The following is a 430,164-nucleotide window of genomic DNA, read 5'->3' on the forward strand; positions in this document are numbered from 1 at the left end:
TTATCCTACCTTTTACATACAACGCACCCTCCTTACAGGTGCACCTTGGGCCTACCTTAGGGATGACTAACATGTAGAAAAGGGAAGGCTTAGGGACTGGCAAGTGGCTGCACTTGCCAAGTTGACATGGCAGTCCCAGACTGCACACTGGCTCTGCAATGGCAGGCCTGAGCCCCACTTTCACAAGCTGCTTCTGTGGGTGGCCAAACCAGTGCTGCAAGCCCACCAGCAGCATTTGATTCACAGGCCCTGGGCACACATGGTGCACTGTACTAGGGTCTGACAAGTAAATCAAATAAGCCAATCATGGGGCCACTAATCCATTATAACAATTTAGAATAGGGAGCACTTGCACTTTGGCACTGAACACCAGTGGCAAAGTGCCCAAAGCATCTAGACCAGCGAAAACATAGCAAAAACATAGGAGGCAACAGCGAAAAATGGTAGGAAAACCCACGCCAAAGGTGCCAGGTCCAACAGGAACTACCCCCAGTGGTGAGATTACCAACCCCTTTTGCAAGTGCGGTGGCAAGGGGCCCTCTATCCTATTAATTTATTTATTTATTTGCGTGTTTATATCGCGCTTGAATCGACTCCCGGAGGAGTATCTCTGTGCCCTAGGAACACCACAAGCACAGTCAGGGGGGAACAAAAAAAAAGATTAATATTGAAACAGAAAAGTTTTAAGCCGCTTCCTAAACACCAGATGTTCTGAACATTGTCTGAGAGATAATGGGAGCCTATTCCATAATGCGGGCCCAGCACCATATAGGGCTTTACCTCCATGTCTGGCCCTCTTTGCACGGGGTACACACAGTAGAGACTGGTTGCTGGATCTGAGGGTGCGCACAGGGGAATAAGGTATGAATTTGTTTTTTAAATATGCAGGGCCTAATCCGTTTAGGCTCTTGTGGATTAGGCAGCATGTTTTAAACGTAATTCTTTGCCGGACCGACAGCCAATGTAGTTTGTCCAAAAGAGGTTTGGACGCAGATCTTGGAGGGGCATTCAAGACCAACCGGGCCACAGTATTCTGTACAACTTGGAGTTTGGCCAGTACTCCCTCATTTGCAGATAACAGCAGACCATTACAGTAATCGATACGGCTGAGGACCAGAGCCTGTACCAATGTTTTCCTGATGCGCCCACAATGTAGTTTCTGTGCTGCTACAGCGAGAGCTCATGATCTAATCGGACACCTAAGTTCTTCACGACATGTTTGGGGCAGGGACTGGTCTGAGATCTTGAGGCCACCAGTCCGGAGTCCATAAGATTTTAGCCTCCCCAAACAGCATGACTTCGGTCTTGCCTACATTACACTGTAGGCAGTTGGATGACATCCACTGAGCCACAGCTTTCATGCCCTGAGAGAAGGAGGCTTTAACCTTGGTGGTTAGAGATTTGAAGGGAAAGAGGAGCTGCGTATCATCCGCATAAGATACTGGGATGAAGCCAAAGGCTCGCATAATTCTAGCCAGGGGTGCCACATAGATGTTAAAGAGAGTTGGGCTCAAACAGGAGCACTGTGGCACCCCCTTAGAAATCTCTACCTCCTCCGATCGATATCTACCCATGGTGACACATTGGGTGCAGGTGGATAAAAAGCTCCTTAGCCAGGCCAGAGCCTTATCCCCAAGACCGATGTTTGCCAGCCGACCTGTCAAGATGTTATGTGACACAGTGTTGAATGCTGCCGGCAGATCTAATAATATCAGGACAACTGAGTAGCCCCTGTCCTGATACATATGCAGATCGTCCGTAACTGACAGTAGGGTCGACTCTGTACTGTGCTTCGGCCTAAAGCTGGATTGGGAGTAATCCAGGCCTCCTGCTTGTTCGATGTAATTGGATAAATGTTGGTTTACATGTTTTTCTATGAGTTTACCCAAGAACGGTAGGCGCGAAATCCTACCCAAGGACTTGTCTTTTTCTAGTTTATTGCGGACCACATTTGGGTGTTGTAGTGTTGATTTTAGTTTGTTTGCGCTGTCGAGGGGGATTGGGCCTTCAAATGGTATAATGAACCCCTCCTCATACCCTTGCACTAAGACTGCAGCATTCCTCTTGTTGTGATATTTGTTGGCTAGCCTGAGGAGTTCCTGTGTGTTGATAGGGGACATGTCTAACCGATGATTGTGCAACCCCTTTGAGTCCCTCAAAACCTCTTTGATAATGTCACAGTTTTTTTTCATCTCTTTCTTGTCCCCTTTATGCTCTTTCTTGCATCAGCATCCTGCCGCCGGGTGCCCTCCCCCACACACGGAACATATGTATTGGAATTTGCATGAAGAACCCCAAGTGCACTCCTTGGTGTCGTATTTCCAGCAGATTGCCGACAGCCCGTTGGAGGGGGAGGGTTTCCATGTGTTGAATTGCTTGGGCCTATGAAAGGAGTTGCACTTCGCTTTGTAGAAGGACCCCCGAAAGGGCTGCTCACTGTTTCCCACCCAAGTTTTCACTTCTTTGGCTACCATCATTTAATGTCTGAAGCCAGACAGATCCTATTCACTCCATTCCATTTCTGGGTGTGTCTGCATCTTTAACCTAAAACCTTTGTCGTCTTCTAACCATGCATTCCCAGGGAACTGCTTCTGTGCCCCATGGATGTTGGCCTCGTATAACCATCAGTCTGCTGCGCAGCGCAGGAATTTCTCTACTATTATGCAAGCCATTATTCTAAATGCGTCCAACCAATTATCAAAATCCCTTTCCTCTCTTTCCCTTCTTTTTTCCCTTCTATCCTCGTCCTTCTTGTCTCAGACTGTCAGGTCCAACCATCTAATTGTATCTATAGCACGAGAAAATGTTGATAAATTCTTTCCTCCATATCCTCTCCTTCACTGCCAAGGGGATAAGGCTTGCTAAACCTGTGGCCTTTGTGATCATTGATGCTGGACATGGTAGGGTCTGGTGTAAGCTTCTGGAGCTAATGCCATTCTAGTTGGATCGATTGACGTGCTTGTGCTGCCCCATGCCGCGAAGGGGTATCCTAGTTCACCCCATGCCTCTTGTGAGGCCTGCCTTGTAAACGTTCTTGGCAAACACAGCCCGGTTCTATCAAGTGCCACGGTAACCTCGATACTCCTGCTGTACTTTGTACCCCAGGGTTCTCAGCCCTCCGTGACCCCAGCCCCGTAAGCAAAAGAGGTGCCATTGATTTCAAGCATTCCTGTACGATTGCACCAATATGCTTACCTGTTGTTGCTGCGTTACCAGCGTCCCCGTAGGCTCCTGCCACTGCTGGGTTGGCTGCAGACGGCAGGTCTTTCTTCTGGGTTCTTTTGGGTGCCGCTGGCAGGGTGGTTTGGGCGGCGGCCTACGACTTTCCTTGGGTGCTGGCCTTGCGGCGTTCCCCATTGGTTGTTCACTTTTGCTTTCTCCCTTGTTTTGGCCCAAGTGCGGCTGTCGCTAGCTGGTCTCATGGACCTCAGACACAGCCCAAATTTTCTTAAGTAACTCATTTAGGTCCCCTGGCTGCCCGCTTGTGCCTTGGCCCTCCATGGCATGTGCCTCTGAGCGGAGTGCTGATGCCCTCCTGATGAATTAAGTAAAAACTTGTCTTTACTGGCTGTTGACCATGCCTTTCCTGACAGCGTGCGCTCCCTGAAGTGATGCTTCCGCAGCCTGCTGGACATTATGTGGTTGCCTTTGCTGGTGCTTGCTGGCAGCCTCAACACCACAATCTCACTGCTGCAACTCCCTGAGGGTGTTTGTTACTTAATTATAATAATGCCTGTGAGACATCACTGGGCAATTCTTGTGCACTTCACTGCCACCGTACCTGAGCTCCCCCAGCTGCTGGCCCTTAACCTGTAATTTTTAAATCAGAAGCCATAATCATTGAAATGCCAGGATTTGAACACATAACGTTTGCAGCATGGGTCAGAGACCTTAACCACCAGGCCACAATGACTCTTGTCTGGTTGGCAAATTCGCTAAGACGGCCTGAATGCTTTAATAATTTTGTGGTTCCAGAGTGCTGGGAGGGGCTGTGGGAACTTTGAAACAATGATGCCGAGTTCAGTCAGGCTCAGATGCTTCTTGCGGGCTGTCCCGAAAGCGGCCACTCGTGTAGCAGCGCAGCCACAAAAACTGGCAATTCTGCGATATCCTGTTACTACCAAAGCTGACCGGTGCTCCCGGTTGCGGGACCCTTTTTTTTCGCCCCAACGCCTACCCATCCTGCAAACAACAGAGCAGGTGGAGTGGGCAGGTGGAAGCATGCGGCCAGCCACAATGGGGGCCGGTGGCTCCCCGGGACTGCACAATGCGTCGCTGCTGCCTAACAGGAGTTCGCTCAAAGGGGCGCTCAACCACTGCACCCGCTGGGAGCTCTTACTGCTATGTGAAACGGACCTAGAGTATTGCTGAAAAGGCTGCCGCTGATTCCTTTGCCGCTGGCCTGCTTCGTGAGGCCCGTTGTGCACCGTCATCGGTTCTGCACGCAGGCGATATGTAAAGTCGCACACAAGGAGATGATGGACGGAGTGCTGAAACTTTTCAGACACTCATCCCCAGTCACAGATCTGGGGTGAATCCATCATCATTCTTTAGCTAACTTTGCCACCTCAGTTCAGACCCAGCCATAGGTAAATCAGGCTTGACCCTGTGCCTCATGGGAACAGTCCAGCCTGAACTGCCAAGCCAGGTCTTCACTGAACCAGAAACAAGCATCCTGGGTCCGGTTTCTGGGTAACACCCTTCATCGCTGGTACTAGCCCACTGTGCCCTTCACGGTACTGGCCCTTTTTATCTGCAAAAACGTTTTACATTCTAAGCACCCTCAAGACTGCTATCCCTCCGGCTAGCACTGGTTCCTCGATTTCAGTTCCAGAGGCTGGGAGGCAGGTCGCTGACTCGGAGGGTGGGGGCAGCATGAAATGCACTTCCCTTGGCTCTACGCAGTATTGAAGACCTTTCTGCTTTCAACTAAAATCTTAAAACAAATCTTTTCATCTGCTAGTTTCCTACTCTCCTAAAGTGTTCACGCCGGGACACTTCTAAGTAGCCGTGCGTGTTATAAGTCCAAATAACATAACATAACACAACATCAGCCTGGCTAGCTTGAATCCAGTGGCAAAGTGAGCAAGGAACCCACGTCTGGGCATACCCTGCCAACTTAAGGCGAACAAAGCAAACACAAGGAGATATGTAAAGCTGCACCAAAGCAAGGCGCTTGAGCACTGTACCGCCGCTCTTGAAGGATAGCACCTGGCGGGACGACTCTGGAAAGGCTGTGATCTCGGAGATTTCTACTGCACCAAGACTTCGTTGGGGCGACACGCAGAGCTTCGCCTCTTCAGCCACGATCAACCGGAAAGAATAATAATTCCTCGGTGCACCCCTCGCCTGCTCCACGATGATAGGAGCTTCCAGTAATGGCGCCGGCCCTCGAGGCCCCCTTCTGGGGCGGGCTCTGTGAAAACATTTGTAACAAATGATTTACAAAATAACATTTTTATGGGGGTATAACACCCCGAACACACTCCATGAGCTACACCTCTGCCTGTGGCTTGCAGGTATCAAAGAAATCTCAGCAGCTAAAGCTGTGCCTGCTGAGCAATGTTGCTGGCTGTCCAAGTCAGATAAGCAATGTCGAGTTAGAAGAACAACTGCAACAACGGAGTTTGCACTGTTCCTTTAAAGGAAGGGAGGGGCGAGGAGCTTTCTCCTGAGGTCTGCACTGGTTATCGCCAATTCTACAGAGAGAGAGCTCGGTGTGCGAGGGCAACTGGTGCACATTACTAGAGAAGCCTGCATAACATATCAAAACCCGCATCGACCTGGTACTGAAAACAAAGGTAATTTTACAACAAGATAAGCAAATAATATTTAACTAACGAGACCCGGATGCGGTAATTATTTTAAAGGAAATGTTTTAAAACTTGGAGGACTGGATATTTTTTTTATTTAAAAGCTGTTCAAGGCTAAGGTGTTAGTTTTTTCCCCACAACATTCTTTCGCATCGTTTCTCAATATGTATTCCCAATTTTGTTTTTAACATTTTTAGGTTTAGAGTGTATCTGACTATTGATCGGAAAACAAAAAAAATACGTTCTCAAATGTTTTCTGTCTCTATTACGAAAGACGCCCCGCACCCTTTTGTATAGTTTCAAACATCTGAAGGTGCCCTTTTAAAAAAATGTTTTTAATAGTTTCAGAACTATAGAACCTTAGGAAAAATGCCAATGGAAGGAGAATACAGCCTTAAAAAGTAAAAAGAAAAAATTTTAAAAACTAAAATTGAGAATTGTTGAAATCATCCATATTTCAATCTTGTGAGAATGAACACTAAAACCATGCCTTTTCGAAGAGGCGTCGCTCTCTGTTCACGCCCCAGTCCTTTAGAGTTTTAAAGATCAGGCAGCATATGTAGTATGTAAAATATTACTCCTTTGCGTACAAGTGTGTAAGAGTGGAATAATACAATGGTAATAAAATAATAATATTCATATCCAATTAACACACATTAAAGCATCCACATTCTTCGCACTTTTCCTAATAGGGAGATGGACATATTCGGGCTAATTCACAAAGGTATGTGCAGTACTCCTTCTCATACTCCTAGATGCTTTTATGAGTTTACCCCATTGTCTTCAAAAAACACAGACTCCTTTAAGCATATTCAGACTATAAATGAACCTTTTTGACACACCTTCAATTAGTAAATATCCAGATTTTGGAATAAAGAAAGCCTGCCTTATAGAAGATTTTTTTTTTTTAATAGATAATAATTGTTGGTATTTTCTGTCAGCTGGAGCGATGTTTGAATTATATTCTACTATATGAATTAGAAAAAATGTTTGTGAGAAGTATATAAATCAAATGCATTTTTAAGAGCCTCTAAACTCTTCAGTTGCCATGTGAGGAGACAATCTCATCCAGTTCTTCTTTAAATGTTCGTCCTGGCACTTGTATCTGCTTGAATAAAAGAATCAGAATGCAAAGCTAAACCCAGATCCTTTGCTGCCAGCTGAATTGATCTCGATAACCCTGCTGTATTGAAAGTAGAGTGTGTCAATTCCTAATGAAGGATAATTTGGGCTCAAATATATTATGTGAAATGGGCTCAAATGATTGGAATATGTCTAGTTTTCATGCAATTGACAGTGCACACTACGTCAGTCTACTTCTCAGAGGTCTGTGGGACTCCACTGCAACTAGGAAACCATGATAAGTATTGGCGTTGTCCCTGCAGCATCAGGATGCAGATACTAGTGGAAACTCACAGAATTTCCAATTGGCTAATTTTTAGTCCTTGACTTTCAGGGAGTAGTGAGACTGAGCAGTCAATGCTTACTCTTGAAGTTTGGATGTGAAGTATAATGCTAATTTCTGCTACCACTTGCATCTAGCACAGTGTCTAAAAAGGCACTGCCATGGCTTGTATGCAAAAATAAAGCTATATTTCAGTTGAGTACAAACACCTACGTATTGTATAGCTTAAAATACATCTGCAGAACTCACTCTATAACAGCTTTTAAGTTTTAATGATTCCTTCTATAGATCTCTGGGATTGCTAAAATGGATTACGAGAGAAACAGACAAAGCAGTATTTTTCGTTTTGGGCGATGCACATATCATACATTTTTAGTCTTGATCAATCTTATTGGGAGCAACTATGGGGCTGCAAGTACCAACTGGGCTCTCATAAGTAGTGTCAGCAGTAAAGGGGTTATATCTTCTGTGAGGTATTGTCAGTGTCGCAACTAGACCTGAACTGTGAGGGGTGGGGGGGGGTGCTAAGCCTCCCAGCCAAAGCCGGCTCTGGTGGCGTCTGTTTCGACAGCCTTTTATTGGCAATCTCCTCCCCCATATCCTCCTTCTCCATGAATTCCCTCACTACCACTCTACTACAATGCACCTCATCTCTCCATAGCCTCTCTCTAACTTACATTTAATCTTTTTATAGTGCTCTTCATAGTTCACCCACACTCAGTTCTGTGATCTGCATGGTACACTTTCTTTGCAGCGGGCACACTAGCCCTCTGTGCTACTGTATGATAATCCAAAATTGCAACTAAACAAAATTCTAAACTCTCACTAGTAGGAACATTAATTACCAGAGTTAGCTTGATATTGTTATTGTTGCCTGAAAAGTACCTGATGCACAAGGAAGTTCATGTGGTTTTAAACCAAAAACTATTTTTAAAAATAGCATCCCCCACCAAAGTCAACGCCAGGTGTACCTGCAACAGTCGCACCGCCCTAAAGCCAGTCCTGCTCCCAACAATGGTACAGGACAAGCATTTCCATAAATGGGCTGAGAGCTAACCTCACACCCATTATAAGAGGAAAAAGATCCATGTAAGGGGTTGGGTGTGATACTTCCTTCAAAGTCCAGCAAGCAAAACAAGTTAACTGATTTCTTGTAGATAATTTAAGGGAGAGTAGACCTCTCCCCTGAGAATTTCTTGAAACTTTAGCAATCTTAATTTGGTGAAACCCGCAGATTCTTATGGCCATTCATGAGAATTTTCAGTAGTTGTGCACCAGGGAAGCCTGGCCTTTCCTAGGAGTGGATCTCGTTTTTCCAACTGTCTTAAGCCATTAATTACTTCCACTGTACCAAGGTCATCCTTTTTTTCATGGGTGAGCCCCTTATGCCAAGGAATACATTCAGTATGACAAAGACAGAAATTTGCCACAGATAAATCAGCAACATCCACGTGTTCCTCTAAAAATTCCATCTGGTTTACAAGGTTCGGCATTTTGCAATTGACACACCCTATAAAATGAATACAGGAAATCTTATGACAAGAGTTCCCTCAAACATCAATTTGAACATTTTGCTATGGATCCATCCAGTAAGCTAAGATTCATGTGCATTGTCTAAGGGCCTTCCGCTTGGTGTGGTGGTGCATGTCCTGTCTCCCTGTCGCTGCTTATAACTGGGCTAGTGGCTTTTTCAGTTAAACAGTTCGAGGCCCCACAGCCAATGATGGTGTCTTAATGGAAGCATGTCAGGGCCTACAGTTTGCCATAGGTGACACTTCTCATCCATATTCTGTAAGTGCCCTTGTCCATAAGGCAAGAATATCCTCCAGTATGCCAGACCACCAGCATACTTGCATGCATAGCACACATACACTGACACACATTCTCTCTCACACACACACACATTCTAACTATATCTCTTGCACTCTTTCGTACATTTGCACACTTGGTATCCTGCCACTCACACGTTCATTAGTGAATCTACTTTTATTGTGCTGAAAAAGCTTACCCTGATTCTTCTGCAAACGTGCCTTACATTTTAGTGAAACTTAAAAAAAAACATATTCTCTATACGCTATTCAAAAATAATATATTGCCTTAGAAATTTTTTATACAAGTATGATGTGAATGAAAAGTAAACTTCCTTAAAATAGCTGTAAGGGGTTTACATTTGGTTTCACTTGTAAATCTAGCAGTTACAGTATTGGAAATGAACAAATCCACATTCTAGCATGTAATATCACAGCATCCAACTGATCTTGTGAAATGCTTGACTTCTTCTGCAACCGTGGATTTTATCCAGTTAAATTTGCATGTTTTGATTTTTTTAGACACACCATAATAAGGTGAAAAAAATATCCAAATCCACAAGTCCCAGGATAAAGCATTGTGTTGAATGGAAAGCCGGGAATGGCTGAATGTGTCACATGATCCTCAATCCATCAGCATTACCATAGCCTCAGCCCTAGTCTCCCTCCTCTTGCCATCCCACATTCTCAGTCCACTCTCCCCTCTTGCACCAGACCCGTTGTTGCAGATGAGATTAAGTATACATCCAGTACTACGGAATGAGCAGGTACTCTCTGGGTATCATTGTAGAAATATGTGCATATTCATGAGTGTTGTGTAATTTTTATATGTACAGAGTAAAAGGTTTGCTCATGTAATTTCTGGGTAATGTTGAATAGTGTGAGTTAGTGCAACATGAGTGATGCAAGTGTAGAGTGAAAAATGTGCTGATGTTTCGGATGAGCTGCAGGAATGCAATGAGATGAGTGGCCATGTGCATGTCAGGTGAGAGGAGTGCATGCAGAGTGAGAGGAGTGAATACAGACTGGTGTGAGCGTTGTAAATGCAGGGGAGTGGTGTTCCTGTGTGTGGTGCAGGGTGTGCGGCGAAAGTGAAGGGTGATCTGTGAGAGTGACTGGTGAGTGTATGGTGTGAGGAGTTATTGCAGAGTGAGTGGTGTGTCCCTACGAGTTCCAGAAGATTATTGTCCCTGTGTGCAGGCAGGATGAACAGACTGCCTGTATGAATGCAGGCTGGGAGGTTTGTCAGTGTGAGAGGAGGAAGCGCAGTTTGCATGGTTTGATGGCAGATGAGTGCAGTGCCCACGTGAGTGAAGGGTGAGCTGTGTTAGTGGTAGGAGTGCCTATGTGAGTGCACAGTGAGCGATGTGACAGTGTGAGAGTAGGGTGAGAAGAGTGACAGTAGGGTGAGTTATGTGACATATGAGTTTGGGTGCGGTTGAAAGTGCAGAGTGGGAGGAAAGAATGAATGAATGCATGGTGAGTGATTTGATTCTTGTTTGAGTGAGATTGCAGAGTGAGCAATGAGAGTGACAGCTGAGTGAAGTGCCACAAGTGCAGGGTGAGTAGTGTGCTTGTGTAAGTGCAGGTTGAAAAGCGTGAATGCATAGTGAGTGGTGTGAGTGCAATGTGATCATTGTGAGGGCAGTCGCCAGCGAGCTCGCAGTCCCGCAGCTGACCAGCTACATCGACGCCACGAGCAGTGACGCAGCCTGCCACCACCTCTCTGCACCGCTCTGACGTGGATTCCACCGCTCAGCTGAATCTCTCTCCAGTCCCCCTTGGCGGCAAGGCTACAAACGAGCCTGCCAACTGCGTCCAGGCAGCCTCAAGGCCACTAGTGCGGCTGCCATTAGAGGGGGTTGCTGAGTGTGTGCTGGGGAAGCCCGCAGAGACGGCCCAACTAGGTTGGGTGCAGCCTGCGACTTCAACCCCAAGTGCCCCACTCGTTTGTCTGCTATGCCATACTGCCACGTGGGAGCCACAGGCGGAGAGGAGCTAGAAGGGCCATCAAGCAGCTGCAATGTGCCACTTCATGCCACAGGTAGGGGGCGGCCAGGTGGGGGATGCTCAATCCACAGCTTCTAGAGGCATTTAGCGGCAGAAGCTGCCAGCAGACATCTGCCCCCCTGCCATCCTCAATTTGCCATTCTACAATCCATTCTGGTCCCTCTGAACCCTTCCTTTCCCTGTGCCGTTGACAGCTGGGCTGGACCAAGGTTTCCCAGCAGCCCACCGCAGCTCAAGGGTGCCACAAGAGCCCCTGGAACACCATTAGGCAGCTGAGGACCTGCTGGTGCCCCCATTCACCAACATCCCACTTAACTCCACCCAACCTCACCAACATCCCACTAAACTCCATCCAACCAGGCCAGATGAGACAAACACCAGACAAATACCTGCAGACCTGCACCATAGTTAACTTGGTGTAACGCAACACAAGGGGACCAGTTGTGGCTATTTGTGGACAGGAAGCAGAACCTAACGGTCCTCAACTGCACTCCGCCAGCCATTACAACTCCTCAGCGCTTCGCACCCATTTGAGGTCCCTTTGCTCAGTGGGTGTGTGGGTACCTGACTGCGCAGCAGCAGGCAAGCAGCCTCTTGGACGCCAATCTATGGAACCAAATATTAGACCAACTACTGCTCAGACCAGGGTTCAAGCCTTGAGCACTTACCACATTCTTCTTCCCGCCCAGCCCTACCAGCAACCCACAAGCGGGCACAGATGAGGTCAGGGAAAGCCAGAGTGGCACAGAGAGGGAAACAACTAAAAACATGCCCCTCTGCTCAAGCTAGCGCCAGCGCGGCATTAATCCCAACAGACTCTGCATCAAAAGATTTGCCAAGTGGTTTAACTGTACTAACTAACCAAATTCTACACAAAATTCAGCTTCCTCACTGACGCAGGCTCTGCTATCTATTCGAGCAATGCTACCCTCAAAGCTCTGCATTCCCCTCTGCTCCAATCACAAACTGAGTTGACCAAACAAACTTCTCAGACACAAGACAAGACCAGCCCAAGCGCAATGGAACAGCCAAGCTTGCCACTAGCTAACAACTTAGTCACAAGAATGCTTACCTCTCCAGTGGGCCCAAGATCTTCCAGAGACCTGCAACAACGACCACTCTCCTTGCTCCAGCTGCTATAGTAAGCTGGGGCCCCTAAAGGCCCATCCCAACACAGCAAACAAAAATAAGCCCCTTTCCAGTCCAGCAAATCCCCAAAGAACCTAGAGCTCCATCAACTTACGACAAGCACAAAGGTCAAAGTACGTCATGGGCAGCCAACTGCTGCAACTCTGAATCAAAATGAATTAGCACTGGAACAGGCCCCACTGCAGGCCACAGCGGGGAGGGGCGATATCTCACAAGCGCTCACCTCTAAAGGCTGCCTGACCACTGGGTTCCTAACAAGAGTATCATCGCCAAAAAAGTACCATGCTGTCAAATCAACTAGAATCTGCCTCAGAATGCACCCCAGAATGGGACTTAGAGGACTGCCCTTTCCTGACACAAAAGGAGAACAGTGCCTCATGCCTGACACGCTCAAGAGGATCCAGCAGGCAGAACAGGACCTGTGAAGCTGTTTCAGTCAATTACTGACATACAGGGATACCATGCTCGCTGCGGCCAGGAGACAAAACTGTATCAACCTCAGATCCTCCACGTCCACAAATTTGGACATCACTCATCCCGCCCAGATCTTCTGAAGAAACAGGGAGGCCTGCTGACCTGATCTACCAAGAGTGGGGGGAGGCAGTGCTATCCTATCTGAATGGGAGGAAATGCTTGCCGCTTATTCACTTGACCTACAACAGAGCGCTACCCCAGCCACGGTCCCTCAACTACGCTCCCTAAGCCCCAGCCAATCACCTGGGGAGGAGTCCACAGATAAACCTATAAGTGGGACACTCTCCAAAGAGCAAGTCAGCAGCACCTGGGCCTCCCTCCTAAACATGATTCAACTAGCTGTCGAGGCGCTCAAATATCAGTCTGAAAAGATGGCTCTCCAACTCTCACTTTTGAACACCTTGGCTCTGTTCTCCGCAGGCATCAACGAGAAATTGGAGTCCCTCAAAGGCCTAATTAGAAGGTCTCAATCTCAAGCCCAACTCAACTGTGGCTGTAACTACATAGTTGATACACTTTCCACCCTGCCCTCAATGTTACACAACCTACTAAGGGAAATGAGAACTGCAACAATAGGACCTGAAAACAAGCCGCTAAGTGGCAGCACTACGTCACCAGGGCTGACTGAGGGGCATCAGGCAACCCTGAACAGCGGGCCGCTGAACCACCAAAAGCACGCAGCCTGGATCTGACACCAAAGAATCTGCTGGGCTGCCAGGGACTTCTCAAAGGCAAGACGTCCAAGCCCAAAGAAGAAACGCACGCCATAAAGCAAAACGCTGAACAGCGATGCCAACAGAGAGGGAAAGGCCGCAACCAGAAAATCGCTGAGAAGCCCACAATCTGCTACCCAATCTTCTCCAGTCAACACACACAGCTGCTCACTAAACCTGGTTCAGCCAATTTTCAAACCAGAGACTTCCTGCCGAATAACTATCCAGACCAAGGAAGTCCCTTTTTTTACAAAACCCAGCACAGGAACTCAAGAGACAATGGAAATGGGAACCTAGCTTCATCTAAAAAAAATAAGGCTCCCCAGAGGATCAGCCAACTGAGGCCTGAACGACCAGAACCAAATGAAGGATCTTTGCCCCCTCACAACCCCAAGGGAACCACGACAATCTACAGTAATAGATTGGCCCAGACCAGTGTCACTGGGGGCAGCCTCAAAGAGTTCTTAGCCACAAAAGGTTATAAGAAAGGAGATCTGCACTGAATTCCTCAACAGCAAAATTGGGCAGCCCTGGATGGTAGTGCACAATCCGGAAAACCTGCCCTTACCGACCATCCTCACGTATGGAAGGTACCTTTTAGATCAGAGTGAGAATCACGCAGCTCTGCCCGAACATTATGCACAGCACCCCCTAAGCATCTCTTGACAGAGGCAGGCTCTGGGTCAATAGCACTCGAGATAGAGCCAAGGAATATAGCTTCAAGTTTGCTGAGTAACAGCTGGGAAGTCCTGCCAAAGGCAGTACTACAAAGTAGCCGCCTTCCTGGCACCCAAGCCAGTCAATGACCTCCAACAGAAAACTCCTTTGAAGGGAGACATGCAGATGGCAACTCACGCCACTCTCCTCTACTCCATGTTTATATCAAAAGGACTTCAGGACACCCTGAATAGTGGGAATATTCTAAGACTGCTGCAAGCGATTCCAACCCTCACTATTCTGAGTTCAACTGACATACTGTCGAACAAATTAATTTGCCCCGCAGACCCTTCAATGTCAGAGACCATAAAGGCCACTTGGAAATCAGCAAAAGTTTCCTAGAAGGTACTAGCTGAACAGGGCACCTTCAAAGCCTGGGTGACCGATATTGCTCAGTATCTAACTCCAGCGTATCCATCACCTTTTTTGGCCCCGACTTTTGGGCCAGCTGTTACAAAACCACAGGAGGTCCAATTTCAGTGCTAAGAGGGGCGCTAGGCCAATCCCCTCAGCGGGGGGCCAACCAGAGAATGGACAGACAAAACAGCTCCTGCGCAGCACCGGTCACACAAAGCCAACCGCCCGCCACGATCATCAGGATAATAACTATCCCCGCAGGAAGGCAATGATGATCAACACAAAATGGTCTTAGGGATAGAACTGACACCAACTCTCTCTGCCTATGCTCGTGGAATACAAACAGCTTGTTACCCGAAATCAAGGATCAAAACTTCTTACAATATCTCAAACTTTTCGATATAATCATGCTGCAGAAAACATGGCTCACATTACCGCATCACATCCTAGACTATATGTGTTTCTTTCCACCGGCCATAATGAACAACAAATACGGACACGACCCAGGAGGGCTGGCGACCTATGTCTCCACAATGAGAGTCACCTCAGTGGCTCTGGTTGGCCCCCTTGCATGGGCTACCTCTGCAGTGAAGAATGCCCTCTCACTCTATAGCGGGCAAGATGAGGCGGTCCTCATCAACACTTACACCAACCCAAAACAGAAAGCCAAAGATTCAGAGAACTTAACAGCCAAAATATTCAGTTTCATCACTGAAATGGAAACCCAATATTTCATCATAACCAAATACTTTCAACATCTCCTTGGCACATGGGGTGATGAACAGAACGCCATCCTCACTTCTCTCTGCAACATCCTGCCGCAATCTGCTTCCTGAACCGCAAACAAGATCCGTGAAAAAACCCGTCTCTTGGGGGACCTAGAACATCTAAATCTAAGGGCTCTCAGCTGCAGATTCCCTGAGAATTCTACACCTGCTCCCCCACATTACACTAATTCATCATGCTCAATTTTAGATTACACGTTCGCGAGCCTATCACTGTTACCCATTATTCATGGGTTCAGAATGGGAGACAAGGGGGACAGCGACCATCGTCCACAGGAAATCCTACTGTCAGCCACTGCAACCTTCGCCACCCAGCAAGAACTAGCTTTGGGGCCTACCTACACTTAAAATTTAAGGAGGATCAAATGCGCTGCAAATACTGAGTCTCGGTCAAAAACAGCAACTGAGCTTTTTCAATCAACAGTAACAGGTACAACTGACCGAACAAAACACTGGGAACACTTTACTGCAAAGCTCTTAAGCCTCCGGGGTACAACACTGCCAAAAGCAGACTCTTGCTGGATAAATGGCCCGAGAAACAGGATCTCCAAATCTCAAAGGGACCAACAAAAAACACTCAAGAAATCAATAAACTTCACCCTAAGGCGCTTCTAGAGACATCCAGGGAACTTCAGCACCAGCACATTCTTGCGAGACCGACAGAAGCTTCTGAAGAAACTAAACTGGGAAATCAAGAAAGAGCAAGAAGATGAAATCTGGGTACAGCTGCTCCATGATGCTAATCACAATGACAGCGCCCCATTCTGGAAAAAGGTGAATTCTATAATCCGCCCACATCACAAGGGAATCTCATCCCATATTTCAGAGGAAATATGGCTCAAATTTCTATCTGAGCACTTTAACAAGGGAGCCAGGGACATATGCTCAAATGACCAAAGTGGACGCATCCCACGAGATTGCCCAGATGCATGCCCCGAGACAACGCAGGCATTGAACATGCCTGATCTAGCAAAATTATCAGGGCCCAAGTCAGGCGACCCACTCCCATCGGCAATCAAGTAGTAAATCACAAAAGGGAAAAGAAAGGGGGCTCCGGGCCCAAATGGAATCCCACAGGCCCTGTTCAAACCCAAATCAGTCGACTGGGCTAACTTCCTGCAGCCTCTATTTACAGAAATCTGGTCACAAGACAGAATACCCGAATCATGGAGAAGCTCAACAATCGAGCCGATCTACAAGAGCAGCGACAAGGTCCGGCCTAACAACTATTGCCTAGTGGCCCTGATTGACAACGAGGCAAACTATTTTTCAGGTACCATCTTGGAGGATCTCATAGCCTGGGCAACAAGCTAATCGTGCCAAACCAGACCGGCTTCTGCCAAATGACTGTTACGACAACACACATCCACGCACTCTCTCTTCTTATCGATGCAACCAAAACAGCCAACTACATCTATGCTTCATTGACTTTAGTGCGACTTTTGATAACGTTGAGAGGGGGAAAACTCTGGGGGAAGCTGGCATGCTGGGGAATCCCTTAGGACATCTTGTACATCCTGCTGCTTCTACACACTGACACCTGACTCCAGGTGAAACTGGGAGGGGGAACTTATTTCTCTAGAAAAGAGCCTACAACCAAAGGTCTGAAGCAGGGTTGCTTGGTGGCACCCACTCTGTTCAACCTCTATTTGGATGACCTCCCTCACACTCTCAACATCAGCAACTCACACGCACCCAGGCTCGGAGGAAAACGACTGACAAACCTTATGTATGCTGATGACGTGGTGCTGCTCATTCATACATATGTCGGTCTTCAGCATCTACTAGATGAAATGCAGAAGTACGCTGTGGGAAACTGGCTCTGTATATACTACACCAACATGAGGTATAGTGTGCATAGAGTCCAGGTGATCCCAGCGGTATGCAAGGTTAACCTCTTCAGCGCGGCGCGAATTTTCGCGCTGTGCTGAAGTTTCGAAAAACGGGTGTGGTCATGACGGAACGGTTCGGTCATCAGCACAGCCCAAACAACGCTGATGACGGAACCGCTCCGTCATAAGCATCAAAGAGGTTAAAGTTAGATAGAACCATACTCTCTATTTGTGGTAGAGTGGTCGAGCAGTAAAGCAGTATCAGAGGACAGTGTTAAGCATTTGATGTACACACTCAGTCAGCAAATAAATTCCCACACTCAAGGACTGAACTGTAGACCAATTGTTTTTGTATAAAAAAATATACTGTTTTATTTTTAGAACAAGCAAACCTGGCACAGGTAAGCATGAAGTATTTTACAGTAATAAGGTGCTGAACGTAGAATAGTTTGAAAATGCAGTAGGACTTGTACTTTGTTTGATTTACAGGGGATGCAGTAGATGGCAATGCTTAGCAAATACAGTACATTGAAATGAATAGACTTTTTCAGTAACATACTGGTAAGTTACTTTTTTCATTACTTTTCTAACTCAGTGCTGGATGCCTAGATTCAGCACTGGTACATTTCCTGCAAAGAGGTGAGTAAATATGTTTTGGTTATTCGTGCTATTTTTAAAGAATATTTTTAGATTTCAAAACTCCACACTTAAAAACGTTTTGGAAGAAAATTGTCAATGTTATCCTATTGAGGAAAAACAGGTTATCAGTTCACAGGTAAGCTATTGACAGTGGGAGTTAAGTTTCTGGGGTTAGACTCAGGGGTCCCCCAGGGTCAGTGATGCACTCTTGTTACACCCTCAACGGCACTAGGGGGGCTGGATGCAGAGTGTTGAGGCCCAATGGTATCTAAAGGGGGATAGGGGGCCCCGGGTTGGTTGCTGCTGGCAAGCATGCACTGGGTTGTGGGAGCAAAGCTCCTAGGGTTTAGGTCAGGGCAAATGAGGAAACAAAGTAGCACAAAAGGTGCACCCTCAGCGGCACTGAGGCAGCCGTGTGCAGAGTGCTGTTTCGACATCAGGCGCCCTATTGTTTTCAATGAAGAACCTCCGGTTTGCAAAAGCACTGCAGGCAGGGAGATGAAGGACTTCCGGGTGCGACCACTACTTCAAGAGGTAAATTGGGAAGTTAAAGGTGGGTTAGGCACCGTTGGTCTGGGCACATAAGGCCGTGGGGTGTCAGGTGCAGGGGTGCCTTTTGGGGTCGGATCTTCTTACCAGCTCCTGGTCGAGGTTAGGGGGGCCTTCTGGATTTAGACTGCAAGCGTTGGCTGGAGGCTTGAGGCAGGTCAGGGGTCACCAGATCTTGGGTCAGGATTGCCGGGGGGCCTCCTTGTGAAGTTTTTCTACTCTAGCTCGAGCCTGGTTCTGCGAGTGCAGAGTGGGCTGGATTCACAGTTGCCGGCTGCTGCCAAAGGTTGCAGTTGAACAAATCCGGTGTTCACGGGAGAAGAAGTCTTTGGAAGTGATGGCAGGCAGGTCCTCCGGGGTTTTTGAAATTGCTGGCTGCAAGACTCACTGGGATTTCGAGGTGCAGGTTTGAAGGGAGACAGGCCTGTAGGGCTGGGGCCAAGTCAGTGGGCGTCTTCCTCTTGCTAGCTGGCTGCGTGGCTGTTCCGTCCTTCTTCTTCTTTTCTTCTTCTCCTAAATACTAGATTCAGGGGCGTTACAGGTAGGGTAAGGGCAGGGCCCAAGGGTCCCTTCCCTGGGATGGGTACACCCCCTATCGTGCCACCCTCCAGTTGGAGGGGGGCAGGAATCTGTCCCTGGTTGGTTAGGTCCCCCCATCCTCAAGATGGCAGGGACTCAGACTTGAGCTTCACCTCGCCTCCCCCACCTGAGGGGTGTAGTTGGCAGAGATGGACACACCTCTTTCCCTCACTTGTTTTTCCCACCGGTTCTCCCACCCAAAGTGGGGGGCTAGAACCAGTGGGGACCAGTTGCTGAAAGCAGAAAATAGTCTGGGGAGGCTCACAAAGGCGGCATGCTTTTGAAGCTTTCCCTTTGTGTACCCTGCCCATCCTGGGGGGGGAAGGATTGGCACCTCATCCCAGAATGTGCCTTGTTTCAGGCACCCAAGAGCAGCAGGCTCTCGCCCCAGGGGTTCAGAAACATGTCTGTTGGTGGCAGCCTAAGCTGCCACTCAGTCTGGTCACTAGAAGTTGGTCGAGTTTCAGGGGGCATCTCTAAGATGCCCTCTGTCGTGCATTGTACATTAAATCCCACACTGTCATCAGTGTGGGTTTAATGTGCTGAGAAGGTTGATACCAAACTTCTCAGTTTTCAGTGTAGCCCTTATGGTGCTGTGGCGTTCGTAATGACAGACTCCCAGCACCATGTACTGTTAATGGCAGCACTGCACTTGCAATGCCCAGGAATGGACCTGGGCACTGTAGGGGTACAAGGCTTATGCACCTGTACCCTCACCACTGGCAAAGTGCACCCAGCTAGAGGGGTTGACTGATCTATTCCAGGGCAGTGGTTTGTATGCATCGCCCACAGGGATGTGTGCCATGTCGACTCTTCACTTTGTTCTGCACCAAGACACGCAGCCTGCAAACGCAGTGTGTGAGTGTCAGGGGTACAGAACCTCTAAGGGTGGCACAATAAGTGCTGCACCCTTTAGAGTACTTCTCTGGTCACAGTGCCCTGGGTAGTTTACCAGGGGCTGACCTGTGGCCAGATATGCCAATTGGGTTTAGGCTTCAATGCAATTTTAGGGAAGGAACATATGTCCTGGGTACCTGATTAGCAGGAGCCCGGGCACACTCAGTCAAAGACCATCAGCAATTCAGCAAAAAGTAGCGGCATACCATGCAGAAAGAGGGCACTTTCTTACATAGGCCGCAGAGAATAGTCCAAAAAAGGAATTTCAAGAAAACTCAGACTATGACTATAAACAAGAGAAGAAGGTGGTAGAATAGGTGGCACCTGGGAGGTACTCTCATTGAACCCACCATGGATTACAAATCCCTTGGTGCCAATTTTGATAAGGAAGGGCCCTTTATGTGCCAGAAAGAAGAGATCAAAAGGAGAGGCCTAGTCGTAGCAATAACGCTGAAAATCCTGTCTTCAAAACTGACGGGGCTCTCACTATGCCCCCTCCTGAAGGTAGCACAGGCCTAGCTACTCCCCATGTTAACTTACAGCAGTGAAGCAATGCCGGGGAGTGATGCCAAGCAACTAGACAGCTATCTGATAATGGAATAGAGAACCATGCTCAGCCTCCTGAACTATACTTTACCAGCTCAGATAAGGCTGGAGTTTGGGTTAGTGAAATAGTCACTGGCCAGGCATGGCACTTACATCATCTGCTGGAACAAGATAAGACTCTCTGCCTCAATAAATCAATCATAGCATTTTTAGAGTGCACTACTTACCCGTGAGGGTCTCAAGGCACTGGGGGGTGGGGAGTGCTGCTACTGCTCGGTCTTGAGGAATCTTCTGAAGGTTAGCAGGTCTTGGGTCAGCCGTAGGTGAGTGGGGAGGGTGTTCCAGGTCTTGGCGGCGAGGTGGGAGAACGATCTTCCGCCCAAAGTCATTCTTCGGATGCAGGGGGCTGTGGCGAGGGCGAGGTTAAAGGAGCGGAGCTGGCGGGTAGGGGTGTAGAAGCTGAGTCGTCTGTTGAGGTTCTCTGGTTCAGTGTTGTGGAGTGCCTTGTGTGTGTGGGTGAGGAGCTTCAAGATTATCCTCTTGTTGACGGGAAGCCAGTGCAGGTCTCTCAGGTGGGTTGTGATGTGGCTCCGGCGAGGGATGTCGAGGATCAGGCGTACAGAGGCGTTTTGGGAGGTTGGCCAAGGCTCCTGCGTAGAGGGCGTTTGCGTAGTCCAGCCTACTGCTGAGGAGGGCCTGGGTGACCGTTTTTCTCATTTTGGTGGGGATCTACTTGTAGATCTTGCGGAACATGCGGAGGTGTTGAAGCAGGAGGAAGAGACGGCATTGACCTGATAGTCATGGAAGGGGTGGAGTCGAGGATGATCCCTAGGTTGCGTGCATGGTCGGTGGGTGTTGGATCTCTTCTCAGTGCTGTCGGGCACCACAAGTCGTTCCTGGCCGAGGGGCTGGATCAAAGGATGAGGACCTCCATCTTGTCTGAGTTCAGCTTCAGCCGGCTGTTCCTCATCTATTCGGCGATGGCTTTCATTCCTTTGTTGAGGTTGGTTTTGGAGGTGTGGGGGTCCTTGGTGAGGAAGAGGATCAGCTGGGTGTCGTCAGTGTAAGAGTTGATGTTGAGGTCGTGCAGTCGGGCGACGTGGGCGAGCGGTGTCATGTAGATGTTGAACAGCGTTGGGCTGAGGGATGAGCCCTGGGGTACGCCGCAGATGATCTTGGTGGCCTTGGAGCGGAAGGGGGGAGGCGGACGCTCTGTGTTAAGCATGGGCGGAAAATCCCTTCCACTCGCGGATTTTCTGCAAATTCGCAATCCGCGAGATTCGCAAATTTCCCGCAAAATCCGCGAGCGGAACGGATTGGGTCAAAAGTTGAAGCTGACTTTTGTAACTATTTTAGAATGGCGCCTGCAAGCTGCCAGCAAGCTGCCAGAGCCATTCTAAAATAGTTACAAATGTCAGCTTCAACAGGAAGTACTAATAGATAAAGTAAAGCAGGTGCTCGAGTTGAAGCTCAAATTCAGTTACACAATCATTAATCACCCCAAACTATTAGTGCTTCCTGTTGGAGCTGACTTTGTAGCTATTTTAGAATGGTGCTGGCAGCTTGCCGGCGCCATTCTAAGTGGGGCAGAGGGCAGAAGGGGACAAAAAGCAACTGGGGCAGAGGGCAGAAGGGCACAGAAACGAGTGGGGCAGAGGGCAGAAGGGGACAAAAAACGAGTGGGGCAGAGGGCAGAAGAGCACAAAAACGAGTGGGACAGAGGGTAGAAACGAGTGGGGCAGAGGGCAGAAGACCACAAAAACGAGTTGGGCAGAGGGCAGAAGAGCACAAAAACGAGTGGGGCAGAGGGCAAAAGGGCACAAACACGAGTGGGGCAGAGGGCAGAAAGGCACATAAACAAGTGGTACAGAGAGCAGAAGGGCATAAAAAACGAGAGGGTGGCAGTGATGAACCAGACGGCGCATCACGGTCTCGCCCAAAAAAAACCCCGCAAACACGCAAAGCGCCCCGCTAACATGCCAAAACACCCGCGAACACGCAAAGTGCCCCGCGAACACGCAAAAATAAAAAAATCCGCAAATTTGCGCAAATTCACGAATTTTGCGGATCGCGAATTCGCAAATCCACAAATTCGCGAATCGCAAATTCTCAAAATTCGCCTATGCTTACTCTGTGTTCTGCCGGAGAGGAAGGAGGTGGTCTAGTCCAGGGCCTTCTCTTGGATCACGGCTTTGTGGAGGCATGTGCGTAGTGTGTGGTGGCAGACCTTGACAAAGGCGGCTGACAGGTCCAGGAGGATGAGGGCCGCGGTTTCTCCATTGTCTAGCAGGATTCTGATGTCGTAGATGGCGGCGATGCGGGTGGTTTTGATGCTGAGGTTGCTGCGGAACCCTGACTGGAACGGGTCAAGGATGCTGTTTTCCTCGAGGTAGCAGGTCGTTGTTTGTTGATGACCTTCGTCGGGAATGGGAGTTGGGAGATGGGCCGAATTTCTTGAGATCTTTGGGGTCCGCCTTGGGATTCTTGAGTAGGGTGTTGATCTCGGCGTGCTTCCAGCTGTCCGGGAAGGTGGCTGCCTCGAAGGAAATGTTGATGGCCTTTCAGAGATGGGGTGTGATGGTGGTGCTGGCTTTGTTGAAGATGTGGTGCGGGCAAGGGTCTGACGGAGCACTGGAGTGGACGGTGTTCATGATCTTGATGGTGTCATCATCATTTATGTTGGTCCAGGAGAGCAGGCGGCAGGTGCGGGTGGTGGTCGTGGGGGCGGATGTCTCAAAGGTTGTAGGGGTGGTAATGAAGTTGAGCTGTTGTGGATGTCTGCGATTTTGCGATGGAATAAGGAGGCCAGTGCGTCGCACAGGTCTTGCAAAGGTGGGATGTCATTGGTGATGGACCTGGGGTTGGAGAGTTCCTTCACAATGTTGAAGAGCTCTTTGCTGTTGTGTGCACTGTTCTCTAGGCGGTCTTTGAAGGAGGCTATTTTGGTGGGTCTGATGAGGTGATGGTGTCTGCGGGTGGCGTTCTTGTGGGCTGCGTAGCTGGCAGGTGTTTGTTCACGGAGCTAGTTCTTCTCTAGCTTTTGTCAGGTTAGCTTGGAAGCCTGTGGGTCTTCAGTGAACCAGCTGGCTTTTTTGCTGGTGTGGTTGTTGCAGAGTTTCTTGAACGGGGCGAGGGTGGTGGCACAGTCGTCAATCTACTGTCTGAGGTTGAGGGCGGCGGAGTTAGGGTCCATGGGGTCGGCGAGTGGGCTCTGGGCAAGGATGGCCGTTAGCTGGTCGGGGAGGCATCTGTTGGGTGCCCGTGGTATGAGGTGGGTTTTTGAAAGGTGAAGTGGATGCAGCGGTGGTCGGTCAAGTGGAGTTCTGTGGTGTGGTTGAAGGCGACGTGGGGGCTTGAGGAGAAGATGGGGTCAAGCGTGTGGCCGGTGGAGTGGGTGGGAGTAGTGACGAGGTGTCTGAGTCCAAGGTTGGCAAGTTTGTCGATCAGGGTGGTGGAGTTGGTGTCGTTGTTGTTCTCGAGGTGGAAGTTCAGGTCCCCGAGGGGGATTTAGTTAGTGGAGGCGAGGGCGTGAGTGTTGACGAAGTCGGCATTGGAGTCGCTGAATTGAGGTCGGGGTCCAGGAGGTCTGTAGACGAGTATTCCTCTGGGGGAGGTGTTGGGGTCGGTGTGGATGTGGAAGTGTAGATGTTCGGCGGTGCTGAGGGTGTCATCAGTGTTGATCGAGACTCTGAGAGTGTTTCTGTGGATGATGGCGATTCCCCCACCTGCTCCGTTGGTGCGGTCCCTGCGGGCAATCTTGTAGCCTTCCGGGATGGCTATGGCGATGTCAGGTGCCGAGGAGGGGTTCAGCCAGGTCTCAGTCAGGAAGGCGACGTCATGGGAGGTTGAGTCGAGTAGGTCCCAGAGTTCAACGGCGTGTATGCGGGCAGAGCGGGTGTTTAGGAGAATGAATCTGAGCTAGTTGGGTTCTTTCCTGGTTGGTGGATTGGCGGGCAGGATGCTGGTGAAGCTGCAATTCCGGCAGGTGAAGGCTCCTTGCGTGTGTTTCGGGGCAGCCAGGAAGCAGGGGTGCGATCTTCCGGTGTTGAGTGAGAGGAGAGTTCTGACATCGTAGCGGTGATGGGCGTCGTGGCGTTTGCTGGGCCAGGGGTTCTGACGCTGCGTGGACAGGCGCAGAAGGGCTTGGTGCGCCCGCTGCACGCGGCAGCACATCGGCTGCCATATAAGGGGAAGTGGGAGGGAGGAGCATCTGGGAGGCAGGAGCGGGGCAGCGAATGAGAGAGTGAGGGGGCAGGGCTGTAGGGAGGCAGTGGTGGGAGGATGCGGGGACAGACGGCAAAATGGACAGGAGCACAAAAAATAGATCACAGGGTCAAAAGGGGGTCAGTAAAACGGCAACAGAACAGTAAATAACAGTAATACAGTTGTCACAGTAAAAGTGAATAAGAGGGGAGGCACAAAATAACACTGAGCGGGGGAGGGGAGGCGAACTCAAGGAGCGGAAGAGCAGCGGGCACCAAGGGCAGAGCAACACAGGCGGAGCTGTGCGGCAAGGGAACTGCCTAACCTGCAAGCAGGATCAAGGGTCACTCAAACACTCTAAACCAGCTGCTATGGCAAGAACTCCAGCATAGGGCTACCTCTCTGGGCAGACACTACCTTCAAGAATCCCTTGAAATCACAGGGCTCACTAATCTCTGCAACACTCAGCTACAACACACATCCTTCAAAACAATGGTCTGGAAGTTAGTAAAACAAATCTCACAGCTGGAAGACAAGGCTCTGCTCTCAGCCAGATCTAATGCCTGGATTAGCCTGAACTCTTATAAATCATATGCACCCCAGAAATACATCAATCAGGATTACCCAAAGACTCTCAAAATAAAGTTTTTAAAGCAACACCTGGGCATTCTACCGTGCACCGAACACCTTCCACCATGGCAGAGGGCATGCTCACCAAGCACGTGCAGTCTGTGCGACACAGGCCCAGGAGACATTATGCGCTTAATCTGCACATGTGTGGAATAAAAAGCCTTTTTAAGGGCTCACTGCTGCAGGGGTTCACCCTTAGCAGTCCACTAGTCCTTAAACCAACAAGATAGAGATTGGCACAGAGGCTGGAATATAAAAACAATCTTTAATAATCACTCATGAAAAAGACTATATCGATACAGCACCCTCAGGCACTATATGAGATTAGTACAAGGAGTACAGAAACCAGGGGTCTTTTATATACATGTGTTGCTTTGTCAGCATGAGACCAAGGGAAGGTACTGGCACTTACAAGAATAGTTATTGACTAACATGGGCATACAAATATGCCTTGGTCAGCAAAGTCGGAGGGGAAACATTTCAGTTTGCATCAATGAAAACAGCCTGACAGTTACATACGAAGACAGGTAGATTCTGGCAGCTACAAGCCTTTCTGAGCATGCGCAAGGCTCTGGCTCAGTATTTATAGTTGATCACTCAAGCAAAATACAAGAGCAGGCAACAGTGAAGACGGGAGAAGCACATGGCGAGCACATGGCTGACTAAAATGGATGCCACAAACAAAATGGCTTCAGCTTATGCTAACGATAATTTCTGCAGTTTCCACGGACGGTCCTTTTAGCATTAGCTGAAGACATCACTATGCAATAGTGGACACATGAAAATGATCTTCCATATTAATTACCATTAACTGGCTAATCTCTTGATCAGTTACTAGTTGGGCATTTACTTTCGGCACATTACGTTTAACTGGTGTGCCATAAGTGCAGGTGGTAATATATAGGGAAAAGAGCTGTGGGCCACATTGAATACACAGGCAGCAGGAACAAAGAATCGCAATAAATATACATAAGGCGGATAATAATTTCCAGCCCCAAGCTGAGAAGAGAGTCCACAACCAACCAGTCCAAGTCCATGTCCCTGAATCAGGGTGGATTTCAGTGGCTATTTTATGTAATTTATAAATTGTTTCGAAAACAGAAGGGGCGTGGTCTGGGATGTACACACAGCAGCTGCTCCCAATGATGCATCATGCTCCTCCACTTTCGGCTAAGATCACATCGAGGACCTTCCTATTTTACAGCACCACAATTCTCGTAATTTATAGTTCTTCTGTGACGTTTCCAAGTGCCATGGCTGTCTGATTGGTTACAGCCTCCAAAACTCGTGTCAAGCGCCTTATTTCTCTGCGGTTTAAGGCTGCACAAACAAAAGAAAATAACCCAAAATTGAAGTCAACATATTGCTGTAGTGCAGCATCAGTTGATCCACCTCATCATGATTTATTGTCCTCCTATATTGGTTCTTAGAAATGTCATTACACAATTTATAGCCTTTGTGGTAGGACGCAGGAGCCAAAAACACAAGTGGTAACAAAAAGGACACATAGCAGCTACCTGACTACCCAGTAGGTAAGTGGTAATATCCTTTACTCCCACATATAAAATATATATTATGTGATTACAGAAAACTACTATTATTTATCCCAGTAATGTTTAGTGTTTTAGTGCAATCACTTTTCCCCACAGGAATTCGACCAATACTGCTAATACATGGTCTGCTCGAGCTCTAGTAACAGCTATAACAGGAGATTCATTTACTTTGGTTGTTCGAGTGTTTGAGAAAACATAACGTGCGGTGGAGTTTCCTCAGCGATACTCCTCCATTTCTCATACAGTTCCTTTAGCCTTTGGATCTCCTTCCTCATCAGGGTAACACACCTTATTGAGCTGAAAACTTAATCTTCCTACATCAGCATAAGTAATATTAGCAACTTCAGATGCCCATAGCAGGACAAACCAAGCCTGACAAGAACCATTGTGTGAAAACGGCAGAGGAATGAAAGGTGTTCCTCCCTTTTTCTGATGAGGCGGCATCATTCCACACACCAACCGTTGGTAATGTTCGTAGCATTGTGGATGTGATGCAACATTTGAACAAACGTATTGTTGGGATAGGACTGTTGGTGCTTCTGCTCATGATAAGGGAAAGTGTAATAATGGTGTTCAATGGGGACAGGAGTAGTGACAGTCAGCAAATTTCGAGCAGGAGTTACTCTCTCTGTAACCCATGTTATCGTAGCAATGATAATAACAATGGAAGTGAGTCCAACAATAAACATAATCTTTTGATCACAGATTCTCATGGCAATGGATCTCTTCTCCTCAGGCATATTCACCTCAATGTTGGAAAACAAAACAGATTGAGTCCTAAAGTCCTGGGCAGCTGTTGATTTCTTCACTGAGGGCTGAGATGGGTATCACTAAAAGGGTTCCCCCCTTTGTAGCTCGGCCTTTCATCAACCCAGGATGGCGACTCAACCAGTCTTTTTCAGCAATGCAGTCTTTGTTTTCTGGGGTCGCACCTGATGCACCAGAGATCGTATGGTCAGGGAAGTCTTCCTCAGGTTCTATAGGTGACGCAACTTGGCCTCTCTCTGTGTCCAGGATGTCGCGATGATTCTCCAGCGTAGCAGGTTCCACCAAGGCGGACGGCACCCTCTTGCAGTGCATGGAGTGCACCCAGTTCTTCCGATTTGTCACTCGGACTGCAGTTCTGATAGCCAAGAGGATCTGCTCAGGTCCGCGCAACCTGGGTTCCAGGCTGCTCGACCGCTGGAACACCTTGATCATCACATAGTCACCTGGACAAAAATCATGACCATCACCTTGCGACCTGTCAGGAAGAGCTTCTCGAACCTGATGAATAGAAAGCAAGCTGTCAGTCAACTGACACAAGTAGTCACTCATCAATACATAAGGTATATCATGTATAGGGCGTGGCTTAGGAATCCCCCAAATATTAATTGGCCTCCCAAATATCAACTCATACGGTGTGAGGCCAGATCGTGTATGTGGTATTGATCTAATGGAGAGCAGAGCGAGGGGCAGTGCATCAGGCCATTTCATAGAGGTGGAAGCTAGGATTTTAGCAAGTTTCAATTTTAACGTGGAGTTGTAACGTTCCACCAAACCTGCTGACTGCGGATGAAAAGCTGCATGAAACTTTTGCTTAATCCCCACTAATACTTTCAAGACGTACTCAACAACTTGCCCAATGAAATGAGGTCTTAGGACTCGACAAATGCCGAATCGGGGGAAGAACTCCTTTAGGAGCACCTTTGCTGTAAGAGCTGTAGTATCTTTCGTAGCGTACGCCTCGATCCATTTACTAAAGGCGCAGACCACCACTAAGACATACGTCCGATTATTACAGCGTTCTAGCTGGATGTAATCCATTTGCAGAACTTCGAAAGGTGCAGTTGGTGAAGCATACCCTCCTGTTGGAGTTCGTGTTCCCTTTCCAGGATTATACTGAAGACAAATCAAACAAGACTGGACTAACTTTTTAGCTATACCGGCAAAATCTGGATGGTCCCAAACCTGCATAAGTAGCTTTTCTATTGAGGATGCTGAGACACATCCTTCTTCAATGACTTTCTGCACTCCATGTGTAACATGTGTCTGTTGCTGTTGTTGTTTGCACAACGTATTGGGGTACTGCTGGCTTGGTTCACCAATTGATTGATTGCCATGGTGATAATGGTAATTAGAAATCATAAAGTAAAAGTGGGTCTTGGAGAAATACTGAGTTATTCTTTACTGACCACCAATCATCTCTTAAAACTTGCATCTTCCCATCAGTGAAAGATGTATCTCAGGTGTAAAAGTACCCATCAGATATCATATGGTACCGCCCTTGTCATCATCTGGGACTCCTTCCACCAAGGAAGATGTTACTGCATCCCACAGTAAAAAGAGGCGGATGCCCCAGTGTGACTCAGGGTATTTGATGGTAACTTAATCTTGATACCTGAACAGCAGTGCGTGTAGAAAAAGGGGGAGTGAAGTTAACAAATATAAAATTGGAGAGTATAGAGCAAACAACAGTTTTATTTAAGTGCCTCCAATACTTCCAAAATGTAAAAACCATTGCGGGAATATAGTAGGTTTAAACAAATGTCTACTATATAGTTGAAGAGGTTGATATGTTTCAGCAGATACAGGACTTTTAGTCCACTGCTTTCTTCAGGACCTAACCTTCGCTACTGCGTATATGTTAGTCTACATACAAATCACCTGTGTTAGTGAGAAAAAAATTATTCTTGATGTCACCTTAATGACTAGGATCTGTTGTCGTCCTCCAGATACCTACAGCAGTGACATTCAAAAAATAGAGTAGATTAGCGCCTAAAACATAACTCATGACATGTACATAGAAACACATTGGTTTCCTATACAAAGCACTCCTACAGTAATGCAAGTACAACACTCTTCGTTATACCACCTGTGTCCTTCCTTATAATACCAGGTAATGCACTCAAAAGCTGTGTCCACTCACCTTCTTGGTAGGATGTAAGTGCTGCGCCTCACCTGGCTATGGCTCAGGTATATAGAGCACCACTCTATTAAAAACAAAGAAATGCAAATCACGCATACTTAGTGGAAATTCTTATCACATGCTTGTAAGTGTTCATGTTCACCCATTACACTCAAACGAAAACAGTGTCCTATTATGTATGTGAATATAGAGGGCTACATCTGTATTCACATATTTCTTGAAAAAAAAATTATTTAAAAAAATTCTGAATAGTTCATGCTTATTTTAGTGGCCAGACAAAGAAATTCTAATCTACTTCATTGTGGAAATAAAAAGAAAAGAACTACCTCTTGTCTCGCCTTGTTCCTGATTTTTCAATGAGCCTATTGCTTAATTTCAAGACTGATGTTTCTTTTCTTGTGTAACGCTCTCATTTCCGATTAGTCACCAGACCTTATTATGATCTCGGTGTTCTGGTAGACTGTCTTATCGAAATGTTACATGAATGTGCTATAATTTATGTCAGTACGTGAGGTATTATACATTTCCGCCCTCACTCTCTTTCTCGTATCAAGCCATTTCTTAAGTAATTGTACACCTAGGTCCGAGTGCGGTCCCCTCAAGATCTAAAGTAATGCCTCCGAACTCAATAATCGACATACGTCTCTGTTTTGAATCTTACAGCAATGCGATATATCATCTGTCAGTGCCTTCATTTTCAGTTTTGCAATCCACCATCTCACATTGCTCATACCAATACGCTCAAATTCAATCTCCAATATGGCCACACGGCTCAATGTTAACATATCGTTGCAAACCGACAAACAGCTCATGCTAGTCCCTACCTGCCCGTCGGTACTCCGGGCGTCCCTCTGGGCCATCTCGGGGAGGTGCTGGGCTTAGGAAAGAACCGGCATTATACTTCCGTGTTCTCTCAATCCCATGACGTCACCATGTCGCGTAGTGTATCCGGCTTCACGGGACCTGTAGTTTAACCCTCAATAGTCCACCTCATTCAGCCCTTTGATGTGAAACTACATATTTACTTACAGTTACACCGACTGCTTTGTGATGTTACACCATAAATCAATTGGTTTTACGGAACAGGCACGCAATTATCACTGTAATTATACAGCGTTTTTGCCCTCAAATTAAGTGATATAAAATAACGTACTTGCACATAATTACTGTAGTATCACGAAATTATAAAATTATAAAATTGTACCGACTAGAGACCATATATTAGTTATGAGAGGCGGCCATCTATTGTTAATTCGTCTTCTCCTTCCTAAAGACCTATTTCTAACTCTCGGGCCATATCATCTTATAAACCTCAGTATTCACAGAGATTCTTTTCGAATAATTATCGAGTTTGTCTCGTGTGATTCACTAATATGTGTGCACACCAAATAGGGGCGCTGTTCCCCAAGCTTGTGCCTGACGTTCAATTGGGGACGCTGTTCCCCAAGTTTGCGCCTGACGCTCAATTCGACTGGTCATCATCATCTCACTCCTAGCTGGTGATTGTTGCTGGTAACATATTATTGATGACTACACTGTCAAGAATGACACAGTGATCCATAACGTCAGTATTGATAACTTAATGATCATTGGTGGCACAAGGATCGAGCAACTGGAAATTGTTAATGATAACATATTATTGATATCTGCACTATCGTGAGTTGCACGGAGATCGATTACCTTACATCGGTCGCTTGACGGTCATTGGTGGCACAGAGATAAAACACCTTTTATAACAGCATCCAAGGTATCTCCTCATTTAGACCCTCTTTGTCCATGTTCAATTTGTAGATCCATTTCTGTTCTTTCCTGAAGAGGTATTTGCTGATGTCTGTGATATGGACAGGGATCAAAGGTTGCTCCAATACTGTCCAGGTAAAGTCTGAGTGGGTATGGCCCGCCGACAAAAAATGATTGGTAAGTCGGGTGGCCTGTCTCTTGCACCTGATGGGGCTCTTATGTTCAGAGATTCTGACCTTTATTTTCCTAGTGGTCATCCCCACGTACTTCAGCTGGCACGGGCATTTGATAAGATATATCAAATTCTGGCTATTACAATTCATAAAACCGTCTCTGTTGCCAAGGACGGTTGCTGCCGATATCAATGCTTGTTGATTTTGCTGTCTGCGGACATACTGCACAGTTCCCACAGGGATGGTGTCCTTCAACGGCAGGCATGTTCCACAAGGGGCCAACCTGGTGAATCAGTTTCGTCTTCGGTCTAGTATGTACGAGCTTATCTTTCAGGTTAGGTCCTCTTTTGAAAGCAAAAAGCGGTGGGGGCAAACCATCGGTTCCTGTGTTCAGGATAGTCCAATGTTTCTTGATGATCCTCTGGATCTCATTTGATTGGGTACTAAACGTGCTCACACAGGTAATTCTTACATCCTTCTCTTTCGGAGGGGAAATATCTATGAGAGCTTCCCGATTGTTATTTGCTGCTCTCTTTAGGGAACGGCGTACCAGATGCTTTGGATATTTCCCGTCTCTCAGTTTTTTCTCCAAAACCCCCGCATGTTCTCGATTCTTGGGTGGAACAATTGCGTTGAACCTGTAAAATTTGTCCATACGGAAGATTGTCCTTTAGGGCTTTGGGGTCGCAGCTATCATAGCACAACATAGAGTTATGACACGTAACTCTCTGTTGTGCTGTGATAGCTGCCACCCCAACACAACAGATACCCCACTTTGCTCTGTAAAGGTGATCTGCTTTGGACGAAGGAGATGCTGGTGACTTTTGCAACTGGTAGTGTATTGCGACTAAACGAGCCAGGATCGTCATTGATGAATGAAGATACAGTAGTATTTGCCATAAAAACACACTTATCCTTATTTCCCTGCAGATATGGTCAATGGGCAAAAGGAAAGGCATTTTCATTTGGGTGGGCGATAAATTCTGCTCTGCTGCTGAGATTTGCCCGGAAAACTGCGCCAACCATTGCATGGTGGAGTTTTTTTTCTAGTGTACAGCTCGACAGTAAGTTGGCGAGCGAAAATTGTCATCTCCTAGCGTAATTTTCAGGCACTAGGATGGCTCCCAGCCAGATTTTCTCAAGGCGGCAGTCGCGACTGTTTGCATTAGAAAACTGCTGCTCGAGTAGAAAATCTACATGAGCGGTAGCAGCATCCACTGGTGCATTGCATAATGCAGTTTGCGCAGATTTTGTAGTGTGAAAAAAGCTTCACGGCAATAAAATCAGTGACATGCTGATTCTGCATGCTCTCGGAACTCCACGGAATACCACAGAGTTTTTAAGTAATTCTGCGAAATTCCACAGAGTGAAATTCTGTGAGTTCCATCTACCCCTAATCTTCATAGGTGCCTGAAGTAGGGGTTTGGGGGATGCTGCAGCAACCCTAAAATAATCATACTAAAGTGCAGAAGGTGAATGAGCAATAAAGATGCCTTTACATTTTGTTTTTATCTTGTCACATTTGCTGTGTGTTCAAAGACAGAGGTAAAATGTCCGGCTATATCGTCTGACAAATTACTGCTTATGGTTTTGAAATGGAGATCGGTGTTTTACTTTTCTTCCTCGGACTACAAAATGAGTTTTCTGTAAAGTGAATTATGTAACTATGTGACTGTCTTACTGGCATACATGGAGTGTGAAAGGAAAGGCTGTAAGATATCTATTTTTCTAACACACAACACAATTTAAATACATGTAAATGAAATGTATACAAAATTTAAAAACAAATAGCAATAGTTTTCACCATTTTGTTTGTAATTCTAAAGCTTGATGGAATCAAAGATTTTAAATGGATCAAAACAAATCAAGACACTTTATTTGGCTGGGCGCATTTCTACAGCAAAGTCTTTAAGCTCTAATTCGAGCGAAACACTGTGTCAGGGGTTGCTTTTGCTAATTTCAGGTTGGCTTGAAATGGTATTTTGCAAATTCAAAGCTGTAATACTGTGCCTGGAGTGATACATGGCTTTTGTCATTCTACAGCTCGGAAAGGACAGCACTGTGCTAGTCCTATGCTTAAAGACTTTGCTGTAGAAATGGCAAAAGACTTTGTCCATTTCTAGCTCGGCCTGGATAGCACTGTGCAAATCCTATGCTTAAAAACTTTGATAGAAGAGCAGACATTTGAGGTGAGCAGATCTAGAATGTCGCTGGTGTTGAGAGTGGTCTAACAGGAGCTGCTTTCCACCGAAACTGGAGAACTACTCAGAGTTCTCTCCTTCTTTTATATGTATATATATATATATATATATATATATATATATATATATATATATATATATATATATATATATATATATATATATTATATATATATATAACAAACTCATCCTCAACACACAATACGTAGAGGAGACGATATCAGATGTGGTGAAAGCTTTTTATTTTTCTTTATTGCCGCTTTTCAACGCGTTTCGCCTGACCCAGCAGGCTTGATCACGAATAAAGTTTCAAAACTACATACAACATTTAAAGTGCATTGGTGTCATGTGACTCATCACATGACCCGTAAAATCCATAGAACTGAACAAAATACTTTTTTGCAATGTATATGTTGTTAAATTCCATAGTGCAAACATAATTCATTCGTATTGAAGGAGCTAACTCCAGTAAACAATTGCAAAATTATTTCTAGTTTTTAGAAAGCATTTAAATTCCAAGAAAAATTATTCAATGTTAAACGCAAATAGTCGCATTCGTCATTGTGACTTAATATTCCGGAAATAGAGTATTTATAACCCATTCATATAAACAATTGAGCCCAAGTGGGCATAAACACACTAAACAACTCAGGACCTAGTCAGGCTCCTCGTTATATGCCAATCCCTTCTTAAAATACGAAGGTATAATGGCATGTAACCCCTTCCGCATGCCTATCTTGTTTTCACATTCATATGCAAATTGATGCTTTAATAGCATAAATGTTTCTCTTTCATAAGGAATAAATTCTGCTTTCACACTCCACTCAATTCTGAATTAAATTCACAGTGATGCAATGTGGAATAACAACAAAAAGCTTTTACAGCTTGATAGTGCTGCCCCAGTGGGCCAATCGTTCAGTTCATCATACAGTGAAAAAATAAAATTTTAAATTGTGACAAAACAAAAACTTTAAAAGTAAGGAATGGATGCCACTTTCTAGGAGGCAAGGATATGAATAATATTCTTCAATGCAATGTTAATTCATATTCATAGGTGCGTATACAGATCTTCTTCAATATTCAATCCATATGGGCTTTTAGAATTTAGTTCTACAATGTACCCTGATTCGAGCTTACGTAGCTTCTTAATCCTGTCTCCCCCTCTCTCATTCACAGGTATCGAATCAATAACAAAGTAAGTCAGACTGCTTGTATCCTTGTCGTGAAATCTTTCAAAATGCCGGGCGACCGGGTATGATCGATCTGCATTTTTTATCGATGTTAGATGTTGTAATACCCGCTGATGGAAGGGTTTGATCGTGCTCCCCACATATTGCAGGTTACATTTACATTTCAAAACATAGATAGCATATTCAGTTTTGCAATCATATTGTCCCTTTATCTTTTAGATCCTGTTGGAGAGGCCTGGTTTGTATGTACTCACATTCTTCCCATGTTCACACGCTTTGCATTTACTACATTTTAAAAATCCATATATATATATATATATATATTCACCGAAAAAACCATAGGTTTCACACCAGTTATAGTTAGCTGGAGATTTTACTGACATAAAACCATTGAAATTCCAACGTTATAGTTAGTTGGACTCACTATAACAAGCACGCCTGCAATGCACTGCTGATGACGTCACATATTACATCACTCATGACATCGTCAGCGACATCACTCAAATCCGCGCAAATCAAAAAAAAAATTTGCCCCTCGGGCCCTTTTATGGCCCCCACATCAATCCTAGGGGGTCAGGGGGGTCTACCCTGCCCCTTTTGGTCATTTCCCCCTTTGTTTTGGCCAACTCTTGTGTCTCGACACAAGATGGAGGCCGCTCCGGACTGTTTGGAATGTTTACAGACACCCGAGAGCCAATCAGCTTTACGCGCGCAAACTCGCGTAGCGCGCTGGTACGTTCCCGGTGCGCGTACCGGGGCGCGCTTATAGATATATATATTTTTTGAACCTAAATTACTCAAAATCCACTGGAGCAAATATCTTGAGACATAGCAAAGGCACATTGGGCTACCAGTCCCTACAATTTTGCCAAGTTTGGTGGAAATCCATTCAGCCGTTCGGGCTAAAAGTGAGGTCGACCGCCCTGCGGAAATTAACATGAGGAAAACACGTTTTGGGACCCCCCTTTTATCTCGGCCCCCGCTTGACGAATTCCTCCCAAACTTTCAAGGAATGACCGGAGCTCCGCGAGGCAAATTTGAGGAAATTTTCAGGCAGATTCGTCAACCGGCGCCAAAGTTATTTTCAGATATTTTTGCATTGCAAAAAATCCTAACTATAACTACCTACTGGCGGCCGCCAGTAGGTTATATATATATATATATATATATATATATGTATATATATATATATATATATATATATATATATATATATATATATATATATTACCTACTGGCGGTCGCCAGTAGGTATATATAGTTAGGATTTTTTCCCTATGGGATTTCTGAAAATTCTATGCCTAATAACTTTGGCGTTTGTGGACGGAATTGGCTGAAATTTTCAGGAAAATGGCACATTTTGTTTCTGAGCAGCCCTTGAAAATTAGGGGGGGTTTTGTGGAGGGGGGGCCGAGAAAAAAGGGGGGTCCCAAAACGCGTTTTTTCCATGTTAATTTCCATAGGGCGGTTGGACTCACTTTTAGCCCGAACGGCTGAATGGATTTGCACGAAACTTGGCAAAATTGTAGGGACTGTTAGCCCGATGTGCCTTTGCTAGGTCTCAATATATGTGCTTCAGTGGATTTTGAGAAATTAACGTTTAAATCAAGATATATATCTGTAACAGCGCTCCGGGCAGCGATCCGGTTAGCGAACCTTTCGCGTATCGGAACTTTGCGATGCGAAGCTGATTGGCCCTCCGGTGTCTGTCAACATTCTAAACAGTCCGGAGCAGCCGCCATCTTGTCTCTCGGTAGGATCGAGAGACAAGAGGAGGCCAAAACAAAGGGGGAAATTACCATAAGGGGGCATAGTAGATCCTCGTTGACCCCCTAGGTTTTATGTGGATGTTTTAAAAGGGCCTAGGAGGGTCCAAAAACGGAAAGCGTTCTGGGCAGCGAACTTTAAGGATAAAAGAATGATAGACTTTTCTAATACTGTATGTTAATTATTTGTTGTTTTTGTTCGTTTTTTTTTGTTTTCTTTTTTTTAAAGTTTTTTTTTATTTTGATTGTTTTTCATAATTTATTAAACTTTCTAACATTTCAGTGTCTGAAATGTCATTATTTTCTTGAAATATTCTTTGCAATCTGTGAGGTTGTAAAATGTCCTCATTTGCAAGGAGGGCATCTACTGCTTGGACACATTGCAGCAGTTCATTATCCAAGCTTTCATCCATAAATTCCATGTCAATTTGTTCAATCAATTCCTGGCTGCTCTCTTGCAGGTCCATCTCAAAAGAAACTTGCTGCTCGCCTTCCATTTTGCCTGAAATTTGGATTAAAAAAATATATATTAGTAGAGATAGGGCAATGTTGGGATTAATTTTAGATAGTCAGTTTTTATCAGTGAATTTATCTTTTGGCAGTGTATAGTATCAGAGTGGAAATAGGACTATAAAAAAGTGTATGTGATGTAACCAAGACAAGCCTAACTCCATTCATAACTATAACAGAGAAGTCTATCTAAATACATTACTACTACAGAGGGATAGTGTATATCTAGCAGAAAAAGTCTACTATATTAAGTTATAGTGCACAATATATTTCATTTTTAGAAATTATAACTTACCTTCACAAAGAAGTTGAAGTTTTTGGAAGCTATTGAAATGTGAGGTACAACAAGAAGTAGTAGTCAAAATGGCTGTGTTTCCTTCTCTTCCTTTATATATATACAGGTATATAACCAATCAAATGTCAGGTAATAAAAGTAGAAAATGAAAGTAACATTTTCATTGGTTGTCAATTCCAACACTTCAGATGTGTTTTGTGAAGTAATTTACCTCACGGTACTTAGAGAGGTCTACAGGCTTAATGGCTAAATGGAATTTCAATCAAATTTGTGAAAATGAAAGGGATTGTTATGTAGTATGAGCTAATCTATATTTGGTGAGAGTGTCTCTAGTCGTTTTTCTGTAAATTACTTTCCCACCTTTTTTTTGGACCGCTTTCCGGGAAGCGGCCCGGTTCGCGAACCTTAAGCGTCACGGGAGTCCACCATTTTGTGTTTCGGTCGCATTAAGATACAAGATGGAGGGCAAATAATGTTTAGAATGGGTAGAAGGGGTCATGGTAGACTTATCTTGACCCTCTAGGTTTTCTGAGGGTGGCTGAGGAGGCTTATATGTGCGGAAAAAAACATTTTTTTTAAAAATTCCGCGAGGTTAGCTTTCGGTTCGCGAACCGGGTAGCGCCCCGGGGAGCGAATTTTGTGGAAAATTAATGAAAAAAGTTAGAAAAAAATAATAATTGTGAGTGATCAGATGAAGGGTAGCTCTGAGAAGAGCTTTTGGGTTTATGGTACATTTAGGTACTTATAAGTAGGTACCAATGCACAGTCTTAAATTCAGAATGAAAATTCTGTTGCCCTCATCTGAGAAGTGAACTCCATCTCCTCTGTAGATATCTTGCATGTAGTAACGCAAGTTATTGTTGTACAGAGAGCCCATTCCATGGTCTCTCATGAAAGCTGAAACAGATTTGTTTACATGCTTCCTCGCTTTCTCAATTTGTGGACAAAATTGGTTGGACCACCTCCATTTCTGTCTTTGGCATATATTGGAATATACCAAGGCAGTTTGAGGAAAAAGTGCCATTAATTGCTCAAAGGTGTCCTTTAAAAGCATTTCCAGACCTACCCCTGTCAAAGTGCCCAAATCATTACCTCCACAGTGCACTATTAACAGGTCAGGTTTTGGCAAATGCATAAAGGTTTTCACCAATGGTATCAATTGGTGACATTTTAATCCTCTTTGGCCCAACCACTTAATTTCCACATCTTGTAAATTGAGGTTAGGTAAATTTCTGTTCTCAGCATACCTTTGAGCCCAGTGGATGTAACTATGTCCAACAATCCAGACCTTAAACATGGTGGGAGAAGGTTGTTCTGCAGTCAGATGAAGTGTGGTAATGAAAGGGCAGTTGAAACAGTAGGAGTTTCTAAAGAAAAAAAACTGTGGATTTCCAATGCTAATGATTCATTAGCAGTGATTGGTGCATTTCCATTTCTGAAAACAGAAAGTTAGGGTGCATGGATGTGTTCTTTGAAACATGTAATTTGAATGGTCAAGGAAGAAACATTTAATGAAAGATTGCACTGGATACGCAGGTGCACTGAGAGTTCAGAGTTCAATTGAAACATTGTTGTGTGAATTTGCAAACATGAGAGGTCTTCCAGGAGGTGGTTGCTATGGAAACAAGGCAGTGAGGGCAGAGGGGGGAAGGGTTTTGATTTGAAAAAAGTGAGGGAAGAGGTATGATTGGCTAATATGAGAGATATGTGAAATGAATATCTGTATTTCTGTGCTTTCAATAGCGGCAGCCTTTGGAGTGCATCCTTTTTCTTCTGCTGAAGACAATTTGGTGTATTTCTGAGACTGTTTTCAAAACTCAAAAAATATTTGCTAAGGTGAGAAAAGATTTATTTAATTTAGATAGAGAATAGTATGATTTAAGGAGAAAATGATGAAGAAAGCTGTGTTTTTAAAATGTGGTTTTGTCTCTAGTGATATACTAATAGAATTAGTTTCTTTGAGAAACTGTAATTGCATATTCGGTGTAGCATTCTGGCATGCAGTAACACAAGTTATTGTGGTACATGGAGCCCATTCCATGGTCTGTTATGTAAGCTGAAACAGATATGTTGTTTTTAAAAACGATTTAAGAAATCAATTACATTTCTGGATATGTACTGCTAGAGCTTCATAGGTTGTTTTGAGCCATATTTATAAGGCATTTGAGTGTCTTTGATGTTATGTTTTCCTTTTAAAATGTAAAGTGTTCCTCATGGGGCAAGTGTCTTGTAAATACGCTCCCACTTGTGCTTTGCAAATTTAGATTTTGATTATGGGAGTTACATAGCCATGTTAATAATGTCCAAACAATGGTGGTAGGGCATTCAAGAAAACGTTTTTCTGTGTCTCTAGGACATTTTCAGTCCTTTCCTCTTGAATGCAGGTATACAATTGATTTATATGCTGTGTTTAAAAACGAATTTTCAAATCAATTACATTTCTTGATATGTACTGTTAGAGCTTCATAGGTTGTTTGGGGTCATATTTAGAAGGCATTTTAGTGTCTTTGATGTTATGTTTACCTTTTTAAATGGAAAGTGTTCCTCATGGGGCCCTGAGCAGTTCTAAGCCATGTTATTTAATGGGAAGTGGATATCATGGCTAAGAGCATTTGCTGGAAAATGCATGAATATTGCTGACTTTTCTGCGATATTCATGCATTGTGGGCGTTTTTTTTTTCGCATTTGCGAGCAGTTCTTAGCCATGTTATCCAATGGGAGGTGGATAACATGGCTAAGAGCATTTGCTGGAAAATGCATGAATATCGCTGACTTTTCAGCGATATTCATGCATTGCGGCCGTTTTTAATCGCATTTGTGATAAACAATTACATTTCTTGATATGTACTTTTAGAGCTTCATAGGTTGTTTGGGGTCATATTTAGAAGGCATTTTAGTGTCTTTGATGTTATGTTTACCTTTTTAAATGGAAAGCGTTCCTCTTGGGGCAAGTGTCTTGTAAATACGCTCCCACTTGCGCTTGGCAAATTTAGATTTTGATTATGGGAGTTACCTAGCCATGTTAATAGTGTCCCAAAAATGGTGCTAGGGCATTCCAGAAAACACTTTCATGTGTCTCAAGGACATTTTTAGTCATTTCTTCATGAATGCAGGTATACAATTGATTTATATGCTGTGTTTAAAAACGAATTTTGAAATCAATTAAATTTCAGGATATGTACTGTTAGAGCTTCATAGGTTGTTTGGGGTCATATTTAGAAGGCATTTTAGTGTCTTTGATGTTATTTTTCCCTTTTTAAATGGAAAGCGTTCCTCATGGGGCCCTGAGCAGTTCTTAGCCATGTTATTTAATAGGAAGTGGATAACATGGCTAAGAGCATTTGCTGGAAAATGCATGAATATCGCTGACTTTTCTGCGATATTCATGCATTGCGGCCGGTTTTTTTCCCATTTGCAAGCACTTCTTAGCCATGTTATCCAATGGGAGGTGGATAACATGGCTAAGAGCATTTGCTTCAAAGGTTGTTTGGGGTCATACACCATTTTTGGGAAATTATTAACATGCCTATGTAACTCCCATAATCAAAATCTAAATTTGCCAACCGCAGGTGGGAGCGTATTTACAATAAATTTGCACCATGAAGAACGTAAAATAGCATAATAGACACTCAAATGCCTTATAAATATGACCCAAAACATCTTATGAAGCACTAGTAGTGCATATTTCCAGAAATGTATTGGTTTTCATTTAATGATTTACTTCATTGGTAGGCCTTCACATGTTTTTTTACCTTGGTTTTTTTCAGTGAAAATCTTATCTGCAACCATGTGTTGGCCTCACCTCAAATAAACAAAACAGGTGATGGACTGAATGTGGATCAATGACACACATTCACCCCAGTCTAAAGATCTGGGCCTAAACAAATCTTTAGATAGGCTACATCTTATCGTCATCCTGAATTAATCATTTAAAATATTAGGGAGTGATTTATGATTGTTGTATGCCTGTTTTGTACCATTGAGTGTCATTTTTGTGATGCAGTGCTGGTGGAAAACATTTGCTATGTTAAATAATTAGTACGGCATTAAGTTTTAGATGACTGTTATTTATTTACTGTTTGGTAATAGTGGTTAATAACATTTTATATTATATTTTTCCACAGATTCAACTGCAGATTCTTTCATAGTTTGGAAAATGCCTACAAAAAGTAGAATAAGAAAGGCTAGAAAACGTCAAAGACAGCAGGATGATGTTTTATTGCAGCAGTCCTCTTCCCCAAATACTTGTCAAAACAGCAACAAAGGTCCGGGTAAGAGCACAAAATCATTCTTAAGAAATATTTGTAGTAAAAAAACTTTTGCTCAAAAAAATGTTTCAGTCCACAAAAAGAAAAGTAATTTAAATGGAAAGGAGAGACCCATCACAAATGTTACTGGTAGAGGAAGAGATAACTCTGTGCATGATAGTAGAAGGAAACAACAGTTTAGGGACATTCGAAATCGAATGTTCCGTAATAGGATATTAGTTAATTTATTGAAAAATATTAAAAAGAAAGGCCAACAGAAAGCGGCATTTTATAAGAAGAAGAAAAATGTAGAGAAAATTATTGATCATGCTTTTGAAATTAAGCGAAAGTTGTTTATTTTGGTAATCAATAGAATTAGGAAACTAAGCAAGGTAATTTCTGATTTCAAAACAAAAAGTAGATGGAAGAGAGTAGTAAATCGTACTAACTTTTGTGAAGTTTTTTCCGGAGAATGGATGCATAGTTCAAGTTGTGAGGCATTTTTTAATGAGGAGAGTTATTTTCAGGATAATGATTTGGTGTTTGCAGTTGACACCAGTGGTCGAGCTTATGAAGTGAAGGATGGTTGTCCAGTTGAAAAAGAACAACTTGTGACAACAGAGACAGAAGAGGCGCTAAGTGATGAGGTTTTAGGAAGACGTCCTAAGGGTCCTGTGTACATTTGGAAGTGTAGTTCTATTTGCAGTGTGCGACAGGTTTCCATCAATTTGCTTTGTGATTTTATACGGACATTTAATAAGAAAAGTTTGAAGCAGAAAATGAAGTTGTTGCAAGATTTAGATCCTTGCAGAGTGAGACAAATGACAGGTTTGCGTGGTCATTCACTGGCTTGTCTTTCCAGGAGAGTATGCCAGAGTGTTTTTCATCATTTCAGGATGCTAGCAGTGCATCATAATAAAGTGAGAAAATTAGTGAGAATGTTGTATTATGCTAAGAGTCCAGCAATTATGCTTAAACAATTATGTGCTGCTCTTTTGCATGGTTCTGAAATAGATGTGAAGAATATTTGTGAAGAAATTGAGTTTTGTTACTTTGGTAGTAAAGATGAGAATGTTCAAATTGACCCTGAAGTAGAGGGTAATGTGGAAGATAATGTACAGGTTTCCAGTACAGATAATTTTCAGAAGGAAATTGCCACGTTTCAGATGAAATCAAGTGAGAGGCCTAATTTCACTTGTGTATGTTGTCGACGCACTTATTATAAGAATCAGACTAAGGTAGTGGATTTATATGCAAAAAGTGAAAGGGAAAATAATAGTGAATGGAAGGATTTTGCCACATACTTGATGGTAGAAAATTATTTTGATTTGGGATCGGATCAACGTGTGTGTACTTATTGTTGTAATAAATTAAACCAAAACCAGATGCCTGCTAGGGCAGTTCATAATAATCTGGAATTGGTTGAGATTCCTTCTGAATTGAAGGATTTAAATACTTATGAATCTATTTTGATTCAAAGTATCCATCCCTTTCAGGCTATTGTAAGAATGGAGCCAAAGACAGGGAAGTTGCCTCCAGCAGATTTACAGAGAGGATTAAAGGGAAGAGTTGTTTATTTGCCTCTAGATTTGAACAAAAACATTAACACAATTGGAATAGAAAAAGTGGAAGAGGAACCTCTGGTTATCTTGATTAATGGGGTTCCGACAAAGAATAAGAAAATATGGCAAGATTTAGTGGATGTTAGGAAAGTCAAAAAGGCAACAGTGTATTTGAAGAAAAATGATAAGTACTATAAGAATGTATATGTTGCAGAAGAGGAAGTAAGTGATGAAGAGGATAGCGATTTGTGTGCTGGCCAAATTGAGAAAGTAGAGGCCTCTAAAAGTGAAGAAATATATGAACATTATAGTGTTCATCCTTTGCATTCCAAGGAAGTCATGGGGAATGCTATTGAGTTGTTTCAAATGAAACAAGCCAAAGGGAGTCCCATTAGTGTTTGGGAGGAAAGTTTGGAAGCTCGGTGTTTCCCACAGCTATTTCCCACAGGTCAAGAAGGAAGATATGATGAGCGACCTCATCAAATTCCTGCGTCTGAATACCGGACTTTACGATTGTATGCAGAAGATCCTAGGTTTCGGCAATGCATTCCCTATTTGTTTCATCTCCTGTTTGAAAGCGATCTGTCTGGACTGTCATATGCAGTGAACCACATCTTAAAAAGTGGTATACAGATGCGAAACATCTCGGCAAGTGACTTTATGCATAAAGTCAATGTCCAAGACAGTATTTTGGATTCTCACTTAATTAATCTCATGGCGTGTCAGCGTGGTACTAATGAGTACTGGTACCGTCGTCATGGTGATTTAAAATGTATGCTGAGGAACTTAGGAACTCCAACATGGTTCCTCACTCTGAGCTGTGCCGAGTATGGCTGGGAAGACTTACTTGAATTTCTACGAGAGGCAAATGGAAATATTGAAAACATTGAATTCAAGACACCTGGAGAACTGTGTTCTTTGGATCCAGTGAATGTATGCAGGTACTTCAATCATAGATTTGAAGCTATGATGTCTTTCATCACAAATAAAAAGAATCCACCTCTTGGAGAGGTGTTGGATTTCTTCTGGAGAAAGGAGTACCAAGCAAGAGGTGCCCCTCATATACATATGTTGTTGTGGATCAAGGATGCACCTAAATTTGGAACAGATCCGGATGACTTAGTGATGAATTTCATCGAACAGTATTCTACGTGTGCTGTTCCAAACGCAATGGAGAAGAAAAGTCTAAGAGAACAAGTTCTACGTTTCCAAAGCCATCGTTGTGGAAAGTACTGTCGTCGTAAATTCAGAAACAAGGAGAAGTTCTACACCAAATGTCGTTTCAACTTTCCACGACCGGTGATTTCTAAAGGAAGAGTGAACAGTTTGATGTCTTCGCTGCGACATAATGTGACGAGGAAATCACCCAAGAATACATACAATTTGAAAAGGAACGAAGAGTCCAAGTACATCAATGACTACAACCCAGTGATTTTGTCCATGTGGAATGCTAACATGGATATACAGTTTGTGGCTGACAACTGTATGGCTGTGGCTCGGTATGTGACATCTTACATCACCAAAAAAGAAAAGACCGAACTGAAGGATATGTGGGAGGACATTTCCCATGAAAAGAGCCTCAGCAAGAAGTTGTACAGTTTCAGTCTGAAGATGTTGTCGCATCGAGAAATCGGAGCTTACGAATGTTCTGATCGATTGTCTTCAGCAAGTCTCTATGCCAAATCCAGGAGTCTCGTTTGGGCGAGTCTTGGTCTTGCTGCAACGCGAAATCGAGTTCTAAAACCTGTCCGGGAAATTGAGTATTTGGCAGAAAAGGAACCAAACAGTACCGACATTTTGAAGACCAACATGTTGGATACATATTATCCAAATCGAAGCAGTCACCTTGAGAATGTTTGTCTATATGAGGTTCTCCAAAATTATATATTCAAGAGGAACATCAAAGAAGATATTGAGAAAGGAGTGTATGCTGTAATTGGAAGTGAGGGATGCCTGGTCAAGCAAAGAAAATGCCAATTAGTAAACCATCGAAAATTGAGTGGTGAATCTCCAGAAAAAAAGGAGTTTTTTTATTTAGCACTTTTGCAACTTTTCAAGCCTTGGCGTGCAGAAGAGGAACTGCTTGGAGATTTCCTCTGTTACGAAGACTCTTTCAATGCAGCCAAGGAGTCCATAGAATGTCCTGCTTCTAAATATCAAGAAATGCTAACTTTGGAAATTGAGCAGGAAGCAACGATTGCAGCCGAGATTGCCAGAGACAGTTCTCAGGACAGTCAGAGTTCTGTTTCATTGAGTCAAGATCCACTTGGAGGACCTATTATCGAAAATGAAGCTGCCACTGCTATGAATGAAGTAGAAAGAGCCATGGCACATGCTCAGGAGGATTCAGTTAACTTAGAAGACTTGGAAAAACAACTCAACGTTGAGCAGAGGAAAATATATGATGAAGTTACCAAGGAAATTGAGCACGGATTAAGTCATGAGAAGAACAAGTGCTCATGTACATCGTTGAAGCCTGTCCGACTGTACGTGAGTGGAGAAGCGGGAACTGGAAAAAGTTTCCTCATTAAAGCAATCTCTTGTTATTTGCAGGAAAGGAGTGAGTCATCGCTGTCTTGTGTTGTCACCGCTCCTACTGGACTGGCAGCACATAACATTAAAGGTATTACTTTTCATCGTCTACTGATGCTGCCGGTGGAGCATGACAACAAATTACAATACAACAAGTTATCTGGAGATGCTTGCTGTGAAGTTTCAAGAGTCTTGAGGAAAATGAAACTACTTATCATTGACGAAGTAAGCATGGTTTCCAATGTCATACTTGCCTTTGTGCATTTGAGAATGCAAGAAGTACTTAAAACTGAATATGATGTGTTATTTGGTGGGAAACACATCATTGTTTTCGGAGATCTTCTGCAGCTGACACCAGTAAAAGGTCAACCTGTGTTCAAAATACTCACGCATGAAGATACCAGGAAGTGCCTAGGGAGCATTGGCAACGTCAATATATGGTTAAACTTCAATTATGCAGAACTGCATCAAAATATGCGTCAGGCAAAGGATGAAGATTACAAGAATATTCTACAAGATATTAGAATTGGAAAAGTGACTGAGCATGGGAAAGAAGCTTTAAATGCACGATTACTGTCAAATTTATATCCCAAACAAGAGATTGTGCCTGAGAATATTTTTCAGAAAATTACTGAGAAGAAATCCGGGATATGTCTCATGCCAACTCTTGCAGAATGTGCCATCTTCAACAACAAAATGTTGAATTTAGAAAAGCAAGAGATTGTGAAACTTGAAGCTATCGACAAATTAGAGCATATGGGATCAACAATTATTTTGTCAGACAATTTGAAATCAAAATTGGATTCATTAGAGAAGACTATATCTAAAACAGCGGGTTTTGAAAAGACTTTGAATGTGTGTTTAAATTGCCGAATCATTTTGAGAAGGAATTTACATGTAGAAAGAGGTCTGGTAAATGGATCAATGGGTAATGTTGTTGATTTTGAGAAATACAGAAATAGAGATGGAATAGAATTTTTAAGAATTAAATTTGATGGCATTGAGGAAGTACAGCAAATTGGTCGTTGTTCTGCTAGGTTTTTGCTTGTTAAAGACTTATATGTTCGCCGTAAACAGTTTCCTGTTTGCTTGGCATATGCGGTGACAATCCATAAATCGCAAGGTTTAAGTGTAGACTGTGCATTGGTGAATATTGGCAGTTCTGTGTTCAAGGAGGGTATGGCATATGTGGCATTGTCACGAGTTAGAACTTTATCGGGATTGTACTTAATTGACTGTGATGTCACAAATATTTGTGCGGATCTAGATTGTGTTAAGGAATACAATAGGTTAAGAAGAGAGTATGCGCCACATTTGCCTCAATATCCTTTGTTTGAGAAACGTGTGGTAGGCCGGAAACGTAGAAATAGCAGTAATAGTAGGGAGGTTGTTGCAAAAAGACTAAAAGTCAATGAACCGAAAATTGTTAGCAGAAAGAAAGTGGATTCTGTTGAAGATGTTGTCGGTTTTCAATTTGAAAACAGTTCTGGTGTCAACTGCTATGCAAATGTAGTGGTTAATGTTCTCTTTTCACTAGAGAGTTTAAAAGAACAGATTCTGTTGAATTCAGAACAAATTTTATGCTGTTTGTTGAATTCTGTTTTCGAGAAATGTAGCACTGATCGAACAAAAGTAGAAAGTGTGTCTGAAGTTCGTTATCTGTTAGATGAATGTTCAGGTCAAACAGACTTCTCTGAAAATAATCAGCAAGATTGTCAGGAGTTTTTAATGTATATGCTTGATATATTGCAAGATGAGGGTGTAGATGTAGATCAACTGTTTGGGCTTTCTTATCAATGGCAGCATGACTGCGAGAATTGTAGGGTATCAAGTACTACTAGTGTAGACTCAGAAAGATTTAAATATTTAACTTTGCCAGACAGTAAATCAGTCTCCTTTAATAAGCTAGTAAATGCAGCGGATCACAACATGGAGTGTAGCCAATGTAAATCTGAAATGATGTCAACATTACTTATACGTAGATATGGACAGTATGTCATTTTAATGATGCAACGATGTAGGCCTGATGGATCAAAATTGTCAACTTTAATAAAAAAATTTGTGGCTTCTCAGCTTTCAATATCAGGAAGGACTTTTGTAACTGTAGCAATTATCTATCACGATGGTCCTTCAACAACTTCAGGACATTATACAGCTTATTTAAAGTCTCGAAACGGCTGGTCATTCTGCAATGATTCCGTTGTAACTTTCAAAAAAAAATTGCCGTTTGACCTTAAAAATTCTTACCTGGTGTTTTTAAAACCAAAATTTTAAAGAAAGAATCTCGGGATTTCCTGTGAAGAATTGGAAAAGGTTCATCAAGTTGAGGGAATGTAAGTCTGCAATGCTGTCTAGATTATTGGTCCAAAACTTTTAATTATAATGTTATTTTGTAAAATCCGACTATATAAACCTGATGCAAGTAAGTCTGCTTCATAGTAAGCAGTATCAGTGTCATAGGAAAAGGAGAACATGAGTGACAAAGAAGGGTAAGATATTAGTAGTCCAGGATTGTGAAAATTATCTTAAATGTTTTCTTTTTGAAAGTTGCGAAAATAGAAAATGACGGGATTTGATTGGAAGAATTACAAGACTTGTGAATAGCTGCAACATGATTTGGCCAAGTGGAAACATGTGGTAGAATGTGAGAAGTCTTTTCTTGTATGTAACATATTTTTCGAATCGTTGGAGGTTTTCTTTCAGAAAGTGGCGGGCTGACAATATTTATAGCACAACACAGTGGACGCTGTTCATAGGACATCCTTCGACGTCATTGAAAGTAAGTTAATTTTAAGGAGTTTTGAATTCAGATTTCTTATGTTGAATGGGTTTTTTAAACACAATCATTTTGATTGTGTTTTTTTTTCCCCGCTGTTACATGATGAATACCTTCAAGTCACTGATTTAAGTGAAATTTGATACATTCTGAGAACAGCAAAAATAAACCATTTAATATGTATAATTAATGTTCTGCTTTTTGTACTTATGATATACATTTAGAAATGTGAGGTAGATATGGAGAAACTGAGTCTTCTGTAAGTGTCAATTTTAATGCTTACAGTGCTGTACTTCTGGGTACTGTTTTTAAAAAAAAAAAATGAATAGGCCTCACCTCAAAGAAAGCTCTTGAAAGCACAAATCTTATTTGCATCCTGAAACAATCATTTAAAATGTTAGACACAATTTTATGATGGCTTTACATCTTTTTTGCGCTGCTATTGCATCACTATTGTGAGACATTAGCAGTGCAAAAAAAGCACCATGTTCCAAAATAGGCCTCAGTTCATCAACATCAAGATACAGTTTCTTTAAAATATATATCTTTAGGATTGTGTAGGGGACGTAGAGAAGCAGAGACTTCTGTAAATGTCAAAGTTGTTGAAAAACTGTTTGTTCTTGAACCTTTTCCCTTGTCTTTTCTAATTTTTAAATACATGTTTTAATATTTTTGGAAATGTTTGTTCTCTCTTTTTCAGATTGAAAGTATGAAAAAATATTTTAAAAAGGTAACAAGAATTATAAGGTAAATGTTTTCTACTCTTTTTACCCGCAATGCACTGATGATGATGTCACTGACACTATCTCTGATTTACTCTCTATAGCTGTCTTTCTTTTTACATTATTCTCTGTTTACTTCCCTTATACTAACTCTTCTTTTTTTTAAAAAAATATTTTTTTGGTTCGCTTCAAGTTCGCGAACCGGTCAGCGAACTTGAAGCGAACCAAAAGAAATAGAGCTTGCCAGAGTGATAAACATTCTAGCAATTTTATTTGAAAGGGGAGGTAGTTCTGAAAAGAACTTTTTTTTTTTGTTTTTGTTGTTTTATTTATTTATTTTTTTTTCTGAACATTTTTTGATTTTTTTGTATTTTTAGAACAGTTTTATGTTTTTTTGTGTTTTTTATGGAGGGGAAACAACAAAAAAACAGGAATTGAAAAGGGCTCAACAGGAGCAAAAAAAAAATTACTGCTTGGGTGCATTAGGGCACTTATGGTTTTCGAACACCATATTGATCAAGTTCACGCTCATGTTCCCATACGAGAGCATTGCACCACAATATATACAGGTAAACTTCATATGTTTAAAGTTTGGTTGAATGTTTGGCACAGTTTCCTGTGCCTCTCTTCCTGTCAAAGACATTGTTGACGTAGATCTGGCCACAGGAGTTGTCGGGGGATTATCTTGTAGGTCCCTTAACTCAGCCCGGCTGTAGTTTAAGGGATGCCACCTGGCCATATGGCGATGCATAGTATAGTTGCCCATACTATATTTTTTCTCTGTGCCTCTAGACAATCTGTATTTACAGATGAGGCAGGTGGCATATTTAGCATTGACCTTCTTGTCCCCTGGAGGGATGGAAAAAAACTGCCAGATGAAACTTGTTTTCCTCTTAGAAACACGGGGCAACTCTGGGATAAATTCTGGTTGATCTCTATCCTCTTCTTCTTCTTCCTCCTCTTCCTCCTCTCTGTTGGAGATAAATTGACTTGGTGGTCCTCTCTTCTTATGAGGAGGTGGAGGTGGTGGTGGGGGTGCACCAGCTGCAGCAAGTATAGAAGCCATTGCTGAACTCCAGGAAAATGGTCTTTCTCTCACCAAGATGAAAGTCAGAGTGAGGAAAGAAGGAGGGGTTTACATGATTTGGGAAAAGCAAAAGTTCTGAACCAATGAAAAGTGTTATTTTTAGGTCACATGACCTAGTCATACATCATTTGGAAACCAAAAGTGAAATGAACCAATGAACACTTTGATAAACAAGTCACATGACCTGTTCCGCTTACGTTACGCGGTGCGCGCCGCGTCCCGGATCGCTTCCGGTTCGCGGTCCGGAGCACTTCCGGGAGCGCTAGCGCGGCGCGTCATTAGACGCATTACGCGACAACGTGATACGTCGCGCTTCCGCGACGCGTCACAGTTCCGCTAACGTAACGTTGAACGGTTCGCGGACTAGGTCGCGGCATCAAGATGAGCTAACGGAAAGCTTCCCGGTTCGCGAACTGGAAGCGAAGAAAAAAAATATTAAAAAAAAAATTATTAATAAACATCTAAAATATATTTTAAGATTTAAAGAAGAATACATTTTACAGTTACCGATGTTAGCTTTTAAAAAACCAATGAAATTCACAGAAAAAACCATAGGTTATAGACCATATATAGTTAGGAATTTGCATTTACAAAACCTTGAAAATTCACTGAAAAAACCATAGGTTATAGACCATATATAGTTAGGGATTTGCATTTACAAAACCTTATTTTACTCGCATAAAACCATTGAAATTCCATATATAGTTAGTTGCGCTAACTATATATCGCGCACCCGCAATCCACTGCTGATGATGTCACATATTACATCATTCATGACATGGTCAGTGACATCACTGATGACATCACTGATGACAACATCCAGTGACTGTATGTTTCTGTAAAGTGTAAATATGTCTTACATATTGAAGAATGAGTGGATGTATAAGTGTCTGGATGAAGGATTTAGTAGGTGCATGACTGACTGTATGAGTGAGTGATTAAATATGTCTCACTGAGTGCATGGGTTAGTGACTAAACTGTCTTAATTTGTGCATTATTATGTCTGTTGTTCTGTAAACTGCTGCATGTGTTGATAAGTAGCTATATGAGTAACTATATGGGTTATTGATTGGTAGCCCAGGTATTTGTATGGGAGACTGAGTGTGTGTGTGGGTGGCTGGGAGGTGTATGACTCTGTGCATAGATGTGTGAGCAGTTGATTCACTAGATGTATGGTTTCAAAAGTGCATGTGGAAACAGCTGTATGGGCGGTTGACTGTGTGCATGAGTGTATTGGTGAGTGAATGGATATCTCAGTGCTACATGTCAAAGTAAGTACATATGTAAAACACAGTACAAGTGAGAGTTGACATATATAAATAACTGTGCATAAGAGCTAGTGAATGTGTGAGTGGCTGTATGGATCATTGTGAACTTGTATCAGGGATTGTATAAGAGAGTAAATATGTGTTAGTATATGTTTGAATAAGTAAAGTTTGTATAACTGTATAGTTGAGGAAATGGAGGTGCGATTGATTCTTTGCATGACTGACTAGGTGTGTGAGTAACTCCATGGATGAGTGACAGTCTGTGAGTGTCTGTTTACACTGAGTGTATCTAAGGTTATATTAGAGTCTGAAGAGATTCATCGTATTATCACACGAAGGATGTCATCAGTGATGTCATCAGTGATGTCATTTGAGATGTCATCAGTGATGTCATCAGTGATGTCATTTGAGATGTCATCAGTGCTGTCATCAGTGATGTCACTGACCATGTCATGAATGATGTAATATGTGACATCATCAGCAGTGGATTGCGGGTGCGCGATATATAGTTAGCGCAACTAACTATATATGGAATTTCAATGGTTTTATGCGAGTAAAATAAGGTTTTGTAAATGCAAATCCCTAACTATATATGGTCTATAACCTATGGTTTTTTCAGTGAATATATATATATATATATATGCAGGTCAAGCTCGCTTTATCACGAGGAAGCGAAGTGGTGGATATATATATATATATATATATATATTACCTACTGGCGGTCGCCAGTAGGTAGGTATAGTTAGGATTTTTTTCAATGTTAAATCTCAAAATTCTATTTGGATTAACTTTGGCGCCGGTTGACGAATCTGCCTGAAAATTTCGTCAAAATGGCCTTGCGGCGTTCCGGTCCTTCCCTGAAAGTTTGGGGGGGATTCGTCAAGCAGGAGCAGAGACAAAAGGGGGTCCCAAAATGCGTTTTCCTCATGTTAATTTCCATAGGGCGGTCGATTTCACTTTTAGCCCGAACGGCTGAATGGATTTCCACCAAACTTGGCAAAATTTTAGGGACTGGTAGCCCGATGTGCCTTTGCTATGTCTCAAGATATGTGCTCCAGTGGATTTTGAGTAATTTAGGTTCAAAAAAAGTATATATATCTATAGGCGCTCTCCGGTGCGCGCACCGGGGAGCACACCAGGCGGGACACGTGACTTGCACGCTGAAAGCTGATTGGCTCACGGGTGTCTGTAAACATTTGAAACAGTCCGGAGCGGCCGCCATCTTGTGTCTCGGTAGGATCGAGACACAAGAGGTGACATAAAAAAAAGGGAGAAATGACTATAAGGGGGCAAGGTAGACCCCGTCCTGACCCCCTAAGTTTGATATGGGGGCTAAAATAGGGTCCCGAGGGGCATTTAAAAAAAAAAAAATCCGATTTGCACGGGGGGAGCGCCCGGTACGCGCACCGGGAAGCGCACCAGGGAGCGAAGCATGGGGAAAATCCAGGCCCTTATTTATGAAGGTCTTGCAACAGTTTTGCGCCGCCTGTGCGTCACTTTTTGTGACGCACCAGCGGTGTAAAAAAATGTGCATTGTTGCGCTATATTTGAAAAATGACGCATCTAGGTAGATGGGTCACTTTTTATAACCCTGCGCCACATTATACCTGCGTCAGGTATAATGAATGCAGAGGGGGCGTTCCCCCGCAAAAAGCTTCGTAATTGCGACGCAGTGAAATCTATGAGATTTCACTGCGTCACTTTTAGGATGCTGTTGCGTCAAATCTTGCGCCTGCCTCACAGCAGGTGTAAGACTGACGCAAGACCTTTCACATGGTGCTTTCCCCATGTGAAAGGACGCATTACTGGAGTTGCGGTACTTTTGTGACGCACTCCAGTAATGCGTCACTTTTGTGTTTACAGATACATCAGAAATACTGACGTATCTGTAACTCCTTGCGACATGATTCGTCATACATTAAATATGACACATCTGGAATGTCATAAGGAGTGCGCACAGAAAAGTGAGGCATCGCACCAGCGGTGTAAAAAATGCGCCTTGTTGCGCTATATTTGAAAAGTGACGCATCTAGGTAGATGGGTCACTTTTTAAAACCCTGTGCCACATTATACCTGCGTCAGGTATAATGTATGCAGAGGGGGCATTTCCCCGCAAAAAGCTTCGTAATAGCGACGCAGTAAAATCTGTGAGATTTCACTGCGTCACTTTTAGGATGCTGATGCGTCAAAATCTTGCGCCTGCCTCACAGCAGGTGTAAGACTGACGCAAGACCTTTCACATGGTGCTTTCCCCATGTGAAAGGATGCATTACTGGAGTTGCGTCACTTTTGTGACGCACTCCAGCAATGCGTCACTTTTGTGTTTACAGATACGTCAGAAATACTGATGTATCTGTAACTCCTTGCGACATGATTCGTCATACATTAAATATGACACATTTGGAATGTCGTAAGGAGTGCGCACAGAAAAGTGACGCACCGCAACAGCGGTGTAAAAAATTGCGCCTCGTTGCGCTATATTTCAAAAGTGACGCATCTAGGTAGATGGGTCACTTTTCAAAACCCTGCGGCACATTATACCTGCGTCAGGTATAAAGTATGCAGAGGGGGCTTTCCCCCGCGAAAAGCTTCGTAATAGCGACGCAGTGAAATCTATGAGATTTCACTGCGTCACTTTTAGGATGCTGTTGCGTCAAAATCTTGCGCCTGCCTCACAGCAGGTGTAAGACTGATGCAAGACCTTTCACATGGTGCTTTCCCCATGTGAAAGGACGCATTACTGGAGTTGCGTCACTTTTGTGACGCACTCCAGCAATGCGTCACTTTTGTGTTTACAGATACGTCAGAAATACTGACGTATCTGTAACTCCTTGCGACATGATTCGTCATACATTAAATATGACACATCTGGAATGTCGTAAGGAGTGCGCACAGAAAAGTGACGCATCGCAACAGCGGTGTAAAAAAATGCGCCTCGTTGCGCTATATTTAAAAAGTGAAGCATCTAGGTAGATGGGTCACTTTTTAAAACCCTGCGCCACATTATACCTGCGTCAGGTATAATGTATGCAGAGGGGGCGTTCCCCCAGCAAAAAGCTTCGTAATAGCGACGCAGTGAACTCTATGAGATTTCACTGCGTCACTTTTAGGATGCTGTTGCGTCAAAATCTTGCGCCTGCCTCACAGCAGGTGTAAGACTGACGCAAGACCTTTCACATGGTGCTTTTCCCATGTGAAAGGACGCATTACTGGAGTTGCGTCACTTTTGTGACGCACTCCAGCAATGCGTCACTTTTGTGTTTACAGATACGTCAGAAATACTGACGTATCTGTAACTCCTTGCGACATTATTCGTCATACATTAAATATGACACATCTGGAATGTCGTAAGGAGTGCGCACAGAAAAGTGACTCATCGCACCAGCGGTGTAAAAAAATGCGCCTCGTTGCGCTATATTTAAAAAGTGACGCATCTAGGTAGATGGGTCACTGTGTCACCTCTACGACCCTTTCTTGCGTCAATACGTCCCTTTTGCATACATTACACCTGACGTAGGAATAATGTGGCGCAGGGGCTTACAAAGTGACGCATCTACCTAGATGCGCCACTTTGTAAATATGAATAAATAAGGTGCATTTTTTACTGGACTGATGCGTCACAAAAAGTGATGCTCTGGTGGTGTTAAGGTGACGCATGGCTTCATAAATGAGGCTCTCAGCCTTCAACTCCAGCAATGTATCTTTTCTTACCCTTCCACTCCCGTTCCTTTTCAACATTTTCTTTGAATATCAACATTCCCTATATTCACTCTTCTTCTCCTTACTTTCCTTCCTAACACTCACCTTCTTTCAGTCCCCCTACTTCACTTCCTTTCTCCTCTCATACCTTTCTGTTCTTTCTTACTCAATTTCCTTTCCATTATCAATGCACTCCATTTCACTTACTCTTTTTCATTTTTTAAAGAATATAGCTCTTTGATGAGAATTGGAGGTAGTTCTGAAAAGAACTTTTTGTTTTCTTCTTTTTTCAAAACAGGAACAAAAACAGGGAATGGAAACTGCTCAATAGGAGCAAAAAGAACAAAAAAAATTAGGGGTGGAAAGGGCAGCGATGGTTTTCTAATGCTCGAACCATGAGCTGTACACTTTGTTCTCCAAAGGTAAGCAGTTGATTGCAGTATCTGCATCTGAGAGCACCATGGTTAAAAGCAGGTGGAATGTTTGGCACCAGCTCCTGCGATTGCCCCCTCCCAGAAGAAGTTGCTCCTCCGGTCGATGTAGAGACCCCATTTCTGGGAACCTCTTGTGGTAGAGCCCTGACACTTTCCCGGGCAAAATTCGGGGGGTGCCTTCTCTCCACATGCCGGATCATCGTGAAGTTCCCAAATGAGTATTTTTTTTTGGGGTCACCCCGTGACAGGACCTGTTTGCAGATCCTGCACTCCACTTTTGGAGCATTTACCTTCTTCTGGTCTGCTGGAATCTTAAAAAATTTCCAAATAAAATGTTCCTTCACCTTTGGGGTAGGAGGCTCTTCATTGATGAAATCAGGTTCTTCATCACTGCTAGATTCTCTGGCAGCCATGGTAAATCAAGAAAGATTCAGAAGCAAAAAACAGATCTTTCAGTCACAAAAGTGAAAGAAGAAGTGAAGGAAATGGGTGGGGATTTCATTCTTTGTAAAAAAAAACTGTTAGCAACCAATGAAAAGTGTTATTTTAAGGTCACATGACTTGACGCGCTGACGCTGCACGCACCGGAGCGCTTCCAGGGCGCATACGCGGCGCGAACGTAGGAGCTTCCGGGGGCGCAAATGTTGCGCGAACATAGGCGCTTCCGGGGGCCCATACGCGGCGCGAACGTAGGCGCTTCCGAGGGCGCTTACGTTGTGCGCCGAAGTGACGTCATCCTAGTTTTACGGAAATGCATAATCATTTTATAAAATAAAATCATTATAAAAAAAACCCTGCTTTTATTTGTATGGTACGAAATGTTTTGCGTTATTATTAACTTTTCATTCATATTTTTTTCACAAACGAAAGTAGCGCTCTGGGTGCGCTTTCCGGAGAGCTTACCGGTGAGCTTACCGGAGAGCTTACCGGAGAGCTTACCGGAGAGCTTACCGGAGCACGCACCCAGAGCGCCACAGGAAAAAATTATTTAAAAAAAAAACTTAAAAATTAATACTTACACAAAACAGCAAATTGTAAAAAAAAACATAGGTTAGAAACTCGATATAGAAAGGAATTAGCATTTAAAAAACCTATGAAATTCACTGAAAAAACATAGGTTTCATACCAGTTATAGTTAGTAATTAGCATTTAAAAAACCTATTAAATTCACTGAAAAAACCATAGGTTTCACAACAGTTATAGTTACCTGGAAATTTTACTGACATAAAACCATTGAAATTCCCACGTTATAGTTAGTTGGACTCACTATAACTTGCGCGTGAAATGCACTGCTGATGACATCACATATTACATCACTCATGACATGGTCAGTGACATCACTCATGACATCACTGATGACACCATCCAGTGAATGTGTGTCTTTCGGAAAACTAAATATGTTTTATATATGTATATGTAAAGGTCAATGGAAGAATAAATGTTTAAATAAGTGTCTAAATGGATGGTTTTTTAAAAAAAAATTGATTGAATAACTGGCTTATTAAGTGTATCTTAATGAATACATATATTAGCGAGTAATGTTTAAATATTTAAATATATGTATCAGTGTTTCACTTTGTGTATAAGTGGCTGCATGGGTTGGTGAGTAGCTACATGTGTGTGTATATGGGTTATTAGATGTTTTTTTTTAGTATCTTTATAATTGTCTGTTTGATTTGGTGGGGGTGTTACTTAGCACATAGAAGCATCAGTGACTGACTCACTGTTTGTATGTGTTTTGAAGACAGCATATGTGCCGGACTGTATGGGTGAATGAGTGTGTATATGTGTGTGTTAGTAAGTGAATGACTGTCTTACTAGTGTCTTTATCAGTAACTACATATGTTTTAATCTAGTATATGTGATTATTGATGTATATAAGTGAGTATATGTGAGAGTGAGAGATTGAAAGAGTTCTTGTTTTAATAAGTATGTGTTTCTGTAAGTCATTGTTTAAGAGAGTAAGTATGTGTAAGTTTCCTTAGAAGTAAGGTGGTAGTGTGTGTATAGCTGTATATGCAAAAAAATGGATGTTCAATAGTTTATTTGCATGTGTGAATATGTGTGTGAGCAACTTTTGGAAGACTGTCGGTGTGTTAACGGATGTATAGGTGTCTCACTACCTATGATGAGTGAGTATATGTATGAATGACTATATAGAACTGTTGGTGAATGAGTGGATATGTATATAAATGGTGGAATTACTGAATTGGTTGTTGTAACTGGTATAGGTATCTCCACTTTTTTGAAAATGTTAGTTTCTATTTTTGAATATTTGTTTCAAGGGTTACTTTACAGTGAAAGGAGGTCAGTCACTCTGTCACAAGGATGGTGTCATCAGTGATGTCATGAGTGATGTCACTGACCATGTCATGAGTGATGTAATATGTGATGTCATCAGCAGTGCATTTCACGCGCAAGTTATAGTGAGTCCAACTAACTATAACGTGGGAATTTCAATGGTTTTATGTCTGTAAAATTTCCAGGTAAATATAACTGGTGTGAAACCTATGGTTTTTTCAGTGAATTTAATAGGTTTTTAAAATGCTAATTCCTAACTATAACTGGTATGAAACCTATGGTTTTTTCAGTCAATTTCATAGGTTTTTTAAATGCTAATTCCTTTCTATATCGAGTTTCTAACCTATGTTTTTTTTACAATTTGCTGTTTTGTGTAAGTATTAATTTTTAAGTTTTTTTTTTAAATAATTTTTTCCTGGGGCGCTCTGGGTGCGCGCTCCGGTAAGCTCTCCGGTAAGCTCTCCGGTGAGCTCTCCGGTAAGCTCTCCGGTAAGCTCACCGGTAAGCTCTCCGGAAAGCGCACCCAGAGCGCTACTTTCGTTCGTGAAAAAAATATGAATGAAAAGTTAATAATAACGCAAAACATTTCGTACAATACAAATAAAAGCAGTTTTTTTTTATAATGATTTTATTTTATAAAATGATTATGCATTTCCGTAAAACTAGGATGACGTCACTTCGGCGCGCAACGTAAGCGCCCTCGGAAGCGCCTACGTTCGCGCCGCGTATGCACCCCCGGAAGCGCCTACGTTCGTGCCGCGTGTGCGCCCCCGGAAGCTCCTACGTTCGCGCCGCGTATGCGCCCCGGAAGCGCTCCGGTCTGCGCAGCGTCAGCGCGTCAAGTCATGTGACCTTAAAATAACACTTTTCATTGGTTGCTAAGAGTTTTTTTTTACAAAGAATGAAATCCCCACCCATTTCCTTCACTTCTTCTTTCACTTTTGTGACTGAAAGACCTGTTTTTTGCTTCTGAATCTTTCTTGATTTACCATGGCTGCCAGAGAATTCAGCAGTGATGAAGAACCTGATTTCATCAATGAAGAGCCTCCTACCCCAAAGGTGAAGGAACATTTTATTTGGAAATTTTTTAAGATTCCAGCAGACCAGAAGAAGGTGAATGCTCCAAAAGTGGAGTGCAGGAACTGCAAACAGGTCCTGTCACGGGGTGACCCCAAAAAAAATACTCATTTGGGAACTTCACAATGATCCGGCATGTGGGGAGAAGGCACCCCCAGAATTTTGCCCGGGAAAGTGTCAGGGCTCTGGCACAAGAGGTTCCCAGTGATGGGGCCTCTACATCGACCGGAGGAGCAACTTCTTCTGGGAGTGGGCAATCGCAGGAGCTGGTGCCAAACATTCAACCTGCTTTCAACCATGGTGCCCACAGATGCAGATACTGCAATCAACTGCTTACCTTTGGAGAACAAAGTGTACAGCTCATGGTTCGAGCATTAGAAAACAATCGCTGCCCTTTCCACCCCTAATTTTTTTTGTTCTTTTTGCTCCTGTTGAGCAGTTTCCATTCTCTGTTTTTGTTCCTGTTTTGAAAAAAGAAGAAAACAAAAAGTTCTTTTCAGAACTACCTCCAATTCTCATCAAAGAGCTATATTCTTTAAAAAATGAAAAAGAGTAAGTGAAATGGAGTGCATTGATAATGGAAAGGAAAATGAGTAAGAAAGAACAGAAAGGTATGAGAGGAGAAAGGAAGTGAAGTAGGGGGACTGAAAGAAGGTGAGTGTTGGGAAGGAAAGTAAGGAGAAGAAGAGTGAATATAGGGAATGTTGATATTCAAAGAAAATGTTGAAAAGGAACGGGAGTGGAAGGGTAAGAAAAGATACATTGCTGGAGTTGAAGGCTGAAAGCCTCATTTATGAAGCCATGCGTCACCTTAACACCACCAGAGCGTCACTTTTTGTGACGCATCAGTCCAGTAAAAAATGCACCTTATTTATTCATATTTACAAAGTGGCGCATCTAGGTAGATGCGTCACTTTGTAAGCCCCTGCGCCACATTATTCCTACGTCAGGTGTAATATATGCAAAAGGGACGTATTGACGCAAGAAAGGGTCGTAGAGGTGACACAGTGAATAAACTGGAGGCCTCATTTCTGAAAAGTGACGCATCGCTGCGTGAAAACAGCGATGCGTCACTTTTCTGTGCGCACTCCTTACGACATTCCAGATGTGTCATATTTAATGTATGACAAATCATGTCGCAAGGAGTTACAGATACGTCAGTATTTCTGACGTATCTGTAAACACAAAAGTGACGCATTGCTGGAGTGCGTCACAAAAGTGACGCAACTCCAGTAATGCGTATTTTCACATGGGGAAAGCACCATGTGAAAGGTCTTGCATCGGTCTTACACCTGCTGTGAGGCAGGCGCAAGATTTTGACGCAACAGCATCCTAAAAGTGACGCAGTGAAATCTCATAGATTTCACTGCGTCGCTATTACGAAGCTTTTCGCGGGGGAACGCCCCCTCTGCATACATTATACCTGACGCAGGTATAATGTGGCGCAGGGTTTTAAAAAGTGACCCATCTACCTAGATGCGTCAATTTTTAAATATAGCGCAACAAGGCGCATTTTTTTACACCGCTGGTGTGTCACAAAAAGTGACGCACAGGCGGCGCAAAACTGTTGCAAGGCCTTCATAAATAAGGCCCTGGATTTTCCCCGTGCTTCGCGTACCGGGCGCTCACCCCGCGCAAATCGAATTTTTTTTTTAAATGCCCCGCGGGACCCTATTTTAGCCCCCACATCAAACCTAGGGGGTCAGGAGCGGGTCTACCCTGCCCCCTTATAGTCATTTCTCCCTGTTTTTTTATGTCACCTCTTGTATCTCGATCCTACCGAGACACAAGATGGCGGCCGCTCCGGACTGTTTCGAATGTTTACAGACACCCGTGAGCCAATCAGCGCGCAAGTCACGTGTCGCACCAGGTGCGCTCCCCGGTGCGCGCACCGGAGCGCGCCTATAGATATATATTTTTTTTGTAACCTAAATTACTCAAAATCCACTGGAGCACATATCTTGAGACATAGCAAAGGCACATCGGGCTACCAGTCCATACAATTTTGCCAAGTTTGGTGGAAATCCATTCAGCTGTTTGGGCTAAAAGTGAAATTGACCGCCCTATGGAAATTAACATGGGGAAAATGCGTTTTGGGATCCCCCTTTTATCTCTGCTCCCGCTTGACGAATCCCCCCCAAACTTTCAAGAAAGGACCGGAACACCGCAAGGCCATTTTGAGGAAATTTTCAGGCAGATTCGTCAACCGGCGCCAAATTTATTCCAAATAGAATTTTGAGATTTAACATTGAAAAAAATCCTAACTATAACTACCTACTGGCGACCGCCAGTAGGTAATATATATATATATATGTATATATATATATCCACCACTTCGCTTCCTCGTGATAAAGCGAGCTTGACCTGCGAAATGCATCGAGCGAAGCTGTCTTAAATAAAACACGCTTTTGACTAAGAAGTGGCCTGGACAATCCTTTCTTTTACGAGGAAGCGAAGTGGTGGATTTATAGGGACTCGCTATCCCGTCCGAGGCCCGCTGCTGGAAGTGGCAGGGGTCCTTAGCGGCTTTCTTGCTGGATATATATATCAACAAGTGGTATCACATGGGGATGCTGAGTAAAGAGGAATTTGCTTTCCTGGAATGTAAGCAACCGAAGGTACCAACTTTTTACCACCTGCCCAAGCTGCATAAGCATGCAATATGCCCACTAGGAAGTCCGATTGTTTCGTCTGTGGGGAGCTTGACGGAGCATATGTCGAGGTTCGTGGACTATTTTCTTTATGATTTTGTGAGAATGCTAAAATCATATTTAAAGGACACAACTGACTTTCTCCTCAAAATTGACAATTTGAACTGGACTAACGATTTGGTAATGATGACACCTGACATTTCGAGCCTCTATACCAGTATAGATCATCTCCAAGGGGCAGAAGCTGTAAAATGGTACTTGGAGACATGGCCCATAAATCTGATGGCACACAATGAAATGTTACTGGAGTTTATATCATTTTGCTTAAGTAACAATATATTCTTGTTCCAGGACCAATTTTACAAACAGATCTGTGGCACCGCGATGGGCACCTGCTTCGCCCCCAGCTACGCGAACCTTTTCGTCAGCTGGTGGGAGGGGCCGGTGGCCTGGGCGGTAGGGAATGCCGCATGGACAGAGAGAGTGATATCATGGAACAGGTATATTGATGATCTGTTTATCATCTACCTAGGTACAATTGAGTGTGCTAGAGAGTATGTCGAGGTACTAAACAGGAATAATCTTAATCTCAGATTTAGTGGAGAAATTAGCACAGAGACTGTTAATTTTTTGGACCTTAAAGTGTTCATAGCTGAAGGGAAGATCTGTACCGCATTACACAGGAAACCCACACTCTGTGCTTCATGCGAATAGTTGCCATCCGGGAAAAACCATATCCAGTATACCCTAAGGCGAACTACTGAGAATTAAAAGAAATTGTATGCGACAAAATGATTATGAGAAAGCGGCCAATGACAGTATGATGAAGTTCCGAGTGAGAGGATACAGTAAAGAGATATTACAGGAGGCTAAATTGAAAGCGGTTAAAAAATTGAGATCTGATCTAATTTCAAAGGACAGTACAGTGGCACTTAAAAAACAGAAGACCAACCAGAACAGCATGAGATTGATAATGAATTATTCCAGTGATGTCCATGACATCAGGAAGAAGTGTGTGAAGAACTGGCACATACTTAAGTCCGATTCAGTCATTGGCAAAGATTTACCCAAATCTCCATTATTAACTTTTAGGAGAGCAAGATCACTGGGCTCGAGTGTTGTGCAAAGCCACTGTAGGAAAGTGGAGAAACCTCCACCATTTGGGAAACTGACAGGGTTTTACCCATGCTTTAAATGCAAGGCTTGTAAGAACAGTAAAAAGGTGACTAATTACCAAATACCAGGGATGAAGGAGCCCAAAAAGATCACTAGTTTAATGAATTGTAACACAAGCCACACAGTGTACTGTCTTGTGTATCCGTGCGGCTTGCGTTACATTGGGAGCACAACACACCCAACTAAGAACAGGATCTTAGAACACCTGAGGGCCATACAAAATAAGGATTCCAAGTACCCAGTGGCGAGACACTTTTAAGTGTTTCACCAAAGCAACCGAGAACTCCTCCGCTTTTACTGCATGGATCATGGCTGCAGATATTAGGGGAGGGAACAGGCTGCTCCAGCTACGTAGGCTGGAATCTCGCCATATCATTGAGAACCAAACGAAGAAACCAGGTGGCCTCAATGCTGGGGAGGAGTTAGCGGTCCATTTATTACTTTTGACAATACCCGTTATCTGAAGCTCACTGTCAATGTCACATGGAACCACTGGCTACACTGAAAAGCTAGATGGGTACCCGAGCCTCAGCAGAAGGATAAGCAGAGGCAGTGGTCCCAGTAATGAGATGAAATTAGGCTCCCAATCAGACTGAAAACTAAATAGCCATCTGAAGCCTCGCGAGATTAAGACTTCAGTGCAGCATCTTTTATTTGGGTTGTCAACCAATGGGTGGGTGGCAGGATAAAAGGTGCCACGAGGGCCGCTGAACCGCAGCAAGATCCCAGCGTCAGGACAAAGGTGAATGAACTACTGGGCGTAATCAAAGGTAGATATCCACCAGAAGTCTTTTGACATTTAGATTTTGAGCGGGACCATCTTGGGGTCATAACATCCTCATTTAAAAAATAGAATGAGTCATCTTGGGGTCTGACTTGTACTCCAGTGTGGACAAAAGCAACAAATTAGGGCCCAGTAAAAATATTCGAAAATGTATTTGGATATATTGCACGTATGTATGAGATAAACATTGAATATAGGATGATTCAGTGTATTTTGGATGTTTAATATTCGCATCCCCATTGAAGGCATACATATATATCTAAATCTTCGATACATGTGGTGAGAGAGAAATATATAAATATTATGTATGCATTTTAAAGTTTTGGTAACAATAGGGGAGCATGACAGCTTAAACGATCTAATCTAAAATCATATATCCATCAGTGTGCTGTTGCTATGAATTCAGAGTAAGTGAAGTTGTGAACTCCCCTTACCTTTAAAAATTTTTTATAATGAAATACTAATGAACTTTATGAGCTATGTGAAGGGCCTAGGACTAAGTTTTAGAAGCAAGCATTGGCAAAGCCAATAGGTATCGCCTATGTAAGAGCTATTGACTTTGCTAATATGTTTAGCCATGTTGTACATCAGCGTAGCTGCTGTTCAGCATGGCAAACATGTAGTGGGGTAAAGGAAGAGTGGTGTGGAGAGGCATAAAGTGGAGTTGCATATGGTTGTTTAGTGGCATAGAGTGGAGTGATGTAGAGTGTTGCACAGTTTTATAGAGGAAGTAGAATGTCGTAGAGTTGGGTGCTGTAGAGTGGGGTGGCATGGGGGTGTTGCATAGAGTGGAGTAGTGAAGTGGCGCAGAATGGAGTAGTGTGTTGTTGAATAGAGTGAACTAAAGCAGCATGGAATGGCATAGAGGGAGTTGTGTAGAGCTTTGTAGAGTGGAGCAGTATCACAGAGTGGGGTGGCGTGGAGTAGAGCGGCCTTGAGTGAAGTGGCATAAAGTACAGTGGTGCAGAGTAGAGAGTGCATTGGTTTTGAGTAAAGTGGTGTAAAGTACAGTGCCGTACAGTACAGTGGCATAGAGTGCAGTGGCACATAGTAGAGTGCAGTGGCCTATAGTAGAGTGATGTAGAGTAGATTGCCGTGGCATAGAGTGCTGTAGCGTAGATTGGAGTGGCGCAGGATAGAGTGGGGTGGAGTAGATTGTTATAGAGTGGAGTGGTGCAGGGTGGAGTGGAGGGTTACAGGGTAGAGTGGAGGGTTGCAGGGAAGACTGCCGATGTGTGGAGTGCCATGGCGTAGATGGCAGTTGAGTGGCGTAGAGTGCAGTGGTGTAGAGTGGAGAGCAGTGGCATAGAATAGAGTGGTGTAAAGTGAAGAGCAGTGGCATAGAATAGAGTTGTGTGGAGTGAAGTGACATAGAGGACAATGGTGTAGAGTGGCATAGCATGCAGTGACAGAGTGCTGCAGAGTTTAGTGGCGTAGACTACAGTGGTGCAGAGTAGTTGGCATAGAGTGCAGTGGCATAAAGTGGTGCAGCATAGAGTGCAATTACAAAGAGTGGAGTGGCACACAGTGGAGTAGGGTGGCATTGAGTGCAGCGGCATAGAGTAGATTGATGAAGAGTGAAGTGGTGCAGGGTAGAGTGGTGGTGAAGGGTAGAAATGCAGTGGCATAGAGTAGGTTGATGTGGAGTGCTGCAGGGTAGATTGCAGTGGCATAGAGTGCAGTGTTGCGGAGTGGTGTTGAGTACATTGGCGTAGAGTGGAGTGCTGTAGCGTGCCATGGCATGGAGTGCATTGGTGCAGAGTGCACTGGTGCATAGTAGAGTGTTGTAGAATAGAGAGGTGTAAAGTGCTGTGCCATAGAGTGCAGTGGTGCACAGTAGATTAGAGAGGTGTAGAGTATAGTGAAGTAGAGTACATTTGAGTATAGTGCAGTAGAGGGGTGCAGAGTAAAGTGGCATAACGTTCAGTGGTGTAGAGTGCATTGGTGTTGAGTGCAGTGGCGTAGATTGGTGCAGAGTAACGTGAAGTAGATTGCAATGATGTAGAGTAGAGGGGCATAGAGTGTTCCAGAGTAGAGGCATAGCATGTTTTAGGGTAGAGTATAGTAGCATACAGTGCAGTGGTGTAGAGTAGATTGGTGTAGAGTGCAGTGCCTTAGTGTTCATTGTTTTTGAATAAAGTGGTGTAGAGTGCAGGTGCCTAGAGTGCAGCAGCTTAGAGTGGAGTGATGCAGAGTAGACTGCAGTGGCATAGAGTGCAGTGGTTCAGAGTACGCTAGAGTGGCTAAGAGTTGATTGGCATAGAGTGCATTGGCATAAAGTGGAGCGTTGCAGAGTCGAGGGCCTTAGAGTATAGTGGCATACAGTGAACTGATGTAGAGTGGCTTAGAGTAAAGTGGCATACAGTTCAGTGACGGAAAGTGGAGTGGGGCCAAGTAGAGTAGAGTGGAGGTGTGCAGGGTAGAGTGCAGTGGGGTAACGTGGAGTGGTGTCAAGTGGAGTTGTGTAGAGTGAGCCTGCATGGAATGTAGTGGCATAGAGAGGTGCAAATGCAAAAAGTACAATTGATAGACAGAATGCAGACCAATGTCATACATTCACCCCAGTACAGAGATCTGGGCCTAAATCCATTGTTTTTTTGCTCACCTTGCCATTCCAGTTTGGACACAGCCATATGCAAATCAGTCTTGACACTGCACTCAATGGGAACAGTCCAGCCCGAACTGCCAGGCCAGGTCCTCCCTGGACTAGAAACAAGCCTCATAGGACCGGTTTCGGGCTTTCAACCCTTATCGGCCAGGATAGCTTCACTTCAGTAGCATGGAGAGCACAGGACCCTCGTCTGGGCATACCCGTCACACTCAGTGGTGACAAATGCAAAAATAACAATTGACGGACAGAATGCAGAATAATGTCATACATTCACCCCGGTACAGGGATCTGGGCCTAAATCCATTGTTTCTTTTGCTCACCATGCCATTCCAGTTTGGGCCCAGCCATATGCAAATCAGTCTTGACTAGAGAGGTGCAAAGCACAGCAGCATTGAGATCTGTGTTGTAGAGTGGTGCAGAGTGCAGTGGCATAGAAAGTATTGTAGAGTATACTGACGTAGAGTGTAGTGGTGTAGAGTCGATTGGCATAGAGTGAAGTGGCATACAGTGCATTGACTTTGAGTATGGTGATGTGGAGAGCAGTGGTTAGAGAAGTGTGCAGCACAACTCATTCCATAATGAGGCAGCGTCTACAACATCTGTCCTGCAAGCAACTGCCATCCCTCTCAAGCCAGATCTGAGCAGTTCCCACCTGCCCAGCAGCCTGACTTATTTTACTGACCCTATTCTTTTATGTGGTGTGTGTTTGTAAAGCACATCATCACCCACAAGGCTATCCTAGAGCTGAGCAGGTGTGTGTGCCTAGCCCTGCTTATGATGAGTTGGTTAATTGAAAAGTGGGGGTTTCAGCTTCTTGGGGAATTCAAAAAGAGAGGAGAATACTCTGATGTGAAGTGGGAGGCCGTTTCACGTTTTAGGAGTATTATAAGAGAATGCCCATCCTCTTTATCTGGTTCTTTGTATAAGGTTTATGTTTGAGAGTAAGAGTTCTGCCCATCAAGGGTGTCTGCGTGGTTGGTGAAAGAAGATGCAACTATTCAGGTAGGTGGGGCTTCAGTTGTATAGTGCCTTGAATTTGAATTGAGCACATTTGGTGGATCAGAAGCTTCCTAAGGGATGATGTGATATGAGTTCTATGTGAGAGTTTGAGGATGAGTCTGGCTGCTGAGTTTGGGATGGTTCCTAGTTTCTAGCGAGTTGCTTGGTGATCTCAGCATAGAGGGGGTTCCCATAGTCCAACTTTCTGGTGACTAGGGCATGAGTAACAGTTTTTCTGGAGTTGCTTGGGCTCCATTTGAGGATCTTCATCTGCATCTTCATGGTGTGGATGCAGTTTGCAGTGACAGCTTTGACTTGAGCGTTTATGTCCCATTTGCTGACAGTGATTATTCTAAGGTTCCTGGCACAGGCTATGTGTGTGGGTCATGTTCAGCCAGCCACCAGCTTGAGTCCCATAGTGAGGTGTTCAGGAGCAGGACCCAGGCCCAGATATTCCACTTTGCTTCCTCACTGTTTTTCCACATTCATGTCATTCCACTAACTTAGTTTAAATTATGACCAATAACGAGGGTGTTTAATTATTTGTTGACCAATAAAGGCAATTTACTGAAGATTATTTCAAACTTTAACTGCAATGTGTCCCCACTGCCAATTTTATTTTGTACTCTGAACTGAACTTAGAGTACATTTCATATACTATTGAACTGGCACCCCTCCAACTTTCGGTGAGCATATGGAGTATTAGTGAGGCAAGTTTCAATAGGGCAGTTGTTGAAGACTGTCTGAGTTTGAATAAGGGGCTCCCCATTCCCTGGCTGAAATATATCCTTAAATCCCTGGCTGATATTGGTCTTCCTGATTTGTTTAGTACCCCTGGTTTAAATACTGAGGCCCCCATTAGGATGACAGACGGACTTTGTCTGCCCGTCTTCCTACCGGTGGGGACCACCCGCCATAAGGGCGGGGGTCCCGTTGTGCACATTAGGATGTGTCCGCCACAGTGGCGGGCTCTTCACGCATTTTTAGAATTGCGGTGGACAGTGCTAAACGCACTGCCAGCTGCAATGCTAAAAATTCACATTCTGCATTTCAATGCACAACATGACAGGCCCCGCTAGGTGCCTGTCATGTTGTGCATTATATGCTGGGGGGTACCATAGGTACCCCCATGTGCACCCCCCACCCACCGGAGTCGCTAGGGGCCCGCATCGGGCCCCCGCAGGGGGACTCCGCATGCCTTTCCGTGGCGGCATTGCACAAATGCCTATCCTAATATGGCTGGCGCTGTCTAATAGACACCGCCACCATATAAACCCTTTTCCACCCCAGCCGCAAGGCGACCGGGGCGGAAAAGCGGACGACGGTCTTTCCGTCCGCCGTTGTACACTCGCCATCGCCATGCTAAAATGGGGGGGGTCATTCAGGGTAGGATGGCGGGAGGATCGCTCCGCCAGGCCGGTGGTGGCTACCGCCTGCCTGACGGAGGCGATCCGCCCACCATCCTAATGGGCCCATAAGACCGAAAAAAGGGTGGTCAAGTAGAGGTTTGCTGAACGTACCTCCTCACAGGGGATTCAGAAGGATATTTGAAAACCCAATATTTGCCATAGTTACTCCATTTCTGCCACACAGGATACTGCTATGTATCTTATGCTAGAATTAGCACGCTGGGAGAGGTCTGTCCTTTTTAGGTTACGGTCGGATTCGTTTGACGGTTAGTATGTTTTTATGAAGGGGCTAATGTGTGGAGTAGTGTGCTGACCCCTTAATCCGGATCACTAACAGAATATTGACGGAAAAAATATCGACCTACAGAAAAATCGACATTGGAATATCGGAGTCAAGAATATTGACATCATATCTACAACATGGTAAGTACAAAAATATTGAAACAAATATCGATGTTAAAAATATAGTAAATAAAAATATCGTTTTTCTTTTTTAAAATAAAAAAAGTGTAAAATAAAGTAAATAATACTTATAAACTGAAGAAACAAAGTTAAAAATATTTAATAATGTTTACAATTAATAAATAATACAAATACAATAATATAACATTAATTAGACATATACATAAAATATAATATATACTTACCTAATAATAAGTTTTTAATTTTTTAAAAAATTATTTATAAATTATTTAAAAGTATAAATTACAAAGACATCTACACACATAAAACAATAACATAAATAAAAAGTAAATAATTATATATAATAAATTAAAACAATTAAATATACTTTCAATATTTTTAAAATTAATAATATACAACATTATCAAAAATAATTTTAAATAGCTAAATAAATAAAACTACTATTCAGAGTCCTAAAAAAACTACAGTAATGATAACATTGGATAGCGAAACATTAAAAATTACTATTCCAACTTCAGAAAATGCAACAGTAGGGAAAGCGTTGGATAGCGCAGGAGTAAAAATTACTATTCCAACTCCAGAGGTGCAACAGTAGGAAAAGCGTTGGATAGAGTAGGGGTAAAAATGACTATTCCAACTCCAGAGGGTGCTACAGTAGGGGAAGCATTGGATAGCGTAGGGGTAAAAATTACTATTCCAACTCCAGAGAAGGCAACAGTAGGGAAAGCGTTGGAAAGCGTGGGGGTAAAAATTCATATTCCAACTCCAGAGGGTGCAACAGTAGGGAAAATGTTGGATAGCGTAGGGGTAACATTTACTATTTCAACTCCAGAGGGTGCAACAGTAGGGAAAATGTTGGATAGCATAGGGGTAAAAATTACTATTCCAACTCCAGAGGGTGCTACAGTAGGGAAAGCATTGGATAGCGTAAGGGTAAAAATTACTATTCTAACTCCAGAGGGTGCGACAGTAGGGAAAAAGTTGGATAGCGTAATGGTAAAAATACTATTCCAACTCCAGAGATGGGCAAACAGTAGGGAAAGCGTTGGATAGCGTAGGGGTAAAAATTACAATTGCAACTCCAGAGGGTGCAACAGTAGGGAAAGCGTTGAATAGCGTAGGGGTAAAAATTACTATTCTAACTCCAGAGAGGGCAACAGTAGGGAAAGCGTTGGAAAGTTTGGGGGTAAAAATTCATATTCCAACTCCAGAGGGTGCAGCAGTAGGGAAAATGTTGGATAGCGTAGGGGTAACATTTACTATTTCAGCTCCAGAGGGTGCAACAGTAGGGAAAATGTTGGATAGCATAGGGGTAAAAATTACTATTCAAACTCCAGAGGGTACAGCGATCTGGGTTTGATCCATCACCGTTCTTTAGCCCACTCTGCCACCCCAGTTGTGAGTGTTTGATTGATTCAGATGCTCCGTCCATCACCACCCCCTTTTGTACCGCTTTTGGCCGCCATAAGTGTGGCAGGGTATGCTCAGACGTGAGTCCCTTGCTCACTTTGCCACTGGATTCAAGCAAGCCGGGCTGAAGACGGCTGGAATGCCAGACACCGGTCCTCGGAAGCTTGTGTCCGGTCCAGGGAAGACATGGCTTGGCAGTTCGGGCTGGACTATTCCCATGAGGCACAGGGTCAGACTGATTTGCATATAGCCATGTCTGAACTGGGGTGGCAGAGTGGGCTAAAGAATGGTGATGGATTAAACCCAGATCTTTTGACTGGGTGTGAGTGTTTGATTGATTCAGATGCTCCGTCCATCACCACCCCCCTTTGTACCACTAGACAACCAGAGCGGCCGCCGAGCGGAGGAAATGGACTACCTGGCCCAGAGACCATACCGGCATCGTCATCAGCCGACACTGCCAATCACGCGCCAGGAGGCGCTTTGAAAATCAGGCCGAGCCCCGGTGGAGAGGGGGCTGACCTGCGTGTTCAGGGGGTTGTCATTACCCTCACCTGCTTCCCGAAGGAGTGCGCTGGGCTCGAGTGGTCTCCTCCCGCTGCCTCCACTAGACAACCAGAGCGGCCGCCGAGCGGAGGAAACAGACTACCTGGCCCAGAGACCCTACCAGCATCGTCTTCAGCCGACACTGCCAATCACGCGCCAGGAGGTGCTTTGAAAATCAGGCCGAGCACCGGTGGAGCGGGGGCTGTCCAGCGTGTTCGGGGGGTTGTCTTTACCCTCACCTGCTTCCCGAAGGAGTGCTGTGCTGGGCTCGAGTACTCTCCCTCCCGCTTGCCGCCACTAGACAACCAGAGCGGCCGCCGAGTGGAGGAAACGGACTACCTGGCCCAGAGACCCTACCGGCATCGTCATCAGCCGACACTGCCAATCACGTGCCAGGAGGCGCTTTGAAAATCAGGCCGAGCCCCCGCGTCGCGGGACGCACTCGGGCATCGCTGGGAGAAGCCCGGGACAAGGGCGGGGCCGTCTGCGGCCGTCCTAGGCAGACTGAGGCAGGGCAGGGTCCCCCTCTAACGAGTGACTTTGTTGTACATCTTAAATCAATAAGGTACTGTGATCACTTCTCGGATATATAATACTTTAAGGGACCATTCTTGAGTGTGCTTTATCAGCCCCTTCCTTTTTAAGAAATTGCCATATAATCATGGGGAAAAGAAAGGCTATAGAGGGGGTGGGAGCCCCTGTTACTGCAATTAAAAAAGGGAAGAAGTCTAAGAAATTATCACATGCTGCTACTAACTGTGTAATGTCAAGTATCGAAACTATTGTTGAAGATTGTGAGAATATCTTACTGACTACTACTGCCTCAAGTAATGTGGATACTTCTGACCCTTTGGTGGAAAGTCTATTGCAGAGAAAGAGTAAAGTTATCCCAGCTATCTTCACTAAAAATTTAAAATCTAAGTGTTTACTGGATAATACAAACTCTAACTCCCCTAAACCCATAGAGGTAACTGTTATTGAGGCACATAAAGGGGTAAATGTTAATGCTATCACTGAAATGTCAAATGAGAACACAGACAGGTCCCTGTGCCACATAGAAAAGGAAACAGGTATTACTTGTACCAATCGATTTGCGGTGTTGGAAGGGGAGTCAAGGGAAATAGGCGAGGTTTTAACGCAAAGGTTGGGGGAGGATATGAGGGATAGGAATAGTCCAGACGAATGTTCTAGATGCTTGAACTTTAATCATAGGCTAATGGGAAAAGTAAAAAGCCTGGAAAGGGACATAGCCCAAATTAAGGAAATGATGACAGACCTTATAAATTGGAAGGCTGCACATAAAGTAATTTCCCCACACTCAGTGCCAGTACCTAACCCTCCCAAAGCTCCCACCCCACGATTGACCCCAAATATTCAGACTGCAGATGTGGCATCATCTAAACGTACACCACAAACTGCCCCATTGCCAGTCGGCAAAACCGCAGGAGATTCAAGAACCATGAATCTAGCTCAATCATCTCTTGCTAAAACATCAGCTAGGCACAAGATCTCAAGCTCAATTCCCACAGTAGCAAATCAGAGGGACCCAACATCACAACGTAGGGACCTGCAGGGCCATAATATACACTACAGAGATAGGGTTAGACTATCCACTGGGAGCACAGCGGTAAAATTACCCTGTTGCACTGTCTACATGACTGGGGTTACTAAGCGGGAAGTCACCGGTAATTATGAGAATAGTGATTCCTTACGTAACAAGGCCATTCATTGGCTTCGTCATGTTAAAGGGTGCAGGTCAGTTATTAGGGAGGACATGATCAATGTTAAAAGACTTTCCTTGACCAGTTCGGCAACAGACTGTATTGAGACCGTATTTGGCAACCAAATAATTGCTGAGAACTTAGTAGCCTTGGAGCATAGGACTTGACCCCCCAGGAATTGCAATATTCAAATCAGACTGGCACCACTATGGTCTAATTATAGGCCCGAGGATCAATCAGGACTTAACCTTATAGAATGACCACCAAAGGGTGATTGTTTGAATAGTGCAACACAAAAATATGATACACAGAATCCTGAGCATCAGATTAACTGCTCTGTAAACATCGTAGACAAGGAGGCCGGGGTAAATAATGATGAGGCTACTCCCCCTAGGGATGGAAGTTCTAATGAAGTGCCCACAGTTGATAGGCCCCTAAACACAGTTGTAGGAGGAATAGCTCCAGATATAATTACCAGCAAGACTAATCCACACACGAAAATAATTAAACTAATCTCTTGGAACATAGTGGGGCTCCAGAAAAATATGTTAAACCCAGAATGGAGCGAATTCATAGACATGTTTGATATCTGCATGTTTCAAGAAACGTGGAGCATATCCCCCCGATATAAATGTGGATATTCTACCCACTTTATTCCTGCAGTTAGTATAGGGAGAGGTCGACCTTTGGGGGGTCTACATGTTTGGATTAAAGTAGCGCTTAATCTGGAGGCTACTGTTCACTCTTTGCCATCGCAGGATATACTGCATATCTCTGTTAAGGGCAACCATTCTATAAGCTCTTTTGAGCTGTTTAATGTGTATGCCCGAGTGTCCCCGGGAGGTCAAACCTCACCCACCATAGCCTTACTTGAGGGGGCACTTGCAGGTATTTCCTTACTCTCCAGTGTCATCATAGGGGGAGATTTTAACTGTACCTACGAACCCCTAAGTGCAGATGATATCGTGGACATGAATGAAGACGATTGTAAAAAGTCTATCCCCCCTTTGACCCTAGCCCCAATCAAAAAGTGGAATCCAAGAGCGATCCAAATAAATGCCCTAACAATAGAATATAACTTACGTGCTCTGAACGGTAGGACAATCTCGGACCCAAATGGTGCGATGACCTACAACAAACTTAGTTGCCAATCCCGAATTGATTATATTATTCTTGACACTGGCTCTTGGAATAGACTAATTGACATGGAAATCATACAGTCACAGGATAGCGATCACAACCCGCTTTGTATGGAAATAAAATGGGGGGTGGAGAGGGAATCCTCAGATGATCCACTAATGATAACAAAAGAATTAGTCCCATCTAACTGCAACTGCAGACTTAAATGGAACAGGGTGTTGTGTCAAGAAGATAGTCAACTTTGTATCAAAGGTCTGGTGGAATTAGAAACCAGGGAACTTGTATCTAAAATCCCTGTCCACCACACCGATCAAAATGTCTCCCTTACAGACTCCTACAATACCCTAATGAAGAACATTGGCTCCTTCTTCACAATAAAAGACACAGGGGGACCAAAAAGGAAGAATCCAGTAAAAGCCAGCACCCCATGGTACACGGCACAATGTAGGGAAAGGAGAAGGGCCATAGCAAATGCTATTAGAAGAAAGGATACCTCATCTGTTCGGTTGGCTAGAAAGGAATATAACTTGTGCATCATAAGGGCTAAGAGGGATTGGGAGGAGGAATATTGGCAGTAACTTAAGGTCGCTGCCATCTCAAAAAACCCAACTCTGTTTTGGAACCTGATAAACAAATTAGACAGAAGAGGTATGGAGCCCCTCGGCAACCACATAACTGAACAGCAATGGCACTCACACTTCTCAAATTTGTATTGTGGTGAAGATGATGCAGGTCCATCTTGTAGGGCACAAAATAACCGTAGTAATGAGGGGTCTGTACCCGTAGAACCCTTTACAACCCGGGAAGTTCTTGATGCTATTAGGAATATAATCCCCGCAAAAGCGGCAGGCCCGGATGGGCTACCGGGTGATTTATATATACAGGACCCCAAGTTATGGTTGGATTTTATTGCCCCCCTTATGAACTTAATCCTCAGTGGGCATTCTGTACCCGACTCCTGGGAGGGTGCGGAAGTGGTTACCATACATAAGAAAGGCGATAGGGAGGACCCTGACAACTACAGGCCGATTAGTTTAATCGACGCTATGCAGAAAGTAGTTGGCAGGGTCATTGTAAATAGTATGGACAGATGGTTAGAGGGGGGGAACATACTTTCCCACTTCCAGGCGGGCTTTCGTAAAAACGTGGGCACAATGGACCAGGTTTTTAGGTTCTGGGCAATATATTGGAAAACAGCAACTATTATGAAGGGGAATCTTTACTTGGCCTTCATAGACCTCAAAAGTGCCTTCGATTTGGTAACTCGTGACAAACTCTGGAGGGTATTGCAGGATATGGGGTTCCCTCATTACCTCCTGGAGGTTATAGTCAAACTCCATGAGGACAGCTATGCTAGGATTAGTTGGGGTAGACAGGGTCAGTTAACAGGGAGGGTGTCTGTGAACAGGGGGGTACGCCAGGGCTGTGTGATGGCCCCAACATTGTTCTCCCTCTTTGTCAATGGGGTGGTAGACCATCTGAGGGAGTGCAGTGCCGGCGCCCCAGTCCTGGCAGGGGAAAAACACCTACTCTCCTCTTCGCGGATGACACCCTCCTGTTGGCCAAAACCCCATCTGGTCTACAAAAATTATTGGATAGATTTAGCCTGTTCTGCCACAAACGTGGGTTGACCATTAACATGACTAAAACCAAGCTGATGTTGTTGCCCCCCTCCAAAAAAAGCTAAGAAAATCAACATCATTCATAATAGGTTATCTCTTGAAGTGGTTGAGGATTTTGACTACCTGGGAATCAGAATTAACAGCAGAATGAAGTGGGGTTCCCATGTGGCCAAGATTCTGCTAAACCTCAAGAGAGTCTCAGTTGCCATTTTAAGGAGCCAGCGAATGTCAGTCAGCAGACCTATCGCCCCGGCTCTTGCTGTTTATGATGGGAGGGCGCTGCCCTCTGCGACTTATGGGGCTGAACTTCGGGGTTGTGAAAACGTCCCAGATCTGGTAAGAGCAGAGAACAAATTTATAAGGGACTTAGGCCCAGTTGTAGGTAAATCTGATTTACCGACTCTAGAAACCGAATTTTACCGATTCGGTATTCTAGATTCGGTAAAGCAGATGTAGGTAAAAAATTGGAACTTTTTACCGAATCTGTATGATTCGGTAATTACCGAATCAGTATTTACCAATTCGGTAATTGCCATTGATTCCTAAGGGCCTGTAGGCCCATAGGAATCAATGTCAATTACCGAATCGGTAAATACCGATTCGGTAAAATTACTGATTTTGCAAGGGTGACAGGGTGTCACTTTGACACCCTGTTGCACCCCTGATTTTGACTTGTGTGCCATGTGACACACATACATGCCCTTAGGGCATGTCTGTGTGCCACATGGCACAGGTGTACATGCACAGATGTGCTTGTACACAGGTATTCGATATTTACCATGCAATAGAATTGCATGGTAAATAACGAATCGGTAAGGGCCTGTGGCACTGTTTTCTGTGCCTCCTACATATCGATTTACCGATTTGGTAAATTTACAGAATCAGTATTTTACTGAATCGGTAACTTTACCAATTCGGTAAATATACAGATTCTGTGCATTTTAAGGCCGCTACATCTCCATTTGTAAATACTGGTCGGTAACGGCCGAAATCAGCCGTTACCGACCGTTATTTGCCGATCTACATCTGGCCCCTTGTCTCCCTTCCTACCTCAACTCCGTTGAAACCCCTTTTCCATGAGATGGGCAAACGCTCCATCTTAGATATAGTTAACCTTCGTCCCTTGCTGTTTTGGGTGCACCTGAGGAGGACCCCAGAGCTAGCAAACTCTGCCTTGGTGATGGATGAACTGATTACCTTGAACAGTGCGAATAAAATACAGTGGGTAAATAAAATGAGACAAATGGTTACGAAACTGGGCTTGGCCGAATTTTGGAACTCTCGGCCCTCCCCCAACCCAAGGAAATAATTAAGAAAATCTATTGGGAGTGGGTAGATGCAGAGGAACAGAAGAGCTTGAAATGGGGATCTCTAACCACACAGTTCTTAGAACACAAATCAAGCAGAAAGTTGGAACCGTTTTTAGACTTCATCAGAATACCAAGAGACAGATCGGTCTTCCTAAAAATGAGGTATGGGACACTATCCCTCAATAAATTCACTGAAAGATGGAAAGGGTCAAGGGTCTCAAACAGTACTTGCCCATGCTGCCCGTGTAAATCAGAATCCTTACCACATTTTTTGTTTGGCTGTAAAGCTTACAAGAGGGCGAGGCTGAGATGGTTGAAACCAGTTTATATAGAGTTGGGGGTCAGAGATTTCCGGGTTGCCTTACGTATGCTTACAATTGATACTACATCCCTTCTTATTGTATGTGGATTGGCAAAATATCTATCATGCGCCTGGCTTATCCGCACCAGGATGTTAAATGCTAAAGAAGTATAGATTGTATACATACTGTGCCCTACTTATATCTATGTTTATATTATTGTACTTTAGTATTGTCATCAAATTGTTCTTATCAATGTAAAAAATATTTTATTGCCTTTTATTACATGAATCGTATATTTTTACCAAACATGCTCTTTAGAATGTATGTACTTTTATGATATGACAATATCGAATAAAGTATTACAACATAATTAATTTAGTATATTTAAATTACTTCCCACCCTATTTTCCTATAAACCCACAACCCGCTCCAGTACTAAAACATAACATTTACTTAAAATAACATTATTAATATATAAAAATAATACACATATAATTTTAAAACAAGTAAAATACTTAACCCAAAAAATATTACACATACATAATAAAATACATAACAATAATACAAATATCGATATTAGTAACTTCGATATTACTTACATCAATATAAAAAAATCGATAATACTTACCTTAGGGTCAATATTCTGTCCAACGATATTCTCGACCACGATATTCTGTACCTTCGATATTTCCAACTTGATATTTTTGTAGGTCGATATTTAGAACTCAATATTTAGACTGTGCACCCCTTATCCCTGTAATGGTAAGGCAGAACAATCCTAGGTAAATTTTTTGTTTTTCTGTGGTTTTTATCGCAAGTGTTTTCAGCTTTGTCTTAAACCCACATGGAAAAAGTTAGCCTTTCAGAAATGTAGGGTGTCCTTAACCTTCCTTCAACTGTTAAACAGCTCTGATATCTGTTAGATCATGTGTTGTTTTCTTAAGATGGCTATTTGCAGCAGAAAATCCATAAAGGGGAGCAGGTAGGGTAGGCGAGGCGTCTAGAGAGACAGTTGTATAATCTTTTTAATTAAATTTGCTGCATGTGATGGATTGATGTGATTTTAATGTTTTTAGCTATTTAGCTAATCATGAATGAATTCAGAATGTTATTTATGATACTGCATTTATTTTATATGTTTGATATTTGTGTTGTTTTTACTCTGTGCTTTTATGATCTTTTTAAGATCGAATTACGATCTATTGAATTACCTGGTAATTTCAAATTAAATTTTAATAGACAAAAAATTTCTAATTCTTGCAGGTGACCTCAGTACAGAAATTATGGCGGTTGATCTTACTTACCCAGAAGTGATGATTGCATTTATAACTTTTGCGCTAGTCTTCATGGTCCTAAGAAACATAAAAAATGATGGTAAAACTCCTCCAGGACCATGGGGACTGCCAGTTTTTGGAAATATATTTCAGCTTGGGGCTCTGCCTCATATCACCCTTTCGAAAATGGCAAAGCAATACGGAGATGTGTTCCTCCTCTATCTTGGAACTGTGCCAGTCCTTGTTATCAGTGGTCAAGAAACCATCAAAAAAGTACTGCTGAGGCAAGGAGACAGCTTTGGTGCCAGGCCAAAGTTGCACTCGCTGTCTTTAATAGCAGAAAGTAGCCTTTTGTCATTTTCCCCATACTTTGGAGAAACGTGGAAGCTTCATAAGAAAATTGCCAAAAATGCTTTACGGACATTTTCAAAATCCGAAGCAAAAACATCCACTTGCTCTTGCCTTCTTGAAGAATATGTGTCTGCTGAGGCGGTGGAACTGGTGGCAACACTGTCTGAGCTCACAGGGAGAAAAGGTTATTTTGATCCCAGTGGAGAAATAACTCTGGCTGTTGCCAATGTTGTTTGTGCTCTCTGCTTTGGCAAGCGATATGAGCATACAGATAAAGAGTTCACTGATGTGGTACAAAACAATGAGGAAGCACAAAAAGCATCAGCTTCGGGGGCTGCAGCTGATTTTATTCCACTGATACGTTATTTGCCTCTGCCAGGCCTTAAAGCACTGACAGAAAGCGTTAGGCGTTTTCAGAACTTTGTCAAGAAACATGTCGATGAACATTATGCAACATGCGACGAGGTAAGTCATTAACAATGTGAGTTGGACTATTGTCAGGATTTTAGTTGGATCTATCAATTTTTGTAATGTTGGTGGCTTATCTATCTGTACCCATTTCGTATATTTCACATGATCTATTTATTTTGGGGTAGTCTGTTTGAAAACACAGTTTTGTTCGAAGTGCATCTAAAATGGGCCACTGAATGCAATTTCCTTTTATGAATACACTAGCAGCCCGCCCCAGCGTTGCCTGGGGCAAAAGGGGGCTGGGGGCAGCATTTCAGGCTTGCGATGGCTCCCGCCCGTCCCTCGGTGCGCAACCGCGGCTTTTGGCTGGTTCACTTACCTCACCCGCCGCTCCTCCTTGCGCTGCTGATTTTACTGCTCCACTGCTCCTCCGCTTCTCGCTGCTCAGTACCGCTTGTCCGCCGCTCGCCGCTCCTCCCCGCCTGTCCGCAGTTCCTCCCCGCGCTCATGTCCTCCGCTCTTCCTGTTGCTCCTGAACGCCGCTCCTCCCCGCGCTCCCGATGTCATCACGCAGACGTCGCGGCCGGCGCTACGAATCAGGGGACTACTTTGTTTTTAAAGTTACATTTTTAAATGTACGTATTTTTTTTTTATTTTATGTAGCCTATGTCCATCTACACACCCTGACAATTTCAAGGATGTATCGGGTGTGTGTGTGTGGTTCCCGAGTTTACCTGGCTCAAAGGGTTGTGTTCTCTCTTTATAATAGTAGTATAGATTATTGATAAAACAATGGTAAATCTTGAAGGTCAATAGATGTCTGAGCGGTATATGAATGGGTGTTTCAGTTTCTGTGTGGGTATGTGAGTGTGTACATGAGTTTGTGACTGGATCTTTGGGTTCATACATTTGTGAGTGATTGCATGAGTGTTTGAGTGGGTCTGTGAGTGAACATGAGTTTCTGAATGGGTACACAAGTGAGTACTCGACTGTGTGGATATACAAGTGAGTGTAAGAGTCTCTGAGTGGGTATGTAAGTGGGTGCATGAGTCTCCGAGTGGATGTATAAGTGGGTACATGAGTCTCGGAGTGGGTCTCTGACTGGGTGTATGAGTGTTTGGGTATTCGAATAAGCACATGCATTTCTTTCTGAGTCTGTGACTTGGTGCAGCACTGTCTGAGTGGGTATGTGAGTGAGTGCATGAGTGTCTGAGTTGTTATACAAATGGGTGTATGAGGGAGTGGGTCTGTGAGTGGGTGTATGAGGCTTTGACTGGGTCAGTGACTTTGTGTATGAGTCTCAGGGTGGTTCAGTGACTAGGTGTGTGAATGATGCATAACTCTTGGTGGGTCTCGGAGTGGGTGCATGAGAGTCTGAGTGGGTCTGTGAGTGAGTATATGAGTTTCTGAGTGGACCTTTGACTGGGTGCATAAGTCTCCGAGTGGGTATGTGAGAGGGTACAGGAGTGACTGTGACCAGCGAGTGTATGAATGTGTGTATATATATATATATATATTTTGTTGGAGGAGCATGGGAGTGCTAATGATGGAGTCCCCAGATGTGGTTCCAGGATGAGGACTAAGGATGACAGCAGATGGAACACGACAAACTTGCAGTGGGGCGTTTTTTTCGACTGCCAGCACAGGTTTAATGGTTCCCCTGTTTGGAAATGCCTTACTCGGGAGACTGGAGCCCTCTGGTGACTGGGCACCGCGGATACGGTGAGGAATGTTCGGCACAAGCAATTTTTTGTTTATTGGTCTCCTCCGACCCCATGTTTGTTGTCCATTCATTAACTTTCATTCAGTGCTATGCGTAGTCAAAGACATTCAAGGCTACCTTTTAACTATTTTTTCGCTACGAGACTCTGACTCATGCTCGCTACAATGCATTGGTATTTACTGGCCACAGCTTTAAGAGACACATATGCTGACTATAAAGATCCAGATTCCAGAACTATGTGGTTCTCGCTCAAGCCCAATGAGGCATTGTGGGAGTGAAAGTCCTCTCGGGGATGTGAGAGTGCAACGAGAAGCCAATATTTTGTCAAATAACCACACACTTTGTGTTTCTATGAATACATGGTTTTGCATCTGTTAGCACCACGGTTCCTGGCTTCATTTGCTTAAACAGTCATATAAGTGCAAGTACATTTGGGCGCAGAGTAACATCTATTTCCGCAGTTCAGCTTTCATTTCTCAAACACTGTTGGCCTTTGACTCGTGTCGCTACAATGGATTGATATTTACTGGCCTTGGTTTTAAGAGACACATATGCTGACTATCAAGTCCCAGATCTGTGTGTTTCTCGCTCGAGCGCATTGAGGCATTGTGGGTGTGAAAGTCCTCTCGGGATATGAGTGTGCAACGGGAAGCCAATATTTTGTCAAATAGTCACACACTTTGTGTTTCCTTTTAAAATTCCGTTCTGCGTCTGTTAGCACTACGGCTCCCAGCCTCACTTGCTTAAACAGTCATATAAGTGCGAGTACATTTGGGCGCAGAGTAACATCTGTTTCCACAGTTCAGCTTTCATTTCTCAGAAACTGTTGGCCTCAGGGTTATTAGAAGTAGCGAATAGGGCTTTAAGATGCCTCTACGTTTACATGTTTTAAAATAGTCACAGCACGGTTTTATTTATTTAAATTGAATGCATTTGCGTTATTTCAAGGGCTTTGTTTTCTAGAGCGATTGGTGCCACTGTTTAAATGTATCAATGATATATGTTCTCCCATGAGAGGCTACTGATGAAATTATCTCGGACAATTGCATTTACACACATTAATAATTTGGAAATATCATAAATATGCTGAATAACTAGCTGCACTATGCGTTTCAGAAAGGAGCATTTTTACACATTTGTAACAATGTTATATATCTACACATGCTTAAAGGGCAATAGTATTTCCTCGTTGTTTATTAAATGCCTTGATGGGGGAAGGGCTATATATACCTACAGCTGTAGGGCGCCACTCAGATTGAAAAAAGGCTTCTGCGAAACCAAAACGCGTCTCTCTAGCCATGGGGTCGAGTGAGACCTGATTCATTAAAGAAAGCCATACCTAACTTCTTCGAGTACGTGCCTTCTTCGGTGTCGAAGTGGGAAGGAGTATGCATATATATATATATATATATGCCGGTGCGCGAGTTATAGTTAGTCCAACTAACTATAACAGGCGAATTTCTCTGGTTTTATATGAGTCACATGTTCAACTAACTATAACGTCCCTGTAACCTATTTTTTTTTGTGAATTTCAAAGGCTTTTTAAATGCTAATTCCTAACTATAACGTCTGTTAAACCTATGGTTTTTGCAGTGAATTTCGAAGGTTTTTTAAATGATAATTTCATATTTTAATGTTTCTAAACCCTATATTTTTTCAATTTTTTTTTGGTAATATTTTGGAACTCTATTATACTTCTTTATTTTTAACTTTAAAATTATGTAATGTTTTATATGTTCCCAAATAAATACTGATATATTTTTTTTGGGGGGGAGAAAGCTGCACTCCCATACTGGTAGCGTACCAAGCTCCATCACCACACAAATCCTATCCGCCATATTGCTAGACTGGTAAATGATTTGCAGTTTCGTATCCGACGACTATGTGGCACCGCGTCCCACTAACATCATATACGCATGAAGTCACCCCAGGCGCTACTTTGGTATCCGACGGGTAAGCAGTACCAAGCCACGCTTTATGTCATGTAAATATGGGGTTACGTCCGCTGCGCTTTGAGCATGCGACGAGTACACGCTACCAGGCCCTGTGTTACGTCACAGACGTATAGTATCGTGCCGGGTACACCATTCTCTTTTTTTTGTCTCAAAAGTATATCGAAATAACTTTAAACAGTATATGAGAGCAAGCAATAATCTGAAATATTTCAGACATTTATATATTTTTAACTGTAATAAACTTATATTATGATAAATATATTTTGTCAAAATCACGTTGGGTGTGACTTCCTTGCGCGCTCGGTGTGCGATTGCCATGTGACTTTTAAAAAAGCATTTGATTGGTTAATAACATTTCCCAATGTAACAGTTGGACGTCCCCACCCATTTTACTCATTCTCTCGCCAGCGTTTGATGAGAGACACCTCTTCTGCTTAGAAAGCTTTTTTGAAAATTGTTTTTCTGTATACACATATCTTATACTGCACACAACATGCAACGATCATCTTGATCAATATTCATACTCTGTACATTAGCCTTCCACATGTGTTTGCCATGCATCTCAAACGTTCCATCAAAAAACAAATATGTGTTACAAGATGCCCCTGGTGTGTGTGTGTGCACATTATTGTGCTGCCTTTCGGCCTGGGTATTGGTGGCTCTAAGGAGTATCATCAGCCACGGGTAGAGTGCACATCCTAGATCACATGTAACAAACAGTAAACCGTAATGTACAGATTTGTATTGCTGTACGCTCTGTTGTCAGGCTTTACCAGTATAGTAGTGTGTCATATGTGAGACTTTCAGATTCACGTTTGACATACATTGCTTGACTGTAATGAGCATTATCACTGTGTATGATGTAGCCTCACTGGTGATCCTCCCTCCATCCGAGCACATTCACATGTGTACACTTCACGATAGCAACACCTTCAATAATACCGCACACCATTGACATGCCTGCCTGCGCATATCCACAGCCTGACAATGACATGTAATGTTCACCATCCAATCTACTCAAACACCATCTCATTAACGATAGTTTCCCCCCCCCCCCTCAACACATGCTACACTAATCTAAATTGCACACTCTGCAAGGTCAAAACTACAAAAGAAACACACATAAGTACACTTCCTGGCCCAGACAGGAACTGAACAACGCCCAGGTCCCCGGAATAATTATTCACACCCCTACTCTGGGATGGCGTACGCAAGCACAGCCCACTTTGCGTACGTATAAATAGGATAACCACAACGCCAGACCCCTCTTCTTCCAGACCACCTCTAGTGATCTGCCCCATCCACCTTGTATATTACAAAGCGCAATAAAAAAAAGAAATGGATCCATGAGGTTTACACAATCCTGGCAATCAACACGGGCTCTAAATTGTGAGCCCTACTGCCCGTCATCTACGAAAGAGATCCATGATGTGTACACTCTCTGCAATCAACACTCCATCTGAATTGTGAGCACTGCTGCCCGTAGTGCTTGCTCACATAACAATGACAGCAGGTAAGCAGAGCAGCCGGGGTGCACAGTGCCTCCAATTCAGCGTGGTTTTGCAGGAGGGGTGGGGTGTATCAGCCTGGTTGCGCAGGTGCGAACAAACGATATTGCTGTGCGTAATGATGTGTTCTCTGACCTCATTTAGTCTCATCTCCGTCTCATTTTAAAGAACTGCTGGACCGGCCTGAGCCAGCGGGCAGTGCTGTCCTACAGACACCTCTTGAGCACAGTGCTGCGGGAGGGTGGGTGCATCAGCCAGAGTGCGCACGTGCGAATAAGCGATATTGCCATGTGTAATGGTGTGATCTCTGACCTCATTCAGTCACATCTCTGTCTCATTTTAAAGACCTGCTGTACCATACTGTAGGCCTGAGCCTATGGGCAGCGCTGCCCTACAGGCCCCTGTTTAGCGCGATGCTGCAGGAGGGGTGGGGTGCATCACCCTGAGTGCGCACGTGCGAAAAAGCGATGTTGTCGTGCATAATGATGTGTTCTCTGACCTCATTCAGTCACATCAGTCTCATTTTAAGGACCTGCTGGACCGTAATGTAGGCCTGAGCCAGCGGGCAGCACTGCCCTACAGACACGTGGCATTGGCTTTTAGGACAATGTAGTGAGCTCGTTACTAAGTGTACATGCACACAGGCTCCCGCCACTGCATTACACATGCACATTTATGTTTCTAGCATGCGCTCTGATCCTTTCTATAAAAACCTTCGTATAACATATAATTATTTAACCTTGTGAATTCTCGAGCACTCCATCTCCTCTTTGAACCACGATTACCACTAACAGTTGGTAGATCGTACATTCAAAAACGAAGGATGCACTAACTCCTATTTTCTTTCAAGCTTGAAATAAACCTTAATTTACCTCCAGACGTTTCCACCATTAAATTATTTCTCCCTTTTCAGACATTCCATTGATTGCCTCAAGAAGGGCGGAGCAGGAGCTGACCCCGCAATGATGCCCTGGGCATTCTGACACCTTCCATTGTGGTATCAAGACACCGTCCCCGACCAGAGACCTGGTCTTCGGTACAAACGTACCCCGGACTAGGAGCTTACACCAACACATCGTGGGGCACACCAGTGGTGGCAGGTGAGCAGTTAAGCCTCGATGTGCAAGACCTACAATTGAGCACAGTGCGGGGGAATGGGCTGGGGTGCAGCACCCTGGATGCACATGTGCATGCAAGCGATTTTACCATAGCTAATAATGTAGGACTATATTATCAAAGAACGGCGATAAGATTATCACCACTTTAGCGACAATAAAGAGGTGATAAGGGGTTGATACTATGCCCTTGTGAATTCCCATAGAAGCCCAGGTTCACACCAGAACGCCCCTCCTCCCAATAAAGGTATACCAACTTCACGCTCTCACTCCCACCAGCAGGCTGGTAGTTGCAGACCGGGGGAATGGATTAAATAAGAAATCAGAGAAGGACTTTTTAAATTCATTCCCCCGGGCACTAGAGCTGGTGTGTGGCCCACGTCCATCAATTGGGGACATCACTCGATGTTTGGAGCGGTCCAGTCACTGCACAGTCGCCCATCTGGACTGCAACTACCAGCATGCACCTGCTCGTGGGAGTGAGAGCATGAAGTTGGTGTACTTTTTAAGGAGGAGGGGCGTAACAACACTTAACCAGGGAATGGAACTTTCATCAGCTATACCCTGTCTGACCCCCGGTAGCAGCGTGGAGCCCGTGGAAACGGCACTGACGAAAGCCTAAGATGGCTGAAACTCGTATGCCACTGTGCTTCATGGACTGCCAGCACCGCGCATATTGTCATCATTAAAGAACCTTCCAAGATTCCAGAGTGTACCGTGCCTTTTTCCATCCAGAGAGGAAGCGTGTTATGGTGTATTGTCAGCAAAGTTGGTCGCTGACTCACGGCACACCCTCTCGGTCAGGAGCACCGTGGCAGACCAACAGTGTGGGGATTTGCATTGTGAGGCAAAACACTGACTCCCCCAGCAGTTAATTTGCCATTCCAGTTGTATCTACTGCAAAGGGGAGAGAGGAGGCAACATGGTTTGCCTGAATAAGGATCAGCGAAGGACTTTTTTAATTCATTTCCCCGGGCACTAGAGCTGGTGTGTGGCCGGCGTCCATCAATTGGGGACATCACTCGATGTTGGAGCGGTCCTTTCACTGCACAGTCGCCCACCCGGACTACAACTACCAGCATGCACCTGCTAGTGGGAGTGAGAGCGTGAAGTTAGTGTACCTTTATCAGGAGGAGGGGCGTTACAACATTTAACCAGGGAACAGAACTTTCATTAGCTATACCCTGTCTGACCCCCGGTAGCAGCGTGGAGCCCGTGGAAACAGCACTGACGAAAGCCAATGAAGGTTGAAACACGTATGCCACTGCGTTTCATGGACTGCCAGCACCGCGCATATTGTCATCATTAAAGAAACTTCCAAGATTCCAGAGTGTGCTGTGCCTTTTTTCCGTCCGGAGAGGTGGCGTGGTATGATATATATATTCTACTGGCAGTTGCCGGTTGGTAGTAATAGTTAGGACTGAGTTACCATAGGAAAATCGCAACATTGTATTCCAGAGTGTGCTGTGCCTTTTTTCCGTCCGGAGAGGTGGCGTGGTATGATATATATATCCTACTGGCAGTTGCCAGTTGGTAGTAATAGTTAGGACTGAGTTACCATAGGAAAATCGCAACATTGTATTCCCAATAACTTTGGCGCAGATTGACGAATCTTCACGAAATTTTAAAAATAATTCTTTGTTGATTCGTCAAGGGGGGCCGAGAAAAAAGGGGAGTCCCGAAACGTGTTTTCTCCATGTTAATTTCCATAGGAAATTTTAGACAAGGCTACAGGTTGAATGGGTGAACGGAATTACCCCACATTTGGCAGGGAGAAGGGTCTTGATCTAGAAAGCACGTTTTTGTTTATTTGGTGTAAATCCGTTCAGTAGTTTTTGAGAAATATCAACATTTACAGATATCGATATTTGGGAATTCTGCCATCTGATTGGCTGAGGCGTTACAAGCACGAGCTTGCTGCTGATTGGCTGCGAGCGGTTGCAACTAGGAAGTGTTGGCCGTCATTTTGTGATTCTGTTGAAGCGAGTAAGGGGAAAAAGAGCAGAAAAAAGGTGGGAAAAAGGATGGTAGGAGTGCTGTGAGGTCTGTAGTGTGGTTAGGGTGTGCTGTAGAGGGAGTGTAAAGTGAAGTATTTACCCCTACCGGTTTGAAAGTGTTGTTTTGCCCACTGTGAGATGGTGCTGAGGAGATGTGCTGGTACACTCCTGGATGAAAGCGTGCGTGTAAACCGTGAGATTAGTGCTGTAAACTGATGTGCTCTGGGCGCTGTAGCATACTGGCCGACGCAAAGTATTTACCCCTTCCGGTGTGAAAGTGCTGTTTTGCCCACTGTGAGATGGTGCAGAGGTGAGGGGCCTGTGAACTCGGCGATGAAAGTGTGTGCCTAAACTGTGAGCTGAGTGCTCTGTAGCATCCTGGCAGAAGCAAAGTATTTACCCTTACCGGTGTAAAAGTGCTGTTTTGCCTAGAGTGAGATGGTGTTGAGGTGAGGTATCGGTAAAGTCGGGGATGAAAGCGTGTGCTTAAAACTGTGAGCTGAGTGCTGTAAGCTGATATGCTGTGGGCGCTGTAGCATACTGGCCGAAGTGAAGTATTTACTCCTACCGGTGAGAAAGTGCTGTTTTGCCCACCGTGAGATGTGTTGAGGGGAGGTGCCGGTACACCTGGGGATGAAAGCGTATGCCTAAAGTGTCAGCTGAGTGGTCTGTAGCATACTGGCAGAACCAAAGTATTTACTGTTATCGGTGTGAAAGTGCTGTTTTGTCTAGAGTGAGATGGTGCAGAGGTGAGGTACCACTAGACTCGGGGATGACACTGTGCGCCTAAACTGTGAGCTGAGTGCTGTAAACTGATGTGCTCTGGGTGGTGTAACATACTGGCTGTTGTAGCATATGTGTGCAGGTGGTGTTAGTATGCATTTAGAGTATAGCTTGAGTGGGAAGCAAAGTACTCACTGGTACCAGTCCGAAGACTCCGGGATGAAACTGTGAGTGTATGTCTTGAGTTTATTGCTGTAAAGTGATGTGTTGTGGGTGCTGTAAGATACTGGCAGCTGTAGCACACCTGTGTAAGTAGTGTTAGTGTACGTTTATACTATATAGGGAGTTGGAAGCGAACTACTCACCCCTACCGGTCTGCAGACTCGAATTAAGTGTTTTAGGAAACAGGAATAAAGAAAACATTGTGAGGAATATAATGCAGAATGTTACAGAAGAAAAATGGTGAAATGAGGTGTGTCTAAGAAAGTGGCTGTGTGTAATGAAGGGATGAAGTTTGAAAATTATATTGAAAGTGTCCTTATTTAAGTGCCATAATTGGACCCACTGGAGCTAGGGCATCCAGCTGATGCAAAGTTGAACCACTTCTGCTGTATTCAAACGTAAGCTCCTGCATCAGTGAATTGCGTATTACATGTTACAGTTGCATGTGACATAAGCAATAGCTATTACACTTCAATGACTCTACATTCTATAAGGAAAATAGCAATAGGATCCGATTACCACATGTATCCTTTAAGAAAGGAAAGAAATAAAAAAGAAACTGCAAAATGTAATCATCAACCTTTTTAGGTACCTTGGCAGTGCTTTTTTGTAACAGAAAATTATCAACAGTAGAATAGTTAGGAATCTGTTGTACAGTAGATTCAATGTGGTGCGTGTCAGAATTGGTACTAATTCTAGACGTGGTTTCTAAATGGGTGTCGGGTTTAGGCTAATTTTGGAAGTAAATAGTGTATTTGCATAGGCCATACATCACCGATCCCTGGTTAAAGTGGCGACATAAAGTAATAATGAAGATAGAGTTCAAATGTCTGAGTATACTTAGAAAGTTGTTATGTGAAAGTAGTATGATTGATTTGTTTTTTTTTTTTTCAGTTACAGGATTGATTGCAAGTGTGGTTTTCTTCAATGTTTTCTATACATATATACATACACATTTATATACATATATTAAGTATTATGAGGTGTATTACAAAACTCACGATCGATTTTAATATGATTGCAAAGGGCTCCAAATTTTTACGCCTTTCTTTCACCCTGTACAAACCATAGCATCCCTCTATACTCAGCTGACCATCCACATAATTTTTTTTGCTCCAGGAACATCATCCTCTCCCTTTTGCGCAGCCTATCAGCACCACTGATTCACCCGATTTCTTCCTGTGTCTCCCCAGTGCGACCTCTCTTATCCAAAGGCCATAGGTCAGTTTCTGTTCGTGGAGGGGAGCTCCTTCCGGTGCCTGGAAAGCTCTTCAATGTTCTCCATCCAGGAGCACAGAAGTTTGGTGACACGAAGAACAGTTGACTGGTACTCTGTCACTGCCTCAATGTTTTCAGTGAGCCGAGCTAGCTCTGCCACCAGATCCTGCACAGCGCCTTAGAAGTGCCTTGCAAACCTACAATACCGCACCTTGCACCGCTCCTACCCCGTAGTAGGATTGAACTGTATTATAAAAAATGGAAAGGAAAAAGTAAAAAAAGATGGAAAAAAGATTCCAGTCCAGAAGTTTTTCAGCGGCTTGAGATGCATAATGTTGCAAGAGGCTATTGTTGCCATTGTCTGAGAAAAGCGAAGCGATCCAATTCATAACCTCGAAGGGACAGGAATGTTCCTCGAATGTTGGAGCGGCAATTTGAATTTGCAGGCAATTTGCGATGTTGTGACAGGTCGCACCTTGCAGGAGATCTTTCGCAGCTGCGCAGGAATCCCATTCCGCTGCGATTCCTTTGTGCATTGCAATCGCCATTTCTCCACTGCCAGAGCAATCACGTTCATGATTTTCAAGATAAGGCATTACCAGCTAGATATCGGGAGCGATTGTTGGGGTGTTGTGAAGGCACACATCCATTCGCCAGTCAAATGGGCAAGTTTTGCAATTAAACGATTGTTGTACCCATATTGCATAAGTGTAGATAAATGTTATGTTTTAGCTAGCTCTGATAATAGATGGAGGCAGGTAACCAAAATGTTTTTCCGTTTTTTTACAGTATTGATGTAGCTTGGTGTAGAGGCGTATTCTGTCGGGCATAGTTGTTACCACAGAGAGCGTAGCCATTTCTAGAAGTAGAATTAGTAGTAGGATGGCCGCAAACATAGTGAAAATTATGGAAACTGTTCCTGTTATTCCAGAGATAATCTAATGAATGTAGTCTAATATTAAAAGAAGAACAGTTTGAAAGTGTGTTAGAAGGCTGTAGGAGACCGTGTTAAAAAAGTGTGCCAGGCCTTGAGTGAGACATGTGTTGAAAACTGTGTAACAATTCACAAAGTGTAATTGGCGGTTCGTATTTAAAAGGGAGTGTATTTTACTTGAAGTTCGTGGTATCTGCAGTTGATACATTTCTTTTGCAGAAGTGAGGGAGACTTCTGTTCTGAACAAAAGCGCTTTTAGTTTGGTTTGTTTCTTGAAATCTGTTTTCAAACTAGGAATTGAAGGCCAAGTTGAAGTTTGGGAGTTAGTTTGTGTGGGTAGGAATAGACATTGGCAAAGGATGTTACTGTGTTTGAAACAGTAAGGACATGCGGTGTGCCAGCTCACATTCCGTAGGAGGGCATGCTATTGAGAAGCAGAAAACTGCAGTTAGAAAGCTGTGTGAATGTTGGTGTGATTGTGGGAGTTTGCGTTCTTTTAAGAAAGGTTGCAAGGTTGGGGGATGTAAGCTTAGAGGTGTTGTGTAGTTGGACATTCTTGGATAGTAATAAATGACTGTCATTGTGGTCGCACTTTTCACCTGTGAGAAAAACTTCTGTATGCTCTTTAAGACAGTGATATGTGAATGGGAGAAACCACTGCTCGTGAATAAAAGAACTACCTTATATAATCCCATACAACATGACAAACAATATGTGCACCTAGCAGACACAGTGATACTACATACTGTGGGAAACCTGGCTAGCCATGTACACAAACTAAACATGGAATGGCACCTCTGCTACTCAATGCAGAATCCAGGGAGAGATGGGGGCAAAGTATTTGCGAAGGTGGTAAGTAATTATCGATTATAAAAGTATATAATGCATAGTCTTGAGGGGATGTGCCGGGCAGAGTTGAGTATGCTGAGCATAGATATGTACATGTCAACATACAATAATGGTCTATTGAGTGAAGTCGACAGTGGACGCAACCATGATAGTACAATCAGTAGGGAAGATTACGGAATGGTAGCGTGTACGTGCCTCCCCCCCTTAACGGTTTAGGGTAGTGGGCTGGCTCGGCGTACGCAAGGGTAGCGTAGGGATTTGAAGTAGAGGCACGTTTCTCTGAGTGTGGTTCTCTTCCGGATTGGTGAAAGTGTTTGCCAGGTCTGCGCAGCTTACACCGCCACGAGGCTGACACCGTGAGCGAAGGTGGCTGCGTGAATGATACTTTCAGTGTGCTGGTATCTAGAAAGCGTAATGGCCTCTGCGATGCATATATGCTCCACAGTTCACCTTTCAACACCGCCATATGTGAAAGAGAGCCCACCACATGATGGCGAAAGCTCCTGGGCTGAGGTCTGCGAGCTCGGAAGGCTCCTTAGATTAACAATGGGTACCACGATACAGGCACACAGTGCCCAGCCTGAGGCCCAGCACCGTGGAGTGCTCTGCATACTACTAACACAGTAGTCCGACAGGTACCAACAGTGGAACAGTGTTTTTGATACCATAGTGGGCGATGCTAGAACTGTATCTGAGAGTGGAGATGAAGGTACTTCCTTCGACTAGGTGTAAGAAACTCTAGGTCCCAACAGTGGAACGGTGTGTTGATCACACAATGGACGATGTCTGACATTACCTGTTGCTGTTTTTTCACAGAACTCCCTCTGTTGAGGAGTGCCAGACTCTGTGCTTCTGTAGTTAACTCCTGCACATAGTTATTGGGCTTAGTTGACTGCTACTGATGGAATACACCACGGTAGAGAAGGTCCAAACAGTGAAACGGGGGCTTAATTCTATGATTGAGGATGTCAGAAGTTAAAGTTTGTGATGAGTTTTGTGTACCCCCTCTGATGAGGCACAACTAACTCTACTTACTAACCTCAATGGAAGATCTTAGAACTGGATCTGAGAGTGGAGATGAAGGCACTCCCTTCGACTAGGTGCAAGAAACTCTAGGTCCCAACAGTGGAATGGTGTCTTGATCCCACAATGGCCGATTTCCAATATTACCTGCTGCTTGCTTTTCTCAGAAGTTCATGTGTTGAGGTGCATCACACTCTGTGCTTCCATAGCTAACTGCTGCACATGATTATTGGGCTTGGTTGACACTAGTCAGCGGAGTATACCATGGTACAGCAGGTGCAAACAGTGAAATGGGGTCTTGATTGTATGATTGTGGATGTCATAAGTTAAAGTCTGTGATGATTTCTGTGTACCCTCTCTGATCAGGTGCAACCAACTCCGTGCTTTCGAATCCAACGGTATGTGGCTGGCTGTGAGGTGTTAATGACCACTGCATCTGGTCTAAACGTTGGTTCGCAGGGTTCACAATTTAGATTGAGTGGTGATTGTTTAATTATAGAATCCAGTAGTTAAGTAATTAGAACGTCTATTGAAACATACACAATATTGTTTTATTAGAACATTGGAATGTTGGGAGCTCCATTGAGAACAATGGAGTAGCTCCGTTCTTATAATGGCTTGAATAAGCCTGGAGCTCCAACATTGCAAAATTGTTTTGTTCACAGCGCTGGCAGTGAACAAATGCTTCAGGGGGTCTGAAGGGATTCCAATCCCCTTGCGCTCTCTTAAGGCTTTGCTTTATTTGGTAGAACATTCTACCCTCTAGTGGCAGAATGTTCAAATAGCCTTATAGCCCTTTGTAGCTGGGCTATAGTGGCTAATAAAGTCCCTCTCCCTTGTTAAAGGCCCTTGCCTTCGGCTTGGGCCTTTAATGCTGGAGAGGGCCTTTAATAGCCGGTACAGCCTGCTTTGGTGGGCTATAAGGCTATAGTATACTTGCTTGAAGAAGTTTTTTTAAATGAGTTATTGGTTTAGTAAAATGACCAAATTCTTCTTGCAAGTTGAAAGGAACAGTGAATAGTGTAGACTGTGGACAGATGAAATCCCAATTCGAATTGTTTTGATTTATTTATTGTAGAGTTTTATGTAATTTATGTTGTTGTATTTTGTAAAGAGGGAGTGAGAAAAAGTATTTATGGTTGTGTGTGTGAGAGTACTGCCTTCAATTAACAATGCAAACAGTAGTGTTCACAATTCAGATTGAGTCGCTATTGTAGATGATGCAGTCCTGTAAGAGGGGAGATTGCTGTAGTGTGCTCTGTCTGCACCACTTATACACATCATTGCAGGCTCCACACATGTTTTCTTTGCTTAGCGTATTGCAAGCTGTAGAGCTCAAGTTAATTCCACGTTCTGTGGGCCATTGCTGAACGCTGTCTCTGGCCTGTACTGCAGACTTCCATTTTCACATTTGACATTGAGTCGGTATTGTAGATGATGCAGTCCTGTAGGAAAAAACATTGTGAGAGTACTGCCTTCAATTAACAATGCAGACAGTAGTGTTCACAATTCAGATTGAGTCGCTATTGTAGAGGATGCAGTCCTGTAAGAGAAGAGATTGCTGTAGTGTGCTCTGTCTGCACCGCTCATATGCATCATTGCAGGCTTTGCACACTTTTTTTGTGCTTCGCATATTGCAAACTGAAGATGTCAAGCTAATGCCATGTGGCTGTGGGCTCTTGCTGACTGCTCTCTCTGGCCTACACTGCAGACAGCAGTGTTCACAATTAAGATTGAGTCGTTATTGTAGATGAGGTATTCCTAAAGAAAAAGACATTGCTCCAGTGCATACTGTCCACACCACTCATATGCTTCATTGCAGGCTCTGCACACATTTTATTTCTTTGCGTATTGCAAACTGTAGAACTCAAGTCAATGCCACGTGGCTGTGGGCCCTTGATGAACGCTCTCTCTATTGCCTATACTGCAGACTTCAGTGTTCACATTTGATATTGAGTTGGTATTGTAGATGATGCAGTCCTGTAGAAAAGGCATTGCTCCAGTGCTCTCTGTCTGCACCACTCATATGCATCATTGCAGGCTCTGCACACATTTTTTTTGCTTCGCGTATTGCAAACTGTAGAGCTCAAGTCAATGGCACATGGCTGTGGGCCCTTGCTGATCACTCACTCTGGCCTACACTGCAGACAGCAGTGTTCACAATTGAGATCACGTCGCCATTGTAGATGAGGTAGTCCTGTAGGAAAAAACATTGCTCTTGTGCGTACTGTCTGCACCATGCATACGTATCGTTGCAGGCTCCGCACACAATTTTTTGCTGCTTCCCTTACGACAAACTGGGCAACTCAAATCACCTTATGTAGCTGTGGGTTGTTGTTGACTGCTCTCGGTAGCCAACACTGCAGACAGCAGTGCTCACAATTCAGATTGAGTATGGCCTGTCTACAGCATGCATTATCGCTGGCTGTGCACATGCTGAATGCTTTTGATGTGGCTATGTGAGTGCACTAGAACTGATGGAGCATTTATGATATAATCTTTTTGTGTATTATTTCAGATCTGTTGATTGTGTGTCAGTATACCACAAGTTGTGGTTCTTTTACGATAGAATTATTTCGGCATTATTTCATATCTACTGTCCCTACCTTACTATAGCACAAATTATTAAATCTCTGTGGGTGATCCAATGATTACTGTTGTAGTTGATGCTAGCAGCAACCATTCCCTGAAGGCTGATTTACACTCAGCCTAAACGCATCCAGCACAGATGTCACTGGATATGTCACCCAGGAGTCGAACACACGTGCCCATACCCACTTCCACTATCTATCTGTGTCCATGTGTTCATTATCTATGCATGACACTGTCTCTGTGTCGTACTATATTACATTTTGCTGTGGACAGCGTATGCAACCATGTTACCTCTGGTAGTGGAGAAAACTTTTATTATGTAACTTTTAGGTGTATGGCTATCACAAGTGGAAGGCTACTTTACAGAGCATGAATATTGATGAAAATGATGGTTGCATGTTGTGTGTAGTGTAAGATATGTGTATATTACAAAAAGTTTAGAACAAAGCTCTCTAAGCAGAAGAGGTGTGTCTCATGAAATGCAGAACAGATATTGACTAAAATGGGTGGTGTTTTTGAACTGTTACAATGGGAAATGTTATGAACTAATGAAATGTTTTTTTTATAGTCAAATGGCAATCTCGCAGCCAGTGCGCAATGAGATTGCACCCGATGTGATTTTGAGAAGATATATTTACTATAATATATTTATTACAGTAAGAACTATATAACTGTTTAAAATATTCGTAATTATTACTTGCTCTCATATACACTTTAAAGTTATTTAGATATAGTTTTGAGACAAAAAAAATAGGAGGGAATGGCGTATGCGGCGCGATATCGTACGTCTATGACGTAACACAGGGCGTGGCAGCGTGCATTTGTCACATTTGGAACGCGCAACGGGTGCCACCCCATACGTACATGAAGTACCGGCATTCTTGTGTGTATAGTTTCAAAAATAGTAGTCCGTATTTTAGAGTGCGTGTATCATAGTTTATATTAGGGCATCAGTATGTGTATCAGATTATCACGTGGATGATGTCATCAGTGATGTCATTTGAGATGTCATCAGTGATGTCATCAGTGATGTCATTGACCATGTAATGAGTGATGTAATATGTGTCATCATCAGCAGTGCATTGCAGGTGCGCGAGTTATAGTTAGCTCAACTAACTATAACTGGCAAATTTCTCTGGTTTTATATGAGACAAATGTCCAACTAACTATAACGTCCCTGAAACCTATGGTTTTTTCGTCCTCTCTTTAGTGTTGTATTTTGCTGAAAAGAATTTTGTTTTGTATTTTATGCAGGCATTTTTTAAAGCAAAAAATGTATATGTATACATTTGTTTTACACTATGTTAGTTGTTAGGAGGTTCTCTCTCTTGTCCTCCACTTGTAATGGTCAGGCACCTTTAAGCAAATATAGTATAATCTTCTATGTCTATTGGGCGGCAGCCAATCACGCAACTTGTCTCATGAGCACTAGCAATTTAAATTTCACCTGTTCCCTAATTAGCGTTGTGTGAACAAGGCCTCTGTGCAGGCCGAAACGTTATGCTGAAAGTGGATGAAATGAATAAATAATTTTTCTCACCTGCAAACTGGGTCGGCTCTCGTGTCTTCACTCGGGCGGTGTCCCGAGGACTGTGGGACTGTCGGAGCTGTGGTTCGTGTTGTTTGAGCATTTCTACAGCCATTTTGCTTCTTCTGCCTTGGAGCTGACCCCTCCTTCCTTGTTGGGTGGTGCGCAGGAAGCAACCTCTTCTGGTTCCCCTGGAAGGTATTGAGTTTCTCCGTTCAGGAGTAGCCACGCAACAGCCCCCGGACCGCGAAATCGGAAGACGCCTCATCGAAAATGTGATGGATCGGTGCTGTCAGCACCAGTGGTGATTCCAGCTGCGGCGCTGGGTGGTGGTTAAGCGGATTGTCTGGTGAAGGAGTTTTTCAAGCGAGAGATAGCAGGCATTACGGACAGCATTCTCCGCCTGAGGTGAGACGGCATTGCCGCGAACTAATATTCCGCTTTGTAAGCTGATGCGTTAAGGGGCAGGGAGGAGGCAGCAGTTGACCTCTTCGATGACTCCCCGGCTGTGGGGTCCCTCATGACTGTTCCAACTGACACTGTGCAGGAGGGGGGCATGATCCTCCGTGAAAATTATAAAAAACTGGAGAAATTAATGAAGAGAGAGCAGACAAAGTGGTGGGAGCACCGCTCCCTAAGTAGATATCTCGAAGTGGGGCGCATTTCACATGGCTTGAGAATTATGTTAGCGCCCAGCTACGAGCAACTAGATCCTAACATGCTCAATGATTGGGCTGAATGCAATTTGGAGACTTCCGTAAATTGGTCACCATCCTGGTAAAATATGCAGAAAGTGACCGGGTGCTACTACAACAGCAGGTAAACCAAATGGAGGTTGAAATTACCGCACTGGAAAAAGGAGCTGAAGTAATTTCCACCAAACTTAGGGGTGAAATGTTGGACAGATTGAAAAAAGAAGAGGACATTATTAAAAAGCGCAAAGCTTTCAAGTTTCAGCGCGATAACGTTGATTTTCAGCAGGGGCGAATTTTCACTTTTGCGAAGAAATTTGATGCTATAAAAGCTGTGAAGGGCCCTGCCAATCCAACTTCATCCTTGGTAGGAGGTAGCAGTATGCTAGCCTCTGGCTTAACATCCTCTGCCCCTGATGTTAGCTCAGTGCCTGAAAGTGGATCTGACATAGAAACAGCAAGATTCGATCCACGGTTGGGGTTTACAAGATTTTCGCTGGCGCAGGAGGTCAACTGCCTGCGGCAAGACAGACGAGAAACCCTGCAGCCTCGCAAACCCAACCCAACCGCAAGCAAAGAAACAACAAAAGGACGTCAACAACGAATAAAAGCAAGCCGGCTCCGAAAAACTAAAAAATAAGTTTTACCCCAAGAAAAGGTGGAACCAGCACAAATAGTCACAACATACAGCAATATCATTTCGCCCCTAGATAAACCATCTGTCATCAATTTGACCCCTATTGCTCTTAACAATCAAGATTTAAACATTCTGTCGCTGGGGTTAACATACAGCCCCGCGAGTAACTTTAGTTATGCAAGTACGGGAATTGATGTGTTCAAATACACTCGCAAACTGAAGTTGAAAAAATATTTTTTGAGCAATAAATATCAGCCTAAAACATCATCGGCAATGGTAACTTTAACACTACCTGGATTGGTTGCTAAAGATTCAGGTTTACTTCAGGACTTGATTTCATTATGAAATGAGGCTCTGCTGTCAGGAACGCCAGAGCAATGCCAGATACCCAACATTGGTGGTCTTACGGATTTTAAAGCTAAATCAACCTTTACCCCTCTTATGTTGCATGACAACATCGACATCTTCCATGATTTAACAACAGCAGGGTTTAAGAAACTTCATATGACAACGTTGAAGGAAAAGAAACAATATGGGAGGCAGAACCACAATTACAACAGGCTGGTCAAGAAACTACAATCTGATAATACTGTCATTGAACGGCAGGCGGAAATGTGGTCTCATGGCCACGTTCTCTGTACCTGCAAGAGGCCTACCTTCAACTCAATGATACTCTTTGTTAGAAAAGATGTGACATCTTTGGTCGATTCCGTGAAAAACATTAGTTATTTCCCCTCGCATCTGTCCGACCGTTCCTCAGTATCTTTGAATCTCTCTAGAGTAATTACACCTCCTTCTAGATCTTGGTCGTTCGACCGTTCCCTTCTCTCGTCTCCAGAAGATATCTCATCTATTAAATTTGAAACCAGCGAGTTCATGCAAGCAAACATCGGCTCTGCGGATCATTGTATAATATGGGATGCTTACAAGTGCTTTCTTCGAGGTGCAATCAAGAATAAGGCTGTGTTCCGAAGGAGGCAATATACTCAAGAAATAGTATCCATTGAAACTGACCTTCTTGCAGCACAAGCTGAATTAGAATCCAGCCATAATACCCTAACCATGTTCCTTCATTGCTACACAAAAATCTGCTTGCCCTAAAAGAGACAATGGCATCTGTCCTGAACCAACGTATCCTCCAGAAATGGGAGAGTAGCAAGCTATCCCATTTCGAATACGGGGAAAACTGAGCAGGCACGCAACATCATAGCCTCGGTAATTACGAGCAAAGGCACCCTCTCCTTGAACTCAGAAACTAGAACAGCTTTTAAGGATTTCTTTAAAAAATATATACCAGGAGGATAGGAACATCACCTTAGACAGTGTAGACAGATGGTTAGAAGGTGTCTCCCTACCATCACTATCTTCTGAACAAACTGCTTTTTTGGATAGGGTGATTTCCGAGGATGAGGTTATGTTGGCTATCCAGGGGAGCAAGGGAGGTAAGGCTGCAGGCCCAGATGGCTTACCAGCTGAAATCTATAAAAATCTGGTGGCAGAACTATCGCCCTTCCTTGCCGCACTCTTTAATCAAATACTGCAGGAGGGAACTCTTCCACCGTCATCTTGGAATGGCACATCTATCACTTTTATTTTGAAACCTGGCAAACCTGCTAACAACTGTGGCTCGTACCGTCCCATATCAATCCTGAATGCAGATTACAAAATCTTTGCATCTCTTTTAGCAAACAGGCTGGGCCAGGTGGCCCCTGATATCTTACATCCGAATCAGAAGGGCTTTGTTAGGGGACGCCAACTTTACGAACTTACTTACGACCTTATAGGCACCATAGATATAGCGATTAAGGACTCCATCCCTTTGGCTATCCTCACGTTGGACGCCACCAAGGCCTTCGACAGGGTCAACTGGATGTTCCTGTCGGGGGCCTTAACCAAATTCGTCGTGGGCAAGGGCTTTCGTAGAGCGGTGGAACTGCTGTACTACAGTCCATCAGCCTCTGTACTGGTAAATGGGGCCTTGTCTGAACCCTTTGCAATTACAAGAGGAACACAACAGGGTTGCACCCATCCCCTCTCCTATTTGACCTATATATAGAGCCCTTAGCGCAGAGATTTGGAGAGGATGACACTATCAAACCCTTCATCTATGGAGAGTGGGAAAAGAGGGTGGCCCTCTACGCGGATGGTGTCATGATAATGACCTCTGAAATCAGTACCGCGTTCCCTGCAGCAATTAAGTTAGCCTTAGAATTCGGGGAAGTGTCAGGATACGAGGTAAATGCCTCAAAGACTGAGATTATGGTCCGAAACGATGATGCGAGTGGCTTTAATGAACAACTTAGTGAAAGCCTGCGTTATTTAGACCTAAACATCGTTAAAGATATTACTCAGATTGCCCCCTTGAATTTTGCAGTAATCGCTAAAGAGTGTCAAAAGCTAATCAGATCTTGGCAACATCTTCCCCTGTCTTTGTTGGGTAGAGCGAATCTGGTAAAGATGTCTATCCTACCAAAGGTTTCCTTTTTATTCAACACTATCCCACTTTTTTTGATCCATCCTTGCTGGCTAATTTACAGGGAGAAATTTCCTCATTTCTTTGGAAAAACCAAAATACAAGGATAGCTTTGAAAAATTTCAGGCGCCGCAGGGAGAAGGGCGGGCTGGCGGGCCCAGATTTACAGATATATGCGTGGGCGTTTCAGCCATCACACTCACGCATGCTTCTTAAAATACCAACAGATGAGGGCATAGGTAGTATGTTTTTGGCTCTTTTGAGCTGCGAGGGTGTCGGTCAATCTGGTTACCTTTTTAAGTTTGGTGATCCCAAATTTTCAAAAAAAAAGTAAAATTGAAGGTGCTTTATGGCCTAGCAAGAACTTGGTCAAAGATAAGATCTACAATTAACCTGGGGTATTATTCTAGCAGATCTCCATATGGGAGTTACCTTTGGCTCCAAGCTGGGTGTGTGACGCACTAGCACTCCCGATAAGAGAGGCTGGAATATCTGTCTGGGGAGACTTGTTTTTTGAAGGGACCTTGCTTCCTTGGAAATATCTATCAAACAAGGTGGGGCCCAACTTGTCTAGATTTAAATACCTACAAATATCGAGTTGGGCACAAGCTGCTACTACCCAATCCACACGTCGAATAAACTTGCCACTAGGAGGAGGTTGTGTACTCGAATCTCTTCTGGTAGATAAACCACCTGTAAAAAAAGAGATCTCTTTGTGGTATAATTCAATATTAGAGGAGATCAATGGCAACTTTCACCTCCCAGAGCTATTGTGGGGAGAACAGATGCCAGGCTTGAATTTTAAAGATTTTTGGTCAATGTCCTGCATAGTACTTTGGGACTTAGTTAAACCAGCCTGGCTCTGCAGAAACCATCTTTTTAACCTGCATAGGGCATATTACTCCCCACATAGGTTGTCTAAGTTCTCTCTGGGGGGCCCCGTGGCATGTGCATGGTGTGGTTTAAATGAGGCCCCGGACACACATATGTTCTTCGACTGCCCTCAGTTGGCGCCTTTTGGGACTCAATTAGCAACAAACTTTCGCTCTCTCTGGGCTTAAATGTAGTGATCGACCTTTGCATGGTTATCTTCGGAGTTGTGGACCAGACTCGTAGTACAGCTAAGAACTTACTATTCTACTCCATCCTGGCGGCTCGTAGAGAAATCTGTAAGCATTGGAGGGATACTCCTCTCCTACATTCCATGATTGGTGTGATTCAGTCATTCAGATTTCGAAATTAGATCTCGCCAGGGCTGGGAAGAAAGACAAAAGAGCTTTTTGGCATCTGTTGGATTGGTCACATTGAACTGGGTTTTTTTTTCTTTTTCCCCAGGTCCAATGATTACGCAGCCATGGTTTATTTACTCTGCAGTGCCCGACTACCTGTTGGCATCAGCTATTATAGTAACCGGCTTGATGGTGTCATCTGCCATTTGGGCAATATTGTTGGTTTGACGGGCGTGAGCCAGTCGTTGCTGTTGGAAAATTGTTACCATCTCCCGCTTGCCTTCCCTGCCAGTCTTGACTGAGACAGCACGACTGTTCTGTATGCACCCCACTACCTTCTTCTGACGCCTGGCAGCTAGAAACCATGAACGTGAATCAGGACTTAAAAAAAAAAAAAAAGATCTGACAACTTGACTGTCAGAAAAGTTCAAGCCAAATTTTACACACTGCTGACAGGTTGGGGAAGTGCAGGCCTTATCAGTTTGGACAAATTCAAGTTTCTTAAAAAAGACCACCCGGTCATGCCAGTTTTTTATCTAATCCCAAAGGTCCATAAGAACCTGACAACTCCTCCGGGCAGGCCAATTATCTCGGCCCGTAATGGGTTGTTGGAAAATGTTTCCAAGTACATTGATTTCTTACTCCAGGATTTTTTTAAAGTACTACCATCATATTTACAGGATTCTGGGGATTTCCTAAGACAGCTAGAAAATGTACATTGGTACCACAATTGTTTGTTAATGATGTTGGATGTTTCAGCTCTTTACACAAGTATTTCCCATCTAGATGGGTTGAGAGCTCTGGAGTACTATCTGGGCAATAGACCGTTACATCTACATGAACACAATAAGATGTTAATCTGTATGATCTCTTTTTGCCTCCACTTTTTTTCTTTCAACAATCAACATTTCCAGAAAGTCAGGGGTATGGCCATGGGGGCCTGCTTTTCTCCCAGTTATGCCTGTTTGCACATGGGCAACTGGGAGGAGCAGATCCTCCATGGTGCATTCAATGATGTGGTTGTTGAACATCTGGTACATTGGTACCGCTATATTGACAACATATTTTTAATATGGCGGGGTACCCAGGTGCAGGCTATTGATTTCATGGACCGTTTGAACCTGAATTCATTCAATCTTAAATTTACTTCCACTATCAGTCAGGAAAGAATCTGTTTCCTAGATGTGGAGGTATTGGTTAAGAACAACAAATTGGAAACTACATTGTATAGGAAGCCTACCGCAGGCAACATCATTTTGCATGCCAAGAATCATCATCCGGTGCATCTCATTCGCAGTATTCCCTATGGGGAAATGCTGCGAATCAGACGCATTTGCAGCACAGAGGACCAATGAAGGAAAGCACAGGAAGAGAGCAAGGCACGGTTTTTGGTAAGGGGTTATACCTTGAATTCAATAGATGCTGCTATCCGCAAGGTTAACTCTTTTGCCAGGAAAGATGTACTGCTACATAAAAAATCTCAATTAGCAGAACCTATTGATCCTAATCCCCCTGTCAGACTAATTCTAACATACAGCCGGCAACATCAAGCTCTCTGAAAAATTGTTACAAAAAACTGGAATTTAATATTGAGTGATCCAGTGATTGGCATACTTATGCCAGCCAAGCCTGACATTGCGTTCAGGAAAGCACGTGCTCTAAGTGATGCCTTGGTGAAATCTAGTACAGAGGTGTTTATTAATACCTCATGGCTCAAAGCTAGTAAAGGCTTTAGAAAATGTGCTGTTTGTAAAACCTGCAAACATGGGGTGAACAAGACTCAATTTACTACACCTTTCGCTGAAATACCGCGTGTCATTTGTAAACAGTTGACATGCAAGACAGAGTTTGCTGTTTATGTGCTGGAGTGTCCATGTGGCCTGCAAAATGTGGGAAGTACCAAGTTGCAGGTTCACAAGCGGATATTCCAGCATATAAGGGCCATAAACACCGGTGATGCAGCCCCCCCCGGTTGCGTGTCACTTTAAAGAACTCCATGACAATCAGAGCCAACTGTTGACATATTGTTATGTTATGTTATGTTACGTTAGTTTTGTCTTTTATAGCGCACGGCTACTCCAGAGAGTGTCCCGGCGCTTTTATTAAAAACCTATAGTAGAATAACACAACACAGAGATATAAAAACAGATCAGCAGAAACAAAAGACAGAAAAGATAACCTAAAGAGTAAAAAGCCAGGTTTTAAGGCCCTTTCTAAAGGTTAACAAATTGGCGGTGCTACATAATGCCAAAGGCAGAGTATTCCAAAGCTGGGGCGCTAACAGCCTAAAAGAGCGGTCTCCAATGCGGGCCCTTTTTACTCGTGGGACCACAGCCAGGAACAGTGATTCAGATCTTAAAGAGCGAGCCGGATGGTAAAAAGCAAGTCTCTTTTGGAGATATTTTGCTCCCACGGCGTGGAGAGCCTAATGGGCCAAGGTCAAGGCCTTGAAAACTATCCGCTTCCGGATAGGCAGCCAATGGAGCGACTGCAGAAGGCCAGCAACTCTGGCTCGCCGATTCAGGCCATATATGGCCCGTGCGGCCGAGTTCTGGACCACTTGCAACCGCTGCAATAGATATTCCGGCAGGCCCAAGTAAAGGACGTTGGAATAGTCCAGTCTTGAACCAATTAAGGCCTGCACCGTCGTCTTCCTATGCTCCTCTGAGAGCATAGGAAGGGCCCACATGCCCTCCCCTCCCAGCTGACCCTCCCTCCCACTGATAGTATAGGCTGATCCCGTCCTCGCAGTGAGCTGTGACCCTCCTGACCCGTGCAGAAGCGGTCGCTCCCCTCACTCCCTCTCCTCTCTGGTATCGTAGCGCTATTCCACTGTTGCTTGCTTTGTGCCTTAAAATTGTCTGTGCTTCCACTGCTGCTTCCACTGCTGCTTGGGCTCTGTGCCTTGAAATTATTTGTGCTTTGTACTTTAATTAATTTTGCTCAGAACGCTCGACTGCTGGGTTTTGTAATTTCATCGTGTGTAACATTGCTCGACTGCTGCTGGGTATCGTAGCGCTTGATCACTGCTGTTTGTAGCTTAATATTAGTCATAGCGCTCCATTGCTCGCCCCAACCTCACCCTGCTTCGTTTTGTTTTCATTGCTGCCATTTTGTTGTTGTGCCGTCCCTCCACCCCGCTCCCGCTCCCGCCTCCCACCTCCCAGCTGACCCCCCCACTATCCACTTATGTCTGAACAGCTTTCGCGCAGCGTTCACGCGCAGCTGATGCGGCCCATGCGCCCTGAAGGTGCGCCAAATGTAAGCCTGTCTACGCCCGTCTGCGCCTGGACCGCGCCCATCTCCAGACCCCTGTTCCCCGCAATTCCCATTCCACCCGATTTACCTATGACGCCGCTACCCTCTCAGCCCTGAACCCCGGCCGACTCCCTAACTGCTACCAAGCCACCCCAGGTCACACCCATGGACCCTTCAACTGCCACTCCTGCCAGTTCGACTGTACCAGGACCCACACCAAATCCACTAATTCCAAACAGAGCTCCTACACTAACCACCTGAAGTGCATCCTGATCAACACCCGCTCAGTCCACAGACACTCCATTGAACTTTGGAACCTACTCAACACTACATCGCCAGACGTCGCCTTCCTCACAGAAACATGGATGAATACCTCATCAGGGCCTGACATCGCCATAGCCATCCCAGAAACCTACAAGATCATCCGAAAAGATTGCACCAACCAAACAGGAGGAGGCATAGCCATCGTCCATAAGAACACCATCCGCATCACGACCAGTTCTGATGATAACCTCGCTTCCGCCGAACACCTCCACTTCCAGATTCACACCGACCACAAAAGCACACTCAGAGGCACCCTCATCTACAGACCACCAGGACCCCGCACACAATTCAGCGAAGAAATCGCTGACTTCATCAGCCCACATGCCCTCCCCTCCGAGAACTACATTCTACTGGGAGACCTCAACTTCCACCTGGAAAAGAAAAAACGACAACAACACCACCACCCTTCTGGATAACCTGGCCAATCTAGGACTCAAACAACTTGTAGACACCCCCACCCACTACGCCGGACACACACTCGACCCTATCTTCACCTCAAGCAAGCACATCTCCTTCGATCACACCACAGCTCTCCATTGGACGGACCACAGCTGCATTCACTTCAACTACAAAAAGTCGACGACCCACAACCCCCCACAACCCATCCCTCAAAGAAATTGGAACAAAATAACCACAGAACAACTCTTCACATCGCTTCACCAAAACCCCCCCTCCAAATCATCGGACCCAAACCAAGCAGCCACTAACCTCACCCAATGGATCACCCATAGCGCCAACGAACTTTCACCTTTGAAAAACCATTGAATCAAGCAAGGTAGCAAAAAAGCCCCCTGTTCAACGATGACCTTAAGAAATCCAAGAAGCTCTGTCGTACTCTCGAGAAAATCTGGAGAAAAAACCCAACCTCTGAGAACCTAGCCACCTTCAAGAACGCCACCCGCAAACACCACCAACTAATCCGATCCACCAAGAAATCAGCATTCAAGGATCGACTTGACAACAATGCACAAAACAGCAAGGAACTATTCAACATCGTCAAAGAATTTACTAACCCCACCGCCGTCACCAACAACATTTCTCCCTCCCAAGACCTTTGCGACTCTCTATCCTCATTCTTCCATAACAAAATCGCCGAAATACATAAGAGCTTTGAAAACCAGTCTGATGACATGCCCACTCCACCCATTCCTGAACCAACACCGCCCGCTAACAACCTTTGCGCCTGGAACCCAATCACCACCGAAGACACCATCCGCCTGATGAATTCCATCCACTCAGGATTGCCAACCGACCCATGTCCCCACCACATTTTCAACAAAGCAGGCTCCATCATCGCACCTGATCTCCGCGATATCATCAACTGTTCCTTCAACTCCGCTACCTTCCCGGAAATCTGGAAACATGCCGAAATCAGCGCCCTTCTGAAGAAACCCACAGCGGACCCCTCCGAACTTAAGAACTACCGCCCCATCTCGCTCCTCCCATTCCCAGCCAAAGTCATTGAGAAAGCCGTCAATAGTCAACTCGCCGCCTTCCTAGAATCTAACAAATCCCTCAACCCCTCACAGAACGGCTTTCGGGCCAAACACAGCACCGAAACCGCCCTAATCGCAGCAACAGACAACATTTGAACACTACTGGACAACGGAGAAACAGTTGCCCTCATCTTACTCGACCTCTCCGCAGCCTTCGACACAGTCTGTCACAGCACCCTCATACAACGACTCAGCAACATCAGAATACAAGGAAAAGCATTGGAATGGATCATATCGTTCCTTGCCGGAAGAACCCAGAGAGTCCGCCTTCCCCCCTTCAAATCAGAGGCCACCGAAGTCATTTGCGGCGTACCACAAGGATCATCACTCAATCCCACCCTCTTCAACGTATACATGAGTCCCCTCACTTCCATCGCACGCCAACACAACCCCAACATCATCTCCTATGCAGACGACACCCAGCTGATCCTCTCCCTCACCACAGACCCGAACAACGCCAAAACCAACCTACACGAAGGAATGAAAGAAGTAGCCGAGTGGATGAAGAACAGCCGTTTAAAACTGAACTCGGACAAAACGGAAGTCCTCATCTTAGGATCATCCCCCTCCGCCTGGGATGACTCATGGTGGCCACCAGCCCTGGGAACTGCACCCACACTAACGGATCACGCACGTAACCTGGGCTTCATCCTGGACTCCTCCCTCTCGATGACCAGACAAGCCAATGCCGTCTCATCTCCTGCTTCAACATCCTACGCATGCTCAAAAAAGTCTTCCATTGGATCCCCACTGAAACAAGAAAGACGGTCACTCACGCACTGGTCACAAGCTGACTGGATTACAGAAACACCCTTTACGCCGGAACCACAGCCAAACTACAGAAAAAACTTCAACGCATCCAAAACGCATCAGCCAGACTCATACTGGACATCCCTCGCCAAGCTCACATTTCCGGTCATCTAAAAGATCTCCACTGGCTCCCCGTCAACAAGAGAATAACGTTCCGTCTCCTCACCCATGCACACAAAGCCCTCTATGATCTAGGACCCGAATGCCTCAACACGAGACTGTCCTTCTACACCCCCACCCGCCAACTATGATCATCCAATCAAGCCCTCGCCGCATTCCGCGCATCCACAGATCCACCATGGGCGGTAGATCCTTCTCCTACTTAGCGGCCAAGACCTGGAATTCCCTCCCCACCCACCTCCGCCTTACTCAGAACCACCTCTCCTTCAGAAAGCAACTAAAAACCTGGATATTCAATAAGTAATTGCACCCCCCTCCCAAGCACCTTGAGACCCTCTGGGTGAGTAGTGCACTATACAAATCTCTGAACTTGAACTTGAACCCTTACTGATGTGGAACATAAGATACTCACAATGGGATTAACATTCTGTCCCAGCAACCAATTGGAGTATACACAAGTACGCATAGACCTATTCAGCTTTGTGCGGAAGCTTAAGCTCCACAAAAATTTCAAAACCAGACCACATTTGAAAGAACGTAAAGGGAATACAGCGAGGCTGACTGCAACTGACGCCCTCACTGGGAAAGATCTGACCGCGATTGAGTGTCTGGAAGAATTGAAATCAGAGACTGCCGGTGAACTAGTGCACGGAATTCCAGACTTTCCAACTAGAGCGGCAAATGTAGGTGTGGAACAGGACAGAGAAGAGAGTCCATTCAAACCCAAGTCCCTGTTCAACCCGCAAATGCCAACCGATGCTATTGACATTTTTTCTGATGCGATCATTAATGACCTCCTCAAGTTCAGAGGGAGACCCAAACAAAGGTCACGCTCAGGCAATCTAACGAAAATGGAGAAACAAGCATTACAACAACTAGTACAAGACCAAATAATCGTCAAAAAACCCTCAGACATGGGGGGTAATGTAGTACTACAGACAAGGGAGGTGTATTGTGAAGAAGCACTCCGACAACTAAACACGGACTGCTATCTAAAAGTCACAGCCAAGGATTACCATAAAAGCATCCTGGAATATGACAATCTGATTGCTAAGTGGTACAGCAAGAACATGTTAGGCCCGGAAGAACATTTATTCTTACGAAGTTCGAATCCGGTAACACCCACCTTCTACCATATACCCAAACTGCATAAGGACGATATGCATCGGCCTGGCAGGCCTATTGTTTCCTCCATGAATGGATTAACTGAGCATCTATCTATGTTCATCGATCACTTCCTATCTACATGGGTACTCCAATTGGATTCCTATATCAGGGACACCAAAGACTTTCCTAACCATATAAAGAACATCGAATGGGACCCTAGTTACCAACTCATGGTTCTGGACATTACCAGTTTATATATATGCATAAAGCATGAGGATGGTATAACAACGGTAATGTCCTTTTTAGAAAGACGACAATTGAGGTACTCAGCACATACCATCATGCTTATCGAGTATATTGAGTTTTGCCTAACTCATCACATCTTTTTATTTGGAGACCAGTACTACAAACAACTTACTGGCATGGCAATGGGCACCTGCTTCACCCCCAGTTATGCGAACTTGTTTGTTGGCTGGTGGGAGGAGCGGGTGCCCAGAACCTACCGGAGTGAATCCAACTCAGGGCAGGTCATAAAGTGGTACCGGTATATCGATGATTTATTCATCATCTGGCAGGGAAATACAGAGTCAGCCCATCAATATATCGATCTCCTCAACAATAATCAAGTCAACCTCAAATTCTCGGGTACAGTTAGTCCAGTGGCAGTGGACTACCTGGACCTGAGGATGTATGTTGAGGAGAAGACTTTACAAACCACTCTTTTCCTCAAATCAACGGCAGGAATACTCTTTGCTAGCAGCAGCCATCCACCTAAACTCGTCCAAAGCATCCCCTACGGGGAATTGCTTAGGCTGAGAAGAAATTGTTCAAAAGACAACGAATTTGAGAAAGCTACAGCAGCAAGTATTGCAAGATTTAGAGTCAGGGGATATGAACCACCCACCCATGACACTACATTGCATAAAGTGAGAGGAGTACATAGAAAACAACTGCTTACTGGCAGTAAGAGAGCATCAGCTGATGTAGGTAAGTTCCGGATGGTAACTCCCTACTCAGCTGAGGCAAATCATCCCAAGAAAATGCTACGAAAAAATTGGCCCATCCTTCTATCAGACGCTATCATAGGTATGGACGTTCCCCCTCAACCTTTGGTCACTTTTAACAGAGGGAGATCCCTGCAAGATATCTTGGTCAAAAGTCATCTAGACAAATTGCCTGGAAAAATAAGTGGCCTAAAGCAGATGATGGGCTTTTTTCCATGCAGCAAATGCAAGGCTTGCGCAAACAGCAGGAGGGTGTTGACATATAAAATGCCAGATGCAGGGATCACAACAAAAAAGATGAAGTTTATCACCTGCACAACACCCTACGTTGTGTACTGTTTGATGTGCCCGTGCGGTCTCCGATATTTTGGGAGTACGGTTAACCCAGTAAAGATGCGGGTGTTAGAACACATGCGGGCCATCAACAAAAATGATCAGGCATACCCGGTTGCGCGCCATTTTGCAGACAAACACATTAGGGACCGCAACCAGTTACAGTATTTTGGTTTGGATTCTGTAGCCCATAGTCCAAGGGGTGGAGATAGATTGAAGAAGTTGCGTAGGTTAGAATCACGTTACATCATCGATCTACACACCAAACACCCGCATGGTTTAAATTGTGGGGAGAACTGACAGTCCATATAGGTTAAAACTGAGGAAAACCTACAGTATAGGAGGTATTGGACAGTAGATGTCTTACTTTGAACTTTCATCTTGGGCTTTACACCCTGTTTCAGAATAAAATTGTGAACGTGATTATAGGGGATCTAAAGATGGGATATTATCAGAGCATTTCAGGAGAATGAATTACCATTTCTAAGTCTTTTTAAATGCCTTGACTTTTACAAAGAAGTAATGAATTGAGAAACTAACGAATTTGTCAATTTTGGACATTTGATGTTTTGCCTTGTTTTGACATGCACTTAGATGAATTTATTTACAATTTAACAGTAATAAGTTCACGCATTCCAACCCTTTATGATAAGTCATAATTTATCCTGATCTTTGGTGTGATTGGGATTACATATGGAAGGATATTAGCCGATCCACAGCTCTATCAGTAAACCTTCATCTATGGTGACACATAGCAATATATGTTATATTATTATGTAATTAACTATTTTTGCTTAATTTTGATTCAGAAATTTAATTTATTTAAATAACGAATCATGAAACACCATTCAGATGATAAATTGTCGAATAATTGATGATGTGTACATACAACTTAATATGTTACAAAATGGCGCCCACATTAGTAGTGGAACGCGAGTCCTTCCTTAATTTTGACAGCTGGAATGCAAATAAAACATGGCGTTTCATACCAGTGCCGGTAACATTGAGAAAGGCACTACAGCTGAACGCGTCTGTTGCTGTTGCTGTAAATTATTAAAATAAAAAACTTGCATTTCAAGCTGCCCGGAGTGCAGTTTTCCTTGTGTACATTAGTACAATTGGGATTGGAGCTGGATATATATATATATTCTTTGATAAAATCTTTTGATTCCTTTTTGTACATTTAGAGTACCAGTTGGGTAACATTGGATTTGGATGTCAATTACTGAAAATAATTGCCAGTATAGTGGTTGGGGTGAATCACAAAAAGCCCACTTGGGCTGAATTAGTTTTCTTAGTTTTCTAAGATATTGTGATAAGGTCCTTAATTGGCATAGAGGATTGAGCAAATAAGCATGAAAAAATATTCTTTTTGTTTCACGCTCATTCTTTCACTGTTTTTACCACTTTAAACATGAGGCTTTAATTATGTATATTGTACTTTGAAACATTCATCCAAAATTATCCCGCAAAGAAATGTATTACTTTAACATTGTGCACGAAGAGAATCTTTGTAATAACTTTTCTAGTTCTATGATTTGGTTAGTCACGTGATGCATCACGTGAGTACTGAGCACTTTAAATGTATGTATGTGTTGAGGCAATCTTTATCGTGACCAAGCCTGCTGGGTCAGGCGAAACGCGTCGATAGCGACTATAGAATAAAGAAAAGGTTTTTCCACCACGTTGTGTCGTCTCCTTCGAAAACTGGTTCGAGGTTTTGAGCGTTCTATATATATATATATATATATATATATATATATATATATATATATATATATATATATATATATATATATCCCCCACGGCTCCAGCAACACCAACCTGCCGCACTCACGAGCGGGTGCCTGCTTGACGGAGGTGTACCCGTCACATACACTCAGCTCCAAACATCCTCCAGGACTCCGCCTGTAACGGACATGCAGCACTCACAAGGGTGGTTCTTCAAAAAAGTTTATTGAAAAACCTTTTAGCACATCAAAGACGCGTTTCGACGTGTAGCCTTCATCAATTTGTTTCACAGTTGGCGCCACGGCCATTCGTATTATATATGCGTTACATGTTACCATGCATGAACATAGAAAGTGGACTATTAGATACAACTTTCAACACACCTCCATATTGTAGTGTGCAAATCTGCCTGTGAGACATGATAATTATCGCTAACATTAGAATTCTCATAAGCATATGACAATGAAAAAGGGGACAACCTTTATAGTCCCTCATTTTCACAATATACCGCCCTGGATGGGCAAATTCCACCCCATAATGGCAAAATTCCATACATATATCACATAATAGTCATATTATGCCCTGGATGGGCTCGCTGTTCAACTATAACCCATTAAACATACAGTAGTACTTCATTACATGTGTTCTAACTAGTTCAAATCAATTCAGTTTTCATGTTACAGTTCTTTAAAAATTGCAAATACTTATATGCACAATATAGAAGACAGACATAATCTGGAAGAAAAAACGTTAGTTTCAGAATCATACTCTAGCCTAGATGAACAGCCAATTCTTCATGAACATTTAGACCGTTAGGCACCTTACTCTGCAGATCAATAATATACCGCGACTCTAGCCGCCTCAATTTCTGCAGTCGATCATCCCCTCTTACATTCAAGGGGATACTATCCAAGCACATGTATGACAACAGATCCCTGTTGCGTCCATGTATTTTATCAAAATGTCTTGCGACAGGATATGTAACGTCTGCGTTATTGATGGCTCGCATATGTTCCAATATGCAAATTTTAACTGGATAGGTTGTGCTCCCAATATACGTCATCCCACAGGGACATGTCAAGCAGTATATTGCATACGGTGCTGTACAGGTCAAGAATTTCTGTATTTTTCTAGGTATAGCTAAGCCTGGAATCTTGTATGATAAAGTGCGTTTACTAAATGTGCACCGTTTGCAGCGGCCGCAGGGATAAAAACCATTTAATTCTCTGAATGGTGGTTTGATGGTGTGGCTCTCATAGTGGCTATGTACTAAGTGATCCTTAAGTGCCCTAGCTTTCCTAAATGTGACCAATGGATTAGGTGGCAGATCTTGTCTAATTATACTATCTGTCATTAGGATATTCCAATTTTTTCGCAGAATCCTTTTCATGTCTCCTGCATTTTCTGAGAATGTCGTGATCAGTCTAAAGGTGCTACTATCCGTCTTTCTTGTCTTAGTTTTAAGTAGCTCACTTCTATCCATACAGTTCACTTTCTTCAAAGCTTGTGTCAAAATCCCATCTTTATAGCCTCTAGCTTTGAATCTGATCAGCCTCTCTTTTGCTGCCTTTTGAAATTCATGGTCACATGAGTTGTTTCTCTTTATTCTCAGTAGTTCCCCATGCCGGATGCTGTTTACCAATTGCCTGGGGTGGCTACTAGTGGCATAAAGTGTTGAGTTGCCTGCGGTGGATTTACGGAAGAGTTTCGTGTGCATGTTGCCATTCTCTATGTACACAGTGAGGTCCAAATAATTTACCTCTATGTTACTTATCTCTCCCGAAAATCTCAAATTTACATCATTTCTGTTCAGCACTTCGATATACGCAGTGGCTTGTTCTACTGTTCCATCTAGAATGATAAAAAGATCGTCGATGTAACGATACCAACCTTTAATTTTCTCATTCCATTCATGATTGGTCTCTGACCAGGCCACCTGCTCCTCCCACCAGCCTACGAAAAGGTTCGCAAAACTGGGGGCGGAGCAGGTTCCCATGGCCACACCTGACATCTGCCTAAACAATTGTTTGCCAAACAGAAACATATTGTTGTTTAAACTAAACTCAATAAATTCAGACAACATCTTATTATGCTCATAATATCTCGCTGGGCGTTTGTTCAAAAAACTTTGTACTGCCTCGAGTCCATCTTTGTGCGCAATGCACGTGTATAAGCTGGTTATGTCTAAAACCATCATGCAATAGCCCTCACACCAAATCAGATTGTCAATGCAATTCAAAAAGTGCTTAGTGTCTTTTAGGTATGATTTTAAAGTGACAACATGCAGAAATAGAAAATTGTTAATATACAGTGATAAATGTTCAGTCAGGCTCCCTCGGGAAGCCACAATAGGTCTCCCAGGTGGGTTCAGTTTGTGTTTAGGCACCTTAGGAAGGTAGTAAAAGGTCGGTATGAAAGGGCTCAGGCATCTTAGAAACAGATACTCATCAGAATTCAACATGTTCTTATTATACCATTTAGAAATCATTTCATGGTATTCCATAACACTGCTGTTGTAAATTCTCTCACTGATCCTGGTGTAAGTTTTAGTGTCGTCAAGCTGACGTAATGCTTCCGTCTCGTACTGCGTCTTGGTTAATAAAACAATGTTCTCTCCCTTATCCGAGGGTTTGCATACCCAAGAAGAGTCTTCACACAGTGTTTTTAATGTCAGCTGCTGTTTATTAGAAAAATTCTTTATGTTATTATGTTATGTTATTAAGTCATTTATTGAGCGCACTAACACGGATTAGTTTCTTGGCGCTGAAAATTAGCAATAACACAATCGGAGGTGAGGAGAAGGTAGGTTAAAAAGCTTGTCTAAAAAGCCAGGTCTTCACGCTTTCCGGAAAGATAGAATATCTTGGCAGAACCGGATTTCCAAAGGAAAGGTGTTCCATAAGCAAGAGGCAAGTGTTGCAAACCTACGTCCACCAGAGCGTTTGAGTTTGAAGGGGGGAGTCTGGAGAAGGCCTAGGTGGAGTGAGCGAAGGTTGCGGGAGGGAACATATCTGGTGATTAATTGATTAATGAATATAGGGCTTTTACCATGCAGCGACTTAAAAATCATACACCCTGTTTTAAAGGTACAGCGTTGAGTAACCGGGAGCCAGTGCAATTTGATGAGAAGGGGGGTCGCTGCCTGCCACCTTGGTTGCTTCAGGATCAACCTAGCAGTATAGTTCTGCACCATCTGGAGACTCTTAAGTAGATAGCTTGGGAGACCCAAGTAGATGGCATTCGCGTAATCCAGATGGGACAGAACAGTGGCGATCACAACCTGGGTAATAGCTTCTGGCGTTAGTAGTCGCCGGACCTTCCTGATTTTTTTTAGCTGGTAGAAGCATTTGGAAACCACCTGGCCCACTTGTGCTTTTAATGAAAGGTCACTGTCCACAATAACTCCAAGTGTTTTGGCCGATGATGATGGTTGCGGGACTTGACCCAGATCTGATGGGCAATAGTGAGGACCCCAGTACTTAGCACTGTCCCCAGTCAATACCAGTTCGGTTTTACCTGGATTTAGTTTCAGCTGATTTTGATCCATCCAGGATTTAATAAACCTCATGGTTGACTGGAAGTGACTGATGGATTTTTCGGAGTTGTCAATGGTGAAGAGTAGCTGCAGGTCATCTGCTTAGTTAAATACTCTCACCTGTTTATCCCTCAAAGTTTGTATAAGAGGGAGTATGTATATATTAAAGAGGTGAGGTGACAGGGAGGAGCCCTGTGGCACTCCGCATGGGATAGGCTGTTTGACACCGGTTGATCCCCCAGGCGCACCGCTTGGGAGCGATCCTCTAAGAAGGACTTTAGCCAGCAGGCCGCTGTGCCCTGTATGCCGGCCTGTCCGACAAGCTCGACCAAGATGTTATGGTCGACCATGTCGAATGCGGCCGACAGATCCAGGAGCACCAGAGCCTGGGGGGAACGTCTATCTGCGCAGTCTCGAAGTGTGTCCAAAACTGCAGTGACCACTGCCTCCGTTGAGTGAGCAGGCCGGAATCCAGCCTGATGGGGGTCAAAGCAGGAGGACTCCTCCAGAAAGTTAGAAAGAATTTTCGCCACGTGTACCTCTAGGATTTTTGCCAGGTAAGGCAATAGGGAGATGGGCCTGCAGTTTGCCTTACATGCAGGGTCAGCCCCGGATTTTTTTAATAGAGGTATGACTGTGGCTTCTTTAAAAGCAGACGGGACTATGCCCGATAAGAGGGAGTTGTTTAGGAGAGCAAGAACAGGGGTTGGGTAGGTGGAAAAGCATTCTTTCAAAATACGAGGAGGGCAGATGTCCAGTGGGGAGCCAGATTTGACTCTCATCATTAGTTCCGAAAGCTGGTCATAGGTTATGGGTAAAAAGTTGGTAAGTGTGGCGGAACCGATCTTGATTGCCATGCCGATCGTGATTGGAGTCTTTGGATGGGGAATGCTAGCTTTTATGTCTGTGATTTAGTCACTAAAATAAGTGTTAAGTGAGTCACACAGACACTGAGTAGGGATTATTTTAGGACGAACATTCTCCAAATTGGTCAATTCATTAAAGACAGAGAAGATATCTTTAGATTTATTTGATGAATCTAGGATACGGGAAGAAAAATACTCTGCCTTTGCTGTAGATATGGCATTCATATATTCCTTCCTCGCCCTAGTATAATTAATTTTTTCCTCAATGTCATAGTCGCGGCGCCACAGGCGTTCAAGATGCCGGATGGCCAGTTTCCTAGTTTTCAAGTCGGCAGAGAACCATCTGTTGGCATCCGTGCCCCGTGCTAGTCTAATTCTTTTTTACGGGGCGTGAAGATTGCTAGCCTCGTGTAGCCAGTCAGTGAGAGTGGAAACTGACAGGTTTATGTCATTGTCCAGGGAGGGGACATCATTGGCTAATGACTGTAGAAAAGCGGTCTTATCCATTGCGTTCCAATTTCTGGCCAATCTGCCAACGATTGGCACAGTGGTTCTGATTGGAGTAACGCAGATCTTAAATTTAAGAATGAGATGGTCTGACCATAGGCAGGGCAGGATTAGCGGGGAGGTCACACATGTGGTGTTAGACCACACCTGGTCCAAAATGTGTCCTTTGTCATGGGTGGGGGAGAGCACCAGTTGCTTAAAGTTAAGGTTGGACAGAAGGTCAGTCAGTTCTGCCGATTGAGAGCCCTCTGATGGATCTTTGTACCAATAATTAAAATCCCCTACTAACATGACCCTGGCATAATCCAAGGCCAGGTTAGCAACTTGCTCACTGAACATCATGAGAAACAGTGGCATTGAAGTGGGCGGTCTATACAGGAGGACGCAAGCCATAGTCATGTGGGGAGTAGTAATTTTTAATACCAGGTTATCTGTGTTGGCTAGTGGCAAGCGGATGAGAGTAGTGATATCCAGGTCAGAGTGGATAATCGCCGCGACTCCACCTCCTCCTTTCCCGATAGCACGGTCTGCCTGAATAATGTAGTAATCAGGTGGCAGAGCTGCTATTATATCGGGTGCTGAGGTAGGAGTTAGCAAAGTTTTTGCTAGTAGGAGCATATCTGGCTTCTCCGTGTCTAATAGCAGGAAGATGTCCATCTGATGCTTAACAAGGGAACGAGTGTTGAGGTAGAGGATAGCAAGCGAGTTGGGGGGAAGATTGGGCGGTGCCAAACAGGCTGCGCGAGGGGAGAGGTGACAGCCTTGGTTCAGGATGCCATACTTACAGAGCTGATGGAGTGTGTCCTTCGATAGGAGCAAATGATCTTTATTTTTATTGCACTCCAAGAGGTCGGCCCTGGAATAATGGATGGTTTGGGTATTATGGAGTGCCCGTAGTCCCGGTCGGTCGCGGACGGGCGCAGACGGGCTTTCCTTTGGCGCGCCTTCGGCGGTAATGCTACCGTTTTCTTGTACTTGATGTCATTCCTTAGACGTATCAAGTCCTTTATAACAGCCTCTGAAAAAGTGTCTATGGCATCTGTACCCATGGTTGGCATGAATGTGGAGGTGGGTTTAAAGTCACTCGCCCCTCCTTTCTGTTGTATTTCCATATCCAACAAAATTTGGGTGTTGCATATGTCCAATATCTCATCCTCATTAATTTCCATTTTCAGTTCCTCTATGGATCTAATCCCCTCCAAGTCTTTACACGTTATACCACTCCCATCCATGCTACCTACAGCCGTAGGTTTCTATGGAGGCGGCTTTGTTTTGAAAAATTTGTGTAATTTCAACTTGCGGGTAAATGTAAATAAATCTATTCTTGTTTGGGCAAATTCAAAGTTCTTTTGGGGGCAAAAAGAAAGTCCCAATTTCAGAATAGATTCTTCCTCCACAGTCAGTTTTTTTGGTGTCAGATTGATTATGCTTAAGTTCTCCTCCTCATTTAAGTTTTCTTCTTGTAGAAATTCTTGCTGCCGGTCACGGGTGGCGAGCCTACGATGTTTCTTGCTTCAGCCCCCTCCCGCCTCGTCTTCCTCTTCTCGCTCTTCTTTCTGGAGGTTTCCCCCTTCCTCCCTCTAGTTGTTGTTTGCGCATTAGTTTGAATTCCTCGTGAAAAGGTGACGGGTCCATTTGTCCGTCTTCACTTGACACCTCATCTCCTGTTACTGAGGATTCGGATGTCTCTGGAACCGTTATTGGGGGTCCAGGTGTCTTTTTTCTCAATTCCTTCCTGGGATTATCATATTTTTAGAGAAGGTCAGTACCCTGCCCATACTGTAATCCCTCTCATCTCTTTCAAATTTCTCTTCCTTGCGTTGTTTTGTTTTTTCTTCATATTTTTTCAAACGTTTTTTCATTGGCTCCCGTTTTTCTTCCAGTTTCACCTGGTCTTCCTCTTTTGATAACTCATGCTCTAGTTCTTTAATTAGCACTAGAGCCTTCTCACGGTCACTCCAGGCGAAGCGCATTAGGATTTTCAAACTGCCCTTGCATGACTGGGATATATGCTCTGCCCATGCATCTAGTAATAAAGGGTCAGGGTTCTCATAAGCCGGTATGGTGTAAATCCTGAGGCCTCTCTGTACTCGATCTACCTCAATGTAGTTTTGAAGAGAGGTTGCCTCCCACCATTTTCTTATCTCTCGCTCATAGACCCGTTCTAAAGCAGTCAGTTTGGAGTTCAAATCCGTCTTATTCCCGCCTCCTCGCCCGTGCTCCGCTTTTTGTGCATCATTTAATTTTTTCTAGCTGACGTAATGCTTCCGTCTCGTACTGCGTCTTGGTTAATAAAACATTGTTTCCCCCCTTATCCAAGGGTTTGCATACCCAAGAAGAGGCTTCACACAGTGGTTTTAATGGCAGCTGCAGTTTATCGCTAAAATTCTTTACCGTTTTCTTGTACTTGATGTCATTCCTTAGACCTATCAAGTCCTTTATTACAGCCTCTGAAAAAGTGTCTATGGCATCTGTACCCATGGTTGGCATGAATGTTGAGGTGGGTTTAAAATCACTCGCCCTTCCTTTCTGTTGTATTTCCATATCCAACAAAATTTGGGTGCTGCCTATGTCCAATATCTCATCCTCATTAATTTCCATCCTCAGTTCCTCTATGGATCTAATCCCCTCCAAGTCTTTACACGCTATACCACTCCCATCCATGCTACCTACAGCCGTATGTATTATGTAATATACGTATGGAATTTTGCCATATGGGGCCGAATTTGCCCATTCAGAGCGGTATATTGTGAAAATGAGGGAATATTAAGGTTGTCCCCTTTTTCATTGTCATATGCTTATGAGAATTCTAATGTTAGCGATAATTATCGCGTCTCACAGGCAGATTTGCACACTACAATATGGAGGTGTGTTGAAAGTTGTATCTACTAGTCCACTTAATATGTTCATGCATGGTAACATGTGACGCATATATAATACGAAAGGCCGTGGCGCCAACTGTGAAACAAATTGATGAAGGCTACATGCCGAAACGCGTCTTTGATGTGCTAAAAAGATTTTCAATAAACTTTTTTGAAGAACCCCCCCCCCCCCCGTGAGTGCTGCATGTCCGTTAGAGGCAGAGTCCTGGAGGATGTTTGGAGCTGTATATATATATATATATATATATATATATATATATATATATACATATATATATCTGGCGGTTGGTCGCCAGTAGGTAGTTATAGTTAGGACCTAGTTTCCATAGGAAGAACATTTTTTGTTTTGCTTATACCTTTGGTGTCATTTGATGAATCTTTTTAAAACTAATTCTTTGTTCATATCAGCTCCAATGTTAAAAGTTTGGGGGTGATTCGTTAAGGGGGCCGAGAAAAAAGGGGGGTCCCAAAACGTGTTTTCTCCATGTTAATTTCCATAGGAAACTTTAGACAAGGCTACAGGCCGAACGGGTGAGCGGAATTACCCCAAATTTGGCAGGGAGAAGAGTCTTGGTCTAGAAAGCACGGTTTTGTTTATTTGGTGTAAGTCCGTTCAGTAGTTTTTGAGAATTATCAAAATGTACAGATATCGATATTTGGGAATTCTGCCATCTGATCGGCTGGGGCATTACGAGCACAAGCTTGCTGCTTATTGGCTGTGAGCGCTGTAAGTGGTTGCAACTAGGAAGTGTTGTCCACCATTTTGTGATTCCGTTGAAGCGGTGAAGGTAAGGGGAAAAAAGGGTAAAAAAAGTAGGAAAGAGGTGGGTAGGAGCGCTGTGAGACCTGTAGGGTGGTTAGGGTGTGCTATAGAGGGAGTGTGAAGCGAAGTATTTACCCTTAGCGGTGTGAAAGTGGTGTTTTGCTCAGAGTGAGATGGTGGTGCAGTGAGGTACCGGTACACTTGGGGATGAAAGCGTGTGCCTAAACCGTGAACTGAGTGCTCTAAACTGATGTGCTCTGGGCCCTGTAGCATACTGGCCGCTGTAGCATCACTGTGCAGGTGATGTTAATATGGGTTTACACTATAGCGGGAGTGGGAAGCAAACTACTCACTGTTAACGCTCTGAAGACTCAAGATGAAACCGTGAGCCTAAGCCATGAGCTGATAGCTGTAAAGTGATGTGCTGTGGGTGCTGTAGGATACTGGTCGCAATACCTACCTGTGTAAGGAGTGTTAGTATGCGTTTATACTATACAGGGAGTGGGAAGCGAACTACTCACCCCTACCGGTCTGAAGACTGGAATGCAGTGTTTTAGCAAGCAGGAATAAAGAAATAATCGTGAAGAATATAATGCCGAATGTTGCAATGCCACAGAAGACAAATGGTGAAATCAGGAGTGTGTAAGAAAGTGCCTGTGTGTAATAAAGCTATGGAGTTTGAATGTTATATAAAACGTGTCTTTATTTAAGTGCCAGAAAGGGACCCACTGATGCAATAGCTAAGGCATCCAGCTGAGGCAAACTGTAAGCTGTTTTACTGGATGCTAACGTAAGCTTCTGTATCAGTGAACTCAACATTACATGTTACAGTTCCATGTGACATCAGCAATACCTATTAGAGTTGAATAACTCTAAATCCTATAAGGAAAATAAAGGTATGATACAATTACCACATGTATCCTTTAAGAAAACTAAGAAAAAAAAAGATTTAGCAAAATGTAATCATCACACTTTTTAGGTACCCTGGTACTGATTTTTTGTAACACAAAATTATCAACAGTAGAACAGTCAGGAATCTGTTATACAGTAGATTCTATCTGGTGCGTGTCAGAATTGGTAATAGTTCTACCTACATTGGAACTTTGAGGAGGCATACAAACAGTGCGCTTCTAAGAAGCGCATTCAGTACCCTTCTTGTCAAACCATACATTATTGTCTTCAGCTCTTTCAAATTCTTGTGCAGAGAGCTAAGGCATCGTGCTGAGGAAAACTCCAACTGCTTCTACTATATTGAAACCGAAGCTCCTGCATCAGTGAATTCCACATTACATGTTACTGTTCCATGTGACATGAATAATAGCTATTAGACATGAATGACTAAATTGTATACTGAAAATAAAGGTAGGATAGAATTACCACAGTATGCCAACCAGTTCCTAAACAATGTTGTGTTTTTTTATCAAGATTGCCAGCTTGTGAGCACAGGCTGAAGAAGAGTAAATGTATGTGAAAGGGCTTTGTGGATAACAGGCAGGCAAAGAGAGATGTATGCACAAAGAATAGACATGGTTCCAAAATGGATGTTGGGTTTAGGCTAATGTAGCAAGTAAATAGCATATTTGCATAGGCCATACATCACTGATACCTGGTTAGAGTGGAGACGTAAGGGGCAATAATGAAAATGGAGTTCAAATGCGTGAGCGTACTTAGAAAGTTATTATATGAAAATAATTCAATTTAAATGTTATAAAAAATGTAAAGGAAAAAGTAAAAAAAGTTAGAAAAAATCAATCCAAGAATAACATGAATTTCTTGCAAGTCTTGGAGATTGCAGTCTGGAAGTTCTTCAGCGGCTTGAGATGCGTAATGTTCCAAGAGGTCATTGTTGCCATCATGTGGGAAAAGCGAAGCAATCCAATTCATATCCTCGAAGGGACAGTAATGTTCCTCGAACGTTGACAAAGATCGCATGTTGCAGGAGATCTTTCGCGGATACGCAGAAATCCTATTCCCCCACGATACTTTTTTGTGTTGCATTCGCTATTGCTCCACTGCCTGAACAATCAAGTTCAAGGTTTTCAAGATACTCAATTTCTTGCTGGATATCGGGAGCAATTGTTAGGATGTTGGCAAGGCATAGATCCATTCGCCAGTCGAATGGGCAAGTTTTGCAATAGAAAGATGGTTGTACGCAAATTGCATATGTGTACATAATTGTCATGTTGTAGCTGGCTCCGATAATAGAGAGAGGCAGGCAGCTGAAAAGTTGTTCCATTTTTTGACAGTATTGATGTAGCTTTGCATAGAGGCATATTCTGTCGGACATTGTTGTTAGCACAGGGAGCGAAGCCATTCTTTAGAAGCAAAAATAGTAGTAGGATGGCCGCAAAGAGAGGGAGAATTATGGGCACTGTTCCTGGTTTTCCGTAGATGATCGAATAAATGAAGACTGGTATTATACCAAAAACGGTTTGAAAGAGTGTGAGAAGGCCGGGGGAGACCATGTTAAAAAAAAGTGTGCCAGACCTTGAGTGTGAGATGTGTTGAAAATTGTGTAACAATTTACAAAGTCTAATGGGAGGTTTGTATTTAACCCATTGCGTGCTAATGGCGAGCTCAGCTCGTCATGAGGCACGGTTGAGCTGCACTCATGACGAGCTGATCTCCTCACGGTGGTTGGAACGTTCGCACAGGGGTATAATTTCCCCGCTGTGCTGAACGTTCGAAAAACGGGTGTGGCCGTGATGAGCTCAGCTCGTCATGAGTGCAGCTCAGCTGTGCCTCATGACGAGCTGAGCTCGTCACCAGCACGGCGGAGCCGCCCATGGCCCCCATCCCCCCACACAGGAGGTGAAAAACCACCGCAGGGAAGGGGTTAAAAGGGACTGTATTTTACTTGAAGTTCGTATTATCTGCAGTCGATACATTTATTTTGCAGAAGTGAGGGACACTTCTGTTCTTAACAAAAGCTGTTTCAGTTTGGTTAGTTTAATGAAATCTGTTTTTAAAGTAGGTTTTGAAGGTCAAGTTGAAGTTTGGGATTTGTTTTGTGTGGGTGGGGATAGACATTTCCACAGGAAGTTACTCAGTTTGAACCAGTAGGGACAGACGGTATGCCAGCTCATATTCTGTAGGAGTGCATGTTATTGAGAAGCAGATAATTGCTGTTAGAAGGCTGTGTGAATGTTGGGCCTGATTGTGGGAGTTGGCGTGGTTTTAAGAAAGCACGCAAGATTGGGGTCTGTAAACTTAGAAGTGTCATGCAGTTGGATATTCTTGGATAGTAATGAATGGGTGCCATTGTGGTCGCACTTTTTACCGGTGAGAAAATGTTCTGTAAACTCTTTAAGACAGCGATATGTAAATGGGAGAAATCACTGCTCAAACATGGCATGGCACCTCTGCTACACAATGCAGAATGCAGGGAGAGATGGGAGCAAAGTATGTGCAAAGGTAGGAAGTGATTCTCTATTATAAATGTATACAATGCAAAGTGTTGAGAGGATGTGCTGGCCAGACTTGAGTATGCAGAGCACAGACATGTACTTATGAACATACACTTATGGTCTATTGAGTGAAGTAGACAGTGGACGCAACCATGATAGTACAGTCAGTAGGGAAGATTACAAAAACATAGCGCATACGTGACCCCTCCCTCCCCAAATCATTATCGAAGTGGGCTGGCTCGGCGTATGCAAGGCTAGTGCATGCTACTGTGACACAGGTACACAGCGCCCAGCCTGAGGCCCAGTACCCTGGAGTGCTCTGTATACTACTAACACAGTAGTCCAACAGGTACCAACAGTGAAACTGTGTTTTGATACCATAGTGGACGATGTTAGAACTGTATCTGAGAGTGGAGATGAAGGTAATCCCTTCCACAAGGTGCAACCAACTCTAGGTTCCAACAGTGGAACGGTGCATTGATCCTATAATGGACAGTTTTAGAACTGCATCTGAAAGTGGGGATGAAGGTATTCCCTTTGACCAGGTGGAACCAACTCTAGGTCCTAACAGCAGAACGGTGTCTTGATTCCACAATGGACGATGCTAGAACTGCATCTGATAGTGGAGATGAAGGTACTCCCTTTGACCAGGTGCAACCAACTTTAGGTCCCAACAGTGGAACGGTGTCTTGATCCCACAATGGGCGATGTCCAATATTACCTCCTGCTTGCTTTTCACAGGGCGCCCTCCATTGAGGTGCATCACACTCTGTGCTTCGGTAGTTAACTGCTGCACCTGATTATTGGGCTTGGCTGATGGCAGTCGCTGGACTACACTGCGGTACAGGAGGTCCGAACAGTGAAACGGGGTCTTGATTCCATGATTGAGGATGTCAGAAGTTAAAGTTTGTGATAATTTTTGTGTACCCCTATGACCAGGTGCAACCAACTGTAGGTCCTAACAGTGGAACGGTGTCTTGATCCCACAATGGACGATGTTAGAACTTCATCTGAGAGTGTCGATGAAGGTACTCTGTTCGACGAGGTGCAACCTACTCTAGGTCACAACAGTGGAACTGTGTCTTGATCCCACAATGGAAGATGTCCGATATTACTTGTTTCTTGATTTTCATAGAACTCCCTCCGTTGCAGTGCATCAGACTCTGATTGCGTAGCTACCTGTTGCACATGATTATTGGGCTTGGTTGACTGTAGTCGCTGGAATACACTGCGGTACAGCAGGTCCGAACAGTGAAACAGGGTCTTGATTCTATGATTGAGGATGTCATAAGTTAAAGTCTGTGATAATTTCTGTGTACCCCCTCTGACGAGGTGCAACCAACTGTAGGCCCCAACAGTGGAACGGTGTCTTGATCCCACAATAGACGATCTTAGAACTTCTTCTGAGAGTCGAGATGAAGGTACTCCCTTCGACGAGGTGCAACCTACTCTAGGTCACAACAGTGGAATGGTGTCTTGATCCCACAATAAACAATGTCTGATATTAGCTGCTGCTTGGTTTTCATAGAACTCCCTCCGTTGAGGTGCATCAGACTCTGTGCCTGCATAGCTACCTGTTGCCCATTATTATTGTGCTTGGTTGGCACCAGTCGGTGTGGAGTACACTGCAGTACAGCAGGTCCGAACAGTTAAACGGGGTGTTGATTCTATGATTGAGGATGACAGAAGTTCAAGTCTGTGATTATTTCTGTGTACCCCGTCCTATCTGATGCAACCAACTCCCTGCTTTCAAATTCAACGGTACGTGGCTGTGAGGCGTTAATGAATAGTGCCTCTGGCCTACACTGCTGTCAGTAGGGATCACAATTTAGATCCAGTGGTGATTGTTTAATTACAGAATCCAGTAGTCAAGTAATTAGAACGTCTATTGAAATGTACACAATATCCTTTTAGTATACTTGCTTGAGGAACTTTTTTTAGAAGACTTCTAGGTTTACTACAATGACCAAATTCATCTTGCAAGTCCAAAACAACACTGACTAGTCTACACTGTGGACAGCAGAAATCAATATACGAATTGTTCTGAATTATTTATTGTAGAGTTTTCTGTAATTTATGTTGTTGTATTTTGTGAAGAGGAAGTGAGAAAAAGTATTCATGGTTGTCTGTGTGAGTACTGCCTTCAATTAACACTGCAGACAGCAGTGTTCACAATTCAGGTCGAGTCGGCATTGTAGATGAGGCAGTCCTGTAGGAAAATACATTGCTCCAGTGCGCTCTGTCTCCACCATGCATACGTATAATTACAGGCTCTGAGCACGCTTTTTTTTGGTTTGCATATGAGAAACTGGGCAATGCCACGTGGCTGTTGGCCCTTGCTGAACGCTGTCCCTGTAGCGTACACTGCAGACAGCAGTGTTCACTTTTGAGATTGAGTCGGAATTGTAGATGATGCAGTCCTGTAGGAAAAGACATTGCTGCAGTGTGCTCTGTCTGCACCACTCATACGCATCATGGCTGGGTCCGCACATGTTTTTTTGTTGCTTCGCTTACTGCAAACTGTGGAGCTCAAGTCAATGCCACGTGGCTGTGGGCCTTTGCTGACCGCTCTGTCTGGCCTACACTGCAGACAACAGTGTTCACAATTCAGATTGAGTTGCTATTGCTGATGATGCAGTGTTGATGGCAACAGATGTTGCTCCTAGTACGGCCCGCCCGCACCACACATCATCGCTGGCTGTGTACATGCTGAATGCTTTTGATGTGGCTATGTAAGTGCACTAGAACTGATGAAGCGTTTATGATATAATCTTTTTGTGTATTGTTTCAGATATATTGATTGGGTCTCAGTATACCACAAGTTGTGGTTGTTTTACGATAGAATTTTTTCTGTATTATTTCACATCTACTGTCCCTACCTAACTGCAGCACAAATTATTGATTCTTTTAATATTGAATCTCTGTATGTGATCTAATGATTACTGTTGTAGTTGATGCTAGCAGCAACCATTCCCTCAGGGCTGCTTTACACTCACCCCACACGCATCCAGCACAGACGTCACTGGATATGTGACCCTGGTAATAAAAAGGTGTTGAGCGCACATGCCCCTACCCCCTTCCACTATCTATCTGTGTCAGTGTGTCCATTATCTATGCATGATACTGCCTCTGGGCCGTACTACATTACATTGTGCTGTGGACAGCTTATGCAACCATGTTACCTCTGGTAGTGGAGAAAACTTTTATTATGTAACTTTTAGGTGTATGGCTATCACAGGTGGAAGGCTACTTTACATAGTATGAGTATTGATGAAGATGATGGCTGCATGTTGTGTGTAGTGTAAGATGTGTGTACATTGCAAAAAGTTTAGAAAAAAGCTCTCTAAGCAGAAGAGGTATTTCTCATCAAATGCAGTACAGAGATTGACTAAAATGGGTGGCGCTTTCCAGCTGTTACAATGGGAAATGTTATGAACAAATGAAATGCTTTTTTTTATGGTCACATGGCAATGGCGCACCCAGCGAACAATGAGACCGCACCCTGACACGATTTTGAGAAAATATATTTACTATAAGTTTTTTACATTTAGAAATATAATTTTTTTAAAAATGTTTTTCATTATGGCTTGCTCTCATACACACTTTAAAGTTATTTAGATATAGATTTGAGAGAAAAAAAAACGAGGGAATGGCGTACGTAGCGAGACACCGTACACCTATGACGTAACACAGAGAGTGGCAGCATGCACTTGTTGAATACGCAACGCGCAGTGGGCACGACCACATACATATATGACGTAACACACGGCTGGGTAGTCCGTACCCGTCGCATACCAAAGTAGCGGGTGGCGCGACCTCATATGTATGTGTTACACCGGACGCGGTGCCACAAACCCGTTAAATACAAAATGCGCATCATTTAAATGTGGTGGATAGGATTCATTTGCTGATCGAGCTCGGTAGACTATCGGTACGGGACTGTAGTTTTCTCCCCAAAAAATTATAATATTAATATACATATTTATGGGGGAGATGTAAAACATTACATAATTTTTAAAGTTAAAAAAAGGATAATAGAGTTGCAAAATATTAAAAAACAATTAGAAAAAATATAGGTTTTATAAATATTAAAATATGAAATTAACATTTAAAAAACCTTTGAAATTCACTGAAAAAAACATAGGTTTTACAGATGTTATAGTTAGGAATTAGTATTTAAAAAAACCTTAGAAATTCACTGAAAAAACCATAGGTTTCAAGGACATTATAGTTAGTTGGTAATTTGACTCATATAAAACCATAGAAATTCGCCAGTTATAGTTAGTTGAGCTAACTATAACTTGCGCGCCCGCAATGCACTGCTGATTACGTCACATGTTACATCACTCATGACATGGTCAGTGACATCACTGATGACATCACTGATGACATCATTGATGACATCACTGATGACATCATCCATGTGATAATCTGATGCACATACTGATGCTCTAATATAAACTTTGATACACTCACTCTAAAATACAGACTACTATTTTTTAAACCATACACACAACAATGCCAGATACTACATACCACAGACTATTTCCTAGGTCTATACACACATGCAGTGACTTATGCATACAGTTACTCATCAATACAGTACTATGATATGTACTCATACACTTATACATACAGTCACACTCTACCACTCATTTATAGTTACTCACACACTTAGTCAGTCATGCAAAGAATGAATTACATACTCATTTACTTATATATACAATTATACACACCAAATGAGTTATTTGTACACACACCACATCACTTATTTATGCAGATACTAACACATACTTACTGTCTTACACAATGACTGATACAAGCAGACACTCATTTATACACCCACTCTTTAAATAACTTGCTCTCACGTATAGTCATTTATATACTCCAACACTCACATATACTGCCTTAAAACATATGTAGTTACTCACACATAAACAAATAAGACATTAATTCACTCACCAACACACCCATACACACACTAACTCACCCATACAGCCCTTCCCAGATGCACTTTTGAATCCATACAACCAGTGAATCACCCACTCAGACATCTGTGCACAGAGTTACGCCCCTAATCCACTGACCCGCACAGACACTCAGGCACCCATACAGATACTCAGACAACAAATCAATAACCTATATAGACAGTCATGTAGCTACTCACCAACCCATGCAGCCGTTTACACACCAACTGAGAGACTAATACAGAGTTTCACACAGTTTACTCACTAATCCATGTATTCAGTAAGACACATTCAATCACTCAGTTAGACAGTCAGCCACGCACCTACTAAATAATCCATTCAGGCACTTGTAAATCCACTCATTCTTTCATACACCTTGGCATAGATATATATGAAAAATATTTAAACTTTACAGAAACACACATTCAGTGGATGATGACATCAGCGATGTCATGAGTGATGTCATTGGAGATGTCATCAGTGATGTCATCAGTGATGTCACTGACCATGTCATGAGAGATTTAATATGTGACGTCATCAGCAGTGCATTGCGGGGGTGCGAGTTTTAGTTAACTCAACTAACTATAACTGGCAAATTTCTATGTGTTTATATGAGTCAAATGTCCAAATAACTATAATATCCCTGAAACCTATGTTTTTTTTCAGTGAATATATATATATAACGCACACGTTTTTTATTTGTGCTTCTTTATTACCGAGTTTCTTCCAGCTTGTCCTAAAGACTCTCGATTCGGGTTCGGCACTGAGTCCATCGCTCTTTAATCTTTATATTCAGCCGCTGGCTGCGGTCGCTAAGCAATGGGACCTCACTATGGTCTCCTACGCTGATGGCACGCAGCTTGTCATTACCTTGGCTGAAGGATCCTCCCCAACTGTCTCCAGATTTAGAGAAGGAATGACTGCAGTAGCAGAACGGATGGCGGCCAACTGTCTGCAATTAAACGCTTGCAAAACGGAGATTCTGTTGGTGGGAAAAAACGTCAGCCTGTGGAACGAGCATTGGTGGCCTACTGCCCTGGGTGCATTACCCACGCCCGAGAGAGTGGTTAAAAACCTTGAGGTTTTGATGGATTCATCTCTCACTTTCCAAGCCCACAGTAGGCAAGTTGCTGCCACCTGCTTTGGCCTTCTGCGTGGCCTTCAGCCCATTCTGAAGTTTTTTGACCCACCAATACGACAACTGATTGTTCAGGTGACTATTTTATCTCGCCTGGACTATGCTAGTTCCCTCCTTTTGGGGGCGAATAAGGCGGAAATACTCAGGTTGCAGCAGGTTCAAAATGCTGCTGCCAGAGCTTTGGTGGGTCTCCAGCGCTTTTGCTCTGCCACTAGTACTATCCTTAGGTTGCACTGGCTCCCCGTCGAAAATCAGATTCATTTTAAGACACTGTGTCTATCTTTTAAGATATTGAAATCTGCTAGTCCTGCCCTTCTGAACAATCTGCTCGCCTTTTACGTCCCTTCCCGCCGGCTTCGTTCAGCAGAGCAACTCCTGACGGTTGTCCCTAGAGTGAGGCTCTCCTGTGCAGGTGGACGTTCCTTTCGCTACCTCGCTCCCAGGCTATAGAACTCCTGCCCGAGCAAATTAGTTGCATAGACTGCTTGCTTGCTTTTAGGAAAGCTATTAAGACTTGTTATGTGTGTCTGTGCCCTCTCCGCGGCCAGCGCCGGGACCCCCCTTCGCTGGGGCAGCTGTGCGCTCTACAAAACCTAATAACATAACATAACATAACATAACATAAAATAGTCAATGGTAGTGGTAGAGCAGGACCTAAGTGCAATTTCTATGCTGACTGCAATAGAGTTCGGGTTGGATACACTAATCAGATTCATCCTGGTCAAAGATTTTACCTTCTGACTTTAGTCCGTTAAGTCCAAATCAACCATATGAGTACCCTTGTACAGCACCCAGGACCTCAAAGGAGACACTTTGAGGCTCCCTAGGTATTAGGCAGATGCCATTCTAGGGTCAAGTCCAGGTTACTGCTGGTGAGTTGCAGGAAAATACAGTTTGTGACGTGTTATGGTCCTGTCGATAAACCAGGAGGTGAGCCGTATGACCCTTGGAGTCCACTTCTTTGTCCTGGGTACAAGAGGGATAGCAGGTGCAGTCTTCAAGATTCTTCTTAGGTCACGGATAGCAGGTCCAGTCCTCTTCTGCTCTTCCATAAGTCCACAAGTGATCTGAAGCGGATGCTTGGAGGTGCCACATTTATGCCTGGCACAAGCTAGTAGGTGGGAATAAACTAATAGAGTAAAGGTTCCCGGGGCAACTCCCAACCCACGTTTGGTATTTTTAAAATGACCACACTAAACTTGAGCTCTGAGGGTATATCTGTGTGTGGGGAGTGTACTATGGTAATTCTGATGTCCCCCCTCATCTAACACTAAAACCCGGTTTTAGGCAGTCCCTGCAACCCCTAACAAACTCTGAGACAGTAGTCTGGTAAAATCAAAGCTGAGTTGTTAGCTGCCAGACAGTTTTTGTTCAAACATACTTTATTAGTTTGCGTTAATAACTTCCAGACCTTGTACAATTATGCTGTCATTCGGTACATACTGACATTTCCAAGGTGAGGGATCTATGTAAAATGTACAACAGTGTCCATTAAGGTATACCAGCAATAAGATCCTTGACAGCATGCGCTTGCAGCGTTGGTCACGGTATCAATATACATATTTAAAAAAACAGCATCCCCAACAGCCCCCCAATCCCATCAACCCTTACACCCACTCCCCCACCCTCTATACCTGACTTACTCCTTCACATTTGTGTGCGATGCAGGACTTAATTCAAGTATATTTGTATTTGCCATCCTGCCTGCATGGCATGTAGGTTTGTATTCGGTCGGCAGAGTGACCGGGGGCTCTGGCACCCTTTCTATGGTTAACATGTTCTGTAATGCTTGGTCCTATAGTGTATCATGTTGGTAGGGGGTCCAAAATTAGAAACGCCTCCAAAATAGTGTCCCAGTTCAGTAAAATTGGCGTCTTCTGCACGCCCTTATTTTCTTCACACCTAATTGCCGCACTCTCTGCTCTCTCCCATCTGACAAGCTCCTCATGCCAGCTGAGCGCCACCGGGGGCATAGCAGACTTCCACCTCATGGTAACTGATAGTTTTGCTATGAGCAAAGTAAGGTTAGCAAGTCAGGCTTGCACTTTCTGCTTCTTGTGACAGCGCTGTAAGCCCACTATACAATATGCTTGTATTTCCCCACCTGTAGTTTGTTACAGTCCCTAGGATTTGTATGATGACCAACAAGCGTAGGCAGGCCAATTAGCATTTGTATAAGGTCGGCATTGTGTGTGAAACATTGTGGGCAATGGACTTTCGCTTCTGGGTATATTCTGTCCAATCGGTGTGGCGTGAGATAGGCCCTGTGTAGTAACATGTAATGTATAAATTTAAACTTAGAGTTTCTGAACACTTTCTTTGGATATTCCAGAATGCGATCCCATTCCTTGTCCAACAGATCCCGTCCAATGTCCACAGTCCATTTTGCTCATAGTGCCTCCAGCGAGACTGCAGCGCGGGTGTGAATTCCTCGGCCACCGAGTTAGGTAACGTCCGTTAGCCACTAGGTGTAGTGCATATACTAGCTTATGCGTGTGGGGGCACTTCATTTCCTAGTGCCCAGTGCTGCTTAACATGCCTAGTGCTGCGTGTGTGCACAATGTAAACAGATCTCGGCAGCCCTTGCTTCCTGGCGAAGTTCTTATGGTCTAATATCATCCTGTTGCAGAAGAGAGCCCCAACAGTGTTTACGCATTCCTGTGCCCATTTGGAAATGCTACAGGTAGTGATTACCCCTAAAGGTGTGAGGAACCCTATCAGTGATAATGTTGTGGGCATAAGGGAGTTTTTGATTTGTGTGGTGTAGAGTTCGTCTTCAATATGTAAGGGATACCTTCAGTAATAAGGTGGCTGTGGGCAGGGCACGTCCCTTGGGCAATAGTAGAGTATGGAAGGGACCTTGGGCTAATGCTTGCTGTGTGAACCTTATCTCATGGAGGTTATATCCAGCAAGCCAGCATGCCAACCATTGCAGTTGGCTTGTGAAACAATGTGCTCTAATGTTTTGATAGCCCTACCCTTCTGTGGCCTTTCCCCCGAATAAGCTCTAGCAGGAGAGAGTTCAGGATTTTAAATATATCAGTTGGGATCACTATTGGTAAATTTGTAAAGTAGTAGATCAGTCTCGGAAGAAGGACCATTTTGGTGATGGCCAATCTTCCTGCCACAGAGAGTGGTAGTGACGTCCAGAAAGCTACCTGGGTTTTGAGTGTTTTAACTGCTCACCAGAGATTGCCATCTAGTAATTCCTACGGACCCCTATATATTTGTATGCCTAGATATTTAAAGGTGGTGGGTGCAATCGGGAGGGTTAGAGGGTCGAAGCTGATAGGCTCCAGTTGTTCCGCAGCTTGAAAGTAAAAAGTATACGATTTAGTCTTGTTAATGGTGAGGCCGGAGACTCTTTGGAACTGAGTGAAGATGCATGGGATAGGCCCATGGTGATCCTGAAGGTTGTTTAGGTATAGAATAATATCATCTGCATATAATGACAGGGTGTGTGTAGTGCCACCAATGCGTATAAACTTCCCTTCAGTCTCCGTCTGCAACTTTATAGTTAGGGGCTCGAGTGCTAGTACAAATAATAGGGGTGAAAGCGGGCAGCCTTGTCATGTACCATGGCTGATTGTGTAAGACTGTGAGATGTGTATTCCTGTTCAGGCTCTTGCTGTGGGTGATGTGTATAACAGCTTAACCCATCTTATCTAGGCCAGAGGGATGTCATATTTCGCAAGTGTTGCCAGCATATACTTCCAGCTGAGAGAATCAAAAGCCTGTCTTACGTCTAATAAGATACATCCCGTCCCGGGGAAGTCCGAGGCAGTGGCGGTCAGCACATGGTATAAGCACCTGATATTAAGAGAAATGCTACAGCCTAGGACAAATCCACATTGATCTATGTGTATAAGTTGTGGCGTTGGGACAAAATTTTACTTAAGATTTTGTACTCTGTGTTCAATAGTGAGAGTGGTTGGTACTCCGAGATGTCAGAGTCTCTGCCAGGCTTGGTAATTGACTAGTACCGGCATCGTATTAGGGGGGAGGCACCCAGTTTCTAGAGGGGATTGGTAAAGGCTCTCCTCTAGGCAGGGAACCAGCGCAGCCGAAAAGGTATCATAGAACTCCACTTGTAGCCTGTCCATCCCTGGGGTTTTATTGCGTGGAAGTTCCTTAATCTCCTCCCTGATCTCAGTTTTAACTATAGGTGCTGCTAGCTCCTTTTGGTATGCATGGGTTAGCTGAGGGAATTTAAGACCATCCACAAATGCTGCGAAGGAAGCCTCCCTGTATCCACAGGGGGCTCATACAGTGTTTTGTAGTAATCCCTGAACGCTAGGTTTATGTCTATTTGCGAATTCAATCTTGTGCCCTCTGCCGTTATGACCTCATGGATGGGGATGGGGGTGGCACATCTCGTAATATCTATCGGCCTCTGCGTGCTGCTCATGCGTGTATGATTGAAGATCTATAACCTCTAAATCCTCATATGTTATACATGCTTCTTGTAGGGCTGGTTCCTTAGTAGGACCGCTGCCTGCTCTAACCTGTCCAGTTTATCTTTCACTTCCTGTGGTTCCTTATTGATTGTGTGACGGGCTCTCACTATGGGACTAAAAGCCACCCCTCTCACTACAGTCTTGAATGTTTCCCATTCTGTTAAGCGTGAGAACGTAGTGTCTGTGTTTTCGGTGAAGTAATTAGTAATGGTATGGCGAGGGTGATGCGAAACATGGAGTCTTCTAGTAATTGCGGGTGCAATCTCCATGTTGGGATCGGGAGGGGATCTTTCCCCCAGGAAAAGGTGCTTTCTAGGGGGTTGTGGTCCGATAGTGTTTTCCCCAGGTATGTAGCATGAGTAGTTTGAGTGCCCAGGGTTGGGGAGCAGAACACCCTATCTGTTTGTGTATGAAGTCTGTAGGGGGAGAATGAAATGAGTTCTCACGGTGGCATGCTCTTTTAATACGTCATGCATGAGTTGGCGACCAACCTTCAGCCCATCCCCGAAGTGCGGTTGCCTGTGTCCTGGGCACTGTCCCCTGCAATGGAGGGTGAGAGTAGTCTAGCCTTATATCTAAAATGACATTGTATCCGCCCCCCGAAGTTCCAGGGCTAACATACCCAGTCTGTCAGTAATGTCGGATTCCCAAGAATGTGTCTTGTTTGCAGTTAGGAGCATATATGCTGCCCAGCACTACATGAGTGCCATCCCTCATGCCGTTGACTAGGGCATATCTACCTAGCCCATCGCCCAACCTCCCTTCCCTTCCGAATCTCAAGGACACATAGAGGCAAGTCCATATATGTGCTGAGATGAGAAGCATCACACGCGGAAAGTCGCTGCTGCCTCAGAGCAACACCGGGTAAGCCACACCACAACTTAAAGCAAAGCAACATTAATTATAAGATAGCGGTTGCAAAATGTATTTGAAGAGTCTCAGAACCGGACGCGTGATGTGACGTCTGTGGAGGTCACATGCAGTGACACTAAAGCGCAGGCGCACCTAGAGCATGGATACATAGCGGGCCCCCTCCTTATTTGCTCCTCGCAAGTAGCATATGAAGGGACATAAGGTGCATCTGACTAAACACATAGCATGCACAGCAAACTAAATAAATACTCGGTTCTTCCGACCTGGTATGCTTGGGGCTGTGGGGTGCCCTCCTCGCCTTACGTGACATCACCCTGTAAAGCGGCAGATGAAGAGAGACTCAATCCAACCTGCCCATAAGGTACAGCGTCCATTCTGTAAGGCTCGTACTGGCCTTTTCCCCCCTCTTTTTGCAAGACAATGTTTGTTGCCATTATGTTCTTAGCCCGACCACGATTGTGCACCATTTAGTGCCTAACCCTAAGATGGCGGCTGAGAGAAGGGATAGGCTATATTACACCATGGCGCCCCCAGGACATCGGTACCGCTGAATCTGCCTGTGTGTGCCATCAATGCTGCTGCAGTCCTGGAGAAATGTGTCATGGGAGAGCTTTTGTGTGTGTGTCTCTGTGTGTATGAGGAGGTGTGTGCGGACGCACGTGTGTGTGTGCGCCTGTGTGTGTATGAAAGACTATGTTTACATTTGTTCTGTGCTTGTGCATGTCGGTGCGTGTGATGGTGTTCACATGTATTTGGGTGTTTTTGCATTAGAGCATGTGATTTTATGTGTGCTTGTGTTTGTGCACGCAGATGTTTCTGTTTGTGTGCTTATTTCTGTGCATGTGATGGTGTGTGCATTTATTTATTTGAGTGTTTTTGTATTAGAACATGGGATTGTATGTATGCTTGTGCGTGTGGATGTTTCTGTATGTTTCTGTATGTGCGCCCTCTGTTCACGTATGAGAGTAAGTGCGCACATTTGTTGTATGCTTGTGCATGTCTGTGCGTGTGATGGTGTGTGTGTGTGTGCAAGTATTTGTGTGTACGTCCTTGGGTATTTTTGTTCTGGTGCATGTGATTGTATGTGTGCTTGTGTTCTTGATAGTTTCTGTATGTGCGTCTGTGTATATATGAGAGTGAGCGCATTTGTGTGTGATTGCGCATATCTGTGCGATTGCGCATGTCTGTGCATTTAATGGTGTTTGCGTGTACATGGATATGGGTGTTTTTGCATTAGAGCATTTGATTCTATGTGTGTTTGTGTTCTTGGATGTTTCTGGCTATGTGCTTGTCTGTGTGTGTCAGTGCGCATTGGAGAGTGTGTGGTCTCATTGGTGGGTGCTTGTGCATGTCTGTGAGTGTGATGGTGTTTGCACGCAGGATTTGTTATTTTCTGGCGGCAACTGTCCTGGATATTGACTTTAGCTGCCTGATGCCTAACCTTAGGATGGCCACCAGAGTACCAGTGTACAGTACAGTCCCCTGCCTGACCCCAAGATGGTTTCCATAGTGGTCCCCTACACGTTGTTTTACTTCCCTGGGACAACAATTGGACATTGACCAGACCTTGAACCTATCCCCTAACTTGCCTACACATCAGGACTTGGAACCTGCTGAACTTATCTCACTGTGGAGACCTAGCGATTTGGCTGATGCCCGGTAGGGCTACTATATATCTAAAGTGGAGATGGGTTGTGGACTCCCCCCTCCCTGACGGAACCTACCCAGCCGGACCTTGGTCAGATTTTCCCATGGTCTATAAGTCCTGTTTTCCTCCTACCCATTTACCCTATCCCCTTACCCTTCCTGCTCCATTCACCTTGTCCCCTATGTTCTTTAAATGCTTTTCTTGCTACTTATGTAATTTCTAACTGATGTAATTTGCAACATTATTGTCCCTCATGTAAAGTGCTCCGATTCCATTGGGTCTAGCCAGCGATATATATTATCTCATTAATTAAATCTGTTCCCTTTTAGTACTCTTTCTCCCTTTGTCTACCTCTCCTGCTCCTAGCTCCTTTCCACTCTCCCCTGTATCTCTCACCTTGCCTGCTAGTCTGCCTAGCCCCCTGTCCTTTGTGCCCTTTGACTAAGCACTCCTTCTCCCCTTGTTGGGGAAAGATGCAATATTTATACTCTGGAGTCTCAGCGTACCCGCTGAGAGAGTCCACTGCGCCTAGGGAGCCACTCACAGCTGAGGTATGGTATGGCACCCTTGCTAAAGCACTCCCTCTCCCCTTTTTGGGGAAGGATCCAGTATGTAGGCCTTGGAGTCTCAGAGGCCCCTCTGAGAGAGTCCACTGCGTAAAGGGAGCCTCCCGCAACAGAGATAGAGAAGCAATACCACTTCCCCTGGGATCACAGCTTACTGGACTTTGGACGTTGCTCTGACTCGTCTACCGGTTTGTGTCCCCGTAGCCCTTCCCCTGCAATGTCCTTCACCCTCCCCTCCTCTTTCCCTCCTTCATTACCTGTCTACTTCCTCAGCTCCTTCCCCCCTCCCCTGAATCTTCCCTTGCCTGCTTTTCCCCTTACGTATGTGTGGTTATTGTTTATCTTGACCTTACAAGTAACTATTTTGCCATGCTCTAATAACTGTGTAACCTTTGTAACGATGTAACCTGTAACTATGATCTGATGCTCATGTAAAACACTCTGATACCTACGGGTCTAGCCAACGCTATACAAAACCTTTGAAATAAAATAAATTAAAAATTAAAAAATCTAAACGCTGCTCAAGGGCTATAAAAAGGGTGCCATTCCTGACCCATATAGCGGCCCCCCCCTTGCAAGTGCTGAGTAAGATGTATTAAACACTTGCCCCCTCCACTTTGTTCGTAGTTTAGAATCCTGAGTTAGTCAGATGTGTCTCTTGCATAAAAACAACGCATGACTTTCTTCTGGGCAGTTGTGCATACATTCTGTGTCTCTTTTACACGGACCCCATACCCCGAACATTCCAGGGTATTAAAGTGCACTTTCCTACCACAGCCATACGTGTATGCGCAGTATCTTGCACTCCATCACTTCCTGGTAACTGGGGATCCTGTAAGACATGATTAGGAGTGGGTCAGGTGATTAAATACCCTTTGCAAAACCCAATATAAGGTCCACCTAAAGAACAATGGTGGACCAAACTAAACAATGCTGAAACAGTGCCACTCATTTCATCATGCATTTGCTACGGGGCAGTGGTTACAGTGCCCTGCAGCAACTCCAAAACCTCCCTCAGCTTGGCAGTAATGGCCTTGGTCAGGCCCTGGCTAATTACTGAACTTAATGAATTGAAAGGAGCACTGTGAGGCCATAATGACAGACGAATCAGCGCTCTACCACCTCCGAGGGCACTGTGGCCAGGTTTGTTAATTAAGTACAATTTTATCCCAAGTAAACTTTCACTAATTGCTGGTTGAGTTTTGGAAACATGGCCAGACTATTCTCTGAAACCGATTGGGGGTTGAGTCTTCGGAGGACTCAACTGAGGAGAGCTTAATCCTATCGTTGAGTCACTGCTGTACGTAATGCTAATTTTTGACTCCATGACTTGTTCCGGTGAGGGGCTCTTCGTGGTGTCCATGAGTTTTGTTGTCCTCCGGCATGTTTCCCCCCTTGTGCTGGTTGTGTCCTTTGACTGTAGTTTTGTGTTGACTCTTGAGATGCAGCAGCGGGGAACGTAACCTCCATCCCTTCGACAGCTTTCTCCAGGGCTCCAAAGAAATACCATTTCTGCTCGTGCATGACTTTGAGCCAGGCGGGAAATAGCAAGGCATATTTGAGTTTGAGAGCGCTGAGTTTCTTTTTGACTTCATGATAGGAAGCCCTTTGGGGCTTGACTGCGATTGTGAAATCTGGGTACAGCGAGATCCGGTGGTTTTCTGATAGGACTGAAGACCTCTCTCTGACATTGCGGAGCAAAGTGTCTTGGTCCTTGTAGTTGAGTATTCGGGTGATCACAGGTCGTGGTAGCGCTCCAGCTATCGGTTTCCTCGTGGGTATTCTATGTGCTCTTCCACACTAAAGTAGTTGGTCGGCCCCTCCGGAGCTACCGTCTCCCGTAACCACAGTTCCATGAAGTGTGTTGGGCTGGCCCCCTCAAAGCACTCTGGTAGTCCCACAATGCGTATATTATATCTGCGTGACCGACCCTCAGTGTCTTGGACAATGTCCTGAAGGCCGGCCACCAGGCGTTGCAGCTGCTCTATTTGCTTCGTATGAGCCTTGTGTTGTGGCAGGATCTCAATGAATTTCGCTTTGCTACTTTTCACAGTGGTAGCCGGTTTGCTGTGATCGGCTTTTAGTAGTGTAAACCTAGTTAGAGCACCAATCGGTTGTTTGATTGCCTTTCGCTAGTCGGGGTCCTCCTGCAGAATAATGTGCAGTTTATGTGGTGGGGACTCCATGGCTGTCGTTGGAATGCAGTCTGTGGCAGGAATCTGGGCCGCATCTTCCTGCCCAGTGTTTTTTATGCTTCCTGATGGCAAGTGGTCGGGTTGCCTCCCCTTCGTGCGGCCCATCGTGAGTTGCACTGTGGTCCCAGATGTTGCAGCAATGGGCTGAGTGGGGGGAGATTAAGACAAGGCAATGGGGGGGGTTTGATTTGCTATGTTTTTACGCTGTTCCCCCAGTTGGTGAATGCTGGTATAATGCACCTGCCTCCGTGTGTAGTATTGGACGTCGTCCGATGTGGTGTAGGTGCTTGGTTGGTGCTGCCACTCTTCTTCGAAAAGGGGAGGTGTGGCTGGGCCCTATTCCCACCATGCATACGAATCTGCATGGTGGAAGTCCAGCAGAGCCCCCTAATCATCAGCCTCCTTACCAGGGTAAGTGTTCGGTTAGTTTAACTCCTCCTGCATCAGGGGCCAACTCGGTCTGCCATTTTAGGCTCTCTGCTGTGTAGCCCCAGATGTGACCCAGCCCATCCAGTGTCCGCCTGGTCCCAAATTCAATCCCCACAGTGGCTCGCTAGTGTGGGGTCTCAGGTCATTCTGGGGGGATACCCCCTTCACCCAACTCCGGAGGAGAACTCCCCAGCAGTTTCTTGCTTGGAACCTCCGGTGCTGCAGCATAGAGAGGCCCAGTCAAACGGTCCCCCCAGGCTTGGGAGAAGAGAGGAGGCCTCTGCTTCTAAGGCCCGCCGCCACATTCCAGAGTCCCTGTGTATTTGACTGGGATTTAGTGCGTGCTCATCAATAGGTCCCAGGGCCCTGCCGCGGTATTCAATTAATTAAGCAGGTTCACTTACCGCCAGTCAGACCTTGTTACGGTATGCACACTGGAGTTGTAGGTTGGTCTGGGCCCGGCATCACCGGCTCCGCTGGGGGTGCGGACAACCCGCGTCACAGCCACAACACGCACTCGCCCTAGGGGTGTAGGCCTCAGGCCGTCTGGCACAGAAGCTGCCGATCATGCCCCACAGCATCAGGACTCCTTGGCTCGATGCTCTCCGATGGCGCTTCCTGGGTTTTTCGGTGTCGGTTCTGTGTTCAGGACGGTTCAACACTTAAGAGCCGTTCACCACCTTTGGAAGCCCACATCTCTCCATCAACAGGCCGGCCCTCTTTGAGAGAGACCACCACAGCTGGTTCAGCATGGTCGGCATCGGGACTCACACTCCGCCCTCCAGCTCGGTAGCAGTGCTAGTAGGTGGGCAGCTTGTGTGGGATCCAGGATGGCTCAGCAGTGCCGCTGTTGTCTATAGGATCACAGGCCCAGCCTTGAGCTCGACAAAGGCACGTCCACCATGTTAGGCAGTTAGCCACGCCCCCTTGCTGCCAGACATTTGATACACACAAAGTGCTTTAGCATTCTGTTTCACTCCTTTTAAATGAACCCCAAATGTTATTTGTAATCCCAACAAACATGTCAAACAGTAGTCCTGACATTGTAATTCCACTGCAATTGGGGACTGCCTGGCTGGCAGTATGACATAACGGCCACCCCAAGCATCACCTAATATTTGACTGACATAGGAGAGGCCTCTTCAATGTGCACCCTAACTGGTATATTCCTTCCAGTCTTTCCTGCAGATTCTATCCTGATCAGATGGGTCATCTCTTTCCATTCAGATCGGCTTGTTTGCTGATGGGTGCAGTTCACACTTCACTGAAAGGATTTGTAAGCTTTAGGTAGTCAAAACATACATTTTCGAAAGTACCTTTAATGTAATAGTTAAACAAAATTCGACTTTACCATTAAATTGGATTTAGTTTCCCTATTAAAAAGAGTCCTTGAAAAAGCTCTCTGTTTTCTAGGCAGGGATAACATGTAGCTGATAGAAGTTGAATATACACAGTCCACTTACATGAGAATTACCAGCCAAAATGTTGAGGTGGGATCCCCTTCCTACCACTTTTGAGTGGCTCACAACGTTGTTCCAAAGGTACAATGAGAGAATTATTTCCCTCAATTTCTGTAATTCCTGTGTTCATAAGCATTTCACACTGCTGTTCTGATGGTACAGAGGAATGATCGATGAAATTAATACTTTTGTCATCTCTAGACAAGCCTTTAGATTCACCTTATTAACGATATGTCTAGGAATCTTGTGCACTCTAGAGATGTTCCACCAACTTTTCCCATTGACTCTCACAGCATAACAAGAAATGGCATCAACTTTTGTTGGTTGATCAAAATTGGACAAACCCTAAGCAACATTGAAGTATTTTTTTTTTAAGTTTGATTTATTGAGGAGAAGAAAAAAGGGGGAAGGAGGGAAGGGGGAAGGGAGAGAAGAGTTACAGTAAACGGATCAAAGAAATAAACAATGTAATAACAATAATAATTTCATTAAAAAAGTAAGCATTACAAGCATGAAAAGTTATGAACATATCATTAAAAAGCAATACCATAAGTAAAACATAGTATATTAAGACTTAATAGTTATAAGTAATCAAGTAAAAAGAGAAAACAGGTAATGAGCATTTCATGGGGGTTTGCGAACTTCGACTATTTCAGGTGTAGGAGAGGGATGAACAAGGGAAGAAGAAGAGAGGTAAGTTACCAAAGGGAGCCAAATCAGGTCACGTTTTATAGCTAGGGAAATGGGGGATACATAATTAGTGTCTAAACGATGATTGAAACAGATTGCATTCCACCAGGACTGATAAGAAATATTTGTGGCCTGTTTCCAGTTGGAAGTAACAATATGAAAGGCGATAACAATGAAAAGGTCAAGTAAAGGGTAGTGGTTGGGAGATTGAGGAAGGTCTGAAGAAAGGGAGCCGAGAAAAACTAGTGAGGGTGAAAAGGGGACCTGAAAATGGAAAATCCTTTGAATTGGCGCCAAACTAACTGCCAGAACTGGGAGATAGGTGGGCATTCAAACAACATATGTTTGAGATCGGCAGAAGGGCATGGACAAGACCAACATGTAGGAGGGGTTTCTGATGAAAAATGGGACAAAGCAAGTGGAGTAAGTAAAGTTCTATGATAAATGAAAAATAAAGTTTGGGTGGTGTTAGCAGCTCTAGAGGTCTTATGAAGTTTAGTCCAAATTTTATCCCAAAAAAGTACAGGCCAACTCTGAGAAAGATCTAGCTCCCATGCAAGTACAATACGGGATTTCAACCTATCAGTAATGAAATGGAAAGAATTATATAGAGCAGATGCAGAAGGAGAAGCTTCCAATAAAGGGGAAGTAGGCCCGCGGTCTAAAGGAATATCGTTGGAGGATCAGAGAGATTGGAGATAGGAGAGCAAGACAGGATAAAGGGAATTATATTGCAATCAGGCAGAAGTAGGTAAAGAGAAAGTAGACTGAAGATCCTGGAAAGAGAGAGGTGTGTCCTGAGATAGTAATTGAGAGATCCAACATTTTCCTCGAGAGTGCCAAGCTTTCCAATAAATAGTACGATTACGGATTTTAAGATGAGAGTTATTTCAAATTGGTTGTTCGTAGGTGGAGAGGAGGGAAGGATATGATGAGGTTAAGTAAGGAGAGAGAAGATTTCGAGAGTGTGAAAGAATAGGTAAGCGAAGACGAGTTAAAGAAGACGTAAAGGACAGAAATTCACGGAAGGTGAAAGGAGAGATGAAAGAGGATTTCATGCTGAACCAGACAGGAGGGTAATGAGGTAGAGTAGGTGAAAACCAGCGAGTCGATTGTTTCATGGAAAAAGCTCGGTGATATTGTTTGAAATCAGGAAAACGTACTCCAGATTGAGCTTTATCTTTTCGCAAAGTAGCAAGAGCTATTCGAGGACGTTTGCCATTCCATAAGAATTTAAAGAAAGAAAGAGGAATGCGTAAAGGAAGCATGGAAAGAGTATAGAGAAGCAAGGGAGATAGCATCATCTTTATAGGGTTGAGTCGACCCCACCAGGACAAAAAGAGTGGATGCCAACAAGTGATAGCTGTGTCCATTTTCTTGTAAATATGATCAAAGTTTAACTTGAGAGTATCAGATAATAAAGGAGCAAACCAAACCCCTAGGTACTTGATTTTAGATGGTTGCCATGAAAAACCTGTAGAAGAAAAGAGATGCTTCTGACAAAGAGGATTCAAAGGTAAAATTTCACACTTGTTGGCGTTTAAGCGGTATCCGGAAACTGCAGAAAGGAAGAGACCTGTTTAAGAAAAGAGGGAATAGAGGTGGTAGGATCATAGCAATAAAAAAGAATATCGTCAGCATAAACCGAAAGTTTGACTTGTTGGGAACCAAAGTGAAAACCAGAGATAGTGTCATCTAAACGAATTTTGGTTAGGAAGGGTTCTAAGGCTAAAACAAAAAGTAAGGGTGATAAAGGGAACCTTGTCGAACCCCTCTGTGCAAAGAAAAATAATCTGAGGACATCCCATTAACAAAAATAGAGGCTTATGGGTCAGAATAAAGTAAAGATATAATAGAAATGAATTTAGAAGGGATACCAATCCAACGTAAAGCCTGAAACATGAAATCCCACCCAATCCTGTCAAACGCCTTTTCCGCGTCTAGGGAAATAGCTGTGAAAGGAAGAGTCAAGGAAGAAGCTTTGCTAAGAATGTTAAGAAAAACTCGGGAATTATCAGAGGAGAGACGCCCTTTTACGAAACCAGATTGTTCAGGACCAACTATATCTGGTAAGAGGGTATCCATGCGAAGTGCTAATATCTTTGCTAGAATTTTGTAATCAGTGTTAACTAAAGATATTGGCCTATAATTTTTGCACAAGGAGTGATCTTTATCTTCTTTTGGAATTAAGCAAATTAAGGCTTGTTGGAAAGAACCGCTAGATGAACCGGAAGTAGAAAAAGATTGAAATAAAAGTAAGAGTTTAGGAAGAAGAAGAGAAGCAAAGTGACTATAGAATTCAATAGTAAATCCATCAGGACCTGGAGATTTGCCATGACGAAGTTTAGATACAGCATGAGAGATTTCAGAGAGCGAAATGTCTTGTTCCAAAGTTTGAAAGTCAACATGTGAAACTGAGGGAGGTGGAAGAGATTGAAAATAAGAGGGGAGTTCATCAGACGTTGGAACTTGTTCTGGGGTATAAAGAGTATCATAAAATTTGGCAAATTCAGTGAGAATTTCTTTATCTTTAAATGTAGATTCTCCAGAATAAGTTTTGATAGATTGAATTTTTGTGCGCTCTTTACGAATCTTCAGGTAATTGGCCAAAAGCTTTCCCATTTTATTCTTACCTCCATAGTGTCTAGAGTTACACTTTAGTAGAGTATTAGAAGCAGCTTCTGTAGTGAATTTGTTAAAAGAAATTTTTGTTCAACAAGAGCCTTAAGGGAGGAATCAGATTTAGAAGCATGATAAGCAAGCTCAAGGGCTTTAATCTCAGCTAGGATCTTCTCCGACTTGGCCTGCCGATCTCTCTTGCGCCGAGATACAAAGTTGATAAAAAAAACCCTAGAGGCTGCTTTAAATGAATCCCAAACCAAAACAAAAGGGGAGTCAGGGGTTTTATTTAAAAGAAAAAATTACTTGGCAAAGGCAGTGAATTCGGAACAAAAGGAGGGTTCCAAAAGTAAAGCATTATTAAACCTCCATCTGCCAGAGTGAGGGGAGAATGGGAGAAGGTCAAGGTCTACAAACACAGGGGCATGGTCGGAGAGTAAAATGGAGCCAATTTCAGAACGGATAGCATGTTGGGACAAGGATTTGCTGAGGAATATATGATCAATACCGGATTGGGATTGGTGAGGAGGGGAGAAAAAACTATATTCTCTAAGGTCGGGATTGCATAGTCTCCAAATATCTACTAAAGCATTGGTTTGAAAGGAGTTCACAAACTGTGTGTGCATTCTAGAAGGAACAAAAGTAACTTTCGAGTGACGATCAAGGAAGGGATCAACAACCTGATTACAGTCTCCTCCGAGAAGTATATAATCTCCAGAGAGGGAAGACAACTTGGAAGAGATAGCAGGCCAGAAGGATCTATCGATTCCAGTGGGGGCATACACATTAAATAAAGTGAGTGGGATGTTATCAATGAGTAAGTTAACAATGAGCCAAATACCATCAGCATCACATTCATGTGTAATCGAGGAAACATTTAACTTTTTATGTAACAAAAGCACAACGCCATTTTTCCTAGACGTCGTAGGAGAACATAGAACATGACCCACCCAAGAATGTTTAAGTTTCAAAGCCTCCGACTCAGCAAGATGAGTCTCTTGAAGGAGGGCAACATCAGTTTTTAGTCTTGCTAAATGTGAGAGAACCCTCTGTCGCTTAATGGGATTGTTTAATCCCTTAACGTTCCATGTCGTTACACGGAATTAAACAATTTTAAAAAACAGTTAAGTGTAACATGCTCAGTAATGCATAAGAGATATAATGAAGAAAGAGTAAGAAGAATGAATAGGAAAAAAGAACAAAGAAGGAGATAAAGATAAGATGAGAAAAAGAGGAAGAAGAGGAATAAACTAGTACAAAGGTAAGATTGTATCCAAAAAGAGAAAAAAGAGGAGAAAGGGAGAAACCATGAGAAATGTAAGAGAGAGTGCAAGGATGAGATAGAGAGAGAGAGGACAGATACAAGAATACACAAAAAGACAGTACAAGTCCAAAACGAATGACTGAAAGACATACTTACGAAACAAAATGCCCAGAACAGGGATGGGGATGGTGGTGGCGGGATGATGACGACAACAACCAGAACCAGCAACAAACCTCTAATATCATAAATCCAATGGGTAAGGTAAGAAGACAATAAGAGACATCAGGATAAAGATGAGAGGGGACATATCTGAAGAAATGAGAAAAAACATTAGGAAAGATACAGGAGTTTATAACATAAGACAATCATTATAACAGAAACAGTAAGGAAAAACATATCATGCAACAGCAATAAAGGTAACAAAATCGCAATGCAGCGGAATCAATAAGGCAATGAAAAACAAAGTCACTCATCCAGGTCTGGAGGTATCCATGACATCAGGAGTCTGTTGACGAAGGAAAGCTTGTAAGGCCGCAGAATGTTCGTACGTGGTTGTTCTGTCTTTATAGGTGACCTTGAAAAGAGACCATACCTGGCACCGAGGGCTCTTAACTGCTGCCTTAAATCCCCCCAAAAATTCCTTCGATCTGCGGTTGCCTTGGAGACATCCTGGGAGAGATAGAGGCAATGACCTTCCCAGATAATCTGTTTCTTGAGCTTGGCGGCTGAAAGGACCTGCAAGAGGTCAGTATACTGCAAAAACAGCATGATTACACCCCTAGGCTTGGATGCAACCTTAGGACCGAGACAATGAGCTCGCTGGATGTTAATGGAAGATAAGGCCGGGTTGTCAAGAATCTTTGCAAGGAACGATTGAAAGAAGATGGTAGGATTGGACCCTTCTGAAAGTTCCGGAAGACCATATAACCGTAGATTGTTCCTTCGGTTTCTATTTTCCAAATCCTCTGTTTGACGCCGTAGGAGAAGAATCTCAGCTTCTATTGAAGGAATGCGAGAAGAGACAGAGTGAAAGGAGTCCGAGGATTGTTCCAAAGTCGTGACCCGTGAATCCAGAGATGACCATTCCTCCTGCATGGCCTGCATGTTTTTTGTGGTTGCTTCCATAAAAGGTTTGAAGGCCCGCAATTCTTCCAAGATAAGGTCGATAGAGGATGAAGCGCTGTTCCCAGGGGATGGCGGATCCTTCTTCAGACGTTTAGATGAGGTCAAAGAGGATTGCATCTTCCCTCCATTTTGAGCCTTAGGGATAGCCCCATGTGCAGAGTCCGACTTCGAAGATTTACCCTCCTCCATTTCCTGGGTAGGTGAGTCGGAGTCAGAACCAATGGGTGACTTTGGTAAATTGGTGAGTTTCAAAGTGCGGAGCTTCCCCATGTAAGGCGGTCAGAATAGTGAAAGCGGAGGCAAAAAGTCAATATTAAGTATAAGGTCTTCTTGACAAGAAAAGGTACATGAAGAGCAATAATATGAAAGGTCCTCACAAGGTCACGACTAGAGGAAGGAGTAAACCACAGTTCAGTACCAGTTATCAGGTGTTGTGCTAGGCAGAAGAACACGTCAGGATGACAGAGGAACTCAAACGGGCCATGAGGTAAAGTACAATAAATTGATAATGAATATGCACAAGGAGGAGAAAGCCACCGGAATTATATAGCCGCCTTCAGCAATGCAGGAGCTCTTAAAAAGAACATTGACGGTCTTCCAAACAGGAAATAAAGATGAGAAAAGCCATATGAAAAGATGAAGGGAGCATTGCTTAATTTCTTAAAGCAAGTTGTGGAGAAAAAACTCCTGACGCAGTATTCCAATACAGGATAAGCGAGAAGTCAGGTGTAAAAAAGGATTGCTGGAGACACATTCATCCATGGCCATGACGGAGAGAGGCAAAAACAGTGAAGCAAAGAAGCAATGCAGCAGGAGGGTGAATTGCCACAGTCACAAAATGGTGCCAGAGACCATGAAGGGAGGTGCGCGCGATATAAAAACGCCTTGGAAAGCAACTCCTAATTGAATTGGGCTCACCATTGTGGATTTTGCAGAAAGTGTCCTCCGTCAGCCGAAGATGAGGTAAAAAACAACTGCAAAGGATTAGAAGCCGGCCGCCTCTGAGTAAGTAAGTAGCAGTTTAAGTTAAGTTGGTTTTGCCAAGGTTTGCTTCAAGAATTCTCTCTAAGGGTTTAGTCAACACCATACCTCTGGAATAGAATGTTGGAGGTCTTGTATCTCCTTCCAGGACTCGATATCCCAGTCACTCGCAAGAGTAGGCTGGAAACGCCGGAGCTGGATTTTCTCGGCAGGAGAAAAGACAGCGTCTCTCTCAGCGCGTCAAGGAGGAGGAGGGGCAGCGTCCGTGGGCTGCTTGCATCTGCTGGGCTCTGCAAGGGACAGCTGTTCGGCTCCTGTATTCACCGCACCATCGTCGCGCTTGCTTAAGGCAACGTTGGTAATATTTATACCTGAAAGGTGCCTTGTTTGACGTAAGTTTTTGGACATAAGACGTCAATAAAGATGTCACTAGGAAGTGATCGTCCTTTCAGTGCTCATTAGAGTTCTATTGCTAATCAAAACATAGCAACCGGGACTTTCCCAGATTGCTGGGTTTTATCTTGTTGAAGAACTCGGAGTGTAATCTAGGAATCTAAGATAGTGGCTTCTGCTGTGTCATGTACTGTAATGAGCTGCAGAGGCGAGTTTCTGAAATGTGGCTCTGATCGTTTATGCCATTATAGGGGTATGAATGGATTATAGCCGTATAGGGGCATAAGGTCCCAATATTGGTCGGGGTCCTAGATTAGAACAGGACACCCACTCCACGAATTTATGTCCATCAAATTACTAAAAACTAAAGCAATAAGATGCATGTGTAACATTACCCACCCCAAAATACATATTTGCATTCGAAATGGTGTATTTGAAATACATGAAAATATAGGTACTGTGCGTCTTTAAGCATAGAAATCATTCAAAAATTATAGCATATGTAATCAGTTGAATGATTATGCGAAAAAATTACACATGAAATATCTCTTTATACAGAAAAGAAGGGCGAGATAATTTCATCACATATAAATGCATTGCTGTAAAATGTGCTAGAGGCTGAGGTAAAGTTATTTTGTCTCTAGATTTACTAAAAATAGAAGTTCTGTTCTTTATGAATAGTTCTACTTTAAGCAAAGAATTTGTGCCAGAAAAAAGGTAAATATTTGGAAAAAAGTTCAATCCAAACAAAACTTTTGTTCATGGTGAACGAGGGAATAGACTTCCAACGCTTTTCAGTAGTTTTTGTTGATCAAAACTGAAGGCCAAATTCAGAGTTCATGGGAACACTGTGTGTCGGAATGCTTTTCAAAAATTATTGTTTCTGTTCAGGGGAGAACATCATATCAGACAGGCTCTCAAAAAATTGGTCTACAAAATCAGGTGACAGTTCGACCAAGTTCGATAATGCTGTAACTTGGCAGGTGTGAGAATGATTGCTATCATCGATGTCTGGATCAGCAATGCTCACAGAGGGTCGTACCTGGGTGATGTTGCTTTTATTTTTTGCTCCACTGTCACCACCTAGTCGTAGCACAGGAGTCTCAATGAATGCCGTCATCAGGATTGGTAGCCGCTGGGGACAACACAATGCGTGAGCCGTTACAGGACTTAACAAAGTATCGATATCCATTGGTACTGCTGATGGAAATGCAAGACAGGTGTCCAACACGCATTCATGTCCGCATAGCATACATCGAAGCACAGGTAAGATGCAGGTCTGCCATATAGGTCTGAATGAAAGAAACCAGGTCATGTTCAGATCTCTCAGCCTGGCCAATCCACGGACTCTAGTTATCCGATCCCGGTAGCGTACTGCTAGGATCGTTTCTTCCATCCCTGCCGGAGTCATGTCTGTGTTTTGGCTTGTCATATCGGAGCAGGAGGGTCAAAAATAAAATGCCTGCTACAAGTCCCAAAATCAGGGGTATGCCGCCAAAGACTGAATGGACAAAATTGGAAATGATTCCCAGATTTGCTTTGAATGGTGTTAACAGTCCCGTAAAAATCGTCTTAAATACGCCTGGGATACCAACGGCATCTGACATGTTTTAGAATTTGGCTAAGCATTTCTGTGAAATGCACGGGGCAATTTGTTGATAAAAGGTCATGTATCTCCGAAGCTGTCCTTGCAACTTGGAGATCATACGTCTCTCTTTTGATGACGTGATGGGCACTGTTGTCTGTAAAAGCACAGACTTCATTCTGCTTAAAGTATCAATTCGTATAGAAGAGACATTCAAACGAGGCCAAATGGGAGTCTCGGAGTCTCCAGGGCCGTTTGGAAACAATGCTTTCATACAGCATTTGACTATGGAAGTTACGCTTACGAGATATGCTTTCCCTGGCAAAAGGCCACAACAGCTGTGATCCGTTATTAGAATGTAACTCCCGTTAGAGAGTTGCTTAAAGAAAGGCTCTATCTGCGTTGCAGGTGTGACATGTTGTTGGCATGAAAGGTTGTTTGAAGTTCCTTCACAGGCCCTGTGTAAATTAATACCCTTTCTCACTGCTCCATCAGGATTCAAGCAAGCCGGGCCGAAGAAGGCTGAAATGCCAGAAACCGGTCCACGGTAGCTTGTCTCCTTTCTGGTGAAGAATTGGCTTGGTAGTTTAGTCTGCCCTGTTCCCATGATGCACTGGGCCAGGGACAGACTGATTTGCATATAGCCAGGTTCTGAGCTGGGATGGGGCAGTGAGATAAATAACGGTGATGGATCAAGCCCTGATCTTTGGACTGGGTAAGAGTGGTCTGTTTAACTCAGACACTCTGTTCATCACCACCCCCTTTTCTAAATCGTTTTTGGCCACTATAGGTGTGGCAGGGTATACTCAGACATGAGTCCCTTTCTCACTGCTCCATCAGGATTCAAGCAAGCCGGGCCGAAGAAGGCTGAAATGCCAGAAACCGGTCCCCGGTAGCTTGTCTCCTTTCTGGTGAAGAATTGGCTTGGTAGTTTAGTCTGCCCTGTTCCCATGATGCACTGGGCCAGGGACAGACTGATTTGCATATAGCCAGGTTCTGAGCTGGGATGGGGCAGTGAGATAAATAACGGTGATGGATCAAGCCCTGATCTTTGGACTGGGTAAGAGTGGTCTGTTTAACTCAGACACTCTGTTCATCACCACCCCCTTTTCTAAATCGTTTTTAGCCACTATAGGTGTGGCAGGGTATACTCAGACATGAGTCCCTTTCTCACTGCTCCATCAGGATTCAAGCAAGCCGGGCCGAAGAAGGCTGAAATGCCAGAAACCGGTCCCCGGTAGCTTGTCTCCTTTCTGGTGAAGAATTGGCTTGGTAGTTTAGTCTGCCCTGTTCCCATGATGCACTGGGCCAGGGACAGACTGATTTGCATATAGCCAGGTTCTGAGCTGGGATGGGGCAGTGAGATAAATAACGGTGATGGATCAAGCCCTGATCTTTGGACTGGGTAAGAGTGGTCTGTTTAACTCAGACACTCTGTTCATCACCACCCCCTTTTCTAAATCGTTTTTGGCCACTATAGGTGTGGCAGGGTATACTCAGACATGAGTCCCTTTCTCACTGCTCCATCAGGATTCAAGCAAGCCGGGCCGAAGAAGGCTGAAATGCCAGAAACCGGTCCCCGGTAGCTTGTCTCCTTTCTGGTGAAGAATTGGCTTGGTAGTTTAGTCTGCCCTGTTCCCATGATGCACTGGGCCAGGGACAGACTGATTTGCATATAGCCAGGTTCTGAGCTGGGATGGGGCAGTGAGATAAATAACGGTGATGGATCAAGCCCTGATCTTTGGACTGGGTAAGAGTGGTCTGTTTAACTCAGACACTCTGTTCATCACCACCCCCTTTTCTAAATCGTTTTTGGCCACTATAGGTGTGGCAGGGTATACTCAGACATGAGTCCCTTTCTCACTGCTCCATCAGGATTCAAGCAAGCCGGGCCGAAGAAGGCTGAAATGCCAGAAACCGGTCCCCGGTAGCTTGTCTCCTTTCTGGTGAAGAATTGGCTTGGTAGTTTAGTCTGCCCTGTTCCCATGATGCACTGGGCCAGGGACAGACTGATTTGCATATAGCCAGGTTCTGAGCTGGGATGGGGCAGTGAGATAAATAACGGTGATGGATCAAGCCCTGATCTTTGGACTGGGTAAGAGTGGTCTGTTTAACTCAGACACTCTGTTCATCACCACCCCCTTTTCTAAATCGTTTTTGGCCACTATAGGTGTGGCAGGGTATACTCAGACATGAGTCCCTTTCTCACTGCTCCATCAGGATTCAAGCAAGCCGGGCCGAAGAAGGCTGAAATGCCAGAAACCGGTCCCCGGTAGCTTGTCTCCTTTCTGGTGAAGAATTGGCTTGGTAGTTTAGTCTGCCCTGTTCCCATGATGCACTGGGCCAGGGACAGACTGATTTGCATATAGCCAGGTTCTGAGCTGGGATGGGGCAGTGAGATAAATAACGGTGATGGATCAAGCCCTGATCTTTGGACTGGGTAAGAGTGGTCTGTTTAACTCAGACACTCTGTTCATCACCACCCCCTTTTCTAAATCGTTTTTGGCCACTATAGGTGTGGCAGGGTATACTCAGACATGAGTCCCTTTCTCACTGCTCCATCAGGATTCAAGCAAGCCGGGCCGAAGAAGGCTGAAATGCCAGAAACCGGTCCCCGGTAGCTTGTCTCCTTTCTGGTGAAGAATTGGCTTGGTAGTTTAGTCTGCCCTGTTCCCATGATGCACTGGGCCAGGGACAGACTGATTTGCATATAGCCAGGTTCTGAGCTGGGATGGGGCAGTGAGATAAATAACGGTGATGGATCAAGCCCTGATCTTTGGACTGGGTAAGAGTGGTCTGTTTAACTCAGACACTCTGTTCATCACCACCCCCTTTTCTAAATCGTTTTTGGCCACTATAGGTGTGGCAGGGTATACTCAGACATGAGTCCCTTTCTCACTGCTCCATCAGGATTCAAGCAAGCCGGGCCGAAGAAGGCTGAAATGCCAGAAACCGGTCCCCGGTAGCTTGTCTCCTTTCTGGTGAAGAATTGGCTTGGTAGTTTAGTCTGCCCTGTTCCCATGATGCACTGGGCCAGGGACAGACTGATTTGCATATAGCCAGGTTCTGAGCTGGGATGGGGCAGTGAGATAAATAACGGTGATGGATCAAGCCCTGATCTTTGGACTGGGTAAGAGTGGTCTGTTTAACTCAGACACTCTGTTCATCACCACCCCCTTTTCTAAATCGTTTTTGGCCACTATAGGTGTGGCAGGGTATACTCAGACATGAGTCCCTTTCTCACTGCTCCATCAGGATTCAAGCAAGCCGGGCCGAAGAAGGCTGAAATGCCAGAAACCGGTCCCCGGTAGCTTGTCTCCTTTCTGGTGAAGAATTGGCTTGGTAGTTTAGTCTGCCCTGTTCCCATGATGCACTGGGCCAGGGACAGACTGATTTGCATATAGCCAGGTTCTGAGCTGGGATGGGGCAGTGAGATAAATAACGGTGATGGATCAAGCCCTGATCTTTGGACTGGATAAGAGTGGTCTGTTTAACTCAGACACTCTGTTCATCACCACCCCCTTTTCTAAATCGTTTTTGGCCACTATAGGTGTGGCAGGGTATACTCAGACATGAGTCCCTTTCTCACTGCTCCATCAGGATTCAAGCAAGCCGGGCCGAAGAAGGCTGAAATGCCAGAAACCGGTCCCCGGTAGCTTGTCTCCTTTCTGGTGAAGAATTGGCTTGGTAGTTTAGTCTGCCCTGTTCCCATGATGCACTGGGCCAGGGACAGACTGATTTGCATATAGCCAGGTTCTGAGCTGGGATGGGGCAGTGAGATAAATAACGGTGATGGATCAAGCCCTGATCTTTGGACTGGGTAAGAGTGGTCTGTTTAACTCAGACACTCTGTTCATCACCACCCCCTTTTCTAAATCGTTTTTGGCCACTATAGGTGTGGCAGGGTATACTCAGACATGAGTCCCTTTCTCACTGCTCCATCAGGATTCAAGCAAGCCGGGCCGAAGAAGGCTGAAATGCCAGAAACCGGTCCCCGGTAGCTTGTCTCCTTTCTGGTGAAGAATTGGCTTGGTAGTTTAGTCTGCCCTGTTCCCATGATGCACTGGGCCAGGGACAGACTGATTTGCATATAGCCAGGTTCTGAGCTGGGATGGGGCAGTGAGATAAATAACGGTGATGGATCAAGCCCTGATCTTTGGACTGGGTAAGAGTGGTCTGTTTAACTCAGACACTCTGTTCATCACCACCCCCTTTTCTAAATAAATTAATACCCTGGCACAAAAGTATACACCTTAGTGAATCTTTGCAATTTTCACCATTAAGAAATACATTTTTGTTGCTGTCACTATAGCATGTGTGTGTATATGGTAATTTCAATGCTGACTTAATGTACCCTTTATCCAAACTTTCATACTGGACAGTCGGTATGTATTCAAGGCAATTTTTTAATCGGAAAGTTGTTATCGGAATTGTGATAATCCGGTGTATTATCCCTTCAATGACAGGACTTTCTGACATTGTCAATGGTAATCTCTCAAGTTTTTTGATGCTCAGGATTGTATAGTCTGCTCCTTTCTGTGCCAAGCTGATTTGTTTATCAGTAAGGTTAAAGATGGAAAACAATGACGTTGTGTTGATTAAACGCCAAGGCACATAGCCTAAACGAAGATTTTGCAGCGTCCAGCCTAACTATACAATAGAACGCAATTGTGACTGGCCATGCTGTAACATTAGCAAGTCTTTGTCTATTATATCTATGGCAGATTATACAATACTGTCCAGTGAATATATTCTGGAGGACAGAGTCATTAACCCATTGTCCACAACAGAAAGTGATTTTTCCAAATTAATACGATCAATTTCTGGTATTTTTTCAGCTGTTTCAATTTGTGTTACTTTCCAAGCCTCGTTGTAAGCCGCATATATACTGGTCGCTATGAAACGTTTTTGATGCTGTTTGCGTGGTCCCAGAATGAAATCGCGCAAATCAGCACCATCTTTAAGTAAAGATAAGTGTTGCTTAATTTCTGCCAGTGTGGATGATTTTAGCCATTCGAGGCAGAGTTTCCCTACACCGTATGTTGTTACTATCCATGGATGTTGTCTCTGGGAGTATCTAGGGTCTGGTCTGGTCATTGCTAACCCCTGTGTTTTATTCAGGAATCTATCTTGACAGTTATTCGTGTCAGTAGGCCAGATTAACCACTTTTTCCAATCAGGATGTGTAAAATTTTAGATACGTCTATTTCAATATCACTTGTTGCATTATCAGGTATTGGCTTTGGAATAGACAGTTTGTTAAGTTCTTTAATCTTAGCTAGGCCAAGACAGGATGTTTGGGGAATTGTGTCATTTAAGAACATTATTTGTTCTGGGATCATGCAGGCTCGAAATAATGCTTCTATGCCATGTACCTGCCAATCTTTTGTACCCCAGATGGTTTTTGTTTCAATGTTATTTCTCCAAAAAACAAAACCAAATGTCATCATTTTTTCATAAAATGCTTCTGAATATATCAATTTAGTATTTGTCAACATTGTTTTCATCCCTGTTTTATCCAACAGTTTATAATAAAACGTTTCTGCATCACTTGTGTTAAACCCTGAGAAGTACTGGAATTTCTCATAGAATGTTTTAGAACTACTTTAAGGTGGAGTAGCACAATGTTCCCATTGGTTATATTTAAAAACATTTCTAGGTTGTGCAGATTTATGTAAGTAATGGTCTCCGTAATGTGAGAAGCAGTACATCTGGTCATAATTAGACGAACCTTGTAAATAATCATGTTCTGTAAATCTTGCTGACAACACTAAATCAGACATCATATTATTAATACTTTCAAAATCCCAATCATCAGAAAATGTACTAGGTTTTACAAAGTCACTTAAGGAAACCTTGAACTGGTGAGGATATTTCAAGATTTCGACCGGGCCATATACTTCATAGTCAGTTTTGTCCCAAACTACCCCGCCGGGTATTGGAATGGCTGTGACATTTACTGTTGATAGTTCTCTTTTCTTCACGTGGGATGATCTGTGTGGTTTCAGGGCTAAGTTTATGTTCTGACTTGCTGTGTCCATTGAATTGTAATAAACTTTCCTAAAATTAAAACTAAAATTAGGCATAGTAGGAGTATAAGTACCCCTGAGATAATTCAATGCTCAATCAATGGTGCATCCAGATATACTTCTTTGATTTGATGAAAGAGTTCTGTTGCTTTTCCTTTAAAAGTCTTTGTTTCTGGCTTCACTTCAGGGTCGTTTTGATCTTCAGAAAAGGTGTCGAAATTGATGAAGTAGCCAGAGGCAGTTCTGTCAATTGTTGGAATTGTTTTCTCAATTTGTCTTTCGGTAGCACATTCTGATGCCACATCATTGTAGGCTGGTGTTTCTTGACGAACTGTTTCAATCTGTGTTTCAAGAGGCACGAGTTCCATGGCATTATTGCATAGTCCCTCTCTGTGCACTGCAGGTTTATCAAATGTGATTAGTCTTTCAGTTTGAACCTCTTGGATTGTTGCAAATTTGGGTATTCTGTTGTTTCTCGGGAGTCCACTTGGCTACTGTTGATTATAGGCCACATGATTGTGGTTTTACCAGGTCGATTGATACAACTCGGTTCTCATTTTTACCAGCAAGGGGCGGTAGTACTACTGATCTTGTTCCGTTGATTGCCAAGACAGGTACTGCTTTTCTGTAAGAAGGCCCAAATTCCTTCTTCACCGCAATTTTTTCTCTGACTAGATCCCCAATCTTTGGAATCCAGACAGGTCTTGCTGGGGCTGGTGGTGCCTCTTCAGTGGTAGTTGGCTGTTGCTTTAACTTTATGTTGCTTAAGGATTTTCTTGTTTCATTCAAGTCCTGTAAAATAGCCAAACGATCTTTGATGTCAAAGTCTTTATTCTTATCTTTTACCACTGATGCCTGACTATCTAGGTCCTGAATGTGCATTCTAGTTCCGAACAATAGTTCGTACGGGCTGAAACCTTTTAGAGAATTTCTTGGCAAATTGTTTAGACTAAGCTGGACACTTATTAAATGTTTGACCCACCCATCACCCGAACCTAATACCTTCGCTGTTATAGATTGCTTTATGTCTCGGTTTTTTCTTTCCACTACACTGTTCCCTTCGGGGTGTGATGGACAAGAGTATTGCAACCCAACGCACATACTGGCCATGGCCTCCTTAAAGCTCGAGAGCTGAAAGCAGGACCCTGGTCAGTATGGAACATGGCAATTGCGTATGTGCCGATAAAGACTCGCAGATCTTTTATAACCGTTTTGGCGTCAGCCGAGCGCTGGGGCCACATCCATATGAATCTCGTACAGGAATCCACTGCAACCATGATATATTTATAGTTGCCGTCCCTTTGTAGGGGACCACAGTGGTCCAGGTAAACACATGCTAATGGTTTATCTGAGATGAGAAGGGGTGTCTGCGCTGGTCGTTTTACTGTTGATACTTTCATTCTTTGGCATATTTCGCATTCTAATACATACTTCTTAGTTTGTATTCTCATGCGAGGCCACCAATATCTCTGTTTTAATAGTGATATTGTTGCGGAAACGCCAGCGTGTACAGAAGCAAGCCCTTCGTGTGCCGCTTTAATTAGTCCTAACCTGTGTTCCATGTTTGGAATTACTCTATCCCCCACTCCAGGGATTCTAGCAAAAGGAACATTATTCGTATCTGTTAAATATAAGTACTTTTATGGAAAGCCTTTTGGGAGTGTTTTTTTATCATCTTTTACTGACGCACTGACAGCTTGTAGAAGGTCGCTGTCTATTTTTGTTTGTGACCGAGTAATCGCAGCTACGGAAGCCGTTTGCAGAGCTGCCTTTGCGGCTTCATCAGCCAATGAATTCCCTGCAACGTGAACGCCATCACGTTGATGACTCAGAGTGTGTATCACGTGAGTCTTTTGTAGTTCCTTCTGTAAAAGAACTACTTGTTCCCAAAGCATTTTATGCTTAATTGTGCCACCTTTTGCATCTTTGAAACCATTTTCCATCCAATTCCGCAAGTATTCATTATAAGATTGTACGCAATAATATGAATCGCACACTATAAGTGTGGGGAATTTGCGATCAGTATTTTCTAGTGCCATCTTAAATGCTACCAGTTCAGCTCGCTGAGCTGAACAATCTCCTAGAGATTGTGTTTTATTGACCAGTGGTCTAAATTTTCCTTTGTGCCAACGACCTTTAACAATCGCGCACGCAGCACTGTAAGCTTGTTTACCCCCAACTGGGGGCTGTGCTGATCCATCCGTATATATGATACTTCTGCATTCTTCCAGAGGCAGAATTTCAATTGGCAGAGGACATTCATATTCATATTGTAAAAATTCCTGTGTTTTTAGGTTAGGATCAAATTTGTATACTACGTCTGTTGCAGCAAGAGAATTAACCCATTGTATCCATCTCGGATGTAAAGCTTTAGCCTTAGGAATGCTTGCTTTAGTTACCGCTTCTAAAGCCGGTATGGGTGTAACGATTATTATTCGTTTACCTTGTGCTAGGGCCCTTTCTTTTGCTACAGCAGTCTGAACCGCAGTTAGAATTTTCTCAGTTGAACTGAATTTTATTTCAGCTTTTGTGTACAAATGTGATTTGTAAGCTATTGGTACCGTTTCTCCCTCATTAGAGGTCAGGTACGTGAATCCGCATCTTCCTGGGCTGACTCGGATTACAAGGTTGCGTGTGTTGTCACGTGTTTCTAATTTTGTTTTTGCTAACATGTCTGTTTGCAGTGATCTCAAAATTTCTGTGTGTTTTTGAGTCCAGTTGATTGGTTTAAAATCAGGTTTAATTAGTTCGTAGAGAGGTTTAACCCTCTCTGCGTAATTTAGAATGTAAGTTCTTCCGAAATTCAGGAAACCTAGAATTGATTGTAAATTCTTCAGCGTTTTAGGTGCTTGGAGTACAGCGCACTTCTCTAAGAAGTTGTCCGCTAGGCTTTTTCCTTCACTTGATAATTCGTATCCTAAAAATAATACTGTCAGATGGGCAATTCGAGACTTTTTAAAGTTGAATTTGTAACCCTCTGCTGCGAACCCAAGTATTATGGTGTTCACTCTTTTCAAGTGAGTCTCCAAGTCGTCGTCTGTTAGATAGATGTCATCGACATAAGATAATGCCTCATCATCATATATTTGTAGTAACTCTGTTACTCTGGCTGAGAATATTCCTGGGCTGTTCTTGAATCCCTGTGGGAGCCTACAGGATTTTTTCTGAGACCCCATTACTGAGAAAGCGGTCAAGTATCTGCTTTCTGGTGCAATATTTTGACAAAATAAACCATTAGATATGTCTAATGTTGTTTTATATTTTTTCCGAACTATGTTATTCATTAGTGCAGCACTGTGCGAATTTTGTACTGCAAATGTTTTGCAACATGAGTTTAGGTGTCTGTAGTCCAAAACTAGATGATATGAATTGTCTGGTTAGGAGACAGGAAACAAAGGATTGTTCATTTGAGAGGTGCATGTTTCAATCACCCCCTGGTATTCAAGTTGATCTAAAATCTCCCTGACTTGTTTTTTAGCTTCTTGCTTAATGGGATACTGCCTTTGTGCAGTTGGTTGACTTTTTAACTGGATTTTGTGAGGAGGAGAGTCCTCATCCCATCCTACATGATTTTTATATAGTGCTGGTGCCTGGGCTACTGCCCATTTCCTTGCATATATATTTAGTGTGAATCTGTTTTAGCACATCTGGTATTACCGCCATTGACGGAACACCATGTGTTTTCGTGTAAATGGAAGCAAAGACTGTACCCCATATGTCACAGTCCTCCATGTGTGGTGCGACCCCCATTGGAAGGCAGATGGTCAGAATTCTGTGTTTCTCAATAGGGGTAGTATTCGGAAATACTGCCTCTATTTGAGTAATTTTCTGCGCTAACCAGAAAGGAATTTGTTCCCGTTTTATGGGTGTTTTACCAAGACATGATTGTATGTTCTGTGGTGTAATTTTATTTGTGTTCCCCTGATGAGGGGTCAGCTGTGGAACATTAACAGCTGTTTGGACTGTTGCAGTCCGCATTACATATTGGACTAATTGTCTATGTATTTTGATTAAGGTTTTTAGCTGTGCTAAAAGTTCTTCTTTCGACATTTTTGCAATGTCCAGATGTGGTGTGTAGCTGGCTAGAACCGGCCACGTTGCTCCTGGTCTACCTAGTGGACCGAGCCTGGTAATATGATCATTGTGTTTTAGGGCGCCTTTAAACCAGAGCAGGTGCTCTTGGTATTTTAATGGGATTTCAATCTCCTCGAAAGGAGCCTACTCTTCCGGTGGATCCCCTATTTTGTAATAGTGGAACTCGTGTGTTGCAGCGTTTGCCGCTGGAAATTTTATCCAAGAATAGAATACCTCTGTCTGTCGATATTCGTGTGCCTCTATCACGAAGACGACTGTGCCACCTTGTGTGGTCAGTCCATTTTCTATAAGTTTTGACGTTATAGTTTTTCTTATGTTGACCGGGATGATTATCGCACCCAGTTCAGTAGTCCCTGTACCATCGGGACCCTGCTGAGTCGCATTTACTGCGGCATCAACGGTTCCGTTGTCTTCTAGTGACATTGTATAAATGCACGTTTTTTTGCAGAGCTGGTCTCCAAGGAGACAAAGATTAGGTGCACAATATTTTGGAACACTGTATCCTTCAACGTTGAATAAACCAGAGCTTTACATAGGAATCTCTTCCTACTAGGTTCGGGCGGATTTTAACCTTTCACCCACTCCAGATGTCTATTGGAGTATTTACGGTAGAAAGGGGTCTGTGTGAAAAATGCACGACTGAGTTACTCTAACGTCTTTCGTTAGTTTTATCGCCTTACCAAATGTTGGGCGCCATGTAGTGTAGTTCCTATTTTCCCTATAGGCCCTGCGCATTGGAATAACATAAACAGCAGTATAGACGTAGAAGTGCGGTCTTCCAGGTCTCTACTGACTATGCTAAACTTAATTGGGTTTGTACCAACTAGCTCAGAGGTCACTGGAAACTTTCTTGACTGAATAGGGAGTGATCAGCTTCCCTGGCACAGACAAGAAGGGATTCAGTTTTCCAACAACCGCATAAACATGACAACTTTGCTCCTTAGAAATACGAGTCAATCTCTAGAGTCATGTGATACAATAGACAGTTATTTTACTCAGTCAGTTGTGCAGATTACTTTCCTCAAGATGCAGAGAATAGAGAGACGGGCGTTTTCAATAAAAGGTATTATTTATTGAACAGTCTTTCTTCTCATGCAAGAGAAATGAATTGCCACAATTGCAAGACTTGTTGTTATAAAAAGTGCGTACAGTAAAAGGAGGATTGCGAAATAATAGTGTAAAAGCATTGATATGGTTTCTTAGCCATACAATGGTTAAAATGAATAAAATATATACATTCATATATACATTTAGCTAACGTACTCAACTGGTGCTTCTATCTACGCCTACCCAAGTGTACCTGACCTAAGCCTAATACCTTACAATTACAAAGTATCTTGCAAAAAATTCGAACGCCAATGGCGTACTGAATATTCACAGGCAGATAAACAAAAACTCAAATCAAGCCAAAAGATATACAAAGAAATGATCAAAAAAGCAAAAACTGAATATTTCTCTGCTAGAATTGAGGGAGCTAAAAACTCCTCCAAAGAACTTTTCCAGACGGTGACCACTTTGTCCAGTCCAAATTCTGTCACTGTCCCTCCCAGTCTGGAGCTTTGCGAGACCCTTGCCAAGTACTTTTTAAATAAAGTGGAGCAAATCTTCGCAGCCCTTGAACCTCATGTGGGGCTCACTCTTACCGAGGGAGCACATACGACTACGCCAACAAATCCACATAGTTTGGAATTCAGGGAATTTGGGCCAGTTACAACAGAAGTAGTAAAGAAACTACTTCTGAGAACCAAATCTGGCTCCCCCCGGGATCCCTGCCCAGTCTCAGTGGCTCATCTGGCAGCCGCCCCTATATCTGTCTTGCTAGCAGATTTGTTCAATAAAATGTTCAAAGAGGGAGCATATCCACTATGTTGGAAACAAGTTTCAATAGCTCCTCTGCTGAAAAAATCTAATCTAGACATTTATGACCCTAGTAGCTATCGGCCTATATCCAGACTCCCTCTACCGGCCAAGCTTATTGAAAGGATCATGAACGTTCAGCTCTGTGACTTCCTCCGATCCTCTGGGGGCTTGGACCCTGCTCAACATGGGTTTAGGGAAGGTCACAGCACCGAGTCCGCCCTCATTAAATCTACTGAGGAAATCAGGAAGGTGATGGATGCTGGAGGACGGGCAGTCCTGGTGCTCCTGGACCTATCCGCAGCCTTTGATACGGTCTACCATGACATTCTATTGGACCGTCTTGAGGGCTGCGGAATCCAAGGAGTCGCATTGACCATGCTGAAATCCTTCCTAGCAGACAGGATACAAGTGGTGTCCATGGGAGATTTTGAATCGAGCCCTTTTACCCTTCCAGGAGGGGTTCCTCAGGGCTCCTCCCTGAGCCCTACCCTATTTAATGTTTATGTTACCTCCCTCGCCCCGGTGATTCGTTCTTTTGGCTTCGAATTAACATCGTATGCAGATGATACTCAAATTGTGGTATCTCTGCTCCCGGGGCGAGAGGAAGGAATTGCGGCCAGATTCCAGGATTGCATGATGGCAGTAAGTTCATGGATGGCTAAGAACTGCCTTAAATTGAATTCCTCTAAAACTGAGGTTCTTCTCTTTGGAAATGTGACCAATCTCTGGACCCCTGACTGGTGGCCTCACGAAATGGGAGCCCTACCCATTCCAGCCACTACAGTAAAAAACCTGGGGGTAATTATTGACTCCCAACTCTCCTTTAAAGCACAGGCTAATGCCTTATCATCCTCCATTCACTGGATAATAAAAGCTATTAGGAAAATTCTTCCTTTCCTCTCCAGTGATAGCAGGAAAACGGTGGTGACAGCACTTGTGCTGTCTCGCCTTGACTACTGCAATAGCATGTATCTGGAGGCCCAGCAGGGAGTTCTGAACAAATTGCAAACGCTACAAAATGCTGCTGCCCGACTGATTACCGGTCTACCTAAGTTTGCATCGGTAGCTCAGGAATTAAAAAATCTACACTGGCTTCCAATACGGAAACGTATAATGTTTAAGGCTCTTTGTATGGTATTCAAGGCAGTAAATGGAATAGGTCCATCCTTCCTTCAAGAACACCTCCAACTGTACAAACCAGGGCGACAACTAAGATCTGCTAATAAAAGCCTGGTCATGACTAACCGTATTAGGAAAGCCCGTTGGGGAGGCCGTAGCTTCTTCCACGGAGCAGCTAACATCTGGAATGAATTGCCTCTCGCCCTAAAACAAAGCAATGATCTCCTGACCTTCAGGAAAAATATCAAAACATGGCTTTTTAACCTCCAGTAACTTTCTTTGCCTCTTGGAGATAATGTATCGTTTCAGCGCCAGGACACCGCCCGGTAACAGCGCGCTCAACAAATGGTAAAAATAAATAAAATAAATAAATAAATACCTGGAAGGGAGTAAGTAAGTAGCAGTTTAAGTTAAGTTGGTTTTGGCAAGGTTTGCTTCAAGAATTCTCTCTAAGGGTTTAGTCAACACCATACCTCTGGAATAGAATGTTGGAGGTCTTGTATCTCCTTCCAGGACTCGATATCCCAGTCACTCGCAAGAGTAGGCTGGAAATGCCGGAGCTGGATTTTCTCGGCAGGAGAAAAGACAGTGTCTCTCTCAGCGCGTCAAGGAGGAGGAGGGGCAGCGTCCGTGGGCTGCTTGCATCTGCTGGGCTCTGCAAGGGACAGCTGTTCGGCTCCTGTATTCACCACACCATCGTCGCGCTTGCTTAAGGCAACGTTGGTAATATTTATACCTGAAAGGTGCCTTGTTTGACGTAAGTTTTTGGACATAAGACGTCAATAAAGATGTCACTAGGAAGTGATCGTCCTTTCAGTGCTCATTAGAGTTCTATTACTAATCAAAACATAGCAAGCGGGGCTTTCCCAGGTTGCTGGGTTTTATCTTGTTGAAGAACTCGGAGTGTAATCTAGGAATCTAAGATAGTGGCTTCTGCTGTGTCATGTACTGGAATGAGCTGCTGAGGCGAGTTTCTGAAATGTGGCTAAAATATGGCTCTGATCGTTTATGCCATTATAGGGGTATGAATGGATTATAGCCATTTTGGGGCGTAAGGTCACAATATTGATCGGGGTCCTAGATTAGAACACGACAATGTCAGGCACTTGATTGGGGGTTGTGTGATGTGCCTGTAACATGCTTTGCACATCCTTCCTCACCTCCATCGGTTGCTTACAGCCCACTGTATACATTCTACCAACACACGGTTCATGCACTCAATAAATCCATTGGCTTGTGGATGATACAAAGCCACTCTATGATGTAAAATATTGGCCTGTTGTATGAAACCTGTCATTTCCTTGTATGTAAATGGATCTCCACTGTCCGAAACAATTTCCTTGGGAAAACCCTCCCTTGCAAACAATACATGGAAAAAATGGATCACTTCTTGAGTGTTGGGATCAGCCATAAATTGAACCTCTCACCACTTACTGTAGTAATCATCAATCACCACATCGTACTTATACTTATTAGAAAGAATATAGTATGGCCCCACAATATCCATAGACAGTTTCATCCAGGGTGCTATAGGTAATTCAACAACCTGACTGGGAGGAGTGAAAGTTTTAATTATGTAATCGCTCATACAGCATGTCACACATCCCTTGACAATATCATCAATCTGACCATCTATAGATGGCCATCAGTAGACCCTACGACTCCTCTTTTCAGTGCTTGTCTGTCCAAGATGACCCTCATGACCAGACTCAATAATGTGGTCCCCTAGCTTCTCGGGAGGTATAATCTCTTCACCACGCATGATCAAGTGGCCATCTTCCACAGACAATTCATCCGAGATCTTGGCATAAGGCTGAAGTTCAAACTCTATATTCTTCTCTTTAGGCCACCCTTAGCTGATGTGCTCCTTCACTGTGTTGGAAACTCTGACTGTAATCCCTCAAACCACTCTTTTTCCGAAAATTCACTGGTACTACACACATTCACAGTAGCAATCAAACATTCCTCGTCTTCATCATCAACAAATCCCTTTTCCATTCTCAAAGGCATGGGGGATCTAGAAAGAAAATCTGCTCTTGTATTTTCCCCCTCTGGAATTAGCTCGACCTCAAAACTGTACTGCAACAATTTAGAACTAAGTCTTGCAATCCGTGGGGTATGATCTTTAACCAAATGTTAATTCAATATAGGGATGCGAGGTTTGTGGTCGGTTATCAAATTAAAAGACCTGATCATACTACCCAACTCATCAAAACTAGCATCCACCTAAACATTACATTCACTTGGCGGATCAAAAAGTGTGAGAATCTTACAAATTAGATGTTTCTCTTTAATTAGATCAAATTCCTTCTTACATGAACTATTCCAAACAACGTGACCTTCCTCTTCAACAGTTCCTTCATGTGAACAGTCTTGGATGCAAAATTGGGAATTAATTTGGCATAGAACTTGCATACTCCTCCAAATAGGATGACACTTGGTCCTGTGATGTGGGACAGGGGCTTTCACAATTGCCTCTCTCATGCCCTCACACGGTTCAATTCCCTCAACAGAAGTGACATACCCCAAATATTCAATAAACTCAACACCAAAAAACACACTTCTGTTTTTGGCAAAAATGCCCTTCTCCTGTAGTCTGTTTAACATCTCAGTCAAATGTTTTTCATGTATTGTTTAGTTTTACCTGCAACCAAAATGCCATCCTGAAATACTGCAGCTTCCCCCACACCTTTCAAAACCCTCTTCATGATGCGCTGAAAAACCGTGGCTGCCGAAGCAAGTCCAGAAAGCATCCTTCTAAACTGAAAAGTCCCTACACGAGAAACAAAAGCTGTTAGGTGTTTGAAACTACTGTCCAACTCTACCTGATGATAGGCCAATGATAAATCGATTTTTGACCAAAACTTGTCCCCAGCAAACTTTGATAAAGTATTATCAATGCTTGGTAACGGCTGTGAGTCCACCCATATTTCTCTGTTCAAACTGCACAAGTCAATGCATACCCTTAAATTAAAAATTTTTGCACGCAATGACCAGAGGTTAAAGCCATAATGGCAATTCAATTGGCTCAATTACCCCTGGCTCGCACATCTTCCTAAGTTTGTCAGAAAGATCATCCCTTACACTTTTACTTTTACTGGAATCACCTGATCTTGTACCTTAACAAGGTGCTTGAACCCTTTAATGCAGCTCAATTTATCAGCAAAGACATTTTTGTGTTTATTGGCCCACGATAGCACAGCGTCACCTTGGGTACTGACCACCGCCAGTGACACTTGTTCTCTGGTTCCTGGCCTTAAGGTCATGCCAAAAAGACCCTGGTGGTGCTACCCTAAGATATTAAGTCCATTCTTGGCTATGTAAACCTTGCCCTGAATAAATCGGTCCATAAAAAGTACATTTGTTTAAAAAAAATCCCTTCAGTTCTATCCTCCTGCCCTCATAAGACACAGGACTTCAATTTGGTACCTTCAATGACTAGTTCACCCATTCTTGATCAAACCATTCTTCATTGATCATGGTCATACGTGCCCCAGAATCCACCAACGACTGCAATGATTTACCATGTACAACTATATATGTACGTACGGATCCACATAATTGCCTGACTCATCTTTAACAACAAAAATCTTCAGATACTTCTCCCTTCACATCATCAGCATACACCAAATTAACTTTATCCTTGGACACACATACCTTGGTAAAATGTTGTTGCTTACCACACTTGCTGCAATAGAGGTATTCTTGGCAGGACAAAACCGGCTATTTGGATAATGTGAGGGAAAACCACACTTTTCACAAACATTTTTTTGATTCATAAATGTATTTTCTGTTCCAACAGCTGTATTTATAATGAACTTCTGTTCATTAGTTTGTTTCTCCCCTTGATCTCTACATTCCTTAACGGCTCCCACCACTGCTTTATCTGTCTTCAACTACTCCCTTGATGCTTTTTGAGAGAGCTCTGTGTTCTTGACGATGCTTATTGTCTCCTGTAACAATGGATTCTTTAGTGTAAGAAGTTTTTGCTGTACTTTTTTATCTCTACATTGTATTACAATTTGGTCCCATATTAATTGTGTGGTAGAATGTTCAAATTCACATTCAGATGCCAAAATATGTAGTGCCACTACATACAACTCTAAACTCTCAACAGCCTCTTGTTTCCTCATGAAGAACTTGTGTCTAGACACAACTAATCTACCTTCCACATAAAAATGTTTTTCAATTCAATTCAAAGAGGCTTTATTCGAGCATTCTCATAAAAGCACAATACATACAAAATATTAAAACAGTGTTAAATGATTGCCTCAGACAGGTAAAAACAAGAATTTTTGGCAAAGAATCATATACATATAAGCAATATCAGATGATTGCCTCTGACAAATAGAATCAAGAATTTTTGGAAAAGATCATGTACATATATATATACAATTTAAAATAAAAGCGACATCAAGTGTCTTATGATAATAAAACTCACCCTCTAAAAACAGTTACTCGACTATCAATTTATTCCTAATAGACCATGCCCACCCCAGGAATTTTGCAACTGCTATAGCCAATGGCAAGTATGAGCTAGTACAAATAATTCTCATAGCTACAATACTACTTTTGGTGCCTAGATTTTTACATGCAGATTTTAACCAAGTTTGTCTAGGAATAGCATAGGCTTGACAGGCGAATAAAAAATGGCCAACAGTATCCTTTTCAGATCCACATGCGGGCAGGAAATGTTTAGTGAACCCCTCCACCTACCAGTCGGTACCCTTAATGGAAGAGTACCTATCCTCAATTGGCATAGGAGCTTCTGATCCCATGGCTTTGTTACTATGTCCCAATAAGGTTCATAATCGGGAGAGATGTTACATTCCAGATAACATCCTGCAATAGATCTAGAATCAGTATTTATCCAGTCCCGCTCAGTCACATAATTCCAGTACAACTCCTTTACAATAATTTTACTAGGAAATAGTGCTCCTGACGGGTTATCCCAAAGAGTTTGGAGACCCAACAAACACAACAGAGATCTGAGGTCTTTTAGCCATTTAATTTTATGAAAAAGATCCCCTTTAATTATCGCCAAAAAACCTTCGGCATAGTGCTTAAGTTCTGGAGTGGTCCAGAGTCGTCTCCAGTACAGTATCGGACGAAGCTTTGCCAAATCGACCACAGCCTTTCTGCCCAGCTCATATATAAGGGGGAGTAGGGGGGTGGTTTTGAGAAGACCCGTAATTGTCCTAATAAACTTATTTTGAAACCTTTGTAGTGAATCAAGTTTTCCAAATCCCCACAACTCCGCCCCATAGAGTGCTGAGCCAAGGGCTTTTGCCTCGTAAACCTGTAGGGCTGGCATAATTGGTTTAGTTTCTGACTTTCTATGCTCAACCCCTAAAGTACCGGCTAATTGTCTATGCCTTAATGCCGCTAGATCAATGTGCTGGGACCATTTAAGGTCATTGGTTATATAAATACCAAGGAAGGTAAAAGCTTTGACTACCTCTAGAGGGCGCTGATTCATAGTTAGCCTAGATCAGAAGTTACGGTGAGGATTAAATACCATTAGCTTGGTTTTGGTCACATTGACTTCAAGGCCATGCTCCCCACAGAATTCCTCAAAAATATTAAGGGCACTCTGCAAGCCACTCGGGGTCTTTGATATAATTAGAGTATCGTCGGTGAACATTAATATTGGGACCTTAATGTCCGCCAACGAAGGGGCGTCTAAATTAGCAGACAACATTCTATCTACTACTCCATTAATAAATAAGGAGAATAGTAGGGGGGCCATGGCACACCCCTGCCTAACTCCCCGCTCAACGGGTAGTCCGCAGTGACTTCCCCTTGACTGCCCCACTGTATCCTGGCAAAATTCGCCTCATGCAGCCTCATAACCAGGGGCAATAAATCCTCATGAAGACCCATTTTCCACAATACTCACCACAGCTTTGACCTGGGAACCAGGTCGAAGGCAGCCGCCAAGTCCACAAAAGCGGCGTATAGGCTGCCCCCGCCCAGCACCACTGTTCGCCACCGTAGTGGAGTGAAGCGGAAGACCTGGTCCACCGTACTGGTGGCCTTCCGGAACCCAGCCTGGTAAGGGGATAATGCATTTTTTTCATCCACCCAGACCATGAGCCTGTTCACCACCATCCTCCCCACCACCTTTTGGATGGTAGCTATCAAGCTTATGGGTCTGTAATTCCCCGGCAAATCCCTGTCGCCTTTCTTATGTACAGGGATAATGATTGCACCCTTCCAAGATGACGGACAATTGCACCCTTAGCAACAGCATTAATCAAAAGCAGGATATATTTGCCCCAGCGTTTCTGATCATCAATGAAAAGGTCCGCCGGGATCCCATCCAAGCCGGGAGCTCTTCCTCTACATACTGCACTTAGGGCCAACACTACTTCGCCAAGACTAAAAAAATTACCCTTAGGATAAACAGCCATAAAATCTTCCATCTCAGAACCAGGGTGGCTATCAGCATATTGAGGCTTAAAGTAGTTGACCCAGTCCTCCTTACTAACGTTATTATCTGGGCGATTAGATAGACCACCACTACCCCATTTAACAATGCTCCAGAAGAGCTTGGAATCTTTGGTCTTACTAGCCTCCCTTAATTCATTCCAATGCTTCTCGTCCCAAGCTCTTTTAGCAGAGGCTATGCAATCTTTGTAAGACCTTCTTGCGCAACGGATAGACAATAGATCTCTATTTTTTTTTTTTATTATTTTTTTTTTTTTTGGTGAACCTTTATTCGTATTGCAATCAAATACAGGTACGGGTCTACAACCTTCTCGGCCGGCCGCGAAACAACGTAAAAAGGTAGCAATCAATACGAAGAATCAGAGCAGTGCAAAAGCCGGAACGACATGTACACAGGAAACAACACGTGGGCATACGGTCAGGTCCGAAATCAGGATTACAGAGGTTCATTTTTACTATAAGGAACTGAAGAAGTGCCATACAATCACATGTGGTCCTACAACTCAGCACGCAAATCAGGATATCACAATGAATATAAACACCGATGAAGTAGTGAGGTTACGGCATATAAATCAGGAGAGACATTGGCACAAATCCGATGAAGAGCAATCCCCAACCCCACCCCTCAAAGCAGTACACATTACAGGAACCACGAATGAAGACGACCCTATATAAAAAGACGAAGACTAAAAGGCCATGGAAACAAAAAAAGGACAAACCCCACCCCCCTACCCCCACCCTGCACACCCGCAGAAGGCCAAGGCCTACTCCCCCAGCCGCGTGCCTGTCGCCCTAATGGAACCCGAAATTTAGAAAAGAGAAAGAGAAAAGACAAAGAGCCCTCAAATCGCCACCCGGCCCGCCCCTCACCCCTGCACGTGGAGGAAGTCCAAAAGCAAAATGGAATATCGCGGAGAGCGTCAAGTACCAAACACATCAAAAATACAACCCCAGTACAAACACACCCAAAGCACTGTCAGTTAACGTGAGGGCCACCGAAACCTAAAATGCATCACCCCTGGCCTCGTCTATCAACGGAACCACCCAATGAGCCCTTGTCAATCGAGTTACAGTACTTTTTGGAGGATCTGAAGGATCCAAGCGAATCAGTCCCGAGTATTACCAAAAAAGGGGTCAGCAGTTCGAGTCCATCCAGTCGTGTGCAGCCGAAGTCCAAGGGCGGCAATATCACGCCCGCGGGTGCCACAAAGTCCAAGCACAGCAATACCATCCATGAAGTGGAAATATCACTGTCCGGCGAATGCCGCAGTGTTGTTGAGGCGGCCCGAAAAGAAGAACAGCAGCGCGTCCCTAGGATCAGGATAGGCATGTGTCCCAAAGAGGCACTCACATGTGCATCTGCGCTGTCCAGGGAGGACGAAGCAACCAGGTCTCTCGGTAGTTCACGGAATCCAGGCGGGTCCAGAGTCCTCCCCAAGAAGTAGAAACGGGCACAGAGGCACTCCATTGAAATCGGACTACGTCCGCGCTGGGCGGTGAAACAACAATGGCGGCCATTTTTCGATCCAGGTCCCAAACATTGCAAATCAGGGACTCGCGCAGATCCGTTAGGGCGGCCAGGACATCTTTGGGCGTGGGCGCCATTGTGCGCCGCAAGCATCCCACGGCCATGTCTACGGCAGCCATCCGATCGGGACATGGCCCGTGATGAGGGGTGTCAGCCGCCATCTTTGTCAGTTTGGCCCCGTCCCACTGCACCTCACTGTGGTGACCGGCCCCAGCACAGGGCGCTGCTAAGTGTACGCCCGGAACACAAAGTTATGAGGCGGGTTCCCCAGGGAGAGCCACCAAAAGGCTAAACAAATGACCCTTCCACTCCCTGGGGGCCGCCCGCCTGTCTCGGGGGCGATCCTTGGTTACGTCCGGGCACGGAGTCCGAAGAGGGGGGCCAGGAGTCACGCACCCCCCTCAACTCCAGTAAGCCTCTCGGCCCCCAAGGCTCTTCGACAAGGGACCTGGCTGATGCCGCCTTCAGCGGCACTCCGAGACAACGGCACCCTCCGACCGACTCCACATCACCAGAGGCGGCCGCTGTAGTTGCAGTCGCCGCCGGCCGCCCGTTGCAATCGACACCCCGGCTTCGTCACTGCACTGGCCGCTGAGCCATGGGTGGGGAATTCTCTGGCTTCACATCACGCAGAAATCTCAGGAGCAGGTGGTAAGTAAACGCTCCCCTTCTTTTATCCAACTATACCTTTGTAGTTCAGAACGAACAACAGGATGGGCATGCAGGGAGAGAGGGCTCACGGAGCTGAGCGGCTATGCGGCCATTTCGGTTGCTGGCTTGGCTCCTCCCCCTAGATCTCTATTTTTAATAGCTGTTCCCAAATCTAACCTGGCTTTCCTACACTGGGCGTTGTACCACCTCGCAGAACTGGGAGGTACGTTATTGGTTTTCCTACCTGATTTCTGAAAATGAGATTTAATAGCACTAAAAAGATTATCGTGTATAGCAGTAGCTTCTTGTGACCCGGGTACAACTGTTTTTATGTGATCAAGGGCAATTATCGCCTTGTCCACCTCCGTGTCTATACTAGCTATAGACTGAAGGTTAGCCAAAACCATAGGCCATTTTAGCCGTCGCATATCATTAGAGGATGTGGGCAGGGGAACACCAATCCACTCTTTTAAGGGCTTCCCTGTTGCGGGCCACCACCATTTGTGGGTTACACACAATGTGTCGTGGTCACTTTCCAACCTCTGCTTTACTTCCATATCGTTGACTCCCTTCCATAGTTGAAGACTGCACAAAACATAATCTATCCTTCTCCTATTTCTACCATTATCAAAGGTGCATGCCCCCTCCTTGTCACTTGTTGTTCGCCCATTTAGAGCCCTGAGGCCCCTTTCCAGGCAAATGGCATTCAAACATATGATGTCCTCAGGCCAGCGTTTGATAGGGTCTAGATTTAGTTTAGGAACACCCCATATCATATCCTCGTCCATCCCAACTAGATTATCACATATGTCCAGGGGTTCAAATGTACGATTAAAATCTCCGGCAATAATGATATTATTATTCATGGAGTATGTCTCAAGTAGGGAGACACGAGCCGCAAGAACTACTGATTTTCCCCCGTTGGAACCCCTGACGTATACATTGTATATATCCAGACGCCCAGATAGTCCCATGCTCACTTTTATAAGTTGGATATCGTTGCTACCAGTCTCAACCATATTGATAGAAAAGGGCAGACATTGACGTACCCATATAATCAGGCCACCCTTTGGACGACCCTTTTGGCCTTTGGTTGCCGGAATTGAATAATTCAGATACGCTGGGAGAAAACATGGCTCACACATCCAGGTCTCCTGGAACATACATACATCATAGCAATTTACAAAATCTACCCATTCCTGGGACTCCAGCTTAGGGCGTATACCAGCTATATTCCAGGAAATCAAGCTTCCTACACCCTCCATATCATTTGTTGCCGGTTCCATGTGAGTTCCTTGCCAGGTTACATCAAAAACTGTATTATTATCAGTATACTCAACTGTCCTGGAATTCCCCTTAGTTTGTACCACCCCCTTGTGATAATGATCTTGTGGGCGGTTGATGGTATGCTCTGAGATGCTGTCGACTTGGTCGCAATCAAGTCAGTCGCATTCATTAAGCCCCGAGAGGACATTGAATCTATTAGTTATTTCAACTCCCCCTCTATATCCGGAAACTCCCCCATGTCAACGACCAGATGGAATCACATGAGGTGAAGGTCGCACCCCATATCTTCCCATAGAATGAGTTTGATTAGGGAAATTCATCAGATGGGGGAGCCTATGGAAGGGTTTTACCTGAGTACCTGGTCAATAGAAGAAGCCAAGGGGCACGACTTCAATACCCTGTCCCCTCTCTAGTGAATGCTGTTCTATCTCCCCTAGTATTCTACCAACTGTTCTCGGGTTGTTAAAATTAATACCTATACAGTCACCCTCTCTGGTCTTCCTTGAGCGACCCACCCATCCTACTCTACGGACCATGAGTATGTCTCGTCCAATTTCATGACCCTGTTCTAAATTCTTTGTGAACCAGTGGGAGACGTTTGACTTCAATTGGTAGAACCCCTCGGTCAAACCAGCACGAAGAGGGGGGAAATTCATCATAATCACCACTAAGGGGGTACTTTGAGGAGGTAAGTTAAGTTTAAATTGATTACCTACAACTAAATCAGAATTGTTAGGAACCAAATACCCAGAAGCGATTCTATCGGATTCTGCCCGGACTTCCTGATGAGATTGTGATGCACCCTTCGGTGCACTAAATACATCTGGGCATGATTCTTTAGCACCTGGCCTGCCTAGGGCAACATCTCTATTTGCCACTGATTTGTTTCCATTATGCAGAGATTTACCAGTAGAAGGTGCTTGACTACTTCTGGTGACCACCTTATCTGGGTTAGCAGCCGGAAGTTTGCCCTTACTTTTTCCATCAGTCAGGAAGAGTAGCATTTGAGAATTATCCTTAACTGAGATTTCTAGTTTATCCAGGGTCGCAGTTACTCGTTTCAGCCTCTCGATAATAGGGAGTAAAAAGGAACGAAGCAGGTGTTCGACCTGCCCAACCAAAGACCCATCATCATGGGCAACTGGGGGGAGTAATGGAGAAGGAAGTGTGTTATCAGTCTCTATACAAATCCCCTCACCCACGTGCTTATTCCCCTTTTTAGTCGGTTTAGACCTTTTAGCTCTTTTATTTTGCATACCGACTCCCCCCCCTTCTTTTCCTTTTGCCAGTAGCTCTTTTATTTAAAGGCAGTGAGTCAACTACCAGACAAACCGGAGAGCCATTAGGAGATGATATACAAGTGAGAATTTCTACTGGATCACCACTACCTGGCACTATAAGGGAGTTATTTTCCTCTAGGGTGTTTGCAAGAGAATCTAATTCAATGCTGGTCTCGGGCAGACCCAAATCACTTAACCGTTGACTTATACGGGACTCAGACGTGGTACAGTGCTGGATTGCCCCAGAGAAGAACGTTTCGAGAAGATTTCAGCTGATAATCTTTTCTCAACAGCACTTATCTGGTGTTCAAGTGCAACAGAGACCCTTGTGAAGTAATTGTCTAGGGTACCCAAAATGCTACCGCTATTAGGTTTATCGCCATCCTTGCCTCCCTTAGATGTCTGAGCAGCCATCACACCCCCATCCAGAGATGTCAAAATAATCACAGGGAGAGACAAAAAATAACAATAAGGCAAACAGAGAGATTACCAAAGGAACAAACCAAGGGGAGTGGCCCAGCCCAGCCTCAACCGGCCTCTGACGGCCACAGACGGTCCCGCCCTTGTCCCGGGCTTCTCCCGGGGCGCTCCCGTGCAGCGGATGCAGATTCTGCTAATAACGGAAGTGGGTCACGCAGGGGGCGGGGCTAGCAGGGAGAGTGGGCCATGTATTGCTAATTGGCCAGGCAGGGGCTCCTGGTAGATGGAGTCCCTGCTCTAACGCTCACAGCCCAGCTTGTATCCCCCGAGGTCCCCCAGGCACTGCACACCTCCAGTAAGTTCAGAAGATCCCCACAGCCCTCTTATGCGATTCGGGACCCGCGGAGTGGGTCCTGCAATCAGTGGACAGTCTTGGCAAGGGGAGAGCAGCCAAACAGGATTCCCAAAGTCACGGAGCCACACACGGTAATTCCTGGGTCAGAGGTTCCACCGATTCAGCAGGCAGGGAAGTTTTAATGCAGTCTGTGCACAGGGGGCGGGGCTAGCAGGGAGAGCGGGCCAGGTGTTGCTAATTGGCCAGGCAGGGGCTCCTGGTAGATGGAGTCCCTGCTCTAATGCTCGCAGCCCAGCTTGTATCCTCCGAGGTCCCCCAGGCACTGCACACCTCCAGTAAGTCCAGAAGATCCCCACAGCCCTCCTATGCGATGCGGGACCCGCGGAGCGGGTCCTGCGAGCAGTTGACAGTCTTGGCAAGGGGAGAGCAGCCAAAGAGGATTCCCAAAGTCACGGAGCCACACACGGTAATTCCTGGGTCAGAGGTTCAAACCTGCTACTGCCTCCTCAACTTCATCGTGGGCATTTTCACCATCAATGACTTCCAAAGGATGTAACTGTTCCAGCACTGCCTGCCCCTCAAACTCGACGTTGTATTCTAAAATAAATCTTTTATGTTCTGCACTAAATCTTGTTCCCCCCTAGTACCTGAAAATTTAGTGAGCACCCTAAACCAAACTTTCTACCTAACTGGTGGGTCTTCTGGAAGCTGTAATAACAGTGTAGGTGCTTGTACATTCAGCATATTGTCCATTAATCTATTAGGTACACACACATAAATTAACTTGAGACAAAAAACAATGAAACAATAATAATATTTACCACAGACACAAATGTGCTAGAATGAGCACACAAATAGCACAAGAAAGTGTTAAAACAGCACACTGTCACCATCATAAAAGTCTACATCCAAAATAAATTTCTCTTCACACTGGATATTTACTAAAAAAAATAAAAAATAATTATCACTCAACGAGCATACCTCTTCAGCTTTACTTGTGAACTGGATGATGCAAATGCCTAGTAGTAGTTGCCCAAATGCCTGACAATGTACCTTTCTGCTTGGTTGACCACACAGTTCGAACGACGGAATGAAGGCAGACGGCACTTCCCCCTCACTGTGGCAGACACACACAAAAGAAACGTCTTTGCTGGAACCCTCTCCATATCTGGGTTCAATAGACCAGTCGGTGAGTGTGTAGCACCCAACCACACGTAAGTATGTATGCTGTAGGGTGAAAGTCATACACGTCGGTACAAAGATCATCAGACACGCAGGCGCGATAGACTTCGGGTGACAAGCATGTGCGTAGGAACAAAGGTCAGCAGAGTGGCAGTACACACTTACCCGATTGGACCACGTCATCAGTTGAAAGTGGGCACTCAAACAGCACGGAGCTCTGCTGTTTCCATTGAATACTCTCACCTTTGCCAAAGTGCCAAATGCGACATAACTCGATCAGGATATATGAAGTTGCTGCACTGGACTCAGTTAAGAGTGAGGAAATACCAGAATAAATTAGTATGGCGTTCCCTCAAATGAGCTTCTAACAACAACTGAGAGACTCTTCTTGATCCACCAGTACCCAAACCCCCATTGAACTGGATCACGTTTGTCAATACCTTCAGCCCCTTATCAAATAAGATCCAAAAGAGTGTACGCAAAAACTGGCTTATTTTGAATATCGGCAATGAACAGATCCCTCTACCACTCTTTTCTTTCAAGAGAAGCACACTGTACGTGACCAACTGATCCACACAAGACAAAAATTAGACTGAGTGTAGGGACACTGTGAAAACTACTGGCATTCCGAGGACGCTTTCCCTGTAGATCCTGTGCTGCCTGCCCTCAGACACAACAGTCCAAATCAATTGATATTGGGACCAACAGGCCTTGGATGCACAATAGATTTACTAACTGCAACTGTGATAAACCTATTTATCTTATTACATTTCCCTGTAAATACCAGTACGTGGGCATGACCACCCGTAAGGTCAAAACCTGAGTTTTCAGAACACAAGAGCACCATCAGGTGTAAAAAACAGGCCACGAGACTCACAAGACACTTTTTGGATGCTAATCATCAAGCAGACGAATTAACGTCGACAGTCTTAGAACAGCCATTCATTCCACCACACATTACTGATGTCTCGAAATATTTGTTTCTTAGAGAACTGAAATGGGTTTTCAAGCTACAAAGTGACAGACGAGGACTCAATGATGAGATACCAGGGTCTCTTTGTGATGCAGCTATACCATCACATTGTAAACCCATCAATCTGACTACACAATGAGGTGGGTCATTTCTCCCTTTCCGTGATTGTGTGCATACCCACATGAGTAGTGACTCTGTCTCTATGCTATTTAGAAGAGGAGAGTGTAATTAATCCACCACCACTACAGATTAGCTAGACTCAATCTCTTTAGGGATCGCACAGAGTTATGAACAGATTCATGTTCTCTTTTTTGATTTGATCATGAGATTTCATTCATACATGCCCTTGAGATAGAGATATTTAGATGGTTGGATTAGCTAACATCAGGTTAAATGCCCCTGATATGTGGATGAAGAACTGCATATGTCATCTCTCACGCATATCTGATTTTCTGGGACTACATTTCCAAGCATGCCCGTCAAATGTATGCAGCACACTATTTGATTCACACAGTTGCGGTTGTATTCACAATTCTCAATTACCAATATTCTTGAGACCCGCAATTATTAGTGGGAGCGATATATGATTGTAAACATTTTCCATGTTGTATTTGGCAAATACGAGGGAAACTATAATAACCATCTAAACGATTTGTGACGCCTGACACGTGATCACGTGACCGGCGTCGTACACTGCAGCATTGGAGGTTTCCATTTAAAGAAGACGCAAGGCCAGCGCCGGTACCTCCCCTATGGCTCTGCTGAAGCCAGAGGTACCGACGGATAGGTAAGCGAGACAGCGAGGTGTCTCTGATGGAATCTGTTGCCTGAGTATTGTATGAATGGAAGAAAAGGGAAATAAGTTATATCAGCCTACACCCTCACAGTCAGACACGGCGCGCAGAGAGAAAAGAGTCATAGCATCTTAGGAAGTGCCTTTGGCATTAATAGATTGGCATCATTTTGATATTAGAGAGTTTTTGTACAGCTCAACACTTGGCCAGAGTACTGCACACTTTAACCATTGAGTGATACACTAACTCTCACAACATACGTATATTACTGAGACTAGCACGCTCATAGTTAAACATGAGGCACGCTTAGGGAAAGAACCAGTACCAGCCCGAAAGCGCCTCAGTATTTGTGTGCTTTACATTTCGTCTTAGATATGCTATTTTTACCTCAGAGCTTTGTGCATTTAAGCATCCGGACAGAGCTCAGTACACTTTTACCCTGAGTCACACACTTGTGCCTGTTGGTATGTTTGATATTGATCATTATCCCAGCTTAGTATGATGATGCTTTTTGTACTTGTCTGGAGCAATGTTTAGTCGTGACATGGTTTTGAATCCATTATACTACTTAGAACCTGGTATGGTCAAACCCGGGGGCGATACGAGTATGATGGGACTTAGAGCATTCTTTGCTCTTTATTTTATTTTCTCTACAGGGAGGGCCTCATTTTCCTGAGCCTTTGCCAGGTGAGGTGAGGTGAGGTGTCTTCCTCACGGTATACGGGTAAGACACACTAGATTTTTTTAGTAACTAGATGATACATGGGATGTCACTAGTATATGAGATATATCCAGAGACACGTGGCATTTTAGGTATGTGACCAAATATTTCTCCTTTTTCAGATGCTAACAACATTCCCTATACAGATGAGGACATGAAAACCTACTGATACAGGTTACATGGTTGCATTTGTTCCGATCCTGTTTTTACTACTTACTATTTGTCTTTTCACTTTTGGCACATTTTACGCAGTAGCAATACACTTTTGTACCGTCCTGAATAAAGCCTAGGATTCATCCAATCCAAGTGGCTGAAACATGTATACCTACCTCTCAATACTGACAGTTATTATGTTAAAACTGTCGTTGCACTGTTTTTAATTTGGCATTAGGAGATACCTATTAAAGCTTTTTTCTCCTTCTGTTCATTTTTAATTCACTCTTCTCACTTATGTGCACTGCGTCCATCACTCCTTAACAAAACACCTCTTCACATCTAGGGGATCTGATAAGAGCGCGCTATAGTGAAATTAGTGCTAATGAAAAACATCTGTGAGCTCCCCTTCTTATTGTAAGGGTTGTAGCCCTTGGCAGCACTAGCGTGTTGCTAGGAGGAGACCCAGATGATGAAGCAAGTCACCTTGGTGAGTGACAGGAATCCGTCCTCATGAAAGGATTGCCCAGGTCTGTGTACTGGTCATTCTGAATATAGTCACGTTCCGTAAAGCCTAGTGTTGTTCTGGATTTGAATAGGCCCGTGGATACTTTAGTTGTGATATATAAGTGGGGATACACTACATTTATTGACTGTACATCTCCACAGCTTTCAGAGAGAATCAAGTAGCCAACTTTTACATTCAAACCGTAACATTCCGAAACCTAGGAAACTGCATTACAAGGACTGTAGGCAAATGCTGACGTTATCTAGTGCAAACAGGCCAAAAGCAAAAGCCCCGTCCCAAACAGGGAAAGCGTCCACCCCCCAGTGCCAGTGATGTTTCATTGATCATCCACTTGAAATCTGAGTCAGCACAGGACATCGGGTGTCCAGCACAGTCTCTGGAGGCCACCGCACTGTCAAGCTCTGTTGCTCTTATCACCTGTTTATTGATGCAGTGCACCAATTATGGTTTAAGCAGCAACTTGGAAGCAGGAAGACTCACTGTACCATTCGGGTCTTCTCCTGTGTCCCTCCAGCTTCTTCTTCTTGGGTGTAGCATGTCGATGTTGACATACCATCAATAATAGAGGAAAAGAGACCCACTCCACCACTTTGGCTGGGTTCTGCAATTTTCCCTCTCCTTCCTATGCCAATAGTGATTTAACAGACTTTGGCAAGACTGGAAGACCCATTCCAACACTCAAGTTGGCTCCTGTGTAACTCCCATGCTAGTTTTCATTACTGAGCTGGGCTTTCCAGTTGGGCACAGCGGCTGGTCTCGTCTGGCCAGCCCCCTACTGCAGAGATACCTTCTATTTCAGTCTCTCTGCCAGGCCAAGCAGGCTCTGGCAGCTTTTTGCTAGCTTTCCTGTTAAGACGGGCTTTTCAGCCCTGCTGACTTAGAAATGCCTCTAATACTCTGTGGAATACCTCCTCCTTAATCTGGAAACAAGAGGGGAAATTCAGTCATTACTGTTCATGACAGCCTCTGAATACTGAAGGAAAAGTGAATACTGCTTAGCGGTAATGCCTTACGTAATCTCACTAATGTAAACATTGCATGGAACCTTACTCTCGCATTTAATGTCCCACTGCCATGCGGTTTTATGATTGTCCTAGTATTCAAAATAAGACAATGAAGTATCTTCATTGCCTGTATTCCTGGTGGATCACCTTAGCCCCACAGTAAACTAATTTCTCCTAAATGAAGACTTGAAAGCACCAATTGTCAAGAAACATTTTTAATATTGCAAGTAAATAAGGTCTTATTGCTTTCCACAGTAATGCAATTTAACCGCATCATGCATTTCCTCTTGCTTTGCAGAACTTACTTCCCTGTCTTTATACCTGGCAATTTTTGCCTTTGCGTACAAAAGTTGAATGTTATGCAACAGTAGTGTAGTTGCCCAGGGCCATACCAGTGTATTGTGTGGTAAGACTAGGTGACTTGGGCACAGAGGCTGGCCATGGCAGGCAGAACACTGCAAGAATATTCCTGTTCCCTGATAATGATGGGTAGTAGGTCACTCCAGCTCCACCCAGCAGCCCATTTAATATTGCCTGGCGAGTTCTGTCATCAATGTTTTTCACTTTCACACTGCTTTCTCTAATGCCTTTCGTGGATTTGTTCAAAGCAATGTCACAGTCCTGCCTTTGGCAGGTTTATATTTCCTCACAAAATTCCGGCCAAACCCATGCTAATTTTGTGGGTTTATTTCATCCAAATTGCAGTCAACATTTGATATAGTTGATTGCCTGGGCCAGATCTTAAGACGTTTTTGACTGGTGCTATTAGTCCTCAGTGGTAATTAAGGCAGTGCTTGGGGCTAAATTAATTCTTAAACTGTTGCTCGGATATGAATTTACCTTAAAAAATGAAAAGGCAAAGGGTGTTTGGCAAAACAGGAACAAATTGTTTTATTTAAACGCAGTGGCCGGGAGAGTATCGACAGAGTAGCATCTGAAGAAAGTCTCTTGTTGTACAGACGTTCTGGCAGACCATTTAAAATGTTTGTGAGGTACAATAAACCAATGTGACATTCTTGGCCTAGTCATAAACAGCAAATACAACCATCTGAGAAGGGGGACACAGGTGGCTCTCGACCTTGGGAAGAGCTACTGTGGACCAGTGTGTATGTGTCCAGATGTCCGGCGGGGGGAGTGCATGATCACTATATAACAAAATAAAATAACAAATGAAGAAGCACAAGAATGACCAGAAAAATGCATAAGTAGGTTTATATTTTACGAGGAGACCCTAACTTTAAAAAGAGTGCTAGCCTATTACGTTAATGTTATGGGGATTTGTAAAGCGCGCAGCTACTCTGAGGAGTGTCCCAGCGCTGAGAAAGTACCCCCCTGGAAAAGCGAGACCCTAGTCTCTCACAGTCCTACATTATGGCTCCTTAATGTTGTCCTAATCTCCAGGCGTGCTCCATTTGTGGTGTGTAGGCTGTATCCTAATTGGCTGAGTGTCCCTAACTGTATGTGGCATCTATCTTTGTGGTATTTTGGGAAAGTGTGCCTTTGACCAAATTATTATTATTGGGCCCAGTTTCATTGGACCTATTTGTGGTTTGACTGCCGATCTGTGGGATGGATCAGGGTTTCCCCTGGGTGCACGTTTGTCTTTGGTCTACGTTTAACCCCACTTGTCACCTGTCAATTGGTAGGCTCAGGTTTGGGGTGCAGGGCATGCTAACCACGTACCTATGACTCAGATTTGATGGGGAGGCCACCTTGGGTGAATCAGAGAGAAATGATATGAGTTACCTAGATTGTCTACAATTTACATGGTGGTCATTTATATCATTTTGACAGTAATATGCGTTCACTTGTCATAGTGTACATCGATATTGTCTTTACTAATATTAGCGTTGTTATGCATCCATAGATAATGGCATACATTGACATTGTATCTACTGATATCGACATTGTTATGCATGCATAGATTACGGCATACATTGACATTGTTTCTACTGGTATCTACATTATTCAAGCACATTTTATTGCGTGCATCGACATTGCATTCATTGGTATTGCTGCTGTCGGGCCTGTATATATCATGGTGTATATTGACTTTGTATTCACGGATATCAACATAACCATCATATTATGAAAGCATATTGGTGGAGGTGTTGATGTGTTGTGTGACGTTTTGTGCATCATTATGGCATTTTGTTGTTCTGTTGTGCTGTGGTTGTTGTGTTCTCTTCTGCTATGCCTGTCTTGTTGGGTTGTGCCCTCCCTGATATAATTTTCTTTTATCATTATGTTGTTTTGTGTTATGCTATTGCAATTTGTTCTGTGGGTTTCTTTAAATTTGTCAATAAATACTGCTATATTTCCAGCATAATAAGGGTGTAGTTAAGCGCCTAGCATTTCATAAATGTTTTAACAAATCTGTCATTTTTGTTTTATTTATGTAGAATAATTGCAATAACAAATATTTTTACTAATGAACCACTGCAGAAACCAAAGCCTAATGAAATGAGCTAATTAAAATGAAGTGATAAAAAAGTTATAAGTATAACTATGGAAGGAAGGCTAATTGCTGGGTCGTGGTGGAATCAAAATTGATAAGGGAAGAAGCTGGAAACCTGAAGGAGCATTAAATAAGTAGGAAAGTGTTCTGTTGGGAGCCCAGGAATTATTTGATATCCATGACTCTGACTGAAAGTGAAGGAATGAGGTTAATTTCTGTGGGCAAAAAGAATCACTAGAACTCTTCATAAATTTGTTGCCCAGAGGAAAAGTTGTATTCGAGATGAGAACCCAGGAAGCTGCAACGTTTTTTATTTTTTACTAAACGACCAGTGTCCTGGGCTCTCCAAGAGCATCTGGCCCCTTCAAAGATGGATGCTTGGGAAGAGGAGAAGTTATCCAGCGGTAGAAAGAAGGATCGGACCCCCTCAAGAAGATGGAGCACTGGAAAACTTAACAGAGTCTGAGAATACATCATGGAAAGAAAGAAGCAAACATCAGTGAGTGGCACGTTTAAGCACAAAATCCTCCCTAGGAAAAGGTGCCCCCTTTACTATGGATGGAAGAGGCCCAAAGCCACATTCATCTGATCTACATTCCTGAGGGGTAAGCACACAAGTTAAAAAATAAATTAAAAAAGAGATAGAGCAACTTATATGAGGCACAAATGTGCACGCCTGGAGACTAGGTAAACATTAAGGAGCCATAATAGGTTAGTCCAGTTGGAGTCTCCTTGTAAAACATAAAACTACTTATGCATTTGTCTGGTCATTTTTGTACTTCTACATTTATTTTATTTTGTTGAGTTGAAAGGCAATGGTCAAAAGTTCCCCTAATAATCTGAATTAATTTGACTTGAATATAGTGAGATTAGGTGCTTAATGGATGAAAGAATGAGTGCTGGTGCCCAAAGTTCAGCTTTGAAGCTGGCGGCACGTGCATTTAAACGTGGTCTCACTGTTAGAAATGGGATTTCTGGTTGGCTAAGGCTTGCGCCAAAGCCAGGCAGAAACCACCATTCTAACCAGGGCAAGGGAGTTACACACTGAAGATAACCCTGCTCCCCCCCTTGGTAGCTTGGCACCAGCAGTCAGGCTTATCCCAGAGGCAAAGTGTAAATCTCTTGCGCATGCACTGTCAGGCTGGGTGCTGATGTTGCCTCGGAAGTGCCACGGAGGTGAAGCCCAGTCCACAACTCCCCCTTACTGGTACACCCTATGTCAGAAGGTATATACTGGAAACAAAGGGTGATGCCCGCAAAGGGAAAGAAGGGAAACAAAACAAGGTAAGGAAGGGAAACACAGGATCCTCTGGCACAGTGGAGATAGCTGTCAGTCCAGGGAGCAAGCGTACCTCTATCAACTGTCTCCTATAAATACAAAGAACAGATATATTAATGCTCCCCCTCGAACCCTGTATGAATGTATAAAAAAGGTAATTGTATAAATGTACCTGTTCTCTTTCTACCCGATGAATGTATGGTAGGTAACAAGTGCTCCTGTACAGGAATATAGTGATAGAGCAGGCCCTGCAAGACAGTATGTATCTCTATTACCCCCCTATTACTTTACAATGAAATCAAAACAGACTTAGGAGGGCTATGTATTACCTGTGTGGAGGTTTGGGTAGGAAGTGAAAACAAATCAGGGTCACTAAAATCTCATTGACCCGAAATAAAGAATAATATGAAGCTTCCTACACACCAAGTGTAAAACATATAAACAAGGTAGAAAGCAACAGGAGGCAGGTAACCAAACCACTACCCTGCAAATCCCTTTTGTGACAGGGAGCCGCAAAACAAACAACTGAAGTGGATTCAAATCATCCACACACTCGGACTGATAAACAAAGGAAGGAACACTGCCAACAAACGCAGCGATAACAAACAAGGATCTCACAAAGTCTAAACTAGTTCGGAATACCTTAGCTCTGTGGAAAATTGTGCACGCCGAATGAGAGGACCGCCGCCAGCCGCAACTCGACGAGACCCTTAGAAGGCCACCACCATGACACGGACGCCAAACTAGACCCCGGCACCGAAAGGAACGCGAAGTGTTCTCTGGATTGCCAAGCGGAAATAAGTATCGTCACCATCTCTTACACGCATGCGCTACTCTTCGCGCATGCGTGTTACTCCTCGTGGCCATCTTGCCAACCAACTGTACCTGGTGTCTTTGCCAACCACGGCTGCTTGCAGGCATGACACACACACAGCAACAACATCCCAGGCAAACCAGAAAAGGAACTCCACACAAGGTTATATCAAAAACAGCCTTTGTATTCTCATAACACATTAGAGTAGTAATCACATATTATACATTGTGCCACCTGGCACTGGGTAATATTTACAGGGGATTATATACACCTGACAGGGCCCACTGGACCACTGTCAGAACTTTCACAAAGTGAACTTAGTAAAAGTAAGACATATCATAAACGTACAACCAGTAATATTATGCACAGTATTACATTCCGGCGTATTACATTCTGTACCAACCTCACCAGCATAATCACAGTATACAAATCACCTCATCCCCAAACACATTTAGAGGCATGAATCACAGTAGAGAATCACATTTCGTAATATAACATACCTCTCTGGCCCTCTGGCCAACTGGCCTTCTCTAAGGCTCAGATGTCCTCTGTCCAGAATGTCTGGGGTGCTGTCAAGACAGCGGAATCCAAAGTGCGCCATTGCGCTGGGGCAAAGGAGTGCATCTCACTCCTATTATCCAAAAACATGCCCCCAAAGAACTGTGGCCTAAACGTAGCAGCTGGCACTAAGTGTGCACAGCTGGGGATCAAGTGAAGGCCCTGGCACCACTGTGCCTCCTGTCCCACTCAGGGACTCTCTCGGAAGAATGTGGCCAAATGGGCATGGACCCCTCACAGCCCCTGGACCCCTCTCTGGCCCCAATGAACCAATGCGCCCACATGGCAGCTGCGCTCTATGGCGGCGCAGCTGTGACATCACTTGTGAAGAGGGGGCCCGGCACCTCTGTGACCTCAGTACCCACACGGGCTCTAAAACCAAAGATGCCCTCTTGTTGGAGTGGCCCGCTCTCTCGCGGTACCACTCAGCATAAGACACCGTCCCGGTACTTGGACCGGCACCAACCTGGCGCCCCTGGAGCCCTACTCACCGGACTGGTCTGGGGAGGCTCTCCTGTGGTTCAGCTCTGCAGGTTCTCCTCGTGCTGTGGGACCGGCACCACAAGGTGCCGCGTCGGGCTTGCCCTTCGTTCTTCCCCCATCGCTGGGGAGGCTTGGCGGCGCTTTCACTCATGTGGTGGGGGCAGGCACTGAAAATGTGCCTCGGTCCCATCCGCCTCCATCACCACGGGCGCAGGCTCCTCACTGCGGGGTAGGCTCCCGCCTGCAGCACTTCTTGGGTCGCCTTCTCCTCAGCACACGCGGGGCTTCCTTCTGCTCACAGAAGCCCCGCTTGAGATTGGCTGCGTTCCGGCCGGCTCGCCAGGCCCCGCCCACCTACTGCGGCACTTCTCCCCGGGCTGCGGAGGTGATCCAGTTTCTTTTTCCGCAATGAGGGGTAGGCTCCCTCTTAAGCAGGCACATGTGGGGTGGAAAAACACACGCAGAAGCGAGGTGGGCACCCATGATTAAGATTGAATAAGCAAAATGTATTGCAATAGCTACATATGGCGCACCTCTATGGGGGTACCTGTCCCACCATCTTTTACGAAAGGCAGAAAATAAATTTCTTTGACAACTACTCTCCGTTCCCCAATCTACCCCTACCTTTACCTGTTTTAAAAGAAGCCAGTTTTATACAAGTTAGGCCTGCCCTGTTATACTTACAGTCTTTAGGTAACATTTTCATCACATATTCTGTGGCTAGTTTTTTAGTTGCAGCATTTAGAACTAAGTCAAGGCTCAACAAGGGTAACGCTGTAACATGAATGTTGACATATTTGTCATTCTATTTATGATGGTTTAATGTGTCGCACAATCTGAAGATCTGTATGTATTCTTTTAAATTGTAAATATCATTGTGTTTTTATTGCTTTTATGATTTTAATCAAATTGAACTGAACTGAATAAGCGGGGTGGGCACCCGCAATTCCTGCATCATGGGGGAATTCCTCACATTAAGACTCCCTCTCAGAGGGCGGCAGCTCAGCGCTGCGCAGCCCACATGTTTCTCCTTCAAATTAGAATATAACGCTCACGAGGCGCTAGGTGCAGAAACAGGTCCTTCCTAACAGAGAAGAGTAAGTACAACAAACGTTCCTTTAGGGATCAAGGGGGGCCATGCTTCGCCCAGGGTGGCAGCCCTCCTGGCAGGTCCTCCTAGGCCCCAGCAGCAGCATGCCCTGCAGGTTTTGGACCAGGTACAGAACAACTTCATTGGGTCACAGCCCCTATACTTATATCACCAAATCCTTTGTCTAAAGTGCAGGTCATGGGGGAACCAGATGCAGATGGTTTAGGGGGGATTTGGAGCACTTCATTTTGGAAGCTCCTCTTACCCTTTGTCAGATGGGGGCTCGTCAGCAGACACACCACAGGGGGACGGAGCCAGCATTCACTAGGGCAGGCACCATCCTATTCAGAGTCAGGGGATTACCCCTCCCACTACTCTTAGTGTCCCATTCAGCTTAGCACTGACTCACCCTGCCCCTTCTGGAGCCACACACACCTCTCAGTCCCTGTCACTCACAAGCCAGACATGCAATTCACATCAGGCAGACACACAGAAATGCCAACTTCGAAAAGTGGCATTTCTCCACCAGTCTTCATACATCTGCGCACACCATTGCACAGCATTTATTCTCACAAGTTCATACATACTAAACTCGCCCCTGCCACTCCTCTCATACCAGGAATTACCACGGACACACTCATCATCCAATGCATTCCTATGGGAGGGCAGCTCACTCTCACCACACGTACACAGAGAGCGCAAGCACTTTACACCGGACCACTGTGCTAAAGTGCCCAGATGCATAAAATCACCAACCCCAGGTCACAAAAAAGGCAAAACGTTTAGGGGTGAACCTTCCAAAAAGGGCCAAGTCCAATACTCACCTAATACCAAGACCAGTAGTCTTTAATCCACTACCAGCCACTCCCTGCCCCCTTTGTCTCAAACTTAACTTGCAGGTTCCTGCTTCCTGTTTTTGATCGTTTACTCTTCTTTTTCTTCCTATGCCTTTCAGATCTGTGTGTTTTTCTTTCCCTTGTACTCTGTAAATATCTGATAGAGGAAAAATGAGTGTCAATCCCCAATGATAAGTGCCAGTGACTCCACCGGCAACCACCAGCTCAAAATAAGCTCTAGATATTACCATGCAGTAATAAAACAATCACTTCTAGCAAGTGCTGCTGCAGTTACTGTTCACTGTAAAACAAGCATTAGTGTTTTAAATTTGAATGATTCAACCAGAGGCCAGTGGCGCATGCAAGTGCTCATTCTACTTGACCACATCCAAAAAAGTTGAATGATATTCTGTGCTGGCTGCTTGGTTGGGCACCCTTTGCAATCTGGTGGTGATGTTTTTGGGGAATTCACCTTTAAATTACACTGAAAGAGTCCAAAAGAGAGACTGCAAGAGCTCTTGTTACCTGAGTTCAATGATTGATTTGGAGGTGCAGAAATATTATTGGAATCCACGTTGGGGTCTAAGTACAAGGTGTGGTGATGCTAAATTTGCCCCTTACCTTCCCTACTAAGTTCAAGGCAGATGGACTTGTATTGGCTGCTAAAAAGTGTGGAGGGGAGTAAAATTGAACTTTCAATTAGACATGCTTTAAAGGACCACAAACTCCAAATTCCACTTTTCTGGATTTATGATAAGGCCAAAAATAATTGAATATAAACACACCTCAATATCAGAGTATATAGGTACATAAAAATCAATACATAGCTGAGTCTACGTATATAATTAATTCAGCATAAGAGGCATAATATGATGAACTCTTAAATCAAAATACAACAAAGGATAGAAGCTGAGTCCAATTCTCTTTTCATTTGAGAGAAAAACAAAAGTATCTTTCCCTACTCTGCTCTAAATGAGAGTCCTACTGATTATGCAAATTTTACTCCTTGCCTTACCTACTGAATCCAATACTAATAGTCTTTTATTTGCCTGCTGAAAGTGATAGAGGGGAGCAAAACAATTCACGGTTATACTTACAAATTAGTCATGGGTTAAAGGACTACAGACTCTGGACATCATTTGATGGGTTTATTAAAAGGCCAAAAATATTTGAATATAAACACACCTTAATATCAGAGTATATAGGTACATATAAATCAAAACAGAGCAGAGTCTACAAATATAATTCATTCGGCATAAAAGGCATAATGTGATGAACTCCAAAATCAATATGCAACACAGAATAGAAGCTGAGTCAAATTCTCTTTTCAATGAGAAGAAAACAAAAAGTATATTTCCCCACTCTGGTCTCAATTACGCTTATCCCCCCAATATGACAGATTAAACTTTTCAGTTGCAACATTTCTGTACTTTTCCACAGGAGCCGTGTTGTTCAGCTTCTTTTCAGTGGCCTTGGTTCCCTGATCAGCCAGAGAGGAAAGGCTTCCTGCCTTTTTTGCCTTCTAGTCTTCTCCAAAGACATTCCGGGTATCTCTTTAAATCTCAGAATAACGAGGTCGAATTCCTGCACTTGCAGTAGGATGAGAACATACTATCTAAGAATACAAACAGGAGTCATTAAATGAATTCTTGAGCAACCAAGGAGAATAGAAACTAACAACAACCTGCAATTTGGGCCTACAATTCTGGCAACTTAAACTAAACACGAATTACATTGCACAAATAAAATGCCATCCTGCAAATTATACATACAGGAATTATAGGTTTCTTTAATACATAGTGGGCCCGATTCACAGAATGAACTTAAGACTCAATCCTAAACTTACCACTGTTTTGATATTCACAGATTGCACTTACTACTTTTGGTATTCACAGAATGAACTTACTACTTTTGGCATTCACAGAATGCACTTGCTACTTTTGGTATTCACAGAATGAACTTACTCATTTCGGTATTCACAGAAGTTAGGACTCCTAACTTTAGGACTCCTAAATGCCTTCTGTGAATACCGAAAGTCTTAAAATTTGGATTTTATCTCAATTTAATAGTAGTAAAGTTAGGACTCCTAACTTTAGGACTCCTAAATGCCTTCTGTGAATTCCGACAGTCCTAAAATTACGATTTTCTCAATTTAGTAGTAGTAAAGTTAGGACTACTAACTTTAGGACTCCTAAATGCCTTCTGTGAATACTGAAAGTCTTAAAATTAGGATTTTTCTCAATTTAGTAGTAGTAAAGTTAGGATTCCTAACTTTAGTACTACTAAATTGAGAAAAATCATAATTTTAGGACTTTCGGTATTCACAGCAGGCATTTAGGAGTCCTAAAGTTAGGAGTCCTAACTTCTGTGAATACCGAAATGAGTAAGTTCATTCTGTGAATACCAAAAGTAGTAAGTGCATTCTGTGAATACCAAAAGTAGTAAGTGCAATCTGTGAATACCAAAACAGTAGTAAGTTTAGGATTGCGTCTTAAGTTCATTCTGTGAATCGGGCCCACAGAGTCCTATTTAAATGTGCACGCTACATTTCAATGCGGAAATAACTTTGAATAAATGCATCTTAATAATTGTGAAACACTGCAATCGATAAAAATACATGTGAGTGCGTTTAAACCATAAGTATAGTGCACCCATACAATTCAGAGTGCTGTAATTGCTCTATCACTACCTATTTCCCCAATATCCTACCCCAAAGGTGTCAGCACATGTTGACTTCCTAAGAAGTACTCACATCAAATGGGTCTAATAGCTTACAGCTATGGAGCTCGCTCTAAGATGCTCCTTCTCCTCCGAAATAAGTAGAAGTCCTATCAATTTGTTTCTGCGCATCATACAAAAAGACAATGTTCAACCCACGATATGTCATTCATGGACACCCTCTTTCAGTAAGTTTCCACAGAAGCCTTTAATTAAAAATGATTCTCTTCCTGTGGCCTTGGTTCTCAGATAGGCCAGACACAAAAGGCGTACTCCCTTTTCGCTTTCGAGACTTCTACAAAGGCATTCCAAGCATCTCCTTAAATCTAAGAATAATGAGGTCGAATTCCGGACCTTGCAGTAGGATGAGAACATAATGTCTTCAAGCACAAAAAGGATTCATTTCATTATAATACGATATTTTAGGCACTGTTGGAATTCCGCTGACTGCTCCTGCATGACTACGATGCAGGCGCAAATTTATTTTAAATAATTCCGATTTACACTTTAAGGAGCTCCGTTTTTAAAATACAATTTGCCATCTTATTTCTCACCTCTCTCTGTGGTCTCCCCTGCCCCGGTCCACCGCGGCTGTTTTTGCCGATAGTGTGGAGGGCGGGCGCCATCTTTGGTGTGTCCCGAAGCACGATTGGACCGAAGTTGGCGGTCCAGCTGGTCGTGGGAGCATACCATAAAGCGGCAGACTGTTCAGGGCTCGCTGCGGTCAGCTCAGGTGGTGGCAGTTCCTGATTCCCGCTGGGGGTACTGTGACAGCGGGGGGCATTATTGTTTTCTGTCTTTACGATGTTTTAGGCACTGTTGGAATTCCGCTGACTGCTCCTGCATGACTACAATGAAGGCGCTGATTTCTTTTAAATAATTCCGATTTACACTTTATGAAGCTCAGTTTTTAAAATACAATTTGCCATCTTATTTCTTACCTCTCTCTGTGGTCTCCCCTGCCCCGGTCCACCGCGGCTGTTTGTGCCGATTGTGTGGAGGGCGGGGCGCCATCTTTGGTGTGGCCCGAAGTGCGGTTGGACCGAAGTTAGCGGTCCAGCTGGTCATGGGAGCACGCCATAAAACGCACGTGTCCTCGTGCGTGCAGTGGGCACGCCGATGGCGCACCAAAGGTGCGCCACATGTAAGCTCATCTGCGCCCGTCCGCGCCCCGGAAGCCCACAGCGCCAGAAATGCTGGCCGCATTACGAGAAGAGATGGGACCAATAGAAAATCTTTTAACTGGGAGACACTATTAAGGCTTGACACAACTCCATGTAATAATGGTAGGCATTGGGAGGTCCTACATAGTATGTCGAGGACCTGTCCCTCCTACTAGTTCCGCTTTCAAACAATGCAGCCCGCTCTCCCTTCTCACACAGCACAAAAGACTAATATTCGGGCGGCTCTTATCAATTCGCGGTCTTTGGCTAAGCATGCCTCGGAGGTGCATGAGTTGATCAAGATTAACAACTAGATCTCCTGTTTATTACATAGACAAGGCTGAACGATTCCTGCTCTCCAGTGGTTGAATTTGCTATTCCACGGGGTTACAAAATAGCCAGAGAATATCGCAAGTCAGGCAGAGTGGGAGGGGTCGCTATGGTTTTTAGGGATATATGGCTTCTCGCCGCCCAGAGGGATTACTACGCAGAAAATAAAGTAGCTAAAGGCAACTTTTTTGCAGAAAGAATATTCAAAGCTAATAATAACAGCAAGGAAATATTCTCCATCGTCCGTAGCTTTCTGTCACCTGCTGCAGAACAAACCACCCTCCCTATCTCCTCTCAATGGTGCAAAGATCTATCTACTTTCTTTATTGGTAAGATCCAAAGGATCCAAAGTAGTCTAGGGACCACCCCCCATGTTCAGTGTTCTCTGCTTTTGCCCCCTCTCCCGAGCATTACTGCACCCAGCCAGCTCTTTTCGCACTTTAATCCAGCGGAGGGGAAAGACATTTTTAGCCATCTTGAAATCTTTGAAATCAGGCTCCCCTGCAGACCCTTGTCCGGCGAGAGTTCTGGGCGGGGTAGCTGAGATAGTTTTTCTTGAGGTAGTAGCCCTTATTAATTGTTCCCTTCAATCAGGCATAGTCCCCCTGCAATGGAAGCACGCCAAACTCCTCCCTCTCCTCAAGAAGCCTTCTGCTGATCCCTCTATCCTTTCTAACTATCGCCCCATTTCCCTTTTACCGGCCTTGGATAAGGTGGGCGAAAAGGTGGTCTTTAGGAAACTGGAGGGATTTGTGGGATCTTCCGGTGCTCTCCACCCGACCCAATCTGGGTTTAGGACATCTTTCAGCACCGAGACAGCGCTGGTGGAGATTACGGAGGCAATTAGAGAGTGCCTAAATGCGGGCGGCAGGGCGGCTCTGATTTTATTGGAACTCGCTGCCGCCTTCGACACGGTACCCCATCACCAGCTTCTCTCCCTACTGTCTGCCACCAGCATCACAGGCGTGGCCTGGGACTGGGTCAAATCCCTTTTGGATAACTGCACCCAACAGGTGTGGATGCCGCCTTTCTCATCATTTATCAGCAAACTGTCCACGGGGGTCCCTCAGGGGTCCACGCTGAGCCATCTACTTTTCAATATTTACCTGGCACCCCTGATCTATTTGGCAGAGCAGCTGGGTGCCAAAATAATGGCTTACCCCGATGACACTGCTCCTTTTCCCTTGGAAGGGCTCTGATCTCCAAACTGACACTGTCCATCAGTGCCTGTCTTCAGTATTTTCCTGGCCGGCGCAGGCGCCGGCGCAGGCCAGCCTTAAGTGCAATGAAGATAAGTCTGAGGTGCTCCTCTATGGCCAGTTTCCCCCCACTTTTAGAAAATCTCTCTGGCCGCCTGATTATCCGTGCCCTAAGGCGGATGGTGGCGCTGCCAAGAACCTAGGAATATAGTTCGGGGAAGACTTGGGCTTCCATGAGCAGATCAAGAGTCTTTCAGGGGTTTGCTTTGGCTTACTCAAAGCCTTGAGGAGGTTTTTTCCTCTGCTCCCCCGCTCTGCTAGGGAGACGGTTGCTCGGGCGCTCATTTTATCACGCCTCGACTATGCTAACGCCTTCTACATTGGCATCCCGGGGTATCTCCTAGGAAAACTGCATGTTATTCAAAACGCAGTTGCCAGGCTCCTGTTTAATATCCCGAGGAGAATGAGCGTACGTCAGCAGCTAAGCGATTTGTATTGGCTTCCCGTCGCCCAGCGAGTGTGCTTCAAAGTTTTGACCATGACTCATAAGCACTTTATGGTCCTGGCCCTGCCTACATTAGTTTGCGGTTCGCTTTCTATCTACCCGGGTGACCTCTTTGCTCCGCCCTCCAACGTCGGCTGGTGGTCCCTAGGTTCCGCCGCTCGCTGATTGGGGGGCAGTCCTTTGTGGTAAAGGCAACAACACTGTGGAATGCCCTGCCAGCTGACCTCCGGCATACCAAGGAGCTTTCTATTTTGAAAAAACTTCTTAAAACTTACCTGTTCAAACAGCTGATCTAGTTCTTTTGCTCACCTCTGTCACTGTTCTCCTACGCGCCAGGACACTCTTGAGTATCAGTGTGCGGTATAAATCTCTTTATACCATAACATAATTCTTGAGCAACCAAGGAGAAACTAAACTAAAAACAACCTACAGTTTGGGCCTCCAATTCAGTCAACTTAAACTAAATACAAATTACATTACACGAGTATAATTTCATCCTGCACATTACACATACAGGAATTATATGTTTCTTTAATACATACAAAAGCCTACTTAAATGTGCACACTACATTTTGATGCTAATCTAACTCAAATAAATGCATCTTAATAATTGTGAAACACTGCAAACGATAAAAATGTGTGTGAGTGCGTTTCAACCATGAGTATAGCACACCTATACAATTTAGAGTGCTGTAAGTGCTCCATCAGGTGCATGGCCCGAGGTTTCAAATTCTATAATAAATGTATTTAGCATTAATGATTGTATTGAAGATATGTCAAACTCACATGCTACATTTTCATTTATTTATATATAGCAGAATTGGTCAGGTTGTCAGGTATTATTGTACACAAAAGCCATTTGTTATACAATAATTTCACTCACTGGTTGCAATGCCATGCAATAGTTTAAATAGATATAGCAACGTGGCCACATTATTTAATATTAGATGACCTAATGAATAGTTCCTTTCTAAATCTAGTGTACTGTAACATGTCTGGTTTTCATATAACAATCCGAGACAGATATGGATTTTTGGAAAGAATTGACTGATGCTTCTATTTATTTTAGAACTGTATTAGAGATATTACAGATGCCCTCATTGGAATTTGCAATAAAAGACAAACAAAAGACAAAACATTAACCAAGGAGCAAATAATGTCTACAGTTGGAGACCTCTTCGGAGCAGGTAAATATTGTTTTTGTTTTTTGTGAAGTAAGTAGCAAAACTGACAGACAGCACTTTAGTAATTGTTCTTTAAAGAGGTTGCTGCGAAATCATCAGCTAAAAATTTTCAGACCTAGTAAATAAACTCAATAAAATTGAGCATGGGAGATAGTTGCAGGCAATAGTATGGTTGAAGTGTTTTTAAATGCCCACATGATTTTAAAGTGTGTGTTTTTGTCTTTTCCTGGTTCCACATGCATTCCCATGAACCTTCTTACGGGTAGTGACTATTGGAACAAAAACATGCTATCTTGTTGTATTATAGCAAATATCACTTATACTAGTAACGGTTCTAAGGTTAATCATCACTTTTTTTTTCACAGAGTTTTATATAGTGCGAACTTGACCCGGTATCTGGTATCAGAGCGCTTTACATACCACCAGTTACGTTACATGAGGACACATTCATTTTTGTTAGGCACAGGGAGATTAAGTGATTTGCCCAGAATCTCAGGATGTTCAGCATCATTGTCGAGACTCAAACCCGGTTCCCCAGATTTGAGGTCGACCGCCCTAGCCGTTAGGCCAACTCCTCTCCCCAAATGATACATTAAACCCTAATGATACATGGACTTTACTCCCAACCAACGCAGGTTTCACCCACAGTGAATAGTGCTAGCGACCTTCTCAGCGGGTTTGTGGTTTTCTTCATCTGTTCTGTCTCTTTCTGTTATAAAAGGATCTGTAATACCATTCTAGATTTGGTCCTGTGTACATCAGTCATTTTGCAGTCCAGCCTTCTGAGATATCTAATTGACTTGAATTCACTAAGGATTGTCAAGCAAGTACAAGACTAATTTGAAAATGGATACTTTCCTAGTGGTCTAGGCTGGACAAGTCATGAACAACCATCATTACATGGTCTCCACAGTACTGTCAAAATAACTATTGGGTTAACCTTTATTTCCCTTTGATGGTCTCTCCCCCCTCCCTTTCATTTTATCTTCCATCATCATGTTTGCATTGAAATGCCATAGCATGGCTGAAAGCTATTAGAATTTTGACAATTATTTAACATCTGGCACACATACTTCTATTCTATGGATTTTCAATGAGAGCGGAAGAGTGCCTGATCCATGCCAGACCATTATGATAATGAAATAAGGAACCTTAACATACAATTAAACACAACGGAAATCACTGATAGGCTAGGGGATTATCCCGAAGGTGTGGGATTTATCCTGCCCTCCAAGACCTTACATTTGACACCATTGTCATAAATAATACACAGCATGCTTGCTTTAAACATGCAGAATAAATATCCCTTTGTTTTCCCTAGGTTTCGACACTGTTTCATCTGCTCTTCAGTGGATAGTTCTGTATCTGCTTCACTGTCCTGAAGCGCAAATCAAGATCCATGCAGAAATTGGTAACATCAATATATGAGAACAGTTTATTATTTATAAATTATTGACCTAAATGAAACATGATTTTAAATACACGCAAAAAAGCTGGTATTTTCTTTGCAGATGAACAGATTGGAAACACCAGGCTCCCTAGGTTTGAAGACAGAACTAAATTACATTACACTGAAGCATTTATCAATGAAGTCTTGAGGCATTCATCCTTTGTGCCATTTACGTTACCTCACTGGTAAGTGAGTACAAGGATCTTCAATCCTGCATGCCTTTAATCTGGAGTCCTTACGACTGTTAAAGAAGATAGGAGCCAGTTCTGCCAATACTGTCTTAGGAGAAGATTGTGGGTGCACAACATCTAAATCTATTTGTCCAAGTTGTTCATTTAGTGTATATTTATATTGATTACGAGCTTGTAACAAGCTGATATTGTACATAGTGATGCAAAAAATATCAATAGCAAGATGCATACTCGAGTTTAGAACATAACACCTCATCATATTGAAAGGCCACTTTCCTATTTTATTTAGGTCTACGTTTTACAAGTTAGCTTGCTTCTCCTCCCAGTATACGAAAATCTAATTGCTCTCTGACCCTTTTTTTGGTGGGCAGTGGCTACATAAGGGCTAGTCAAAGTATACGCCCCTAAATCACATGCTCATCTGCTTGTTTTTTCTCCCTGACTCATCTCATTTTCATTAGCTGAGGGTTACCCATTATATGGAGTTTTGAATGCGCTCACCCATCAACTTGGCTGTTTCACTAGCCCTTTTGCTACAACAGACAATCTGTCCCTGCAACAATAATTGCCGAGACATGACTATCTGCACCACATCGCAGAATTCACCTAAAGGGTCATGTTTGCCAATGGCTGATCACTTTTTAGAGCTGGGAGCTGCAGCTATGCCAGAGTAAGGCAAAGTATGGGGAACCATGTCTAAATGAGAAATACAGTTAAACTAGAAAGGTATAGGGCCAAAAAGGAAGTTGCATAGAACAAGAAAGTTGATGTAACAAAAAGAGGCAAATGACTTGAAAGAAGGAGAAAGGGAAGTATAATAACGTCTAGATTCAATATGAAAATGTGAATGGCAGGACTGTGGGGGCAATAACATAGAGGGACAGGCATTTTTGGCAATGGAATAGTGGCATAGGACTGCAGAGGCAATGAATATGAGAAAAGCAGGATTATGAAGTCAATAGTGAAAAGAGTGACAGGATTGGAAATGCGATCTTAGGCAAAAATGTAGAAGGAGATGGACATAATTGTGGAGAATGAGAAACAAGGTCTTGACTATGTGGGCAATGAGAATGCCATGGACAAAGCAGTCATTTTTGTGGCAATGTCATGGAAAGAAGAACATGACTCCTGAGGCTACAAGAGAAGGTGCGAGTTATGGCATTTTAAACCATGATAGTGAGGGAAAGGACACTGGTAAATTTGAAAGAGGAATAGGATGAGAGGAGCATTGTGATAAAAAGGAGAATTCACTGGTGGTTATCAGGTAGGGACAGAGGCATGAGGCAATGCACTGCAAAGACATAGCAAAGAGTGGAACACGAATGACACACCTATGATGGACTGTTGGCCCAATTTTCATTTTGAGAGCGTTTGCAGGTAAACAAACAACAACCAGTGCCAGCCCTCTATGAATCCTCCTCTGCTTCCAGGCCTCTGGTTCCTTACGTTCACTACCTTTTAATCTGCTTCAGTTATTCCACAACCTACCATACCCAGATTCAAAACTGTGCTGAGAGCTCTCTCACAGTATGGCACATGTGTTGGTTCCATGGCAGACCAAAATGGTAGTTGAAGTTCAAAGTGCTCTGCAGACCAATGGTCAATGGTTCTGGATCTGAGGTGTGTGAATGAGAGAAAGGTGTTGGTCGCCATGTTCTTTATTAGTCCCATGTATGGTTTCAAGAGAGTCTGCAAGTTGGATAATGCTTCAGTGACTGATCACATTATACACTTCTAGTGGAAAGCGATGAAAGTGTGAATTTAGGTGAAGACAATAGGTGTGAGAATAGACTCTGAATCAGTATATACAAATCAATAAGGGTGGTGGCTTTACAGGTACTTGACTCCTATGTTATGCAAACAGCTATGACGTTCTCGCTCTTCTAAATTACAAATGATGTTTCATGGATTTGAGTTTCTTTGACATTTTTTCTATAATGTGCATGTTGGTACTGGAAATCAGCTACCCATTGTGCACAGCAGAGGGTTTTGAAAGATATACTTCTGCCCAGTGTAACACCTTGAATGCAGGGCCAACATGGCCACTTCTGTTTAGGTTGCAAACTTTTCTGGCTGCAAGTTTCAGAATTTATTTTAGTTTGGAATTTGAGTTTTTAATCAGATCAACCTCGAATTAGAGAGACCCATGCTAGAGCTATATACAAGAAACCCAGGTAGAGGTAAATGGTTTGGAGGATTCTCATTGTGTCAAATGAGTCACTAGTCACTTTGGGATTGAAGAACAGTGTTAGAGTCCTTAATCACTACAATGTTTTTCACTTCAGTCAAAGTGATAGCTGCCTGACCCATATTCTGGGTCGAGGGGATATGGAGCTGTAGTTTTGCTATGAGCTGCAGGTGAGTTTTTCTGTTTTTGAAGAATTGAGTTTGAAATGATTCTCTATCATCCATTGAACCACATTTAATAAGAATCCTCTGATTCTTGAAGATCTTACCTGTGAGGGCTTTTAGATGTTTAAAATGATTTTAGTGTCATATGCTTAGTAGTAGGTGTGGTTTAAAAACTTCACATATTCTAGATGAGGGAGTAGGCAAAGGCTGAAGAATAGAGGTGTTATATTATAGCCCTTGGAAAACACTTGCTGAACTAGAGAAGGATGAAAGATTCATTGGTGATACTGAGACAATTTGGGACCAGTACTGTGAGGTAGATGTTTATCTAGTGCAGTAGCTTGCCCTGGTATCCCACCATCATATAGCCTTAGATCTGTTAGCTAGTGGGTCACCCTGCATCATAACCTAATAATAGGTCAAGTAATCATGGAGCAGCAACCCCATTGTTGTTGACAGAGACTTTAAAATTGTCCCACATTGAGATTACTACTGGTATGTTGTTTCCATAGTGTGAACCCATTCCGTCTGACTGAAAACCGTTATGTTCAATGAAAGTGGCTATTTGACAAACGCTGCATTTTCAAAGAGGTTGCCTAAGAAAGGTTCCTGTGCTCTAAATCTGTAGTTAGCTTGGTCAGCTTGGGTCAAATCACTGTTTCTTTAGGACAGGTTTGTTAGGGAGGAGTTGATAATATCTCTAGTCAGTATGCAGCAGGGAACTCAAGTAGTATTGACTTAACTCCTTCCCTGCTCATGACGGACCTACGCCGCCATGAGCCACAGGCGGCGTATGCTCATGACGGCGTGGTTACGTCATGCCGCAGCCGCTCCTCCCGCGCAGCACTGATCCCCTTCCTGTGCGGGCGAATTAGTGAGTGGGTGGAGTCGTGACGGAACCACTCCATCATGAGCACATCTCGCCCGTGGTCATGACGGCGTGGTTCCATCACGAGCATGGCAGTGCCGCGCGTCCCCCCCTCACCCTCAGCACCGCGGCGGAATTACTGCCGCGGCCAAGGGGTTAAAAATGCTTGACAGTTGAAGGCCAGTGGTATACCCAGCCATGTTTATGTCTTTAAGCAGCTTCTTTGTATGTCAGTAGGTTTAAATGACACAGTTTGGGTTGAGGATTCAGAGTAGCTTGATTTGGTAGGGGAGATTTTGAGTGGATGTTGCTTGATTCTGAATGGGAATAAGCTTTGATGTTAGAGACTTTCTTGTGGAAATGTTTTGCTAAGGAATCACAGAGTTCCAGTAGTGTTGTTATGTACTAATATCCAATTCAGGTTCCATAATTCATTTATCATTCTGACGAGCTCTTTATGTTTATGAAGTCTCTGAGATGTGTTGTGCTTACTGGCAGCCTTTGGCCTTGTTGATGGAGTTGTGGTTGATTCTGTTTCACTTTTGGAGCTACATTTGGTTGAGTGGATACCTCCAAAGTCTTTCAAGATCTGGCATTTGTTTTTTTGTACTTTTACATTGTAGATGAACTAGCTGTTTGTCCTGTTATGTCTCAGGCATATCATTTCCAGAAGGGTCACCAAGTCAAAGGCCCAGGTTAACCACTGATGGAGTTGTTCCACAGATATTTCTAGTCACAGGTTTTGGGAGGTGGAAAAGGATTATTTGAATGAGTTTACACTGAATTTCTTGTAAGATCGTATAGATATGAATATATTACTGCTTATCGAATCATTAGTTGCTGTGTTAATGTTCAGTGAGAAATGGATGGTCTGATAAGTATTCTATGTAATATGTTTTTTTCAACCAGTGAGCAAGAATAAACATATTAGTTCGACAATAGCATCAAGTTTGTACAAGCTGAACTGCTTTGATTACAGACCAATTGGTAATAGCGTAGTGCTTTAATGTTAGAAGGCAACGAGGTCTGGCGTAGGGCTAGATTGTCAAGCCAGCTGTTTGAATATAGTAATTATAGAAATATAGTAATTATAGAAATTAGTCAAGAATCAGGGGTTTGCTGATGGAAAAGACTCTGTCATCATTAAGAAGGGAACGAGAATAGCTGCAGGGAGGGGTGCGACGCTGGTGTTGCACTTAGCGGAGGTTACCTGGCCTGTCCTGTCTTGTTGGCTCCGGAATAGTCGGGAGCCCGTTTTTTAAAAAGCCCTTGACCAAGGGTTGGTCGTCGCACCATTCTAGGTAAATATAAATCTGTGTGGTATGTCTTTGTACCATTTCCTTTTCTCACCCTTCTCAGGTACCAATGTCTTAGAATAATTCTGCAGAGTTTCTAATGATTTTCTCATTGATTATTATTTTTCTAAGTAAAAAGTCTTTACCTGCTTTGTATTGGTATTTAACTCACAAAATATTGCATCGATAAAGTGTTTAAAACTTTCCTGAGTCTGTGGTTATTTTATGTTAAGATACATTTTTATCCTACCTATTATTCTAACTACCAGATCCAGGTTTCTCATGGACCCAGGTGAGTATGTTGTTATAGAAATATCTTAAACTGGTAATCTCGCGCCATCAGTATTTTTTTGGGTAGCAGAGCTATGGTTAGGTTTTAGTTGAGATAGGTAGTTGTGTATTGGAATATTGATTTATGTATTAACCAAAACCTGTTTGTACTGTTACATGTTATCTGGAATTCTCCTGGGGATATTGAAGTGGGTGGTAATTGGAAGCCACCCTGCAGTGAGGTAACTGGCCTTGATGAAGTAAGTGCAAATAGTTAGGCAAAACTTGAATCACTAGTTAGGGATTCTTTGTTGTATAACAATGAGAGTGATTGATGGCTAAGAAGTTCACTGGTGAAACCTTGGTCTTATATCACCTAGAAAGGGTAAGTCTACAGAAGTGATAGGTTCCTTTATGCTTGAGTGAAGAGTAAGCAGAAGAGGTTTTACTCGTAGTGTGTTCAGGGTAAACGGAAAAGTTTTACTCACCGTGAACGAAATTGACTTTTCTTTGAATTTAGTCAATCAGGCACAGTAGCAAATGTTTTTATGTTGTTAATTCATGAAATGTGTAATTAAAATTGAAAAAAATAGATTTTTGTATTACCTTGCAAAGGAGGGGTCAGTCGAGGGTGCTGCAGATGTCACTGAGAGGCGCGCTGGGATTGGTTGAGACAGCGGGTGTGTGGCTGAGGTAATTTTGTAAAGGAGGGGTGAGTGCAGAGAGCTAAAACTCACGTCACAAAAAAAACAGCACAAATATTGGTTAAAGTGTTTCTGTAAAGTAAAAATGTATTGGTTACTAGAATAAGAGACGCGCTAGTTTTGGTGAAACATTTTAGAGAAGTAAACAATTGATTAAATTGCAAAAATAGAATTTTCTGTGTTGATAGATAGTGGTGATTGTATGTGGAGCCTCGATCCAACTATAATAGGGACTCGTCCAGATAGAAGATATATAGGTTTTGCTCTCGAACAGTATATTAGAGAAAGGCCAAACATCATGTACAGAGAAAAGCGAAAAATGTCATTTATGCAGAAAATTAAGAATTATTTCAAAAAGGATACGCCTATTAAAACAAGAGAAGGTATTATTATTCCACCTCCGAAAACTCCTGCATCATACATGACGATAGAAAGAGGCTACCACACTTGTGTATGGCTAGAAAATTGGATAGAGTACACAAAAGATGATGGAATATTGGGAATATTTGCATTTCCAGAGTACCGACATTTTATGGAAGAAGTTTAATAACTCGTATAAACGAATTGTAACTCATACCTAGATTAAGGCAGTATGAAGCTTTAGAAGAGCGGAAAACTGAGGCTTTGGAGTGAGACAGATCTCGATGTGACAGGAATTGAAGTAAATTTTACCCTAGATTTCCTAGAGAAACTCGAGATGAACAGATGAAATAATGGAGATAATCTATGCTAGTGGAAGAATTATATCTTGTATTTACTACAGAAGAACCAACAGGAAGTAAATGTACAGAGAAAACAAAGCATTTAATGACTGGTAATGGGGTTTAGAAGATGATTATCTTGAAGACCTACTACTGAAAAATCCTCCACCTTATCAGGAAGAAACAAATAGAATTAACCCTAGTGCCCCAGTCTTAAAAACACCATTGGTTCCACAGATTGTACATGAGACTGCTATAGAAAAAGTGTTGCAAGACAAAGAAAGAGAAGCAATTAATAAACATAGAAGTGAACTAATTCAGAAAATAACTCAATTGAGTACAAGTCCTGAAGCCCTAACAATCCCTGTGACTATAGGTCCAGTTGTTCCTTTATAAGGAGATAAACAAACCAGTCCTAAAACTCCTGTTCTGACTACTCCAATCACACAACCCAGAAAAGAAAACATAATAATTGATATCCAGGCAAGTGAGTGTGATTCAGTAATTTCCCTAATGGATCTGCCCATAAGAGAGCCAATAAATGACTCATTCAGGAAAGTTACCCCTGGAGGCTCAAGAGAGGTACAGATCGAAACTTTCACAGGAACGAAGAATCCACTGTACTAACCCCAGAAGAAATAGAAAGATAGACACGAGATATAGAAAAGCCAATATCGTAGCCAAAAGTATTATACATTTTTAAATTAAGGTTAGAGTTGGAAGAAATGGTAGCTGGATATGTAGGGCTCGAGGGATTGAATTCTTACAGCGAAGAAGAGTTGTTATTCATATGCAGAAGCATCACCCGGAATGCAAAAATATTTCATGAGAAATTAATGAATTTGGCCTCAGAAATGCAAATTGACATAGGCAAATCAAAAGTATTGCAAAAACCATATAGGGCAGAATTTTCAGACAAAGATTTAGAGAATATGAATGTCTCAGGAAGAAAATTACAGATAAAAGAATTATTGTCATTGTTACCAAAATGGGGAGATTTAGACAGATGGAAAGCCAGGTGGACAAAGAAAAAGGAAGAAGCAGAGGCGAATCCAACGACATCTGAGTATGTAATGAAAGAAGCAGAAAAGGTTGAAAGGTTGTGTCCAATGAGAAAAGTGCTAGGAGGAGGTTATGTACATGTCCCATGGTCCCGGCATGATATTTTATCATTCACAAAAGACATCCCAAAGCTTAGAGCAGAACCAGTAGAATGGTACAAGCAATTTGAATTGTTTGGGAAAGTTTAGAAAGTACTGCTAAAAGAGTTAGATGGTTTATTTGACATAGTTGTTCCTGCTGACTTATGGACAGAATATAACATTTCAGTAGATTGGCCTAATGATGATTACCCAAGAGATGCAAAGACTGGAGCCCCATCAGACGATGTGATGAAAAAATACTATCAGATAATAACTTATTTGAAGGGAAAGGTTCCCCCAAAAGAAACCGATTGGATAAAAATAGACAGAACAAACCAAGAAAGAGATGAATCTATACATGCATATAATAAAAGCCTTTTGCGGGTATTCAAACAATACAGTGGGTTGCAAAATATTGATAATAAAGACATGACACATTTTGTATATCGGTTTGTGTCTGGGTTGAGGTCAGATATATCCCAAATGATTAAAGATCATAAGGTATGTTGGTAGGCAAAGCCTATAGATGAAATCCTCAAATGTGCAAAATATTGTGGGGATGAAATTGATAGCAGGCGGAAGAAATTAGAAGTAAAGGTAATGTAGGCTCAAGTGAATTAGCAGAACAACAGTAACCACAGTTAAGTCAACAGGCCAATAATCAAGGAAGAGGGGAAGGTCAAGGTGAGAGCAGTGGGGGCAAACCCAGAGGGAGAATTAGCAAAGAGGAGGCTAAGAAAAACGGGTGCGGAAAATTGGGGCATTGGAAAAACGAGTGTAAACTTATACATAATAATAATGTCCAAACTCAAAATTTAAATCCATAGATGCAGAATGAGGTGTCAAAGAGACAGCTGCAACAGGTAATACAGAATTCATTGCCACCTGCCCCTATGCCAGATTTTGTGAGTCAAGCTAAGTACAGTGTGGACACTGGATTCTGGGAGGGAAGAGTTAAGAAAAACTCGGTAACTCCACAGTTTCTTTTACAGGATACATTTTTTGATGAGGACAATTTATGGTGGTGTCTGAGAGGAGGGGAAGAGGATGCGTACTTGGCGCATCCTTACCGGTAGATCAGTCAGGCCCCTACATTGAAGGTAAGGTTGAAGGAAACAACATCACCTTCTTGCTAGACACTTGTGCTACCTGTTCTACTGTGAGAACAGCAGACATCACAAACCTACCCGTATCGGGAGAATTCTAATGTCTCTCTTTGACTTTATTGATAGCTCGTATTTGGGCCCGAAGGGCGTCTGATTCTCCATCTTGGATTTGCGGTGCATGCTTTGAAAGCCTTGAATTCATTGTCATTGAAAACCTGCCAAGTTCCATCTTACCAGCGATGCGTCTGAGAACCTCACCTCCTGACCCGGAGAAAGGAAGAAAAGAGACTGAAATGTTATACATTGTATATGAAACTAAACGAAATAATGCTGGGTGGAATAAAAGCATGGGAAAGTAAAATTATCGGCGGGAATCTAGCTTAATTAAAAAGGAAAATGACTTCATACTGGTATGGTGTGATGACCTCTCCCCGTCTTTCTGACCAATAAAATGAAGGGAATACACAAATTTGCAACATTGGGGGGTGGAACATACCCTGAAATTGGTATAACTAAGGTAGGCTTAGTCAGTTAGATTGTCTGACTTGTCATAGACCTGTCACTGACCCAACATATGCTGAAGAAGAATCGGAAGTTTGGTGAAGGAGAAGACTGTCATCTAGAAGGGAACTAGAGTAGCTGCAGAGAGGGGTGCGACACTGGTGTTGCACTTAGCGGAGGTTACCTGTCCTGTACCTGTCCTGGCCTGTTGGCTCCTGAATAGTCGGGAGCCCATTTTTTTAAAAAGCCCTTGACCAGGCGTTGGTCTTTGCACCATTCTATGTAAATATACATCTGTGTGATATGTCTTTGTACCGTTTCGTTTTCTCACCCTTTTCAGGTACCAATTTCTAGGAATAATTCCGCAGGGTTTCTAATGATTTTCTCCTTGATTATTATTTTTCTAATTGAAAAGTCTTTAACTGCTCTGTATTGGTATTTGACTCACAAAATATTGCATAGATATAGTGTTTAAAATGTTCCAGAGTCTGTGGTTATTTGATGATAAGGTAAAACGTTATACTATCTATTATTCTAACTACCAGATCCAGGTTCCTCAGTGATTAGAATAAATAAAAGTGACAGGGGATTGGGAAGTTATGGAGTTCAGGTATAAAATATAAAACAACTGATAGGCAGGAAAGTAGGTTACCGGTTTAAAGTGTGTATGTTTATATGCCCTGGGGAGTATGTTATAGAAATATCTTAAACTGGTAACTCACGCCATCAGCGGCACTCCTCAATACTCACTCCCTCCAAAAACATAAAGCTTAAGTCCATGACTTTTTATCGAATGGGCTTCCTGACCTCATGTTTCTCTCCGATACATGGCATGGCAATTCCAGAGGGTTTTAAAATCCTGAGAATGGATAGTCAGGTGGGTACAGGAGGGTGGGGCGGCATGGTTTGCAAACAGGAACTAGCATGCTCCCATATTCTACTTGACCCGGTAGAGGGCGCTGAGTGTTTGGGTTTTCGTTGCATGGTCTCACCATACAAATGTGTCACAGGAATGCTTATCTACAGACCTCCGGGGGCAGTTGGGAATTTTATGAATTAACTACTTGAATGCATCACATTACTTGCCCTGAGGTATAAACACCTACTCATTCATGGGGACCTGAACTTGCATTTTGATAAGCCTACTGACCCCCAGGTGAGAGCCTATAATCTCACACCTTATGTGTCTGGTCCCACCCACAAATGTGGACACAATTTTCTGGGACTTACAGGTGGTGGTAGATCCTTCAACACAGTAAATTTGGTCAGGCCTCTTCCTAATTAACTTTTCGATTCCAGTCACAGGTAAGCCAAATCTTGCAGAGGAATCTAAGGTCAAGCTCACTTATAGAGCTTTCCATAAAATAGATATCCCGTCCCTTAAGTGTACGCTCAACTCCTCCTCCCCTTCTCTGACGGGCACACCCTTAAACTGACACCTACATGTTAGAAGAGTGGCTGAGGACCAATATTGAGTCAGCTGCACCTTGGACCAAATGCACCTCAAAACTAACACCGTTCGGCACAGTGGTTCAACAAAGTGCTGAGAACTAGCAAAAGTAACTGTAAAAGATTAGAGAGGAAATGGCGCAGGTAGTATCTTGTAGAGGACAGAAATACCTACAAGGAAATTATCAAAGTACACAACAAACTAGTATGGAAGGCCAAAAAGAGTTATTTTGAAAATAGAATTACTAATACTAATAACAGTGGCAAGGAAATCTTTAAAATTGTTAAATTGTTCACAAGCCCTAAAGCAGAGATCAAAGTAGCAGCACCTTCAGCCGATTGGGCAAGGCAGGTGGCCTCCTCCCTTCATGAAAAAATTAGGGTGATCCAGCAGTCATTCTCCTCAGAGACGGAAGAAACCACACCCTCCCACTAGTCACACGGGGATGATGTCTTTTTGCTCTCCCCTTCAAAGGTATTGTTACAAAGGCAGTCACTGTCATAATTCCCCCCCCCCCCCCCACAAACTGGAAGACTTTCTCACCTACCCCTCGAGGCTAAAGTCAGGATCACCTTCTGTTTCCTGTCCTGCTAAAATGTTACCAGCGCTAGCAGCCACCTTAAACGTGCCAGTCAATAAGGTAATCAACTCCTCACTGGTTACTGGTGTCATGCCATCTACCTGGATGCAGGCAAAAATATTGCCTCTCCTGCAGAAACCCAATGCAGACCCCAACAACCCTACTAACTATAGACCAATCTTCCTGCTTTCGCGAAGAAACCCAATGCAGACCCCAACAACCCTACTAACTATTGACCAATCTTCCTGCTTTCGCGAAGGTAGTAGAAAAACATGTTAACACCGTAATGACAGAATACATAGAGGAATATGATCTCCTCCACTCCACGCAATCTGGGTTTAGGGCTAACTACAGCACAGATTCTGTCCTGCTGGAAGTGACTGAATACCTGAAAGATCAGCTTGATGATGGGGGAAGAGCAATTCTGATCTTGTTAGATCTGTCAGTGGCATTCAATACCGTGCCCCATGAGATGGTCTTAAACAGATTAAATACCATGGGCATAAATGGGAATGCACTGGCATGGATTACATCTTTTCTGGAACACAGGGAACAGATTACTTGGACTCCTCTCTTCTCTGGCACAATGTCAAACATAAACGTGAGAGTCCTGCAGGGATCTGCCTTGAGTTCCAACTTATTCAATCTGTATATGTCACCACTTGCATCATTAGCAAAGTTGTTAAATGGTTGAAGCAAAATCTGCTTAAGTGCAACCCAGATAAAACTGAGATTATATTCTTCGGCCAACCTGCAGAGAACAATTGGGCTCAGTGGTGGCCTTCAGACCTCTCTTTTCCCAGCACTGCCCAATCAGTAGTGAAAAACCTAGGTATCCATATTGACAACGAGCTATCGATGCAGACCCAAGTTCAAGCACTAGTAGGAACTAGTTTTGGAGTACTACGGATGCTACTGCTTCTCCCCCTGGATTCCAGGAAGACTTCCAGACTGGACTATGATAATGCCATTTATGTGGGTCTGCCGGAGTACCTGGTACAATGTCTTCAGTTAGTGCAGAATTTTGCAGCAGAAACAATTTTCAAACTAAAACTCAGATCACATATGACCCAGTTAGGGAGAGATTAAAACTTAAGTCCCTGGTTATTTTTTTTTAAAGCCTTCCATGGAACAGGTGCCGCCTACCTTAGAAAATGAGTCAGCCGCTATATCCCCACCAGGACACTCCGATTGTCCAATATCGACCTGGCTTGCATCCCCAGAGCTCGCTTGGCACGCAGAGGAGGTGGATCCTGTGGCTTTTCAGAAGCCCATATTTGGAATAAACTACCGGCAGCTCTGAGATCTCTGATAGTGCTCTCTCACTTTAAAAAAACAGCGGAAAACTTGGCTAAGCCTCGTAGGAGGTGCACTTTTTAATTGTCAGCGCCGTGACACTCTTGAAAGAGTAGTTGTACGCTATAAAAATATGGATCATTCATTCATTCAATCAATACCTTAGTTTTCACAGGTTTGTGTTATTCAAAGTAGCTACAGTTATTTTGTCCAGAACTGAGTCTGTACAATTGTTGTGTGAGGGTGAGAAATAAATTAGGAGGAATGAGGCTAAGAATGTTGCACATAGACAGTTTTGGTACATCATTGATTAATTTTTCAAAATAGAGAAATTCTTGATGTGGGCCTGGTCTTTTTGTCGATCACTGTTCGCCCTTAAAATACGGGCAATTCCTGAAAAGGGTTGTGTAGTTCGTCCCCTTTCGGATTTCTCTTTGTATAGAATGTTTACATCAAGCAACTTATCAGTGATGAAAAGTATGTCAAGTTTGAAGTCTGCTGATAGCTCATAGATATGATTAATGATCTAACTTCTAGAACTTGCATTTACTAGCGTGCTTGATAGTTGGTTTGAATTATATTTGGGCAGTGGCTAGTTGAATCCTGTTGAATGCTGAAGTTCTTTAAGGGAACAAATATTGGCCTTATAATTGGATTTTTTTATAGGTCTCTTTGTGGACACATCTGTAACCATTTCTTTTAAAAATTCACCTGATTGATACTTGCCCAATTCTAGTGTGAGAGATGTTGCGGCTATACATGAGGGAAGCTGGAAAGTGGTCAACAAAAAGTTGCTTTTGGGATTTGTAGTGGGAGACCGAGCACAGGAGAAAAAAAGGAGTTATTTGAGAAAAGTGTATATGTAGTTGGGGAGAGAGACTAGAGGCATATGGATGGACTTGACCAACAACCGAGAGTGATTTGATGCAAATGGGAGGTTGGTAACACAGTGATCAGGTTGTCTTTAGAGAGGCATGACGATGGAGGTTGGCACAGGAGAGATAATTTAGATGGAGTGCTAGGGAAAGAAGGAAGATGTTGGGTTAGGGGTGGAATAGAATGTGATGGGTATGAGTGAGGGAGGGGAAGAAGGAAATTAGAATTCTATTCATGCCTAATGGAGGGGAACTTTTAGCATTCTCATTTGCAAGAATTTTGACAGTTTTGTTGAGCACATGACCCATTGTATCTTAACCATTGATTATGCTCAGGCAGTTTGCTGGGATTAATAAAAAGGGCAGTTTGATCTGGATATTATAACAATACCAAAGACAGAATCATTAATTTGGATAACTCAAGGATATCCTTGGAAACCAGAGGTCTTTAAGACTTGCCCAGTGGGCAAAAATATTTGGTCTCAGAGTCTTAATCTGAGGTAGAACTAGGGCAATACAGGAAGAGTTTTATATGCTATAGTAGTAGGTCTCAGATACCCACCAAAATTAGATTAGGCAACCCCAGAAGAGAAGCTACACACTGTTGTAGTAGGCCTGAGAGGACCACATAGAATCAATGTTATATCATCTTGGGAAGGGTGGTACTAACACTAAAATATTTGTTCTAAGAGCCTACCCAGAAGCAAGTTAGGGGAACTCATGAGGCACTAGACACTTCTGTGGTAGGTCCGATATGCTCACCAAGAAGCGGAGTTAGGTGATAGACAGACATAGACCAGAGTTAGGATAACAGTACGTCTGAGAGTCTCATGCAGAAGTGGAGTTAGAGCAAACCAGGAGGTGAGCTTGACACTATAGAAGTAGGTCTGAGAGGCCTAATCAGATGTGGGATTAAGGAAATTAAGGAATGGGAGCTCTACGCTATAGTACTATATTTCAGATACACACCCAGAAGCAAATTTAGGGCAGGCATTACATACACTCATAAGAACTAAAGGAAGAATGTTAATGTGGCTACCTGAAGTATACCTACTCAGAGGTATCAGTCCCACATAGATGGTGGCAAGGTTGATACCTATCTCTTAATTGGATGAGTCATATTTATGCTGGGGCATGCTGCTTTAATAGGAAGGTGCAAGTACACTTTAGAGAATAACTACAAAAGTACAATTTTCAAACCAGAAATGAAATACAGAATAACCAGTAGTAGTACTGCCAAGGAGGAGAGCACAATAAGAGCATATCTGATGTGGCATGAGTAGAGAAGGCGACTGACAATGGTGATTGTAGGAATCAGTTAAGGTGAATTTGGGAAAGGCGGAAATGCAGACATTGTCTGAAGGTAAGCTCAACTGGTTTCTGATGTACGTAAGAAAGGAGTTATAGAAGCTGGTTGCAGCTCATGAATACAATTATTTTATTTCTAGGAACGTGCTCAAGGCAGGAGTTTCCAAAAGAATACAGTTTTTTCTCCAAAGTCTTCTCTCTTCACCAACGATAATGATTGGGGGTGGGCGGAACTCACAGAGTTTTACTCCGTGGAATTCTGCAGAGTTGAGTGAAAACACCACGAGATTCCACAGAGTTCTGCAAAAGGGCGGAAATCAGCACATTGCGCTGCTTGCACTGATTTTAATGCCCGGAGCTTGTTCCGCACTGAAATATCAGTGCGAGCAGCATGCCAAAGGGCACAGCTGCTCAAGTTGATTTTGCTGCCGTTCAAGTAGATTTTCTACTTGAGCTACAACTTTATCAACACAAGCTGTCGCCACAGATCCTGTAGGAAAATCTCACCTGGTACCATTCTACAGCCCAAAAATTGTGCTAGGGGATGGAAATTCTTGCTCATCAACTTACTGTTGGCGCGCCGTGCAGAAGAAAAATCTCTAATCTCTGCCAAGCGGTCATTGGCAGAGTTTGGCTTGAAGTCGGCGTTACCACAACTCCACCAACTCTGCCAGAGCAGTGGAATTCATTACACATCCCTAATGATAAAGAGAGCTGTGAGGTAAGATAGGGAGGGAGCTTGAGATGGATGGGTGAGGCATCCGATTTTGAATTGAATTCTGAAGTGAATAGGAGAGCCAGTGGAGTTCACTCCACTGGAGTCATGTTCTGATATTTGATTTCTGAGCAAACCAGCCGGACAGTTGCAAGAACGTCTGACTTGGATTGGAGGTACTCGGCCACAAGTGCCAGAAACTGAGTTGTTAATTATATGGTAGTGCCTCTAGGAGGATGCACAACTACAAATGGTGAAATAACCACCATCTTCCACACAGCAATCCAATCCAGCTATACAAATCACCTTCTTGATAGCAGCAACTTCACCATCAAATGGGCATCCTTCCATCTAATATGAGAAATATTTGTGGCACACATTTGTGGAATAACATCCTTTTTATTCAATGTTTTCAATATGCCCTTGCAGTCTTTTGTTAGGCAAATATCAAGACTCCTGAAAATGAACATAAATATAACATTCAGATAAAGGATCATAAGTCTACAGTATCAAGACTTTTCTTAATAGATGGCTACCATGTTGCACAGTTACACGTGCAAGTATGTGATGTAATATTATCAATACCATGAAAAGGAAGCCTACCCTCCAAACTGCTGTAAAGAGTGCTGGTGGATAGAGAATCTTCATGTACAAAGGTTATTGGTTTTAAATGATAGACAAAAATGATGATAAACATAATTAAAATATTGTGCCCTTTGCTATCAAAACCTTTTACTTTCCAGTCAGGAGGTTGTCCAAACCTGAAAAAGAAAATTGAGGCAGTGGCATAAGTCAAGTGAAACGGCACCTCACTTTTCCTTCATTGGAACTGGGTAACATAAGGTATTATTCGGCTATATCAAGTTTGATATGATTTTTGAAGATTTCTCATTATTTCTTAGTTAAATACAATTCATACCTCCTTAAGTAGGGACCTCTTGCCCAAAAATCTATGAGGGACTGTTTGAGAAACTAAGGATATTTGGAATAATATATACTGGATGTGATGTTTTTGCTAATATTCTTTAAAAATGTATTGAACATGTTGAATAAAAAGGATGTCATTCCACAAAGGTGTGCCACAAGTATTTGGCTCGCAGAGCCATTATATTTTTCAGAAATGAATATCTTGCCTTTGAATACAGTGTCATATATTTTAAATTACTTTCCAATTCATAGGCCTTCTGGGTCCAAAACAAAAAATGTGTAGATGAAAAAAAAGCTTAGAAGCCCCATGACATTCTTATTTAAAGTAACTTCACCTTGTGGTGTGCTTCTGAAGACTGATGCCCTGACGTACAGAAACAAAATCGTAGTCAAGATCTTAAAATTATTACAATGAGTAGTACAAACAGACAGAACGAATCCCAGTTATCGGTTTACAAAAAAGAGAGGCCGATAAATGTATTCCTAGTCTGAAGGGTGTACCCTAGTAAGGCAATATTTAATCAACTGTGTAGTACATTGTCCTATATCACACAATGTTGTATTGCTAAATGTTGCTCTAACGAGTGAGGGAGCTTAAAGAAGAAAGGGCTGGGTAGGTGATCATGGGACAGCTGTGGTTGGAATGCAAGGTAAGATGGGTATTCTAAACATGTGTCTGTTCGGTGTCTTTTTACTGACCATTGCCAGTTGCCCTTACTGGTGGGTACCAACTGAAGAAAGTCCGCAAAAGCATATCTTATAGATGTCTCCTTGAGATTTGAGTCTTAAGGTGGCAGAGACCCAAATTAAAAACAATAAAAAAATAGGAGAAATGGATCATAGAGCTCAAGCATAAACACTGGTAAAGGCTTGGAAGTACATTAAAAATGAGGACCTAATAATGTCATAATGCTTTATGGTAAGAGTTTTCTTAAACTGTGTTGAGAAGAAGCTGCTTCAAAACTGGATAATGCAAAGAGAAAATGAGTTTGTCCTCCAAAGATTTTATTGTTGTTTGAAAGCATACTGTCCGTGCAAAAGTGTGGTCCTGTTTCAGTGTTTTTATTATTGTTCCAAAATTACGTGGTTTTGTACGTTATAGCCAACACGTGTTTCACCCTGTAAAGGCATGCAAGCCTATATCTTTCTCAAGGATATATGAAACAAAAAACCTTAAACCATATTGTCATAAATGTATTATTACTGCAAATTGGGAGTCATCTTCGACAGCAAGCTGACATTTAACCTTCATGTCAACAAAGTTGTCTCCTCTGCTTTCTTTATTTTAAAGAAAATTAAGAAATTGCTGCCTTACCTTCCCACCTCAGCTGGGAAGACCCTAGTTACCACCTTGGTATTTTCCAAAACTGACTACGTAAATTGCCTTTTTCTCAACACCCAGAAACGTGTGCTGTCCAAGCTACAGTCTATACAGAATGCGGCTGCTAGAATTCTCTTAGACATTCCTCGCCGCCAGCCTATTACTCCTGCCATTCGCCATCTTCATTGGCTTAGAGTAGAGAGCCGAATTAAATTCAAGGCCCTCTGCATTGCCCATAAGGCAGTACATGGCGTCGGACCCAAGTTTCTGACTGAGGCATTCCAGCTGTACACTCCCAAAAGGCTGCTGAGATCTGCTAACACCTGCCTTCTACCAGTACCTCGCGCAAGAACGGCAACTTGGGGAGACAGACGCTTTTAGGTTGCCACACCAAAACTCTGGAATCTTCTACCACTAAGCATCAAAAATGCCCCCAACTTGATGAGCTTCCAGAAGCTCTTAAAGACATGGCTGTTTAATCAGTGAATTCTATTGCCGCGGTCCTGCTAGCCCACACATGCGCCGAGACACCTCAGGGTAATTGTTTGCACACTAAAAAATTTCAAAAATAAATAAATAAATATTATTACAAAAATAGGGTGTTGTTACCAAGGAAAGAATCACCATGTGACTGTGTGATTCAAAGGAATTTTGTATTCCACTATGAAAAAGTGATGTTGAAAAAAGAGTCACTGAAGAAGGGTAAAAAGAGTAAAAAGAATGCCCCGTGCTTAGGATAAAAGAAAAGAAAATGGTTGTTTTATAACAGGGAAGGACTACTTGTGACCTAAAGGAGCTGCTGGTGTGTGTTTTTTAATTGGCACTCGCAAAAAAGTAAGTATTCTGTAAATGGATTTTAACCAGTGTTCTCCATAGATTTAATAACAAATAAGGTATGTGTAATCACACCTTTCTTAAGTAAGGCTTTCTGAAAACTAAAAAGTGAATAACCAATGTGAGCTCGCAGTTGTATGTGCCGAATTGTGAAGAGCAATTAAGTATCTGAAATGGTAGAATGCACACCATCAGATGGTATTCTTCAATATAGTTTCAATTGCCAAGGCAGTAATAGGTGCATGCTATCCTGGAACGTGCTCTGTTGATGTGCGTTAATTTGGGTCCCAAAAAGCTGGAGCCTCATCAGGCAACCCCAAACTAGGATGCACAGCTGAAACATTTGTAAACCATCCAATGAAGTTCAAACATTTTTGTCAATTTTTAAGCACATTTGTTTCATCAGTAACAAAGTGATCGGCGCATTTGAAAATTTTTTTGTTTCAATTATACGCTAAAGTGCGAGTGCCTGCCAGACTTTACTCATGCGAGACACAGAAGTTCAAAATGTTGTACAATCCAACATAGAGAATTTAATCCCAATGCTTTTTGTACAAGTGCTGCCTTCCTCCAGGGTAACTAGAGTGTAAAAGCAGAGTAGACCCACGTGTTATAAATGTACACTACTAAAACATTTTGAAAAACACCAACAAATGTGTCTCAGTATTGTGCCCCCATATTCAATATGCAACGTTCAAACATGTGCAACCTCTATAGTACAAACAAAACTTTCTCCCAACATGTTTTACCAAAGGTCATGACTGGTGCTCAATAAATACATGCACTCCGTTCTGCTTGTGCGAAAACCGGACCCCCAAACTCATAACCAGTGCTCAATAAACCAGCGGCATGGAGCGGAAACAATTGGGTTTATTGGGTTGGGGAACCTTTTGATGCAAGTGTCACTACAAAGGACACCACTCTCTCCCTGACCAGCCTATAGGCATCTGCATTACCAGAAAGATAAACTGAGCCTAGTGGCTATTTTTGTAGGGATCCTTGAGTCCTGACTAATGCAACAGACAAGTTTGGCTAATTGTTGAGGGCAGAAACATGTTGGTGACTAGCAGACTGGTTTGAGCCATTGCACTCTCCCTACCCGTCGAGCTAAGTGTTTTTAGTTCTACCTAAAGTCCTCATGAATAAAGGTGATAACCGAGGAACTTTGAGGAATTTTTCAGATTTTCCAGATCCCATCCTGTCCAGTAAGATTTTTGCAAGAACTCCCTCCTACCGCCAAGACTTCGTGGAGGTCGAGTCCGCCCTGGTAGTACCATCTTACCAGGGTGGGGAGAGGTTGCCCATGATGAAGCATGACACTATTATGTGTGTGAGACATTCTTTTCCATTAATGATGGCCTTCCCTTTTTAATTTGAACCCCACTGAATTTAGTGATAACTACTGAATTTATTGATAATAGATAACCCCTCTGGTAATTTAGGACATGGTAGTCTCCATGTATCCGTGATCTTCTTTGCAAGCACCCTACTTGTATGTGATATATGATTTGTTTACAGGAGGGTTGTATAAATGCATTGGCCTACTCCTCTCCATTTCATGATATCAGCACGGAAGCCTAGATATGCCTAGATAAGATCCTTTCCCTTACTGGCTCAACCAGAACTGCCAAATCAATCTTTGCCAACTGCATGCTTGGATGAAAAACAACTTCCTTGAGCTCAACACAGACAAAACCAAAGTCCTAATCTTCAGCAATATCCACTCCCTCTGAGACATCTCCTGGTGGCACTCTGCATTTGCCCACCCACCCCTGCGGATCATGCCAAGAACCTCTGGATCGTCCTGGACACTAACTTCTCCATGAGCAGACAGATCAACACTGTCTCTTCATTATGCTTCCAGAACTGTAAACGCTATGCAAGATTTTTAAGTGGATCCCACTGAACACCAGACAGTCACCTAGGCTCTCATCACAACTAGACTTGATTACAGAAACATACCCTACATCGGAATCCCACCCCATATCCTTTGCCAACTCCAAACCACCCAGAACGCCGCCGCCGGACTCATCCTTAGCATCCCGCAAAATAACCACTTCTCTCCACACCTCACAGTCTCCACTGGGTCCTAGTCCAGGAAAGATGCAAATTCAAGCTACTCACCCATGCCTACAAAGCCCTCCACAGCATCAGTCCAGCATACCTCAACCACCGCCTCCACATCTATCAACCCACCAGACACCTTCGATCTCTTTCCCAGGCAAGAGCACATGTGCCTCGCATCAAGAAGACGAGAAGTGGAGGATGCCCTTTCTCACCTCGCAGCCAAGAACAGAGACAACCACCTGAAACACCTCAAAACCTCCCCCATGGACTTCCAAATAACCTCGAGACTTGGTTCTTTCAGACAAAATAGGCATGATCTCCACCCCCCCCCCCCCCCCCCCATCAGGCATGCCCCACTGAGTGCCAGGACACCCTCATGAGTAATTAGCTGTGCTCTACAAATTCACATAACATAACAGCTTGCTCTCTGTGTAAAAGGAAAGGCTAATCAATAGACACTGGAGGAGCGCAAGGGGATGGGGAATTCTGACATGTGTTGCACAAGCAGCTAAAGCTGATAGCATACACCACAAGTCACTTAGGTAACTGGTGGATCCAATGATATATATACAAATATATCAGTTGCTACCAAAATAGCACCTGTCTGTTGTAAACTGGAAACATATTACATGATCTTGCAAATTGTAGTTTTCATTGAGAATTAAGGTCAAAAGATAGATAACAGACAATTGGCCACAATATTCTTTTGTCATCTTTCTGTGCATGATGTGCTTTTTCATAACGTATTCTGCAAAGCTAAATCTGAATAGCAGTTGAAAAAAATGTATTTAAGTTTTTGTGGCACCTAAAATATTTTATGGGAAAATGTTTCCTTCTTTTCTAATGATCAATATTCAGCTCGAGACAATTTGAAATTAAAACAGTGTTAATGGTCATATTGATGTACTATTTTTACTGTTTTTTATGTTTCAGTACGACTACAGACGTTAATTTGAATGGTTACTTCATCCCCAAAGATACATGTGTTTTTGTCAACCAGTATCAAGTGAATCATGATCCGTAAGTACAAGTATTCTATTTCTAAAAATACATTGAGTGAATTAAAAATACATCTTCTATGATGTGTCTGTGTGCATCGAAGAGAGTCTGGATTAACGGTTGTCAGAATTTGTTTCAACCTATTGTGGAGGTTCTAGCAGATTATATACCACGTTTTGGGACACAGAAATAAACTCTCCGTTTTAAAAAAAAATAGCAAATACATTTATAGACCAGTGGAATAAACGTACCCTTCGCAACACATACAACACATAAAATGTATGTCTAGTTGTATACTGATCACTTCAAATTTCATAAATCTGTAGATGTTTTAGTGTATCCAGTGAAGCCTTTTCCTGCTCAGTTTAGCATTTTCCTCTGGGGCTATTCAGACCTTTTCTGAATTAGTAGGTGGGTCTGTGAGTAAGTCATTGATTGAGTGGTTGAGCCACTCAATCAAAGAGTGGATTCAAAACTTTTGTTTCGACTCATGATGGTCATGGTGCTGTATTCCACAAAACAAACACTGTTAATCGCAGAAAATAAGACTCAGTATAGAATGCTGTTGAAAAGAAAAGTTGAGTTTTAACAAAATGTCTAACGCAGCAATATAATCTAATAGTTCCCAAATGAAGATGATTCTGGTGACTAGAAACATGTCTATATATAATGCTAACTCTTGTATCCTACAACATTGTTTATGTTTATTGTTGAAAAGTTGAGTATTTGTTTTTGTATTTATGCGGAATAGTGCTTGATTTTTCTGAAGTATGTGAAGAGGGTACCCTCTTTGTAGAAAGTCTTGTTAATGAAACACAATGGGTTAAACCTGATTCCTGCATGGGGTCATTGGAGATTGTGTGTTCTATTGGCAGCATCTTATTATATGAAATTGGCAGTCAGCAACTTACAGAATTATTTCGTTTATCTGCACGTTTTGAATAAGCTGAGTAAGTACCCCCATTTGCCTGCTTAAAATCATTTATCACACACTTAAAGGCTCTTTTGGTATTTTAATTTTGAAATTGGTCTCCAAATTCATTGTTGAGGTGGTCTCAGACTGGGTGACTAACTTTATTCCCATCAATCTGAAGGTGATGTGGTGTTACTTACAATTTCACCACCCCATATCATACCCAGACCAATGGTCAGGTGGAAAGATTCAATAAGACCCTGCAGGGCATGATTATGGGCTTTTCTGACAAGCTCAGGAGGAAATGGAATGTTCTCCTTCTATGCCTGCTATTTTATTACAGCAAGGTACCACAGAAAGGGGTTGGTGTAGGCCCTTCTGAATTATTGTTTGGTCATCCTGTAAGAGGACCTTTGAGTTTGGTTAGAAAGCTCGGGCGAAGCCTCTCAAATGGTGCAAACAAGTTCTGCTGTATTATGTGCTAGGCCTGCAATCTTGCATGGCAGAGTACATGAAGAGTGCAAGCAACAATCTGGAGACCAGCCAAGAGATTATTAAGCTCTGGTATGACCAGAAGGCTTCTGTGCCTCAGTGCCATCAAGGGCAGTTGGTGTGGTTGCTGGAGCATGTGACTCCCAGGGCCCTCTAGGACAAGTGGACAGGGCCCTCCCTCCTTCCGGTTGAAAAAGGGTGAGGTCACTTACCTGGTGGACCCTGGCACCCTAGAAGGCCCCACAGAATACTCAATTTCAACAGATTGAAACTTCACCTAGACAGGGCAGACATGACCATGCCCATTGTCACAGAAGAAGGGCAGAAGGAGAAGGAGCATCTGTCAGACGTCCTCTCCACTAATGCACACAATGGGTCAGTGGAGGGTGGATTACTCTATTGACGACAGACCAGCAGCAGAAGACTTCAGACAAGTATAGAAGCTGTTTGCTGGACTTTTCTCCCTGACTCCTGGACTCACCACTTGGTACATCCACAAGGTTGACTCTGGTGACAGCCTACCTGTCAACAAGTCAAACAGGTTAGGTTGTCGGACCAGGTCAAAGCCAGCATTAAGGCTTAAGTAGCCAAGATTTGGGTTTTGAGGTAATTGATCCCTCTGACAGTCCTTGGGCCAATCAAGTGGTACTGGAGCCCAGGCCCAATCCCCAAGGGGGAAAGAAAGAATTTATGTTTTGTCTGGAGAACAGAAGTTTGAATGCAGTCACCATGACTGGCGCTCACACCATACATAAGGCTGATGAGCTAATTGACAGGCTAGGGGCTGCAAAGTACCTGAGTACATTTGATTTGACCTCAGGTTACTTGCAGATTGCCCTAAGTCTAAGAGCACAAGAGAGGTAAGCGTTTTCCACCCCCGAGGGCCACTTTCAAATCAAGGTGATTCATATTGGTTTGAAGAACTTTCCAACTTTCAGTACAGCTTGTCTGGATGATATAGCAGTTATTCAGTTCCACATGATGGAAGTGCTTCAGGCTATGCAGCAGGTGGGCCTGACTATCAAGCCAAGCAAATTGCAGATACGGCAAGGTTTAGTGGTGTGCCACGGCCACCTTATAGGTAGAGGCCATTTATAACCTCTCAAGTGCAAGATGCAGATCATCCTGGATTGGGAACCTCCTAAGACCCAGACACAAGTCAAGGCCTTTCTTAGCCTGACTGGGTATACTACAGGAGGTTTGTGAAGAACTATGGAGGCCATGGCGGCTCCCCTGACAGAGCTTACCTCAGAGAAGCAACCCTAAAAGTTAATTTATACCCCAGAATGTTGGAAGGCCTTTGACACTCTGAAGAGGCTATGTGTTCAGCACCAGTACTATTGGCCCCTGAATAAGAAGTTTGTGGTACAGACAGATGCTTCAGAGCAAGAGATTCAGGCAATAGTGGTACAAGTAAATGAATAGGGCGAAGATCAACCAATTGCTTTCATTAGTAGACTACTACTCCCCAGAGAGCAATGATGGTGTGCCATTGAGAGGGAAGCCTTTTTTGTGGTCTAGTCCCTGAAGAATCTGAGGCCATATCGGTTTGGTACTCACTTCCATGTTCAAACAGACCACATACCTCTAGGATTGCTCATGCAAGTAAGGGGGGGAGAACACAAAATTGTTGAGGGGGTCCAACTCCTTAAATGGGATGGACTTCACAGTGGAACACAAAACTGGAGCTGCCCACACCAATGCAGATGGATTTCCCAGGCTTTTCTACTTAGATGATGAGAACTACCAGGTTGTAGGTTAGTTTCCCAACACCTTTTGTCCAGGGGTGTTTGTGTAGGAAAGTCATCCTTTTTGCCTTGATCACCCCCATTTTTTGACTGATTCTGGTGGCTACTGACTCTGATAGTGCCTTGCACTCTACTAACCAGGCCCGGGTCATTGCTGTGACCTCCAAAGGTATGTGATAATTGGATTAATTCTAACTTGGCACACCCTACCTGTAAGTCCTTAGCATATGGTAGGGCTCGTAGGTTTAAGGACCCCAGTGTACTTAATGCACTTAAGTGTACTATGCTGTGGTGTTCTGGATCATTTTAGGATTGTAACATTTTATTAAGTTTGATCACAATTCCCTATTCCTTCTTCCATTGGCCGGCGAGGTGGCAAGAAGGTTTCGGGAGGGGAAAGGGTGCGAGGGGGAGGCAAATGGAGAGGGGGAAGGAGGAGCAAACAGAATGAAACATCTTCAATAAACAATAACAAAAGAAAGACAAACCTTGCTCATTTCACTTAGATAAATAGGTCATCACTCTTCTTTTTTATCTGACACGTTCGTAGAGGTGGTGGTCGTAATCTGCAATATTCACAAATATATTGGGCATGTGAGTTCTTGGTATACTCCTGAAAGTTGTTTGATACATGTTCCCCATCTTTTCTTAAACTTTGGCAAGGTGTGACTGATAACCGCTGTCAATTTTTCCATTCCTAATAAGTCCCAGATTGTGTGCAGCAAGTCTGCGTGCATTGAAATAGTATTGGTGCCCCATTTTGATAACAGGACCTGCTTTGCCACGCAGAGTGCCAAGGTAATAGTCTTCCCTTTATTGGAATTAATGGGTACGTTTGTGAATTGGGCAGTTCTAACAGGACGTAGCTAGGAAACCGGGGTATTTCAGTATCGAACATCTTATCGGTGTCCGCAAGGACCACCCTCCAACATCTGTGGAGCTTGGGGCAGCAAATGGGTGAGCATATCTGAATGGGTGCAGTGTCGCCAACATGCATCCTCCCTTCCTATTTGCCATTGAGCCAGAAGAGCTGTGGTATAGTACCAGTTATGGGTTACCTTTAAAAGTGTTTCCTTGCCTGAAGGCACTGGTAGCGGAGCTGCATGCACTTTGTAGGATGTCTTTCCATTCCGTGTTAGTAAATCTGTGCTCGCATTCTAGCTCACTCCTCTTCCTAGCCTTTGTTTTGTAAAGGGGTGGTCTCGGTGTTTAGAAAGGAATATTTGTCGTACAAGATGCGGGAGTCGTCCTTTCTGGACAAAAACCAGTGTTCAAACAGGGTCAATTGTCTGCTAGCATGAGGCCTAATATCAGGAAGTATCACCCAGTGTCGGATTGCTAGATAATGCCAATATTCTCAGTCTGGGAGCCCAAAATCTTGACAGCCCATATTAAAGTCCAACACGACTTGCAAGTTAAACAAGTCTCCGATTCTCTTGCAGTTGGCCTCCTACCATTGTATGAAAGCTTTCTCCTGTGTTCTCAATTAACAGTAGAGGGTCCCTGAATTCTAAAGAGACCGGGAGAGGGAGGCAGGAAACAAACTAGCACAAGTACAAATACCTCTCCTAGGTAACACAATAATACATAGGTAATATATCCTTCATTTAATGAACATCAACATTGTCCCAAAACAAAAATTATTTTATAAACATTATTTTCTTTTATTATATTAAAAGAAAAGTACATTCATTGCACAATGTTTTCATCCAATTGTTCATTCTATATATATAATTCCTCAATATACATATTTCATATATACAATGGGCCCCAAAATAAGAATTTATCCATACATTTCTTTCAACCTCCTAATAGCACCACACATCCTCACAAGCATCAAACATACCATACACAACTACACAAACAACAAAAGAAGACGCCAACGCGCGTTTCGGAGTAGGACCCGTGTCCACAGTTCGTTCGTCAGGGTGCAGTAGATACAATTCTTTATAAGCAAAACATTCCTTAATGGTTATAAATCAATCAATATAATGCAGCAAAACAGGGGGCCCAATCTCGAATTTCAATAAAAATAAGAATATCCTCTGTAGGGAACAATGGAACATAGTATGTATGATTACATATGTTATTATAAAACGTTCAGAACAATAGTTATTGGCTGTGGAAAGACCCAACGACAGTGTATAGTGTGAATCCAGAATAAAAAGTGCTTGAAAAGTTGAATCTAATATACATGTCAAGGGAACAAATTCACAAAGCCCTATAGAAAAGATAAGAAATACCTAAACCCTGCGAAAGGTAGAAGCTCATGTGAATACCCAGTGTCAGACCAAAGTATACATAAAAAGTGTAGATAAAAACATACCAAATACTCCACATTTATTTCAGAGATACAGGGAAAGTTGCCTTTCAGGAATAGAATCTCTAGCAGGCCATACTGAGTGCACTGAAGTCACTTACATCAATGGGTAGCCTGGTCTGTGAACAGAAGAAAAACTTTCAAAGCTAATCCAATATATAGAAAAATCTGTCAGGAGAGAGAAATCTGAATCTAAACATTGCTAAACTCTAGGTGTGTCCTATCATGTAGACCCAGGGTCAGGGGCTCACACAAGGAAACAATCATAGGCCTCAGATCTTAGCAGCCTAAATATGCGCTATTGGAAACCATAAAACTCTAGTGAATAAAGGGTGACGTGAGCGCTATAGGGTATAGAGTGACTAATACGGAAAATGCGCCTCCTTCTCAGGCTACGAACAGTGAAATCCTGCTTACCCTTAATAAATCACTTGCAGGATGAATCTCTAGTCAGCAATCCCGGTATTCCTTTTGAGGTTCAAACGGCCCTTCACTACGTAGTTCGACAATGTCCTAGTGTACTGCACAAAAAAGGGGCAAAGTATAAGGCATCTCTACTCATATAAGGAGCTGAATACCAGTAGAAGTATCGGGACATCCTGTGTACTTACTAGGATAAGACCGGCGATGAAGCTAAAGTGCAGCACACCGTGCTCGACTCCTGGTGGTAAGCTCAGTAGGAGTCAGTATTACTTCATGATAGCTGCAGAGACAAAAAATGAATATCTAAATTTACAAGAATAACTGACTGACCCCCAAGTGTACAGGTAAGTGCCAACGCCTGTCCTACCCTCCCCAGTACGCTCCTACCTGAAAACGGGTAGTAAGTTTCCTCGACCTTTGGTTTATCTGCAAGCACCACGAACCTCTAACGGCTCACTCGTCTGCTTGAAAATATATATGTAGGCTCATCAAGACTACGTTCACCTGAGCTTCGATGTATGCAAAGGCATGAACTGCAGACCTATAGAAGAAAGAGTTCTCCCAATTAATTTTAGGTCCAGAGGGGGGAGTAAGGAATAAACTAAGCATAAGAAGTACCTCTAATAAGACCTATATTGCTTTGTCACAAGAAATTATCCAAAAACATTTTCATAAAGGAGGATGCTATAGACAGAGAAAAAGACTTTTAGTTATTTCAAAGACATTATTTTATTTTCTTTCTTTTATCTTTGAACTGCAGACCTGCATGATGAAATTTGTCGACATACTTTGACAGAGGTTCTGTAATTGAACCAATCGTGGACTTTATAGGTCTGTATGGTGGCTGAGAGGTGCTTTTGTGTGTAAAAGCAAAACACACAAAAGCACCTCTCAACCACTATACAGACCTATAGTGTCTACGATTGGTTCCATTACAGAACCTCTGTCGAAGTATGCCGACAAATTTCTAAAACCGATGGTGTATATTCTTCCTATATATATTAAAGATACAGGGCATTTCGTCAGCCTAATTGAAGGACTTGCATTCAACTCACATTCTGACTTCTTGGTCTCCATGGATATAGAGGCGCTTTATACTAAGGTCCCCCAGGTGGGGGGGGGGGCGCTAGAAGCAGTTAAAAAAGCACTTGAGAGGAACAACAATCATGCAGACAATGTTTTCATCCTTAAATGCCTCAGTACAGTTCTTCAAGAAAATTACTTTGAATACAATAAGTCCATCTTCAAACAAATTCAGGGAGTAAGTATGGGCGCAACTTGCACCCCAAATGTTGCCAATATTTATATGGGCGATTTTGAGGATCGTTTCATTTTTAACGAGATTGCTCCGTTTTTCGAGAATATTCGTCAATGGCATATTTTCCTCGACGATATTTTCTTTATTTGGAGTGAACCGGAAGAAGAGCTTATTGAATTCACCCTTTGGCTTAATGGATGTGATCCCTATCTTAAGTTTAGTCCTAACATGAGTAAGAACAAGATCGAATTCTTAGATATCTGGATTCAGGCCACTGAGGGTGTTATTGAAGTGTCGCTATATACTAAACCAACTGCGAGAAACACCTTACTCAATATCAAAGTTTCCACCCACGTAGCTAAAAAGATGGCATTCCATTTAGCCAATTTTTAAGGTTAAGAAGAAACTCTACTAGTATTAGCAATTTTGAGATACACGCCAAACAGCTGAAAAGCAAACTACTTGAACGAGGATATCCACATAGGCTAATCAAAGTGTCCTACAAGAGGGCCAAATACTATAATAGGGATGCCCTACTGCAGAATAAAAATGAAATCAGTGACCTAAATTAGTATGCTTCACCCGCCATTCTAACATCAATAACCAGCTACGCCAAATCATATACTCACAATGGCATAGTCTCAACTCTGGCACCCTGGATTAACCAATGCCCAAACCAGTGTTTGCATTTTGTCGCAATAAAAATCTCTGCAGCTATCTGGTTAAATCCAAGTTCGATACAACTCGACCATTTCTCCAGAAGTCAATTACTGGTAGCCAGCCCATCAATGGAACACACAGTGTGGCAACTGCCATGCATGTGGTTCTGCGATAGTATCAGCAGAACTTGAATGGGGCAGAAGAAAGTTTTTCTTTAATGAAATGACCAACTGCAGATCTGCCAACGTAATTCATCTCATCTTGTGCCCATGAACTAAGGGATATGTGGGCGAGACCAGCAGAGAGTTCAGAGTAAGACTCAGTGAACACAAATCTGCCATTAAAAACAACAAGAGAGGGGCTCCTCTAGTGGCACACTGGCTAGAAAAACAACATTCGGCTGCAGATATCTGATGGACTATTCTGGAAAAAGTCCATAACCCCAAGGACAATAACATCAATGGCCTTAGGGGTAAGAGAAAAGTGTATTGGATTTACACTCTCCAGACTGCCATTACAGGTTTAAATGAATCCATACCATGGCAGAATACCCTGCTATGATTCTCTGACTTTCTACTTGGTTTTCAATGGAACCATTGGCCATACATTGATACTTGTAATTTTACCTAGTCTCTTGGACTACGACTTTATTTATCGTGCAGTATCAGTTTATTTCAACTCTGTAAATAATAGCATCCATGGCCCCCTTGACTTATAGTCCTCTTCCGTTTAGGATATCTGCATGACATGGATACCATGGACATCTTGGGCAGTGATTCTGCTTGCATTGTCTACTTTCATCTTTTAAAAATAATTCTTCTTATTCTGTCATCATTGTGGCCTTTCTTGGTCTCTGTAATTTTTTCATCCGAATGTCTATCCTGAGCTTGGCTTTAGATCCTGTACCGGGCACACGTTTTACCTTCTGCTGCCGGAAGATTAGATACACAATATGGCGTGCCCCATCCGGGTTGTTTTCATGTGCATACTGCTATATACCGTAGTTTTGGTTGTTGTTAAGTCACTGATGGTTGATATTGTATCAGTAAGTCCTAACTTTTACCAGCAGCTGACTTTCAGTGTCGTAATGTGTGAGTTATCTCACTATTTTGTTATTCTTGGTCTCATTACTACCCTCAATATGGCGCCCGTTTTCCAGGTCTGCAGTTCATGCCTTGGCATACATCGAGGTTCAGGTGAACGTAGTCTTGATGAGCCTACGTATATATTTTCAGGCTGACGAGTGAGCCGTTAGCGGTTTGTGGTGTTTGCAGATACACCGAAGGTCGAGGAAACTTACTACCCTTTTTCGGGTAAGAGCACACTGGGGAGGGGAGGACAGGCGTTGGCACTTACCCGTATACTTGTGGGTCTGTCAGTTATTCTTGTAACTTTCGATATGCATGTTTTGTCTCTGCAGCTATCATGAAGTAATACTGACTCCTTCTGAGCTTACCGCCAGGAGTCGAGCACAGTGTGCTGCATTTTAGCTTCACCGCTGGTCTTATCCTAGTAAGTACACAGGATGTCCCGATACTTCTACTGGTATTTAGCTCCTTCTAGGAGTTGGGATGCCTTATACTTTCCCCCTTTTTTATGCAGTACACTAGGACATTGTCGAACTACGTAGTGTCGGGCCGTTTGAACCTCGCAAGGAATACCGGGATTGGTGACTAGACATTCGTCCCGCAAGTGATTTATTAAGGGTAAGCAGGATTTCACTGTTGGTAGCCTGAGAAGGAGGCGCATTTTCCGTTTTAGTCACTCTATACCCTATAGCACTCACGTTACCCTCTATTCACTAGAGTTTTATGGTTTCCAATAGCGTATATATTTAGACTGCTAAGATCTGAGGCCTATGATTGTTTCCTTGTGTGAGCCCCTGAGCCTGGGTCTACATGATAGGGCACACCTAGAGTTTAGCCATGTTTAGATTCAGATTTCTCTCCCCTCACAGATTTTTCTATATATTGGATTAGTTTTGAAAGTTTTTCTTCTGTTCACAGACCAGGCTATCCATTGATGTAAGTGACTTCAGTGCACTCAGTATGGCCTGCTAGAGATGCTATTCCTGAAAGGCAACTTGCCCTGTATCTCTGAAATAAATGCGGAGTATTTGGTATGTTTTTATCTACACCTTTTATGTATACTTTGGTCTAACACTGAGTATTCACATGAGCTTCTACCTTTCACAAGTTTTAGGTATTTCTTATCTTTTCAGTAGGGCTTTGCGATTTTATTCCCTTGACATGCATCTTAGATTCGACTATCTAAGCACTTTTTATTCTTGATTCACCCTGTACACTGGTGTTGGGTCTTTCCACAGCCAATAATAATTTTTTTCTGAACCTTTTATAATAAAATATGTAATCATACATACTATGTTCCAAGTCCCCTAGAGATGATATTCTCATTTTGATTGAAATTCGAGATTAAGCCCCCTGTTTTGCTGCATTATATTGATTGATTTATAACCATAAAGGAAAGTTTTGCTTATAAAGAATTGAATCTACTGCGCCCTGACGAAGGAACTGTGGACACGGGTTCTACTCCGAAACGCACGCCGGCGCCTTCTTTTGTTGTTGTTTGTGTAATTTTTTGTATAACTATTATTTTGACGGACGGAGTGAGCGGAGTGAGCTAAAGAATGATGATGGATTAAACCCAGATCAGTTGACTGGGGGGTGAGTGCTTGCATTGTTCAACACTCCTTTCATCATTCCCTTTGTTATTGCTTAGTTTGACCAAAGTTGGCAGGGTATGCCCAGACGAGGGTCCCTTGCTCACTTTGCCACTGGATTAAAGCTAGCTTGGCTGATGACGGCTGATTAGCCAGAAACCGGTCCCAGGATGCTTGTTTCTGGTCCCGGGAAGACATGACTTGGCAGTTCAGGCTGGACTGTTTCCATGAGGCACGGGGTCAGACTGATTTGCATATGGCCATGTCTGAACTGGGGTGGCGGAGTAAGCTAAAGAATGATGATGGATTAAACCCATATCAGTTGACTGGGGGTGATTGCTTGCATTGTTCAATACTCCGTCCATCATCCCCTTTGGTATTGCCACTCCACCATGTAGCGCAGTTGTGTAGCTTGGCAATATCTTGCCAGATTCTGTATGCCCAACCCTCCCTTGCCCATTGGTAGATAGGTCTGATCTTTCGCCATCCGAACCCACTTACCCACCCACATGAAGGCCTTAAGGGCAACTTGTAGCTATTTTAAAGTGGGTGCGGGTGGTATTCACGGCAGTACATGCATAAGATAGAGGATTTTTGGCAACAGTGTCATTTTAACCACTGCTATGCATCTTAACCAGGAGATTGGATCCCCATGCTAGAACTGGATAAGGGAGCTCAACGTCTTTAATAGTTCAGAGTAGTTTTGCTTCACTGAGCCTTCTATGGAAGGGAGTATGTGAATTCCCAAATACTGGATTCCCCGTTGCGCCCACAGGAAAAGAAAGTCTGATGCCAACCATAGTTGCTTGTCATGCGGGATAGTGATATTAAGTGCTTGGGACTTGGCAGTATTCACCTTAAAGAAAGAGACCGCACCAAATACTGTGAATTCTTCAAGGAGCGGGGGCAGCGATTGACGTGGGTTTGTGATGGTCAACAAAACGTCATCTACTTATAGGGCTATTTTATGTGATTGGCCTCCCACCCGACTCCCTCCATTTGTGGGTGTTGTTGGAGCCCCTTATAGAGCACGAATAAAAGTGGCAAGAGCGGACAACCCTGGCGAGCCCCCCTGGAGATGGGGACTGTGCATTGTTTATCTTGACCATTGCTTTCGGTTCCGCATATCCAGCCCAGATCCACCATCAGAATCTGGTGCAGTGGTCCACTGCCTCACTGCCTCACTGCTCACAAGAATGGCCAATGGATACGATCAAAGGCCTTTTCAGCATCAATTGATAGAAAAGAAGTCGGTTTTTGGGAAGGCCCGGTTTTATCCAGCAAATGGAAGAGTCACTTGGTGTTGTCCCTGCAAGTGCGGCCAGGTATATAGCCGGACTGTTCAGGCTCGATCAGCTCCGGCATATATCTACCCAGTCTGCATGCCTATATCACTGTGAATATCTTGCCATCCACATTTATAAGTGATATGGGGTGGTAGGACGCACAGTGATGAGGGTCCTTCCCGGTCTTCGGCAATACTGTTATTATCGCCGTGCGCATTGATTCCGTAGACACCCCAGACTCACTAATGTATTGTACAGCCAGGCGAGCACAGGGGACAGCAGTGATGCATACTGTTTATAAAAGGCAGCTGTGAATCCATCCTGCTCTGGCTCTTCTAGCTGGAGTCTCCCTATCGCATACAACACCTCCCTCTCTGTTATGTATTTCTCCAAGGGTGTTGTGGAGGGGTCCTGCAATGTTGTTATGGGGCGAGTGCAATGTAAGGAATGCATTCTTCTGGAGATTTTTCCATCATCTCCATTTAATTGTGCATAAAAACAACCAAACTCCTCGTCTAAGTAATGTGTTTCTAGTCTCAGTCTATTAAGTCCTGCACGTGCCTAGAGTACACCAGTGTTCGCAATCTGTATGCCAGCAACTTCCCTGCCTTTTTCCCCCACAAAATAGTTCTGTTGCGTTCGTAACAAGGCATACTTTGCAGTATCCATGTCAAGTGCTCTAAGCTGTTTTTGCACTACTGTCATTTGACTTCTAGTTTTATGTGAGCCTGTGCATTGGTGAGCCCCCTCCAACTCTTTCACTGTTCCTTCTAGGCTGGCACGTTTTATTGCACATTCCTTGTTGAGTCTAGCTGCTATCGCTATATACGTGCCCCTAATTACTGCCTTTAGAGTCTCCCAGAGCATTGCTATTGTTGTGTGTGGAGTATCGTTAATTTTGTAAATGTAAATGTATAAGCATTTATATAGCGCACTACTTACCCGGAGGGTCCCAAGGCGCTTCGACCGCTGCGAAACCCTTCCTGGCTTCCCTGAGAGATGGTCCCTTAATGGGTATCTCCAGGGTGAGACCAGGCATCCCCGGCGGTCTGGTGGGGCCTTTAGTGAGGATGAGGCAAGCTAATGCCCAGAGTTGCCGAGTGTGATCGCTGATCAGAGTGGGCACCGAGGCGGGAGACTTATCGAGTCCGCTGACCCTGGTCCAGAAACCTGCCGCGCCGGGAATCGAACCCTGGTCCCGGGCCGTCCTCTGCTCTCGGGTCTGCCGCCTCTAACCAGTGAGCCACACTACCTCACTTTTAGGTCGTCTACTATGGCTTTCTCCACCTCCTTGATCGCTGCATCATACAATAACAATTCAGGATTTAGACGAAACGATTAACAACCCGTGTGTTGTCGGGGGCTGTAGGACGAGCAGAATGGGGGCATGATCCAACAGGGACGCCACATCGATAGGGGCCTGTGTTACTCTTGGACTTAGTGGGGTGGAAATGAAGAGGTAGTCAATTCTAGCATTGGATTGGTGTGCAGCTGAAAAAAAGGAGTAGGACTGTGTAGTCGGGTGAACAGACCGCTATATATTTGTCAACCCCACCTCTGCTAGCCAACATGTTCCCTGTGGGGTAAACATCCCTGTATTCCCTGGTCGCACAGGAGTTCTATCTATAGAAGCATCTGGTACCAAGTTAAAATCACCCCCTATCACTAGGTTGGAGTCAGGCAATGCAAGTACAGTGCAAATTGCCTGGCGTATAAATGACTCCTGGAGATCATTAGGGACATAGATCGAAGCTATTGTAAATGTGTGGTTGGAGAGGGACACACATAGGGCTATCAATTGGCCTGCAATCTCAGATTGCATGCTAATGATTTCCTTGAAAATGTATGGCCACTAGGATTGCGACCCCCTCTTTTTCCCCCTGGCTGGAAGACCAGAATTGGCGATCGAACCATCTAGAGCGTATTCTGCTCCAATCCTTTTTCAGGAGATGAGTCATATGTCACATTCAGCTGCTCTAAGCTGGATTAGAAGTGCTATTCTTTTGATTGGTGAGTTTAGGCCCCTCACATTCAAGCTAACTATGTGCACCATGTCCCTGGGAGAGTGACTTAGCTGTCTGAGTCCTGTGCGCAGCGGCCTAGAGCCCCATACCCTAAAAAATTAGTGGAGGTGTCAGTGTGGCTAGGCGCTGAGTATGATTACATTTTGCTAACGTACTAATATTAACAAATAATAAAACAGTGGCACCAACAGGTGCAAAACATGCAGTTTTGTAGTGAGGGTCCATGTCATTTGTCGTCCTCATCAGTGTTCTTAAGAAGAGTGGGGAGGTCCGCAGCCCCCGCCACTACCAGCTAATGTTGGCTGAGGGGTGGCACGTCCCGAGGGGAGCCGGCTTGTCCCATTCTACAGGTCTCGATGGATACACAAAGCACCGTCAGTCAGCCTCTCTTTACAGGGATCGATGTTGCTCCGTGAGTAGTTGTAGCAGGACTGAACATTCTTTGATGTTTTCAGTCTTTGTTGGCTGGCTTACCTGTTGTTGCAAATGATTTCTTGAGTGCCGTCTGTGACGTGATTCTCAGGAAGGCAGCTGAGAGAGTGTCTGCTGAGTCGAGGACTCCTGATCGAGCTCTAGGCCCAGAATCTCTGCTGCCTCCTGGGGTGTGCGCACTGCCCGGGTCTCGCCCAGCCATGCAAAGACCAAGCAGAATGAATGACCCCATTTATACCGTACTCCTTTGTCTCTCAAAAACAATACAGCCATGTGGTGGGGGGAGAGTGTGCAATCAGGCGAAGCCAGGGAGTGGAAGAGAGCCCCCACTTTAAAAATTCCCCAGCTGTTAGGGAGCCCTCCATTTGATTAAGAGAGGGGCTGGAAGGGGAGTGTAGTGAATTGATAGCCACACCTTTTGGTTGGGTTACACAGATGCACACACACACCAAGGGGAGATTTGCTCTATTTTGATTTTTGGATAACAATGCATTCTGGGTCAAAGATATGCCACACTTTATAGGAAGTGGTCATAGCAGAAGGAGGTACCTTTACCTCTATTGTTTGGGGTGCCCTCCCCACCCCCCTTTTGCCAGCCCAGAATGGAGGATAAATATAGGAGAGCTGCAGGATCCTCAGAACACTGCCAGGCAGGGCCGGGCCCTGCCGGCCCCTGTACTACACCACAGAAGGCTTTCACTCGAAAGGGCTGCACCTGCTGCCCACGCAAGGCTCCACAAAGAAACAAAAAGGCCTGACTTAAAGGAAAAGGAGTGGAATCCTGATCAGCAGCAGGAAAAACAGAGCTGGAATAAGCCATCTGCAAGCCCAAAGAAAGGTTCACCCCAACTGGATTCTTTCTGGTCTGTGCAGGTGCATTGTGGGGAATTGAGTCCTAGTCCCCAAGAGGTTATCCAGAATCTCTGAACGCTTGAACTGACTGAGCTAGTGGATACCTATTTTCCCCAAAGGAATCAAGAAACTTCAAGATTTCAAAGTTTTGAAACTATCTGCAAAGTTTTGCAGAAAAGCTCAGGGAGGAGACTGGCTCAGTGTCGAGAGTCAAGATGCCATTGTGGATTCACAAATCGGCCTGACTGCGCTGGTTTGTCCCCCTGAAAGCTCCGGAGCTCCTCGCCATTGAGGACAAAGACTTTCAGAAACTCACTGAGGCATCATGCTGCAGTAGGCCGCCATCGTCAAATCTAACTTTGGATCAAAGAAGCCCAAGGACCCACTAATGAGCCTGTTGCCGAGAGAAACGCTCTAAGAAAAAGATTAAGCCAGAAGGTAAACTTTTGACCTGGACCTAGCACTCAGCCTATCCAACCTGTGGTCCTTTGCCTTTGGCATTAAACCTTTACTTTTTCCCGATGCAGCGTGACCAGATAGCCGTGAGTGACACTTTAAACTTTTTGGCTCTAGAATGAGCAATCTTTAATTTAGCCTTTAAAAATTCATATGTCCGGTTTACTACATTGGATTTTGTCTTTTTGGTGTCATTTTAAAGAAAAAATATTCTATATTTTTATAAATTGGTGTTGGATTTTTATTTTGTTGTGTCTTTTACTTATTTACTTTTTTGGTGCCATTAAATGCTGTACACAAACCTGTTGAGCCTAACTGCCCATTTGCCAAGCTACCAAGAGTTGAGCAAATATTCATTTTTGGAGACTTGACTGGACCTATTAGTGATTGCGATATTATTACTAGCTGAAGGTGAATACCCCCACATAATAATAATCCATTATCCTACAGGTGCTAAATGCAAAACACGTGCTATGTATTAGTGAAACTCTTGTTTGCTTTTAATTTTCGAATAAATATTCCATTCAACCAAACAGATTGTTGGTGATCACTTGAACATCAACCATTAATACTCCAAAATACAATGCCATATAAGCTTCAATAAAATGAATGCTGTACTAGAACTGTAGGTTATGTGGTTCATTCTCGTTGATGTCACAGACACCTCTTGTCACAAATAAAACATTTAATCTTTGTGTTAATTAATTATCAAATTGACATCTGTTTCTGAAGTATAGGAGAAGTGTATCAGTTTGTTGTTCGTTAAGCTTCTCATTCATGTGACTAGACCAATATAGCATAAGGGACAAGCTGCTGGTTCCCCAAGCCTGATTATCTATATAGCCTACATGATAGAGGACTGAATATGCGTCATATGAGAGGCTGCAAAGAGGATGCACAAAGCACGTAAATGCTTCGAAAATGTGCATGGGGAAACAGCCTTTACTATGCAGTATCATTGCAATGCAGGCAATATAGTCAATGAATGCGTTGTTACCATGCCCTCCAATACCACGCATGTCGTTAACAATGACTTGCATTAGGGAACGTGTTGTTGAATTTTAAATCCAATACCTTCTCTACTGTTGCACAGACTGGAGTTGGAATAGTAATAAATACTAATCCAAAGTCCTGTGCTCCCTAAGGAAAGACTTTGTAATAACTTGCATGGTAATGGGCTGTGTGGTAACAATGTGTGTGTTGTATTGCCAGCCTTGTAAAAGCATGCTTGATTGTGTCATACATCCAGATGCATGCCTCATTTATAAACTAAGAACCCGTTACCTTTGTACTAACAGCAGAAATCTTTTCAGCACATATTCGTTCATTCAATTATAGATGAATACACATCTTTAGCAAAGTATATGTAACTCTATATGGGTAGTGCAATTTATGGAACATAGTAAACGTTTTTGGAGCCCATATTGCTGCTATTTTTTATCATTGTTCTCCAGGTCGCTATGGAAGAATCCGGACTCCTTTCTGCCAGAACGCTTCCTCGATAAAGATGGGCAACTCAATCGGAGCCTTCAGGAAAGTGTTCTATTGTTTGGAATGGGAGTGCGGATGTGCGTAGGAGAGGATGTCGCTCGCAATGAAATATTCCTCATGCTCACCACTGTTCTTCAACGGCTGAAGTTAGAACCTCATCCACAAGAAAAGTTGGACTTCACACCAGTGAATGGCTTGTCAATGAAACCGAAGACATATCAAATTAAAACTGTACTGCGCAGATAATTATTTTCCCTTGTATTCTGTTAACTTGATTTCAAAAGAGAAATGTTTTGCCTTGCTTGAAAGTTCACTCAATGTATATTAATGCAACTTCCATAATATTTTAGCATCAATAGAGTGGGCAATGTTCTTGTTTTGACTTGATGGAAATCACTGCAAAAATTCTTATCCAGCAGGTTCCTTAAACATATATGAGCGTACGATGCTATATTTTTACTTTGTTGACATTTGTTATGGTTATCCTGTCCTATTGTTACCGAAAGGATTTAAAGTTAAGTAAGGTTTATGAACACCGGCTATGATATCGTTCAAAAATGAAGTGCCTTCATGCTGTTGAATTGTGGTGGGGTCCCTTCTACATGCAATTGATGAGTGCTATAACTTAGTTATTTAGGTATTTGTAAATGTGACTGCTCGTTTGTTGTTGATAGAAGAAGCCACAGTTTGGTACAGATTCCAGTGACATAACAAACATAAAAAAGCCAATATAGACTTCTGCATGAGATCTCATACTGCATTGCCAAAGGCTTTCACTGGATGTTCTAACAAAATGGCTGGAATTGATTTGTGTTCAGTTCAGAACTAAAATGACAGGTGTTGATCTAAGATACTGCCAATCATCACATATTTGCCACCAAAAGAAGCCTAGGTGACTAACCCATACGTCGGTCTGTGTTGCTTGATTGGATCAACCTTTCTTTACAAATATCTGATTAATAAATTCTCAATGTGTTCACTCACAGAACTGTCTTTTGTTGTTTGGTTTTTAAGGCTGTACTGATTGTTTAGCTTAGCATAAGTGCATTAGCATACATGTCTGGCATGGATATTTGATACTTTGGCTATTGTTTTAGGTGGTCATGCTATTGTTAATCACAAGACCACTATTAGTATGAAGCTCAAAGGCAGATCTATGAAAAGCCAAAGGTGAAGAATGAAAGAAATCAACTTTGCTAGCTTTTTTTTAATTGCAATTTAGAGGACTTGTCTTTTAGTGTCTATAATTATTTCATGGCTATATCCGTTAAAAAGCCATTAACCCCTTGCATGCTGATGATGGCCCACATCCGTCATGCACTACAGCGCTCGTGTGCTGATGACGGCTGGGGGCCATCATAAACCCGCCCACTCGCGATTTTGCCGCACAGGCGCAGAATCACGGCAGCATGCAAGGGGCTAAGGCAGAATGCTCTTTAACTGTGGACCTGTTTCAGAAATCATTTTGTAATCCAACTATGCCTTCAGGCTTCAAAGTTACCATTTTGTGAATTTAAAATTGACAGTAGGGATTGGAGGAATGTTAGATTTGTAAGGTGAATGCAGGGTAGAACATTCATTTCCCATCATCATCCATATTAATATAATAAGAGAGAGCCCAAAACTTTGAATCGGGTAATCTCAGGAACCAGAGCACCAATCACAACACCCAATACAGGGTTGGAAAGGGCAGTTGCAGCAGAAGGACATAGGCTATGCAGACGCCCACCATATACATTTAAAAGGTAAAAGAACAGTGCCAGCAAAGTAGTCCCTTGTGGGCGTGTCTGCGTTGTGCTGTGGGCGTGTGCTGGGGGCGTGACAAATGCTGGGGGCGTTTGGTACATTCTGCCCTTCATGCCATGTCTCATATTGTGTGCTAATCCCACCCTGCTCCCTTTAAATACCCCTGCACCCCATAATCATAACCCACCCTTACTCCTTAAAATACCCCAACACCCTTAAACACTAACCCATCTTAACCCTATAAGTGTACCCTGTACCCCAAAACCCAAACCTATCCCTAAACCCTAAAAATACTCCTGTACCCCAAAACCCAAACCTAGCCCTGAGCCCTATAAATACACCTGTACCTCAAAACCCAAACCTACCCCTGAACCCTAAAAATACCCCCTGTACCCCAAAACACAAACCTAGCCCTGAACCCTTAAAACACCACTGTACCCCAAACCCCAAACCTACCCCTGAACCCTAAAATACCCCTGTACCCAAAACCCATACCTAGCCCTGAACCCTTAAAATACCCCTGTACCCAAAACCCAAACCTATCCCTCAACCCTAAAAAAACCCTGCTCCCCAAAACCCAAACCTAGCCCTGAACCCTAAAAGACAACCCTGTACCCCAAAACCCAAACCTACCCCTGAACCCTAAAATACCCCTGTACCCCAAAACCCAAACCTAGCCTTGAACCCTAAAAATACCCATGTACCCCAAAACCCAAACCTAGCCCTGAACCCTTAAAATACCCCTGTACCACAAAACCCAAACCTACCCCTGAACCCTAAAAATACCCCTATACCCCAAAACCCATACCTCTCCCTGAACCCTAAAACTACCCCTGTACCCCATAACCCAAAACTATATCTGAACCCTTAAAATACCCAAACACCCCACAAAATATACCTCAGTACCCCAAAACATATACCCCTATACCCATACTTACCTTATCCAAACATTAAAAAAAACATGCTTTTACCATTCATGCATTTACAACAAATGTCGTTGTAAATGTATGCGTGGTAAAAGCATATAAAATGTATCTGGATTCATAGTATCTTTAATGGTGCAGGAAGGATAGTGTATAACTTATCAGAATCAGGGAAGCTTCACCTGTAGTCTGAAAGAAGGACCCTAGCTCTCTTCAGCACTATAAAACACTTTCACAAGCGAGATGGTCTGGCAACCAATCCCTTGCATCCTGTATCCAGATCTTCCAACACAGAATGCGCATGAACATCCATTGATTGGCTGGAGGCTGTCTGGCCTAATGCAAATTTCAAGTGAACATTCTGGAAAAGGATAAAAAGGAAGATCAGTTGAGAAAATGAATAATGATAAGAAAATGGAGACAGAATAATTGTCGGGGATTCAACAAACTAAAGGATACAACAAGACTGTGATGTCCTTTGGTTGTGGCACATGTATCATTAAAAATACACTAATGCAAGTACAATTACTTGGCTATTCCTATAGCTTTAGAAATGAGATATTGGCATAGTTCATTTGTAGGCTTTTAAGTACGATTTGATTTTGTAAAGTCACTAGTGATTTATTTAGCACTGTTGTGGCTGAAGTTTTCTTTTTCAGTCATTTATTTTCAAAGTATACATGCCATCAGTTCAACATTTTATACAACAAATAAGAAACTGAGCATCGGACCAGTGCTCACCACACCTCACCAGAAATAAGTACAAATATTGAACACTTCTTAACTGTGTGCACACACTGTGAGCACCTGCTGCTCCAAGGTGTGACTCTGTTGTCAAAACATAATGCTAATACAAATAGTGGTGCACCACATTCAATTTTCTCAAGAAGAAAAAGTCCCTTGCAAATATATTTTGTTTAAAGACAGAAATGCAAACGATACAGCAGAGGCCGCCAACGTGTTTCGTCTGCTTAAGTGGACTTCTTTGGGGCTGTAATACGTTGGCTACAAAAGGTGCAGAAAGCCAATTGTTCACATACAGTGTATTTTCAACATAAATCCACAAATACATTGAATGCATAAACAAACGCATAATTACCTAGCACAGGAAAGACAACATATTCCATAAAAACCAAAATGTGAGCACAATAAGTAATTTAAATCCCCACTAGGTTAACCCAATTAAAACAACTCTTCTGCTTTTGGTTGATGTTCTCACTGTTTGTGATTAGGTTGATTGGCCAGACAAGCGATAATGAGACTTATTCCATCTGTCAGTATGGCTGGATACATCCTTGCATATGGCCGGGATGCCCGCCACCCCCTCCCAACACCAATTCCCAATGGGAGTCGACAGACACAGGTTTGAACTTTTGGAAGGCGGGGGGGAGTTACCCCCCCGCCGTATTTATTAAAATAGGAAACAAAATTTAAAACATTAAATAAAAGTTTCATAAATTATGTAAAATTTTACATTTATTACATTTCGATGAAGACATGTTCTTTGGCTAACCTTAACAGATCTCTAATACAAAGGTTTCCTAGCCGAGTCTAGCATCCTGACAATGCATACATTCTAAATTAAAATTGTACATCCTAGCATTAAGGGCCAACGGCAAGGTCTTAACCGGTGTCAGATCCCTACTACCAAAATCCCGCCCTCACGGTGTGAGTGGCGCATGCGCAGAGGACTTTACCCTCATTGCCACCTGTAACTTCCCTTGTCGTGGGGGCCCCCTTTTCACTCGACGCCATCTTAAAGGTCGTCCGAGTTCCCGTGTGAGGTATCTGTAGGAAGGACAGCATGGACTCCCCCCCATCCCACACTCTCTATCCGCCGGCGCGGATATCCGGCCCCTGGGAAATTCGTCGGAGGGGCATCTAGCCGCCTCCCCCCTGGGAGGGGCCTATGGCCGTCTCCCCCTAGGCGACCCATCCTTAGTGGGTGCCGCCTCCCCGTGGAAGGGGCCAATGGCCGCCTCCACCCGGGCGCTCCCATCCATTCTGGGTGGCGCCCCCCTATAGGGACCTTGAAATTACTGCTCACCGATCATGACCTTACTGCCCGACCAAAAAATAAATACGACAGTTGTTTTACCTACTAAGAGAAGAAACATTTCTAACATAGCCTGATGAGTCATCAACTTCATTTTCCTGCAAAGGGAAACATTATCCTAAAACAGAAGCCACATCATCATATGATACATTCCCTTTCTTTTCTACAAAGGAAAAAAGGCCTATACATTTCTATCTTCATCAAACTTTATTTAAACAAACATTGCCATAAGGGGCTGGTGGGTGGGTCAAAATTGCCGCTTGTTCCGTCGAGGGCTCACGAGCAACGAGTTGGTGCAGCCTTCAGAGCATAGGAACAAGAGGACGCTTCTTCGGATTCCCGCTCCATTTATCCATCTGCGGGAGGGCGGGAACCCTCCTCCGGTACGCCTACTGGGCGTGGTCTTCCGTGCAGGTATCTAGGACAACCCCTCTTGGGCGGGAAAGGGCGCGCCCCGGCTACGCCACTTAGGGCATACCAGCCGAGCCACGCCTCCCGCCCAAAATGGTTTCCCGGGGGGATCGTGGCACCCAACCATACGTTCGGGGGACCGAGTGGTCGCCCCTTTCCATATGGCCGGGATGCCCGCCACCCCCTCCCAACACCAATTCCCAATGGGAGTCGACAGACACAGGTTTGAACTTTTGGAAGGCGGGGGGGAGTTACCCCCCAGGCCGTATTTATTGAAATATGAAACAAAATTTAAAACATTAAATAAAAGTTTCATAAATTATGTACAATTTTACATTTATTACATTTCGATGAAGACATGTTCTTTGGCTAACCTTAACAGATCTCTAATACAAAGGTTTCCTAGCCGAGTCTAGCATCCTGACAATGCATACATTCTAAATTAAAATTGTACATCCTAGCATTAAGGGCCAACGGCAAGGTCTTAACCGGTGTCAGGTCCCTACTACCAAAATCCCGCCCTCATGGTGTGAGTGGCGCATGCGCAGAGGAATTTACCCTCATTGCCACCTGTAACTTCCCTTGTCGTGGGGGCCCCCTTTTCACTCGACGCCATCTTAAAGGTCGCCCGAGTTCCCGTGTGAGGTATCTGTAGGAAGGACAACGTGGACTCCCCCCATCCCACACTCTCTATCTGCCGTCGCGGATATCCGGCCCCCGGGAAATTCGTCGGAGGGGCATCTAGCCGCCTCCCCCCTGGGAGGGGCCTATGGCCGTCTCCCCCTAGGCGACCCATCCTTAGTGGGTGCCGCCTCCCCGTGGAAGGGGCCAATGGCCGCCTCCCCCCGGGCGCTCCCATCCATTCTGGGTGGCGCCCCCCTCTAGGGACCTTGAAATTACTGATCACCGATCATGTCCTTACCGCCACAGGCCGGATAGTTGACCGACTATCCGGCCCCCCCAATCCTCCTAAAGGTCATGCTTCCTCAAACCCCTCAGCCATGCTATGAAGTCTCCTATGAGTAAATCATTTCCCTCCCTGGACAGGTGAACCCCATCATTCAGATACATGTGATCACCCCGAATACACCCGTGAGGTATGCTATGCAACTGCGCTGAGCGAAACAATTTCCCTATTCTATTGTTAACCCTTTTCACAGAGTGGTTCAACGCTGACACTGAAATGCCCCCCGCCAACTCTTCCTGGGGATCATGTGGGACCAGGCAATCGTGCACCCCGGGAGTTTCTTAGCCAACCAGCTAACTGCAGACAGGATGTGTTCCAATAACACTCGTCTTCCCAGCTTCACTAAGTCGTTGCCTCCCAGGTGTACTATGACTACAGATGGCGGTGACCTTTGCCGCCCTAAAAGACCCTCAAAGAACGATTGAAATTGGTCAAAACAGAGCCCGCCCTTCCCATGGAAGGTCACTCTGTACCCGTATTCCCCAGATGCGTGAGTCGCGTCACCTGCCTCGAATACGTCCCCGGCGCGCCTCACATATGAGTGGCCCATGACCCATACCACTCTTTCTCCAGTCGGTGATCCTCGACCGCTGGTCTCCTGGTGCTGGGTCGACTTCCAATTCCGCCCCGCGTGACAGGCTCGCGAAACTGTAATTCAAACAAAAGACAAGAAGCGTGATTGCATGTCAATTGATCTTTACAACATGTGCAATTGCACATACCTTTTGAAGCAATTCGAGGACCAACGGCCCAGCTGCTTTACTTCCGCTGCACTCTGACCCCGGGCTGTAGCCTGAGTAGCAGCCCCTATCCTAAATGAGTGGGTCCCAAAATCGCACGGGTCCATGCCCGCGGCAGCGATTGACAGTGCTAACACCCTCTGAAACTGAAACCTCGTCAGTGGGGTGCCATCCTTGTGCCTCAGCAAGCTCCCCCCCCACGTAGCCGTCCTCAATGCCAAGTATTCCTCTACGCATTTTATCGGACAAGTGGGGGACCCTTGTACGCGCTGCACGATAACACTATCGCCCATGGCTCCCTGGTCAGTCTTGGACCTGGCTATCGAGATTACCATCGAATCACCCCTTATTTGGATGTGGTCCCTGCCCAGGCCTCCCTCTATATCCTTCTTGTTCCTTGTGGCCAGTTCGTTCACCCGCATAGCCCCGTGGAATGCCAAGGTGAAGGCTGCCCGGAGCAGAACTGCTTCGTAAAGAGAGGAGCACGTCTCATCTAGCTTCGCTAAGAGTAGAGACAATCTATCTAAGCCAATCGGGTGCCTCGTATCCTGCTTGCGACCCTCGAGGCGTTGCCAGCCGTGGAGTGCCTTTCTGACCAAAAAGGAATCCGTCGGGTCTCTTATGCCATGCACCTGCGCCATGAACGAAATGGCCGCCCTTTGTCTATTGGCCGTTGCCACTGATCGGCCTCCTCTGTGCAGCGCAACCAGGAACCCCAGGAAGGAGTCCTCCTGACCCCTGCTCTGTCTCCCTAATGGACCCAAAATGTGCAGTAGGAACGAAACGCTCCTTCGTAAGCCTTCCTTGTTCTGGGCGCTAAGCTGGCTGCCACGAGGTCTTGTAATCCGGGGCACCGATTAGCCATAGTGCTTTGGGGAACGGTGCCGCCACTAGGTCAGCTGTGGGTAAATAGCCCCTGAAAGCCTGCATGTGTGAACGAGAGAGTGCATCAGCTGCATAATTCAGTACACCTGGCACATGTTTAGCCCTGAACTGTACATTCAATTTCATGCATCGTAATACGATTTCTTTTAATAACCTCAAGATCCACTTGCAGCGGGCTGCCTGCTGGTTAATGCACTCAACCACAGTCATATTATCAGACCAAAACACCCCCGAGCGGTCCCTGAAGTCGTCTGGCCATGCCATCAGAGCAACCCAAATGGGGAATAGCTCCAAGAACCCGATGTTGCCTGTCAGACCGCTGGAGTGCCACCACGTCGGCCATACTTGCGCCGACCATCGGTTACCAAAAATGGCGCCAAATCCCACGCTCCCAGCTGAGTCAGTCCACAAACCTAGTTCATCCGAAGATGCTGGCGGCTTGTTCCACACAACTCGACCGTTGAAGTCCGCCAGAAATGCCAACCAAATGCGCATATCCTGGGGAACCTCTGCCGACAGTCTCGTACGGTGGTGTCCCTCCTTGAGACCAACCATAGCTTGTGCAATAGAGCGTGAGAAGGGGCGGGCCATTGGTATCACCCTCAAGGCAAAGTTAAGCTGACCCACTGTTTGCTGTAACTGGTGCAGGGTCACTTTCTCCTTGGCCAGGCATTGTATCAGGGAAGCCCTAAATTTGGCCACCTTTTCCATCGGTAAACGGAAACATCCTTCCACCGAATCGAGCTCAATTCCCAGAAACTCCAGTGAAGTAGATGGTCCAACCGTCTTACCTGGTGCCAATGGGACTCCGAACTCCCGCATGAGGATGCAGAAGTCCTGTAGCGCCTGCGCACATTTCGTATCACCGGCTGCACCCAAAAACAAGAAGTCATCTAGATAGTGCATCACATGCTTATGGCCCGTGGCCTCAGTGAATACCCACTCTAAAAAACAGCTGAACATTTCAAAATAAGCACAAGAAATGGAGCAACCCATCGGCATGCATTTATCCATGTAATAACTTCCCTGAAATGCAAAACCTAGCAAGCGTTGATCCTGTGGGTTTACCGGGAGCAACCGGAATGCCGATTCGATGTCCGATTTCGCCATCAGCGCTCCGGGGCCCAGGTGATTTAACATGGCCACGGCCTCGTCGAACGATGCCTACCGCACTGAACAAACGTCTGGGTCAATGGCTTCGTTCCCCGAAGAACCCCTTGGGGCAGACAAGTTGTGAATGAGTCTAAACTCCCCCGGGTCTTTTTTCGGGACCACCCCTAACGGGGAACACACGAAATCCACCACCGGCGGGCGATGAAAAGGCCCCGCCACCCGCCCCAAGCTGACTTCTTTTGCAATCTTCTTTGCCGCTACGCTTGGGTTGTGTTGGACAGATAACTGATTTTTACAAAAAGAGTCCCCCCGAAAATCCCCCCCCGGGATGTTGAAGCCATATAGGAATCCCTTCCTCAACACCCCGGCGGATACATGATCAGGGTATTTGCTCAACCAAGGAGTCAGAGCCATGATATCGACAGGTGTAGGCAATCGGTTACAAAGTATCACCTCACTCTTGCTTCGACCCCCCTTTTCCTCCTGTTCCGCTGTTTTTAGATCTACAGCTACTCTCCGGGTGTGAGGAGTTCCCACAGCCCGCACACGCATGCCTGAACCTACATGTTCCCTGGGGCCTGTTACAGTTGCCTCTATTGAAGCCCCAACAAACCCCCGGCTTGCCGCCATTCACGCCGGTCTTGGACTGATAGTCCCCACCGGCGCCCGCTCGAAAGGGCACCGCGGGCTTTTGGCGAACTACCCCCGACCCGCTCCCGCCCGGCGAGGACTTACCTGCCGCCCCAGGCAAGAGCTGCTTGTGCCATGACACCGAGTCGAGGCAATCCCAAGTCAAAGTAGCATCAAACTCTTTCGCTTTTCGGAATTTCATATCGTAACCTTTCCATTCATCCCCCTCATACATGGTATAAAAATCCATAACCCTGTTCTGATAACAGGTCAACTCGGTCATGATTTCAGGCTTCCGTTCCCCCATGACTGCCATAAATACGGAAAAGGCCTTAACCCAATTTGTTACAGTCTCATCAACCCTGAATTCCGCCATCTTGGCGCGCCATACACTGGGGTACCATAAATCTTTCTGGGATTTTGCATATTCCATATTGCGATGGTCAGTCAATAATGAAAACATATTCACATATTTCTCCCCCCATATCAGTTCATTTGTGGCCATAGGGATGTGCTGTGCCATCCTTTCGCGCCTTGAAGGTAATGAACCCTCCCCTGCCATTGGCAATGTGTGCTTACCAGGTTCGGCCGTTGTGTCTGCCGCCTTTTCCCGGCTAACCGCAGGTCCTCCCGGCGTCACCTGTGGGGGAACAAGAGGAACATTCGCCGTCGCGGCCTCTCTCGACTGCCGCGATTGCTCGATTATTAGTCTAGCCTCCTCAGCCGGGTCCCCCGCGGCCACTGCCCCCCCGCCTTCTTCTTGAGCCATGGCAACACCCTCACTAACTGGATGGCCAATTTGGGGGGCATCTCCTCATCGTTGACAGGGGTAATTACAACCGGGATCGGTAAACCTATATCTGGGTTTGGTACCGGGCTGTCCGCCGGTGTGATGGGGGCTACTGGGGGTACCTCAGGAAGCGGAACCTCCCCAGAAACCGCCCTCCTCTTAACACGCTTCCCCCTACCCTCAGGAACGACTCCCGGCAAGGCTGGGCGTATTACCTTTTTAGGACGGCCTGCGTTGTTCTGGGCCGCTAACTGTTTCTTAACCTCGGCCAAACCTCGACCGATCGAGTCAACTTTTCCGAGCTTCCGGTCCATGCTCGCCATTCGGTTCGACAAATGGCGCAATACCTTCTCCATCTCGGAGCCCTTTCCTGCTTTCTTGCCGGCCACGGTTTCGAGTACTCTGCTCTAGTTGATCAACGAGGTCCTGGATCCTCCGTACTCCAAATAACTGAAAGAGAAACAACAAGATTACAAGTTCTCAAAATTGCTGCTTGTTCCGTCGAGGGCTCACGAGCAACGAGTTGGTGCAGCCTTCAGAGCACAGGAACAAGAGGACGCTTCTTCGGATTCCCGCTCTATTTATCCATCTGCGGGAGGGCGGGAACCCTCCTCCGGTACGCCTACTGGGCGTGGTCTTCCGTGCGGGTGTCTAGGACAACCCCTCTTGGGCGGGAAAGGGCGCGCCCCGGCTACGCCACTTCGGGCATACCAGCCGAGCCACGCCTCCCGCCCAAAATGGTTTCCCGGGGGGATCGTGGCACCCAACCATACGTTCGGGGGGACCGAGTGGTCGCCCCTTTCCGGACGAGTTGTTTAGAACGGGTTAACTCAGTGGAATTTTAAATCACTATATATATCTTAAAATTGTGTTCATCTTCTCCACGGAGGCAGGTATGTTCAATATGTGGCAAAACTAAAACGTGATATTTTTACCAAAATTATGTCATATAATGAGACTTAAAACTAGCACACCTCTCAGCCAATATACACGTCACTGTCTGAATGACCATGATATGCTCTGAATAGGATGAACAGAGGTTGCCATATGGGTATAAGCATTCTTGAGAAAATCTATTGTACTACATTCTGGGTTAGAAGGTAACCAGACCTTCTTCAGCATGTGAAAACTTTTTTGTGGTAGGATGCTGTGATTCTGGACCCCTTCCCCAGCACAGCTCTCTCAAACCGCAAGAAATCACCTAAATGTAATCAAGTAAAGAAAAATAAGTATGCATGTATTTACAGACGGAGCTGTCGGCTGCCATTAATTCACCAGAAATCACTCAAAATTACTTGTGGCCTGAGTTCACTTTGCTGTTAATGTGAGTTACTTGAAGTATCGTTCCAGGAATGTTAGAGATCTGAAGAGGTACAAGGTCCTCTCATACGTGAAGATGAGAGCAGTACAGGGTGCCTTCCTTCAGCATAAGCACCTCAAACCGTAGGGGTACGGGCTCTACCAAAAAAGCTAGAAGGGACAGCTGTACAACACACACTTCTTAGCCTAAATCAAGGGGATCTTGACTATCGATCTTTACTGGGGTACCACTGTACGCTTCCATGGTCAAAGTAAAGTAGATATGTCACATTGAGGGAAGTTTAGATGAGAGAGAATCAATACAATACATGATTTAAGACAAAGAGGTGCCCCTACTACTTATTACTAGCTGAATGGGAAGCCATCAAGGTGGACCACTCAGTGATGGGTGAAAAACGCAAAATTAGATTTTGAGCTATTAAGCAAAATTTTGTCAAAATTAGGGGGATTACATGAAATACAAATCCATTAATTTTGTGCTCTACTTTAGTGCAAAATGAGTCCTTGTTAATTTTTTAAAGCAAGAACACATTTCGCACTAAGCACACTTCAAAAATGCAAAACCACCACGAATAACAGCCGTATGCCTGGTGTTGTACACGTGGGTTTGGTGAAAGTTTTCACCACAAATGGTGTAAAAATACGCAATGCGACATAATAGCATAATTTGGGGAATTTCGCGAAAGGATAGTGTGAAATGCCTAAATTATGTATATTATGCTGGTGTAATTTAAATTTGGCCTGGGCCTAGTAATCATATGTAGAGAATGCATTACAACGGGGGAAAGAATGGGCTGGCAGTGGAAAAACAACCAGTTCAGACGGCCTTCCTTTTGAATGTTATGTTTCATATCTAGGCCTAACACAATGAGAAGTGAACTAAGCCTCCCCTCAATGTTGGAAGGGATGCTGTATTAGTTTCACTGCCCAGTTCAGCAGGGATGTTGCAAACCTGGCATTGTAGAGGCCCCTTTTGATGCCCAACACCAACCACACGGTACAGAGAGAAGTATAAGCCAAACAGATTCCACCCATCAATACAACAACTAATACACACGGATCAAGGTGGGTTCATGCGAGCTCGGAGCAGCCAGTTAACATACGGCATCTACTCCAGATAATAGGTAGAATGTGAGATTGCTCTACACAGGCATGAGTGTTACGCATTGATGTAGAAAAAACTGTTGACTCTTTTTATCAGGGATATGTCTATGCCGCAATGGAACAAATGAGACTGGGAGACAGATTCCTATTCTGGACTGCACTGGTATATACCCTCTGCCCCTTGAGAGTTTGCATAGGGCAATAATCTCAGATGAGAAGATGCCCCCTGACCTCACTGTCTCCACCATAGCGACTGAATCACTTGCAAATTAAGATGGGGAATGAACTACAATGGTATTGTAACTGATGGAGATATCCACCACATATTGCAATATTCAGACATTATGATGCATACATGAGAACCGCCCTAGTCATGGGCGTACTGTAATTAATCAGCAAGATCTGTAGTGAGTAAGGAATATTTCTCCGTGATCCAACCGTGACTAGGGAGATGCGGTTCAAGCTAGCACACAAGCTGAAAGGCTAATTCACTACAAAATCTTGGGGTCCAGCAGTGGCGTAATAAAAGTTGAGTGGGCCCCCCTGCAAGGTACACAGAGGGGTCCCCCTCTGGATTTAATCCGGAGCTATCAGGTATTTGTACTGTGCTGAGGGGGTACCCTGCAGCTCGGGCCCCCTCAGGACTACGCCCCTGGGGTCCAACTTCACCACTCAGAGACCAGCAATGGCAGCCTTTAGGAAGAGAATGGCCTTTTGAAAAACCCGGCCTCTGTTCGCAGGGAGAATACCTCTATCAAAACTGGTGGCTTTGACATGGTTGTTGTACTATTTCACTGCATTCCTGGTCTGCATACCTAGTGATGTGTTTCATGAATTAGACACCCTACTACCCGACTTGATAAGGGGGTCGGGCAGACACAGGGTGGCATTAGCAACCCTCTACCTCCATGCTGCTTAAGGAAGACTTACTGTCTCTAACAGTGAACTATATTAATTAGCACTAAAGTATACAAACAAATGATGGGGGGGCGTGGTCTGGCCCTGCAAGAAGATGGCCGCTTAGATCCGGAGCTCCACGCTGTTGGGAGCCCCGGACGGCCGCAGCGATTCTTTGACGATAAGCAGTGGCTTCTAAACTGCTCCCCTGACAGCCGATGGACCAAGGAAGAGTCAGAGCTATTTTTGTCTTAAACGACAGCTCCTGCTGAATGCTTCAGTGTAAGTAAATAATTGGCTTCATCCTAAAAAAAAAATCACCTCACGGCCTGCAGGAGCAGCGCTGAGGACTGGAAAAGCTGGAGGTGAGACAGCAGCTTCTCTTTCATTGTGGAGAGCAGTTCCAGCTGATTTATGGTTTAAGGATTCTGTGGTTCACACGCTGTTTGAAAGGCTGCCTCCTGAAGCACGAGAACTGTGCTAATGAAATGACTTGCACAGCTTAAGTATTTTAGTCAGTTCTGAGGAGAATCTGTGGAGTCTGTTAAAAAAAAAACATTGTATACGAAGGCTTCTACTTGAACCTCTGTGCAGTGAGGAGCTTAGTATGATGACAGGAGTTATTTGGCAGCTCCTACTATAATCTATTAACAGTAGTGACTTTAAGAGTAAAATGGTAGCCTCTTTTGTTTCAAGTGGTGGTTGAAGTTTGCAGTTGAGCAATAAATAGGCTCATACACGGAATGACTAGTGCCTCATAAAACACGGGAACTATGCTAATGAGGTAATTTATGTGAGCTATTTATAACATTTGTCTTCCTGTTCTATAGCATTGACCCTTACACAAACTCCAGTCATTTACGGCACTTCCACCAGCTTTGAGGAATATCTGTGGTTTTTACAAATGCTCTGCAACAGTGTTAATAACATTTGAAACTATTCCAGTGTGAAACCTTTTAGTATCCTTTTGCTACTCTGTCAGTAGTATAGAGTCTGAAGTTTGAACCTCATCTTGACAGGACTTTATGTAAACATAATTGATTTGCATACTTCAGAAAAACTGCTCAATTTGAGGTGGATATTTCTCCTTTGTATTGCACCAAGTTATTTTATGCCAATTATACTAGAAGACACACAGAGTGACTTTAAGACTCTATAAAAACACAAAACTGACACAAAATACAGCCTTAAACTCTTGCTCATAACTAGAAAAAAAATGTAATTTGCTGCTTTTGAGCAATTCATCTGACTCACTCTATACACATTTATACTTGCTAATTGATGCACAGTAGACACATACAAAAGAAATTGATTATACCTGCAGTTAAAACAAATGGAAAACGTGCAAAATAAACTCCTCTTCTCTGAGACCTTAAACAAAGGTCACTCTACTTCAGATGCAAGTGGTTCTACTTCCTTGACAACAAACCACCCTCACTCTACTGCCTCATCGCCATCTGATTCCAGTATAAACGTATACTTCAAGAAATCTCTGCTGTAGGTCACCATCTGGAAGGCATGGAAATGTCCATATCAACTTTTATGACCAAAACTAAATCTTTTCGAGCAGATATTGCAGGATTCCAGAGGTGTATGGATGGTCTAACAACACAAATAATAACAGTAGAGAATCTTCTTGATGCTATTTCAGACTGAGATCAAGATCTTCTCTTTCTCAGAAGCAAAATAGTAGACTTAGAAGACAGAAGCCGTCGAGATAATGTCAGTTTCTTTGGATTGCCTGAACAACAGAAGGGTCAGATACCAAATCCTTTCTCAGAGAAACTCTTCAAAAGATACCAGGCCTTACGTGTGATCCATCATTGGAGATGCAGAGAGCCCATTGTATTGGAATGTCCAACACAGGAAAAATAGTCAACCGCGTCCGCTCACTGCCTGTTTCCTAAGACATGAGTAGGCCCGTCAAATGATCACTGCAGCTTGTACTCAAAAACCATACATATTTGAAGGTCACGAGATTAGAACAGCTGCAGATTTCTCAAAAGAAACGAATGAGCGTCACAAAGCTTCCCTTTCACTTAGACCCTGTCTTCGCCAGCTTGACATCAAACATGGCCTCTTGCACGCTTGTGGATCACCAAAGATTGTGTCTCCAAGGACTTCTTTGATCGAGGAGACCTCTGTCATTTCCTAGACTATATTTCTCCTCAAAATATGGAGTGTGCAGATTCATTCCAGATCCTATATCCCATCTTCTAATTTGAAACCTACAATATCTTCTTGTGAAACTCGACGTAGCTCAGATCTTTCCCAACGCAGAGGACCGACCCATATGTTCTTTGGGAGATCGAGCGCAGGCCCTTCAAGCAGTAGCCGCCCTTACAAAGGATAGAGACAGAGACAAATCTCATTCTCCCTTATAACCTACTCTACTCGAAGAAAATGTATCCTGAACTATAGTTAATGCATTGATCCTTTTTCTTTGCATCTACGAGAGGATGGAAACCTAACCACTTGGAATTTACTGGAGAAGATGCTCAGTTGAGTATCAGATGACCACTTGAACTTTTGTCTTTTCTTCACAAACTATTTCCTCTATCTTTCCTTCTTTTATTCCTCTCTTTCAACATTTCCTAATCTATGCACATGTTAAAATTCTTTTGACATCAGCATTTTCTTTTATAGCCTATTTGCTAAATTTAATATGATAAAGAATGTAGATTATTGACTACAAATATGAATTTCCGTTCATTTGATATTTAATTTATTAATTTCTTATAGACTAAAGGATTTCTATGCTTCTTTTTTCTTAGTACTTTCCTTCACATTCTCTCTCCTCCTCTTACATAATCTATTTATATTATATTAGACTATAGGATTAGTAATACATTATTGTTACAATAATCACTTAGAAAACATTTACTATTTATTGCTATCATGTCCATTTTTTATGAAGTTTTTATGACTATAACATTTCTATATTATGTCAATATATTGTTTTATAATTATAATTTCCTTCATTTTCTTTTTAATCCGTCCCTCTTCATTAGGTATTGTTAAAATTTTTATATTATAGGTATTAGGATAGCTAAATATATACATGAATGACAGTCTTATTATTATCAATTTGTTATGAAAAATGTCATGCATCTCTTATAAATTATACGTGCTGCTACATTCTATACGATTACTCTCCTTTTCATATACTTTCCTCCTTCTTCCTTTATCTGTTCAGTATCTATTACATTATTATATTATTTGTATATGATAATATGTAATATGTATTACTTAACTGTCTTAATGGTTTACCATGATATTATCTAATCAAATAGTGCTATTACTTAGACAAGATTATATTTAAATGTGAACCCTAGTATTTTTGTTAACATTTAATATTCAACTTTATTTATACTTATTACTATTATTATAATATGCACAGTTTATTCAATAGTGCTATGTATTTGACAGTCCCATATTATGCTGATCTCTCTTTTATCATTTATACTTTCCATTTTCTCTCCCCTCCTTTTTGCTTCTTTTTACCCAACCCTTTTATCACTAGGGGCCATATTATCAAGAAAGGGCGAAACATTATCGCCGCTTTTATAATGTATCGCCCTTTCTTGATAATATGGCCCTATATTCTTAAGATACTTGTCTCTCCTTCTTCCTCAAATTCTAATTACAAATTCTATGGTACTGTGTGTATATTGTTCTTATTATTGTCCGCATATATTTCTTATCATTGTCTTGGTGGCACGAATAGCCCGAAAGCTTAGACCCGCAGGAAACAGTTCCGTTCCATCTGTGCTGTGCTTTCCCTGCACAGTATATTTACCACCCTTTCCCTTAACTCGATTTTTCTTACTTTTGCTTATTTCTCTATATAACATATAAGGTATGTTTTGCTAAGTTTAAAGTTTTAGACAGTACCTTCTGTATCAGTTCAGTATACGCACCAACATGTTCACTCTTTTTTTCTCAACTTGTACCGCCTGCTCGTGGAAATTGGAGCATCTAGGTATATCATTGGTGGTGACTGGAATCTGGCCCATGACGCAAATTTAGATAGATGCAAAAAGCACAGTTGATGGACAGAATGCAGAACAATGTCATACATTCACCCCAGTACAGAGATCTGGGCCTAAATCCATCGTTTTTTGCACTCCACCCCACCCCCTTTTGTACCGCTTTGTTCGCCATAAGTTGGCAGGGTATGCTCCGACGTGAGTCCCTTGCTCACTTTGCCACTGGATTCAAGCAAGCTGGGCTGAATACGGCTGTAATGCCAGAAACCAGTCCTCGGAAGCTTGTTTCCAGTACAGGGAAGGCATGGCTTGGCAGTTCGGGCTGGACTGCTCCCAGGAGGCACAGGGTCAGACTGATTTGCATATGGCCATGTCTGAACTAGGGTGCAGAGTGGGCTAAAGAACGGTGATGGATTAAACCCAGACCTGTTGACTGGGTGTGAGTGTTTGATTGGTTCAGATGCTCCTTCCATCACCACCCCCTTTTGTACCGCTTTGTTTGCCATAAGTTGGCAGGGTATGCTCAGACGTGAGTGCCTTGCTCACTTTGCCACTGGATTCAAGCAAGCCGGGCTGAATACGGCTGTAATGCCAGAAACCGATCCTCGGAAGCTTGTTTCCGGTCCAGGGAAGGCATGGCTTAGCAGTTCGGGCTGGACTGTTCCCATGAGGCACAGGGTCAGACTGATTTGTATATGGCCATGTCTGAACTGGGGTGGCAGAGTGAGCTAAAGAACGGTGATGGATTAAACCCAGACCTGTTGACTGGGTGTGAGTGTTTGATTGGTTCAGATGTTCCGTCCATCACCACCCCCTTTTGTACCGCTTTGTTCGCAATAAGTTGGAAGGGTATGCTCAGACGTGAGTCCCTTGCTCACTTTGCCACTGGATTCAAGCAAGCCGGGCTGAAGACGGCTGTAATGCCAGAAACCAGTCCTCAGAAGCTTGTTTCCAGTCCAGGGAAGGCATGGCTTGTCAGTTCGGGCTGGACTGTTCCCATCAGGCACAGGGTCAAACTGATTTGCATATGGCCATGTCTGAACTGGGGTGGCAGAGTGGGCTAAAGAACGGTGATGGATTAAACCCAGATCTGTTGACTGGGTGTGAGTGTTTGATTGTTTCAGATGCTCCGTCCATCACCACCCGCTTTTGTACCGCTTCCATAATATGAGGCAATTGTTTGTTTTGAAAATTGTTTCTGGGACTGCAAAATTATTTCCTTGCACTCATTGTTGCAATTTTCTATCACAAGATTTCGCTATTACTAGTTTATTGCAAAAGTGAGGCTGTTTATCCAGAGCACATTACACTATGTATTTCATTTATTTTAAGGTTGCTCATTACACCTTTAGGTTTAAAATATGATTTAAAACCTGTACATGCCAAGTACTAGAAAGCCACAATCCACTATATCTTTTCAGTGAAATCAGAGTGCCTGTCTTCATCATATGAAACACAGTGGTTCAAAAGAGCAGAGAAAAGTGCAATTTTCACAGAGAATGCAATAGATTGACTATTTTGTTTCTTTATATGGGAGAGAAATGCTCTGTCCTAAATGGCTAAGTCACGTAGAATATAACTTTCAATTTTAGTCGTAAAATGTGAGTTTTTTCTTTTTGGAGCAGTCGCTGGCTAGAGTCACAAGTGCAAGATATGTATAAATATGGGCCACAGGGCAGGACGGAATGATCCAACACGAACACCTACATCTTCAAAAGAGTGCACTGTATTGCCTCATAGCATTAACAAGACAGATGTATACAGCAATATGAGAATGTTGCCATTACCAAAAGTGATTGTGTTCCAGTTCAAGGAAGAACCTGGCCTGGCTGTATGGCTGGACTGTTCCTAATGGAGCAGGGTCCAAACTTAGGGTGCATGGTTTGCAAGGTAACAATGGACTGGGATAAGGCAGTGTAATTATAAGAGACTGAGATTAATTCAAGCATTCCATTCAACATTGTTTCTATACTTTAGGGTGTCACCCTAAATGGGACAGGTATGCCCATACATTGGTTCAGGAGCCACTGGAACCAAGGTATACCTAGCTGAAGAGCCCTAATTAGGGGGACACCCGGTCCAGGGTTGCTTGTGTTTCTGTTTGGGGAGGTCCTGGCCTGGGAGTTCAAGCTGGACTGTTCCTATTGGAGCAGGGTCAAGACTGATTTCCTTTTGGCTGGTTCAATTATCAGTGGCTAATTAATTCAAGCATTACGTCCATTACTTTTTTGTGTTTTTTTGTGTCGTAATTTTTTATTGAGAAATTAAAAGTATATAAATTCATAAATGTATAATACATTATAGTAGACCCACAATAGTCTAGTGATTTAACATATATAGTATAATATACAGAAGAAAAAAAACTTTCATGTAGGAAAGGAAAGAGGAAGAAATAAAAATGAAATAAAAGACAAAGTGTTAAGAGGAGAAAATGAGAATATTGGACATTGTATGCTAAGAAATATAACTCTGGCTAGATATAATCATGGGAAAAAGTTAGCCAAAGTATATAATGGGATGGGCAAAAATAATTTAGAACTAGTAAAATATATTGTGTGCATAATATGAAAAATGTTAAATATATATTTATGGATAATAGAAGATCATGAAGGGTACAACATAGCTAAATAATTAAATTAAGTAGATAAATGAATAGATGTATAAATAAATGGATAAATAAATACATAAATAAATATTTGAGAGAGTAGATTAGTAATAAAGTGAGTAAGGAAGTGGAAAAATGGATAGATAAAGAAATGAGAAGAAAGAAAAAAACAGAGATGAGACCTCCTTACTCGGAAAGAAAAAAGAAGATAGAAATGGGACTTGAGGAGGAGAGAGGAAAGAGTAAGGGAAGAAAACCAATAGGAGGGATTTATTTAAGGAACTTGTAAAAAAGAGGTCCATACTTGTTGAAATATTTCTTCTTGGTTTTGTAATTTGTATATTATATGCTCATGTGATGCTGTCTGGAACATTGCTGCCATCCAGTCCTCCTTCGATGGAGGACTAGGTGATTGCCACAACCTTAAAATACAAATTTTGTCTGTGGAAAGTGAAGTATGTAAGAGTCGGCGCTGAGGAGGCGTGATATCATATGAACTTCCAAGATCATGCAATACAATAGTGGAGGATGTAAGAGGAAGTTTAAGAGGTATGGTTTCCTTTATAATGTCTCCTATTTCTTTCCAGAAATGTTGTATAGAAGGACATTCACAAAGTATATGGAGGAGATCACAATTAACTCCAGAACATCTCCAACATTCAGAGTGTGGGTAGTAATCCTGCTCGTTGCAATTTTGATGATGTCCAGTACCATTCAGTTAGTGTTTTAAAAAGGCAGAATTTCAAGCGTGCTTCACGAGTGCCCTTGTCCAGGGCTTTCAGGATGTCTGGCCATGCATTTTTGTCTATAGAGATATGTTAGCGTTTTTGCCATTTCCCGTAAAGAGTTTTAAGAAGTGATTGTGAGTATAAATGATTAGTTAGAGTACGATACAACCCTGATATTACCCCTTTATGTTTACCCCAGAGGTGAAGATAGTCCAATATCGGCGATTGCACTAACGTACAGGGAAAAGGACCAATACATCTCTTTAGACAGTGCTGTAGCTATAAATGTCACGAAGTCTGATGTAGAGGAAGGTCAAATTTTTCATGGAGAAGATCAAAGGATTTCAGTTCGCCATTTATTATAATCTGATCTAATGTCTGGATTCCTTTCAAACTCTAGCTAGTCGAGTGAAGTGCTTGACCATTAATTGAACACTTTCATCGCACCATAGTGGAGCATTAGAGTGTAAAAGATGGGTAATTCTTAAAAGGTGATGTGCTCTATGCCATGCTTGGTATGTAGCATGAAGCACAGGATGTGGAGGGGGAGGGGGTCGAGGTTTTTAAAGCACTGTATATTAAATTGAGACCATCATCACAATTAAGTATCAAACGTTCTGTTGTAACCCATTGTGGAGGAACATTAACACCTGAAAGTAAATAAGCCAATTGTGAGAGGTGTATGGCCAAGGAATAGTGTTCCAATGATGGTTAAACTTCGCCGCCATGGGAATGATGTGCCAATAATTTAGCAGCTGCCAAACGAGGACGCATGGTTCCCCAGACAAATGACGAATAAAGGAATCTATACAACAAAGCAAGTTCAAAGGTATTACAACCGGAAGCATTCCTAAAGTATAAGAAAAGCTGGGTAGAGTTACCATTCTCACTGCCTGAACACTCCACCACATAGAGAAGCCCATAAGTGACCATTTAGCAAAATCAGTTTCCATTTGTGCTACAAGAATTCAAAGATTATCCGAAACCATTCCCTCAAGTCCACGGTTAATCAAAATTCCTATATATTTTATTTGGGATGATTTCCAGCAGAAGGGGAATCCATCAATTGAAGCTTTTGTGGTACCAGAAGAGAGTGGAAGAGCTTCACTTTTGTCCCAATTCACCTTATAAGCAGAAATAATTGAGAATTAATTGATAATGTCCTGTAAAGTTGGTAGGGAATGTGAGGGATCTTTAAGTGTGAGAAGGATATCATCAGCATATAAGTATAACTTTGATATTCCTCCCATAATAGGTATACCCGGAATCTGTGATAAGTGGTGAATAGGTGTAGCAAGGGGTTCCAACATTAATAAGAATAAAAGAAGGGATACTGGGCAGCCTTGACGAGTACCCCTTTGAATTGGAAAAGAATCAGAAAGAAAATCTCCACAATTGACCTTTGCTATGGGGTTATCATATAATAAACTAACCTTAGAAATAAACTGATCAACTAGGCCAAAGCATTTCATGGTGGCAAAAAAATAAATCCAATCAATGCGGTCAAACACTTTTTCAGCATCCAACGAAAGAGCAATCGCATCCTCCGTTATTTCTATTTCAGACCATAAAGTATGAGTTAATGAGCGGAGATGTTTTCTATAGGAACGGCCTGGAACAAAGCCAATCTGTGAATGATGTTTTAGAGAAGGAATAACTTTCCATAATCGTGATGCTAAAATACTCGCTAAGATCTTACCATCACCGTTTATCAAGGATATGGGACTGTAGCTACCACACATGAGCGGTTCCCTACACGGCTTGGGGATGACTGCAATCAATGCTTTAGTAGATATAGGACCACGAGGAGATGTCTGAACTGCTTCATGAAACTTTTAATTGCTTCTTCTCCTAACCATTTATAATATTCCGCAAGGAAACACATCTTTACCTGGGGATTCATGATAAGGTAATTTAGAGATAGCTTTAGCTACTTCCTCTTTAGTAATGTCGCCACCAAGTAAATCTTTATCCTCATCTGTAAGACATGGAAGGTCAATTTTTGCAAGATGTAAAGCTATTTGATCTCCAGTTGCTGGATTCTCAGACGTGTAAAGTGTTTTATAAAAGGATGCAAAAGCGTTTACTATTTCTTGTGATATGGTGAGAATCTCACCGGATTCTGTTCGTATTGCAGATATAGCCATGGAAGCTTCACGTTGTGTCAAATGTGCTGCAAGTAGTCAGCCTGCTTTCTCCCCTTGTTCATAGTGTCTACCTTTTAAACGCTGCTTCTGAAGTGTAGAGATTATTAAGTGCCATTTTAGCTATCTCTAAACTTTTGCGATTTGGGATGAGAAGTATATAATTGAAGAAAAGAAACAATTTGAGGTTTGTGTTCATTACAACGTAAAGATGCAGATTTATTGGCTACAGCTGCATCTCAATAATTGTCTGTGCATAGTTGCTTTCGCAGCTGCCTAAATAGTTCTACAAGATGTTATTGGTTAGATATTCAGAAAAGTAAGAGTGCAGTTGAGTTTTGCCCTGAGGCGAAAAGTATTTTTGAATGTTCATACGCCATGATTTTCGACCTGGAGCGGTTAGACCTACTTCCAGAGCAATAAGAACTGGTGAATGATCAGAAATAGCTGCTTCTCGAATATTGGATTCATTAGTGATGGCAACTAATGAATGGGAAATAAGAAAATAGTATATTCCAGATTGTGTGCCAGGGGCAGAGGAGAGAAAGGTATACTCTTGATTTGATGGATGACAAATGCTCCAATGATCTACTAAACCATGGTCTGATGTTATATCGCCCAGTAAAGCTCAGTCACCAACATTACATCTGTCTGAGGGTCCTGCTCTATCTAAAATTGCAAAAACCACAGGTGATGAACAGAATGCAGAACAATGTCATACATTCACCCCAGTACAGAGATCTGGGCCTAAATCCATCCATCCTTGCTTCCGGTCCAGGGAAGGCATGGCTTGGCAGTTCGGGCTGGACTGTTCCCATGAGGCACAGGGTCAGACTGATTTGCATATGGCCATGTCTGAACTGGGGTGGCAGAGTGGGCTAAAGACCGGTGATGGATTAAACCCAGATCTGTGAACTGGGTGTGAGTGTTTGATTGGTTCAGATGCTCCGTCCATCACCACCCCCTTTTGTACCACTTTGTTCGCCATAAGTTGGCAGGGTATGCTCAGACGTGAGTCCCTTGCTCACTTTGCCACTGGATTCAATCAAGCCGGGCTGAAGACGGCTGAAATGCCAGAAACCGGTCCTCGGAATCTTGTTTCCGGTCCAGGGAAGGCATGGCTTGGCAGTTCGGACTGGACTGTTCCCATGAGGCACAGGGTCAGACTGATTTGCATATGGCCATGTCTGAACTGGGGTGGCAGAGTGGGCTAAAGAATGGTTGTTGGACTTGGCCCTTAAGGCAGGTTCACCCCTAATCTTTTTGCTTTAGATCTGTGATCTGTATGGATGATTTTCTGGTCTGTGCGCACTTTGTCCCTGTGTCCCAGAGTAAAGTGCGTGCATGTAGTTAGACTGGCCTGCTCTCCCATAGGAATGCATGGGGAATGTCTGTGTCCCTAGTAGTTCCTGATGCGTGGGGAGTGCAAGCTCGAATTTGGTATGTGCGAGCTCGTGAGAATGAATGCTTCGCAATGGTGTATGTGGCATGTGTGTGTCATGTGGAGAAATGCCACTTCTAGGACTTGGCATATTAATGTAAAATATGCCTGGCATGTGATTGGCTGGAGCTGGCTGGTGAGCCTGGCTCCAGGAAGGCTGGATGGGTCTGCCCGGTGGTGAGTGTGAGATTAGCATGTTGATGGCTTGGGAGGAGTGCACCTGGTCCCTGATGGGCCTACACTTTCCCCACACAATTCTGCCCCCCCCTGTAGTGCGAATGATGTCTCTAGCCCTGCCAGTGAATGAAATGGGTGGTTGAGCTATCAAGGGTACTTCAAAACCAGCTGCGACTTGTTTTCTCCCACCCTGCACCTACAGACAAAGGAATTTACTGTATAAGAAGGGGCTGTGTCCCCATACAATTTGGTTCTGCTTGTGGATCCTTGCCAGAGGGGGCTGCTGCTGCTGGGGCCAGGAGGACCGCCACTTGGATTGTCTCCCTGCCTGGAGACCCAGTGAGCTGGCTCTGGCCCTGCCTTGCCCCTCTGTCTGCCTCCAGACCCTGCTGGAGCTTTGCTTTTGTCCCTAGCGCTGAAGAGCACTTCCTAAGTCCTGCCTAGCACTGGGAGCGCTTTATCTTTACTGCTAGCGCTTCTAGCGCTTCTAGCGCTTTATTTGTATTTCCAGCGCTAGGAGCGCTTTTCCCTGTGGTCCATAGCGCTTACGAGCGCTTTATTTACAGAAGTCGGTGCCCACCCGGCATTGGACCCGATTTGCCGATTTTCAGGCCGAGTGAGTGCCACCTCGCTTTATATTTTTATTATTTACGAGCCGTTGCCCACCCGGCATTGCTCAGTGATCACCGCCGCAGCCCAGGAGCATTGAAACCTGTTGCCGGGCCGCTGCCTAGTGCGACCCGGAAGTCCCGCCTCCTGACCCCCAGGGCCGCGCTGCCATTGGCGGCCCCAGTGGAAGTCAGGCGAAGTGCAGCGAGACAAGGCCAGGCGGGAGACGGAAGAAGCAGCCGGCCGAGTCCCCGAGGCTCCCCGAGGGAAGAGGAGCCCCGCGCTGCTGCTGCCAGGAGGTCCGGTGAGTGGGGCTCAGTGAAGGATCGGGGAGGAGGGCGTCGGGGCACATTGCCGGTGCCCGCCCCTCCCCGTCAAAGTGAAGAGCCGGTTGAGGCTCCTGGGGCATTTCTGTTTTCGAGCCTTGCGAGGCTCAGGCGGCATCTAGTGTTTTCGAGCCCCGAGGCTCTGAGGGGCATATTTGGTTTACTGAGCCACGAGAGGCTCCCGACCCCCTATTGTTGGAGTGCCTTAGAGGCTCCTGTGCGCCCATCATTGTTGTAGAGCGCAGGAGCTCTAAAAGTGCACATTTGCTTTGCGAGCCCCAGAGAAGGCTCTTGGGGGCAGCAGTTGGTTAGAGGCCCGTGGCTCCCATGCTGTGTTCCCTCACCCTTGTTCTTGAGCCCACGTGGATCCAACGTTGCTCATCTTGATTTACAACTGTCCAGCACTTAGTGGACAGTTGCTACGTTTAGGTTTGTGGTTTGTGCTGCCTGCGCAGACCCCCTGACATTGAGACTCAGGGCATTTCAGCCCCTTGCGAGGCCAGTTGGCCTGAGGGACAATTCTAGTGTTGTGCTATGTGCACCCTGCGCATTGTAATTTACTGATGTATGTGATTCTTGCGCAAATGTTCTAACCTGCACCTCTAATGTGTTTTAATGCCTCATGTGCAATTGTTGATGTCCCATTACCTTGGCTAAAAGTGACCTGCTTAGGTATTTTATGTTCATCCCCTTTGCTAAATGTAACCTGCTTAGAGGATTGTTGGTGTCCCATTACCTTTGCTAAAAGTGACCTGCTTAGGTATTTTGGGGCAGATTTATGTTAACTGGCGCATCCCCAGGGATGCGCCAGTTAACATGCGCCACAGTGCGCCTCTGCTCCGCCACCCATGGTGCGCCGCATTTATGATGCGGCGCACCATGGTGCAAGTTAGTGAAGATGCGTGACGCATCTCTCGGCGTACGGGCGGCGCATTGCAGGAGTCATGTCGCAAGTGCGACATGACTCCTGCAATGCACAGGAGCCACCTCTTTAATACATGGTGCGTCACCCTTAAGCCTGCTTCAAGCAGGCGTAAGGAATTGACGTAGAAAGTGACTGAGTGAAATCTCATAGATTTCACTCAGCCACTTTTAGGAGGCGTACCTGCGCAGGAACGCCCCCCCTGCGCAGGAACGCCTCCTCATGGCGCAGGGATTCCCAACGTGACGCATCTCCTAGATGCGTCACGTTGTAAATAGGGCGCATTGTTTGCGCCGCGGTTGCGTCACATTAAGTGACGCAATTGCGGCGCAAGCGCCTCATAAATCTGCCCCTTTATGTTTATCTCCTTTGCTAAATGTGACCTGCTTAGGTGATTGTTTATGTTCCTATAGGTCCTGATGATAAGGTCCTACTTCCCTGCGTGATTTTCCTACAGTGTTTAGGGTTGCATAGGAGGTATTTACTCTTTACCAGTGATTACTGGTTGTGTGCTACATGTACTATTTTGGTGCTAATCATTATATTTTTATGTGCTAAGTGTATACCTACAAGTATTATTTCTAACAAGTGCCTACCCCTGACAGTGGTCCATGTGGCCCTGTCCTGTACATGATCCCTTGTAAATTCTGCCCGTGCCTGTTGGCACATTGTAAAGTTTGTGTGTTATCTAATGTGTTTTTACTATAATACAAAGGCTATTTTTATATAACCTTGTGTGGAGTTTCCTTTGTGGTGGGCCTTCGGTGTTGTTGCTGGGGTGCGCGCGCAAATGCTTAACTCATATCGCCTCCAAGTTTAGCCTTGCTGCTACGCCACGTTACCTAGAGGGTGAGCAGGGGTTATCTTGGCGTGTAACTCCCTTGCCCTGACTTAGGAGTGGTGGTCTCTGACTGACTTTGGCGTGAGCCCTGGCCAGCCAGGGATCCCGTTTCTAACAACGGTGATGGATTAAACCCAGATATGTTGCCTGGGTGGGAGTGTTTGATTGGTTCAGATGCTCCGTCCATCACCACCCCCTTTTGTACCACTTTGTTCGCCATAAGTTGGCAGGGTATGCTCAGACGTGAGTCCCTTGCTCACTTTGCCACTGGATTCAAGCAGGCTGAAGACGGCTGAAATGCCAGAAACCCGTCCTCGGAAGCTTGTTTCCGGTCCAGGGAAGACATGGCTTGGCAGTTCGGCCTGGACTGTTCCCATGAGGCACAGGGCAGACTGAATTGCATATGGCCATGTCTGAACTGGGGTGGCATGGTGGGCTAAAGAACGGCTAAAGAACGGTGATGGATTAAACCCAAATCTGTGTGAGTGTTTGATTGATTCAGATGCTCCGTCCATCACCACCCCCTTTTGTACCACTTCATATTATGGATGCAGCAGGGTAATTGCAAGCCATTTCATTGAAAAACATCACTGGGTTCAGGAAAAGGCCAACAGAAGACGAACTTTAGTTAAATATTGGTCATTATAAGGCTTCTGATGTTATTTTCCTGTGACCCTAACAAATAGAATATAGTCAGTGGTGTGAAGTGTTGTACAATATATATACCCAGTCACTTGAGGACTGAGTTTTGGACCCGATGTACAAGATTTCCATTTACAAAAAGTGGTTGCAAATTGTGGACCCCAAATTTGTGAATGAAAAGTAATTTTGCAACTGACCTATGTACTCAGAGTAAATCACAAAACTCCAAATCATTGGGCCCGATTCACAGAACTAACTTAAGACAATTTCCTAAACTTACTACCATTTTGGTATTCACAGAAGGCACCTACTCATTTTGGTATTCACAGAAAGCACTTACTCATTTTGGTTTTCACAGAAGTTAGGAGTCCTAACTTTAGGACTCCTAAATGCCTTCTGTGAATACCGAAAGTCTTAAAGTTAGGATTTTTCTCAGTTTAGTAGTATTAAAGTTAGGACTCCTAACTTTCGGACTCCCAAATGCCTTCTGTGAACACCGAAAGTCTTAAAGTTAGGATTTTTCTCAGTTTAAGAGTTGTAAAGTTAGGACTCCTACATCACCAATATTCATGAGATAGGTTACACATTGTGATCTACTACAGTTGGATGCCATCACAAGGATGGTGGCTTCTGGTTTCAGAAGACCACCATGTCTGTTATTGTATTTAAAACAGTTCAACACATTTTCTCAAAGGAAATGGGGCTGCATTTAAAATAAGAAAAGCTTTTTTAAGGTTTGCTTACGATCGGATACGAATCACAAAACATTGATACGTACCACAAAGCTCTTCCAAATAGGGATTTGCTATCCGTTTCTAAACCAATGTTGTGCCCTGGAAACCTAGTAACGGATTGCAAAATGGGTTTAGTACATTTCAAAATGTAATTTACCTGTTACAAACCCTGTGATTTATTGAATCATACCTATGACTGCTAAATGGCTTCATACGTCTGTCACTAAATTGTATATCCACTCAGATGTAGTCAATGAGGTTTACAACATATATTACAAGTCTTGCTCCTCATGTGTCCTGTCGCACAAGGTGAAGTTTTAATGCATCAATTTCTAATAATTTGTGTACTGATCTCTTCAATAATATAAGGTACGAAACGCAATGTGATTACTTTTTAAGCAAATAATTTGGACGAAAGTGTGCAAAGTAATAATTTTACAAAAATAAAAAGCCAACCCTGAGTTACAGAGTTAGGATAGCTGGAATTTTACATTTGTCTGGTCCACTTGCAAATCTAGAAATTCCATCCTACGGTGTAATTGATTCATTCATAAGTTTAGGGTTAGAGGCATGGTTCTGGGTATTTCTGGTAGGACAGTCCTACCGTTAGGTTTGCACTCCTTCAATGCCTTATGTAGGCCATTTCCCAAACTGGGAGCACATGCATATTTGTTTTGCGAAAAACAGGAGCCCTTGTGTTTACAAGTTGGTAATAGGGAGGGAACACCCTTATTTTTAATGTGGGTGTAGGAAAAGGGATTTCACCAATGCAGAAAAATGTTTCAGTTGTCAATGCATATTTTTCCAGATGGTAGAAATTCCACATGAAAAATGTTACACATTGGAGTCTTCCAGGAACGCCATTACCAGTGCAGATTTCTTGGAGTACTCCTGGTATCCTTTGTGAATTCTGCCAGAGGAAAGTCCTGACTATAAAAAAGGGGGGAAAGTTCTGACTATAAAAAAGGGGGCAGTGTGACGTGCCGGGGACTACAGAAAACGACAACTGTCACCATACACACTATACTCTGACACAACTAGAGGTGCAAAGTAATCAGCATCCCAATTTATCGGATTCTTTGTCATTATAATTGTAGCCGAACAAGTATGAATCAAGTCTATAAATAGCTAACTATGTCAGATTCTTAAAAAAAAAAAAAAGTGTTTCTCTTCTTATTACCATGATGACATAAATACTTAGCCTCTGTCCCTGCCATATTAATCGTACGGTGTAATGGATGGTGACAAAGAAATGTAGGCCATATTCTAATGAGAGTTATTGCAAAGCAGTCAGAGCATTACACCTTCATTCATTTCCCTTATCACAGCTCTAGTACCAGAGGCCTGTTTTGATGTTCTCATATGAGAAGACCTCTGCACCACTCAGCTACAGGAGAGTAATAATGCCAACAAGTGACAAAGCAACAAGTGCACCAAGGACCAAACCACAGCACATCAGTGACACAAGTACATCAGCTCATGATGAGTAACCATTTTACTCCAAAAAGGGATATTACACAAAATAACCATAAGGGAAAACAGGGGGGGGGTCTTCAAATTAAAGCAAACCTACTCCAACATTGAATGAAACATGGTGTCAGGTAAAACAACTCATTCTGGGCATGATCAAGCTTAATTGTACCAAAGAAGTGGAAGCTTAAAACCAACATCTGGGTAGGTCATAAATAGAAGTACAGAAAATACCATAAAATAAATGCAAAACAGTAAAAAGGCCAAGAAGTAATCGCTGTGAGTCCCATAATGTGAGAAGAGACACAAGGGTTAAACAGTCAGGCCAGTCTCAAGCCAAGCATAGTGCCCTGGTAGAAGACGAGCACCATTCTACATGCTTGGTAGGAGTATGAATCATTATTGAGAACCCAGGAAGCAACTACTGGCTTCTGCAAAAACAATCCATGGAATTGCTGGGAGGACACTGAAAACAGTCACAGAAATCGCAGATGACGAATATTGAACAGTCACATCACGCCCTGTATTTAGCATTTGTTTAAGCAGTTCAACTCTTTGTAGCTGGGCAGCAACCAAAGTCAAGTGGAACAGTTTTTGTTCAAATACTAGAATTCAGAAGTGTTACAGACTGCAATAAATCTAAACACATTTTAAAACATGTATACATTATTTATACATTATTCACCAGACCAATGCATGCTTAGACATTATTCTTTTGGTAGTCACTTTGCAATTGGCTACTCATCTACACATATACAAATCCAACCAAAATATTTACCTTTACAAGCCAATATAAAACGCCAATATATTAATTTGACATTACAAAGCACCCAATAACCAGAGCAATACTGGACTGTACGAGGCAGGAGTTTTCCTATTAAGAAACCACAAGTAATGGTATAATTGTGCTATGAAATTATGCATATGCATGGCTTCTTATGTTTCGCATGTGCCCAGTAGAACTCAGCAGGATATCAGCATGTGATGGTTTTGTGATCCAGGATTTCTTAATAATTGTTCATCCTGGAACTCCAAGTCCTCATATGAAGATGTCCTACTCGAAGATGTACTGAGTCATCTTACAGCACAACATCGGTCAATGAGGTCATACGATGATTTCCTGTCTTGCTGCTTCTGGGCTGCTGTAGCCCATCCTCCTGAGACAAGGTATGACAGGGAGGCCCCTTATTGCCTGTGGAGGAGTGGGTTCCTTTCAGGATAGTGTTCAGATTCTGAGAAACATTTCCTAATTGGGTGTGGGCTTTTTTCTGCTGTCAATGTGATACCAGTGATGTTTGCTTTTCAGTGATCCAGAGGCTAATTAATGATTGTCTGGTATTCAAAAAGCGCAAGCTGATGTATGGAGAAGGTATGGATGAGTGAAAGGAAAGCTTCTCCTGAGGAACCCGCCCTCTGGCTACGGGGAAAGTGCTTTCCACGCTGTCACTTAGATCTGCAGTTAGCCCTATATGTCAGTGGGGGGACAGAACAGCGGCTGCTCTGCAGCTGTAAATACCCATTCCCCTACCTTCGCACACAAGTACAGCCGCAGCAAATCAGCCATAGGGGGCTCAGGAGACACAAACCTTCTAGGTAACTGCCAGGCAGCATGCTTGCAGTCCGAGAGGCTTAAGGGATGATGCACAAGGTCCGTTTTTTTGCTCTCTTTTATTTAGCTGATTCCACATCTTTGCAAAACTGGCGAAGCTTACAAAAATGATATAGGAAATTTTAACTTCACACACCTATAGTGTAACTGCACAAGGTCTTGTATAGGATGCAAGAGGTTCTGAACCAGCAGCAACTGGCCATGGGCAGTCAGTTGTGGGATCTGGGGATCAGCAATATGTAGTCATGATCTAGTCTGCATTATTCTGGCTGCTGCCTTCAGAACTGCTTTGAGTGGTGTAAATAATGCAGCTAGGTAGCCTCTGAATAACGAGAGTACATGATCTATTGGTGATAGGACAAGCATCTGTATAGTCTTCTTTTACCCTTGCATGCTTAGGAAGGTTTTTCTGGTCGGAAGTAGTCTGAGTTGGTAGTACACCTGCTTCATCGTGTTCCGGATGTGTACTGCCAGTTGAACCTTTTTGTGTGTTGTGAAGCCCGGGGCTTTTAGTGTAGCCATGTTTAGGGCCTATTCATATAGCAGAACAAGCAGAAGTTAAAAGACCACTTTCTCCTAAGAAGTGCCATCAATGTCACATAGAGGCAGCCAGGGGTAGGAGCTGCTACCCCATGGTTTGCTCTGTGTTGCCCCAGTACTGCTCTTACTTCTCCTGAACTCACAGTTTATGATGCCATAAGCAGAAAAGAAGATATCCATACTCAACATGACCAGTTTCATTTACCTGGACTCCACTTACTGACTTTCCCCCACTCCTCAGCAACAAATGCAGGGCGTTTGAGAGGATAATTGTTGGGCAAGGAGTTCTAAAGTGTGATGCCACTGAGGGGCAATAAGAGTGTGGCATTACTTCTGCTACATCTGGCCTTTGTTGACCTGGAATTCATGAAACAAGTTCACCCCGACCCCACCCACCCCTATCACGTGCCGTTTTCTTGAACTGGCAAAAGCAGAGTTAGCTAATCTCAGGTAAAGGAAGATAAAAGACAGATAAAGATGAAAGATTGAGGCAGGGAAAGCTTAGACTGCTGATTGCCTAACAAACTATAGAAGAACAGCCGCAGTTACTTATTAACCATAGACTGTGTTCTCGTCTTTGATCACTTTTCTCTGAAAATGCCTGGTCATCATTGATGGCTTTGGAAGAGGTTAGCCTCAGATGAACCTTTGGGGTTGTCAAGAGGGTATACAACTTTCGAAATCACGCTGTGCGTGTCCTCAAATGCACCACGATTGCGCTGTACTAGAGTCTGACTATGAACACAATAAAAGTGGCCACGCACGGATGTTTATTTCATGGCCGTAATTCGTTGATGTTAATAATCCATGTACGCATAGCAGAGACTACAGAACCTTTCAAAATCTATAATTGGCCACATTAGACATGGCAAAACACTGGAGTATATATTAACCAAAAACGTCAGGTAAAGTTTCATTTGACTTTGAGGAGGTGAGGAAGTTGATGTGCGAAACGACCAGTGATTGGCCTGGAGCCCTTTGAAGAATTATGCGATGGATTTAAATGAGAAGTCAGATTTAAATGCCTTCATGTGTAGCCACTTGACATTTGAGGTCTATGCTTGTGTACAAAAGAAAAAAGTACAAAACACCTGAGTTTCAAATGCATATACTTGAATAGATAATAACATCTGTCTCCGCCACATGGTAAAAAAAAGCATTGGCAATGCCAATAGGACTCGCCGTATCGGGGAGTTTAGAGTGTAGATAGTAAAGAGTAGTGTTAGGATAGCGTGCTGTTGTATAGAGTATAGTGCTGTGCAGTATAGATTTGTAATAATAGGCAAGATTATATTTTTGTTTTGTTTTTATTTGTTTTTGCATTTATGAAAGGTAGAGCTGTTGGCGTTGTAAATTATATTATTGTTTACTAGAGGAGTCTAGAGGACTAAGAATGAGGAATTAACAATGAGATGAGAAAAGCAGCTAGAAGCACTGCCTAGAGTACTGACAATGAGGAATTACCACTGGGAACAGAGACACAGCTGCAGCACTGCCTAGAGGACTAAGCATAAGAAATTACCACTGGGACCAGAGAAGCACCATGCCTCGCAGAGCAATGCATGCAAACTGCTAGGCTCGACCTAAAAAGAACCCACAGGAGTGAAATGGAATAATGACGCATAAGGTGGAACCCAGACTATGCATCCTTGGTATCTGGCAATCCTGACATTCGTGGGTGTCATCTGCTGGCTTTGAGAAAAACATTGGGCACCAGCACGTATTATCTTATGAATTGACAACTGTGTGCAAGTAGGCGAACACATTCACACACTAAACAGAAAAGCACAACCTTGCTGAAAACTTAGGATACAACTTCTCAAACGTGGTATATTGAAAACAGCGCTTTTGTTCTAACTCACAAGGTAAGCAAAGTGATTAAGAAAAAACCAAGGCCATTGTTAATCAGATGCACTCTAATAAAAATAAAAGCCATTCCCCGGCATGATGCTGAATGAAAAGATAAACAGCGCCAGATTCTTGAGCAAACCCTGTGCTGATGGGTATCCTAAATATGGTAATATTTAAAAATGCTCTGGATTTTGACGCATCCTGTTGGAAAGTTACTATGGAACGGATGCTCGTCTTGTAATGAACTAAATCCCCTGTTCCAAAATGGCCACAACGCTAGTCATACGATCATATGTCTTTGTCATAGCATTTAAGAGCTCTGAAAATACATAATTTCAGAATGTGCACTGTACAAAATCCTCCCTTTGCAATGATTTGACTCCATCTATAATATATTACAAACATAGGCCACATCTAGGGTGTGCCTCACAGCTGATTTGTTTCTTGCTTTACTAAAGGCATGTGTTAGAGTGGTAGAGAAGATGCATCTGTGGTCAGCCGTAGGTGTTCATTACATTGGATGCTGTGTACTAGTATGTTGTTGCTTACATATTGGTTTCTGGTCAAGTTTCTTGGAAGTAGCTGCAATTGGTGTTTATCTCTGACAAAGTAGCCAGGCCAAATTAGCGTAATTATTTAGGGGGGTGTTATATAGCGACGCACACTATTAACCATGCACACAACAGTGTAGCGTGAATGCAGGCTCAGCCAAGCTGGGATACACAGCACTTCGGAAACCGTGCATAGAGGTTAACAGACAGGCCGCTCTTTATGCACATCCGCTGGTTGAGAGAGCCCTGCCCACCTGTCGAGTTTCTGGAGACGCCCGTTTTAAAGGTAATGGTGAATGGAATGGCACAGCTCCTGTGGCTAACCCATTACGTCCCTAACCTTGCTCATATGCCACCTTTCACTCTAGCTCCCTCCTCGCGTCCTAGTTCAGGAGCAGCCCTATAGGGCAAGGGGCTTCCCCACTGCCCCCCAACCTCTGCACCCCAACTGCGCAGTCACCAACACAAACGAGACCATAAACAAGCAGGGGCCCCTGGGCCCTGAGGAAGAAGCACACTGGGTAATAAGCATGGATGCTCCAGCACAGGCAGGCCTGGCGCCATCTGTCTACATAGCTACAGTTCACAGCCTGCCCGGTGAAATGAGGGGCGCCTTACAGTTAGATTATGTGGGCCCTTTTTTGTGGTATGTGATATTTAAAAATCACTTTGTCAGCCACAGCAGTCCTCGCCATCTTAAGTGCTCTCCCAAGAGCAAGAATGTAAGATAAATATTTTGTCTCTCTCCATTTTTTTAAGGCTCCCTGAAATTTTAGAAGCTCTTCAAAAAAGGAAAAAAGCCTTTCCCGTGTTCTCCTTTGTTTGTACTGGTCATGCAAAACCGTTTTATAATCATAACTCCTCATCACGACAAACTCACTAAAAAGTATATTGATATAAAAGACAAGCGCGCAGAACTAGTGGCAAGGGGAAGTGCAACAATCATTCTAACAGGAGAAGCAAAGTGCAGAGGCAATGCTTTTGTGATATTAAGGTATGCACAGTAAATCAAGAACTAATACTGCTGGAAGGAATGCCACTACCAACCCCCATTGCATAGGTCGAGAAGTGGACTGCACCTGTAGAAATGACTGTAGATGGGAGTGGTGCTGTTGCTCCACATTCTGTCCAGCAAGCGAGCGAGAAAAAGACTCTATGCACCAATGTGACTTGCAAACGAAAAAGCCAGGAGTAAGCACGTTCCAACAGGACACTCTACAACACAAGTCTTGGAGATTTATCAAACATCAAAAACAAGAGCCTCAAATGTTTTTTAATAAAAGAGACTCAAGGTGAAGGTCGAATTCCAAGGCATAACAAGGAAACGAAACCTTATTAAGCACAGCGCCTTCCCAAATATAACACTAAAAATAAAGAGCTGAAATTTGGAACTGCCGGCAAAAGACATAAAAAATAAGAAAAGAATACAAGGAATAAATCCAAGCAATGCCATACCTCTCACTGGTGGCAGAAGCTTGAGTGATTGACCTGGGAGACTACCCAGTCCCAATGAATAGTGGACTTAGAAGAGAAGATTTAATAAAACTGACCAGAAATTGAAGGAACCTGGTTAAGAAAAAGTCTGATGAGAGGAATCAGATAAATGTTTAAGAATCATTGTCCTGAAGAAGGTGAAACTATTTTAGAACACCGAAACGCCGTGTCAACAATTTTTTTCAAACTTGATCATTATTTATGATTGTACTTTTATTAAACATTTTCACGTGAAATTAAATGTATATGGGTGTTTGTTGGGTGCTGGGCTTGCTGCTTTCCCTGACGCGGCCGGGCTTTGCTCCGCCACCTGCTTCTATCGACCGGCCAGGCTTGGCTCCGCCGGTCTCACCGCTGCCAAACGACTACAAGCCCCAGGATCCTCAGGGGAAGGTTGCGCTGTTTCTACGTGCCAGGAGGCGCATAAAGACTTGACCGGTCCCTCATCCCGTGAGGACACGTGCGGGACGCGCCGGGAGAAGCCCGGGACAAGGGCGGGCCCTCAGAGGCCCTCAGAGGTCATCAGAGGTTGGGCGGGCCACCCCTCTAAGTTGTTACACAAGGTGAGACCGAAACATTTGCAAACATAATGGGGAAACGAAACACTAGTACTGTGACACAGGCACCCGAGGGATCTTCTGTTCTCCCTCCTTCCTTTGAAAACATGCTGGAAAATGCTTTCAACATGGTAACAAATGAAATTGCAAACACCGAGAGGAGAATGTCAATGGGCCTCACTAATATACATCCAGAGCCATCACAAGCAATGTGTAATAATGTTTTGCCGCTTTACCCCGTGGTTACAGTTATGAAACCTATCCCACTTGTTAATCCGCTGGTACCATTCCTGGGGGTAGCTGCTCTACAATTATTAATGACTCTTTACCTGACCCTGTTGTACAAACTGTTATTGCCCCCTCGACCCCGAGTAACAAGCCTGGAGGTGAGAAAAGAAAAAGAGGCGCCTCCAAATTAACAGTAAATAAGAGGAAACAACCCCCTCGCAATAAGACCCAACCGACCCCACGGAGTATGTGGTCTAGAGGGAACAATCAACTACCAGGGGGTGGTACTGATATCAATGAGTCCACGCAACTTGAAGATGTGGCTCCTGTTGCATCGCCAAAAATGTTCTTAAAAGAAGGACATAACTCTGCCTGCACACAGACTGGGTTGCTATTTGAAAGTATTATCCAACCAAAGACTAATGGGAACCTTATTGAGACTATTGTTGATACCATTTTTAAACAAATGGAAAGTCAAATGATCAAACAGTTTAATACTATTTTTAAAAGACTGGATAGATTGGAAAACCTCGTAAAAAAGGAAGATGTAAAAAGGAAAGGGGTGATTAGCCTAGATCTAATGAGGGGAGATTTTGATTATTGAAAGATCTGGAGTCTGCCAGTAAGGTCATTTTGGGTGGTGGGCCTAATGTCACTAACAGCAGTACACCAACATCTAATGCTGCACCCAGGAGCAACACCGCTGGGAAAACCCAAACTGCCACAAAACCACAACTCACCCCGGCAGTAGCAGCTGGTTCCTCCCGTTCCATCAGTCCGGCTAACGGCATACCTAAGGCTGGCCCTACCCCAGCCACCACTAAATCAGGACTACCAACTAATACTGGTTCAGATAAGGGGCAAGCTTCTGCTATTAGGCCCACAAAACTCCAGGGACCTGCCCTTCACCTACCCCAGGACGCATGCCCTTATGTTTTAATCTTAGCAGGCGTACCACCACTTAAGAAGGGTCAAGGAGAATCCTGGGCCCAGCTGAATAACAAATGCATTGACTGGCTGTGTAAACATAAAGGGGTAGGTCATGATATCTCGAACGAAATCCTGTCAGCATGTCGAGTAAGCTGGGTTGGGCCCTTATTTAAGAACATTAACGGTGATTGCATTGTAATTAATTTTAGGCACCCTGGTACTGCTAAATACATACTTAGCAACAACAACATCTACCCTGGCCCATCAACTGTTATAACTCCTCTACCATTGGGTTACTTTTATAGGCCCCCTCAGAGATCATTTAGCCAAGCTCCACCACCATATCCATTATTTAATAGATTCAGTGTACTATCTGAGCTAGATACCTTGGACTGACGACAACTACCTATCCTCCCTGATATAGCAGTCAGCGATCACCTGAATGTAATTGACCCTACGGAGGAACTGCCTATCTGCCCCAATGTATCGGTACCTAATGAGTCTAGAGTGCCTGTGTTACCATCTAATCACTCAACATCACCCCAGGGTACCATTACTTCCATACCATCTGATGAGCTGACCATTCTGAGTTGGAACATCGACGGTCTTAACGCAAACATGAAAATCAAGGAGTGGATGTATTGGGTTACTAACTTCGATGTCTTAATGCTCCAGGAAACCTGGTGTACCAGTTCTCTGCTCCAAGAAGGATATAGTTGTTATAACCAAATTGTACCCATCCCGGCCATGGGCCGACCTAGTGGGTGTTTATCTATTTGGGTCAAGATTACGGCAGCAGTCAAAACTGAAACACTGCTTACTAACGATAAGAATTTTCAGGCGTTGATGTATACTAGCAGGATAAAGCTATGCTTAATTAATTTTTATAATAATGATTTCACAACTCATACCAATGCTAATTTTATAAGATTATTTGATTTTATTGATGAAATTGTTGATGGTCATAAATATGGTAAATTTGACGATATTTGTATAGGAGGCGATTTTAATGCACACATTCATCCAGGAACCCCTAGCCGCAAAAGAGGAGAAGAATTGCTCAACTATTTAGCCACACGCGACCTAGTTAATGGTATGGAGAAGGCAAACACGACCGTGAACAAAGGATCTGAGGCCACCTACGTAGGGCGTGGGAGTTTAACTACAATAGATTATGTATTTATATCCTCTTTGTTAGGGGACCTCTTATTAAAGGCCGAGGTTACCAGTGCCTCCTACAGTGATCACTACCTGATCCTAATTAGTCTTAAATCCGTCAAAAAACAGGGGAACCATAGAGAAATCGGGGCAAAAAATTTGGTGGCTTCCACAGACAAACTGAGGGTGGTCTGGAGGGGGATAGATAATAAGGGGGTTTTATCTCGCATCATTAAAAAGCACCCCTTATTAATGTCTATCCACCAATAGTTCCGAACATGCCATCATTGAGGCCTTCTCGGGTCTTTGTAAGGCCGTAAAATAGGAGATTTCTAAACCAGCCGTAGCCAGTAACCACAAAAACCCAAGGTGGTTCGATACCTCATGTTCTGAAGCAAATCGGGAACTTAGGGCTGCCCTCAAAGCAGATCCACGGGACCAGTCTGCGTTGAGGAGACTGAGGTCTAGCTACAAGCACACTTTAAAAGTAAGATCAGAGGAGTTACTAAAAGACCATTGGGAGTCCCTCGTGTGCACAGCGTCGTTGAGAGACGTCACCGGGTTCTGGAGCGAGGTTAAGAACTTGAGATCAATGGGATCAAACATCACCCCTATAAATTGCAACATATCAGGCGATGTGTGGGTGGACCATTTTTCAAAAATCTATGAGGCACCTCTTAACTCCATGGGTACCGCCCCCCCTTTAACTACACTGAACATCATCATAATGGAGGTGGAAGTTGCTATCTTAGAAAGCGCGGGGAATAAAGCTCCAGGATCAGAGGAGTGGCTGTCCCCTACCCCGGTTTCATTTATAATGGAGTTGGCACATATTGCTTTGACAGAAAACTTTTTCAAATATGAGTCCAATCTATACCACCAGATCCGCGGGACATCGATGGGCTCGACCTTCGCGCCGAGCCTGGCATGCCTATACATGGCATCGTTCGAGAAAAAATGCATTTACCCCCCTGAATACAACCCATTCCGTGAAAATCTCACGTGTTGGCGCCGGTACATCGACGACATCCTGGTGTTCTGGAAGGGGGATCGGACGACATGTGAGGCCTTCTGCACATGGATAAATCAACAGGATCCCTTTCTGAAGTTCACGGGCACCATCTCCGACAAATCTATACCCTATTTGGACCTCAGCATAATCTTGGAGCCAACTACAATCAGCACCAGTCTCTACACGAAGGAGACTGACAGGAACAGCCTTTTGCCGTACTCCAGTCACCACACAAAATCCCTAAGGGATAATCTCCCCTTTGGACAATTTCTCCGCCTCCGGAGAAACTGTAGTTCAACTGCAGACTATAAACGACAAGCACAAGTCCTGCAAACCAAACTCCACGACCGGGGCTACCCCACACGACTTCTGAAGAAATCTACCAAACGAGCCCTCAACAACAACAGGGAGGCTCTACTTGAAACACACCCCAAGGAGCCAGATGATAAGATCACTTGTGTCACTTCATTTACAAGAAACTCCACATTTATCAAGAAAACTGTCAGTACCCACTGGGGCATCCTCAACTCCGCAGGCATGGAGTTACCGCACCCCAGGTTTGCATTCAAAAGGACGGCTAACCTTAAGGACACCCTTATCCATACCCGTCCAAAGAAGACCAGCACTCAATCCGTGAATACGCTCTGGGACCTCCCCCCAGTAACTGGACACTATCGCTGTGGTTCTTGTGTAGTCTGCCCTCAGACCATCCAGGGTAAGACCGTTGTACTTAATAAGAACTTCACTTGGACAATGAGCAGACACACCAACTGCAACAGCGCCAAATGCATCTATGCTTTGATCTGTCCTTGCGACTTATTGTACATCGGAATGACAATGCGTCCGGTCAAGCAACGAATAATGGAGCACAATAGTAACATCCGATGTCACAAAACACACACAAGACTGTACGAACACTGTAAGGACAGTAACCATTCTCCAGAGAACATTCGTTGGACTGTCATTGAGTCCTTACCGAACTTGAATCAGCAAGCCTTGTTCAGATATGAACAGAGATGGATACATCGGCTTCAGAGCGACGATTTGGGACTTAATGACGGGGTGCCCTGGGCGACACTCGCCAGATAGTGACCAATCCGGACCAGTTGTCCACTTACTAGTGTTTCTACATGCCTTGCTAGACTTCCACATCCATCCATTGATGGACTCCGTTTTCGTATGGCTTGGGTTATGCATTCTCCAGCCCAGCCTCCGCTCACCTCCGTGATTTCGAATCACGTGTGCCAGGGCGATTCTCCCTAGTCTGTACGAGTTGCCTATTTACAATACGCCTTAAGCACATGCCTTAGGAGACTTTAAAACAATTCCTTAAAATGGCCTCACCACTATCACCAGCAATGCTCTCGTTACTTTAGACTCGCGCATGCCAGGGTAAGACTCGCTAGAGAGTTATTACTAATTTGGACCAGTTGTCCATTTCCACATGCCCCTGCACACGACCTGCGAGAGTTCCAGAACCATTCCAAGATGGCCGCGGCCTTTTTGTCTTGGTCCGCGCTATCCGTAGTTAACCCCTCGTCGGTTTCTACAACCAAGCGCCGGAACCCAGCAACTGGTCTGACACACCCCCTACGCGCGCTTTACCTTTACTTTTCCTTATCTACACCGGACATGCTGCACTCCAGCGCCGGCTGTCCAGTACCAGAGTTCCAGTGGGAGGGGTAGGTGTAGAGAAGCCTGCCACCGCCGATTCTTGAGGTAAGGTGTTGATCCGAGCCCTGAGAGGCTGCTTGCATTTTAGCGTTCTTTCGCAGCCATCCCAGTTACGTCCTTGGGCGATCTGCTAGATAGCTTTTCCCAACGATCCCACTAAACAAGCTACCTCCCCTATAGGCAATTCTCAATCGCTGCTGGCCCCACCTGGACAGCTCGTGAGGCTTGAAAGAGGTCTCCTAACGGGTAAGTGGAATAGTGTATTTCATACTGGCGTTTTTTCAAACGCACACGTTTAGCATGGCATGTTGACTCGTTTTACTATCTCCTCGCTGGATATACGATCCCACTGCCAGCGTTGAATTCCCCTTTTTCACAGAGTGTCAAATTACCTCTAATGGTTTGTGCGGCTTTTAATAGCGTCTGTGGGTCAACATTTGGTTTACAGATGCATGTGAAACACTTCACTGTTGGCGCCACTCACCGCTCGACTCAGTGAGGATGTGCCACTACTTCCGTGTACAAGTCACACAAAGCGAGAACACGACGCCTTCACGTAGATGCATGCTATAGATTTCCTGAATGGCATCATCATGCAGAGCGACTCACCCAAGCGCACTGTTGATATATATGTATATATATCTCTGTACATTTTTAAATATCTCTCACTCATAGCACCACCCGACCCTGTCACCACCTTAAAACAACGTTAGCCACTGGGCACGTTTGCTCTGACACCCTGGATATAGGCACAATTATGATGTACCCCTGTCAATCGTTATCTTGACATCAATGGTTGTTTGCTTATTTTTCTCATTCTTTCAGGAGGTCCCTCTTAAGGAATCATTTGAGAACGACACAACACAGGTCGTATACCAGTGTCCTCCCAAACCGGGGGACGCTAGCAATCATATGAGCACTAGGTCCTGATGAATCGCCCTTAGGGCGTGAAACATGTTGACCGTTGTCACAACAAGGGTTGAATAAAGGTTTGGCCTCATTGTTCACCACTCCTTAATTCCCCTTTACTTTTTTAATAAAGCAGTGAGCCTGATCATTAAATACTTTCTCCACTTAGGACTCTACTGACTTTTTTTAATACACCCCACCACGCTCACTATTGCACCCCTTATAGGCCCCTCACACCCACACACCCGTTGGCTCGGAATAGAAGATCTCCGCGAAAGTGCAGCTTCACTCGCTGCCCGACGGGCATTGCACCGCCAGCCTGCCGTAGGAGCAGGATACCAATGATGACGCTGGACGGTCATCGGCTGGGACAACAGTTGTGGTCCTGCCGTGAGCCTGTGTGAGGTATCCTAACATTCTGAAGAGGGTCTACACTCATGCACTAAACCCCCACTTTTTATTGAGTGAGAGAGAAGAGAGGCTGAGAGAAAAAAAGTTTTTTCTTGACTCTCCCCTGGGGAACTCTGTACAAATCTGTTGGTTGCCAATAAAGCTCCAGGGCCTGATGGTTTATCCATCAACCTGATTAAATCAGAACCTGACTCCTGGGCACCGTTATTGTGTAACATCTTCAACAATCTATCACATACTCCAATCCCAGTAACATGGTCAAATAGCATTATCGTGCCTATCTTTAAAAAAGGCGATAGATTGGACCCCGGCTGTTATCGTCCTATATCATTAATAGATAACACTTTGAAGATCCTAAGTAGGGTCATCTTCAGCAGGATTAGAACCTGGGCAGAGGATAACGCTATTCTACACCCGTGCCAGTTAGGTTTTAGAAGTAACGTGGGAACTGTGGAGTAATGCCTAACTTTAAATCTATTAATGGCTAAATATACCATTGCCAAAAAATCTCCTTTTTATTTAGGTTTTATGGATTTAAGTTCTGCCTTTGATTTTGTTAACCTCTCTCGTTTATGGTCAGTTTTGTTGAATTACGGTTTAGATGAACCCTTGGTTCATTTTTTGGCCCATCTACACAGCGATTTGCGAGCACGTGTTCGACTGAATAATGATGGTGAAGTCTCTAGTGACATTTTAATTGGCAGGGGGGTCAGACAGGGCTGCGTCCTGGCCCCCTTGCTTTTTATCCTGTACCTAAATGAATTAAGTAGTTTTGTGCGTAAGCTAACAAGTGATGTCCCGCACCTAAATGGCAAACCACTCCCCGCCCTTCTTTATGCGGATGATGCGGTCCTTATGGGCCGCACACCCAATGCACTGCGCACTTTAATATCAGGATTTGTCACGTACATGGCAGATCTTGGCCTTTGCACTAACTTTAATAAATCATTTATAATGTGTTGTGGCCCTAAGAAACGTAAAATTAATCAAATTTTGTCAGGGAATAATGTTTTAAAAAGCCCTTGCACTTTTCCATACTTAGGCCTGTTGTTCTCTGACTCTGGATCATGGCAACCTCATGTTGCCCAGGGGAGGAACAAACTGGGCAAAGTTATTAATTCTATAACCTCCCTCCGCCAACCTAAACATGCAGAGGTCATCTTACCATTACTACAAATCTATAAGACCCAATGTTTACCCACAGGAACCTATGGTGCTGAGGTGTGGGGATACTCGAACTGTACTAATATACAGTTCGAGGAGAACAGATTCTGTAGGAAGGTTTTTTTGGGGGGGGGGGTATTTCTGCCCCAACATATGTGTGCCATAGGGAATTGAATCTCCCCTACACAGAGGACTTCATAAGAGCTAGACCTGCCCTGTTTTGGCTGAAAATATGGCAGAATCCAGCGGATTCTCTGACCCGTGATATTATCTTGGACTGTCTAAAAAGTGAGTGGGCCAATTATATACCTTGGCTCAGGGCTGTGGAGAAAAGCCTAGTAAGTGTGGAGCAGGGGCATTTATTTACATCTCCCCGAACCATCGATTGCTCGCACAAGAACTCAGTAAAAAGGGCTCTGTACGACCTTTACAGAAATGAGAGGGAAAAGAGCGAGTTTGCAAAACCGGCCATTATAAGGTACATACCTCTTTTGGTACCATGCGACAGGCCATATGAATTTGAATTAGAATTTTAAAAAATTTATAAAGCGTGCGTTCACTGTGCAGTTTCTTGGCGCTAGAGGGTTCTTGAGCTAAGGCGGACACTGGGGGCTATAGGCTGAAAGCTTGTTGGAACAGAAAGGTCTTGAGAGCTTTGCGAAACTCAAGATAAGAGGGGAAAAGTCTGACCTGGGGTGGGAGGGAGTTCCAGAAGGTAGGTGCAAGATCCGAGAATTTCTGACCTCCCGATCTTTTTTTCTTAAATCGGGGGATAACTAATAAAGATTTAGAAGAGGAGCGTAATGCTCTAGAGGGGCAGTAATTAGCGATGGCGGAGTTGATAAAAGCAGGGGCAGTGCCCGCCCGAGCTTGAAAAGTGAGACAGCCAAGTTTGAAAAGAGCACGTTGTTTAATGGGGAGCCAGTGAAGGGCAATAAGAAGGGGTGAAGAGTGATGATATTTGGATAGGCCATGTACCAGGCGAGCAGCCTGGTTCTGCAGCAGCTAGAGGCGCTGGAGTGCGTAGGCGGGAGCACCATTATAAATAATGTTCCCGTAGTCGATCTTGGATAAGACCATGGCCATCACTATAAGTTTCAGTGCAAAGGGGGAAAAGAACCGGGATACTTTCCTGATAATGCGCAGGGTGAAAAAACAAGAAGAAACAACAGAACTGATGTGAGAATGGAGTGTCAAATCCTGATTGAGAGTAATACCAAGGGTTTTGACTGAAAAAGAGGGAGTAGGAGGTGAGCCAAGGGAAAGGGGCCAAAATGAAGGAGACCAGGGGTTTGCCACTGCCTCCAGTTAAAATCAGTTCTGTCTTATCCGGGTTGAGTTTGAGATGGTTTGCATTCATCCAATCCCGGATAAACATCATGACGGACTGGAGGCTAGCGGCGTCGGATGGGGGGGAAGAGAAATTAAAAATGAGTTGGAGGTCATCAGCATAGTTGTAGACTGTGACCTCCAGTTGTTGCAGTGCAGAAATAAGGGGGAAAATGTAAAGATTGAATAAGAGGGGGGAGAGGGAAGATCCCTGGGGAATGTCACAATTCACCCTGCGGGGCGGGGCAGAGAATTCAGCAAGGTGGACTGCCTGAGTACGATCGGCCAGGAAGGAACCTATCCAGGTCAGTACCTGTTCCCCCATGCCCGCCGCATTGACACGGGACAAAAGGATGGAATGGTCCACCGTGTCAAATGCGGCGGACAAATCTAGGAGGACCAGGGCTTGAGGGGTGTTAGTGTCAAGTCCCTCCCTGAGTTGGTCCATGACCGAAATAACCACGTTCTCAGTGGAGTGGCGGGGACAAAAGCCCGCCTGACAGGGTGCGAGATAATTACTGCCCTCTATAAAAGAGCTGAGCGCCTGAGTGACGTGGGACTCAGCTACCTTTCCCAGATAAGGGAGAAGGGATATGGGGCGATAGTTTGCAGGTGAGGACGGGTCGGCGCCCGGTTTTTTTAGTATTGGAAGAATTGTGGCAGTTTTGAAGGAAGCAGGGACAGAACCAAGCGTAAGGGAATTATTCAGGAGGGTGAGTGCGGGGGCTGGACATTCAGTAAAGAACTGACAGAGGAAGCGTGCCGGGCAGATGTCAGCTGGGGAGCCCGACTTGACACGCCTCAGTAAAGGGAGCAGAGATTCTTTAGTCAGTGAGGGAATGGTAGTGAGGGACCGATTATTGTCCGGTGGCTGCGGATGGGTGAAAGTGGGCGAGGGAGGAGGAATGTTAGCTTTGATGCAGACTATTATTTCGATGAAGTACTCGTTAAGCGAGTTGCATAAGGACTGGGAGGGGGGGATCTTGGGTGAGGTTCTGTCTGATGATGCCAGCTCGTGGACGGTGGAAAAAATCTCCTGAGACTGGTTTTATGCAGCTAGGATGCGCCCAGAAAAAGTATTCTGTTTTGGCTGTCAGGATGGCTTGTTTGTATTCACTGAGTTGGGTGGTGAAGAGTTGTCTTCAGGTCGGGCAGTAGGTCCTTCTCCAAGCTCGTTCAGCCTGCCGTAGCTCTAGTTTCTTGGCTTTAAGGTCAGGATTGAACCACTTGTTAGCATTGTGGGTGCGGTTGATGGTGACCCGTTTCAGGGGAGCCACTGGGTCACAAGCTTTGGTGAGCCAGTGGTCCAGAATGGTGGCCTGAGAGTGTGGGGCTAGGCCCGATAGATCTGGGCAGGTGGCAGTTAGCGAGTTACACAGGGATGGTATGTCGACTTGAGTCCACTTCCTTGCCCAGGTGTTTTTGGGGGAGGAGGATGTTATTTTATGGCTCAGATCCAAAGAAAAGGCGAGCAGAGAGTGATCTGACCATGGGCAGGACGATATGGTGGGAGTGGAGGTCGGAATGTTTAATGTCCAAATCTGATCGAGAATGTGGCCCCTGATGTGGGTGGGGCCATGGACATGCTGAGTGAAATTGAGGCTGAGGAGTAGATGGGTGAAATCTTTGGAAGTGATGTCTTCGGCAGGGTCAGTAGGCCAGAAATTAAAGTCTCCCAAAACGAGGACAGCGGCATTATTGACTACTAAGGTGGCCAATAAGTCCTGGAAAGCAGAAAGAAAGCCAGGAATTGGCTGGGGTGGTCTATACATCAACACACAGGTGATAGGGGTATTAAACGAGGTTGAACGCACTACGAGGCAGTCAGCTGCCGGAAGCCTGGGTGACGCGAGTATCTGAAAGTGGAATTCCTTGCGGGCAATCAGGGCTACACCGCCACCTGCTCTATCCTCAGGTCTATCTGCGCGAAGCATGGAGTAGTGAGGCGGGAGGGCTGCCAGTACACTCGGTAGGGAATCAGAGCTGTACCAAGTTTCATTTAAGAACAGTAGGTCAGGGGAGTTGGAATCTAAAAGGTCAAATATTTCAGTCTGATGCTTGACGGCTGATCTCGTGTTCAAGAGGAGAGCAGTGGTGGGGGGGGGGAGACGTGGTGCACATAGGAGAAACAATGCCAAGGTTTTGAATATAAGGAATATAAGACAAGGTTGCAGGGTTTAGCGGCCAATGTTTATTGAGGGTATGCAGTTGTTCAGAGGAGTAGGTTAGAAAATGCGCATTGTGGAGTGCCCCTGGCCCCAGTCGGTAGCGGACGGGCGCAGACGGGCTTGCCTTCGGCGCGCTGACGGCGCGTCCGCTGTGCTCGTCCGCTGTGCGTACGAGGATTGCACATATTTATAGGGAGGGGGTGTGGCCTCGCAGCCGTGGGCGTGGCCTGTGGGCCAGTGGGGAATGGCGGCGGGTGTAATCTCAAGCCTCGGCAGCGCTAAGGTCCGCTGCACGAGGGGCTGTCACAGCTGATAACAAGGAAGAATGCCCAGAAGAGAGGGAGTAGGTAAATTAAAATCGACAATACAGTTTTCAAATTAAAAAGTCACAAGCATTTGCTCCCGGCTTTCCGCCTCAGGAACTGGATTTGCCTCTGTCACGCACTAGCAATCAGCGTGTTTAAGTAAGCTGCGGGGAAAGGGGGCGTGGCCTCATGGGCGTGGCCTGTGGGCCAGTGGGGAATGGCGGCGGGTGTAATCTCAAGCCTCGGCAGCGCTAAGGTCCGCTGCATGAGGGGCTGCCACAGCTGATAACAAGGAAGAATGCCCAGAAGAGAGGGAGTAGGTAAATTAAAATCGACAATACAGTTTTCAAATTAAAAAGTCACAAGCATTTGCTCCCGGCTTTCCGCCTCAGGAACTGGATTTGCCTCTGTCACGCGCTAGCAATCAGCGTGTGTAAGTAAGCTGCGGAGAAAGGGGGCGTGGCCTCGCGGCCGTGGGCGTGGCCTGTGGGCCAGTGGGGAATGGCGGCGGGTGTAATCTCAAGCCTCGGCAGCGCTAAGGTCCGCTGCATGAGGGGCTGCCACAGCTGATAACAAGGAAGAATGCCCAGAAGAGAGGGAGCAGGTAAATTAAAATCGACAATACAGTTTTTAAATTAAAAAGTCACAAGCATTTGCTCCCGGCTTTCCGCCTCAGGAACTGGATTTGCCTCTGTCACGCGCTAGCAATCAGCGTGTTTAAGTAAGCTGCCCCAAGGCTATTTGTGTAAAAAGATGAGCAAATGGAACAGGAGCCTGCTGTTCCGGTTCAGGGATGGGAGCATTAAAAATCTATTATGCTTCCCGTGAGGCTTTAACAAAAATTTGGAAAACCTAAGTTGTCCCTGTAACCTAGGCGAGAAACTGTGGTAAATATTTTACCGTACAATTTTTGAGTACATTAAATTACATAAAGGATAGCTCAATCAAATGAGAGGCAGAGTCCGTGGTATCTGAGTCATACGGGCTTTAATGAAATGCTTCGAAGCATGGGACATCGGGTTCCATCACCACTAAGGTTCAGGAAGGGACATTCAACATTTTATTAACATCACACATTATATATAGTAAAACAGTATACTTGAAGTGAATACAGTAGGCGTAACAGGTGAAAAGAGAGAGATAAGAACACATGTGCGTAACAGGAGGCGTGTAAGAAGGCGTACACATGGGCGTGTACAGAGAATCGTCACAAGGAACGTCACATGTGGGTGGATACTTTAGGGTAGATTTGCAGAATCAGCAGAAATTTGTTATCACAGATGCGCGCGCAACTGAGCATGACTGGGGGAGCTGGGGCTTTAACTTTAGCACTAGTAGAGGAGACTAATGTCTGGGATGTCAGAACGACCTGCACATACAGCATATCTGATATCGTATGTTTTGAGGATGTAGTGTCTGGAGTAAAAGGTCTCTCGGGCAGGGGCCGTTCATCACTGAATGCTAGTGCGTGCGTATGGATCTTCATGTAGAGTGCGGGGGCCATGGGCCTACCATGGTAACGGGAGCAGTAAATTACTTGCATGGAGACAGGAAGGCAAGGCCCTTTGCTCTGCAGCCGGGAATATGTTTACCTATTTCACTAGACTGGAATGTGTTTTCGAGGAGGCTGAGCAGATAACTTGTAGGTGAAACATCGTCTTGGCAAGCAGACCAGGCCGAGCCGGGCACCGCTCGTATGAGCAGGAAGTAAGGCAGAGGTCAGGGATGCATACCTAAACTGCAGCTTTCAGAGGCAAAAAAGAACTTGGAGCCTCGATTAAGGGTCTGGCTCGACTGGGCCAGGAAACATGGAGGAAAACGTGTGCGGGATTCAAAAGTGTACCATGTAAAGACGTTGGCACCATAGGCCTAGAAGCCTAATTAACGTGATTTTCTTGGAGAAGTGTATAACTGACATGTTAACGTTGGACGCAAATGTATTTGCGTCTTTCTAGCAGACACGGAAAAGGAATTACATGACATACATGGGACACGTGTGCATGGATGGGGTGTGAGTGGGGGACACATAGGTTTACCTAAAAATTTCTATTTCCTCATTCCCTCCTTGGCCCCTACCACACCCATTAGGATATATCTATTTTCATGAGACCATCTATCTGTTCATATAACATCATTTGTTCATCTTTTATCATTCGGGAACGGGAACTTGGACCTGGAATACAAGCTGTGGCGCACAAGCCGCAAATCGCTGGCCCACATTGCAGACAGTGACAACAACTGAATAGGATAAGCAGTATTATTCCTAGGAATGATAGCAATTTCCATCCCCAGGCAGCCATTACACTCCAGAGCCAACCGGACCAAGTCCAGGTGCCTGGATTCTGGTGTATCAGGTGAGCAATTTCGTGAAGCCGTGTTATGGCCTTATACACGGACGGCGCGTTATTAGGAATAAACACGCAAAACTAGATCCGATCACTCTACAAGCCCCGCCCCTATCGGCCAGAATGACGTCAAGGACAAGGCGATTTTGAAGAACAACGATTCTCATAGCAGATTGCTCTTCGGTCAGGTTACCTAAAGCAGATGTAGTTTCATTCACTACCGCTTCCAGTGTTCTAGTCAATCTGCGTATCAATTTACTGTTTTGGACAGGACCTACGAAGAAAAAGAATCCTTTATTGAAATCTGTATGTTGTTCCCATGTTGTCTCAGTCTGATCGACTATTGGGGACTTGATCTCCCTTTTATGTCTGACATGCACAAGGCGTGTATTTCGATGATAATAAGGTGGGGCTAGGAAAACAGGTGGTAATAGGAACGCAATGTAACACGTCCCATCCCAATCAGGGGGCAGATGTACATAAGCGGTGTGACCACAAATGAAATAAGAATGGCGAGAGGCTTTAAAAGTAGACTTCCCTTTGTCACTGAATTCGACCACAGTATTACAATCACTGTGTCCTAGATGTACTGAACCATTCTTTCTAACACATAATTCGCCCTTCACTGGCAAAACTGTTATAAACGACAAGTTCGAACTAGTCTCGGACTGGACGTTCAGGATCATGAGATTGAGGGAAAAGTTACCTAATTCATACACTTCATTTTCTAGGTCGGTCCCTCTCCTTTGGGGATGACCGTCTGCGTCTGGGAAACATGCTTTATTCATGACTGTATTCAGGTTCCCCCATATCCAATTGCCTTGGGAAACTTTGGACTTACTGTCTAAGGAAGACATTAAAGCAACCCATGCTCCACATGAACCATTATGTGTAAACGGGTAGGGAAAGAGGGGCAGAGCTCCCTTGTATTTCTGATAAGGTGGGAGTCGGCCACATACCCAGCAATTGGTGGCATTGCTGGTCTGGTGAGTGTGGTGTAACATACGAATGAATGTATTGTTGTGCATTGCTAGTCGATAGGATAATTCATGAGGGGGCAGGTCACTGAAAGTGTGCTCTACAGAGTCATTAGAGGAATTATGTGCGCTTGAACCAAAAGAAGGAACCATTATGTGTAAACGGGTAGGGAAAGAGGGGCAGAGCTCCCTTGTATTTCTGATAAGGTGGGAGTCGGCCACATACCCAGCAATTGATGGCATTGCTGGTCTGGTGAGTGTGGTGTAACATACGAATGAATGTATTGTTGCGCATTGCTAGTCGATAGGATAATTCATGAGGGGGCAGGTCACTGAAAGTGTGCTCTACAGAGTCATTAGAGGAATTATGTGCGCTTGAACCAAAAGAAGGAAAGAAATCATGTAAGAGGAGGTTTTACAGATAATCGAAATGCTCAGAATAAACATGAAAATTAACGTTATGATACATCGGCTGTGCAAGTTTTTGTAATATTGTTCTCTCTTTTTGATACGCCTATGTCTCTGACTACTTGGGTCTATCTTATTCATGTCAGAAACCTGTCTAACCGCTTCACCCGAGGGGGACTTAAACAATTAAACGCTGTCTGACTTACTAGACCTCAACTTTGCTCGATATTCCTGTTGGGGAGTTTTCTCTAACAGGGGGAGTTTAGAGTCAGTGTCCGAAAGGGGGCAGTCTTTAATTTCAGTTCCTGGACACAGTCCGTAACACCGTTTAACGTGGCTCGAGTGTAACCACCCCTTGCGACCTTCTAGTTTCACTGCGGTCCTCGTCGTCATCAACACCAGCTTTGGCTGCTTCCACCTCGGCTCCAGAGGGCTTGTGCGGTCAAAATTTCGTACGTAGACAAAATTCCCAGGAACGATTTCATGTGGTTTTACTTGGGTGTTGTCCGGGAAGGCAGCCGCGACCTGTGAACGACAAGATAGTAGTGCAGACATCAAGGAAGCTAGGTAATCTGTCAGCATAGTACTGTCGACATCGGTAATTCTACGAGGCATAGGCGTTCCCTACATATTGGGAGGTCGGCCGAAGACTACCTCATAAGGGGATAGTCCGGTTCTAGAATGAGCAACCATGCGCATATAGAAGAGGGCAACTGGCAAGGCTACTATCCAATCTACACCTTTTTCTGCACAGACCTTGGCTAATCGTGTTTTCAGAGTTTGGTTGTGACGCTCAACAAGACCTGCTGCTTCGGGGTGTCATACACAGTGAAATTTCCACTGGTAACCTAACAGGAGTGATACCTGTTTCATAAGCTCGGACGAGAATGGCTGTCCATTATCTGAGTACACAACACGGGGCAAACCGTATCGTGGGAAGAATTCACGAACCAACTGCTTGGCAGTGTAATCTGGGACTGGATACGCTTCTGTCCATCTGGAAAGGGCACATACAACTACGAGGACATATTTAAAACCTCTACATCGGTCCATCTGGATATAATCCATCTGGAGGACTTCAAAAGGATGGTCAGGAGGATGGAATCCACCTTGTTCCACGGGTATGCCTTTGCCTGGATTGAACTGACAACAGATCATACAGGTACGCACTTTCTGTTTTGCTGCTGCACGTAAATGCTTGTTGAACCAGAGGTTTTGAATGCTGTCTAACATGGCTTTTTCTCCTAAATGTGCTGGACTATGTGCTGTATTAATGATAATTTGAACCATAGAGTCGGGGAGGAACCATGTGGCTCTACCCTTCGTCATCCATCCCTGATCTGTCTAGATCCCTCCTTGTTCAGTCCATTTCTTGATTTCGTCTGGAGTGGCATGTGTCTGTATGTCGAGTACATCTAGAGTGGGATCCTTTACTGTCATACAATGTGTCTGTGATGATACTTCAGTCTTTGTCATGTCCGTTGGAATGTCTGTTTGAGTCTGAGCTGTGAGTTTAGCTGTTCGATCTGCGGGGTCGTTACCCTGGGAAATGGTATCTGTGACTTTCGTATGTGCTTTGCACTTCATGATAGCAATGGATGCAGGTAAGTGTATTGCTTCTAACAGAGCTTGAATGAGGGGACCATGTTGTATCTTGGCTCCATGAGAAGTTAAAAAACCTCTTTCTTGCCAGAGGATACCGAAGTCGTGAACAACTCCGAATGCATACTGTGAATCTGTATATATGTTTACTTTCAGGTTCTTGGCTCGGATGCAGGCTTGGGTCAGAGCAATGAGTTCTGCTGCTTGAGCAGACAATGTGTCAATACGATGTGTTTCTATGACTTCAGTTTCAGTGTTCACTGCATAGGCGGCCACTAACTCTCCTGTACTTGTTCTCATGCATGAACCATCCACGTAAAGTGTCAGGTCTGGGTCGGGTAATGCAATGTCTGTCAAGTCTTGTCTGGGTTTCGTTACAGTATTGATGACTTCTACGCAGTCATGTGGTGTCGGGTCAATAGTGCTCGAGGGTAACAATGTAGCAGGGTTTAATGTATTGCAACGTCTGATCTCTATGTGTGGCTGAAACAATGTCAATTCATATCCTGTTAGTCTTGCTATAGTCAAGTGTTGTGTCTGGGTACGGTTCAGAAGAACTTCCACTGAGTGTGGAACTTGTACTGTCAGGGGATGTCCTAACACTATTGAGTCGCTTTGTCTGATTGCTAGAGCTGTTGCTGCAACTGATTTGAGGCACGCAGGCAGAGCCTGGGCCACTGGATCCAATGTACTAGAAAAATAAGCACAAGGCTTATGGTGTCCTGCTTGATCTTGTGTGAGCACAGATAATGCTGTGCCATCGCGTTCTGTGACAAAAAGTGTAAAAGGTTTGCTGTAACATGGTGTCGCTAAAACAGGTGCTTGACATACAGCCTTCTTTAACTCGTCAAAAGCTTGTGTGTGTTCCTGAGTCCAAGGAAGGACAGTCGAAATCGCTGCCTCCTGTGTTGTCAACTGTATGAGTGGTTTAGCTAGATATGCGTACTGAGGGATCCATTGTCTGCAGTAAGAAGTGAGGCCAATGAAGGCCCGTACTTCCTTTTGTGTCTTGGGTTGTGGTACATGTGCAATTAACTGGATGCGTTCTGGTGTCAACTGTCTCCCCCACTTGGACAGCAAGTGCCCAAGGTATACCACTTGCTGGGCACAGAATTGTAGCTTCGAAGGGGACACTTTATGCCCCTTTTCGGCCAAGAAATACAAGACAGTCAGTGATGCGCGCTCGCAGTCACGTTCGGTCCGTGCTGTTATCAACAAGTCATCAACGTATTGCAGCAGAGCAGTGTCAGTAGGCATGTGGATACTGTCTAGTTGTCATTTCAGGGCCTGACTGTAAATACTAGGACTTTCCGTGAACCCTTGAGGTGCACGTGCAAATTTGAAGCTACGGCCATTTAAAGAGAATCCGAAAAGATATTGACTTTCCGGATGAATGGGGACACTAAAGAAAGCGTTCTTGAGGTCAATTACAGTAAAGAACGCTGCTTCGGAATCAATGGCAGTCAATAAGGAAGAGATGTCCGGCACTACTGGGTACTGAGGAATGATGCATTTCATTTTTCATTTCATTTCAAAAGCTTTTATTCGATTTGTGCATTCAAATCATACAAGCAAAAGTACATAGTTAAAATATTAAAATCACCATATGAACTCTCATAGAAAAGGGTAATATGACAAAGTGAAAAAGTTAGAGTGCAGCAATTAGTAGGTGAACATGTCTCTGAAGTCAACATAATGTAATAAAATGCAAAACATTCTTAAATGAGCAATCTGAGTATCAGTAGGGGTTACTCAAGAGGCCTTCCCTGGCAGCTGTACATCAGAATTTTTAAATAGTCATAATATACTGTGGACAAATATGAATAATACCTTAATTACAAAAATTGATATAAGAATTAAAAAACGTATATATACAGACAGGAGTGTTTAACGGTAATAGCATCATAAAACATTTCCTGGCAGCTGTATAACATAAGTACAGACAGGTAAGTATAAAAAAATATTATTATAATACAATACTTTTCCTGGCAGCTGTACATTTCAAAATCAAAGTAGCCAGAAAAAAACAAATCTCCTCATTCTCTAATGAGGATAAAAATATTAATGCTGTTTGTGTTGTGCGAATATTATATTTAATAAAAATTGGCTTAAGGTATTTTAACCTGAAAAAATGAAAAAATTTACAAAAAAGCAAGAAATGGCAACTACTCTGCCGGGAAATACTGTCACACGGACAGGGTATGTCCGAACTGGTTCTTGTGTTTGGAAAAGCAACCAGGTGATGAACAATGCCCAATCTGACACGTGTTAAAACATACTGATGAGAGGGACGAGTCACATACACAAGATAAGATTGGAGTCCTGAATTTAACTTTAAATCTTTATAAAATTTCACGGAGACAAGCTTGCCAGACATTTTATCACGTTCGGCCTTTCGATAGTTTAGAAACGTTGTCTTAATCTCTTTTTTTGAAATAGAAACAACCTCTTCAGGCTCACGGAACACATCAATGTTAAAAAGAAGGAGATACCAGCGGTGAATGTATCTTAGCCATGATATACGTAAAGAGTGGTCCAGGCCTATACAATCAAGAATAATATCCTGAGTGAATCGAGTCTCTGTCTTAGCCCAAATAGAACGCCACAATAAGAGTGGCCGAACTGCTGCTAAGTCAGAAATGAACTCGATCCCAACTTCATCATGGATCAGCTGGATGGAGGCAGAAGGGGGAACACATAACAACCTCCTTAAAAACTTGTTTTCCTCCTTCTGCAGGGCTATACCCTCGCTCTGTCCCCACACCCCTGCCCCATACAGAGCAGAGGAGACACAGCATACATTGTATATGTTCATCATGTCTAAAATGCTTCGTGAGCCAAGTTTAGAGGCAAAACGGAAAATATTGCTTGTGGACCGCAGCATTTTTATTCTGATAGATTCAAATTCCGCGGTCCAGGACCCACTATTGTTGTATGTGATTCCTAGATAACAAAAGGACTTAACGGAAGTCAACTTTTCCTTATCCAGAAAAAAAGTATGCTTTACCTGCTTAGCTGCCTGACCGCATGACATTACATAAGTCTTAGTTTTATTCACACGAAGCCGCCTAGCTTGAATGAACTGCATAAAACTATCGATCAGGCGCTGAAGTCCCATCTGTGTTCGAGATAAAAGAACAGCGTCATCCGCGTAAAGTAATAGCGGGACGGGTTTACCACCAATCAGGGGGGCATCTGCTGGGATTTTGACCAAGGAACGGTCGACGTCATTAATAAAAAGGGAAAATAGAAGCGGGGCCAAAACACATCCCTGGCGTATACCACGGGACACTTTAAAAAACGGGGTACATTCACCAAGGGTGCCATAGCGGACTTTACAGGAGAGTTTTTCGTAGAGTCTAGCCAAAAAATGAACTATTTCCCTAGGGGCCCCTGCATCAAGCAAAACCTCCCAAAGAATGTTATGGTTAACCAAATCAAAAGCGCTGCTCAAATCAGCAAAACATAAAAAGAGGTTGCCATTTTTAGCCACAGTATATTTATTGATTAAAAGGTCCAGATTTACACATTGATCCAATGTGCCCAGGCCTTTCCGAAAGCCATATTGGACTCTAGTTAAAATGTTAAAATCAGTTGCCCAATCTTCCAGCCTCTTGAGCAGAATCCTACTCATCACCTTTACAGAGGCGTCCAATAATGAAATTGGACGATAGTTAGAGACCTCTGATTTATCACCTTTCTTATGTAAAGGAATAATGACCGATTGGCCCCAAGTGGATGGGAAATTGGTTTCTGCCGCACAATTAAATATCCTCGCCAAGATGGGGGCCCATAAGGCCGTTTCATCTTTATATAGATCCAGCGGGACCCCATCGGGGCCGGGGGCCTTACCTCCTTTACTTAAAGAAATTGCTTCATGGCTTTCTTCTAATGTTATTCCCAACGGAAGGGGCAGCCATGGGGTAGGCTCTAATGATGGTGACTCAGAAGATAACCCTTCTGGATTGAATATCTTGGAAAAGTAACTAACCCAATCACTACATGCCACGTAAGAGGTTAATTCTGGGACATTATCTTTATTGAGAAACGGGCTATTAATTGTCTCCCAATACAATTTACTATTTTTAGTCTCAGCAGCCTCCTTCAACTTATCCCACGCCTCGGACTGTAATACCCTTTTCCTTTTGTTGATTGCTAATTTATATCTAGTCCTAAAGTGCTGTATATCCGTCTTGACACGTGGTTTAGTGCCTAAGGCCTTCTTTAGTTCACGGAGGGCGACTATACAGGTCTTGTCAAACCACCCCTGCTTCGGACCACTATTGGCTGACAGGGCCTTAGTAAAAATACCATCAATTATACTATTCATGGAAACAAAGTGAGCTATTAAGCAACCAGAATCACAATCCTCATCCAAACAGGAACTAATTTGATTCTTGCACTGGGTAAGAACCTCCTTCTGCTTAGCTTTAGAATTTAAACCAGTCCATTTGATCCTTAGACCCTTTGGTCTGATGGGTACTAGGTCAGTTGAACATTTCCCACCTGAAACTAATGAAGTACCATGCCCCAAGAGGGTAACACGAATGCTGTTGTGGTCACTGAGACTTTCTTCGTTTACATACAGATTAGTAAAGTCTCCACCGCTAGACAACAAAATGTGATCTATAAATGATCCTGCATCTCTGCCTGTAAATGTAGGGCATGTTATTGCCTGGTTGTTAGTGTTGCAGTTTAACAGGGTCATATCTAGCGTGACTAGCATATTATTTAACGTGGAACCATAACTGCAATGTTGGAAGTGAGGAGAATCCTCCCTCGCCCCCAGACCCCCCCAATGGCTACTCGTTGCTGCCCCAAAGCCACAGATGTTCCCGTTAGACAAATGGCAGGGCTGCAAGTTAAAATCACCTGCCCAGACAACCACGGCCTTTCTTTTCGAGATACCAAGGGCCTTGACAATTTCCCTTTCTAGAGGCGGTAAAATATCCCCTCTAGTAGCATCAAAAATATTGTTGTAAAAATTTACAACAACTAAATCAGTATTCTTCCTGCACTCCACCCTTATTACTTGGCTATGAGTCCCCACAGTCGTACTGTATTTGACCGTGCAGTCACACAGCTTGGTGGATAAGAGCAACAAAAGACCCCCCTTGGCCCTACCGAGCTAGATTTAGTTGCTCTAAGGCAGTAAGCTGCATACCCTTCGATATTAATGGGGTCTGGACACCAGGTTTCCTGCAATAAAATTAGGTCCAATCCCTCCCCCAAAAAGCTGGTCCAGAAGGGTGTGCCTAATTTGCTGGCAAGGCCGGCAATGTTCCAGGAGACAAGAGAGAGTCCTGCTGGTTTACCAGGGTCATTACCAACACATGACTCTGACTGAATTGCTGGTAATAGGGCTGGACCATCTTCCAGAGGGATGGTGTCTGGACTTAGTCTGGGGCTGACAGTAGCTGTACATGTATCAAGGCTACCCCTATTTTCTATACGTAAGAGGGGTGTTGACAATGGCACCATTAAGGGTTCGAGAAGTGCAGCTATAGGCCTGACAGGAGAGGAACTCACCATATCTAGATAGGGCGTAGAGATGTTTGAATCCGGGGCTTTAGTAGGGCTGAGTCAATCTACCTGGTCTAGCACAGCATATTTATTTGGATGGGCGAATTGTGAAAACAGGGGATTTTGGGGCAAGTCCTGCCATGTTTGTTGCCACTGGTGTTTATCTGGGTACTGAGGAATGATGCATTTATTCAGTTCTCGAAGGTCAATAACCAATCGGTAGACTGGTGGTGCATTTGGGTCAGTTCTTTTATGAATTGGAATGATTGGAGAATTACATACATTGGAATCAGTTTCTATAACTACTCCTTGGGTAATCAGTTCGTCAATAATTTTCAGTAAGGCTGCTACAGCCTCAGGGGGCAATTTGTATTGTCTGATTCTGGGTAGTACAACTCCTTGCTTGAGTGTAACACGATAAGGTGTAATGTGCATACAACCTACATCAGTTGGACCTCATGCCCATAAATGCTGTGGTACATTCTGCAATCTGGGATCAAAATCTCTCAACACATAATGACCTTTGAAATCACGTAAAAATAATCTCACTCCTTCCGGAGAACAACATATTACTGCTCCTAGAGCTTTCAACGTTTTAATACCAAGCAGATTTTCAGGACATGCTTTCGTAAGTAACAAGTCTGTAGTACGGACAGTGCACCAACTTCTAGGGAAACTGGCTTTGACACTTCGTTAACAATAGGCTTTCCTGAAAAACCCAGGGAAACATTCTGTGAGCCTGAGAGGGGTGCCCCTGGAACCTCGTCATGACTGATGGTAGTTCTGCTCGCCCCTGTGTCAATCAAAAATTTTCTGTCTTTCCCTAATACCTGGCTATGTACATAGGGACCCTCTTGATCTACAGGAACCTCGATAAGGGGCAAGCCAACCTCCCTCTCTAGGCTGTTTCATGAGTACTGCTGATAATCAGGGTAATCTGACTGTGCATACTGGTACATTTGCTGTGTGACATGTTGCGTGGCAGCAATAGGTTGGGGTTGAGGTACAGCTACTGTTTGCTGTGCATGCTGGGGAGGTTGCGTATTCTGTGGAATATTCTGTGGGACATGTTCTGGTCTGGGAGGACGCGGTCTTTCTTTCGTCCTGCCTGTAGCAATATTATATTTCAGAACAGTACATTCGTTTATATAGTGACCTGGATGTTTACAGTAGTTGCAATTCCCTTTAACGGGAGCTGCAGAATGACCTGGCGGTGCTGTACCCTTTTTCTGACCGTCTGCTGGAACAGACTGAGCAACTAGTACTTTCATTTTCGTGTCTTTCATACGTCTCTGTTCATGATCATGTTCCTCTCTAATTCGGTTCTGATGGTACTGTAACATTTGTAGCATTTGAGAAGGGGTATTTGCTTGCCATGTGCTCTCGACTTTCAAAACTCTGTTTTTAACTTGTGGTAAGGAATTCTCGACTAATTTGGTCACAAAAAGATGTGGATATGATTCACTACTTGTTTTCAAACCGCTATAAATAATAAAACATTTCTCAAATCTGGAATAAAAATCACTAGTGTCTTCGTCTTGTTTCTGTTTGCAGGCTGAGATTGCATCCCAGTCTTCCTTTTTAATTGCCAATAACCTCGGCAAGACCTGTACTAATAATCCTGGGAATGCTTTAACTTTGTCCCCAAGACCTGTACCTGGGGTTCGTGTATTTTCTTCGTCTTCTAATTCAGTCCAATTAATCTTTTTATCTCCCACCTCCCATTCTTTTTCTTTAAGCTTTTCGTAAATACCGGCGGGCAACAATACCTTTAACATTTTAAGAATATCGGAATATGTATAATCCCCCATGAGTAATATGTCTTTTAATTCACGGTGAAACCCTGCTGGATCTTTATCATGACAAGGCACTATTTTCTTCATTTCCAATAGTTCCATTTTGCTTAAAGGTGTGTATACGAATACTCGTTGAAGCACACCCCCTGGGGCCTGGAAGGAGTGAACTTCTCGTAAGGGATTCTGTCTGTCTATGTAAAATGGTTGTCTTACTGGAGGTGGGACAGGAACAAAATGTGGAGTCAGAAAAGTTCTGTATTTGTGTCGTTGTTCTAGAATGGTATTAATTAAATCGGTACCTAGGCCTCTCCATCTTTTTAGGAGTAATTCTTCTAATATATTATAAAGGGGACCTGGATCAGAATGCTGACTCTCATACAGTGTAATGAGATGCTGGATCATGTACATACCAGCTAGTCGCTGTTCGTCTGGGGAAAGAGTCAAAAATGTTTGCGCTACTGAATCATCTTTATATACACAGTTATTTCCAGCCCATTGTACTGCTGATCGGGCTAATTCTTGTTCACGCATAGTACTAAGTTCGCTGTAACCTATTCGTTGTTTCAGTACTTTATCAGTGTCTTGAAATAAATGTTCAAGAGAACATTGTTCTGGTATGGGAGAAAGAAAACGTTTCTTGCTTTCTAGACGAATGGGTCTGTCAAAAGGTCTTGCTCTACCTACATACGCTATTGTTCCTGGTGTTTCCTCTGTATCCAATAAATCATCCTCTTCCTCTGTGGTGACATCTCTCTCAGCTTCCCTAGCTGCGTTTTCCCTTTCGTGTATCAATACAATTTCTTTACGGATTTTTCTGTACATGGCTTCTATACAACCTGGTGTATTATGTTTACCGTCAGCTATATTGTTACGCCACTTAATCAGGACATCCATTTCTTCTTTGCTGTGACCTGGCCGATCTTGTTCCCTTATCAAACAATTTATGAAAAACTGTAAAATCATGCTTTGTGTCTCAACCTTATTGTGTGCCATGGCCTCTTGAATGCATTCTGGTCTCTCCCCTGTTCTAATGAAATTATATATGTTATCTAGATGTGTTTTCATATGTGGCAGAAGAACCAAATAGTTTGCGACGCGCCGTAAACGTAGTGAGTATAGTACCATCCCGTCTTCGCCTGGTACTGGGTCATATCTGCAGTCTGTAACATACTCTTTAAGGGCTGCGTATGTCGCTGCCCTGGGTGTACATTGTAATGCTAGGTCTCTAAGCGTCGTTCGTTTTACTTGAGGCGGGGTGACAGGGAGACCTCCTGTTGCGCCTCCTGAAGCGGAAGCAAAAGCATGAACTGGCTGTGTCATTGGTGGGAATGTTGGAACTGGTCGGGTAGGTGAAGTAGTAGTAGGAGCAGGCAATGTTTGTGGCAACGCAAGGTGGCCAAAAGGATTACTAGGACCAGTGGCAGGAAGAACAGTAGCAGGTGGGACAGTGGGAGGGGTCGTGTCATCCTGAACAGACTGTTGAGGAACATTATTAGTAGGAGCATTATTAGCAGGTGCAGGTGGTACACGTACATTGGTATACTCTGGAGCTACATCATCTAAATAAGAGGAAAGGAAGATGTCTGCTGCGGTCTGTTTATGACGTAATTTAGTCGGAACCAATGGTGGTGGCAAGTTACGGGGTACTTCCGGGGTCGCCTTGGGCAGGCCCTCGGCGAGAACAGGATACATGCCTGTAATAAGGGCATTTCTTTGTCTGTCTTGTTGTTCTATTCTGACTCGTTCTCCTTCTTCTAGTAACTCTTTTTCTCTAGCTCTTTCGGATTCTTCTCTACTCCTCTCTGCTTTCCTGAGTTCTTTCTCTGTTCTTCTATGTGCTTCTTTACGCCATAATTCTATGGCATCTTTCTGGGATTGCCTGGCTTTCTTTTTCCATAATGCTTCTTCTACTCTCATGATGCAATCAGCATCCCATGTCCCTGAGACAGGCCATCTATACTTCTCTTCCAGGTCTTTTGTATAGTCCACCCACAAATCTAGATACAGTATGGCATCTAAGCCATGTTTGTGGTACATAAAATGTCCAGGAGTGTCCCTAGGCGGAACAGGAACTGCTTCTTCGAGTATCCCTTTCCTAGTTCCTAACTGACGTAATTTCGAGAACAGTGGCATTTTCGGATTGCTTTAAACGTGAACACAATAAACACAGTAATGAACAGCAAAAACAGTCATTCATACCACGACATTAAAACCACATTAAAACATTTCAGACGGATATTACCTGGTACATAGAAGACACATGAATACTGAAATCTCGAGATACAATACTAGAATACTGAATCACTGAATTTCTAGATGCACTGCTAAAACAGTACAGACAATACCGGTCCCATAAAGAGACACGTCATACCGTGTCCACCGAAATGAACACGTCTGGACCAGGTCTGTGTACCCAGACCTGTCTTGGTCGGGCACAAATTAATGAACCCGTCTAGATGCGTTCCCAACAACGGTACTCACCGGGAAGCAAAAACTGAAGGCCTCGGAAACTGGACTGGACTGGACTGGTCTGCTACGACGTCTGGCTGCTACTACGCATGCGCCTCGGAACAGGTGGGCCTCCGGATACCTCGGACCTTGTTCTCTTGACTTGGGGCTCTGGTCGGGATCCTCCGCATTCCTCACCGCCTCGTCTGGATGCCGGGTCGCAGTCTCCGTCTCCTCCGTGGGCCTGAGGGAGATAGCAGGAAAACCCGCAGGAGTGCACTGGTTCCGTCAGGGGTCCGTAGGGGTCAAGGCCTGCGGTACATCGCCGGCGAGTGGGGAAGGGGGGTCCCTGTTCGGGCGCCAAATTATGTGGTAAATATTTTACCGTACAATTTTTGAGTACATTAAATTACATAAAGGATAGCTCAATGAAATGAGAGGCAGAGTCCATGGTATCTGAGTCATACGGGCTTTAATGAAATGCTTCGAAGCATGGGACATTGGTTTCCATCACCACTAAGGTTCAGGAAGGGACATTCAACATTTTATTAACATCACACATTATATATAGTAAAACAGTATACTTGAAGTGAATACAGTAGGCGTAACAGGTGAAAAGAGAGATAAGAACACATGTGCGTAACAGGAGGCGTGTAAGAAGGCGTACACATGGGCGTGTACTGGACATGTCAGAGAATCGTCACAAGAAACGTCACATGTGGGTGGATACTTTAGGGTAGATTTGCAGAATCAGCAGAAATTTGTTATTACAGATGCGCGTGCAACTGAGCATGACTGGGGGAGCTGGGGCTTTAACTTTAGCACTAGTAGAGGAGACTAATGTCTGGGATGTCAGAACGACCTGCACATACAGCATATCTGATATAGTATGTTTTGAGGATGTAGTGTCTGGAGTAAAAGGTCTCTCGGGCAGGGGCCGTTCATCACTGAATGCTAGTGCGTGCGTATGGATCTTCATGTAGAGTGCGGGGCCATGGGTCTACCATGGTAACGGGAGCAGTAAATTACTTGCATGGAGACAGGAAGGCAAGGCCCTTTGCTCTGCAGCCGGGAATATGTTTACCTATTTCACTAGACTGGAATGTGTTTTCGAGGAGGCTGAGCAGATAACTTGTAGGTGAAACATCGTCTTGGCAAGCAGACCAGGCCGAGCCGGGCACCGCTCGTCTGAGCAGGAAGTAAGGCAGAGGTCAGGGATGCATACCTAAACTGCAGCTTTCAGAGGCAGAAAAGAACTTGGAGCCTCGATTAAGGGTCTGGCTCGACTGGGCCAGGAAACATGGAGGAAAACGTGTGCGAGATTCAAAAGTGCACCATGTAAAGAGGTTGGCACCATAGGCCTAGAAGCCTAATTAACGTGATTTTCTTGGAGAAGTGTATAACTGACATGTTAACGTTGGACGCAAATGTATTTGCGTCTTTCTAGCAGACACGGAAAAGGAATTACATGACATACATGGGACACGTGTGCATGGATGGGGTGTGAGTGGGGGACACATAGGTTTACCTTAAAATTTCTATTTCCTCAAAACAAAGCCTTTTACATTTTACGCTTTTTTTGCAGATTTTATGTAAAATACACTAAACATTATTTAATCCCATTTTCCGAAGGATTTCCCTGATGATTTTTAATTTAGCTTTTGGGGATTTACTGATGTTAAGCTCTGACGAAGTAATTTTCAGAGTTAGTTGCTACCTTAAAGCTGCTGTTCGATCACGAGCATCATTGAATAGCGCCTGATATGTTTTGCACTATTTCTTGCCTAGTTTGCATACTGCTTATTTGCACTAGTGGTTGTTCTCTTGTACATATCATAGCCATTGAGTTCGCATTGTTTTTAATTGTTGCGTATTTGATTTTAAGCCTTGTATACTTTTTTTTAAAATCACCATTTCTGCTTGATATCTGCATTTTATGTAATGTACAATGACGGTTAATCATGTCATTTTTATTAGTTTTTAATGACTGTCTTATTGTGTTCTATGGATGATTGTTGTGATTTACATGCACTTTTATGGATGTTTTTTAAATCCGAATAAAGATCTTTGACTTGACTTGACTTAAATGTATATATGTTTTTATAAAGGAATGTGATTAATGTGTTTTTAACATTGAAATGGTGATGTTTTTAATGTATTGACAAATGAAGAACAATGAAAATAAAAAGAGATATAACAAATCCCGCTGTTTCAGTTTTAAGTAGAACTCTCAATGTTTGAACTAGCAGTTATGTGAATTTGGTAGCTTGTGAAAGTCTCTTACTCTTTTGCTGAAATTTAGATAGAAGCCAACCTTCTTCCTTTTAATAGTAAACTGGAAAAGGATTATTTTGTTGTTACAAATTATCTACCCATTCCTTTTCCACAAAGAGGGTACCTCCCACTATATTTTAGCAAAAAGCACACAACCTCAACACTAGAACATCCTGCAAGCTACCATCCCTAGAGAGCACTGTGGATTTGTGTGTACGCCTTTTGGTTATCAGAAAGCTATTTTCTACTTTAAAAACAGATCCAAAAAGTTATGTCACAATGTTGAAGCACTGTATATATGTACTTTGCCAGAACATGCTTAAATGCACAACTAGTGCACATGCATGCATGGGCCTGCGGGAGAGGTCACCTGCTTTGTTTCTTGCTTCCGCAGCAGCTTCTGTAAGCAATGCAACTTTTTAATTAACTGAGTCAGACAGGAAGTGCATCACTGCAACACGTCACATGTAAGCATTTCAACCAGTAATACTCAAAGGGACGGTTGGGGGCAACTGGCAGCCCTCATGACCTTTACATGTGACCCCCCCATTCCACCCCTAGACAGCAGCACAAGCTTTTGTTTAGTTGCTGAACACTAATATTCCGAACAAAATGAGAAATAAGCAAGTAAGCAGCTATTAACCTGCAAATAAATGCTTGTCCATTTATTTAATATTTGCTTAGAGCTCTTTACACATTCCCTGACCCACCCAGACCCCCATCACCACTCTGCTGGCATCAGTGCAGCCCTTAGTCGCATCACAGGCCTACTTTGCCGCCTCTGGGCAGATGTTTGTGAGTATCCCTGATTTAAACACTCCCTGAACACTCGTATAGGCCTGACAAGACATCATCAATGCAAACGATACTAAGGGGTCTTTTGAATAAATGCAAACAGATTCTGTCCCTATGCTGAACCCATGTACTCTTCTTGTGGCAGGGAATCGCCGCTCAGATCTTTCACGTCCTGCGGCCTCAGACACTTGTCGGTGTCGCTTGTCATGGCGCCCTGACCTGTCGGAACAGAAGCACATCAACAACAGCTCCGGAAAACACATGTATTTGACTGTACAGCAACACAGCAGAATGACTGGAGCGTCGGACTTCGAAGCGGGTGGTGAACCGGGTTCGAGTCTCGGCATGATGCTCAAACATCCTGTGTTTCTGGGCAAATACCGTAATCTGTGCCTAAAAATAAGTCTGCTTGTCAAGCAATTGTTGCTCACTTAATGTACTCTGATACCTTACCACTGAGTAAGCATTATATACAACAGCAACAACTAAAAAAGGAGCATTAGGGTTGATTCATGTTAAAATACAGGGGCATATTATCAAGGGGGTTTATCTCCACTTTTTTGGCTTTAAAAGCCAAGAAAGCGGAGATAAAATTATCTCCCTATTACCTAGCTGTCGCTAACACCAGTTAGCGACAGCTAGTAGGAGATAGCGACCATCTTGGACCTCACTTTGCATGTCAGTGATATTTATCACTAATGACATGCAAAGTGGGCGTGCCAAGATGTTAGCGACTGGAAACAGTCGCTAACATCGCTATCTCCTATTACCAACTTTTGGAGATATTCGCGCTAAGCGCGAATATCTCCAAAAGCCAAAACCTGCCCTGAGCAGTTCTTAGCCATGTTATCCAATGGGAGGTGGATAACATGGCTAAGAGCATTAGCTCGGTAATGCATGAATATCGCTGACTTTTCAGCGATATTCATGCATTGCGGGCGATTTTTATCGCATTTGCGATAAACCTTGGTAATACCAAGGTTTATTTGCGATAAAAATTGCCGCAGCTCAGCGGTAAATTTTTGTCTCTAACCAAGCAATAGCGATAATTATCGCTATTGCTTGGTAATATGCCCCACAGTTTATTAAAGTAAATTGTGTGTTTTGCGATAAACCCGGTGCCAACCAAAATTCCACCCAGACAGTGTCATGCTGTAACAGACTTGCAATTATATTATAATCTCATTTAACTGTGGCTCTGCTCCTCGCGCCACTGTGGAATGCTGAAGTGTCAACGTTCGATGACGAGAGGTGACGCTAGTCTGTCAGTTGACTACAGCTGGCTGAAGGCGGCGGGTGCGCTGATGTCGTGTTGCTGTACGTTAATAAAGCTTGTACCAGTACTGTGTCTCCACCTCATGTTGTGAGTTACAACATGTTCTTGGCGACGAGGTGGTCTTCAGTCAGCAAGCAACACGATGTACAGCGGAGAGTCGGCGTGTAAGGTCGTATTGCGAAAAAACACCTCCGATGTGATTGTGGTAGGAAGCCTGCAATTTTGAAGACAGCGACGTATCGTGAGAGAGAGGTGTTCCCTCGCAGTCGGAAGTGATGGAGCGAGTTTCAGAAATAATTTTATTCTGGCTCGCAAAGTTAATCCCTTGTAACATGAACTAATATCTTAATGTGTTATTGCATGTTTGTTGTGCTAAATTAATCTGGATTAAAAGTTCATCATTGCAATACACGCTGGTTTATTGATAAATGTGCTCTTGTTGCATTTGCTAGTACGTTTTATAATACATAACTAATGTTGTTTTGTTTGTCCTATTGTCTTTGTCAACACTAATGCGGTTGATTTATTGATGGCATGTGCTTAATTTATATGTGCTATTGTCTACGTTACGTTGTTGTCTATGTTGTGTTTGTTTTTCTTTTTATCATTTCAGATTTATGAAGAAACCTGCTGGACATTATGAAGAATGGTAAATTATAAATGTGCTGCTTTTTGTGTGCTTCTGCCAGGTGATTTTTTACTAATGGGATAATGTTAGTAATGTAAGTTAGGTAGAAGAATGACTTTCTTTTTTTGTATTAATTATTCTTTTGTGTTTGTTTAAATACTAGCCCGAGGGAAAGGCTTGAGGCCTAGTTTTGGAAAATGATGGTTAGCCTGACTGAGAGCAGAGCCAAGCACAGCCATGTTGAAGCTTTTCCACGAAACTTATTCTCTGAAATAAACTGAAGCCTAAACAAAGGCAATTTTGTGCGTAATGTGCTCTGAATGACTTTGTCCAAGGCCAAGGATATGACAAGGGATGGTTGGCCGAGCTATGGAGGAAGCAGTGAAATAACTTTGGATACTGTAACAATCCTTCGGAAGCTGGTGTCGCTTCATGTCAATGGACAATGAGGAGTGACGCTTTTAATATTTGGAAGCGGTGGCCTCACGGTGGTCTGACAGACAGCAACCAATCAGCGTGCTGGAAAATTTTAAAAATATATTATTTAGCTAGATTAGTGAGTTAGAAAGTGTATAAAAACGTAGCCCATTGAGGGGAGCGGGGCTGACTGTTCCTGAGGGCGAAGTGCTGTCCGTTTTTTTTAGACATGTAAGAATTCTAAATGCATTTTTAAAATGTCTTTTCCTTTTCAGGTCAGAAAGCTTATCATAGGGAAATAGGGTTGATGTTTATTTTAATTCAATAATTTTATGCAATTTAAAGTGCCAGACTTTTGTGCCAATAAACTAATGGATTAATGAGCAAATAAAGATTTTGAAACTAAAACTCTGAAACTTTAAAAATAAAAGACTTAAAATGACAAGCTGGTCTTGATAATTTTAGTCGTTACCAATAGTTGGTCCATTGACCCAAATGGTCTAATTAAATGTTTCTTAGAATCTATGAATAAAATGTTATACTGCAGTTGTATATAATGTATATAGTTTGTTTAGATAGTGTATTTAATTAGGCCATATGATTCAGCTTCACACTTTTCTGTCTCAGTTGTATGGGCCTTGGTTTTGATTAGTATGGTTAGTATTAGGTAGAGATTGTTACTTATAGAGAGACAGAATTGCTATAGTGACGCTGGATCAAATCTCTGGTAGCAGAGTTTGGTTGCTATGGTAACTGACATGTTGCATGTTAATTACATAGGATACATGTCTAAAACATATTGCTAAGTTTGTTCAGTTGTTGTATGTAGTCGAAAGGATTTTTCCTGCAGTGTGAAAAATTCCTGGTTGTTTGCCGGCAAAGAGTAGTGTGACTAGAAGAGTTACACAGTGCATTTGTTCTGTTTCAAAATTGTGGTATAGAATATATCGCAAAGTGTTGTGGACGTACAGCACAAGTTTAGGGACCTTAGATGTGACTGGTTGAATGTAATAGTGAGGATCGCCTATGAAATTGTAGCATTAAGCATAGGGACCTGGTGAGCCCGTTTTAAAACTTTTTGTGAAAAGAGTAATAGGATTTATCCAAGCTTGAATGAAGGGTAAGATAGCGTCGTCTATTCTTATTAACGTTTGACGATTTCTGTGGCTGGTTCAAGTCCTGCCGAGATTTCGTGTATGTATGATCAGGGTTTTCTGTTTGAATGTGTGAATGATCGTATAAAAATTAGCGTCGTCTATTTTATGCGAAAAGAATTCTGAATGTTTGCAAAACTATCACTTTATTTAGCGAAACAGACAAGTGGTTTGTTTATTTGTAGTTACTAATTGAAATACATTGGAAAAGTATTGTTTAAAATGGCGCTGTGAAAAATTTTTGTGAAGGAGGGGTGAGTTTACGAAGTAACACACAGTGAAGCTGCAGCAGCAGTGTACGTAATTTCGGTTCGCGCTGTGATTGGCTAACATATGTCATAGCAGGCGCACTGATTGGTTCACGTGTCAGTGAGGAGTTGATACCAGATTGGACAGTTCTGAATACTGTATTTCTATTGGTTGAGCAAGGTAGTGACGTAGCTTGACCTGATTGGCTTGTTGGTGTCTTTCGCGCACGGATTGGCTGAAGTAGCGGAACACCGAGAAAACATTTTGAACGTTTCGGAATAAGTGATTTTGTTTTAAAACATGAGTTATTGGTATGATAATGAGAAAAAGAAGCCTTCATGGTTTCAGAAAATGAAAAATTTATTTAAACCTGACAAGAAAATTGAAACACGTGGTGGTAAATTACTTCATAAGTACAAAACACCCGCAGCCTATATGGAAGGCGAATATGGTTATCATACTGTAATTTGGTTTGAAAATTGGATGCATTATACACAAAAGGATGATGTATTAGCATGGCCGGAAGATGGGTCATTTCGTATGAAAGTTTTAAGGAACCTGAGAGAAAGGATGATGGAGCTAGTGCCAAAGCCTAGACCTACACAATTTGAGCCTTTAGTTGAATGGGAGGTTGAGATGATGGAACTTGAACGTGAAAGCAAATGTTCAGCACCTAGAAATTCAAAACAGATTCTAAACAGAGAAACACATGAGGACAAGGTGAGACGCTGGAGAAAAGCAGACATGTATGATGGTCTGTACCCAGTGAGAATAATGATTACTAAGGATCCAGGTCAAAAGGAAGTTCAACAGAAAAGTAGACTTGATGACGAATTAGATGATGCAATTTTAGAAGACATTTATTCTACAAAACGCAAACCGTCACCTTATCAAATAAATTCTCAATCCACCCTGAGAGTTTCTACAGGAACTTCTCCAAGTGCACCTCCTCCTAGGGAAGCTCATGAAGATTTGCCCAGATTTTTAAAATTACCTGAAAGAGTAGGGTCAATAAATGATTCTAGTACACCCAGAGAAAATAGATTTCCAGAACAGAGAAATATTTTTCAAAATAATCAGGAAAGAACTCTTGCTGATATGCCAGAAATTTCAAATTATAATAAAGCAAAGGAAGATTTAATTCAGCAATTAACAAAAAGCATGGAAGCAGTGACAGTACCATTAACAATTGGTCCTGTTGTGCCAGTTTTTGATCAAGGAGAAAATAGACATTCTGCTTTGACAGTTCCATTGAATGCAGAAATTCAAAAAGTGGCTGAAAAATTTTATTCAGAACTTTCAGAAATTCACAGAGAAAAATCTATGATGCCAAATTTAACTTTAAATCAAAGTTTAACAGGTTCTCAGACTCCGTCTGTTGCAGAATCAGATCCTGGTCCTTCAGAAAGAAGCTTAAATAGAATAAATTTAACACAAAACGCATTGTCTCCAGAAGCTCCTGAATATAAAAAGCTTGATGTTGCTAAATTAAAAGCTGATTTGGAGGAATTAATAATTGGCACAATTGGTACTGACAATTTAAGATTGTATCAGGATGATGAACTTCTTTTTATTTGTAAGAGTATCCAGTGGAAAACGAAAAACAGGTATGAGCAACTGGAAGAAATGGCTGCTGAATTAGAAATTGATCTGAGCAAACAGAAACATTTGCAGAAACATTATAGAGTGGATTTTTCTGAAAAGGATATTGATAATCTCAATACTGCCGGAAGAATGACTCACATTAAAAAATTGATAGCTTTTCTCAAAAGATTAGGTGAATTAGGAAAATAGAGAATGAAATGGTCAAAGAATAAAGAACAAGACAAAAGAGCCAGAAGTGAAACTGTTTCGGAATTTCCAATGAGGGAAATAGCAGGTGGAGGTTATGTGCATGTCCCTTGGTCCAGACAGGATATTTTGTTGTTTACCAATGATTTTCCTCGGCTGAGAGAAAAACCTGATGAATGGTATCGACAGGTAGACAGATTTATTAAAGTGTCAAAAGTTCTGTGGATTGATCTAGATGGTTTCTTTGACATTGTTGTCCCATCAGATCTTTGGACAGAATGCAAGATTTCTGTGAGTTGGCCAAAAGAAGAACCTGCTCGAGACACAATTACAGGTGCCCCATCAAAAGATGTTATGGATATGTATAATAAAGTAATTTATTGGCTGAAAGGGAAAATTCCCCCGAAAGAAGTAGATTGGGTTAAATTGACAGAACAAATCAAGAGCCAAAAGAATCAGTACATTCTTTTTATGAAAGGTTGCTGTTATTATTTAAACAGTACAGTGGCTATGAAAAATTAAGTGAAAAGGACATGAGCCACTTTATTTACAGATTTGTCTACGGCCTGAGACCTGAAATTGGTGAGATGATTAAAAATTGAATTGTGTGCTGGCAATCACTTTCGGTTGATGACATTCTGAGAAAGGCAAAATATTGCAGTGATGAGATAGATGCCAGGCAGAAAAATCTTAAAGAGAAAGCAATGTGGGCACAAGTGAAGGTAGCTGAGCAACAGCAAATGGCTTTTGAAAATAAAAATGTGCAACAGAATCAAGGGAAAGTTAAGAACAATTTCAATAATAAACCTAAATTTAATGTAAATGTTGAAGAGCTAAAACAGAAGCTCCCATGTTTTAATTGCGGCGAAATTGGACACTGAAAGCGCGAGTGTAAAAACCTGCCCAAAAATAAAAAAAATACTTCTTTAAATTCACAGATGCAGAGTGAGTTAAATCAGCAGCAACAGCAACAGCTACAGCAGCAGTTAAACGAGTTAAGTCAGCAGCGACAGCTACAGCGACAGGTAGCGAATCAGCAGAGTCAGATTCAGCAGAGCCAAAATCAGCAGAGCCAGATTCCACAAGCACCATTTCCAAACAGTGTGAATGCTCAAAGGTTTACACCAGAAACAGGTTTCTGTGGAGGAAATCAGGTAAATAAAGGGTGAAAAATGAATATGTCAAATGCTTCTCAGCAGTTTTGGATGAAAAATAAGGAAGAGAGTGATTCATCAGAAGATTACTCATGACGGTGCCTGAGAGAGGAAGAAGAGTGTGTGCTTGGGCCCACTCTTGAGGTAGATCAATCTGGTCCATTTGGTAATGGTAAAGTGAATGATGTAGATATCACTTTTCTTGTGGACACAGGTGCTACCCGTTCTACTGTTAGATCAACAGAAATAGAAAACCTTCCTCTCTCTGGTGAGTGCATCCAAGTTGTAGGTGTAGCAAATCAGCAAATTAAAACAAGTCTGACTGAACCTGTAAAAGTTGAAATTGGAAATTACAAAGATAAACACAGGTTTCTGGTTTGTGACAGTAGTCCAGTAAATCTGTTGGGTCGTGATATATTGTGCAAGATGACTTGCAAAATATATTGCTCACCAGATGGCATTGAGTTACAAACATCAGAGGTAGATGGTCTTTACAAATTGACAATGTTGATGGTGGAAGAAGAAAGGAAATTATTATTTCCTGTCTTTGATAAAAATGATTTGCCAGAAGAGCTCAAAAAGCCAGTCAAACCAGAAATTTGGGACCTAACTGGAAATGATATGGGTCTTATGAAAAATGTGGATCCAGTAAAAATTACTGTAAAACAAGGGATAGATTTTCCGAATGTTCCACAATACAAAATGAAAGCTGAGACAATTGAAGGTGTCATTCCAGTGATTGAAAAATTCATAAGCCAAGGTGTGTTAAAATAATTTTAAAGCAGCCCATGTAATTCACCGATTATGGGTATTAAAAAGCCAAATGGAACATACAGAATAGTTCAGGATTTAAGGAAAATTAACCAAATTGTTGTTCCATGTTGCCCAGTTGTTCCAAACCCTGCGGTAATTCTTTATCAGATTCCGCATGATGCAGAATGGTATACAGTCATTGACCTATGTAACGCCTTCTTTACAGTTCCACTGCATCCAGAGAGCCAGCAAATGTTTGCATTTAGGTTCCAGAATCGCATTTTAGCATGGTGTCGTATCCCACAAGGGTATACTGAGAGTCCATCTATCTTTAATCAGTTATTAAAGAAATCCATGGAAGATCTGATTTTACCAGGAAACTCAACATTGGTCCAGTATATTGATGACTTACTCGTGGTAGCAAAGACACGAGAAAAATGTGTAACTGACACCATTACTCTTTTAAATCGATTGGCAGATGAGGGACATAAGGTGTCACCTGCGAAATTACAATTTTGCAAACAAGAAGTAAAGTATCTTGGTCACAGAATTGCAAAGGGAATCAGACAAAAGACTATTGAAAGAATCAAAATGATTGGAGCAATAAAACCCCCGACAACACAAAGACAGGTCAGAATGTTTCTGGGAATGGTTGGATATTGTCGTCAATGGATTAGTGGATTTTCGGTAATTGCAAAGCCACTACAAAGACTGACAAAAGCAGACATAAAAGATCCAATCAGATTGTCAAAAGTTGAATTAGAAGCCTTAGAACAGTTAAAAAGAAGCTTATGTGAAGTTCCAGCTTTGGGTATGCCAGACTATGAAAAAGAATTTGAATTATACTGCAGTGAAAGGGAAGGTTGTGCACTGTCAGTCCTGATCCAGAGACATGGAAAACTGAGAAAACAAATTGCTTATTTCTCAGCTGTTTTGGACCCTGTTGCAAAAGCTTTGCCAGGTTGCTTAAAAGCAGTGGCTGCAACAAGTGTAAGTCTTGAACAAAGTGAGGGTATCATTATGGGATTTCCTGTAAAAGTATATGTACCTCATTCAGTTGAAATTCTTCTTACCAGAAGCAAAACTCAGCATCTAACCAGTAACAGATTGACAAAATATGAGAAGACAATTCTGGGATCAGATAATGTTTCTATTGCAAGATGTGTGAATTTAAATCCTTCCACATTATTGCCGGATGGTGTTGTTACTGAGGTTAATAATGAAACTCACATTGATCATGAGTGCCTGGATGTTGTAGATTATTGCACCAAACCTCGTCAGGACATAAAAGATGTTCCTTTACCTGAATCTGATTTGGTTTACTTTGTTGATGGTTCCTGTCTAAGAACAGACAAAGGAATTCTGAGAGCAGCATATTCAGTATGTACAGTCTCAGATGTTGTAGAAGGTTCACCTCTTGATGGAAATCGTTCAGCCCAAATTACAGAATTAATTGGTTTAATTCGAGCTTGTGAAAAAGCAGCTGGTAAAAAGGTGACCATAGTGACTGATAGTCAGTATGGGTATGGCGTAGTTCATGACTATGGTCAGCTCTGGTCTCAAAGGGGTTATTTGACCTCTGCGGGAACGCCAATCAGAAATGCAAAATTGATCAAAAGACTGATCGATGGCATTCAATTACCAGAACAAATTGCTGTCTGAAATAAATTGAATTTCAAGGCAAGAGTGCAGGTAAGTATCTTCTTTTATTTCGTTAGTAAATACACCCACAGGAAAAGGCCGCCGCTCGACTCCAGGACTCCGGGCAACTGACTAGCGTTGCCCAGAGCGCTAGAACCGAACGGAGGGGCAGAACACAACAAGAGGAGGCAATCCCTCGTGCTGGGCACAGCACGAGGGAAGCCATATACTACAACTTCTCCCTCTTCACAACATTTCAAACAAAATGAGAATGAAAGGGAAGCAATGGCATGTAAGTTAGGACATGAACAAAATTTAGAACTGAGACATAAAAAATGAGCTTCAACTTAAAACATAATCATTAAACCTGACAGGTAACCTCCTACATCGAACAGATGGGGCGGAAGCTTGAAGTGAAACCTCCCCACCAGCCTCAGAAAGAATGGAAGAAGGAGAGGTAGACAACAAAGAGGAGGAGAGACCTGAAGAGGAAGGAGAGAAATCAGTTACAGAAACAGAAGCATCCGACAAAGGAGATGAGAAAGAAGAACATGCGGGATCTAACCAAAAAGACCAGTCGCATTGAGCAAACTGTTGTTTGGTCAAACTCAACAATGAGCGAGCTTGTGAGTCGGACAGGAGAACCAGAGCCCTTTTGTTCCACCAACCTCTGCTGCCAAGTAAGGCAGAGGCCTTACTGACAGCAGTTACCTGAACAGGTGTGGAAAACTTAGAGAGTCCTTTGGCAACCTTTCTAGGATTTTTGATGAGGACCCAGTCACCAACTTTTAGGACAAAAGAAGTGAAAATTTTACCTGAATCATGCCTGGTTTTCATAAGGGATTGTTTCTGAGAGACTTTTTCAGAAATAGAGACATCAGAAGGTCGAAGGGTCTGAACGTTTTTCGCAGACAACCATGTGGGACACAATTTGGTGTGAACATTCCTATTTCTTAACAAAGAAAAGGGGGAAACACCAGTAGTACAATGGGGAGAAATGTTATACGACCAAAATTTCTCTTCAACAAAACTCCTAATGTCATTGTGTGAGGAAATGGCTGTTTGAACAGCATCTTTAAGCAGTCTATTGGCCCGTTCAACTAAGCCGTTTGAAGTGGGCGAATAGAGAGCAACCTTGAAATGGACAACATCATGTTCCATTAAAAATGAGTCAAATTTCTCAGATATGAAATGGGAACCATTATCGGTAACCACCACAGAAGGACAACCTTCGATGATGAACAGATTACGCAAAAATTTGATGGCATTGGCAGAGGAAGGAGAATCACAAAACATGTGGTACAACCATTTAGAATGATAATCAATGAGAAGAATGACATATTTCATGTCATGGGAAAGGACATCAAAAGGGCCAGAAAAATCCAACCCAACCTTTTCCCAAGGTTTAAGTGGAAAGGGAACGGGATGGAGGGGCGTACCAATGAGTTTCCATTTCTTATCCGAGAGCAAACATTCATTGCAGGAATCAATGTAGAACTTTACCTGGGACTCAATAGAGGGCCACCAATAATGTAATTTGATGAGTTGAGATGCTTTAGTTATGCCAAGATGTCCTTGATGTGCAAATTTAATGATATCGGGTCTGACATCAGAAGGCGGAACAAAAACATCATGCCTCATAATTAAATTGTCAACAAGAGAAAGTTCAGATGAAACCATGGAAAAGGCTTTAAGTTCATTTGACAAATTTCTACTCTCAGGCCAGCCCTGAGAAATGTATTGTGCAACCAATTTCAGATTCTGGTCATTTTCATAAGCTCTTGACCAAGAATCCTCTGTAAAAAAAGGGCACGATTTGGTGGCGTCAAGGGTGGCAACAACACACTCAACATCAGCAAAATCTTGAACATCTGAATCAGAATTGAGTGACATGCGAGATAAACAGTCAGCACGAAAATTTTTGCCACCTGAAATGTGCTTAATATTGAAGTGAAATTCATGTAATTTGGACAAGAGTCTGACAAGTCTTGAGGAGGCTTTACCTAGGCCATCACCATTGAGAAGTTGAGTGAGAGGCTTGTGATCGGTGAACAAATCAAATTCTCTACCCCAAATGTAGTTTTTAAATTTTTCAATTGCCCAAACGCAAGCCAATGACTCACGCTCAATGGTGCTATAGTGAGTTTCAGAATCCTTAAGGGTTCTGGAAGAAAAAGCGACAGTGTGTTCCCTACCAGAAACCCACTGACCAAGGACAGCACCCAAACCAGTCAAGCTGGCGTCAACCATGATGAAACACTTGGCAGAGTCCTGAAAGGGGTGCAAAGCAGGGGCACCAACGATCATGTCCTTGACATGTGAAAAAGAGGAATTGATCTCTTCAGTCCAAGCATATTTGGAACCTTTGCGAAGCAAAGAGCGAAGGGGTTCAACAATTTGGGTATAGCCTTTTACAAAACGTGCGTAATACTCTGCTAAGCCCAAAAAGGAGCGGAGAGCATCCTTGTCTTTGGGAGGAGAAGCTTGAGAAATAGCCTCAATGAGGGAGGACTTGGGTGTTATGCCTTCGGGAGTCAAAGTGTGACCCAAGTAATCCAGGGATTGAGAACCAAATTTACATTTGTCAGCCCTGACGGTCATTCCAGCTCCATTAAGCTTGCACAGAACCGAAGAAAGATGGGATAAATGAGAATTCCAATCGGGAGAAAAAACCAAGATGTCATCCTGATAGGCCTGAACCCCAGGAACAGACTCGAAGAGATGATCCATGATTTTTTGGAAAACACTAGCTGCGCTAGCAAGTCCAAACGGAAGTTTCAAATATTTAAAAACACCAAATGGGGTGACAAAAGTGGTGAGGTCCTGAGAGGACTCGGTAAGGGGTACCTGATGGTATGCGGAGCGCAAGTCAATAAGGGAAAAATATTTGGCACCACCTAGGTTGGCAAGTAGGTCATGAATTTTGGGAAGGGGGTGGCAATCAACCAAAATATTTTTATTAAGGGTGCGAAGGTCGGCACATAGCCTGACCTCACCGTTCTTCTTGCGAACGATAAAGATGGGGGAAACCCATTCGGAGGAATCCGAAGGTGCAATGATACCATCCTTTTTGAGAGAGGTGAGCACAGATTTAAGTTCGTCTCTGGCACTGATGGGGACAGGACGGACTTTGTGAACAATGGGTTGTGCAGAGGCTTTAAGTTTGATCTCATGTTTAAAACATTTGACGGTACCTGGTTGGTTGGAAAAAACATTGGGGAATTTGTCCAAAATTTGTTTGATGTCTGACTCATGATTATCAGAGAGAAGACAAACAGAAACAAAAGGTGGAACAGGGGAATAACCTTCAGGGGGATCACCAACTCTAATGGGATCATCCGAACCAGGAACTAGGTAGATACCCATTTTGGCAAGATCTTGCCAGCCAACTATATTGGGACCCTTGGTTGCAATATAAATTTTGGTAATAATAGATCTCCCAAAACACTCAAGCCTATAGTTGAAGTAACCAAGCAAAATGATATCAAACTCATTAAATGCTTTGGGACTGAGGTCAGATTTGAGCAAAGAAATGGAATTGTTCCATTTTTCAAGAAAAAATGCTTCATTAAGAATGGTTATTGGAGATCCAGAATCTGCCATGACAGAAATTTCAATGTTACCAAACAGTGCAGAGCAATAAGGACCTTTAACCAAATTAGAGGTATCAATGAAATTGCAATGGATAGATACAACCATGTCTTGAAATTCATCAATACAATCATCCAAATCAGGACATACAATACTATTTACAGAGGGTCTGGGCGATCTTTTGATAGATTGCACATACCTTGGAAATGTCCTAATTTGTTACACAAAACACACCTTTTTCCTGAAGCAGGACAAGAGGGGTTGTTGGCAATATGTGATTTAGAACCACACCTGTAACAATAAGGGTTAGGGTTAGGTTTCTTTTGAAAAGATCTAACAGACCTATTAGTGTTAACTACACTAATAGAAGTGGCATTGTCATATGAAGAAGAATGAAGAGAAGAATGAGCTTGGTCTTTTTGCAGTGCGTTAGAGGTGGTAATGGATCTTTCAATGCTCTTGGCAATGTCAATAGTTTCTTGAAGTGTAGGTTTCTTGCAGCTCAAAAGGCGTTGTTGAATCTTTTTTGAAAAACACGCAAAAACAAATTGATCCCGAATGTAAATGTCGGGATTAGACTCAAATTCGCAAGTAGATGCCAAGATCCTTAACTGAGCAATGTACTCCTCAATGGACTCATCTTCTCGCTGTCTCCTTTTGAAGAAGTTATGTCTCTCAAGCATTTCATTAGGTTCTTCACCATAATGTCTTGCGAGTCTAGATAAGGCTTCCTTATACTCATCCCAATTATCACCAGCATCCCCAGTGGGAGGAGGGGATCTTGGGAGGTTTTCAAAAGTATGTTGTGCAGGAACACCCAAGCAACCATATAAAATGGCAACTTTCCTCTCAGGAGTGAACTTAACTGCATCAATGGCTACGATATGGTTGGCAAAAGCTCTAACCCATTGACGCCAAGGAATGGTAGGTTTACCAGGTAGTTGAAGAAAAGGAGGGGGTTGAGCAAATTGCTGAGAAGAAGCCATTAATAGAATGACAAATATCGAAGTTGTGATTGTAATTGAGCAGAAATATTGAAGGTGTTCAAGAAACTATAAGCATGAATTGAAGCTTAAAATAACAAATAAAATGCAGGTAGGGTGTGTCTGTCACCGAAGGAGGACACAAAGGAATAAATAAATTTGTCAAATATGATAAAAATATTGTTAAAGTACCAGTATTTATCTCCAGCGTATGAATAAACGCCAAGGAAACGAAGTGAAGGTCGCGCTGTAACGTCATGCATCAGGAAACTGACTCGATGTGAAGATCAACGCGGAGCGTATGGGTGTTGACAGTTGTAGCTAGGCAACGAGTGAAAATGGCTGCCGAGCGTAACGTGATGACATCCCAGCGTGATGAGGTGAGGCGCTGAAGGACAACGTGTGGCAGCGTCAAGTGCGCGAAGGAATTGGAGACGCGCAGAACAATGGTGCTTTGGAACGTTGGGCACTCACCGGCTGGAGCTCGAGCACTCAGGCAACCGTCAGTGTGACAGGAAAAGCGGTGAAAATGACGGAAATTCGCCGGGAAGCAGAGCAGCGTTGGCCTCACCAGCAGGTAGATGCGATGTCCGTGATGTCCGTGAAGAGTCGTTAAGAACTTGGAGGAGCGGGAGGGCGGGCATCGAGGGAGTAGGCTGAGTACTTCCTGGTGGGTGTCTGGTGGGATCGGGACCCGCTCTTCGCCAAATGAAATAAATTGAATTTCAAGGCAAGAGTGCAGGTAAGTATCTTCTTTTATTTCGTTAGTAAATACACCCACAGGAAAAGGCCGCCACTCGACTCCAGGACTCCGGGCAACTGACTAGCGTTGCCCAGAGCGCTAGAACCGAACGGAGGGGCAGAACACAACAAGAGGAGGCAATCCCTCGTGCTGGGCACAGCACGAGGGAAGCCATATACTACACTGTCATAAAATGTGCAGCTCATAAAAAAGGTGAGTATTACATTACTAAAGGTAACGCTTTTGCAGACGAAATTGCAAGGTACTGTGCAAAGAATAATTACTCAATTAATCGCGAAAAAGACGAAAGTCACATGTTGAACTCTCTCATGCTAATATCTGTAGTTGAAACATGGCAGGGAGTAAAAGAATTACAAGATGAGGCAGATGAAGAAGACAATAACACATGGTTAAAAGCAGAGTGCAGACAGAGAGAGGAAGATGGAGTTTGGGTCTACAAAGATGGCAGACCTGTAATGCCAAACTGTATGATTGCTGACATGGCACGGATGTACCATGGTCCAGGGCATTTAGGGAGAGATTCCATGATCAGACTATTCAGAGAAACATGGTTCAGTCCAAAATTCAGAATCATAGCAGAGTCACTTTGCCAAAGATGTTTGACCTGTCAACAAATGAATCCAAACAGGAAAACTGTTGTAAGTTTGGGAACCATAGGACGGGAGGGTGGTCCTTTTACCAGATTACAGATGGATTTTATTGACATGCCAAAGCACAACAAGCTAAAATATGTGCTTGTATTTGTTTGTCTGTTTTCAAGATTGGTGGAAGCTTTCCCAACACATCATAATGACTCAGTCACTGAGGTAGATCATACCTAGATATGGCTTTCCAGTAACTATTGAAAGTGATCGCGGAACACATTTTGAAAACAGATTGCTAAAACTGGTTAGTGAAGCTTTAAACATTGAACAGAAGCTACATTGTGCTTACAGACCAGAAGCATCAGGTGTTGTAGAGCAGATAAATGGCACAATAAAAAATAGGATTTCAAAAATGTGTCTAGCCACAGGAATGAAATGGACAGATGCGCTTCCACTAGTTCTAATGTCTTTGAGAAGTACTCCAGAGAAAAAAACAGGCCATAGTCCCCATGATATCTTGATGGGCAGAGTAATGAGGCAAGCATTTGTTCCAGTTGGCAAGCTTTTGAGTATTAATGATAGTGCAATCATTGAATACTGTCAGAACCTTTCTGATGTAGTTAATTCTGTATTTCATCAGGTGGGAACAGATGTTATAACTAAGGAGAAAGAACAAGCTCATGATCTGTTGCCTGGAGACTGGGTGAGAACCAAAGTTCATCGAAGGAGAAACTGCTTAGTACCCAGGTGGCAAAGGGCAAGATAAGTAATTCTTGTCACAACAAATGCTGTTAGGTGTAGAGGTCTGAAAAGGTGGGTGCATGCAAGCCATACTATTCGTGTACCACCTCCTGATAATTTTGATGAAGAAAGTGAGACAACAACTGATTCTGATTCAGAAGGAGATCCTGAAGATCAAGAATCTGATGATCAGCAAGAAGATCAACATCTGGAGAATCTAGATGCAGATCAGGACTTGAGTGAAAAAGATCCGGAAATTGTATCTGAGATCACAATGTTGATGAGGATCTGATAGAAAAGGAATCTCAAAAAGAAAAAGAAGATTCAGAAGAAAAAGACTCTGAGCAGGATAAAAATCTGAACAAAGAGAGTATTGAAAGGCAAAGGAGTAACTCTGTGTATAGAAGCAAGAATCCTGAAACTGGGAAGCAGAAGGTGATCCCTGAAGAAGAGGAAGAATTACCAAGTACCAGCTGTAAGGATGATGTTCCTAATGGAGTGAAGCTGCTGAGTAAAGAAGTTCCTAAATACAGATTTGAAGTCTCAGAAACAGATACAGATGAAAGTGATGAAGAATCTGAAATAAGAACATTCAGAAAAAGAGCTTGGAAAGCTGAAAGTAACGAGACCGTACCGAAAAAGAAAATTTTGAGGAAAGGAGATATTTGGCCAGAAGATAACCTGAAATGCAAATTAGTAAAGAAATCAAAAGAACAGATCAACGAAATTTCTAGTCAGGGAAGTGACTCTGATAAGAAAGACGAAAAGAATAAGAAAATTGAAGTAATTACTCGTAAAACAAAAATAGTAATAAAGCCAAATCAAAAGTATAAGTCCCCAGAGTGGACGTACATAATAATCCCGCCAATTGTTGAGGTAGGAAGCAGTAGTCAAGAGGATTTGGAAGAAGCTAGTGACAACGATTGAAGCTGTTTAATTTGGATAAGGGTTTTTAAATTCCTGGCATAAGGCCGAAGAGAATGTGTTAGGTGACATAAGGTTGAAGAAATTGTGTTAGCTGAAAATACACGTTCATGTGACGCAAGGTCGAAGAAAAGTTGTTTAGGGTTCTTTTAAAAAAATAAAAAATTAAAAAGGGGGATATTTTAATTTTAATTTTATAGTTCATTGCTTATTTTAAATTTTTGTTTTTGTTTATTTCTTTTTAAAATGCCTAGCTCAGATACTTCAAGATGCTCCATTTTGAAAAGATGTTGCAAGATGTCTTCAATTTGTGTGGTTCTCTTAATACTGGTCTGGTTAATTTTAGCTGTTGTATATCCTTTTGGTATTGATAAACAGAAACTTAGGACTAATATGACATGTAAGGTAGAGGCTAAACATGAAAAACATGCTGGCAAGTCTAGCAGAATTATTGAGCATAATCCAGAGATCCATCAAGATAGATCTGTTGGAGATTTTTCTAGCAATTCATTTTCTAGGCTTTTGTCTGAATATGTTAAAGTAACGAATGTAAAGGATTGCTATGTCTGTGTGAAGCTGCCTGCTTCTGTCTCAGAGGGGGTTACTTATAACATGTTACCTCTCACTTATGGCATCACCTGTAGTGTAATTGCTAGCCTGTTTTATCAAACTGGTCCATTGGAGTATTATTACTCAGACTTTGATGAGGTTTTTGCAAATCTCAAAGTTGTAAATACCTTAAACAAAGTTAAGCCTGCAAAGCAGATGAGGGAATTCTTCTTAGTAACTAATGAACTTAATTATGAATATGCTTACAGAAACAATGTAACATGGAAGATGAGAGCTGAGGAAAAGACTTTCCTGAATATGGTAGAGGAGAGAAGGGCTATTTACAAAAGAAATGAGGTGCTAAAACATGCCAAGTCCAGGTTTTGGCAGATGGAGGATGCTAAGCTCAATGGTGTTAACACAAATGCAGCTATACATATAGATGAACCAGTTAGTGGTAAATTTTGCATTGGAGGAGATAACACATTTTATGATAACTTTTTTGTTGGTGCTAGTCAATGTGAAGATACTTATCGTATCATAGGGGGATGGGGATTTAAGGGTGGTAGAGAACCAATTTCCCCTGGAATTTATTTTATTTGTGGTAATAAGGCTTATTTTAGCCTCCCAGATCATTGGTATGGGACTTGCTATCTTGGATTAGTTTTTCCAAAAAATTTTCATGTTGACAGAAATGAAAAGGGTACCTTTGAATTTGGAGAACACCTGAACAGGTACAAAAGGGAAAGTTTTACAGAAGTCTTGGGAGACATTTTTGGTGCAGTCATTCCCATGGTAGGAATTACCATGAATTCAATCAAAATTAGAAAGGTTTCCACAATTGTAGATAGATTATCTACAGACACAGCAAGTGGTTTTCAATTAGTCAACACAGAACTTGTTGCTACTAGAAGCATGGTTATGCAGAATCGTCTTGCATTAGACATCCTGCTTGCAAAAGAGGGAGGAGTCTGTGGGGTTTTACATGTCCAGCATTGTTGTACATATATTCCTGACAAGAGTCGGAATATAGAGTTGCTTATTAAAAACATAACAGAGTTTCATGAGGAGATAGAACCCCTGGAGGAAGAAAATTTTACTGAACGATTAAGCAAAAGGATTGAGGCAATAAAAGAATGGTTTTCAGAGATTGGTGGCTCAATCATCGGCAAAGTGCTCTGTCCAGTAATTGTCATCATTATGGTGATATTGCTGCTAAAAATTAGTTGCATGATTCACAAGAGAAAGAAGCATCAGAAGGAAAAGAGGAGGATTTATAAACTTAGAAAGGAACAAGAAAAGGAATATGAGTTAGAGGAAATACGAAGGGCTCAGTTTGAAAGTGTTGAGCAAACAGCAGAAACAGGGATTTAGGGAGACTAATTCTGAAAGAACTCAAAATGTGACGTCTCTAAATTGGGTTCAAATTTTTTTCTAAATTTTGGGTGTTGTTTGGTGACTTTGAAATCACCAGATGAGGGAGTTGATGAAGCGAGTTTCAGAAATAATTTTATTCTGGCTCGCAAAGTTAATCCCTTGTAACATGAACTAATATATTAATGTGTTATTGCATGTTTGTTGTACTAAATTAATCTAGATTAAAATTTCATCATTGCAATACACGTGGGTTTATTGATAAATGTGCTCTTGTTGCATTTGCAAGTTCGTTTTATAATACATAACTAATGTTGTTTTGTTTGTCCTATTGTCTTTGTCAACACTAATGCGGTTGATTTATTGATGGCATGTGCTTAATTTATATGTGCTATTGTCTACGTTACGTTGTTGTCTATGTTGTGTTTGTTTTTCTTTTTATCATTTCAGATTTATGAAGAAACCTGCTGGACATTAAGAAGAATGGTAAATTATAAATGTGCTGCTTTTGTGTGCTTCTGCTAGGTGATTTTTACTAATGGGATAATGTTAGTAATGTAAGTTAGGTAAAAGAATGACTTTCTTTTCTTGTATTAATTATTCTTTTGTGTTTGTTTAAATACTAGCCCAAGAGAAAGGCTTGAGGCCTAGTTTTGGAAAATGATGGTTAGCCTGACTGAGAGCATAGCCAAGCACAGCCATGTTGAAGCTTTTCCACGAAAATTATTCTCTGAAATAAACTGAAGCCTAAACAAAGGCAATTTTGTGCGTAATGTGCTCAGAATGACTTTGTCCAAGGCCAAGGAAATGACAAGGGATGGTTTGGCCGAGCTATGGAGGAAGCAGTGAAATAACTTTGGATACTGTAACAATCCTTCGGAAGCTGGAGTCGCTTCATGTCAATGGACAATGACGAGTGTTGTTTTTAATATTTGGAAGCGGTGGCCTCACGGTGGTCTGACAGACAGCAACCAATCAGCGTGCTGGAAACTATTAAAAATATATTGTTTAGCTAGATTAGTGAGTTAGAAAGTGTATAAAAACTTAGCCCATTGAAGGGAGCGGGGCTGACTGTTCCTAAGGGCGAAGTGCTGTCCATTTTTTTTAGACATGTAAGAATTCTAAATGCATTTTTAAAATGTCTTTTCCTTTTCAGGTCAGAAAGCTTATCATAGGGAAATAGGGTTGATGTTTATTTTAATTCAATAATTTTATGCAATTTAAAGTGCCAGACTTTTGTGCCAATAAACTAATGGATTAATGAGCAAATAAAGATTTTGAAACTAAAACTCTGAAACTTTAAAAATAAAAGACTTAAAATGACAAGCTGGTCTTGATAATTTTAGTCGTTACCAATAGTTGGTCCATTGACCCAAATGGTCTAATTAAATGTTTATTAGAATCTATGAATAAAATGTTATACTGCAGTTGTATATAATGTATATAGTTTGTTTAGATAGTGTGCTTAATTAGGCCATATGATTCAGCTTCACACATTTCTGTCTCAGTTGTATGGGCCTTGGTTTTAAAACTTTTGATTAGTATGGTGAGTATTAGGTAGAGATTGTTACTTATAGAGAGACAGAATTTCTATAGTGACGCTGGATCAAATCTCTAGTAGCAGAGTTCGGTTGCCATGGTAACTCTCTAGTAGCAGAGTTCGGTTGCCATGGTAACTGACATGTTACATGTTAATTACATAGGATACATGTCTAAAACATATTGCTAAGTTTGTTCAGTTGTTGTATGTAGTCGAAAGGATTTTTCCTGCAGTGTGAAAAATTCCTGGTTGTTTGCCGGCAAAGAGTAGTTTGGCTAGAAGAGTTACACAGTGCATTTGTTCTGTTTCAAAATTGTGGTATAGAATATATCGCAAAGTGTTGTGGACGTACAGCACAAGTTTAGGGACCTTAGATGTGACTGGTTGAATGTAATAGGGAGGATCGCCTATGAAATTGTAGCATTAAGCATAGGGACCTGGTGAGCCTGTTTTAAAACTTTTTGTAAAAGAGTAATAGGATTTATCCAAGCTTGAATGAAGGGTAAGATAGCGTCGTCTATTCTTATTAACGTTTGACGATTTCTGTGGTTGGTTCATGTCCTGCCGAGATTTCGTGTGTGTATGATCAGGGTTTTCTGTTTGAATGTGTGAATGATCGTATAAAAATTAGTGTCGTCAATTTTATGCGAAAAGAATTCTGAATGTTTGCAAAACTATCACTTTATTTAGCGAAACAGTCAAGTGGTTTGTTTATTTGTAGTTACTAATTGAAATACATTGGAAAAGTATTGTTTAAAATGGCGCTGTGAAAATTTTTTGTGAAGGAGGGGTGAGTTTATGGAGTAACACACAGTGAAGCTGCAGCGGCAGTGTACGCCATTTCGGTTCGCGCTGTGATTGGCTAACATACGTCATAGCAAGCGCAATGATTGGTTCACGTGATAGTGATGAGTTGATACCAGATTGGACAGTTCTGAATACCGTTTTTCTATTGGTTGAGCAAGGTAGTGACGTAGCTTGACCTGATTGGCTTGTTGGTGTCTTTCGCGCACGGATTGGCTGAAGTAGCGGAACACCGAGAAAACATTTTGAACGTTTCGGAATAAGTGATTTTGTTTTAAAACATGAGTTATTGGTATTATAATGTGAAAAAGAAGCCTTCATGGTTTCAGAAAATGAAAAATGTATTTAAACCTGACAAGAAAATTGAAACGCGTGGTGGTAAATTACTTCATAAGTACAAAGCACCCGCAGCCTATATGGAAGGCGAATATGGTTATCATACTGTAATTTGGTTTGAACATTGGATGCATTATACACAAAAGGATGGTGTATTAGCATGGCCGGAAGATGGGTCATTTAATATGAAAGTTTTAAGGAACCTGAGAGAAAGGATGATGGAGCTAGTGCCAAAGCCTAGACCTACACAATTTGAGGCTTTAGTTGAATGGGAGGTTGAGATGATGGAGCTTGAACGTGAAAGCAAATGTTCAGCACCTAGAAATTCAAAACAGATTCTAAACAGAGAAACACATGAGGACAAGGTGAGACGCTGGAGAAAAGCAGACATGTATGATGGTCTGTACCCAGTGAGAATAATGATTACTAAGGATCCAGGTCAAAAGGAAGTTCAACAGAAAAGTAGACTTGATGACGAATTAGATGATGCAATTTTAGAAGACATTTATTCTACAAAACGCAAACTGCCACCTTATCAAATAGATTCTCAATCCACCCTGAGAGTTTCTACAGGAACTTCTCCAAGAGCACCTCCTCCTAGGGAAGCTAATGAAGATTTGCCCCGATTTTTAAAATTACCTGAAAGAGTAGGGTCAATAAATAATTCTAGTACACCCAGAGAAAATAGATTTCCAGAACAGAGAAATATTTTTCAAAATAATCAGGAAAAAACTCTTGCTGATATGCCAGAAATTTCTAATTATAATAAAGCAAAGGAAGATTTAATTCAGCAATTAACGAAAAGCATGGAAGCAGTGACAGTACCAGTAACAATTGGTCCTGTTGTGTCAGTTTTTGATCAAGGAGAAAATAGACATTCTGCTTTGACAGTTCCATTGAATGCAGAAATTCAAAAAGTGGCTGAAAAATTTTATTCAGAACTTTCAGAAATTCACAAAGAAAAATCTTTGATGCCAAATTTAACTTTAAATCAAAGTTTAACAGGTTCTCAGACTCCGTCTGTTGCAGAATCCGATCCTGGTCTTTCAGAGAGAAGCTTAAAAAGAATAAATTTAACACAAAACGCATTGTCTCCAGAAGCTCCTGAATTTAAAAAGCTTGATGTTGCTAAATTAAAAGCTGATTTGGAGGAATTAATAATTGGCACAATTGGTACTGACAATTTAAGATTGTATCAGGATGATGAACTTCTTTTTATTTGTAAGAGTATCCAGTGGAAAACGAAAAACAGGTATGAGCAACTGGAAGACATGGCTGCTGAATTAGAAATTGATCTGAGCAAACAGAAACATTTTCAGAAACATTATCGAGTGGATTTTTCTGAAAAGGATATTGATAATCTCAATACTGCCGGAAGAATGACTCACATTAAAGAATTGATAGCTTTTCTCAAAAGATTAGGTGAATTAGGAAATGGAGAATGAAATGGTCAAAGAATAAAGAACAAGACAAAAGAGCCAGAAGTGACACTGTTTCGGAATTTCCAATGAGGGAAATAGCAGGTGAAGGTTATGTGCATGTCCCTTGGTCCAGACAGGATATTCTGTTGTTTACCAATGATTTTCCTCGGCTGAGAGAAAAACCTGTTGAATGGTATCGACAGGTAGACAGATTTATTAAAGTGTCAAAAGTTCTGTGGATTGATCTAGATGGTTTCTTTGACATTGTTGTCCCATCAGATCTTTGGACAGAATGCAAGATTTCTGTGAGTTGGCCAAAAGAAGAACCTGCTCGAGACACTACAGTTGCCCCATCAAAAGATGTTATGGATATGTATAATAAAGTAATTTATTGGCTGAAAGGGAAAATTCCCCCGAAAGAAGTAGATTGAGTTAAAATTGACAGAACAAATCAAGAGCCAAAAGAATCAGTACATTCTTTTTATGAAAGGTTGCTGTTAGTATTTAAACAGTACAGTGGCTATGAAAAATTAAGTGAAAAGGACATGAGCCACTTTATTTACAGATTTGTCTACGGCCTGAGACCTGAAATTGGTGAGATGGTTAAAAATGGAATTGTGTGCTGGAAATCACTTTCGGTTGATGACATTCTGAGAAAGGCAAAATATTGCAGTGATGAGATAGATGCCAGGCAGAAAAATCTTAAAGAGAAAGCAATGTGGGCACAAGTGAAGGTAGCTGAGCAACAGCAAATGGCTTTTGAAAATAAAAATGTGCAACAGAATCAAGGGAAATTTAAGAACAATTTCAATAATAAACCTAAATTTAATGTAAATGTTGAAGAGCTAAAACAGAAGCTCCCATGTTTTAATTGCGGCGAAATTGGACACTGGAAGCGCAAGTGTAAAAACCCGCCCAAAAATTTTAAAAATACTTCATTAAATTCAGAGATGCAGAGTGAGTTAAATCAGCAGCAACAGCAACAGCTACAGCAGCAGTTAAACGAGTTAAGTCAGCAGCGACAGAGTGCCAGTGGTGTGAAGCGGCAAGTGGAGCAATATTAAAGAAGCAAATTGAGCGTATGCGGGAAGTGACAGGCACGTCAGCCGACGAGTGGAGTTATAAACTCGATGGAATGAAAGGTCCCACGTCTGAGAAGCAGTCTGAGGAGACAATAGATGGTCTGCTCAACGTGACAGGACTGACAGGAGTGCGAAAAGAACAATAAATATGCTAAGTTTGTGACGAGCCACACCAGAGCAAATTAAAGTCCGGGTGTGAGTGCAGGATAGCATAAATAAAAACATTCTTGGGGTGAATTAAAAGGCATATCTTCGTTTGTCAAGGCCTGCAGAGAGAGAATAAAAGAAATTGTGAGGAGAAAGATTTACCTCATGACTGTAATTGACATTCACGGAAAATAAAAACGTGTGTTTGGCATATTTGAGAAAAGTCTCCAGTAGTTCTTGGAGAAACACTGCCATCTTATGGTAAAAAATGGTACATATGTGTGCTGTCAGGACCTGCAGAGTGTGAAAAAGGAATTGTTAGGAGAAAGAGTTACCTTCTGACTGAAATTGACATTCACGGAGACCAAAGCGTGTACTTAGCTTATTCAACAGATGCCTGCAGTAGTTTTTGGAGTAACACTGCCACCTAATGGTATAAAGCGGTACACACATGCCACTTAATGTACTGGAAAAGAACATCTGCTCTGAAGATTGTACGGTGTGTAAAAGGAGAGTGAACTGGTATTCCAACATGGCATACAATAGCAAATTGAGAATTTAGGCTGTGTTGTTGACGCAATCTCAATTTTCTTCTGACATTACATATCAATAGAAATAGAGGAAAATAAGCAGATATTCACGGCATTTACACGTGTTGAATTAGTTTTGGGTATATATATATTTAATTCAAAATGGGTGTAACAGCCCTTGATGTTTCTGCTGTGTCTAGTCCTCCTCACCTTCTTAATCAGTCAGGGAATCCAAGTATAGAATGGGATGAGTGGATTGAGATGTTTGATAATTAATTGGAAGCGTTGGATGCGCAGGACTACAGCAGCAATAGGAAAAAAGCAATTTTACTTACTAATTTAGGTAAAGAAGGACAACATATCTTTAAGTACTTACCTGTTGCAAATAACAAACGTGGTCAGCCCATTGAGAATGTTTTTGAGGAGGCACTGAAAAGATTAGAATTGAGATTTGCTAAAAAAACAAATATAGCGATGAGAAGATACAAGTTTTATACCCAGCCACAGAAAGTAGGGGAGTCTATTGATGACTTCGTCACAAGACTTCGTGAACTCTCATTAAAGTGTAAATTTGGACCCATGACTGAGGAAATGCGCAGGGACCAACTAATCGTTCAATGTAGAAGCAGAAAAACCCAGGAACGCTTATGGGCTGCTAAAGACCCCTCTCTTAAGGATGCAATTGATATTGCTAAAATAATAGAGGAGTCAGATTCTTGCATGAAAGAAATGGATTGTAGGGATTCAAAGATTAAAATGTCTAATGAGAGTGAAACTTCTGTTGTAGAGGGTTGTGAAGGGGAGGTAGCTGCCTCTACTAGGTTCAAAGGTGTAAAGAATACTTTTGGGGGTAGAACGTATCCCAATAGATTTGGAAACAAGACTTGTGGAAAGTGCGGTAGTACTTATCACACGTCTGACTCAAAGCAATGTTGGGCCATTGGGAAAGAATGTGGAAAGTGTGTCCGCAAGGGTCACTTTGCAAGGATGTGTAGAGATGCAAAGAAAGGAAAGGTAGCAATGCTATCAGAAGAGTCTACTGTTTATGAATCCTCTTACAGACCTGATAGAATCCTATGTGTGGAACCTTCTTGGTATGATGGTGTTGAGAATGGAGAGGTCCTTCTCACTGAATCTCACAGTTTAAATGACAGAAGGAAACACAGGCCCAAAGCAGGATTTGTCATTGATAACAGAAGAGTTGATTTAATGGTTGTCTCTCGGTCACTATATACTATCATACCCAAAAGAATTTTCAAGCAGGAGTGGCCTAACAAAAAATTACTACCTAAAGATATTAACCCTGCAGGGTATCAGGGTGAGCAGATAGACATACTAGGCTACCTGGCAAGTGATATTGTCTTTAAAAACAGATATGTCAGAGGTAAAGTGAATATAGCAGAATCGGGACCCCCTATTTTGGGATGGTATCACCAATTTGACCTCCATATTAGAATTGACCCACACGCTGTTGGACAAGTCATGGTAGTGGATGACCCTTCAGTGTAAGACATCTTAGAGGGAGGTAAAAGTGTTTTCAGAGATCAGCTGGGTAACCTAGAGGGATATGTTCACAAGATAAAGCTTAAAAGTAATGCTATCCCGGTGCAACACAAGCTGAGAAAGGTTCCCCTCATGCTAAGAGAGGAGGTAAAGAAAATGTTGGATGAAATGTTATCTAATGGAGTCATAGAGCCGATTGAGTGCTCATCTTGGATTTCTCCGGTGGTAATTTCACAGAAAGCTGGCGGAAATTTTCGCTTCTGTGTTGATCTTAGGAGTTTGAATCAGAACGTCATTCCTGACACCTTTCCCCTACCTAACATAAATGAACTGATGGTATTGCTTAAAGGGGCCAAATACTTTTCGAAACTTGACCTTCGTCACGCTTGTCATCAGATACGTTTGCAGGAATCTTCAAAGCACTTGACGGCCTTCATCACCAATGAAGGGATATTTCAATTTACCAGGATGCCCTTTGGGTTATGTTCGGCTGCAAGTGTGTTTCAGAGAATGGTCACAGAGATTTTCAAAAGTGTAAAGAACGTCATCTATTGCCAGGATGATATCTTGGTATTTGGTGAGAGTGTGAGTGATCATAACACTGCCTTAAAAGATGCTCTAGTCAGAATTCTAGAATCAGGATTAATGTTACAAAGGGAAACATTTTCCTTTCTGGCAACTGAGGTGGAATACTTGGGGCATACTATCTCGTCTGATGGTGTTAAACCAAAGAGGGACTTACTGGCATCTATAAAATTGGCTCCCGTTCCCACCAATAGAGACCAATTGCGCTCATTCATTGGGTTGATTGAGTACTACTCAAAATTTGTAAGGAACTTTGCAAGTAAGACAGAACCCCTTAAGGTACTCATGAGGAAAGGTGTCAAGTTTTGTTGGGGGGATGATCAGAAGAATTGTTTTGACAACATTAAGCTGGAAATATGCAACGCAGGCATTTTGGTTCCTTTTGATGTACATGGTAAAACTGTTATCACTGTGGATGCTAGTGTTACTGGCATAGGAGCTGTTTTATTGCAGAGTGATGGCACTAGTGAGAAAACAGTGGCATTCTCCTCTCGCACCTTGACTTCTACTGAGTGATGTTACTCAGTTATAGAAAAAGAAACACTGGCAGCTGCTTGGGGTGTGGAGTATTTCAGGATGTACATGTGGGGGCGCAGGTTTAAGCTGCGCACTGACCATAAACCTTTGTTGAAAATAATGTCACCAGGTGGAACAGGAAAAGGATCGGCCAGACTGGCTAGGTTAGCCTCCAGACTTCAGGAGTATAATTTTGATATTGAATTCATTTCCGGCTGGCGCAATGTACAAGCCGATTTTATGTCACGACTATCCTTGGACTAGGAGGATGTAGACAGGGCAGGGGTGACAAAAAGAGAGAAAGAAGGAGCTATCTCTAGTGTTGAGGACGTAGTTCAGTGGAGTTGTGGCTCTGTCAGTAAGAAAGAGTGGGCAGAAGCTATGTCTCAGGATGAGGTTCTAAAGAATGTTATGATCCTCATCTCCAAGGGAAGACGAAGGGAAAGCACCTTGCCGATCAGCATTAGACCTTTTAATGCAGTCATTGACGAGTTAGCCATTGTCACTGATCAGATCATCATGCTTGGTGATAAGATAATTCCCCCATTTAGCATTCATAAGAGACTCTTTGATTTGGCGCATGAAGGGCACTTGGGCCAAACCATTACAAAGAGGCGTTTTGAGAAATGAATTTTGGTGGCCCGGAATGGATGGAGATGTGGTTAATTGGGTTGAGAGATGCAGTGAGTGTTGCAAAAGTGAGAAGAGACTCAAGGTGGGGCCCCAATCTGTCCCTAGTTCCATCCATGACCCTGGCGTGGTGTGGCACAGCATATGCCTTGATTACATCAGACCTATGCCGGGTGTCCACCCCAGTAAAAGATTTGGCTTGGTTGTTATGGATGTCCATACTCAGTGGCTCATTGTTTATCTACTCTCTGAAATAACCACTCGAGTTACTATTAAAGTGTTACGCATGATTTTCAAAGAAGAAGGTTATTCCACAGTCCTTATTACGGACAACGGGACCCAGTTGACTTCCAGTGAGATGAGAGAATTTCTTAGTGAGTGTGGTATTAAACATTCGTTCACCACTTTGTACAACCCACAATCCAATGGGATTGTTGGGAGAGCCAATCGCATGATTAAAGGTGCACTCAGCAATAATCTTGTCATAGATGAGACTTTGAGTGAATTGGTATGGGCTTATCGCTCAACTGAGAATTCCACTACAGGAGTGGTTCCCTTCATTGCCATGCGGGGCAGAAAACCAGCTTCCAAACTGGTGCCCCCTTGGATCAGAGAATTGGTTGACGGAAAGAATGTGGTTGGTTGTGACGTGAGTATTCCGAAGCATGCTTCCAGGAAGGTACACACCAAGGAAAAGATCTTGTCTAATATCCTTGTAGGTGACTGGGTCAAAGTCCGTTCCGGACGATGGGTCAGAGGTCTATGTAAGTTTCGTGGACCCTTCAAGGTTAAGGAAGTGTACCCTTTCTATGTTGTGTTGGACAATGGAGAAAAGTGGAACCTACATAGGGTAGCAAAGTATTGCTCACGAGACCATCCTCCAAAAACCTTGTACAGTAATACTGTCACCAAGAATTCATGTTCAGGTTACATGTTGGCTCATGATCTTCAATTGCTTAACAGTGCTCGCACAGGTGCAGAGGTGGGGGCACCAGGCCCCGGGGGAATAACTTGAGCACTGGTCATAGGGCAATTACCACAAATAAGGAGTCTCATGATCTGCAAGGAGCTCAACCTTACCAGAGACCCTTGAGGGCCAGGAGACCTCAACATTTACATGATTTCATGGTGGGATGATTTATTGTTTCTGTTCTATGTTCCTGTATCCAATCTACCCCAACCTTTTCCTGTCCTTTTCATCTACCTAATTCCCTACCTGCGCATAGAGGAAAGGGGGGTATGTTATAATCTCATTTACACTGTGGCTCTGCTCCTCACGCCACTGTGGAATGCTGAAGTGTCAACATTCGATGACGAGAGGCGACGCTGGTCTGTCAGCTGGCTGAAGGCGGCGGGTGCGCTGATGTCGTGTTGCTGTACGTTAATAAAGCTTGTACCAGTACTGTGTCTCCGCCTCATGTTGTGATTTACAACACTGTAACAGACTGCAATGTGCAGAGGGGCCTGTGGCCATCTCTCGCGATGTGTAGGAGGAAGCTGTGAAGGCCAACCAAAGCAGTCACCTAGTGAAATCGCCTCTGCTGAAACAAGCACCGAAAGGAGGTAAAATGGAGGGGAATGGACTAAGTAGAAAGCCATAATTTCGGAATGATAGAAGAAAGAACCAATGGCAATTGGTTGGTCTGACAAAAGCCCACAGAAAAGATACACCAGGTCTTGCAGACAGCGCATGCGCTGTCAAGGCTTGACCTAAAAAACACAGGTTCACATTCCATGTGCAATATCTGAACATGACTGCCACACATTTCACAAATTGCTGAATTGCTGGGTCAAAGTTGTTGACTTGTCATTTGTGACAACACGGAGTACTCTTCGCTTTTTAAGCAATGCTAATTTGGATATTCCTTACATGAAAAGTGCTGGTGCGTTTAAATGAATGGGCTTGAACTGCCGGCATGCAAATGATGTTGCCTAAAAAGGAGTACTGACATAGGGTGTCACACACTTCCATTTACCATTGCCTTGTATGTATCTACTAGGATCTTTTTGATCTTTTTTTCTTTCTAGTATTTGCAGTTTCTGAAATTCTCACTCAAGTACGTCACTGCAGGTCCCAGAATACCAAAAATATAAAACAAGACTATTTTAGTTACTGATACTTCGTTTTCGGCAATTTATGATTAAAGTAAATGGTCACCACATCATAGCAACTGAATTACACAACATACAGACTTTGGCAAACCAATAGCTCATGCTTTAAAGTGCCTAGCATACACAGATAGGCATCCCCAAATACTCTTTACACAAATTGCATGCACAATTTCTGTTTCTCACATTAAAACATGGCCTACTGGTATATGACAGAGGCACACATGGCTGAAACACACATGCCACTACAACGCAGATGCAACCATGAATGTGTCTTAACCACCAGTGCATTTACCACACATGCCTTTACCATGCAATTTTGATGTAAAATCATGATTGATAAAGAGAAATGAGTGGTAAATATCAGCCACTACCCTAACCCGCCTCCCTGCCCTAAGTCCTAAAATCTTATCCCCCTAAGAGGCTTAAAAACGACCCCACCCTGCCCTCAAAATGACCCCTGCCCCTCCACCCGTACTGAGGACTGAAACAATTCCCTTACCAAAAAATGACCCGACACCAGCCCCTTGCTCTAAGCCCTAAAACGTATCCCTGTGCTGTCCTTAAAACTACCTCTACCCTGTCCTCTGCCCTGAGGCCTAAAACCCAGACCCTTTTTTTTAAAAACTACCCGAACCTCCCAACCTGAGTCTTAAATCTGACCCCTACCCCTTAAAACACCCCCAAACCCATCCCCAGCCCTTAAAGCTACCCTGACCCGCGCCCTGAGCCCTAAAACCTTGACCCCCTCCGAGAACTACACCTACCCCACCACACTGAGCACTAAAACCTGACCTCCACTGCTAAAGACTATGGCCCTAAATCCAGCCTAGCCCCACTTACCTGTCCACATCTGGAGCTCCCTTTTCTATGCTTCCTCTTCCTATCCGCACCCATCCAGACACTAGAGCGCTATCTGCCTTAACCACATGTATGCGTATTTAAGGAAAGATGCGTGGTTTAGGCAAGCGTGATTATGCTTGCAGGGAAACAGCACGCATATCTCAGCACATGTGGGAAAGGTTGTTTTCCCTCTCCTGGCTTTCCTGATCCTGGGAAAATAGTAGTAAAACATTATCGCTTTCTGTATTGAATCCATACAGGGTTACAAATCTGAATGTTGCAGAGTGATGACTTAATGCCCTATTCAGAATTAAAAGAGTCCCATGTGAATTCCAATGGAAACACTTCCTAGAGGGTTGGATGATAGAAACAGCCAATAGCTTGTGATGTGAGTGATAGTACTCTGGGAAGAGCCAAAGTTTCTGCTTATTGTTGGAAGAATTGAAACAATATGTCATGCAGACTGACCAAACATTAACAGGGTCACATCTGCTAAAACTGAGTATTCATATTTATTTTTTGTGGTGTGTTGTGAGGCATAGTCTCATCTTAGCATCCTCAACCCACAGTTCTGACTAAACAGAAAAACTAGGGAGTGGGCCGACAAACTCATGAAATTTCACTCTTTTGAATTTCACAGAGTTACCCAAAACTTCACTGATATTCCACAGAGCTCTATGAGTGGGGACATTTTGGCACATTGAGCTGATTTTTAGCACCGGGAGCTTGTTCTGAGCTGTAAAATCAGTGTGAGTGGCACCATGCAGCGTACCAGAGGGTGCTACTTCTTTTTACTGCTTGAGTAGATTTTCTCCTTTGGCGGCAGCTTTCTCAACATAAATGGTAGAAACTAGCTGCAACTGGTTGCGTTGGGAAATTTTGCCGAGAGGCATTCCACTGCTCCAAAATTGCACTATGAGATGCAGATTCCGGCTCGCCAACTTAATGTTCGAAAGCTGTAGATGAGGAAAAAGTCAACAATGTGGCAGTTGCCAGAGTTTTTTTTGGAACTCTGCCCTCAAGGTGGAGCGCAAAGTAGGCAAAACTCAGTGAACTCCACTGGAGTAGCGGAATTTTTCTACCACTCTTATGACAAACATCAACATTAGCAATGTTACACAAGACAAAAAACTGCAGGGATCCAGAAAACTCCAAATTAGCTCTTGTTATTCTTGCACCTGAAAATGCTACTTTCCGCTATGCAAGCGCATTGCAAATTTACTATCTATTTGTTACATCTAGTAGTGGATTTGTGTAAATCAGTGTGGAGCCAGTCTGAATAAGAGTAGACTGAGACTTAAGGTAAAGAGTGTTGGGCTCTTGTGCAATAAGTGCTACATTGGATGAAACACCATAGATTCTACAGATCAACAAGGACAATGAGGGGGGCGTGGCTTGCACGCCGCTCGAGATGGCGGCGTAGCTGCGAGGCTCCTTCATCGACCTCTGCTCCTGCTCATTATTCGGCGGCATCATCGGCAGGCTCTCAGCGGCAAAGCTATATTTCAGGATCTTAACATGAGGTGAGCCCAGCGCTCTCATATTTATCACGCTTTGAAGGCTCCTGCACCTCTAATTCAGCGAGAAACGATCCATCGATTCGGGACGCCATTTTGTTTTCTCCTTCTGGCTACTTCAGCTTCAGATGCGATGCAGTGTGGACTACTTTCCTCTCCTCGAGTCTGCCTCTAATTATATTTCTCACTGGATCATTTCCCCAATTTTAGGCTCTTTAACCCTTTTTGTGCCGTTTCATGCATTTTGTGCATTTTTTCTCCTCAACATGTTTACTTTGAAGCCGGACCCGCAGCCATTTTGAATTTTCTCTTCATGTTATTCTGTAATATGCACATCTAATCTCTTTGGCACTATTTTTGCATTCTATGAACAGACAATAAGAGCCTCTCTCACACTACCTATTTCTCTATTTGTCTCTTTATGGGGAAATTGCGCAACCTTAACCTTTCTGCAGCTACAAAGTCTACTGTTTGTTCAGATTCTGACTCTAATTTACAAGATATGGAAGACACCTCTATGCCGAAGTCTGATTCTTCATCGGGATCAACTTCTAAAATGCAATCTTCCAGTAATCTTCCAACAACGACAGCGGCTGCCAAACGCTTAAAGAAAGACCCTCCCTCACCAGGTTCTGCTTCGAACTCATCCTCCATGGATCTAATTCTAGAGGAGATTCGTGCCCTAAAACCGTTCATGGAGGAGACCACGAAAACTTTACAATTTTTGCATGATAAATGGTCTACACTGGAATCTCGTGTTCTTATTATAGAACAATCAACAGAATCTCTTCAGGCCTCATGCTCTCGTATCTCCTCCATGGAGGCGGATAAACTTCAACTCAAGAGACAAGCAGAGGATTTGGAAAATCGAAATCGCAGAAATAATCTTCGCCTCTACGGACTTCCAGAACTTTCTGAAGGGCCACTGCCTTTTTCCAATCCTTCCTCCCAAAAATTCTGGATTTACCTGCTTCTTCCTCCTTCAACATTCAGAGAGCCCATAAACTTGGACCCAAGATATCTAATAAACCCACAGATGTCATTATGCTGTTTCTGCAAAACACTGATCTTCTAAAAGGTCCTATCAGCCGCCAAATCCAAGAAGCAGATTATGTGGGAGGGTCACCACCTTTTCCTCTCACAGGATGTAGCTAAAGCAACAGCTGACCGTCGGAAAAAGTTTCTGGATATGAGTCCACAGTTACGAGCTCTTAACACCAGATTTGGCTTGCTTCATCCTTACCTCTTCAAGGTTACCTACAAAGACAAGATGTCCATTTTGAAGATGCAGAGGCCTTACAAGAGTTCCTTCTTCATCATGGATCGGAAGTTATGGACACTTCAAGACTAATTTAAGTTGTTTCCCATGGAGTTGGTCTTTTGACTGTTCTTTCTCGTCGTTTTGGTCTTTCTTGCTTGTAAATATATTTACCCTTTGTATAGTTGCACCTTAATTGTTGCCTACCCATCTTTCTTTTTCCATGTTCCTCTCCATAATTAATATTTTCTTCTCTCTTTTTGCAGGTGTTGTACCCCTTCCACCTCTCCCGATATGTCCCATTAGTTACGTGACTTCCTGATGTTTCTGCTGCGGTTGCTTGGTGATGTTTGCACTCGTTGTTCTTTTCGTCGTCTCCTGGCACCATCACCCTCGTATTCGTTTGTATCTGTGAGTATGTTTTTCAGCCGTCTGTATTTGACTTGTACTGTCTCCTTGCTCCTTATCTTTTTCTCTTCTTTTCGTATTTCACTGCTTTTCTCCTCTTCTTACTTTCTTTGCTCTTACTTTCTCTTCTCTTTTATTCTATCTTTTTCCTCCTCACATTATTTCTTTACAAGATTTCTTGGTTGCTCTAATAAGCATAATTTGTATGTTCATACTTTCTTACTGATTTACATTCCGAGTTACTACCTGGAATGTTAAAGGTTTAATTAACCCAAAAAAAACGCAGCGGGTGTTGACTCATTTACCTAAGCTTAAAACTGATGTTGCCCTGCTTCAAGAATCCCACCTTTCAGAAACTGAGACCTCAAAACTTAAGAGATGTTGGGTGGGTCATGTATTTAGTTCTCCTGCTGTGGGTAAAAAAAATGGTGTTGTGATTCTGTGCCATAAACAGTTAAATGTTTCTGCTGTTTCTCATGAATGTGATGTGTATGGTCATTGGGTGATTGTCAAATTTCATATAGATAAGATTCCTATAGTTATTTTTAACATTTACGCCCCTACTGGTGTTGACAAATCTTTTTGGCCTAAAATTTCTGAAAAACTGTACTCACAAACCCTTGACCCCATATTAGATAGAAATTCCAAAGTTAAATTCTGTACATCCAAAATGCATAATCAATTTACAGCGTCCATACATCATAAAGCTTTAGTAGACATTTGGAGATTATGTCATCCTGATCTTAGAGAATATAGTTATTATTCTCCTTCCCACCACTCCCAATCTCGCATAGATTACCTTTTTCTTAGTAAATCGTTGGCTCAACATGCCATTTCCTCCGACATTGGTTCCATTTTAATTTCAGATCCTGCTCCCGTTCATGTGGATATTGATCTTATTCCTTTTTCCCCCATCCAGGCCGATGGAGATTTACAAACTCTTTACTCCTTGATCCCCAGTTCTGTACCAAATTCACTGCTTTTGCCACTGAATTTTTTATGATTAATCATACCCCAGATTCTTCCTTTGTTATGGTGTGGGATTCTTTTAAAGTGGCTGCTTGAGGTTTTATTATTAATTTTGTTTCACAGAGGAAAAAACGAATGGAAGCTAAATCGACTCAACTTCTTACTAAAATTAAACTTCTCGAATATACGTATTACCATTCTAACACTGAATCCTCCCTTAAAGAACTTATTGATGCTAAATTCACTTTTAATAAAATAACCACAGACGCGGTCTCCAATTTTCTCTCAAAATGTAATTCCCGCTATTATAGAGAACAAAATAAAATGGGAAAATTACTAGCCAATTGTCTGAAAGCGCGGAAAGAACGGACTAAAATTGAATCCATTCTAAACCCTACTGGTGTCTCTTTATTTAAAGACAAGGAAATCCTAAACGAGTTTGTTACCTTCTATCAAAATCTTTATACCCCTGAGTCCGTCCCGGATTTGGCTGATCTTCTTTCCTACTTTCAAAATATACCTTCACCTCCTTCCACCCATGTGGATTTTTGACCCTTGGAAGCGGACATCTCCTTAGCTGAAATCTCACATGCGGTTTCGGCTTTACGTTGTGGGAAAGCACCTGGTCCTGATGGCTTTACTATTGAATTTTATAGTAATTTTGCTTCACTTCTTTTACCAAATCTTTTACTTTATTTCAATCCTTTCTGGATTTAGGTTCTTCTCTGGGTACATTTCAAGAAGCCTTGATTTGCTTAATTCCTAAGGAGGATAAGGATCATTCTTTGTGCAAAAATTATCGTCCTATTCATTGGTAAATACTGACTATAAGATTTTTGCCAAGATTTTGGCTCTTAGAATGGATCCACTTTTACCTGATTTACTTAGTCCAGAGCAATTGGGTTTTGTCAAAGGTAGACTTTCTTCTGATGATTCCCGCGTCTTTTTTTAACGTTTTAAGTAAAGCTTCTTCGCTCAATTATCCTTTGGCTGCTATTTCCCTAGATGCGGAGAAAGCATTCAATAGGATTAGCTGGGATTTTATGTTTAATGCTCTCAAATGGGCTGGTTTCCCGCCTAAATGTATTTCTTTTATCTCATTACTTTATTCTGCTACTGAAGCTTCAATATTTGCTAATGGTATGGTTTCTGATTATTTTTCATTACACAGGGGTGTTAGGCAAGGTTGTCCATTGTCCCCTTTATTGTTTGTATTAGCTTTAGAGCCTTTTCTGACATAGATCCAACTTGATGATAATATTTCTGGTTTCCATTTTGGTTCCCAACAAGTTAAGCTTTCAGTTTACGCAGACGATATTCTTCTATATTGCTCTCACCCTCAGTACTCTCTTCCTTTCTTCCTTCCTTCAACAGGTCTCTTTCTTCTCTCAAGTCTCTGGATATCGTCTTAACGCTGACCAGTGTGAAATCCTTCCTTTAAATAATTTATGCCAAAGACATCTCTTTAAACATTCTGATTTCTCTTGGCAACCTTCTAAGATTAAATATTTGGGAGTTTGGTTCGCTCCTCTTTTGTCTGACACTCTTAAAATCAACTTTTATTCTATAACCAAAATATTGGATTCTGCTATTACCCGATGGAACACTCTTTTTCTATCCTGGTGGGGTCATCTCGATTCAATTAAAATGATGCTATCACCCCTTATATTATACACAATTTCCATGATTCCTATTCATATTTCTAACTACTATATTAAGAAGTTTGATTCTACCCTGCTTAAATTCTTGTGGAAAGGCAAACGTCCTCGTATAGCCCTTGTCACCCTGAAGAAGGATAAATCTCATGGTGGGCTTCGCTTCCCTGATTTTGAAACTTATCATCAAGCTTTCTCCTTGAAACAAGCTGCCCGTTGGATTTCCACTGATTTCACCTTTTATCCTCCTCTCTGGCTAAAAATGGAATCCTCCTTTTTTGCTCCCTATGAATTTCGAGAAATTCTCTCCTTCACTTCCAATCTGACTTCTCTTCGAAACCCTGCTATCTCCCATTCTCGTAACCTCCTTATTCCTTTTCTTTCCTCCTCTTATCCCTCTTTAAATTCCATTTATCTACAGCCTATTTGGCGAAATACACACCTCCGAATCCATAATCGTACCATCTATTGGAAGTCTTGGCATTCCAAATGTCTGCGATGGATTTCTCAACTTCTTTCTAACAACCAACCTCTTCCCTTCTTAGATCTCCAATCTCAATTCTCCTTACCTTCGTCATCTCATTCACAGTATAATTTGCTTTGTCCTATTCTTGCTCAATATCTTCAATCTTTGCCCGTTACCTCTGATATCCCCATTGGATCTCAACCTATATTCTCTGCATTAGACCGTTTTCCTTCTGCTTCCCTTCTCTATAAATCCTTTCACTTTCTCTTAGACATGCCCAAAACTAAAATTGAGATATCTTGGGAAAACGATCGTTCTCAGGATTGGACGGTTCCTTTTTGGGAAAAAAATATGGTTAAAGATTCATAAAACCTCTAGACCTGCTAATATCACACAAACCCTTTTTTAAATTTATAATCGGATTGTATTTACTCCATTGATTTTGTCCACCTTTTCATCAGACACTTCTCCTACTTGTTGGTCATGCCCAAACTCCTCTGCTGACTTAAAACATATGCTGTTTGACTGTCCGACTATACTCCTATTTTGGAAACATATTTGGTCTCAAATTCAAAAGATTTTCAATGTTCAGATTCCTTTTTCCACCACTCATGTTTTTCTAGGTACTCTTTCCCCTCTTTGGCCCCACTCTTCACAATATAAGCTCCTTGACCTTTTAATAGCTCTTGCATTTCATCTCATCACCTCTAATTGGAAGGAAGCAAATAATGTCACTTTTCGCGCTTGGTGGAACACGGTTTGTTTCCATCATCGGCTATATACTAATTATGTTTCTCCCATCTCAATGGCAATCAAAAGAGATCTCCTTTGGCTCCCCATACCAAATATTTATCTTAGTTGCTTCCCCGTCCACTACTTCTAAATCTCACGCAGACGATGTACATAAACCACCTTGAATTCCCCCATTGCCTTGTTACACCTTCTCTAATTGTTTACCAATTATATTTTAGCAATGTTTTGTTTGCTCTCCTTCTCACTAGATATGGTTATACTTACGGTGTTATTTCTATTTCTATTTGTATATTTTGACTGACTTCTTCTATGACCTTATATAATTTGTATTACTTTTATCAATTATGTTTTTATCATGCAGCATGTATGGTGGTATCATTTTATCTGTTTTCTTCATTTATGTTTCTGTTTGTTTTTCAATAAAATCAAAAAAAAAAAAACAAGGACAATGAGCACAAGCTCAGAAGATCTGGAACATTTCAACATTTTTGTCATGAAAATAATATAACTTTAGAAGATCGGCTTTTAAATGACCAAACATTGCATGCCAATAAAGTTGAATGTATACTTGCTGTCCATATTACCAGTATACCGATCTCTGCACTTAAGTCTCTTGCACTGCAAACAATGTGAAAAAGGATCTATGTTCAGAATGGAAAAGCCTACAGTATACACATATGTCAGTCAGTCAATTATCTTTATTTCACAGTATTTCTACTGCATATAAAGTGCATAGAGTAAAAAGATAGACATTAAAAAAATCTTACATCAATTACATTAGTAGAACAGTATTTCAATCAATTTAAAACTCATAAAAACAATTACTTGTAGGCAAGATGGCGTCCGTGGTGTGGGCTGTGTGAGCAGCCCTTTCCTCTCCTCCCTCCACCCCCGAGCGCTACTGCAAAGTGGATTATCAAGGCGTGATACTGGGGCAGACTCTGGGGCTGACTCTGAGGCTACGTCCAAAACCCGGAAAAATCTGAAGACCGGAGTCAGGTGTTGAGCGAGCGATACGGGCGGGACTGCGCCTGATGCGGTCCGAGGCGGCACATTGACTTGTCCGAGTCTGAGTTACCGGACGACTTCAGAAGCCTGGTAAGCCAGAAATTCAATCCGGGTGGAGAGCGAGGTGTACGGGCTGAACGCTGCTTTTTTCCCCCATCAGAGACATAAGTGGGTACAAAGTGGGAAAGGTGTGCAACTATATATCAATGCACGAATGCCGAGTAACTTAATTACATTTTGGAGCAGGGCGCCACTTTGGAGGTCTCCCTTTCTACTTTTGTTTGGCGGACTACAAAGTCGGGTAGTTTGTGGCCGAGGAGGGGGTGCCACAAAAAAATAAGAAAATGTCGGCTAAAGGAGCAGGGAAAGTGAATGAAGCCGCAGCGGCGAAAGTAACTACATGTGGCAATAGAAATAAGGAGCCGGGCACGGTGACAAGCACTGAAAATCTAAATGGCACCGTTGAAAGAATCGTGAAGGTTAGCACACGGAGTGATAAAACTAAGAACCTAGGTACGAGGGACAATATTGATCAAACCAATAATGGGGGTGTAAAAGAACCCGAGAATGGTTTAGAGCCAGCCGCAGACTCTGGTAACAACAGTATTGTTAGCATTGTGGGAACCCGAGAAAAAAAAAACAGTGAAAAAGGGAAAGGGCTCTGTGGCTCCACGCTCTTTGAAGAAAGCGACTCAAAATCTGACACTCCCTGCCATGTTTGAGCGGCAAAGCGCTCGGAATCAGGACTGTTTAGCGGAAACGATAGCAACAGCAACAGAAGACGGGTAAGTATTAGAAACAAACCTAATGATACTATCAGACTCCCTATTGCAGCAGGAGGAGGTACCTGAAGAGAATGTAGACACTCCTGACACAGCTAAAAACCCTGTACAATCCCCAGAGCCTCATGAACAGGAACAAGATATTTCTGAAGATGATGGCCTTAGAGATGTAGCATTAAGAGATACCCATGCTGTCACGACACATCTCAATTTATTGGAAAAGAAGCTGGGTTCACGGGGGACTTTGTCAGTGCCAGAATCTGGCGAAAACTATTATTCACTTTCCCAAAAATCATCTGATGAGGATTGGGTGGTTGATCCGAGTGATGTCAGCAGCGGTGATGACTCAACGGAGGAAAGCAGGACATCACCTAACTGTAGTGCTTCTACTATAAAGAAGAGAACTAAGAAGAAAAAAGAAAAGCAACAATGCAAGCTAGTTTATTCCCAAGCGTCTGGCTCAGCAATAGTGGAAACACCAGTGGAGATACAAATATCGAGTGAAATAAGAAGTGCAGAGCCAAATACTTCTGAGACATCGCCCCCGCAGGAAATCACTCTTGTCACAATATATGAAACTATGATGGGTCATAGAGCCGAGAGCAAAATTTAAATTACACGTGTGCAGGTTACATGCAGTAAAGTGAAAAATGCAGTAAGGTGGGCGATAAAACTAGGCACAGATACTGCAGACAGAGTTACAGAAGCAGAAGCGCGTATATCTGTACTTGAAGACTATGCCGCAGCTCAGAAAGAAGAGTTGGAGAGTATTAAGGCACACCGTGAGGATCTGTCTAATAAGCTGAGTGAACTGGAAAATCATGCTCGCAGATACAACTTGCGCTTTCTCGGGATTCCGGAGGGACAGGAAGGTACAAATCCACGCAAGTTTATTGCAGAGTTGTTGAAAGAAGCTTTCCCGGAAATTACTATGTGGGAATGGACACGATAAATACAAAGAGCACACAGGTTTCCCTTTAATGTGAGGAAACCTCGTCAAGGACAAGAGAATCTTCCAAGGGCGATATTGGTGTATTTCAATAACTTTCTGGCGCATGAAGATATTTATGACCTGGCTAGACCAGATAAGAAAGCAACAGCAAAGGGGTGTAATTTTTTTGTCCGGCCAGACTTCTGTCAGGCAACAGTCTCTAAGAGGTGGCATTTAAGACAATTAATTCCAGACTTTCAAAAGAAAGGGGCTGTTATATACCTGCAGAATTCTGCTAAACTTAAGGTCGTTTTTTAAGGTCAAATCAGGTTCTTCCAGTCAGAAATCCAGGCGAAAGAGTTTCTGGAAACCATATAGAATGTAGAGATAAATAATATTGGTGATGTAATCAATATATTTATGTATCCGGTTCGGAGATTTGTTGCGGGTCATAAACCCCTTCTTATGGTTACTTTGTATGTTTATGATTCAATCTTCTCTTTATGTAGGATAAAGCTTAGGTCTTGGGGTTTGTGTGGGGGGGGGGCGCGGAACTCCATCAGTGCAGGGACTTATGGTCCTTTGGCCTCATGTGATGGGCAGATTGGGAGGGGGGAGGGAAGGGCAGGGCAAGAAGGATGGCGGGAAAAGGGGAGGTAAGGGGAGGGCACGGGTTTCAGGCGAAGGGGGGGTGAAAATGGCAGCGGCAGGGGACTTAATGCTGTTTTAGTTAACATACAAAATAAATACTGAGAGATTGGTTGTGATTGTAAGAGCTATAAAAGTGATAAGAGAAATTAAATTTCGATGGCCAGAAAAATTAAGATTTGTACACTGAATGTATGTGGTTTAAATGACCCCCGAAAACGACAAGTGTTAGCAAAGATTATACAGATATTGGGTAAAGATATAATTTGTTTACAGGAAACCCACATTCCGTGGGCTAATAGAGAATATTTAAAGAATATGGGGATGGAGTTGGTAGTTTGCTCTAAACAATCTGGAGTTAAAAGAGGAGTAGCGATACTGAAAAAGAGGGGATGGGTGGATTGTATAAAATCGGCTGCAGATAAATCAGGAAGATGGGTGATGGTGGAATTTAAGGTAGGACGGCAAGGTTTCACACTTTGCAATGTCTATGGTCCAAATTTGGATGATCCTGAAGTATTTAATGTTATTAATTTAGAATTGGCACAATGGATTACCCCAGTGTTATTGTGTGGAGACTGCAATGTCAATGTGGGGGCAGGTGTTGATATAAGATCTAACTCAGTATACATTGGCAAGAAAAAATCTGGATATACTGCTCTTCGGGGGCTACTTTTGGATCATGGTCTCTATGATGTTTGGCATGAGAAGAACCGGAATGACCCGGGGGTTACGCATTTTTCTGCTCCCCACTTAAAATTTGTTCGGTTGGAATATTTTTTTATTTCATATGTTTTTTTAACACAAGCTAAAATTCAAATTCACCCCAAAATAATCTCTGATCATAACCCGGTAGTATTGGAATTGAATATTGAAATGGAAGATAAAATAGAAGCTTCACGATGGTCTTTTGAACGCAAACTACTATTGGATGCACAGTATTGTCAGTACATGTCTAAAGTAATAGAGGAGTTTTTCATAGTCAATAAAGGTACGGCAACTCCGGAAACGGTTTGGGATACATTTAAAGCTGTGGTCCGTGGGGAGACTGTTAACTATTCTGGATTTAAACGTAAGCAAATTTTAATTGAGCAACGGAAGTATTTTGATGAAATCACAAGAGCTAAGGAGAAGTTGGCAGAGGTGTTAAAGCAAGGTGTGGAATCTGACTTGAGTAAAATAGCCCAAAAAGATCTTTCAATTAAAAGAGCTAATGCTTACTCCAAAATAGCTGATTTAATTGCCAGTAACTATACTCAATATAAGGAAACAGCATATGAGTTAGGAGAAAAAAACGGCAGACTGTTAGCAAAAAGAGCAAGGGAGAAGCAGGTATATAACGATATTCTGAAAATCAGGGATTTAAATGGTACTATGCAGCAGAATAAAGGAGGAGTTTTGGTAGCTTTCCAAGAATTTTATCAACGGCTTTATAGTGAGGAAGGGGACCCGGTTGAACCGTGGGAATATTTAAAGGAAACGAGCTCATTAACATTATCCGAGGCTCAGTGTCTGAATCTCTTAACACCTCCTGAATGGGAAGAGATAGAGACTGCGATTTTAGGGCTAGCCCTGGGTAAGGCTACAGGGCCAGACAATATTCCGTTGGAATTTTATAGAACATTTAGAAATCAACTCAAAAGAGAATTGGTGGATGTATGTCATCTAGCCTTTAAGGGGAGGGCTCCACGTTCATGGGTGGAAGCAACAATCATTGTCTTTAACACCTTGACTGCTGCAGCAATTCCCGTAGGGTCCTGAACTTTTCAGATTTCCATGGTTCATGACGAGCTCAGCTCATTATAAGCACACGACCAGTGTACTGCATGATGAGCTGAGCTCGTCATGAGCATGGAAGGGATTAAAAAGAAAGGAAAAAAGCCAGAAGAGATGGGGTTTTATAGGCCAATATCTTTACTGAATACCAACAGTAAAATTTACAAGAAGCTTATTGCTAGCCGGCTAAATGATTTAATGACAGGGATGGTTTCCATAAGACAACATGGCTTCATACAGGGCAGAGGTACCACAGACCATACAGGCGAATAATATCTCTGCTGGTTTGGGCGCAGGGAACTGGCTCTTCGGTCGGGGTGGCCCTGTTGGACGCCGAAAAAGCGTTCAACAGGGTCACCTCGTCCTTTTTATGGTCAGTGTTAGAGAAGATGGGGACTCCCGGGGAGTTTATTAAAGCAATAAAAACACTTTATTCTCAACCGACTGCGGTTATTCGAATTTCATGGTCATCATCAGGGTTGGTGCGGATAGCAAGGGGGACGAGACAGGGTTGTCCCTGCTCCCCCCTGCTGTTCGCTTTATACATCGATCCTTTTATTAGAAACCTGGAAAGGAACCCCGCAATTAAAGCAGTAGAGCTAAATGGCTGGGAATTAAAAGTCTGTGCCTATGCCGATGATATCGCCATTGTAACAGCTGAACTTAATACAGCACTACCCAACATCGTAAAGTCAGCGGAGGAATTTGGCCGCCTCTCCGGTTATAAACTGAATATTGACAAAACTCAGCTAATACATTCACGGGTAGGATGTCCAGACAATATGAAGATAGACAAAGAGGCCATATACCTTGGGATCAAAATTAGCGCCACTATTGAGGATATTATTCCTATTAATTTAGATCCAGTAATAGCGTCCTCTAATAAAATTCTAGAAAGGATTATTATTTTGAAGCTTTCTCTACTTGGCCTAAGAAATGTGATAAAAATGCTTATCTTCCCTAAATTTTTATATATATTTCGCGCTATACCTTTGTTAATTTCGTCTGGTTATTTTTCTCGCTTAGAAAGAATGTGCTCTAGATTTCTTTGGGGTACCGCCGGGCCAGAAGAGCACTGAAAAGCTGTGAGCTACCTCGATATAGAGGGGGTTGGGGCATCCCAAATTTTCAATTTTAATATTGGATGGCAATAATGCAACATCTGGGTATACTTCTGCTGCCGGAAGATCAAACAGAAGATTGTTTGACCCCATCGATTTATGAAATGCTCTTGGGCACGGTGGCGAAACAGTGCTTAAACCGGATTATTGAGCCGAGTTACTATAAAAAGACCAAATTTAAGATATTTGAAACAGCTTTTTTTATCTGGTGATCTATCAAAAGAAAATGTCGGCTCAGTACTAATCTAACGAAGTATACCCCTCTGCAGAAATGCTCTTTTTTGCCAGCTTTATTCCAGGATGGGGTAATGTATAGGTGGAATAATTTAGGTATTAAAAAATTGGGGGACTTATTTATAGAGAAGGATTTTGTTTCATTTGACTATTTAATGAATACTTATCATATACCTCGATCTGATTTTTTCAAAAACCTTCAGGTACGCAGTTTTTTTTTACAGAAGCTCTCACAATCCTCAATCCTTTTCGGGACTATTGAAATCTTAGAAGCAATTAAGCAGCGGCGAAAAATTGGTTTTCTTTACCAATTAATTTAGGAAAAGAGGGCGGATGATTTAGAGACTGTAGCGATCAAATGGCAGAACAAACTGAACATTCAAAATGTAAATATAGAGAGAAGCTTAGAAATTGCTAGAAATGTTTTGCTGAATGGATCACTCATCAGTCAGCATTTTATTTCTATCTTCGAGCTCTATTACACACCCGGGAACATAACTAAATGGAGTACAGGGCGTGGGATAAATTTTAGCCGCTGCAATCTATATGGGGCCGATGCTGCACACATGTTTTTTGATTGTTCGAAACTGACGAGGTTTATTGCTGATGTTGAGCACTTTCTTACAGTTGAACTGTCTATTTCAGTCAAATTAACAGCATCTTTGGTTGTATTCGGTTGTGAAGAAAATGTTGCTAACCTGATCTCGGATACAGACACTGGATTTGTGTTTTTATGTATGTCTGCTTTCAACACCATGTTGGCTTGATGAAGAAGCACCTAACTTCATTTTTTGGCGAAATAATCTTTTATCTATGTACCATCTTGAAACTGCATTATATAAACTGAAAGGTATAAGAAATAAGACATTTGGTTGTAGCCTTTGGGCTCCAATTGCTAATTGGATAGGAACTTGAGATGTATTTTGCTCTTATTATTCTTCTCTGTGTATTTCCTTTTTTCCGGTCTATAGTAACTGATTTATCGCTCTGCTAAATCTGTGATATTGCTGAATGGAATTGTATCATTGCTTTTATTTTAGTATCTGATGTACTGTTTTTTTCTCTGCTGCTGCCAAAGAAAACTTAATAAAAAAAAACAATTACTTGTTCCTATAAAGTTCTAAATTAATCTTATAATATTTCAATCCTAGGAACCTGGACAGGAAGATGTTATAAGGTGCTGAATGGGGACTAATATAAATACAGTCACAGTGGACTCAGGGTTTCCAAGCTAAGCAAGCTCTCCTATTCATGCAGGATCAATTAAATTAAGCTAATGCAAACCATAGGACTGGGTCATCAAGTTTTCTAAAGAAAATAAAGTGCTGGGGCGACATTGGCTAAAATTATATCAACGCAAAAGACGGAGGATGTACATCGATCTTTGTTCTTTATAAAAAACAACAAACGAAGAATAAATGAAGATCAGATTGCTTAGAATTACCATTACAAGGGAATGCTGTTAAATCAGTAAGCAAATACATCTTCGGTGGGAAATCCATCATCAGGGGAAATAAATTAAGTCAGAACCCCTCCAAGATGAATCTATGTTGTAAATTCTCCACCCTGCCTAAATATGTGTAGTCCCCCTCCATACCTCCATGGTAGGCATGCTCATTTGATATAACCTTTCTGAAGATTTAAAATAGTTTTCTTCTTTTCTCTTGTATTCTGCCTTTAATGCAAAAATTGCCTTTAATCTAATTTTAGGGAATATCAAGCAGCTACTAGGGTTTGTTTACCAGTCTGCCAGACCTAGAGAATTCAATATGGACTTTACATAGTGCAGCCATACAATCTTATATGCGTTATGCAGCAATAAACAATCTTTTATTAACGTTTGGGTTAGATTGACAGTATACCTCCTCCTGATCGAGTGCCATAGTAGAATGGGGGCAAGCCTAATACTATCCGACACATATGGTGAGCCTAGTTCGATAAGGCAATTGTACTTCGAACAGGATCAAGGAAGGGCCAATAACCTCTTGAGAAATCAGTCTTCTAGCCTTTGCAGGGAGTCAGTTGCCACCCTACCCCAGACCCCCTTCCCCATACATTAGAGGAGGAATGGTCTTCCCACTATATTCGTTTTTTATTGTCTTTATGGGTTTTGACCCCAACCTTTTGGTAAAATTAAAGATGGCTGTCACACTTCTCTGCAATACAAGAGCCCTATTGGCTACCATATTTAGCCAAGAGTGCTTTTTCTCAAATAAAACCCCCAAATAAGGGAAAGTGTCCACCATTTCCAGCCTTCAATTCCCTATACAGAAGGATGCCCCGGTCACGAGTAGAAATGATTTTGACTCTCAAATCCAGACTTTTCATGAAATCCACATAGGCCTTCATGGACACATGCAGTTGCTTGTGAGTACATCTGGCAGATAAAATTAATTATTGCTACATCTATACCTATCTCTTAAATTATTAGCCAGGATTTAGGGTGGGTCACAAATTCAAATGTGCCCGATAAGTCCATAAAGGCCATACAAATCTGCCCCTTACTGGCCGTTGAATATTTTGTGATTGTTAAACACTGATCTGTCGGCCTCCTATCCCGTTGAAAGCCATACAGTGGTGATCTCAACATTTTCTTTTTAGGAACCCAATCCTCAAACCTTTTCAACAGTAAGCACCCCATCATTTTTGAGGTGCTGTCCAAGAGAGAGATTGGACTATAGTTCTGCGGCAGAGCTTTATCCCTTTTTTATAGATTGGGACTATTATAGTGCTTCTACAGGAAGCTGGGGGTCCCACCTTACATAGAGTGTTAAACATGTTAGTCAACAGTGGAGTGCAAAGATCCTGATGCTCTAGGAAGAAATCTCTAGGGACCCCATTCGAACCTGGGGTCTTGGCAGTACTACACTGGGCCAGACCACATCTTACTTTGGCCAAATTAAATACCAGGTGCTCTATAGATGCTAACCCCATTATGTCTGAGATGGCAGAAAGTTCCCCAAAATCTGCTCAAAATTAGCCATCCAGGCATCCTAACTAACTTGGATGTCAAGCATTGGTGCACAATCGTCTTTACGGAAGGGATGGTTTATCACTTTCCAAAGTTCCCTCCTATTCTTAGAAAATTGAGGATTGAGCCACGTTTTCCCATGCATCCTCCCCTAGTCTCTTTACCCTGACTTCTCAAGGGGTCCCATACAGTTTGCACAGCTCCTTAAACTGGCCAAGATCTCTGGGTGATGCTCTGAGGGCACTATGGAGGTCTCTCAGAGACTTTGAACAAGTATCGTCACACCAGCAGATTGGGGGGGGGGGGGGGCTCTTTAGCAGATTTGGATCCTTTCAGATTAGATTTAGTTTTGCCCACTATCTCACAAAACAATGATGATGAAGCGAATTCCTGAGGCGGAAGCCGGGAATTGTCACCACCGAATTTTTCACTTGCTGTGTTTTTAAAATTGCACTCTGTACTTTGTACTTTTAAATTGTAAACCTTAGTCTTTACCCCTCCCCTCTCAGCCGATTAGGCGCTGACCAAGGGATCGGGAAAGGACGCTGACTTCTTTCTGGTGCCGCCATCTTGGGGGGACACACAGTCTGCGGGCTAGTTGTTTTGCTGGTGAGGAGATAAATTGCAGCGCCAGCGCGCACGCGCCTACCTCTAGCGAATTCCAGAGGCGGAAGCCGGGAATTGTCACCACCAAATCTGTCACTTGCTGTTTTTAAAATTGTATTCTGTACTTTGCACTTTTAAATTATAAACCTTAGCCTTTACCCCTACCCTCTCAGCCAATTAGGTGCTGACCAAATGATCGGGGAAGGACGCTGACTCCATTCTGGTACCGCGATCTTGGGGGGGGGGACACAGTCTGCGGGTTAGTTGTTTTGCTGGTGAGGAGATAACTGGCAGCACCAGCGCCTGCCTCCTGCTGCTCCTCCTCTCCCACTATTTATGACACTGACAGGGCGGCCGCGCATGGGCCCCGCGCAGATCGCGCCAAAGGCAAGCCCGTCTATGCCCGTCCACGCCTGGTCGAGCCCAGAGGCCAGAAGCTCTGCACAAAATAGCCACCTCACCCCAGTTGCGGCCCGGGTAACATATTCTGGTTCTGCTTTACATGAATTTAGAGCTAGAGCGATCAGAAACTCTGTGCACAGTATCTGCTGCACTAGGAAGTTTCCTGCAGTCCTTGAAGGCCCAGTAGCTTGCAGCACCTGCAACTTCCATACATTCGCGGACACTACAGAGCGGTATGGCCCACTTAATCAACCCCCCCATATTCTCAACTGCCCCAAACACATTTTATGTAATGTACGTTCTCTAGCTAAGCACTGGGTAGAGGTATGAGACATGATAGCCACTCCTTCCCCTGATCTCTGTTTCATCACTGAAACTTGGATGACATCAACAAATCTTCCCTCGATCTACCGGGCCATACCTGAGGGATACAAAATCATCTATCCGGATAGAGTGGGTAAAATTGGAGGCGGTATTGCCATTGCTTTAAAAAATCATCTAAAGGTTCAATGGCTGTCCTCCATAACCAATGATTCCCAAGAACTAGGGATTTTTAAAATCACCAGGTCCCCCTCGGAGATTTGGAATGGTGCCCTAATTTATAGGCCTCCAGGACCAAAATCAAATTTTGCTAATTATCTGATCAAACTTATAGCTATGCAAGTCCTCGCCTCTACAAAGTTTATTCTACTTGGAGATTTTAACTTTCACGGTGAAGACATCACAAACCCCGAGGTGGATAAATTGGCTTCCAGCCTCAACCTCATTGGCCTGGTCCAAAAAGTGGAAGGCCCTACACATCACATCACATGCTGGACCTAATTTTCACCAATATGGAACATCTGAGCTGTCTTCCTGCCTCCCCACTTACATGGACGGATCATTTCATGATTGTGTTCATTGACAAATACCAGACTGCCCCCATCTTTTCTGATTATTCACAACAGAAAAAGAAATAACGAGCAGACTGTGGCATAAACTCACATTAGAGTCCTTTAATGTGGCTACGTCACGACATAGGGGAAAAAATAACAATAAAAATGACAAAATTGATGAAAATGTCACAGACAGGTTGGATAATTTCAATGCTAAGCTGACAAAAACATTTGACTTAAGTATCCCCCAATCTGATTTCAGCACGACTCCTCAACGACCATCAGCCACATGGTACTAGAATTGAAAAATGACAAATCTAACTGCGACTGGAAAGACGTTGCAGAAGTACAAAAAATCCTCAAGATAGGCATACCTATAAATTGGCACTTGCCAATTATCATCAAAATATAAATACAGCGAGATGTACATATATCTTGAATCAAATCGAACAAGCGTTCAACTCTTCCAAAGCTCTGTTCAATATAGTCAAAGACTTTGTGGCACCTCAAGCCTGTAAGGAAACACCAGTGGAGTCGCAGATATTCTGCAACTCAATAGCAGAATTTTTTCAAAATAAAATCGCATTGATCTATGCAAACTTACCGACCACGTTGTCAGAGAACATAGATTTTACTACTATTCTTGAGGAGTAGAGGGTAACATCATCTACTGGGTGTCTCGACCAGTTTAATACCATACTCCCAGAAGAGATAGAAAATCTTCTGCTAAATCGGGCTCACCAGAGGACCTCTGCCCCCCTAAAATCATGGCACTTCTTTCCTCCAGCTGTGCGCGGCACATTGCGGAAATATTTAACTGCTCGATTCAATCTGGCAGTATCACCGCTGTATGTAAAGAAGCCTATGTCTGCCCGATTTTAAAGAAAGATACCGTGGACTCTTAGGTGCTCAGTAACTATAGACCTATATCATTGCTGCCCCTGCTCGGTAAGGTACTAGAAACATCAGTGAATAGACAACTAAGCTCTTACCTGGAAGCGAATAAGATCCTTCCTTCATCTCAATCCGGATTTCGCCCAGGCTTTAGCACAGAGACAGCTATTCTCGCAGTAACCGACTCTATGAGATGAACCTTAGATGCTGGTGGTTCTATGGTTCTGATCCTCCTCGATCTCTCTGCAGCATTCAATACCATCTCCCATGGAATGCTTGTGGAGAGATTGCATGCCTGTGGTATACGAGGACTTGCCCTAAAATGGCTCAATGATTTTCTGACTGACTGTTTGCAAACCATCAAGCTTGGGCCCTATTTGTCAAAAAAATATCCGTTAGACAAAGGGGTAACCCAGGGCTCATGTCTGAGCCCCACGCTCTTCAAAATTTATATGGCCCTATTGGCCGCTATCGTTGAACCATTTGGGTTTGAAATTATTTTGTATGCTGACGACACTCAGCTTCTATTCCCAATAGGTTCAAATCGTGAAGAGGAGAAACTGCGTTTCTCAGAGGGCATGTTGGCCATCTCAAAATGGATGACCGAAAATCGTTTACAGCTGAATCCCGGAAAAACTGAGCTGATGCTCATGGCACAGCAGCAGCATTTTGGATAGAGGAGTGGTGGCCGGACCTCTTGGGACGACCCCCTGTTCCAGCTTCATCAGTAAAAAATTTGGGCCTAAAAATAGACCAAGCTCTCACGATGAAGGACCACATTTAAGCCACAGTGAGCTCTTATTACTACAGCTTACGTCTTCTGCGCAGAATAATACCTTTTCTGACAGAGAGCCACCGCAAAACCGTGGTCCAGACGCTGGTAATCAGTCGTCTTGATTACGGCAATGCCCTACTAGCTGGAGTGGGTGAGACTTTTTTGGCTAGATTACAAGTCATTCAGAATACGGCTTCCAGGATGACACTAAATAGTCCTCCTGGCTCTCCATCTCTTTCCCTATTGAAGGAATTACACTGGCTGCCAATAAATCAACGCTCCTTCTTTAGGATCTGCTGCCTGACTTTTAAAGCCTTGGAAGGTAGTGGCCCCCAGTACCTTCAAAGGATGCTTGTCAAACAAACCTCGAGATGCAACCTTAGGTCTAATTTCTTAGCTCTATTGAGGACTCCACATATCCGTCTCGCATGTACCGGTGGCAGAGCATTTTCTTATGTTGCCCCAAAATACTGGAATCAGCTCCCTTTAGCCTTGTGGAAATGTACTTCGTATCTGATTTTTAGGAAACACCTGAAAACATTCCTGTTCTAACTCCATCTTCTCCTCATGGTTCTATTTCCTGTCCTCTCTGTATTTGCTAGGTGAAGCGCCGAGATGCCCCCGGGTGATTTGAGCGTTATATAAAAGCCCCTACATAACATAACATGAACAATCAGGATGTCAATCGGAGTCCAAACACCTCAATACCGCCTTATTAGATAGAGTCTGTGAAACCACTTTCTCCTTATTAATTTGGTCCCATTTTAGCTGAAAACCATTTTTCTAGCAAGAACTGATTTTGGAATCTTTGCTGTTACCTGTGTGTTACCACCCTCCCAAATCAAAGATAGAAATAAAGGTATATGATCACTGTATGCACATTTATTTTGAGTCAGCTTGGGTAAATTTCCCATGCAGGGATTCAGAGGACAAATTCTATAATGGACTCATGCTCATTTCGTGCAAATGTCTTTGCAAAGTGTTTTATAGTTGAATCAATCTTGTTAATAATTTCAACATTTTTAATGGATAACATCCTGTTTAAGCAATTACCATAATTGTGATGCATACAATGGGGGATTGCATCGCCCTCAACGTCCCCTAAACAAAAAAACAGGATCCATCGAGTACTTGCAAGAATGGATGTTCAAATCTCCTACCCACAAGATATTGGTATATTTGTTGGACAGTACTCCACCAAAATGATTATTATAAAAATCTATCAACACAGCACATCCCAATCTCCTCTGCCTTCATATAACAAAAATATGGAAATGGGGACAGAGAGTGTTAAACTTTTTAATGGTGATAGACAACGTATTTTATATTAAGGTCACTAAACCTCCTCTCGAACTACCTGACCGGGAAGGTACTGCTGCTGTTTGGGATGAACGATACCCGTCCAAGAATATTGGGTCAACTGCCCAGGTCTCCTTATTGTGCAGAATCAGGACATATTGTCTTCCACTCTGCATTACCCAGCTACGACCCAAGACCCGCTACATTACAGGCTGCTAGTTACAGGTAAGTATTGTTCGCCCTGAAAACATCACCCTTTTCTGATTTGTTGTTACGTAAAAAAAATATTTTTTACAGATCTGATAAGCCTGCATTGCCCGAGGCATTAACGTATGTTAATCAATTGAGAAAAAAAATCTGAAAGTCACGTGTTTGTTTAAAGAGGATAAACAAAATTAAAATAATTATTTTGAAGGCGTCAATCAACATTAAAATAATGTTACAATGTTTGCATCGGCTTGAGTGAGAAAACGTTAAATGGTTTATACTTAACCCTGGAAAAAATGAAACTCTTTATTTCGGAGATTCCCCTCCGAGGAAATTGCCTATATAATTGCAGGGGTAGGTTGATGCAGCAAAAGACAGAGTGCACTTTTGAAAGATCTATCAATTTAAAATCACGTCAGCATGTATGAATGTCATCACTGTTCTTAGAACAGGACTGTGAAGACCTGCCAGTATGAATCAGCTCTGTTGGTCTGAACATTTCTCTCCTACATAAAGGGACATAAATAGGCTGATGTATATGCACTGAACATTGTGCTGTTTCCCTCTTAACTTTGTGTCCTTTTTGTTGCATAAGACAATTAGAGGCACTCATATTTTACTGAACCTAGATAGTTTGTTGCGTTTTCATACTTGACATTTATTTTCTCGGAAACATGTTTCAAATCTGATGGTATAATTATAATCCTCAAATTGACCGATTTTAGAGAAAAAAAGTCTCAACTGAAGCCGGCATCCAGTGGTATCCCGATGTGATAGGGAAATATTCTTATCTGGAATAGTGACATCTTTAAAAAGTGCAAACGAAAAAATAAAGGATCTCAGTAACCATTTTCAATCAATCAAAATACTCTTTATTTCGGATTTTGTGATACCATAAAAGAGATACAACATTTAAGAAAAGTAGCCTAAACATTTAGTTGATCAAGCTTTGAAACCATACTTTAAACTGTTATATTAAAATAATCTCACAAATATGAATGAATAAAATTACTTGCAGATCACATAATGTAAAACTTGAAATGCCCTCTGGTTGGGGTTACATACGAGTCATGTTATGATCTGCGAAATACTTTATTTGAATACAAAATCCGAACAAGCAAGCTGATTCATTTTTATATAGATGAATAACGACTTCTTAACTACCATGAAATCATTAACAAAATATCGATACCACGAAGACCAAAGGGAGTGCAAGGATTAGTTTGAAGAATCCTTAAACACCTCCTCTTGATTCCTCATACCCAAACTCCTGCGAAAAGGAACTAGCCACTTCGATCTAGGTCTGCTGTACGTGGGGCAAGAAAAAACACAGTTGAGGCACTATTTATTTAGGCTGTCTGCAGCTAGGGCAGATTTGGCCATTAAGATCAGCATCTCCTGTCTAGCCAGATGTAAATACATGGAGAGCCAATGTGCACTTACAGTTTTTTGGGTCAGCCTAGGTCCAAATTTAATCCAGAAACGTTTATGTTGAGTAAATATCTTTCTGCTGAACAAAAGAGCCTGTTAAAGTGCATGTGCATGGGAAATTAAGAGATTCAACAGCTTATAAAACCAATATCTATTTTTTAGGTCTTTTGCGCTGATGCCAGGACAAAAGCCCCCAGGGTCACGCCACAAATCGGCTAGTCCCATCCCCTCGAAGCAGTCTCTTATATGCTTAATCCAAGAGAAAAATACAGAGCTTGGATAGCTAAGTATATCCTCTAATCATCCTCTGCAGTAAAAGGACAGCTCGGGAGTAGCCTACAGCATTCTCCAAAACACTAGGGGTTGTATTTCTATTTGGTTTGAAATAAAGCTCATCCCTGTATCCAATATCAAGGGGGTACTTGCAGGGAGGCTCATTTGTGGCTTTAAAAACTGATTTTCCTCAAGTTCCAATTTTTTTTCTTTGTATAACCCCATATCTCTGCCCTGTAGAGGGCTGCATACAGGGTTTGACTAGAGTGCACCTGAAGGGCTGGAGAAACAAGTTTACTAAAAGACCCCTGATGTAACTTCAATCAATCAATCAATCAATCAGTGACACTTATAAAGCGCGCTACATACCCGTAGGGTCTCAAGGCGCTGGGGAGGGGGGGTGCCGCTACTGCTCGAACAGCCAGGTCTTCAGCTTCTTCCTGAAGGAGATGTGGTCTTGGGTCAGGCGCAGGTCGGACGGGAGGGAGTTCCAGGTCTTGGCGGCCAGGTAGGAGAAGGACCTTCCTCCTGTAGTCGCTCTTCGGATGCGGGGGACGGCGGCGAGGGCGTGGTTGGCTGATCGGAGGTGTCGTTTGGGGGCGTAGAAGTTGACTCGGCTGTTGAGGTAGCTCGGGCCTTGGTCGTGTAGGGCTTTGTGTGCGTGGGTGAGGAGGCGGAAGGTGATTCTCTTGTTGATGGGGAGCCAGTGAAGGTCTCTCAGATGTCCGGAGATGTGGCTGGATCGTGGGATGTCGAGGATGAGTCTGGCTGAGGCGTTTTGGATCCGCTGGAGTCTCTTCTGGAGCTTGGCGGTGGTCCCGGCGTAGAGGGCGTTGCCGTAGTCCAGTCGGCTGGTGACGAGGGCCTGGGTGACGGTCTTCCTGGTCTCTGTGGGGATCCACCAGAAGATCTTCCGTAGCATGCGTAGGATGTTGAAGCACGCCGAGGAGACGCTGTTGACTTGCCTGGTCATGGAGAGGGAGGAGTCCAGGATGAAGCCCAGGTTACGTGCATGGTCTGTCGGTTTGGGTGCGGTGCCCAGGGCGGGAGGCCACCAGGAGTCGTCCCAGGCGGAGGGTGAAGAGCCCAGGATGAGGACCTCCGTCTTGTCCGAGTTCAGTTTCAGGCGGCTGGTCGTCATCCACTCGGCTACCTCTTTCATCCCTTCGTGCAGGTTGGCTCTGGCGGCGGCGGGGTCGTTGGTCAGGGAGAGGATCAGCTGGGTGTCGTCGGCGTAGGAGATGATGCTGAGGTGGTGTTTGCGTACGATGGCCGCGAGGGGGCTCATGTAGACGTTGAAGAGGGTGGGGCTCAGGGATGATCCTTGGGGGACGCCACAGATGACTTTGGAGGCCTCTGACTTGTACGGTGGTAGGCGGACTCGCTGTGTTCTTCCGTCGAGGAAGGAGATGATCCACTCCAGCGCCTTGTCCTGGATTCCGATGTTGCTGAGGCGCCGTATTAGGGTGCGGTGGCAGACCGTGTCGAATGCCGCGGAGAGGTCTAGGAGGATGAGGGCCGCTGTTTCTCCATTGTCCATCAGGGCTCGGATGTCATCGGTGGCGGCGATGAGGGCGGTCTCGGTGCTGTGTTTGGCTCGGAAGCCGGACTGTGAGGGGTCGAGGGATCCGTTCGTCTCGAGGAAGGCGGCCATCTGCTTGTTGACGGTCTTCTCGATGACTTTGGCTGGAAACGGGAGAAGCGAGATGGGGCGGTAGTTCTTGAGGTCGGTGGGGTCCGCTGTTGGTTTCTTGAGTAGAGCGTTGAGTTCGGCGTGTTTCCAGCTTTCAGGGAAGATGGCGGTGTCGAAGGATGTGTTGATGATGTCTCGCAGGTGGGGTGCGATGACAGCGTCGGCCTTGTTGAAGACGTGGTGAGGGCAGGGGTCGGTTGGTGACCAACTTCAATAGGCCTTCTATATAGTGGCATAGTTTGAGTTTGTGTCTGGTAACATGGTGACCCCATACCATTTTCTTGTCAAGAGCGATACTCCAATAATCAAATAAGTGCACCCTTTCAAGTGGAATACCGTCCAATGTAGGGTTAGGATGCATGAAATGGCTAGAACTGAGAACCATATATTTGGTTTAACTGATATTTATTTCCAGCCCTCTGTGTGAGCAAAACCTACTAAAATCATCCAGGATTTTTTGGATCCCCCTTGGTGATTTGGCTAGAAGCAGGGTATTGTCAGCAAAAACGAAGACCTGGATCCCCATGCTTGCCAATTTAGGGGCATTATTGTCTATTGTATTAAGGAGTTCAACAAGCTCATTCAAGTAGAGTGTGAATAGAGTGGCGGCCAGCACACAGCCCTGTCTTACACCCTTGCCTACTGGAAACGGGTCAGTCAGCTCTCCCAACTTCCCACAATGCACCTGGGCAAAGTTGTTTACATGAAGCCTCTTAATGATAATGCTCAGGTATTTGGAGATTCACATCTTTGTGAGTACCTGCCACAACCTTTTTCAGGAAACAGCCACTCCAACGAAGCCATTTCCACTAATGCACTAACCACGCATGCTTTACTACGCATGCGTGGTTATCATTATAACCTTTACCACGCATTCCTTTACTACGAAATACGTAGTAAAGGAATGTGAGTTAAAGGTCGAAAAAAAGGGGGGGTGTTAGGGGGGTGTCCCCCCCCAAAAAACAAAAACAAACGAGAGGGATTAATAAAAAAAAACAAAAAAGAAAACTTACAATAAACACGCTCTTCTGTGCCTCTGTCCTTCATGGAAAGAGCCTCCCTAACAGACGTGATTACGTACGTGCGTCTACGTACTCCATCAAAAATAGAGAAAGGACCACTTAGAAGAAGGAGAATACCGTTGAAAGAAAATGTAAGTACATTTTGTAATTATAATAATTTATTAGGTTAGGCATAATTAAAAAAACATGTATAGATTTCAACTACATAATCAATCATGCAGTCGGTTTAACATGAAAACGACAATATCATGCATAGTTAAACAACGAAAAACGTTGTTAAAATATGCGTGGTAAAGTCATTTTCGTGGTAAACCATATGCGTGGTAATGGCATTCCGTTGTAACGCATGCGTGGAAAAGGCATGCGTTGCAACGGAATGCGTTGTAACATCATATAACCCCTTTTTCTTGAGACCATGTCAAAGGCCGATTTGAGGTCTACAAATACCGCGTAAAAACTGCCTTTTTCTTTGATAACAGTCTTCTGATAGACTGAAGTCTAAAAGGTTGGTCTAAAGTTGATGTATGTGACCGGAAGCCAGCTTGCAGAGGACAAGGGACTGTATGGTCTTCTAGCCATTGCTGAAGACTTATTTATTTATTATTTATTTAGCGATTTATAGAGCGCCTGGTGACCCGGAGGCATCCCCGCGCTGTAACATTTGTGGAGACCAGAGGGGAAAGGGGACCTTATTTTGGGAACAGCGGAGTTTTCAATTTTTTTCGGAAAAGGAGATGGCTGGGTTCCAGCCGCAGGGGGCGAGGAAGTGAGTTCCATCCTGAGGATGCTTTTACAGAAAAGCGTCGGCCGCCGGTGCGTGCCTTCCTGAATCTGGGGACATTGGCCAGACGCTCATTGTCCGAGCGTAGGGACCTGGGGGCCTTGTATGGGGTGACCAAGTCTCTCAGGATAGCAGGGCCAAGACCGTTGAGAAGTTTGTGTGCGGTGCACAGGGCCTTAAATTCTACCCTTTGGCGTATTGGAAGCCAGTGGAGGGCCTTGATCGCTGGTCTGGCTGAGACTCTGGAAGGGAGATTCATAAGGAGCCGGGCAGCTGCGTTTTGCGTACGCTGAAGTTTTGCCATGGTGGCTTCAGGAGCTCCAAGATAGACCATGTTGCTGTAGTCTAGCCGCGCAAGGATCAGACCTTGGACCAGGAGTTTCCTAGATAGGGGCGGAAGAAGTGGGAGGATCCTGCGGATGGAGCGCATGAGTCCAAAACAGGTGCCTGCTGTTTTGGCTGCTTGAGTTTTCAGAGACAGCTCGGGTTCCAGCCAGACTCCCAAGGTCTTAATTTCTTGTTTCGGGGTGGGCACTTCCCCGAAAACGTCTGGCCAGACCGATGGGGGGATGGTGGTCCATTTCTTGCCCAAAAGCATGACTTCGGTCTTTGATCCGTTTAGCTTGAGCGATGACTCGCACATCCAGTGGTGAATTTCCTGGAGGCAGTTCAGCAGATTGTCTGGGTGGTTGTCAAGATGTGAGAGTGAGACGACCAATTGTGTGTCGTCCGCGTAGCTCACTATCTTGATCCCGAAGGGAGCGACGACATCCTCGAGGGGGGCCATGTATGCATTAAACAAAGTGGGGCTTAGTGAGGACCCCTGGGGGACTCCGCTCGAGAGGGGGAGGGAGGCTGTGTGGGAGTTGCCATCCCATACCTGGAACGAGCGCCCTGAAAGGAAGGATTCTATCCATGTGAGCGCGCAACCTGCAAGCCCTGCCACGGCCAGCCGATGGAGTAGGACACGGTGGTTAACCGTGTCAAAGGCTGTGCTGAGGTCCAGGAGGATCACTGCCACTGACCCTCCTGAATCCAAAATGCACCTTGCCTCCTCGATGACAGCGAGAAGGGCGGTATCTGTGCTGTGGCCCGGGCGGAACCCAGTTTGGGACTGCCGCAGAAGGTTGTTTGATTCTAGAAACTGTGACAGTTGCCCATTGACCAGTTTCTCGGCCATTTTGCTGACGAGGAGAGGTCATCAAACCATACCAGTTTTGAGGTTACCTCATTAAATTATTCAAATTGATGTTCCCTCCCATAACTTTATTTTCCCATGCACTTTTTTTCCACCCGGCAGTGAATGTGTCAATACCAAATACAATGCAATATAGCAGTCTTGCATAGCTTCCTCTTGCTGGGTCACAGGGTGAGTTTCCCAGGTGCATCTTCTAGCAAGTTAAGATTTGGCATCCATTCAATGCCATGGCATGTGGACTCGAGTGTAGTCAGCGCATGTTCAAATTCAGAGCCCAAGATGGCGCAACCTTGATTATGATTGGTCCAAACACGAGCTAATAGCAAAGTAGAAGCGAAACAGTTTTAGAACAAGAAATAAATGAATTCACTGTATATCACTTATCTCTACTCTATTCCCATTATTTTATTGTAACTATTGCATTAGGATTTAGGCAGAACAAACATTTTAGTAAAAGCAGCAGTGCAAGCATTAGCACGTTAAAACGTAGAGAAGCCATCTTAGTTCTAGTGCGCAGAAGCAAAGTTTTCCCACCAAGCAGAGAGACTACGTCATGTCACATGAGTATGACAGACGCATGCGCAGTAAAGTTCCCGCGTTGCGGCAGCCATTTTAGTGCATTTGGATTACAGTTAGTAAAAGCACATTGACAAGCTTCCCCTAGATACTAGAAATGTCGTGTGGTGAAGTTATTAGTAAACGAAACATATTAGTTAGTACATTAATTTTATTTTCGAGAGGGCTGAATACAAGCAACTCGCTTTACTTGCGCAACCTTGCTCCATCAATAGGAATAATTTTCTAAGACCTATTCTGAGCCCTGTACTGTGTTAGTGGCCTTATTGCCAGTGGCAGATATACATTTGCCCCTAGTAAGAATCCACTTTCCAACAGATCCTGACAATAAGTGTGATGTGTTCCCTGTGAAGAATGCTGACATTTGCACAGAAAAATGGCAGACAAAGTGCCTGCATTATCCTGCCACCAAATTCCCTTTTAACTAAACCCCTTTAACTAGCACATACATGTTACACCCCTTGCATATTTTGTGCAAATCTATTAAAAAAACACAGTAAGAACATACACATTCAAAACGAGCGCAATTTAAAATCAAAGACAAATTAGAGCACTTTACCATAATCTTGCATTGGTTGTGTGATATCTCAGTGGTAGTTGTGCACCAATACTTTTGAATGTGATTATAAGCAGAAATATGTTTCACAAAGCAGGGTACAGCACATCATTAAAGTTTGAGGGTAACATCATGTCTTAATTGCCTGATTCGTACATAGCATAAAAGTGCACCTGCAGAACCATCACACACTTACATGTCCTTGAGTAGAATATTATTAAGTAAATTGAAGGCTGTGGGGGTGTGGCTAAGACAAAAAAATGCAAAAATAACAGTTGATGGACAGAATGCAGAACAATGTCATACATTCACCCCAGTACAGAGATCTGGGCCTACATACATCGTTTTTTTGCACTCCACTCCACCCCAGTTCAGACATGGCCATATGCAAATCAGCCTTGACCCTGTGCCTTGCAGGAACAGTCCAGCCCGAACTGCCAAGCCATGTCTTTCCTGGAACGGAATCAAGCATCCTAGGACTGGTTTCTGGCTATCAGCCGTCTTCAGCCAGGATAGATTGACTCCAGTGGTGTGGAGAGCATGGGACTCACGTCTGAGCATACCCATCCCACTCGGGGTGACAAATGCAAAAATAACAGTTGATGGGCAGAATGCAGAACAATGTCATACATTCACCCCAGTACAGAGATCTGGGCCTAAATCCATTGTTTTTTTGCACTTTACACCACCCCAGTTCAGACATGGCCATATGCAAATCAGCCTTGACCCAGTGCCTCATGAAAAAATGGCAGACGTGTGTGCTCATTGCTCTGCGCCAGCCTAGCGATTATCCTGTTGCATCAGGCCAGAGGGTGGCCTAGATGGGCCCAGAAAACACATCCCATGCAGATCTGCCTTGTGGAGAGCACTGTGTGGGGCTCAGAGCTACCTGGGGGCAATTCAGGGAGATGATTTGCCCAGGGCCCTGCCAATAAGGCATCCTGACCAAAAGATGGCGGCGGGTCACAGCTAATAACCCGAAGGGTGAGGAGTGATCAGCCCCAACTGCGAAGAGTGAACGTCGTGCTGAAGTATCCTGCATGGCACAACTAGAAGTAGAAGTGAGACAGGGACTTCCCTCCCTGTGTCGGCATGAGGGGTTTGTGGAACACCAGGGGCCTGAGTGGAGTGGCGGGATTGGTGAGGCCTACCCACAATGCGGTGCCTTTGGCTTGGAGGCCAAGACCAAAACTGCTGCAACTGTTCCACTGCATTGGGAACAAGGGTGTGGGTGCTACACACAGCTGGGAATGGAGCCGTGACGCAGGGCCTTGCACAGCGAGACCCATGGGGATTCCCCTAGGTTGAAGACTTGCCCAGGGCCCTACCTATAAATCAACCCTACTTCCAGGTGATGGTGAGAGGCAGCCGGTGATGAGGCAACAAGGCGGGAATGGTGTCAGCTGTGGGAGTTGCACACTGCGGTGGAGCATCCTGCGTGGCCCTCTAGGATTAAGCGGTGAGCCGGGGGGGTTCCATTTGGTCTCAGCATGAGGCAGATGTGAGGAGCTGGGGGCCCGGGCACAATGTGGGAGCAATTGGAGTCTGCCCACACAGAAGCAGCCTTAGCCTGAGGGTCAGAATTGCTGCTGGGGGCCATCTGCACTGAAGATTTATCTCCACTGCTGTTGAGGTCAGGCTGTGTGGGAGGTGTAAGCATGGCAGAGATCGGGGCTGTGGTAGCCCAGACCATGTGGGCTGAGTCCGGCATTGAGACTTGGAGTTCGGGGCCCGGATCAGAGCCCTGGTGTGTGTGTAGTGCACGCAGCTAGGTGTGGAGGTGCAGTTTGGGCCCTGGCACTGCTGGACTTACGGGTGTTTTAGGGACACTATGGGTCTGCTGCATTAGGCCCCCAGAGCATGCCTGGAGAGTGACGTCTGGCTGAGTGGCATATGTGCACATACACAAACCGAGGCGGAAGCTGAGGACAGCTGATGTGTAGTCGGAGGGGGAATACCTGAAGGACACTGTGATCATTGTGCCCCTCATTAGCTCTTTGTGGGCTGATATACTGCTGCCCCTTGGAGCTGTGAGAGGCCCTCTGTGATGTTGACTGATGTCAGGACTGTATCGTAGCTCAGGTTCCTCCCCTCTTGCTTAACTCGAGAGCTCGACAGGTCACTCTTAATCACCCTGACCGTGTACAGGACGGAGGGAGGCCTGGTGCCAATCCACTGGTGGATGGTTTTGATTCTGTGCTGTCTCGGCCTATGGCTGGCACTGATCTACTTGAAAAGCATCAGACATGCAATACAGTGTCTTGTCAGTATGGGTAAGCCACTAAATAAACAGCAGTCCAGCCAGAGACAAGTGAGATCTCCCTAGTCCCGGCCCACCCAGATAACAGAGGGGCCTCTGGGGACTCGATCCACTCACACTTGAATAATGGTCTGGCCGAAATTGTGAACACCAAGTCAAAACTCAAAAGGACATTGGGGTAGTGTCAGTGGGGTTGGGCCTCCTACAAGCAGAACATCATAAACTGGTAGACCGGCTCAAGGAGGTGGAACTGTCGGTCGACACAGTCCTGCCTGGGCATTGAGAAATGTGGGAATGCTAGAGTGGGAATGCTAGAACGGCAGGCTTAAAACACGGAGGGTCGCAACAGCCTCAACAAGATCAGGCTGGAGAGACTCCCTGTGGGAAGAGAGGGCACAGACATGGTGTCTTTTCTTGACTACTGGCTGCAAATAGAGGTGATGCCCAATGACCTCACACAGTTCTTTGCCTTTGAGAGGGCCACTGAGTACCAAAGTGCCCACTGGTGCCGGGTCACCCTTCACGCCCTTGGTGGCCCATTCATTACCAAGGTCCAAGCACAATGTGCATCATTTTGGAAGCCAGGAAAGCACTCCAGGAGGAGGGCATTCAATACTCATTAATGTTCCCTGCTAAACTTCAGATCATCTTGGATGGTACCACTCAATTCTGTGATACACCAAAGTTGGTATGGACATGGTTGGAGGCTACTCAGGCGGGGTTCCCACTTGTTAGGTCCTGCACCAGGCCTACCACGGCTTGAAAGAAATTTAAGAAATACTTCAGGAGATCGCCCCTGGAAGACCTCCTTGGAGAGGCCCTCCCCCTCCCAAATGGAACAAGAACATGCAGTGGTGCTGTCTGCGATGGCTTAGATAGCATCGACACAGAGGATGATGGAGGGCACAGAAATTTCCTCTTAACAAAAATCACCAATCACAGACTCCAGCAAGTTGACAATGGGTAAAGCAGGTCTCCCTGTGGTGGCCTCGCAAACTGTTGATTATTTTGTTTGCCTTTCTGCAGTGGCCCACGGTGCGCCCAGATGCATGTGGCTCCTGACAAGAAGAGGAGCACTACACTGATCCTACTGGGAACAACTCCTTGTTCCCAGCACAAGTGGTGTGCCCAGGGCCAAAATTGAGATGAGCTTTATGTATCCAGACCGGGGACAAACTGGCACTCTGTGGAGGGTGATATCTGACTGATGCACTGATATATGGGCTGAAGCAATGCACATAAACTTGGTTTCCCCCTAGACAACCCCCACTTTGATTGCACCCCCTTGACTGCTGGTGGTGTCTCTCTCTTAGCAATATTAGTTTTTTGCATGGTTTGGATGGGCAGCCACTGCTGCACTGTCCTTGGGTGTGGAGGTACATGGTTGGAGTGTTAGTTACATGCCCAGGGGGTCAGCGATGGGCCTGACGATACTGAGGTGGGACTGGGGAGAGACTCCAGTAAGTGGGCCAGAAATTTTTCTTACATACCATTGGAGACTGTTGTTATAAAATTACACAGATTTTCTGTAATATGCGGAGAATGGGCCCTGTCTCTAAATGGCACAATATCCATAGGTGCCTGTGGCAATGTGGGGCCCATATAGTGATGCTGCAGGAGACACACCTCACAGCCACCAAGGCCACTTGTTTACGGTGCAGATGGCGGGCAAATCTATGCCACCTCCTACTCGCATATTCCAGAGAAGCATTAATATGGATAGGGCGGGTACCTACATTTGAGCTAATGCAATCCATTATAGATAAGGAGAGGCAATACGTCCTGGTGATGGGCAGGCTCAAGCGCAGGGAGGCTAAAATCGGAAGTGTGTACGGGGAAACCTTGACCAGGTACATTTCATTCACATTCAGACGCTGTCTATTCCCCTGTCCTCGTTAGTAATGGGCGATCTCCTACTAGGAGGTGATCTTAATTGCTTAGCAGATATTAATATGGTTAGGTCCACTCCTCCCCTACCTGGGTCGGCAACGTGCAGGGCCGTGGAGGACTTCCAAACCTGGTTGAGGCACTGCAATCTGTCTACCATTTGGTCACACATGATGCACACTAAGTATCTGGGGCACGCACTGTCAGTTCACAATCTTCTGTTGTTAATTTTCCGCCCCAAGGTAGGACGCCCAACGATCCCTACTTGGCACCTCAATCCTTTACTGTTGGAGGACGCCTATTGTAGTGAGTCCCTGCGAACAGGCATATTGGGATACTTTCAGTTTAATCAGGGATCACCTGCCAATGCTCTGGTGGAGTGGGAGGCCCTGAAGGTAGTCTTGAGGGGACACTATATGGGTCAGTCCGTTGGAGCTGTAAAATAATTAAATAGGGAATGTCCCTCCCTAGAAAACGGGCTGCATGAGCTAGGCAATTTGCTGGGCACTGAGGATGATATTCAAGAGCAACTCAGAGATGTCCGGAGACAATATAACACCACCCTAGAATGTCTCTAATGCTATAATTACAAACGCTATCTAGAAAAAACTCATGCCGAGGGAGGAAGGGAGATCAGGTTGCTGGCCTGGTTGGTGTGCTTGGAGTCGAGAGGGACGCCCATTATGCAGGTTTCCCCAGCGGAAGGGGTACTACTTTATTCCCGGAGGCAAATAATCATACATTCTGTGAGTCCTATGAAGCACTCTAAAATATACATAGTCCCTGTGATAGTGGGAACACCCTGCTGGGCAACACTGCCCCAGAGTTGCAGTGGTCGACAAAATCCTTCAAATACTTAGGTATCGAGATCTTTCATGACCTTGGAGATCTTATGGAAGGCCACCTGGGAATGACATTCACTTCCTCAGGTCTTGAGCCCACTTTTGGCATTCACTTAAATTGCTTTGATGGCAAGGATAGCCCTATCCAAGATGGTGATGTTGCCCATATTATTGTATTTCTTTGTTACTCTTCCAGTACAAATAATGTGCTCTTGGTTTAAACAGCTGTAGACATTGCTTCAGGAAGTGATCTAGGAAGTGGGGAGCAACTGAATGTCACTGGTTGGTGCTTCAGAGACCCCGGGAGACGGTGGCCTGGGAGTCCATGATTTTGAATTGTATTATCTGGCAGCCCTGCTTCAATGGATAATCCAATGGTTAGATGGTGAGAATCTAGAGGAGCTGGGTCACATAGTAACGTCAAATAATCATGAAACCTTCATGGATAGGCTTCTTAACCCGAAAGTGATGATTCGGCAGCCAGGAGTTTTACTGAGAGTAGCATTGTACAGTGGGCAGAAAAGTCTGAGGGGGATGGCTGGTGCCCCTCTGTATGCCCCTCTGGTGGGGCTGCCTCATGGAGATTATCCCTTTCCATTTAATGAACTACGGTTTACTGATTAATCCACTATGGGTCTGATCATTGTCAGGGACTGCTACCAGTTGCGGGAGTTTATCCCACTGGAAGTCTTAGTGGTACAGGGTGATTTCCCCCTTGGGCAATTCCTGACGTATCATGCCTTAACAAGAACATTTGTGGCCCTATAGCCTGACTACCAACAGGAAGCTGAGACTCATGTGGTGCTTCAGGCATTGATGATGTTACACCCTGCATGTCACCTGGTAAAGTGGCTATATCGGGCACACTTAGAGATGGTCGCAACACCACTGGCGAGAACACAAGGATGATGGGAGGAATTGTTGAGAAGGAATTTCTTAGACCCTGAATGGGGTAGTGTTATGGCCAGCTCTGGGCGTATAGCCAAAAACCCACAATTTAAATATACCCAATTCAACTATGTCCATATGACCTACTTGCCCCACATAGACAGCAGATCATTGTACAGGGTTGGACCGAGCACCCTCCCCTGGGTGTGGGTTGCTGGGGGCTGACTTTGGACATATGGCATGGAGCTGTCTGGAGTTGGCTCCTTTCAGGACTCAATGATAACCACAATTAACAAGGTACTGGCCTGCGTGCTCCCCTGTAGGGTTGAGATGTGCCTCCTGGGCATATTTCCCAGGGGCAAAAGTAGGGCAAAAGTATGAAAGGTCAGTCCTAGATTTCCAGACTTGGCTTTGGTGCTGGCCAGAAGACAGATAGCCATGCTCTTGAAGTCAATGGTTGGTCCATGAGTGGTAGACAGTTTGGGTGAAAGATGTAAATGTTTGGGCCAGGGAGCGGGCATTGCAGAGAAGCAGGCATTGCTCTGAGAGGGATAACACCATCTGGCAGCCCTGTAGAAGGAGCTGCTTGAGGCCTGGGATGGTAGACATGAGGACCACAAGACAGCAGCCGCAGAGAACCCTGTGCCACATTTAGACATTGAGGGCCCATCTTGGGACCAAGCAGGTGACTGAAAGATGTTCCTAACTGGTGCTTTAGGAACCAGCTCACATGAGCTACATGATAATTCAACTGCAGATATGGGGCATTGCACTCCCTTCTTCATGATGGTACCTGACTTTCCCCCGCTCCTTCCAGAGCTTAATATGGTGGATAGCTTATTATACAGGATAGCTTGGGTATCCTGTGTAATGAAACACACTGAGAGACCTCTCCCTTTCTCCCCCTTACAAGGCTGGATTACAAGTCACATGACCCACTTGGAAGGGAATGCCATGATGGGTTCCTGTACACTTGGCAGGTGTTCAGACCCCTGGGGCGAGTTCAGGTTTTGTGTTTCCTGTTCTGCCTATTCTTTTCTTTCATTTAAATTACAACCTACTGACCACATCACTCAATATATTGGCAATTGTAGATTTACTTTATAACTCCCAGGTCGGGTGTTGCTATATTAAACATTTAAGGTTCCTAGATCTCAGAGAGATGGGAGAGTGGCTGTCTGTAGCTGCTTGTAATATGTTATAGGTAATATACCACTCACAGCACCACTAGCCAGACTGCGTACATTCATGAGTTTACTACTTAAGTCTATTGGTTTACTGCACGTCTGTAGTTTCCGTAATGAATATTGTTTAAAAAATATTGTGGTGCAACAATACTATGTCAAACATATTGTCAAACAAAAAATGATCAAAGGACAGAATATGGAAGATAATAATAGTGTTTTTTTATGTATATATTATTGATGTATAATATTATTTAGTTTACTATAGCTGTAATAAATATCCACTTTTTAAAATAATGTAATATATATTCATTATACTATTATTTTAGGTAATAGTATTATTGTAGTAATTGTGTTTTTAGTAGAGTTTGTAAGTTTTATTGTGTGTTTCAAATATTTATACATTAAATTTACAATTTATAGTTTAGTAGTGAGTTGTTGGGTTTGTAGGGGAATAGGTTGGGATGGTATTTTAATTATAAATGCTTAAACCGGAGGGAGAATAGTAATTTTGACCCCTCCCAAGTCCATCACTTTCCCTTCTGTTGCTTACACTGGAGTGGGAATAATACATTGAATCTCTCCAAAGTGCAACACTTCCTCCACTTGTGAATTGACCTGCTGCTTTTGTTTTCAAATGATATGTGCTCAACTCCATTTAGGCTACAGAGCCTAAACTGTCATACAAGTCAAGAATTCAAGTTGTGGAAAGTCCTATCCTTTTGACTGAATTGTGGTTGAAGGAGAAACCACTCGTGTTCTATTTAATGCTGGTGCCAAGATCACAATTGTTTCCAATGAGGTTTATCATTCGAAATTGATAAACAAAGTCGTGCTTATGAAACTTGACATTATACCTTTTGCATATGGGGGTGAGCCTATCAAGTTGCACAGTTATTTTATAGGTCTTATTGAGTATAAGGGCAGACTAGTTTCAGGAAAAAGTAATGTATCTAACAGGGAGACAGCATCATGTTTGGGTTTCATTCGGGTGACTTGGGAGTTTTTCTTGACCCCAATTCTGATCCTCCTATCCAAATTAGGGGGAAAGGGTGCACGGTGGACAGATCTGCTGAGTGTGATTTTTTGGACATGCTTAAAAACGAATTTCCTAGTGTTTTCAAGCATGATTTAGGTTGTTTGAAAGGTTATCACCGTAAGATTAGATTAAAGAATGCTGCTGTTGATGTGTGTTGTAAGGTAAGAATTTTTCCTATTTCTGAGAGAGATGATACGCAGAAGGAGATTGCCAAGCTGAAGAGCAATGGTATTATTGAAGACGTTGAGGGAACCAAATGGTTGGTTCCTGGCATTGCAGCTAGGATGTCTAATGGTGATTTATGTGTTTGCATAGATTAGAGACAGTTTAACAAAAGTGTGATTGTGGATAGGTATCCTCTCCCAAATATATCTGAGCCATTGGTGTTGCTAGGCGGGGTGAAGGTTTTTAGTACCATCGATCTCACCTCCGCGTACCATCAGATTGAGTTGGAAGTGTCATGCTGAGATTTTACGGCACTTATAACATCGTTTGAACTTTTAAATTTATTAGAATGCCTTTGGCTTGGTTTCAGCCTCTTCTGTTTTTCAGAGAGCCATGGAGAATGTACTTAGAGATGTAAAGGGTGTTAGTATATATCAGTATGATATCCTTATATTTGTGAATGATATGAATGAACATGATGCACGTTTAAAGGAAGTGCTTGGAAAATTGTGTGATTGCAATTTAACCATTAAAATGGAAAAATGCAAATTTAGATCTAGTTCTATTAACTTTCTTGGGCATAACATAACTGGAGATGGTGTCAAACCTCACAGTGATTTAGTTTCTACCATTCAAAATGCGAGTTGTCCTTTCAACAAGGGTGAATTAATGAGATTTGTTGGTATGGTAGAGTATTATGCCAAGTTTGTGAAGAATTTTGCAGATTTGAGCACAAATATGAGATGACTTCTACGGAAGGATGTTAGTTTTGTCTGGTCAGAGGAATGTGCGAAGGAATTTACTAACATCAAGGAAAGTTTGAGTACCACTCCTTCTTTTCGAAGCTTTGAGCCTACGATCAAAGCTATTCTTACTACTGATGCTAGTGAAAGAGGCTTGGGAGCAGTTTTGCAACAACATGGTCCATCAGGAATGCAAACTGTCATGTTCCTCTCACACAACCTAAAAGATGCAGAAACTAGGTATTCTGTTGTTGAGAGGGAATCTCTTGCTGTTTTTTTGGTCTGTCAGGAAATTAAAATATTTTTGTGGGGAGTTGGTTTTGAAATTCGCACAGATCACAAGCCCTTAATTGAGATTTTTAACAAGAAAGGTCTTGATTTGAGGGGGCGTGGCTTGGGCGCCGATCGGGATGGCTGTGTGAGCGTGTAGCTCCGCGCCGAGTCCCGACAAAAATCCTGTAAATCTTGCCCTTGGTGCCCCTGGAGGTACGACTTTGCTGCACGAGGTGTTGCCAGACCGGAGGGGAGAGTCTGGATGCCAGCAGGACCTCGGGAGCAGTGTGCTGATCGGACCTCGGAGCTCGGAGGAGCCGGGCTGGGGACAAAGGGAAAATGGCGGCGCATGGAGCTCGGGAGATCCAAAAGCTGAATCACCCGGACTGAGCTGGCATATCGGAGGCTGATTAGCGGAGCAAGCGGAGTGGGGACTCGACGGGGGGGGGCCATCAGAGCCGGCTCGGAGCGGCGGAGATCTTGAAACCCTACAGATCGGTGAGAGTGGTGCCCCTCCCCCGCCCGCTTCCCCGCTCCCCTACAAGAGGGCTTGGTGGACGACGGACTGCTCCTGGGCAGCAGCACCGGCGGCCGGCGGTGGCCGCTCACCCGAGGAACTGGTTGGGCTTTGCTGGAGGGAGCCGCGTTAGAGGAGGGGCTCGGCCGCCCGGGTGAGAAGCGCTGTGGGAAGGCGATAGCCTGCGCATCGGCAGCGAGAGCGGACCCGGACCTGAGCCCCTCCGGTCCCTGCATGCCCCTGTCAGCGACTGGAGCTGGTGGGATCGTTCTGTGTGCCCCGAGGCCGGCGGTGGGTGCCGCCCGCCTGGAGACCGCGTAGCGTGGTGATTGAGCGAACGTGGAACGTGGAAAGAGAGCTGGGACGGCAGATTCAGTGACTGCGGTGTGCTGGTTTGGACGGCAGGCGCGATCGGCCCTGGACAACCCCGCCTGCCCTTCTGAAGGTGTGCTGTGGGCTTGCTGCCCTGGACCTCGGGGCTCCTTGGGTCACTGTGGGAGTGCTGGTGGCCCCATGCAACACACGCCCATGGATCAGTGGTAGAAGTCTGTGAACAGACGTGTGCTCAGGGGTGCTGTGAGGGCACGGTGGACCCGTGACTGTGGTTATTGAACCTTGTTTAATCTATCACTGGGCGCCGCGAGGAGGTGCCTGGGACTGGAGGGCCTGTGGGATGAGCACGGTGAACTGGTGTGGCCCGTAGCGGAGGCCCGAGTGGCGCACGTATCACGGTCAAGATGGCCGCTCTGGGAGATGTCTTGAATACGCCACATGGTCGGGAAGGCGCGATTGCTTTGGCCCAAGATGGCGGTGCTCAACCTCCATTGGAGGCTTCGACGCAAGAACAGAGGCTGAACCAGCGCCTCAACACCATCCTGGAGGCGATCTCCGCGACAAAGGAATCGCTGCATCAGGACATTGCGCAGGTCGCAACGGGGCTGGGCCTACTGAGGGCGGACCACGCCAAGCTCTCGGATAGAGTAAAAATGAATGAACAACTGCTTCAGGACCTGAAACCAGCGGTAGTGACCGCAGAACATAAACTGACGGATATCCTCGGCCGTCTGGATGCGGAAAGTCGTAACCGGAGGAATAACGTGAGGGTAGTGGGTCTTCCATAAAAAATTGAAAAAGGGGACGCTGTGTCCTATATGGAGAACTGGTTTAAAACGGTTGTGGCGCCGGAGGGTTTGTCTCCCTTCTTCTCCCTGGAAAGAGCTCATAGGGTCCCTGCCAAACCGCCCCTGGAGGGCCGACCGCCTCAGCCAATGGTGGTCAAATTGCTGCACTATAAGGACCGCGATTTGTTGATACAGAGGGCACGGTCCCAGGGCCCCTTCCAGGTGGACAACAACAAAGTCACGGTCTTTCCGGATTACACGCAGGAAGTTCAGAAAAGCAGAGCATCCTTCTTATCAGTGAAAAAGGAACTGAGAGATGAGAGGATCCAATACTCCTTGCTCTTCCCTGCCAAACTGAGAGTGATCCTTGATGACAGGACCCACTTCTTTCAGACTCCTGACGAGGCATGGTCGTGGCTTGAACTCTATTGTGCAGGGACGGATTGTGCGCACAAAAGCGGAAGGGAACGGCAGAAGCCAGTCCGGATCAGAAAGTCACAGCGCATCCACTCCCGGAATAAGCTCAAAAGGGCCGAGCGAGAAGCACAAATGCCAGCTGACAGGAGGGGAGCGCTGGCTGCAATGGCGACCATCACAGGGTCGCAGCAGGAGAAAACATCTGGAGAATCGGAATCAGAGGAGGAGGGAGAGAAATCCGGAGGCGACGACTCAGACACAGGGAGTGCAAGGGGACTGGCGGTCACACCACAAACTTCGGATGGCTTGTTTAATGAGTGAGGCTTGAGAACATTGAACAATTCCGAGGTATCTGTTGGTACAGACTCTCCAGATCTTTATGGGACTACCAGGTATGGGGCTGTACAAGCAGTATGGGACTGTGGGCGCGGGGCGGGAGCTCTGCCTACCCTGAATTGGCGCTTCATCGACCTCTTGAGGCCCTTAAGGCCTTCTGTGGGGATGACCACAGGTTAGAATAATGTGTGGGGTGTTGGAGGTTTGGAATGGGGCTGAAGCTGGGTTATTAGGTCCTGTCCTGGGGAGAGGGGTTTGGGGAGTTGTGGGGGATGTTTTGAAGGGGGTATACAACTGCTGCAATGCGGGGGATAAATGTCCGAGGTATTCGTACGATGGTGAAACGTCATAAGGTGCATGCCTATCTGGTGAGGGGGGGCGTACAGATTGCAATGCTTCAGGAAACTCATTTGACCAAGAAAGAGTGCGGGGTTTTACAGAAGAGGTGGAGGGGTCAGGTATTTGGCACGACATACTCAGCATTTGCCAGAGGGGTGCTAATATGGATAAGGGCGGGTATGCCATTCCAAGCAACGAGTCAGCGGGTGGATCCTGAGGGTAGATATGCAGCGGTTGAGGGGCGACTTTATGGCAGAGAGGTGGTCCTGTGTAATATATATGCCCCCAACTCCGATCAGGCCCATTTCTTTGAGAGTTTAACGCGCTCGCTGGCCTATTTCTTGGCGGGCCCTATCTTACTGGCGGGAGATTTCAATTCAATTACTGATGTGCAGCTGGATAGGTCACACCCGCCACTGGTCGATTCCCCGGTGCGCAGGCTAGCAACCCACAGGAAGGAATGGCAGGAGAGGTGGGGATTGGTAGATGTGTGGAGGGAACAGCATCCTGAGATCAGGGATTACTCCTACTTTTCCACACTTCACGACTTACATGTTAGATTAGACTCAGTGTTGTGTAGTGGCCCCCTGGCGGCTGTGGTGACTCATTCTGAATATTTGACAAGGACCATTTCGGATCATAACCCCTTGTTGATCTCAATGCAGTGGCAGCAGGCGAGATCGGCGGTTCCATCATGGCGACTGCGGCCGGATACACTGGAAGACCTGGTGTTTAGCGACACGGTTCGACAGGGCATTGACTGCTACTTTAAGGAAAACGGAGGCTCAGCCACGACCAGGTCAATAGAATGGGATGCGATAAAGTAGTGGTGAGAGGGGTATGCATGGGTAGGTTTTCGAATGCGAGACAGACAGTTTTGAATGATCTTGCGAAAGCAGAAGAGGTTTTGAGGGGGTTGGAGCAGCGAAGGCCTGAGCGGCCGGATTTACAGGAGCAACTGATGCAGGCTAAAGAAGTGGTGGCGACTGAGACGGAACGGCTGCGGTGCTATGATTATAAGTTGTATGTTGATAAGGTACATGAGGAACGAGATAAAGTGGGTACGCTCCTTGCCAAGCTAGCTGATCCAGAACCTAGGGGGTGCCCGGTCATGAGTATAAGAAAGGAGGATGGGGATGTAGTCTACTCTCAATCAGCGGTCCTGGAGCGCTTTCAGTCCTACTACACGGGACTGTATGAATGCCACCTAGAGGCGGAGGTCTCGGAGATAGGCGAATACCTGGATCCGATCCCACTACCGGTGATGGATAGCGAAGAGGCGAGAGAACTGGGGGGCCCCATAACATTGGCAGAGATAAGGGGGGCAATTAAACACATGGCACGGAACAAAACCCCAGGGGTGGATGGGTTACCGATAGAATTTTACGCCAAATTTGTTGATACACTAGCGCCCGGACTGCTGGTGGTGTACACGGAAGCAAAACAGGTGGGGTACTTGCCTGAATCCATGAGGGAGGCACTGGTGGTGCCGCTGGTGAAGCCGGGCAGAGATGCCTTGGATGTGACTTCTTGCCGACCATTGTATATGTTAACGGTGGACTATAAGATCTTGAGTGCCATCCTAGCTACCAGGTTACTGCCGCACATGACCACTCTGGTGCATAGGGATCAAGCGGGATTTATCCCGACTAGGAGCACTTCGATGAACATACGTCGTCTGATCCGAGTCATAGATGGCGCTGAAGCATCGGCTCTTGATCCCGTGGTATTGGCGGTTGATATCGAAAAGGCCTTCGATAGCTTCGAGTGGGAATACCTAGATGGGGTGCTGTTGAAATTTGGGGTCGGAGATGGCTTTCGGAGATGGACGAGGGTGCTTTATTCGTCGGCGAAGGCGCGAGTACGACTGGGACCCATTGTATCTTCAGCTTACCCGGTTTGTAGGGGAACGAGACAGGGCTGCTCACTGTCCCCTCTGCTGTTTGCTTTGGCGATGGAGCAGTTGGCGGCGCAGGCACGATCAGGCGCCATGTATAGTGGGATCGCACAAGGGCCAGAGTCGCATTATATATCACTATACACTGATGATCTGTTATTGTATCTAGCGGATCCTGGGTGGTCACTAGAGGGTGCAGTGGATATGCTGGGTAGATTCGGGCAGCTGTCAGGCCTCAGGGTGAATTGGACTAAGACCTGTGTATTCCCATTGCGGAAGAGTACGCTCTGTCCACAGCTAACGAGAGAGGTGGGAGCCATCATGCTTCACCTATTTGGGGGTGCGCATTTATCATGAGGCTGTGGACCTCTTGGAGGGGAACGTGGAGTGTTGTATTCGCGTGCTGAAGGGTTGCATGGATTTCTGGGCCTCCCTCCCTCTGTCGGTGTTGGGTCGAGTGGCATTGTTGAAGATGGTGGCACTCCCGCGACTGCTCTATTATTTCCGGACGCTACCAATATGGATCCCGCAGAGGATCTTTAAAGAACTGAAGACGCTGGTGACCAGCTTCCTTTGGGGCCATGGACGGCGCAGGGTGGCACTGAGTACTCTGACTAGACCCAAGTCCGAAGGGGGGATGGCCGTTCCCGACTTTGAATTATACTATCTGGCGGCACAACTCCAGGTATTAACACAAAATATTGCCAGAGAATTCAGGGGTCCTGAGTATGAACGTGGGATTGGCATCCAGAGGTGTGTTTTGTTGTATATAATAATGCAACAGAAACTGGATATGAGGGAGCTTACGATAGAGGAAAGGACGCTTAAATTATGTTGGAATAGGAGCTTAAAAAGAGCAAAAAGAGACCGGCCGTTTGCACCGGAGATACCGCTGGGAATGCTGACCGCACTGCCTCATGGGGGCCATTGGTCCCAACTATTGGCATGGGAGGAGCTGAGCTTGCAGGTGGTGGGGGATCTGTATATCGATGGGACGTTAGTCCCATATCAGACGCTACAGGAGCAATTTGGCTTGCCGGACGGAACTTTCCTACTGCACGCGGCAGTGGTGGCAGCGATGCAGCGACATTGGAGGGGATGGTTGGCAGCGCCGGAGGTGACCATGGCATGCCAATATGTGGTGATGGCAGGGGGCACTGTCAAAGCAGTGACTTGCCTCCATAATAGAATGCTGAATGAGGGACTGGCGCCACTGCTGGCACTGAAGTCGCGATGGGAGGTCAGCATAGGCAAGCCCATACCGGACACTGTCTGGAACCAGGTGTTGCGTCAGACGTGGAAGGGAACGAGGAACGCACGATTTCAACAGGTGCACTTTTTCATTGTCCATAGGGCGTACCTGACCCCGGAGAGGTTGAAATGGTATTTCCAGGTGCTCGATGCCATGTGCCCGAGATGCTTGCCGCCCGAGGTTGATCTGGATCATCTGTTTTGGGGATGCCCGAAGCTGGGGGCGTACTGGCCGGAAGTAGGGGAACTCCTGAATGCAGTAACGGATAGGGAGGTAGACTTTGATATGGCGGCATGTCTGCTCCTCTGGTTCCCTCATACTAAGAAGACAAAAATAACGAGTACATTTATTGATCTGGGAATCATGTTGGCACAAAGAGAGATAACTTGGCACTGGAAGTCTAAAGAAGGCCCATCAGTAAGGAGATGGATGAATGAGCTGTTGAAGTGGTCAAGCTGCGAAAGTGTAATCAGGATGCGACAGGCCACTAGGACAGGCAATGAGAAATGCTTGGAGCTGGCGAGGGCCTGGGAGATGGTGGTCCAAGCGCTGCGTGATTATATGACGGATGATGAAGAGGGAGAGCAGAGATAGGACAGAGCTCCATGTAGATTAAATGATTGCGTGTGGATCCTGATGGGTGGCGTGCTTCGGTGCTAGGACGGATTATAGGTGCCCGCATTGGCAGCAGTTGAGGGGGGGTGGAGGGGGGGGGGCGTTCTTGAGAATGGTAGTTAAGCACCACAACATAGTTTAGAAGAACCAGATGGGCCTGGAATGATGTGGACAAGAACTGTTGAAGACGATCCAGGGTGCAATCTGGGTCTCGATGGTGCAAGGGGGGGCGGGCTTTAGGGGGGTAAAAGCAGATACTACATGGTGCAACTGACCTGACGCCCGAGAAGGGCATACACTGAGGCATCTTCTGGAGAACAGAAACTTGGCACGCCGCCCAGCCTCCGGGATGTGGGCTAAATGGCTGTGTAGTGTATTTATGTCACTTCAATCTTCGTGATGCTATAAGTGTAATGGTTGGTCTATTTTGAGGTCTTGTTTCTAATTCTGCAATAAAAATAAATAAAAAAAAAAAAGAAAGGTCTTGATATGATATCAAGCAGGATTACTAAATGGGTCATTGGCTTACAAGAGTATCATTTTTCAATGAGATATATTCCTGGTGTCGATAATGGCGTTGCTGCTGCAATCAAGGCCCCAATCAAGGACATGGCCAAACTAAAACTCTTTGCGGACGAAATCATTTTATACTTGAAGCCTATTAATTATAATTTGGAAGCAGTATTGAGGGAAATTAGTAAATTTGAGTTAATTGAGATCCATAAAAGAAACCCAAATAAAACTGAAGTTCTGCTTTTAAATTCAGATATGGACTTTCTTCCACCCTGTCTCAGGGCGCAAGCTGCAAAGTCAGACCCAATGAAATATTTGGGGCTATTAACAGCTATACAATTTGAATTATGTAAGAACGTTGGAAAGAATAAGGAGCCTTTTAGATCAGTGGTTGTTATTTCCCCTAGCTTTAGTGGGTCGGGTTTCCCTCATAAAGATGTCCGTATTGCCGTTACTTACTTTTTTATTTATTAAGGTTCCTATTAAAATGAAGACACATTTTTTTCAAAGAAATAGAAACCCTAATTAGACAGTTTGTTTGGGGAAAGAAAACCCCAAGGGTGAAACTTACATCACTTTAACTAATGATTGAGCGGGGAGGTTTGGCTTTACTCGATCTAAAACATACTATGATGCTGCTTTCTTGGACCTATTAGTGGGTTTATTGGGCTCAAAGGGCGGTAGAGATAAATGTTTTGTTGACAAAATGGTACAGGAAAGCGGTTCTCAGATTTAAATTTTCCTAAAAATCTCCAAATTGCCGAAAAAACTAGGAACAAGACACATAAGGATTATTCTTTTAGACTCCAGGCTTTTGTTAAAATGATGGGTTCTTCTGGGTTTCAGTATTTAAAGTTACAAGAATGTAAGTGCCTCGGCCTCCAAATTCAAGCAGGTCACTTGTAGCACTGAGAAGGTTGCGGGGTTGGGGTGCTAACAGACTTTTCAATACAGAATAGGATGATCTCTTGGCAGGAGGTGGCATTGAGGGAAGGGAGCCAGAGGAGGCCCACCGTTTTTGAATACCTACAAATTGTTTATTTTGTTAAGAGTATGAAAGGAATTTTTGCCGCCCGAATAAACTGGTGATAGCGCTCTTTGGGGCCAAATTAAGTGGGGGTCGGGAATTGGTATCATTTATTGTGAAATCAGGGCCAACTTCCATTGATTGAGAACCATCTGGAAAAGTTGGCCCGTGAAACGCAATGTACTTTTTCCATCCACGAATGGGAAACCCTATGCCTTCGGGGAAGTAAGTATCTGAGAGCAGCCATTACAAAAGGATGGCTTTTCTATCCCTATGGTTGGCCTACCTCACCCGAGTGCACTGAATAAAAGATATCCGGATGCTGAAGATAGGTGTTTCCGGTGTCGGGCTGACGGAGAAGGGGGTTAGCTCCACATTTTCTTTTTGTGTCATAGATTCGGACCTTTTTGGGAGGCAATTTTTTGGGCTCTAAATCGGGCATTTGAGAAGAGGCTATCGCTGGAGGCTGAAGCCGCCCTGTTTGGTGTGCGCAAAAATAGAACATTTTTAACGGAAGCCAAAGCAAATTTTCTTTCTGTTGCTTGTTCAGTGGCCCGCTCTCGTATTTTACAAAAGTGGAGGTCTAGGGAAGTACCCACTTATGACAAATGGCTGAATAAACTGAAAAGGACACGGGCTTTTGAAGAAGCGTATGCAAAGTGGGTGGGAGCTTCTAGAAAATTTGAAAAGAACTGGAAGTGCTCAAGTAGGGTGGAAAACCCAACAGAGGAATAATACTATTCAGAACCTAGAATTGTATTGATGGTCCATTAGGTCCAAAATATTTGGAGGATTTAGAAATGTATGCTGCTAAGCACTTTTGAACTTTAAGATTGTGATTGTTTTGCATGTTTTGCACTAGTTTTTCTGATAGCCGTCCTTGTCAAAAGTAATTAGAGATAATTTTACTGTACCATTGTTTGCCACCTGAAAAAGATGAAGTTAATGATGATATTATGAACGAAGTCTAATTAGTCTGTGTATATGTCATGTATTGCCCTTGATGCTCTGCTCCAATAAAAATATTTTTTTTTTTAAAAAGATGATACGGATGAAGGTGATAAATGGGTGTGTGTGATAGACACTGGCATCATCTCTGAGGAAAGGTGGCATGAGTGGTTAGCTATTGACTCTAACCTCAAGGAGATTATGTCTCTTCTACAAAAGGATTGGCTTAGTATTAAACCTGGGTCTGATTTTACCAGACTTTTTTGGTATCTGCATGATGAGTTGAGTGTTGAGAGAGGGTTGTTGTTTCGTGGGACAACGCTGGTTTCCCCTAGCAGCCTAAGAAAGGAATTGCTTGATCTGGCTCATGTGATTCATTTGGGAATTACGAAAACAAAGGAAATATTGTGTATGTCTTACTGGTGGCCTGGAATGGATAAGCAGGTTTAGCCTGTGGTGCGTGACTGTCGTGTACTTTGAGTGACAAATCAAAATGTCCTCGGGTTCAACCTATAATTATAAGAAGATGGCCTTCACGTCCTTTGCAAGACATTTCATTGGATATTTTGGGACCTGTTCATAGTGGTGGTCTTCAAGTTTTTCTCGTGGTCATTTTGGATTTGTTTTCGTGTTGGCAAGAGGTTTTCTTTACTTCAATTATCAACTCTGATCATGTCATAAAATGTATGGGTGAATTGTTCTCCAGGGAAGGTGTACTAGAGTCAATTTTGACTGATAATGGAGTCCAACTGATTTCAAAGGAGATGGAGGATGTTTGATCCTCAAAAGGTATTGTTCATAAAACTTGCACTCTCTATCTTCCTGAGTCTAATGAGATTATAGAGAGATTTAATAGAGTGCTCAAAGAAATGATTGCATTAGCAAAGTCATTTTCACTGGATTGGATAAAAGAAGGGGCATATTAGCAAGAACCTCTTTAAAATTATCGCTGTTGGTGGCTTGCCGTCAGCGGGGATGGCGGCGAAGATCCGGAGCTCCGGCGCCAACCTCCGCAATTTTGCACCTTACAGCAGTTTAACGGGATGTTCTGGCATTTCACAGACTGCACTGGTGATGGGAAAATTGCAAAAAACACAGTTGATGGACAGAATGTAGAACAATGTCATACATTCACCCCAGTACAATGATCTGGGCCTAAATCCATTGTTTTTTTGCACTCCACACCACTGGTGATGGGAGCATGAGGTGAGCCCAGCGCCCTCATATTTATTGATTTTTGAGTGGTTTTAGCAATTCTGCTCACCGCTGTCTGGGCGATTCGGGCCCGACCGCCATTTTGAGGGAGCTATGCACATTGAGAACTGAGCTGTCCGCTCCTCTCATGCCTTCCCTCGCATTTCCTCTTCACATGGATACTAATGTTATGTCAAGCGGTGAGTTCTACTACTAATGTACTTTCACTTGGAGGCTCTGTCAGCTTTTATTTATGCCGCAAATCGGATTTAATCATCCCGGTCGCCATTTTGAATGCTTCACATTATTCTCACTTCACAATATGTTCCTGTGACGCAGGATATTCTTCTGCTATCCTGAAGAGCTTTAAATGTGGAATGACGATGCCTATATTGACTCTTATTTATGCCCCCGCCTCTTGACTTGTTTTTCATATGCAACCAGATTTTGGGAATATGTCACCTGCCTCACTATTCCTGCATATTGCTCTCTTAAGCATGCCTCCTCATTTTTTTGACTGTTTTGCCTCTAATGCTTAACCTGGCTCTGCATTATCAGTTCTATCTTTCACATTATAACTGGCTGTGGTTATTTAACTCTGCACGCTCATTTACATATCCTGTATTTTCTTTTTACACTCAAGTGACTTTTCCTCAGCAGTGGGACTTTGTGAGCTTGTTTCCACGCTTGTAAGCTTTTTATTACGTTTCCGCATTCCTCGCCAAGTGTGTACATCAGGTCTCTCCCCTGCTTGACCGCAGCTGTACTTCTGATCTCTACATTGTGATCTCTCACTTTCCTTCTCACCGGTTTCCTTGAGACTTAAATGGGGAAGATCCGCAACTTGAAACTTTCTGTGGTCACAAAACCACCTGCCAGCTCAGATTCTGACTCCCCACTTCAGGACATGGCAGAAAGCACAATGTCCAAGCCCGACATTCAACATGGTGCTATTCCTAAATCTCAAATTGGCGGCAAAATATCTTCCATCTTAGCTTCCACCAAACGTCTCAAAAAGGATCCTCCTTCTCCTGGTAGTACCTCAGCATCTTCATCCATGGACCTTATTCTGGAAGAATTAAGGGCTCTCAAACCTTTCATGGAGGCTAACACTAAAAATATGCAGGCCATGCAGGACGAGTGGTCATCCATGGACTCCCGTGTCCTCATCCTGGAGCAATCTACAGAATCTCTTCAGTCCTCTTGCTCACGCATCCCTAATCTGGAGGCGGAGGTCCTTCTACTTAAGAAACAGACAGATGATTTGGAAAACAGAAACCGTAGGAATAACCTCCGCTTATACGGTCTTCCTGAACTTACAGAAGGGTCCAATTCTACTGTGTTCTTTCAATCTTTTCTCTCAAAGATTCTAGATGCCCCGGCTTTAGCCTCCATCAACATCCAAAGGGCTCACCGTCTTGGTCCTAAAGTCTCTACTAAACCTAGAGGAGTCATCATGCTGTTCCTTCAGTATACTGATCTTCTGCAGGTTCTTTCGCCCGCTAAACTCAAGAAACAAATCCAATAGGAAGGTCATTGGTTTATTTATCTCAAGATGTCTCTAAGGCTACTGCGGATAGACGGAGGAGATTCCTGGACTTGCGCCCACAACTCCGGGCCTTCAATGCTCGATATAGTCTTCTCCATCCGTGCCTTTTCAAGGTCACATACAACAAAGACAAAACCACCACCTACGAAGATCCTGCCGTCCTGCAAGCGTTCCTCCGTCAACATAGTCCTGATGTTAAGAATGTATTCAGACCGATCTGATTGTCTCTGAAGATGCTGGGGACTCTTCAGTGTTGCTGAATTTGTTCTCTCTCTGTTGTTTCTTCTTATTGTTGTCATTTTTCTCTTACCTATTTGCGGTTGTTTACTTCTTCTTTTCTTGTCTGTTCCTCAACACGTGCACTTACCCCTTTTTCTTATTTACAGATGGCTCCCTCTTTTTTCCATCTCCGACATATCCCTATGTCTCTGTGTGCTGCCCACTGGACTTGTAGTAATAGAGGTCTGGTGCCCGCTCTCCTGATGTTGTTGTCGTCGTCTTCCTCTTGGCTCCACCACCCCTGTCCTCGTTTGCGTTTTTTCCGTTTCGTAAGTATGTATCTGAGTCGTTCGTTTTGGACGTGTACTGTCTTCTTGATCTTTTTTCTTCCTGTCTTTTTTGTTCCTCTTTCCCTCTCGCTTTTCTTTCCGTCTCTTTATTCTCTCTCATTGCTATTTATTCATTTTCCTTGTTCTACTTTGCTTTTGCATTTAATGTGCTTGAAATTGCTAGTTATTTTCTTTTGCTGTTCAATTCCGTGTTACGTCATGGACCATTAAGGGATTGAATAAACCCATTAAAAGGCAACGGGTGTTATCTCACCTGGCCAGACTCAAAACTGATGTTGCTCTCCTTCAGGAGTCTCATCTCTCGGAGGCAGAGGCTTTAAAACTTAAGCGTTGTTGGGTGGGTCATGTTTTTTGCTCTCCCACTGTTGATAAAAAAATTGTGTTGTGATTTTGTTGCACAAAAAGTTACATATTTCCTCAGTTTTTCATGAATGTGATGATAATGGTCGTTGGGTCATTGTTAACTTGCTTATTGATAACATCCCTCTTACTCTCTTTAATGTATATGCTCCTACTGGAATCAACAGATCTTTTTGGCCCTCTATTTCTGATAAACTAGCTTCCCTCTCTGGGGATTACATTCTTCTCGGGGGGGACTGCAACCAAATAATGAACCCCTTTCTTGATCGGCACTCGTCAGTCAAATTTGTGCATTCACAATTTGTCAAAACTACTCAGAACAATGCGTTAGTTGATATATGGAGATTGTGTAACCCCGACCTTAGGGAGTATAGTTTTTTCTCCCCTCCCCACCAATCCCAATCACGGATTGAACACATTTTTCTTAGCAAATCCCTATCTCAGCATGCTATCCGTTCTGAAATAGGCTCCATTCTCCTCTCCGACCATGCCCCTGTCCTTGTAGACTTAGATCTTCTTCCGTTTTCCCCCCACTCAGGCAGATGGAGATTCAATAATGCTTTACTTCTTGATCCCACTTTCTGTTCTGGATTTAACACCTTTGCTACTGAATTTTTCCTCCTCAATCTCACTTCTAGCTCTCATTTTGTTATGGTTTGGGATTCCTTCAAAGCTGCCTCTAGAGGTTTTATCATCGATTTTATGGCAAAACGGAAGAAACTCAGGGAGGCCAAATCGGCCCAAATTCTGGCTGATACTAAATGATTAGAACTCGATTACCACTCTTCCAATTCAGACTCCTCCCTTAAAAAACGTATTGATGCGAAAGTTTCCTTCAACAAGTTTACGACTGAAGCAGCCTCCAACACTCTATTAAAATGCAACTCCCGATATTATGATGGTAAAAACAAGATGGGGAAACTTCTTGCTAATTACTTAAAAATTAGGAAAGAGCGTACAAAGATTGAATCTATTCGGACCTCCTCTGGTGAGTCTCGGTTTAAGGATAAAGAAATTCTTGCCGAATTTTTCAAGTTTTATGATAATCTCTACACCCCTGAACAAGTTCCTTCCTCTACAGATCTTCTTTCTTATTTTCAGTCTCTTCCCTCTCCTCCGACCTCACACGTCAACCTTGACTCCCTGGACCTAGACATATCGCTATCCGACATTTCTCATGCTGTTTCTAAATTACGACATGAAAAAGCTCCAGGTCCTGATGGCTTCAACGTCGAATTTTATAGTCACTTTGCCTCCCTCCTTCTCCCCAAACTTCTACTTTTATTTCAGTCCTTTCATGCATCGGGGTCTTCGAGCGGTTCTTTTCAACAGGCCTTAATTTGTTTGATTCCCAAGGAAGATAAGGACCATTCCCTTTGTAAGAATTATCGCCGATTTCCCTGGTTAACACAGATTATAAAATACTGGCTAAGATTCTGGCTTTGCGAATGAATCCCCTCTTACCGGATCTTATCGGTCCCAAGCAATCCGGTTTTGTTAAAGGCCGTCTTTCCTCCGACAACTCACGAGTTTTCCTTAACATTCTTAGCAGAGCTTCGTCGCTGGATCTCCCTCTTGCGGCTATCTCCTTAGATGCGGAGAAAGCTTTTGACAGGATTGGGTGGGACTTTATGTTTCAAGCTCTCCGTTGGATTGGCATTCCTCCCAAATTCATTTCCTTTATCTCCTTACTCTAGTCTAATCCCCAAGCCTCCTTTTTTGTTAATGGTATGTCCTCAGATTATTTTTCTCTCCACAGAGGTGTCCGTCAAGGTTGCCCATTATCTCCTTTATTATTTGTTTTAGCCTTAGAACCCTTCCTTACTAAGATTCGTCAGGATGATAATATATCTGGCTTTCATTTTGGTTCTCAGCAGGTCAAGCTTTCGGTTTATGCGGACGATATCCTTTTTTATTGTTCAGATCCTCTCTCTTCCCTTCCCCCCTTCCTTCAGCAAGTCTCTTCTTTCTCTGCTGTCTCAGGCTACCGTCTAAATGTCGATAAATGTGAGATCCTCCCTTTAAATCCTCTCTGTCAAAGTCATCTTTTTGCGCAATCTGGCTTCTCCTGGCAACCATCTAAAATTAAATATTTGGGCGTTTGGTTCGCTCCCCTTCTCTCAGAAACTCTTAAGTTGAATTTTGCTTACATCTCTAAGAAAATGGAAGCTGCTATCTCGCGCTGGCATCCGCTCTTTTTGTCTTGGTGGGGTCGGCTCAATTCTATAAAGATGATGCTCTCCCCTCTTCTTCTATACACTATTTCTATGCTCCCACTGCGTATTCCTGTTTCTTATTTCAAGAAGATAGACTCTTTACTCTTAAAATTCTTATGAAATGGTAAACGTCCTCGGATAGCTATCGTCTCGGAAAGACAAGGCTCAAGCTGGTGTTCGTTTTCCTGATTTTAGAGAATATCACCATGCCTACTCTCTGAAACAAATGACTTGATGGCTCTCTTCTGATATTCCTTTCCATCCTCCCATCTGGCTATCCATGGAATCCTCCTTTATCTCTCCTTTCAATTTTCGTGAACTCTTATCATTTACATCTTACCCTACTTGCCTACACACCCCTATTATTTCTCATTGCCGCACTCTCCTTCATCCTTTCGTATCCTCGTCGTATCCTTCACTTCTTTCCCCTCACGAACAACCTATCTGGTATAACTCACTCCTTAAAATTCGCAATCGCACCATTTATTGGAGAGTCTGGCATTCCCGAGGATTGTGTTGGATCTCTCAACTGCTTTCACATGGTGTTCCTCTCTCTTTTTTGGACCTCAAATCTTCTTTCTCGCTACCCTCTAGTGCCAGCTCACAATATGATGTGCTTCGTCCTGCTCTCATTCTTTATCTCCAGTCATTACCATCTTCCAATGATGTTTCTTTGGAACGTCGGTCCACTACTTCATTAATAGACTCTTCTCCTGCTCCCTCTGCATCTTCCTTTTATAATTCTTTCCACTATACGATAGATAGAGTAAAATCCAAAATCAAAATTGCGTGGTAATCTGATCTCTCTCAGGATTGGCCGGTGCATCTCTGGGATAAAGTCTGGTCCAAAATCCATAAGACCTCTAGAGCTGCTTACACTACCCAAACTTTATACTTTATATATACTAGAACTTTACTCACCCCTCTTGCTTTGTCCCGCTTCTCACCAGAGATTCCCTCTACATGTTGGTCTTGCCCCTGTGCTTCCGCAGACCTAAAGCACATGTTGTTTGAATGTCCACCTATATCCCAATTCTGGACTTTAGTTTGGGCCCAAATGCATAAGATTTTCCAGTTTCAATTCCTCTCTCCTCTTCTCTCCTTTTTCTAGGTTCTCTTTCGCCTGCCCTCGCTCACTCTCCTGGCCATTACCAGCTCATTGACCTATTGTTAGCTGTTGCTTTACATACTATCACGTCCAATTGGAAACAAGCTGTGAATGTTTCATACCGCTCCTGGTGGAATGCAGTCTGTTTTAACCATCGCCTAGACACCAACTATGTATCCCCCATCTCCCTGGCAGGTAAACGAGATCTTATTTGGCTCCCTTTGGTAACGTATCTTTTCCCCCTCGGCTCCAGTGAGATCACCTTTGGACCCTGATACTGTTGAAGTACGCAAACCACCATGAATCTCCTCTTGCCTTTCCCTCAAATTTCAATTTCATCTCCGTTGTTATTCTTTGATACGTATGCTTTGTATATTTTTATTTTGTTCATGTTATTTTCATGCTCATTATATTTGCTTTGTACAAACTTATAATGCATAGCTTATTTGCCTTTATGTATTTTATATTTGCTATTGTTCTGCCTTAAGATGTATTTTATGACCATATCCAGTTCCCTGTTTTTTCCTTTCTCCCCCCTTTCCCTTCCTTTCTTCTTTCAATAAAATCAAACTTAAAAAAAAAAAAGAATTATCGCCGTTTTAGTGGCAGGAAACTGCCACTAAAACGGCGATAATGGGCTTGCTAATATGCATTATAGAATTCCAATAGAAGCCCAAGTTAGATGTCTTGCACAGTTTCCTGCCAGCAAAACGGCAATAGTTTTAACGAGGTTCTTCCTAATATGCCCCCAATTCTTAAAAAAGTAGAAGAATACAGAATGACTCCACATTTCTGATTTGAGATTACCAAACAGCGACTCACACACAATGTGGTAATTGCTAAACCCAGTGTAGCAAAGGACTCACTAAAAAAAATGTGTGATTCTTTATTTAGTCAGTGTGCTATTTACAATATTGCATTTAGTGAATTTCTAAATTGCGAACGGAGTAGCAAAATAGCGGGTAGAGTCGCAAGTAGCAAGTCTAATATGCATCAAACACTGATGACAATAAGAACAGGAAGTAGGCCTCAGTTTAAAGCTGGAGAGAATGGGTGCAGTATGTCCTTAGGAGAATCGAGTCTGAGCCCAATTTCCCCTTTGCCATTCACCCGTTTTTGCAACAAAAAATATCACGCGAGGAGATTGAGAAGGTTGCTGTAAGCAGGAGGAGGAAGCTAAAGTTTTGTGAAAAGGAAATTAAAATCCTCACTGAGGAATGTGTTGGATTCCATGATCAATTGTTTGGAAAGTCATCCATGAAAGTGCGTAAGACCCAGAAAAAAAATCAGCAAGGGGATGCAGGAAGAATTAAATGGAGTAGGCATGACCAAAAGATCCATCGCACAGAGAAGGAAGAGATGGTAAGATCGGAGGTCACCTACCAAGGAGAAAGAGACAATGCATCTGTGTGAGGCTAAAGAAACACAAGAAGCAGTGGTGGCTGGGGACATTTGAAAGTGACAAGCGTAAAAGTTTGGTGTGAATTTTATGTAGTGAGCGACGCGGGCAAGCGTAATGGACAAGCCTGAGGTCCAGGCTCGAACCTCCTCCAGAGAAAAATATTGAAAAAAAGATTGGCAAATGGTGCATTTTAAAGCAAATTAACTTAAATTGATAAAGCAAGAAATAAAAAGCAGTGAGAACATTTAGATTTGAAATATTAAACACATAAAAATCTGCCCTATAGCTTACTGCATTAATATGTTCAACAGTTACTGTAATGTGCAAATTGTACAACGTGACAACTTCAGCCTTTTGAAGTTTGTGCCTTGCACTACATGCGGCATCAACTTTGAAAGAAAATGCTCTACCCAGGCCTCGGGAAGGACGCACAGCTGCTGATTGCAAACAGTCATATAGGGGAAGCAGGGTTTACAACGCAGACAGAATTACACAGTGCAATTACAACGCAGACACTACAATGAACGCGTCATTACTGTATTGTAGTTCCTATATTCCCAATAGGCTCTGCGCATTGGAATAATATATCCTATAGATATGATGTAGGACTTAGGTCAGTAGGTCTCTGTCAAATATATTAAACTTAATTGTGAGTGCCACCTAGCTCAGAGGTAAGTAGAAACTTTCTTGAATACACAAGAAGGGATTAGTTTCTGACAACCGCATAAACATGACAACTTTGTTTACCTAGGACTGGAAAATACCTTCAGAGTCGTAGAAACAATAGATAACTATTTTGCTCAGTCAATCGTGCATGATTCGTTTCTACAGAGTTGCAGAGAAATAGTGAGATGGGCGTTTTCAATAAAAGGTTTATTGAACAGTCTTCTTTCTCATGCAAGAGAGTTGAACTGCTACAATTTATAGACAGAATGCAAAGTATACTGCGTACAACGAGAATAGTAGTATAAAATAATACTGTAATAGCATTGTATGGTTTCTAAGCCATATTAAAATACATACATAAATAACGCAGGCTAAAATACTCAGCTGGTGCTTCTAAAATACACCTACCCCAATGTACCTAACCTAGGTCTAGCACGAGGGAAGAAGTAAGTATTGTTTAGCATAAGTTTTAGTCTGCCAAGAATTGCCAAAGGTTTCTCTAGGTTCTAATCAGCTCCATACCTTAGAATGAAGGAGGTTGGTATCTCTGTCTCGGGCTCAATTTCCCAACACCCCGCAAGGGGAGTCAGAAACACTGGAGCTGGATTCTCGGCAGAGGGGGACAGCTTCTTGTCAGTGCGTCAGCTGGAGAGTCGGCTTCTTTCAGCACTTGCTATAGTGAACTGCGTCGGGCAAGTAGGTCATCGAACTGCACCGAACCACACTGTGCTTTGCTATAGCAAGTGAAGGTATATTTATACCTTGAAGGTGTTTAGGAATGCCAGCTTTGACGTAGAATCGGGCATATGAACATCAGGAATAGTTGTTCATGCATAACAATGAGTTTCTTAGAGCAATCAATATCCAGGCTAGGGGAAGTTCCTTCTGCTAAAGAGTCTAGTTTTCAAAGAAATCGTTGTGACGTTTGATGAACGGATGGAAGTAGCCATGCCTGTATTTGGGTAGCATGGGCTATGCCTAAATAAGGGCATGATTTCTATGCCTATATAAGGGTTAAGTGGATTGTACCTATATAAGGGCATGAATCAGGAAAAATTCATTTGGAATCTAAAACGCCATTCCACACCTACTCCACTTTCTTATGTATGACATTACTAAGTTCTAAAAACGTTAAACATATCTAAACATGATGTGTTAAAACCCACCCAAAACACATAAAAATGCAATGGTACTGGTTGTACACAAAAGCGCATTGGTGCTGTACACATTAAAAGCAATGTTTCATTCTAAGCAAATATGTTGACATTTGTAAATGCTGTCTGAATGATTTATGAAAATATACATTTCTGAAATGGCTCGTAAATACAGAAGAAAAAGGGCAGAGACCATTTCATGTTAAAATACATAAATTGTTTGTTATGTGGACAAGGTCAAATATTGTCCCTGGAAGTTTTTTCAAAGAATTCTTGTTCTCTATGAATAGTTCTACTTTAAGCAGATTACTTTGCGACCAAAAACGGTAAAAATACAAATTTGGAAAAAAAGTTAATCATAGGAAAAAGAGTCCCAAAGTAAGAACTTTGTTTTGAAAAATGAAGGTCGAATTCAAAGTCTCTCAGAATACTATGTGCCAAATCAAAAGTCAGTGCTATTGTTTGGATAAAACATCAAATCTTCTAAGTCTGTAAAAAAGTTGTCTACCATTGTGGGTGAAAGTTGGATTACCTCGTTTAGAAGATTAACCACACATAGATATGTAGCATTTAGCCACATTAGCAATGTTCGTAGTGGATGATACCTGTGTACCTGTTTCATCTCGTACCTCACCATCAGCATTTTGCATCTGTGAGATCTCAAAGAATGCCGTCATCAGAATTGGTAGCTGCTGGGGACAACACAGTGCATGGGCCATTACTGGTTCAAGCAAAGTATCAACATCCGTTGGCATGACTGATGGGAGTGTGAGACATAAATCCAACACGCATTCTTCTCCGCATAGCAGGCAGCGTAAAACAGTTAAGATGCAATCTTGCTAAATTGGTCTGAATGACAGAAACCATGTGGTATTTAATTCTCGTAAACAAGTTAATCCCAAAATTTGGACGATGCGCTCACGACACTTCATCTCCAATAGAGCTCTCTCTACGTGCTTGGAGTGGCGCTGGTGATTTTGCTTGCCATATCGTAGCAGGAGGAGCAAAAATAGTATCCCTGCAGCGAGTACCAAAATGAGAGGCAGTCCGCCAAAACAGTGAGTGCACGAAGTTTGGAAATATTCCTAGGACTGCTTCCAAAGGTGCTAACAGTCCAGAAAATAATGTCTTAAATACATGTACAATACCGCTCGTATCAGACATATTTAAGATACGACTTAACATTTCTGAGAAATGTACAGGGCAGTTTGTAGTTATTAGGGCATGTATCTCGGCAGAAGTCCTTGCGACTTGCAGATCATAGGTCTCTTTGGCCGAGGTAAGTGGCACAGTTTTTTGCAAAAGAATGGCTTTCATTCTGCTTAAAGTATCAATTTGTATAGAAGAGATGTTCATGTAGGCTATAAAGGCGACTCCCTGTCTGTCTTGGTCTTTGGAAACAATACTTGCATACAGTAAGTGACCCTGGCTGACACAGTTACTAGATAGGGTAAACCTGGTAACATGCCACAGCAGCTGTGATCGTTCAATATGAGGTAACTTCCATTAGAAAGTTGTCCAAAAATTGGATCAATCACCGCAGCTGGTGAGCCTTGCAGGTGGCAGGATAAGTTGGTAGAGGAACCATTGCAGACCCCGTGTAAATTAATACCCTGACAAAGGAGAGAATCGCTTAGTGCGTTTTCACAGTTTTTACCACTAAGATACACTTCTCTTCCCCCAATCTGTGTGTGTACAGTAATTCCCAGGATGTCTTGATGTATTCTTTACCCACCCTTTCATATGTGCCTGCTGGTATATGGTTTAGGGAATACTGAAAATGGAAAATTGTAACAGGCAGAGTGATTGTTCCATGTGTAATCCATTCAGTGGCTGGCTTTTCAGCTACTGTGAATGGCAATCTTTCCAGTTTTTCAATGCTCAGCACCATATAGTCTGCTCCCCTTTGTGCCAATTTGATCTGTTTATCAGTGAGATTGAATTCTAAAAACTGTGACGTAGTATTGATTAAACGCCAAGGCACATAGCCTGAATGTAGGTTTTGTAACATCCAGCCTAATAGCATGATAGAAAGTAATTGTGACTGACCATGTTGCAACATGACCAAGTCCTGTTCCATGATGTCTATGGCAGAAGACACTATGGCGTCCAATGAACATATCCTGGACGACAGAGTCGTTAACCCATTGTCAACTACAGAGAGAGTTTTCTCAAAATGAATACAATCAATTTCTCGTATTCTTTCTGCTGTCTCTGCTTGCGTAATCTTCTAAGCATAATTATAAGCAGCATAGATACCGGCATATATAAAACGTTTTTGATGTAGTTTTCTTGGTCCTAGCAAGAATTCCCTAAGATCAGCGCCATCTTTAAGTAAAGATAAGTGTTGTTTTACATCCTTGAGTGTAGATCTATGTAGCCTATCAAGGCAGAGCTTCCCTACACTGTATGTTGGTACTATTCCTAGATGCTGTCTTTGAACAAATCTTGCATCTGCCTAGTGAATGTGAAACCCTGTGTTTTGTTCAGGAATCTATCTTGACAGGTGTTTGTGTCTGTGGACCAGATCAACCATTTATTCCAATCTGGATGTGTTCTGTTGTGATGCAAAATAGTATGAATGTCAAACTCCCCCTCTGAAGTGTTACTAACAGTTGTAGGTGTAGGTATGGACGGATTGTTCATGTCTTTGATCTTGGCTAACCCAAGACAAGATGTCTGTTGGACAGTGTCATTCAAAAACATAATTTGCTTAGGTATGATACAGGCTCTAAAAAAAGCTTCTTCACCCTGCACCTGCCAATCTATTTTGCGCCCCAGACAGTTTTTGTGTCAATGTTGTCTTTCCAAAAGTCGAAATCTAGTTTAGACAATTGAGCATAAAAGGCTGCAGAATACATCTATTTGGTATTTGTCAACATACTTTTCATGCCTTTTTGTTTACATTTCTAAAGTAAAATGATTCAGCATTGGATACATTGAACCCTGAAAAATATGGAAATTTTCCTGCAGATGTTTTGAGCTACCCTTTGGTGGTGTAGGACAATGTTCCCATTGGTTATACATTAATACATGTCTAGGATTTGCAGATTTATGCAAGAAATGGTGACCATAATGATTATAACAATACATTTGTTCATAGTCTGATGAACCTTCTAAATATTCATGATTTGTGAATACTGCAGACAGTTTTAAGTCTGACAACATATTATTAACAGTCTCGAAGTCCCAATCATCAGAAAAGGTACAAGATGAAACAAAGTCATTCAAGGAAATCTTGAACTGGTGTAGAATCTTCAACAGCTCAGACGGGCCAAAAATGTCATAGTCAGTTCTGCCCCACGATATACCACCAGGTATAGGAAAGGCTGTGATGTTCACTGTTGACAAGTCTCTTTGTTCACGATGAGATGATTTGGGTGGCTTGAGTAGTAAGTTGATGCTCTTACTTGCTGTGTCCGTTTTTACATATCTTTCATTTATCAGTATTCCCAGAGTTATCACCAGAGTCAACCAAAGTAGAAGAAAAAGCACACCTAACACAATCCAAAGCTCAAGCCGTGGTGAAACCAATTAAGTCTTTTCCAGATGATGAAAAAGGTCTGTTGCTTGTTCTTTGAAAGTTCTTTTTGCTGGCTTCGTTTCAGGTTCGCTTGGATCTTCAGAAAACGTATCAAAGTTAATGAAATAGCCAGAGGCAGTTTTGTCAATGGTGGGGATTTCGTCCTGATTTGGTGAAATCACTGGAACCACAGGATCACTTGTTACTTCATTGAAGACAGGTGTTTCTTTACGAACTGTTATTTGTGTTTCAAGAGGTACAAGTTCCATAGCTTTATTGCATAGTCCTTTTTTTTGCACTGCAGATTCTTCAAAGGTGATGAGTCTCTCAGTTTGAACCTCTTGGATAGTAGCCAGATTAGGACGTCTGCTACTTGGTTGGAGTCCACTTGGCCTACTGCTTATGATCGGCCACCTGATGTGGTTTGACCAGGTCAATGGACACAAACCTCTTCTCTTTTTTACCAGCATGATCGTTGGATTGCTAGGACAGGTACTGGTTGTCTGTAAGAAGGCACAAATTCCTTCTTGTTTTTGTTTTATGTAACAGCATATACCCAGGCAGACTTTAAATACAAAAGCTGGCTATATGGACATAGACATATATATATAACTGATAAAAAGTAATGCAATGGACTGGAATGATATCAAAAAAGATAATTTTTAATAATGGATCAATAAATACATATAATTCATAAAGTACACAATAAAAAGGTTTTTTTCCCCCTTAATGCTCATGTGGCTCTTTTGCAAATATATATTAGAAACACATCATGATATGTAAAAAAGGATCTTTGTTTTCCTGTTTATGAAGAATAGGGCTGTGTGTCAAATTCCTTCTTGTCCGCAATCATTTTTCTGACTATATCCCCAAGCTTAGGAATCCAGACAGGCCTTGCTGAGACAGTTGGTTTCTCTTCAGTGGTGGTTGGCTTCAGGAACACGTTACTTTGTTTCGTTCTTATTTCATTTAAGTCCTGTAAAACAGCCAAGTCTGACAATCGAGGTCCGATACTAACATTCTGGCCCCAAAAAGGAATTCATATGGAGTGATACTCCATAGAGAACTTCTTGGCAGGTTGTTAAGACTATGTTGGACACTTATTAGATGTTTGACCCACCCGTCACCCAAACCTATTACCCTAGCTGCTATAGATTGCTTTATGTCTTGGTTTTTTCTCTCCACAACCGAATTTCCCTCAGGATGGAATGGACTAGAGTCCCGCAATGCAACGCCCAATTTGGCCATGGCCTCCTTGTAAGCTCGAAAGCTAAACACAGGACCCTGGTCAGAATGTAGCGTGCCCACTGCATATGTGCCGATAAAGACTCGCAAATCTTTTATAACAGTTCGAGCGTCAGCCGAGCGCTGAGGCCACATCCAAATGAACCTTGAAAACGAATTCACTGCGACCATGATATATTTATAGTTACCATCCCTCTGTAAGGGCCCACAGTGGTCCAGGTAAATACAAGCCAATGGTTCATCTGAAATTAACAGGGGCGTCTGCGCAGGATGTTTCACAGTAGAGACTTTCATCTTTTGGGATATTTCACATTCCAAACATGCGTGGCCACAAGTATCGCTGTTTTAATAATAACACTGTGGCGGAAACACCTGCATGTGCAGAGGCAAGCCCTTCATGTGCTGCTAAGATTAGTCCTAATCTATGTTCCATGTTTGGAATTACCATATCCCCCACTACAGGGATTTGAGCAAACAGAACATTGTTCACATCAGTTATGTATGAGTATTTGAGTGAAAACACTTTAGGTAACGCTGCACCGCTGCCTTTGATTGTGGCGTTTACAGCTAGCATTATTTTGCCATCTATTTTCGGTTTTGAACGAGTGATTGCAGCTACAGAAGCCGTTTGCACAGCTGCCTTTGCGCCTTCATCAGCCAATGAATTCCCTTCAACATGAACGCAATCACGTTGATGACTCAGCGTATGTATCACTTGAGTGTTTTGTAGTCCTTGTCGTAACTGAACTACTTGTTCCCCAAGCAGTTTATGCTTGATTGTCCCACCTTTTGCATCTTTGTAACCGTTTTGAATCCAGTTTTCCAGTTTTGCAGGTATTCATTGTAAGATTGAACACAATAATATGAATCGCGCACTATGAGTGTGGGGGATTCGCGATCTGCATTTTCAAGTGCCATCTTGAATGCTTGTAGTTCAGCTCACTGAGCTGTACAATCTCCTAAAGATTGTGTTTTAGTGACCATTGGTTTGAATTTGCCATGTGCCCGCAACCTTTAACGATTCTGCACGCAGCACTATAGGCTTGTTTACCCACCGTAGCAGGTTGAGCTGATCTCTAGAGGCAGAATTATAGTAGGCAGAGGACATTCTTGTTTGTATTGTAGAAATGCTTGTGTCTTCAAATATAGGTCAAAAACTTATTGAACGTCTGTTGCAGCAAGAGAATTAACCCATTGTATCCATCTCGGATGTACAGCTAGAGCATTTGGAAAGCTCGCTTTTGAAACTGCTTCTAAGGCAGGTACAGGTGTAACAACCATAATTCGCTTACCCTGTGCGAGGACTCTCTCTTTTGCTACTGCAGTTTGAACCGCTGTCAGAATTTTTTCTGTTGAAGTGAATTTCATTTCAGCTTGTGTGTACAAGTGTAATTTGTAGGCTATTGGTACTTTTTCACCTTCTTTAAAAGTTAAGTATGTGAATCCGCATTGTCCTAGAATGATTCGGATCACTAAGTTGCATAGGTTTACGCGTGTTTGTAAATGTTTAGTTGCTAACATGTCTCTTTGTAATGAACGCAAAATATCTGTGTGTTTTTGTGTCCAATTAACTGTTTTAAATTCAGTTTTGATTAGTTCATAGAGAAGTTTAACCCTTTCTGCGTATTTAGAATGTAAGTTCTTCCGAAATTTAAGAATCCGAAAATTGTTTTTCAGTGATTTTGGAGGTTGTAGCAGCACAAATTTCTCTAGAAAGTTGGCTGCCAGGCTTTTGCCTTCACTTGATAATTCCTATCCTAGAAATAAGACGTTTAAATGGGCAATTCTAGATTTTTTTAAATTGAATTTGTACCCTTCAGAGGCGAATCCCAATACAATTGTATTCACTCTGTTCAAGTGCCTATCCAAGTCATCATCTGTCAGATAAATGTCATTGACATATGACAATGCTTTGTCATCATAGGTTTTTAGTAACTCTGTTACCCTTGCTGAGAATAACCCAGGACTATTCTTGAATCCCCGTTGGAGACGAAAGAAGTGATGCTGTGTCCCCATAATTGAGAAAGCGGTCAAATACCTACTTTCTGGCACAATGTTTTGACAGAAGAAACCATTAGAAATATCTAATGTGGTTTTATATTTTTTATGCACAATGTTATTTATTAATGCTGCACTGTGTGCATTTTGTACTGCAAAAGTTTTACAACATGCATTTAAATGTCTATAATCCAAAACTAGACAATATGTATTGTCTGGTTTGGAGACAGGAAACAAAGGACTGTTCATGGACTAGGTGCATGTTTCAATCACCCCACCGGTGTTCAAGTTGATCTAATATCTCCCTGACCTGTTTTTTAGCTTCTTGCTTAACTGGGTACTGCCTTTGTGCAGTTGGCTGATTTCTTAACTGGATTTTATGGTGAGGAGAGTCCTCATCCCATCCTAAATGATTTTTGAATAATTCTGGAGCCTGGGCTACTGCCCATTTTCTGGCTTAAATATATTTTAATTGAATTGGAATGTGGTTCTTGCGAGCTATGGTGACTTCTGCTGCGCTGTCCAACATTGTCTGAGCCCATTCCCCGTTCTTGAGTTGTGTCCTCAAGATCCTCGGCATGTCTGATTTTAGACCTGCTACTTTCTTTTTGGTGAAGTGAGTTTTCCTTTTTTTCTGAAAGTGCTGATCGTCTTTGGACTTCACACGTTCTTTCTTGTGTTCTGATCGTCCTCTTCTTTTGGATTTCTGTGACCAAGTCTGAAAGGTACGAGAGGAGCATGTATCAGTATCTTGATATCTATCAGGTTTTCTCAAATTATCCCTATTCCTGAGGTTATACCTCCTTTCCGAGGGCTCCTTTCGAGGAGACCTACCTCGGGATTGAGAAAGCTTCTCTTTAGAAGTTTGTTTAGTGTTTCCCCCTTCTTTTTAGAAGGAGTAGGAGTGTTTTTAGAAAAGACCTTTTCAGGACTTTCAGACAGTTTGGGTTTAACTTGTTTTCCACCCAGACTGTCTCTGCCTAATTCTTCATAGAATTTTTCAATTATTCTGGCCAGTTCTTGTGGTTGCTCAGTTACATCAAATTCCCTTACTTTCTGGTGGATCGCCACTGATGCTGCTTCACCTTTAATATTAGCTAATATTATTGCTAAAACTTGTTTGAAATCTTTCAGTAATTTCATACCTAAATTCAAAGTAGGCTCTGCCCCGTATTAATTTTGAATCTGTTTCAGGACATCAGGTATTACCACCATAGGCGGAACACTGTGTGTGTTAGCGTAGATTGCTGCAAAGACTGTACCCCAAGTGTCGCTGTCCTCCAGATGTGGTGCGATCCCCATTGGTAAACAGATTGCTCAAATTCTGTGTTTCTCTGTAGGGGTAGTATTAGGGAATACTGCTTCGATTTGAGTAACTTTTTGAGCTATCCAGAATGGAATTTGTTCCCCTTTTGCAGGTAACTTATCAATGACTGAGTGTAAAGTCTGTTGTGTAATTTTATTCGTATTCCCCTGTTGAGGGGAGTGTTGTGGAATCATTATTGCTGGTTGGACTGTGAGAGTCCGCCTGACATATTGAACCAATTGTCTATAGATTTTGATTACCTCTTTAAGTTCAGTTAGTAACTCTGCATCTGACATTTCTTGAATGCCAGGATGTGGTCTATAGCTGGCTAAAACCGGCCATGTTGCTCCTGGTCTACCGAGCCTGGTAATGTGATTTATGTTTTAGGGCGCCTTTAACCCAGAGCGCATGCTCCTGGTAAGTTAGTGGAATTTCAATATCCTCGAAAGGAATATATTCCTCCAGTGGTTCATCTTCTTGGTATAAGTGAAACACATGTGTTACTGGATTTGCTTTAGGGTAGACTATCCATGAATAGAATACCTCTGTCTGGTGATATTCATGTGCCTCTATCACAAAAACTACCCTACCACCTCTTGATGGTAGGCCATATTTTATAAGTTTTATAGTGATGGTTTTCCCTAAATTCATAGGAATGCTTTCAGCATCCACGACGGTTTCATTAAAACCTGTTGTGTTAAAAGCTGCTGGGTCAGCCGCAGCTCCACCGTTCTCGGTGTTGTTGCCGTTATTCAACATTGTTTAATGAAAATTGCAGAGCAAGTTTCAAGGAATCAAAGATAAGGTGCACAATATTTTGGAACACTCTGTCCTTCAATGTTTAACAAACCAAAAAATGAATACATAGTATTTTCGTCCTACTTAGCTATGGCGTATATTATCCCTTACCCACTCCAGACGTCTATTCGAGTGTTACGGAAAAGAAGTCTCTGAGAAAAGCACGACTGAGTTACTTTTGTATCTAGCATTAAATTAGTGCCTTACCAAACGTTGGACGCCATGTAGAGTAGTTCCTATATTCCCAACAGGCTCTGCGCATTGGAATAATATAACCTATAGATAAGAAGTAGGACTTAGGTCAGTAGGTCTCTATCGAACATACTAAACTTAATTGTGAGTGCCAGCTAGCTCAGGGGTCACTAGACACTTTCTTGAATACACAAGAAGGAATTAGTTTCTGACAACAGCATTAACATGACAACTGTGTTTACCTAGGACTGGAAAATATCTTCAGAGTTGCAGAAACAATAGATAACTATTTTACTTAGTCAATCGTGCATGCTTCGTTTCTACAGACTTGCCAAGAAATAGTGAGACGGGCGTTTTCAATAAAAGGTTTATTGAACAGTCTTCTTTCTCATGCAAAAGAGGTGAACTGCTACAATCGTTAGACAGAATGCAAAGTATGATGCGTACAGCGAGAATAGTATTATAAAATAATACTATAATAGCATTGTATGGTTTCTAAGCCATATAAAATACATACATAAATAACACAGCCTAAAATACTCAACTGGTGCTTCTAAATACGCCTACCCCAATGTTCCTAACCTAGGTCTAGTACGAGGGAAGAAGTAAGTAATGTTTAGCATAAGTTTTAGTTCTGCCAAAAGTGTCTCCAGGTTCTAATCAGCTCCATACCTGAGAATGAAGGAGGTTGGTATATCTGTCTCGGGACTCGATTTCCCAACACCCCTCAAGGGGAGTCAGAAACACTGGAACTGGAATCTCGGCAGAGGAGGACAGCTTCTTGGTAGTGCATCAGCTGGAGAGTCGACTTCCTTCTGCACTTTCTGTAGCGAGCTGCGTCAGGCAAGTAGGTCGTCGAACTGCACCGAACAACACCTTGCTTGCTATAGCAAGTGAAGATATATTATTCCTTGAAGGTGTTTAGGAATGCCAGCTTTGACTTAAAGTCGGGCATTTGAACGTCATGAATGAACCCTTAAGGAATAGTTGCTCATGTATAATAATGAGTTTCTTGGTGAAATCAATATCCAGGCTAGGAGAAGTCTCTTCTGCTTATGAGTCTGGTTTTCCAAGAAATCGTTGTTACGTTTGATGAACGGATGGAAGTAGCCATGCCTGTATTTGGGTAGCATGGGCTATGCCTAAAAAAGGGCTTGATATCTATGCCTATATAAGGGCAACATGGATTGTACCTATATAAGGGCATGAATCGGGCAAAATTCATTCGAAATCTAAAACACCATATAACATTACCACATGTTCCATTACAACGCAAGTCATTACAGTAACTTGTTTTAGCGAATGTATTGTTGGATTTTAAATCCAACACCTTCCCAACTGTTGCACATACTGTAGTTAGAATAGTAAAATATACTATACCAAAGTCCAGTGCTTCCCTAAGACAAGTAGTTGTCACAACTTGTGTTGTAATGGAATGCATGGTAATGACACGTTCCTTAGATTGCCCAAATCGTAAAGGCATGCGTTGAAGAAGCATGCTTGAGTACGACACACATTCGTCATATAGAAATATGTGAAGACATGTCTTTAAGTGGGAATAAAAATGTGGGGACTCTCTAAAAGGGAACAAGTCAAATTAATTTCTGTGATTCCCATAGTGTGTTACCTGACCAGTATTTTGGTTTCTCTCTGACCTACACCTAAAACCTGTCAGTACGATTGGCTTTGTCAATAGTTGTTAGCTGTTTAACATAAATGAGTAACAAGAAGGATTTGTTATAAATAAATAACCTTTTGGAGAATCTGCCCCGCTCTTATTTGCCCCACAAGTACAGAGGAGGATTTAAAGGGCCTGCTTGCTGTCAAATATCTTTGGGTGTTGGAAATTCAGGGAAAATTCAAGAGACATTACAGACTGGAAGAGAACCAGCAAACTGTAAGTATCTGGAAGTTTGCCTGTGTATATGAGTGACATGAGGAAAGGCTCTGCATACTTGAACCAGCTGTTTTGTATCTGAAACACCTGTTCAAATAGTTAGGGGGACTTTGGAACACCATCAAAAGAGTCATAGATGTTTTCCTAAATATTGGCCCTTCAGTAGTTCTTGTCTCAAGTAGGTTGGGACAAGGTTGTAGGGTTACCCAACAAAGCTGCACCCTCAGCAGCTGCGTTTTATTCAGTTATCCCATTTAGAGATCTGAAGTGCAAAGTTGGACTATGGTACCACAAAAGAAGGTATCAAACCTTGTGTTTTTGTTCTGTAAAGAAGAACTGTAAATGTGTTGTGCATGTTATGTAAGACTGCATGGATTTAAGCTTGTCACAGCCAATATTTGTTTTAATATGAGGGAAATTAACACACAAAACCAGATCAGCAGACCATAAAACAAGCCCATGAACCACTAACCACACATTCACCTGTTAGACCAGCCCACTGGGCACTACCTGATTGCCCCATAGACCAGTTCAACCCTGGTTCCTGCACCAGTCAGGCTTAGATAGTGCCTGGGTCCTGGTTATGTGCACTCTCTTGATTTATGTTGTAAGGGTTTTTAATACTTTACCTCCCATTCCCTATATCCTATTTAAATAATTCTAGTGTTTTTTAACACAACTTTTTTCTCTTTTTCTAAATTAGTTTGAGTATTGTAATCTTTTTTTCTCTTAACTGTAATGCTCTGGGTTTGCTTTTAACATCCCCAGCGTGTTTTTTATCAGAGGATGGCCCTGCCCTGTGTAACGAGCTACCAAGAGAATGATGTGGATAACTGAAAAAGTAAGATGTTGCATGCATTACTATCTCCGCTACAGGTCATTTTTTTTTATAAACGATTCAGATACATTCAACTAGTCGTGTCGCTCTTGGCTCCAACTCTGGTATTTTCAGTGTTCATGTTGCCCAATCACTTCCGGACTAGCATTTTCTATTTTTAGATGTATTACAAAGCGAATCACTGCAGGACTGGACAAAGGAACTGGTATACCCCAGCCTAGTGTTGGACACAAAGATGCCAGTAGTGCCATTCTATTTACACCAAGCAGTGGTCTGTTTGGACCTAATTTGACATTAATATGACATTAACCTATCTTTGGATATTTTATTTTATCTTTGGATTTTTCATTTTCTTTTTCACCCTTATCTCAAATTTTCCTTGGTGGAATATGTGCAGCACAGGTTTGCTATTCTTATATTTGAAGCCTTGATTTAATAACAAAGCCTGTGCATTTTTAAAGCACACGTTCACCCAGAAGGTAATCTTGGCACTGAATAACAGATGTTAATTGTTCCCCAACACAATGGCACTCAATTTATCAACCTCAGAAGTATGAAAAGCAGAGTCAATCAGCTGGGATGTAAACCAGACCATCAGTTCAAACACAGGCCCTTATAGTGGATGCATTGGACAAGTGAGGCACAAGACCCGGCGTCCATAATAAAGGGATGTAAAGGACTGTGTAGTAATGACATCAAGCGTCCAGATGTAGAAGCAGGTTTATTAAAGTTCAAAAGGTAAGGTCCCCCAGACAATGTGCAGTTTGCGAGCAGGAACAGCGCTGACCAAGGTCCAACTGTTTCATTACACAAAGATCAACTGTCAACATAGAAATAGGCTCGCGCTCCAACGTGCAGCGCAAGACAATCATCTTAAGAATGTTCAAGCGCGAGGGGTTTTTGATCCGGTCCAGGGAAGACATGGCTTGGCAGTTCGGGCTGGACGGTTCCCATGAGGCACAGGATCAGACTGATTTGCATATGGTCATGTCTGAACTGGGGTGGCAGAGTGGGCTAAAGAACGGTGATGGACTAAACCCAGATCTTTTGACTGGGTGTGAGTGTTTGATTGATTCAGATGCTCCGTCCATCACCACCCCCTTTTGTACCACTTTTGGCCGCCATAAGTGTGGCAGGGTATGCTCAGACGTGAGTCCCTTGCTCATTTGCCACTGGATTCAAGCAAGCCGGGCTGAAGACGGCTGGAATGCCAGAAACCTGTCCTCGGAAGCTTGTTTCCGGTCCTGGGAAGACATGGCTTGGCAGTTCGGGCTGGACTGATCCCATGAGGCACAGGGTCAGACTGATTTGCATATAGCCATGTCTGAACTGGGGTGGCAGAGTGGGCTAAAGAACGGTGATGGATTAAACCCAGATCTTTTGACTGGGTGTGAGTGTTTGATTGATTCAGATGCTCCGTCCGTCACCACCCCCTTTTGTACCGCTTTTGGCCGCCACAAGTGTGGCAGGGTATGCTCAGACGTGAGTCCCTTGCTCACTTTGCCACTGGATTCAAGCAAGCCGTGCTGAAGACAGCTGGAATGCCAGAAACCGGTCCTCGGAAGCTTGTTTCCGGTCCAGGGAAGACATGGCTTGGCAGTTCGGGCTGGACTGTTCCCATGAGGCACAGTGTCAGACTAATTTGCATATAGCCATGTCTGAACTGGGGTGGCAGAGTGGGCTAAAGAATGGTGATGGATTAAACCCAGATCTTTTGACTGGGTGTGAGTGTTTGATTGATTCAGATGCTCCGTCCATCACCACCCCCTTTTGTACCGTAAATGTAAGTCCTGCGGCTACAGATATAGATACAGGAATAGATCCGTGAGGACAGTGGACCACCTGTTGTAGCGGAGCCTGTAGCAAGGGAATTCCAACAGCTGTGAAGATATATAGCTTGGCAATCGTTGTGCTCAACAAACTCAATCTAAGTCCCCTTTTGTATATGTTACAGAAAGCCAACACATCTTTAGAAAGGTTAATGCTGATGGATCAGTGCCTGCAACAGAAGCAAATCTAAATGCAAGATAAAAAACTTGTACCACTGAATAAAAACGTGACAACTTGACGAGTGGGTTTGAAAGTGTGGCAAGTAAGTTTGTTGCGAATCATGTGGCAATAAATGGTAATTTTTTCAATCTCACTGATGTTCTAAATACCTTATGTATGAAACTGCATAATAAGAACATACAGCAAAAGGTGAAGGGTGCGCCATACATCTATCTGCACGGTTTAACTCAGGCCATCAACCATCGAGCACAAGCCACAAGCACCTTACCTCGCCACTCGGTAAGTCTACAGGTAGAAATGGGCATTACAGCATGGATGTGGTTAGAGGACTAATTCAGGTCACCAATGCTGAAGAGACAATGCACAATAACAGAATGGCAACTGTCACATAGGCTGGAGTGTGCAAAGGTGAGGACCAATCTAGATTAAGTACTATCTCAAAAACAGAGATTTTAAATGTGTGCTAAACTAGGAGTCGCAGTGTCGCATACAGCAGTTCCTTTAGAGACCAAAGTAACACCTGAATACACTATAGTAAAATAACTCATTGAGCACTACTGCTCTACGTTTTGTTTTCCAGAAAATGCAATAATCATGCGGTCCTCTGCCTTGACCTAAGGCACACTTTGGCCCATTATTGGGGGTAAGAAACATCAAAATCTAATGGAGGAAACGCTTACATTAGCACTAACGTTTTTTCACACTGTAAATATAACGATGTGTGTGGGGTGTCTGTCCAGTCATGATTTACTTGTGTGCATTATAAAAGACACATGTATACAGTGATATCACAAGTGACTTTGGCACAGGTGGCACTCACCGACACAAGAACAGTTGCACATTAACTGTGTTGTCCACAGTATTTGTAACCAGTATAACTCATTTTGTATTCTTCATACAGTTTTTATCTCCTTCTTTACACTCTCTTTTTCCAGGTTGGTTAATGTATACCTTTTGGGGTGAGCATATTACAGATATTATTGATCGTATTCGTCATAACCATGGTTAAACTATACCTAAGACACCCTCCCTACACTAGGGGAGGATACTCACTTTTGGTCCTGAAGAAACAACAAGGATCCTGTTCGGACCAATTGGGAGTGAAACATGTCGACGTGAATCATGATACTCCGACAGTTCATTACATTAAGAACACCGGATTGTGGCACTTCCTAGCTTTGCGTTCACTGTCCTAACTTAGTTTTTAACCTAACCAAAGGAACCTGGAATAACATTGTATTTGACTTCTCTAAGGTCATTTTAGATCACTAAACATTTGGCTCCTCACAGCTGCATACACCTTCACGGCAAATTAAAAAAGATTTCACACAAAAAAGATCTCTCGCCGGGCCTGTGGGGCATTGCAGTGCCGGCCCAACGAGTAGCAAAGCCCTGTGATAAAGCATGACACCCATATGGCTGTGTAAGGGCAACACTTACTTCCAAATAGGATGGATTCCGCACAGAGCCATAAATTCTGACCCTTTTCCTTTTTTTCACAATAGGAACAAATACCCTCATTGAGTATGTATAAAGTTCTTGATGCACATTAACAAAGCATCTAGAAATTCACAAAACGAAAGCGAAAGGGCTCCACGAGCTGCTGCAAACACACCTAGATAACCAGATGCTAATAGATGCAAACTACATAACACTAGCACATGGATGGGGTTGAACTTACTGCAAAGGTGTGCCCCTCAAGCTAAGACTTTAATATAGCAATTAGTTCAAGGATAACTGCACTACTTAGCAAGTTCTTTGTTGATATAATTCCTGTTTGTTCGAAAAGTGTAACCAATTGTCTGAAGATTCTTTCATGTCTACTTCTTCTCTGTAAACCAGGGGTGGGCGGAATTTGTGAAGTTGAATTCTGCTAAGTTACCTAAAACTTAACAAGAGTTCGCAGAGTTCCACGAGCTGCGGAATTCAGGCCCGTCGTGCTGCTCGCAATCAGCACAAACGTCACCATATAGTGCGCAAAAAGGTGCTGCTACTTTCTACTGCACGATTAGATTTTGTACTCGTGCAGCAGTTTTGGCAATTCGTGCGGCAACTTTCGCAACCCTAGCGGTAGTAACTTGCTGCGATGGCCTGCATTGAGAAATCTCACAGTGAGGCGACCTAGCACAAGTTTTTTCTCGCTCGTGCTTCTCAATTTAGGGTTGGCGAGCCATGCACGCGAAAAACGTCACCAAGCGGTGTATGATGTAGTTGTTTCAAAACTTTATGCTCCAAGTAGAGCGCGGAGTGGTCAAAACTCAGTAAACTCCACTGCTGGAAGACCAAAGTTTACTGCCCACCTCTACTGTGAACTAGCCAAAATCATAATTCTCCTTGCCATGACATACTGAACCGCCATTTTGGAAACACCTGATGCATTCTGGGCTGTTTATATGGGTTGCACATGATTAACACCTGATTTGAGTTGGTGATAAATTGGATATATACATGGTGTTGTTATGACAATTTCCGGTTTGTTAAAGGAATGAACATAAGCATAGCAATACACAAATAATGATTTCTTATATTTCAAGGTGCTATTTAGAGTTGGTCAAATATAAATTTGTTACTTTTTTGCGATGATAAATTTAGAGTTGCGGATGCATTTTATACATATCGATTTCATGATTTTACGACCGGAAATCAGTTTGCGACTGATTACTGATTCACAAATGTTTTGTACATATGGCCCTTAATTATCTAGACACTTTGATAGCATTGCAATGTAATGTGTGTGCCCCTAAATGTTCGTGCTCTGGCAACTGGATAAATAAAATGATCACAGCTGTGAGTAAGTTAAGCATTGTCCAATCAAAACATGTACTCCTGGCTCCCAACCTGTGGGTGGAACCAAAACCCCTTTATTGGTGTTTCTTACATAATTGTCTGACAATTGTTCGCTGCCAAGCCAGACCATAAAAAAGTAACCTTTGACAATCCTTTTCACTGCATCCATCGACGCCATTATAAAGGATTTTTTAAAATAACTTGTTGCAATTATTGGCTATTAATGGAATGAACAGTTAGGACTTGATTATGAGTTTGGCAGTGCAGGCCAGCCCCATTCTTGCACTGCCAAATCTGTAGTTGAACTATCTGACATATTTCTGAATAATTGGGATACCATTGAGACTTATACAGCTTTGTTCCGCACTACCAGGTAGTTTATTACGAGAGGGCAACAGTGCGGCTCAGGGTAAATAGTAATAGATTATTATGTTAGGATTAAGAATACTAAGTTAGCGGGGGCGTTCTGGAACTTATGTAACTATAGTTAACTAGAAGGCCCGTTTAAGTTACGAGTATTGTCTGCATACAGAGGTGACTTAGTATAGTCTTGGTCACTTTGTAATTAAACTGGCGACCGGGAAGTATTGTTTGTGTATCAGAGGTGATTTAGTACAGTTTCGGTTGCTTTGTAATCAATCCGGCGACCGGTAAGTTTTAGCAAAACTATGGTTTAGCTAAAACAATGAGATGATAGAGGTACGGATATAGGTGTACCGTACGTGGGACACAAAACCAGATCTGATAGGAGGGACCCCATGTAGGTAAACCCCATTGCAAGAGAATAGAATTTGAGGTGTTCCCCTTCGACTGCATATTTAAATATAAATAAAAACACATTTTTTTTTATACTTCTCTCGAAGATATATTGGCCTTCTAGATGTCTGAGGGAGCATTAATAAGACCCATCGGTCATCAGATAGATCAGTGAAGACACAATTTGAGATTGTCCCCATACTGGACACATTCTATAGACTGACACAGGTCTTTTTCCTTTATCAAACAGGTTGATGAAGAACCTAAAGCCTGCTGAATAATTATTGCAAGAATCCTTCTCAGGTAAACTGATAAAGCACCATTAGATACTAGCATCATTAAGTCAGATTATTTGAACCGTCTTTTGTTTTATTACCATTACAGACCCAGAAGAATAAAATCATGGGGATGTGCCAGGTTCAGTCGCTATCCAGTCGCGATTTGCAAGTAGACCAAATTCAAGGTCTCTTGTCAGGCACCTACCAGGCAAGGTATTATGGGCTCTTGCCAGGGATCAACTTTGAGAATCGTGGCATTTTGTATAAAAATTAGCTGAGACCATCCATTTGAATCATTTTTACAGTTTTTAATTTTTAAACACGGCAAAACCCAATGAAGGCCTCTTAAACTTGAGTTCATCACGCATTGGTATGTATGAATCTCTTTTATCAATGGTTAAGATTGAGAAATAGCCCTCCATAAAAGATAACTTCCAATTTTAATTTGAATAGGTATTTACCCTTGATGATATTTTATGAAATTTCTGAAAGTCTATCTACATAAAATCTGGTCCACGTAGATTGAAAGTGACAACCAATGGTAGACCTGTCCTTGTGACTAAGAGAGGTATGTCAATTATGAAGTGTGCTAAAGAGGATTAAATCCCGGTTATGATAGATGATGTTTGTGAACCTAAAGTGATTTGGGTGTAATTCAGTGTCAATCAGGCATATCACTGGTTAGTAGAATTAATGAGATATTTGTACTCCTTTTTTAGACGAGGTCTGTCTAAAGACACAGTTAAATATTGATGCAAGTTAGGTGTAAGTGTCCGTCAGTGGGCACAGGACAAGATTTCAGTTTGTGCATTAAAAAGAGGGTGTCACCAACAACTTGTTTAAAAAATAACAGTATAAATTGTCTTTTATTATTTAGAAAACTGTCCTGTAGAAGGTGAACATCTGTGTGAAATCTCCCAAATGCAGCGTCAACTTTGTTTTCTTGAATTATGTACTGTATATGTGATTGCTAATGAAATTTTTAATGTACGATTTGTTTTTTAAAACCTTGTGTGATAAATTGCTATAATTATTTTTATAAACTACACTTTTTTGTATTTCTTTGAATTTATTGTTGGTTGAGTGACCCTTCAAATTTATATTTGCACATGTATAATGTAATTGTAAGTATATGATAGATTGTTCTGTTTCTTGCTTTCCTAGAACTTACGTATATTATATACAAGCTACTAGGGACTCTCTTTGTGTTTGCCAATAGTATTTACCTTGTCCCTATTTCGAAATAGTAGGGTTCCTCCCTCTTTGTTTTTCATAGTTGATGATGTTAGCCAAGGGTAAACAACAGTCCAAGTGCCTACCATCCCTTACCAAGGATCAGCTGACACACTGCAGCCAATCCTAGCCCTGCAGCATGTATAAATGCAGAGCAGACACAAACAAACCCTTTTAAGATGTCACTGAATATGTTTATAACACTGCCCCTTGCCATGCGGCAAAACTACTTGAGAAGGAGAAGGAGAGCAGAGAGGACCTTCAGACAGAGGATCAACCTATTTGGAATGTCCAGCCAAGATGTAAGGGCCAGGTACTGTTTCCCTCCAGAAGTCATCTTTGATATGGTATGTGAGTGGGAGCAGGAATTTGACTCTGTGACCTGCTGCCCACATGCAATACCAGTATATCTCAAGATCCTTTCTGCCCTCCATTTCTTTGCTACTGGGTCTTTCCAAAGAGTCTCCAGTGACCATGTGGGCATTTCCCAGGTGAGCCAGTCGCTGTGCCTGCATCAGGTACTGAGATGCATCACTGCTAGAGCCTCCAACCACATACAAATGTCACATACACTGGCCATGAGACAAAGGACAGCAAGATATTTCTATCTCCTTGCACAAGTCCCACGTGTGCTGGGTGCAATTAATTGCACCCATGTGGCCCCCCTTCATCCACCCCGCCACATTGCATACATCTTCTGCAACACATACAGATGGTATACCATCAATGTGCAAGCTGTCTTTGATGCCAATGGGAGGTTCATCAATGCGCATGCAGTGTTCCCAGGCAGTACCCATAACAGCTTCATATTCCGCATGTCACCTCTTGCCCGGCGGATGGCTGCTGGAGAATTTGGCAACATGTGGCTACTGGGTAAGTACCAAGCACTAAAAATGAGTGATATGTATCATTGAATTGTCTGAATGCCCCCCAATATTAACCATTGTCCAATAAGAATCATGGCCCAACAGAACGTATAGATCATGTTCTGTGCAAGTCAAGGAGGGAAATGTAAACAACTGCCCTTTCTTCCCTCCTCAGGTGGCGCTGGGTATGCACTCTCCCCACAACTCCTCACCCCTTACTGGCGCGCAAACACTGTACCTCAGCGTAGGTACAATAGGGCACACATAAGGACTCGAGCCATCATAGAGCGTACTTTTGGTCTTTGAAGTCGCAATTCAGATGTCTTGACCGTACAGGGGGTGTGCTGCTGTGCTCCCCAGAAGTCGTGTGCAAGATCATATTAGCCTGTTGTGTTTTGCACATGATTGATTTAACGCATAGCTTACACATACCTCTGGAACCTCGGCTAGCTCTGAATCTGGGAAACCGGGCCATTGCACATAACCGATGTCAGGGCATGCTAGTCCATGATCAGCTCATGCCACGTTTTTCACATGCGCAACCTGTAGTGTCATGGACAAAATGTGAACTGCTGTCTGTTGTCAATGATGAAACTTGGATAGACACGACTGTGTCAATAAATTCCACCCTGAGACGACTTTGCAAGCCACACTAAACGCATGTAAATCACAGCTGCTGACAGTAGTCAAAAGGTGGAGTGTGCCTCAGGCCACGTGGCCATGTCAGCGATCATGTTAGTGGATGTCCCTAAAAACAACTATTCACGCTGATGACAATACATGTCTTGAGAGACCTACCTGGACCTCATGAGGATGGGTCACTTAATCACAAAAGGCCATAACCCTTGCATACTCCGGCCTGTGACCTTAACAGATTTGACTCCCCAACAAATGATGGGCCCAGAATGTGAGTGATGATGTCATGGGTGAATCAGGCACTATGGGCAGATTTACAATAACTGGTGCATCCCTGCATATCAGCAGGGATGCGCCAGTTATTGTGCGTCATGGCAGACACCCCTTGCGCCATCATGGATGCACCGCATTTACAATGCGGCGCACCATGGCGCAAGAATAGACAGATGTGTGACACATCTGCTGCCATAAAGGTAACGCACTGCTGGAGTCGCGTCGCAAGAGCGACACAGCTCCAGCAAGGCTCGGGGTGACCCTATGCCTAACATGCTGTGTCAATCCTTACGCCTGCTTCAAGCAGGCACAGGGTTTTGACGCAGCATGGCCATAAAAGTGACTGTGTGAAATCTTGTAGATTTCACCCAGCCACTTTTAGGAGACGTTCCTGCGCCGGAACGCTCCCCCCTGCGCCGGAACGCCCAACAGTGGTGCAGGGCTTTACAACGTGACACATCTCCCAGATGCGTCACGTTAAAAACACCTCGCAGCATGGCTCTGGCTTTGCGCTGCCGCTGCGTCACAAAAGGGACGCAACTGTGGTGCAAATGTGGCATACGGGCTTGTAAATCTGCCCCCATGTGTCTGTGATATATCCACACTGATCCACCCCAATGTTTCGTAAAACATCACACAACTCTGATAATGAGCACTCAATATGGACTACATGTACCATAAAGCAAAGTAGGAGAAAATGAAACTGCGGTGTGATATTGTGTCAGCCCCCCCTGTCCGTGCAGAAATGTCATTAAATGGTCTGTTCCGTCTTTTCTTTCATATTCATGATTCTCACCTGCACTGTCATTTCAATTTTTTCTGCAATAGAACAGCAGGATGGCAGTCGTTTTGATTACTGATTGTGGATGAATCAGGATGAATACAAAATGGCTGCCAACTACTTCCTGTGATGTATTTACTGTCTCCCACTTCCTGTATAACATTTCCTGTATGAAATATGTGTTCCGGGTCATTTTCGGAGGTTACGGCCCAAAAACGTAATTTCCGGTTTTGGGCGGAATGTGCGTGCGGGAAATGACGCTCCGGATCCGGAAACTACGTTTCGGGCCGTAATATCCGAAAATAAACTGGAAGACATCATTTCATACAGGCAATGTTATACAAGAAGTGGGAGACAGGAAATACATCACAGGAAGTAGTTGGCAGCCATTTTATGTTCATTCTGAGTCATCATCTATCCTCAGACATCCTGCTGCTCTCATCACACTTATTTCCCCCAAAATGGCTGAGAAGTATGAAGAGAGAGCACCCCTTTTCACAGAAAGGAAATTGGACATCTTGGTAGAGGGGGTACTGGACACATATCCTCAGCTACATGGGGACCCTGAGTACCAGCTGAGCACTGCAGCCCAGGCCAGGCTATGGCCACCAACATCGGTGAGCTCTGTAGTACAGTGGGAGTGTACACCAGGAGTGCTAGGGCATGCCGCAAGCGCTGGGAGGACCTAAAGCGTTGTTCCCACCACAAGGCTACAGAACTGGTGGGCCTGTCTTCCCAGCACCATGTGCATCATCCTCGTCTCTTCCCACTGTACAGGAGGGTCCTGTGAGCAGCTTGGCCGACCCTCCATGCTCAACTGGAGGAGCATGAGCAGCAGGGACCTAGTAAGTGCATCATATGCAATATGTGTCTGGGAGTATGATGGGAGTGAAACAGTTGTGTACCATTGTATGTCCCATGCCTCCATTCACCAATTCCGTGTCCATGCAGCAGTCACCAAGAGTTGTACTTTCTTCATGACAACTGGGTAAATGAGCCACACTTGTGCATTCATATTGAATTCTGCTCTGCCAGCACCACTACCATTGAACCAAGGAAATCATAACTGATGTGTGCTTTGGATGAGCAATGATACAGACACTGTCCAGTGTGTACATGGCAGGCCAAAGGGTATTGGATGCTGTGAGTTGCATTGCAATTGTAGAGTTTGGGTGCCAATTGAGACAGATCATCATGTGCCGTGGAGTCAAGACAGACTTTGAGATCATTGCATCACTCTTAAGTGTTCCTAAATTTGTAAGGTGTGTCCACTGACAGACGTCTCACCCTCAGTGGCCTGTATGACATTTCACATTTACAGGTAGCTGTCACAACCAACCACCACTATTCACCGGTGTACTACACTACCTATTAAGTCAACAAAGCCAATATGTGGCACTGGATTGTCCGATGATGTGTGGGGATGGCAAAAGACTCACAATGTAGCTAGAGAAATAGCCCAGACCCTGTGTGGATATGTCACCCACATTTGGCATTTGTCTTGTCCCATACAATGCTACAAAGCAGATGACACTTATCCAGATGTTAAATAGCTTCAACTCCATATCAATGGCCAAATTCAATTAAATCTGGACTCGTCATGTTCTCCTTTGGTGGACTGGTTTTGAAACTGGCACATGTAGCAGTGACAGGGCACACAGATCATAAGAATGCCAAGGTTGAGGGTTGGCCAATACAGTTGCGTAAGCCACAAAAATACACATGAGATGTCCATATCAGACTCAATTCAGTAAATGACAGTGAACATACATGTAATTACATACATTGTAGATCTTTATTTTCACTATACACATAAGGACCCCAAGACAAATTCACCATGTGAATGTCACTGGCGATCGTACTTGCGACTCCGCAATTTTGGGGGGGATGAACGCTATGAGGGGTCAGGTTGAGCTTTGTCGCCTACGTGTATGTGGGTGTTTTACAGGGTGATCTACAAGTGCAGGTGCAGATGGGGTCTGTACATTTGGGGGCAGATTTATGACGGACTTGCGCCACGTTTACGCCGTCGTTGTGTGACGCAACGGCACGGAAACGTGGCGCATCCCTGCGACCTATTTACAACGTGACGCATCTAGGCAGATGCGTCACGTTGTAAAGCCCTGCGCCACATGAAACCTGCGTCAGGTTTCATGTGGGCGTTCTGTCGCAGGGTGGGCGTTCCCTCGTAGGAAAGCCCCGTAAAACTGACGCAGTGAAATCTACAAGATTTCACTGAGTCAGTTTTACGAGGCTGCTGCGTCAAATCCTTAGGCCTGCTTGAAGCAGGCGTAAGGAGTGACGCACCACGTTATGTATGGGTGGCCTCTGTACATTGCAGGAGTTGCGTCGCACTTGCGACGCTACTCCAGCAATGCGCCGCCCGTACGCCACAAGATGCGTCACTCATCTTCCCTTCCTTGCACCATGGTGCGCCGCATTGTAAATGCGGCGCATCTGTGGTGCCGCAAGTAGGGAATTGCGTGACGCATCAGTTCTGGCGCATCCCTGCTGATTTGCAGAGATGCGCCAGAACTCATAAATCTACCCCTTGGTGTCTGTGCCTGGACAAGGACTGCTTGTGCAGGTGGTGGGAGTGACTGTACAGAGGTTGGTGGTGGTTGTGCAGGTGGTGGGAGTGACTGTACAGAGGTTGGTGTTGGTTGTGCAGGTGGTGGGAGTGACTGTACAGAAGTTGGTGGTGGTTGTGCAGGTGGTGGGAGTGACTGTACAGAGGTTGGTGCTGGTTGTGTAGGTGGTGGGAGTGACTGTACAGAGATTGGTGCTGGTTGTGCAGGTGGTGGGAGTGACTGTACAGAGGTTGGTGCTAGTTGTGCAGGTGGTGGGAGTGACTGTACAGAGATTGGTGGTGGTTGTGCAGGTGGTGGGGTGCCTGTTCAGGGTGCCAGTGTGTGTGTGTACCTTTGCTGTGGTGCTGTGCTGGTGGTTGTACAGGTGTGTAGATGTGCTGTCCTGCAGGCAGATATGATGGCTACCCCTGCATTGGCTGTGAAGGGAGACTTTGGATCACTCTCACCATGCCCTCAATCATCTTCATGACCAAGGCATGGTGTCTTGCACTCTCTTCCCTTTGGATGGATATCAGGTCTGTTATATTCCTGGACATGTCCTGCCAAGTTCTATCCATCCTATCCAAAGCTTGGCACACCCTGGCCACCACCTGAGGGTATTGGACCATGTCCTGCAGGGACCCAGACATGTCTGACAGGGTAGCCCCTATGGCACGAATGTTCTGCCTCACATCTGCCTGCTATTGGAAGAAGTCCTGCTCCCACTGGCCACCATCGCCGGGTGCAGGCCCCCTCTGCAGGTGTCTACCATGGATGTGATGAGCAGGTCCAACAACAGGAGGGTGTCAGGTCCAAGGCTGTGGGCAGGAGAATGGTGCACAGGGGATACCTGCACTACAACAGGAATGGTACTTCCCACAGATGGTGGAGGGAATGGCAGGGATACACTATGTAGGTAAGAGCAGATAGGGGAACCACCATGTTGGTCCTGGACGCGAGGGCTGTGAGGGAGTGATGTCTGTGATTGGATGTGTGGGAGCTGTGGCTGGTTTGTTCTATGCTGAGGACAGGTAATTGTTTGTTTGAGAGGAGGCTGACGAACGTTGCTTGGCAGAGGATATGATGCCGTGACATCAGAATCGTCATCCACGAAGTGGATGGATATGTAGTCATCATCATCCACAAAGTCAACGTCCTCATGATCTTCCTCCTCCTCTAGAGCATGACTTGCTGCCGACATAACTTCTTAAGAATCAGGGGGTTCTCCTCTCTGATTCCCCGTCGGCCAGCACTGGTCGTAGGTCTGTCATCCTTTTCCTCAGCATCATCTGGAACGCAGAGGTTGCAACCGTATTAGTGATTGACCTGGTATTACATGTGGTGCAACACCAGGGTTGTATTAACTGTACTTTGCATCAGCAGATGAGGATCATGTGACCTGGTTAGGGTACCACCACAAATGACAGCTCACACCATAGCAGTGAGGTGTTACACGGAGATGTACATAATACTAGCAGACTCACCAGCTCCAGCCACAACTTTCTGTCCCTTCGCGTTCCCCCCTGGTATATCCTGCTGAACCTGTCTCCTCATAGATTTTGTAGACATAGCTGTAGAGGGTAGAGACAACATTCTCATTGATCTGCATCACCAATTGACAGACAGGGACATCTTACACTCCTGATTTGTATTTAGCTTTGTAAACAACAACTGTTGATTCCATGCACAAGGGGATCAGGGGATCTTCTTGATCTCTGTCATGGCTTAGTAATCTAAGCTAGTGGCACACCTCATGACAGATTTACCTGAAGGACAGGTCCGCGAGGGTTTCAATACTGCAGCCAGAATGTCATGCATCCCCCTGGATGTTGTCCACTGCAGTGGTATCATCCTGTCAGCAGCTGTGATGAGACATACATGTCCATATTTTAGTACAACAGATTGTAGCTATGAGCCAACATATAATTCTCAAAAACCATTTGCGGACAATCCAGGACAATGTGCATCATGGTTACCTCATGGACTTTACATGTGGGCACCTGCTCACATGCAGCATTTGCCAACTGTTACCTCCATGCAGCACTGACATCAATAAGATGACACATCAACTGACAAACTTGTATGAAAAGAAGGTTACTGATATTTCAAGGAAGGGGATAAATTACCCGGACTCATCCGCATTACACTGATTTTACCTTTACCATTAAGACTTACATTTTTCATGAGTGTGATGTTGTCTGTTGACAAGTCAAAAAGGAGTTCATGTGTGAGATGTGCAGTAGTCAGGGACATGATGTTGCTCCTTTGTGCTTCCCTATCCATGAGGTCACACAGCTCATTTTTGAATGAGAGAACACAGATTTCTTATGTCCATCCTTTGAGTGTCCTCTGTTCCCATGCTCTATTTCCAACATCATGGTACTACTTAGCTGACAACGGATGGTGTCTTGTGCAGCAGACATCCAAACCTCATATGTAAAACACTCACCTATACATGTGGATACTGTAGAGGAGGAGGCACGCAGAAGACAACATTTGGTTATGATAACACATTGTAGATGAGGTGAGAAGCTTCAAGGCTTCCCGCCTGCACTGGATTATCGTGTTGCTCTTCAGCCAGATAGTACTATTGGCACATAGAGAAAATTGTTTTTCAAGCGAACATTAAACATTCATTACAGATCCATATTGGGTCCTATAAAGTTGACAAGGAATAGATCAAAACTAGGACATAGAGACCTTAGTAATGCGGTATACATTTTATTCAAATGAATAAGATTCTCTTTCTCATTTGAATCATATGCCTAATATAGCTTAATATAAAACATGTGCTGTTACAATTTAATCATATGTCAAATACAGCTTAGTATATATAACATATACCATGTATTTCAATGAATAGTATGCCGCTTATAAATGAAGTTTTTGTTGAGACAATTGGTAAACAAAAGGCTGCAAGGCAAGACTCATCGATTTAGTCCTTCATTAATTTTGAGGATGGCTGCTTTTGACCATTTAATCCCACCGCCTTCCTCATTTTTCTTAATAACAATAACGCTTTAGGCAGGATTACATCTAAAGGTTAGCCAGATGGATATAGATCCAACAAATGAAGCTCAGCGCTAATGCTAGCTCTATCTACATATGTCTGTAAGTAAATAAGTTATTCTGATACATCAAGACAACGTGTCATTTTAATATACTCCACGATGTATATATCACACATGGTGTCTGTGATACAGATGGATAACTTAGGACACCAGTTTCTTCTCTTAAACTATGCACTCAAATATGGCTCATACTTTGGCAGGACATAATTGCCATGGAACGTTCGGTGAGCCGAATAAGTCCCATTTCGATCTCCAAACGATAGAATAAAATGAGCCCGGCCAGGCTTGAAAGCCTCTGTCACTTTTCGTGCTTCCCGAGCGAGACGTTCAGATTTCCTAAGCAAGGTGAGAAAAATTAGGGAACCCCGTGATCAGGATTACAGAACTTTATGCTTTTGCTGCACCCTTTGACACCAAACTATAACGGTGCCCACTCTTTTTTCTATACAGGCTCATTTATTGGCCTCCTTCCCTTTAAAACAACTTTGCAGGAGCTGATGCATATTTGTAGCAGGTACACTTCACTAATTCTTGCGATATGCCTGTGTTCAATTATGATTATCTTTTCCCCAACTTAGCAATAAAATGCATGGGTGAAACGATAAAATATTGAAATGCATGTTTTTTCATCCCTCCATTTTTTCGATTAATATATTTAAATTGCCAACTGGAGAGCATACGCCTTATGCTAAATCTACCAGACCTTTCAATGAAAATTACTGCTCGACATCACATGGCAAATTTAACATCTTAAATATACTACATGTTTTTTAATTAGGTGATTTTGATTTATCAATATTGAGAGTTCTGCATAAATTGCCAAGCCGCTACGCCCCTGACTGAAGATTGTTTTAACTTCAGGTACTCGGTCCAGATTCTGTATATATTTTCTCTTTACACTGTGGGATATTAGAGGGCCACTCCATTTTACTTATGCCAGGGATTTTTTAGGCCAATATATTTTGTTCATAAGCCTAATATGATAGTAGGCACGAACCGAGCGTGAATAATGTTTATCAATTCATGACCAATATTACAGAATACTCCAGCCAATGATGGAGTTCCAAATGATGTCAACCCCATATCTATTGTCACAGTGAACGACTTTGTTCTTGCATATGTACTTAAGGCAATGCCATTTTCCATATCGTGCAACACATAGACCAGATATTTTGCAATAAGATCTTGTAATGCCTGCAAATAGACTTTAAGCTGTGATTTTTTCAACTGCATATCCTACAATTGCAGGATAAAACTTTAGGTAATAGGATTATTGTATTATGACATCATTAGGTGTTATGACAACGAAATGTCTATACATGTATATTTCTGAATTTTTCAACGAATGAAATACCAACGACGACAATAGCCATCAGCCCATAGGACGCTTACATAACGTCAGCTAAGGTACATACAGACTTACATATAAAATTAGCCTTCCATTTTATGGACAGAGTAGAGCAGGATATCCTGTCACAAAAATTTAAAACTGAGGTGCTCTGCGCTTATATGTGTTCATTGTTGTTGTCCAATTATAATTTGAGATGTGCTATTTGACTCATATAAACTGTTCAGTTTCAAATGACCATGCAGCTCTAAAAGATAAATGTATGCATAAAATAAGAGTATGTATTGTAAAATGTAAATTGTTACTTGTATAGCGCACTACTCACCCGCAAGGGTCTCAAGGCGCTTGTACGAATACCGCTGTGGAACCCATCCTGGCTTTCCCTGTGAGGCGTCCACTCCTGGGCACCCCCAAGGTGGAGGTAAGGCATCCTTAGCGTTGTGGGGGCCGTTGTGGAGTTTAAGCAAGCTATTGCCCAGAGTTGCAGAGTGGGACTCCATGATTGGAATAGGCACAGAGGCGAGAATTATCAGGTCCGTGGAATTTCGAGCCCAAGACCCACCAAGGCGGGGAATTGAACCCTGGTACTGGGCAAGACCTCTGCATCAGGGTCTGCCGCTCTAATAATGACAAGATGCTACCCATAAACACATGGCCACTACTGTAAAATAGGCCAAGATTGCAAACATCATGAAATAGGTTTCTGGGGGGGCGTGGCTAGCGCCGATGAAGACGGTCGCAGCCTAGCGAGGCTCCCGACCCTATGCCCGTCATCCGCCACTAATCCTGTCTCAGACCCGGGATCCCCGTGGAAATCGGGTGTATCCCGGAGCCAAATCCCATGTCTGTTCCGGTTGAGGAAGAGCGCCGCAGAAACGAACGCAAAGGGCGCTGGAGGGCGCGGAATGCCCGAGACGAGCGAGACCAAGATGGCGGCATCCTACCCAGCGGCCGCCGCAGACTAGCGACGGACCTGCCCCTGAAGGCCTGCGGTCACGGAGAGGGGAGCCGTGAAGCGCTGGGCGGCTGGAGAGCGGCTGAGGTTACCCGGAGCACCGGCGGACCTTGAGGTCAGTGCAGAATCCGAGCGGGAGCGGTGCGCTGGCGGAGACCCGCCCACAGCCGCGAGGGGCTTACTCTGGACCCCGGCTTTGCGGCCCTCGATCCCTGTGGATGCTGCCGGGCCCTGAACCCGAGCGGAGCGCTAGTGAGTTTCCAAGTCACAGCCGGCCTTGCCTTGAGAGGTCCCTACGGAGGTACCGGGAGAGGGGTTTGCCCTGGGGAAGCCCAGCCCTGCCCGGAAGTTCTGCTCAGCGGCCCAGCATCGGGACCTGTGATCCGGCTGGGCGACCGGCTGACCCTGGCCTGGCAAGAATTGTGGCGCCATCTCTGCAGGGGGCCCAGAGGCGCATTGAATCTGGCCACAGCACCGTCCCTCTGAACCCGTGGGACGCGGAGGCGAGGAACCGGGTTCGGGGAGACGGTTGCGCCCGCTGAGGAATTGCGCGCCCTACACGCCCCAAGCTGACTCTGGGACCGGGTTCTACTCCTTCGCTGGGGGAAGCTTCAGATCGCCAACACTGCTAGACGTTGAGGTGGACTTGGGAGAGTGCTGACCGGGAGGAGTGGCGGACCCCAGACGCCCGGTTACCAGAGACGCTGCGGAGCCCTAACAGGCCACTGGTGCCGTTTTCGACCACCGCAGTACTACCCCAAAGACTCGGCCCACCGCCAGACGACGGCTAGCGGCAGGACCACCTTGAGGCTGCCGCTCTGCCTATTGTGGGGGACGCCGTCGTCACCGGATCAACCCAGGGAGTCCGGAATTGCTTAGAGGTGCAGGATGGGAAAGCCTAAAGGTCCCAGGGGGGAAGGAAGCCCGGCCGCGGAAACACCAGGAGACTCCTCGCAACCCCCCACGGAGCTACAACTGATGCAGGACCGGATTCTGAACGCCATTACTGCCACGAAGGAGGCACTGCAGCACGATATTGGTCAAGTGGCGACGGGGCTGGGACTCTTACGAGCAGATCATGCGAAGCTGCAGGACAGGGTCAAGGCCACTGAAGCTACCCTACAGGATGTCGTGCCGGCCCATAAATCAATGGAGGGACGGCTCACGGACGCAATCGAGCGGATACAGGCCCTAGAGAAGAGAGCGGAGGATGCTGAAAACCGCAGTCGGCGGAATAACGTACGCCTGGTGGGCCTGCCGGAAAAAAAAGAAGGTACGAACATGGTGGGCTACCTAACCGACTGGATACAGACTGTGGTTGCCCCGGAGGGCCTATCTCCCTTCTTCACCCTGGAGCGGGCGCACCGCGTGCCTTCCCGACCCCCGCGCCTGGGCCTTCCACCGCGCCCGGTGGTCATCAAATTGCTCCACTATAAGGACAGGGACTGGCTCCTACAGCGGGCCAGGGATGCGGGCCCATTTCAGGTGGACAATAGTAAAGTCACACTATTCCCGGATTATACGTTTGAAACCCAGAAACAGCGAGCTTTCTTCCTCTCTATCAAAAAGGAGCTACGTACCGAGGGATTGCAATACTCCCTGCTATTCCCAGCCAAGCTGCGAGTGATAGTGGACGACAAGGCACTGTTCTTTGAAACTCCGCCGGACGCATGGACCTGGTGGGACACCTACAAGGCGGGCACAGATGGAGCTCGATTTAGAGCCGAGGAGGAGCACCAGAACCATACGATCAGGCGATCGAGAAGGCTCCGAGGGCGCAACCGGGGATCCAAGAAGCCGTCCACATCGCAAACGGAAGAAGAACGGAGAGCAGCGCACCAGGCAGTTAAAGAGGTGTCGGGATCGGCACCGGACCAATCAGCAAGGGAATCAGCCTCAGAGGCCCTGGCCACGGGCTCAGACACTGACTTCTCGGGGCTGGATGGGGCAAGGGGGCCGAAGGTCACCCCTCAGACTTCGGGGGAAATCCTTGAGGCCTAACAGCTGTCCGCGGTTCTGAGAGATGTGAACCAGAAGGCGGCGCCTCCGTGAACGCTGGAGCGGACTAATGTGAGACTTTTCTTTTCTGAGTCGCATTGTGTATTGTGGGGCGGAGGGGCATGGGAACAAGGCTTGAAAGGTTCAGTAGCCGACCCACGCACCACAGGGCCCATAAGGCCTCCGTGGTGAATACTACGGACTACAGGTTTACGTGAGCACGTTTGCTCGCCAGTTTGGATGGGAGCCACTACTTTGCGGTTGGGTCCTGTTCTGGGGGAGGGGGGACCTGGAGAAGTTGGGGTGACTCGAGGTGCAATTGGGGACGGGGGGATGGGGGGGGTGTTGGGGGTGGGAGGTGGTGGGTCGGTGTCTGGTGTCCGGAAGCGTACGGTTATTGACTTAATTTGCACTGATTGGGGTGATGGCTAATATGGGATCATTGAAATGTGTGTCCTGGAATGTGCGGGGACTGAATTCCATGACAAGGAGGCACAAGGTACACGCCTACCTTGTCCACAGAGGGATCCACATAGCCTTCCTACAGGAAACCCATTTGACTAAAAAGGAGGGCACCGCACTGCAGAGGAGATGGAGGGGTCAACTGTTCCATACCACATACTCAGCGTTTGCCAGAGGAACGCTGCTTTGGATCCGGGCGGGGGTTCCTTTCCAGGTCACTAGGCACACTGTGGACCCAGAAGGGAGGTATGTGGCAGTCGAGGGTTTGCTCAGGGGTCGTCAGTTGGCACTTTGCAGCGCTTATGCGCCAAACGTGGAACAGGCATCATACTTCACTAGGCTGACCAAACAGTTAGCTTCTTATTTAACGGGACCAGTACTGCTGGGGGGGGATTTCAACTCCGTGGTAGACGCCATTCTCGATAGGTCGCACCCACCTCTACACGCATCTCCGGTTCACAGACTGGCTAAACACAGATCACATTGGCAGGGGATGTGGGGCCTGTCGGATGCATGGCGCATCCAACACCCAACTGATAGAGATTATTCCTTCTATTCGGGTATGCACGACCTCCACGTCCGCATAGACGCTTTCCTGTGCTCCCAGTCGGTGTTGCCAATGGTTGCCCGAACTGAGTATCTGGCACGCACGATCTCGGACCACAACCCCTTACTTCTCACATTAGCTTGGATGAACGAAGTTTCGCCAATCCCAACCTGGCGGCTTCACCCGGACACACTGGACGATCCGCCGTTCAGCGGAGCGTTAGAAGATAGAATATCCCACTACTTTGCCGAGAATGAGGGACTGCCTCTTCAAGGGCCGTGGAGTGGGACGCGCTCAAGGTAGTGGTGAGGGGGCACTGTATAGGGAAGTTCGCGGGCACGCGGCGAACGCTAGTAGAAGACGTGGACAAGGCCGAGCAGGCCCTGAGGGAGGTGGAGATACGCCGGCCCAATCGCCCCGAAATGCAGGATAGGGTATGCTCAGCGCGGGAAGCAGTGGCGGTGGAGGTGGAGCGCCTTCGCTGTTTTGATCACAAGACATACTTAACCAAGGCACTCGCTGAGGGGGACAAGACGGGGACGCTCTTAGCCTGGCTGGCGAACCCCAGTAGGGGTGCTGCCTCAATACTATCCATGACCGACACGGAAGGCATTACGTATAGCACCCAGCCAGACATATTGCAATGCTTTAAAGCGTATTACGAGCGCCTATATAGGGGAGGCCCGGTGGATCAAACTGAGATATTGGAGGCCTTGTTCTCTGAGATACAATTACCATGCCCAGAGCAGGACCAAGCAGAGGCCCTCGGGAGCCCGATTGACGTAGCGGAAATTAGGGGGGCCACAAAGAGAATGGCGCACAGGAAAACACCGGGAGTAGACGGGCTGCCCGTCGAGTTCTACTGTAAATACATGGATATCCTTGCGCCACGGCTCCAAATACTATACAATGAAGCGAAAGAGAAGGGGGAGCTGCCCAGTTCAATGCGTGAGGCGATTATGATTCCCTTACTAAAACCGCGTAGGAACAGCTCCGACCCGGCATCGTACAGACCATTATCGATGCTAACGACAGATCATAAAATCTTGAGCACTATACTGGCCACTAGGCTGGTGGCCCATATGCAAAACTTGATCCACAAGGATCAGTCGGGATTTATACCCACTAGAAATACATCACATAACATTCGCAGGTTGCTGAGGATGGTGGCGGACCCTCCGCCGTCCGCCAGAACCCCTATGGTGTTGGCGGTTGACATAGAGAAGGCCTTCGACAGCCTAGATTGGAGTTACTTGTCCAGGGTGCTGCGAAGTTTTGGCATCGGGGATGATTATGTGCGGTGGACGGAGGTACTATATGCATCAGCGGGCGCCAGGGTGCGAGTGGGAGCATTGATATCGGATAGGTATGCAGTGTATAGGGGTACTAGACAAGGGTGTGCACTCTCTCCCTTGCTGTTTGCCCTTGCGATCGAACCATTGGCGGCACTGGCTAGGAAGGGTGACTCCTACCAAGGGCTGGAGGTAGGCGGGATTCACCACCACATATTGTTGTATGCGGACGACCTCCTGCTGTTCTTGGATAATGCCGAGGAGGCAGTGGATGGGGCGAAAGACCTACTAGCACGTTTCGGGGATGTTTCGGGACTGAAAGTGAATTGGGCGAAGACTTGCCTCTTTCCCCTCCGGAGGGCGGAGAGGTGCCCCCTGACCCGTCCCGACCTCCGCTGGGAACCGACCTGTCTGCCCTACCTGGGGGTATATATTTACCATGAACCCGCAGACCTGCTGGAAGGCAACATAAACCGTTGTATCCGAACGTTGCAGGGCAACATGACCTTTTGGGCCACCCTCCCTTTGTCCATGACAGGCCGAGTGTCCCTGCTTAAAATGATCGCACTACCGCGATTATTGTACTTCTTTCGGACCCTGCCTGTGTGGATACCGAGTACCGTATTTCGACGACTGAAGTCCCAAGTGGTGTCCTTTCTGTGGGGAACTGGCAGACGGAGAATAGCCTTGGCGACCCTGACCCGCCCGAAGAACGATGGTGGACTCCCGGTCCCTGATTTCGAGCTTTATTACTTGGCCGCCCAACTGCAATTCCTCACACAGGAAGTGGCAAGGGTATACCGGGGCCCGGAGCAGGAAAGGGACATTGGCACCCCCCGTCATGTGCTGGCGTATATCACCCTGCAGCAGAAGCTAGCAATCAGGGATCTGTCTCAGGAGGAACGAACACTGAGGCTATGCTGGAACCGCGTGCAAAAGCGAACTGGCCCCGGACACCCGTACGCACCCGAAATCCCGTTGGGTATGCTTACTGCGTTGCCGCATGGCGGCGACTGGTCGAACCTCCAAGGATGGGAGGAGGCTGGCCTGCAGGTGGTGGGGGACCTCTACACTGACGGGGTGCTCGCGCCGTACCAGTCCTTACGGGAACAGTACGACCTCCCGAGAGGGGATTACCTACTGCACGCAGCTGTGGTTCGAGTGATCCAGGCGCACTGGGGTGAGGGACTGATTGAGCCTGCGACGTCGCCTCCGTGTCAGTACGTGATGATGGCCGCGGGAACAGTCAAAGCAGTCACATGCCTGCATTCCAGAATACTTGCGAGCACTTTGCTGCCCCTTGCGCGCCTAAAAACCCAATGGGAGACTGACCTGCAGAGAGAGATCCCGGATACGACGTGGGCCCAATTGGTTCAGAGGCCCAGGAAGAGCATTAGAAACGCCCGGTTCCAATTAATACAGCTCTATATCCTTCACAGAGCCTACCTTACCCCGAATAAAATAGCACAATACTTTGGAGCAGTGGAAGCAGCGTGTCCTAGATGCGCGCAGATAGGGGCAGACTTGCTACACATGCTGAGGGACTGCCCACACTTGCAGGACTTCTGGAGGGAAGTGGGTGACACCCTGAACGAGGTCACGGACAGGGAATTGCATTACGATGGCGCAACTACACTCTTACACTGGTTTCCACACACACGTAAGACTAAACTGACAAGCAAATTCATAGACATGGGCCTACTCCTTGCGAAGAGGGAACTCACCAGGGGATGGAAATCAAAGGCAGCGCCGACATACCGGAAATGGCTAGCTGAGTTTCAGAAATGGGCGGCAGCGGAGAGCACAATCAGGTATCAACTGGCACGGCGGGGACCAGACGGGAAGGCACAGGAAGCAGCACTAGCATGGGAAATTCTAGTCCAGGCACTCAGGGATAGTACAGTGGAGAGTGAAGAGGAAGAGGAAGCAGAAGACCCGGGGGTGCTCGGGGGGGCGGTGTCAGACCCAGCGCCCACCACGGACACACACACTCATTAACCACTTCAGACTCCGCAGGTCACCAACACACTCCAGTATACTGCAAACCGGACACGGGATACCACAGAACACCGGAGGGGTGGGGGGGGGTGTTGTGCAGGGGGGGGGGAGCGCAGCATCCCATTGACATCGAGTTTCGTGGATCACACTGACCAGATACTGGATGGGGGGGGAAAATTAAAAGCAGACAGCGGTAGATCACTGGATACGCCATCGAGTACTGGCGGAGACGATACACTGTGTGAGACAAATGCCGCCCGGCCCCAGGGATGCGGGTACTAAGGCTGTGTAAATATCTGTTAGCAGGAATGTGAGAAATTGGGATCCCGCATGTACGTCCTTGCATACTAACTGTAATGCTTGACTTGGACTCTGCAATAAAAATTGTTTTACAAAAAAAAATCATGAAATAGGTTTCTGTGTGATATGTATATCATGTATACATTGTTATTTGTTAAATTGGATATAGAATATGACAATAATAATAACTCTATATCGTTTGTAGGGTCTTCAGAAATATCCTCTTGTCCTGAAGATGGTCTCATCAATTGTATGCTAGAGACCGAAACGTCGACTCACGCTTTTTCTCTGTTGAAGTTGATGTACTAATTGTAAATAGGGAGAAAAGCTTAAACAATTGTTCCAATGAAGTGTTCAACTTGTACTTTTAACATTTACTTCTTGCAACATTGTTGATATTGATTGTGTACCCTTTTTTAATCTCTTGAATTGTATTAAATACAAATATTTCATATACACCCGTTTCGCTTTTGCCCTTCATGTTCACCATCTGTGACTGTTTGAATTTGAATGATTAATCTTTGTTGCCCTTTTGCACGATTGACCAAAATAACTTCGAGTCACAAAATTTGCGCTCTTGTGTTTTGGTCAGTTCATATGACACATTGCTCTATTGTATGTCGATTCTGCACTCACTTGGCATACATTTTGTGTCAGCCTCTCATTTGCTGCCAGGGACTTATCTGCCATGTGTTCAAATGCCATATGTGAGCATATTGTGATGCAGGACACCAGTGTTGTACAACACATCCAACATACGGTGGAGGTGAAAGGCCCAATTAGTGAGCATTCTGCCATATTTATTCCAGGGTTGACTTACCTTGGCCCAGCACCAGAACAGTGTGTGGTCCCTGAACAGATATCACGTCCAACCTTGTAGCAGAAGTCAGTGTGTGTCTTTGATTCTGGGAGGACTGCATTGTACCTATAATGATAAGTGTGTTTTGCAACTTACATTTCTGCTGCAACATGTGATACACTCAATTTCTAGCACAAAGGACGGACACAAGCAGTTGTGGGCACCACCGTTGCAGAAGTGTGTCATACATAATATCATGAGTGATCCCACATATGACTTAGAATGGGCCCACTACCTAGATGCAACCATTATCAGAATTACATACCTACGAATCCAGAGGTAAGGTCCACTATCGTGTTTTGTTGATGCCCAACAAATAATCCATCCAATGTAAGCAGTACATGACCAGCTGTGTGGACTGTGCAATTTAATGTATGTTGGAAAGATTTGAAGTTGGACAGTGGATGCATTGTCAATGCTACTGAGACTGGTATCTCACTGCTTGTTCCTCATTACCATATCTGTGCAAATAGGATTTATTGATTAGGTCTACAGACACTATTGCAATCCAGTGGGCACACCATTTTGACTAGTTGTGGCACTTGATTACAGGATTGGATTCCCCAGTCTGGGACTGTTGGTGAAATGCATGTTATGTACCACAATTACAAAGGTATGATGAGCCAAGACAATTTATGTTTTATCTTTTGTTGTTCACAAATGTCATATGGTAAAGGTGAATGTCCATTGACAACTCCAATCGTAATGAAGCAATTTTTGCATCTTTGGTTGACTTACATAGGTGGGCACTATTTGTCCCTCTGTCGTCTCCTGACAATGTATGCATTTTGACCATCTCCTGGCCTGTTTGACTTACCAGTTAGTGAGGTTGTAATGCCTTCCTCTGTACGTTGTCGATTCCTCCCAGTAGATGTGGTGACCTCTGCTACTGCAGTTGTCTGTGCTCTGGCTGGATGTGGCAAAGGGTGAGAAGAGAGAAAAGTAACCAAATGGGAAATGTGCTTGGGGAAATTTTCAGGGATTTCCCCATATCTTCTGCATGCTAACAGTGTTGTGAAGTACTGCCCCAGACGGGGCAGGTAGGAGCAGTGGTGTGTTGGGGATGTCATGGCGTGGCAGAGTGGGAAATGGACAACAGAAAATGTGTATAAATATTTGGATCTGATGATTTTCTCACCTTCTGCTTTGTGATTTAGGGTGGCACAGAGTGATGTACTTCTTGGAGAATTTGTGGCAGGTTTACAAGCCCCTTGAAAAAGATTTACACTGCTATTGCATCACTTCTGTGACACAGTGGTGGTGTACAACAGACGAAACATTTTGAATTATTCGCGACATGACGCCTCTATGGTGAAACATCACGTTGTGAGGCCCTGCGCAACATTGAACCTGGTCAGCTTTTATGTAGATTGGGTGGGCATTCCTTTGAGATATGCTGTTTAAAAGTGATGCAGTGAAATCGACAAGATTTCACATAGTCACTTTTCAGAGGCCGCTGCAACGCAACCTTACACCTGCTTTAAGCAGACATAAGGAGTGGCGCAGCACGTTAGGTATGGGTGGTCCTAGGACATTGTTGGAGTTGCATAGCGCTTGTGACACAACTCCAGCAAAGCACCCCCTAAATACCCTCAGATGCAACACACATCTGTCTATCCCTGCGCCACAGTGCACCGCAATGTAAATGCGATGCATCCGTGGTTGCGCAAGGGTTGAATTGCATGTCACATTGGTACTGGCGCTTCCTGCTAATATTTGTCAATTGCTACTTAGCAGGGTTATGTATGTACGGCAGCAGTACTCTGCCCATGTTTTCAAAAGGGGTAGAGGGGTTAGCCATTTTCTAATGCAAAGGATTCTGGAACTTGTGGTGCTACATACAGAGGGTGACACATGAGTCTCAGATAGACTATATTTGTATATACACTTTGGACAAGTTCCTTACTCACAATGGAAGTGCAACACAGACAATCTTTTTATGCACTTTTTCTTTTCATTCCATTTACCTGGTACCACGTAGCGGACATCACTGACAGGCAGCCCATGGACCAAGTGGTGGTGTATTGTGGTAAGGATATCCTCCTCCAGTGGGGTGAGACGGATGTGGGGTCCAGGGTATGCAGCAGGGAGGATCCTGCTTAATTCAATTCTGGAGTACTTCTCCTTCACCCTCTGCCTTTCATCCTGCCACTTTTTCTTGATGTCCTGTACTGTGCGCCTCCCCTCCCCCAACACTGAGACAGCAGTGGCTAATTGCTGCCATAGGGCTGCCTTCTGTGTCTCACTGGTGCAGTAGGCTGGGAGTCCATATAGTCGTTTGTGGTGCCTGACTGTGAACTCCACAAGCATGGTGTTCTCCTCTGCAGTGAAGTTCCTCTTTCTCCTCATTGGTTCCATTTTTCTCTGGCAATGTGAGTGTTGTGGACACAAACTCTCTGTGGCCAAACCTGTTCCTTCAATGTGTTTTGTTGTGCTGGTCAATTAGTGTTAATTGGCTTCAGCTGGAGCATGGTGGGGGATGGTAAGCACAGGCAACATTCATCATGGCAAAATAGAGCTATTGGCTGTGATTGGCTGCAGTGTGTCAGCTGATCCATGGTGGGGGATGGTAGGCACTTGGACAGGTGTTTACCCTTGGCTAACATGACCAACTGCCAAAATTCGTATCTTCCGGCCTTGTATTGGAAATTCCTGCTTAAAATCAGAAATTCCAGCGTAGAGACGGAAATTCCGGCCCGGAATCGTAAATCCTGCCGCAGAGCTGGAAATTCTGGGTGCAGACGTAAAGTTAGTAGTCGTAAGTCTATTCTGTGAATACCAAAAGTAGTAAGTTCATTCTGTGAATACCGAAAGTAGTAAGTTCATTCTGTGAATGCCAAAAGTTGTAAATGCTTTCAGTGAATATCAAAATAGTAGTAAGTTTAGGATTGAGTCTTAAGTTCATTCTGTGAATCCGGCCTTCGAGGCGGGGGGATATTCTATGTTGCATAACAACTACTGCTCTCCTGCCATATTCCATTCCAATCAGCCTCCAATGGGTGGTTTCCTTTTTAAAGTGCCAGTGTACAATAGGTTCAGGCCATTGGACCATGTCGACTGACTCCATGATTTTGAGAAGTCCCTACTTGTGAAAAATTCCTTGACAGGGACCAGAATGGAGGGTACCCGCAGTAAGAGTAGAAGGAGAATATGGGCCTCTTTTTCTTTGCATGTGTTTGAATAGGGTAATGCTTGTGTAGTAACATCATCTGATTGACTCCCGGGGTTGCCTCCTCCCATCTTACAAATGGAAAGCGAGGAAATCCTTTTTGGTATAGACAGGGAGGGGGTTGCTAGCCTAGAAACTATTTACCCCCCGTACCCGAGTGGCCCTCAAAGTTAATGATGAGGATGACTTTAAAGAGGAACCCTCTAGGTTTGTTCGTCAGAATGGGGACCATTTTTCTCTTCAAGTTATTTCCTAGAATGTTGTTGGCCTGTGTAAAAAGCTTGATTGGGGCATTTATATAAATCAATTTGACATTTGCCCTTTCAGGAAACATGACTTATGTCACGAATAAATAGACCTGGTTTTGCTAACTTTAGTATTATGCCAGTTTCAAATGGCAGAGGGAGGCCATCCAGTGACCTGATGATTTGGGTAGGCAGTAACAACAACGGAG

General features: G+C 43.7%; 1 protein-coding gene across 2 annotated transcripts; it reads left to right on the forward strand.

Moving 5' to 3' along the window:
* Positions 1-5,539: 5,539 nt before the first annotated feature.
* LOC147727219 (cytochrome P450 1A1-like) lies at positions 5,540-236,257 on the forward strand. Of its 2 annotated transcripts, XM_086961269.1 has the most exons (8): positions 5,692-5,801; positions 34,858-34,876; positions 78,515-79,341; positions 195,171-195,288; positions 196,607-196,696; positions 196,797-196,920; positions 218,172-218,258; positions 235,236-236,257. In XM_086961269.1, the coding sequence occupies exons 3-8, from the start codon at positions 78,535-78,537 to the stop codon at positions 235,516-235,518; spliced, it is 1,509 nt and encodes a 502-aa protein (XP_086817395.1). In that variant the 5' UTR covers positions 5,692-5,801; positions 34,858-34,876; positions 78,515-78,534; the 3' UTR covers positions 235,519-236,257. The 2 variants fall into 2 exon arrangements, with proteins under 2 accessions (XP_086817394.1, XP_086817395.1); XM_086961268.1 differs by lacking the exon at positions 34,858-34,876 and having other exon boundaries at positions 5,540-5,801.
* Positions 236,258-430,164: the final 193,907 nt, after the last annotated feature.

The sequence above is a fragment of the Lissotriton vulgaris genome, chromosome 3_1, assembly GCF_964263255.1.
Source record: "Lissotriton vulgaris chromosome 3_1, aLisVul1.2, whole genome shotgun sequence".
NCBI classification, from domain to species: domain Eukaryota; kingdom Metazoa; phylum Chordata; class Amphibia; order Caudata; family Salamandridae; genus Lissotriton; species Lissotriton vulgaris.

Excerpts from the sequence above, each read along its gene's own strand:
- LOC147727219 (XM_086961268.1), top strand. The coding sequence starts at position 78,535 with ATGGCGGTTGATCTTACTTACCCAGAAGTGATGATTGCATTTATAACT. Across the intron at positions 196,697-196,796 it reads CAAGATCCATGCAGAAATTG|ATGAACAGATTGGAAACACC; the intron begins GTAACATCAATA and ends TTTTCTTTGCAG. Across the intron at positions 196,921-218,171 it reads CCATTTACGTTACCTCACTG|TACGACTACAGACGTTAATT; the intron begins GTAAGTGAGTAC and ends TTTATGTTTCAG.